We start from the raw sequence: 515,448 nt of genomic DNA, 5'->3' as shown, positions 1-515,448 counted from the left end.
AGGAATCCAGGCAATGTTATCTATCCTTCCCAATTTCTGCAGGTCTTATCTTTGGAAAACTTACTGTTCTATGAAAAATTGTATTTAATGCCAGGAGCCAGTGGCTCACGCCTGTAATCCTAGCTACTCAGGAGGCTGAGATCTGAGGATCACGGTTCAAAGCCAGCCCAGGCAGGAATGTCCATGAGACATTAACACACCAGAAAACTGGAAGTGGCACTGTGGCTCAAGTGGTAGAATGCTTGCCTTGAGCTGAAGAGCTGAGGGACAGTACCTAGGCCCAGAGTTCAAGCCCCATGACTGACAAAAAAAAAGTTCTATTTCATGACATCTGAATATATCCATATCATGTAACTGGCTCCTGAACTGATGTTACCCAGACAAAGGATAACATAAATACAGGAAGGATCTGGTATGTAAAAATTCAGGTAGCAATCAAGGGAATTTCAGTAATAGCTCTAACATTATGGAAAGCCAGTAGACTCCCAACACAGAAGAGTACTTTCTATTGTGTATATGTAGGTTGGGTCCATATATCAGGACAAGGTAGATACTGCCTTTTAAAAAAAAAATCGGTATTTGTTGATTGTGCCCTTAATTCTTCTTGTTATTTTATTGTAGTTACTCAAGGTTAAAATTGACTCTGCCTTTGTAACTTAGGAATTGAACATTTCAAGTCGCAGGACAGGTTTTGCTTGAACAAATGAATGATGAAGACACCAGAGCAAAGAATGCAGTCTATTATCTTGGGTCAGAGGGGAAACAATGGCCTCTTTTCCGATACTGTCACTCTCACATGCATGCAAGTATCCAGGTAGGCCTCCAGAATTGTATGTCCACCCATTTAAAGGTACCTTTAAACAGAAACTGCACCTTGAGAAGTAATTAAGCATGTGTTTTCTCAGGGTCCCTATGGGATGATTTAAAGCACTATAGAGACTCTCAAGAGAAGCTAGACAACCAAGAAATGAGCGAGTTATACCTTACAGAACAGCCAAACTCTTCACACATCCAGGTAGTTTAAACACATCCAGAATTGACACTATGACCTAAATTGTGAATTTTCAAATGAGCAAGTAGAATGAGATCTATAGCAAAATGATTTGGTATGACGGACTTTTCTGAGGCATTCACATCCTACCGTGAAATGTCTTCTGGTTGGAACATCCTAAGCAGAGATACAGATAGTTTTCATTACATCTATGCATTCCATTTGCACTGAGGAATTCCTGTGGATCTCCTATCAGAAGGGTTACAGACCTCTTAGGAGAGAAAGCTTCAAATGCCCATGTAGTTTAAGTTAGATAGAAAAGGATAGAGTGATAAATTACCATGAACCCAAGTAAGACCAGATATTCTTTACAATGATGTGATTCATCAAGAATGTACCAAGTTGCTTTGCATTATGTTTTTTAGAGAAAGTAAAAACCATTGCAGGTTGTCAATAACCTTTCAAGGTACAGCACTGCTACTTCTGAAGATATGAAATGTATAGGCTTAAGTCATAGCACCAAGTATCTGTGCTTCAAATAGAAATAAGTGAAGATTGTATCTCTGACACAATTCTTATCACCTTGTATTGAGGGCTGGAACATAGGACAAGAATGATGAAGTCCTTAGGATTTGTAACATGTAGAGATTTAAAAGTGTTCTGTGGCAAAAAAAAAAAAAAGTTATGTTGGACCTGTGAGTGTGAAAGCTATTTCTGTGCATATTCTGATCCCTTGTCAGTACTGCGTTCTTCTCAGCCCAGCAATAAGCATGGAATTCCATTTTAGACGTAACTTAATCCAGATGGCCTCCTCTGGTGATAGACTCAGCCTCAAATTAACTATGCAAGAAGAATTCACATGTCCCTTCATAAACTATGAAGATGGGCAGGTTTTGTTGGCAAGCAATTATATCCTGATACAACTTTATGCAAGCTTTTTTCAGGTTCCCTACAAAATAGAGAAGTCACTTGCTAGAAGTTTGCTAATAACAAGGTAAGTGCAAACTTACCCTGGCACACACAATCTCCTATTTAATACACAGGTAGGTGGGGAAAGTGAGCCTCAATTGCTCTCAGCACATCTCCATGCAGGTTGCCTACTTTGGCTAGTGCACAAATAAGAGGGAATGGCACATTCAATAATTACACACCGTCTCTTTCCATATGTATTTACAAAATCATTTGCGGACACTTTCAGCATTCTTTTGCCATGTAACCCTTTGAAACTACTAGCTGTGTAATATTATTAGAGGGCATCCATTTCCCATAATCTTTGAATGGTTATAAAGGTGAGGTATTTATGGTGGAAATTTAATCACTGGCAAATACAGCCAGGGCAATGCCCACATTCTGAGTGTACATACCCAGCGAAGTGAAGAAGTTGTGTCTCTCATGTTGGTGTTGCATTTTATGTTTTCTTGTTGAGCAATTGTATCCTGATATATGTATTTCTTCATGTTTTTTTTCCTTCAGGTCCCTTACAACTATAAAACCAAGACCAGGCCCACAATCTTGACAGTTAGTGTAATCAACATGGCCCACATGGCCCACATTAAAGAGGAGATTTCCTATTTAATACACAGGTGGGTAAGGAAGATGTTCCTTTGCTGCTGTCACTAAGTTCTCATGTAATTGTCCTCTCTTGGCTAGTATACAGATAGGAGTTAATGTTACATTCAGTCTTTATAGACCTTCCATGCTTTTATTTTTATTTAGAAAATCCTTGGCAGATACTTCCTTCTCCCCAAACTATATACTATGTACGTTTTTGGCACAAATCCCCAGTGTTACTAGGACTCATCCTGTATTCTAATATCTTCCTGAAAGACAATTATCATAGGTACTGCAAGAAGGGGCACATAAGTAGAAGTCTCTATATTTTTACCATGTCCTTCTCTATAACAATTATGGCAGAATACATTATCATCTTGAATATTTACTTAGGTGAGGAAATTAAGCTTTCTATGCTTTTGGTGCATTTTATTTAATCCATGTTTCTACAGTTTTACAGGAGCACACAGGTTTCTTCAAATATGGCATCCAATGAAGGAGACCTATTTATAACTCAGATGTACCTGTTAGGAGTGTTTGACAAGTAGAACATTTCTCCATTAATTTCACATGACATAAGGGATGAAAGCATCTGTGCCTAAGAACAGTTCTAAGCCTTTGAATTTTGTATCCAAGCTAAAAGAAATGGATATTGACAAACTCCATATGAAAGAACAAAAATGATATAGGTGAGAAGCTCTCTGAAACATTAGCTGATATCCCATCAGTATTTGAAGGGTCCACTAAAAAACAAAGCTGTGTTCTTGCACCTTTACAACTTTCAAGGATTTTGGCACATACTGAAATGCCCCACAGAAATTCTCCAAAGTGTTTGTTTAAGAAATGTCAGTGCATCCCCAAAGCCCTAGTTTTACCAAGTGGAACATTGCCACATATGTCCAGACTAGTCTCCTGTGGGACAAGATGCCAGCCTAGCAGCTATGAACTGCTTGATCACAGCCACATGTTGCTGACTAGCTTTTCTAATTTATCACCCTGTGTTTTGGTAAAAGTGCTCAGGTGAGACATGATGAATCATTTCAAACTTGGGTGACCAGGAGCTAGCCTTCTACAACGTGAAAAGACTTCATGCTGAAAATGTATATGCTGAGGTTCTGGCGATGATGTGGATCATTGTCATTATTCTTTCCTTGAGCCTGGCCTTTAGCAGATGCCATTTTGTGAGTGACTGTTTTGAAAATATGTGCTCTCCTCAGAGTAGAGTTCACCTCAAATTCACCCAAGTTCTAGAGTTAAAGGATGCCTCAGGAATGGTGAGTGTCCCAAGGATCAATATTCCTTTAGAACCATTTGTGTCCAAGCACACATTCGTATATTCTCATGGGTTCACTAAAGAGAGCATATGAGTGCACAAAACATTACTGAAAGAGCCATGACACGGACCAGGTATAGGAATTCAACTAGGCAAATCATAACCTAACAGGAAGACTGCATTATGCACTTAATCAAATTTTCATACTTTGTCATTCAGGAGCAGAATATGAAGCAGAATATGAAGAATACTACGATGAGGCAAAAATTCCTTCTCAGGGACAGGGCTGTCATTCAGGTATGTACAGGTATGTTTCTAAAGCACACTACAAGTATCCGTGTCTCCTTCCTGACCACAAGTAAGTGAGGATATTAACCTTATCATCTCTTCACTCCATGATTTGGTAGCCATAGGTCAGGCAACAAAGGATAGTGACCTTGCCCTTAGGTACTGTTATGACCTTGACTTTAAATATGTCTTACGGCAAAAAGTGTGATGTTAAAATGTGAATGTTGACGATTATACTTGATTCATTTTCCTGTGTGTGGCCCTACAAGCAGTGTCTATGAGTCTCATAGACAAAAGCTCATGAAAAATAATCCTTCAGAAAGATCACAGATTTCATTTGAGGCACAATCTCATGCACTTGTCTATTGCCTAGATAGTATGATTTTTCAGGCCAAAATCGACAGTATACAGAAAAGATTGATGCTGATCCCAGGGAAATAAGCCCCAGCACTTCTGAGACAATTCAGGAAACGAAAGACAAGGCCTACCACATTTCTTATAAGAAAATGGCCTCCAAAGCGAATTGCAGACCCTAGGCATCCAAATACCATGGAGAAAAATCATTATTGGGATTAATTTGTTTTCACTATATTTAACAGAAATAAATAGTATAGTAATCACTACTTTATCCTCACAATGCTCCCTTTCTAACTGCATCCATAACCAAGCCTTATTCAAGTGAAAAAATACTGAAAACTGGCACTTTTGTTTTTAGTTCTCTGAATGACAACTAGTTCTGCAAATGTATCACTCATAAAAATTAACTGCCCCACCATGAACTTGAGACACTATAAAAGAATCCTATTAATATCCTAGGAATCTACCTACCACCTCAGCACAGGAAGTAACAGTTTTACAAAGATGTCTTATTATTCTGCCCTAAATTTTAATTACTAATCCTTAAAAAGAATACAAGTCACTAAACCCTATTAAACTAATAATAATTTTAAACATCTGTATCTCAGGCAAAAAAATCATTTTGTATGTTTAAAAGGGATAAGAAAAGGAAATTCTGCCAGGAATTGGTGGATCATCTAAATGCCCCTCCCCCAATGAAGAATTGATTAAAAGTGGTGCTATGTGTATACAATGTTTATATTTCTATCATGAAGAAGAAAGAAATTTTTATCATTTTCCAAGAAGTGGAAACAAGTGGAGAACTCCAAGTTGAAGGAGAAAACCAAAGAGTAAATATTAAATATCACATGTGTTTGCACTAAAGTAGAACCTAGATCTGTGCAGAAGATATGGTGAAGATGATAATGATTATATTGACTATGAAGATGCTTATGATGAGAATGCCAATGTGGATGGTAATGTGATGTGAATACAAAATAATGGCTATTTTAGAGTGAAAGGGTAGTGGTTAAAGTAAAGGCTAGTGGTAGAATAGGGTTACATATTATATGTACATAGAAAGATACCATACTGAAACTCTCCCAACAATATCTTGAAATGTTGGGAAGAACAGAGGACTGGTGAAGCATCTCATAGGAGAGGTGTAATAGGTCTGTTTGGCACATTCAAAATTCTAAAATTTCCTTACTTGAACTAGGTATTATAAATAATGAAGCCAAGGATACTAAAAGTCCGTTTCCCTGGAGACCTCATGTCCAACTAGTATCCACAATATTAATTCTCCAGAATAAAGCAAATAAAATATCTCTCTTTACAGAGACAGGAAGAAATATCTATCTCTCTCTGAAATAGCAGATTTGTAAAGACAAAAGATGCTCAAGCAAATCCTGCTGACTCAGAGTCACCTTCAACATCTTTTTAAAAGACCCCTTATGTTCCTCTATGTACTGAAAATAAAGATTAAAACTTGGAAGTATTAGGATTTAATAGTCTTCCATAAATAAATTTCTTAACCACATTTTGAAAAGAGCTACATTGCTACCGCCCCCCCAAAAAAAGCCTAATAGGAAAGATACAAAATCCTCATTCTTCCATTCAGTTCCAATTCAGAATAAAATCATCAATTATATTATAAATGCCCAGTTTTCTCAGATGAGCAATGTGACCCAGAAATTAAGAGAATCTGGTAGAGGATGCTATTTGAGCAATGTGACCCAGGAATTAAGAGAACCTGGTAGAGGACGCTCTTTGAGCAATCCTGTGCACAAAAGAGGCACTAATGTCATGCAAGCTACAGTACAGATAAAGATCAGAATGAGCAAGTTCCCAAGAGAGCTGAGGCCGAAAAATCCATGAAATTCCTTATCAATGAAAGCAGTTGGGCATGGTGGTACATGCCTCTCATGCCAGCTATTGCAAGTGCCTTAAACTCTGTGTGTGTGTGTGTGTGTGTGTGTGTGTGTGTGTGTGTGTGTGTGTGTGTGTGTGTGTGTGTGTGTGTGTGTGTGTGTGTGTGTGTGTGTGTGTGTGTGTGTGTGTGTGTGTGTGTGTGTGTGTGTGTGTGTGTGTGTGTGTGTGTGTGTGTGTGTGTGTGTGTGTGTGTGTGTGTGTGTGTGTGTGTGTGTGTCCTCCTAGCACAGGCAAGGGAGGAAGCAAGACCCTAGGGCAAAATTGACAGTGTAGAAAAGAGACTGCCAGCATGATTCATAGGTAGTTACTGTCTACCTTGCAGAGGTCCCTGAGTTCAGAATCTGTATTCAAAAAGGAAAGAAATGTCTATTTTTGTTGCTTGCTTTCTTACAGACAATTCAACAAACTTTTTGGTGCTAGAAGCATAAAGAGAGATTTGTGTCATTTTCCCATTAACACTGACCTTGGAATTTTCAGGTACATAGTTTACAAGCTTTTCAAACTCCTCTTTTATTTTACATATATTGTATATTTGTGCATACATGTATGTATAGATATATAGTAAAATGAATATATATATCCCATTTCTGATTTTCTATCTCTAGCCTCATATCATAGCTACTCAGGAGGCTGGGAAATGAAGAATGCTTGGTCAAACCAGACTAGATAGAAAAGATTGCTGGACTCCATCTCCAATTTGAACAGTGAATCAGGGTTACATAAGTGTTTCTAGTGGGAATTACTAGCAAGGGCCAAGCCCTGAATCCAAAACCCTGGACTACAACAAAAATGCAAATTTACTTCCTGCAAGTGTAGAAGCATTAGCAGACACCTAAATAATAAAAATTTTGTCCATCCTGTTTTTATTGACTATAGAATTCTTGCAGATGTCCCTTGAAGAAAGTAAACAGTGCCTTACACTGTGTCATGAAAGTGCAAGGATCCAGAGTGTACAGCCATTCCAACATGACCAAACATGGGTGCAAAAATGAGGTAAATACTTCATGACTTTTAAAAGACATCTATGTTTCTCACAGACAGGAAAGACTCCCAGAGAGAACTTCACAGAGAACTTCTATAGTAAAATGACTCCTGAAGAAAATAGGTATAGTAACATCACCACAGGAAGTTTGTGCTGTGCAAACATCTCTAAATCCAGATCTTCATCTCCACATTTGTTACAGAGGCTGAGGGCAGATCAGAATGTGTGGGACACATAGCAATTCCAGCGAATAATCCTATGCATTTTCTCGCATTCCCAATTTAGGGAGACCTAGTAAACATATAAATTCATGGGAAAGTTATTGACTCTTGTTATTGATATTGACCCCCATTACAGAATGAAGGTGAAGAATTTTCCATGATGTCAGTCTAAGAAGGACAGAACTAGATGTGAAATTCTCCTGAGAAGAAATGGATTAATTCATGTACAGTTAAAACCTTCCCTAATATAGTGTGCTGGAAGGGAGATGGGGGTCCTGTAAAGCAAGCTGTGTCTACATATATTTTTCTCTTCTTTTATTTCTGAGATTCTACACAGAAGACATCAGTACATGATGATACATAGGTGCTAGAGCCAAGATAATGGAAACAGAAGCGACCAAGTACCTATGTGACAGGACAGGTTTTCTCATCTTCATTATCCAAGTAGGTAGAGGGCAGAAAAGACATGGTGTGACATGAATTGATTTTTGTTGCACACAGTTTGTAATCGCTCAGGGAACAGACATGTGTTTGAGAGGAAGCCACACTCAATGATGTGACACACCTTTACTCTAAGAAGCTCATCTGTGGAAAGGTTAAACAACTAACACATTGTCCCTGCCATCTCTCATGGTATACTGAGTAAATTCATCTGTCTACAACCAAAAGTGTAATCCTTATATCATTATGTCCTTTCTGACAGGGAATACCTATGTAGTACCTAATTGTAGAGGAATCCAGATGGATCCATATACATTCTGGGTGGTCATTAGGAGAAAGTGATTGAGCCATGTATGAAGGTATCTTCCTCAGATAGAAAGTATTTCCATGAAACACTGTGCCTTGACTATGTGAATGCTACACATGGCGTGGCTGTCACCTGAAGGGTGCAATATAGGATTTCCCTGACATGTTTATGTCCAATAGGTCAAGGCACCTGTTTGGGCCAAAAATGTGGAGGAGTCGCATATTTCCATCATGCCTTTTAATTCTGCTTTAGATGAAATTGAACATCTGGACTTCATGTGCATAGTTAAGAAGCTATGCTTAATTTTCCTTGTCACTAATGCTTTTGCATCAGGAGTTCAGGATAAAATAATGAACTCCTTAGCAATTGTCATGAGTATGAACTTACATTTGTCTATGGAAGTGAAAATATTTGTTGAATCTTTGCATGTTGCTTATGTCCATGGTATATTGAGATGGTTGCCTACCCCAAGATTAGCTGGAAGGATTGACTATTTTGAATAAACCTAGGACAACATCATGAATACAGAAATGATCCGGTTTGTACATCCCTTTGAGACTACAAACAAAGTATTTACTTACTTAACTAAAAAGGCTATCATTAACGGTCCTTGTCACCAATGCTTTTTAAACTGGAGTTTAGGACAAAATAACAAACCTCCTTATCAATTATGGTGATCATGAACTTAGTTTTCTATGGAAACAAAAATATTTGTTGAAAGTGTGCGTGTGGGGACATTGGTTATGTCATGGTTTACAGTCATGGTTGGACACAAGATTAGCTGCAAAAATTGGCTATTTTGAATGAATCTGTTTGAGAACTGAGAGAACCTCAAAGCAAGCCATTTTACTTATATTTCATCTATGTGCACAAACACATTGGAAGATGTATCAACATTGGTATTCCTCATGTCTATAGACTGTGGACCTGTGAGAGAAGATTATACTTTAGAATATATCCATCCAAGTATTCCAACAGGAAGGAAGGAAGGAAGGAAGGAAGGAAGGAAGGAAGGAAGGAAGGAAGGAAGGAAGGAGGGAGGGAGGGAGGGAGGGAGGGAGGGAGGGAGGGAGGGAGGGAGGGAGGGAGGGAGGGAGGAGTACCTTATGAGGCAATGTTCATGAAAATCTAAGAATCCAGAGTATAGAGGAATCCCAATATGATGAAACAACCTGAGGCCTTTTCACATGCAGAATGAGGCAAGTACCTGGTGAATTTTCTAGGAGACAGGTAAGACTCCCAGAGACAGCTTCACGGAGAACTTCTATAGTAAAATTACTTTTAAACAGTGATAGTAGCTATGTCATAGGAAGTTTGTGCCTTGTCTACCTCTCCTAATCCCTCTCTCTAGCTTGACATTTGTTGCAGATGCTGAGGTCAGAAAGCAGGGGACATTTAGCAATTCCACTGAATATTCCTGTGTATTTTTTCACATTCCCATTTGAGAGAGTCCCAATGAACCCAGAAAAATTATGGGAACATAACTGATTCATATTAACTAATGGATGTTGAATAGCCACCCCCCCCCCATTACAGGATGAATGTGAAGAATTTTCCCTGCTTCCAGTCTAGAAAAGATGGGCCAGGATGAAATTCACCTGAGACAGAAGTAATTGATGAGTTCATCGATAGTTAAAGTATTCTCTGATAAAGTATGCTGGCAAGGGGATGGCTGTCCTGTAAAGCAAACTGTATCTTGACCTATTTTTTTCTTTTTTTTCTTAGATTCTACATGGAAGAATACAGTGGAGCATGATGACATATAGGTGGTGGAGCCAAGGTAATGGACACAGTGACCGAGTGCCTGTATGACAGGACAGGCCTTCTGGTCTTAAGTCTCAGTATCCAGGTAGGTGGAAGGGGGAAAACATGTGCTATCGCCATGATTTGGCACAAAAGTATGTTGCACATGGTTTTTTTTAATTGTTATTGTAAAGATTATCATCTTTAAAAATGGGCTAAGTCAGTTAAAGAGTGCATGGTGCACACAGTTTTAAAGATGGTTGAGACACATTTGAGGGCATGCCACACTTAATTATTAAGACCTCTTTGGTCTAAAAGACTCCTCTGCAAGCAAGTTTTGGCCACTATCACTTTGCCTGCACACTGTCTCTTGGTACATTGAGTAAATTCATGTGTCCACAAACACACTCCTGATCCTCATATCATTCTCTCTTTATGGACAGGCAATGGATATATGACACCTAGTTTTAGAGGCTTCAAGATGGATCTATTTCAATTTTTGGTGTCCATCAGGAGAAAGAGACCAAAGAATGTTCCGTATGTATATTCCTAAGACAGGCTGGTTTCCTCTATGAGGTTATATCCGTGGACATGTGAAGCCCTGACCATAATGTAGGTGTGTCTTGAAGGGACGCGATGGTATGTAACTAAAATTGGTGAAGCTGGTTGAGTGAAAATGCTGCTGTGACATGAGCTGCAGCATAACTGTTTGAGCTTGGATACCTAGTAAATTGATAAAGGTGTTCTTCACATTTGTTGCACCATGACTTTCTGCCTGGTATTAGCAGATATTCAGGATAGCAAGACTCGTGCCCCTGAGCCAACATTTGTGATCATGTTTATTTACAAATGTCTTTATAAGTTATTAAGCAATATTTTTGACCATTTTAATGAATATAAATCCTGTTATATTCAGTGTATCTGAGATGTTTTCCTCAAACATGCCAGTATCCAGGTAAGAACTTATTGTGTCTGGAATCAAGATCATGAGCATAATATTTTGCAGTTTTGCAGATAAGGGTAGATAATGTACACCCTTATGACTATCATATTTACTCCAGTATTTCTAGGTGTTTGGGTAAAAAATAGCATTTAATACCTTAGTGACCATGGAGTTTTTGAATGTATCCAGCAAACAATGCAAGATTTTATACCTTTAGGTATGATCTTTGAATCTTATATGTATTCAAGTAAGTGTTGATCTGTCCCTCACCCTGCTACCTAGTGTTCTTGGAATATTTTTGTTATCCACGTCAAGGCTGATAGGTCCTTAAGTACAGTTAGTTATTACCATCAGAGATGATGTTGGCTCAATCCACAGTAGTAACTGTGGAGTTTTGCCGATTTCCAGGACAAAAGTGATGTTTCACTAGCTACAGTATCTACCATGTGAATTTGCAGGTATCAGCATGAAATCAAATGTTTGAAACTGCTTTCTCTCTGGTATTTTAGATATTCTGGAAAAAGATAATTGTGTTCCTCTCATAACTTGCCATAGGAGTTCGCACATATCCAGATAGAGGGTTTCCACGTTGGTGTTCACGGAAATTAAAGAAAATTACAACTCTTTATTAACTATGTCTTATTAAATAAGTTTTAGCATCCAATGACAATTAAATGTTATTCCTAGTCCTATTTTATCATATACATTTCTTTATATATATTTCTACATGATAACTATTATGGGTTCAATATGAAATGTTCTTCACAGTATCATTTGTTTAATATTTGGCCCGCAACTAATGGGACTGGTTTTGGAAGAGATGGGAATCTTAGGAAGTCGGTCTTAGCTACACAACTTCCATGATGCTCAGAAGATACTTTTGTGATATTTTGAAAAATGAAATCCCTTGGAATGCTTTATAAAGTCCAACTAGTACAAATTATTTGTCAAAAAGAATACTTCTAGCTGGGAATATATATTTGAAATAGACTAAAGGCTTAAATGTAAACCCTGATAAAATAAAACTCCTCTGTGAAAACATGGGAGAAAAACTACACAGTCTTGGTTCTATTGATGATTTTTTATATGTAACACCAAAAACAGAACAATCAAAAGCAAAAGAAAGACTATATCAAACTTAAAAGCTTGTGCACAACAAAGCAAACAACGTGAAAATGGCAATCTTACAGACAGATAAATGTATACGGTTCTACTCAAAGGTGTCAGCTAGTTCACTACATTTGAACAAGAACAAAGCCAAATGCCAGACCAAGGAAAGACCTCACTGATAAAACTGTCACTGGAGAAAGGAAAGAGATGAGGACGATCCCTGAGAAGAAAAAGGGTCTACTCAGCCTCACAATTTCCATACAAATCATAGTATCTTAGAATCCATGATGGGAAACGTTCTGAGAGATTTAACAAAGAAAAGAAAACCACAAAGTTGAAGTCTAGTTAGAATTAAGTTGGCGGAGCAGGATAAAGTAGGGAGAAATAGGGAAACATGGAAAAAAATAAAATTAGAAAAGCACCTTCTTGGGCTGGGAAGGTGGCTCAGTGGGAGAGTGCTTGCCTTGCATGCATGAGGGTTCCATTCCTTAGCACCACATAAGCAGAAAAGGCCATAAGTGGCGCTGTGGCTCAAGTGGTAGAGTACTCGCCTTGAACTGAAGAGCTAAGGGACAGCACCCAGGCCCAGAGTTCAGGCTGCACGACCAACAAAAAAAAAAGAAAAGAAAAAACAAAAAGGCCCTTCTGCAGAAGGCCAGAGCACAGAGGTTCAAAAATTGCAGTCTTTGTTTCAAGTATCCGAGTATCTGCCTCTGAGGCGGGAGACTCCAGCCTGAGCCCCCACCTACACATAGAGTTACCTAACAACCATTCATCACTTATATCATTTAAGTTCTGGTTTTGCTTGGAGAAAAATGGGTCTTTGACCTGGGCACTGGCGGCTCATGCCTATAATCCTAGCTACTCAGGAGGCTGGGATCTGAGGATTGTTTACCATTGGTGAACTAATTGAATTGATTATCAATATTTAAATTTGGGGTATAGCAAATAAATATTTTACGTTCCTGCTTTTCCATAAAGGACTGTTTTTCTTTGTATTGGCTTTGAGAGCTCAAAGTCTAGCTCTGTCCAATGGCTATGAGAGAATCTATCAGCAGAGCTGGATTGCTCCTAGAATCATTTCATTTCTTCCATTATTTGTCCCCACTCTCTCAAATGATTTATCTATTGATTACCTTATGGCATATTGTAGATATTTATAACCCACTTCAAATTTAGGGATGTGGGTGATGGAATAAAATACATTTTTTATTTGACCTTTTATAGTACTTACTGAGAGGAAAGATGAATGAATGGATGAAGTCATGCTTGATTGTTTCCAGTGTGTTTTCAAACATCCAAAAAGAATTCTGCATTGATGACTCCATGAAAACATTACAGGAAGGAATAGGAGAAACTCTAGGGCTCCTTGGCACAGGCTGAAATTTTCTTAATAGAGACCCAGAAGCACAACAATTCAAAGAAAGGATGGAGAAATGTGATTGCATGAAACTGCAGAGCTTCTGCAAGGCAGAGGACATAGCTAGCAAGATCAACAGAAAGCCCACAGACTGGGAGAAGATCTTCACTAGCCATACAACGGACAAGGGTCTCATATCTAAAATATACTTAGAACTCAAAAAACTAAATCCCCAACAACAAATCCTCAAAGAAACAACTACCCAATTAATAAATGGGCTAAAGACTTAAAGACTTTTCTGAGGAGGAAATAAGAATGGCCAATAGACACATGAAGAAATGCTCAACCTCTGTAGCCATAAAAGAAATACAAACCAAGACAATATTGAGATACCAACTCACCCCAGTTAGAATGGCTATAATCAAGAAATCTAGTAACAACAGATGCTGGAGGGGATGTGGACAGAAGGGAACCTTACTCCATTGTTGGTGGGAGTGTAAACTTGTTCAACCACTCTGGAAAGCAGTATGGAGGTTCCTCAAAAGATTCCACATAGAGGGCTGGGAAGTTGGCTCAGTGGTAGAGTGCTAGCCTTGCATGCATGAGGCCCTGGGTTCCATTCCTCAGCACCACAAAAACAGAAAAAGCCGGAAGTGGTGCTGTGGCTCAAGTGGTAGAGCGCTCACCTTGAGCTGAAGAGCTGAGGGACAGCGCCCAGGCCCAGAGTTCAGGCCCCATGACGACAAAAAAAAAAAAGATTCCACATAGAGCTCCCTTATGACCCAGCAATCCCACTTTTGGGCATTTACCCAAATGATCACAAACAGGGTCATAGCAAAGCTACCAGCACTACCATGTTTATTTACCATAGCTAAGATATAGAACCAACCCAGATGCCCCTCAGTAGATGAATGGATCAAGAAAATGTTATATATATATATATATATATATATATATATATATATATATATATATATATATATAATATACACACATATATATGTATATATTAGAATTCTATGCCTCCATCAGAAAGAATGACATTGCCTCATTTGTTAGGAAATGGAAAGACTTGGAAAAAAATTATATTAAGTGAAGTAAGCCAGACCCAAAGAAACATAGGTCCCATGGTTTCCCTTGTTTGTAATGACTAGCACATGTCTAGGACAAGCAGAGAAGGTCAAAGGCTATTTACATATGACCACATAAGATAATGTTAAGCAAAATGTACCCGAAGACAGGGATACAAGTGTTATTTTTTCCTTTTTTCCTAGTGTTTTTAATGTACTTACAATGCGCTATGTGAATCTTTTCTTTCGTTTGTATGTTCTTCCCCCACAGTATAACCCCTGTTTTCACTGGATTTGATGCCGGTGTTCTGTGCCTTGTATATATATTTTTGTAATTTGGGGAGGAGAGGGATATGGGGGAATGCTTAAATGGGGATGCAGGCTGACCCATTGTGACGAGATGTACAGGACACTGTTGAAAATGAACTTTACCATGTCGGTGGGGGCGGGGAGTGGTGGGAGGAATTGGGGAGGTGGGAAGGGAAGTGATGGTAGGGGAAAAACAAAGGAGGAGATAACAATGCTCGCTATAAAATGTACTCATTACCCTACTTATGTAACTGTAACAATAAATATAAATTTAAATATATATAATTACAATAAATATATATAAAATTAAACAAAAGAATTCTGCATTGAGGTCAGAAACATAACATTTGAAAGTCAACTTAGTATTTAACAAAATCCCAAGCCTGGAGTTGGTGGTTCATGCCTATAATCCTAGGTACTCAGAAAGTAGAGATCTGAAGATGGCAGTTCAAAGCCAGCCCAGGCAGGAGAGTCCATGAGACTCCAATAAATTACCAGAAAAGCCGGAAGTGGTAGAGTACTAGCAAAAGAAGATCAGGGACAGGACCCAGGTCCAAGTTCCCGGACCTTCACACAGAGAAAGAGAGAGAGAGAGAGAGAGAGAGAGAGAGAGAGAGAGAGAGAGAGAGAGAGAGAGAGAGAGACAGAGAGACAGAGAGAGAGAGAGAGAGAGAGAGAGAGAGAGAGACAGAGAGAGAGAGAGAGAGAGAGAGAGAGAGAGAGAGAGGAGAGAAAGAGAGAGAGAGAGAGAGAGAGACAGAGAGAGAGAGAGGAGAGAGAGGAGAGAGAGGAGAGGAGAGAGAAAGAGCTAATATAAAATAAGGAGAGGAAATGCTATTTGTAAACTAATGAAATCACATGGCACAGTTTGCAAAGAATTATATCTACACTATATCTCAGTTTCACCTCATCACTTTCCTATGTTGCAGTTTTACCCCTGTTTTATCAGGAAGGAGCTCAAGTTGGGTAGAGTTCAGTATGTGCCCAAGATTGCAAAAGCTAGTCACAGAAGGACCCAGACCTGAAAGAAAGTTTCCAGGGTTTTAGCTTTTCTTACTGTGCTCTGTACCCCCAACCAAAACTCATTAACATGCAGACAAGGCTCACTTTTGTCATTTCACTAACTTCAGAGTAATACATCTGTCTCCCATGAGCTCTGTCCATTTCTAGTGGATCCCATTACCCTGAATTCTGTTCCTATTCTTCTTCCTCCCCTTCTATCCACCCTCAACCTCCAACTAAGTCAGTAGATTAAGCCCCACCACCAAAGAGCTACTAAACAGAAAACCCATGGAGACAATGCCTCTTCTTACACAGTAGATGATTTTTTTTGTTTTATTCCAACAGAACTATATAGCTCACTTCTAGAAAATTCTTGCTTAAGTACAAGTAAACTGAAATAAATTTTGCAGAAGTAAGAAATCTTACCATAAGCCATCTTCCTACATGGTGATGAGAGAAGGAAAAAAATGGGCAAAAACAGAAGCTTGTTACAGGAAGACTCGCAGGCTGCAAATTCTACTGCACCTGGAAGAAATCAAGTCTAGAAGCTTCTAGTGTCACATCAGACAAGAGAGAGAGATATAAACATTTCACTCATGCAAGCACTGTAATTCTTTCCTCAGTTTACTGAAAGTATGTGTCAATGATTGGCTGATTTAATAGGAGAGTCATCTTGAGAGTTTAGATAAAAAGGTATCATGATAACAGCAAGGATTGCTGGTAAAGAGAAACAGAAAAACAAAACACAAAACTACTGCTTTAGGAGGCAGCTCAGGAGGGAAAATTCTAGCATCTCGTGCATCTCTACAGATCGGGGAACTGTTTAATGTTCAGATTTGCAAATCCTGATAATCAGGCATAAGTAAAATCTCCTAACACTTAGCTCTACCATCTGTTGCTGATATAACATTTGTTTTATGTAACACCAAAAATGCCAGATGGAAGCCTCACATTAGTCGTGTCCACAGTGTTTTACATTCACAACATATGTGGAATTCCATACATTATTGAATAATTCTTTAGATACAGTTCTGCCTATTAATGAAGAAGGACGATGCAGAGCTTTCGAAATGCTTCTCTCTCCTTTGGTATTTGGGAAGCTGCATACAGTGTTGGTCCCAGATTGTGTAACCAGGATAATCTATGAGCTATCATTTATTTGGAGCTGAAGGGAAAGAATTGTATTAATACAATGGCAGAGATAACCCTTTCAGATTTTAATGGACTCTGATCTCCTATTTTGGTTCTTTTGTTCTGGTGTGTGTGTGTGTGTGTGTGTGTGTGTGTGTGTGTGTGTGTGTGTGTGTGTGTGTGTGTGTGTGTGTGTGTGTGTGTGTGTGTGTGTGTGTGTGTGTGTGTGTGTGTGTGTGTGTGTGTGTGTGTGTGTGTGTGTGTGTGTGTGTGTAACAAAATTGCACTCATGTGTCATCTGTATTCTCCAGGCACCTGGTAAGCTATTTGTCAAGACAGCCCACCCTGCATGGACATGCCAGATATTGTATCTGGGTCCTGCACCCCACCACTGCACCCCCATGCAAATCTGAGAAACTTGATCAGGCCAGAAAGAATGGGTGTTATGCTGGCTTGTGTGATGGCCCTGACAGATGAGGGCTGCTTCATTCTTGATGTGGCCATATGGTTGGAGACTTCTGCTCTCCCAGAAGTCTGGGATTTGGGCTCTAGCCTTTAGTGGACATCAGGGGTTTCTCTGACATGATATTGACAACATATTTAAGAAGAAATGGAAATTACAGCAATCCTGTCCATTGAGGATGAGCATGAGAAGATTCTGAACAGAAATCATTACTTAGCAAATAAATATGCAGCTGGGCACTAGTGGCTCATGTCTGTAATCCTAGCTGAGATCTGAGGATCATGGTTCAAAGCCAGCCTGGGCAGAAAAGTCCATGAGACACTTATCTCCAATTAATGACCCCCCAAAAAGCTGGAAGTGGAGCTGTGGCTCCAAGTGGTAGAGCACTAGCCTTGAGAAAAAGAAAAGCTCAGGGAAAGTATCTAGGCCCTGAGTTCATGTCCCAGAACCAGCATCAACAAAAGGCAAAATTCAAGTTTCCTATTAATCCTACCACCAGAGATGAACACAGGTAACAAGTTAGGACATATGTCTACACACACATATACATGAAGATACAATCATTTCTGAATTTGTGCCCTATGCTCTCCAAACACATTTGAACCATATGAACCTGTCTTTGTAACTTTTTTTTCAATTTATCATTTAAAAATACCTTTCACACTTTGTGATCACTATATAATATGACTATAATATTTTAAACTTAACTAGTTCTGGAATTTTCCACATTTTACAGTTTGGACCTCAGCAGACCACAAGTTATGAAAGTTCTGGAAAGTGAAGACTGTTGGGGGGGTAGGTATTTTGTTTTGTTTTTGCTATTTATATTCTTTGTACCATTTTTCATTGGCTTGGAGATTTTTCTTTCTATCTGGTATTCATAGATTTAACATTCTTAATTCTTTGGTTCCTCTGTTATTTCTGAAGTATCTTGTAATAGTTGATCTAATGATTATGTCTATGGAGTATGAGGATGTGGTCTTCCCCTTAGACTCCATTACATTTTTTCATTGAGCATTGTTGATTTTCTTGAATGACTATAGATTTTTTTTCTAGGTGTCTCTTCTTTATTCTCTCTTCTTCATAGTAGTAGGTTTAGGGATGTTTTCCCTTTCTTTGTCTCTTTGCCTTATTTTCATATTCTTTTCTCATATTTGCTGGACATAACATTCCTCAGGGACAATTTCAGCTTTTTTATCATGACCAATCATCTGTTATCACAGTATGTAGGATTGTCCCAAAAAAAGGTCACATTTGGAATTATAAACTTATTGTTCCTTAAGTAGAGACTTTTGTCAGTCATGGGGCTTGAACTCTCGGCCTGGGCGTTGTTCCTCAGCTCTTCAGCTCAAGGCTAGTACTCTACCACTTGAGCCACAGTGCCACTTCCAATTTTCTGGTGGTTAGTTGGAGATAATAGTTTCATGGACTTTCCTGCCCAGGCTAGCTTTGAACCACGATCTTTAGATCTCAACCTCCTTAGTAGCTAGGATCACAGTCATGAGCCACCAGTGCCCCGTTTAAGTAGAGATTCTTTAGGAAAGGAAATGTCCAGGGTTCCCATAGAGTTCACCCCTGGTAACAGGGCTGCCAATTCAAACACTAATGCCATCCAGTCTCCAGAGACTTCCACAATTCCCTGTGTGTCTATCTTCTGCTCACAAATTGGATGCACACCCAAATGGCAAACCAAAAGAAACCCTGAAATGCTGCCATATGTGGGTGTTGATGCAGGGCTGATTGTGATCTGTCCAAGAAGCTACAAATGTGTGTCATGGAGTAGCAAGCAACTGCAGGGAGGCGGGGGAGCTGGCAGCGGCAAAACATGCACATGGAAGCAAGAGCTTTAAGTGATCAGTGTCAGGGCAGACAGCTGGGAGTGAGGTTGGCTGACACCACCTGGTGGAGTGCAGCTGTCAGGAAGGGAGAGCCAGGGGAGCACAGGGGCCTGTCACAGGCTGTGCCAGTCCAGTCAGTTAAAAGCTCATGGAAGGGAAAGAATCAGTCTCTCAAATAGACATTTGTGTCATGGTGCGGGATATACAATCATGTCTTTGCGTCCAAAATGAAATATCATCCACTTCTCCTCCCTATATATTTCAAGAACCTCTTCTTCATGTGTCTGTTTTCTGGATATGTGTCAGTACCAATGATGGAATACAGGGCTTTACCTTTGCTTAGCTTTTTCACTCGTGGCTGCTGCTCTACCACTTGAGCCATGCTGCTAGTCTGTCATTTTTCTGGTTAATTGAACATGGAGTCTCACAGACTTTTCTGCCTGGGCTGGCTTTGAACCACAATCCTCAGATCTCAGTCTCCTGAGTAGCAAAGATTACAGGTGCCTCCCAGCACCTGAAAGGCGAATGACTCAACCTTCTCCTCCTCCAACAGCTGGTCTTGGGTCTAGGTTTCCTCCGTCAACTTGGCTGACTGCACCACTCTGTGCTTAGCAACACAGGGATGTAGAAACAACTGGTTCACCAGCCCTGCATCTCCTTTAGATGTAGGTCCTCCCAGTGCAAGCATGCACACATGCGCAGTTTCCAGAAACCTCCCAAACTTTCCAGCTGTCCCAACATCACCTACCAAAACCTCGGCAGTGTGCTTTGGCACACACACACCCCCCCCCCCGAAAAAAAAACACACACTGCAAGGCTTCCTTATGTGACAGTTAGGAAGCAGTAAATCAAGTAGCACAGAGCTCAGTCTATGAAAGGATTTTCTCCACAAGGCATTAGACTTCAAGCAAAATGCTTACAAACCATTGGGCTTTCGAATATGTAAAACAGCATTTTCATGTCTTCAACCTAGGTTCTGATTAGAACAGGGAATTATTCATCCAATCCAGTCCCCTACTGTTAAACTAAAGACATTTTCTTGGAAATTTGAAAAAAGTACAACCATGGACTAAGGACTGGATGTCTTTACAAAAATATATTTTTGGGTTTTTTTTGTAGTTGTACAAAGGAGTTGCCATTCAAAAGAGCAGTTTATGACTACAGTGCCTCATGATCAATGTCACCCTTTTTAATGTTTTCATCCCCCCCCTTCCCACCACACTCCTTCCCTCACTTTTCTTCATTTTTAGGGCTGGATTTCTGATTTGCATGCGGAAATTACAGTCTCTTTTCATTTCCTTAGCTAGAGAAAATTCTGTTCAAATCACAACTTTAACTTAGTCTTGTCTGTAGGACTAAAAAAAAAAGGTTGGTTGAATAAATGAGTTTTTTCAGTTGAGAAGAACGTGAGTAGTTTAAATAAAGCTAGCTTATCCCAAAAAGAAAGATTCCACTTAGCACAGTTTGAGGAATGCTAATACCCCTAACAGAATGTTTGCACTTGCAACTGCTTATGTCCTAAGTCAATGCTTCTCAACCTCATCACACCTGAGGACAAAAGGTCACTCTTAACAGGATGGGTCTGCTGTCAGAAGGCCCCACATGGCCATACCAAGACTCGAAGTATTAAGAATTCTGCAGATCCATAGCCCAATCAGGATCAGGATCAGGATCAGGATCAGTTTCTAGCTGGCTTGCTCTTCAGTGGTTGTAGAACAGGTGTTTTCAACCTACGCTGCACAATGAACTCACCCCCAAGGAACTTTGAAATACTAATGGCACAGTCCACTCAGAAACTCTAATGTCATTGGTCTAGAATATGGCCTGAGCACTACACAATACTCTCCAGGTACTGCTGATGCACAGCCAAAGTTGAGAAGCATTGTCTTAGAGGTCAACAGCCTTTTGTATAATAAAGTTTTGTTAGAACATAGACACCATTTGCTTTTATATTGCTTGTAGCAGCTCTTCTTACTCCAGCAATTGCAGCAAGCAAAACACATTATCTTGTCCTTCATCAAAAATGTTTGTCAAGCCTATCTTAAAGAAAGGTTTGAGGAAGACTTTCAGCATCATGGGAAACATAATGTTAGGAGGACTTTTGTTGAAAGTAGTAGCAAATCTCTTAAGAGATTCTGACAGGTACAAAAACCTTCAGAGGATATAAATAGTAAGGTAAATGAGCCTTCACAATCTTTCCTGTTTTCTCCTGGCCTTACAAGGTACATGCTGTTCTCAGGTTTGTATTCAAGACAAAGAACAGTGATACAGAGCTGAGAAGGAAGGAAGCACTGGCCTGGTTTATGTTAGAAAAAAATATTCCCCAAAGAACATTCTACAAATCATTGCACAGGCAGGGAGAAGCAAGCTTCAGGAGTTTCACCAGAGTGGGGTGGGAGCAGGACTGAGAAGCTGTCACCTGTATTGAGTGGCACTGCAGAGGTGGAGGCTTCTGGTGATTTTTAGAAATTTAGTTTGAATCATAGTCCCTCTAGTCTAAGAGACTTCTGTAAAAAGGCATGCTTTCCCCATATTTTTTTGGACATCAGACTAGCCCCTTTTTTGGATGCTGGTCGTGGGGCTTGAACTCAGGGCCTAGGCACTGTTCCTGAGCTTTTATTTTGCTCAAGGCTAATGCTCTATCACATGAGCTCTAGAGCCACTTCTGTCATTTATTGGTGCTTAATTGGAGATAACAGTCTCACAGGCTTTCCTGCCTAGGCTGACTTCAAATCATGATCCTTGATCTCAGCTAGGATTAAAGGCATGAGCCACCATCATCCAGCCAGATTAGTCTTTTTATAAGGCTACTCTGTGCTTGGATAGCTACAACAGGATTTGGAAGTACTGGGACTATAAGATGTCCAAACTTAAAAACCACTAATGTTTGACAGTGTCAAAATAAAATGTCTAGACAAACATTTTGGCACAAAATGTCTAAAAAGTTAGCATCAGCCCAATAAAAAAAGAAATAAAATAGGAATCAAAATGCATCTGTATCAGTTTTCCCATCTTGTAAGTGCTAAGTGGCTCTGATAGGACCCGTATGTGATGGAGCATCTGCTTTCCTCATGTTCTCTCAAGGCCAAGGCCACAGTGTTCACAGAATACCAGCACTCACATATCTACGCCAACAGTATCACCAAAATAACCTCCTTGCAGATCTTAGATTGTCGTCTCCCAGGATCCAGACTTTTTACAAGTGGAGAAAAGGAAAACTGGAATGAATATAAATTCTTTCTCTTGGAGAAGTCTGGGCTTTCCAGAATAATCAGCAAGCACTCAACTCATTCCTTGGCTTCTCTTAACAAGAAAGGGGTTGCTTAGTAAGCTACATTCATCAAGAGCCTGAAAGGCCAGGCGAACATGGAAGTGACCTAGACCAAAGGTGAATGACATGTCCAGAGAACAAGGATCAAATCTGAAGTCAGAGGCAGGAAATAAGTCCCAGCACTGGGGACTGATAACATAAGCTTGTGTTTGTCTCCGGATATATTATTCATCATCTTGTTCACCTAAGTTGGACCCTGAGAGCATCTAACTAAAAAGAGTATTGCAGTAAAGTTTAAGAAGCATTCATATACACAAAGGTATATTTCAAAAAAATCAGTCTATAGCAAGGCACTGGTGGCTCATCAGGTAGTCCCTAGCTACTTCAGAGGCTGAAAACAGAAGGACCTGTGATTTATGGTCAGCCAAGGCAGGAAAGTTTGCAAGACCCCTTCTTAACCAATAGGTGAGTATAGTGATATATGCCTGCTATCCTTGTTGCATGGGAGATTGAGAATAGGCAGCACAGGCAGGAAAGTCTTAGAGGATTCATCTCAAAAGAAAGAAGCTGGGTATGGTGTCACATACTTGTTAGCTCAAACATGACAGGAATCCGAAAATTCAAAGATCGTGCCAGAACTCCGATTCTACATTCTCAACCCTGTCATCTAATTTACTGAGTTCTAGCACATGCTTCTGTAATAATTCCTGTGCTCATATTCCTCATCTATGATGTACAGATGATGTATTGTGTCCCCCCCATTAAGGTTTCTGGGAAAGGGTGATACCTGACTTAATAAACATAAGGTTTTTTTAAAAAAAAAGAAAGAGTGTAGCTCAGAAGTGCATCCTATTTCAAAAGTATCCAGCTCAAGAAAGGCCTAGAGACATAGTTCAGTGATAGACTACTGCTTAGCAAGCAGAGTCCTAAATTCAAACACTAATGCTGCTGGAAATCAATTACTTATTTAATTAATAATTCTTTGATTTCAACTGTTTTCTCATTTCTGTTATGCATGTTTATCACATCACATGCTTATATTGTTTCATAAATTCTGCTGGTGTAGCAGAATACCATACACTGGGTCATTTTTAATTAATAGAAATGCACTTGCCTCATGATTCAAAAGGGTGCAAAGACCATATAGCAAGGGTCTTTATGCTGCATCATCCTATGGTGGAAGGCATACAAGTAACACAAAGGAAGGCGGGGGGAAGGGAGAGAGAAGGAAAGAGTTTAAGAGAGAGGACAGAGAGAAAGAGGGAAAGGTAGAAAACATCTTTTTTCACACACAAATTATTGCAGTAGGTAATTCACTCTTGCAGTTTCTGCTAACTATCTCGCCTCTCAACATTGCTACATTAGGGATCAAACCTCAAACACATACACTTTGGGGAACATGTTCAATCCATAGCAATTTCCCAACCTAGGGTGACTTTACATCAAGAAAATCTCCACTTTAAATTGTTCTGCCTAAAATAAGAACCAAATGTCATAGCAAATACAAAATAAAGGTAGACTAGCATTTCGTTCTGAAGAGAAAAAGGGATTTTGTTTTCAAAAGTAGGAAAATTATGTTTTCTTATATATTAAAATTCAGGATGTACTTATTATATATTGATGCTTAAACAACAATGACACAAACGTTTATTGTTTCTTGTGGCATAATTGTTCTGACTAAACTGATAAGCTGGTATATTGGTACAAACTTGTAATGCCAATTACTTCAAAAGCTAAGACAGGAAGATCATGAGTTTGAGGTCAATCTGGGTTATATTATGAGACCCTAGCTCAGAAAAGGGGCAGCGGTAGGGGTGGGGGTGGGGAGGGAATGTAAGTCAGTGGCAAAGCACTCATCTAGTATGCACAAGGCCTGGGTTCCATCCCAGTACTGCAAACTTTTTTTCTATGATTGTTATAGTATTTTTAAAAAATTATTATCTTTAAGTAGTTGCACAAGGCTGTAACATTTTCTGTAATGATTTTCATGCATTCATTAAAAAAGGTTATCTTTATAAAAAGCACTTGAACTTTTCATTAATTTCCTCAAAAGCTTCTCTGAAACTTTTACTATTCAGTTTTTGGACCCAAGCTTCTGACATCAGCCTTGCTAAAATTTTCTTCCTCCAGAGTCTCCTTTTGGCTTTAGTGACTTGAGCCATCTCCCATCATCAGCTTTGTGAATTCCTTCACATCAGCAAGCTTTGCAATTCCAGTTTAATAACTATTTGCACTGCATTGTTACATTTTACAACATGCACATTCTATGTCATAATTACTTGCCAACCTCTTTTACTAGATTGTGAATTCTTTAATGGAGAAGATGTGACTATTTATCTTCTCCTACCAATGACTATGATAAAGTTGGCACCAAATCAAACCAAATCAAATTATCTGAATTTGATAGCTTTCCACTTAAGAGCTTCATCTTCAAATACTGATGAGCAAAATCACTGACAGAATTTTTTATTATGAAAATACCATAGAGGAGTTACAATTACATGGGCAAGATAATGAGTACATTTCTTATCAAGCATTGTTGCCTCCCCCTTTGTTTCCTTTTCCTATCCCTTCCCATATCCCTCCCACCCCCCACCCAAATCCCCCGCCTCCTCGCCAAAGTTGTAAAGTTCGTTTTTCGACATAACGACTTGTACATCTCATTGTTGCAATGGGTCCACCTGTATCCCTAGTTAAACGATTTGTTTTTCCCCTTCCCCTCCACAAATTATACCGACATCAAATACAGTGAAAGCAGGGGTTATACAGTGGGGGAGGGACATACAAAGCAACAAAGAAATAATCTTATAAATGTGTTAGAAACAATCGCATGAAAGAAAAAAAACATTTGAATACATATCTTAGGGTTCATTTCCCTAACATCAACTTATCTGACCTTTTCTGCTTGTCTCAGACATATACTAGATATTGCAAATAAGGGAAACCATGGGACCAATGTTTCTTTGGGCCTGGCTTACTTCACTTAATAGAATTTTTTCCAAGTCCTTCCATTTCCTAACAAATGAGGCAATGTCATTCTTTCTGATGGAGGCATAGAATTCCATTGTGTATATATACCACATTTTCTTGATCCATTCATCTACTGAGGGGCATCTGGGTTGGTTCCATGTCTTAGCTATGGTAAATAATGCTGCAGTAAACATAGTTGTGCTGGTAGCTTTAGTATGGTCTTGTTTGTGATCATTCAGGTAAATGCCCAAAAGTGGGATTGCTGGGTCATAGGGGAGCTCTATGTGGAGTCTTTTGAGGAACCTCCAAAGTGGTTGAACAAGTTTACACTCGCACCAACAATGCAGTACAGTTCCCTTCTGTCCACATCCCCTCCAGCATCTGTTGTTATTAGAGTTCTTGATTATTAGCCATTCTAACTGGGGTGAGGTGGTATCTCAATGTTGTTTTGATTTGCATTTCTTTTATGGCTAGAGAGGTTGAGCATTTCTTCATGTGTCTATCGGCCATTCTTATTTCCTCTCCAGAGAAGTTTCTCTTTAAGTATTTAGCCCACTTATTTATTGGGCAGTTCTTTGAGGATTTGTTGTTGGGGGATTTAATTTTTTGAGTTCCAGGTATATTTTAGATATGAGACCCTTGTCTGTTGTATGGCTAGTGAAGATCTTCTCCCAATCCGGGGGCTTTGTATTATTGCTAGCTATGTCCTTTCCCATGCAGAAGCTCTGCAATTTCATGCAATCCCATTTGTCCAACATTTCTTTGATTTGTTGTGTTTCTGCGTCTCTATTCAGAAAGTTTTGGCCTGCGCCAAGGAGAGCTAGGGTTTCTCCATTCCATCCTGTAATGTTTTCAGAGTGTCTGGTTTGACTCCGAGGTCTTTGATTCATTTGGAGTTGATTCTGGTACAGGGTGATATATAAGAATCTAGCTTTAGTTTTCTACAAGTAGTTAACCAATTTTGCCAGCACCATTTACTGAAGAGGCTGTCTTTCTTCCATTCTATTTTCTTTAGCTCCCTTATTGAAGATTAGGTGGCTATAGGTCTGAGGGTTCATTTCTGGGTTTCAATTCTATTCCATTGGTCCTGAGGTCTGTTCTTGTGCCAGTACCAAGCTGATTTGATTATTATGACTTTGTAGTAGAGTTTGAAATTTGGTATTGATATTCCTCCAGCACTGTTCTTTCTGTTAAGGATTGTTTTTGCTATTCGGGGTCTTTTATTGTTCCATATGAATTTTTGGATACTGACACAATTTTTGACTGAGAACAAAGGTAGTCATTTCCTTAGCACACTTTCAAAATGGTATGTTGACTTTGAGTCCATCTTGTATCTGTGAGCATGATAAACATTTGAAGCACAACACTCAGTTATATTAATTAGCAACTTTAATGTCATAAAGCTTATAGCAATTAACAGTAATTAAATTCAATGTTTCATTTAAGATCTTCATCTTCCAGCCAGCCACAACCACAATACCAGTAGTAGGTAGCACAATTAGACCATTGGCAAGATTAGAAAGACTATCTAGAAGTGACTTTGGGCACATGCGGAGTTTTTCACAAATGTTATTTGAGTAGAGAAATGGACATCCAAGTGAGAGAAAAGTTCTTATTCTATTTATACCTTACATGAAGTCTTGAATGAATAAAATATTGTTGTTTCCTCCCTTCTTTCCTCTCTTCCTTCTTTCCTTCCTTCCTTTCTCTCTCTTTTATTCTTTTTCCTTTTTCTTTTTTCTCCTCCTCACACTTTCCCTCTCTCCCTCCCTCATATTTTATCCCTTATATTTTCTTTATTAATAAATCATTAACATATTCAAGGAACAAGGATAAATATGTCATTGTTCATGACAACAGAGATTCAAGATGCCCCCAAAGGAAAGGTATTTGCTAAACTGGGCATTTTTCATGCTTGCTCGGTAGGGAGAAGCTTCAATGTCTCATTCCTTCTCCAGCCTTCAGGAGACTGCATCTGACTCTTGGCCTTTCTGGAAGCAGCCATAAATGCAGAGCTCTCACATAGCAAAGTCTGTGGTCTCATTTAGAAGGACCCCTTTAGGCAACATTATGAACATAGGAACAAAGATTCTTTCTCACCTCCCTGGAATTTAAATACACAAATTAAAAGGCATATTCACTCTTTGCTTTAAAAAAAGGAAAATAAAATATCAGGAAAGGCAAGATCAATTCAAATGCAGCTAATGAAGGAGCATGGTCCTTTTCACTGTTGGTTCTGGGAGCTTTCGGTCAGTTAGCATTGGCAAAGCTTCTGAACAGACAGTAATTATAAAATTTGCCTTTAGTGCATTGTCTGTGTTCACAGTTTGGCCTGTACGTGTTTATGATCCTTTCATTCCAGTAGGAACTACCAGTCCATCTTTTGCTTCAAATAACCTATTTATCCCACCATAAAAACAGCAAAAATCTCCTAGAAGAAAATGCTGCCTCTGCGGCCCAAGCTACAGACAGCAGGAGTAAGTTTCTTCTATCAGACACAAACATAAAGGCCTTACGAAAACCACAAAACAAAAGCTCTAAAACACACACACACACACACACATGATTTTTTTGAAAAACAGCAATTACTTGCTTCTAGTTTATTTTATTTTATTTTTAAATTTAATTTTATTGTAAAGATGCTGTACAGAAGGGTTACAACTGTAACCCATGAGTAGGGCAATGACTACATTACTTGTTGAGCATTATTACCCCTTCCCTTGTTGTTCTCTCACTATCTCTTCTCCCCCAACCTCCCTCAGTCCTCCCCCCACCACCACCTGAAGTTGTAAAGTTCATTTCCAATACACTCGCTTGTGGGTATCATTGTTGCAATGGGTCATCTTGTGTAGTGTCCTTGTTAGTTCTTTTTACTACGCTGTATTTTTTATTTAAAATTAAAGTAATTCTATTATGCAAAAATGGTCAAAATGTAGATTGCAGTAGAGAATTTGTGCTTAAATAATGATTGATAATGTTAGTCATACATGCACACATAGAAATCTATATACAAATATATATGATATTATATATAAACACTATTCCTAAGGGGGAAATATCACAGGGAGACATTTTTATTTGGCTTTAAGAAGTAAGGTATAAAGAATCACTCGATCAGATCCAAGCTAATGGGTGCCAACTTAACCACCTGATATCCATTTGCAAGGCATTATCATGCTACCTTCTAACCCATACTATAAGAGGAGCTTATAAGCTGCTTTTTTGCTGAGAAACATTGGCTTCTCTCATGGGTTCACCCATTAACTGAAGGCAAGATAAAAGCTAGGCATTTCAGACACCCCCATTTTATACCTATGTCCTTTGCCTTTCTTATGGACTGGACTGGACAGAGCTTTTACCCTTTATTAAGGCATTTTCCTTGGTTGCTGACTTACGACCTAGTCTTCTCAAGGGCTTCCCTGTGTGCTGCCTCAGATTCAAATAGGTGAACCTTCTTACGCCATAAGAGATACCCAGAGATAAACTGCAAGCATGTTAGAAGAGATAGAGTTGTCTGGAGGGGCCTGGAGAGTATGCCCTCTACCAGCTCCCTCTGTGAGCAACAGAAGGATACTTTCAAAGTGTCCCCCAATGTTTACCTAGCTCTTGGATCAGAGGAATTCTCCTCTCTAGACAAAGACTCAAGGTTTCAAATGAAATTTGGAGCTGGGGGTTTATCCTTTACACATAGAGGAGAGAGTTCAGACTATGCCTTTGTTCTCACAGTGAATGGCATAGAGAAATTACCGGATGAGTTGCAGAGGCTTGTCTTTGTGCCCTGATCAAACCTCTGAGAATTTCTGCAGTAAATGAATCTGTTTAACATTATAGCCCAGAAATAAATATGACTATAGAATTCCATTTTCCTTTTTTAGTGGAACACTGATTAACACCCATACCATGATTGTTTCTCAAACAAGACAGCCTTGAACTCAGGGACTGAGTCCTGTCCCTGAGCTTCTTTTTCCTAAAGTTTGATGCTGTACACTTGAACCACCCCTCCATTTCTGGCTTTTTTTGGTAGTTTAGTGGAGATAAGAGTCTCAGAGACTTTCCTGCCAGGCTGGCTTCAAATCACAATCCTCAGACCTGATCCTCAGACCTCTGCCTCCTGAATAACTAGGATTATAGGCATGAGCCACCAGTGCCTGGCTGTTCTATATTTACATTTATATTAAAAAATCAATAATACTATCTTCTGCATCAGTAACAGAAGCAACTTTTCAAGCTTCTGCTGTTGCCTGAACAAAATTCTGGAGACATTCAGTACACACTATTTTTTTTAAATGTTAAAAGAACCTTTAAAACCAGGACCATATTTTGAACTATAAGTTATTGAGCTCCACACAGCCATATAACAAGCCTTAATATAAATTATCTTAGATTTATGGAAAACAAACCACCAAGGATCCCTCTCAAATATGAACTTGACTTGGTTAGAGAAGTTATCTAGAAAGAAAGTCACCATACTACCAGAACCATATAGATTTTCATTCCAATGGCTTCCTTCCAGGATTTCATGTTCTTCTCAATTTTTACCCCATAGAAGGCAAAAATTATATGCCTTTCATGACCAATGCAATTCCACCAACAGCTCTCAGAGCTTACAAATTGCCCTGTGTACTGGTCCATATTACATTTCATTGCTTACATATTATAGTGGTAGACCTTTATGAGCTCTTAGACTGTAAAGCCCTTTACTTTTTTTGTCTTACATCCCCAGTACTGGAAATGAACCCATTTCAGCTAAAATTAACATTTGAGACAAGTCCTTGCTGTATGCATCTGCATCTATTTCCTACCAAACATCAGCTGGAATGAAGGTCCCTTCAACTTTACATACCCTTGTAACTATCACTGCCATAAGATATAACCTATACTAGATATCCTTTTGTTGAAATATGTATATGTTTCAAATAAGATTTGAAACAATTTGAAGGTAGGCTGTTATATCTTAAAAATGTTTGCATTTCCCATACAAGACTATTACAACAGTCTTCAGTAAATACAGGACCGAATGCAAAACACCGAAAGGATAAATACAAAAGTCAAGTAAGATCAAGTATTCATACCCTTCAATTTAGAGGTGAGGACCCTGAGGCTGGAAGAATTAGTGGTCCACTCAAATGAAAACAAGTAGTCAAAACTAGGTCTTAGACTGGCCTGTTCCCTGAGATATTTTGCTATATATGTCCTATGTTAATATGTCTATGTTAATAGAACAGGTTTATTGATTGACTTCCTACTCAGTCTTCAGGAAGCCAAAGTAAAACTCAATCAGTGAAGTCTCGAAAGGCATGTGTTTGGGAAGGGTAGAATATCCCATCAAGGAAACAATGGAAAATGCCACTGGCACATAAGCTAAAGACAAACTGTGGTTTACTATAGCATGCATGATTTTAACGACTAACCAGTTACCCAAAGATCAACACTGCAGAGATTCATAGCACTTGAAAAAATTCCTTAATAGCAGATGAAATTTTGGCACCAAGGAGGCCAAGTCTAAACACCTGGCTTTCTATCAGCCAAAAACATCCTATCAGGAATAAACAGTAAAGATAATGATAAGATATTAACTACATTTGGCAACATTTACCATTTAAGTTCAGTTTTTCAAGACTTCGGTCCATCAAGTTTCTCCTGTAAATGGAGTTCCATCTTATTAATTGCAACTGTTATATATGTATGTAGTTTGAAAATATCTCCGTGATGTTGCTACCATTGTTGTTTCTATTATGATGGAATGCTGCGACTATTGTTCTACAACCAGATTTATCCCCAGCTGGATGTTCTACAACACCCTATGCCCACACGTTAGATTAAAAAAAAGCAAGTTGCAGTCCATTTCTTATGAGCGCAGCCCATGAGCATGAAAGGTTATTTGATACTTATTCAAGGGGTTTCAGGAAAGAAAGAAAAAACAAGGGGGAAGACAACAACAACTGAATTTTTGACATGTAGACTATATTCTTTAGAAGTGATTGCAAAAGCTGATTTAAACCTCCTCACTTGGTCAAATATTGAGACCCCAAGCAATGCTTGTATAGCTTCCAGTTGGGGAAGGCTGAGGAAGCAGAGGCGTTGCTCAGAGTAAGCAGGACTTCTTTGGCATGAGGTGCCTGCAAAATTCTTCAAGCTCTACTGCAAATGAGTCAGCAGAGTTTTCTGGAACAGCTAAGGAGAGGATATTGCCTTAAGGAGACTATTTATTTGGTTGCTACATAATATTGCAGATTAATTAGGAGTAAAAACAAGTGAAACTATTTGGAAAAAGTGATAGCAGCTTGAGAGCTTTACCCACCCCTGACCTAAGGGAGGAAGAAACAGCACAGTTCTGTACAATTCATTATTTTGAGGGGGTGTAGGAAAGTGACATCAACCAAATATTATTACAAAATCGTTTGATCATATTGGCCCAGATATCAGTCTTAGAAGGGCAAGATTATAGAAAAAAGATGAATTGGCTCAAAATTTGAATAAACTCTTGATATTTAAAGGTATCAAATATGCCCAATGTGGCTTCCAATATGTTAAGACATGCATCAAGAACAAAATCTAGCCAAAATAGAAATTAATATGGCTTAGAAACATCTTTCTTCATTTTCTAAGTGTTTCCATATCTGGCAAAATGATGAGGGTAGAGGGTGAATGTTTTCAATATGCTCAAGAGCCAAACTCTGAGTTTATAGTGATTACTCAAATTGTAGTGTCAAAAGAAAAGAAAGTGTAAAAGAGAAGAAACTTTATCTGGAGTTTACCTGTCCTCACATGACATCCTTAAATGTTGTTTCTTAGGCTCATTTTTCTCTCTCTTGGTCATTAATTGCTCCATTTCCAACAGTCTACACATGCCCTCATGCACTCAACCCCAATATAAAATAATTACAAACTCATGGCCAATATGATTTCATTCATACTCCTTCCCCTGAACTATTTTACAGCATTTTCCATACTTCATATTGTTTTACCTATAAATCATTAAATATTCATTTCTTTTTTTGTCGGTCATTGGGGCTTGAACTCTGGGCCTGGGTGTTGTCCCTCACCTCTTCAGCTCAAGACTTGTGCTCTACCACTTGAGCCACAGCAACACTTCCTTAAGCATTATTTGAGTCCTTATCTTGGGGTTCATTTTGCCTAACATACACTTATCAAACCGTTTCTGCTTGTCTCAGACATATACTAGTTATTGCAAATAAGGGAAGCCATGGGGCCTATGTTTCTTTGGGCCTGGCTTACTTCACTTAATAGAATTTTTTCCAAGTCTTTCCATTTCCTAACAAATGAGGCAATATCATTCTTTCTGATGGAGGCATAGAATTCCATTGTGTATATATACCACATTTTCTTGATCCATTCATCTACGGAGGGGCATCTGGGTTGGTTCCATGTCTTAGCTATGGTAAATAATGCTGCAGTAAACATAGTTGTGCTGGTAGCTTTAGTATGGTCTTGTTTGTGATCATTTGGGTAAATGCCCAAAAGTGGGATTCCTGGGTCACAGGGGAGCTCTATGTGGAGTCTTTTGAGGAACCTCCATACTACTTTCCAAAGTGGTTGAACAAGTTTACACTCCCACCAACAATGCAGTAGGGTTCCCTTCTGTCCACATCCCCTCCAGCATCTGTTGTTATTAGATTTCTTGATTCTAGCCATGCTAACTGGGGTGAGGTGGTATCTCAATGTTGTTTTGATTTGCATTTCTTTGAAGAAATGCTCAGAAAAATAATATTGTAGAAAGGATTGCCTTGGCAGAAGTGACTTTTTTTCAGGGAAAAAGAAGGTAGGCAGATGCAGGAAGACCTTTCTAGAATCGTGCATGTCTGCCAAGTCCACCATTTGCCAGTATTCCTTGTTTATACCTGAGAAATTGATTATATCTGGTTTTTAAAAGAGAAGCCTAGGTGCCCATCAATAGCTGAATAAAGAAAACAGCATGTATGCACAACCGAGTTTTATGTAGTCAGTAAGAAGAATGAAATCATGCATTTTTTATAGAAAAAGGACAGAACCAGAGATCATCACATTTAGTCAAAGAAATAATGCACATAAAGAGAAGTATCACATCTTTACTGTAACTTGTGGAAACTGGCAGAAAACAAAATAGCCAAGGAGGGAATATAAGAAAGAGTGAACATGAAGGTCACTAAAAGACAAGAGAATATGTACATTATAGCCATCTTTGGAAATATGATGAAACATCTTACTATGTATATATATAGATAGTACTATGTACAAAATAGATATTATAGAGAGAGAGATTTAAATAACTTATTCAAAAAGTTTGATTATCTATACCAGGAGACTTAAAATTACTGACAAGGAATGAAAGAACCCAGGTTCCAAGACATTCAACAAAATTAGATTATCTGGCAGAATAAACAATCCTATCACCTTACGTTAGCCTTAAATTTCATCTGGCCCTCAAAGTGAGCCACGATGAAAGGAAAATGCTTTGTTTTCTAATATAAGCCTTCACCAGGTCAAGAAACTCTATAAGAAGGATGGCCTAGAGCCTTTCTGTTTTCCTTTTCAGAAAACAGGAGTTCTATGGTGGCATAATAATATATAACCAAGTAGAGTTGAAGCCTTCTACCTTGATACTCTTGGCACTCAAGTACTTTATTGAGTCTGTCCCCCATAGGTGACTGCATTATCCCTGGCCTCTGCCCTTAGATGGCAGGAGCATTCTCCTCCACAGATTATGATAACTAACATATCTCTAGACATTGCCAGATGTCCTGTGGGGGAGAGGCCAAACAAAAAAAAACCATGGCTGACAATTACTAAAATACTATATTATTATATCAAATATATGAAACATGAAGATTGCTAATAAATGCACATAGACTATTTTAGATATCAAGTACTATTATCACGGTGTGGGGAGAGGTAATAATTACACATAAAGAAATAAAAACTACCTTTGCTTTGAAACCACAGTAGAATGTTTGTATCAATTCCATTCTGTCACCCGGGGAGATGCATGTGCTAATACTTGTGATAGAAGAGACAATTCAGAAGTCTGGACTGTAGTTTGCTAGGGAGAATATTCCCTGGCTCAGAGCTACAGCTGGTGTGTGTGTGTGTGTGTGTGTGTGTGTGTGTGTGTGTGTCAATGTGTGTGTGTGTGTGTGTGTGTGTGTGTGTGTGTGTGTGTGTGTGTGCGTCCCCGCTTTCTCTCTGCTGACCATGTTCATCAACCACTCCTGACAAATCCCACCTTGTACGAACTTGAGTTTTGCGATTATACAGTTGGGGTTCTCAGAGCCAAAAACGAAGCTGCCTGACCAGAGCAGTAAGAAATAGATTTCAAGTCTTGGGACTGGTATATTTTAATGTTTGTGATTTCAAATAACCCTAAATGTGTTGGAGATGATCCTCAATTCTCCAGAGGCCCTGCCACTTTGCATACCCCTGGGGACTGGATGGATTGCCCAGCCCAGTTGGAGAGTACTGTAGATACATCATTCGTGAACCTGCGTTGCTGTGGGTAAACATTAAAAATTGAAGTTATATACGCATGTGTGTACTAGTCATTGTATACATGCATGCATACATATGCATAGTACATAAATTTGTTTCTGTAAATGCCTAAGGTGATGGCAGCGATAAGGTGTAGTTTAAACTGTGAAATGAAATTGGAGCCTAGACACTGATCAGAGAAAAATTATCTGGAATCCTGAGAAAGAGCCATCTGTCATGGCTGGAGGCTCAAGCAGAGCAGTGAGAAGTAGATAGGCCCCAGTAACAGATGGGGAAGCTTGAACCCTCACACTGAGCAGAGGGTCCAACAGCTGGGACCGATTCATCCAGATGAATGACTATGACGTCATGTGTCAGATTAGGCCCAAGTGAGTGTCTAAAAGCTCCAAGTAAATTCAGGCCAACATGTAGATGCTTCAAAGATGACGTCCACCTTGGAATTATATGTGGGATGAAAACACCACCCAGCCCTGCCTTGTTTTCCTCTACGGAAAGATCAGGAGAAAGATATGCCCTCTATCCTCCCTTATTCTGGGGACAAATGGAAATAGAGAAGTAAAGAAATTGAGCTGATTTTAAAGAAGTTGGTTGATCTGTGCTTTCTCTGTTTGCTTCTGAATTACATTATGGAGGGAATTCAAAACTTCAATTTAAAAATTCAACGTAAATGTGGGGAAAGAGTTTCTGAGGATGAACTTCATCTGCTCATCCTTCCTAATAGTTCGTAAAGCACTTCAAACAACATATTGGAAGTTGATCTCAACATTTGTTCTCACTACAATGTTCCCTTCAACTAAGAAATCCAATTTTCAGTGTCTTGCTCAACCAGTCCATGGACTCTTATAGAATTAATGGAATTTTGGAGATGTGATCTCCTTATGATCTTTTGAAACCATCTTGATTTCTCCATTCCAATTGCTGTTGCCTTACTCCTAACATTTTGTCTGGATTATTTTTTTCTGGGGTTCTTTTGTTTGCTTTGTTTTGTTTTTCTCTAATGAATTTGTTTCACAGATTCCAGAATGATCTTTTAAAAACTCAAATCTGTTCATCTTACTTTTCTACTTACAACTTTTGTATAGGTGCCCATTCTCAAAGGTTTTAAAACAGTTGGTTTCTGTCCTGACAGACACAGCACAGAAGAAATTCATCTAAGCAACTCGGTGTTACACACATAGCAGTATTTTGACCAAACCCTGCTTTTTTTCAGGAAAATAAAATCATCAAACTGAGTCATAATGTCACATTCCAGGCTGTGGTGGTGATGACACAATCTAGGCAATGTGCCCAGTTGCTAATTTACTAAGACCTGCCCCCCCTTCTCACAAAAGGATATATACTCTACCAATATAAATTTCTTAGTTTCACTAAAAGTACAATGGTTATAGATGTTAACATTCAAAAAAGGTGGGTGAAAGGTATATGGAAACTCTGTCTACAATCTTTGCCATAAATCTAACATTCATAAATCCAAAATCATCCCAAAAGCTAAAATCACTAAACTAGTATTACTTACTTACTTTCTTGAGGTAATTTGTGTCTATATTATATTTGAAGAGTAAAAATAACATATGATGTGTCCTGCTGGGCATCTCTCCCCAATTTCACATTTTAGTGACATCTAGTTTGAAAGTCCGTATAAGAAAATGTGAATGTTTATACCACGACCATTGGTAAGTGTTGTAAATATTTATCAATAGCCAGATGTGACTTTCTCTGTCTAAATACGGAAAGATAGCAATAAACAGGAGTTGCCAAGAGTACAAAGAGGAAGAGAAGGGCAAAACTGTAAAACAAGCCATTTGTTTATGGGTATCACTGGGCAACCCAGGTCTCACATGTGGCTGCTTTGGGCTCTGAGAAAGGATTTAATCAATAGAAATATGGAAAAACAAAGCTCGAAAGACAGCCAGAGAGGATACTTCCCACCATTTTTGCCATGGTGAGTAGATTGAGTTTTTTCTTCATTGCTGTTTTTGTTTTCTTTTCATCTTGTTTGTTTGTTTATCGGTCTCTGGGAGGGTAAGGGGGAGCACAGAAATGGAGGCACAAAAGGTGAACAAATGCAGCAGTGGTACTCACTAGACACTATGTTGAAAATGAAATATACAACTTGTGAGTGGGGATGGAAGGGAAAAACTGGGGGAGAGAGAGGGAAGGGGTGACATTGTCCAATAAAGAAATGTACTCATTACCTGACATATGTAAGTGCAACCCCTCAATACATCACCTTTCTAATAACAATGAAAAAATAAACATTTTAGATTGAAAAAGATTCTAAATATTTTAAATTTGGCATCAGGTGGCAAGGTTACCTTTTCTGCATAGCAGCTCTGTGTGTGTGTGTGTGTGTGTGTGTGTGTGTGTGTGTGTTACATTTACCTTCATGATTTTCTGTCAAAATGACATAACATTTAATGTCAGAGTCATTATGAAAAATTAGTACAAGAAGGAATAAAGAACATTTCCAAGCACTATCCACTTAATAGAGGGCGATAGTAAGATGACCCATCCATGTCTTTCATAGTAGAATGATTGGTATTGAGGATACAGTACCTCATACTCTATTCAATTTTTCATACTAATGGGACTTCCTGGGGTCACAGATCAGAGATCAGGGTAAAGTATTGAAGTAAACGGATAAGGTCTAAAAAAAAAAAAGACTCATAAAGCAACTTTTAAAAAATCCCTTCAAACACTGACTCTGCAGAAATAGTACACCCCTAGATAGAATTCAAAATATGATCTTGTGTGGTTGGGTTATGATCCCCCAAGATGGAGTGGGGGTAGGGTTAACTTACGGTTGCCTGTCATGTTGCTCATAAAGCCTAGGACAATGAGACTCCTCCCCAATCTTGAATGGCCCTGAATCTCCTGTTAGACATTCTTTGTATGCAGAAACCTGCTCCAGATTAACTGAGGGTAGATCTATTTATTTCATCAATAAATATAAACACATTTTAACACAGTTGTAATAAACTAAGCTTTTCCTGGAAGTCCAAGACTATTAAAATCCCACGGTTTTTGTTTTGCCTTGAATGGCACTTCGACATGAATCCCTCTAGTTTTCCATATGGTACATCTGTAGCTATGGGCGTTTGTGGCTCTGGCATTCTTGGTTCTCCTACAAATAGGCATGGGCAGCTAGGAACTATAATTGACCTTCTGGCACTGCTATGTACAAATTGAAAAGCATTTCATTTATTATACACTACCATTTTATTTCTCCTTGATATATTATGGTCATAACATTATACGGATGCTTTAAAAATGGCTTGCATTAATAGGTTCTTTTGTATATACACTTCATTTCAGGGAAGAAAAATTAGCTGTTATAAAACATGTATTTTCTTTTAAGTATTGGAACTGATCAGGTGGGGAATCTGAAATTTCTTTAAGTCAGTGGAATTAAGGCTGCTTGAAAGTAAGAATGGAATTTGCAGTTTTTTTTCTACTTTACATTCATTCTGGGCTCACCCTTCATGGGGATATTGGCTGTGCTTAGTTTAAGGTTGGGGTTCTTAATCTCAGAACCACCAACATTTGAGCCCAGTTAAGGTTTATTGGTTGGGGATAGGTTAAGAGAACCATGTTCTGGATATCATGAGAGGGTTGGCAGTTGCCCTGACTTCTTACCAACTACATGGTGACAGTGTCCTCTTCTGAAGCTGTGGCAAACAAAAATGTCTCCAGGCATTGCAAAAGGCAAAAATCATTCTCAGTTGAGAATGTCTAGTTTCAACTCTACCTCTGAGTTCTTTTCAGAGTGAAGGCAATTCTATTCATATTTCTCAATGCATAACTAGCAAATCTGATTTTTTAAAATCTGGGTTTATCCCATATCTTGTCTATGGTAAACAATGCTGCAATGAACATGATTGTGCTGGTGGCTTTAGTGTGGCCTGGTTAGTGGTCATTTGGATAAATGCCCAGGAGTGGGATTGCTGGGTCAAAGGAATCTTTATGTTTAGTCTTTTGAGGAACCTCCATACTGCTTTCCAAAGTGGTTGAACAAGTTTACATTCCCACCAATAGTGTAGTAGCATTCCCTTTTGACTACATCCCAGCCAGCATCTGTTATTGTGAGTTTTCTTGATAATGGCCATTCTAACTGGGATGAGGTAGAATCTCAATGTTGTCTTGATTTGCATTTCTTGTATGGCCAGGAATGTTGAACATGTCTTCATGTGGTATAAATACACAATGGAATTCTATGCTTCCATCAGAAAGAATGACATTGCCGCATTCATCAGGAATTGGAAAGACTTGGATAAAAATCACAGTAAGCAAAGTAGGCCAGACCCAAAGAAACACAGGTTGCATGGGTTCTCTCATTTGTAATCATTATAATGCAGTGACACTGTACTCATTAACTGCCTTATGTAAGTGTAACCATTCTGTATATCACCTTTACAATATTTTTTAATCTACAAGTAAACCCAATGGATAGTAAAAGACAAAAAATACACCTGGCCATGATAAATAAAATAAGACTCTAAACATTCACACAGTGAGACCAAAGGAGGATATTCTTAGGAGATGATCACAAGGGCTCAATAGCTATGTGCATATATGATCAGATAGAATGATGCTTATCAAAATGAACTCCAAGAAATAGAAACAAGGTATTTTATTGTATTGTTTGTGGTTCATTTTTTTGTTTTTCCCTTTTGTCACTGTTTTTGGTTTCGGTACCCTTTGTTTTGTATATGTTTATCTGATTTGAGGAGTGGAAATGGAAGCATGGAAATGGTAAGACAAGGGAAGGACTAATTCAGCAGTGATACTCACTAGACATTATGTTGGAAATGAGCTATATAACTTGGCGGTGGGGGAGGTAGAGACAACTGGGAGAAAATGAGGGAGGGGTGACTATTCAAAAGCAAATGCACTCAATACCTGACTTACGTAACTGCACATCACCTTTACAATAAAAAGAAAAAAGAAAAAAGTGGCTCCTCCCACATAAATCACAGCAAGGCAGTTGTGGGTAAGGGCACAGAAATAGAATGTAGAAAGTCCTGGCTAGATACCAACTCTGACAGCCCTTTCTCTTGCTACTTTCCTTTCAAGTGGTTGCCATAGACCCAGGGAGCAAAGGTAAACAAGAAAAATCACAGATTTTTAAATAAATAACCTTAGCAACCAGGGACCCAGCTCTTCCCTGAGATATCATCTATAGGGAGGGGAATGAGCCAGGACTATCTACCTCTTCCTTTCCCATTTCCATATACAGTATTTACTGTGGTCATGCCCAGAGATGTCAAATAACTTGACTAAAGCCACATGGGTACTAAGGAGAGGAGCAAGAATCTTAACTCAGTCAGTCTGACTAAAGTATACACTTCAAAAAAGATGAATGAGAGGGAAAGAGGGGGAAAACAGGGAAGGGATCACAAGTTAGACAAGAAAAGTAATCACTACCTTACTTATGTAACTGTAACCCCTCTGTACATCACCTTGACAACAAAATTTTAAAAAATATGAATGAGACAACATGTCCAAATAGGGGAGATATAACAAGATTCTAGGTCAGCACTGTCTTATATATAGTATCCAGTAGATGCCTATGACTATATAAATTTCAATGAATCTTAGTTAAATTAAGTAAAATTAAAAATCAGTTCTTGATTCACAGTAACCATATTTCAAGTACATAGCCACACATGGCTAGAGACTACTGCATTGCACTGCACAGATATAGAACATTAGATCCACATAAAAACGTTCAGAGCATTTTTAATTTTGTTTTATTTTGTTTGTTTTTCTGTTTGGAATTAGCATACACTTGTAGCATGAGGGGATTTCACTCTAATATCCCTATTATGCACACAGTGCATATTGAGCAAATGTACCTCTGACATCATATTCCCATCCTTCCCCTCCCCTCCCGCCTTCTTCAATGTCTGGTGGCTCACAGCATGTTATATTCATGATATACAGGTAATATCCTTCAATCCTTTTCAGTCCTCAGTATCCTTTCTTTTTAAATATCGACTAAAGGCTACTTCAGTGTTTGTTATTTTCACAAAGAATGTGTCAAAATTTAAAAAAGCATATGGTTTTCTGGGGAAAATCGTCCATTTGTTTATCTTAAGTGGTTGTTTATTATTTATTGACATTTTGGGTAAGAACACCAGAGAAGAAATTAAACTGTGAACTATTTTCTTTTTTTTTTTTTGGGGGGGGTCCGGTCATGGGGCCTGAACTCTGGGCCTGGGCGCTGTCCCTCAGCTCTTCAGCTCAAGGCTAGCGCTCTACCACTTGAGCCACAGCACCACTTCCAGCTTTTTTCTTTTTGCTTATGTGGTGCTGAGGAATCGAACCCAGGGCCTCAGGCATGCAAGGCAAGTGCTCTACCACTGAGCCACCTTCCCAGCCCCATGTGAACTATTTTCTATATGAGTGTCAACTCCTCACTAAATTCATAAGTGGTCCACAAAAAAAAGATAGTCCCTTTTCCAACATTCTTTGTTAGTGCTCAGATTGCCTAATCTAATTTCAATGAGACTGCCTAATTTGAAAAATGCCCTACTCAGGATTATTGAGTTTTCCTCAAATATAGACTTGTCTAAAAAAATCTGCTGCAGCATTTATCAGAAAGGAATTATTCATAAACAGCTATACATCATTCACCTCTGGTTGTTCCCAGGAAGAACGAAAGAAAGCAGGGTAAATTAGTTCTTTTGGTACTGGAGAGTTCCTGTCCACAAACTCAATGCTAAACAAGAATAACTGTAGATGCTTACCAGGAGAACACAACTGTGCAGGTACCCCAATAAAACAAGGTGAATCCATTCACCTCATGGAACTGAAGCCTCTCAGAGATTATTAGAGAAATGATGCATTATGAGCTTTAAAAAAGTGTGAAAACATTTCATTTACATTTGTGAATAAGAAGACCAAGATTTAGAGTGAAGATATCAGCCAAATTGGTAACAGAACTGAGACTATGGGGACACTATGGTCTGTTTCATCCTTCACTTCTTCCTTTTCTAATTTTTAAGGGCTATAGTTTGAAGGAATTTGCCATTCAGTAGGGGACACTTAGCTTGTGTGTTTCCTACATGTGTAAAGTCTCTTTTTTTATTAGCATACATTAGTTTTATAAGGGGGCATTTCATTTGACATTTCTGTACATATATAATGTATCACAATCAACCTCATCCCCCATCACTCTCCTTTACCCACTTCCCAAAACAATTTCAATAGTTTTCATGCATGCAAACAAAATATTTTTACCATATTTATCCTTATTCGTCCTCTGAGAAAAATCTTTTAAGTGAGTAAACCCAGAATCTCTAATCCACTTCATAAATGATTGCATTTAATCCTGCAATAAACCTGGGATATAGGACCTGGCTGGCATTGGATCACTAGTACTTTCCTTTGTGATACATTTCCTTCACCACAGTAGTGACTCGTCTTTTGGTAACGGTACTGAGAGTAAACCAGCATGCCTTTGGGTATCTGTTCAGGTTCAACCATGTGATGTAATGTTCCCAGATGGTGTTGATCAAATCCCTGACACCATATAAAGTTCAAACACTTCTTTCCTTTCCATTTACCAGATTCCAGTGTCATTGAAAACAGAGGTCAGGCGCTTATTTTTTTCCCTAGAAAGATCCTCTGTTGCTTCTTTGAAAGGAAGTAGACTTCAAAGGAAAATAACAATGTGTAGACCCATTGTTCAGGTGTGAACTGGCTCCATTTCTGAGACCTCAAGGGAACTTTGGAGTGAGGACCATGTCCACTTAATTAGGTCTTCAAACAGCTTTTCATGAAGAAATTCTATCTTTAAGGATCAAGGACAGCACATTTCTCACCACATTCAGTGCTGTCTTAATGCCTTGCTTTCTTCCTCTCTTCCACCATTCAGAAGTCACTGAATATTTAAGGAGGAAAATTTCCAAGGCTTTTAACATGTCTCCACAATTATATGCATCCCTAAAGCATAATGCTTTAATTTCCTCAGCTTTAAAATGAGGCAGGCAACTAATACCTACATCTCAGGCTCGTCCCAAGATTAAATGAAATCCTTCATTAAATGAGTGAGAGATTCTGGGTTTACTTATTTCCTAAGGGACTTTCTGCCTCTAGAAAACACACTAGCTAAATAGCACCCCTCTCCAAATGACAAATTACTCTAACAAAAGCCCTTAAGACAGCACAGAAGAAGTGCAGAGTCAAATATTATATTATCCAATGCCAAGACAGTCCAGAGGAGTCCCATCAGTCACTTTTTTTTTCTAAGGGAGCCGTAGTGTGGATGAGAGGAGGAAAACTCATCAAGCTCTGGCATTACTGGGCTCAAATAATGATAGTTGAGGCTCTATATTCCATTATCAATTGCCTTGCCACAAATTACTCAGATAAGTAGCTCAAAAGAATAAGTATTTTTAGCTCGATGTCAGCAGATCATCAAGTCAGGAGCAGCTTAGCTGGGTGATTCTGGTTGAAGACCTTTCATGAGGTTCCAGTAAAGATGGTTGTTAATCTACAGTCACCTGAAGACTTGCCTGGAATTGGTATATGAGATTCCAATGTGGCTGACTCATGCAGTTGTTAGCAAGAGATCTCACTTTCTCATCAAGGAAACTTCTCCATCGGATGGTTTGAGCAGACTAAGCAACAATAAGAAGGGAAGGGAAGGGAACGGAAAAGGTGGAAGGAAAGCTACCACATGCCCATCTGGATGGTCCACTAATAAGCCTTTGTTAAACAACATTTTATTCATCTTTTACCAACCAAACCTCAAGTTATTATGTATGTGTAAAAAATTCTAATAAATTTTGTGGGAAAAACTTCAAATAGTATAATAATTGCTTCTTCATTTCCTTTCCATCGGGTTTTCATTGCATGAGAGTTTTCCATAAACTCTACATTTTAAACTCTCTTTATAGACAACTACTAATCTAATACTTACGGTGATTTAGACCGGAGTAGGATGATAAAATGGCTTTGTTCATAAAAAGAAGGTGTTTTTTAAGTGGGAAACAGAATTGAGGAGCAGTGTGGATATGCTGCAATGACGCCAGCGCTTTCAGGCATTTCATGGCAAACTTTTCCTTTAACTGAATTGCAGAGGACACGTTTAAGCTGACACTTTAAAATGTTCATTAAGGGCTGGGAAGGTGGCTCAGTGGTAGAACACTTGCCTTGCATGCATGAAGCCCTGGGTTCGATTCCTCAGCACCACATAAGCAAAAAGAAAAAAAGCCGGAAGTGGTGCTGTGGCTCAAGTGGTAGAGTATTAGCCTTGAGCTGAAGAGCTGAGGGACAGCGCCCAGGCCCAGAGTTCAGGCCCCACGACCGGACCCCCAAAAAATGTTCATTAAAAAATTAATCTTCTTGTACCTTGGACTTGAGGGGGGAAACAAAACACAAAAGAGTCTCAAATCTATACTACAGACACAGTCATGTTTCTGGAAATGTAAATCTGCTGTTGCAAATAGCTATTTTTCTTTGTGTTACTGTTCACTAAAATTCTATTGTGAAGACTTCTAAGCATACAACAGATTGGAAGAGTAGCACAATGAACACTTCCATATCCCCAACTTAAATTTAATTGTTTTGCCATATTTGTTTATTCTTGCTCTCTAGACAGACACACATATGAGCATAAACATACACACATGGATAGATGCATACAAACTAAGCATTACTTTTTTGACCAATTTGAAAGTAAATGTCAGGACTTATTATCCCAAAATATATCTCCCAAATAAAATAGCATTCTCTTAAGTAACCTGAATAGCATATCATACCTAAGAAAATGAATAATGATTTCACTTTAGGACAAAGAAGCTAGCCTACTGACAAAAAAAGAGCATCAAAAATAATGAAAATAAAGGATTATAAATTATAAATAAATGGAAGACACTGAGCTCAACAGCTTTCCCAATCATAGAAAGTTAACTATCAAGTAAAAGAAGCCTCCTTTCTTTCTTATTGGAAAGTTAAGACAATGTAAAAGTGACTTCTAAAAGGACTTAGTGTTTTTCAGCTTTGCACTCAAAAGCTTTTTAGTAATGATTCATTCCTGTCTCTACCCTTTCTTCCTATGACTTCATGCTTTGTCTAACCTTCCCATAAGTAAGATTCTGAATTATATGTTTACCATTCCAGACTGACATTCTCAGTTCTAGTGCCATCTAATGCACAGTTTTCCTCCATTTCCTGTACTTCTTCAAGCAATGCGTTTGCTTTCAGAAAAGCAGCCTAAAAGAACAGCAAACAATATCCAGTTCATCAGCCACAGAGGGCATTTCTCAACAGCCCACTCACATTTCATAAATCCTAAAGCAACTATTACAGCTGATTTGTTTCCAAATTTCATTTCCTTTTCAAGCCAATTATTTTGATTGATAAAAGTAGGATGGCTTAATGGTGGTTCCTGTTTGCTGAACTTTTTTTTAAAAATAGAGTGCAGTATAACTAGATTATCCAAGCAGTGAAGTCTAGAGTAGGTTTTAGCTATGTGGTAAAAATGATCATTTATGAAACTAAATCAGCCTCTTTATATGGTAAGGAAAGGAGCTCAACTTAAAAAGCCTGTGACAGGAATCAAGGCTACACTCACCAGTTCCAAATATCCAACTGGATATTTGAAATTCCAAACATATACCTAAAGGGAGCAAGAAACTTATTGATGACTGAGACCTTTATGCCTTGCAGGAATCTATTTTACTGTCTGAAAATTTGGAAAAGTATCTGTAAGAACAGCCATTACATGAAACAAAAAAAATCACAGTAGGTATGGAACTTAAGTTTCAGAAAAAAGACTGAAATTTTAAAGGAGGCATCAGAACAATATAAACCTTTGCCTATTATTTAGTTTGGGGAGACTTAAAAAACTCAATAGGTACATCCTTCCATACCCTTGATTAGATTTCATGAGGTACAAAAGTATATAATTAGATATAAATATAGAAATTAAATAGTTGCCTTTATGGACATTTGGAAAAGATAAGTTTTTACAAAAGCAAGAATTGAAATATTTCTTTACTCCTCATGGAAGTGTATCAAAATCAGTACATGGGTTAACACACAAGAGACAAGGATGCTTTGTTAAGGACATGACGGAGGGAGTAAACTGTGATTAAAAAGAAAAAATGTAAGATTATTACATGATCTTATTAATCTTCTGGATTTATGTTGGAGACAAGTCAAAAGGGCCATGGCAAAGATTTCCTCTAATGCAAGAAATTGATGTCTATGATTTGGGCCATATGACTCAGGTCAACTGCCCAAGAACCTTTCCATCATCCAATGAACACCTTGTGCTAAAACAACAACAACAACAAATAAAGGATTTCCAAGGCCACAAAAAGGAGCAAACGTCCACCTGGTAGTTTCTAAAGCCTACAAAGTTGAGATCCCTAATCCCATTCGTAAAGGAGTGCTGAGAGACCACAAATATTATAGGCATGGATGATTTCATATTTCTGTCTACAAAGAAAAGATTAGCATGTGGCTCCGAGGGAATGTTTGAGCAAGTATATGCTGCTGTTTCAGGCTGTCACAGTTGCAGGAAGTGAGTCAGGGGTCAGGCTTGGTGGCCAGCCCAGCTCCACCTTCACTGGAATGCCATGACTCATGGAGGAGTCAGCCGGGTGAAGGGACCACACAGGACTGAGGTGTTATCTCGTATATAGTCTAGACATGGCACACACTTGACCAAAATTCCAACTGAACTCACAAGTACACAAGGAGAGAAAGTTATTGAAATATTTAACCAGAGAGAAGAAACCCTATACCTTTTCAAACCTCCTAATCAAACACTGAGAAACAAAATAATTCTTATCTCCGAATTATTGAAGAACCAATAATTTCTATGTTCCCTAAAAGTACTTAAGAAATTATTTGAGTGGTGTTATATATTGATCATTCCCTCATTTAAATACTGTCTTTAAATGGCCTGCCAGTACCTGCCCAGAGTGGGTAGAATAAAAACCAGATGTCTTAGCCAGGCATCAGTCCCTCAGGCTTATAATCCTAGCTATACAGGAAGTTGAGATCTGGGAATCATGGTTCAGAGCTAACTTGGGCAGGAAAGTTTATGAGATTCGTATCTCCAATTAACTACCATAAAAGCCAGAAATGGAGTTGTGGCTCAAGTGGTAAAACACTGGCCTTGAGCAAAAGAAGTTAAGGGGCAGTGCCCAGGCCCTGAGTTCAAGCCCCAGGACCTTGTACACACACACACACACACACACACAGAGAGAGAGAGAGAGAGAGAGAGAGAGAGAGAGAGAGAGAGAGAGAGAGAGAGAGAGAGAGAGAGAGAGAGAGAGAGAGAGAGAGAGAGATTAAAGGCTCTGCTCTCCAAGTCCAAGCTCTGAAATTGGATTGGTTAGAATTACGTAAATTGCATTTAAGATAGCACCCAGAGTCCAGAGGTGGCAGACCATGGTGATTCACACCTATAATACTATCACGAGGGCTTCTGAGGCAGGAAGATGATGAGTTTGAGTCTAGCCTGGGCTACACAGAGAGACCTTGTCCCAAAATAACAATAAAGGAAAAACCAAAGAAAATGAGAAAGACAAAAGATAAGCAAAGGAAGTAAAAAGAAAAGCAAAAAGAAAAAAAAGGAGTAAGGGAAGGAGTGAAGAAGAGAAAAGGAAGAGGAGGAGAAGGAGGAAGGAAGGAAGAGCAGGAGGGGGGAGGAAGAACGGGACTTTTCATCTAAGGGTAGGGAGTACAGGCTGTTGTGATGGTTTACAAAGTCATTGGAAAAACCATCAGAGTTCTTTTCTCTGCTACATACTTTGCATACACACTTGGCTTTCATTCTCAATGGTACAAGATAACTACTCTAGCTGCTGCCTTAACATCTATATTCAGTGGTCAGAATGGTAAATGGGAAAGGAAAATAAAGTGTGTTCTACCCCTTTTAAGGAGTGCCACCCAATAGCTTTCTCATTGGCCAGAACTCAATCATGGCTACATGTAGCTAGGAAATGCACTCCTTGTTGGACTGCTACTCTGAAAAATATCAGAACTCTCTGAGCAAAAATTAAGGAAAAAACAAGTATTATATATGGAACAATGAGTCTCAGCCAGTGTCAATGTAAACAATTAACTTTTCTAAGTCCATGTCCCCAATTGTTAAATGGGTGGACAATGCCTATTGGTTGGGGAAGTGAAAAATACTGTACAACTATTAGTTGCTACTTATCCTCAAAGACTACCTTAAAATGATAGGTCTCCAAATGTACATTCAATATGACCCAGTTTCTGGAAAATTCAAGACCCCAGTCAGAGTTCAGAGGCTCAAGTTTCTTTACTGCTTCATCCCAGTCCTAGCAAATGGCCATCTTCTCTTTGATCTCTCTCTCTCTCTCTCTCTCTCTCTCTCTCTCTCTCTCTCTCTCTCTCTCTCTCTCTCTCTCTCTCTCTCTCTCTCTCTCTCTCTCTCTCTCTCTCTCTCTCTCTCTCTCTCTCTCTCTCTGTCTCTCTCTCTCTCTCTCTCTCTCTCTCTCTCTCACATAGTGGGGCTTGAACTCTGGGTCTCATCCTCTTGTTTAGCTTTTTCCCCAACTCAAAGGTGGTGCTCTACCACTTGAGCTACACCTCCAACTCCAGCTGAGAATCTCTTGGATTTGTCTGTCCAGGATGACTTTGAACTGCATTCCTCAAATTTCAGCCTCCTGAGTAGCTAGGATTACAGGCATACACCAACAGCATCATTATGTTGGTTTCTCCTTAGAATAATGTTAATGACAACTCATATATGCTTTGCTTACCCCTGTGCTTTCTACTTAATGTAATAAATATCGATCTGCATCCTTCAAAAGGCATTTCTCATTTAATTATTTAATATTGTGAATATTCCCTATATAGAAAATACACATCACATCGCATATATTTACTAAGTTCTTGGGTGCAGTTTCTCAGGATGTAGGGGAAGATATGAATCAGATGAATAAGTCATGATCATGTGCAGACTTGAGAGTTGCTAGAAACCACTGGAAGGATTTGCAGAGGAAGATTGGAAAGGCAAAGAGCAATGTAGCAGGAAAAACAAGGCTATGCCTTCGAACTAGAGACATTAGGAAAGCAAAATGAAGACAGCAGCCACTCCCTCAAATCGTTCATGAAGAACACAAACTAGTCTGCTGCTGTTGGCTCATGCCTGCAATGGAAAACAAGGGTACAGCTCCCCGTGCCATGTATGTTCCTCATGTTTCATGTAGTATCAAAAATAAGTTCACATTTTACAGATGCAAAACATGTTACCTTAAGGGATTGAGTTCTTTCTGAATGTAAGTGGCACATCTAAGGCTTCCCAGGCTATGCACAGTAGGGCCAAGAGTTCCGCCCACTACTTGTTTGTAAACCCATGCATTTCCTCACCAAGAGAAATACCTGATTTCCATTCAAGTCAGTGTATTTCATAATGCATTAAAAAATGCAAGGTTGGACATTTAGAACTCTAAAATATGCTTTTATCGTGATAAATTATGCTACTGTATTAGTACTTAGGATGGTAAACACTAAAATAAATGGTAGTGATAAGGGGAAAAAATCCATGCTTGTCATTTATTTATAAGGCTTTATTCTCTACTAGTCTATTTGATATATAGCATGGTCAATCAATTTGGACTATAATGAAAAATTTTGCTTGCCTAAGAATAGGTTGTATAACACAGACCAAGTTTTCCCACAAAAATTATCTTCCTATAGGTAGCTTTACAAGAATAGAACGACATCTGAAATGTTAGAAGATACCTGGCAAAATTTCAAGCTTGCAAGAATAAAACAATTGTTTCCTATAACTATGCCAAGTTTGGTATATTGATGCGAGAAAGAGGATTCTAACCTAATACAGCCAGACAATTTCCATAGAGAGGATACTGAAGAGTAGGCGTACAGATTGACTCCACAAATGCCCGGGGCCCAATGTATTGATTGAAAAGGTCAGCATATTAGCAGGCACATCCATTAACCCAAAATATTGAGTGTAACCAGGGAAACCTGGGGGGAAATGGAAAGCTCTTAATGAAAGGGCTTTTGTCTTCTTGAGATGAGGCCTGGGTATCTGTCTCAGGAGCTCTTTATCTAGAGCCCTGAGATTCTTGACTAGGGCAGCCATCACCTTATGAAAAATGAGACATCTTTTGCAGAGGACAGCTACAAAGTGAAAGGCTTGTTAAGACTCACTAACATGCAAAAAGAAATAAATCATTTGGTCACAACAATAATGGATAGCCTTTCGAGCTAGGAATCTATAGATAATGACCTTGAAATGAGGTTAATAGTAGAAGAAGACATAAAATGTCTTACATTTTAACCATATATAACCAGATGGATGATGAGCTACAAGAGCTACCTATCAGAAGTGATTGATGGCTAAGAAATCCTGGTCAGGATAATTGTATTGAACTGGCACAGGGTGTGACTCTTGGCCTCTTTTGGTCTATGTGATCTCACACAGACACTAGGAACAAGCAGAATATTGCTGGAACCTAGCCACAGCTTGGCTTGTTTAACATTAGAGTGAGCTTCCCTCCACTTCTTCCTACTTCCCTTAGGTTTGAAAGACCATGCTCACGGGTGCCAGGGTTTGTTGCACTTTCTCACTGACATAACAAAACATAGGGCCTCTGGGGTGAGTTTTGTTGTATGGCTCTAAATGGAAAGATAATAGGTTTCCACATGTAACATGAAAAGTCTTCTAACATGATAGCTCGCAAGAAGTAGCTGGTACTTGGGAAATACAACATATCTTCCCTTTCTTCTCTTCCTTTGCTCAGCTCAAAGATGAAGGAAGGACTACAAGAGAGGAAGGGCACAGCTCCTCATCTATATGAGGATATTGGCAATATCAGCATTGGTCCTTTGTGATCATTGAACACTTGAAACACAGCCAGTCAGCGGAGATGTGCACTTAAAGTCTATACTAGTTAGCTATTTTGTATGAGAATAATGTAAAACATTTCTCTAATAATGACTATAATGATGATATGCTGAAATGACAACTTTGGGATACATAGGGTTAAGTAGAACACAGTGTTATGAATTTTACCTATTTCTTTGTTCTGTGTGTGTGTTCTGTTTTCTTTTTTGGGGGGGGGATCCAGTTGTGGGGCCTGAACTCTGGGCCTGGGCGCTGTCCCTCAGCTCTTCAGCTCAAGGATAGTGCTCTACCACTTGAGCCACAGCACCACTTCTGGCTTTTTTCATTTTGCTTATGTGGTGCTGAGGAATCGAACCCAAGGCCTCAGACATGCAAGGCAAGTTCTCTACCACTGAGCCACCTTCCCAGCCCCCTTTGTTCTGTTTTTAATATAGGTCCAAAAACATTTCAAATGGTAAGTATGGCTCATCTTTGAAGAGCGCATCTATTTGTAGTGGACAAAGTTGGGATAAGGGTTAGGATTCTGCAAATGCTCAAATGGGAGGGCTAATGAAGAGATGAATGAGGATAAATATAGTCAAAGAAGATTGTTTGCATGTATAAAAATTTAAACTTTGTTGATATTGGAGAAGGAAAAAGTGAAATAGAGCTTAATAGCAAAGTGTGATTGATACAGTGGATACATATATGAAAATGTTATGCAACGAATGTATGCTAAGTTAAAAAATAAAGAAGCTAAGAAATTGGGAAATAAATAACAAAAAGCAAATATGGGGAAAAAACATAATCTTCATAGCTCCATTCTTCGGGGAGAGCTCCGATTTTCAGAGAACTCCTGTGTTCTCCTTACTTGCTGTGTTTAATAAATTTTTCTCTCTTATGTTCTGGTCATGCTCATTGACTTTAATTTCACCAAGAGAAGAATTCATGGTGTTCAATTTCAAAATGAGAATATCTGAGCACAAAAAGAGCTTTATTTACAATAGCCCAGAACTAGAAACAGCTAGAGTGTCCATTAAGGGAATTGATAAACTGGTATATTCTCACAAAGGATTACTGTTGGGTGACTTTAAATGAACAAATTAATGATAGACACAACATGGGCAAATTTATAAACATGATCAGCAAAAGTAGTTGGAAAAAAGTGTTCAAACCCAATGGTTTTGTTATATAAGTTCAAGACCAGACAAAGCAAATTTGTGGCAATAGGATCACATAAAAGGTGGGGATGGAGGGTAGGACTTACCAGACATAATAGGAGGGATGTTTTCAGTAATGACTAGAAATAGTCCATATGGACTAGAATAGTCCATATACATGAATGTGTATATTTATGCAAACTATAAGCATTCAAGTATGTGTTTCAGACAGGTGCAAGTGGCTTACGCCTGTAATCCTAGCTACTCAGAAGGTTGAGATCTGAGGGTTGCAGTTTGAAGCAAGCTCAGACAGGAAAGCCTGTTAAACTCTTTTCTCCAACTAACTGCCAAAAGGCCAGAAGTTGAGGTGTGGCTCAAGTGGTTGAGTGTTATCCTTGAGCACAAAAGCTCAGGGATAGCGCCCAGTCCCTGAGTTCAAGCTTCAGGATGGGCACACTCACACAAAATCACTCACTCACTTACTTACTCATGCACTCAATCAATCAATCAATCAATCAATCAATACTTCATTATAAGTTACATCTAAGTAAAGTGGCCCTTTCAACAGTTAAAGTATTTTATAGTTTCTTCCAAAGAAAAGAAAAAAAGAAACCCCAGTGCTAAGTGATACTGTGGCCTGAAGGTTTGTTTTTAGGCCTTTCTGATGGGGCTCCAGGAATGGGACAAGACTTTATCTCATGTTGTAATAAGAAGCAAACCTCTCCTTCCAGGTTTACAGAATCGTTTCCTTGTCACATTTTCTGAAAATTTTATGTGTGTCATCACTGATGAGGCAAATGGAATAAGTAATGTATTTCTAAGAACAAAATAAAAGACCCCTGGGAAGTTCAGTAGCAGTCATCTGAATATTTCCAGAGGCAAGGCAAGGGTTAATCTTGAGGCAAAGTTTCACAATTAAATTGCTAAAATATGCATACTTAGTTTTGCCATAAAAATAACTCTCAAAGGAGATGCATAGCTTCAATAGACATTTGCATATTAAAATTCCGTAATACTTCCTGAAATACTGATGATTTTGTATGGATGTATTCTTTTTGTAAGACTCTAAATAATTAACCCATTTCTTTAGACATTGGAAACTAGAGTGGTAATAATTGTTTAGCCTGTGCTTCCTTGGTGGGAAAAGATCAAGGCTACCTTAGGAGTTTGAAACACGCCAAGGTCAATGCCAAATTCCAATAAACCATCTTTTCTTTAATGCTGTTTAAGGAATTTTATTGCAAGAATTTTATAATCCAAATTATGTTTCCTCGCAGTTATCCATTCTGTTACATAAAAGAGAACTGACAGTCAGGTGCTGGTGGCTCACGCCTGTAACCCTAGCTACTCAAGAGGCTGAGATCTGAGGATCGCAGCTTAAAGCCATGCTGGGCAGGAAAGCCCATGAGAATTAGCTTCAATGAACCATTAGAAAACTGCCAAATTGGTAGAGTGCTAGTTTTGAGTGGAAAAGCTCAGGGATCGTGCCCAGGCCCTGAGTTCAAGCCCCACAACAAAATTAAAGAAAAGCAGGCATGCTTTAAGTTTTTGTACTTTGCTGAAAATTCTTTTTCCCAGGATCTATAAAACATTCATTTGTTTTTATATTTTACCAATTTGTAGAGGATTTTTGTTGTTATTTTTAAATCAAGTAATCAAGGAGGTAGCATTGTTTGACAGACCTGGCATTTGCTTGGTACATAAGGTTCAAAGTTTCCTTTCCTTATTGCTTATTTTATTATTATTTTTATTTGTATTCATGTTATATTTTATATTTATTTTACTTATATTTTATATTCATTTTATATTGCTTATTTATTTTATATTTTTATTTTGCATTTCTTATAATATTTAAGTTTTTCAATGTTTAGCTATTTTTCTTTGGTGAAGCACAAGTTTCTTTTCATCATCCCTGATCTATTTTTCAGCAGTTGGAACACCAGTACCTCTGTTGGCTGCTTTCTGGGCAGCCTCTTTAGCTTGGTGGGCTTGTAGTATAGCTACAGTTTCATCAACTGTAAAACACCAAGACTCTGGAAACTTAAGCATAGGAAGTAGTTCTGAATTATCAATCTCCAACAACATGTCAGTGATCTTACCAGCAAGAGTAGGGTGCATGGCTTGAATAAGAGGAAAAAGCCTTTCCCCCAACATTTGCTTTTGCTCTTGAGTAGGTACAGATGCCAACATGGAAGTCGAATGGCCATTATCAAGAAAACTAACAATAACAGATACTGGTGGAGATGTGGCCAAAAGGGAATGCTACTACACTGTTGGTGGGAGTGTAAACTTGTTCAACCAACCACTCTGGAAAACAGTATGGAGGTTCCTCCATACTAAACATAGAGTTTCCCTATGACCCAGCAATCTCATTTCTGGGCATCTATCCAATTGACCACAAACCAAGCTGGCAGACAAGCAGGAACTGCCTTGGTCTCTGGGTTTCTTCAGGGAGCTGCTGTGAGGCTGCTGGTGGGAAGGTTAGTCTCAGTAACTTCACTGGGTTATTTGATTAAAGAGGAAGATGGGAAAATAATAAATATCTTCCGTGGAGAAGACACGGATTTTTGTAAACATTTTAAGGACATTTTATTAGATTTAAAAGAAATTAATAATAAATGTGTATTCCAAGCCCAGAGCCCATACTCCCAGCACTAACTACCAGGGACAAGTGGCTCCATCCTTCTTTACCTTGTTGTTTTGCAAATGCTTATCCAGGTATTTAAAGATACAGTTTAAGGTTGGTGTATAGCTGAAGTCAATAAACTTTTTCTGCAAAGGGCTGAAACTGGAGTTCGAGAGCCCAGGCTGAAACTCTACAGCTTCCACTCACCCAACACACCAAATGAAAAGACAAGTATTGCTGAAGGGCAAAGGAAGGAAATTTATAACTCAGTACAAGAAAATACAGGAATAAATCAATTTAATCCATCTTTAGCCATCTTTGGGAGAACAGATAGGAGCTTTAAGATTTAAAATAGACTAAGAATTAGAGTAAAGGGTAAAAGAGATGTACTGTAAGACAGAACATAAACATATGGTAGGTCATATGGTCTCTGTTACAACTACTGAACTCTGTCGCTATATCACAAAGTAGCTATGTATAACCTGTAAACAGATGGCGTGTGTGTTTTCCAACAAAACTTTTTTGTGGATGCCAAATCATACAAATTTGGTGTTATGGAATATTATTCTTTTTTCTTTTTTGGAGCCATTTAATAATGTTAAAAGCATACTTAGCCAGAGAAAGATGAGTAAACAAGCTCGATTTGGCCCAAGAACTGTAGTTTGCTAATCCTTGGATTACAACAGTGATATTTTTTACATGACTTTCATGAAGTCATTTAAATTTCCTGAGATTTAGTGTCTTTATCTGTGTAACTGATGTTGTCAGATAGATCTTAGAAGGCTGTTGTGAATTAAACATAAAATATGGAGATGTTTCCCTTTTACTGAAAGCTGCTTAAAATTAAATGTTAATTTTTTAAAATATGATTATTCAGTACATTTGTTGTTTCATTTCATACATCAGATATTAATGTACAAGTGATCAACTACATCACTATTATTCTATTATATTAAAAAGCTTAATTACAACAGTTAGCAGTGGAGAGTCTGATGCAAAACTTCCTTAAAGGAAATGACATTTCATTTTTATCAAAGAAATCGCAAACTTTGACTTTCTGTGTTTCTCTTTGCTGTTTGTTGGGTATGTAAGATGATAAATCAGGACCATTTGGAGAATTAGGCTAAAAATGAAAGATAGGAAAAACTGAGTTCAATTTGTTTGAAATATCTCTCACTCATCCATTTAATCTGTGTTTTCCCGCTTAGACCAATCAGGAAAGAAAAGCCATCTGTTCTGAATGATTCAGACTTTACCTGCCTCAAGGCAGGATAAGATGATCTTTTAATGCCTTTCTCCTGTCAGTAGGAGACACAAGTTACTAACTGTAATGAAACTGAAATTGCTTACTTCACATGAGTTTGTTGCAGATATTGCTGCTCCTTATATAATTTCTGTTTGGGAACTAGCCAGAGAGAAGAGTAAAGTCTTGTTCAAAATCTTTCATGACTTCATTTTTAAAAAGTACTTTTGCAAGTCATTAGAATTCCTGTAAGATGGAAACTTACCAGCCTCCTTCGTTACCTTCTGTTCTCTTAGTCTTCCAGATAGATGATGCCAATATGAAGCAATCAGGAGAAGAAAATGGATTAATCTACAGTCTCTTCTACAAAGACTGTACCTTAGGGGTACCCAGGGCCTGACCATTGTGATTTAATAACATCATGTTGGAAGGATTGTTGTTTGTTTCAGTTCAACATGTCAATTTATGTGGACAATGCATCTTGATCAGTGTCACCTCTTCCACCATGCGCTCCCCATCTATCTCAACCCCACCCATAACCTAGAGTCCTAATTACATTGAAAGATTGTTTTGAACAAAGTAACTGTTTCATGCTGAGTAAGTAATTTTAGAATATGAGGTCCACACTTGGTGTTACTACTAACCGCTTTCCCTGTCCCCCTTCATGTTTCTTCTGGTCTTTGGCTGTACAAGTTATTTATTGAGCCAGCATCATTAGAATACTTTTTACAATTGGAAATGGACCTGCAGGCCTTGCTCTCTCAATCTAGGCTGAGACCGTTATGAAAGCTCCCAAGAACTTCTTTAGTGGTTTCTCACATTCTGCTGTGAAACGCATAGAAATAAAATCTTGATTGCAGTGTTGCTAAACTTAATTTGTATGTACATTGTTAAGGCTTTTAATGAACCTTGCTATTCTTTTACAATGAAAGAGTGGATGAAAGCTGTTAAATGACATAAATTCAATCTGGCCTTAGAGTTGTTTCTATTTTTGTACATTGGTTCTACAGTAAAAATGTTGGTAATATGACTTTCTACTTCAGCTAATGCCATTCTAGACAACATGGTTAATCTTATAAGTGGTAACTGGTTCGCACAGGTCTGATAAAATCTGGGAGAGACACTTTAAGAATGACTATTTGTGAGCCAAGCTTCCAAGGCTCACACCTATAATCCTCACTACTCAGGAGGCTGAGATCTGAGGACCATGGTTTGAAGCCAGCCTGGGCAGGAAAGTTTGTACAACTCTGATCTCCAATAAACTAACACCCCCCCCCAAAAAAGTCAGAAGTGGAGCACTGGCTAATGTGATAGAGTGCTAGCCTTGAGCAAAAGTAGCTCAGGGATAATGAGCAGGCCCTGAATTCAAACCACAGGACCAACACCCCAAAAAGAATGAACATTTGCAATTTAAATAAATAAAAGGCGAAATGCTTCAGATTTGTGACCAACACTGCTTTTACTTTTAACAAAATGCACATTATATCACTTACTGAAGTCCCTCCTAACCTGCCCCAGATTTCTCATGGGATGCCTTGAGCTGAACATGATTACAATAGAACTCTCAAGAGTACTGACACACAGCTACACAAGTAGCATGTTTGAAGCCCTTACTAGAAGTCCCACGCCAGTGCCATGTTCTTAATCTCTAGAACTATGAGCTAATAAAACCTCTTTTCTTTTTAAAGCAAAAAAATATTGAAATTTATTTTGCTAGGTGCTGGTGGCTCATGCCTGTAAGCATAGCAACTCAGGAGACTGAGATCTGAGCATCACAGTTTAAAGCTTGGACAGGAAAGTCCTTGAGATACACCTCCAGTTAACCACTAGACATCTGGAAGTAGAGCTGTGGCTAAGTGTTAAGTGCCAGCCTAGAGCAAAAAAGCCCAGGGCCTGACTTCAAAGCCCCAAGATCAGCACATACACATGCAAAAAAAGAATATTGAAGTCTATTTCAATCCAACTTAACTAAAAATACATGAAAATGATATATACCTCAGTAATTTGAAACTATCTTTCACAGAAGGTTGAGACCATCCATCACAAATATGGAGGACTCCATCCACTACGGGCCTGACAACCATCTTCTCAATACTGCTTGACTCCTATCTTACGCACATTTTACCAGGAACTACCCTGTGTACTTGCTGCTTTGCATTTATTATCCATTATTATTCCACACAAAAAGACACTGTGAAAATGAAGGTTCATATACTGGCAATTGTTGTATTGTTCTGGATGCTTTTAAACTCTCCCAAAGAAAGAAGGAAAGAGGGAAGATAGAGGTAAGAAGGGAAAGGAATGTAATACCCAACAAGGTAATAGAGCCAGAAAGTGGCCAAGACACATCTGTCCTCAGAAACCTAAACTCTTCTGCAAACTCTACTGCTTCCCACATATGACGTCACTCAGGAAGTGAGGGGATGGATGAGGTGAGGCTTAAGCACCTATGTTGTAGCTTCTCTACATCACATAGTAGATTTGAACCTTAGTTCACATCAACTAAGCAAACAATAGCAATGGTGAATAAGGATGTTGCTACAGTGAGGTATGATGTCATTAGGAAACAGTTAAACATACAATTGAAATATGGCTAGCAATTCCACTCCTAGGTATAACCGAAGACCATTGAAAGCATACCCAGGTCCCTCTTCTCACTCTCTTGCATCAAAATGTCTGAACTGTCCTCCTCCTCCCTCTTCTCTCTCTCCTCTTCCCCCACTTCCCCCTCCTGCCCCTCATTGTCTTCCTCCTCCACTCCTCCCTCCCCCCTCATCCCACTCATCCCCTCACCATTATACTCCCTTCCCCCTCCTCCACTCCCTCTCCTCCCCCCTTCCTCCTCCTCCTCCTCCTCTTCCTCCTAGCAGATAGACAGGACCTCATATGGCATCAGGTGGCTTTCCCAGCCAGGAGTCCTAGCTGAAGGATTGCACCAAGCTGCCACTAGCCAAGAGGCTCATTGCACCTTCTTTGGCACCTTACTCTCACTTTTCAATAGATTTTGCCTCTACTCTCACTTTTTCTGCCTCATAATTTTTTTTGGTCTGTCATGAGGCTTGAACTCTGGGCCTGGGCACTGTCCCTGAGCTCTTCAGCTCAAGGCCAGCGCTCTACCACTTTTGAGTCACAGGGCCACTTCCAGTTTTCTGTTGGTTATTGGAGAGAAGAGTCTCACGGACTTTCCTGTGGCTTTGAACCCTGAGTAGCTAGGATGACAGGCATGAGCAGCTGGCACTCAACTCTACCTCATAGTTCTTTATTTTGAGGAGAACAAAAGAAGTCAAGAGTGATACATGGTATCACACCCAGACTTCTGGAATATTCATTCTTAAAAAAGAAAGAACTAGCTAGGCTTTGTGCTTGATCTTTATTTACCATTATTTATGCAGCATCCCCTTGGGAAACTAGTTGCTGTGAGAAATTCTGTGTGCAGGGAAAATGAACAATTTAATTATTCAGCGGGCCCCTCCTCAACCATATGAAGTTGCCGCAAGCAGTTCTGTCAAAAGTAATTTAATTGCTCAGAACCATCTTCAAACTCCAGAGATGTCAATTATTTTCTTCCAGTGAGAAAAAACAAAACACTCATTTATCTAAAAAGTACTACTGCTTGTGCTATCTCAATTCCTTTCACTGAGTTGGATACTTTGACTATACCAGTGTTTGTCATCATGTTTTGTTAGAATGTTTGGCTCCCCTTTCACAAATCGGTCCCAGTAAGCTAAGCTACTCAATAACTGTTTTAAGAAAGGAGTATGGCAGCCAGACATAGGGGCTCATGTTACACAGGAGGCTGAGATCTGAGGATTCAGGGTTCAAAGCCAGCCCTAGTGGGAAAATCTGTGAAACTCCAATTAACCACCAAAAAACTGGATCTGGAGGTGTGGATCAAGTGGTAGAGCATTAGCCTTGAGCAAAACAGCTCAGAGACAGTACCTAGAATCTGAGTTCAAGCCCAAGGACCAGCATGGTGAAGAAAAAGAAGAAGGAGGAGGAGGAAGAGGAGGAGGAGGAGGAGGAGGAGGAAGAGGAGGAGAAGGAAGTAAGGGAGGAAGGGAGGGAGGAAGGGAGGGAGGGAGGGAGGGAGGGAGAGAGGGAAAGAGGGAGTATGAGGTTAACTTGCTAATGAATCCAGGAGTATTTAGTGATGTGCATATAATTTTTATGAAAAAGAATTCATTCATTGTATTGTCAATACTGCAGCTTAAATTTAGGACCTATGCTTCCTCAACTTTCTTGCTTGGCTGATGCTCTACCACTTGAGCCACGTCTCCAACCCAACTTTTTGCTGGTTAATTAGAGGGAGTATCACCAACTTTTCTGTCCCAGCTGCTTGCAAATGTGGTCCTCCAGGCCCCAGCATACTGAGTAGCTAGGATTACAGGCCTGAGCTACAGGATCCTGACAATAATTTTTCTTTTTAAAGCCTGCATTTTCCCGCTTTTGACTATGTCTTATTCTTAGATACCTTAAAGGTCTCATGTGTCTGTGATATATTTAGGAGACAAGCTGAAAGAGCAACAAGCAAAGTTCAATATAAATCGTATTTGTAAATAAGTCAAGCTCTGTTACATAGACCAGCTCTTCTCAAGTAGATAATTTTATTTTTCTACAGACTAGAACATTTGAGGAAGCATGAAAGTCATCAAATAAATTTTCTCTGCCTTCACTGGATTTCTCAGTATGGCCACTCTCACCTAATAAGTAGGTAGTATTAAGTGAATTTGACTCTGCGTCACAGAATCCGTGTATGCACAATGGGCTCATGGCTGTGTGCTTGCTTCCCTCCACAAGAACTGCTGACTTGTGAACCTGTCATGTGCTACACGCTGATTTAGAATTTGCCAAAACCAGAACTGGCTCCTTTTCTATCCTGTGGCACATTCTCTTCCTGGCAACATGATGGAAATTACCAAATACTTGTTGTCCTCACTGAAGTGTCACAGACAGAAGAACATTATCCAGGTGGCCCTTGCTGTGCCTGAACGTGAAATTGTGTGAAATTGTCCCTTTATGAATGATTCTAGGGCCTGAAAGGGGTGACGCCCTCCACACAGGGCTGATAACAGCATTTTTTCACTACCTCTCGCAAGTCTGTGGCCCCAAGCAAGGATACTGTTCCAAATCCCTTGCATAATACATCTCCTTGTATGATTTCTGCAGTGTATATGTAGATTATTTTTGTCAGGCTGTTTACTTTCCCCATACCTCAGGTCAATAGCCACACTAAGCAATACTTGTCCATGCCAGAATCTTCCCTGCTGCTAAATAAAGTCTATCTCACTAATCAAGTCCATATTTCATCATTTTAATTTGCATTGCACCTGTGGCGGGACTGCATCCCAGTATTTTCAAGGAGGTGTCTGAGCTTGTAATCCACATTGTCTCGTTCAATCTCCCTCTTCTACCTGCACAGAGCTGAAATAAAAAGCGATTGGCCTATGAAAGGTTCTTCCTGAACTGCTCATAATCCTGCTATTGGTAGATGATCAAGGAAACAGAACTCAAAAATGATTGTACAGTTTAACTTGGTAGAGAAGACCAGAAGAGCTCTTAGGAGAAAGAGCTTTTCTCCCAGACTCCAGCTCAAAGAGAAACCAGCAAACAGGGTGAACTGAAAATGGGATATAGACAACACAATGGGAGAAGCCTGCTGAGCCCAGTGAAGGTATGGCGATACCCTGTTTAGCCTGCAGAATGAGTCCTAATGTCCATTCTAGCAAAAAAAAAAAAAAATAGTAATAAACAACAATGGTGGCAGTGCAGCTTCTTCTTCGCCCTGTATGTCCTTGCACAGAAGGCACCTCTCCCATCACAATAGACAGTGAACAGACAAAGACTGTGTGTGCATTCACAGAAGGTCAGATGCCAAACACAGCCTCTACAATCCATTATTTTTAGAACATGATTAGGAATTGTCTTCAACTGCCCAATTTCCTGTTTTCCCTCTCCAAGCCTCTGAAAAGACAGCACTGTATTCCTAACACAGAATTCTAGAAGCACACAAAATTCCAGGAGACCTAGGACAGTACTGTCATTGTTAGGAGGGACTCAAAGATGGCCAGAAGGGTCAGAGAACGGCCCTTGGGCCTGTTTTCACAGGTGGCAGGGGTTGAGTGTCTTAGAACAAAGTTCAACAGTTGGAGAATTTTTGCTGTGCTTCAAACACAATGCCTAAAAATGTAATGTCTTAGAGGAAATGTACTGTGAATATAGATGTGTGGAAATGAAAGCCACCAATAAAGCATTTACCCACAATGACCATGTTTGACCACTTTGTGGTAATATTCCAAAACATATGTAAACCAGAATTCAAACACACCCACTGAGGACCAGATCTAAAGTCATATGGCCTCTAAATAGGATACTATAATTCCAAAGCAATAGTCTAACTGAAGAGGTAAGATTAAAAGAAGTAAGCACATACAGTAATGGTAGATATACATATGTGTGCAGCATTACTGTTGGCAAGGTCCTTGGGAATATTTGCAGTCGTACATAACCTCATAAGTTCCAAAAAGATAATCTATAAAGAAAACTTGACAACCATAGAAACCACAGGGGCTGACTGGCAACAAGGGACATGTTTCTTATTTTGTATTTCTAGGTTTGATTTTAATCTTAAAGGTGAATTAGGTATCACATGTGCATTTCCAAATTCCTTACATTATCAGCCTCCAAAGGGAGTCAGATGGTATCATTTTCTCTTGTTAAAACTCTTCCTTATAGAAGGATATTGCTCTGTATTGAGTGAACAATCAATACTGATCAAATAAAAGCCAGTACACTTTAAGGAAATCTATTCTAGAAACTTACTCTTGGTCACTTACTTAAGTTACATATTTAATTTATTTATCTGTGGTTGGTGCTAGAATTTGAGTTCAGGACCTCACACTTGCTAGACAGGCAAGCTGCCACTTGAGTCATGCCTCTACACCATTTTTACCTTATTTTTTCAAATAGAGTCCCAGATTTTTACCTTGGCTGACCTGGACTTCAATTCTCCTATTTATGCTTCTTGTGTAGGTTGGATGACAGACATGTGCCCAGATTATTGGTTGAGATGAGATGTCACTTTTGGAGGGGGCCTGACATGGCCTCCAACTGAAATCCTCCCTGTTTTTGCCTCCCTAGTAGTTAAGATAATAGGTATGACCCACTGCACATGGCTTCTTGTAAATTTTTTTCATTACAACTTGTTCCAAAGCCAGCCTTGCCTTGAGTATATCAGAACCTCTGGTAAAACAACACTTTGCCTAACCAGTTCTAGGTGTTTAGCATTCTCTACCCCCCCTCCCCCCCCCCACTGCCCTGCTTCTCGTATACATAGGCAAGGTATACTGAATTATTACGATAAATTGACTTCTATCTGTTCCCATCAAGCATTATTTTCTCATCAGTTGAGTGTCACCTCGTCACCTTTGTTTGTTCTCAATGTTTCTAACTATAATTGTGTCATTCCAATCATGAGCTTCCAAACAAGTGATCCAAGAAGCATGAAGTACATATGCACCACACACAGAAGGACTTTGAAACAGAAGCAAAATGTACTACAGCCCAGCTCAGAGGATCACAGGAGACTCGGGCCTCACTGCTCACTCACTCTCTCTCGGGCCACAGATGTTCTCAGTCCTAAGGATAGGAGAAGACCACACAGCCAGCGATTCTCCTCTCTCTATAGCTCACCTAACTTCTAGGCCTCTCCAAAAAGCACCAGGAAGGAGCTCTGTCACATACCCTGGAACCAGAAGCTGAGATTCAGATTCAGGGCCCAACATTTCTAAAACTGCCTTCTGTCATATGGTTGATTAGAACTTGCAAAAAAAAAAGTAACTTTTCTTTGGCTTCGAAATTGGAGAACATTTGTGTTTATAAAATGACTCAAGCTAATTAATTCAGAGCTATTACTTGGAAATACTTACAGGGGAAAGGTCTTTGTGTTTTGGTAACTTCTTTTGTACAACTACTTACAACTAATAAAAATACAATTAAAATTTTTAAGCACAATTAAATGTCAAGAAAGCAAATTCAAAGTTCCATTAAACCAATATTAGTGACTATTTCAGTGAGTTTATATAATGCTTCTTAAAGAAATTAGCATTGAGGGATTTTTTTCCACACTCAATATTAAATGTAAAAATAGTTTACTAAAGCAACAAGCAATAGAAAATTATCCTGGATTTAATGTTACTTCACATGCATGTGAAATAGATGAAATATAATGTGACAATTCAATGCTATTTATTGTAAAGAAAATAAAAGGAAAGAAAAATCAACCTTGGTCAAAAGCTCTTGAATATATAAAAACAATTGTTAATACATAAATATGTCACTGACATTGTACATGAATTTTCAGTGTTCCAAGGTTAGTTGCTTAAATCCCTTCCATTAATAAAGTACCCTTGAAATTTGAAATGGAAATAAAAGAGTACTTTTATGATATCTATTCTTGGGAGGCACCATAGAACTTTTCCTTCCAAAATGTTGCCTTGTTCTTGGTACACTGAAGCAGCTTTTAAGAACAAAGTGCTATTATCAGCTCAAGCTGGACGGAACCACACTGACTGAATTATTTCAGAATCTTGCATTTAGAACAAAGGATGGAACAAAATCATCAAGAGATAGGACTCAGAGATCAGCCAGGAAAGAGATTTTTCCATAGCTTTTCTTCCTATTTGTTTTTCTGTCTTCTGCTTAACCTCCACCCACAACCTGCATACTCATTCTCTACAATAACACACAGATGATCATGTAGAATAAGAATATTGTATATCCACTAATTAATTTAAGTTGAAGTTGTTATCTTAGCACCTGATGACTGATTAGTTAAAGGTTACCATTAATATTTTTCAGCCTGCCAAGAACAGATACACAGAAGAACTAATTCAGCCTCATTTTACAATCAGACATAATAGAGCATATGCATATATATGCATATATTACAAATATCTTCTCACAAAGATTAATATTCTTTTGTATTTGGTAGGGTAACTTCAGAATTGGGTTTGGGAAGGCAATGTTCATAAGGGCAGAATAAATTCTATGGCTTTTGCTTTATGTGCTGACTGATACATGCTGTATGAAGTGGAAGTCTAATGCAGAGTGGGACATTTTTAATAGGCCAGCCTAAACTGCAATCCTATTTATACTTCCTGTTGTAGATGACAAGTGTGCATCTATGCTCAGATATTTTTTTCAATTTAGATGGGGTTTTGTAAAAACTTTGCTTGTACTGGCCTTAAACCACAGTTTTCCTAGTCTCTAACTCCTGAGTAGATAGAATAACAGGAAGGCACCACCAATTCCCAGCTAAAACTGTATATATATATTATTGTGAGAATACCATACAGAGGGGTTACAATAACATGGGCAATATAATGAGTACATTTCTTATCAAACATTGTTGCCTCCTCTTTGTTTCCCCTTCCCATCCCTTCCCATCCTCCCCCCTACCCCCACCTAGTCCTCCCCCCACCCCCACCCCCCACCCCCCACCAAAGTTGTAAAGTTCATTTTTCGGGATAATGACCTGTACATCTCATTGTTGCAATAGGTCCACCTGTATCCCTAGTTAAATGATTTGATTTTTCCCTTCCCCTCCCCAAATTATACCAACATCAAATACAGTGAAAGCAGGGGTTATACCATGGAGGAGGGACATACAAAGCAACATAGAAATTATCTTATAAATATGTTAGAAACAATTGTATGAAAGGAAAAAAAAACAAAAAAAACAAAAAAAAAACCATTTGAATACTTATCTTGGGGTTCATTCCCCTAACATCAACTTATCTGACCTTTTCTGCTTGACTCAGACATATACTAGTTATTGCAAATAAGGGAAACCATGGGACCTATTAAAACTGTATATATTGAAAGGTCTTACTATGATCTCTAAATTAATCTCTCCTGTCTTTCACTCCATGTCCCATTGACTCACTCCTTTTTATTAATGTTTTGTAAATCTTTCCACTGTTTCTTTATGGATATATTCATCGATGCAAATATGTGTTCTTAGTTCTCCTATATTCTTAATAGAAGTCTATGTATTACACGCTTCTAGGTCAATAGGTTAAAAATTACTCTTGGACATTGACTACCATGGTGTTTGTTTCTTCCTAGCAAACTAGGCCCAAAGGAGCCAAATTCAAATGGTTAACACATCTGATTGCTTTAAATATAGCCTAAAACAACATTTTTGCTATTTAGAGCCTACCTGCTTCGCATATCCCGAGAGGTTATATTCAACATCTGCTAGTCTACATATGACAGACCAATCCAGGGATATAAAGGAGGACCTTGTGCTGCTGCTGCCCATCCCCGTTCTCTGATCCAGAGACTCACATCTTTCTGCTAAGCGATACCACTTCAATATATGACCCCTCTCCAACTTCTCTCTCTCACAGAAGTGCCCAGGTGTCTTTCCCTCTGAATGATGGTCCTATACTACTATCTCTGGGAAGAACCCAGCTGTGAGAGTCTTCTCTGATCAACATCATCCAAATTTATAGAAACTTCTAGAAGGAAGAGGGAAATGGTAACCATATGTTCAGGTGCCACCCAAATAACATCTGTTTGGGCTACTTATGGCTATTTCATAATCATGTCTTTTCTTTATCAGCCATGAAGTCTTCAGTCACTCCATACATACCTTTATCTTTCTGGCTTTTTTTCCAACTTAACAATATACAGCTGCATAGTACTCCATCCAAAGTAGGCAGGCATCCAAAGTATAGTTAACCAATCCCTATTGATGGACACTCAGATGGTTTAAAAGTTTTTGTTATTATAACAACACTCAAAAGAAAAACCTTGTGCATTCATTATCTTTTTTTTTCTTATGTAGGTAGATCTATAGAACAAATTTCTGGAAGTTGGATGGCTAGGCCAAAGGGCAAATATATTTGGATATTTCCATAAAACCCATGCCAAGTAGTTCCATTTAGCAACTACACACGAGAGGGTCTGTTTCTCCACATCCTCGCCATTTTCCAATCTGTTAGGCTAAAATAAAATTCTAGTCTTGCATTTCTCACATTGTAAATATTGTTAGCATATTTGTTAACATGTCTCTGCCACTAGATTGTAACAGTCTTGAAATCTGGGACCATTTCTTATTCATCTTTGTCTCCTGTTGCTTAGCTAGCAAAGTTACTGGGCCAGAATACTTTCTGCCACATCCATCCCCACCAAATAAAGCATATTTACAGTGCCCCCTTGAGTTTAGAGAAGCTCCTTTAGGCCTCTCCATTGTGGTTTGCCTCCTACCTTTCAGCTGGTTGACAATTTTCTCTAAAGGCTTGACCTGCTCACCCTCCTCAAAGCAGGAAATGCCACGAGAATGAATGGACCACCAGTATCCCCAGTACTTGCAGGGAAGTGGTGTTAAGTAGCCCTGTAAGGCTGACCCTTGGGACATTACCATATAGTATGTAATCTCTACTATTAGAACTGCTAGGAGATGAAGCACACACTGCCCCTTGGCCACACCTGGAGGTAGCTTGATAATGTCACCTTTGCTGGCTTTGCTGCCCTTCCTTTCCCTCCCCCACTCACTTCCTCACTCCTTCCCCGGAATTTCCTTCAATTATCTCCCACACCAACAACATGCACTTTCTCAGGGTCTTTTTACAAGGAAACTGAAACAAAAGCAGTAGCCTTCGTTTTCCAAGTTGGTGAGAAAATGAGCCCAGCATGTATGATATAACAGTAATTGAAGAAGGTATATACATCTATTGCCTCTTAGAAATATATACTTTTACAGAATTGTGCTTGTCTTCATGTGTGATAAGAAAATAAAACAGAACACCCACCACTGAGACATAACAAAAAAACACTACAGAAAGAAGAAAATGCATATAGCTGGTCTTCTATATGGGATTCAATGAACTCTGATAGAAACTATTTGCAGAGGGGAGGGGAGGAATCCTGAATCTATGGTGATTGTGTACAGACTTTTCCTGTCATGGAAACAGACATAGTTAACCCTCCATAGGAACTATTTTCCCAACAAAGGACATTTGAACAGCCTCTTTTTGCCATAGGTGACAAGGTCCACTGGAATGTGAGTTTCCCGCAAACCTGGTGGAGCTACCTGGATTGGTATCAGAAAGCCCATGAAGCAATTTCTGAAACTGCAGACCTGACCTTGAATTGACATCATCCTGCCCTGACTTTACCTTTCTGATTAGTGTATGTGTGTGTGTGTGTGTGTGTGTGTGTGTGTGTGTGTGTGTATGTGTGTGTGTGTGTGTGTATGTGTGTGTGTGTGTGTGTGTGTGTGTGTGTGTGTGTGTGCAACCAGCTTGTATAAAACCCAGGGTCGGAAGTGGTGCTGTGACTCAAGTGGTAGAGCGCTAGCCTTGAGCTGAAGAGCTGAGGGACAGCACCCAGGCCCAGAGTTCAGGACCCATAACCGACCAATTTTTTAAAAATAAAATGAATGAATAAAATAAAACCCAGGGTATCCCCTCCCTCGCCATCTCAACCCTTTTTGGCACTAGCTTGGTTTGGGACATTGGCATTAAACTCCTCTCTGAAAAGATTTTTGGATTTTGATCTTTGCTAGTTTGCGTGGCTGTAATTTCATTATCCCCTAAAATACACTAAAGCAATTATTTTGCATAGTGTTTACATTGTATTAGGTATTACAAGTCAATGGTTTAAAGTATATAGGAATGTTGTATGAAAACACAACAAAGTTTCATATAAGGGATTTGAACATCCTCAGGCACTGGTTTTCACATGGGATCCTGAGGCTGTGTTAGAATATACATATATGCACACACACACATATATATATAATACACATGCATACATATGTATATGTGGATGTATGTATATGTATGTATGTATGTATGTATGTATATGGGTGTGTCCACATCTCTGATGGGAATCGGCTTTGTTCTTAAAACTCAATAACTCAATATTGTTCCCATGGCTTGGCCCACTGACTACTCTCCACTCCAGTCTCCAGCCCAGAATCTTAATCTAATTATGAAAGCCCACTCCACCACCCTCTCTGGTGATGGGCACCTGAGAGAGGGGCAGGCGACTTGCTCGAACAATAGGTTCTCAGAGCCAGACCTGTACCATAAACTTGGGGAAACTCTTTGAAACTTCCAGCTACACCTGTGACCCCTGTCCCCACTCCCTACTTAAGTCCCTCCACCCCTGTCCTGATTACACCTCATGTGTCCTGGATCTCCTCAGGTCACCATGGCGTCCCTTTTCAACATTCCATTAAAGTTGATCGTGTCTGCTGAGTTTGCTTTCTGCACTTTCTTTATTCTGATACCTTCATAACTCCATTTCCTAACAATCTCTATATGTTAATGACAGCACAAGGGTATGTAAAATGAATGTAAAAGAGCAAAACAGCTCTTAACCACAGTATAAACTATGTACCAGGCACTATTTAAGTGCTCTTAGGTATTAACAGACAATCCTATGAGACAGGTGAATTATTATCCTCCATTTATAAAGAAAATAAAGCCGGGTGTTGGTTGCTCACACCTACAATCCTAGCTACTCAGTAGGCTGAGGTTTGAGGATGGTGATTTGAAGCCAGTCTGGGCAGGAAAGTCCGTGAGTCTTATCTCCACTAAGTTACAAAAAAAGCCAGAAGTAGAGCTGTGATTTGAGTGATAGAACACTAACCTTGAGTACAAAAGCTCAGGGACAGCACCTAAGCCCAATGTTCAAGTCCTAGGAGCAAAAATAAAAGTAATAATAACAAGAAAAGCCAGGAACTGGTAGCTTACACCTAGCTACACAGGAGGCTGAGATCTGAGGATTGTGGTTCAAAGTCAGCTCGGTTTATCTTATCTCCAATTAACCACCCAAAATCCATAAGTAGAGCTGTGGTTCAAAGTGGTAGAGAACTAGCCTTGAGAGAAAAACAGCTAAGAGACAATGCCCATGCCCTGAGTTCAAGCCTCACAACCAACAAAAGAAGAAGAAGAAGGAAGGAAAGAAAAGAAAAGAAAAAAGGAAGGAAGGAAGGAAGGAAGGAAGGAAGGAAGGAAGGAATGAAGGAAGGAAGGAAGGAAGGAAGGAAGGAAGGAAGGAAGGAAGGAAGAAGATAAATAAGATTCTAGGAGTTGAATTGACTTTAACATCATGCTTGCCAAGATGTGAACACTGAGGTTACGCTCACAACCATCACCCACCTTGCCTGTGGGGAAGTACCACAGAAGTTCTAGAAGTGACCAATTACAGCTGACTCTTGGCAGCAGGGGTCTTGAAAAAAGAACATGGGATTATTTATGCCTAATTAAGGACTAATTCTTTCTAGGGCCATCCAAGAACCTATTTCTGTCTATTAGGATATTTTTTAAGGCAGAAATTAATGTTCAATTAAATATGACTTAAATAACAGGGATTTACGAATAAGTCTCCCATAATAAGAGGTCCAGAGGCAGGTTCCAAACTTAGTGAATTCAACAGCTAAATGACATCAAAATAGCATCAATTCAGAATTCATTTCTTATTTTCCATCTTATGTCATCTTCTTTGTAGTTTTCCTGGTTCTCTAGCATTGTCTTATGGTGGTTGCTTCAATTCCAAGGAACAAGTATCAGCAAGAAGGGAGGGGGCAATTTTGTTCCAGAATCCCTCAGAAATATGGGGAACATGAATGTCTAGCTTTCTCTGTCTCCATCACAGAAGGCAGATTTGGCCGGAAACAAGAGAAGCAGTAGGAGAAGGGCTGTGGGAAGGCAACCAATTGTGAATCTACTTAAACTGCATGTGGAAGTTTTCCTTTTTGTCTGGCTGTGCTGAAGTTTGGAAAAAATAGAATTCAACTGCTTTGTAAAGCCAGTCATGGGAAAGCAATTTGAGATGCTGAGCAGGATCCAGCCAGAGATGGCACCCCTTGATGATGTCCTATTTCAGGACATGATGGCAGAGACAGGGGCCAGGACCATAAGCCGCAGCCGCCGATCCATTGCTGAACAGAGAGAGCCTATGTTGATCACATTTTGGAATCTTCAGAAACTGGTTACCAAATCCAGGCCAGAGCTGGAAGTAGAATTTCTGAGCTCAGCCAATGGATGGTTATTATGTGAGTACTTATTGTACTCAACACAGTGTCTTAGCATTTCTAGGAAGGGGTAAAAGTGATGTGTGGGGTGCACATCTTACCTCAAGAAAGAAACAAAGCCAGGTGCCAGTGGCTCACACCTGAAATCCTAGCTACTCAGGAGGCTGAGATCTGAGGATCACGGTTCAAAGCCAATCTGGGCAGGAAAATCCATGAGATTGTTTTTGTTTTGTTTTGTTTTGTTTTTTTTTGGGTTTTTTTGTCAGTCGTGGGGCCTGAACTCTGGGCATGGGCGCTGTCGCTCAGCTCTTCAGCTCAAGGCTAGAGCTCTACCATTTGAGCCACAGTGCCACTTCTGGCTTTTTTCTTTTTGCTTATGTGGTGCTGAGGAATCAAACCCAGGGCCTCAGGCATGCAAGGCAAGCGCTCTACCACTGAGCCACCTTCCCAGCCCTCCATAAGATTCTTATCTCCAATTAACCATCAAAAATCTGAAAGTGGAGCTGTGGCTCAAGTGGTAATGCATTAGCCTTGAGCAAAAAAAAAAACGCTCAGAGGCCGCATCTATACCCAAGTTGAAGCCCCATGACCAGCACAAACAAACAAAGAATAACAATAGTAGTCAGTATGAATTGAGTATTTGCAGTCTGTCAGTTAAGTCCATTTAAAGCAATTTACATACTTCTTGAACTTTCAGTGTACAATTTATCTTCATAGTACCCTACAAGATAGGTTATATTTATTATCTCCATTAACCAAGGTGAAAACTGAGATCAAGAAGGAAACCAAGGTATGGAGGGTTTAAATAATCTTGACATTGTTGGTCAGGTATTTGTTTAAGAATCATATAAAGTAAAAACCCAATTAATAATTGAAGACAGTGACTATAAACTCCTTTCCCCCAAAGGCTGAGTATTGCAAATATTATATGGCTATATAATGATCAGGGCACACATTCAAATTGTCCTTTTAAGAGTGAGTGAGTCTCATCCAAATTCAAGCAGACAGAGAAATAGAACAGCACCTAGAGTGACAGAGCACAAGCAAAGTTCTCCCAGTTACAATGTCCATGTGGGGTACTATAAATGCATGGTCCAGTTCCAGGATACTTAGAAAGTTATTGTATGCAAGGAAGCAATTTTTTCTAATTTAACCAGACAGGACAGTAGCAAGAGGAGCAAGATAACTTCAGAGTGTTCAAGAGTCTAGCAAGGGCTGCTCTGGAATTTCCAAGGACAATAGTCAGCACCTTAGCTTGACCAAACATGAAAGTACAGATGTGCTCAGAGCAGACGCACCATGGAAGCTGTCCTGCAGCACTTCAACTTTCTCCTGAGATCTGAGGTAACGGATTCATCCCACTTTGCCTGGGGCTCTTTCCATTTTAGTGACTGAAGGTACACCTAGGGCAATAACGTGGACAAGCCAGAATGGCTGTCCATCTTGCAGATAAGGATATTGCCCTGCATTATAAATTCCCACAGCAATCCCCACTGAAGTGTGAAGAAAAGTTTCATCCATATTCTGTTTTCTTGGTAGCAGGAAACTCTCAGTTCATTGATGCTACAGCACTATCTGCCAAAAATGGCCACCACTGGTCTACTGAACTCTTACCTACTGAAATCTTACAACGTGCAAGTCCAAACTGAGCCGCGGAGGGTGGGGTTAGAAACTAGCCATTTGATTTTAAAAGCAGTACCAAAACATGTAAAATCTTTCATTATGTTTTATCTGCATTCTATGTTGAGATGAGAATACTATGGCTATATTTGACTAAATGAAAGATATTAAAAATGAGATTCACTTTTTCTTTTGTCTTCTTTTAATGTGTCCCTGAAAAAAAATTAACATTGTATGTATGGTTCCCATTATAGTTTTGTTGAGGTTTGATCCTTCTTGGGGGGGGGGGGCAGGGATGTCTCTATTTAGAGAGATAGATTGTTTGAAAGTGTTTACAAAACCAAGCTCAATAGCAATTAGTTAAAACTCTGTGAGCAAAGGCCTCAGAGGAGGTTTGCAGAGGAGCCTGCTTGTGTTGGAGGCGAGGCTCCCAGGTTCCCCTGGAGGCGTTGCCTTGGAGCTGTCAAGGCAGAACACAGTGGGGCTTTCTTGTGATCAGTGGCCCAAGGCCAAGCGACAGTACACACAAAAATAACTTCGATGAGTTCACTGTTGTGAGCTTAAAATCAAATGGGCTGCTGGCTCTTTTCAGATAGTTTGAATTTTTTATAACCAAGACATAGAAGACACAGTTTTAAAAGCAATAACTAATGTGTTTCAAGTCAGTTTGCAAACTTTTGACTATTGAACAGGGTTTGGCTCTCTAAAGATAGGAGTGACAGGAATTCCTTCTATTTGGAGACATTTATTTTCTGAGGTTTTTGTGCTGTTTTTATTGTTTCTTTTTTTCCCCCTTGGAAGTATCTACGCCCATGAGGCACACTGAGATGCTGCTTTGTGCACTGCTTACTCATGAGAAGCTATTCCAGGTCTCCTTACTTCTTTTTAGTGTTCTTTTGGGATACACACAGTGTGATCTACACAACAGGCAAGTCTCCTGACAGCTCAATAGTCACAGCACATTGGTAGCTTGAAATAAGCTATATTCATACTGTAGAAATTGGCAAAGCCTACTGATCAGATTAGCCTATTTTGTTAAATATTTCATTTCTGGAAATCTAGTTATTAAACATTTAGCAACACACCACTAGGTAGCCCTGCAAGGAGGAGAAAACGCAAGATGAAGAGGTAGGTTTTAGCTGGGTACCAGTGGCTCACTCCTGTGAAACTATTCAAGAGGATGAGATCTGAGGATCATGGTCCAAAGCAAGACAGGGCAAGAAAATCCATGAGACTCCAATTAACTACCAAAAAGTCAGGAGTGGAGGTGTGACTCAACTGATAGAGTGCTAGCTTTGAGCAAAACAATGCTCAGGGACAGTACACAGGGCCAGCCAAAAGAGAGAAGGAAGGAAGGAAGGAAAGAAAGAAAGAAAGAAAGAAAGAAAGAAAGAAAGAAAGAAAGAAAGAAAGAAAGAAAGAAAGAAAGAAAGAAAGAAAGAAAGAAGGAAGGAAGGAAGGAAGGAAGGAAGGAAGGAAGAAAGAAAGAAAGAAAAGAGAGAGAGAGAGGGAGGGAGGGAGGGAGGAAAGAAAAGAAAGAAAGAAAGAAAGAAAGAAAGAAAGAAAGAAAGAAAGAAAGAAAGAAAGAAAGAAAGAAAGAAAGAAAGGAAGGAAAGAAAGAAAGAGAGAAAAAAAGAAAGAAAGGAAAGAAAGAAAGAGAGAGAGGGAGAGAGAGAGGGAGGGAGGGAGGGAAGGAAGGAAGAAAAGAAGGAAGGAAGGAAGAAAAGAAGGAAGGAAGAAAAGAAGGAAGAAAGAAAGATAGGTTTTAGAAAATATGATCCCAAAATACAAATTCTTTGAGTTTGAAAACTGAATTGTATTAATTCCTTAAAAACGAAACAAAATTATTCTCAAACATTCATTATTAGACAACTGGAATTTTTCCTGGTTTTATAACATTCCAACTCCAAAGTTTTGTAGGGTAGTAGATGATGGGAGATTGTCAGTTCAATGTTGATTGTGTATATGTATGTCAGTTCTGGGGCTTGAATGCAGGTCCTGGGCAGTGTCTCTCTTTTTTTGCTCAAAGCTAATGCCCTACCACTTGAGCCACAACTCCACTTCTGGCTTTTTTGATGGTTAATTGGAGAAAAGAGTCTCATGGATTTTCCTGTCCAGGTTGGCTTTGAACTGGGATTCTCAGATCTCAGCCTTCTCAGTAGCTACGATTACAGGTGTGGGCCAACAGCACCTATCCCCATGTTTATTTTAAAATAAATAAAATAAGCCCTTGACTTAAAAAAAATAACTGAATTGTATACAACTCTTTCGGAGTGAAAAGATCTGTGCTACCTTTTGTCTGTAATTTCAAGAAAATACTTCTACTTCTTTCCCCTGATAAGTAAGGCTGAAACCACTCCAATCTGAGAGGGTAGCAAGCATCCTTCAGGAAGAATAAAATCACCATTGAATCACTTGGTGCTCCAGCATGACTGTATACTTCTATCTCTCTGATGGCTCTCTGCCTTTCCTGTCCTTCTTTCTGCATGTCTTTCTATTATGCAGATTGTGTGTATGTTTATTATACATACAACACACACCTTTTGACTCCATAAGCTATTGTGACAGAAAGCTAGAAATTCAAGAAACCCAATAACAAGTACAAAGACTTTATCCAAAGAGAGGTGGGATAATAACCTTCATTTTTTTGATGGAAAAATAATCAAGCACTCAATACCTAAGTAAAGGGAAAAAAATCTTCAAAACCAGATAGGAAAGGAGATACTGGATATAATATATATATATATATATATATATATATATATATATATATATATCAAATGGAATTGCTTCAATCATCGGCCATTGTCTCATATCAAATCAAGCCCAGTCTTTTTCTTAATTACTTCATTATTTCCCAACAAGAGAACCAGATTAGATAATGACAGATGAATTTCAGATTGTGCTTACTAACTAAAGTTTGCTATTGGCAGTCACTCGAAAAGCGCTGTTCTAAGACAAACTATTCTAAATAAGCTCTGGGAGGATGGGGGGGAGATTTTCTTTTAACTCATCTTCTCTCTATACACACTTCAATGAGCTAAGCAAAAGGTTTACCAGATGGCTCTAACTCTGAAAACTGGTGAATTCCCAGATCCTAGCAAAATTATCTTTTAAATTGCTCCTTAGAGTCCCAGTCCATCTTCAAGTCTATCCAGTCTCAGTCCATCAGGTCACAAACTATAGATCATAAAAGTATAAACAGATGTTTTATTTTTTATCATGTCTTTTTTCTCCTGTGACTAGAGTTTGAACTCAGGATCTCATGCTCACTCAGTATGCTGGCCTGGGCTGGTTTCAACCTTCAGTCCTCCAGATCTCAGCCTACAAATGTGAGCCACTAAGGCTCAGATCCATGATTATTTTTTTTTCAATGAAGCTCAAATTAAAAAAAAATAGGAGGCTCTCAATACATAATCCAGATTTGTGTGTATTTTCTTTAGTGAGCAGAAGCTGTCACAATGAGCAGACACTCCCTCAAAGCAACAATGGGTCAAGCTTCATTCACTCATGTTGCTTGTTGAATTTGAATCCAAAAATACGACTCCAAAATGCATCTGTAAGTCACTGTTCTCAATAGCTTCTATAGTCGATGACTTTCATTCCCAGGGAAATTTCTGAGAACTCCAATGTAGCTATAATCCAGAATTAGAATTTTGGTGAAGGGTTCACTAACCCTTAAATGGCCTTCTAGAATCAAAAGGCTACACAAGCCTAAACTTTTTCATCATTTCTTTGATGGAAACACCTGATGTGAACTGACTGGCAGGTGATTGTTTCTTGTCTTTGTTTTTCCTACTTAGTATGAACATTCAGTCATGCACTCTACGAGTCTACACTGCCCCTGCTGGTGGCATTTGGTAGTACACAGCAAAGGTACCACAACCTCAATGGATTCTCAGATCTTCCAGACACCAGTAGCTCACACCTGTAATCCTAGCTACTCAAGGGGCTAAGATCCATAGTATTGTAGTTCAAAGCCAACTGGGCTGAAAAGTATGCAAGACTCCATCTCCAGGAATAAACAGCAAAATCAGGGCTGGAGGTGTGGCTTAAGTGTAGAGTGTCAGCCAAGCAAACAAGAGGAGAGAGTACAAAGCCCTGAGTTCAAACCATGGTATCAGTGAGAGAGTGAGAGAGAGAGACAGAGACAGAGACAGAGAGTCCCTCAAATCTCTAGCTTTGGAGATTTCTAGCAGATGCCTTGGGAACTGTATATATAAAGCTCACTTAGGAAATATTAGGTAAGTTTATGATCAAAACTATGAGAATAACAGTATTTCTAATTCTGATGAAGTTCATGGATGGCAAACATAGCTCTAAGTATTAAAATGATAATATTGTGGTCTAAGGCAGTAGAAACAAAGTGAGCAGAGAACATGGCACAACCCGCTTGCCTCAGGACTCAAGGGAACAAGATCTGGAAAAAAAAGTGCGGCTGCTTCACAAGGCTGAAGGCAAGACAGAGGCAGACCAGAGAGCTGGCAGCAGACCCTTGGCGCTGCTGGGGCTGAGGCTCCATCTGTCTCCTGCTACAGGAAAAAAATTGTCCTGATTTGTCAGGAAGGACTTTATCAAAGGGAGTTGTTTTCTATGGGACACTGGGTGTGCTCTCCAATATGAATCTTCCGCCTTCTTTGTACTGTGCTTTTATAAAGGAGTAACCTGAGGGGATCTGTGACCCTTCAGAATTTAACCTCTCCCCAAACCAACACATAACAAACACAAACACGCATATACACATGCATGAGCATGCACACATTTTTTGAAACTACCAGTTGAGGTTGGTACCAGTGGCTCATGCCTGTGATCCTATTGACTTAGGAGGCTGAGATCTGAGAATCAAAGTTCAAAGTCAGCCTAGACAGGAAAGTCCATGAGACTCTTACCTCCAATTAATGACCAAACAAAAGAAAAAAGAAAAAAGAAAAGAAAAGAAAAAAGAAAGCCAGAAGTGGAGCTGTACCTCAAGTTGATAGAGTGCTAGCTTTGAGCAAAAGAATCTCAGGGACAGCACCCAGGCATTGAATTAAAGCCCCAGGACTGCAAACATGAAAAAAACTAAAACTCCGGCACCATCAAAAACAAACACCAAAGCATTTCATTGCAGAGATAGCACAATCCTATTTAAACACACTCCTAAATGCAATGGGATAGTACCAGCTAGGTAGGACTCCCTGATGCCAAGTAAAGGGAGACTTCTAAGTATAGATGTTTAATAGTTCATTTCAAGTCATTTGCTATACTAGTCTATAATATAACCAGCATATACTACTCACATGTACACACGCACCTGCATACACACACACACACACACACACACACACACACACACAGTGCCATTTTCTATAATATACAGTAAAACCTATTAGAAGCAGGACCTTGACTTGGGAACATTTGGACTGAGAAGGGAATAGGACCACTCAATTCCGAAACCAGTAGCCATGAACAAGGAAGAATACTGGAGAGGTCAAGGACACAGCAGAGCCCCAAGTATTTGGAAAGGGGAACAGACAACTTCAAGACTTCTTTGGGGATTTCCACTTCAGCCTCATGAAGTAGGCTACAAGGTTAGGGGACTTCCTGGGTCTGACACTTCCTTATGAAAACAGCACCATTCCCCAAGCAAATGTCACCACATATGTGAAAACTTTAATATTTCTGTCCTATGGCAATTGAAGGACCAAATATTCCCTCCTTACTGCTTTGAAAGCACTTTAAACATTTAACTCTAACATTACCATGCGGTACAGATACTTATGGTATATATGTGTATAGATGATATATGCTTTAATACATGTATAAGTATTTACATCATTTTTTCTTGTCTTAGATGAGGATATAAATTTCCCAAGGTAAAGGCCATTTCTTGATTTGTCTTTGTCACTCCAAAATGCCATGTGATACACTGAAAACACTCAATAAATGTTTGCTGAATGGCTTACAGAGCCATTTTCTAGATTCAATTCATCTTCATTTCATCCCCAACAACCAGAAACTCTAGTCCTTGAAGGACCCAGGGCCTTTCTAGTTGTCCATAGACAAAGCCACATAACCAAACCTCCCTAAGGCCCTGCACTGTTGGTTGAGACCCACCTGGTAACAAGGCTTGTAAAAGATAGCTCAGAAAGTTGAGTCTTCAGCTTCTTATTCATTTTGTCCCTTCTTTTCCCTAAGACCATTAATACTTTTCTGTCCTTTATATCTCCATTATTTCTTCCCCATTCTTGTTCAGATTCTGTATAGGTAATTCATGGTCCCGTGTGAAAATTCATGCCCCCACCCCCCGAGGAGAATTCACTTATTCAGATGGGAAACATTTATTCACTGTCTACCATGTTTTCATAGAAAGAGAGAGAGAGAGGAGAGAGAGAAGGGGAGGAGAGAGAAGACCACACGGTTATGCCTGCCCTACTCTCAAGGAATTTAGAATGTCATGTGAGATCCACACATTAATCCACTAGACATACAAACAGTTATATAATTGTAAAGCAAACACGAAAGAAACAAGAATTCACTAATACAAGCTAATACAAGCATAAAACAAAGGAAAGTGACATAGGGCAGGATGGTTGTGGGCAGCAGGTGGGCTACACTTCGACCCTGCAGCAGGCAGGAAAAAGGCTTGGCTAAGGAAATAAATATCAAGCACTGTGAAGCTCAGAGAATATCACAACCAGGAAACAGGTCAAACACCACAGGATCTTAACATCAAGTAAAGGATTCATAATAATTAAGCAAGCTCAAATACCTCACAAACAGCAGTGTAACACTTATTATTATCAAATGGCACTCTAAAGGAAAATGGCACTCAAAAGGAAAACGTACTAAAGACTAGAAACTTGGATTTTGCATTTTTTCTATGTACTTAGGACAGACATACTTTCCATTTTGTGTGAAAGGAAATTCTAGAAAATTATTGTCAAATTTGCTCTAAAAATATCCCTGTTTTGTTCTAGGGTGTTTGAAATGCTCAGTAGGAAGTTAAAAACCCACTTGCTACCTCTTTATGAGTCAAATTGGCCTGAATGGACTGTAAAACTGAAGACTACAGCAAACTGCATTCTAATTGCCTACTGAAGGGAAAGCAAATTTTCCAAAAGGGGCTGCTAATGTCTTTTGGAAGAATATTAATCCTGTTGATGAGGGCAGTGCTCACGTGAACTAATCACATTCCAAATCCTCTACTGCTTAATAAGTAGGTATTAAGTCCCAACATATGTATTATCAGGTCTTAGGTCCCACTATATGAAGGGACATTCCATTTCTTCTTTATGAATGAGTCTGAAGAGTATTGTACATGATAGTCTTTGTTTGGGGGCACAAGTGTTCAGCAATCATCCACAGGAGGCCAGAAGGAAGTCTGGAGAAGCGTGTTTATTTTATCTAAGCATTGGGTTAAATGAGTGTCAAAGTCCATGCATCCTGGACTGCTCCACTAAGGCCTTGTATGCTCTGGCTCTTCCTGTGATCCTATAGCTTCTGATGGTGTTATTTACATGGAGAAGGTGGGTCTTTGAGAAACTGTGGTGGTTTGGTATGTTCTATCCACAGGGTAACAAGGTGGGAAATGGTCATGGCATATAAGACCAAACAAATCCTAGGGACTGGGGAAGCAATTACCATGGGTTAGGTGTGGCTGAGATCACACAGTAAATAATTAAAAGAGGCTTTCCAAGGCAAACTTCAAGAATGAGATGGCAGGGTGAGGACTAGGATGCATCTGAGAGTAAATCTGCCATGAAGCGTTTGACATTTGGTTCGCTGGACTGTAAGAAGGATCACTATTGACTGTCGAAGTCGAGATTTTAAAAATTGCATCTAAGGATACAATTAGTGTTATTAGCAATTCATGAATCAGGCAGTATCCCATCGCTGAAATAGAAGAGTGTTCTACTGAGCATGAAGACTAGTTGGCTTTTATGATGTAGAGGAAGCAAAAACCAGCATAGTACCTCAATCACTTTTCCAAGTTACTTTCTTTTTTTTTTTAATTTAATTTTATTTTATTTGTGAACATACTGTACAGAGGAGTTACAATTACATGGACAGGATAATGCGTACATTTCTTACCAAGCATTGCAGCCTCCTCCTTTGTTTACCCTTCACATCCCTTCCCAGCCTCCCCCCTCCCCCCCCAATCCCAATCCTTCTCCTTCCCCCCTTCCCCCCCCCCCCCCGCACCGACGTTGTAAAGCTCGTTTTGGACATGACAACTTTCTTTATATGGCTGTAACACAAAAGACTTCCTTATGTCAGTTTAGGGAGGCTTACTGGACTTCTTCTGATGGATTCCTGTCCTCCATCCATCAACCCAGACAGCAATGGGACTCCTGAACAAATACAATTTTTCCTGCCAATATTTGACTAGAGATATTTTTTCTTGCTCTGCTCTATACACTGATTAGGATAGCAAATGATTTTACCAAGATTTTGAATGGAGCCTGAGACATTATATATGGTTACTTTAAGGACTATCTCTTTGGCTTTGTTAAGTCACACAATTCCTGCTCTGAGCCCAAGGCCATTCTCTTCATCTACACCTGTGAGATTTCTTTCCCAACCTCTCATTGAACTACACCCTCTGAGGTCTGACCATGGAAATCCTAAAAATTTCAATCACTGGCTGGGCACAGTGGATCACATATAATCCTAGCTACTTGAGAGGCAAAAATAAGAGGATTTTAGTTCGATTCAGTCAGGACAAAAAGTCCAGTACAATTCCAACTCAATTAATAAACCAAATATGGTAGTATAAGCCTGTGACTCAGCAACATAGGAGGCTGTAGGTAGGAAGTTGGAGGATGGTGATCTGAGGCTGGTCCCAGACAAAACTGTGATACCCAACATGAAAAATAACTAAAACAAAAGAGGGCTTGGTGTGTGGTTCAAGTGGTAGAGTGCCTGCATAGCAAGAAAGAGGCCCTGAGTCCATTCTCCAATACCATAAATAAACAAGAAAGAATGAAACCATTAATTCCAGAGGTGTGACCAATTAGGATTTTCATTTTCTAAAAAATAAAGGAGGGAACTTGAATCCTCAGGGTAGAAGGGATTGGATTGGTGCCACGTTGAGATGACATCAATTGAAGCAGTAGGACCCAGGCTTGAAGACCCAATAAAATACTCAGCTTTTTTTTCTCAAAAAAAAAAGGATCTTGGGGCTGGGAAGGTGGCTCTGTGGTAGAGCGCTTGCCTTGCATGCTCAAGGCCCTGGGTTCGATTCCTCAGCACCACATAAGAAAAAAGCCGGAAGTGGCGCTGTGGCTCAAGTGGTAGAGTGCTAGCCTTGAGCTGAAGAGCTGAGGGACACCGCCCAGGCCCAGAGTTCAGGCTCCACGACCGGACCCCAAAAAAAAAAAAAAAAAAAAAAAAAAGGATCTTGCTAGAACAATTTTATCTGAAGCTTTGGCTAAATATATTTAACAGAATGTTATTGGTAAAATGCAAGTTTTGCATATATATTTTCAAGACCAAATCCATTTTCCTCCCTAGCATTGTAGACATACTTCACTCCCCCTGGCTCTTAAGTCTTGCTTGGGGTAGCTTACTACTACAGTACAACAAATGCTCACAAATAGGGTAGCTTACAACACCATAAGTCTGTCAACTCGTAGTTTCTTTGGCTAAGGAATCCAGGCATGGCTTAGCTGGGTCTGCTGCAAGACTAAGTCAAGGTGTGAAGTAGGGCTGGGATCTCATGAGCAGGTTCAACCAGGGAAGGATTTATTTACAAGGTCACAATAACTGCTAGCAACATTCTATTTATTGTGGGTTGCTGGACAAAGGGCCTCAGTATCTTGTGGCTGGAGGGTGTCGTTAGCTCCTTTCTGTTAGTCCTCTCCATATGACAGCCCACAATATAACAGCTTGCTTCTTCAAATCCAGCAAGGGACAGAGTCTCCTTGCAAGACACATTAGGTAGTATAATTATGTATGAGTAATTACGAATACCCTATCATTTCTGCTGTATTCCGTTGCTTAGAAACGGGCTACATGTTCCACTTATACTGAAGAGGATGGGATTACACATGGGGGAGGAAGAACACGAGGGCCACCATAGAATAGAATCTGTCTGCTCTAGGAGTAAAAGTATGAAGAGCAAAGCCTGAAATCATTGCTGCCCTTAGCATCTTCATCTTAGCAGTAATAATTTATTGGTCAGATTATTGGTTGATAAGTGCTGCTTATAAAAAGGCAGGAGTCAATATTTTGCTTTGTCAGATTAGGAGACAAATTATTCATAGGAAAATAGCCAAAATAATATGTCATATTATTTGTTATGTAACTCTACAAAAAATAATATGCAATAAAATATAAACACCTCGACTCAAATAATCATCTTTATGTGTGTGAACTTTTTTGGTTTTAAAGATAAAAGTGCTGGGAAAAGAAGGGCCTCAGTAACACAAAAAACTGAAGAAAAGGCAGAAGCTGTGGGAAAAGTTCAGAATTGGTGGGGAAACGAATGAGAAAACAAGATGGAAAAGAAATACTCAGATTCATCTCATTTCTTCCCTCCTGAAAAACAAAAGCATTCTGTACCACCTTCTGAACTTGCTGACTGTATACAGACCTAATTCCTTCTCCTTGTCCACCTGCACCTGACCTTCATGATCTGATTGCATTGCTCATCCATGTTTGCAGCTTTTCCATCTCTTATCATTTAGGTCAATTTGTCATGTTTTTTGTGAATGTGTCTTAACTGAAAAGTAAAATCATACAAATGCCCATTTTGAAGAATGATGGAATGAAATGAGTTGCCACATAGAACATGCTTAAAACAGTACTTAGACACAGTAAATGCCTCATAAATGGCAGTTATACTATTATTCTTTGAACAAGTATCAATTGGACACCTTGGCACCTTGGACTCAAGGCTTCAAGTTTGATATGCTGGCATTCTACCACTGAGAAACCACTCTATCCGGCTTTGCTGCATTCTGATATGAAACTTAATCTCATATTTATCCTTTACTTTCTGTCTTCCTTCGAATTTAACATTAGAGTCCTGATAATGATTCCAGTATTTAAAAGCATTTAGTTGTTGTAACTTGCAGAGTCAAAAGGAAGCTATGAAATCAGATGACTGCTACTTGCTTGGGTAGTATAACTAATTCCTCATATAACATCTCATTGCTCAATCTGGTAGCTCTCGAACTCAAGTCTCAGCTATATGTTTTTGTCTCAGCCTTACATAATCGCTTACCTATTGCATTTCTGCAGAGACTGATTTAAAGTAGTGTTGCTCAAGCTACAATGCATGCATTCCCTGTGAATCTGAGGTGTTACTTTGGGATTTGGATCAGGGAGCCCTCAATTGCAAAGTCCTAAGTTTCTTCTTACAGACTCTCGATTGAAAGAGCTAGAAGCAGGAAGCAAAATATTTTCTTCCTGGAGAAGTATAGTGATGACTTGACAAGCTTCCTTGAGTAGCTGCTTTACATATCAAGACTATTTGTAGAACAGGGGAAGTTCGAAAGAGCAGGTCCTGTGGCGCCACTAATGCTGTGGCAAAGAGAAGTCAAAGACGCTGTGAATGTAAAAAGCAAAAGTTCACATCAATACACATTGACAGCAAATGAATGCAGTGAGCAGTAGCCTTAGAGAATGCAGATGCTTCCTATTTCCTTAAATGTCCCTCTCTTTTTATGTGCCCCCCTTATTATATGACACCATTCTCCAATCGTGTTGTTAACAAGCACTTTATCTTTCTCTAAGTTTTCTCTTACGTTTTCTTCATTCTTAGTGGCCCAAAGCTTTGCCAGGTTAATATCTTCACAGCTTAGCCTCCCTTGCCAAAAGTTCCCAGTGGTTGAAACCCAAGCCCCAGGGACTGAACCGGTTTAAAGGAATTGACTATGGTCCTGTGCCTGTCGCCCAAGTCATTCATTCCCAGGGGTAGAGTACTCTAATTATCCCTGGGAACTTGGACAGTTTCAACTTTATCCAGTCTCCTTACACTGGAAGTGGTGATTGAGTGGATGGGACAACAGACCAAAAGGATTACAGCCAGAGGCTGACTTGAACTTCTCTTCACTTAAGCAATTAACATGACTGCTTTTTAGTTAGCAGCAGTGTCTTATGTTAGCCATGATTTTTAGAATTCTCAGATCTGGGCCAGTTGATAGAGGATTTTGAATGGCAGGTAAGAGGATGAGAGTTTGGACACTTCTGTGCCTAGCAGAAAGCTAGTAATAAAGTTTGAGATTAATACTATAAAATAATATTTTATGTAATACTTTAAGGGAATTAATTGAGTTAGTCCTATAAGGAAACTTGAAAATCAAGGAAACTGGAGATCTCCAGAAGATAGATGAAAACTAGCATCCACTTCCCACTTTCCAAGTAAGATCACAGGTCCTTGAGGTCCACTCGTGGAAAGCATTTCAGGGTATCCCTCAAAAAGGAGAGTTTCACAAGGTGACAGTTTTAGTGACAATTTATTTTAATATAGCAAGTTGACCTCAAGAGAATAGAAAAGAGAGAGAAACATTTTCTTACCCTCCCCCACAGGAAATGGAAGTTAAAAATGTTAGATGGCAGCCATTGTGTGCTGCCTTTATTCTTTGTGAGTTGGAAGAATATTTGTGGCCATTCCTCTGACAACTTTCAACCATTAGATACTGGTTGAGCAGCTACCATGAGTGATGCTTACTACTCTAAAATATGGAAATGTATCTGAGTCTACCTGAAAGATAGAGATAGGAGGTAAATTTTGGAGCTTCCTTCTCCAAGATATGCTGACCATTTTTCTATTCTACCCATTTATGGAGAGTCTGCAGCACTTTGAAATTTCAAAGGAGAGGAAACATTTAGATAGTCCCTTTTTGGTCTCCGAGCCCTTTAACTTAGCGTCTAAAAGGAAGAAGGTGGGAGGGGAGCATAACTGCTTTTCCAGTTTACATCATCTTTGTTTTAACTTCTGATTCTGACCCTTGAGACGTTTGTTAAAAAATATTATTATTTTCATGTCTTTTAACCTATCTGTCCTGTCTCAATCAAACCGTTGTTCTGTTATTCTGTACTGTACATAAGAGTAGCTTCCAGGCTGGACCTTGTCCTAAGTGACTCCATCTTAAAAAACAGCAGTTGCTGCGGAATCTTATTTGTGCAAGATCTGTCCATTACAACCCATGAGGCACGCTAACAAGTGATTGACTTACTCAAATAAAATATTATCACTTAGGGATTCAAAGAAAAAGAAATTGTGAATTTAAAGAGAAAGAGAGAAAGATGGGGAGGAAGGGAGGGAGAGAGGGAAAAAGGAAGGAAGCAAGCAAGGAAGGAAGGAGTGATTTGACAAGGGGCTATTAAATTAATGGGAAAAAAGTGCTCAGTGATAATCCTGTAACTTCAGGAAGTTGATAAACATGTTAGAGACATCTCAACTCCATGTGTTTACATATTTGGAGGCAACATGCTAGAGGTTTAATCTATCTCGCTTGGCTGGAAGAACCACCATGGAAACAAAGTCTAGACTGCAGTCTTCCATGAATACAGTTACTGCCTTAAACCCCCCAAAGACAGCTTTCTCTTCTGGTTTCTTGGTCTATGCTTAACCTGGATTACTAATGTATGCTACTGGTACATTTCTGCTCCCACAGAAATACCAAAAATTTTAGTAGGATGTTAAATTTCTAAATATTATTTTTGTATTTCACCCAAAGTTAAATGTGTGAAGCAAAGGAATCCTTAAGCTATGAACTTAAAGTGCTCTGTGTGTGTATATATATGCATATATTTGCATATATAAGTGTGTGCATATATATACACACATGTGCATATATATACATGTGTATATTTGTGAGTATATTTGACTTTAATTAAAGTTTACAAAACTACAAGGGAACAATTGTATTTTTTAATTTTACTTACATTTAAGTTTAAAAAAATAACTACGATTCGAACCGAACCGGTGACAAATCACGATAAAGCAACTTTCAAAATGCATTACTCTGAATTGTGAATAGTTGTGCTAGCCACGTAATAAAGAGAAGATGGAGAATTCCACTGCAAATGCTTGAAAGCTTCTAGTTTTCATTAGTGGAGGAATGAAATCCAGGTAGTGGTCCCAAGAGGGGAGGAACAAATACCCACCAATAATACTACTGCGTTTGTTACCTTTGTCATCGTCTGATCATGGAGCCTACTATGTGCTTTTCATATATAAAAGGAATGTAGTCCTCTGTCTGCTGACAGTGCTTCACTGCTAGCCTGTCACATCCCCATTAGTGTCTTTGGCTCTCACTGTCTGGCTCCACAGGATGCCTGCGTGGGTGAGCCTAAACGGAGGAAAAAACTGGATAGGTTATATTGTGGGTGTACTTTTGCAAATGTGGTATTTCAGCAGCTTGGAGAATTACCAAGGCAAAAGAGATGATTCTGCAGGCAAGTTGAATTACTTTTCAAGAAGGAATGCTTCCAAATTCCAAGTCGCAGATGAGATTGTTATCTACTTTCTCAGGTGTTTTAGACAGGTTGCTTTACTTAGAAGCCCTAGCTTAAAGGAAAGAATTAGAGCTGATGTTGAGTTTCTTCAATTTTTCAAAATTACAGAGGTATTTTGGGCTTTTAAAAAACATTTGCAACAGTGGTGTAGAAGTAAAACATAAGCTTTCAGCTCAACTCACATCTCATTTTCTAGGGTAATTTGCTTAAAAGGAGTTATCATTTCATTTTCCAGGAAAATATCTATGTCTGTATATAATTACATCTATAACTATGTCACAGGTCTTCAACTGAGGGCAATTTTGTTACCACTTCCACAAGAAGACACTTGATGAGGCAGGGAGACATTTTCAGTTGCCAAAATATGGGAAAGGAAGCAGGACATCTGTGGCTCATGACTATAATCCTAGCGACTCAGGAGGTTGTAATTTGAGGATCGCGGTTCAAAGCCAGCCCGGGCAGGAAAATCCATGAGACTTTTATCTCCAATTAACCACCAGAAAACTGGAAGTGGCGCTGTGGCTCAAGTGGTAGAGATAGCCTTGAGTTGAAGAGCTCAGGGACAGCGCCCAGGCCCAGAGTTCAAGCCACATGACTGACAAAAAAGTAGAAAAGGAAACCAGGCTCTGGTGGCTCACCCCTGAATTCCTAGCTACTCAGGAGGCTGAAATCTGAGGATTGCTGAAGCAATCCCAGCAAGAAAGTTCATAAAACTCTTATCTACAATTAATCACAGAAAAAGCTGGAAGTGAAACTGTAGCTCCTGTTGAAGAGCAAAAGAAGCTCAGGGTCAGCACCCAGACTGAATTCAAGCCCCAAGACTGTCTAACAAAGATGGAGAAGTTACTCCTGATATCTCTGGATAAAGATTGTAATATATCATGTTTAAAATCTACAGTGTACAGATGAGCTTCACAGCAAAGAATTATCCAGCCTCAAATGCCATGAGTGCCACAGTAGAAAAACCCTAATCTACAGATTTTCTCATCTAGAAAAACCTTAAATAGGAATTATATCTTTAGAAATAAATGACAATTAACAGTATTTCTTTTTTAGTCTTTCCTATTTAATTATTTCTTTGGTGCCAGTCCCGGGGCTTGAACTCAGGGCCTGGGCACTGTCTTTGAGCCTCTTTTTGCTTAAGACTAGTACTCTACTACTTGAGCCACAGCTCCAGCTTTTTGGTAGTTTACTGGAGATTAGCATCGCATGGACTTTCCTGCCCTGGCTGGAAATCTCAGCCTCTTGAGTTGCTAGGATTACAGTTGTAAGCCACCAGCACCCAGTTCAAGGAAGACTATTTCTCAGAAGTTTATGTGGAAAAAATTTACCCAACAATGTTCCAGAAAAACTGCTTTCTTTTTCTTTTTAAAAAATCTTTAAATACTTTCTAAAGCAAATATTACATTTACTAACAAGTCCACTCATTTAGTCAAAGAAGATCACATTGAGGATTCAGTTATGTTGTGCCTACCCTGAGGAGAATTGGGACAATAAACTGGGAACCTGAGGCTTTTTGAATGAATGGTTCCAGGGCCATAATTGAGTCAGAATCAGGGCACAGCTAGGAACAAGCCTACTGGCTGAAATTGAATAGGATCTGTCAACTCACAACGACAGTCTTTGCTGTTTAGCGCTTAGAAAGTCAGCTGTCTCACCTACACCAATCTCTCTCACATCCAAGGAATTTGGTAACTGATTAGATACCTTTCTCTACCCTTAATGCTTATTTTTTGGGCCGGGGGGGGGGGGGGTGTCCGGTCGTGGGGCCTGAACTCTGGGCCTGGGCTCTGTCTCTTAGCTCTTCAGCTCAAGGCTAGCACTCTACCACTTGAGCCACAGCACCATTTCCAGCTTTTTCTGCTTATGTGGTGCTGAGGAATCGAACCCAGGAGCCTCATGCATGCAAGGCAAGTGCTCTACCACTGAGCCACCTTCCCAGCCCCCCTTAATGCTTATTTTGATCTGACAAATGAATAAAAAATGTCAGGATCTAGGAAATACAAGAAGTTCAAAGGAAGCAGAATCTGAAGGTATTTTTCCTATTAGTCTGCTCCACAGTACAAATATGAAATATGTAAAGGCCTGTTTTAGAAAGGAAAAGACTCAGCCCCAACTCATGAATATAAACAGATGTCAATCTGCCAAAGCCCACAAGATGGCTGTCTTAAAGTGTGTCACCAACACGGATACCAGAGGAAATGAGGAGATTTGACAAGGGCCACAAGTGGGAACCATTGGTTAGATGGTGTATGGTCCATGTCACCAGAGCCTTGAGGATTCAACAAGCACCATCTTTGAGTGAGTCCATCAGGAAAGTTCCAGCTAAAACATAATCCTGCAAACATGTACCATGTTCACCAGATCTATAGAGTCCTTTGTGATCAATAAAGACCAATGATCTAGGCACATATCTCCTTCAGAAGGGCAGAGCTGGCAATTCAGCTAGAATATTCTGGGTTAGGAATTCTCACAGTAACAGTTGTTGGACTTGAATGGGTATGAAATACTAAATTGCAAAGAATTACATCAATAGGTAAGAAAATGCTAACAGGACTTTTTGTGTATATGGTAGTTTTCTTTTTCTTTTTTCTTTCCTCCCTCCTTCCCACTCGGAGAATAGTAATTTAGAAAACTGGAGACTTACTAGAAAACTATTTTACAGAAAAATACAGAAATACGAAATTAATTTTTTCAGTAAGCACTATTTTTAATCAATATTTTATATTTTATAAGACCAAGATAGAAATGAATTAAATTGAAGACCATTCATGGTTATTCTAAACACTTCATTATATAAATAACATATTGCTTCTGTTTCAAAATATGCTAAATCACTAATTAGCATTTTGTCACCATTTGATATTTATTAAGAATTTAATGGACGCCTAACATTTTGTGAGGCACGGTGCATATTTATTTTGGACAAGTAAATATGAAAATGAGTTCTGTGACCTTTTTCAAATGCCATGATTTGTCACCCTGCATGAAATGTAAACATTCTATCATAGGTTTTAATGAAGTCTTTCTCATTGAAACCAGGCATATAACTGGAGTGACAAAATGCAAAGCTCTGAGTAGGGCAAACATTAGCTTGTACTGTGACATGGTTGCATTTAGTTGGGATAATGACACAGAGTTTTATCCCAAGATAATATCATTTATGACATCTGTCTTGAAACTTTTTTGCTTCCTCTATTCAGGTTTATAAGAAAAGCCAAGGGAGAACAAATATATGAAAAATCTCATCATTCCCACTGAGACACCTCAAGCCCAGCCATAATCTTCCCCAACTCCATCAGAGAAGCAGGTTTCTCATCTGTCATCATGCTTCTTCCCTGCCCTCTTGCCCTCAGCCTCTTCTACATGAAAGAGTGATTCTCCTAAGAAGGAAGAAGGGCCACCTCCTATCTCTACTCAAAGCCTCAATGGCTCTCCATTATACCCCAGTCAATGTTCCAACTTTGTCACTTCCTCCTCAGAACCTTTGTACATCCCAAGCTTCCCCTTCCCTACACAGTCACGGCTTACTCTCTCACTCTAGTATCCATCCTTCAAAGCAGGCTTAACTAACCATCCCCTCCTCCATGCTGTGATATGCCCCATGCTCCTTTCTTTAAAAGCTTGGCTCCATATAGCTTATCTACTATACTTGCTTCATTTGTAGCTTGACTATCTGCCTCACGCAAATGGGGTTATAGTTGTCATAGGATGGTCCTAGGAGGCCGTGCTGAGACTGTGGCACCTGAGCATCTGGATGAAGTAAGGGAGCAGGCCAGCTGACATCTAAAGAAACCAGACTTCAGGCAGAGGGAACAGCCTGGGAAAGGTAAACCAGGGATTAACATTGAGATGGAGAGAGGTAAGGGGAGAATGGAAGAAGCGGTGGGAAAATGGGAGGGAAGCAGTGTCAGAACTTGGTGAGATGCTGACTTTACCCTGAAGGAGAATGAGAAGAGTTTAAACCAAATTGTGAATAGAACCTTTGGGCTGAACCCATACCTTACTGCCAAGCTCTTCGCCTGCATTTCCTTTGTATATTGCCCTAGATTGCACAGTACTAGAACACGCAGCAGAAAGGCAGCTGATACCTCTTCCAAGGTGACCTTATCCTATCACTGGTTCCACAGCTCTATAGAAGAGGCATGAGCCATTCAGCCATCAGGAAAGCTGCCACGTGAGAGACGAAAGATCAGTTTCAGAATAATGTCTTCCACAAAGCAGATGCCCAGTGGAAATATAATAGCCCCCTACCCACCATCATGTATTCCTTCTGCTCACCATAAACCATATCCTAGAAAAATAAAAACATCATCCTTCAAAGGCCAGCTTCTGAGAGATGGAAAGCAGGAGACACACATTCAAGGTCCCTATTACTTACAGCACCCTGGGACCACCATCAAAAGCAATATAAAAATGGTGAGCTCTATAAATTCTGGGCAACAGTGGCTCACACCTGCAATCCTAGCTACTCAAGAGGCTGAGATCTGAGGATTGCCATTTGAAGCCAGCCAATTAACCACCAGAAAACCAGAGGTGGCGCTGTAGCTCAAATAGTAGAGTGCTCACCTTGAGCAAATCAGGGACAGCACCAAGGCCCTGAGTTCAAGCCCCAGGAACAACAGCAACAACAAGAACTTTCTGCTTCTTCGCAGGTGTTTCTGAAAGCACAACGGGATATGGTGTTGATATCTAATCATCAGCATACACGGGAGGAATGTAGAGCAGTTTTTCTTCTTTTTCCTTGCTGATTCATCTTGAAGCTGTTATGTAAAAAAAACCTCTCCAATCTCGTTCCCCTAATCATTCTCTGTCCTGTGACCTAATTTAGGACATTTTCGAATTCTTCTCATCATTTTCAAGAGATGAAGCTGCAGATTTTTTTTAAGATTCAATTTCAGAAGTGGCCCAGTGATACTTTTTGGATCAAAGACAATAACAAAGCCAAATTAGCATAAGTAGAGCAGGAGACCTCATCTCTTGATGGGAACAGTAGGACCCATCTTTATATAACTGACATATATTGAGCAGTTGTAATCAAAGCACAATCAGCCAATATCATCAATTCTAAAAATGTATACATTTATTTTTTATTTTGAACTAATCATAGATGCATACATTGTTAAAGTTCAGAGAGAGCTTGTATAGTAAACCTTTCAGTTTTCTTCAAGTTACATTTTAATAAAATATCAAAATCAAGAAATTAGCCAGGCATTGGTGGCTCATTCCTGTATTCCTAGCTTCTCAGGAGGATGAGATCTGAGGACTGCAGTTTGAAGCCAGCCAGGGAAGTAAAGTCTGTGAGACTCTTATCTCCAATTAACACTAGAATAAAAGTAGTGATGTTGTTCAAAGTGGTAGATCGCTAGCTTTGAGCAAAAAAGCTCAGGGCTTAAGTTCAAGCCCATGACCACCACCAACAAAAACCCACAAAAAATTGGCATTGGTACACTGTGTGTAGGGTACTACATCATTTGAAAAGTGAGTAAGTGAGGGCTGGGAAGGTGGCTCAGTGGTAGAGTGCTTGCCTTGCATGCACGAAGCTCTGGGTTCGATTCCTCAGCACCACATAAGCAGAAAAAGCTGGAAGTGGCGCTGCGGCTCAAGTGGTAGAGCACTAGCCTTGAGCTGAAGAGCTGAGGGACAGCACTCAGGCCCAGAGTTCAGGCCCCACGACTGACCAAAAATAAATAAATAAATAAATAAATAGTGAGTGATATTAATTGGGTGGCCATCATGTAAGTCTTATTCTTAAATGCACGCTTCTTCACATCTTCCTTCTCTAAAATGATGTGTCTAATAATCAAATATCTTACACTTAGATCCTTTTGAGTGATACATAAAAATAATGATATGCCTATGAAATCTATATATTTGGTCTTAGATTCAATAAATATTGAATCTAATAAATTTTATTACAGATAATGAAACTGGGGCGTAGAATGATTAGGAAACCTTCCCCATGTCACACAGCCTAATAGAGCTACAGGAACAGAATTCAAATCCAGTCATTGTGATCCTAGACTGATTTTACCAACTTAGCAAAATAAAAAGGGCCCAAACACATTGGAATTTGCTCAGAATCAAGGCTCAGTTTGTAGAACTTGAAATGAAGTAGGTGACTGAGGACAATAATATAGTATTTTGTATCTACCATATCATCTCATTGAATTCCTACCATAACCCCCAGTGGGTAAATCACATTATTCCAATTCTACTGATGAGGAACTCAATCTCAGAGAGGTTGTGGAACTTAACCAAGGACACACAACTGATAAAGGACAGATCAGAGCTGGATACCAGTGGCTCATGCCTGTAATCCTAACTACTCAGGACAGCTGGGGCAGGAAGGTCCATGAGACTCTTATCTCCAATTAACCACCAGAAAACCAAAAATGGTGCTGTGGCTCAGCGAGATAGAGCAGGAACCCAGGCACTGAGTTCAAGCCCCATGACTGACAGAAACAAAAAGATAGATAAGGTTTCAAACCATTCTACTACATGAGATCCATGGTGTATAAAATAATTTGTAAATATGCAAATTTGAATGTCAAAACATATCTGTACCTAAGGATTTTGAGTAAGGAATTATGGAATTGTATTTTATCAAAATTCCAATGGAAACTTGTAGTGTTTCTGGAGTTTGGTTTCAGGGAGGTGGAAACTCTGGCCAAGAGGAAATAGAGTTTATTTTCTGTTCTAGGGTCAGATAATGGTGGCATGTTGTAGAACTTTCCTAGTTAGTATTAACTGCATAAAAGCAGCACCCACCCACACAGAGCTGAATAATTTTATATTTCAGAAAGGCAGCACAGTGCAGATAGTGTCTATTATTAAGTTCCACAGCAGGCTCTGGGGTAGCACCCTATAATCAAACAAATTAACTTTTATGTAGTGAAATGTACAAATACTCCTTCTAAATGGGAAAAAAGATTGGTAAGAAGTCTCAGGACAATTGAAGTCAGATTTGGTTAACAAATCACTGATGAAAGAAATGTTGGCTCTTCAAAGCACTGAGATCATGGAATTCTGGACCTTTTTTTTTTTTTTTTTTTTTTTTTGCCTTAGCTTTAAACCAAGATGTTGTAATCCCAGTCGCCAGTTGCAAATGCTCCTCCTTTTAAACAAAGCCACTTCTCTGACCAGGATTAAACAGTGTGAACAGTTCCCTTTTCCCTTTCTATATCCTGAACTAGGTTCCTATTCTGCAAGGCCCCCTTCCCTCTTGCCAGTGTGTATAGCTCAGCTACATATGAGTCTCTATGCAATCAGGAAAGCTCATGGTAGATGGACTGACTATAAGCAGTCTGTCCTTCACTTTTCTGAAGTTTTCTCCCAGCAAAACCTATTTTATATTTATACATTTTGGTGCCAGTGGTGGTGGTGGTGGGTGGTGGTGGGTGGTGGTGGTGGTGGTGGTGGTGGTGGTGTGTGTGTGTGTATGTGTGTGTGTGTGTGTGTGTGTACAAAAACCACAGAATCACTGAGCTAAAAGGAATAGTAAAGTGAATTTCATCTAATTCTCTGTGATGACAGACATCAAGGTGCTCATTTTCATCAAGGTCCTCATTTTCTGGCGTTAATGCCCTAGTGTAATCTTCTTCAATACTGTACCAGAATCAGTTTCTGTGACCAAAAGAATGCAGGGGAAAACTCGCCCCTCATCCTCTCCCTCCTTTTCCCTATTCTCTCTCCCCTTCCCTGTCTTCTCCCTCTCTTCTCCCTCCTCTCTCTTCACTAGCCCTAAGGGGAGCCCAAGCAAACAGCAATGTGTAAGAGCATTCATGCAGCTCTATGAAGAGTGCCTATGATGAAGAGCTGACCTCCCGGCATGTGAGTAGCCATTTTGTTGGCTAATCTCAGCCTAGCTCTCAGATGATTACCACCCAAGCTGATGTCAGGGCTCCAATCTTATGGGCGGCTCTGAGCCAGAAGCATTCAGCTAAGGTGCTCTCAATTTCCAGTCCACAGACACCATGAAACAATACATGTTTGATGTATTAAGAGAGTACTTAGTGCCGTGTGTATGTGCATATGTGTGTAAGTGCTATAGAGAACTAGTACTAATATTCCTGTTGCTGCATGTCACAGATGAGATTGTGTCTTATATAAAAGGTTCTTCATGAGCCTTATGGTTGCATGACTCCATGGGCCAGCCCGGCTCCTTCTGTTTCTGTGGAATAGGAAGTAAGCTCCTTAATGTTTTACCATCTTGGAGGCTATTTCCCACAATCTTTTGTTCTCTCACAAAGATACTTGGCAGCTCCTGGGAAATCTGGCCATAACAGCAAGAAGGAAAGTTTTGCACATGTGTACTGCTTCTGTAGGGAGTATGCCCACTTACCAAATTCCCTGAAAGATTGCTCTTTTGTATGGTTGTTTGTCAGAAAGTGGGTCTTGCTTTTTTCCCCTATAAGGGTGAAACTCTCTAAAACAGAAGTCAATTGAGAAAAAATGAGGTCACAGTTGAGGAGCATGTGCTTAATAACTCATCCACACTCTTCAGAGCTTTGTGACAGTATCAACGCTCACCTAGCCTCTCAGAGTACCGCAGGCAGCTACAGCTGACCCTTGATAATGTGACTTGAGGAAAGGTTCCACTGCTTGCTAATGCACTGTCTTCTCTCTGTCACCAGCTGCAGTTTACATACAGGATGCATTTCCTGTCTGAAGCTGCTGTCTGACTCTTATATCTCCATATGCCATATGCTTATGTAGCCGAGGTACAGATGGAAACATTAGTCACATTATTTGTCATATGGGAAAATTCCAAAGCTAGCTAGTTTATTTCAACTTAAAAATTAATTTCTAGCTTTTCTATTGGTAGAAAAAAATATCCAAAAATACCAACCAGAATTTTTGGTAAAATATCTCTTCACTACCACTGCTTGATTTTTCTGGGCTCTTCCTTAGAAAGCCAATTTGAAGCATATAGAAAAACAAAGATACAAAAATACTCAAACTCGACATGGGAAATTAGCACAAAACAAACCAATTCTTTGCCCTTCCACTCTTTGACCAGTAACCTTTTTTTAAAGGCAGTGTCTATTTCCTATCCTTTGAACCTAGGTTGGCTCTGTAGTTTGCTTCTGGAACAGAATGTGGCAGGAGTGACTGTGTGCCAATTCCAAGCCTTAGTTAGCCTCGAGGGGTCTTCCACCTCCTATACCTTCTATTGGAACTTTGCACCTACTGTGTGAACATGGGCAGTCTTGCCAATGAGCAAGCAGACAGCCAGCTGTCCCTAGGCAGATGAGTTAATCCAGCTGAGATCTGCACAGCTAGCAACTTGACTCACATATGACCACAAATGTGTGCACAAGCATGGCTAAAACACCCAGTCATCTCGTAGACTCAAAGCAAAAACAAATAATTGGTTTTAATGCCAATGAGTCTTGAAGGATTTTTAAAGCAACCGTATTATGGCAGTAAATAGCGGACCCACAAAGACCAATGTCTTTTTGCTTTTTAGATTGCATGACTTCCTACTATGTTTGGGACATCATTTAAGTAGGCTCTGTTAAAAGCTCATGTGTTGGGGCTGGGAAGGTGGCTCAGTGGTAAAGTGTTTGCCTCACATGCATGAGTCCCTGAGTTTGATTCCTCAGCATCACATAAGCAGGGGAAAAAAAGGCCGGAAGTGGCGCTGTGGCTCAAGTGGTAGAGCACTAGCCTTGAGCTGAAGAGCTGAAGGACAGTGCCCAGGCCCAGAGTTCAAGACCCACGACTGACAAAAAAATAACAACTCATGTGTTTGATCCCCTTTGAGAAGGAATGAGAACTTTAAAATGTGGGATCTAGTGGGGGGTGCTTAGGTCAATTGGGGACATATCTGTGGAACTGATTGTGGTATCTAAGTCTCTCTCTAGCTTCCCATCCAGAAATATGATCTATTCTTCCTACATTGGCTCCCACAATTCTCATCTATCATGAGATGATAAAGGGGACCTCATCGGAGCTTGTGCGTGCTATTTGAACTTGTCGTCTCTGTGACCTAAATTTTTCTTCTTTGTAAAGGTATTTTGACTCAGGTATTTTATTACAATAATGATAACCACCACAAAACAAAACAGACTAATAGATATACTTAGGCCTTAAGCCAAAGCCAAACTACAAAAGGTTTCCCAGAGAAGATACTTTCCATATTCCACCTGGTGGCAGGCAGTCTGAGCTTGGCAGACTAACTGAGATACCAATAAAAGACTTTCACACTGACCCTTGACTTCTGTGCTGGATGATGTAGTGGAGGAAAAGGTAAGATATGAGAAAAAGGAAAAGGAAAATTATTAGAAAGGGTAGCTTCCAGATAACCCAGAAGTGAATTGCATTTGGGGCCTACTTTAAATTCTATCCACTCAGAAGCAAACATTTCAGGAACTGAGGCTCTGTGAGAACCAAGAATTCCAGAGCCCAACAACATGGGATCGCATCTTCGGATTCTTGTTTCTAGTCCATGATGGAGAGCTCCCTAGGGCTCCCTTTTCTCATGATTTTAGGGTTGGAGGAAGAGCTGAATAAGCAACATTGGAGTTCAAACTTGGACATATCATAGCCCTTTCCCACAGAAGAGCTAATCCTTGGAATGATATCTTTGGACATTCCATATTACCCTCCAGAGACAAATGAACCAAAACAAATGTAGTAGATCTCTGATGATCACATTTAATCTCTAATTATTTCTAACCTCAACAAAACCACATTGCATCTTAGAGTGGAATGTAAACTGATTAAGAGGTAACAATGCTGGTCAAGAAATGTGCCTTCTGTACAGAATCTTTGCAATAAAATAATTTTTTAAGTAGACTGATTAAAATGGGAGCACTCATCTCCTAGTATCACCAAGCTGCTCTCATCTAGGATCAATCTGCATGAGATAAAATTTCCATCTAGTCAAGGAAAACTTCAAGATTATAGGTGGCTGTAACAGCACATAGACATACATCCTAAATCAAAGTAGAAAATGAGCCATAAAAAATCTTGCTGAAGCTAAGCCTTCCTATTTACCAGTCCCATGCATTCATCCATATGAACATCATTTGTGATCAATTTGGTAATTGTCATAGGTCAACTTTCTAGAAACAGAGTGTAAGTTGGTCACTCTTGGGCAAGTAATTTATTGGGGATGCTTGCAGGAGAAATCTACAAAGTAATAAAGGATGTAGTATTGGGAGAAAGCAAGGATGTGCTTTCAGGTAAAGTCTAGCCTCTTCAACCCATGAGAAGCCCTGTCGGATTGAGGCAATGGAGGCTTTGGAACCTACACCATCAGATCCTGGATCCTCGCTACTTTATATGCATGAGCAAGTGGGGTGAGGGGGGAGTCCTTCAAGTAGTTCAGTAGAGGCAGCCCTGTTTGCCCCAGGGTATCCTCAGGAATAAGTCTTAGCCACAGAAGCTATGTGTTGGTTTAGTATCTGATATCAATATCTATGACTCCTTTTCCTTCTTAAACTACACTAAGCACTGTAGTCCTATGAAGTCTATGTGAGATACGAATTGTTGCACCTTCATCCCAGAGTTTCTGATTCAGGAAACCTAGTTATTTAGGTGATACTGATGCCGATGTTGATGCTGCTGGTCCAAGGACCACTCTTTGAGAATCCATGAGCAAGGCTAAAGCTTTCAAAAGCAATCGATCCCCTTTAGAAAGCTAGCTCCCAAGTATCTCCACTCTCTGGACATTTGTGTACCGACATACTTACAAATTTTAAATAAAGGTTAAATTATCAACCAGGCAGTTTTTATCAGCTGATTAACCAGGCTAAACAATGCTTCTCATCTACCAGCCAACCTAACTCTCAAAAAAAAAAAAAAGATAACTTAGGGCCCATAAAATTATATGTCCTGGGCAAGGTGATGACTCATGTCTATAATCCAAGATACTCTGCAAGCAGAGATCAGGAGGATCATGGTTGGAGGCCAGCCCAAACAAAAAGTTAACAAGACGTCATCTCAACCAATGAAAAGCTGGACACAGTGTCTTGTGTCTCTCATCCCAGCTACAGAGGAAATATAAATCATAGAAATGTGCTCCAGGACAGCCTGGACGTAAGTACAAGACCCTATCTTCCAAATAATTAAAGCAAAAAGATCTAGGGCATGGTTTAAGTGGTAGAACATTTGTCTAGCAAACACAGGGCTCAGAGTTCAAGCACAGGGCTCTGAATTCAAATGGGGGGGCAGATAAGGAGGAGGAAAAGGAGGAAGAAGAAGAAGAAAAGGATTACTATTTGTTTCTGGAGATAATTCAGATTGCTGTGTAGGGAATGAAGAGGCCTGGATTCTAGTCTCTGCTTTCCCCTGAATGGTCAGATGATCACTGGAAAGTAGCCTCATGTGAGACATTACAGCCCTGAGCTGCCCTACCAGTTCTGGCAGTATTTAGCTGTGGGATGCCATGAAGAGCACTTTGTTCAAAGGCTGTGGTTGCTCAATCTATTAGATTAGTATAGTATACTCAGTGATTGCTCCAGCACTTTGTGATCGCTCCACCCCTTCCACCAGGCTTTCTTATGAGTATTTTCCAGGAATACATTTATAACCTAGAATATGAAGCCTAGACTTTCTTTCCAGCTGAGAGTCACAGAAAGGCAACAATACTCCCAAAATATTTGCTTGAGTTTCCTTTATGTTAAAAAAAAAAAGGAGGCAAAGAATCATTGCTCTTGTAGTGGATACTCTTGTCATTTGATATGACCACAGTTCTAGAATCTTGTTAACTGAGATCATTAACTGCCAAGCTGACTCAGAGGGCCTGACAGATCACAAGATTGGGGTATTCCTTGTGAGCTTCAAGGCTTTACTTTAGTCCTCTGGGAGTCCACATAGAAATCCATACAGGTTTCTTCAAAGTACTGCAGTCTATTGTATGAGCGCATATTTGGGAATCCCTAATGAATGGATTAGCACCACAATGGACCACATCACTAAATGCACGCACTCCTGTTTGAAAATTAATAAGCAGGGAAATTCCAAAAGAGCACTACAGTGCAGACCTTGAAAACAGCTGTTGTACATCCAGTCCCTTTCATCCACCCAATGAAAGAAAGTCACACCACAAGCATGAAGTGAATGATTTTCTGTTATTCATCTCTGCAGGTAGAAGTCAATCTGTGTGCATGTCTGTGTGTCTTGGGCAAAAAACAAATGCTGACAATGTCTAGGGCACAATGTGAAGATCGTCATGTACTGTAGAAAGCAGAAGCAAGTGAAAAGAGATGGGGAGCAGTGGGACTGGCTGTGGGGCAGAGATGGGAGAGGGTATGAAGGCAAGGTGGGAAGAACTTTCTCTCTTGGATGAAGGAAGATTGAGCATAGCCCTGAAAGGAGGGGGAAGTACCATTGCTGTAAGGAGGGACTCTGTTCCAGGCAGAAGGGACAATGATACATAGTCAGTGGAATCTTTAAGAAGCAACCAGGAAGCTTGAGGATAGATCACAGTGAGTCAGGGGGAGAGAAGACCTGTGGATATCAGAGCAGATGGTGGGGAAGGAGGGCAAATCATGTTGGGTATTCTTTCTGATCAGATAGGACTCCCTGGAGATTTTTAAATACAAGAATGACCTGGCTTAATGCTTTCTTTGACTGGATTCCTCTGGATTTGTGGGCGGGGGACACTATAGCCAGGGCAGGGAGGAGCGGGGAAGGAACAGGAAGAAGTAAGAATCCAGACCTAGGCGGGCAGTGCCGGTAGCTCATGCCTATAATCCTAGCTACTCAGGAAGCTGAGATCTGAGGATCAAGGTTCAAAGCCAGCCCAGGCAGAAAAGTCTGTGGGACTCTTATCTCCAATGAACCACCAGTGGTGTGGTGGCTCAAGTGGTAAAGCGCTTGCCTAGAGCTAAAGAGCTCAGGGACAGTGCCCAGGCCCAGAGTTCAAGCCCCACACCGACAAAAAAAAAGCTATATCTACATTTTGATGGTTGAGTGAATTGAGTGAAAATATTTTTAAAATGCGTGCGTCAAGAGTGAGTTACTGGAAGAATGAAGCTGCCATTAATTGAAATGTAGAAGACTGAAAGGGTCCAGGGGTGTAATGGAAAACAAAGAGTGCTCTACATGTTAGATGGTTATTCAATACCCCTTGTAGGATGTCATGGGACAATTGGATATATGAATCCAGAGTCAAGAAGACAGTTCAGAGAAACAGACATAAAATTGGATGACATCAACCATCTATCCATTCTTTCTAAATTACCAACCATTCTAAGCTCCAATGATAAATGCCATATTCCACACAAGAATATCTATATTAGCAACAGTATTTTTTCTAGCATTAAGACAAAAATAGACATAAAGCATAATAGTTTTACATAAAATTGGTCACCACATAAAACATGTGGGTATAATTTTACAACCAGGATGAGCTTATCTTAACAATATATGAAGTAAAATTCTACAGTCTGTAAATTAGTCCCAAGAATAACTACTCTGCCTCCTATACCTCTGCACCTTTGTATAAGACAAGATCAGTGAAACTGGACTTCATAAAAATAAAAAAGTTTCCTGTGCATAAAGGACTTTTTATCAAGCTAGATATAATAATGCATGCCTAGAATACCAGCACTCAGGAGGCTGAGTCAGGAGGATCAAACATTCAAGGCCAATCTGTGCTATATAAGACCTTGCCTCAAGAATCTGTATTAAAAATAAAAAAAGATATTTACCAAGAAAGCGAAAAGATAATCTGGAGAATGGAAGAAAATATTTCCCAAAAAATCTGACAAGAGTCTAGTTTTCAGAATATACAAAGCAACCTTACAACTCAACAACAATAACAACAACAACAAAAAAAACTCAGCATAGACTGTTCTCCAAAGATATACAAATGGCAACAAGCACCTGAAAAGATGCCCAATGTCATTACTCTTGCAGGAAATGCTAATCAAAGCCACATTGAGCCACAACTTCAAAGATACTAGGATGATTATATTTAAAAGAATGAAAAGGAATAAATGCCAATGAGGATGTGGAGAAATGAGAAGCCTGGTATGTTATAATCAATAATGCAGCTACTGTGGAAAATGGTTTGGGTGGTTCTCAAAAAGTTAAATATAGAATGACCATATGACCAACAATACCAGTCCTAGGTATGACCCAAAAGAATAGAAAACAAAGACTCTAACAGATACTTGTGACTTATATTTATAGCAACACTGCTTACAATATCCAAACAATAGAAACAATCCACGTGGTCATTAACAGAGATGAATGGATAAAACAGATGGGGGTCTATACACACAATGGAATATGATTTATCCGTTAAAAGGAATAAAATGAGCTGGGACCCAGTGTCTCCCACCTGTAATTCTAGCTACTCAGGAGGCTGAGATGTGAGGATCCCGGTTCAAAGCCAGCCTTATCTCCAATTAACAACCAAAAAGAGAGAAAAAAGCAGGAAGTAGAGCTGTAGCTCAAGTAGTAAAGCTCCAGCCTTGGCAAATGGGCTAAGTAAGGGACAATGCCCAGACCCTGAGTTCAAACCCCAATACTGGCACACGTGCATGCGCATGTGTGCATAGACACAGACGTGCACACACACACACACACACACACACACACATACATACACATTCAATCAATCAACCAATCAATGGAATAAAGTATTGATACACTCTACAATATAGGTGAATCTTGAAAATTTGGTGTTAAGTGAAAGGAAAACCATAAAACCTCACATAAGATCTATTTATATGAAATATCCCGAACAGGTAAAGAATGGTTGTTACTAGGGACCACAGGGACAAGGACAAATAGGGAGTGGCTCTTTGATGTGCACAACAGTTTCTTTGGTAGTGATACAAGTGGTAGTGTTTCAACATTGCAAATGTATGAAATTCCCCCTGAAGTTTTCACTTTAAACTGGTTAATGTAATATTCTGTGAATTTCATCTCACTATGAAAAAAGCTAAAAATTAGAAAGCATTCATGAAAGGAAATGTTTGGAAAAAGCAAATGTCAGAGGAAGAAGCTGTCTCTGCCACAAGGAACCATTTTCCCTAAGTGCTCACAAATAAGCCCTGGGCATCTCTGATACAGACACTAAGGCAACAGGAAAGATCTCCTTTGTGCTAGACAAGCCAACACTGTCCCCCCCAAAAGCCAGCATTGAAAACATTGATTGTTTCACTGATTTACATCTATTACATTTATATATTCCACTACTTACCATGGTTCAAGTTTTTTTAAAAAAAATTACTTGTAACCAACTAAAGAGAATACCCTGATTCTTTATTTACCAGAAAGAAAACTGAAGGCAACTGAAAGGCAAGAACTGAGCAAACTGTGCCTTTGAAAGCACAGACTGTACAGGGAGGGACGGAGCTACTATTTTCAGCCTTGTGTGGGTGTGAGGATAACAGGCCTCTGGAAACAGCTGTTTAACAACAGAATGTGAGAAGTCTCCTGGGACAAAGGCCCACCCTCTACAGTGAACCAAGGGAAAGTTCATGAGAGCTAGGGGAGATCCATGTGTTTTTAAGTCTGAAACAGGGATTCAGCATTGGGGTTTGAATAAGCTGCAGTATTTAGCCAAGCTCTACTTCCTCTTGCAAAAGTTTGAAAAGCCAAGTCAAAAACAGACATAGTATACTTTCAAGACAAATAGCTGTCTCAGAGACACTTTTACAGGGATCTAATCTTCTGGGGGCCTGAAAAACTGCCTGAAGGAAACAGGCTTGGGTGAGGGACAGTTAGCATCTGTGTTTACCTTTGACTCAGGAACTAAATGCCAATTCCCTTTTTGTTTGCCAGTTATGGGGCTTGAACTCAGGTCTTGGTACTGGCTCTGGGCTCTTTTGCTCAAGGCTAGCGCTCTACTACTTTGAGTCACCACTTCTGGTTTTCTGGTGGTTAATTGGAGGTGAGGGCTGTCTTTGAACTGCAATCCTAAGATCTCAGCCTCCTAAGTAGCTAGGAGTACAGGTGTGAGTCTCCGGTACCCAGGTTAATGTCAAGTCTTTGTCACCAAAAAGGAAGACAATGATTTGAAACTTGAACTTGCTCTCATTTTTTGCTTCAATGAATCTTGACACCAATTTTTGTCCCATACATTGGAGAGTAAAACCAATGCCTTTCCATCTACAGATCACATTATAAACTAGACTAGAAAGCTGGTTTACTGAAAGTCAGATGACAAGTTGAACCATACCTTTTTGGTTTTCCTACAAAATCAGTATGCCTTATACATAATGGAAGTAAGAAAGAAGTCTCAACACTGAAGGTTATATTTACTGTAAAAGTGTTGTATCTTTAACCATATTCGGGTTAACACCTTTAGTATTTATCCTATCCTTTATTCAACAAATAGACAGATGTTGTCAGATGTTGGTCATCATGATTTGAGAATATATAGTAATCAGCAAACAGGCAGCACGTGACAATTAAAGGAATTTAGACAGCTATTGACCCAGTTGATGGGTGAGTTGGGGAGGAACCTTTTCCATCACTCAAGTTCTAGGTCTCCTCCCATAATGATTTCTTTCTGATGTTAAATTAAATGTGATCTATAATTAAATCAATAGAGATATAAGCCCAAAATATCATCAAAAGCAAATTGTTTATATGTACATTTCCAATCAGAATGATTAAATGTTAAACAATGGTGATGGTTCTGGTTGAAATAGAATTCATCCTTCAGACATTTCCCACCTTTCACAGGTCTGCCACTTTCAATCTCCTGAAAACAGCTCCTACAATAAGAGCTCACACAAATCATCCTCAAACAAGCAATAACTTACAGTGAAATTGACTGAGGAAAGGACCTGCCCATTTCCTAGAAATCTGTAAAGTCTGCAAAGACCTCGTGCAGCTGAAAGACGCAAGCAATTGATACAATGGAAAAGTATAGGCATCCAGCTGGGAATAATACAGGGCTTTCTCTGAAAATCCAGTTTCTCAAGCCTTCCCCAATAACAGTGAGTACTGCTTGCTTACTAGTCACAGAACTAAGAGGAATAATTTTCTCAAAATGAAGGGATAGTTTGCCTCAAAAGTAAATCCCTATCCCTACTTCCTAAGTTACAAAATATACCTCCTCCTAACATTTAACTGCATTTTTTCAATAATTTCTCTTAAAGGTTCCTCAAAGGTGAAATTAAGGTATACTGGCTCACAAAATTTAAAGGCAGTGAGAAACTTAGTATAGGGGATAGGCCGAAAGATCCAAGGACATCCACATGACAGAGAATCGACCCACAAAGAGTACTCTACATTTGGTGGAAAATGTTAGCCTCAAAGTGATCAGTTTGGGAAGCTGTTGCTTAGCAACCATGAATAGGACTCAAGGCCTAAAGTGACAGCAAACTCTGTATGAAATAACAACTTAATGGAAAGACCACATGAGAATTACAATATAAGACTCCCATCCTTCATTTAACCTCTCTTATATTCCATTTCTATGAACAACATGATAGCCCTTTCTGTTTGGGGGCTATAATTTGACGGTATGTTACCTCTATTTGGCACTTGACAATGTATTATTTCCCACATCTTAAGTAAAATACTGGGGATTTAGGTGGATTGGCATGATGAAGATGTGCTTTCTTTGACATTAAATGGTCTAAAGCCAGTTAAGAAGCAATGGAGCAGTCTGTTGTGAATAATTGAACAAAAACTTCAGAAATGGGCTTGCATTCAAAATAGTGTCTTGACGCTGTAGAATTTACTTATGGATATTTCATTGTTAGTAGAGTAAGTCAGAGATGAAAGCAGAAATGCATATATACTCTCCTTTCCTTTTACAATGAACACACAACATTTCATTGTCCAGGACTCGTTTGTCATTGTTTTCCTCTTTCCTCTCCACTTCTTTCTTCCTGTTTCAATGAGTTTAATCCTATAGAAAGACTTAACACTTGTGCTTTTTAACAAATATTTGGCTTTGGTTGCAGAGTTGCTTTTGGGAAGTTTGTAAGCTGAGACCAGAATGGGGCACGACTCCTGAACAGACACCTTGCCGGTGATGAAAGACAGCTTGAGCTTGGGGTAATGAATCTTCCTGAAGCTGTCCAACAAGACTAGAATGATGACTGTCCATTTACATACTGGGCTGCATTCCTACCTGGTTTTGGAGGCTGGATTTACTCCCAGTTGTCAGGAACCTCAGAGAAGGCAATTTGTATCTAATTTCCTAAGGACAATTATTCAAATCCACAGACTTCACTGGCCCTTGTTGGATGAGGGTGTGAGGGTGATCAGAGACAGAGTCGTTGTGTGCTATGAACTCCACTCAGTCCCCAAGAAGATATTCTTGATGATTATGATTAGACCTCAAAGGGCCGTAGACTGCTGTTGATAGATCCAAATATAATTTTAGGATATCTAGAACATTCAGAGCTAAGTCAGCTCTGAGGAAGCCAAGGCTTATGCTATTGCATGAATCCGGGTGAATTATCAGTGCCCCATCAACAAATGTGTAGGGGAACTATAAGGAAACCCATTCAGTTCTTACAACTCTATCACCAGATCTGTTCCCAGCAAGGGCTCCCTAATAACTCAATGAACAGTTCTTTGTCCATAGTCTTCCACCAAACCTACCATCTTTGTAGAACAAAGGAGTGATTTTGGTTGATCCCCATAGACAAATTTTACTTTTAAAAGTATTCCTTTGTGTTCATGAAGACTTTGCAAGATCTGTACTAGGCTGGTTCCAGGCCATTTAATTGCTCAAATATGAAACTACATTCTCCCTTATGTGGCGTGGTAGATCTTAAACAATCTTGTTAAATCAACTATGATTTACCAACCGCTTTGTTTTTAAGATCATTTTCACTTAATTTTCTCAACAAATTTAAGTGGAATATCTTCATATCATCAGGTAAATAAGCAAATTAAGGTTCACAAAGGCCCAGCCAGTAAGTGGTAGAGCTGAGACCCCCAAAGGGTTCTAAGATAAAAAGGCTAACATCCATATTTTTAATTAAATAATTTTATTTACTTTCTTTGATTATGTGGTACCAATGAATTGAACCCAGGTCCTCATACATACTAAGCAAGCACTCTACCACTATGCCACATTGCTTGCCCTACCATCCCCATTTTAATGTCCATCAGTCTTTTGTGAACAGAGACAATGAATCAAAGAGACTCCACTTGCTACCTAGGGAAAAACATCATTGAATCCTACATCCTTAAATAAAGGCAGCACTCCGGGTTCAGTGTCTTCATATATGGCTGCTACTCCCACTAGCATGCATGCACAGATATGGCAGATGGTTCTAAAAATTTTGCCAACAGTTCCTAACCGTATGCTGTGGGCTTGTAGATTGCTGAGTGCCACTTCAGGTAAAAACCTAATGTAATGACTGGGTTCCTTAGAGGTTACCTAGGAGATATCAGCAGGACTCCAAGCCTACAACTACTTGTTAAGTGCTTAGTCTCCTGAGAGCACGTCTGTGCCGCTTCTTTCAAGCACTCACATTCTTCCTCTTAGAGTCTCTTAGATACACAAAGCAGATGTTCCCTTCACCTGGTGAAATAAGAAAGGTTTAATACTGGACTCTATCTGGAGTGGGAATATGAAATGGAGGGTCATAAAAGCTGTGTGCAGATGGACGAAGATTCGAGAAGCTCAGGCAGCTTTGCCAGTTGCTAGATCTTCCTCCAAGTTCTCCACCATGAATACAGCCCAGCTGGCCACCACAGATTGCCCTGTGTGTCTTCCTGTGCCTGTAATCTGCATGTTCTCTCTAGGTGAATTGCTGAATGGCAAAAGTGAAATGACCCAATGAATCTGTTCCTAGCCTGCCTCTGATCAAGGCTCCAGCTTAGCTTATGGGTTGACTCATTCCCACATCCATAGACTACTAGAGATGAACCTACACAGCTTTTTAGTTGAAGAAGGTATAGCAACAATATGGTTTCAGGAAGAAGAGGGATGATGACCTTGACCTTGGTAGGCAACACGTCTAGAGCCACAAAGACTCTCTTCTTGTTCATCTGGTTGTTCCAAAAGGAATTCATCCCTTGGAATTTTTACTGGGTAAGACTTAACAAGCTGATTTGACTGGAAGAAAGTACTAGAGAAAAAGGAGAAGGGATAGTCTGTAACCTCTTTAGGGGACCTGGGAGGAAGATAAATAGGAATATTTATGAAATTTCTAGGCCTCAAGTTAGGCATTGTGCGATGGAATCATTTGTAAAGAGCAGTTAGACGATGTCACTTTACACCTGGGGACACACTTAAGCTTCTCAACAAACATAAGGAAGAGGAAGGTACTATTACTATGGCCACTTTTCAGAAAGGGAACTGAGGCCCAGAGAGGGTTTACAACTTGCCCTAGATCACATCTGTCTCTGAAATATGTGCTTCATTGATTCTCTTATATAACTCTCTTCCATGTATCATCTAAAGACACCAAGACTCAAAAAGGTCAAGCAATTTGCCCAAAGCCTGCAGCTAAGCCCCACCAGAGCCAGAATGGGGCCGCAAAGACCTTGCTCCTGTCAAGCTGATGCTGCCAACCACCCTTGGGGCAAATGGCAGAAATCATCCCTCTCTCTTCATTTCAGCTGTCATAGAAATCACTGGGAAGATAAAGACCGCCAATCAGCTTAGCCCCTCAGCTGATCTTCCTCTGCACCCACAAGGCACTCATCAACCTTGTCCTGACCTTTCCCTTCTATGAGATTCTCATTACTACTTCAGTCCACTCGTTTCCAATGCCACCTAACTCATGAAGGCTTCCTTTCCTCCTCATTCTCCAGACACCAGAGGAGAGAAGTCAGCTGTGACTCTGACACTCATTCTAGGCAGTGAAAACTAAAGGGAAGAATCTGTAGGCTATAGCATACAGAAGCATGTATAGATGCTTCTGAGGACACTGAGGCTCAGAGAAGGAAAGTACCAGGATGCTGATCACGCTGTGATAATGAGCACGTTGAGGCCTAGAGCCCGGACTTCTGCCCCAGCTGTCCAGAGCACCAGCCTTTGGCTGGCTGGCAGACACTGCCCAGCTCACACACCCTGCCGGCCTCTTCTGGCTTTTCTGTAGTGAGGTCAGTCAGTCCCACATGTGCCTGGTCTGCGGTGGAAGGAAGACTCTCTCATCATCCACTTGGTTTAGAGATGCATTATAACAGTGGGGTAATTGCCTCCATGCCAGCAGTTATCCAACCTGTCCAACAATGCCACAAACTAAACAGACTCTTTCATGTTGAAGGCTGTCACATTTTATTACAATATTCTATTACATATAGCTCCAGAGAAAAGAATGACTATAGGAAACTGACCATTTCTGTATAATCCCAAATTTATTACTAGCATATACAGACTGGCATAGGTAATAACTGCCTTGTAAAAGCCAGGGTGCGAGAGGGGAGATTGTCACTATATTCTCAGTAGACAATATTCTCAATATACACTCTTCCCTTCTTCTATAATAACAGAATGATCAGTCTGTGCTCTGTGGCCACCTAGAATCATTCTTTAGAGGTAGATAGGCTAATAAACTCTGGCCAGTGAGATGGAAGGGGGGAAATGATGCATCTTAAAGGACAAAAGGTGGGCCTCCCCTCCCCCTTTACCTTTTTCCTTCTCATGTAGACACTAAGAACAAGCTATGGGAGCAGAGCTTGAGAAAATATCTAAAATGTCTGTCTGTCTGTCTATGTCTATGACTATGTGGGAGGGAGACAGAACAAGATTTACAGATTTCTGTTATAGATAGCTGAGTCAATATCATACCCACTGCAAGTGACAATTTAAAAAGGTTTCACCAAAGACAGTGGCACCATGCTTCTGGGTCAAAGGAAAGCTTTGTTTCATTTGTTTAAATGGAAGCACACGGGCCATTCATACCAGTGTGCAAAATCTTCAGGAGACCACAGCCTGAGGAAATCTTCCATGTGTACACGCTTGCAAAACTATCATTTGGCAAGAAGGAAAGAAACACTGGGCAAACAGCTACCCATAGAATGCCAGTCCAGCCTATTGTACGCAAGGTTTACAGGGATCCTAGTCTGATGCTTTGATTCTCTATTGTCTATTACTGTGTTCATACCACCATTGTGCAGTTGAGTAGTTGTGACAGACTGTGTGCTTATTAAGCCTAAAATATTGATTGTCTGGTCTTTCCCAAAGAAGGTTGGCGAGCCTCTGTTATAAAGCCTTCTGGAGCACACCAAAAGGCTCCTTTAAGGCCTTAAAAATGAATTTGCTTGATCAAATCTTGAAACAAAAGCAAGACTATCAAGAGCAGAATCTTGGAGGAAGTCTACATTGTCTTTCTGTCATGCAGCCTCCATTTTCTAGTCTCTGTGGATTTTCTCCATCTCCGCAGCGAGCAAGCGTCTAACAGTTTTAGCTTGTCAACAAGTCTCCTGCCAATGCGTTGTAGGGTTGCTATTTTTAAAATTGTCTCACGCGAGTGAGAAAGAATTACATTTATATGAACGGCAATAAAGAGAAAAATGATTCCCTGGGCACTGGAAGTACTCCGTTTTTGTGATTTTCTAGTCAGATCTGACAGTAGCTAGTCTGCCTCATACATTCCTATTTCCTTATTCAATCTTCTAGTGCATGGAACATCAGACAGGAAGCTGATATTTAACCACTTTGCCTTTGTCCCGTTTCTTACATGATTTGTATCCATTTGACCTTACATTATCCTTCACACAATTTTTGAGCCATTTGAATGTTCGCCACCTTTATTCTGGACTTCAAGGTTATATATAAGTTCTCTAAGATGTCTTCCCTCTTGACAATAAAAAGAAAGAGCCAAACAGCACCACCAGTGTCTCACACCTTTAATCCTAGCTACTCAAAAGGCTGAGATTTGAGAATCATGATTTGCAGCTAGCTTGGGCAGGAAAGTCCATGAGATTCTTATCTCTAATTAACCAGCACAAAGCCAGAAGTGGAGCTGTGGCTAAAGTGACAGAGTGCTAGTCTTGAGTGACAAAGGTAAGGGAGAGCACCCAGGCCCTGAGTTCAACACCCAGTACCAGCATAAGATGGAAGGGAGGGAAACGGGGAGGGGAAGGGAAGGGAAGGGGAAGAAGGAAGGAAATAAATCCATCAAATTGCACCTGTTTTTTACCCTTGGAGAGTACTGAATTGCAGTGCCTAAAGCAGGAAGCCACTTAAGAAATGTGCTTGACTAGATGTCATGAATAAGAGAGTGGGACTGAAGAGAGCCTGGGACTGTTGCTTTTTGGCAATTACACAATGAACCGGAATCGGTTGCAACAGGTATTGGAGCTGCCAGGTTATTCTCACCTGGTTTAGAAGTTTTAATAGCACATTCTGCTACTCCATCTCTGTCTTTCAGACATGTAAACGGTACTTGTATTTGCTTCTCCAAGAGAAGTGCTATTTCCTTCCCTAGTCTGTTCTGAAGTGTTGGTGACTGGTGAGCTGTGACAATTAGTTCTAGGCACCTTCTTCCCCAGGTCCCTCCCCCTAGGGAGCAGACCTAAGGCAGAGATTGGCAGGCCATCCGCAGGAAAATAATGGTGACAGAAGCCATTTCTCATGTGTTGTCTCTCCAAATTACAAAACAATGGCATACTTCCTGCTCTGACAACTTCCACCACTAAACCATTGAAAGCCATAGAAGCTGAAATCGGCCCTCCTCGCAACAGTTCAGGGAATGAGTCAAAAAGCAATCCTCACGTTTCTGTAGGCAGAAAGCAGAGAACTTTCCAAAAAAGGCGATGGTTTTGCCGTTTCCTTGGCTTCCTTCACACATAGCAGGTCCATGACCACATGCGTGACAGGCAGGAACCTGTTGCCTTATTTGGGAATGCTGGAACTTTCTTTGTATTGGGGAGTGGGGGAGAATGCAAAGTCCACATCAAAACCACAATTGCTGGCAAAAATAGAGTCAGATAAGGAAGTGGGCATTTTATCTAGAGTAAATAGAGCAAATAGCCGGATTGCAAGAAAAAATATGATCCTACCCCGGGTTTTCTTACAAGTCTCCAAGGAAAATAGGCAGCATCTGCTATTTTTCTGTGCCCAGGACTTCCATTTTCCTTCTACTCCCAATTCCGACTGCTGAACCAGCTATTCTTATGGGGGAGATTATGTGGGTTACATTCACCCAGAATTCCTTAAACTGATGTTTTTCCAGCATCCCCCCCCCAATTCCCACCCGTAGCATGTACTCTGTGACATTCATTATGGTCTGCTGACAGTAAGGACAGTGTCCGGTTCAATGAGAAAGGAAGGGAAGGAAGCCAGCAGGACCCAACCAGGAGAGCAACCCCATTCACGCCTCCGCAGACAAACAGGATTTCTGATCTTTCTTAAAGCGCTGAAAGCTGTGCAAAAACAATGCATTCCTCCCTCCGGGGGCAGGTTATTTCTTCCTGCTGATCTCAGATCACCCTTCTCTTTATTCGCGAGATCTCGCCAACTACAAAGTTACGCAGCTCCCGGGGAGAAAAAGAAAGCAGAGCCAGGGAAGGAAGCCCGGGACTGCAATGGGCGTGTCCTCTCAAATGGGAATGCACAGCCTTTGTCAACCCCAGGAACCCAGAAAAACAAATAAAATCCTTCCTCAGAGTGGCTAGCGTGTCAACAGACTAGCGGAGGGAAAGGGCGCCCTCTGGTGTCGCCTGCAATTTTCTGGCTTTAACTTCAAAGAAACTGCTCAAGCTCCATGTAAAACGGATTTAAGAAATAAATGCTGGGCATTAAACAGTGATGCCTCTCTAGGATTTCAGCTCCTTTAACCACATTGTGTTCTGGGCCTAGTGAGCATGATCTGAAGGATGGTACTGGCAGCCATCACAAGTCCATTACATGTGGCTGGGAAGGTCCTGGGAATTTTACCTGTCCAGGCCAGTTTGCCTAGAAATGGAACCATTTCTGAGGCACAGAGCCCTCCTAGGGGGGCAGCTTGCTCCGGTCAGCATCTTCATTTCTCTTCTTGTCCTTTCCCACTAATCCACTGGGGACTTGTTATGAAACATCTCAACTAGTTTCTTTGGGAAAGAAAAGAAATGGCATTCTCATATAAAGAGATGGAAGTCAGTAGCTTAGCTCACAAACATTGTATGAAGAGAAGAATTTTAAGTATATAGATGTGACCAACTCCGATGAAAGATTAGTTAGGAAACTGTGCTTCCTTCAAGATACGTGAATGAACTACACTAGAAGATAATTGACCCACACATTCATTTGCTTTAAGAGCTAATCCAAATGCAACCCACCAGGCAAACTTAATCACAGTTATAATTAATGTTTTGCAGAAGGGAATGACTACAAATGAAAGGTTGCAAACATAGATATTAATGCTTCAACAGTAACAGTGTCTCTCTCTCTTTCTCTCTCCCCCACCCCTCTCTGGTTTTCACATTCAAGGGTAGTATTTGAGAAAGCACTCAGAAATTATAAATCTCCATGTATGTTTTGTGCACTTGTTTGAGAGAAATGCTAACATTTGAGGCTCCATAAATGGCCTTTATCATGTCTGCCAGTCCTGGGGCTTCAACTCAGGGACTGAGTGCTATCCTTGAGCTTCTTTTGCTCAAGGCTAGTGCTCTACCACTTTAGCCACAGCTCCACTTCCAGGTTTTTTTTTAAATAGTACATAGCAATAAGTGTCTCACAGCTAGGCGCCAGTGGCTCACACCTGTAAGCCTAACTACTCAGGAGGCTGAGATCTGAGGATAATGGTTCAAAGCCAGCAGAGGTAGGAAAGTCTATGAGACTCTTATCTCCAATTAACCACCTGAAAACTGCAAGTGGTGCTGTGGCTCAAGTGGTAGAGCACTAGCCTTCAGCTGAAGAGCTGAGAGACAGCGCCCAGCAGAATTCAAGCCCCATGACTGACGAGAGAGAGAGAGAGAGAGAGAGAGAGAGAGGGAGAGAGAGAGAGAGAGAGAGAGAGAGAGAGAGAGAGAGGGAGAGAGAGAGAGAGAGAGAGAAAGAGAGAGAGAGAGAGAGATTCACAGACTTTCAAGCATGAGCCACCTGCGCCCAACCCACAAATGGTCATTTAATGTTAGAGAAAAGAGGAGAGTAGGAAAGACTTTCATCTCTATCTTTGTTATTATCTTGTGCCTATGTCACATCTTATACTTTATATGGAACCTGGTCACATGGTTTCTTTGAGCTGAATTCCAGACTACATCATAGGGTCATCATCCGGGTATCTGAATACTCAGGTTCTTCTAAACATTTCTGATTTCAAACATACAAATCACTTGAACCTTTTTTACTGAAGTAATGGAACCTAAAGTGATCAAAGAAGGATCCCTCTGCTTAATCAACATTAAGGCTAAAGGTAAAACTAGATTTCAAAGAAAACAGGAACCAAGAGCCAGAAATTCCTCAAAGTTTGGACCATTTTCGTTGACATTAATTTCATTCTCTTCACACTGACTTTGTTCTTATCAATGAGAACTTTTTTGGCTTTGCACGAACATGTGCAGAACAGGGTTCACCTAGAGTTTAAATGAATGTCCCACCATTGTTTATAAAGGCTGTTTTTCAAGTGAGCCCAGAAGTGATGGATTGTTTTACAACTGCCAATCAAATCAAAATGAATGACATTCATATAGATCAAGGGTTTTCCATCTTAGTGCTACTGATATTTGGGATTTGGTCTTGGAATTTGTCCTGCGCATTGTATAGGATATTTAACAGTCACTCAAGCCTCTATTGACTAGATCCTAGGAGCAACCAGACATTATCAAAGGTCCCTGAGGAATAAGTCATTCCTCATTGAGAACCACTAATATAGGCTTAACTCTTAGTTTGCCGACTAATAAAATAAACTGTGGTGGTTCTGAAAATTCTGTTTCAACATAATTAGTTGAGAAGAGTTTCCTTTCCAAAATTTGTCTTCCACTGGCTGCTTCCTTGTGGTCCCTTAATGTTCTCACCTCCCATGCAAACAAGCAGTAAAAGTGCTTCCACTGTTATATGGGAACTCAATCAACGGGCTACAGAGAAACCACACTTTAAGAGGTCAAATCAGGAGTCTTTATTAGTCAAATGAACTAGTGCCTCAAAGAACCTGCACTGCCAAATGTTAGTATAAAGCTTATAAAAGTAAAAACCATATCAAGATAGATGTCGTCGCATGGTATAGGGATTAGTAAAGCGTGTTTATAGAAGCAAAATGAGCCAATTATGGGTTAACTAAGGGGGGGCAGTTAGGGTTCATTAGAGGTTAACTAGGAGGGAAATCAGTGATAGAGATTTCCCAGAGCTCAACAATTTTTTGTTGTTGTTGGTCATGGGGCTTGAACTCTGGGCCTGGGCGCTGTCCCTGACCTCTTTAGCTCAAGGCAAGCACTCTACCACTTGAGCCACAGCACCATTTCCAGTTTTCTGGTGGTTAATTGGAGATAAGAGTTTTATGTTCCTGCCTGGGATGGCTTTGAACCGCAATCCTCAGATCTCAGTCTCCTTAGTAGTTAGGATTACAGGCATGAGCCACCATCACCTGGGAAAACCCAACAATCTTAACAAGCAGAGGTAAAGGATAGAGATTTCCTAGAGTCTAACAATCCACTATATATCTGCAATTCTATTCCCATTACCTATGAAAGCATTAAGATGGCGGGGCAGAAAAGATGGCTTTGCTTAAGCCCAGTATCCATATTTCAATACTATAGAGGCTCTCCACCTGAGGCAAATTTGCTTTCTGGGGGACATTTGATAATGTCATATACATTTTTGGTTGTAAGTCCTGGAGAGTGGTGCCAGTATGACTGGCATCAAGGGGATGGAAGCCACAGGTATTTCCAAATACCCTAAATTCCGTTAAGCATATCCCATACTCAAAGAAACAATGATTGGGACTAAAAAGCCAGTAGGGATGAGATTGATAAACCTTGACCAAAGCCAACTATCTTACCAGGTACTAGTAGTTCACACTTTTTTTGTTGTTGTTGTTGGTCCTGGGGCTTGAACTCTGGGCCTGGGCGCTGTCCCTTAGCTTTTCAGCTCAAGGCTAGCGCTCTACCACTCAAGCCACAGAGCCATTTCTGACCTTTTTTTTCTGCTTCTGTGGTGCTGAGGAATCAAACCCAGGGCCTCATGCATGCAAGGCAAGCACTCTACCACTGAGCTACCTTCCCAGCCGGAGTAGTTGGCACTTTTAATCTTAGCTACTCAGGATCAAGGATCAAAGCCAGCCCTGACAAGAAAGTCCATAAAATGCTTATCTCCAATTTACCAGCAAAAAAGCCAGAAGTGGAACTGACGCCAAGTGATAGGGTGTCAGCTTTAACAAAAAAAAAAAGAAAGAAAGAAAGAAAGAAAGAAAAAAAGAAAGAAAAGAAAAGACAGTGCCCAGGCCTTAGCTTTGCGTGCAGTACCATCACAAAACCAAAAAAAAAAAAAAAAAAAAAAAAGAAACCAAGCATTTCTACAAAGTCTGCAGTGAGGACCCATTTGGGAGTACCTTTAATAATATAGAGCAGTGGTTCTCAACTAGAGGCAAATATACAGTGGGTTTATATCACAACTGAGCAATAGTTTATAGTCATCATTGACCAATCTCTATGACTTACTTTGTCTATCATAGACATTTGGCAATATCTGCAGATATTTCCCCTTGTCACAACAGAGTACATGGAATACTCCTGCCATTTAATGGTTAGAGGCCAAGGATGCTGCTAAACATCCTACAATATACCCGACAGACACATTAAAGCATGATTGGGCCCCAAAGAATAACAGTGTCAAGGTAGAGCAGCCATACCCTAGTTCATTTCTATTGCTACCATTGTCCTCCCTGTATTTCCTACTCCCTCCCCACATTTGACTCTGCTTTGCATCTGTGGCTGTCTTGCCAACCCAGTTTTGAATGTCTAGACCCAATACAACTTTGGCACAGCAACAGAGTCACTACAAAGGAAGCTTGGCACTGAACCCAAGCCTAAAACAGATCAATACTGAGAAGTAGGCCAATCTCCCATCCAAGTTTCAGCCAGGTTTGGGAGCAAGGGGTGAGGTAAAGTACAGTCACAATTCAAACTGGCAGTCAGCACAAATGGCCCCGTAAAAGACATCTTGTCCTGCCAGGCATAGGGACAGAGTGGCTGGGAATCTAGGGTAGTGAAGGCTTTCACTGGAACATCAGGCTATTTCCATAAAGCAGGACAATGGGTAAGCAGTTGAGCTAGCAAGCTGGGGATTTCGGGAACTCACGGCTAGCTCCTGGGGTGGGCACATCACAAGACTTAGTCAAGACCTTGATCTGAACTCTTATGACTTTAACTTCTATCTCTGTCATAACAGCTCCCTTTCCCCATTGGGCCTTGAGTCTTTTGCATTGATTATAAAATGCTCTAGCATTCTCCTTCAACAGAAAGCACATCTCACCTTGAAATCAATATACCAAATGGCAGCTCATGGAGGTGGAGGAAACCTGTAGCATTTTGGCAGGGTCGAGGACTGTGAAGTACCTAAGAGTTGACCTTACTAGCAAGCTTGTGAATTCGTCTGCCACAGTTTTGTGGGTGCTGGGCTGGTAGAAAACATCAGACTTGTAAGTCTAAGGGCGTTTTAAACATTCTCAGAATAACAGCAGAAGAGGATGAATATTCACCTCAGATCTTTCTTGTTCCCCAGGATCTATGGAAGCTACCCAGAGCAACCCAGCAGAGTCTATAAATGCAGTAGGTTAGGATCTCAACCAGGCAACCTTGAGCTTAGAGAACTCCAATATGTTATAGTAAGTACTAAAAAACCTCTATAAAGTCATATCTTATAGAGAAATGTTATCTTTATCAGACTGAGCAGCAAATATATCCAGCCCTCTGCTCTGCTGGTACTTGTTATCTTGATATTTCAAAGGATGCTATCCCTGCTAGAAATAAGTCTGGAGCCAAAGCTGTCAGCACTTAGGCTAGCAAGACAACATTTGAACGATTCATGGAAAACTGTGTCCCTTAACAAGACTCCATGTTGCTATTTTTTCTGTTTGCTATCAATAAGTTTTCAAGTAGCAAATATTAAATTTGATTCTTCCCATAGCAGTGCAGGGGGAGAATAAATAATCATCTATTTTTTATTTAAGCTATGTGTGGTCTCTTCTTACAAAGATAAGCATTTTCTTCTCTTAATACATAAACCTGACAATGAATATCCTAACACTTATGCGGCACAAGTTGAAAATTGCAAGCTGATGCAAACGCCCCAACCGTCTTCAGTTCTCCTCCTGTAGTTGGATCTTTTCACACTCACAAAAAGCAGGCAGAGTCAATATAATTAAAGTTAGGGAGATAAATAATATTGCTAAAGGTCATCTGAATGGCAGAGCACCTACCTACCAAATGCAAGGCCCGGAGTTCAATTCCCAATAGTACCACACAATAAAACACCTCATCTGTGTGGTCAAGTAATAATAATAGTGTAGCATCTGATGCCAACCAAATACAGTGCTGCATAACTTCTTGTACACAAGAAATCACACTTACCTTCCAACATGTTTGAGGACCCTAGATGTCATAAGAGCAAACCAACAGCGAAAGATAGTTTAAAGGAATGCATGGCTATGACTAGAGTGAAAGGAAAACAAAACCGTACAAAACTCTACATTGACAAGAAAAAGGCAGCAGCTTATTTTTATTCAAAACAAACATTACCAGTAGTTGCAAAACACACATACGTTTACCATCCACACTTGCTGATGAGACTGCCAAATAAAATGCATGTAAGTATGTGGTAACTAAGGATGACAAACAGAAGCGTACATCTGTCAAGAGAAGATCCTTTGCCTCTGTCTTCTCCACTAGGTGGCTCTCTTCCAACAGGCTTCTTCTTGGAGCTACTGCTAAAGCAGCCTCGTTGTCTACACAGGATTTGAAACTGTTACCCGAGGCCTAGGCTACAGAAGACCTAACTTTGAGAGTCCCAACAAATTAAGTGGAGCCACTCTTTCCAGAAATAAAGCAACTTGGACAGGCAAGAAAGAAATGGAATTAACAGAGTTTTGCTGGACAGATAAAGGAGATGCAACATATTCGCTCCATCCCCAGTGATACTGACATGAACTTCAAGATTATTCAGGGAAAGAACCAAACTGTGGCCTGTTTGATTGTTATTTCATGTCTGCTCACACAGGAGTCTTCTTGATGTCAAAGAAATTGTCCAGCTTGCTTACAATCTCCATTTGCTTTACAGGATATTTGATCTACCAAACCTGTGATCCTGGAAGCAAGGGAAACTCAGTTTCATGAGATGATTGCTTTTTTCTAGAAGTTGTAGGGCAATGATTGAAGACTACTAAGTTCCACTCCAGGAATCTGGAGCAGAATGTTGTAAAAGCTGGCTGTCAGCCATCTGCTAACAATCTTGGTGTGTTGAGCTTTGGAGGGGGAAGGATTACAGCCTTAGATGGACTTTTCTGAAATGATTAACATGCCTGGTCACAAAACTGAGCAGAGATTTGGCCCAAGGTAGTTTAAGGCAAAGTAGATAGATACAAAGGAAGGCAGAAACATCCAGCTTTATCCGGTTTTTAGTCACCCTTTGGGTAGCTGCTGGCTCACATGAAAAGCCTGTTATAAAAATGGCTTTTTCCCACATATTTTAGGGGAACCAGATGGCCCTATCTGAATGGCCACACTAAATGTATTCAATTGTACCAAGCTTATTACCATCCCGATGTGGACATTGTAATTGTCAGGTCTAGGGAGTGGTTCTGTCCACATGGAATTTAGACCTCACAGACAAAGAATTTGTTCATTATCTGTTCTTTCATGGTTGATATTTCTATCAAATATACTACTACGGTTCTTTGAAAACTACCTTCAATACTTTTTCAAAAGAAGCAGGATACAAAAATGTAAGAAAATAAGGAAAAGATAAGATATCCACTTTTAGAGAGCTTTACCTAATTAACTAGATGATAATATTTTTAAATACCAAAGCCTTATGAAAAAGTTACAATGCACAAGAGCCAAAGGGTGTATATTTGGGGGAAAATTTCAGAAAATAGTTCTCAGAGAAGATGAGGTTTTTGGTGGACTTTTAACAGATTGGTGAGACATGAGAAAATATAGATACAGTTGGATAAAGGAATGGAGGCACTAAGAAAAAGAGAATAACAAAGATTGTCTCACAATGGAGGAACCAGTGCATAGAGCTGAGGCATTTGAATGAACGTGGGAGAACTTTGGAAAAGCGAGGAATATGGATTTATACTTTGTAGAGCTTGCTAGCTGAGTCATTCTTCTTAGCTCTTGGTCATGGTGATGAAAAGCGATGTTCAAAGGAGATGTCCAGTTTTCTAGGGAGATTCTGAAAGTTGAGAGAATCTGGCCAAGATAGATTTGCTAGCCACCATTTCCTGGGGACCTATGACCACTCTAGGTTTCTGAGGGCTTACACTGAAGTCTTACCTGTTTACCTCAAAAGAACTGAGAAAAATACACATATATAAGTAGGTAACATCAAATGGAAATATGAAGAAATGGGGAATTCATTCAACCAGGTGAGAGTATCAAAAATAGAAGAATATCAAAGTAAAGATGTCATTTGTAAAGACTCTATAGATACAATTGGGTCTTTCCATTAATACATAAAAGATAGATGTTTTCTATAAACCAGGTATCAACAGTTGTTCTGTTGAACAACTATGTCTATTCTTATGTCGAATTCAATTAATTATATTTAAACTGCAGGGCTGTGTTGTGGCTAGATAGTAGAGTGCTTGCTTATAATCTGTGAGGCCCTGGTTTCAATCTCTAGCATACACACACACACACACACACACACACAACTTAGTTCAAGTCCTTGGTCACACTAACAACGTACCAATCCCTGTTCCAATGTATAACAGTTAACATATGCCTACTGGCTATCATATTGGCATACTAGCAGCAGAGATACACATCATTTGTCATTCTTACAGACTGATCTACTAATGCTGTTAAGGGTTGAGGTTACAAAATTTGGGCACTTGTAACCTTTGAGAAATTGACAATAGTTAAGAACCTATCAAAAGAAAAAAAATCCAACAAATTTAATTGTAAGATCTAATTGGCTTTTTTGTATGTCAGTATTGGGACTTGAACTCAAGGCTAGCTTTTTCACTCAAGGCTAGTGCTCTACCACTGAAACTAATGCTCTACTTTTTGGTTGTTAATTTCATAGGAGTCCCACAGACGTTTCTGCTCAGGCTGGCTTTGAACTGTGATCCTCAGATCTCAGCTTCTTGAGTAGCAAGGATTACAGGCATGAGCTTTCATTGGCTTTTCTTTGTGATTCTAAAACCAGGCAATGCCTCATTCTATAAAATGGACTGAGTGTTCCAATGCGTATACAGAGGAGGTTGCCTTGATAAATAGGAAAAGAAGGAAGGGTTAGAACAGAGGGCACTATCCTATCGCGCTGACGCAGGTAGGCTGTAATCTCCTGGGATTGGAAACCTGACCCATTTCAAAGTTCAGTTTGATTAGGGACACTTGGTACAAGCAATTCTTGTCTGGTCTGGTCTGGTGTGGTCTGAAGGGGCCTCATACAGGAGGCCAGTCCAAAACAGTGGACCCCTATAAACTTGGTTTAATAAGCCTTTGCCTAATAAAATATGCAAGGATATATACATGTTTATATATGTTATATACATGTTTATGTTATATACATAAAATACATGTGTTATTTTGTGTATCATTTCAGGATTTATGGTTTCCTGAAATCTGTTTGTAGGTCATCTAGGAATTCATAGCCTCCAAACTAGAATCTTAGGAGACATTTAAATACTTAGTTTCTGGCTCATAATCTCATGCTTTATCTGAAGTTCTGTTACATAGCTATAACATTTTTAACATGTAAATGGATGTCTCATCAAGAATCCTGTTTTACGCAGGTACCGTGGCTCATGCCTGTAAATCCTAGCTATTCAGAAGGCTGAGATCTGAGGATGACAAGACAAAACCAACCTGGGCAAACAAATCCAAGAGACTCATATCTCCAATTAACCATCAAAAAGCCAGAGGTGGAGATGTGGGTCAAGTGGTAGAGTACCAGCCTTGAGTAAAAAAGCCAAGAGCAAGAGCAAGAGGCCCCAAGTTCAAGCCCCAGTGCCAAACTCTATATTGGCCACATGGTTACTTGGCCTTCTTCAGAGAAAATACCTGCTGCCATCTGTACATATGCTCAGTTATCTGACACTCTAACTACAAGCCTTTCTCCCTCTCACTCCCTCTCTCCTTCCTTCCTTCCTTCCTTCCCTCCTTCCTTCCTTCCTTCCTTCCTTCCTTCCTTCCTTCCTTCCTTCCTTCCTTCCTTCTTTCCTCCCCCCCCCCCAACACTGGCTTTTCTGCCTCAAGAGGACTGCACTCCATTGGTCCCTAAGTTTTCTTTCCTCTACTACTCACTGCATTTACTTGCTTCCCTCCTTTCTTTTCCAGGTAAAATAACTAGGAGCAACATCCTTCTCATAAGTTCTTCTATTCTGTGGCATCCTGTACCTTCCTGAACTGACATTTTTCCTGCCCTCTTTCTGAGGTCATAATAATGGATGAGCTACATTAAAGAAAATTTGGCTAACCAGCACGTGGACCTAAATCAAGGAGAAGTTGGAAGAACATGGTATCTCCTTTACATAAATGAAGGTCTGGTTGTGGTTTCTCTCTTACTATCATAGGATAGATAGGTCAGGGGTATTTTTCCTGTATTATCTTTTGTTTGCCTTTAGGACCACACAAGTATCCTTTTAGTGTGTACAGCAGTGGCTTCATGTCTGTCTGCTCAGATCCAACCATCTGTAGATAGAAAATACTCACAAAAATACTATCTGTCCTGAACTCCTATCAGTTTCTTGTCATTATTTCCCAAACAATACAATATAATAACTATTGCCATAGAATTTACAACACATTCATATTAGAAACCAACTAGAGATGATTTCAACTATATGGTAGGCTATGCATTGGTTGTATGCAAATGCTTGCATATATAATGGCATTTTATATTTTATATATACCAGATTTTGGTATTCAAGGGAAGTCCTGGAACCAGTCCTCTGAGGCCACCAAAGATCAGCTCCACGCCAGTAGCTAGAGCTTGGCAGTACTCAGTCCTCAGGCTAATCCAGCACCCTCACCCTCAAGCTAAAATCGTCCTGGCAAAGGACACAGTTGCTGGGATCTACTGTGTACCACACATCCAGCACATAGCGGATGTATTGACATTTTGAGCAATACTTCCTGATTATATAAAACCAGTGAATCTCAGCTGGGAGGGGGGAGAAAGAGGTGATTTTATTTCCCTAAAAGATACCTGGTGCTATGTGAGGGCTTTGGGGTTATTATAACTGGATGTAGGTGCTACTGAAGCTGGAGGTCAGTAGTACAGCTAAACATTCTACAATGCACAGGACAGCCCCACAACAGAGAGTCATCCAGCCCCAAGGTCTGTAGAGATGAGATTGAGAAATCCTAGTTACATTAACCACATCTCCATAGGGAAGACAAAGCAATCTGTTCAACTGCACATATCCTGCTGTTTCCCAGTGGAGTGGTTGGTGGAGCAGAGCTCCAAGACCACTTGAGCTCAACTTTCTTCTTTTTGCTTATGTTAATTAGTACCCCCTACCTTCTTTGCCAGTTCTGTCCTTGCCTAAGGAATCAGAGAGAAGAACACACTCTAGAGGTTCCTTAAAGGCCTCCTGCAAGGTGAATGGCCCTTGACATTTTAAGAATCAAGCACTTTTGTGAATGGAAAAATACCTAGCAACCGAGTCATGGAAATGTCCTCAATTTTTGAATTGTTGAATTGGGAAGACATCCTTTGTGATCCTAGACAGTGAAAAGACTTTTAAAAAACCTGCCATTTGGAGAGTAAAACCTTTTGAACCACTTTGGTCTACACTTGTGGTTCTCAGAGTACATGACTTGGAACACAACAACCACAGCATCTTTTAGGAATGTCACAGAGATGCACAACCACAAACCCTACTGTGGGGGCTGGGAAGGTGGCTCAGTGGTAGAGTGCTTGCCTTGCATGCATGAGGCCCTGGGTTCGATTCCTCAGCACCACATAAGCAGAAAAAGCCAGAAGTGGCACTGTGGCTCAAGTGGTAGAGCACTAGCCTTGAACTGAAGAGCTGAGGGACAGCACCCAGGTCCAGAGTTCAGGCCCCACGACTGGCAGAAAACAACAACAAAACAAAACAACCCTACTGCACATCTTCCTTTGGCATCACGATTGTGGGGTGGGCCTCAGATATCTGCATTTTAACAAGTCCTCTAGGTGATACTGATGCACAGCGATACTTCTGAACTCCCTAGTCTGGAACTATAGGGCTAAAGCCTGCTTTTATAAAGAAAGTGCTATTGGCAGATGGCCACATGCATTCATTTACAGATCTTCTATGGCAGCTTTCATACTGCAAGAGCAGAGTCCATGTACCCTCAAAGCCTAAGGTATTTATAGGGGGAAAAATGCCATCCTCTTATAGACTGTATTGTAAAAAATAAGTTACAAGGCTTTCCATTATACCGGAAAGAAACTCAAATATATTTTCTGTGTTTTCAAACTCCTCTCCCATTCACTCGCACTGACTTGTGTCATGGGACTAGACCTTGCAAGCAATGCAATACTCAGTACCTAAACATACGGGTGTTAGTCATGTCCCTTGAATTTTTCATCTTGACTCAGTCTCCACTTGTTGAATGACTTTGGATAAGTTACTCAAGATTCCAGACCTTTGGTTTCCTTATCTGTAAGATGGATATAATAATAGGAACTATGTACTTGTACCTTGGCACTGAGTAATGAGTACTAAGCACTTGAATTAGTGCCTGACACAGAAAGCCATGGGTCTTTGTTAGTTAGGCCCCTTGTAACTACCAATACAAAATTGCTAATGAGGTAAATGTTAGGTACTCTGCTTATGAAAGCTGTGTCATGACACTGGAGGAATATCTTGAAAGAAAGATGGCTTTTCCTCAGACCCCTGAGGGTCTTGCCTCATTCAATGACAAAGGTAAATCTAAATGTCCAAGGAATCATAGGAACTGTAGAGCCAAAGGGACATGCGGCCACACTGTTCATTCTTTTGGGGGATCCTTTCACTGCACCCTATGCACCAATGCCTCCATCTTCGAGATTTCAGAACAAAGAGAAAGACAATGTGGAAAAACACGGTGGCCTCTAAGGTCTGACTTAGGCATCTCTTTAGGCCACTTTCCTCTCAGGGCCTCCTCAGCGGGATTGGAACATGCCACTGAGCCATTTGTAGGCTCTGTCACTGGCACGTTCCACCTTCAGAAGCTGAGTTTGGTTCCTTTTCCCTGCTCTCGTTCTCCTGAGACCTGCATAACTTCGGTGGCGGCCCACATAGGTCACTCAGAGGAACCCCGAACGTGGTTTAATGTTTTGCCTGAACCCCTCAGCAAGCGCTTTTAACTACTGACGAGCCTGTACAAGCATGAGAAGACATTTTTAAAGTAAGCAAAACCAACAAAGATTGACTTCATTTTTCTCTTCTCTGACATGTTCTAAAATAAAGATGTCTGCATTCTGACCAGTAGATGTCACCGTTGCTACGTGGAGAAAATTCTAAGCAAGCCAATACAGGCTTGGGGACTTTGGGGCCTTTATGGTGACAAGGTCTCTTCCAAATTTAACATGAGGACTTTTTTTTTTTTTTTTTTTTGACAATACTGTGGAGGAAATTGCCATCAGTACCAAGGGGAAAAAAATCTATGATGAACTGATTGTAAATGGAAGAACTACAAGTAAGAAAGTGAGAATTTTAACAACATGTAAACAGTAATAAAAAATACTTTGGGGGGGGGCTGGGAAGGTGGCTCAGTGGTAGAGCGCTTGCCTTGCATGTCTGAGGCCCTGGGTTCGATTCCTCAGCACCACATAAGCAAAAATGAAAAAAGCCGGAAGTGGCGCTGTAGCTCAAGTGGTAGAGCGCTAGCCTTGAGCTGAAGAGCTGAGGGACAGCGCCCAGGCCCAGAGTTCAAGCCCCACGACCGACAAAAAATAAAATACTTTGGGGGAAAGGGATCAGGTTGGAGGAGGGTAGGAACAAAGGAGCTGCACTTGAAGAGTACAGAAGTATGTTACATATATGTATATGAATGTATATATGTGTATCTGTGTATATATATCTACTATGATATGATGATAGCATAATACCATCTTCATACATAATGAAACCCACCAAATATTCTTTAGAGAAAGGGTTGAAGGATATGCAGGAGCAAAGGGAATATAACAAAGAGGGAGAACTTGTTTAAAATACACTGTATGCATCTGTGGAATTATACAAGGAAACACATTTGTACCATTAATCAGTTAATAAAATTAAGGCATATTTAAAATTTTTTAATGAATAATGCAACTGAGTGCAATTTACTCAGATAAGTTGATATACATAACTTAACACTGCCTTGTCATCTCGGTCTAGTGGTTAACACAGGGCAGGATAAATAGGTTTTCTCAGTATATTTTCCTTTGTCTGGATGAGTGAATGTGTTTCTGAATAAAGTGCTGAAGGTTAAAATCAAGCAAAGAATCAATACTTTTCATTCCAGAGTTCATTATGAAAAGGTGGAGGACTGAATTTAAAGTTTCCCTTGGAGGTGTTTCCAAATTTTCTGGAAGGTCTTAGATGAACATATATTCCCTGCCTGAGTCATATTATCCCTTTGAATAGGACAGTGATAAAGTTAGATGAATAGGTTGCCAGGAAAACTGTCAGCTGTTAAGAGCAAGCTCCTTCTTGGGTAATGGGATCAGGCTTTCCAATATGAAAATGCCACCAGTACTAAAGTAACAATTCATCTTCACAAGACATTTGAATAGCCCTCATAGTCTCCCATATGAGTTATTTTATGTGGTGAAAGATTACAAAGAATTTTTTCAACCTTCACTGGAATTCATTATTGTGTCTAACACTGCCAGATCATCAAAACTGCAGTGAATATAACAAATACACCTGAAAACAAATACGTGGTTTTTAAAAAAAAAAAATTGATAATGCCTGGGTTTCATTACAGAGAATGGTCTTTTGTTATGGTCCATCAAAAGCTAACAGACCTCAAGCTTATTCTCTGTCCACGTCCCTAGGCCTGGGAAAGTTATTCAAGATGTTGATACAATGGGCATCTACATTATTCTGTCAAAGCCGAGCAAATTATGCTCACAAGAGGATGCTCACTATAAAACCTCCTTATAGTAATAAGAGATGGAGGCTATTGAAAACGTGAGTAGCCTTACTAAAAGAGAATGTGGGCATCTATTTGTACAATAACAGAGTGGATGGGTAAGGGATGGGGGAGAGCTGCGCATCTCCAAAAGAGAGCCTATATCCAATTACCTTCCCTGGATCCTCTCTAACCCATCAGTTAGTCTCTTAAATGTAGCCATCTGCTTCTGTGCTACATTTACCACCAGCACATTCTTTCTCGTGCTTATAGAGGATTTCTGTTTTTCTGTAGTCTAGCAGACAAGGACTTATTTCTCTTCTCAGCATAGATTATATGGCTGACACTAAACTGTGTGTCATAAAATACCAACTCCAAGCTGGATGCGGGTAGCTCACACCTGCAAATCCTAGCTACTGAGATCAGGATTGTAGATCAAAACCAGCATGGAAAGACCATGAGACTCTTAGCTCCAATGAACCACCAGAAAGTCAGAAGTGGAGCTGTATCTCTAAGTGGTAGCATGCTAGCCTTGAGCAAAATTACTCAGGGACAGTGCCCAGGCCCTGAGTTCAAGCAACACCACCGGAAAAAAAAATTTTTTTAAACACCCAATTCCCTTACACCACCGCCCTACCACCAAATGTAACGAATGAAATTGCAAATCTCAAGCCTCAGGCTGTTTTGCATTTTTTTTTTTGCATCTACTGAAGGCAGTAGGGCAGGTTGATGCAATCACAAAATCAGGAACTCCAGCCCCAGCTGATCCCACAGACTTAATGGAAACCTTTTGGTATATACTTAGTCAGCTTCCTCACCCATCTCTCCCTGACCCTCCAAAACACTGAAGCAAAACGTTTGAAGCAGATGGTTTGTTTTCTATATCTCCAAGAACAGGAATCAGCAGATAAACCATTTTCAAACCACGCAAGGCAACCTACGAAGTTATCTATAGATTCATTCTTAGAAGAGGTGATTCTGAGGATAATATAGCAGTGAGAATCCTTTTATCAAAACCCAAGAGGAGTTGGAGGGGGACACAGTGAGTCCAGCATGGCCTGTATACCACATCAAGTACTTCAGATCTTAGTGTACGTGCAATAAGCAAATGTTGGTGGCTCATTTTCAGTGGAAGAGAAAAATTCTCCCATTTATAGCCTCCAAAGGGAAGACTTAGATTGAAAGCAAATGAGCAGAGGGTCTAGGACACAGTGCTGAGAAATCTCAACCACAGGGGTTGAGAAAAAAAGAGAGACAGCATGGAGTTGGAGAGGTAGCTTGGTTGGTAGAGTGCTAGCCAATGAGCGAAAGCATCAGGTACCACGCTCGAGTCCCAGCCTCAAAAAAAGAAAACGAGAAAGCAAGCCAGAGAAAAAGATGACCAATGACTAAGGTAGATATCCTTTAACAAGAAGTTTGACTGAGTCAAAAATGGAGAAAAACACTTCCCATTACTATTCTCAATCATTGAGCTCATGTGAAATAAAACACTTTTCTTTTCCTGTGAATGAGATTCCAAACTATAAAGCCTATGATCCTAGCATGGAATTGGAAGCCCCTGTGTTCTTTCATCTGATGGTTCACACAGCACAGGCGGTCTGTGAGTAAAGAGCCAACCAACATCTAGAATCCTAGCTTAACAAAACTTAGATTCCAACAGTTTGCACACACTGTGGTGATTTTTTTCTAGGTTCTTAAACAGCTCCCCAGTGGAAGGCTAATAGCAGTTCCGTACAATTAATGTGAGTTACAAAAATTTAAACCCCAAGTCCTGCCAATTTCAGTTCATGCAAAATCCTGAGCTCCAGCCACAGCCCATCACACAGACACAGTGCAAACCTGTCTGTACATGGTCAGCTTCCTCATCCACTTCCCCCAAATTCTCCTTAACATTTATTACTCTGCTCCTTCTGCAGAGCCTACCACTTTGAGCAAATGGTTCATTTTCTACATCTCCTTCTCTTCAAACCTCATTTAATTTTATATCAGTTCTCTTCAGACCTCATTTAATTATGGTCTGAAGAGAATTGAATGGGGAATGCATTTCTGGGTTGGGTGCTACAAAGTGAGTGCACATTTCTACTTCTTTTACCTCTGCACAGTTTTATTTTAGAAAATGTATTCTATAACCCCCTTCTAGACACATCTGTTGGCCACATGAAAGTCAAATCCAAAATCAGTATGAATTAGAGTAATTGCACATCTATTGAGAGGGGATTAGGTAATTAAAACAAAGGCAAAGTTCAAGGGAAGTTCTCTGTACTTAGGTATATATTAGGAGCAGTGTATGATTAATGAGCTCAGATTTGAGCCAAGGGGCCTTGTGCATTCTTCACTCTCACCAGCATGCTGCTTCCTGTGGGAAAGCAGAGAGTTCAAGTCCCTCACGGTTCAAAAGAATCTCACATGTGTTAAGGAACTGACGCCATGATTTTTAACTACTCTGGTGGAGACCACCCAAGCCTGTGAGAACTGGTGGGATCCAGATTTTCGGATGCAGGGTTGGAATAATTAAGAAGATATTTGCATCCATTTGTTCTTAGTTTCATGACGTTAATTTAATATATGGTGTGATGATTATTACTTTGCACTATCAGGAGCAGCCTTGCTCCAGGACTTGTTCCAGTGCTACCACCAATTGGACACGCCAACAGGGAGGTGAGCTGATTAGGACAACTCAATTACTTCTTTCTCTGAGTGGCCATTATGACACAAGGTAGAATCCACCCTCTCTTCACAGGTAACTTATCAAACTAGAATGAATCTCCCGCTGGCTACTCTGCTTTAGAATTCACTAGCAATTCCTACATGCCTGAAATGCTGAGCAGGTAGAATCCTAGTGGGAGTTGAACTAAGAGGCAGAAGGGCAACGCCAACAGTTCCAAGGAACTAACGATGTTGTGGCCTTCCTGAGATCAGGAAGGAACTGAAACTTTGGGAATCTCTCCCGATTCAAGATGGCTCTGGCCACCTAACCCTGGCATATTGGTTGCCACTGCAACTACATAGTGGGCTTCACAAGCAGAAAAGAGAAGACAGCAGAAGGCACTATAGATTAATAAGATTAAATAGTGGGGCTGAGATGGTAGCTCAGTGGTAGAATGCTCGGCTAGCATGCACGAAGCCCTGGGTTCAAGTCCTCAGTACCATATAAACAGAAAAAGCCAGAAGTGGCACTGTGCCTCAAGTGGTAGAGCGCCAACCTTGTGCAAAAGAAGCTCAGGGACAGCGCCCAGGCCCTGAGTTCAAGCCCCAGGACTGGCAAAAAAAAAAAAGATTAAATAGTGACTAACATGGTTGAAAAGTATTTGGGAACCACTGTTCCTATAAGCTTGGTGTTTCATTCTTGGACTTTGTCTCTAGGCATATGATAATGGTTATGTCCTTGACATACCTTGGAGGTTTTATGGCTGTACAACTGGGGTCCAAATAAGCAGTGTAATGAGTTTAGCTATCCAAATGCTGCTTGGCTCCAAACTTTAGATTTGCCCTTTGTTTTCAAATCACCTTTACTAACTCTTGCTCCTCCCATGGAGCCCACAGAGGGGAGGAGGTCGAGGCCTTGCAGTCTCTGAAATGCATGAAGAAACCCAGATGGGGCCCTGAGATGGACAGCTGAGCTAGTGACAGCCAGAATCAGAGCAAAACCACCTTTTTTCTTGCAGAACTTCTAATGTGAGCCTTCTATCAACAAAAGAGCATATAAACCTCAAAGAGAGAAATATATAAGCCAGGCTCTGGTGGCCCACACCTGTAATTGTAGCTACTCAGGAGGCTGAGATCAGAGGATGGCCATTCAAAGCCAGCCGGGGCAGAAAAGTCCATGAGACTCTTATCTCTAATGAACCACCAGAAAACTGGAAGTGGCACTGTGGCTCAAAGTGATAGAGCACTCGCCTTGAGCAGAAAAGAAAAGCTCAGGGACGGTGCCCAGGCCCTGAGTTCAAGCCCATGACCAACAGAAAAAATGTGGACGTAACTGTAGGCCTTCCTGTAGGTAGAGCAAAAGGACTCTTTGCAGCACCTATGACTTAACACAGGGGTACTCAAACTGTGGCCAAATCCCACCATTTGTGTTCATAATAAAGTTTTTATTGGCACACAGTCACAGTCATTTATTTACATGTTGTCTGTCTATGGCTGTCTATGTCCAACAATGTCAGAGGTAAGTAATTGCAACAGAAACCTTCTGGTCTGCAGACCCTGAAATATTAACTAAATTTATAATTTAGCTTATTTTATATATGTTTACTAATTTTAAACACATTAGCATAGCAAACGTGTTTAGGGGATAGCCAAAGCACCAGTGGAGATCTGTCCATCTCTCTTCCATCTCTTTCTCCTCTCTCTGTCTCTGTCTCTGTCTGTCTCTGTCTGTCTGTCTGTCTGTCTCTGTCTCTGTCTGTCTGTCCCTCTCTCTCTCTCTCTCTCTCTCTCTCTCTCTCTCTCTCTCTCTCTCTCTCTCTCTCTCTCTCTCTCTCTCTCTGTGTGTGTGTGTGTGTGTGTGTGTGTGTGTGTGTGTGTGTGTGTATGTGTAGAGCTAGTATAGTGTAGATCCAACTCTTACACTGTAGGAGTGCATAGTCACCATCAACTTCCGGACAACTGCAAGCCCCAACAACTTCTATCATACTTTCCTACTTCTACGTTCTGACCCCAACCTCAAACAGAAATGAAGCATCACATCAGGACCATAGGAATGCCTCATTCAGAAGGCTTTTCAGGTCATGAAAACCAAGTAAGGACCACAGTTTCTCTTCAGAATGCATATAGTCAAAGAGCAACTTACAGGAATTTTGTTCTAATGACTTATATTCATATTCCATAAACTACCACCTACTCTGGCCCTGGTCTAGAAGCTTCCAACATAAATTTAAGAAGCATGAAATATGTTTGCCTTATGAACAAACCAGCATCCGCAAATCATGAGGGCCCACCCCGGACCTAAAAGAGTACCTTGCCACAACAATGGGACCACAAGAACAACTATGGACAACTGTGAACAATAACCAAAAGACCATTATATCCTGGCTGACAAATACAGTCACTCCCTTCCATCCTCTCTGTACCCAGGCAAAAAGGAAATGAAGAAACATGCAGCCTAGGACTTTGGAAAGTTGTTGGTCTATTTTCATTTGGAAGCAGCAGAAATGGTTGCTTCTTCCTATTACTGTAGCCAAATTGGAAATGTTTGTTTAATATTGCTAAGATAATATTCAACTATAGCAAAGGGAATCATAGCTATCAAACCAGCCCAATTTCCTCTCTATCTCAGCATCAACTATTTCATAAGAGTAGCCAGCAAACCTTGATATATAGCTTCTTTGTTCTCTGTCTATGAGCAGAAAACATCGAATCATGCGATAGCATGCCATTTCTCATTATTAATCTCTGTTCCTTGTTTTGCTTTCTGCTAAGTTCACCTTTACTCCTTTCTAAGAAGTTAGCCTTGATTGTCTCAGGACAGAGAGGCAAGATGCAAGAAAGAGCAACTAACCACATGGTTAAATTTTTGAGTTTCCAGCCAGGCACCGGTGGCTCATGCCTGTAATCCTAGCTACTCAGGAGGCTGAGATCTGAGAATTGCAGTTCAAAGCCAGCCCGGGCAGGAAAGTTGGTGAGACTGGCTAAGTTTTAAGACAAAGAAATTTCTTTAACTCACAGTTCTAGAGGTTCAGTGGCTCACATCTAAGGATGGAATTCTGGATGACATCCTCAAGGTAGTAAGAAGCAGGGAGTGTATCTGTGTGTTTGTGTATCTTTTTAGGTTTCTCTCTCTTCTTTTAAAGACACCAGGATTCCATCATAAGCTATCTATCCTGATGACCTCATCTTATCCTATGCAGCAATGAAAGGTTCTGCCTCTAAAGACTAGGCCGTCAGATCCACAGTAGATGTATCTCAGGAAAAGGAACACAAGATAGTGGGGTAGGTTTCCATTGTCTGATGAGAAAGGACCTGAGGAAGAGTAAAATAATTTAATTTCCTAAAGTTTCATTCTGGTACCAATATTCACATTTGGCTTATGGAGATAAGATATTGGAGTCAATGAATATGAAGAGTTGTCTTCCTTGTAGCAATGGGCTGGAGTTGATCCTGATGCCAAGCAACTAGAGAAAGGAAGAAATGATAGAACTATGAAAGAAGATGAAGCGATTGGTAAGTGCAATGTGTAATATGTGCCACACACCGGGAAGACCTGCGGCGGGAGAGAAAAGAGATATCGAGAAACAAGGAGGAAGCAGAAGGTCGGACATCCAAACCTGCAGGGTCTGACCGTTCATAACTTCTCCTTGATTTCAGCTACAAAGGCTGTGATTATTTCAATTTCTATAAAGGATGAGTTATACTAGGCCAAAAAAAGAGTTTACCGTGACTCTTTCCCAATGTATTCCAAAATATTTTCAGACTCTTTCAATAAAAGCCATCATTGAACTGTTTTCTGATGGGTAGAAGACAGAGACACTCCAAATGTTGCTATGTTTGACTATTTACATGTTGGAATAAGCCTTCATCTGGCTTACTTCCATTTTACTCCCCTTTGCATTACTCACAGAACATTATACGGATTGGGGAGAAAATTATGCAAAAGGAAATTCTATTGTCTCTGAATTTAACCTAAGAATAGGAAAGTAGCTGTTATGAACTATTTGTCATAAAAGAGGATGTAGACCTAATCAGGTAGAGACACAGTGTGCCTCAAAGAAAAGGTAGAGAGATCACCTGGCTAGCACAGCCATCACAGATGAACAAGGGAGCGCTATAGAATCCTGCTAAGCTCAAGTGTTGAAAAATCCAGCTAGAAGCTTCCTGAACCCATCTAGTCCCAATTCCAACTCCTACTATGAGGTAAAGGTATTTGGGGAAGTTACATGATGTGCTCAAGGCCTCAGAGCCACCACAGAACACAAAGGATTTTCTAGTATGGTCTGGTCACTCTGTACTTGAACAGAAAGTTCTGGAAGCAAATACTACACCATCATATTGTTTCCATAGAATTTATTGTGTGGGTTTGTGTTCACAAATCCCACAAGAGCAATGAAGTGATAATATGTTCAACATGTTTCTCTATGACTCTACCATTCCCCTTGAACAATGTTTACACGACCAGAAAGCAGAAAGTCTAGATTACTCTCCAAGAGATCATGTATTCCTTAAGAAAGACAATTGACCAGAGCTAGAAAATTTCATACAACAAAATCTGCTTTATTCTTAAATAAGATTTTTTTTTATTTTTCTTCTACATTTTCCTTAACTATAAAAAGTCTATTACTCATTTCAGTGGTATGTAAACTCTTTTGAGCAATCAGATCAACCCAGAAAACATCAAGGCAAGCTATTTTATGATTTATAAAGTTTCAAAACTATAAAAGATTACGAATATGACATACACATAGCTTTTCCAACCTGAAATGAAGGTGGATATTTTAGGACATGTCTGCATTGTCGTCACCCCTCCCTGGTGTTTTATTGTGCTGAACTTTGATTTTCCTTTCTAAGGAATTACACTATTGGAGATCTCCCTTGCATCTACCATATTTCAGTTAATGCATTTGTATAGACTTGCATGTGACCCAGAGCGGTTAGCTTCCACATATAAGGGAAAATATGCATCCTTTGTCTCTCTGAGCCTGACTTACTTCACTAAACATAATTTTTTCCAGGTCTGTTTCTTTACAAATGATACAATATCATTCTTTCTAATGGATGACTAACTCCAAATTTGGTAACTATCAGATGGTTTTAGAGTAACTTGCTGATTACTCCCAAGTAATCTGGCTTTTTCCTGCTGGATGAAACCAATAGAGAAGCCACATATTTCTGGAATTTCCATCCATATGTTTTCAACATGCTTTCCAATTTACATTCAACTGCAGTGGTGTTTCTCTATTTCCCCCAAAGAATCAAGAAATGGAAATGTTTCAACACACCGCTTTGTATACGCTCAGTCACAGAAAACATGCACAGTGACTTGGAGAGGTTGCTAGATGCTTGGAGCATTCTTTCTCAGACAAACAAGGACTGTTAGCTTCTGAGCTTTTCTCCTCTCATTGAGGCTCTTTGTTTGTTTGTTGCTGGTGTTTGCCATCTTGTCAAAGACCCCCAAGCTCATAACAAAGAGCAACATGCTTGTAGTTCACTAGGTAGGGCCAATTGTCCTTGGCAACATGGGAGCCGGCACAGGATAGGGAGCCATTAACAGGTTTTTAGAAAGCAGTTGTTTGGGGATGTGGACTTGTGTTGGATGAATTGACAAGGGTTAAAGAAAGCAAGGCTTTACTCAAAATGGATGTTCTTAAGAAATGATATAGGTTTTACTATTGAACATTATCCATTATATTTATAAGGGAAGGAGATTAAAGTGAAGAAAAACTATAATTGGTAGAACTATCAGTCACTTATTAGCCCAGGAAAAGGACATATTTCAATTTTTGTGACCTTACAATGCTCCTGGTTTGTCTTTTGTAGTGGCGAATGATTAAGGGCAGTCTTGTTTTTCTCTTTATCAATCACAGGTTCAGAATTGCTTCATGTGGTATTGATGATCTATAAAATATTTGTATTCAACAGAAGAACTCCAAGCCCCAACTACACCAGGCAAGCTTAAAACAATACCAAGGCTAAGTAATCACGCTAAGTTATCATGAAGTGCTCTTCTTTTTCAATCTTAATCATGAAATAAAACACAAACACAAAGATCTACCCGCAACAAAGGCAGAACTTAATAAATTTTTGTAAGAACCGGGCACCGGTGGCTCACGCCTGTAATCCTAGCTACTCAGGAGGCTGAGATATGAGGATCATGGTTCAAAGCCAGCCCGGGCAGAAAAGTCCATGAGACTCTTATCTCCAATAAACCACTAGAAAACCGGAAGTGGCACTGTGGCTCAAGCAGTAGAGCGCTCGCCTTGAACTGAAGAGCACAGGGACAGCGCCCAAGCCCAGAGTTCAAGCCCCACGACCGACAAAAAAATAAAATAAAATAAAATAAAATAAATTTTTGTAAGGTAAAACCCCTATGAACTCCATGTAGGCCAAGAATGAGAGCTTTTCTAGTCACTCCATAGCCCTTCAAAAGTCCTATCTTATTCTCAGCCCTCCAAATAGCCACTGTATTGACTGCTATAGACATGCTTTCTTTTTATTTCTTTATCATTGTATCACATAGTGGCTCTCCATAGACATTGGTCTTTCTCATTTGTATAAACTTGATCATGTCTTTTAAATCTCTGAGTCCATAGGTTTCCCTCCATCCCTTTCATTTCTTACAATTTATCTGTTGAAATTTCCAAGGCCATTTGACCTGAAAACTTTCTTAATGTCTGGATTTTGCTATTTTCTTATACATGAGCAATTCTTTTGTCCTTACTCTCTCTCTCAGTGACATCCATATCCAGAGGTCTAAATGGACTCAAGTTCAAGAGCTTTGGCAAGTCTGTAGATGCCCCCAGGAGGCATATTCTGTTTTGTTGTCTCCTATGCTATGTTTTCACAAAGAAAATGTATATTGTCTGTTTCCAGGTGTGAAATATTGCCCTAAACAGCATTTCCTCAACCTCTGAGGAAACCAGCTGTTATTAGGTAATCCTTCCCAGAGGAAATCCAGAAAAACCAGCTGACGAAGCCTTCTTACAACACACTCACACACACAAAAGATCAGAAATATTAACGACATTGTGCTGAATGTCTCTGTTCCCTTACATTTTCTTTTCCCACTAACTTTATATAGCTTTTAATAATGGAAATGCCTGTCACCTAGAAAAACTGAAAATAGATCATGATGACATCTGGCACAGATCAGTTCCTTGTGATATGAGGAAAAATATATGGCACTTTATAATGTACAACTTATGCACAGAAATTACTAGAACTAGACTGCAGCTCTCTGTGTTTGCATCCTACAATGCATAAAGTACTCAACTTCTTCACTGATTCAATAAAAATAAGTAGGGAAATGCAATACAGCTGAATGAAAATATACTGCCAGAATTGATAATAGAATCAATTTCTCCAAAAAAAAATCACCTGAGCTATTGATGTCATTGATTTTTTTTTCTCATATGAACAAATTATTTTTACCAATCTTAAACATCATACTTTTTGGTTCAGCCAGTGGCCCGTTCCAGTTATTTTAAGAGAGTGGATTTAATATGAGGAATTAGTTAAACTAGCATTGGTAGACCAATAAATAAATATTATTATCTCAGAAAGTATAACTGAAGGAAGTGGCAACTACCCCTAGTGCTTGGTATGAGCACGAAACAGTTGAGATTATCTGAATCTAGAAGATAGGAGAAGGATCCCCAGCACATAGAATTCTACCCAGATCTCTAAAGATCTCTTAGGGTTTTGATATGGCTGAGTGAGCAAAACCACTCTGATTATGTAGGGAAAAAAATTCAGCAATTGATGCCAACTACTGGGAAGAACTATTACTGGTTAGGCATTAACAAGCACCACAATAAACAAGAAAGAATGTACCTAGCTCTTTCCTCCAGTCTTGCAAAAGTGCTCTTAAGTCATATTTTTTGTCTGTGTGCCAGTCCTGTTCTTAAATTCAGGGTCTGTGTGCTATCTATGTGCTATTTTTGCTCAAAGCTAGTGCTCTACCACTTGAGTTATAGTGCCACTTCCAGTTTTTTTTTTCAGTAGTCTATTATAGATAAGAGCCTCATGTACTTTTTTTCCCATGCTGGATTTGATCCAAGATCCTCAGATCTCAGCCTCCTGAGTAGCTAGAATTACAGGTGTGGACCACATGCACCAGATTTAAATCGTTCTTAAACAAGAATTATAGGATTTGATGTATGTCTTGGGAAAACTCAGATCTTAGAAGCCAGAACAACTACTGGAACACTGTAGAAAACTGGTGGTAGTTGTTGAGTACAGAATCCCACCATACAGAGCTATGAGTCTAGATTCTCTGAGCCATTGTCAGTCCTCAGTGTTTATTGCCACCAACATCTATGTATCACTGCTTCTCCACTGCTTCTTCACGGAGATAATAATGCATAATAGAGAATAGTAGCTGCATTTGGAAGCTACAATTCCTCTCATTGAATTGATTGTTGCCCCGACCTGGGTCAGCTCTGAATACAGCACTTGCTGATGAAGGTACACATCCTTTTTGTTTATGCTGACAAAAGAAACTGGGTGAATTTCCCTCTTAGCTGGAAAAGTTTTAGTCCTCAGGAACTTGGTATCATGGATTGTTAGTATATGTGATTTTCTATTCTTCTGTTCCAAAATGATCAAGGAAAATGAGCTTTGCATCTAGGAAAACTAGATACAACTGATATAGAGAATGGAGAAGATGGAAGCTGCTGGACAAATCTGCATCTGTCCATCACCCTCTCTGTTCTCAAAGACTTTTCAAGGGTAAAGGCCGAAGCTTCATTTATACCCTTCAAATACCACTCAACTTCCTCTCTGGATCAAAACTGTTATAGAATCACAGAAGGAATCATGTGGGAAATGAAGCTCCCAACTTAACTACGTTGACAAGAGAACAATCTAGAAAAAGCGAGTGAATAACAACAGCTAGTTTACAATTTAAAAAAGTGAAATAATCAGAGTGACATGTATTCTGTGGACTTTTAAAATCACCTTTCTCAGAAAAGCATGCTGACACTACAACAGAGATTCATAACTCCTGACCTACTTCAGTATAGCACGTACCTCCTACTTCAATGCCTTTGGACAGTGCCTGTGCCCAGACCCTGGGCCATGTGACAGCTTCCTGCTCTGATTTCAGGTTCATCTCCAGGAAACGTCCATTGTTGAAGCCCGCCTTCAATCCACGTTCTACCACCACTCTTTGGTGACAATGTTATTGCGGTAGATTACAATCACTGAGTCTTCTCTGTTATTTCTTTCACTGGACAGTCAACAACTGGAAGGCAAATGGTTTACTTCTTCTTCTCTACATCACCAGTTCCCAGATGGGGGCCCGATATACAGTAATCACTTAATCCATGCTTTTATGAATCCTTTGATTAACATATACACACATGCTCTTTTTGCCTGCACTGTGGAGCTAGCTTTTAGCTGCTACCATCTGATTTTATGATTTGGAAGGCTTGTTGTGACTCAAACCAGAGCTACAAAGTGTGGTCACCATGGTTTACCACAGCTTATATTCTAAGCCAAGTTCCTAATTAGGTATAAGACCGCTGGAGTTACCACTTGCAGGGAATTAAAGTGAATTAGTGAGAACACCCAAATTCAGTGTCCTGTATTTGATTTTCAACAGCCATAGAGGCCTGGCTGAAGTTAAATGCAAAGTAACTGTTGTCAAACTTGAACTGTGTTCAGGACCTCACTTTGTGCTGACCTACATTTCCCATCTGTAAGTAATTCGGATTCACCTGGCTCTTTGTTTGGAGAAGGTAGCTGAGTCGTGTTAAGGCAGACTGCTCCAGCCCTCCCTGCTGGAGAGATCTGTCTCGGCAAATCCTCCCCAAGGGCCAAGCTCTCATCCTCTCTGAGTGAAGGCTAGGGTGGGAAGGGGCAGAGTACTGGCAGGCAGCCCTGTTTTCTGGCTCTCTGCACATGAAGTAGGCTGAGAAGAAAGAAAACAAGTCTGTTTGCCAAGGAAGGACCTATAGCAAGAATGACAGAAATGGTCAAGCTGGAGCCCAGACATGAATATTTGAATTGCTAAAAATCCCAGGGACCTTAGACACAGAGAAAATGGCTAAGAAACATGTCCCAAAGAGGCCTATCATTTGACATGCCTGCAAGCCAAACCGTCATGAAATTTACTAAAACTGCACTAGCCAAGACAGTAGCCATGAACCTCACTTGACAATTCAAATTTAAATGAATTAAAATATAACTAAATGAAATATTCATTTCCTCTGTTGCACTAAGTCATATAGCAAGTGCTCAATAGCCACTTTTGGCTAGTGCCTATTATATCAGACAGCACAGATAAGGTTTCCATTGTCACAGAAAGTTCCATTGTGTAGCACCAGTCTGAGAGAGAATGGTGTTTGGGACCTTTTTCATTTAGTATGTCCCTAGAGCCTTCTTTCTAGTTGTGCTCCAACAGGCCTTGCCTACTAAGGCCAGTGCTCTGAATGGAATGGAAGAGCATTTACACTGACTAAACTGTGCCATGCAAATAGACTATTTTCAAGTTCTATTTACAACAGAACCATCACCCTACCTCTTGCTTTCAAAGCCTGTTCCCTGGGGCCCAGCAGCCCTCTGCCAGTCTCACATGATCTGTTCCCACTAGGACTCATTTCACACAAATAAATGCAGGATTCTAGACTATAGGCAATCTGTGTACTTCAGATGTGGATTTCAATAACCTTCCCAGCTGTGAGGCCCAAACCACTCCCCTGGGTGTCAGACGCTAGGGTTTCTAGTATTTTGAAGGCAGCTTTAAATACCTCTAGATATTTTATTCACAGAGGAAATTAGAGCCCTATTTTATAGTATATTATAATGGATCTCACCAGAGAAAAACATGAGTCCAAAGTCAAAGCAGATATCCCTAGAATGGCTATTCTGACATTTTAAAGGAAACATATACTTTCACCATTGCTTGGGTATAGTCAGGAGTAAAGAGGGGAAATAGAGAACTGATAAGGAGAAATGACTCCTTTTCAAATGGTATACTGCTTAGAATACAGATTATACAAAAAATATATATGTATGTACATATATGTATATGAATTATATATATATATATGGAGGATAGTTTGTGTGCAAAAACTAAAGCTTTTTGTTTATGGGTTCTATGTTAATACAGGAAAAGTACTAGATACAATGATGAGTAGATACCAGAAAGAGCACTAGAACTCACAAAGTATTATCAGTTTGGATACAGCTAACAGGCAGACAAAATGTCTTTTAAAGTAACTTTAAAAGACATGAAGATGAAGATGACTCAGTTTCCCCTTTCCAAATAATCCTCTCTTCAGAGGCTCTCAATGAAAACTATGTTAATTAATGCATATTGGACCCCCCTCCCACCCCGCCATTTCCTACCAACCATCAGCCATATTGTTTTTCAACTATCAAGTATGCCTATTGGAATAGTAGAAGACAAGTAGGAACCCATCTAAATCTGCTTGATATTCATACTGTGGCCATAAACTTAGTTCTGAGCTTTCAAGCAGCCAACTCAGAAAGAAAAGTGCAGACAATTACATGATTTGGCATCCACAACGTATAAAATGCATTCTTGGGAGTCCTTTTCTCCCCTATTCTTAGCAAAAAAGGATAGCATAGAGTGATGAACAAAGGACCTCATCAGTGAGCAAGGAAAAATAGACACGTCGATGTTTGTTCTTCTAGCAAAGCCACTGCACATGTGCAACTTTGAAAGTTTCAAAAAGCAATTCTTAGAGATTTTTAACATATATTTCTGTCCAGTTGAACAGATCTAAGAATGATTGTTAAGTCTTCAGGGTAAACTATAAAGCAGGGATTCTCATTTCAAGTGGGGAAACAAGGGAGGACCTATTGGGATCAACTGGAGAGTCGTTTCAAAGTACATAAGCACACTTTCTCCCCATTACTATCCTCTCATAAGATGTGATGCTTGTCCCACATGTATTAGCAAAGAATCTGCCCTGACTCCCTCATGTGAGTTAGAGTAGGAAATACATGAAGGCTCTCATGAGAGGGTAACCAGGTGCATGCATAAGAGCTATTCAGGGAGTTTTCTCCAAGTTCACCTGTCTAGACAGAAAATTCAATGTCTCTTTCCTGGCTTATGGCCACAGAATACATATTCTTAACTCCTTTGATCTGTTTCTAATGCAGAGCTCCTTTGAGTAGCCTCAACCTAGAGCAATGGATGGATGAGGTATCATTTGAACAATGTTACCTAAATATTCTTCTCAATAAATTGTTTTTAAAAGAATAAATTCTAAATTACGCTCCAGTGAGCACAGTTGGATGCCACTCTATCCTTCGTTAAGCAGTTTTATGATAGGTTTAACAATTAGTTCATCCCAATATGGGATATGTGGCCACTGACTAAAGTAGAGAAACCCAACAACAACAACAACAACAACCTCATAACAGGCAGCCTCCCTATGACTAGCCATTTGTCAATGGCCACGGTTAAAAGATTTGATTGGTCAGAATCCAGATCATAACTCTTTTTTAAGCCCTTGACCTTCTGAGGTGTACTGTAGTTGTGGAACCTGCTTAGAAACATAGAAGCCTATTCAAATGCCATTGGTGGAAAGATACCATATTGATATAGCATATTTGGTGCCTAAATTAAATCATGACAATAAAATAGCCTTAGTGTTTACTGAATTGCTTCGGATAACATTGAGTCTTAGTAAATAATACAGTTGGGGAAACTACTCACGTGGAGGCAACTCACTGAACCTATCAGAAGAAATAACAAAGATTCCCATTGCAAAACAGATGTCAGATAAGAAAAAGAGGAATTTTTATTTTATTCAATTTATTGTTCAAATTGTACAGCTCCAAGACCAAAATTACTTAAAATGTGTGTGTGTGTGTGTGTGTGTGTGTGTGTGTGTGTGTGTGTGTCCATTTGGAGGTTTTCAAGGAAAGGTGAGAGCCTACATTTTGCTGGAGGGTTTATCTCTGTTAATATTTGGCAAGTGATGGGTTTCATTTAAAAGGGAGGCCCTCAGTTCTGGTGCCACTTGCAATAAAAATTCCTTTCATGAATTAAATCATTGGCAGAAGGGCATTCCAACATATTCAATTTCCTGTTCTCATCAAAAATAGTAACCTGGCTTGGGGGAAAGGGAAAATATTTGTGCTGATATAGTTTGTGAGAAGTCATTTGAAATCCTTATTTTTACTACCTTGAACAGCAGTGGAGGATAAATCCTGTAGAAATGTTGGAAATTTGTCGTCATGTATGTTTTCATTTCATACTTTTGAAAAACAAATCGAAAGACCTAAGCTCTGGCCCTAATTTATATTATTAAAAGGAACTGTGAAGGGATGTGAAGGGTAAACAAAGGAGGAGGCAACAATGCTTGATAAGAAATGTACTCATTATCTTGACCATGTAATTGTAACCCCTCTGTACAGTATTTTCACAATAAAAAAGGAACTGTGCCTTTCTCATTAAGACTAATAATATCCTCAGGAACACTTAACCCTGTACCTCAATATTCCGATGATTATTTTTGAGGTATTTTCAGTATGAAATAATTATAGCAGAAATTAAATGCTGTGAAAATAAGCCAGTGTAAAGTGTTCTAAGTGAATTTCTCTTGTGACAATCCCCAGAGCCGGGTGCCGGTGGCTCACACCTATAATCCTAGCTACTCAGGATGCTGATATCTGAGAATCACAATTCAAAGCCAGTCCAGGCAGAAAAGTCCATGAGATGGTTAGCTCCATTAAACCACCAGAAAGCCGGAAGTGGTGCTGTGGCGCAAGTGGTAGAGCACTAACCTTGAGCTGAAGAGCGCAGGGACAGCGCCCAGGCCCAGAGTTCAAGCCCCATGACCAATGCCTCCCTCCCCCCAAAAAAGTGTTCTAAGTGAAGTTCTCTCGTGGCAATCCCCAAGTTAACAAAGATTTTCCTGGCTACCCCCAAGAAGTTCCTATCATGTGCCTAATTCCAGGGTCTAAAGCTGGAAGAGAGGGTTTGCAAACTAGGCCTGAGAATACATTTGAAATGATAACACCATGACATGGTAAGTGGCAATCTGAGGGTGAAAAAACAAAAGCAACACATCTTTTATGATAAAGTCTCAGAAACCACACATTATTTCTTTAGTGATGCCACATGGATATTGCATTGGAAGAGCCTCCTGCTGTGTGAATAACAGCAGGTGAAGATAACTGGTAGCCACCTGGAGAACTGGACACCATAATATAAATCCGCAAATTCCACCCAGTAAAAATTGCCATTCAAATAACCTGCATTTTTCATCAGATAAGCTGTAGGGAAAAGGGTGAAATGGACAGGGAACTATACCTTGTCAGGAATCTAAGAGAAATATCAAACTAAAATATATGGGCAAAATGATCTACAGTTCCTAAGGGAACATATTTGAGTGATAAAACTACTTGTTTAAAAATACAAACAAAGGATTAGTTGAGAAGTCAGAATGCTAGTTGCTTATGGCAGATTTTTCTTTTCTTCTTCTTCTTTTTTCTTTTTTTGTCAGTTATGGGGCTTGAACTCTGGGCCTGAATACTGTCCCTGAGCTCTTCATCTTAAGGCAAGAGCTCTACCACTTGAGCCACAGTGCCACTTCTTCCATAAATTGGAATCCAATATCAACACTAGCTGCCAAATTAAATTATCTTTGTCCTCTAAACCATAAAATCCCCAATTGTTACTCCTTTTGTAGACATACACATTGGGAAATGACAAACATAGGCAAAATCCATTGAATTAGCATTTGCGCATGAACCTAAATGCCCATCACTAGGGAAGTGTCTGAGTAAAGAGTGGGTCTGTGGCTCAAGTGGTAGAGCACTATCCTTGAGCAAAAAAGCTATGGGAAAGGGTCCAGGCCCTGAGTTCAAGCCCCAGGACTGGCACCAAAAAAAAAAAAAAGTTCAACAACCTCAACCTATCCAAATAAATAAGTTTAAATGATTGGGAGGAGAGCCACAGACTCCAGAAACCTCTTTTCTTGCTGCAGTTTTAAATTCTTCCTACATAGCTTTAGAAAGATTTGAGCTGTGTTTATTGAAACTGGTGAAAGCGCTGAGAGGTAAGAATGGTAAGAAAGGTAAGTGGGTTGTGGGTTTCCCAGCTATCAGGGTAGCTACGCAGGTCAAGCCAGCACTCCTCATTGAAGAAACAAACCTAATCTCTCCCTGGATTCCATTTCATAGACATGAATGTGCTGAGTTTTCTAATCTCCAGTTCTCATACAAACTAGAAGAATGAACCATGAAAGAGGAGACAAACTGTAAGACAAATGTATGCAAACAGGAGTGTTCCTAGTCCCCTGTTGGGAGGGATTTGGCCCAAAGCATTGCAGTTCTGCCCCAGTTCTCAGCCCTTGGAAGAACAGTCAATGAGACTTAGCAAAACGGGAGCATTTTCCCTCACCACCAGGGTTTGCTATTGTTCCCAAATGCATTTTCAGCCTCCAGGAAACTACTTGTGTCATTCCATCCTATGTTGGCCCTTCCTTTTACTGTACAGGTACTTCAGTCACATTTACACACCCTGAGACACATGCCTTGTCAGAACTCAGGCCATATGGGGTCTTTAATAACTTTATCTACCTCTTCTGCATGCCAGAAACTTGATTTCAATCACCAAAGTCCCTCATTTTAATTCTCTTAAAAATATAAGGGGTTGCTTTCCTAACAGCTTATAACAAAATGTAGTTCCAAGTAACTAAATCTACCCTCAGAATATATATGATGTGCAGTTTTGTAAATAGTTAACCACCCAGGGGAGGAGTTGACTTGCTTCAAACAAACCAATGTCCATGTGACAAATTACCAAGAGAGAGGGGAACAAGGTGGGGAGAGTAACCTGGCTCCTGCTGCTCACTCTCCTGAGTGGCCTTTCCTTTCTCTTTAGTAAATAAACCCAGTAAATTTTTTTCAAAAGTCAAACCAAAAAAAAAAGTCAAGACAAAGTATGAAGGTGGGGTACAGCTCAATGATAGAGCACTGTCTAGTATGTGCAATGCCCTGGCTCCATCCCAAGCACTGAGAAACCAAATGACAAGGCAAATGGTGACTGCTATACCCTGTCAACTGAGGCATGCCTGGTGGCTGTCTCAAGGCTGCCTGAGAAGATGGCATTCTGGTTTCTGTACTGAAATTGTTAGAAAGAGTAGTAGTTGCAAAACTTGGGGTAACGTAAAGCAATGTACCCATTAGGTTTTCCTGTCACAGAAGTCACTGACTCAAATGTCTCTCATCTGAATACACCCAGCGGCCCATTTTGCCACTTATTTATTTTCACAAATATAGTTTAGATCTCACCTTAGTTCAATGCAGATATCTTGTCGGGATGGGATTTCATTATATTAAATATTAAGAGTAACATTAGTGGAAAATGATTTGAGAGCCATTCCATGCTTATTCTTGCAAATGAATCATGGGTACGTAGGAAATGGGTAACAATAAAGTCTCTAAGAAGGAATATTGAGTGTACAGAGGGCATTGGTGAAGAGAAGTTGGATTGGAATTTTTTAAGTTAGAATGAAAGATCTATTTTTTTCAAGTTTTTAATCAATAAAAATCAACTATCTCATAATAAGCAGCCAAATACCCAGGTGCCGGTGGTTCATTCCTGTCATCCTAGCTACTCAGGAGGCTGAGTTCTGAGGATTGTGGTTCAAAGCCAGCCTAGGCAGGAAAGTCTGAGAGACTCCTAACTATAATGAACCACCAGAAAATCATAAGTGGCACTGTGGCTCAGAGTGATGGAGCACTAACCTTGAGCAAAAAAGCACAGGAATAGTGCCCAAGCCCTGAGTTCAAGCCTCACAACCAACAAAAAAGTAACCAAACAACAAACGTGTGTTGTCTTTGGATTATTTAGATATCTCACTTTACCTACTTAATTTAATGCTATACTTGGCCTGCTATAATTAAAGTTAGATGAAGAATATAATTCTATGCATGAGTTCTTACTTAGTGGGCATGAAGCCCTGGGTTCAATTCTCAATGCTAAAATAACAAGACACAGCTAGATCCACTTCACCTCCATTTCAACTTACTCACCAATATTTCTTTCCACCAATGGTCTCATTTTCAAAAATTATATAAAATCTAATACTTTCTGCCTTCACTTGTTGGAAAGAGAGTTGAATTCATATCTTTTGTCTCCAGTGATTCTCAGTTTTCAGTTAAAGATATCAAAGTCCTTAGAGTTCTAATCTTAACCCTATCCCTTTTTCCATTGAAAAAGTCACAAATGTCTTTAAAATATAAGGACTTTTAATGAGAGACTTTTTAAAGAGAGAGTTAGAACATTTCTAGGGCAACATATGGAAAGTATTATAGACTGAGAGGTGAAAGAGTACTGAATTACATCCAGGAGATCACCCTGGTTATAATTACAAACACTTATGAAATGAAAGATTAAATTACCAACATATAAATGCAGCAATCTGAAGCCTTCAGCTCTTGTCCAGAAGCGATCAAAGATTTTTTTTTATTCTAAAGCCAGTAATTTATAATTATACTTCCAAGAAGAAACTAGCATTCTCATCACATTTATTCATGAGAAGGATAAATGATCCATTTCCTGATGAATGAAAAGACTTCCTGGCACTCAATGGGAAATAAAGCACATGAGGGAAAATGTCACTCAGCAAAATAAGCATTTGGGGTTTTTTTTCTTGCCTGTTTGCACTGAATAGCAAAAATGGAATGAAAAATGAGTGTCTCTCAATTGCCTAAGGTAACCTCATTTCTAGGCTCCTAGGGGAAGGGCCATAGGCACAACAAAAGGTAGAAACCATTTAGCCATATTGTCTAACTTTCCACATGTAACAGATTAGGCTCTGTGGGGAGAAAATGAAGATGGCCTGGAATATTAATTCTAATCTTGGAACTAACACAGAGCAGGTAGTGCCAATGAAATTGCCAGTCCATGGTAATGTGATATGAACTGCTGCACTCTGAACCCAGGGATTGACAGAGTGTAAATCATCAGCTATCTTGCAGTTACAAAATGAATGTACCTTTCCAAACCTATAATTTCTCATCTTGTATTCATGCTGTTTTTGTACTTTCCAGAGCATTTATAGTTGTTTCTCTTAACTTCTCTGCTTTCTCTTCTACTCTTTTCTGTGCTTTCCCACAATTCTTTTTGATCCTGAAGTTCTACATTGTTTCCCAACATTTTCTTTCACAACTCTCTCACACAATTCTATGTGGCTCTCAAGGCATTACTCTCTCCCACAAGTCATTGCTGTTCTCATTCCCATAATTCCTTTTATCTCCTGCAATTCAACTACTTGACCATAGTTCTCCATTAACTTCCTTTTCTCTCCTAAAATTCTATGCAGCTCCCATAATCTTCCATTCTCTCCCATAATTCCCAGTCTCTACCACCATCTTCTTTCCTACATCTCTACACGATTCCTACAATCCTCTATTCTCTCACATAATTGCATACCTTTCCAACAGTTCCCATTCTCTTCCATAATTATTCTTCTTTCCACAATATTCCATGCACTTCTACAACACACATTCTTTTCCACAGTTCTCTAATATTTCACATAATTCCTTTTTCTCACAAGTTCATGTGGCCCCAAGATCCTTCACTCCCCCTACCATAATTCTTTGCTTTTCTCAAATCTCCCAATTTTCCAACAGTATTTTGTGTAGTTATTTCTTTTCTTTTTTTTTCTGTCGGTCAGGGGGCTTGAACTCTGGGCCTGGGCCCTGTCCCTCAGTATTCCAGCTCAAGGCTAGTGATCTACCACTTGAGCCACAGTGAGACTTCCTCTGGGTAGTTTTTTAAGTCCCTTCTACTATTCTCAAATCAATCTCCTGTAACTCCAAACATTTTCCATAATTCTCCTTCTCTTCCACACTGAAATCTCTCTCACAATTGTCTTGATAGAAATGTTGTGACGATATCTTTAAATATGTGTTTTCTTTATTTGTCTATGACTTTTGAAAAGTTATTTTATATCAATATGTAATATATACTATATATACAAATACATAGTTTTTTCTTGTATATTGGTGTTACTCCAAACACTATCTCCACATGGTTCCAGTTCACCTACTGTTAGCATTGTATAAGATGAAGAGCCTGTGCCAGAAGCAATCCATTGCTTCCTTAATCAAGAAAATCTTGCTATAAACAAAATGACATCTTAGTTAAATACTATGATTAGTGATATAGAGACTTCCATAGTTCCAATTTCTTATCTCCATTCAAAATATTTGTGAAGCCCTGTCTCTACTAAGTGCTAACAATACAAAAGTGAACAAGATGGACAGCGCCCCTGCTCTAATGCAATTTACCTTCTAATAAAGAGAACAACAAATGCAATTTACCTTCTAATAAAGAGAACAACAAAGCAAGGAACGATTTAGTACACAGAGAAGCTTGGCAAGGTAACCCCAGCACTAGAGAGGCTAAGGCAGTGGGATCACAAGTTCCCAGTTAACCTGAACTACTAACAAGGCTCAAAAAAGAGAGCCACAGATCTAGAGTTTCTCTCAAATTTACATTCTTTCTGTTTTTCCTTGCTAATAATTTCCACCTCTCTTTTCACCGTTCTTCATTATCTCTCAAAAATGTAAGACAAAAATCCAAAGAGATATTATAAAATTATATTTACTGAAATGAACTCCAGGAAATGGAAACGAGAGGTTTTTTAATCTTGGTTGTTGGTTTTGTTTTCATTCCCTTTGCTTTGGTTTGTTTGTTTATCTATCTTTGGGAGGGTGAAAGGGAGCACAGAAATGTTGGGACAAAGGGTGAACAAATGAAGCAGTGATAGTCACTAGACTCTATGTTGAAAATGAACTATACAACTTGTGGGTGGGGACAAGAGGGAAAAATTGGGAGTGAGGGAGGGGGTGACACTGTTCCAAAAGAAACATACTCTTTACCTGACTTTGAAACTGTAACCCTTCTGCATATCATCTTTACAATAATTAAAAATTATTTTTAAAAATGACATCCTAAAAATATTGTCTTATAGTTATTTTTTTAAACAAGATCAGAAGTGGTACTATGGCTCAAGTGTTAAGTGCTAGCCTTGATCAAAAGGAGCTCAGGGACAGCACCCAGGCCCAGACCCCAGAACTCGGGGCGGGGGGGGGGGGGGGGGAGGGAGGAGGTGGGGAATTTCGGTGTGAAGAGTGATTCAGATAAGGACAAACAAAGGAAAGCATTTTAAAATCAGAATGAACAGGGTAAGATCAATGTGACCCGCAGAGAGAGAGGAAAGGAGGAAGATAAGGAAGAAAGGAAGGGAGGATGGAGGGAGGAAGGGAGGGAGGGAGGGACAGGTTGCAGGAGGTAATGTCAGGCCTGGATCATATCATAGACCATAGGGTGGAGTTTTCATTTGCTCCTAAGTAAATCGTGAAGGCATAGAAGGATTTGAAAAATCATTTTCCCTGACAAGAGAGAGAACTTGCCTTTTTTCAACTTTGCTCTTTTCTATTCTCCAATTGTACCCAGAGATCTTCCTTTGGGCTTTCTTACTATCCAGTACTGCTCATGAACTTCATAGTCTTTGCTAAAGCTACAAGGCTAAGACACAGCCCAGAGACCCCTTTAAAGCTTGGTGCTCCACAAGGTCTGCCTGAATTTTCTAGATTCACCAGGTCTAGACATAGGAGGAATGTGGGTATCAAGGGCCAAAACTACATCTCACACTTTGAAATATGTTCTGCTCTTTTTCAAACAGATTTGCTGCAAGATTATAACTTGCCAAAACTTATCATTCTCTTTAGTAATTTACTAATGCCATTATGATAATTTAATAACACCATTATAATAATTTCAGAGGATATATTATTGCTAATCAATAAGTCCCAACCTTTTTTTAAATTTTTTAATAATCATCCAGGATCTTTCCATATAACTGCTAAATAATAAAGCATTTATCTACTTTACCATCAGAAATGCTCTTGATTACATATAACTACTTTCTAGTAGTCCCAGTTTAATCCCAGCTTCTTACCCAAGCCCCAGTTCCAGATCTCTAGATGCACATTGAATATTGCTCTTTGAATGTTTTTCTCATTCATAGTTAAATTCATTTAAGACTAAACTGTATTTTCCCTACACATGTGCCGTTTCTAACTGCTTACTTTCTATCCATGGGAAGCTAACAAATGAAACCTTAGAATTACCTTTAACACATTTTTATCAATTGATATTGACCATTTGCTATCAACCTCTATTCAGGAGGTTCAGCTTTGACTCTTTTTTCCCCAAATTTCAGCCATAAGGTGAAAGCATCCATTCGCCCCATCCCCCCAAACACACATGAGTCCAGGCTTTCCATATACACAAATAACTGTTTCTCAAACCCAATTGTAAGAATGTAAGGGACACTTCCATGCCTTCTTCCTAAACCCATCATTGTCTCTCAGACATCAGGATCAAATGGTCTACATTTCTCCAAAATTAAATGCAGAATATTTCCTCAACCCTATAGCTCTAAATTTAAAATAGCATCTTTACATCATATGAAGTATGGACTGCTGTCAAAACCAATGCTTTATTTAAAACAGCAGTCCTGCTTCTGTCCATGCCAAACTCCCAAAAGTCCAGAAGCATAACCTTACCACTACATTCCTCTCCAGACATATATGCTTTCTGGCAGTTTAAACCTCATTGGCTCCTGTGAACTGCTCTTAGCGGCTGAGCCAATTGATTTTGAACATCAACATTTATAATACCACAGGCTAGGGTTTACAAAACCCGCAACTATAGTTTTGGTGTTTTATATATCATTAAAATGTATTTTTCACTTTATATTGAGTATAAATGACTTATATTCTTTCTTTATTATATCAAGAAAGGGAATGGTATATTAAAATGTTGCAGTGTTACATTAAAACATTACCTACAACCCTGATGAGATCCTAATACTCAAACTGTTTAATACCAACTTGGATCAGCTACTATATGTGTCTTCTAGAGCTTTCCACAGATCACTGTTAAATGATTTCAGTATTAGCATCTCTTCTTTCACTCAAAACTCAGACAATTCAGCTCAAGTTGAATTTGTAGAATTTTGTGTTGTTGTTCAAGTTTTTTTTTGAAAATGTTTATTTGGAATGGTCTCATTAAACTACTAGAAATAATTTCCTTTGGTTTTAAAAATAATTTATTTTTTACTTAAAATTCCACCTAACAGTAGCCAATTTTGTTTTATGATTTAAACTTCAGAGAAGTTTGGATCTCTACCAATTCTTCTTCCAAAAAAAAAAGAAATTCATTATGATCATGGATGAAATGGAGTTTCAGACTATGCATCCAAAGGCCTGACTTGTAGGATACAGAAATGTGTAACACAAGAAATAAAAAGTATATGGCTAAAAGTGAGTGGGGTAGCTAGTCTCTCTTCAGCAAAAGTCAGCAGAATATAGTCTACAGACTATATTCATCCATCTATATTTTTTGTGGGCTTCTCAGCCATGGGTTAGCCAACTACAAACAGAAAACACCCCAGAAGTGTGTCTGTACTGAACATCTACAGACATATACTAAATATTATGGTATTACTATTTGTATAGCATTCACCTTGTATTGTGTATTTAAACCAATCAGGGATGGTTTCAAATAACAGAGGATATGCATAGGTTCTATGTAAATATTGCACCATTTTATCTAAAAGACTTGAGCTTCCAGAATTTTGGTATCTTCAAGGGCTCCTAGAGCCAATTCTCTACTTTCTAGAAGGAGACATGTGATATCTGCTTGTCTCACTTTTGATAATATCTGCATTGAGATATAAGCTCTACTGTTGTCTGCTTTTCCCTTTCAAGGTAAACATCCCCATCATTTGCTCATCAATGGTCTAAATATCTATTAATAATTGATGTCTAGATCCATTCCTTCTTCAGCAAGTGTCTGATTCAATGAATCTGATTTATTAACTCTGATGTATCCATAAGCACACCCTTGTCCACCATTTGGTTATGCTGCAATGCATTTTGTACAGGAAATGCTCATAAAGATTAAAAGAAACTTAATATGCATAGCAGGCAAAGGAAATATGTGTGTGTTGTTGGGAACCAACCACAAACTACATTTTTCAGATAACTGGAGAAAATTAAACACAGATTGATAGATGATATTAAGAAAGATTATTAATTCTCTTGGCTCTGTTAATCAAATTATCTACTACAAGAAACATATTGAAATACTTAGTAGTGAAAGTATACAATGCCGTAGATATGCTTGAAAATTCTCCAGAAAAAAAAAACAAGTTGGCAAGAGGCTAAAGGCAATGGCATTGTAAGTTAGAGCCGGGCAGTAAGTTCATGGAGCTTCATTATACTTCCCTACCTTTGCAACTGTTTCAAAACCTCCCAAATCTAAATTAAAAATACACTAACCTGCTGCTTGTGCCTCACAACTGTAATCTTAGCTACCCAGGTGGCTCAGGTCTGAGGATAGAGATTGAAAGCCAGTCAGGGCAGGGATGTACATGAGACCCTTTTATCTACCAGTGAACTACCCCAAAACAAGCTGGAAGTGGAGTTCTGGCTCAAGAGGTAGAGATCTAGCTTTTGATCAAAAGAAGATCAGGGACAGCACCAAAGCTCTGAGTTCAAGCCCCAGAACTTACACACATACACACACACACACATACACACACACACACACACACACACACACACACACACACACACACACACACACACACACACACACACACACACTACAACACTGTTTTCCCTTTGAGCTACCTAGCTTTCAGTATGGGGAGCACTGCAATAGTCCCTATACATATGTAATACTTCCTGTTTTCTATGCCATGGTCCAAGCAGAGGCAGATCAGAGACCTGATTTCAGCTAGTTACTTCAGGGTCTACACAAATAGAGGGCTTTTAAAAATTGTTCTCCAGGCTGGGAAGGTAGCTCAGTGGTACAATTCCTCAGCACCACATAAGCAAAAAGAAAAAAGCCGGAAGTGGCGCTGTGGCTCAAGTGGTAGAGTGCTAGCCTTGAGCTGAAGAGCTGAGGGACAGCGCCCAGGCCCAGAGTTCAGGCCTCCCAACCAGACCCAAAAATAAATAAAGAAATAAAAATAAAAATTGTTCTCCAGACTCCCTAAGGAACAACTCAGGTATAATGAGTTACAAAAGGTAATTCCATATACTTGGAAAGTGTAGATCAGGAGGATCATGGTTGGCAGCCAGCTAAGCATAAACAGGAGGATTGCAGTCTAATCAAACCCAGACAAAACCGCAAGACCCTATCCCCAAAATAACTAAAACAAAAAGGGTTGGGGGTGTGGCTCAAATGGTGGAATGCTTATGCCCCTATAATTTGAGCTCCCTGCCCCCCCCCCAGTCTCATCACCAGAATCCTGGCTCTGCCCTTTATTAGCATTTCTTTAACAACAGAACGGGAATGATCCTTATATTTTCACCATTTTTTAATTGTGAAAATACTGTACAGAGTTGTTACAATTACATGGGCAAGATAATGAGTACATTTCTTATCAAGCACTGTAGCCTTCTCCTCCATCAGAAAGAATGACATTGCCCCATTTGTTAGGAAATGGAAAGACTTGGAAAAAATTATATTAAGTGAAGTAAGCCAGGCCCAAAGAAACATAGGTCCCATGGTTTCCCTTATTTGCAATATTTTCACTATTAACTTTAAATAAATTGAGTAGGGGAAGGGTTTTATTTTGTTCACCTTTAAAAACTCTGTCAGAGATAAGTGGAAATAAATTATGGGGAAATAAGTAGTTTGAAAATCCAGATGAAAGAAAGAAAGACTAGAACATCAAGATCTGTGAATTTTTTAGGAACTGAACTAGTGTCCCGCAAATAAGGACAACTAATACTTTAAAAGTTTCTATTTTAACCAGGCACTGGTGGCTCACATTTGTAATCCTAGTTACTCAGGATGCTGAGATCTGAGGATCGCAGTATGAAGCCAGCCCTGGCAGTAATGTCTATGAGAGTCTTATCTCCAATTAATCAGTAAAAACATGTGAGTAGATCTTGAGCAAAAAAGCTAAGGGACAGTAGGGAGGCTATGAATTCAAGCCCCAGTGCCAACACCAAATAAAAAACAATTATATATTATGCATTGTTGTGTACATATGTTATATATTTCATTAAAGCTATTATTCATTTAAACCATATACTGACTCCTTTTTTAACTGTTAAAGTATACATTTCCATAAAGAGGCAAAATTAAAGCTCACAAAATATATAAGACAAATATGTTAAAGATTCTATTTACCTTACTGCTCAAGAAACTAGTAAAATATTTCAGCTAGTTCAAAGGAGAAACTAAAGGATATAGATAAAGAATATTGAAATGAATGCTCAAATGGAGAGAAAAGTGGCCTCTTTCACATAGGCAGAGAGAAAAGTCACTGAACTCTCACAGGACAAAATGTACATGACTATAAATAAACATGACTTTGCATTGCTACTAGTCACTTACAACTTGCAGCATTATAAAATAGTTCAAAACCAAAAGCAGACGGAGGAGGCTAGATCCAAAAGAACAAGGGAGGGTGTGATGCAAATAAGACACTGTTTTTCATTAATGAGCAAATGTTTGCCTGTGCAGTACACCCAATTCAACATTCTTAACTGTATTTTCTCATTGCCATGCTTGGAAGTGTTGAGATCTTACAGAGCTACAGAATGGAGCTTTAGAGTTCCTCTTATAGGAAACACAAGATTAACAGAACATGTCTCTACAATAAAAATTTTTATGTTAGGAAGCATTAGCAGAATTCTTGCAATAAACACTGATTTTATATTTGTCATTCTACAGAAAATTCAGCCTCACAAAAATGTGTATTTTTGATGTGTTAGCAATGGAACTGGGAGATTAACTTCTATTTAACTTCCAAATTTCAAAACAAATGTTGTTTTTGAGAGTGAGTCAGAGTGTAATGTTGTAGAAAGAGCTTTGCACTGAGATCTAAATGGCATTGCTACTAGACACCTACAATTTGCAGAGTTGTAAAATAGTTGAAAATCAAAAGAGGTGACTAGAACCAGAAAACCAGAAAAAGAAGAGTATTGCTATTCAGATTCTATCACTCTCCTAAGAATACTGCTCCTCCCCCAATGACATTAGACATGGTGAGTACTTACCTTGTACCAGATGCCATTCTAAAGGTTGGGAAGATATTATCGTAGTTAACTTCACAATAATCCTAAAAGGTTCCTTCTTCTGTTTCCCAGCTGGAGGGAGGGAGGAGAGAGAGAGAGAGAGAGAGAGAGAGAGAGAGAGAGAGAGAGAGAGAGAGAGAGAGAGGTGTCACCGATTATATATGAGATAGCTAATAAAGGGCTGAACTTTATTCTCAGTTCCATATTTGTGAAAATGACCCAAAATGAGCCAAAAAGTTCCATCTAGCTCAATGTATCATAAAACAAAGAAAGATAAGACAAAAATGGAGATCTATTAAATGGAAGACAGTTTCCCATTGTCCTTGAATAAATTTGAGTTGGACAGAAAGGAAAGACAACAAGCAGGAAAGTAATGCCCACTACAATGGGTGGCAGGGTGTAATCATCTTCTTTGTGTATGTATGTGCTGGTCCTGGGCTTTGAACTGAGGGCCGTGTCCTTGAGGTTTTTTGGCTCATACTCTCCCACTTTAGCCATAGGTCTACTTCTAGCCTAGATAGTCTCAATGGAGTAGATTCAACCCAAAATCCTCAGGTCTAGTAGCTAGGATTACAGACATGAGCCATGGATGACCAGCTGAAAATCTTCTTTTAAAGATGATGTTTAGAATACATTTCCACAAAAAAAAGAATACATTTCTACTTATACTCAAATCAGCATGCAATCTTTCTAAATATCTTAATGCTAAAATTATTCTTGTTGTCCTTCTGAGTCTGTTGAAGAAATATGTCATAGAATGATTAATAGTAGATTTAGATAAATTACTTGGTTTCTGAGACTTAGATGGTAAGCTATATTTGAGCTCATAAATACATGCTTAGGAATCTCTGGTAACTGGAAAATGGATCATGAGAAATCCATGATGGTAAGATCATACCTGGGCTGCATTTCAATATTATTGTTGACATCCATCCAGGTGACACCAGTGGGCTTTGGTCAGGTTTAATTCATTGGAAATGAAAGAATAAGCTGGGCACTGGTGGCTCACATTTGTAATGCTAGCTACTCAGGAGGCTGAGATCTGGGGATTTATGGTTGAACCACCCTGTGCAAGAAAGTCTCTGAGACTCTTATAACCAATCAATCATCAAATGACTGGAAGTGGAGCTGTGGCTCAAGTGGCAAAGCACTGGCCTTGAGCAAAAATGCACACAGAAACAGACAGACAGAGAGACAGAGAGAGAGAATAAGAAATTTTTAGTAAAGTAAAAAAAACAACATAACTACCATAACAGTGGTTTTTCTCCTTTAAGGAGTGGATATCACATGCTGCTAAGTAACACATATCCTTTTCCCACATTTCCTGATGTTGCATGATCCCTTGATCATTTGAGACTTAGTCATATTAGGCTTTACACAGCTGCTATGCATGAGCTGCAATGTCACATTTGCAAGACACACAGACATTCATTAATAGCCTGCCCCATTTAGCCAAGAGAGACAAAATGAATGTTAAAATATCATTTAAATCTTTGTAAAATCGGTCTTTGAAAGATGGCTTTAGCTGGGTGCCGGTGGCTCACATCTGTAATGCTAGCTACTCAGGAGGCTGAGATCTGAGGATCAAGTTTTGAAGCCATTCTAAGCAAGAGTCTGTGAGATTCTTATCTCCATCAATCACCAAAAAAAGCCAGAAGTGGAACTCTGCCTCAAGTGGTAGATTGTTAGCCTTGAGCAAACCAAGCTCAGGGACAGCACCCAGACCCTGAGTTCAAGTCCCAAGACCAACAAAAAAAAAAGTCTTTAGAAAGCTATCAATGAAATCAATGATGCACAAAGCCAAACAGGAACCAGAAACTTCACTAAAAGCTCCAATTTTTGTGATTTAAAAAGCTTACCTATGATAGAAGGCCTGTGTATATAACAAAATGTACAATTTGTACAACTAAAAGTTCCTTATCATTTGTTTACTTGTTTATTGCCTGTCTTTCCTCATTATAAAGAAGCTCTCCTAGAGCAAGAATTTTCCCTTGTCTCTTGTTTAGCATAATGGATATTAGGTAAACTTTTATTGAACGAACAGCCATATAATATCAACCTAACTATAAACTGAAATAAAGTCATTAATTCCTGAATGTATGCAACCATCTAAAAGATTTTAATACTGTTCACAGAACCCAGTAGCAAAAATAGTTTTATTTTCATGATCCAAAGACTATTTATAAAACAAAGATGAAATCATTTATTATTATATTGTATTTCTACTCTAAGCTTCTAGCCATATAAATTCTTGTGTCTGTCATCCAAAATGTTCAATGTATTTGACAAAAGAAGGAAATGCTTAAATTATATACACCATAAATCGATCATTGGTGAATTTATGATGTACTTTCTTGAACAGAAAATAAAATTTACCAGATACGTTTCCTTCTTTTTTCACACCATACAAAAAAAACACCACAGGTTTACAAGTTCAGTAATATGAAAAGTGTGGGCCCAAGCAATGAATGAGGCTAAAACTCACAGATTTTGTCCCCTACATTACATTCAGTCTAGCATAAATGCATATGTCATACTGAAACAGCCAGCTACCCATTCAATGAAGAGCGGAGCATCCCACTGTTCTCAACATAGATAGCCATGAGGAACCTTAGAGCTCACACACAAATTCGAATTTGGGATAAACTAACTTAAAAGAAGATTCCTTTCTGATGTAGGCATAGAATTCCACTGTGTATATATACCACATTTTCTTGATCCATTCATCTACTGAGGGGCATCTGGGTTGGTTCCATATCTTAGCTATGGTAAATAAGGCTGCAATAAACATAATAAAGCTGGTAGCTTTAGTGTGGTCTTGTTTGTGATCATTTGGGTAAATACAGTATTTTTAGAATTAAAAAAAAAGAAATATTGACCCTAAAATAAAAAGCTTGCTCATAAAAAAAAGAAGATTCCTTGCTCAATCTACTGTAAGATGTCTTTGAATATTCAAGCAGAAATACTTCTTCTTCTAGCATATATATGTATCTTATTTGAGATTTCCCCAGAGGCAAAAATGTAAGTGCCAATGGGTTCTTCGGAAGTTGATCCCAGGAAATAAAGAGAGGAGGGCAATAAAGGGTGAATTATCAAGAAAATTTCCACTGTGGAACTCAATCCCACTGGGGACCTCACTCAGGGACCCAGATTAGAACTGTGTTCCTTCCTCTGAGTTCTGAAGTGATGTGGAGGGAATGTTCAGTTATCAAATTTATCAGCTTTCTATCATTAGGTTACTACTGCTAAAATTAGTGAAGACTTACACAAAGATATGGCTAAAGCGCTGATAACATCTGCTTCAAAATGCTTTAAAAGTCTACAGTATGAAACACCATATTTCAACTTAGTGGTGTATTTCATTTTCCTGACAAACATAAACTAGTTAGTTAGGAGGAATACTCATCTGTTTCTATATCTTATTACCATTAACACTTATTTTTGCCAATATTGGGGTTTGAACTCAGGGCATTGCACTTGTTCAGCTCACTTGGTTGATAGTCTACCATTGAGACACACAAGCAGCCCTAGTTTATGCTGCTTATTTTGGAGATGAAGTGTAAACTTTGATCCTCTCAGCTACTTTGATCCTCTCAGCTACTCCTGAGTAGCTACGATTACAGCTCTACCTCTAACAGTTAAAAAACATCTCCAAGCTGAGACTGGGCCTACTCTATCTGATTTCTCACCTGTAAAATGAGAGGCCTACACCGCATGATTTTGAGCATTTTTCTCATGTAAACATTCGTATTTTCTCTGGATGCTTCTTCCTTCCTTTGTGTGAATACTCAGTGCAGGTTAGCCAGTCTATGCAAAAAGGCTGGAGATAACTCTTCTAGAGGCAGGAATCAGGAATTCTCTCAAATTAGCTCTCTCTCAAAGGAAACATTAAAAGGGTTCAGGGACATTCACATAAATGGAGGGTAGCAAATGGCTGGGCCTTAATGAAACAGGAGATAGATAATGACAGTGGTAGATATAGTGCTAGACAAAGAGTGGTAGAGAACCAGATATAGCTATGTATAGTTATACAGATATAAAAGTTACACATATACAAGTATAGATACAATAATAATGATGTAGGGATATAGATTATTCTAGATGTGATTACAGAGATAAAATCATACACATAATGATATAGATGTATTGACAAAGGTCGAATTATAGATATGTAGATAGAGATATAGGAAAGAGATATGGGGATATAGAGATAGTTATATACATATAACAATTCTATGTGGTGACAATATATACAGTTGTAGAGATATCTGCATATGTGATAGTTATACACCTATAAGTATACATACAGGGATAGTTACAGGTATTTAGACAGATATATACATTTCTATGCATATATGTATAGAGATGTACACATAAAATATATGTAGATAGAGACACATATACAGATAGGGATATAGATATACCTAGAATCACTCGTCTCAGAGTATTTGTTCCCTTCTTACACATTGGGTTTGTTCCTCCAATCAGCAATCCTATCAGCCCCTGACCTGAGCTTGGATATGTCTTTGCCTTCTCTCATCATATCTCCCCGCACCCACCCCTGACTGTCTGATGGTACAGCCCTTACTGTCTCAATTCCTTCGTCCAACTGAATGTGGCTCAGGATAGGCCCCAAGCTGGAGGGGAGGGAGATGATCAGTTCATTGCTTTCATATTCCTTCTTTGAGGAAATTTACCAAACTTGGCAACTTCAAAGACAGTTACAGGAGTTGTGGTTGACTTTTGCCACCTTTCTGCCAATGATGCTACAACTCTAGTTGTTACAGGAAGATACTTAAGGATCCTTTGCAAATTATGTAACATGAAATGTTCAAAGTGAAACCCAGAAAGATGCGTTGGCTTGCCCAAGGGGGTGGGAATTCGTTGGTAGATAACTAAACTAGATCCTGATAATCCTGATTTTTAGGACTCAAAAATAGCAGAACTATGCAGCACAACAATGTATATTTGTAGCATGTTATTATCTGAATGAGTGCAATTTTCAGGATTTCCTATTTTCCTGCTTTCTAAAACTCTTGTCATCTATAAGTCATTTCATAAAATGATTCATGGAAAGTAAGGAACAAATATTTATATCATGTTTAGAGCACAAAGAATTGAATTTCTTCCTTCCTTGTTCCCAAGTTACCCTGAAGCATTTCTTTTAACACTAATGTCATTAATTCCAATAATGTGTTTGCCTTTCTATCACCCAGACCAAAGGATTATGTCCTATTCATCTTTAGATCTCAACCAAACACACTGTCCAGCACATGATTGGCAAGGAGACAAAAAAACACTGGTTACAACATGAACAAGCCTATAGCCCATATGTACGAAGAAGTTTTTTAAGTAGGGATGTGTATTTTTAAGAAAAGAAAACAGAGTTTTGTTTTAGTAAATTGTGCTTTTTGTTCTTTTAAAAAGGAAGGATTTAAAGAAATGCAGTTTCAACTTTCTATTCCACAGAATCTTTCACAAACAAACTTTTCCGAATCAAGTTAGAGCAACTTCTTGTCTTGACTCTTTACTTTTAAGGCTTGTCAAAACTGGGTTGCCTGGGTTTTGCTATGCTCCCACAAGTCATTATATAGGATTTGTGTAGGAAAAAATAGACAAGCCATGCAGTAATATGCTCCATCATTACTACATTCAATTGTGAACAAGAAAATAGTGAAGGATAGTCATACAAAGACCAGGAAGGAAGTATGCAGGATGCACTCATTCTATAATTCTCCCCACCTTTTAAAACAAAACAGAAAAAGTGCCTGCAAATTGAGCACCTTCAGCTGGAAACTTAAAATTTTGGTCAAAGGTCAAGAGTGCTAACATCCAGGGTGTGTGATTTCATTACTGGCCAAGCAGATTTTTCTGCTTAGTAGTGATATTTAACAGGTAATGCCCCTCCTTGAAAACCATATGAAAGCCATGCTGTCTCTCACTCAAACACATTCCCCTACAAATGAAATATTATCCACTATTTCTGATGTTACATTGACTCCCCCTTCATCATTAGCTAGTTCCAGATTCTTATGATGAAGAACAAGATCTGGTGACAAAAATCCATCTCCTATGAGGTCTGCCTTGAAAATTCACATTCTTTCCATTCTATTGCTAAGTAATCTTAGCCAAGATAGATAACTGCTCTAAACCTCAACTTCCTCATCTGTAACATAGGTGTGGTACTCCTTAAGTCATTACTTCCCATAAAATATCTAGCATATAATTACTCCACAAGTTAATCAGCCTCCTTTTCTTATAACCAAGTGGAGTGTTCTAAAGGCTAGCAAAATTTAAGTAGAGATTTTATTTACTTGTCTTTTTTTCTCTTTAAACTTCCCCTTTATTTTTTCAGCTCTGAGAGATAAGAATTATATTGCTAAAAATAAAAGAAGGAACAGTCAAGGGCTGGGAATGTGGCTTGATAGAGTGTTTGCCTAGTATTCATGAAGCCCTGGGTTCAATTCCTCAGTACCACATAAACAGAAAAAGCTGGAAGTGGTACTGTGGCTCAAGTGGTAGAGTGCTAGCCTTGAGGGGGGAAAAAAAGCTCAGGGACAGTGCCCTGGCCCAGAGTTCAAGCCCCAGGACTGGCAACAAAGATCAAACATAAAAACACCAAACAAGCTATTAGCCACATGTCAGGTTGTCCAGTCTATTTCACCAGAGAGACAAAAAGAAATAGGATCTGTCTGGTCCTCAAAGTGGCTCTAATTGCCTAGCACAGCTCCACACTTAATAGGAACCCAATAGCTATTTGAGTGAATTAGGAAGGAAAGTTCGGAGTGGGAGGATGGAAGAAAGACAGAACAAAAGCAGGAAAGAAAAAGTTTTCTTCTACAATAGGCCTAAGATAAAGAACGGCAATATATGTGATTGTTTCTAACACATTTATAAGATTATTTCTTTGTTGCTTTGTATGTCCCTTCCCCATGGTATAACCCCTGCTTTCACTGTATTTGATGTCAGTATAATTTGTGGAAGGGAAGGGAAAAAACAAATTGTATAAATAGGGATACAGGTGGACCCATTGCAACAATGAGATGTACAAGTCGTTATGTTGAAAACGAACTTTACAACTTTGGTGGGGGAGGGGAGGAGGTTTGGGGGGGTAGGGGGAGGCTGGGAAGGGATGGGAAGGGGAAACAAAGGAGGAGGCTGCAATGCTTGATAAGAAATGTACTCATTATCTTGCCCATGTAATTGTAACCCCTCTGTACAGTATTTTCACACACAACAAAAAAGAACGGCAATATATTCTGAAAGACAGAAGTTAGGGTCTGTGCTAAGGGTTATATGCTTTGTTTATTGACTCCTTTTCATAAAAGGAGATAGAAAAAAAAACAAATTTGGAAAACATATCAAATACAGTGCTGGGCAACAATTAACACAGAAGATTAAGAATTAAGAGGTGGGACTGGGAAGGTGGCTCAGTGGTAGAGCGCTTGCCTTGCATACATGAGGCCCTGGGTTCAATTCCGGAGCACCACATAAGCAGAAAAAGCCGAAGTGGCACTGTGGCTCAAGTGGTAGAGTGCTAGCCTTGAGCTGAAGAGCTGAGGGACAGCGCCCAGGCCCAGAGTGCAGGCCCCCCAACTGACAAAAAAAAAATTAAGAGGTACTACAGGTGCCTAACTACTTGAGAAGTGGAGATCAGGAAGTATCATTTTTATTTCCAGTAAGAAGGATGATCAAGAATAAAATGATAAAGTTTGAGGGAGAGAGCTAGGTGGTAGAAATCAAAGGCATTAAGCCACTATGTATGAAATCTCAGACAAGGAGTTGCAGTTGAACACAAGCTGAAGCAAAAAGTTTACAAGACTCCATCTCAACAGGTGTGGTGCAACACATGTCATTTCAATTCTGGTAGGAAGTATAAATAGAAGGGTTGTGGTCCAGGCCAGCCTGAACAAAAGAAAAAGACCCTATCTCAAATAGAAGCAGATCACAAAGGGCTAGAGGCAGGGCTCTAGCAGTAGAGTGCCCTTCCTAGCACTTCTGAGGCCCTGAGTTCGTACCTAGGTACTACAAAAGAATCGAGATGACATTTTTGTCTACAACTGGAACTTAATCAAGGCGATCAGGAAAACCTGATGAAGGATGAAGGGAAGAACGATATGGTAGAAACACAAGGACATTAAGCCATTGTGTATGAGATCTCAGGCAGGTTGATTCACAGGTAGGAGCTGAGTTTTTCCAGTTGCCAAATGTGGACATTGACTCACATTAATGTTTCTCACACCGGCTTCCCATTAGCATCAGTTGGGGAGTTTCTGCAAATTTCCTTCCTCATGCCATAGCTCAAACATTAGAATCTCTGAAGAGGGAGCCCAGGCTTCAGCAGTTACAAAGCTTCCCAGGGGATCCCAGAGTGCATCTATCTGAACTTGCCAACTGTTGGCACAGGGGACCTCCACTACCTTCATTGTGGTCCTTAGACAAGCAGCATGAGCTCACAAGAGAGTTTTAATAATCAAGATTAGGACTTTATCCTTATCCTGGTCAAGACCTGTAAACAGAATCTACATTTTAACGAGATCCCTAGGTCAGCTGTGATGACATCCAAATTGGAAAACTCTGGCCTAGACGCTCTACCACCAGCCAGCTTCCTTCTGGTGCTGTTTCAATAATGTTTGAATGTGCCAGTCATATCATGTTACAGAAGTTGAGAGTGTGTGGTGTGTGTGTGTGTGTGTGTGTGTGTGTGTGTGTGTGTGTGTGTGTGTGTGTGTGTGTGTGTGTGTGTGTGTGTGTGTGTGTGTGTGTGTGTGTGTGTGTGTGTGTGTGTGTGTGTGTATTTCATGGCCATGCTCAGAAAACACAACAAGCTCCCATAGCACCTGTTTCACACAGGAGGCGGAGTAGAAACTGATTGGGGAAGAAAAATGTCTGTATAAGGTACAGACAATTTTACGAGATTCTGATCAAAGATCACTTTTCCTTTGTAGAATGAAGTAGATGCCCCTAAAGAGCAGTTGCCAAGTTCCTCTTCAAAGGCAGCAGCGCCAGTGTGGTTATTAAAACCACCTGCCTCCAGGTGACAATTTGTATCTGCCATCTCACCTGGCAACACATCATTTCCACGTTCTTCTCTGTTCCTCGTCTCACTTGACAGCTTCTTTGTCCACAGCTCCCCCAAGGAATAATAGGCAGGCTGGCCAAGGAGTGTCTGACCTTCCCCAAAGTGACTTGTTATATATAGTGTTTATCACCTCCATAAACCTGAAAAACAAAAACAAACAGTGTCAAAATGCTGGAACTGAAACTACAAACCAACGAATAAATATCGATGCAAGATTCTACTCCAGAATAAGAAGGCAGCCTGGTGCCAGTGGATCATACCTGTGAGCCTACTTAGGAGGCTGAGCTCTGAGGATAGTGGTTTGAAACCAGCAGAGACAGGAAACTCCGTGAGACCCTTAGCACCAAGTGACTACCAAAATGCTCAAGTGGCAGAGTGCCAGACTTGAGCAAAAAAGCTAAGGGACAGACAGTGCCCAGGCCCTGAGTTTGGACCACAGTAATGACACACACACACACATAAAATCTTCCCCATTATGTCTCACATTTCACTGGCCAAAATGAAAGCATAAGACCATAAACTAAGAATCAAGCTATCACATTTACAATCAAGACCAATTGTGTTTCTCTACATTCCTTCATCTTATTGCTAGCCTCAGTCACAGGTGTGTTAGGGCGCTACCACTGTGTAAGATTAGATCATCAGTAGCTTGGCAGCACCTGCTTAGCTCAGCTCATCTATGGTTGAGCAAGTTGGCTAGTATCCACTAGGCTTCACTGAGCAGCCCGGCTTCAAGCCCAAGCTCTGCGGGTTAGATGGACCAGGTAGCTTGGTTCCAGAGATTCTTCATGTTCTCTGGGCCACTAATATAACTAACACAGGGTCTTCTCATAGCCAGGATAAAAATAAAAATTAAAAAAGCTCAGGTGTCTTAAGGCCTAGGCTTGGAACTAGCACGGTTTAACTTCACCCTCATACTACCAGCCAAAGCAAATCCCCTGGTCAAGTCCAAAGCCATGTTGTGTGATCATAGAATCTGCCCCACCAAGAAGCATCCCAGAAAGGATGGATGCTGGGAGAGGAAGAACAAATCAGAACTGAGAATATCAAGACCCCAAAGAAGTTAGCCTGATCAGTATGCCCCGTTTCTGCCATTGCTGACCCTCTATTACAATATCATCTGCGGATCCCATGGAAGTGAGCTGTTGTCAACGACCACGAGAGGTCACTCAGCAAAGGACAAAGTTGTGCCAGACTTGACCTTTCACCTCTAGCATCCCATGCTTTGTAGTTGCCGAAAGAAACCTTGGCCAAGTAGGAACACCTGAATGCAAGGAAAAGATGATCGTGTCATTAGGAACCGAACCCTTGGCTTTTCCAGTAAGCCCTGGCGCTCAACTAAGTACCACCGCAGCATGTCTCCTATCTGAACACCGTGGCAATGAAGCCTGACCCCCGACGAGCGTGAAGCCAGATGAGGCGGCTAGAAACGTTTCTGAGTGCACAGAGTGCCGAGGACTCACGGGTCGTGCTGGCTGGAGGCGGGTCCCGGCCAGATGTTGCACCGCCGCCCCGCCCTCCCTCGCTCACCCGGGCCCCCTTCGTGCGCACCAGAGCCGCGGCGGCGCGCTTCGCCAGGGCGCCCCCTCCGTCGGGTCAATCGCACCCGCGAGCGCCCCTCAAAAGCGGTCGCAACCGCGGAGGGCTGAGAAGAGAGGAGGCGACGTCCCTCTGGGTCCCGGATCCCCGCAGGCGCCGGCGCAGCAGGCAGGAGAGAGGCTTGGCTAGAAGAACATGCCTCCGCCCTGGGGCCTCATGCTCCCGCTACTGCTCCCCTGGGTGGCAGGTGGATTCGGGATTGCGGCCAGGTGAGTATGGAGCTGGCCCCTTGCCCCTCAGGCTTCAACTCTCCCTTCTGAGGCTCTTCGATTTGACCCTTGGCCCACCAGGTAATCGCGCGTGCAGGGCTGAGCGCTTGGGTGCCTGAGCGTGCTGAGACTCGATTCCACAGCGATGCCAGGCTTTGGGGGCGCCCACGCGCTCCCCTCTCGGTGCCCCTTGGGCCCAGGCTTTGCAAAGCAATTGCCTCCGCATCAGCTGGCTGCACCTGGCCTGGCGCTCGGGTGTGTGTGTGTGTGTGTGTGTGTGTGTGTGTGTGTGTGTGTGTGTGTGTGTGTGTGTGTGTGTGTGTGTGTGTGTGTGTGTGTGTGTGTGTGTGTGTGTGTGTGTGTGTGTGTGTGGAGATTGTGCATCAGCTGAGGGGTCTGTAAGGACTCAGTGCTCTGTGGATGTCTGTTGTGGGGACCCCTCCCCGCGTGTGTAACGGTCCCCCTGGGGAAGGGGGGCGGGAGAGTGTGAAGTTTGGTGTTTTCCATTGTATCCAGAGGGCGCCAACTGGTTGTGGGTCGCTGTTTGTATTGGGAAAGGACAAGAAACTGGGGATGGTACAACGAATGGTTTCATTGTTGTTGAGTTGAGCCAAGGAAAAGCTGGGCTGCTTTCCTCCCTTGGCTCCTCATTAAGGTTGATCAACTGAAACAAAAAGACGTGGTTGTCAGGTGAGAGGATTTTCACCCTTGTTATGCCGCTTCCTTATGGACGCATAGCTCTTCTGAGCCCCGAAACATTTTTATCTACTCCCGCCCCTCGCCCCTCCCCCCCCACCCCATCTGCAAAGCAAAGCCACTTAGTAAACACACATAGTGCTTCCTGTAGATCAGGCATGTGGCAGGACTATGAACCCACCCACAACTAACCAAGCTGTGGGGGGACTGTTATCATCCCTGTGTTGTAGAGGCAGAAAATGAAGCACAGACAGGTCAAGTGACTTGCCCAAAGAGGCATAGCAAATAAGCAGTGGAGCCAAGGATGCAAGATACTGTGGCCGAGTGGCACTCCTCTCCACCAACGCAGTTGGCAAACTTTTGGGGAAGAGCCACTAGAAAGGGTCTCTTGGTCTTGTGGGTGTGATATCCGGCTACCTCCTTGGGTGTGTGCTACAGTGCTGTTTCTCACTGAGGTGCCTTTGACCTTTAGTGTTGGGCTACATCATTGTGGGGGGGAGGGGGGACTGTGTTATGAACCATGGGATGTTCTGCAATATCCCCAGCATCTACCCATTATATGCCAGTAACCACTCTGACAGTATCGCCCATCCCCCAGGCAAGTTGTGACAATGTAAAAAGTTCTCCGGATATTGCCCTAAATTCCCTGGGGAGTAAAATCACTCACAGCTGAGTGAGATTTTTTTTTTTTTAGTTCTGATTTCTGGGGAGATGAGGATAAAAGCCTGGGTTTGGTTCAGACTTCTTAATGGTGGTCCTGATTGACTTTATTTAACTTAAAGGGAAAGAAATCTTTCATCAAAGTTGGCTATGGTATTAAGGGATTTTGAAATTCAAACAGAGCTAACCTCAAACCAGGTTCTTACAGCGTGTGATCGTGAGGTTCAATTTCTTTCCCATCATAAAAAATGTAAGCAGATGCAATGTGCTCATAATCACATTTTCCTTGAACATTGGAGGGTCTTGTCTTGCTAGAAGACCCATTTGAGAAAGGCTAAGGGCGGTGTGGAGGTGAGACTAATAGTTCTTTAGTGGCGGGCAAACTGTGACCTCCAGGAGCTCCATTTTCAAAGTGCCACCAAACTAAAAGCTGAAAAGCCCTCCTGAGGAACTAAGGAATATTAGCCTGAAAAATCAATGTCCGGATTCTGCCATTCCACACTTTTCAAGATGTGAAATGTGGTTTCTTTATACACTGTTAGGTTAGTGAGCTTGTATGTTTATTATCTGCTGCATGTGCTTGGAAATGTCAAGTGGTCAGCTCTTCGAGAACTGCCCAGGAATGATGTTTAATTAACTCCAGTTTCCACCTTAATTTCCATAGAAGATAGAGCACTCACTGCAAAAGCAAAAAAGAAAAAAAGAGAAGAAAAATGTCTACTAGTTATTTTCTATTTATAGGAAAAACTATGGCTGGGACATAGCTTTAGTATATGCATTAAATGTTTTGCAGTGAAATGCTGTACCATGATTTTGTGACCTAGGAAATGGTACAGCACTTAAACTATACTCGCTGTATAAGGGACAATTAACATTCACCAATGAATCATTCATTAGCTGCATGCATGCACCTGCTCTCATGCATCAGATTTGATTTGCCTTATACCTTTTTACGCCCTCTGTTTTATGACCTTTGAATATTTACAGGACCTAGATCTTCAGTGTCTACTCTAGCAAATATGGTGGTTGTTGAGTGCATGTGAAGTGGCTAACCTAAGTCAAATGTACTATACATGTAAAATACACATTGGAATTTCAAGACTTAGCATGCAAACAGCAGGAAAAGTCTACCTAATTATTTTATAATGATTGCATGTTGAGACAGTAGCAGTGTATATATACAGCAGTGGACAAAATGTTATCACAATTAGTTTCATTTATTCTTAGTTTATTTTTGCCTCCTGCATGTTGTAGTCCCCCCTATGTGCCACACACACCCCCAACCCTTTTTTGCCTTAATCATTTTTCAGATGAGGGCTCTTATTTTTTCATGAGACTCTCTGTGGGCCTGAAATTCTTCTATCTATCCTTCATGTGTAGCTAAGATTACAGATGCTAACCAGCTTGTTAGTTCAGATATTATCTCACTTTTTGCCAGGTTGATCTTGAACCATGATCCTCCTGTTCTTCACTTCCCAGATATCTGAGATTGTAAATATTTCCCATCAGGCCTGGCCCTTCATTTCTTTCACAGTTAAAAATATGTGGCTACTAGAAAATTTTGCATGCCATATGTGGCTATTAATTGCTAGTGGACAGCGTGGATATAGAACATTGGTCTGAGCTCTATTTCTAGTACTCCAAGAGACCTAACTGTAATCTTTTTTGCCTTGGGCAAAAAACATAAGTAGGCTCTCTCAACTTTTCTATTCTTGAGATTAAAGTTTGTAGCAAACTCTTACAACATTTCCATCATATTTTTTTCTCTGTTGTTCTAATGAAAATAATGTGAGACATGAGGGAAAGTCTTGGTTCATACAGAGAGATTTCCTTACTTCAGACCATATATTTTTCTTTTTAAAAAATTATTGTAAGAATGATATACAGAGAGGTTACAGTTACATAAGTCAGGTAATGAGTACATTTCTTTTTGAACAGTGTTACCCACTCCCTCATTTTCTCCCTGTTTTTCCCCTCCCAATCCCTGTCTCCCCCAAGGTGTAGAGTTCATTTCCAACATAATGTCTAGTGAGTATTCCTGCTGAATTGGTTCACCCTTTGTTCCAGCATTTCTGTGTTTCCCCTTCCCCTCCCTAAATCAGTTAAACATATATACAAGACAGAGGGTACAGAAATAAAAAAAACAGCAACAAAAGGGAATAAACCAAAGGGGGAAAGAACTGTAAACAGTACAATTTTTAAAACCTCTTGTTTTCATTTCTTGGAGTTCATTTAAATAAGACGATATATTATGTGAAGAAATGATTCTTCTCAAAGCTATAGTAAGGAAGTGTCATAATAACAATTTACCACAAACTTCACAAACTTCATGACCTAATAGGATACAAATTTATCATCTGATAATTCTGGAAGTTTAAACTGCAAGTTTAAGTGAGGTGAGTAAGGTCTTAGGTCCTTCTGGAGGCTCAGTGTGTGTGGGGGGGGGGGGGGCCCATTCCTTGTTTCTTCCAGCTTCCAGCTAACCTTAGCTTGTGGCCACATCACTCAGATCTCGTCTTCACTTTCCTTTCTCTCTGATTCTTCTAGGTTTTCCTCCTTCTGATTATATCCAGGATAGTCTCATCTTACAATGCTTAACTTGATCAACATCTCCAAAACCCTTCACATGTAAAGTAACATTACCAGATCTCAGGGATTTGGATTTGGCCATCTTTAGGTTAGAGGAGATATTATTAAACCTTCCATAGGATAGGAAATTTGAGTTTTAAGTCTGTTGTTCTTATTTTTAAGGGCTGGATTTCATTTTATATATGATTTTACTGTTTTTGACTTGTCATATCATTCATCTATTTATGCTTAAAATCAGATTTGTAGGGTTATACCCAAAAGTCTAGTGTTTCTGGGAAATAGTAATCATGGAACATGTAACTATAGAAGTCACTCTGAGTGACCCCATTTCCATAGTTCATTTCATTAGCTTAGATAGTAACAAAGTCTTATTTATATTTGATTTATATCCATAAGTAATGGTGACATAAACATTAAAATGTGAGCATACTGTCTAGTCTTCACAAACCATATTCACATTCAACAGCTACTGAGACCCTACCCTGTGATAATCCTTTCATTTCTTTATTTCTTGTGGTTCTGGGGTTTAAACTGAAGACCTCTTGCTTTCTGGATATGTCCTGTACCATTTGAGCCATTACCCAGCCCTACAGAAGCCCTTTTCAACATTATTTCAACCAGTTCTCTCAACAACCCCAAGAAATTGGTGTTAGGTCGGAAGTGGTGCTGTGGCTCAAGTGGTAGAGCACTAGCCTTGAGCTGAAGAGCTGAGGGACAGCGCTCAGGCCCAAAGTTCAAGCCCCACACCCGACAAAAAAAAAAAGAAATTGGTATTATGTCCATTTGATAAAGGAACAGCAAACCTTGAAGAAAGTAGGCAACTTCTTATGAATTGCAGTGACTTGGTCTTGGGTATTAAGTCTAGTGATGTTCCAATTTTCCAAGTTTATTTCCTCAGGAAATTTAATGCAGGAAAACCTGATATTTTTAATGAAGTATTTGTTCACACATTGTCACTAATAATCCTGTTCAGCTTCACTAATCCAATGCAATCAAGGAAATAGTTTAGAACAAGTGTTCCTCCTCTAAACACCACTATCTTCCCTCTGTAAGTTTGCATTTTCTCAGAAGCAAACTCCAGACTCTACCTATGATTTTGACAGGTAACTTTCAGGTTGGACATTGACATAACTCTCTTTGGAGCCCTTTCTATTTGATTCCTAGTTCTCCAGCCCCTCCTGCCCCCATGTAGGGAAGGCTATCTGGGTGCTTATTAGTTTGTGCCTATAGCCTGGGATTTCACCAGGATGCTAGGCAGGGGTGGGGGTGGACATACATAGGTACCAGCATTAAGGTGATATTAGGAAGCTCTGGTCAGAGAGAGGGTAAGTATGGCAATGAAAGAATTATAGAAAAAGAAAAAAGTTATCACTGTAAATGAACACTGCTAAGAAATTAGGGAACAGCTGGACATGAGCCTCAGAGTTTTTCTTCCTGAAAACAATGGAGCTGGGATATTCTCCTATCAGTCATTAATTGAGAGGTTTGGGGAAAGGACTGTCTGTACTTTCAGGCAGAACTGACATTTGCCAACAGAGAGAGCTCTTAGAGATCAGGAAATGAGGCTGGCCATATACCACAATGCAACCATTTTGTTGTGGTAATACAGGGAACTACCTATGAGGAGTTTATGTTCCTACTGACAAATTCTAGAATAGGAACTTATGTGAGGACAGTGGTAGCAGGGCATACAGATGTCTTAAAGTAATGTGGGCTATAAAAAAAAAAGGAAAAAAAAGTAATGTGGGCTGCTAACTTATATTCATCCCTCTCCCCAAAAAAGGTCATGTGTTGAAACCAAAAATCCTAGCAAATCAAAATGTAACTATGAGATCTTAATGAGACAAGTTCAAAGTGAGATCACTCTGTAAGCCCTTATCCAAAGGACTAGGGACCCTATAAGTGAGGAGGTTTGGCATAGCCATACACAGAAGAACAACTGCAAGGACACAGGGAGAAGACCATCAACAAACCAAGGAAGTGCGGCCTTGAATGAAACTAAGCCTAGCTACACTTTGACCTTGGACTTCTAGCCTCCAGAACTGTGAGAAAATTCATTTCAGTTGTTGAAGTCACCCAATGGTACTTTGTCATGGCAGTCCTAGAAAACAATAAGCTCAGAAAAGATAGAAACCTCATGAAGCCAAAGAACAAAATTCACTTGATCTGGATTTTCTGTCACATATGAACTGAAAACTGAGCCTCACAGGTCAGATGACATTGGGGTTCTTAAGCAAGGTAGACCTATATTTCTCTTGCACCTAGGTATGAGTAATTGAGCTCTCATAGCACTCCGTGGAATCAGAAACTTGTTTACGATCACTTTTGGATTCCACCAGAAGACTTTCCCTGCATGGTCTAAAGTGGCTTCTTGAGCTCCAACAAACATCTCCGCATTCCAGGATGTGTTTGGAAATAGCAGGAAAGAAGACCAACCCTGCTTGCTTTACAACCATATCTGAGAAGTTGTTCATGGTACATCTGCTTACATCCCATTGACCTAAACTTAGTTCTGTACCATGTGTCACAGAAGTGAAATTGAGAGATAACATCTTTTTCTGAATGTCTATGTCATTATTTTTTAAATTGTATTTCTTTTATTTTTTGTTCTGTTTATATGGTACCAAGGAGTTGAACCTAGGACCTCATGCGTGCTAGGCAGGCACTCTACCACTAAGCCACATTGCCAGCCCCCTATGTCATTATTTTGTAAAGGGTTTGAAGCCAGAAGCCAGTGGCTCACACCTTTAAGCCTAGCTACTGGGAATGCTGAGATTCAGAGGATTGAAATTTGAAGCCAGCTAAGGCAGAAAAGTCTGTGAGACTCTGTCTTCAAAATAACCAGCCAAAAAGCCAGGTTAGAGGTATGACTCAAGTGGTAGAGCTCCAGCTTAGCACGTAACTTAAATAAGTTAGACAAGTACAAGACCGTGAGTTCAAATCCCAGTAATATGAGGGGAGAATACATACATATATATATACATATGAAAGAGCCATTTACAATGTCAAATGTAAACTACAGATCGCACCTCCAGTTCTACAGATGGCATGAGGATGTTTACATGATTTGCCCAGGATCTTACAGTAAACAAGTGGCAGATTTAAAGGTCATGTCATCATCCAAGGATAATTAAATCACTTTCAATCAAATATAGTGTTTTGTCCAGAGGGATCAGTACTGCATATAGTTTCATCATGGCAAAAATTAGTTGATATCCCATTGGCTAACCCATATATTAGATTAAAATCTATATAGATACCTTAAAATTAAGAGGATGAACCATTACATCACATTTGTTTAGAGATCCTAACACTGTGTGTTCCATAACCTGCTGAAAATACTTCCAGGTCCTGGAGTATCCATTTCAATCATAAACATACTTTAGATCTGCAGGCCTTTCCTGGACTCTTGTTCTTAAATCCCTTCCACATCAGAGAGAGTGAGATTCTCTGAGTATCCCTGGACTAATTGGACTTGCATTCTGTCTCTTAAAGATGGAGGCCACAATTAATTCTAACTAGTTAGGGAGAATGAACATGTAACACTGGGAGCTGTGACAAAAAGTAAAAACCTAAAAAAAAATCAACCAGGAACAGGTAGCTCCCACCTGTAATCCTAGCTACTCAGAAGGCTGAGATCTGAGGATCATGGTTTGAAGCCAGCCCAGGCAGAAAAGTCCTCCTGAGACTCTTATCTCCAGTTAACCTCTTAAAAACTGAAAGTGGAACTGTGACTAAAAGTGGTAGTGCTTTCCTTGAGTAAAAGAGCTCAGGGACAGCCCCCTGCCCTGAGTTCAAGCCCCACAACTGACAAAAAAAAAAGTCAGTAACAAGCAAACCTTATGACTGTACCATGTTGTCCCCATTTATAAAAAAAAACATTTTTATTTGTATGGAAATATTTAAATATAGTTAAACATCAACAGAAGAGGTTTAGCTTCTCCATTTGTCTTGGAGAATATCATGAAGTTTCCTGGAATCAGACCATAAACAAGCATACTAAGAATTCTGGCACAATATATTTTCACAGAAAATAAGGAATCCTATGCAGAAATACTATACTACTTACGCAACACATGGAATGTGTTTAAATTAACTTCAGCTGTAGAGACAGTGATTTTCTGATTAATTGGATCAATGGAGGAAGCAAGCTGCCTAATTCATTAAAGGAACTCTGGCAAATCAACATATAGCAAAGACTCCTTCAGCTCAGGCCTTCTCTCAACACAGACTTGATCACTTACAATGCTTCAGAACTGAATGCCCGGTCTTTTATATGTCAACCATTATTTACAGAGAGCTGGAGAGGGGAAGGAAAGAGACAAAGCTGACCAGCCATTTAGCCCTCCCAAGGTGGCAGGGGATGCTGGTGAGATTGATTTAATCTAAGATCAGACCTTCTAGGTTGATAAAGTTCTTTGTATCATCACCTGAGTTTTTATCAGGCTCCATGAGGTTGGATCAATCCAGCCAAATGCCTAAAAAGCTCATTGATGTCATCTCCTAAATTCCAATGGATGATATTATGCTTTAACTATCATCTATGCAATTGCAGAGTGGACTGGTCCAAGTGCACACATTAAAAAAAATGGATGCCTCACAAATATGAAAGCAACTGCAATTTCTACTCATTTCTTCATAAGGTTTTTATACAAGTAGGTTCATATAAGGAAGAAACAATGAATAGTTCACTTTAGGGCAAGAAATGGCTTTTTAAATATTACTGTGGGTAATGATAGGCTACAACATCAAACTACCTCAAAATCTCAGTGACTGAACACAGTAGAAGCATATGTCTTTCCCTGGCTGAGAGTAAAAGTGAAAGACTCTACCACATGCCTTCCCTGGGGCCAGCCTCCCTCTATCTTTGAACACCATCTTCCTTCATCTCCAAACATTCCTTTTATTCAATGGATTGATGAGAAGAGAGAGGAATCTCATAGGAACCTTATGAACCTGGCCTGGAGGTACCCTGGATTCCATCTATTCCCAATTCACTGAGCCTTGCCAGTCACATGACCTCACCTAACTAACAGGTAGTTGCGAAATATAATATAGTTGTGAATTCAGGAGATATAGACATGGGTTTGGTGAGCACTTAACCTTTCTTCCATGATCAGTCAATTCTTCAAGTATCTATGAAGTCACAGAGACTTGGTCATATATAGCATAGAAAATTGCAACTTCATTATCCATAATACTCACCACCAGGAATTAAAGAAGAACTATCAAATTAGTGATGGAAAAGCTAAGGAGTGAGTACAAAATCAGAGCAAAGAGCAAGCAGAGATTGCTGGCAAAATAATCCTGATCATTTGCTTACATTTCCTTGGAAAATCCTTTGAGAGCTCTGTAGAAATAAAAGTTAAAACTTTTTTCTAATTATTTTTTATATTTTTAATATTTTTTATAAAATAATATATTGAAGCCATGCTTATGTGTGCTGGATTTCTTCCTTCCCTTGGACCATATTGTTTCAACTTAAGCAAACATTTTAATAATTATTTAATAATTATTTTTCTTTTTAATCTAAAATGTTGAAATCGTTGCATGTGTGTATTTTAAAAATGGCAACATAGAACACAAAACTGAGTTCTTGGTGTAATAAATCAATTTTCTCCAGCATCTACAAATCAACAAGTTAAGTATTAGCAATTCTATCTACTAATCATTTTCCCCTTTAAACTAATTTCCCTTTTTCATGTCCAGATGTAGAATTTGATGATTAAGCCAGTGAAATCTCAGTTGTGGCTGGCCCTTTGAAGCCAGCTCTCAAAATTGGGTGAATACATGGACCTCACGCCTATCACTTACAAGGCGTGTGGCTTATTTATGGCCCTTGTTCCTCTGCTGGTTTTTCCTAGAGTTCTGATTCAAGCTGCCTGATCTCCTCCAGGAAATGTGCATAGAACATGTAATCACAGAGCTGTCAGGGGTAGAACTGGTATGCTTTGATTTGTTCAATTCTCTATCCAAATCCATTTTATAATTCTCAAATATGAGTTGATTCTTACACAACTCCCACCCCCCTCCCCCATATAGGGTTTGAACTCAGGATCTCTCACTTGCTGAGCTAACTTGCTTGCTTGGCTGCCACTCTACCACTTGAGCCATGCCTCTAGTCCAGCTTCTTGCTAATTTTTTTGGAGATGAAGTCTCACTGACATTTCTGCTCTGGATGGCTTTAAACCTCAGTCCTCCAGATCTTAGCCTCCTGAGTAGCAAAGATTAAAGGCATGAGCCACTGTATATATATTATTTTTTGCCAGTCATGGGTTTTGAACTCTGGGCCTGGGCGCTGTCCCTCAGCTCTTCAGCTCAAGGTGAGCAACTTGGCTCATATATTTTTAAACCAATGCAATTAAGACTAGATTTGATAACAAAATTCTGATACCTTCCAACAGAGCTGTTATTCTAAGGTGCATTTGAAGGAATTTCTTGTTATGGATAAGGAATATTACTTTATTCACAAGTTTTTGATGACCCAAGTGTCACTCATTAACACTTTGGAGAGTTTTATAAGTGACACTTTGTACAACATCAAAAATGATGGCTTGGGAGAAATCAATCCACCTCAGATTTCTTAGGTTCGCCTTTTCACCTGAAGGCAGGCATGTGAAAGTAATAAAGCTTGAAAGAAAGGATCTCTCTGGAGAGCTGTGGTCATGTGCAAACAGTGCATGGATTTCATCTTCTGGTAACTTTCAACTTTTTGCTAACCCCGGGAGGTATTCTTGGCAATCCAAGCTAATTGAATTTGACGAGGACATAGGAAATACGCTTGGCCACCTGTACTAGAGATCGTAGGATGGCTTCTAATTAGTCTTTTAAATAATATCAGATTTCAACAAATCTCCATCTGTTTTTTGTGTAGCTTCATATCTAACCATTTCAGAAATCTAGTTGGAGGCTATTGAACTCTCTTTAAATCTGTGAAGGTTGTTGCATATATTGCAAAATCTCTATTTCTCACTGCTTGGAAACCCCTCATAGCTCTCTGGAACCTTCGGGGTGGACAAACTGTTTCTCATAGACACAGTCATTGTCTTTCCTTCTCCTGCTTATCTCCCTGCCCCCTCTCCATCACACCATTCATTCCAGTTTCCTCTCTCCCAGAAAATCCCTCACCCACCCATCCCAACCTAGCCACTACTCTATCTTTCTCTAGCTCCTAAGAACGCATCCTTTTGGTATAGTTCCTATGTTGAAGTATAAAATTCAGCATCACATTTTGTGTGTGCCAGTACTGGGTCTTGAACTCAGAGCCTGGGCATTGTCCCTTAGTGTATTTTTTCCCTCAAGGCTAGCACTGTACTACTTGTACCACAGTTCCATTTCCAGCTTTTGGGTGACTTCTTGGAGATAATGGTCTCAAGGACTTTCCTGCCTGCCTGGTTTTGAACTTTGATCCTCATAATCTCAACCTCCCCAATAGCTAGGATTGTAGGTGTGAGCCACTGGTGCTAGTTTCACGGGCTCCCCTCTCAACATATCTAATATCACTAATCTGACTTGCATTCATAAAAGCAACTTGTTACAGTAGTCATTGTTGTCAAAGTCCAACTATCCAACTTTCTACTTGTCTCCTTTATATCATCTGCCAATGATCACTCTAAATCCACATGGGCCCAAACCAACTCATCATTACTCTACTTCTTAACATATTCCTCCATCACTAGTCCTCATTCCAGAAACAGCGCTCTACCATTTGCATTCTCCCACATTCTACACCCAACTGAGTAGAATTCAAGCTCAATGAAGACAATGATTGTATTTCTCTTTTTGTTGGTGATGGCTGGAAACTAACCCAGGATTTGAAACATTATAGATAGTCAATAAATCATTGTTGAATGAATAAGTGAATGAGCAACTCTAATCCATTACCATGGGGTTGTTTTGGTTTTTTTTTGGTTCCACCCAGAACCCATCCATTTCTGCTTACCTCACTCCACTGCAAAGAACCAGAATCTGTCTTCTGAGCCAACTGATATCCCTGCTCCCAATATGCCTCTTTCCAGTCCATTATCTGAAGTGCTGCCATCATAGTATTTTTTTCTGAAGGAAAATGATATCAAACAACCTTAAAAACAATCTTTAAAATGGTCATTTTATGTTATGTGATTTATGTCTTAATTTTGCAAACATTAATATAAAATAAAATTTGGGAGGACATCATAGTGTTTGGGATACCATTTATTTGTACAGCACACTTTCCTGTCTAGTAATCCATGGCTGCTTCTTTGGACATTGTAATTATGTGTAGACTATGGCCAAGATCATGATTATCCCTTGTAGAATTGTTAGCAATATATACAGTAGATCATGATAGGTAGCTGCACTATTTCTCAGTCAAAGCTCTTTCTTGGGCTTTTTAATGTAATTCAGTAATGAAGAGTGCTTGACTAGTGTTCAAGATGACAAAACTTTCCCATTATTCCATGTGCCTAAGTAAGTGTTTGGAACACAGCAAATGCTCAATAGATGTTTCCGTTTTAATGGGAGATCAGTTTGCCATCCAAGAAAGGTTTTGCAATACCTGGAGTCATTTCTGATTGTCATAACTGGAGGGATGTGTACTGCTGGCTTCTTTAGACAGAGGCCAGGAATGCTGCTAAACAGCCTACACTGTATGAGACAGCCCCCAACAACAAAGAATTGTCTAATCTGAAGTATAAGTCACACAGAGGTTGAGAAACCCTTTTCCTAAGTGACTGACTGAAATGGCTTGGGAATTTATTTTTACAATAAAAAAAGAGTGCCCTTCCAAAATAAGCAAACAATAAAATCATCCTTGCATTGTGTGCTCGCAAACTGTATCCTTATAGCTCTTAACTGAGAAACAAGTTTGTAAGAGAAGCAGACACTGAGTGAAACTCACAGGGTTGTCCAACTCTGTGACCTTCCCTAAGATATTATTAACTAGCATAAAATGCAGTCCTGCTGCAGAAAGCACCTGGTAAAAGGTGCATTTTTTTTCTATTAAAGAGCCAGGAAACATTTTTATAGCACGTTTAATATGCATGAGAAATGTCAACGACAGCCCTCCATAAAATACACGAAGTGAATTTTTTCTTCCAGTCTGAGAGCAACCCCGGTCAAGACTATGACTTTAAGTTGAAAAGCAAGCAAAGAGCTTCATCCCCCATCTGTATTACTTAATGTAGTTTCTGGGGGACACTCTTTAGACCTCTAAATCAGAGGGTCAGAAAGCTACCACCCTGAAACTAAAGCTAGGTTGTCCTTACTTAGCCTATGAGCTAAGGCCAATTTTTACATTTCTAAATATTCAAGAATTCATCAAAATACCATGTCATAACACATGAAAAACATATTAACTTCAAATTTCGCTGTCTATATAAAGTTCTATTGGGCTAGTTATGCCTATCTGTTTACTGTGGCCAATGGATGCTTTTGTATGTGGACAAGCACCTTATGAGCCTCAGAGTCCCCCAATGTATGCCATCTGCCTCTTTAGAGAAAATGTTTGCTGACTCCTGCTCAATCGAGTTTAGCAGATTTTGTTTCCAGGAGGCTGTGAGGAATGAGAGCAAGCCCTGGTCTGGAGTCCCAGGTACCTGGTTCTGTGGGGAACAGGCCTCTTTCTACTCTATGGCTCTGAAGTTTTCTCCTCTGAAACGTGAGATGATTTGGCAGAAAAATCACCAATTCTTATCTGTCCATAGTGATTCTAGGCTTTTTGATGGTTCCCAGGTGGCCAATGAAGTAAAAGCACAGAGTTCTTGTCTGGGCCCAAACCTCATGGCCAGTTAGTCACATCAGCACACTCAGCACTGAAATAGAGCCAAGACTGGAGAGGCACTGGGCCCATACAGAGCAGATTGGATAAGTGGCACTGTACTGGGTGTGAAAGCAAACATATTTAGTCACTTTCCTATAACTTAACTTTATAGACTATATAAGTCAATTTCAACTCTTTTAACCTTGAGGAAGGAGGAAATGAACAAGGCTATTGAAGAAGGCTGGCAAGGAAGGTGCGTGGAGACTGCCAGTTTCATAATTCAGGTTTTCAAAATGGAATCTATCACTAACTTCAAGGCTGTTGAAACGAATCAGGTATGGAGTCTCTATTACCTTTTCTGTTTTTCCAATACTAATGTGTGGTTCTTTATCCACAGTCCAAGGAATCACGGGTTGTCAGTCCCAGCACGCCAGCCTGGGGTGTGTCATTATGGAACTAAACTGGCCTGCTGCTATGGCTGGAAAAGGAACAGCAAGGGAGTCTGTGAAGGTAATTTTTATAAAAATTCAAACCACCTGGCACTTGGGTCAGGCTCTTTGGTTTTGGGCTATAACACCACAATCACATCATCAAATCACCAGGAGATTTCCCAGGGTCAGGACATGGATAATTATCAATACCCAAGGTCTCATTCTCAGTGAGATCTCTTCCCCCCCCAGTATGTGGCTAATACCATCACACCTTAGATATGATTTACTTTAGGAGACTGCCTTACCAATTATTTCTTTTACTATCTTATTAAGTTTAACGGTATTGTTTGTTTTGATTTGTTTTTTTAATCTGAAGAAACTGAGATGGGCCAAAACAGGCCAATTAATTCCTTTTTTAAATTTAATTTTATTGTCAAGGTGATGTACAGAGGGGTTACAGTTGCACAGGTAATGGGTACATTTCTTGTCATTAATTGCAGTTTTTCCAATTGATTTCCAGTAAAATGTGAACTTGATTATTACTTACTCAACCAATAGGCTTTGATTACAAAAAAGATGCCTTTTTGCCAGTCCAGGGCCTAGGCTCTGTCTCTAAGCCTCTTCGTGCTCAAGGCTAGCACTCTACTAATTGAGGCACAGTGCTCTGGCTTTTTCTGCATAGTTTGTTGGAGATGAAAGTCTCACAAACTTTCCTGCCTGGGCTGGCTTCAAACCGCAATCTTCAGATCTCAGCCTTCAGGTGTGAGCCAACAGCTTAAAATATGCTGTTTAACTTAGAGATTTGCTACTCATATTTTTAAAATTCATAAAAATCTATTTCTAAATGGTATCAGGAAACACATGCATATACAAGTATTTTAAGGGCTGGGAAGGTGGCTCAGTGGTAGAGCGCTTGCCTTGCATGCATGAGGCCCTGGGTTCGATTCCTCAGCACCACATAAGCAAAAAGAAAAAAAGCCGGAAGTGGCGCTGTGGTTCAAGTGGTAGGGTGCTAGCCTTGAGCTGAAGAGCTGAGGGACAGCGCCCAGGCCCAGAGTTGAGCCCCACGACTGGACCACCCCTCCCCCCAAAAAACAACAACAACAACAAATACAAGTATTTTAAGTATTTTATGATTCTTTTATATAGATTGAAAAGTAAGATTATCTGCCTTGGACTTAGTTTCTCAGATGATGTGTTACAAGCTCTGAGAAAGGCCTCTGGTAGTTTTAAGAAAATTAGGAAGAGAAGTAATGAGCTTAGCATTTGGCTGTATTTTGCTTTATGTGACTTTCCATAATAATCGATATTTTTAGTAGAGAAAAATCAAATCTACATTTCTCCAAGCCACCCGAATAGACATGCATCCCTTCTGAATAAGAATCTTTTCTCTCTTTCCCCATCTTCCCATCAGGTAGTCAGTGCCTGATTTTCATCCCTTATTTATTCAATAATAACATAACAACATGTATCTTATTTTAGGGTGATATTGATTGGGATGAATTGTACTCATGAACTGACATGTTGAATTGCACACCCTTGGTTCAGCAACTTAAAGATAATAAAATATATTGCCAGGTGCCGATGGCTCACGCCTGTAATCCTAGCTACTCAGGAGGCTAAGATCTGAGAATCACGGTTCAAAGCCAGCCCAGGCAGGAAAGTCCTTGAGACTCTTATCTCCAATAAAACCACTAGAAAACTCGAAATCGTGCTGTGGCTCAAGCGGTAGCATGCTCACCTTGAGCTGAAGAGCTGAGAGATAGCACCCAGGCCCAGAGTTCAAGCCCCATAACAGACAAAAAAAAGATAATAAAATATAATTTAAAGCCAGGCACTAGTGGCTTATGCCTGTAATCCTGGCTGTTCAGGATGCTGACATCTAAGGATCAGAGGTTGAAGCTAGCCACGGCAGGAAAGTTCATGACACTCTTATTTCTAATTAAAGTACCAAGAAAGCTGTAATTGAACCTGTGGCTCCAGTGGTAGAGTGCCATCCTTGAACAAAAATACTCAGGAAACAGTGCCCAGACCCTGAGTTCAAGCCCCAGGACTGGTACAGACACGCACACACAATTTTTTTTTAAATAAAATGCTGCTAGGTGCCGGTGGTTCACACCTGTAATCCTAGCTACTCAGAAGGCTGAAATCTGAGGATCATGGTTCACAGCCATCCTGGGAAGGAAAGTCCATGAGACACTTATCTCCACTTAGCCACCAGAAAACCAGAAGTGGCATTGTGGCTCAAAGTGGTGGAGCTGTAGCTTTGAGTACAAAAGCCCATGGACAGCACTCAGGTTATGAGGTCAAGCCCTGTGACTGACAATCATCAATCAATCAATCAATCAATCAATCAATTGCTATATTAGGAATAACAGTGCTACCTACCTTCTTCTTGTTTGTCTGTTCCTGCCCTTACCGCCTCCTCTTTGGCTGGCCCAAAACTATTCAGATTGACCATAGGTAGGTAAAGTTAGCACTTGACATTTGAAATCCATGTTCCATACTACACAGATCTTATACCATCACAGATCCCTTCTGATGTGTTGGCAACTATATGGTATTCTTCGTATACTCAGACAAAGAATATTAGAGTGGTTCCCTCATAGAACCTGTATAAGTTAAAATGATGGCTAGATCCTTACCCTGACTGGATGCATAATGTCATGATCAAGAGCATTGTGAACTAAACCAATGTGAGTGAGCTTGGGCAAGCTAGGTAATCCCACTAAGGCTGCAGTTCCTCCTCTGCAACATCGATCAGAAAATCCATAGCAGAAGAATTAAAAGAGTGTGCTTATTACCTGGCACACAGAAAAAATAGTCATCTCATTAAGTACCATTGATTCAGAAAGGGCTAACAACTCTCAACACAGAATTCTGTCCTTTAAAGCACCAGGTGATAGGAGCATTAAAAATGTCTTTTTTTTCTTTCTCTAGATACAACATAACACATTTTATTTGAAGTCAGTCAAGAGGAAAGGGGCAAAATCCATGTGTAACACATGATTTGAAATCTTGCTTACAGTCACATGAACTCAACAACTACTACCATAAAACTTGTAAGACCCTGAATGCCATTGGTAAATAAATGAGGGCAAGCAGCTTTGGATTTCTGCACAAGCTATTCTTCAACTGGATCAAAGCAGTTTGGCCACAGTATATGCAGCCAATCCCATTTTCAGTGCTTTCATGGAGTGTATAGCTATGTTACCAGCATGAATGATTTTGAAGCAAGATAAAAGACAGTCTCAGAGGGTTGAGGCAAATTGTTCAATATGCATATTTTGCAAGCTTTAGAGAGTTTTGGTACCTCTACTTTACTAGTTCAGTATTTTGGTTTTAAGTTGCAATGGCTGTTCTAAAATCTAGATCTTAGTTCTTATCTGATATGTATGGTCTTTCCTGATAGTAAAGTCATATGTCCCTTGAAGCATCAAATAACAATAGTAGTCTTTGATTGCTGGGTTTCTGATTTTTAAGCCACAATGTGGACTGAACAGGAAGGAGAGCACATGTCAACTTGCCTGAATGATCAGACACAGACTTTTCTCCTCCATTCATCTGTTCACTCTTTGTTTCATTCAAGGCCCTTGCTCCCCCTTGGAGCTTTCCAGCTCTTGACCTCTGCCCCATCTGAATCTGTTCCAAGCACAGTCTGATCACCTCCATATCATAAACCTTAAAATTCTTGTCATTTTAATGAGATGGAATAAAGAGTTATCCACAAAAAATTCCCTAACGAAAAGCTGCATTGGAGGGGGTTGCAAGTGAGCTGAACAAGAGAATTGGGCTATATAACACATGCTTCAGTCTCTAGCCACTACAGACACAAAGTGAATTTCTCTTTGCTGTGGATTGGCTGTCCAAGCCACTGATCCCAAGTTGCTGTAAATTGAAAACATCTTTCTGAAGCTTTGACCTTAAAGCAAGGGTATTATTCACCATTTCTCCCATGTACTATTTGGCATTGATCCTGGGCTTTCCTGTCTGGATCATGTTGGAAATCAGTTTCCAGGGAGTAATCAGAGGTCTTCGGGGCTTAGAAAGAGATTTATTTTTCTAACATCTGAACTTAAAGCTACATCACCAAGTATATATCCATAACAAAATAGACACTGGAAATTAAATTCTAACTCTTGACTCTTAAAGTGGAAAGATTTTACTAGGAAAAATGTCCCCTACGTTCTCACTTATGATTAATTCAGAGATATTAAATGTCCCCCTACTAAAAGTTGTATACTATATTGACTAACCAAAAATATTTGCCCCAGGTATGGCGGTGCATGCTATAATCCCATTACTTGGGAGGGGCAGGCAGGAGACTACCAATCTCTTGGCTACATAATGAGATGTGTCTGAAAAATCCAAGAGTTAGAAGTGCTGCTTACTGGTAAAGCACTTGCCTGGAATATAAGAAGGCCTGCATTCCATCCTCAGCACTACAAAAAGAAAAAAAAATTGCAGATGTAGTAGATTCACACTATAGGAGATTCTGCAGGAGGAACTATGAGGAAGTTCTTGTCAAACTTCAAACCAAATAGTAGACACAAGTTGAGAATAAAAGTCAAATCATGCTTGAGTTTTTTAATAAGATAAAGACTGATCAATTGCACAGGAGAAGCCCACCAACATTCTGTAGAATTCCCACAGTTGGGCGGAATTTCAAGTGTGACTGGAGAAATCTCTGATGACTTCTGGAAGAGGCCATGCCACATAGCCCTGGAAAGATGGGAAGGACATTAACCATTATTGGAGACTTGGGAAACAATGTTCCAAAGAGAGAGAGAGTAGCAACGCATAGAAAGAGGCAGAAAGCAAAAAACAGATCTAGAGAATGGTAGGCAATCTACTGTTGTTTATGTCCAGGGACAGCTTAAATTAAAGCTGGAAAAGAAGACCAGATCATAATGGGATCATTTAGTTATAGCATCTGTCAAGAGGCAATAAAAATTGCATGATAACTCTGCAATATGTGGTATGATCAGAGCTATGTTCTTAGACACTTTAATGTTGTATCTGGCATCAGGAAATGTTTGTGCAATTGTTTCATTAAGAGTAATTCTATAAATCTACAGGGCAGAAAGGGAGCAAGGGAAGAAACAAGGCAGAGAGCTTGTTTCAAGAGAAGTCTAAGCTTCCTCCTCATCCCACAGGGAGCTCTGAAATGATAAGTACACCCCCAAAGTTTGGCTTGCCAAAAAAACAAAGAACTAGAGGCAAGAGACAGAAGGAAGAGGGAGGACGTTAGCACTTCCCTCCGGCTTACTGTGAGGTCTCTTCTGTCCAAACTCCTTTTTTGTTTCATTCTGGCAATATTGGGGTTTGAATGTAGGGCCTCATATTGGTGGTCTGATGCTCTTTCATTTGAGCCAAATCCCCAAACCTTCTTGCTTTAGGTTATTTTTCAGATAGAGTCTCATTTTCCCCCCAGGGCAGCCTGGAACACTGATCTTCCTGAGTAACTGGCATTACAGATCAGACTCTTTCGTTGCCCTGCAAAACTGGCTGACTCGAAGGGGAAGAGCTTTATAAAATGTCTTTGAATATCGCTGAAGGTGTGGCAGTGCTCCGCAAATCAGCACACTCAATTGGCACTTGTTGGATGATGGGTAGGAGGGTTCCATCTTATTTACGAGGGTAAGTCCAGTATCTGAAAGGTGAAAATGAATGAAAGAGGAATCAGAGGAAACTGTACAAGCCCCAATGAGTTTTCCACCAAGCAGAAGGTAACTGACTTTGGTGTATGCTATTTCACTGACAACTGCCTCTGTTCTTTAAACACCAGGATATCTTTTTGTTGTTATGTTTTTCACAGCTGTATGCGAACCTGGATGCAAGTTCGGTGAGTGTGTGGGACCAAACAAATGTAGATGTTTTCCAGGATACACTGGGAAAACCTGCAGCCAAGGTCAGTACAACAGCTTAGGCTCATAGGATGAATTTGATCACTGAAGGGGGGGGGGTTGGAACAAAAGATGGTGCACAGCATTTCAAATCTTCAAATATAGGGGGGCTTCAGGACAAGATTCTTTCAGTCAATCTCTTCTCATTGATAAGTGTAAAAATTCTGATATTTCTGTCAAGATACCCGATGAAAGACTCTTTTTGTGTGTGCCAGACCTGGAGCTTGAACTCCAGACCCAGGCACTGTCCCTCAGCTTCTTTGCTCAAGATTGGAATTCAATCACTTGAGCCATGCATCTACTTCCAGCTTTGGGGTAGTTAATTGGAGATAAGAGTCCCTCAGACTTTTCTGACCAGGCTGGTTTCTAACCTTGATCCTCAGATCTCAGCCTCCTGTCTTGGCTAGAACCAACTTCTTGAGAGAGGTATGTCAAGAATTGCATGCTCCCTGCTAATTCAGTTATATCTCTCACCAGAGGTTTCAACCCAGAAAATTTGCTTTGAATTCTACACCAAGGCAATTTCTCGAGCATTTTTGAATGGACCATATTTTTCATGGTAGTTTTCAAATCCCAGTAAGCTATTAACACTGAGGGAGTGATCCAGTTGGCTCAGGTTGTGGGATTGTCTGTCTTCCCCTCATAGCCTCCCCTCCCATAGCACATATATCCTTTCATGTGACAGGCCTTAACCTTTCTCTGATAGCTTTCCCCGAAATGTTCTTTCCAAGAGATGAGTAGGTCACCTCTAAGTTACAGTCAAGTCGTGGAATATTCCTGGCGTTTTCCATTATGTCTGATCAGCATGTCCAATCCCCCCCCCCACTTCAAGTGGTTAAGGTCTGTGAAGAAGATGGTACGGTAACAGGCAATGGAGAATGGAATTTGAAATGTCCAATTAGAGTACTGGCAATTTCCTATCTTTTTCAAAAGAAATAGCATTCATGTCTTTATTTCTCAAGAGCAAACATTGCCAGTTGCTATACTGAATTTTTATCTTATATGGAGTTTTGTTATTTTATACTTTCTGTATCTTCCTTAGGGAGGTTAAAAATATGATACCCTTCACACATGATTACATTGCCAAAGACAAGATCCTTTACCCATAATCCCTTTAAAAATGTATTTTCCTTCTGTGTCACTTTTTATTGTAAGGAAAATGTTACCTAATTGTGAGGTTTAAACTTTTTTTCCAGAAAACACTGAAAAACACAGAAAAGAAAGGCAAACCATGGCTACATTAGAAGTACATCCTTCAAGCTTTTGTTTTTGCTTCCCTATATACTTTACTGTTGTTTATTTTACAAGTCTGTAGGTGATCTTTACACACAGCTCTGTGAATGTGTCTTATCCCTTAACAACGTCCTGTAAAAAATCTTTGCATAGCATTCAATGTTCTCCAGTCTCATCCTAGATGCCTGCCAAGGCTCCCTTTAGAAGGGTCTGAGCCAAGGCAATTGGGCCAGCTCAGAGCCACCTAAATCACTGTTGCTATCTGCTGCCAGCTAATTTGGAAAGCATTAAAGGCAGAAATATCTAAATTGTATATTTCCAACTCCTATTCAAGTAGTATACCCATAGAATTTTGTATATATCAAAAATCGCACACAACTTCTCAGGCCCTGCTGGTTCACACCTGTAATCCTAGTTACTCAGGAAACTAAGATCTGAGGACTATGATTCAAAGCTAGTCCAGGACTCTATGAGCTCTTACATCCAATTATCCAACAAAAAGCCAGAAGTAAAGCTGTGGCTCAAATGGTAGAACACCAGCCTTGAGTGAAAAAGTAAAGCCAAAGTTCAAGGCCCAGCCCCCAGTACCAGCATGCACATATGCACGTGTGTGTGTGTGTGTGTGTGTGTGTGTGTGTGTGTGCGCACACACTTAATAAATTGTCACAAATGATGTAACTCATATCCAGATCAAAACCAAAACCTTAGCAGTTTCCCCACCCAGAAAGACTACCTGGTCCAAGTACTTCTACTCAACAAGAAAGCCATATCCTGGCCTCATTTGTCACAGATTGGCTGCAACTGCTTTTTAACTTTATATAAATGGAATAATACTGTGTGTGTATGTGTGTGTATGTGTGTATATGTATATATATATGTATATAGTACACATATATCCAGCTTCTTCTATTACATATCATGCTTGTGAGAGTCATTCATTGTTACTTGTGGTTGTAATTTGTTCAATTTCATTGCTATGTAGGATTTTATTACATGAGTATGAAGCACATTTATCTACTCTTCTGTTGGATTGGTTCTAGTTTGGGGCTTATGATTATTTTTAGTGTATGTTCTTTTGGTATTTCTATTGGGTATATGTGCCCAGGACAGGAATTACTGGGTCATGGGTATATTTATATCTAACTTCAGTAGATTATACTGATTTACCTGGGTACTCATACCAATTTACATGCTCCCAATGTTGACTTTTTATGCTATTTACTCTACATCTTCACCAGGCCTTCAAAATAGAATCTCATGATTTGAGAGGAAGAAAGTGGTAGGATCCTGAGAATCCAATCCAGTTGTCCTTCTCAAGACCTAGTATTCTCTATCTGGAAGTTTCCCAATTTAATTAATGTTTCTCCATTTTCTAACTGCTCCCTGCAGATGTGAATGAATGTGGAGTCAAAGCCCGGCCATGCCAACACAGATGTGTGAATACACATGGCAGCTACAAATGCTTTTGCCTCAGCGGCTACATGCTCATGCCAGATGCCACATGCATGAGTAAGTTGTAACAGCCAGACCACTCATCACCAATACCTGAGGGTTGTCTTTTCCTGTTGGATGCATAGGAAAGTCTTGCTTGAGTTATTATTTTTTTAATCTGTAACATTGCCCCCGGCCACAAGTATCTTTGCACAGTTACCCTTTTTAATTATGGTGAAATAGACTTGATATGAAACCCACCATTTAAACCACTTTAAAGTGGACCATTCAATGGCATTCAATGCCTCCACAATGTGTACAAGCACCACTACCATCAAGTTCTAGAAGATTTTCATCACCCCAGAAGGAAAGCTTTCCCATTAGCAGTCACTTCCCACTCCCCCTCCTCACCGCCCTTGGCAGCTACTAATCTGCTTTGTGTCTCTCCGGATTTGCTTCTTCTAGACACTTACATTGTACAAAAAAATTTAAAGACTAACTAGGGGAAATAAATTGTGTTTTTCTATCTATCTCAATATAGGGAGGGGAGGATTGGATTTCATCATGAAAGTAAGCACAAGGAACAAAATGAACATTATTGTTTGAGGAAGGTGATAAATTTACATGCCATCTCGAGCCATCGATCCTACCCTCCAGCTACCTTTCTCACGCCCCTTGCCCCACTCCCAAAGCTTAGTGAGTCTGGTTGGAAATGCATTCTGACTCACATTCCTGAAAAGAAAAAGCCCTTCTGTGATAAAGAAAACCCTTGTCCTGTGGGAGGATGAGCATCCATACCCATTCATTTATTGAGAGGGGAGGCTTTGCAGGTTTAAGGTTGCAGCTGAAAGGCAAACCCATGCTCCCTGCCTGCCTTCCCTCCTCCCCCCTTCCCTCCTCATCTCTCTTTCCTCCATCCTGTAGCCCCCAACAAACACCAGCTGGCTTAGGCTAGCTTCCTATGATTGCAAGTCACACAGACTTGTCAGCCCATGCTGGGCTTTCCCAAGGTTAGATAATCGTCCCTAGTGTGTGGCTTGCTTCCCCTGGCTCCTCCTTGTCCAGTCACTCTTTGGCAAAAATGCCCCTGTACCACTAGCCACTCAGCTCCGCAATTAGCCGACAAGTCTAAGAGATAAAGCAGGTATCCACACTGTCTCTTTCAAATATTCTTATTTTTATAAACTAAACAGAAACCTACATGAAACAAATGCATAGCTTAATGAAGTCCTACAAGGCAAGTACTCTTGTAACTACAAGCAAAGAGAACTTTGCCAGAATCTTCTCTCCCCAGCCCTCTCCAAGAGAAATCACTGTCTAGGCTTTTAGAGTGATCACTTAAAATTTTTGGGAAGATATACACTAATGGATGTTTCTGGAACATTCCCTGAGAATTCAGTCAGTGCCAGTTTTTTTTTTTAAGTATCTTTCCCCAAGTGGAAAGATAGAATTGTGTCAAATTTTAAAATTAAGTTTCAAAGAGGATAACTAAGGAGAAAAGAAGAAACAAGTAATATAACCATCAGTAGGCATTTTTTACATTATTTAAGTTTCCATCTCAGTGCTTTATTTCTGCTTTTATGTATCTAGGAATAGACTATTAATCTGTAGAACTTACCCCACCCCCATCCTGAAGGATGGTTTTTCCCACCTGTCCCCTTGTAGTCTCTTTTGTCCTTCTGGGTGATTTGCATGTTATGGGAAAGGAGAGACAGATGGGGTTTATGTATCAGGATCCCCTATTCTCATCATTAAGCTGTGACTACAAGACATGGCTGCTTCTTTGAGCCACTCTGCCTTTATGATTCACATATACTAGACCCCTGCTAAGAAAATACATTTTTGTGAGATACGTTATATCTAGCAACATCTGGCAGACAAATCCAACCAATTATTTCATTTCCTAAAAAAGCAGGAGGCAAGTAGTTCCAGAGTAGCGCAATAAGGATTCAGTCCTTTCTATCCTTGGAATGTTGATCTTATTCTCATGTTTGTTGCCTTACAGTAACAATAGGGCTACCTCCACTCCAGGTGTCACTGGTACATTACAGGCAAAACTAAGAGGACAATGGTGATGCTGGGAAATCAACAACTCTTTCACGTGGGTCCTTTGTGTCATTAAACATCTTTTCCAGATGCTCAACTTTCCCCATTGCACTTTTCTTTACACTTCTTTGGCCCACTGAGTTACATGGTCATTGCTTCATGCAATGGAAGATGGAAGAAAGTAATTAACTTTCCAGCCTCCTCAATGGTGAGAGTATCAAAAGAAAAGGAGAATTCTTAATGGTTCTCAAACTGCTCATCAGCTATATACCAGATCTTATTCCTCAAATAACTCTCATTACTACAAGATGGAAAGGCTTCTTGAATGGATTCTTTTATCCTAATTGGTAAGCTCTATCAGTAGCTACTTTCACCCTAGAGAGACTAGCCAAGTGTCTGCAGTGACTGAGTACACATAAAAGGGTAGAGACTGTCCGTGGGCTGTATAATGTTTCTATAGTCAAGTTCAGTGTGCTTACCCACAAAACGGATCACAAGTGAGATTCAACCTAGGGGCCACCAAGTTCCCACCATGTCCAGATTCCCTTTGACTTTGTATCTGGATCTCAGACAATGAAACTTGTTCTATATAAGGTAATCCCATAGGTTACATTCAATGTCACAAAATTTGGAAACAAGATGTTAGTAACCCATTTTTTTTATCATCTTGGAACACAGGATAATAATCCTTATCATCTTTTGCAGACTCTAGGACATGTGCCAGGATAAACTGCCAATATGGCTGTGAAGACACAGAAGAAGGGCCACGATGTCTGTGTCCATCCCTGGGTCTCCGTCTTGCCCCAAATGGAAGAATCTGTCTAGGTAGAACAGCAAGAATCACCTCCATCATTCCTCCTCCTCCTCTTCCTCTTCCTTCTTCTCTTCCTCCTCCTCCTTCTCCCTTGAATCCCCATTGTTCACTTACCATAGTCAACTTATTGACTAAATATAGCAAACTCCTAAATGTGAAGATTTGTTCATTTTTTAAAATTTTAGTGTTATCTTTATGAGGTTGTACAAATGAGGTTCCACTTAGCAAAACAGTTTATGAATATGATGCCTCTTGATCAGTGTCACCCCCTTCAACATTCTCATCCTCCACTTCAACCCATACCTTCCCTTACTCTTCTTAATTTTTTGGTATAAACAATGAATTCTTTTTTGGGGGCGGGGGTTCCGGTTGTGGGGCCTGAACTCTGGGCCTGGGCGCTGTCCCTCAGCTATTCAGCTCAAGGCTAGTGCTCTACCACTTGAGCCACAGCGCCACTTCCGGCTTCTGCTTATGTGGTGCTGAGGAATCGAACCCAGGGCCTCATGCATGCAAGGCAAGCGCTTTACCACTGAGCCACCTTCCCAGCCCCAAACAATGAATTCTTGACTGCATTCTTCCCTCTTCACCGCCCCCCCCCCACTTCATTCATCTACTCCTCTCCCCTTAGCTCCACCCTGCCTCTTGCATGTACCTATTTCCTGGTGATGATTTTTTGGGGATTTGACTTAGTCTTTCTAAAAGATTATACTATTTGAGCTCTCCATAGAATCTATTAGACTTCTGTTAATTCATGTGTAACCACTTGCATACCACCCAATGTGTTCACTTATACATTTATAGGTACATTATATGTACCACAAATGAAGGAAAGCATGCAACCTATGTTTCTCTGGATCTGCCTTACATCACTTAATATATTTTTTTCCAAGTCTTTCCATTTCCTCACAAATGGTATATATCATTCTCTTTCTAATAGAGGAATAAAATTAGATTGTGTGTACATCCTACGTTTTCTTGATCCATTTGTCCAGTGAGGGGCATCTGGGCTGATTCTATATCTTAGCTATGGGGAATAGTGCTGCAATGAACATGATTTGTCTATTTCTCATACAGTGTTTTTAGCTATTTGTGATATATATATATATATATATATATATATATATATATATATATAATTTTTCTCAGTCATGGGGCTTGAACTCTGGGCCTGTACGTTATCCCTGAACTCTTCAGCTCAAGGCCAGCACTCTACCACTTAAGCCACAGCACCACTTCCAGTTTTCTGGTGGTTCATTGGAGATAAGAGTCTCACACACTTTCTTGCCTGTGCTGGCTTTGAACTGCGATCCTAAGATCTCAGCCTCCTGAGTAGCTAGGATTATAGGCATGAGCCACCAGCACCCGGCTAGATATACATTTTTATGTTCAAAAAAATTCCTGATTGTTTAATGCCATAGTAAGAAAAATGATAAAAGGTATTTTTATTTTAGCACACTGACCTTGCATATTTTACTTCAATTGTCATCCAGTAGACACTTCACTACTCAATGAGTAAGGGCATAAGGGGCTATCAGACTTCATTTCAAAGTTCTAGTGAATATTTTCCTGGAAAAATGTGTTTACATTTTTTCAGCATTTCATTAGTGAAAAGAACATATACCTTACACCTTGTTTAAATTATCATGTAATGGATTTCACATTATTTGTAAACCGTGCTGTGAATTTTATAAACTAAGTGTTCCATAACTTATGACTGGAGAAAATGAGCAGATTAAATCAACCATATTAGAAACACATAATGCTTTCATTTGTTCCTGTGAATTTAACCAAACCCACAATGTAGAATTTTGGTCTCCTTGCTCTCCCTTGGATTTCTGTTATAGTTTAGGTGTGGGAGCCACCGCAAGTAGTTAACTTGGGAGGTAACCTCAGGAAGCATTGTTTGACGAATAGGTAGGGGGCCCAGGGAAAGGAAGGCAATGAGACTGGGTGAATTCAAGGAATAGGTTAAATGGACTATGGGAACCAATAGGAGACAAAGGAGGGACAGGGTCACCTCTGAGTGTTCCCTCTGAGGTGCTGGATAGTTCTCCACAAATGCTGACCTTCATTGATAGAAGGCATCAGTGGGCCAAAGAAGTATAAAGAAAAATACAATGGAGGAGGTAGAGCATCTGGAAAAGATGTTACTTATTGATAAAAAGGACAAACATGAAAGAGTTGTTGATTTCCCAGCACCACATTGTCCTCTTAGTTTTGCCTGTAATATACTAATGACACCTGGAGCTGAGGTAGCCATCTTGTCACTGTGAGGCCACCAAAGAAAGTCAGACTGGCCTAGGTAGGTGTTGGAGCAAGAAGGATATTTTTTTCAGTCAAGGTACTAGATGTTTATTTATCCTAAACATACATAATTTGATAGGCTTCATTTAATATGCTCAACCAACAAGGTCCTGAATCAATTACACATTGTTAAAGTTTATGTAAATTAACATTATGTCTTCTCTTTGAGAGTAATCCAAGATTTAATTTGGTCTATGCAGTTTAGTACTGTTTAGTATGATATTTATACAACAAGGCTAAATCTTGGCAAAGCTGGATCCAAATTTCTGCCCACTTCTTTGGTTTGTTGGGTGCCATTTAAATTAGAAGGAAATGATTATATGCATGAAAATAAACATGGGATGAGGATTTTTGTCAATCTAGGACTTATTTGTCATCTTACCATTGTGAGGGAAACAAGCCAGCAACAACTTGTGGGTTTAACCACAGGTTCAAAAGGACAACAAAACATCAGATTTCTGATTTGATGTCCGAACGTTAAAGCAAAGCCTGAGTCCTGCTGAGTTGATACGGATAGCTGCCAGCCCCACTTTCTGACATCACTCTCCTGGTAGAAAATGAACACAACTATTGTTACCTAAAATAACACCATTAGACAATTTCACTTGACCTATGTTTCTGCATATATACAGTCACATTTCTGTAATTTGAGTCCTCATTACTGGAGTCTTGGAGGAAACTGCTGTTTAATTCTTATGTAAAATGCACATCATAAATGTCTGTGCATTTGGTTTGCTTAAAGTATAGTTGATTCCATTTTCGAAAATGGTGTTTGTTGTGTGATATAATGAGTAGCTGGGGAAATGTTTCTTTTTTTAGAATGCATATAATGCATAGGTGCTAATTATCCCACCCGCTACCTACCCCAGGTGATCTAGGTCCTAACATGAGAGCAGATATGAACTTACTTAAGTAATACTTAAGTAATGACTTTACAGCAAAGTGATAACTCAAACAAAAATGATTATGTGTGTGCCTAGTAGAGACCTAGGATACTTTCCAGAAGATGTGATATTGGCATAAGAATCAATTTTCTAGACAAGAAAACCACACATGTACATGCTCACTACGTGTTGATGGAGGAGGAGGGGTTGCAAGAATGTGGGCATGTGGGTACTCAGGATACTTCTCTTGCTATTATTGACCCGTTCTGTGTCTCTACCCTAGATGTTGACGAATGTTCCTCTGGTAAAGCAGCATGCCCCCGTAATCGAAGATGTGTGAATACATTTGGAAGCTACTATTGCAAATGCCACATTGGTTTTGAGCTGAAATATATCAGTGGTCGATATGACTGTGTAGGTAAGACTCAGTGTTACCTTTTCCTGTTTTCCTCTCTCCAGTAAGCCTGTAGACTTTCTCTAGAAATACTTTCATGCCAATTCAATCTGTTCATTGAATCATCTATTATACTGACTAGCCTAACAATTCAATAAAGGGTGAATTGTCCACATTTCTGGCATTTGGGGGATTTCCAATGGCATCATTTATGAAACCAGGTCTATAAAGACTTAAAGCAATTACCCCATAATTTCTATGGGATTTTTTTCTTTACAATATTGTTGTTTGAACTCAGAGCTTTTCTCTTTGAGAGTTGGTGTTCTACCACTTCATCCGTGCCCCATACCTTTTTAGCTTGCTTTTTATTTTGCCAGTCATGGTGCCTGAATTCTGGGCCTGGGCGCTGTCCCTCAGCTCTTCAGCTCAAGGCTAGCACTCTACCACTTGAGCCACAGTGCCAGTTCCGGCTTTTTTTTTTTTGCTTATGTGGTGCTGAGGGCCTCATGCATGCAAAGCAAGCGCTCTACCACTGAGCCACCTTCCCAGCCCCTTTAGCTTGCTTTTTTAATAAGGTCTTGCATTTGTTCCTGGTTAATCGTCAACCATGAGCCCTCCTATGTATGCTTCCTTTATAGCTGGAATGAGAGGACCCTTCCACACTAGATTTTATTGGTTGAGTTGGTATCATAGGGACTTTCTCCTTCATTACTGATTTCAAATCAATGAGATTTTTAATTGGTAGGATTTTATTTATATTTTTGGTTCTATCTCCAACTGCACTCTAAAAATGGAAACAACAAGTGGTATTTACATTTGAGAAAGGAAGACTAACAATCTCATTAGTCCATTCATAACAGCTTTCATCAAGGATCGCTTTAGGAAAAAAAAATATGAAAGACATCGGCTGGGCGCTGGTGGCTCATACCTATAATCCTAGCTACTCAGGAGGCTGAGATCTGAGGATCGAGATTCAAAGCCAGCCCAGGCAGGAAAGTCCATGAGACTCTTATCTCCAATAAACCACCAGAAAACCAGAAGTGATGCTGTGGCTCATGTGGTAGAGTGCTAGCCTTGAGCTGAAGAGCTCAGGGATAGTGTCCAGGCCTAGAGTTCAAGTTCCACAACCAACAAAAAAAATATGAAAGACATAAGGGTTCATACTCAATCCTCTTTCCTCTTTTAGCCCTGTCATGGTTCAATTTCCAAATAAAATCTTTTCACAGTCCCTAAAATCGCTCTTTGCTAACATCCTGGTACCACTCAAGTTAGTGGCTTGATCTGTATAAAATCAAATATTTGATGCCTTGTTATTGGGGTTCCAAGTCTCAAAGAATATATGAGATAGTATATTTGGGGAAGCCTTGGATGCATCTCCATTGCCCTGGACATGCTGTCTTATAGTAAATGGAAATTTGGGTTCCTTCTAGATTTCTAGTCACATAACTTGTGTAACAAAGGTATGTGGATGACAAGAAAATCTAACAGTTGGAAAAATACAATTTCTTTCAACCTTACACTCAGGGCTTCTCATAACATATTTTGTGTACTCATTTGGGGGTAATACTCCATTACTGGGTTTTGAACCATGTTGGGAAATCTCCATGGCTCTTCCCCGAAATGTTCTCAAATGCAAAGCCCACCCTTGACAGGCTCATCAAACCTGTGTCTGCCATGAGCTTGGTCCCCACCCATGCAGACCATTCAGCTGCGTAATCCAATGACTGTGTTACAGAATGTCCCCCTGCTCACCGATCATCACAGGGAAATTCCCCAGGACAAGCTGTGCATCTTCACTGAGAGCTTCACAAGGAAACCAATTTCCATGTTTGAAAAGTGATTAAGATTATCATCTGAGCTTCTCTTGTGACCCAATAGAAAACAATAAGCTATTTTTTGTCCTCATGTCTACAAAGGGCATAGATCAAAAGTGGAAAGGAGAATAGAACAAATGAACCTCTGACTTAAGAGAGATTTAGCTAATTTTCCTCCTGTAAATCCAGCAAACGAGTTCAGACCAGCCTGACTCCTTCTTCTAAGCAGGCTGTGCACAAAATGCCCATGCGTATGAACTCAGATGATGTCAATGATTCCTGGCTGGTCTTGACTTTTTGTTCCTTTGGAGCTTCAAGCGCTTCCTAATATAGAATGTATTTTCTCATATTGTTATTTAGCTCTATATCACACGGATGAGTATGCTAAGACAAAAACCTAAACATGTTACAAATTTCAATGGCATTAATAACTAGGACATAAAATTGGTATGTGGGAGATGAGCTGCCTACATACTCCTCACGTATCAGGCAGGAGTCAGGCAAAGCCAGGACTCTAGGCCAGTGGGCCTGGATTTTTGAACACCTCTCAATTCTCAGACAACAAATGCTTGGTTTGTTATGGTGTTGAGTATTTGGCCTTGGAGTTGTTCAAGGATAAGAGATATTCTTTCAGCAAGTCCTATTACCATAAAGTTGTTCACTGGAATGTTCATGATTTTAGATATAAATGAATGTGCTGTGAATACCCATACGTGCAGTCTCCATGCCAATTGTCTCAATACCCAAGGATCCTTCAAGTGCAAATGCAAGCAAGGATATAAAGGCAATGGACTTCTATGTTCTGGTAAGTAGTTTTTGGTCATGAGATTTTTGTTATTCCCAACAAAGCAGTCTCTCTGTACCTCCTTGTTCCCTCCCACCACTCTCCCTCCTGTTCCTCCTCTTCCTCTTCTTTTCTTCCTCTTCCTTCTCTTCTTATCCTAACCTATCTCCTCCCTCCCTTCCTTCTTTTCTTTCTAAGTGCAGTGTCTAAATTTAACTCTGCCTCAGCCCTGTGTTCTTTGCTAGATGACCACATTTACAATTCTAACTAAAGTTGTAGGCATAAAACTGAAAGAACATCAATGCATGTTTTTCCAATTACAACATTGTTTCATCAGGACTTTTTCCAGAATGCACAATAGAAACCAAGTAGGATGCACTGGATTCCCTGCTTTCTTACAAAGAATCCTATTGCTCTTGCTGATGAATGATTTAATGATCACAAGTTAAAACTATAAATTTAAAGCCAAGTGCCGGTAGTTCACACCTATAATCCTGGCTACTCAGGAGGTTGAAATCTGAGGATCTCCATTGAAAGCCAGCCCAGGCAGGAACATCTGTGAGGCTCTTATCTTCAATTAACCACCAGAAAACCAGAAGTGGTGCTGTAGCTCAAGTGGCACAGTGCTTGCCTTGAGCTGAAGAGCTCAAAGACAGTGCCCAGGCCCAGAGTTCAAGACCCATGATCGACAGGGGAAAAAAACTATAAATTTAATATGCAGATACAACTAAAAGATATCACTGCTATTAACAATTACAACTTGGCCCTCTCAACACAAAAGACTTTATCCGATATGTGCTATGTCTGAAGAGATTTTTTTAGAACATTTCTTTTGGGTGTACCCTTGAGAGGACCCCAGGCTTATAGAAAACTCACCATTATTTTTCTTCAGTACCAGTACTGGGGCATAAACTCATGGCTTGGGCACTGTCTCTTAGCTTTTTTGCTCAAAGCTGGCACTCTACCACTTGAACCATAGCTCAAATTTTTGATTATCAAATGGAAATACAACAGACTCTCCTGTCTGGGCTGGCTTTGAACCAAGTCCTTTGATCTCATCCTCCCAAGTAACTAAGATTATGGGTATGAGCCATCAGGACCTTCCCCTCCCCCATTTTTATATTATCAAAAAGATGACACAACAATCAAGACTTTTTTAAATCATTACTTTAAGTAACTGTAAAAAATGGATTTCAACACTTCAGTTTATGAGTATATCTTGATCAATGTCACCCTTCCATTGTTCTCCCCATCTCTTCCAGCCCCACCCGTCCCCTAGAGTTAACTAGTTCCATTTTCACATATACACTTTACTCACCTACCCTTCCTCTGTCCATCTGTTAAGACATTTTAAAAGAAAAGAATCATTTATTATATCAAATTCAAAACAGCAGTACCTAGATAAAGCCAAATGCAGTTATGTATATGCATTTTCATCTTCGCTCAGTTTTCTTTGTACATACTGAGGGAATGAAATTATTGACACTACAAAGGTTGTGATGTTTTGATTTTGTTTTTGTGTTCAACAAGAACATTTGAAACTTCAAAGCAAAAACTAAAAGCAGATGTTTAGGTTTGTTTGGAGTACACTGCAACCTACTCCTCATCATTTATTAAAGGTCCTTAGTTTTATGTTACTGCTTACATGAAGGAAATTGACAAGGAATGGGTGTTTCCTTTTAATTATTCACACTGCATACCGTGAATGATTCAGAGATGCATACATAAAATTAGGTAGTGAGGCCTCCCATAAACACCTATATATAATCAGCACATTCTAAACAAAACTTAACAATACAACTTCTGGCAAAAAAGTTGAAAACAGGCCAAGCAAAGGTCAGGAAAGTAAGTAGTGATGTATTACTTTTATTAGTGCTAGTTCATTTTGTGCCAAATACATATAAGCTGTCACAATGAGAAATAACTAAAATGTCTCATTGAAAAGAAGCATATTGTACTTATGTCCTACTAACTGTAGACTGATGTCAAAGTAAAAGCACTGTATAAAGAGCATATACATTTTCAAAGAACTTTCTTTCCCTTTTGATTACACAGAAAAGAAAAATGCAAACTACTCTTTATTTATTTTTAACTACTTTGGGAAAAAATTGAATTAGCCAAATGATGAAGAAGGAAGAAAGGAAGAGAAAAGATTAAAACATTGCCAAGAAAAATATTCTAATAAAATCCCACTCCAACCTCTTTCCACAGTATTCATTTTGGCATCAGAATTTAATTCCCTCTAAACTATATTTAAGTAGTTGATTTGAGTAAATTGACTCGGGAGTTATGAGACCCTTTCTTACGTAATGTTAGACTAGCTTATCCCTAAAGAGTTTCTAGTAGGACAATGTATTTGATTTTCAGTATCAGTGCTATTAATTTTTAACCAATTACACTTTTACCATCAGTTGGACATTCATCATTGTTATGAGAATATTCCTGGGAAAGGATACGTATCTTTGAATCATAAATCTCAAGGAATTTGAGCCAGTCTAGAGCAAAGTGGCCTTAAGCCATAAAGCAGGAATAAACCTATCATGAAAATAGGAATTGAAAAATCAGTTGTTCATATACTTCACCCTCAAATTCTAGCTCAGCTCCTAGCTACCTGAGTGACCTTGAGTAAGGCACTTTGCATTTCCCACACACACACACATGCGCACACACACACACACATACATGCATACGCACATGTGCGAGCACGCTGGTCCTGGGCTTGAAACTCAGGGCTTGGGCACTGACCCTGAGCTTTTGTGCTCAAGGTTAGTGCTCTAACACTTGAGCCAAAACTCCGCTTCTGGCTTCTTGGTTGTTAATTGGAGGTAAGAGTCTCATGGGTTCTTCTTCTTGGGTTAGCTAGAGGTATGTTTTTTAAAGCAACTTAATTTCAATAAATAGCAAATGAAGCCAGGTACCAGTGACTCACATCTGTCATCCTAGCTATGTGGGAAACTGAAATTGGGAGGACTGCAGTTTCAGGCCAGCTCAGGCAGAAAAGTCCATGAGGTGACTCCTCAATGTGAACAGCAAGATGTAGTGACATGTGATTATAATCCTAGCTACATTATAAACAGAAAACAAGAGGATCATGGTTCATACATATGTGCCTGGAAGAAAATGTGACCTTATCTCAAAACTAACTGGTACAAAAAAGGTCTGGAGTAATGGCTCAGTGGGAGAGCATCTGCTTATCAAGCATGAGGCCCTGAGTTCCGATTCCAATACCACCAAAAATAAATAAATCGGAAATTAATATAAAAGTTAATATAGGAGACTCTTTTTTATAAATTGAATAAACAAAAACATTTTGTTTTCAGATAGTGGTTGACTGAGCTGAAAAAAATTTTAAGCAAAGAGAAGGGGAAAGGAAAATTAGATCCATATACACCAGTTTTACATTTCACAAAGGGATCATGACAGAAAATATTTATGGTTTAACTTGGTGTAAAACAGTATATGAACATCAGATCTCTCTTCAGAAAAATAGAAATATCAGTAGACCCTGGAAAATCCACTTTACTTTTGGAATCTGTAGCCTAACTAGGTAGTACCAAGTTTTTTTTTTTTACTAAAATAGCTTCTGAAGCAAAATAAAATGTTTCCTGTAACAAAAGGTAAATAGGATAAATGCCATGACATTTTAACTGTTAAAAACCAGTGGCAAGGACAAAGGATGAACTAATGCAACAATGATACTTACTAGACACTATGTTGGAAATGAACTTTACAACTTGGGGGGGAGGGGTAAACGGGAGAAAATGGGGAAAAGGGTGACAGCATTTAAAAAGAACTCAACTCATTACTTATGTAACTGAAAGACCTCTGTTCATCACCTTTATGATACATTTTTAAAAAATAATCACATTAAAAAATAGCCGCATGTATGGGGAAACCTCATATGAGTTGATTCTAGAAGCATTCACTTATTACACTTTTAATACTTCCAAAATGTTCCATTGTTCAAGGGTGAGCTAATTATCAGCCAATCTGGATCTTCTCACCTGTGTTTCAGTTATCCCTGAAAAGTCTGTGAAGGAAAGCCGCAAAATACCTGGGCCCATCAAAGACCGAATCAAAAAGTTGCTTGCTCACAAAAACAGCATGAAAAAGAAGCTGAGAATCCAAAACGTCACCCCAGGACCCACTGGCACTCACCCCCCTAAGGTTAACTTGCAGTCCTTCAGTCCTGAAGAGAGTGTTGCCAGGAATGGTCACACTAATAGAGAAAAGCCAGGGAAGGAAGAGAGAATGAAAGAGGGGCTTGAGGAAGAGAAAACATTAGAGAAAGCCTTGAAGAATGATGTGGAGCAGGAAAGAAGCCTTCGAGGAGATGTGTTTTGTAAGTATCACTCTTGTTATTTATACACTTAGTGAAAAAATGAATTATGATCCTTCCTCACAAATGAAAGGAAAACCAGTTTCAGGCCTTAAAGAGAAATGCTGGGTGGGGTACCCATGGCTCGCACCAGTAATCCTAGCTACTCTGAAGCCTGAGATCCTACGATTGTGGTTCGAAGCCAGCCCAGGCAGGAAAGTCCATGCGACTCTTACCTCATTAACTGCCCCAAGAGCCAAGAACGGAGTGATGACTCAAGTGGGAGAGCACTAGCCTCAAGCAAAAAAAAAAAAAGAAAAAGAAAAAAAGCTGTGAGATTGCACCCAGGCCCTGTGTTTAAGTCCGGAAGACTAGCACACAGAGAAGGGGGAGGAGAGGGAGAAGGGAGAGGGGGAAAAGGAAAGGGAGGGGAGGGGAGGGGAGGGAAGGGGAAAGGGAATGGAAAGGGGAAGGGGAAGGGGAAGGGAAAAAGGGAAGGGGAAGGGTGAAGGGAAGGGAAGGCCCTTAAATCCTGAGAAGCAGAGCACTGTGTAAGGTATAGAGAGCTCCTTACACAGGTGTTAATCTGCTGCTCTGGGAAATGAAGAAAGTAAATTCTGTTCCCTTACCTTGGGACTTTCATCATGGCACATACCCACCAGTGCAGGAAACCTGCTGTTCCTGTGGGCACAGTGGTCTACCAACCAAGCTCTCCCTCTAATGCACTCCTACCCCAAATTAGAGAGATCCTTACCACATAAGTCTGCCAAGCTACTTCTTGCTATGAAAAGGGAACTTCACAGTCATAGGGTTATGGTGATTAAAAGTCAAAATAGAAAGGCATAGGGGAAATGTTATAGTGGAGCTTAATTTTCTGCATAAACAAGCTAATTGCTATATATCTCTTTATAATGGGTGCAGTATAGAACTCTCCATAGGTCTCAGTCCCTCTAAGTCAGTTTCTATATTAACCCAGCCCAGATCCCCACACTGAACTTCTTCATGTTCTTCTTATTGGGTCTTCATTGATTACTCTATATTTTGCTTTGTCTGTTTTGGTTCTATGACTGGTGATCATATATATAAATGCCAGTTGTAACTGACCAAAAGACAAGTTAGAAGTGAAACCACCTGTCTAAGAAATATCATACCAGTCACATTACCTCCTTACTAGTACAAATCTCAAGGAAGTACAACCACAAAACCTGGTGAGAAAAGATGTGCTTAGTTCATCTAAAAGAACTTCTGGGGGAAAATGTTGTTCTGGATGAGCAAACTGTGAATGATTGGAAAATGGTGGGGGGAGGAACACTACTCCAATATATTCTGTCATTACAATACATGATTAGCTGGGCACTGGTGGCTCACACCTGTAATCCTAGCTACTCAGGAGGATCTGAGGATTACGGTTTGAAGCCAGCCCAGGTATGAAAGTCTGTGAGACTCTTATCTCCAATTAACCACGTGAAAACTAGAACTGGGACTGTGGCTCAAAGTGGCAGAGCTCTAGCCTTTAGCAGAAGAACTCTGGGATGGTACTCAGGCCCTGAGTTCAAGCCCCACAGCCAACAAAAAAAAAAATAGAATACATGATAAAAACTTTATTTTTGCAGTCATTGAATTCATTCTTTCTGAACATGTGTGGGTTTGGTTCTCTTTTCTTCATAACTGATCAAGTGATCTTTTTCAGCCCCTAAGGTTAATGAAGAAGGTGACTTGGATCTGGTTCTGACCCAAAGAAAATCTCTAAATTCCAAACTGGAGCACAAAGGTAAACAATTCTTTCTCCTACGTATATATTCTCTCATATTGTCCATATTCATTTCTCCATAGGATGAGGTTTTTACTTTTAAATTACTGCTTCATTCATAAACTGTCAAGGGAAAAACCATTGTATCATGACACACAATACCAGCATTAAAAATAGTAGGTCCTGTGTGAGTAATGCCAATCGTTACAATATAAGTAAGGCTAGTTTCTGCCATTCTCACATGACTTGAGAGTAATAATTTCAGGCAGACTATATGTTGAAGATGGGAGAAATTTACTCATTTGTCTATATCCAGAATGTCTACAACCTGAAAATTCCCACCAAAATAATTTACTCTTACTATAGTAATGCTGAATAACAAACCACTACAAACTGGAATTGGCCCACAGCAATATTTATTGATTTTTTTTGCTTGTGCATTTATGGCTGGCAAGGCAGGTCATTTGTGCTTGTGCTGACTTAGGATATGTACAGAATGAACATCTTGGATTTCAGTCTGGTTTAGGATTCAGGTTCGCTTCCATCACTTAGTGTCATCGGAATTTGGACAAATTGCTTATGAATTTTAGTTCTGAGGCTCTGTTGATAGACTTTTTGTTAACTAAAAGGCTCACATGCACTTGGCTTCATCAGCTGGCACTTTTTGACTTGAGCCTTGCCTTCAGCCCATATTTTTGTTGGTTATTTTGGAGATGGGCTCTCGTGGCTTTTTCTCCCTGGACTGGTTTCAAACCACATCTCAGCTTCCTGAGTAGCTAGGATTACAGGCTTGAGACACCAGCAGCTGGCTATTAAATATGCATCTTGGTCTGCAAAGCAACACCTAAGTCAGAAATGTGAGCTACATATTCATTTTTTAATATGTGAAAAACATAGGGGTGACAGAATGTTTGTGAAAATATTTAACAATTTGAAATGAGTCAAGAAAAAGATACTTATTCCCTCCTTGTATTCCTTTATTTTTTGACATATATAGCTGAAACTCCAAAGTCAGAGCCAGAGGCTAGCTTTAGTTTTAAATCAGAAGTATCTCCATCTTCTCCCTCTTTCATACTGGTATTTTTTTTTAAATCTGCATCAGAAGTCAGCAAACTTTTATCCAGAAGGGCCAGATAATAAATACTTTAGGCTTTGTAGATCACATGATCTCTGGAGGAACTCCTCACTCTGTCCTCATAGCTCAGAGGTAGCCACACATAGACATATAAAGTTATGAACAGGGAGGGTTTCAATAAAACTCTACAAAAATGGGCAGTAAGCCAGGATGTTCGTTTGCTGGCCTCAGCTCTACATAAAAGTAACCACAGGCACTGGTTCAAAATTTGTTCTAGTTGACTCCAACTATATTTCTCTCAACAAGGGAGTCATTCTACCATGAAGAACCCAGAAACAATGTAGAAGCTGGCATTGTCTCAGAATATTTGATCCAACCTACTGGTGGCAAATTTCTAACTGGAATGTCAGAATTATGAGGAAAATTTTGTTACTTTAGCTCTTATCTGAGCTCATGAGATTTTAATTGATGGAAGTACCTGAGTAATATGAAGAGGACAATATCATAGAAAAGATTCATAAGTTAGATTTCCCAAGAGATGGGAACACACAGGCCTCAGGGGGAACATCTACAATCAAGAGACAGAGACATGAGGCAGGGAAAAATGTAGGCCTCAGCCTTTCTATGAGAAGAAGCAAGGGAGGGCAGAGGAAAACACTTAGGATTGACTAACTGAAATGCTTACAAAGAGCTTTAAAGCACAAGAGCTGTCCTCAACTGTTTAGTACCTGACCCTGGAATGATTTATGGCAAGGGAAATACTGACTTGGTGATCATGTTAGTCAATTGTCCATCAACATAACCAAATATTTGAGATTATCATCTGATAAAGATAAAAGATTTATTTGACTCATGCTTTCAGAGGTTTTCAGCCTGTGGTTATTTAGGTGCATTGCTCTGGACCTGTGGCAAACAGAATATTACGGCAAAGTGTGCGGCAGAATATAACACTGCTAACTCTCCTAGTCAGAAAGCAGAAAGAGAAGAAAGGGCAGTTCCAGAATCCCCTTTCAAAGGCACGCCCCCTAGTTACCTCACTTCCTTCCACTAGGCCCAACTTCCCAGGGCTTGTACTATGGGCCAGTAACACCACAGGCTGGCTACCACTTCTTGGTCATACAATCTTTAGAGAATAGTTCAGATGCCAACCATGACAACGCATGAGAATTAGATATATGGGGTGGTTGGCTTGTGTGTATGAGATATGACCCCAAGTAAGTTTCTTACCCTGGATAATTAGGTCTGTAAGCACACCCCAGATGTGAAAACATCATAAAATACAGCAAAGGAAAAAAAACACACATTTACACTCTTAAGTTAAAATATTGATTAGTCATAATCTATGTGAAATTTTTTATTGTACAAATAATCTAGAAAGTTCTGACAAGATCTTTACTTATGTATTTGGGTAGAAGACAATTTATTTTTCTGACCAGGATTTTATGAACAATTGATTGTATGCCCTGTTTTTCTTTGCTCATGCAGATCTTGCCTATTACTTGTTTTATTTTTATTTTATTCTCCTTTTTTAATATCACAACTAAATGTGTTCAGAATGTCTTCACTGGTTTAAGTAAAAATAGGGCAACCCTATGAGCAATTCAGTTTCCATTATCTGTACTCTTTGCAACTGAAAATATGACTTTGCCTTCCAAAGCTCCTAATGTTAGCTATTTTTCTGATGTTTTTGTGTGTGTATCTCCTAATGTTAGCTATTTTTCTGATGTTCGTGTGTGTGTGTGTGTGTGTGTGTGTGTGTGTGTGTGTGTGTGTGTGTGTGTGTGTGTGTGTGTGTGTGTGTGTGTGTGTGTGTGTGTGTGTGTGTGTGTGTGTGTGTGTGTGTGTGTGTGTGTGTGTGTGTGTGTGTGTGTGTGTGTGTGTGTGTGTGTGTGTGTGTGTGTGTGTGTGTGTGTGTGTTGGCCTTCAGAGCCTCAGCAGTGCTGTCCCTGAGCTTCTTTTGCTCAAGGCTAGTGCTCTACCACTTCAGCCACAGTACCACTTCCTGTTTTCTAGTGATTAATTGGAGATGAGTCTCATAGACTTTCCTGCCTGAATTGGCTTCAAACCATTATCCTCAGATCTCAGCCTCCTGAGTAGCTGAGATTACAGATGTGAGCTACTAGCACCCTGGCTCTAATATACTGAATGGTTGTAAAAATGTGTCTTTTTTAAAATCAGATTTAAACATCTCAGTTGACTGCAGCTTTGATCATGGGGTCTGTGACTGGAAACAGGACAGAGAAGATGACTTTGACTGGAATCCTGCTGATCGAGATAATGGTATTTAGATTTAACTATTTCATGTTCTGCAATATGGCAAAGGTAAAAACAAAACAAAAAACAAAAGGCTTTCCATTGGTGGAGGGTTATTGATCCTCTCACTCCTCAGGTCAGGGTGGTTTGTCATCTTTGGAAATATTTAGACCATCCACAGTTTCCCCAAATGGATGTCTCACTTGATCCAGCATATATTCTCTATCATAATCTCCCCTGCACCTACCTGACCCACCAAGTGCTGCTTCACCAACTTTTATATTTACCAACTCCTCTTCTGGGAGAGAAAGATGTAGGGAATCACATAAAGTTTTGAAGCATTGGGGGAAAGGCAGAAAGGAATTCTTCCTTTTCTCTTGTACACTAGCCATGTTTCTCTGTAGTTTTCTGTGTTTCTTGAAGAAATACATCTTAAAAGAGATTGTTATCTCTAGCAATTATCTCTAGATTATTATCTCCAACCTTGATGTAGTCATCTCCTGCAGTCATTTTTCAAAGCATTAAAAAATTACATCATAATAGTGTGAAGTCCATGACTTAAAATCCTGACTTGAGCTTTCTCTCTGTTACTGGAGGATTTTTTTTTTTTTTTTTTTTTTGGGTCCGGTCGTGGTGCCTGAACTCTGGGCTTGGGCGCTGTCCCTCAGCTCTTCAGCTCAAGGCTAGCGCTCTACCACTTGAGCCATAGCGCCACTTCTGGCTTTTTTCTTTTTGCTTATGTGGCGCTGAGGAATCGAACCCAGAACCTCAGGCATGCAAGGCAAGCGCTCTACACACTGAGCCACCTTCCCAACCCCTACTAGAGGATTTCTTGCCAGTCCTGACTTTGGATTTTTCTCATTGTCACCCCTAACCTGTGGATGTCCTGCCCTTTCTACTGCCTAATTCAACGTTATTGATGAACACTAGCTTTCCTCCTTGAGAAGAGCATTTTGTCTTACACATGTCGTTTACAACCCATACAACCCATTTCTGTCTTCTGTAGGCTGACTATATAACTAAGGACACCTGTTATACATCTGGGATACCAGTTCCTTACTAGTAAAATTATTTCTTTGGGAATATATAGTCTCCACCTTCAGCTAAAAGATCCTCCTTCTAGATACTTCCTTGAAACTAATTCCGCTTAGAGATTTTTTTTTCTTTTAAACCTAATGTACAATCAGAAAATTTCAATATTTCCTAACAAGAATCCCTTTTGGAATTTGGGGTTAGATTCGAGAGGATTCATCACATTCCTGTGAGACTAACACTGAAGACTGAAGGCAAGGTTAACCTATCTACTATGACCAAGCTTGATGAATGTGGACACATTCCTCAGTTTCCTTCTCTATATAATGAAGGGTTGCGACTCTGTAATTCCAAAACTTCATTTTAGCATGAACATTTTTTTCAAATATTCAAAGTGATAATAAAGGACTTCAGCTTTCTCTTCGGGAGAGTGTTGTTCATTTCTATAGCTATTTTATATATTGTAGCCAGCCCCTTTCCAATGGCTTCATTGACTGTACATTCTTGTTCTCTTAAAGCCGTTGGCTATTATATGGCAGTTCCAGCATTGGCCGGGCACAAGAAGGATGTCGGCCGATTGAAACTTCTCCTGCCAGGCCTGCAACCACAAAGCAACTTCTGTTTACTCTTTGACTACCGGCTGGCTGGAAACAAAGTAGGGAAACTTCGAGTGTTTGTGAAAAACAGTAACAATGCCTTGGCATGGGAAGAAACCAAGAATGGGGATGAAAGATGGAAGACAGGAAAAATTCAGTTGTATCAAGGGATTGATACTACCAAAAGTGTAAGTGAAAAAGAAATGATTAAAGTAGCTATTTACATGTTTTAATAATTCACTGAACATTTACTGAAATGTCTATCTTCTAGGGATATAAAGAGAAATAAGATTTCCCCTATACTCACTAAGCTTGCATTCTAGAGTAAAGTGATTTTCCATTTACATTTCTTTGTTTTTTTTTTTTTTCTTTTTATGCCAGCACTGGGGCTTGATCTCAGGGTCTAGGCACTGATCCTTGACTTTTCTGCTCAAGTTTGGCATTCTACCACTTGAGCCACAGCTCCACTTCCAGCCTTATGGTGGTTAATTGGAGATAAGAGTCTCAGACTTTTCTGTCCAGGTAGATTTTGAACCACAATCCTTAGATCTCACCCTCCTGAATAGCTAGGATTCCTGGTCTTGTACATTCCTTAATATTTTTTAAAAAACCACTATTTTTCTTATTAGATTTTTTTTGCCAGACCTGGGGCTTGAACTCAAGGCCTGTACATTGTCTCTCAGTTTCTTTTTTCTCAAGGCCAGCATTTTACCACTTGAGCCACACACCATTTATGGCTTTTTCTGTTTATGTGGTACTGAGGAATAGAACACAGGGCTTCATGCATGCTAGGCAAGCACTCTACTACTAAGCCACATTCCCAGCCCTCTTATTAGTTTTATATGCAGAATTTGGCACAGTAAATGACAACCAAAAGGTAGTTTTAAAATGCTTTTTTTAATGATCACAGCAAGGCTGTGTTTTATTTCAGTCATTTTGAAAACTATTGTGTAACTATAAAGCAAAAAGAGATGACGGTGAGTAATATAATGCCACTGTTGATTTTTAATCTTACTTCAAAATGCCAGTTTTCTCAAAATTTGGAATTTATTATTTTTTAAAGTTTAGAAAAGCCAAAGAGAACTTCTTTCACTGTAAAAAGTAAAGATTCATAATCCCACCACAATAAGCATTGTATGAATGCTTTTGTGGTTTGCTTTCCATATGAATACATGTTTTAATCTATTTATAACCATAGTTGGCATAGGTGATTGTCAAATTCCAGTTTGACAGAAAATATGTATGAATGCTTTTAAGGAAGAGCAACATGTTCCAAATTAAATATTCTTTTCTCTCTAAAGCTTCTGGTCTAAAGTAACCTTAATCATTTTTGAGTCTGAATCATCAAATGAATGTACAAATTTCTTCCTTTTTTCTGTGAGATATACTTTTTTTGTGAATGATATCGAATAGGTACTTCCTAAATTGTAGCTATTGTTATCTTTATAATTTTGTGTTTTTAAGTATTTTGCTGGTTTTTATAGTTTTTTATTGTGAAAATACTGTACAGAGGGGTTACAATTACATGGGCAAGATAGTGAGTACATTTCTTATCAAGCATTGTAGCCTCCTCTTTTGTTTCCCCTTCCCATCCCTTCCCATCCCCCCCCCGCCCCCTCACCCAATCCTCTCCCCCCGCCCCGCACCAAAGTTGTAAAGTTCGTTTTCGACATAACAACTTGTACATCTCATTGTTGCAATGGGTCCACCTGTATCCCTATTTAAACAATTTGTTTTTCCCCTTCCCCTCCACAAATTATACCGACATCAAATACAGTGAAAGCAGGGGTTATACTGTGGGTGGGGCATACAAAGCAACAAAGAAATAATCTTATAAATGTGTTAGAAACAATCGCATGAAAGAAAAAAAAACATTTGAATACATATCTTAGGGTTCATTTCCCTAACATCAACTTATCTGACCTTTTCTGCTTGACTCAGACATATACTAGATATTGCAAATAAGGAAAACCATGGGACCTATGTTTCTTTGGGTCTGGCTTACTTCACTTAATATAATTTTTTCCAAGTCTTTCCAGTTCCTAACAAATGGGGCAATGTCATTCTTTCTGATGGAGGCATAGAATTCCATTGTGTATATATACCACATTTTCTTGATCCATTCATCCACTGAGGGGCATCTGGGTTGGTTCCATATCTTAGCTATGGTAAATAATGTTTTAATATTGAGACAAACTACTTTCTGAAGAGCATTACAGTGTTGAAGAAGCATAAACATCTACTCAGCAAATATTTATATTAATCATATTTGTTTGAAAATGGGTGAATATAAAATAATCGCTATATATCTAAGTTTTGTTAAGTGAAATCAGTCATTTTGTGTTCTATTTGAACATAATTCTTTTTTTTTCTTTTTTTGTCCATTGTGGGGCCTGAACTCTAGGCCTGGGTGCTGTCCTTCAGGTCTTCAGCTCAAGGCTAGTGCTCTACCACTTGAGCCACAGTGCCACTTCTGGCTTTTTCTGCTTATGTGGTGCTGAGGAATCAAAACCAGGGCCTTATACATGCAAGGCAAGTGCTCTACCACTGAGCCACCTTTCCAGCCCTGAACATAATTTTATAATACTCTATGCATTCAAAACTTCAAAAGTAGAATATAAAGATATTTCTCTTTGATTATTAATAGATATCTTAAACAAAAATGATTATTATACTCTAGTAAAACATTTTAACACATGAAAAATGTCTTTTCATACATTTTCTAAATACATAAACCCAAATTTTAAGAAGATTAGGTATTCTACTATAACAACCAAAGTTCAAATACAGCAAATAAATTTCCTTTCCACTATATAGTTTTATATTGTATATCCTTAAGCCATATTACATATTATTTTAACCTGGTTTTGATGGTTAAACTTGTATTTATTTTCTGTTTTTACTCAGTAATTTCATTCTCATATTTTCAGATGAGAATCCTTTTTTCCATTTGTTTGTTTATTTGTGTGTTTGACAGGTCTCATTAAGTAGCCCAGGTTAACCTTGAATTTGAGATCCTCCTGCCTCTGCCTCCCAAGTGCTAGAATTACAGATGTCTACCACCATGAATGAACTCTTGTATGTATATGTGATGTTAAGGAGGGAGAACCCAGAGAAGGCCTTCTGCATTTTCTGCGAGTGCTCTCCCACTGAGTTATATCCCTGGTCCTCCAAAATTCTCATTTAAGCCCTCAGCTTTGTGGGAACTTGGTTTGCCTGAACAGAAGTCAATGTGAACACCTCGCATCTAGAAAACACTTTACTGTATGTCCTATGTAGCCAATGTCAAAGCCAGTTTCTATGCAGTAGGAATATGTGAGTTTAGTCTTTATTAATAGTTTGAGTGTATCATTCTTTTGAATGTTTCACATAGTTTTTGTCCTCTCTTCATTATTAGATCATTTTTGAAGCAGAACGTGGCAAGGGCAAAACTGGAGAAATAGCAGTGGACGGTGTCTTGTTAATCCCAGGCTTCTGTCCGGATGAACTTCTATCTGTGGAAGGCTGAGTGCTGCTATCAACTTTTATATCTTTATATTTGCCTTTTTATATCATTCTCCTTTTATATTACATTATAAGCTCCTCCAATTTAGAAATACAAACTGAAAAATTATATTGTACCAATGGAAACGCCATTTTTAAGATTCTTTTCTTGTATCAAGTGTGCCAATGTTCACTTTAAATATACTACCACTGTAGCATTTTGTTCATTTCCGGGATTTCCATATTATATTATAAAATGTGGAGATGGAAGTTCATGTCCCCAACCCAGTAGATCTGCTTTTTCTAGTTGACTTGATGAATTTCTCAATCAATAGTTTGGAATAAAGACAAAAACAGTTTAGAAAAATGGTTAGCTGTTTGACTTTTGTGGTGATTCTTGGAAATTGTGACATTAAAAATAATCTTTGCCTAAGTATCTCAGCCTGAACTTTAATAGCTAAACTTGAGTATTTGAATGATTTGCAATAACAATATCCAAATGATCATCCGTTACATGGTATGTTGACGATTCTATGTGTATGAGTATTTGGTTTTTAAATATTTTTTCATTATGGAAATACTTCATATTGTTTATTTTTTAAATTTCTGTTATGGGAGAAGATGAATGCTTCAGTAAGTCTCATCTTCCAATGTAAATTAACATATCTTGTTAAATTCAAGAACTCAGAGGGCTACCAAAATATAAATTATCAAGTAAAAGGACTAAAAACAGAAATTAAAAATTGATGCTTTTATTTTCCATTTCTCTTTTCTCAAATCCAAGAATAGCTTTGTGTGGCCAGGAATCTTGATTGTATTCCTCAAGAGCAGCATTGGACTGTCCCTCATTTATTATGGTTTATGACTTTTTGGTTTTATGATGGTGCTTTGAATTCGGGATCATTCTATTTTCTCAGGCTATCAATATGTAGTAGGATCCTCATTAGGCTGAGCCATAGCATTGAGGTCCATCTCCCAGTCGGCCATGTGATCATGAGAATTAACAAGCACATTCTGTGGTCTATTGTGTTGCTGCGGAGGTTAAGGATATCGTGCTTTGTCTCACATCCCATCATGTCTCCAAAACACCCATCTGTGTCTATCCATGAAGTATTCAACACTTTTATTATAAAAACAAAACTTGGATGATTTCCCTCAATGATAGTATAATGTAAGTATTCTGAACACCTTTGAGATACAAGGTTAACCTGTGATGTGTACCAGAGATATAGCACTTTGACTTGTGCACATATGGACCCTGCTCTCTACATGGTGGTTTGTGCCACAGCTGAGTAAGTCTGAATTAGAAAACTCCCAATCCTATGTAAGGGCTGATAGAATACCTGCTGAGAGTTTGCACTGGAGGGAGATCTTCAGTACCTTGGTTAAGAAGTAAAGATCTACCAACAGAAAGGAAGACCCCATTCTCCATTCTCTAACCATACCCCCACTTCTGTTCCCTAAACAAATATCCTGGAAAAGACAGTATAAAGCAAAAGCTGTTGATGCCCTTGTGCCAAAGAGGGGAAAACCACAAGATACTCAAACCTTGAACAACCATTTGAAGGTGATTTTTAAATTATCATTAGAAGATAGTATTTAGAAATTTTCACCAGGTGGAAAACTTTTGGTTTAAAGTAGACTTTAAACTTTTGGTTTCAATTACAAGTGTGTTATTTACTAGTGGTTTAACATTATGACAATAACTATTGTCATAATGTCATAGTGCTAGCTATTTAAGTGATGTGAATAAAACAAGTGGTTTATATATATAAATACGTATATATGTGCATTTGTGCCTTAAATATATATTGTACCTTAAGATATAAATATATTTTATATATTTCTAAATATATGTTAATATTTATAAAATATTGATATATGAATATATATGTAAATATATAAAATATAAATATATGTTTTAAGGCACTCATAGAGCTTTACTTCCCAACTTCAGACTCTATAGATTTCTGGAATCTGTTAGCTGAAAGAATGACTGAAAGATTGGGATAGGGGTGATGGCTCCTTACCAGTCCACAGGATTGCAAAGAACATTCTTTCCTTTGATACAAGCCCAGCTCACCTTCTCTGAGTGAAGCGAGCTAGTACTTTGTGGAACATGCTTTCCTAGGACTGCTATTTAAATCTTGCTCAGTCAGATCATAAGGTAACAGCAAAATAAATAAACATGGGATGAAATCATTCCACATTTTGAGGGAGAACTATCAGAATTTTAGAACATGTTATAATTTGATACTCTGCTCTGAAAGCAGTTGTTTTTGAGTTCACGTAGTCTTTCCTTTTAGAACATTTATAGTGTTTTTGGAAAACTGACAGGATGAATTCGATAATAACTACTTAGCATCATTTTGGATAAATGCAATTCTTGGGGAAGATGAAATGCTATCAGACTAGTAATCCAAAGCACCGATAGTTTCTCTCCAAGAAAGAATAGAGGCAAAGCATATTTCTATTTTAAAATTGGATTTTATTGAATACTGGTAAATTTTATGACTTGAATATTTATAAATTTTTTATTTGTATTGAATGTTTTAAGTGAGTTTTTTTTAACTCCTTTGGCAAATCTGAGGTCCTTCAAGGCTTAGATTGAGTGACTATCTAAAAACTGCCCATGTAAATGATTCTCCCATTCAACCAGACCCTGATCACAAATACCAAATAGTTTTTTTCCATTTTTTTCTCCATTCAAAGTATGTAGATATAGCTTCATTCTGTCTTGTTAGGGAATGTGTTTAAGTAAGAATTATTTTCCATGAGAAAATGGGGTTGTAGATTGGAGTATTTATAACCATTTTGGATTTTTGAAATGCTTTTTGGTAGTGCTGAGGTTTTAATTCAGCTTTTCACACTTGCTAGGAGGCACTCTACCAATACACCTTCTGTCTTTTTGCTTTGGTTATCTTTCATATAGGGTCTCACATCTTTGCTCCATGTAGCCCAGATTATAATCCTCTTATTTATGCCCCTTTGGGTAGCTGGTATGACAGTCACATACCACCATACCAAGCTAACTATTGGTTGAATGGAGTCTCACTAACTTTTTGCCTGAGGTTGGCCTTGAACCTCAATCCTCCCAATCTCCACCTCCCGAAGAGCTGAGGTGACATACATAAGCCACCAGGCCTGACTTGGAGCTATGTTTTTAAATGTAATATCATTTAAAATGTAATTTTAGTGTTGTGCACACAAAAAATGTGTAAGATGTGGAAATGGCACTGTGGCTCAAATGGTAGAGTGCTCGCTTTGAGCAAAAGAAGCTCAGAGACAGCACCTAGGCCCAGAGTTCAAGCCCCAGGACTGCAAAAAAGATATGTAAGATGTTTTACAAATAACATATTTGGGAGTGTGATCATGGAAATTTGGCCTGGAACCAAGAAGGAATGCCCCGAAGTAAGCCTAGAATAGCAAGATTAAGCTGGAGATGTGGCTCAAGTAGAATACCTACCTGGCTTGTAAGCATACGAAGCCCTCAGTTCAATCCCCAATACTGCAAAAAAATAATAGTAAGGTTACTTGTGCAAAAAAGTTCTCATTTATACCTTTACTCAATTTGAGATCATATAGTTTTCCATTTCTAGGTTATTGTTCTGTTCATTTGTTCATTTGGTATTGTTTCTGCTACTCTGGGAATATTTTCTGTAACATCCCTGAAGAGTTCTGGATTTAATGTAATTTGGCAAAAGTTAGTTATCTTTTGTCAGTAATTTCTTTGAGAGCTTATACCTATATATCACTAACAATGTTGCCAAAAACACATTTGAATTTGAATTCCTTTGGGGGGGGATATAAAAATCATATGCAGCCAGGCTCCGGTGACATGCCTATAATCCTAGCTACTCATGAGGCTGAGATCTGAAAATCATGGTTCACAGCCAGCCCCAGCAGAAAAGTCCATGAGACTCTTATCTCTAATAAACTACTTAGAAAAAGCCAGAAGTGACACTATGGCTCAAGTGGTAGAATGCTAGCCTTGAGCACAAAGAGGCTCAGGGACAGTGCCCAGGCCCTGAGTTCGAGCCCCAGGATGGGCAAAAAAAATCATATGCAACTTGGCATTATCAGTTTGTGGTTAGGTGTCATTTATAAACAAAATCAGCATTACAAATCTGGAGTTTCACTGTTAGACAGACATAGACCTATCAGAAATGCATAGTAACACTATTTGTAAAAAGTTTCAATGGAACAATCCATAAAGCCATAATTTCTAATTTGAGTAGAACAGATAAACCATGGTGTATTAATATACTAGAAAGATTTGAGAATGAACAACCTAATTCTACTCACGGCACGTGAATTTGAAAATATTAATCAAATAAAGCAAGAAAGTACATTCTATATGCTTTAGTTATATAAGGTTAAAAGTGAGGCCAAAGAAATCTATGGTAGAGAAATTGGGATATGTTTAGCTGTATGAGAAGGAAGGGAATATCAAGAGAAAATTTTAGGAAAACTAATAATTTCTGGAAAACTAATAATGCTTCTGCATGGTCATATTCAATTTACGAACATTATGAATGATAGTTATAACTTGTGCACTTTACATATATGTGTGAATATATATATGGCCTATGTATGTTATACTTCAATAAGAATTTAGTTCAAAAAGTAAAACTGTTAATCCCATCCCTCTTTAATATAAGCCTTGTGTATCTGACATCATTCCAGATGACTTGAGACACCTAGAATAAATCCATCTGCCAATGCCAGACAGGTTTTAACTAAATTAGTGACCATCTGACAACTAAAGGTTTTAAAAAAAAAAAAAAAGAATACCACCTGAAACACAGAGATAGTTCAACAGTCCTTAGGCCTGAGGAAATCATGCCTCTGGCTCAGTAGTCAGGATTTTCACCTGCCCCCACATTTATTGGTCTTTCTGTACAGTGTTAAAGTCTCCACAACCCTCCACTCTTACCCTGCACTTTTGAATCCTGTTGCTTGTTTTACAGTCCTTTTCTTTCTAAGATGAGTCAGCTACGCTCAGGCTGCTCTTCAACCGAGCATAGGACACTTGTATTTGCAGCCTTCATTGTTTTATGAAGATGTTCCACATGCGCCCCCTTGTGGCAAGCTACATACATATATGTGGCTGCCACCAGGTAAACACCAAAAAAGTTGTCTTCATCTCCTGGTGTGTCTCCTCTCCATTTCTCCCCTTCCCTGGTGGCGTGTGAACTCCTATTTCTCCCTGGATACCAAAAATTTTCCAATTTGGTCACCTTTGAAGAATTCAAACTTGCATGTCTTTTTTTATTCCCTTTCAATTCATCTTTACCAATGCTTAAATATTCTGTATCTCTTTGGGCTTTCTTTTTTTCTTTTCTTTTTCTTTTTGTACTGGTCCTGAGGCTCAAACTCAGGGCTTGGTCACTGTCCCTGAGCTTTTTTTCTCAAGGCTAGCATTCTACACCTTGAGCCACAGCTTTACTGTGGGCCTTTTTGGGTGAATATTGGGCTATAAGAAGAGACTCACAGACTTTCCTGCCCAGGCTGGCTTTGAACTGGGATCCTCAGATCCTTAGTCTCTTGAGTAGCTAGGATTACAGATGGGACCACCAGTACCCAGCTAGCCACATTTCTTTTAAGATGACACAAACACAGGGAACAAAGAGCTTCAAGTATAACCTTTGCTAAGTAGTATTTTATAGCAGTGCCAATCAGTGCCTTATTCCAGGGGAATGAGTACAAAGGCTATTTCAGCACCACTGTAACATCAGAAATTCTCTTCTAATTTTCCTCAAATCCCAGAGCACATTAAAATGATAATGTCAGTGTTTTCTGGTCGCAAGCAGAAGAAGCAGGGTCTAGTTAACTTACACAAAGGCAAATTACAATGAGAATTGCAGGAGTGTGCACGTGGATGGAAAGACGGAAGAGTCAAGACTTGGAAAAAGGCTGCAGGGCTGGAAACAGAACAACAGACAAAGAGCCTTGGCAAGAATGGACTGATAAGGATGAGCTCTTGCCTGGATGAACTCTCACCACGTGTAGTAAGCTCCACAATATTCTGCTCAGAATTAACATTCCAGGTGCTGTCAGGAGATTGCCTCTCCCTAAGGCAGAATGGCTATCTGCTTCACTATCAAGAGAGAGAACCCACTCCAACCGGGGTGGTGCAGCTACCGGCCCCCCATAGATTCCATCCTACAAAAACTGAGGTTTAGGGCCAGTCATTATCTCAGCCAACATACCAGTGTAAGGTACTTACTCTTTTCACCACAAAGGAGGATGGTACCTTTATTCTCTTCAGCCAACAAAAAACAAGGTGACCTTTGAGTCAGGTTTGAAATGAAAAGCATCGAATATAAACACTATTATAGGAGTTAAATGATGCAGCAAGTACAACGTGTTAGGTTGTTACAGGGGAAATGAGGCTGAAATAGAAAGTGCTTTTCTCAGACACCATAAATCAGAACAGCACACTTGGAGCCAAATGTGCCTCCCACTGAAGATTAGGAAGAGAACATAGCCATACTTTATATTGTCATTTCTTTATGAAAAGGCCTTCTGGCAGTGTTCCCAGATCGTATCATACAAAGAGCACTGTGGATGGTGCATAGAGTGTCAGTCTATGAGAAAGCGCCATGAAACTACATCGTACAATAAAGAAGCAACACCAAGCAATGCTTTCTACTTTAACACATATGGCCCTACATTTGGATAAATTGCTCATACACACACCTCTGATTTCATAATAGCAATGAGAAAAGGCAATTGGGCCTACAGGTGGAGGTTTTTGAATGGAGTTGAATCCCCTCATTTCTTTTCATACTTTTCCCCCTCTATATTCTTTTCCCTGAGTATCTCATGGTAAATTGTAACATGACACAATGTGAGAGGCCCATACGAAGGTAGTGTAAGTACAGTTTGTTAGGAAACTTACAGACAGGAAAGCAACAGCACAGACTTAATCCCCAAATCTATCATCCTGAAATGGAATCCAATGCAGCTGCACACATTACAAGTTTTTCAGCTGGAGGAATAATGCTCTGCTCTAGCTCATATGTATTTGTATGAGTCAGGATGAAAGCTTCTGGATAGACAAAAGAAACCTACAGAGCTTAAGTAGAGACAACACAGCAAGGAAGCTATTAGTCAATTTTCCCTTGAGCTAATTCAAACCTGCTAAACGAGCTTCTTGATAAGGATCCCAAGGGCAGGAGAGGAGGAGACTTCCAGAACCTCTGGGGGAAACCTTGACTTCAAGTTTATCATGATACATGAGGAGATCACGGGAAAGGAATGGATTTTATATAAGACTATTCTCTTCTTGTAATGACTGATGCATCCTAATACAAAATAGCAAAAAAAAAAAAAAAAGAATGTGCGTTACATTTTAGTTCTCTAAAAGATTAATGTGTTCAGTTTATTCTAATCTAAACCAGTGGTTTTGGAGAAGACTGTGTGTTGTAGACTTGCCAGAAAACCATGCAGACATCCAGGTACAAAGAACAAAGGAAGGTTTATTGCTGGGAAAGGGGCTGGCAAGACCCCTTCCCACAAGAGAGAAGTGAGAAGAAGCACCGGCTATTGTTTGGGGTGACCTAGATAACCTAGAGGTTTAGGAGGGGCTAGAAGGGGCTAGGAGGCAGAGACCCTGGTGTGGACGTGAGGGCCAGGGGCTTCATCATGGCGGACTAGGATTGATGGCTGCTGCCCAAATAGTAGATAAGGGGCCCTGCAGCTGCCCAGACCTGAAGGTCACTCTAAGGGGCTCTTGCTGCCTTCCATGGTGGTAGCTGCCCCAGAGAAGTGTCATCCCAGGGTACAGGGGGGCGGGAAGGCTGATTGTTTACTGTCTTTACTACACGGGCCTAGTGTTGCCTAGGAAGGGAGCGTGCTAAACTGTGGAGAGGGGAAGGAGCATGCTAAGCTCTGGGAAGGGAGCTCATTGGGCTAACTCTGTGGGATGAAGTTAAGGACAGTATTCAAGTAACTTAAGGCATTGGTATTCAATCATCTAAGCTTACTTGGAATACTCAAGGAAAATTAAAATGCCTGCATCTTGAGGCAAGACACTGATTTAATTGGCCCAAGATCCAGGCTAGTTATTGGGGGTTTCAAAAGTTCACTGGATACTTCTAATATGTAGCAAAGGTTGAGAGACACTGACATAGGTAGGTTACCCTAGAATAGCTTAAAGTACAAGAACTGGCAATCCATGCATTGGTGGATTGTGAAGCAACTATAACTCTCAGCTCTTGCTGATGAGTGTCAGTTGTGGTTGTGTGTATGTGAGAAAGAGAGAGAGAGAGAGAGAGAGAGAGAGAGAGAGAGAGAGTTTTGTAACAACTACTTTGAAAAACTGGTTGGTGGTGTTAACTAAAACCAACACCTATACTAGCCCTACTCCTAATATATACTCAAGAGAATAAAGGCATAAAAATATGATATAAATGATCCTATCAGCTTTACTTGTAAGCGTTAAAAACTGAAAATAACTCGAGTGCCCATCAGCAGTAAAATGGATACAACATGGTAGATATACACAAACCAATATTACAACAGAACGAAAAACTACAAGGGTGGGGCTGGGAAGGTGGCTCAAGTGGTAGAGCACTAGCCTTGAACTGAAGAGCTGAGGGACAGTGCCCAGGGCCAGAGTTCAAGCCCCATGACCGGACCTCCCCCCCCAAAAAAAAGAAAAACTACAAGGGTGAATTCCATAGACACATTATTGAATGAAATTGATGCAACTAGTACATAGAATATGAGTCCATTTTGATGAAGCTCATACAGATAAAACTAATCTATGGAGACAGACAGCTCCCCACTGTGGTCTAAGGGGTAAACAGGTAAACCTCTAAAGGAAATGTTTATATCTTAATCTAGGTGAGGACTAACTAGGTATATATAATTTTTATCTAAAATGTAACCTTAACATGCATGTGCTCTGGTATATTTATTTTTCAACAAATGATAACCTAAAACACAACTCAAGCATCAAGGCCATGAAGGAAGATCTTACATGATTTTTAAAAGTGAAGTGTTTTCCACCGAAGAGCAAAATGTTTTCAGACCAGAAATACAATTTCCCTCCCTGCTGTCTCCACCTCTTCCATCCTGGGTCACTTGGAGAAAGGTCAGCTGATGTGTTTTACAAAAGATGTCCCAGGTACTTGGGAGCCACTTCACCCACTCCTGGTTGAGAAGCAATGGTTTAATCATTTCTGCCCCATCATCCTGATACAGCCAAATCCTCTTAGGAATGAACTTTTTCAGTGTGTCTGTTTTTTTCTGAGATGTTCACTGCTTGTCTCTCATGTTACCTGCATATATTTGAGGTCTATGCTGCAGAATTCCAACATAAGGTTTCAGTTTCTATACTCTACGCCTTTTTTGTTATGTTTCAGGATATTCTGTAACTCCTGAGATTTCAAAGTATCTGTTCTTTTTTTTTTTTTACACCATTTATTATGCTCTGTGGCCTATAGGAACAGCCCGAGTTAAGTTCTATGTCTGGCTCTGCTGTTTAATCAGGAAATGAATATCAGTCAGCACCTTCAAACCTAAGAAAGATGAAGTTCTCTGACTTCATTCTATGGAAAACATCTGCAATGGCTCCACAAGAAATGTGTAACATTAGCCTCAGGAGAGGATTTTGCCTCTGTTCCTTGGGAATTTTCAGGAAAAGGGATGTCTGTATGAACTCAGGATATTAATATTGCCACTCAGAGACATAAAAAAGGACTAGAAGGGGTTTCTGCTGTACTAAAGGAAATTTATGAAGGAAAATTCCAAAATACTAAAACAGCTGAAAGATGATTTTATAACAAAGGCCTGAAAACAATGTATGAGAAATTATTGTCAAATTGAGTACTTCTACTTAAAAATTGCCCCAAAGAATGAGCTTCTCACAAATCTTTTTAGTACACTGTAAGCCATACTACAGATTGCCTCCAAATGAACTCAGTCTGCACTTTGCCGTGAACTTTTTTCTGCAAAAGACATGTTCCCTACGTTCTGTCCACTAGCCACAGGTGCTTGCCAAGAACTTGACACTTGGCTAGTGCAACTGAGGTACTAATTTTTTTTCTTTTTGTTGGTCTTGGGGCTTGAACTCTGGGCCTGGGCACTGCCTCTTAGCTCTTCAACTCAAGGTGAGTGCTCTACCACTTGAGCCACAGCACCACTTCTAAAATTTTCTGGTGGTTTATGGAGATAAGAGTCTCCTGCCGGGGCTGGCTTTGAATCATGATCCTCAGATCTCAACCTCCTGAGTAGTTAGGATGACAGGCATGAGCCACCAACACCCAGCTTGATTTTTCTAACTTAAATGTAAGTAGCCATATTTGGCAAACAAGGCATGCAGTAATTATAGCTTGATCCTTAGCACAATTTTTTTTCTTTCACACAAGGGGAAAGCCTGGCTTACTATCTTGTTTTTTTTAATTTTTGACTAATATCTTTTTCTTCCTCATACAGAGCTTATAAGAAAATAGTTTTTACAGCCCTCAGGTCTCTACTGACAGTTTCTGAAGTAATTTCCAGTATCTAATCTCACCCTTCAGGTTGATTCGTTAATAGTTTGAGGACAATTTGTGGGACGTACTTGATTTTTACCAGGCTGGGTATAGAACCGAGAGCTTAGCACATACCAAGCAAGTGCTTTTCCACTAAACCTCACCTCTAGCTTAGTACAATTGTCTAGATAAATATTAAATATTTTAAAAATTGAATGTTACAAAACTGATCACAAAAGGAGTATTTGTTTAAATCAATATTTAAGAGCAAAGATTGTTCTGGACACCTATAATACCCTTTACTCCCCTCCACTGTGGGGAATCCATAATACTGTGTATTCTACTACCGAGCTACATTTGCAGCTCTGTGCCACATATTTTTAACTGGGTGTTTCCACGAGAGAGGACAGGTACTCAGAAAATGAACCAAGAGTATCAATAGTAAAAGAAAAATACTAGTTAAGTATGTTAAATACACAGAAAGCTACTAGCCTATCTCTGTACATTGAATTCCTATACAATGAATTGTAACTTAACGTAGTATGTAAACAAACTGCAAACATTGTTTGTGAGTATAATAAGTGGTGAAGCTCAACCAATCACAAGCAGCCAATCATTAGCTAGTCACAGTCTGCCAACAGGTCAGACTGTATAAACACAAGTAATTGTGGAACTGCATCCAATCCACACATTTCTATACAGTACTTGACTGCCATTCTCGTCTATAAATACTGCCAGTTGAGCTCTCTGTACCTTTTCTGGTTCTCAGCACCAATTCTTGAATTGTTTTTTGGTCAAGTAAACTTTGCTAAATTTAACTTCTACAAAGTTTTTCTTTAAACAGGCAAAAGTGAAGGGGGGGACAAAGATACTTTGTAGGGCAAATTTTAGTCAGTTTCCTGAAATTACTCCTAGGCCTTATCTAAGCACATTATTGTAATTCCCACTTTAAGTGAACAGCCCTGGAAGTCAGCTTAGCACCTCCCAACTCAATACTTGATCACTGTCAGTATCTGATTCTGTTCCACATACTCCACTGTCATCCTCACTTCTGATCCTGGCCTGTCTTTGGCAGGAATCCTATTAAGTAAGGTTAGCCAGAATCTCCCTTGTTCCTAAAGCTTTCTTTTATAAGTACTTTTCCATCCACTGCCTCCCAGTTGCTCCTTGACTAAAAATTCCCTCTTGTCCATGCTATATTTGGGGTTAAGTCCAATCTGTCTCTAAGCCAAGACCCGATTTACGTTTATCATGACATTCTTGAGAATGATTTCTTGCCATGTTTTAATAAATGTCGCTGTAACTTTTTTTAACGATATAAAATCTAGAAGTGGAAATTAAAGTTACAATAGCTAACTTTACAATAGCTAAAGTTACAATATCCCTGCAATAGCTTAAAGTCTAGAAACGGGAAAAGCAACTGTGACAGCTCCAAGCTAGTTGAGTCCTTACAGCTGGACCTTGGTGTTCTTCGGTAGAACATAAATAATTTCACAAAACATTGACATTCAGCTAAGGCTACTCTGTAGCAGTGGTAATTCATGACAAAAACAAGACTCCTTTGTAATCCTGTCCTGTTCATAATGGTGGCAAAAACATAGCATTTTCCAAACCACAAAAATGATCAGACACCCCTTATGCTGATCACTATGCATCACTGTCTTCCCTCCCTCGCGCTAAAACTTCTCACATGATTCAATCATACAATCATCCTGCTTTCTGACAGTATCTGGTGCAGAAAAACTGGAGTGGATATTCTGTTTCCTGAAACTTTTCACCAAATTATTCTGGAGTGGGGGAATCAACAAAAAGAGACTGCCACCTTCTCTAGCCCACTGTCACAATTGCAGGCAAACAGTGAGCACAGCTAAGAAGTTCAGGTTACACAGAATTACAGAATGTGTATAACTTTTAGACCAACTGTTGTGTAATAAATATTTCTTGGATTAATAAGCTAAGTTTATGTCCACAATAATGTCAATATCAAACTGACCACTGTCTTGAGAGAAAGTTAAAAGGGTACGTTGAAGAGCAGTTCAACAAGCTTGGCTGCTAAGAAATTAAAAACAAACAAAACAACAACAACAACAACCCCCCCCCCCCCAAACCCAGCTAGCGTAGTTTCAGGTTAGGCCCAAGCAGCCAGCTTCGCTCCTCCCACTGGAAACTTCAAAGGGTCAGCCCTTAGGCTGCAGCTCCTGCTGCGCATTCTATTTCCCTGCCACGGTGTACTGGGTCCCACACCCTGGTTCTCTGGTTCCTGGGTTTCGATTGGTTGAGTCTCTGTCATTCAGCCTGGGCAACCGGAAGTTATTTTTTTCTGAGAGCTCCGGAACCGGGTCGGTCCCGCGCCTGCGCATTTCAGCGAGTCTCTTTCTGGGATCTGCGGGGCTTCCGCGTGGTGAAGGGTGAGCCCTTGTTTCCTGTGGAAGCCGGTTCCGGCACTTAGAGGCTTTCTGGCGCGCCCTGGGCTCAGGAGGCCTTAAGGTGCTGTCATCTCATTTTTTCCCTCTCTTTTAGTTGTCAGCGGGGTGGGCAGAACCCTCGGACCGTTGCTGCTGGTTTGTCGGTCACGGTCAGGCTGTGGTCCCCGGAGGGTTAGCTGCGGGCTTTTCTTAGTGCTAGACTCCACCCACCGGAACTCGAACCATTTCCAGACGAGCCTTTAGGCTGCTCCCCTCTGCCACTGCACGCTTATTAGGGATCATCATAGGGAAGAGCCCTAGTGTAGGATCTGCAACGCCTCATTTTGCCAGAATTTGGCAGCAAAACTCTCCCTAGAAGGGGCTCCCCGTGACCTTGGAGAATTGTGTGTGGGTGAGGGCCATCATATGCATTTTTGCTCCTTAGGTCTAAAAGAGATCTAAAAATCTACAAACAGATCTAGACTACTGCTAATGCTAATATGCTACCAGCTTGTGGAAATTTCACCATGAACTTTTCTCTTGTACTTCTTAGGATTTAGGCTGTTATTTTAGTGCATGTGTATACACTTTGCTCGTATATAATATGAGTTGATATTTACAAGCTTGTGGCACTGTTGAAATTCATATTTATTTTTACTCAGAAACTAGAGCACACTTAGGTGTGCAGCTCAGGATGATCAATTATTACTATGTTTTAGGACTATCCAATAAAGTTTCATAAGGCTTGAGCATTTGAAATGTATTTGTCCAAACAGAGAGGTGCTGTAAACATAAAACAAAAATTTTGAGAATTATATGAAAAAATTAATATACAACAATTTTTTATCAATTGCATTTTGAAATGGCAATTTTTGGAGGCCTTAGAATGTAGGTCAGTGACAGACCTTAGCATGTATGAAGCACTGGGATTGATCTCTAACACCACATTTTTTTTAAAGTAAAGACAGTGCTGGGAAGTTGGCTCAATGGTAGAGTGCTTGCCTCACGTGCATGGGGCCCTGGGTTCGATTCCTCAGCACCACAGAAGCAGAAAAAGCAGGAAGTGGTGCTGTGGCTCAAGTGGTAGGGGGCTAGCTTTGAACTGAGGAGCTGAGGGACACCGCCCAGGCCCAGAGTTCATTCCCCACAACCGACAAAAAGAAAAGACAATATTTTGGAAATACTGGGTTAAATAATTTAACGTACTTTTATTTTTAATATGCCTTTTAGAAATTATAAAGCATATTTGTGTATTGCTTATTATTTCTGAGGGGCCACACTACTCTAGAAAAGGGTCAAGAAACCATGCCTGTGCACATTCAGTTGGCCTGTTTGTGGAAACAAGCTTTGTCTGAACCAAGTTGTGTCCACTCATTCTTGTATTTTCTATGTCTGCTATTTCTGCTTCAAGAGTTGAAGACGAGTAGTTTAGGCAGAGAGTGTATGGTCTGGTTACTGTTTGGCTTTTTATAGAAAATATTTGCCAGCCCCTACTCTGGACCAGAACCTGATATGTGTGGTTGGCTGGTTTTGTGTTTTGAGATGGTGGCCTAGAGTTTGAGATCCTCCTTCAGCTGCCTGAATGCTGTTGATTACAGAGATATGTCACTACACTTGGAGATACTTTTAAACTGTAGACCCACATAATGGTCAGACTTGTTATAAACTTCTTAGCACTTTATAAAAAGCTATCTCCTGAGAGAGATGGGAGAGAACGATGGAAGTGTTGACATAGATCAATATAAATTGTACTTATAAACTGAATTTGAACCCCTTTGTCCAACTACTTAAAAGTAATTTAAAATTTAAAAAACATGTCTCTGGGTGCTGGTGGCTCACACCTGTAATCTGAGCTACTCAGAAGGCTGAGTTCTGAGGATCACAGTTCAAAGCCAGCCCAGTCAGGAAAGTCTGTGAATCTTTTCAATTAATCACCAAAAAGGAGAAAGTGGAATTGTGGCTCTAGTAGTAAAGCACTATCCTTGATCACAAAAGATCAGAAACAGCCCCCTGGGCCCTGAGTTCAAGCCCTAGTACCAGCACACGTGCATACACACAATACACACACACACACACACACACACACACACATACACACACACAAAGATATCAGTTATCACATTAATCATAAGATGCTTAATTTCCCTCATTTTGTAGGTGGGAAAATGAGCGCAGGGATGGCCAGCAAACTTAGCCAATTGCTGGACACTCCCCTCACTTCTGACAATTATACCAGAGTCAGCTCGTCCAAAAGGTTTGTTTGGTTCCCTAGATCTACTTGATTGGCCTACAATGGACCCCATGGTTTATCTCATCTAGTATTTTTGTATGATTTTTTTCTAACTAGAATCAAGATGGGCTTGTTCTTCCAGGGAAGAAGCTGAATACAAGGTCTTGTTTGAAAGGAAATGAAATTTGCAAACAGAGAGGACAGAAAGCATCAAGGATGCTTGTCACTTATTTAACAAAAGGAAATATTGGTTGAATAAATTGTTTGGCAGATTTGTACAGTTGAATAAAACGGGTGACTCTTCCCTTATGTTCTTGGTGGAAAAGCTAACATGTTTTTATTAATGTGGCAAGCACCATGGGAAAAAACACTGTGTGATTATTGGATGTTTCTTAATAGGTTTTCTCTTTTGCAAAATGGAGATGAGCTATACTCATACCTTCGGCTTATTGTGTGGCTTAAAATGACATGACGGTGAATGGTACAGAACTGCTCAATTAATACATATTTCCTTCCATGGACTTAAGGTAAGGGAGCAAACACCAGAAATTGTATACTCATGACACTTAAAATATGACAATCACCAGGTACAATTTGTGGAGGCTCTCATATGAGATATAGTAGGACTCACCTAGCCAAATCTGAAGTCAGATGGGTTCTCTGTGATTAGTCCAGAAGCAGAATCTCAGCCTTATTTGGGGGTTAATAACATCCTATCTGAGAGTCCTACTGTTGCTGAAGACACTATTGCCTGTGTGTGATTTTAATTAGAATCAACAGAAGAACCTAACAAATATCCAAATTCATTCCATCTGGAGTGAGGCCTTCACCTTGTTTGTCTGTTCATTCCTTTCATTTCCTCCAGGTAATACAGACAGGGTTAAAAACCACCGAGATAGTGAGAGGCCAGGCTCAGGTGGCTGCTAGAGCAAATGCACTGAGCTGTGAAACAGAATGCCTGTCTGGGGTTGTAAGTAGTCAGGGAGGGAGAGGAGGTGGTACACTTTTCATATCTAGCCAAGGAGCCTGAGCTCCATCCTAAGAGTGTTAGGGGAACTTCTGAAGAGCTTTACGTGGAAAATGAGGGGATATCTTGCCGAGTTCTCTATCAGAGGTTGTTCTAACAAAGTGCCATGAGCCAGTGAAGGTAGTAAAGAAGCAATTGCAGCTGGCCAGATGATAACCCAAATAGGGTTTGGTACCCATACTATGTGTTTATTCTAGCAGCTACATTTATTGTAATTATCCACTTTCTGGTGAGTATCCCTTCCATTTGGCTGTCAGTCTCTTCAAGGAAGATGGTCTTTTTAGGATCAGTATCCAGCACATTCTAGCTACATAATAAATATTTGTTGAGTAAACTATGTAGAACTAAAATGACACGCAGCTTATTTTGTCATTTTATGGCAAATCTCAAGATTTTGAGTCCCATTAACTTCTATAGTATGATAAAAGCTTTATAGTCACGTGATTGTCTCACAGGGAAAAGAGAAAGTTTGGCAAAATTGAAATGCTCTTCAAAGTATGGAGAAGAATAGGAAAAAAGTGTGAGTTCCTCAAAACTTTGAAAATGGAATTGCCATAAGCTCTAGCAATTGTACTTGTGCATATATACGTAAAAGAATTGAAAACAGAGACTCCAAGATATAATTGTACACTTCAGTGGAAGCAACATAAGTAGCCATCAACAGATAAATAGATAAACTGTGGCCCATATACACAGGAGAGTATTATTTAGCAATAATAAGGAATGGAATTCTGACACGTGATACAACATGGATGAACCTTTAGGCTGTTATATGGCATGACATAAGCTAGACACAAAAGGACAAATACCATGTGATTATACTTATACCTAGACTAGTCCACTCCATAGGGACAGAAAGCTGAATGGGGGTTGCCAGGGCTAAGGTATGGGGAGTTGTTTAAAGAGCACACAAGTTTCCGTTTTGTCAGATGAAAATATAATGGTAAATACTGCTGGACTGCTATATTTTTAAAAGGTAAAAAGGTAAAATTTATGTTTTATGTATTTTACCACAATTAAAATGTTTAAATAAATATGAAGGGGCTGGGAAGGTGGCCCAGTGGTAGAGCACTTGCCTTGTATGCATGAGGCCCTGGGTTCGATTCCTCAGCACCACATAGCAAAAAAGAAAAAAGCCGAAGTGGCTCTGTGGCTCAAATGGTAGAGTGCTAGCCTTGAGCTGAAGAGATAAGGGACAGCGCCCAGGCCCAGAGTTCAGGCCTCTTGACTGGACCCCCCCCCAAAAAAAAAATGAAGAAAAGGCAAATTTAACGAACATATGAAATGAAGAACAATGTGTTTTATGCATTAAATTCTATAGATTTACACAAATAAATCTGAACTGCTGCTTTCATAGCTCTGAAACCCTGAAGTTTACCTTCACAATGCCTTGAGAATTCAGACCTTTGGTTGAGAAATTTGGACCCAAGTCAAATGTTGCATTTCCTGTGAGCAGTCTAGGCCTGGACTCCATTTTATTTTTGTGGTGCTGGGGATGGGGCCTAGAGCTTCACACCAGGAAAGCACTGTACCACTGAACTATACCCCCCAAGCTCCCTGTAGCCCATTTGGACAACCTTCTTCCTGATTTCTCCAGAAGTACTTCACAGAGAATCCAGGCAGAATATAAACATTGCTTGTTGATGAGGAAACTTTCTAACCAGCGGGCCAGGGCTCAAGTATATTGAGCAGCTTGCAACCTCATCATTGTAATGTGATTGTTTGACTTTCCCAGGATCTGAAGCAGATACTTCAGACACAAGTGTTCAACAATTGAGGGTGTGTTTTTTTTTCCTGTGCTATCTTGCTTATTCTTTGTTGAGCCTTTGATTCCTAGCAAGACCACTTTTGCTGTTTTCAAAATGTGGACTTTTTAAAAGTAAAAAGAATTATCTTTAAGTGTTTGTTCTCAGAAATTAGAAAAATGACTTTAAATGAAAACACAAAAGGACTGCCTAGGGTTTCTACATGCAAGGCTCTGATTCTTGCTCATCTTTGTGTTATCCTATCAGGGATACATCAGTGAGCACAACTCCCTGAGTTCCAGCCCAAGTACTGGCACACATTCAAAAAAAGTTAATGAAACCAGACTCTGCAGGGACCACTTAGCCCAAAGTTCTATATCATCTGTGTAACTTCTCTATTTTTCCAAAGGCTCCAATTTCAGCACAATGCATCCTGTTGACTTTGGGGGCTCACTAGACCTAGTTCCAGCTGCTTCCCACCACGTGCTCTCTCACAATTTCTTTAGATTTCTGAAGACATTTCCCCCCTTTATCTTGTTTTTCCATTCCTTTGAATTCAGAAAATTACCACTTTTAAGATGATAAAATCAGCAAGTATTTCACACACATAGCTAAATATGAGAAGGAAAATAGCCTGACATTGTTCAGCACTACCATATTGATGCTGACTCAGGCATAATTTAGTGTGCAACATGATCATCAAATTCTGTCCAAATGAATTGACTAATCTGATCTGCAAAGATTGATTTGCACAATTGGAGGTGGAAAAAAATTAGAGTGAATCCTCCAGCAAGCCTCTTAATATTCTGCTGAAAGCCTGCAGTGTGTTTTTTTCCCTTGGACTATTGAGAATAAGCTTGAAACTAAACTGTTCCACATTTGTAGATTCCATTTTCTAACATGTCACACCCACTTAGATCACATTGCTTCTTCAGAAAATGTTGTGCATATAGGTAACTAGCAGAAAGAGCTATTTCACTATGCAAGAACTTTAACCAACAAAGGCAAGCTGCAAATAACAGAATGATCTTTTTTCTTTGCAGCTGTAAAGATGTCTGACAAAACCCAGATAGCTGCTAGAGCTTCCCTTATTGAACAACTGATGTCTCAAAGGAATTTTGAGGATCTTGGCAACCACCTTACTGAGCTAGAAATGTTTTATGTGACTAAGGCACATCTCCAAGAGACAGATGTAGTCAGAGCTGTGTATCGAGTCCTCAAAAACTGCCCCTCAGTGGCTTTGAAAAAGAAAGCCAAGTGTTTGCTGTCAAAGTGGAAAGCTGTTTATAAGAATATATACGTTAAACCAAGGGAAAGCCCTAAATCAGTCCATTCGGATGGTAATAAAGAAGAACATGCAGGACTTTCTCAAGACCTGAACCATAAGATCTTAAGTCTCTGTAGTTCTAACTCTCTGCTATCATCTCAAGCCATTGTAAACTCCACTGCAATAATTGTGCCTGAAAATAGTGCTGCTCAAATGGAAGCTAAAGAAGAACATTTCAGAACTGGTGGCTCTAAATCCATTGGGCAGAAATCAAATGGGTTGCAGGATCCAACAATGTCCATGAGAACTAAATGTGTAGAGCTCCTTTACATAGCTTTAACTAGTTCTTCCACAGATCATCCCAAAGATGATTTGTGGCAAAAATTTGCAAGAGAAATTGAAGAGCATATTTTTGCCCTCTATTCAAAGAACATCAAAAAATACAAAACCTGTGTCAGAAGCAAAGTTGCCAACTTGAAGAACCCCAAAAATGTTCACTTACAACAAAATTTGCTGTCTGGTACCATGTCTGCAAAACAGTTTGCTGAAATGACTGTCATGGAGATGGCAAACCAGGAACTGAAACAGCTCAGGGCTTCCTACACGGAATCCTGTATCCAGGATCATTACCTTCCCCAAGCTATTGATGGCACACAGACAAATAAAATAAAATGCAGACGCTGTGAGAACTACAACTGCAAGGTCACCGTCATTGCCAGAGGAACCCTTTTCCTTCCAAGCTGGGTCCGAAATTCGAACCCAGATGAAGAGATGATGACTTATGCTATTTGTAATGAATGTGGGGAACAGTGGTACCATAGCAAGTGGGTGTGTTTGTGATCATATATGAATATTTCCTTAACAGATACCCCCAGGCACGCACACACACACGTGTGTGTGTGTGTGTGTGTGTGTGTGTGTGTGTGTGTGTGTGTGTGTATAAGACCCTTTGTACTTGTTTCTTAAAATCTTATACATGCTATTCTTCAAATAATCTTAAGATTATTTGCCACAGTAGATACCATCAACACTAAAAGTTATCATTTGGGGAGAGAGGGAGAAGGGAAAGGAAAGAGGAGAGGAAGGAGAATGATAACTATTCCATGTGCTTTGTGACCATTTGTTACCCTACTGTACCCAGATTGGGATTGAGAGTAGCTCAGTATTCTAGAAGCAGGTTGGAAATCCAGGCTCTCAGGCCTGAGCTGCTTTAGTCTTAATGTGCACTTTGAATATCATTACTATAGCAACGGGCTTGTGGTTCTCAGGAATGGCTGCGTATTAGAATCTTCTGAGGAGCTTTGAAACTCACAAGTACCAAGGTGCCAAGGGTCTCTGGCCTGGAACATTTCAGTCTGAACCTATGGAATAGGTCCCAGGCAAACATGTTGCTTTTGTCATTACTCAGGCTACTTTTAAGATGCACTCAGAGTTGAGAACTACTCCTAAATAGGCTATCATTTGGTTCTTTCTATATATGTAAGAAATTAGTGTTCTTTGGAAACTTTACAGATGAAGAAACAGGTCTACAGAATTGCAGTGACTTGACTAAGCTACACAACCACAAATAACCCAATTCACACCAATGTCAGATTTTCCTCATCTAAATTCATGAGACTGGCTCAATATTGACATCTGGGAAATATACTCTTGGAATTGTGGAACTAAGTGAATAATGTCTTTAGGCCATAACCTTAGAAGACTAGAACATCAGTCTTTTGTGTTTTTAATTTCCAATGTTTTTGTGTGTGTGTGTGAAAATACCGTACCGAGGGGTTACAATTACACGGGTAAGGTAATGAGTACATTTCTTATCTAGCATTTTTGCCTTGTTGCCTCCTCCTTTGTTTCCCCTTCCCATCCCTTCCCATTCTCACCCCCCCCCCCATCCTCCCCGGTCAAAGTTGTAAAGTTCATTTTCCATTCTTACTTTATAGGTCTTTTTGAATCATAAAAGTTAGGCTATACTTCATCCTGCAGTTAGATTTTGTTTGGAGACTTCTTGTTTAGTTGAAGGAACTGTATTGTTTATCTTTGCACAAGTTCTTTACAAACTCCTTCAGACATGTAGTTTCTGATGTTAGAGGTCCTCATGTTCTCAAGGACATGTGTTAGTCTGAAGTTCAAGTTCTATTTCAGTAAAAATAGCATTTATCTGTCAGAGGAAGTACACAGCTTCAGCCTTTGAATCTACCAATATTTATTTACCTAATAATTGAAGAGGAAATTACATCTTTGAGCTCTTTCTTTGCAATCAGTATTTAACTTATTTCTATAGCTGTTTAAACACAAGAAGCCTTTTATGTATTATGGCTGCCTTTTCCTTAAAAATAAATCATAGCATGGTCATTGTTGGGGTTTGTTTGTTTTTAAAACGTTTACTCCTAAGTTACCTACCAACCCGCACATTCTGTGCAGTCTTTTTTGTCCTAACTCACCAATCTTTATTGGTGTCTGGTGCCCTTCCAGTGTATATACTTTACATTCTAATAACAGTTCTCCCAAATGGTTCATAAAACTGAAAAGCATTTATGTTTTCAAATGAGTTTGGAGAAATCAGCTAGAGACCATCAAGTCTGAATTTTATTTTGATGTCTTTTTCTCTCTGTGCCTTCTGAGAGCTGCTTATTGTGATGCAACACATTAGTCCTTTAAACAGTAACTTGCAAGGTCATCTAAAACTTGAAGTTTCATAAATTGTGGTTTCATATGACTTGGAGTGATCTTAAAAAAACCATTCAGAGGTTAGAAAAGAGCACATATTACACACGAAAACCAACTTTGATTAAGTTAGTGTTGGTGTTTTAGTTCTGTGTGTGTGTGTGTGGTTTTCATATTGGGATTTGAAAACTAAATTTACAGACAAATAAAAGCACTTGAAATGGAAAATCCCATATTCTCCAAGATATAAAAATTTACAAGACCTTCCTCATTTCATATCAATGTTGTCAGTTTTGCAACTACAAATAGTAGTAATGTGGGCTTTTTTTCTCTAGGTCAGTGAAACAGCATTGCATTTTCTAAGTACAGACAATAATTCTTTTGTATAGGGGCTGGGAATGTGGTTTAGTGGTAGAGTGCTTGCCTAGCATGCATGAAGCCCTGGGTTCAATTCCTTAGCACCACATCAGCAGAAAAGGCCAGAGGTGGCACTGTGGTTCAAGTGGTAGAGTGCTAGCCTTGAGCAAAAGAAGCTCAGGGACAGTGCCCAGGCCCTGAGTTCAAGCCCCAGGACTGGCAATAATAATAATAATTTCATATACTATGTGCTATCTCCTAAAAACAAATCATTTTCCTTTCAAATTGCTATTGAGTAAAGATTCCAATTTAAAATTCTTCCCACAGGAACAGCAAGTGCTAAGGTCCACAAGGTAGGAAGGAGTCAAAGATGGTCAAGTGTCAGCAAGAGTCCATCACTACTAGGGTGCAATGGGCAATTGGAAGAATGGTTAGAGATGAGGTCAAAGAAGGCACAGCATTCGCGAAGGTCCTTGTTAGTCTGATAATAATGTTGAGTGGGTTTTTTGTTTTTTTCTTGTTTTTGTTTTTGTTGGTGATGGTGCTTGAACTCTGGGCTTAGTCCTGTCCCTGAGCTCTTCAGCTCAAGGCTAATTCTACCACGTGAGCCACTTCTGGTTTTCTGGTGGTTTATTAGAGATAAGAGTCTCACGGACTTTCCTGCCTGGGCTGGCTTTAAACTGCGTTCCTCAGATCTCAGCCTCCTGAGTAGCTAGGATGACAGGCATGAGCCAACAGCACCTGGCTAATGTTGAGTTTTTTTTTTAAAGAAACTGAAGCTAGGGAGCTCATGGTGATGACTTTTGAATGTGCTTTAGGACAAAAAATTCTGGCTACTATGTTGAGTTAGACTAAGAAGGAAGCAAAGATAGGATGCAGGGACACCAGTTAGTTGGCTATTGCAATGATCCAAATGTCACATCACTAGTCTCTTTGCATCCTTTTCCATGATAAAACCTTATACAGACCAAATCCGAAATTCCCCATCTGTGGCTTCTAATAAAATAGTAACAATACTTCAAAAAAAAAAAAACAATACCAACTTTAACACAAGTATAGCCTGTACCTTGGTTGCCATGGTTACTAGGAGTAGCAGCGCAGGGCCCGGACATCAGTTGTTTTCATGAGTCAATCTCCTTTGTCTGTATTACTTTTTTAAAATAAAGAGTTGGATACAATTGCAGCTCTGTCTCTTCTTTGGACACTTCCTGTGATGAGAGACTTCTTTCATTCGCTGTCACCATTTCTAAATGCCAGGCAGGAAGCCTGCAGCTGGCAGTGCTCCATTGTCTTTACAAGGTCTGGGCCTCTCTTTTAGATCAGATAGTAAATGAAAAATATTTACTAAAATGAGATTTTAGAAGGCACATTCTTGCTTTCAGAAAAGCCCACAATCCATTGCATTGTTATTTGAAAGTATATTGCCAGAGATGTTACCGAGCATGGTAGGAAATGTTCTGTACTATTGCATATTAGGCTTTGCCAGGTGTCAGCTCTCCCAATACAGGGGAACCTTTTTTGTGTCATTTTGTGATTTATCTAGTTTCTGAAAAGTGATTGACTTTAAAAATAGGGGGACATTTTTTGTGAATTCCAAGTAGATAAATATATAGATGTCATTTCAAATACCCTTTCCTACACAATACACAGCTTTTCTATCTTCATGTTCTGTCTATGTGGTCTAAGGAAATAATCAACTTTTTAAAAATGGCTCTGCTATCTTGCATCCCTTGATGATTTTTTTTGGAGGGGTCCGGTCGTGGGGCCTGAACCCTGGGCCTGGGTGCCATCCCTCAGCTCTTCAGCTCAAGGCTAGTACGCTACCAATTGAGCCATAGCACCACTTCCGGCTTCTTTTTTTCTGCTTATGTGGTGCTGAGGAATCAAATCCAGGGCCTCATGCATGCAAGGAAAGCGCTCTACCACTGAGCCACCTTCTCAGCTCCCCCCTTGATAAATTTTTGTGAGTACTTTACAGGATGGACGGTTACAATATAGATTTAAATTTACTAGATATATTCTTGCTTTCTTTCAAAATGTGAGATATAAGTATAAGTAAGATCTAACTCGTTATGAATCCTTTCAAAATGGCACATTTAAAAATATATAAAACAGCCATGACCAAATCACAGAACTAATTTCATGAGTTAAAATATCATTCATTCGTAATTGTTTTACTATGTTTTTTTTTTTCTAATTTTGTCAGTCATGGGGCTTAAACCCAGAACCTGTGTGCTGGCCCTGACCTTTTTCACTGAAGGCTAACACTCTACCACTTTGAACCACAGCTCCAGTTTTCTGGTGGTTAATTGGTGATAAGAGTCTCACAGACTTTTCTGGCTTTGAACCACAGTCCTCAGATCTCAGCCTCCTGAGTAGCTAGGATGACAGGCATGAGCCAATGGCACCCAGCTTCTTTACTATTTTTTTAATGTCATCCCTTTTGAAGCGACATAAACATAGACATAGTTACCAGCCACTGCTTTTAAATCATCCAAATGGTATCATAGTTCACCAAATACACCTTTGTGAACTGAAGCGAGGAATTTCCAAGAGTGCCAGTGAGTCTGAATCATCTGGCTGGATTCCACTTAGCCTGTGTGAGTGATGGCAGACACAGCTGCAAAACCAGTTTTAGTTTCCTTCTCCTATCACAACATAGGGAGGCACTTGTCCAATCAGTGTCCCACGTAGCTCTAACCCATGGCAGGTGAATTCATGTGTACCTCAGTGAAGGAAAGCTGAAGTCTGTATTAGTCTGCTTCCACATTTTTTTTCTGTGTGTGTGCCAGTCCTGGGACTTGAACTCATGGCCCGGGTGATGTCCGTAGCTATTTTGCTCAAGGCTAGTGCTCTACTACTTAAGCCACAGCTCTGCTTCTGGCATTTTTGGTAGTTAATTGGAGATAAGAATGTCATAGACTTTACTACTTCAGCTGGCTTTGAATTGCAATCCTCAGATCTCAGCCTTGGAGTAGCTAGGAATACAGGCGTGAGCCGCCCAGGCACCCCAGCCCAGCTCAACAATTTAAATGAACTGTGTGGATATTTATGCATTTACTAGAGTATTATGAATTCTCTGGTCCTTCTTATCTTTTTCATGCTGTTAATTTCTATTTTTGCAGTTGGGTTTTCATTCTTAAGATGGACTTTTTTGTGCCATTCCTCTACCACAATTTGGTATTATACAAATTGCTGGACAGCAAGTTTCTAGACATTTTTAGTGGACATCTATCATGTTTTAGGGACTATATCGTTTAAAAATGAGGTAGTGGGTAAAGGGCCCATGGATTTCTTTGGAGAATGATAGACATATCATAAAATTGAGTGTGGTCAATGGGTTGGTAAGGTTGATCAGTAGGTATTAAGTTGTAGTTAGATAATAGAAGTTCTAGTATGCTATTGGCCTAGCAATAAGGGGTGACTACAGCTAGTGATTGTATAATGTATCTGGTAGGGGAAAAACAAAGGAGGAGGTAACAATAATTGATAGGAAATGTACTAATTCCCTTACTCATGTAACTGTAACCCCTCTGTACAGGATCTTTACAATAAAAAATATACTAAAAAAATAAAACTAAAAGGAAGGAATTTGAGTGATTTTGCCTCAAAAAGTGATACATGTATAAGGAGATAGGTGTGCTTAACCTGACTGCACAATATATATGTGTAATGAGATATCATATCGTACCCCACTAATATGTATACATTTTGAGATTTTTAATATGTCAGTGAAAGGTTCTGGGTTTGATCTCCAGCACCACATGAACAAATAAATTTAAAAAATGGAAAAAAAAGTATTTATTGTGGTGATGGGTGCACAGCTCTATAAATAGGATAATCACTGTTGCATTGTGGGCTTTAAATGGGTGACTTACATGATATGTACTTTGTATATCAATAAAACATTTACCAAAAAATCAAATGAACTGAGAGAGGAGATTGAAGACAAGGTCTCTATTGGGCATTTATCTTCATGAATTACTCTGAGCCTGTAGTGCCCCAATTTGTGCAAATAGATAATGGAGAGATAATGGCACATTTTCTCAGGAGACGCTATAGCCAAACCACTTGGGTAAAGAATGAGTCTCCTAGTGCTTCTGAAGCTGTGAGGGCAGTTTCATGGGCCTGACATTTGCTTTCTGTATGGACATCTCTCCCTCCTGCACACAGCTCACAGGGCTACTAGTGCATACAAAGGAATTGTTTTTTATGCTTCTTTCTTGTTGCTCATGCTATCCCTTTGAAGTCAATTATTAATGGTAGTAATCCTGTAGAAAATAGATAATCCTTTATAATTAGCCTTGAGAAGTTGCCATGTATGTTCTTGGTTAGATCTGTATTCAGCAGAGAAACTTGGAATAACTGCAGATCCAACTAGTCAATCTGACTTGTTATAGTGAGGACTTCCAGCCAGTAGTCCCATCATCACCTGAGAGCAGATACAGAAACGTCTCCATCCCAGACCTAGTGAACCTGAATCTACATTTTCACTAAGTCTCCAGTAATGCTTGTGTGTATTCATATTTGTGAAACTTCTGTCCACAGAAATTGGGAGTGTGAATTCCACCTTTCTGCAGCTACCTTTGAATGAAAGTACTTAACCAATACTGGAATCTCTACCCTCCAAGTCACTAAATGTAAGGGATAATCTTTACGTGCATCAGCACCAATGGACAGGCTTACTTCCTGAAAAGACTTTTTCTTGTGGCTTGTAGTAGGTTATTCTTTCCTGAGTTACTTCACTGGCGATTTCATCTCAGCATCATTTGCTGGTTCCTCTTTGCTTTCCTGATCCTTTGATTTTGAAATGTCTTTCTACCCCTTCTATATCTACCTTTCTGTTGGGGATTTTATCTAGTTCTCTGGCTTCTAGACTATCAGTTCACTGATAACTCTCTTTTTCTTGAATTCCAAGCCCATAAATCTAACAGCTCTCACTGGGTGCCGGTGTAGCTACTCAGGAGGCTGAGATTTTAGGATCACGGTTCAAAGCCAGCCTGGGCAGGAAAGTCCGTGAGACTCTTATCTCCAATAAACCACCAGAAAACTGGAAGTGGTGCTGTAGCTCAAGTGGTAGAGCGCTTGCCTTGAGCTGAAGAGCTGAGGGACAGCGCCCAGGCCCAGAGTTCAGGCCTCACGACCGACAAAAAAAAAAAAAAAATCTAACAGCTGACTTTGGTTAACTCTGGATAACATAACTAGTAAGCTTCTTCAACTTAGCATGATTAAACTAAGCTTCCAATCATCTGTCCAACACTTGCTTTTCTGCTTACTGGCAATTCCATACTTTTGCAACTTGAACTACAAATTTCTAATAAAGAGCCCTCAGTGACTCTGCTTTCTCTTCCATTGCCCTTATAAGCAGTCAGGAGATCTGATCTGTTCACTTCCAAATATATAATAAGAAGTACAAGTTAAAAACAGGCAAAAGGGTTGAATAAATACTTAACCAAAGATCAAAGATCCAGAAATGGTACACATGAAAAGATGTTCAAGGTCATTATTTCTTAAGGAAATATAAATTAAAACCACCGTGAGGTACCACTTCACACTCACTTAGAATGTTTTTTTTTAAATTTTTGTGCAGGTCCTAGGGCTTGAACTCAGGGTCTGGGCATTGTCCCTGAACTTCTTTTGCTCAAAGTTGGTGCTATACCATTTCAGCCATAGCCCCACTTCCAATTATGTAGTGGTTAATTAGAGATAAGAGTCTTATGGGCTTTCCTGCCGAGGCTGGTTTTGAATTTGATCCTCAGATCTCAGCCTCTTGAGTAGCTAGGATTACAGACATGAGCCACCTATATCCAACTGTTAAAAGGGAGGAGAATAGTACATGTTGGTGAGGAAGTAGAATAATAAAATCATTATTATTTTAATTTATTATTGGTAATTTTTGTATTGCTCCTCAACTTTTAAAGGTTGCTTAACATTGCTTCATTAAAAAAAATCCTAGCCTGGAATAGGCAAAACCCTGGGTCTCCTTGGCACAGGCTGAAATTTTCTTAATAGAGACCCAGAAACATAATAAATCAAAGAAAGGTTGGACAAATGGGATTGCATGAAATTGCAGAGCTTCTGCATGGGAAAGGACATAGCTAGCAAGATCAATAGAAAGCCCGTGGATTGGGAGAAGATCTGCACTAGCCATGCAACGGACAAGGGTCTCATATCTAAAATATACCTGGAACTCAAAAAATTAAATCCCCCAACAACAAATCCTCAAAAAAACAACTGCCCAATAAATAAGTGGGCGAAAGACTTAAAGAGAAACTTCTCTGAAGAGGAAAGAAGGATGGCCAATAGACACATGAAGAAATGCTCAACCTCCCTAGCCATAAAAGAAATGCAAATCAAAACAATATTGAGATACCACCTCAACCCAGTCAGAATGGCTAAAATCAAGAACTCTAATAACAACAGGTGCTGGAGGGGATGTGGACAGAAGGGAACCTTATTGCATTGTTGATGGGAATGTAAACTTGTTCAACCACTTTGGAAAGCAGTATGGAGGTTCCTCAAAAGACTCCACGTAGAGCTCCCCTATGACCCAGCAATCCCACTTTTGGGCATTTACCCAAATGTTCACAAACAAGACCACACTAAAGCTACCAGCACGACTATGTTTATTGCAGCATTATATGGAACCAACCCAGATGCCCCTCAGTAGATGAGTGGATCAAGAAAATGTGGTAGCCGGGCGCTGGTGGCTCACGCCTGTAATCCTAGCTACTCAGGAGGCTGAGATCTGAGGATCGCTGTTCAAAGCCAGCCCGGGCAAGAAAGACCGTGAGACTCCTATCTCCAATAAACCACCAGAAAACCGGAAGTGGCGCTGTAGCTCAAGTGGTAGAGCACTCGCCTTGAGCTGAAGAGCTAAGGACAATGCCCAGGCCCAGAGTTCAAGCCCCACGACCGACAAAAAAAAAAAAAAATGTGGTATATATATACCTCATTTTCTTGATACACACACAATGGAATTCTATGCCTCCATCAGAAAGAATGACATTGGCCCATTTGTTAGGAAATGGAAAGACTTGGAAAAAATTATATTAAGTAAAGTAAACCAGGCCCAAAGAAACATAGGTCCCATGGTTTCCCTTATTTACAATATCTAGTATATGTATGAGTCAAGTGGAAAAGGTCAGATAATGTGATGTTAGGAAAATGAACTCTTAGATATGTATTTTAATGTTTTTTTCTTTCATGCATGTGTTTTTAACACATTTATAAGATTATTTCTTTGTTGCTTTGTATGTCCCTCCCCCACGGTATAATCCCTGCTTTCACTGTATTTGATGTTGGTGTAATTTGTGGAGGGGAAGGGAAAAATCAAATCGTTTAAATAGGGATACAGGTGGACCCATTGCAACAATGAGATGTACAAGTCGTTATGTTGAAAACGAACTTTACAACTTTGGTGGGGGGGAGGGGCGTGGGAGGAGGATTGGGGGGTGGGGGAGGAGAATGGGAAGGGATGGGAAGGGGAAACAAAGGAGGAGGCTACATTGCTTAATAAGAAATGTACTCATTATCTTGCCCATGTAATTGTAATCCCTCTGTACAGTATTTTCACAATAAAAGAAAAAAAAGAAACAAAGGAAACAACAGGGAAGAAAACAATTCCTAGCCTTATTCAGCCAGTGTCCAGCAAATAGGTATCTCTCAGGACAAGTGTCACAAGCGCTGCAAGACTCGTTTGGGGTGGGGACAAGAGAAAGCTCTACCACAAGAAGCAGAAGTATGAACTGGGATGCCCCTGCTGCATACAACCCAGTCCAAGCTGGAGGAGGCAACAAGAAGTACCATGCTCTGAGGCTGGATGTGGCCAGCTTTTCTCTGGGGCTCTGTGTGTTGTACTGGTAAAACAAGGATCCTTGATGGTGTCTACAATGTATCGAATAATGAACATACTGCTCTGCCACCAAGACCCTGGTGAAGAATTGCATTGTTCCCATCCATAGCACACTGTACTGACTGTGATATGAATCCCATGATGTTCTGCTCATGCTGTGCAAGATAGGGGCCAAGCTGACTCCTAAGGAAGAAAAGGGTTTTTTGTTTCTTTATTTGTTGCGCAGTCCTAGGGCTTGAACTCTGGGCCTGGGCACTGTCCCTGAGATTTTGTGCTCAAGGCTAGTGTTCTACTACTTGAGCCACAGTTCCATTTCTGTCTCTCTTTTTTTTTTGTAGTTTATTAGAGCTAAGAGTCTCATGGGCTTTCCTGCCCTTACTGGCTTCAAACCGAGATTCCCCAGCTCTCAGCTTCTTGAGTAGCTAGAATTATGGGTATGAGCAACTGGTGCCCACTAGGGAGAAATTTAAACAAACAAACAAAAGTCCAAGAAAATTCAAAAGAATACAATAAAGGGGAGAGGGGGGAATGTCAAAATCAGCAGTCTTTTGGAGGAGCAGTTCCAGCAGAGAAAGCTGCATTAAGTGCATTGCATTAAGAGCAAGCCATTGTGGCTGATCATGGCTATATGCTAAAGGCAAGGAGCTAAAATTCTGAGGATGATCAGTGCTTGGAAAGGCAAGTAAATCATCCGCCAGCCTTAGCTCATGAAATAAAGGTGTTTGTTGTTCAAATAATAGTAATAATTTTAAAATTCCACTTATTGCTCAAAAGAATATTGTAACATGGAATTAAAAACTTATATAAAAATTATTCATAATTCAACTACCATAATACCTATCTTGATTTTTTTCCATCCTTTAGTTTAAAACATTCATATGTGCAAATATATATTTTGTACATAACTATAACCACCATGTCTGCAAAGCTTTCTTTGTGTTGCCTTTAATAGTTAAGTTCAGTTTAAAATTCATTTTCATGAGTAAGTCAGCAAAGAGAACAAATTCCTCACTTCACTCCTGAATTTTAATGCCTGCTTCCAGTCTGCCATTTTGACTTAATGGAATTAAGCCATGTTTAGAGTTTGGCAAACAAAGAACATGAAAACTTAAAATTTAAGAGAACACATTAGAACTAGTTATGGCAAGAGAAACAACCATGATTTCAAGCTTGCATCAATTAAGATTCATTACTACTTTGTGCATTTTCTTATGGAATGATGTTATATGTCAGGTTCTTGGCAAACTTCTGTTCCCTAAACTTATACCACTTGTTCCATAGCCCTTCCTGTTCCTGCTTGTTTATCCTGAGGGCTGGCATAAGGCACCTCCACAAGCATATCTTCTCTAGTTTTACCATCCTGTGTACCCATCCACCTACAGTATTTTATTTCTACCAGAACCCTTAATCACTTTAGAAATATACTTTGTCAAGATGCTTATTGATGTCTTTTGCATTCTCCTTTAAGCTCTCCTAAGAAAGGTCTGAATTTTTTCCCACCAAGATAAAGGTCAAGTTGTATCAGAAAAAAAAGTTTGCACAGAGGAGGGTGATAGTTCTTGGGGAAGCAAGCTGTTATCGGGTAACTCCTTAAATTCCTCTTGCATATTTGGATGCATTCTAACTTTTTTGTGCCAGTCCTGGGGCTTGAAATCAGGGCCTGAGCATTGTCCCTGAGCCTCTTTGTGCTCAAGGTTAGCACTCTACCACTTGAGCCACAGGGCCACTTCCAGCTTTTTCTGTATAGTTAATTGGAGATAAGAGTCTCACGGACTTTCCTGCCCAGGCTGGCTTGGAACTGTTATCCTCAAATCTCAGCCTTCTGAGTAGCTAGAATTACAGTCATGAGCCACTGGCACCCAACTGCATGCTTACATTTTTAAACCACCTTAGACTTGCTTGTAGGACCTTTTTATAAAGTTCTGAAATTCTGTGGGATTTCTCTAGGCTTGCTTTCAATCAATAACTAGTTAATATTAGTAATTGGACTAATAAACTCCTATATCATTCCTATGTAAAGTCCTTGACAATTATCATGACAACATTTTCTCTTTTTTGTACATTTTTATTGTAAAAATACTGTACAGAGGGGTTATAGTTACATGAGCAAGGTAATGAGTACATTTCCTATCAAGCATTGTTGCATCCGCCTTTCTTTTTCCCCTACCATCCCTTCCCACCTCCACAATTACCACCCCTCCAAAATTGTAAAGTTCATTTTCAACATAGTGTCTTGTACATCTCATTGTTACAATGGGTTAACCTGTATCCCTATTTAAACATTTTGTTTTTCCCTTCCCCTCCCCCAATTAAAGAAGTGTATATACAAAATGCAGGGCCCCGACATTAAATACAGTGAAAACAGGGGTTATACCGTGGGGGAGGAACATACAAAGAAACAAAAAAAATCACATGGTGCATTATAAATGTGTTAGAAACAATAGCAAGAAAGAAAGAAAATATTTGTGTCCCTATCTTGGGGTTCATTTTGCTTAACATCATCTTATATTGTCATATGTACATAGCTTTTTGACCTTTTCTACATGTACTAGTTTTTGCAAATAAGGGAAACCATTGAGATTCCACCTCACCCCAGTTAGAATGGCTATAATCAAGAACTCTAATAACAACAGATGCTGGAGGGGATGTGGCCAGAAGGGAACCTTACTGCATTGTTGGTGGGAGTGTAAACTTGTTCAACCACTTTGGAAAGTAGTATGGAGGTTCCTCAAAAGACTCCACATAGAGCTCCCCTATGACCCAGCAATCCCACTTTTGGGCATTTACCGAAATGATCCACAACCAAGGTCAGACTAAAGCTACCAGCACAACTGTGTTTATCACAGCATTATTTACCATAGCTAAGATGTGGAACCAACCTATATATAGGAATTCTATGCCTCCATTAGAAAGAATGACATCAGCCCATTTGTTAAGAAATGGAAAGTCTTGGAAACTTTATATTAAGTGAAATAAGCCAGGCCCAAAGAAACATAGGGCCCATGACAAGATTTTCAGATGTTTCCCTCATGACCCTATGGATTGCTTAGTTTGGTTCAATTTGTCTCAATGGATATGGCACTATACATTGTTTTTCTTTTGAAAAATTGTCTAAGTTCATATTTGGTTTACTATGTAAATATAGGTGTTTTAAAAAACAAGGCACTATATTTTCCTGCTTGCTATTTCCAATGGATTTATATCTTATAAACCTTTACTCATATTTCTTATGGGGAATTTTCTGTACGTGTAAAAATTGACTTTCTGGGCTGGGAAGGTGGCTCAGTGGTAGAGCGCTTGCCTTGCATGCCTGAGGCCCTGGGTTCGATTCCTCAGCACCACATAAGCAAAAAGAAAAAAGCCGGAAGTGGCGCTGTGGCTCCAGTGGTAGAGGGCTAGCCTTGAGCTGAAAAGCTGAGGGACAGCACCCAGGCCCAGAGTTCAGGCCCCACGACCGGACCCCCCCAAAAAAAATTGACTTTCTTTTTTATGAGAAAATTCATTTGTGCTCAAACTAGATCTCAGTATTATGTGCCATACTTTCACAATTATTGTAAAATTATCTATTTGTGACAGATTTTAATTTAAAACTTTCTAGAATTGAAAATGATTCACCAAAGACCAGAGTCAATTATTGTTGGCCACATCAAAAAGTGAGAGTGTTCTGTTAAACAAAGCCAAATGCTGGTGGTTCACATCTGTAATCCTAGCTACTCAGGGGGCAGAAATCTGAAGATTCTTATTTGAATTTAGCCATCCAGCCAAGCATACAAATTCTAGGCACTCTTATCTCCAAATAACTGACAAAAACCTGGAAGTGAAGTTGTGGCTCAAGTGGTAGAATGCCAGAAAAATCTGAGCATGAAGCCTGAACACTGAGTTCAAGCCCCAATGTCAGTGAAAGAGTAAAATAAAAACAAATAATAAATAAAGTCTACTTCACAAAATATTGAAAATTCATAAGGCATCCCTCCTTTCTCTAGGGACTTCAACATTATTATCCGTGTGCTCAACTGCATATAAAAAGCAAGGAGTTATGGGCTTCTGAGACGCCGCCTCTTGCCACTGCTGTTCTCTTCTTAGAGATGACAGAGGTAGCACTAGAAGATTAAAGGAAAAATATTCCCTTTTTATTTACCTGTCGTTTATGCGTTTGTATAGTTGTTTTTATTATTGTAATACCATCCTGTGATTGTTTTCATCAGATGTTTATTTTCACTTTGCCTAAACTTTAAAAAATAATTTTGAGTCCCTGCTGCTGGAGCTTGGCGAGAGCACAACAGGAATGTTTAACAAGTAAGAAAACTGCAACCGAACCAAGATAGTAGAAAGTCCGGGGCTGAGGTGGGGTGGACCCTGGTCTTCCAGGCCCCGCCTTCCTGGCCGCTATCTTCCTCCTTCCTACTTTTCCTGGCCTGACCGATCCTAGGGCCTGGCTTCCAGATCTCACCTCCAAGTCCCGCCTCTCAAGGCCCCGCCCCGGCCGGTCGCCATGTTGTTCCCTCTGCCCTGGACGGGAACCACTGTAGCTGTAGCGCGGTAGTGCTGCGGCTCTCTTCTACGCGCCGAGGCTCCGGCGGTCTTTCTCCTTCATCACACCCAGGTGAGCAAGCCAGTCGCTCCCGGGGCGTCTTCCTTGGGGCTGAGAGGTGAGCCAAGCTCGAGACTCCCTTCGGGGCCGAGCTTGGAACCCTTGGTGGAGACGAGCGCGGCCCGGGCTTGGGCGGCGGGGCTTTGGGCGCGCTGGGCTAGCGCGGGCCTTCAGCTGCAGGGGGTGGGGCGTGCTTTGTTGACCCGGGGCTCCTTCTCGGGACCTACCGGGCCCTCCCTCCCGCGGAAGGAGAACACACACACGCACACACCAGGGAAAAAAAGAGAAAAGGAAAACACTATTGAAGGGAGGAAGAGGCTGGATAAAGACACCCACAGGGACAGCTAATGCAACGACCTGGTTCTACACCAGCCTTTCCTTTAACCACCCTGGGAGGGGACGCATACCTGCACGCTCCAGACCAAACCCTACTCCCGAATGACTAATGCAGGGAAAGCAAACGCGCTCCGGTCGATTTTGGTGACCTCTCACATGCTACCTAGCTGAAAGTTTGCTCAACATCTTGTGACCTGGCCGGTGAAGAGCTTGGAATGTAAAGCCACTTCTAGGGGGATGCAGGCGGTTTAGGGCAGTATCTGATGCAGACACTGGCTAAGGTTTCAAAATTGCATTCCTTTCTTTCTTCCAACTTAGTAAGCAGAAAGGCAAGATGAGAATTTTAAGTGCTGACCAAATGGTTGGTGGAGATATATTTTTAAGCGATGACACATCCCGTGATCATAGTTTTTTGAGGAATAACTTTGCTAAAGTTTCCAAATTGGCACGTGACCACTGATTTTTTTTTCCATACGATTTCAGACTCTAAAATCGATAGAATTTAATCTTTTTTTTTTCTTTGAATGTCTTTGTCTTCTCTCTTTCACCACTAGTGGAAAATCCCAACTTGGTCTATAATCTCAGAAGCTGTCTGGGGTGCCAAGAGTTGAAAGAAATTCGGAGCTATTTACTTAGGATTTTTTTTTCCTGGTGCTGAGGACTGAACTTGGGGTCTTGGACTTGAAGTGTTCATCCACTGAGCCAAATCCCCAGCTCTCAGGAACTTTTAAGAAGTCTCCTTTTAGTTTGTCTTTTAGAAGCTCATATTGAAGTTAGTCACTAGTTCTGTAGAATGCCTCTTAGACTTTCATATCTAATTGTGGCAATCTGGTGATTTCAGTAGTTTTGTGTCCATTGTGGTAAAACTCCCTTGCTTATACTAAGAACATTTGTAGTTTGGGGTTGGTTTATTTTGGACACTTTCCGTAATATCAGAATTTTTAGTTTATCATTAGGTGGAAGGTTACATTAGACTGGCAAAACCTAAATAAAATAGCCTTTTCTTGGAGACCAGGGAAATATTTCCAACTTCTTTTTTATTTCTCTGCCTCAGCTACTTCCATACACACTACTGTATTTGGAAAGCCTGAAAGGAAGTTCCTTTGTTCTAGAAATTAATTTTTTTTGGACGGTTGTGAGGCTTGAACTCTGAGCCTGGGCGCTGTCCCTCAGCTCTAGCTCAAGTCTAGCATTCTACCACTTGAACCAGAGCGCCACTTCCTAGATTTCTGGAGCTTTTTATTGGAGATAAGAGTCTCACGGACTTTCCTGCCTGGGCTGGCTTTGAACCACCATCCTCATATCTCAGCCTCCTGAGATCTAGCGCCCAGCTAGCAATTAATTTTTTTGTGCCAGTCCTGGGACTTGAACTCAGGACTTGGGCACTAACTCTGAGCTGTTTTGCTCAAGAATAGTGCTCTACCAGTTGAGCCACAGCTCCACTTTCAGCTTTTTGGTGGTTAACTGAAGATGGTATCATGCACTTTGCTGCCAGGACTGGCTTAGAATTGCAATCCTCAGATCTCAGGCTCCTGAATAGCTAGGATTACAGGTGTAAGCCACTGGCACCCAGCTAGAAATTATTTTTTTAGACTTATTTGATTTCTTACCATTTAACCCTACTTGTATTAGGATTGCATTAATATAATGTTTTATTCTCATTGAGTTGCTGTGCTAATAGCTCCATTTTACAGATGAGGAATTCATTAGAAGGCAGGAAGGTTAAGACTTTCCCAAGGTCACACACATGCAGTAAGACAGCAGGTCTTCAAAGCAGGTGATATTAGTTGTAATTCTCAACTAGGGGACAGTTTTGCTCCCTCCCCCACCTGGGGTGGGCAGGGGAGGTGCTGTTGGTCTCTACTTCCTTTAGGCTGGAAGGGATAAACATCCCATTGCCTATGAGACTGTCCCTCCTTCCAATGAGTTATTTGGCCTAAAATGTTGCTAGTATTGGGTTTGAGAAACCAGGGCTCACATTTCAACTGTTTCTGTAGTTCTTCAAGTTTATTGTCATTTTACTAGTTAGGAAAGTAATTTTATTATTATAAAAGCAAACGGGAGAAATTCTCTCCATTAAGAGGCATAACGATTGGAAAGATGGAGTAGTTAGTTGGGTACTGGTGGCTCACATCTGTAATCCTTGAAGACTGGGATCTGAGAATCACAGAAGCCAGCCAGAACGTAAAAGTCTCTGAGACAGCTTCCTCAAGTTAACCAGCAAAAAGCTGGAAGAGTCTGTGGCTTAAATGGTGGGGCTCCAGCCTTGAGTGGAAAAAGCCAAGGGACTTTTTCAAGCTCCAATACTAGCACACACACAAAGATGAGAGAGTAATGGGAGCCACATCTGTGTATTTAGTGGATTCCATTTCCCCATTATCCCAATTGTCTACAAACAATTTTTGAGCACCTGATAGAAAGATGCCACAAGAATGGTAGGGTAGAGGGAGCCTCAACCTTCCTGAAGCTTACATTCTAATCACTGTCATCAGGTTCTGACATCATCCAGAATTTATTGCCTGGACTACTCAAGAACAGAGGTCAGGGGTTCATTAAGAAAACAAAACAGGAGCTGGAAATGTGGCCTAGTGGTAGAGTGCTTGCCTAGCATGCATTGAAACCCCAGGTTCGATTCCTCAGTACCACATACATAGAAAAAGCCAGAAGTGGACTATGGCTCAAGTAGTAGAGTGCTAGCCTTGAGCTGAAGAGCTCAGGGACAGTGCCCAGGCCTAGAGTTCAAGCCCCGCCCCCCCCAAAGAAAACAAAACACCTCCACACCTAGCACAGAAATACCTGTGTCTTGAAATTTACTGTGGGCAGACTAAGGTGAAATGGGGAAAAGTTGATAGATTCTTCATAACTTCGTACAGTTGACCCTTTGTGACCATTTACAAGAACCAAATACAGAAAAAAGCCTTTTTTGGTGCTGGTCCTGGGGCTTGAACTCAGGGCCTGGGCACTGTCTCTGAGCTTTTTTGCTCTAGGCTAGTACTCTACCACTTGAACCACAGCTCCACTTCTGATGTTTTGGAGGTAAGAGTCTCATGGACTTTCTTGCCTGGGCTGGCTTCAAACCACCATCCTCAGATCTCAGGCCTCCTGAGTAGCTTGGATTACAGTCATGAGCTATCAGTGTGCCTGACCTTATTTTTCTTTTTATTTTTTAGACGGGATCTTCATTTGCAATCTTCCTAACTCAAGAATCTATTCTAGTTGAGCATACAATTCTTCATTAAATTTAGCTTCAGTAGACAATACATATGCATGTATTGTATCTTTGAAATCAAGAAAAAAAAATAAATGATGCAATTTTAAAAATAGCTTTTACATAATTTTCTTTTTGGTGTCTTCCAGCCTGTTTATTCCATGCCTAAGACCAGGCATTTGAAAAAAAAATGTACCGCTTCATTCGGATGCCAGTTATAACTGTTAGGTAAACTTCAGGAGTGGTTGGTTGAGAGAAATCGAAAAGATTGGCTCTCTTTAGACATTCATTCCTGGGAAGTGTTAACTCACGTAGTTAATAGAGCATCTTTTGATGGTAGCTTTAGTTTTCAACTCAAGCCCAGTATCTTCTTTGTTAAGAGGGAATTTATCTGCCTCTTTGTAAAAAAAATTTTTTTGTCAGTTGTGGGGCTTGAACTCTGGACCTGGACACTGTCCCTCAGCCCTTCAGCTTAAGGTGAGCATTCTACCACTTGAGCCACAGTGTCACTTCCGGTTTTCTGGTGGTTAATTGGAGATAAGAGTCTCTTGGACTTTCCTGCCCGGGCTGGCTTTGTACCACCATCCTCAGATCTCAGCCTCCTGAGTAACTAGGATGATAGGCGTGAGCCACCAATGCCCAGCTCTCTGCCTCTTATCAGTTTTCCACTATGATGAGCAGGAGTGAGTATGCTGAATTACACACCTGGAAAGGATTGCTGTCACATGGGACCTAACAAAAAGCATATGTTTTATGTGGGAAAGGTCAAGAGGAATTGATGCCAGAGGACTCTTGCTCAATCTTTAGTTGTTTTGCTGCTTTGGCCAAGTTAGATCACCACATTTCTTTCTTTGTAAAATGAGAAGATGGTTGTATATCATAGTCTCAATAAGAGTTTTGGCACCATATAGGGACAGTAAATTTTGTCCCTCACAATTTGTTGGTTAAGCAGCAAGGGGAAATCAGCATATTAGGGGCGGATGTTTGGACAATGCGTCAAACCTGAAAGCTATCTAGATAATAAATTTGTTAGTCAAAACCTAGCCTAAGAAAATAGAGCTTGTGACTAAGTAGGTCATACAGAGACCATTTATTAAGGATTTTGCAGGGAGGGGTTGAAGTGAACTCACCAAGAAAAAAAAACACCTCTGGGAGTTTGGTGGGAAGTTGGGCTAATAGAAGGCCTTGATAGCTGAGGATGGAGACCGAGGAACCACCTCCATGTGTAGGTAGAGGGATAGAGAGCCCAGATTTACAGCTGTCCAGGAGCTTAAGTTTGCCTGGGCTGCTTAGATAATTTGGAGGGAAAATCTGTTTCCCAGTGTGACTCTTGATGTTGTATATGTTGTAAAGTCATGATCTGGTATTTCCACATTCTGGATTTTTCCATTTTTGTTAACTTTTGACCATAGGGAGTTGGGGCTTAAATGTTGCTGATCATGAACATAGAAAGGATGGCCAGATGTGGTTAATACTAGTAAGGTAACAGCTCCGTCTATAGGAGTAGAGGAGTATTTTTTTGGAAAACGAAATTGAGAAATGAAGCCCACAGTCCAGGCTTCACATTCTGTGGACACAATTCCTCTTTTGTCTTAGGTCTGATGTGTTATAAATATATGCTGTTGTTTGACAGGGGATGGAGAAACAATATAGAAAAACTCCGTACATTCATTTCATGACCATATTCTTTAAGCATGAAGGAAAGACTGTAGAAGAGTATAAAGGAGCTGAGCTGTTTTAATTCCAAGTTCTCTTGAATTGGATTAAGTTTGGGGTTACAGTAACTAAGGTAACTTCCAGAAGGTTTTTAGAAGAGTGCATGTGTTATCAGTGTTAAAGAAACCTTACAGATTTGTTTCTAGAACTTGCTATGTAAAACTGATGGATAAGAGCGCTCAGATGATTCTAAGTTCAAAAAAAATTTAAAAGTCAGGTTTGGGGCTGTAGCTTACTAGTAAGTAGAGTGCTTGGTTAGCTTGTGCAGAGCTCAGGGTTTACTCCCCAGTAAGGTAGAAATCATTGGATTAAACTGGGTTCTGGTGCTCACACCTATAATCCTAGCTACTCAGGAGGCTGAGATCCAAGGATAGCAGTTCAAAGCCAGCCCAAGAAGGAAAGTCTTTGAGACTCTTATTTCCAATTAACCACTAGAAAACCAGGAGTGGAGGTGGGCTCAAAGTGTTAGAGAGCTAGCCTTGAGCAAAAAGCATTCAGGACAGCACCCAGGTCCTGAGTTTAAGCCCCACAACCCACCAGAAAAGAAACAGGAAGGAAGGAAGGAAAGGAAGGAAGGAAGGAAGGAAGGAAGGAAGGAAGGAAGGAAGGAAGGAAGGAAGGAAGGAAGGAAGGAAGGAAGGAAGGAAGGAAAGGAAGGAAAGGAAGGAAAGGAAGGAAAGGAAGGAAGGGAGGAAGGAAGGAAAGGAAGCAAGGAAGGAAGGAAGGAAAAAATAAATTATTGAGTTACCGTTTACAGCTATAGGACTTCTGTAGTTTACCTCATTCAGGTTCATGCTGGCGTATTTGGCCAGGTGAACATAATTGAAAACACAGGATGTAGTTGAAAATCCAAACAGAAAAGCTGCTAGATGACCCCACACATAAGTGAATGCAAAATATCCTCTGGAATGAGTTGTAGTATTCTTAAATTAAATTTGGAAAATAGTTGTTTTGGAGCAAATGGCTGCCACTGTCCTATTCTGCATTCAATTTATGCATAGCACTTGATTTTTATCACAGCTATCCTCGAGGAAGCCCAGTTTCATAAATAAATGATGTCATTAAAGGGAATGTGTGCAACCTACTGTTGAAATTGTGAACTCCCTGGAGCATGGTGTTCTTCAGAGTATCTCTATTTTCATCAAAAATTTTAAAATAGCCTGCCCTGCCCCTGTGAGTTTGCCATAATGCTTTGGGGGCACCTCAGCACAGTTTCAGAACCACAGGATTAGAAGCTGGTTTTTTCCATGATGGTTTATGGACTGCTAGGTTCCATGGTAAGGGAATAAAGCATCAAAGCTGATTTGTTAGCTGCACACTCACGGGTGGCTCATGCTTGTAGTCCAAGCTACTCAGGAGGCTGAGATCTGAGGATCGCAGTTTGAAGCCAACCTGAGCAGGAAAGTCCATTTAACCAGCTTTTTAATTCCCTCCCCCTCTCCTTTCCATGTCAGTGAGCTTTTCCCTTGGGCTCCTCCCTAGTTAATGGGTGCAGTCTGAGGATGCTGACATTTTGGTTGCTGAGCTGAAGAGAACAGGGGCAAAAGAAGGGAACCGCAGATCAGGTTTCCCATGCTGACATTTTGGTTGCTGAGCTGAAGGGAACAGGGGCAAAGGACCCCAGATAAGGTTTCCTATGCAAACTGCCCCTGCATCCCTACCAACCCTACTTTCCTTCCTGTTTTCTCTCCCATTTTCTGCTGCATGTGAACTTAAGGGCTTCTGGTATGGCAAGATGGGGGGTGGTCATCCTTTTGGAAACTGCTCCAGCTTTCAGCCCTAACCCTCTTTATGGTCTCAAAGAAGTGCTTGTGAACTGTTTAGCTCTTTTTCAGTTCTGTGGTGGAATCTCCAATTCAGTTGTTTCTTCTAGCATTGGGTTTCTTCGAGTCTTTGCTGTCTCTACTGGACTGACCCATTTGTTTTCCAGCTTAGGTTTGTTGCTGACTTGAATCTGCAGTTGTTCCTTGTTGGTGACCTTTGTGGGCATTCATTTGTTAGTCTTTTTCTGTCATTTGATGGGAATGAACATAACTAACTTTTGGCCTCCCGGTTTAATTAGATCCAGGGAAGTTATTTAATCTTCGTGAACTTACAACCTGTAAATCATTGGTTATAGTGTCCAACTTGGAAGTGATTTTAAGGTGCTGCATGCTAGATACTTAGTAGACATTCTGTAACTATTGGCTGCTGATATCACTATAACCCTAGCATTTATTATTTGAGCCAGCAAGACAATAGGTAATAGGAAATCCCTACTTTTGAATACAAGTTTTTCAGCTCCGTGTCTGATCTAAATTAAAGGTACTTACTTGCTTATCTAACTTGAAGAGAGGTGTAATAATCACATTCCTTAAGTGATAGCAGAACCTGTACATCAACAATCGGATTTGGTTTATGTTTTGTTGCTTGAATAGATTTTCTAGTATATATGGTCCAATTCATTCCTTTAATAAATTTTCTTTCTGAACTACCTAGCCATAATTCACAGTATTCTTTTCTTTTTTTCTTGAAACAGGGTCTAGCTATCTAGCCAGGATGGCTTCAAATTTGGAATACTGCTTTAGCTTCCAGAGTGCTGGGATTATAGGTGCAAGCTACTACACTGGCTTCTCAGTGTTCCTATCTTGACTTCTTGTATTTCTTTGTTAAATTCATCTTTCAAGGTACAGCCTTACGTTTTCTCCACTATTTTATTGTCAACAACCATCTTAAGTCCTTTATTACACATAGATTTATGCCTGGCCCTTAAATCAAATAAAGCACCTTCACTTCCTGAGATTAGTAGTTTCCTGTGAGTAAGGCTGTTTACTGAACTGTCACAGTTTGTGGTCAAAGTGTAGTGTAACCAAGTTCCATGGGGAAGGAAAACAAGGGGACATATTGATGCTGAATAATGATGAAAAGTATTATGTGATGTACAAATATCACTTGTGATATAGAAATGATACATGAATTGATCATTGGAAGTGTGGGTGGTTCCAATCTTATGCAGCCAGGTGCTGGTGGCTCACACCTGTAACCCTAGTTATTCAGGAGGATGAAGTTTCCAAGCCAGATAGAGCATAATAGTTTGTGAGGCTCCATCTTTATTAACTAGCAAAATGATAGGCTGGAAGGTTGAAATGGTGGAACACCAGCCATAATGAACAAGAAAGGCCCTGAGTTCAAGCCCTAGTGCTGCCCCCCTGCAAAAAAATCTGACACAGCCTCTTTTTAGTCTTTCTAGAGGAAAGCTTAAGCATACAAGCTTCAATCCACACAGTCATCCTGATTCCACGTCTGATTCTCTTAAGCTCAATTGTGAACTACCACATTATAGGTCTGTACTACCCAACATCTCTCCCTTTCCTAGCCGTTAGGTAATGCTGAATGGTTGACTATTTTACCTCCAAAGTGGTCTGTTCCTACTGTAGTTTTTTTTTTTTTTTTTTTTTTTTTTTTTTTTTTGCCAGTCCTGGGGCTGGGGCTTGAACTTAGGGCCTGGACACTGTCCCTGAGCTTCTCTTGCTCATTGCTAGCAGTCTACCACTTGAGCCACAGTGCTACTTCTGTTTTTTTTTTTTCTGTATATTTGATACTGAAGACTGGAACCAAGGACTTTATGCATGCTAGGCAAGCACTCTACCACTGAGCAGCATCCCAATCCCTGTAGTTTTTCTTTTTTTTTTTTCATTGCAATTTTTATTTTTTGTGAACATACTGTACAGAGGGGTTACAATTACATGGGCAGGATAATGCGTACATTTCTTACCAAGCATTGCAGCCTCCTCCTTTGTTTACCCTTCACATCCCTTCCCAGCCTCCCCCCCGCCCCCCCACCTGTAGTTTTTCTTAATTGTGCTTTGTTATTGTTTTGTTTTTGCTGTACAGCTAGCTAGTATACATTTGACTTAATAGCTTCCCTTTCTTGGTTTTTGGTCGCATTCAGTGGGACAATCAGGAAGACTTTAGAAAGCAACAGTGGAACTCTTTAAGCTGAGGCACACCTGAATGAAGATACAAGGAAATAAAAACAGCTCAAGCAAATCTAGGAAGAATTTTGAGATTATTCATGCTTTTCTTTGCTTGGTTTGTTTGAATACCAAGATTTTTCTTCCTTGCCCTTTTTCCCTTTCCTTCTGTGTGTATGTGTGTGCGCACACATGCGTAGTGTGTGCACATGCCTGCATCAGTCCTGGGGCTTGAACACAGGGCCTGGGCACTATCCTTGAACTGTTTTTTGGAAGTTAATTGGAGATAAGAGTCTCATGGGATTTTCTGCCTGGGCTGGCTTTAAACTGCGATCCTTAGATCTCAGCCTTCTGAGTTGCTAGGATTACAGGCCTAGTGCCTGGTTAAATTTTTATTTTCAGTTTGTGTGTTTTGGTTTGAGACAGAGTCTCATCATGTAGCCCAGGCCGGCCTTGAACTCAGTCCCCCCATAGGGATTACAGGCTTGTGCCTGCCATCATGCTGACTTTGAACCTCCGTTTAACTATGAAATTAAATGGAATGGTGACAAGTACATTCAAGGTGACTGCAAAGGCACTTACGAATTTGAGAGAAGAACAATCTCTGTAATTTTAAAGTAGGAGTGAAATATTCAACTTAAAATGTTGGAAATGGAAACCAGGCAAGAGCTTAATGGAGTTTGCAAGTCTGTAGTCTGAAAAAGGAGTTCACAAAGGAGGCCATCTCCCTTTGGCAGACCATTAGAGGAACATGATTTTTTAATGTTTGCCAGCTCCCTGTTGCAGTCAATCAATAATACTTATTTTAATACTTATTTTAAAGCTTACAAATAAGAATCAATTTTTTTGTTCCCACTCATGTATTTTAGTAGATCTCAAAAATAGAATGGAGAAAGAACTGATAGAGAAACAAGTATACATACAGAAAGTACAATACAATAATAGAAAAAGAATAAAAGAGGAAGGGATTTATTTTAGCATTTATTTGCCCCTCACTATGCAGAGAATTGTACAAGCTCCATGAGACAAAAAGGGTCATTAGGTGTTATGTGTGTCCCTCTCAGGAAACTGAGCTGTATTTGGGAAACAGATAACATATGTAACTGAAAGTGAATAGAGCATATAAACAAATGAGAGTATATAACAGAAGTGGGAATGACAGTGAGTGCTAAGAAAACAAAGATTAGGTTCTGGGGTAGCCATTGAAGGCTTCTTGCACCAAATGATTGGAACTTGGCTTCTTTATGGCTTGGATTTGTTGTTGTTGTTGTTGGTCATGGGTCTTGAACTCTAGGCCTGGGCACTCTACCCGAGTTCTTCAGTTCAAGGCAAGTGTTCCACACTTGAGTCACAGTGCCACTTCCGGTTTTCTGGTGGTTAATTTTCTGGTGGTGAGACAAGAGTCTCACGGACATTCCTGCCCAGGCTGGCTTTGAACCTCGATTCTCAGATCTCAGCCTCCTCAGTATGTAGGATTACAGGTGTGAGCCACCGTCGCCTGGCTTATGGCTTAGATTTTTACAGCTATCTGATTAGGAAAGGGATGTCATAGCCCAAGCAAAGACACATGATCAGCAAATCCAGAGATAGGTTTGGGTAGGGGTGTTGAATTGTAGGGATACAATTGGAACAGATTTAAAGCTAAGGTTGCCTAGCTCTTTGAATGCCATGTTCAAAATCCTATGTAATAATAATGAAGTAAGTTGATTTAGATACCTGTAAGAAAATGGAGGCAGTGAGATCTATAGCCAGTACCAAATGTTTAGTGACTACATTCATATTAACTAAGTATCTTCTTGATCCTGACGCTTTTATATTCTGCACTCTGTTTTATTTCGTTGTGGGCTTTGGTATCTACAAGTCAGAGAAGGCCAAAGGAAAGGGTGCTACTGAGAAACTATTTGTAAGCAATTGAACATGAGACACACAAGCACATAATTGAAATGTTGAGAAAATAGTGTTAGGAGAAGAGAGACTTAAAAGGCTTTTTCTTTGTCTTTGGAGTTGGAGAAGCTGTTGAAAACTTGTTTCATTTTCTTTCTTGCCAGTGACCTGCTTATCCAACTTACCATTTAGATGGGTGTTCTGCTGTGTGGGTGCTACATGTTGGCACACATTAATGTAAAAACTTTTATGGGAATATTCATAGCTACATAACTCACAGTAGCCAAAAGTAGAAGAAACAACCCAAGTCATACTATTAAGGTAGTATATCTATCTATTGTTTGTATAAAGAAATTCCAGGGTGGGAAAGCTCGGTCCGTGGAAACATTGGTATATGAAGCGGGGAAGACTTGAATGCTTTTCATTGATTCCCTCCACTGCCTGCCCATGTTGATAAGTTTACATGGCCCATGAATGATGTTATAAATATCTAAATGGCCCTGTCAGAAAAAAGAATTTGGATGCCACTAAAGGAGTAAGGAGATCATTTGTAGCTTTAATTATATAAATCCAGTTCTAGGGTAGAATTTCTAGTTCTCAGGGTATCTCTGTATGTATAGCATGTATATGTGCATGTGAATGTATATGTGTATGAATATATTCTCACATACCACAATCACCATTTTGAAGTATACTGTCCAGTGGTTTTTCAGTCACCAACTTGTACAACCATCTCTGCTAATTCCAGAATTTTTTCATCCACCAAAAGAACCCTGAAAAATATAAAATAAAAAAGACAAGACAGTAGCAAACCTTGACAAAAATCTATCGTTCTGATTTTAACAAATATTCCTCGTTTACCTTCCCTCATTCACTTGCAACCATAATTCTACGGGATCTGGACTAGCCCATCATGCTCCTGTCTTCTGATTTCTTCCCTCTTGCTGCTGAGCTTTGCTTGGTCAAATTCCCCTCTCTTCCGTCGGTGAGGTCTGGGTCCTAAGGTCACTGTGTGGCTAGCACAATCATTGAGACACATCACACTGGTAACCTATGTACAGTCTCTCATTAGCACAGTGTAACACAACCCAGTTTCCCTTTGGTGTTGGCAGGTGAAACAATTGGTTTCTGTTTACAGGATCACGTTGTATGCAAAGTAGGTCTTCCCACATAGTTCGATGAGATAGTGGTGTGCAAAATCTAGGTCTAATTAAGGGAATTCAGTTTGCACTTTGTGCTTCTCACTGGGGGAGATGGTCAGACACTATTTTTAAGTTCTGTGGCTTTGGATGAATAGTTAGATTCTAATTCTTGCCACTGGGGTGTGACATACGTGGTTTTTGTGTGTTATGTCACTCTTACTCAGAGTAGGGCTATGTGTGTGTGGTTTGTATCCTTAAGTGTCTGGCTCATAGATAGCACTCATTAAATCCATGTTGAAAAACTGTTTTCCTACCTGTTCTATGGAGCTCTAGGCTTCTGTGGAGAAGTTGAAAACATTTGACTTACCCTTCATTTAAAACATTTTAAATTACTTATGCTCTACTAAAACAGGAGTATACTCAAAATGTACCCGATTCCTTATATTGGCAGACTAGATCACTTATCCCTATTCAGTTCTTAAACAGTTGAAAAGACTATTGCTGTCTGGAACTATTTATTTTTCACTCTGCTTTTACAACTGTAAGACTCATAGAAACAAAAGCTAAAGCAGAAGTGATTGTAGTAGCCCAGTGGGTTAAGTACTTGGGCTTTAGCATCATTCTTCCCCATTTACATCTTACTCCCACCTTTCACTGGTTGTGTAATCTTCAATAACTGATGTCACCTCCCTTGAGTCTGTATCTTCATGTATGATGTAAGACTAGTAAGAAATGTATGAGGAATAAAATGGCAACAGGGCTCAGTCAGTGTTGGCTGTTATTGTTATTTTATCCTTAATTCTGAAAGTCAACATTTTGCTGGATACCTGTGGCTCATACAAAAATTCTCGGTACTCAGGAAAATGAAGGTTCTAAGCCAGCCAGGGCATACAAATTCAAGGGACTTGTCATCTTGCTAACCAGCAAAAAGCTAGAAGTGGAGGTGTGCCTCAAGTGGTAGAAGATCTGTCTTGCAAGCGTGAGGCTGTGACAAATGGGTGGGTGGGGTTGAAACTTAGAGAAAGAGTCCTTGTAGTTTAGCACAGTTCTACATAGGTACCACAGGGAAACCTTCACACTGAATTTGATGCTTTGGCTATCTAATGTAGAGACCGCATGTAACTTGTTCTGGCTCTAGCTCTTTAGCTAAACAGTTCAATGTAAAACTAATGGCCATAGAAAGAACCTGTCTGTAAAACTGCCAGTAAAGATTGCTTCATGTGTTCAGTTCTCAGGAATTTCCCTTCCTCCTTTAATGAGCCTGGTACTGTAATGAAACCCTTGTGTCCTGTCATATGAGTGAATCTTTCCAGAAACTCTACGAGGTAGGTAATGCTGCTCTTGTTCAAGCTGTTAAGTAGCTTGACCACCTACAGGAGTGTGCTCTGTCCATTAGAACTTGCCAGAAGCAAGTTCTTCTTTCTGATGGTTGTTAGTGACTCAGAGAAGTTTTCCTTTGCTCTGGATGCCCAGAAGCCTGCCTTGTACCACATTGCTGCCACCTCTCCCTTGCTGCATGGTTCCTCTGTTTTTCCTTGAGTATGAGATCCATTTCATTCTATGGAATATGACTTATTCTCAGCCACTCAAAATCTGGGCAAGTTTTGAAGAATTCATGAAGTATTATGTTTTGTTTCAATTTTATTTTATATATTTGATTAGTGTATATCAGTTATTGTGGGGGAGGGATTTCATGTTAGTTCACACATGTTCACATTGTATTCCAATCAATTTCACCCCCTCTATCAAACTCCCTCCCTTCCTCCTCCTAAGAAATAGCTTTCCCAACAGCTTTCCAAATTGCTTTTCTTCTATTTTATTCTTTTTTTTTTTTTTTGGTTGGTCGTGGGGCTTGACCTCCGGGCCTGGGCGCTGTGCCTCAGCTCTTCAGCTCAAGGAGAGCATGCTAACACTTGAGCCACAGGGCTGCTTCTGGATTTCTGGTAGTTTATTGGAGATAAGAGTCTCACAGACTTTCCTGCCTGGACTGGCTTTGAACCGTGATTCTCAGATCTCAGCCTCCTGAGTAGCTAGGATTACAGGTGTGAGCACCAGTGCCCGGGTTATTTTATTCTCTCCTTAATATAATTTTTAGGTATCTCTGTATGAGCAACTCAGTAAAAAATGGTGAGCAGATATACTTTTTGTTGAAATAAAGAATCTGGTGATTGTGTGAGTACGGATGAACTGGTAGAGCATTTTGCTTAGCAGGGGTAAAAAAAGCCCGGGATTTAATATCCAGGACCTAAGAAGAAAAAAGAATCTGGATGGTAATAGAAGTTAAGTATTTCTTTCACATCGTAGTTCTTATTCTTACTCTCGAAATTGTGAAAATAAATGTATATCACAAATGTGAGTTTTCTGTTGTTTTCTTTTTCTTTGCAGATTAATGATGCTTGAACTGAGCTGTTAAGGTAAGGTTTAGGACCTGTATATCTTTTTCTTTTCAGACTTGCTTGAATTTAGTTGTATAATGTAAGTAATATTTAACCATAGTGGAGATTATTGTCTTTGGACAATCATTCCAAATTGGAATTTAAGAGATTTCATATTACATTTTAGTTAAAATTTTAGAATAACATAGTAAGATACTTTGATTTATTTAAATACTTGAAGAAATTTCAAGGAATTCTCTTTTTAGAGAATAAGAAAGGAACATTTTTTAAAAAATTTTTTTATTGTAAAGATACTATACAGAGGGTTACAGTTACATGAGTGGGGTAATGAGTACACTTCCTCTTGAACATTGTTACCCCCTCCATTGTTTTCCCCCTACCATCCCCTCCCTCCCTCCCTTCCCCAAGGTTCTTTTTTTTTTTTTTTTTTTTGATTGTGATTAAGTGATTACTTAATTTCCGGAAATTCACAGTATTGTGGAATAATGATGCTCATTTAAAGTCACAAGTTCATTCTAACTTTCCTGGAGCAAATTGTCTATCACAGTCTGTAATATATAACGGTGCTCATATGTTATATACCATATATGTGGTCAGCAGCATGGGGATATTTAGTAGTGGTTCAACCAGATGAGTGGGAGTTCTTTGTTTCTTAAGTCCTGTTAGTTTTGTCATATCACCTAACATTTTGGATTCATCATCCACTTATCAGGGAGACCATGTACTGTTTGTCTCTTCGTTCTTGGCTTACCTCGCTCAACATGATTCCTTCTAGCTCCATCCATTTCCCTGCAAATGCCATTATTTTGTCATTTCTAATGGCTGCATAATATTCCATTGTGTATAGATACCACAATTTTTGGATCCATTCATCTGTGGTGGGGCATCTAGGTTGTTTCCATATCCTAGCTATTGCGAACAGTGCTGCAATAAACATGGAGGTGCACGTGTCCTTGTATATTGGTTCCTGTTGTTCAGGGTAGATGCCTAGAAGTGGTATGACTGGGTCGTAAGGGAGGTCAATCTTTAGCTTTCTAAGGACCCTCCAGACTGCTTTCCAAAGTGGTTGTATGAGTGTACATTCCCACCAGCAGTGTAATAGTGTTCCTCGTTCTCCACATCCCCTCCAGCATTTGTCGTTGGCTGATTTGTGGATGTGGGACATTCTGACTGGGGTAAGGTGGTATCTCAGGGTTGTCTTTATTTGCATTTCAGAAAGGAACATTTTTAACGTCCATATGCTCATTGTGATTTTGTTAATGTATAGATTGAATGAAATTGGCTAGTTAGATGTTTATTAGTGGAAATTAAAATAATTTGTGGGGCTGTGAAGGTGGCTCAGTGTCTGTAGAGCGCTTGCCTTGCATGCATGAGGCCCTGGGTTTGATTCCTCAGTACCACATAAGAAAAAAGAAAAAAAGCCAGGAGTGGCGCTGTGGCTCAAGTGGTAGAGCGCTAGCCTTGAGCTGAAGAGCTGAGGGACAGCGCCCAGCCCCAGAGTTCAGGCCCAACGACCCGACCCCCCCCCCAAAAAAAATTTGTGTACTTACACCACCATGTACGTTTGTATATAACTTGTTAGAATCAAAGAGGTAGTAATGTATATAATAATTATGTTAACAAATAGGAAGGTATGTGTGGGGGGATTCCCAAACTGTAGATTGGAAATATTTTAAAAATTGTTCCTGCCAGGTGCTGGTGGCTCATGACTATAAATCCTAGCTACTCAGGAGGCTGAGATCTGAGGATCGCGGTTCAAAGCCAGCCCAGGTAGGAAAGTCCATGAGACTCTTATCTCCAATTAACCACCTGAAAACTGGAAAGTGGCACTGTGGCTCAAAGTGGTAGAGTGCTAGCCTTGAGCGAAAAAGGCTTAGGGACAGTGCCAAGGTCCTGAGTTCAGGCCCCATGAGTGACAGACATACCCATAAAGATTATTCCTTATTTCCTGGTGTGTGGGGTTTGCATACCCCAAATTTCTTTGGTCAGAATAATGACAGAGAGTAGGAAATCCTGCATTATTATGAAAAAGTGATTATCAAAGTGACCTATTAAAAATTCTAACTTATAAAATCTCAAGGGATTCTTAAAACTTAATTTGGTAGCTGTTTGTAACTACTAGCATCTAAACTGTACACCAGCAACTAAGTATATATAATTACACATGATGTATTTTTCATGACACGTAACATGGGAGGCTGGTTTACACCAGCATCATCACAAACACACTGATGCACTATGAGGACTGGGTCATAAGAATTTTTCAGCTGTTTTATAGTCTTTGTGCCTACCATTTTATTTATATATATTTACATATTTTGTCTGATGTTGAGTCATTTGTTAGGTGGCACAACTAGTTTGTTTGCTTTTTTGTTTTGGTCATCTCTTGTTGTAGTTATTTAAGCAAGATTTCAAAAAAATTAAACAAAAGTTCTAATTTAGGGAATTGTTACCTGTGCTAGAAAATTAAGAAGGTTGAGGTCTTTTTACTACTGTAGTCAGGGCATTGACAGAACATCACCTTTGATATAAGTGTGGCTATATTTAAATGAGTTAAAATTACAAAAATGAGGCTGAGGTGTAGCTCATTGGAAGATTAAGTGTAATTATGCACAGGGCCTTCCCTGTGTTTAATCCCCAGCACCAAAAAAGGGCAAATTTGGTTCCTCCCATCGATCACATGTAATGACTGTCATAGTGAGTGTTTCCATCATTGTATACAATTCTGTTTTAAAGTTTATTTTCCTCTAGAAATTTTAGCATACTTAAAATGTTTAGTAATGAAATAGATACAAAGTTTGATTCAAAATAACTGGGGACAAAAACGAGTTAGGGTTTTATGGAAGAAACTGGATTTAGCATACACTGATAATTGATAAAGGTGGAATTAGGGCTCATGGGAGTTCAGAAGTTTTGAATATTTTTCAGTACGTTCGAAATGTCCCATAATAAAAAATGGAACAAAAACTCTCATTAGGAGCATTGCTCTCGTTGGCACTTAGAAGCAGCTGTCAAGAGGCACCAGCGATTCCACTCCCACAAGGCTGGTTCTTGGAGTATAGGAAAGTTGAATCTTGTCCTTGGACTTCCTTTAAAGGGGTAGTAGCACATCTTCCTTCCAGGTCTTTTTCATTCTATTCATAACTGTACAGGCTCATATATGCTAAGAGTTGGAGCTGCCCAAAGGAGTTTTGTGAATACAGAATGCTAGATTATATTAAAAAATTCCATTGCTACCGACACTCATTTTAGCAACTTAAAATAGTGCTCCTAATAAAGAGAAACTCTATTTACTCAGTGGTTGGTTTATTTCATTTCATACCCCAGTCAGTGAGCTTCTAGAAATCTCTGGCTTTTCTGCTTAACATTTCCTTTGTCTGGAGAAAGAAGAGGGAGAGGTAGTAGAGAACACCCCTAGCACAAGGAGCACCATCAATGAACACCATCCATAACTCAGCATTAGAGGGCTATTGGGAATTGTTAAGGAGTCTTGTGGACTTTTGTCCCTTTAACAGGCAGAGTGGCCTGTAGTCAGCTGGGCAGGATTATCTCTAAGTGTTGGGATGGAAGTCAGATTTTGCCTGGGGTCCTGGCCGCAGTACTAGTGTTGACCTGTGAAAGGGAAAAGTAAGCCCCTTCTAGCTCTTCCAGGACACAATGGGAAAGGATTGCCTCACACCTAGCAGTAAATGACAATTCTTGTTAGTTAGGGCTTCCCTTTACAAAGAGGAATCCAGGCTGTATGTTTTCTTTTTACTTAAGTGGTAGTAGCCCTACAATCATGCAGAGGAGTGTTGGATGTAAAAGGATGTAATGCTACCTTTTTCTGTTCCAGGGTTTTGAAGTCAAAAATCATTAATAATGGCAGGAAAATCCTCACTTTTTAAAGTAATTCTCCTTGGAGATGGTGGAGTTGGGAAGAGTTCTCTGATGAACAGATACGTAACTAATAAGTTTGATGCCCAGCTCTTCCACACAATAGGTGTGGAATTTTTAAATAAAGATTTGGAGGTGGATGGACATTTTGTTACCATGCAGATCTGGGACACGGCTGGGCAGGAGCGGTTCCGAAGCCTGAGGACACCATTTTACAGAGGTTCTGACTGCTGCCTGCTCACTTTTAGTGTGGATGATACACAGAGCTTCAAGAACTTGAGCAACTGGAAGAAAGAATTCCTATATTATGCAGATGTAAAAGAGCCTGAAAGTTTTCCTTTTGTGATTTTGGGCAACAAGATCGATATAAGCGAACGGCAGGTGTCTACAGAGGAAGCCCAAGCTTGGTGCAGAGAAAACGGCGACTGTCCTTACTTCGAAACCAGTGCAAAAGATGCCACCAATGTGGCAGCAGCCTTTGAGGAGGCAGTTCGAAGAGTTCTAGCTACCGAGGATAGGTCAGATCATCTGATCCAGACAGACACGATCAATCTCCACCGAAAACCTAAGCCAAACTCATCTTGCTGTTGATTGTAAGAGATAGTCCATGCATTCTAACCAGCTCACATGTTTACACACAGTAAACATGAGGGTGGCTAAATGAATTAGCGTTTGCAGCAGTGTTCATTTACTAATAAAATTAAACTAATGTATATTGCTGCTTCATTAATTGGTGGCAGAAGGGACACATCCACTCTGGGGAAATCTATTTACTCAGTAATGGCACCTTACACTTAGAAATTGTAATGGTTGTCTGATGTTTCTTTAATTTAAACATGTTAAGTTAGCACTAATGAAATGACCATGAATTTAATTGTACTTCAAACAAAAATCTTGGATATTCTGGAAGTTATACTTGTGTGTCCTTCCCCCCCCCCGAAAAATGGAAAACTACTTTTATATGTGTATATTTTTATGTAATTAGCATTCTATTCTTGGTTCGGGGAAATAATTCCTAAAGCAATAAATATTAAAGATTAAAATCTAATGTGTTTCTGTTGCATTGCTTTATATATTTATTTTATATCAGAGCATTTTTTTTTACTTCTCCCGTTTATTCTCCATTGCATTTGAATTGATCTCACAATTGTTCCTCGTTCATGTGCCACACAGGCACTCAGCCCCTTCCTAACAGCTTGGAGGAAACAGTAGAGATGGTACTTTGTGAGAGGGTAAATGAAGACAACTTGATTTGCTCAGGTATGTGTTTAGTATCTTCTCTATCATTGAACATGCTTTCGGGTCCTCTTCTCCGCACCCCATAAATAATCGGTGTGACTGCAAAGACCAGACTGAAAGCAAATTGGTCATTCAGGAGTCAGGTTCATATGCTGTGCCACCAATGAGTCCTATTCTCCAGAGGCAAATCAAAGCCTCCACTGCAGTTGATGTGGTCGGGGACCCTCCCTCAACTGTGTGTGTGGAGCTGCAGGGTTACTAAAGGCCATGCCAGGTAGGGAACAAGAGATAATTGTCATGCAGGGAGTGTAGAATTTGAATAATTTGATGTAATGATACATTTTTCTCCCAGTCCCACTCATTGGAAACTACTGAGGGAAAAGTCTTGTAAGGCAGTAAAAGTGTGAAGTAGAAAAAAACAGACAAAAGTAGGTAACTGAGTGAAAGGTCTGGACTGGCTATATTTTCTGGAATGCCCTAGACTGACAACCAGGAAGTGAAGTGACAGAATGCTGGAGTAGGTGTATGAGCAGAGCAGAGACTGATAATATCTACATATTCAGATTTTGGACATTGAAGTATCCTAGGAAATTCCCGGCTATACAAAGAGGGTAAAACCATGTTTGTGGACGTTATCTACACCAAGTATAAATGTGTAAGGGTAGTGCTGGCATGCATGTGTTCAGTGCATCCTGATTTTTCTCATGACTCATTTCACCCCATCACTCTTGTGCTCCAGAATCTGGGGAGACATTACGTACCACATCTAAGTTTTGGCAGATTAGCATTTTCAATGTTCAGTGCCCTGGCTTTCCAGTTGACACTTATTGTGGTTCAGTGTTTTCTCCGACTAAGCAAACCCAACTCTGTCTGTAATAGCACTGTCCTATGAGATCTACCTGAGGTTCCATTCACTGCTAGACTCTTTCCTTGAACTCCAATGAAAGAGCCAAATGAGAAAATTGCTACTTTACTGGTAATTTACATGGTGTACACGCCTAGTAACTATCTCACCTTCACAAACATGGAGAAAAGGCCACTACAGTCTGGTGTTCACCCCTAAATCTTGCTGTAACATGCTGCTGTTCCTGGTTGGCTAGAAGTATATGCTCAGTGAGGGTGGGGCAAGTTATAAACAGTAACTACATGTTTGCAGCTCTCCTATTAGCATGTCTGAAAGCACTTGGGGATTTCTCCATTATGATTACCATTCCTGTTCCCAAAGCTCTGGAACCTAGCTGGAGGTGATCTGAGCTGTCTAATGGATTAACAGTAGTTTGTAGACTTTCAATAGGGAAGCAGGATGAAAAGTGGGCAAAGGGTATTGAATAGCACTTGAAAAGTGGCTGCCCATGATTCATACCTGTAATCTAGCTTCTCAGGAGGCTGAGATCTGAGGATCATGGTTCAAAGCCAGTCAGGGCAGAAAAGTCCTTGAGACTTATCTCCAGTTAAACAGCAAAATACCATAAGCAGAAGTGTAGCTAAAATGGTAGAGCACCAGCCTGAAGGAAAAAAGCTAAGAGCTCAATGCCCTAAGTTCAGGCCCTAGTACCAGCACACACAAAAAGACATTAAGTCACCACAAGCGTGGACATAATCTATTTAAGATTTCAAATAAATAGAGTAAAATAATAGCAACTTCACACAAGCACACGAGATAAAGCGTAGATTTTCTTGCTCAAAAGCTTTTTGTATTGAACACTCTTCAAGTGTCACATAAAAATTTGGCTATATTACTTGCTTTTCCACAGATGTACTATTTTACAGTCAAATCATAGAAGAGACCTCTCCTGGGTCCCACTGATTTATAAACTAAAAGGCCAAGTGAAAACATAAATGGAATCCAAGTTTTTTTTTTTTTTTGGGAGGGGGAGGGGATTGAACTTGGATCCTGGTCACTGTCTCTGAGCTCTTTCACTTAAGGCTAGTGCTCTACCATTTTGAGCCACAGTGCCACTTCCGGTTTTCTGGTGGCTCCTGTAGATAAGAATCTCACAGACTTTTCTGCCTGAGCTGGCTTTGAATGAGGAGCCTCAGATCTAAGCCTCCTGAGCAGCTAGGATTACAGGTGTGAGCCACTGGCACATGGCCCAAGCTTATTTTTAATAATAGTTCTCAAATCACACTTTTTTAGGAATAGATATCGAGTCTCATTTAACCCTTAGTTTACTGTTTAAGAAAAAGGAAATCTAAGAACATAATGTGACAGATGCAGCATATTTGTGGACTGTAATGTCCAGGATTCTAAAACTATAGAAGAATCACTATTCTCAGTATTTGACATGCAACATTTTCGTACTGCAAAAGCTTTTGGCTTTAGATTCTTAAGTAGTACTGGGTATTATAAGCCTTTTTTAATAACATCTCCAAATGTATATAAATAAGTCAAAATGTATGCTATTAATTTCATTGACTTCTGCAGAATCTATGTGCATGTTTGTGCTGCTGCTGGGGCTTGAACTCAGGACCTCAGTGCTGTCTCTGAACTTCTGTACTCAAGACTAGCAATCTACCACCTGAGCCACAGCTCTTCCTTTTTTTTAAGGAGGGGGTTAACTGGAGATGAGTCTCACGGATTTTCTTGCCTGATCTGGCTTTGAACTGCAACCCTCAGATCTCAGCTTCCTGAGTAGCTAGGATTAGAAGTATGAGTCACCAGTACCCAGCTTACTTCTGCAGAATCTTTTAGTTTAAAATCTACCAAACCTTGAGGATATTTGTTTTTGAATTGTTGTATTAAGATCAAGCCACCTGAATCAAGAAAGCCAAAAGCTTAGTCTCAGTTTTTGAAATAAAAATTTCAAAATTATGAATAAACATCATTATTAATAATTCTGCAAGCATATTAATACTGATAATCAACATGAGACTGCATTATTTTAGAATATTTAAGCATTTATGGGCTGGGAAGGTGGCTCAGTGGTAGAGCACTTGCCTTGCATGCATAGGCCCTGGGTTTGATTCCTCAGCACCACATAAGCAAAACGAAAAAAAGCCGGAAGTGGCGCTTGTGGCTCAAGTGGTAGAGCGCTAGCCTTGAGCTGAAGAGCTGAGGGACAGTGCCCAGGCCCAGAGTTCAGGCCCCACAACCAGACCGCCCTCCCCCCCCAAAATGAATATTTAAGCAATTATATTACATTTAGATAAACAGACACAGATGAGTTTTCCAAGTTGTTTAATAAATTTACTTACAATGCACACATTCCTGAGTATTCCTTATTGTGATGACATCATTGTTTTTCAGGACTTTTCTGCACTCAGCTTAAAAGGTGCTTCTTCCCAAGAAACTGAACTTTTCTGTCAAATGCACTTGACCGAATAGGAGAATTGGGCTCATAAAATGGGTTCATTGCAAACTAGGAAAAGAAGAGAGGACTAGTGAGCTTATCAAAGCAGAGGATGACAAATCACAAGTCCTTAAAAGGAAATTATTTTCTAGTTTTAAATTTCAAAAGACATTAAAAAAAAGTCTGAGGATTTCATTTTTAAGATTCATTGAAAATGTTCCATTGTTAAACACTAACATCTCCTAAAGAGAATTTTTCTTAAGGTGCTTTAGCTTTGAGAAGTACCTGTGGCTAAACTACTAGTTGTGTGTCAAGTATTGCCTGTGCAAATTGACCCTTTTGTGAAATACTAGTCTAATGTATTCATAACAAATATACGGACTGTCAAACCCTTTGGACTATATAAACAAATGTAAAACCTGACATACATTTAGAGTTAAAAAAAAACAGTGACACCATACTGCTGCATAGTAACTTATTTTGTATATGTGTTTATGTCAGTACTAGGGCTTGAATTCAGGGCTTTGTGCTTGCCTTTAGCTTTTTCACTGGAGGCTAGCACTTCATCAGTTGAACTATACATCCACTTATGGCTTTTTGATGGTGAACTGAAGTATTTATCTACTTGGGCTGGCTTTGAACTATGATCCTCAGATCTCAGTCTCCTGATTAACTGGGATTAGTGCCCAGCAAGTAACTCTTAATGGGACTTCTTTTTTGAGACAGTCTAACTGTGTAACCCAGACTGGCCTTGAACTATAGATATTCCTGTCTCAGTTCCTGAGTGCTGCGATTATAGAAATGTATTACCTTGTATAATAGCTTGTTATCTGTGCATGTAATATTCTAGCACAGGTCTAAGTAACAGTTCCTTAGCTGATAATAGTAAATGTATTATAACATGTGAGAAAAAGTATTTGTCACCTTTGACTAGAAATACTGAATGTCCAATTTTGTTATTGTGCTTTAGGGAAGAGGAAACAAAGGAGGCAACAATGCTTGATAAGAAATGTACTCATTATCTTGCCTATGTAATTGTAACCCCTCTGTACAGTATTTTCACAATAATAATTTAAAAAACTCAAATATAAGCCTAGACCATACTTAAGAACATACTGTTGTTGGCACTATAGTCTGACATCCTATTACTACTTCATTTGTCAATTTAATATATCCATTTAAAAAACAAACAGGTGGCACCATTGTCCTCAAATGGCTATTTGATGATAAAAGAATCACTTCCTGCTAGGCACCGGTGGCTCTCACTTATGATCCTAGCTACTCAGGAGGCTGAGATCTGACAATGCTGGTTTGAAGCCAGCCTGAGAAGACAAATCATCTCCAATTAACCAGCAAAAAGCTGGGAGTAGAGGTGTTGCTCAGCTGCTAGAACAGCAGCCTTGAGCAAATTAGCTATGTAAGAGAGTGAGGCATACTTCAAGCCCCAGTAGTGGCACATATACCACCAACAAAACCACAAAAACCACTTCCTATCAATTTGTGATCTATAGTCATCACTGCCAAGTTATTTGTAAACTGCAACTGATTTGTAAAGTCAATGGAAAAAGTTTTAAAGCATTTTCTCTAAGGTAGACTGCATTCTTGCTCTTTAGGAATCCATAATAAAGTCAAGTCTCTTAACCAAAGGGGAAGAATGACACTGACTTTCCTTCACAGTAACTTAAAACTCACTACCCTGACTTTTTCTGAATATCATTTGATTTGGCAGGGAATACTTGGCCACTGGGAAAATTGGCAGAACTAGTTCTAACTAGGTGAAAGCTAGTCTAAAATGAAAACTGCATCTTGAGAGACATGCTTAAACAGGGCAGTCTCCTGTCAAAGCTAGAATCCCTTGTTACAATCAGACTTTTAAAAATTGTAGACCTTACCTTTATGTATAAATCATAGACATCAGTGAAGAAGTTCTTTATTCCATCTTCTTGCCTTACATCATGAAGCATAATAAATCTCATATGTGAGACAATTAAGGTATAATTTTTATTCAAACTGAAAAAAGCAATTGCTTAGCTAGGCTGGTGGCTCATGCCTGTAGTCTTAGCTACTACTCAGGATGCTGAAATGTGAGGATAGCAGGTGGAAGCTCGCTGGGCCAGGAAAGTCTCCGAGATTCTTATTTCACTACCAAAAAGTCAGAAGTGGTTCTTCAAATTAATCATATGTACTATTTTGCAATGGGAGAGTTGAATGTATAAACTGTTTAAAGACAACTTTGTTTTATCTTAGAATATAATCTTTAAAATTAGAAAACAAAGCTAGGGGCACAGCTTAAGAGCAGAGTACCTACCTAGCAAGCATGAAAGCCCAAATTCAAATGGCAAAAAAATAAAGTTAGAAAACAGATATAAAGCCAGACACTGGTGGCTCATACCTGTAATCCTAGCTACTCAGGAAGTCTGAGATCTGAGGATCACAGTTTGAAGTCAGCTTGGGCAGAAAAGTCTGTGAGACTCTTTATCTCCAATGAATACTACCCCAAAAAGCTTGAAGTACAGCTATGGCTCACATGGTAGAGCATTAGCCTTGAGCTAAAAAAGCTCAGGAATACTGTCCAGGCCATGAGTTGAAAAGTCTCAAGACCAGCACTAACAAAAAACATATATAAAGAAAACTCACCCTTAGTATCATTCAGATAAACCTTCATTTTTATATGAGACTTAGTTTGAAAATTGAAATTATATTAAATACAATAAAATTATTTTTTTTCTAATAGAAGTAACCCCCAAAAGGAAGTTCCCATTTTGATCTGAGTCTTTAAAGTCTCCAAGTTCAGAATCTAGCTTCTATGTCTCCACTCCCCCATTCCTCCTCTTTCCCCTTCCTCTTCCTTCTTCTGGCCTCTGTGTCCCCTCCTCCTCTTCTTCCTCCTCCTCCTCCTCTCCCACCCTCTCCTCCTCCTTTTTTGTCTTTTTTGGTGCTGAGGATCAAACCCAGGATGTTGCACTTTGTCCCTGAGCTACATCCCAGCCCTGTTCCATGCTCTTATGGTTTGTAAACCCAACCTTTAATTAAATATATTTCCTAGTAAAGGAAGGATATGTCCTGCAGTGACGAATGCTGACACAAACCACTCATTGAATTTGTCCACGGTTTTCAAATACATGTTGTTTGAAAGCCACATGTTTTCATCCACAAGGTCAAGAGCCGCGTGAGCTATGAACTGGTTCAGATGGCGATGATCATCCTGAATGACAGAGGACAGCAAGAGACATTTCCAGATCACCTCAGGATTACAACAACACATTCTATAAACTCTATATATGATTTCCTAGTGAGATAAAACACTTTATCAGGAGACACAAAAGCTTTATGGTTTTCATAGTTTAAATTGATATCTAAAACTAAAAAGAACAGAAAGTGAATATTAAAAAAAACTAGAGTCTGAGGCTCTGAATTCAATTCCTAGTACTAGGTAAAAAAAACTACATGAAAATTAGGTTTTTGTGTGTTCCAAGGAAGTTAGTAAACTCTGTAACCAGTTATACATGTGGAAAAAAATACTATACTTAGGGGAGAAAGGTAGATCCAGACTATGAGTCTCATAGTTTATTGAGGACATGGAAACTGTGTAAGTGGCTGTGGATCAGAGCACCCTTCAGGTCAAGTAGGTGGTGAAGGAGAAGGAGATAAATGGTGCCATGCATTCAGGACAAGGGCCAGAGCCAGCAGGGAGAATGGAGCTTCCTGGGCGGCAGCAGCAGCAGAAAGGTAGGCTGGAACCCACCTCACAAAGAGGCCTCCTTCAGGTGGACAGGACTTATATGACATAAAGATGTGGGAATCATGGGAGGCCACCAGACTCAACTCAGCTTCAGCTACGGGCAGTCATTTGGGATAACCAGTGGTTCAAAGCCAGCCTGAGCAGAAAAACCAGAGACTCTTATTAGAAGGCAAAAAGCCAGAACTGGTTTTGTGGCTCAGATGGTAGAGCGGCAACTATGATTGAAAAAGCTGAGCCAGAGTGTGAGGTCCTGAGTTCAAGCCCCAGTAATAACATCCAAAAAAAAAGGAAAAAAGAAAGGAAATTTCATATGCTGAAATCCTAAGTCCCAGCACCTCTGAAGGCAGGCTTGGTGGGGAAAAAAAGGGTCACTGCACATAAGGTTAAGATGATGTCATACTGGCGTAGGGTAGGGCTCTATTCCAATAACTGCTATCCCTATAAAAATGGGACATTTAAGTCAGGTATAGTGATTCATGCCAGTAACCTTAGATACTCTGGAAGTGGAAGGCAGGAGGATTTCAGTTTGAGGACTGAGCAAAAATACTTCATGAAACTCCATCTCAAGCAGTGCAAAGTTGTCATCCTAGCTATGCAAGAAGCTTAAATACAAAGAAACATAGGTTGTATGGTTTCCCTCATTTGTGATAGCTGGAGGGTGCCTATAAATCTACAAGTAGGGCTGGGAAGGTGGCTCAGTGGTAGAGCGCTTGCTTTGCATGCATGATGAGGCCCTGGGTTTGATTCCTCAGTACCACATAAGCAGAAAAAAAAAGCTGGAAGTGGCGCTGTGGCTCAAGTGGTAGAGTGCTAGCCTTGAGCTGAAGAGCTGAGGGACAGTGCCCAGGCCCAGAGTTCAGGGCCACGACTGGACCCCCCCCACCCAAAAAAAAAAAATCTACAAGTAAACACACTGGATGGTTAAAGAGAAAATACACTAGGGCATGACAAATTACACAGGACTCTAGGTATTCACACACTAATTGTGTGAATTAGGAGAGGAACACAAAGGCATAATACCTATGTACATCTGAAAATATAAAATAATAATTATCAAAATGAACTCCAGGAAATAAAAACAAGAGTTTTTTTCTTTGTTGCTGCTTATATTTTCTTTTCCTTTTGTTTGTTCATTTATCTATCTTTGGGAGGGTAGGGGGGACATAGAAATAGAGGAACAAAGGGTGAACCAATGCATTAATGGTACTCAGTAGACATGATGTTGAAAATGAACTATACAACTTGTGGGTGGGGACAGGAGGGAAAAACTGGGAGAGAATGAGGGAGGTGACATTTATCAAAAAGAAATGTATTCTTTATCTGATTTATATAACTGTAACCCCTCTGGTATATCACCTTTATAATAACAGTAAGACATGGATTAAAAATAGGCTTAAGTAAGGCAATGGCAGTCCAGTTAGGACAAAAAGTGAGACCCTATACAAAAAATACTGAAATCAGAAAGAGCTGAAGATATTGTTCAAATGGCAGACTGCCTGACTAGTAAGCATGAGGCTAGGGGAAGGCGGGGGGGGGGGGGGGGGAGCGGGCAGGGATTTTTGTGCCACAATCCCAGATACTACCTTCAGTTGAAGCCTAGCCTGCCTACACTGATTTCAAACATCTGCCCCCTAAAGACAATACATTGTTGTTCCACACTAGTCAGGTTTAGTACTTTGTTACAATAGCCATAGGAAACTGATACATTGTTCTTGCTGAGATTGGTCCCATTACTGGGCTAGAGGAAAGCTGCCAGTTGCTCTGGAGTCCCTTACACAGCTAAAGTATGTTTACTTCATTCATGTTACCATGACAAAGCTAACTGAATCCTTAGAGAAATGGATGTACTTTGTTTCCGGCTCACAGCAGTGTTTTCTATGACTTTACAGGAGTGATCACCTTTAAGAGACTGTAGAAATGCTTTACGAAGGCAAGTGGTAGGTAACAAGAAAAAGAACTCAGACCAAGTGATCACTTTTCTATGTGCTGTTTTTGCTGCATCTCCTCTGGGGTGCACAGAAACTGACTTAATAGCAATGCCCTCAAAGCAACTGTTGCTACAGAGATACTTCAAAACAAAGTTGTTACTTTGTTTTGTGTTTTTTTTTCTTTTGATTACCATCCTGGAGTTTGAACTCAGAGCCTAGGAGCTGTCCTTGAGCTTTTGGTTCAACGCTGGTGCTCTACACTTGAGCAACAGATCCATTTTCTCGCTTTCTGGTAGTTATTTGGAGATAAGAATCTCATGGATTTCCTGCTGGGCAGGCTTTGAACCACAATCCTCAGATCTCAGCCTCATGAGTAATTAGGATTACAGGCGTGAGCCACTGGTGTGAAGCAAAACCAAAGGTTTTAGTACAGTGTTTTCATAAGCGTGTATCTCCAGTTAACCAATAAAATGCAAGACTGGAAGCATGGTTCAAGTGGTACAGCATGAACAAACCATTAAGCAAAAGCACAAGGGCCCGAGTTAGGCCTTAGTACCAGGGCGCGCACGCACACACACACACACACACACACACACACACACACACACACACACACACACACACACACACACACACACACACACACACACACACACACACACACGCACGCACGCACGCACGCACACACACCTCTATTGTATTTCTGTGGCAAGACTGAAATGGTTGTAAAACGTCTTTCACTTTAAATTGTATATTTAGATTGATTTAAATAAACAACTCCTTATGTTAAAGGACATTAAAGCCTACTTGTGGAAGTTGGAGGAAACAGACCATACTTGCCAGCAAATTATTAGAAACATGCACTAGCACAAAAAGAGGGAAAGGACTGGGTTGTTCTCAAGAATTGATGACAGTTTGCTCTCAATGGTATGGACCAAGCCATTTCTCTGGAACCATGCTAGATGATAAGAAAATTGGGAGGGAGGGGAAAGAGGAGGGGTCATCACCTCTGGTAGTTCTTTCAAGGTTTTCCATACTTTGCTGCCCAGGCTGTCTTTGAACAATGATCCTCAGGTCTCAGCCTCCTGGGTAGCTAAGATTACAGCAGCACTGCAGAAACCACTGAAAAAAGGTGCTATTGGCCCAGGGCCAGCACAATGAGGAGTAAGGGTTGGTCTCTTTTAATCCTTTCATATACAAATTGATCTATGTCTATCTTGGTGAAAAATCTGATTTAATGAAACAAATAGACTTAGAGGTATTTCAAGGTAGTAATGATGGCTCTTCTAGGCCCATTATAGATGGACTGTTTCTCCACACACTTAAGAAGCAGTATTTCATGGTGTGTGACACAATCAACTGAATATCATGGGAAAGAGACGCTTGACAACCATTCCAGTTAGTCTCTGCTACACTATGCTGAATTAAGGTTGAATAATCGACTCCAAAGACATTCCCTGGCTAGCTTTTCTCAGTCTGTGGGAATCGACAGAGCATTTAACTGCAGTGGGCTTCAACTGTCTCATCAGTCTAGAACCTTTCCAGTTATAAAATCTTTTCTACTGTATCATTACAACAGCATAAAAATTCTTATGGCATTTAAGGTTTCATACGCACTTTGGATTCTGCTTTCCCAGCTGGCAAGAATTCCATTTCAAAAACTGGATTGTCATGATGGCCAACAATTACAAAGTAGAAGCTTCCAGACATTCTCTTCAATATGTGGTTCCTAATTAAATGAAAAATAACACACATTTTTTAGCACTCAATATTGAGATCCAAAAATTATTGATAGCAAATTTAGAATTTTTTTATTTCTTAAAGTTGGCACCATCGAAGAAGATACCAAATCGGTATCTTCTTGCTATCTTCATGAGCTTGGCAGGCTTTCCAGTATACTCTTATAGATGACTTTTGGACCATACAAAGTAAGTATAATAAATACTCTGTTGTCAGAGGGAAATTGGAATATCTCCAGCATGAAATCATAAAGACAATATGATCTCATGACCGCCAAGTTTGGAACATTCAGCTCAACATTAAACCCCATGTGTTTAATAGAGTAAGTTAAACTTAATTTGGACTGTACTTAAAAAAGGAGCCAGGAGCTTGTGGCTCATGTTTATAATACTAGCTATATAGGAGGTTGAAGGATGAGAATTGCAGTTCACTTAGGCCTTGAGTTCAAGCTCCACGACCTGCACACAAATAAAAAGAGAGAAAAGAAATAATCCAAATAGAACAACAACTGAAGGGCCATGGAACTGATAGGTTGACTAAAGAAAGTAGGAGAAAAGCAGTGACTCCATGGATTTCAACATGTATTGTCCAAAAGCTGAATTGGCAGATGGGTGGACAGATGGATGAGGGTTCAGTAGGGGGATGGACAGATTTACATTTGTATTTTTAGCAAAGGAGCCTTCAAGTCTTACTAGTAATGTGACCACCAGCCGTCCTTAATCTCTCATGTCCACTTCTCCTTCTGCACAGTAGAGACAGCACTGTAGCTACTTTAGGATGTATTAGGAAGATTATTATACAATCTAATGCACGTATGTGGCTCACAGTAACTGCTAATCTAGACTAAAACGAAAGAATAAATGCATGTTAGGATGTGACTGTTAACTAGGCAAGGTAGAGTAGAAATGTAGTTAATTGGAAATTACCAGTGATCCTAGAAATCAGAGGCAACTGCAGTCCAGAACTAAAGAAACCTCACTGGGCTTCCTGCTGACTCACACCGAAAATGCAATAAAATTTGAAGAAACCTGAAATAGGTTTCTGAATGAATGAAACATTTTATAAAAGAAATCAGGCACAGCAGGCACTTGTATCTTGAAGTAGAAGAGGTTGTGACTGTGGAAGTAAAGGTAGATGAGAGGGGAGACTGTTTTGATATGATGAAAGAGCACTTAATATGTTATTTGGGGAAGAAGCCCATACACTGTATTTGCAGCCTCTTACTACTACGACTCCTCTCACTCTTTAGTGACAGAGCTAAGTAGTTAAAATAGAAAACATTCGGCCTACAAAGCCAAAAAATATTATTATTTTGTTCTTTATGAAAAAGTTTGCCTGAGTTGGGTGCTGGTGTTTCACATCTGTACTCCTAGCTACTCAGAAGGCTGAGATCTTAGGAGCATGCTTCAAAGCCAGCCTGGGAAGGAAAGTCTGTGAGACTTACCTCCAATAACCACCAGGAAATCAGAAGTAGAGCTGTAGGTCAGAGTGGTAGAGTGCTAGCCTTGTGCAAAAGAGCTTAGGGACAGTGCCCAGGCCCTGAGTTCAAGTCATATGACTGATTAAAGTTTGCCCATTTAAGGGGAAAGATAAATATAAAGTATAAGAAAAGAAGTCAGACACCAGTGGTTCACATCTATAATCCTTGCTACTGAGGAGGCTGAGATCTGAGGATTGAGGTTCAGAGATAGCCCCAGCAGATCAATCTGTAAGACAAGTCAGTTAACTTTCAAAAAGCCAGCAGTGGGATGCATGACTCAAGAGGTAGACCCCTAGCTATTAGCAAAAAAGCCAAAAGAGTGAGAGGCCTGGAGATCAAACCCAAGTATAGGCAGAAAAAAGAAAATAAACACCAAGAGAACAGAAAGGAAAGGAAAGGAAAGGAAGGGGTGGAGAGGCAGATGGAGTGAAGGAGGAAGAAGGGAAGAGGGAAGAAGGGAAGATGCAAATAGTGAAATTGGATCACAAAGGCAACCAAGAATGACAAAAAAGCTATGGAAAACTAGGAAATTTGGTAACAATCCTCCAGAGAAAAGTGATGAGAGGAGGAAAGGGAAGTTGAAATTTGAACCAAGCAAACAATGATATCATGAATCATGAATTCTTGCTGGAATAGGTTCAGGGCTGGTGTTTGCCAAGGGAAAGGCTTTCTTCAGCACAAACAAGCAGCAATAGGAAATATATGCATATAAGGAAAATAACCCATGTGCCACCCCCATACTTGTCCATTTATGGAATCCACAAATGAGAGAAAAGTGTGAAGATAGAATAAAAGGGAAACAAAAGACAGACAAATCACCCTGCTGGGAAAATGACACAGAGCTTTCTTTATAGACAGTCTGTCCTTGACTAGAGTTGCCAAAAACTTGATTTTGTAAACAGCTGAAGAAGCAGGAAGGGCTACCATTCTCCATTTATTCTGTGAGAACAAACCTGACAGGTGAAATGGAAGAAGTGAAAATCCTAGGAGAAAAGAACTCTACTATCTCTGGAAGGGAATGCCTGTAATCATTTCGCAGTTGCTTGTAGGCTTCCCACACGCTGGGCCTTGGGCAAAGATGATGCATGCCTTTGCTGTCTACCATATGAACTTTCTGCAAGCATGAAAATGTGCTGTACCCACACTGTACAATATGGGGGCCACTGAGCACTTGAAATGTGATTACTGTGACCGTAGACTGGTTTTTCACTCTAATTGACTTAAACCTACATGACTACTCGTTGCCAGTGGCTACAATACACACAGGACAGCACAGCTCTAAATCAATGATTCCAAACTAAGTAAATAGTTACTTGAATAATAAATTTAATTAGTAATAAATAATTAAATGACTCCCTGCTGAATAAATAATGCCCCTTTCTCGAGATGTCCACATGCTAATACCTGGAACCTGTACGTATGTTAGGGTTCCCGACAGAGGAGAATTAAGGTTGCACATGGAAGTAAAGCTGCTCATCAGCTCATGGTAGAAAGAATACCCTGGGTCACCTCAATGAGTCAAGTGTGGTGTCACAGATAACACTAAAACTGGAAGGAAAGAGCCAGGCATGTTGGTTCATGCCTGTAATCCCAGAACTCAGGTGACTGAGAGAAACCCTGAGTTGGAAGCCAACATAGACTATCTAGGGAATCCCTGTCTCAAAGAAAACACAACATGGAAGAAGCAACAGAGGAAAGTCAGGGAGAAGTGTGGCTTACAGGGAATAGTCACAAAGATGCAAGATCAATGGCTGTGAAAATAAATGAAGGGGACATAGTGAAGGGATGTGAAGGTGGCCTCTTGAAGCTGGAAAAGATAAGTAAACAGATTCTCTCTAGGGCTTCTGAAAGGCACACAGCCCTGATGATAGCTTGATTTTAGTCCAGCAATACATGTGAGACTTCCTTCTATAGAACTCTATGATAAAAAATGTGTGTTGTAACAAGCAACATACAGCAATTTGTTATGGCAGAAGTAGCAAGCTGATACATATGTCTAAGCTGAAAACACATGGGTAGGAGCATAAAGGAAGGAAAGGCTAAGGCAGTGTCAGCACATGGGGAAGGAGGCACATTCTATGCAGAGATGGCCCAAAGGGAATTCACCTCCAGGGATATGAGTCTAAATGCACTTTGGCCATGATGTGCCAATTAGAAAAGAGCTGTAGCAATATGAGGATGACAGTGTGGAAAAGAACAGGGCTGTGGTATTTCCCAGCACCAGTCCCAATACCTCACCCGTTTAATGTTTGCAGCAGGAACTGCAGAGAGAGCGCTGCAGTGTGAACTGTATGCGCTACTGGCAGGCAGGTATGAGGAGTAGCATTTTAGCATTAAGTTGCTCTACTACTGGAAAGAACCTTCAGAATGCTCCAATGCTTAGAGGATACAGGAGTGGATCATGAGGACTGATGAGGAAGCATGTGCTCGGGTGGTTCACAGCATGCCTGTGACAAGCTGCGGGAGTTTGTTAAGGTACCTGTGAAGAAATTACTGCAGTGGCAAGGGAGCCAACTTGGTGGCAGGGTGGCAGGACTGTCACTTGTGAAAACAGCAGCTGTCCCTCACTGTCCCACGGTGTCACTAGGGTGACTTGGACTCCTTTTGAGAGGGAGAAAACGAAAACCAACTTAGTGAGATTGAGGAGCTTTCTGTCTTAAACATGAAGAAATAAACAATGCAGGAAGTAGGCCACCAACTAGTCACAAACACAAACAGGGACCTGCAATCTAGCATCAGAAGAGCAAAGCCTATAGGTGTAATGTGTGTAAATATGGTAAAGAAAACAAATTCCTTTTTAGGTGATGATCAGGAAAAGCAGGGGAGAAAGGTCAACTGCTTCAAGCAGGATGTAGATCTGGTTCACTTCCGCTTTCTCTGAAGAATGACTTTCAAACAGCAGACCTGGAAGAAATCAGGTTAGGTAGAGTGTACACTTCAAAACAAGTATATTTAAAAGTATCTAGGCATTTCATTGAATTCAAGCCTACAGGTTCTGGCAAATTATAAAGCTCGGATTAACAAATGTAATTTAGGCACAGAAAAGTGCCATATACTTAAAGAGATAGGCAGATGTTATTTTTAATTTTCAGAAACAGGAAAATGTAGTAAATGACCGTTTGGGGTCAGATATAACACCAGGAAGTTTTACTATAGATAAACTTATTTAATATAAATTATTTTTTAAAAATGGAATAGGTCACCCAGCGCCAGTGTCTCACGCCTGTAATCCTAGCTACTCAGGAGTCTGAGATCTGAGGAAAGAGATTCAAAGCCAGCCCAGGCAGGAAAGTCCATGAGTCTCTTATCTCCAATGAACCACCAGAAAACCTGAAGTGGCGCTGTGGCTCAAGTGTAGAGTGATAGCTTTGAGCTGAGGGACAGGGCCCAGGCTAAGTTCAAGCCCCGTGACCAACAACAACAAAAAATGGAATAGGTCATTGTTTATTCATACTTTACTTATGCTGAGAACGAGCCAGACCAAACCTTTTCTATTTTGGAAGGGAAATATAGTAGGTAGTCAGCAAATTACTATCTGTGATTTGGTTATCTACCTAAGAACAAACTGAAGTCCTGTAGCCTGGGAGATAGATACATGGTCTTGCTAGAATGGTACTCTGAGAGCAGTCACACTGTTTATCTGTTTACTGTGGTATTGTCAGAGTCACAACAGTCCCAAGAGCACACTGGGCACTTGTTATTTGCAGAAAAAGGATGACCTACAGCTGACCTGAGTGTCAATACTCAAAGACCAGTGTGTGTTCTAGGTGGTAAATTTATAGCCCAGCATCTCTGGGGAGGCTTTGAAACTGAGCTTAACCTAGTCCATCTCAGCTTTGCTTATGTGGTTTTTTTTTTTTTTTGAGACAGTTTCATGCTAGGTAGTGCAGGCTGGTCCGCAGCTCTTGAATTAAAGGCGTGTGCTACCTACCACACCTAGAATTGAATCAGTAACTTGGATGAAGACAATTTACCATGTTCAAAGATAATGCTAATGAATAGGATTGTGTAAAATCTCTATGGCTAGGATAGTTAGGTGGGTTAATAAGACATAACTTAATAGAATGAAACAAAATGAATCCTGTGCTTGAGTTTGAAAACAATCAACAGAGCCGGGTGCTGGTGGCTCATGCTACTCAGGAGGCTGAGATCTGAGGATCATGGTTTGAAGCCAGCCTGGGCAGGAAAGTCTGTGAGATTCTTATTTCCACTTAACTACCTGAAAACTGGAAGTACAGCTGTGACTCCAAGTGGTATAGGACTAGCCTTGAGCAAAAAAGCTCAGGGACAGAGCCCAGGACCTGAGTTCAAGGCCCAGGACTGATCAAAAAAAATCAACTTCACAACAATAGTAGGAGTAAAGACTAGTTTAAGAGCAATTTATCTAAATAAATGCCCAAATTTTAATTTACTGTAAGTACACTATGGGTGAAAAAGAGCTAAAACAACCTAGCCTATATTAAGAGAAAAACTATGTCCAAGAGAAGTTGGAAAAATGTCCATGTCCTCTTCACTAATAAAATCTTTGGAGAAGGTACTCATTTCTGGGAAATCACATTTTAAAAGGATTAATTCCTCCAAACGGTATGGTGTATCTAGGCTAGAGATGCTCTGGAAACAAGAGACAGCTGAAAAACTGAGTTGTGTTAAACTAAGGGGAAAAAAGACTTTTCATTAAAAAAAAAAGGGGGGGGGTTTGACTAGGAATGACAAAGAGTTTCTTCTCTTCGGCAAATTCTAAACACCTGGTAATGACTACCAGCCCTGGTGCTGAGAAAGGTCTAGCAATAAATGGCTGTGATCAATTATTCATGTTGTTATGAGTTTGGAGGGAATGCACTATCTACATGAGGGCCAAGTATTTGGTAGCTTGGTACTAGACAGGCTTATCCGGAACTGCTCCATATGCCAAGCCCAAAGCTACTCAGTTGAAGTTACCAGGACCAAGTATGGTGGGGTCTGATAGAAAACCACCAGTGGCCGGGCACCAGCGGCTCACGCCTGTAATCCTAGCTACTCAGGATGCTGAGATCTGAGGATCTTGGTTCAAAACCATCCCAGGGAAGGGAAGTCCATAAGGCTCTTATCTCCAATTAACTACCAGAAAACTGGAAGTGGTGCTGTGTACTCACCTTGAGCTGAATAGCTCAGGGAAAGCACCCAGGCCCAGAGTTCAAGGCTCACAACTGACAAAAATAAACAAATAACTAAAAGGAAATAAAAACAGACTCTATAAAGGAGCTATCTATGCCTAGACAGCAGTGGTTTCAGTTGTTTCATAGACTGGGGCCTGGTGTGGCACAGGGCATATCTATTGCAATGAGAAACTGTATGAATATTTTTGATAGGTCTGCAATAGCAAAATTTCCTGTTAATATTATGAGCAATGTCCCCTCCCTCAAGTGCTTTGGGAGAGCATCTTACCTAACTCTATGCAACTTTAGTACTAAAGGTGTGTTTGGGATAGAGTGTGTCTTCAAGTACTGATGTTTTATTAATAGCATTTACAATGTAATATCTTTTTGAAAGTGTTTCATCATTACTCCACTGTTAGCTACAGGATGGTGTACTAGTATTTGGAAAAGACTCATGTGGTTCACATGTCATTTCTGGATTTTATTACTTATCTCTGTTAGAACTGACTGGTCTATATATGTATTTTTTTCTCCCAAACTCTTTTTGATCACTTCTCCAAAATTACTATTCTTTCTTCCAGCTTGGAGTCTTCTCTGATTCTGTGTTTAGCTTGTATCCATTTAATGTCTAAGTGCCTCTTCCACAATTATTTCCAACAAACACCTATGAGTTTTTTTAACCTCCTATGAAGTCTATTACTCTCACTGTCTCTTAAATTTTGAAACTTTTTTCCATAGCAAGAGATCAAAACTCAATGTACTCTAATGCTAAGCACAAAGCTGAACTTGATTCAGTTTTGTTCCTTCAGGACATAGATACCCTGTACCCAGGATAGAAGTTCCTCAAGCGGTTCCTGACTTCTGTATTCTTTTGCTCTGTTTCCCTGAAATGCTTTATTTTTCACTCCCCATCCAAATCGTAAGGCACTTTTCCCACAGCTTATGTCCTCCACCATTTGTACCTTCAATCGCCTGTCTCTACCATACATAGCTATTTCTCAGTTTTCTGCTGGCAATGTTTTCAATACAGCTTCTGAGTCATTTCGTTCCTTTTGTAATTAGATGTATGCATCTTGGGCCCTTTGCTTCATCTGTTATCTTTGTCACGGCACACGACGGAGCTATAAAATTTAGGCATAAGGTCCTCAACCGGGTGCGATCTTTGCTTCCCAGAGGACACCAGGCAATGTCTGGAGACATTTTTGGGTTTTCCACGTGCACGCGGCGGCGCAGCGCTGCTGGTATTTATTAGGTGCAGACTAAGGATGCGCTCAACCTTTCCCTACCATGCACCGGACTGCATTCCAAAACAGGTGTTGGCTCCAAGTGGCAATCGCACCGCGGTAAGGAACACTCAGTTAAACGATCTAGCAAACACCAAGCCTCCGAGAGGGCGGGCGAGGTGTCCAAGTTCAAATGCAAGGGTGGATTGGCGAGGTGAGCTAGTGATTGAGTCAGCCGATTGGGGACCCGCGGGGCTGATCCGGCCAAGGAAGAGTGCAGGTGCTCGGCCAACAACCGCGTCACGCCGGGCCTAGGACGTCCCCCAAGCATCCGGAGAGACCGCCCCCTCCCCTTCCCCCGTCACGTTCCAGCCCCTACCTGAAGTGGAACGCCGACAGCAGAACCGCCCAGTACACGCGACAAAGACCCGCGCTCCACTGTTTCAGCCCAGAATGCTGGAGTAGACCGCGCGAGAGCCCGCGCTGTGTTCTCGCGAGACATAGGCGGGGTATCTGAGTTTCCTGGGGGCGGTTGGGCGCCTGCGCCATCGCCCTCCTCACAAAGGAGGGTGGGGCTGCTGCGCCCTGGGGAGGGGCCGGATAAGCTCAGAGCCCTGGAAACACGGGGTCCGAAGTGGGAGGCCGATCCCCACTCCTCTTCTCAGTCTCCGCCTTCCTGCTGCATTGGGAAGTCTCTTGGGTGTCGCGGCTCGGCGCAGAAAGGAAGTGTGCGTGTTTACCAAAATTCTAGTTCCGATTCCTAGGCAGAGCATCCAATTCTGGTTTCTCCCAACTCACTGAGCTAAGAAGCAGGACTAGGGGACGGGGCTTCCGTCCCGACCCTGCGCCCCGATCCGAACCTTAAACTCTTGGTTACGGTTGGGCGGGCTCAGTAGATACCGACAGATGGCTCAGGTAGCTACATTGTCACCTAGCAGGGACAGGCAGAAATGAGGATCCTTGTTTGTAGTCGTTAAAGCTAGGCATCTTGGGGTTTCCCGGGAGACCTCAGGCCTGTTTTCAGAAATTCACTTCCCCCTGTGCCGGCCAGGTAACTCGTAACCATTTTCTCTTCCAGTCCAGCATGCCCCACAAGTCTGATGTATTGAGTCAAGATGAACTGCGCAAAAAGCTGTACCAGACGTTTAAGGATCGAGGTTTACTGGACACACTTAAGGTATCAGATTTAGGCATGTCTATGCCGTAACTTTTACAAGTGTTACCTGTAAAACCTGTAACACGTAGCCCACATTTAAATTCATTCTGTCCTTGGGTTTTTTTTAAAAGAGTTATATAGAGCATGGAATTACATTTTTATATAAAAATTAATTTAAAAGTCTGTAATAAAAATTATAGGAAATATTTTGTATAAATAATATTGAGCTCGAGACAAAAGAGCATATACAAATATTAGATTTATTGGGATACCATTAAGACAGGAGCAGATAGCATGTAATGAACACATTTGAATCAGATTGCACTTGTTATATAAATCTGTTACAGGTTCCTGAATTGGTAAATGCTTGTGCAGTATATTTGGATGACAAAGCACATTGACACTGTATGGGAAGCCCTAAACGTATTACTGACTGTGGAACAATTTAAGGATGAATTTAAAAAAACGTTTTGGAATCTATGAATATTGCATATTGCATATTAGAGTGCATATGTGTTAGTGCATTTTATATTTGCAGTACAGCAAGGAATATAATTCGTTTAATGTATTTACTTTACAATATACATTTAAAAGTGTATTTTACGTTTAATATGGGAAATTAAAGAAAGTCTAAGTTTTCCCACTCTCTTCTCCACACTTTTAGTGTTTTACTTCATATCTGCTGTCATATATTTTTTTTCCCATTATCCACCTTTGGCCTTGTTCACTTTGCAGTTGTGGCATGACTGGCTATTCAGTTTCTATTACTCCAACTTGATCAATGACAGGATAGATTTTTTACTTTTTCTTCATTTTTACTTTATTTATTTGTCTTCATTTACTAGTTCTCCAAGGACAGATTATTATTTTTTTAGGGGGGCCAGATTATTTCTTCCCCACAATTTTTACCTTCTCACAATGAGCTAATTTTTATATTCGCATTTTAATAACTGGCACAGAAGATTAAGTAGAACTTAATTTCTAATTAATTTCAAATTAACTTCTGAGATATGTGTTGAGTACTTACAAAGTATCTTCTCTCACACTCCTTCCTACCATCATAGTAAATGCCCTTCTTTCATGCTTTTTATTTAAGAGACATTGCAAAATTTAATTCTGAATAGCCTTTTCTTCTTGTGTTGGCTACTGAGAAGGTCCAGTTTTGTGATTCCTATAAGCACTAAAATGACATGCATTTTGTGTTCTTAAAAATGGGAAATCATCTGGGGCTGGGAAGGTGGCTCAGTGGTAGAGTACTTGCCTTGCATGCATGAGGCCCCTGGGTTCAATTCCTCAGCACCACATAAGCAGAAAGAGCTGGAAGTGGCGCTGTGGCTCAAGTGGTAGAGCACTAGCCTTGAGCTGAACAGCTGAGGAACAGTGCCCAGGCCAGAGTTCAGGCCCCACGATCGACAGAAAAAAAAAAAAAAGAGAAATTCTCGTATGTAATTCATTTTTTTCTACTCTAATTTTCCTTTCATTCAGCTTATATTATGTTTTATCTGTATTTAAGACACCCTAAATCAGTTTATTATTTAAATTTGGTCTTAATATACCACTTCCTCTGTATGTTATAAATGTAATTAAACTACTCCTAAATTTTCTTGTGTAGGATACTGTACTCTTTTGTTTTGCTTTATTATTTCAGGTAGTTAATTGTTTTACATACAGCTGAGCTTGTATATTTTATTAATTGTGCTTATCCATTTTAAATATAGAATGGACAAAAAGCAATGTTGTTACCTGACTTATATAACTGTAATCCCTCTCATGCATCACCTTTATAATAACAATAAAGAAAATAAAAATATATAGAATTTCAGATGTATAGTAAGTCCCATTCTATCCTGGTAATTTTATACCATTCTAGTGTAAAGGATATAAAAAAGGAGTAAAATAAGATCTATATTTGTTGCTTGCTTGTGTTGCATTAATATACGTATATATTATTTCCTGCTAATCATCATGAATCTAAACAATTTACTAATATACTCAGCTCAGTTGTGTATGTCCGAACTATATACAAAATAGATTTAAACATCCAGTTGCCTGAGTAGAGGATTTTCTTAAAATCAAATCAACTAATGATGCTTTTGTTGTAACTTTGAGAAAATAATCTACTCTGAGCCTAGATGTCCTCATTTATAATTTGTGAGAAAATTAATAGGCGTCGCAGTGGCTTAAATGTAAATACACTCTATGTGAAAGTGCATTCTTAGACTTCTTTGGGCTCACTAATTTCCTGCGTGCATTATTTCTTTTAGGAATCCAGTTTTACTGTAATCGGTGTGCCCAATATATTGGATTGACTCAATGTTCTTTTCATAGCTTCAAACATTCCACAGAGGTGTGATGAAGTAACAAACTTATCTTTTACTTCATATCTCAATACCAAGTGTCTGAAATGAGTCCTAGGAAACGAAATTGAATCTCCAAGGTGTCTTGCTGACCACTAGATTACTTGGTAGTTGGGGAAAGATTGTGTGGGGAATGGCTCTTAACTTGTGGTCATGGGTCTGGAACAATTCTGGAAATAAACGTGACAAACCTGTGTATATTTCCAGTGAAACAGTCCTGATTTTTTTTTTGTTCCTGTCTTTCTAGACACAACTCAGAAACCAGCTAATTCAGGAATTGGTACATCCTGTGTTGAGTGGAGAACTGAAGCCTCAATCCATATCAGTGGAAGGCAGCGCCCTCTTAGTCGGTGCTTCCAACGCTATAATAGCAGATCACTTACAAAGATGTGGCTATGAATATTCACTTTCTGTTTTCTTTCCGGAAAGCGGTTTGTCAAAAGAAAAGGTAAAGTCTTTCCATGTTTGAACTTGTACTATCAGTTGCTTCCTCTGATAATTATCACATTCTGTACACTTGAGCTAAGTTTTTTTGTAGGTAGGTTCATTTTTGTTGCTTTGAAATTGCATCTTACCTTCATATTATTGTTACATGAAAAATTGAATGTTATTAATGTTTCAGCTCTTCGTTTCCTCTTTCCTAAAGCAGTGATGTTACAATCACTGAATGCTTTGGAGTTACTGGTCTAACATGTAGTATAGTTGAACTAGATTCCAAACTGCCATTTCTGTTGAGTGTCTCCTGTGAACTTGGCTCTGTGCCAGGCACCAGTGTAAGTGTGGTATGTGTTACAAAGGATGACTCAGACTCGAGAGATGGAGTGATTTAAGCAGTCATGTAAATTCTAAGTTGCAACACAGTAAATATAGATTCCTAAAGTATATTCTTTTCACTATGCTACAGTCTCTTCAGGTATTTCTCTTCTTTGTAAAAGAGAAATGAGTAATGCATGAGTTTTAAAAATGTAAAATTAGGGCTGGGAAGGTGGCTCAGTGGTAGAGCGCTTGCCTTGCATTCATGAGGCCCTGGGTTCGATTCCTCAGCACCACATAAGCAAAAAGAAAAAAGCTGGAAGTGGTGCTATGGCTCAAGTGGTAGAGTGCTAGCCTTGAGTTGAAGAGCTGAGGGACAGCACCCAGACCCAGAGTTCAGGCCCTACAACTGGACCAAAAAATAAAAAAAATAAAAATGTAAAATTATCAAATATTAAAACCCCTGTCTTGTATTTTTCACATTTTTTGGTGTCAGAACTGGGGCTTCAACTCAGGGCCTGGGTGTTGTCATGTAGCTTTTTCACTCAAGACTGGTTTTCTACCACTTGAGCCACAGTTCCATTTCTAGCCTTTGGGTGGTTAATTGGGGATTAGAGTTTCAGAGATTTTTCTGCTGGGACTGGCTTTGAACTGCAATCCTCAGATCTCATCCTCCTGAGTAACTGGGATTACAGGCCTGCACCACCAGTGCCCAGCTATTTTTCACTTTTCTAATGATTTAAATGCTATTTTCATCACCATTGAATGTATTAGTCACACTTTTAATAGCACTGGTTTCTTAGTTTTTCTATTTTTTTAATGTATGGTACTGGGGTTTGAAGTCAAGGCCTCAACATTTTCTAGGCAGGAACTCTGAGACATTCCCCAGCCCTATTTTAAAGGCAAATTTTTTTTTTGGGGGGGGGGTCCAGTCGTGGGGCTTGAACTCTGGGCCTGGGCGCTGTCCCTGAGCTCTTTAGCTCAAGGCTAGTGCTCTACCTCTTGAGCCACAGCGCCACTTCCGGCTTTTTTCTTTTTACTTATGTGGTGCTGAGGAATCGAACCCAGGGCCTCAGGCATGCAAGGCAAGCGCTCTACCACTGAGCCACCTTCCCAGCCCCCTAAAGGCAAAATTTTTATGCAAATTTTTTTCCCCCAGTATGTGTGTCTGTTTGAAGAATTAATTTTTTAGAAGCCATTTCGGGCTTGCAGCAGAACTGAGTGGAAAATACTGTTATCATATCCTTTCTCCCTTTATGAAGCCTGGTACATTTGCTACAATCAGTGAAGCTATATTGACATCATTATCACTCATGGTTCATATGTTGCACTAATATTCACTCTCGATGAACAGGGTCACTTGCAGTTTCACTGTCTATAAATTCTAAACATTTTAAGGAAATAAGAATAATGCTAGTATTTAAATGAAATCTTGAAAATTAAAAATGCTATTTTTTTCATTTAGGACTAAATTTATAACATTGAGGATTCCTTTTTAGTTCATTTAACTTTCTAATGATACATTTTATAATTTTGCTTACTGTGTAATAGTTTTATCATTATTATCACAATAATTAAACCAGTTTTTACTATATTTAATGTTTTCTACTAATATAAAATGCTATACATTATCTTTTCATTTATCCTTTGGTCAGTACTTGGGCTTGAATTCAGGGCCTTGACCTTGCTAGGCAGATTCTCTAAAGCTTGACATGTACCTCTAGCCCCAGAAACTTTTCTTGCAAGGAAAACCACATTAAAGCAAATTATGTTAGTGTTCTAAGTGTAGATATAGTAAATAATATAGTAATATATACTATAGTAGAAATATAAAGAATAGCTAGGGCTGGGATGGGGCTCAAATATAAAGTGTTAGCAAGAACTTAGCAAATCTCCAGTACCCTCAAAAACCAGAATCCTACTTGGAGACAGAGTTTGGGGTTTTATAGTTTGAGGCCAGCCCAGGAAAAAGTAGTTTTTAAGACTCCATCTCAAACAGCGGTGAGTGAGTAAAATGGTACGTACCTCTTATCCCAAGTATAAGGAAGCACAGTGGCTGGGTGCTGTCATACCCAGAACAAGTAGGATTAAAATCCAAGAAGGTTCATGCACAAATGAGAACCTGTCTTGAAAATGAATCATGTAATGTACAAATAGGCTGGAGGTATGGCTCAAGTGGTAGAGTGCCAGCCAACAGAGCACAAGGCCCTGAGTTCAGTCCTCAGTACCACAAAACAACGACAATAAAACCCCAAAGTGTTTCAAAATGTTAAGCTGAGAATGTGACTTAGTGGTAGAGTGCTTGCCAAGCATGCCTAAAGCCCTGGGTTCAATTCCTCAGTACCATATAAACAGAAAAAGCTGGAAATGAAGCTGGCTCAAATGGTAGAGTGCTAGCCTTGAGCAAAAAGAAGCGCAATGACAGTGCCCAGGCCCTGAGTTCAAGCCCCAGGACTGGCAAAAAAATGTTTTAGGTACACGTTAGTCATTCATGGTAGTAAGGATAGTAAAATTTTAGTTTACTTATATTTTTAAAATATAATTTGATGACCTTGAAATCAACTCGTATCCATTGGTTCTTTGAGTGTCATCTGTAAAGCATTAACTGTTCCTATTATTTCTGGTACATTAATGATATGACATTAAGCATACCATGCTTGCTTTAAAGTATTTGGAAGTTAATTGCAGGGTTAAAAAATATTTTATTCTTTTCACTTCAATGTGTTTGCTACAGTTTATTTAACAGTTTAAAAAAGGCTTTGATTCCATTTTATTAGCATAGTTTTAATCCATGCAGAAGCATATCCTAACATATCATTTAAATGTTGATATAAAAGTATGACAACTTAATCTGTTTTTCTCCTTTAAGGTATTTACTATGCACGATCTGTTACAACTCATTAAAATCAGCCCCAATTCCAGTCTCTACAAATCACTGGTATGATTGTTTAGTTTTTATAACCTTCGTTGCTTTATTACTTACAACTGAATAGTTTAATAAAGATAAAATATTTTCTCTTGACAGATTTCAACATTTGATAAAGAAAACCAAAAAGGTAAAAGCTTTCACCTTTCTAAAAATTAGTAAGATTTTTGTATGTACTTTTTTTTGTCAGTCATGGGGCTTGAACTGAGGGCCTCACCCTGACCCTGAGTTTTTTCACTCAAGGCTTGCACTCTACCACCTTGAGCCACAGCTCCACTTTTGGTTTTCTGGTGATTAATTGGAGAGAAGAGTCTCCTGGACTTTCCTGCCAGAGCTGGCTTCAAACTGAGAGCCTCAGATCTCAGCCTCCTGAATAGTGAGGATTATAAGTGTGAGCCACCAGCACCTAGCTGTATGTGCGTTTTGAACATAAAATGCGAAGCTTATAATTTTTAGGGGGATGAGTAGGAAATTTAACTTAAATCATTTAATTTTTCTTTGCTGACCGTAACATTACTTGATAAGTAGAACCACACTTCATATGGTAATCATTCGTAAAAGATAAACATATAAGAAAACCAAAATTCATGAAGAATGACTGAGCAGTGGTTGGACAAATTTCTAAAACCAAATTATACATTGTGTTTTCTAGGTTTCTTAATGAATTTCTTAAGAGAATTGGCAGAATTTCATCAAGCTAAAGAGATTTGTGATGTGGAAACGCAGACAAGTTCGACATTTCTTACCAAAGATTCTCTTGGTAATTAAGCCTTCTGTAGTAATTGCAGTTCTGTGGTTTTCTTTTTTTGAATGAAGGATATGACCTTATTTATCATATTGTGTGTATATTCTTTAAAGTGCAGAGATAACAATCTGTAGGTGACAAAAAGTTCATTGCTTCTAGAATGATACTGCTGAAAAAGAGCAGGAATTGCTCTTCATTGTCATCCCTGTCCTCATGAATGCCGTAGTCACATTGAGCAAACCATTCAGGGATCTCAAGGAGTACATTCTTCCTCACTTGTTGGGTTTAATCTCTCTCATCGTGTCCATTTTATAGTGAACATTAAGTTACAACCTCATAGACTATTTGCTTTGTGAAGAGCTAGAGAAGCCATTGGTTTATCATTTCACTTTATGCTTGAATAAATTGAGGTCCTCAGGGGAAGAACAACTTGGAAATATACAGTCTGAGTCAGGACTAATGTTAGAGTCCTGGATCTCCTCTGGCTCATGATCTAGAACTTTTTATATCTGCCTGATCTAGAGCTTTTTCTATTACATAGTCTACCTATAATACCATCCTTCCCTTTCACTTTTTTTATCCTTAACAGAAATGGAAAACAATTCCTAGCTGATGTTTTTAATCAACTTCTCAGTCCACTCTTACTCTTAAATAATAGTAGCTCCTGTGGCTTGTAATTTGTAAAATCTAGGCTTTTTAAATGTAGTTTTAAAGTCCATGAGAGTTGTATTACATGTATACTGTAAAATAGAGCTGGGTAATAATGCAAGCCACAGATGTCATTTTAAAATTTAGAAACGGTACATAGAAACAGATGACATTTCTTTTAATAATGTATTTTATTTTGTTTAACAAAATACATGAATATTTCACCATATACTCAATTAAAAATATTAGACATTGCCGGGCACCCGTGGCTCATACCTGTAATCCTAGCTACTCAGGAGGCTGAGATCTGAGGATCGCAGTTCAAAGCCAACCTGGGCAGGAAAGTCCGTGAAACTCTTATCTCCAATAAAACCAACAGAAAATCGGAAGTGGCGCGGTAGCTCAAGTGGTAGAGTGTTAGCCTTGAGCTGAAGAGCTGAGGGACGGCACCCAGGCCCAGAGTTCAAGCCCCATGACCAAAAAACAATAGACATTTTATAATTATTTTTGTACTAATTCTTTGAAATCTGGTATGTTCTTTATACTTAGTGTATTTCTCAGTTCAGAAGTGTTCCACTTCAAGTACTCAGAGGGCCCCATGTGGCCAAAAAGTCTTGTTTTAGACTGCAATTATAAATCCTTTGGCAAATGCAGAAAAGTAGCTGGGAAACAGGTCTAAATTAACAACTACCATAGACAAACACTATCCTTATTTTATTCTACTTCTTCCCAGCTGTTCATTCTTTTCTGGTTGTGGTAGTATCATACATGGTTGGGGGCGTCCTCTGTTTTCAGGTTTGCAATGAGTCCTTTGGCAGATTCTACTCCATGTTGGTTTGAGGGCTATAGGCCTCCTGGAAGGAGCACTGTCGTGAGAGAATCACCAGGCCTTATTTTAGGAGTAGATATGCTATAGTTACTTACCCTTTTAGAAGTCACTTTACCACCCATCTGGGCATTTATTCCTTATCTAGAGGGATTAAAATATATGGACTGTGGTTCTTTTAAGTCATTACTTTGGATGTGTATGCCAACTTTAATCACAGTCTATTTAGTAGCTGGATGCCAGTGACTCACTCCTGTAATCCTTGCTACTCAGGAGGCGAGATCTGAGAATCATGATTCAAACTCAGCCCTGTATGGGAAGTCCAGTTAGCCACCAAAAAATCAAGAAGTAAGCTCAAGTGATAGAGTATCAACCTTGAGCAAAAAAAGCTAAAGAACAGCACCGAGGCTGTGTTAGCATCCCAGTACTAGCAAAAAAGAAAAGAAAAAAAGTCCATTTAGTGTCTTGGCACTTAGAAACTGAGAACAGAATCCAATAATTTCTGAGATTTAAACCATACTTATTGCTACCTCCCCAACACGACATTTATTATCAACATTTTCAGATAGGCATTAAAGTTAAAGTTGTTTTACTCACCATGAAATTGATGTCATACCTACTCTATCAGATAGCTGTCAATCCATTAATCCGTCTCATTTTTTAATATATTTCAAAGTAAATGGCAGATACCCCTATACTTTTCTCATAGTGTACTCTCCGTTTTTGATCTCTTGCACATCTGAATGAGTTTCTATATCCTAATTTTATGTTATTTTTTGCTAGCTGAAAAGCTTCAACATATCGATGACCAATTTGCAGATGCTTATCCTCAACGTGCAAAGCTAGAGTCTTTAGAGAAAAAATTAAATGAATATAAGAAAGAAATACAACATCAGCTTCATAAAGAAATGTGTCAGAAGGTAAGTTGTATCTTTTGTAGATTTTAATGAAAATGATCATTTTATTTGTCTTCTAATATCTTAATTTTCTATTATGTGAGAAAACATCTAAGACCTTTTCTTTGTCAGTTGTGGGGCTTGAACTCAGGGCCTGAGCACCATCCCTGAGCCCTTTTGCTCAAGGCTAGTAGTCTATCACTTTGAGCCAGTGCTTCACTTCTGATTTTTTTTGTGATTAAATAAAGATAAGAGAATCATGAACTTTTCGGTCTGGGATGCTTTGAACTGCTCAGCCCCCTGAGTAGCCAGGATTATAGGCATGAGCTATTATCACCCAACCTATAACCTTTTATTAAAGAATAGAATACTATATGGCTACACATATTATTTTTATTTCCAATTGATTTCAGTTGGATTGAATCCTAAACGTACGGTGGATGGGTTAACACTGAAAATTGTGTTAAATTAAAGATGTTGCTGGGCACCAGTGGCTTATGCCTGTAATCCTAGCTACTCAGGAGGCCGAGATCTGAGGATCACGGTTCAAAGCCAGCCCATGCAGGAAAATCCGTGAGACTGTTTTCTCCAGTAAACCACCAGAAAACCAAAAGTGGAACTGTGGCTCAAGTGGTAGAGTGCTTGTTTTGAGCTTAACAACTCAGGGACAGTGCCCAGGCCAGAGTTCAAGCCCTACGACCAACAAAAAAATAAAATAAATAAATATACTACATTTAGACAGCATTAATATTAAACTTATCCATAAAGAATCTGTTGCTATTTATTTGTACTGTATTTTCAATTGTTTGTGATTCATTTTCAGTTGAAGTATATTAAAGATACTGAAATAACAAAAATCAAAATAGAAGAGAAAAGAAAATACGAGAGAGAATTAGCTGTATACCGGAATGAATTTGAGAAAACTTACCAAGCAAAAACCGAAGCACTTATTTCTCAGGAAAAGAATTCTCTTGAAAGAATTCAGAAACATCAAGAGGTAATATTTGAAAATAAATTTCCAGGCCATCAGTTCCCTGAAGCTGTTGTTATGTTGGTTTAAGGTCAAGACACAGGTGGGCAAGTTGATGGATCAAGGCTGTATGTAGGAGAACAGTGAAAACCGGGGCCCAACATGTAGAGAATCATGAGCCCTAATAAGGCAGTGCAGACATTTTCCTCTGAGATGGTGGAAAGGAAAGACTTGTAGGGTGAATGGCCCTACTGAGAGGAGGCAATATATGCACTAAATAAGCTCCATTCTTTCAGGCAGATTGGGAATATCGATAAGGGTTTGAGTTGAAGCTCAGAGATAGGGTACCACTCCTTGGGAGAGAGGAAAGCGGACGTTTAAAGCAGAGAGGACAGATGAATAGAATTGAGATTCTAGCAAAAACAGGCTCACAGTAAGAGAGCAAACCATGTGTTTGGAGGTGAAGTTATAAGCACCTTTTTCCCATCCCTTTTAGCAAAGGTCAAAAGGGAAAGGTGCTTTGGGGAACAGAGCGTAATTCAACTGACTTGAACAAAGCTGCCTGTGATTACTGAAGGCAGCCGGACGAGAGAATGAGTGGCTCATTATCTAGGGGAAATTGAGGGCCACGTAACAGCCTCAAAGTGACCCAGGGACAGGTCCTAATAGACTGGCAAGTGGAAGAGTTAAGGACAGACCAAGAGCTCAACATAGCTGGCTGAGCGTTCCAGATGAGAGTGGAGTGGTACAGTTTGCATCTATTCCAAGGAGCCACGGAGGGGGTGAAGGTGAAGGTCTCTGAAAGTAGAGGAGTCCAGGGATGAGAGGCTCATCCACATAGCCCTTTGGTCTCATCACCCAGGAAAATGGCTGTCCAGGAGAAGGAGAAATGGGAAAGTGGCAAGGAGTATAGATCAGCAGGATAGATTGCTGTGCTCTTCAGGGAAATCCTGGTCCTCTCTTAAGGCAGATTGTCTCAGACCAAACTGGTTTTGCAGTCATTTCCAACTTGCAGCCAGCTGCTATTGTCAAGAAACTTGGAAAAGAAGAGAATTCCCAATTAAGACCTTGTTATTTAACATGAAATGGATCCCCTCTATAATGTTGTACAGTGTTTCTAGATATTGGGCATATTGAGGCTATAAAAGTAGATTTTTGGAAGCAGAGATCTTTGAGATAATTGGATTATGTTTAGACTAACAACTTCATCAAGTGGCTGACTAAATCCCCATTTACTGTTATCCGAAAGTTTCATGGTTATCCTAAGCACCATACCTTTATTCCTCCACTTGGGATACCCGTCCACTTTCTTCGATAAGACTGTACTGTACTCCACAGACTGCTAGAATTTCACTATCTCACCTCAGTGAGGTCTTCCTTGACCCCTTGTTCCTTGTTTTTGTTTTCGTATAGTATTGGTACTGAGGCTTGAACTCGGGGCTTGTACTCTTAGCTTTTTTGCTCAAGGATGGTGCTCTACCACTTAAGCTACACCTCCACTTCCAGCTTTTCTGCCGGTGAATTGGTGATGAGTCTCCCAGAATTGTCTACCTGAGCTAGCTTCAAACTGGAATCCTCAGATCTCAGCCTCCTGAGTAGCTAGGGTTACAGGCATGAGCCACCAGCTCCCAGACAGGTTTTTTTCTCAAATCAGTTTTTATGTCCTTCATTTAATTATATAATTATATCCTGGTGTCATTACTTGTTTTTTTTTCTCTCTCTCTGATAAATTTTAAGAGCCTTCAAGATGGGTTCATTATCTGTCTGCTTTTTTATATCTAGCTCTCTGGTTACTGTTTGACATATGATAAGAAGCTAGCAAATCCTTGCTCATTGAGTTTCTTTTTTAAATATATATATTTTTATTGTAAAAATGCTGTACAGAGTGGTTACAGTTACACGAGCAAGGTAATGAGTCCATTTCCTATTGAGCATTGTTACCCCCTCCTTTGTTTTTCCCCTACCTTCCTTTCCCTTCCCACCTCCACAACTCCACCCTCTATCCCCTCAACCACAAATTTGTAAAGTTTGTTTTCAACATAGTGTCTTCTATATCTCACTCACTGAGTTTCTAAATGGAAGCATGGCCAATTCATTCAGGAGTTCATATGAGCTTCCTATCATTGAGCCAGAATGACCCATGAACTGAAAAATTCAGCTACCACCACCACTAGTCATCTTGATGATCTTATGATTTTGAAATTTCATAGTTGGTTAGACAAAGATTCTTAGGAATAAGGAATACTGTTGTTTAGCAATGGGGGACTAAGTGTGTGTGTGTGTGTGTGTGTGTGTGTGTGTGTGTGTGTGTGTGTGTGTGTGTGTGTGTGTGTGTGTGTGTGTGTGTGTAACTAAAATAGACAAAAAGCAAACCTTGAAGTGAAATCTCTTGGAGATTTTATTGATCGCCCTAAATGTCCATACCTTCTTTGTTTTTTCAGGAATTTAGAACGCAGTGTATGAGTTCCATTTTATTTTATAGTATTTTGCTTGCTTACTAAAATTAATGCTTTCCTATGCAGAGTGAAACAAAAGAAATTTATGCTCAAAGGCAGCTTCTATTAAAAGATATCGAATCACTAAGGGGCAGAGAAATGGAGCTGAAGCAAAGAATTGATGCTTTTGAATTGTAAGTACTGCAGTGTTTTTGTTTGGGTTATTCAGAATGAGATGAAAAGGATTTATTTAAGTATATGTCTAAATTAATTCTAGTGCTGATTGTCAAGTACAGTTTTTTAGTTGAAAAGGTGATACCCCTTAGCTTTGGAAGGTATAAGTTAGGAGAAACAAAAACTAGGGTTTTGCTTGTAAAATATTAGACTTTAAGTGAAAACCAGAATTGGAGAAGATAAGAAGATTTGAATGGGTCATATATTTTGCAGTTATCTTCAGTCATTCAAACCTGATAGTTTTGTGTATGTAACTGAATTCCAGATATCTTGGCCTGTTGTTTTTTGTCTGCTCTACAACTCAAAAAAACTTTCTGACTTGTACTGGGTAAACCTATTTTTCATAGTGGATGCTAATTGTGTTTTCTAAGTGTTCACATGTTGCATCCTTCAAATGTTATCTGGGATTAATAGTGAGGATATTTGTCTATAGTGTGTACAGTAAGCTTTCTTATTTGGAATCTGTTCCTAATGAACACTACTCATAAATACTCCAGGAATCTTGGGACATTAAAGAAATTATCTCCATCTTTATTTCTGTGATTTTCTTCTATAGGCTCAATTTTTGTGACTTCTTCTCTCTACCTTTCTTTTTGGACAGTACTGACAAGGTACTGATAAAGAGAAAGCAAGAAAAGAACAAAATTTTGGCGAAGACTTCATGATTCTATAATTACTCTAGTCTTCCTTCCTGAACATTAAAGTGAAATAAATGTAGTTTACTGCTTCAGGCCTTTTCAGATTAGCCAGCAGAGGGAGTCAATACACAGTGCTTTTCTTCGTGGCTTAATCTCAGCAGCAGCTGTGAACAAAACCCATCCCTAGACTTTGCTCATAAATTGCCATTACTACTGATTTGAAGTCTCCCTATACCCAGGCACCAGTGGCTCATGCCTGTAATCCTCTTTGCCACTCAGGAAGCTGAGATCTGAGGATTGTGTTTCAAACCAGTCTGGATAGGAAAAATCTATGAGACTTTTATCTCTAATTAACCACACACAGAAAGCTATAAGTGGAGCTGTGGCTTAAGTGGTAGAGCACTAGCCATGAGCAAAGAGCTCGGGGATATCACCCAAGTTCCAAGTTTAAGATGCATAACCAACACACAAATAATCTCTCACTGTAAGACCCTGTTAAGTAAATATATATCGAGGAGAGGACTCTCCAGCCTTGAACTATAGTCCCCTTGGATCTCTGCCTCTGGAGTAGCTGGGATTACCCACAATCCATCTTTCTTCCATTCTCTCAGCACTGTTCAGTTTAAATGAATAGAGTTTAAATAATAAAAACAAATCTTCCATTTAAAAAAAAATTAACGAATGGATTAGATTCCACAGTTAGCAACAATATTATAGAAGAGACAAGCACCTCAGTAAATTACATAACTTGTTTATAGCTTTGTAGCTCATAATATTATTCTTCTACCCCTAACTTGGTACATTGGCCATTTATCACCTATGACACATTTTTGTGTTCTCTTCTGTGATGAACTACTTTAGTCTTGCAGAAATGCCGCAAGCCTGGTGCATGTATCTAGTGCGCTCTCTAGTTCTCACTAGGTGATTTTGTAAACTATAGGGAAGTCTTCTGGCTCTTTTCCTTTTCACTTCTCATGGTAATGGTAACATAATAGATTTAGTTTGGTGAACTGTATATTGTTTTTCTCCCTACATTTGTTGCCTCAGCTATTACATATTGTTTGCTTTTTATATTCTTTATTAATTTCAGGAAGCAAAAGCTCCAGGAGGAAAAAAATAAAAATGTGACTGAGGCTCTTAAGAAAAGGGAGGAAAATATAAAGAGCATTGAAGAGAGCTATGACCAAAGACTGAAGAATGAACTTCTAAAGTAATTAGTCTTTAAAGAATTAACATGTTTGGATTCATTAGGTAGAAATGGGAAAAATGATAATGTGTAAATAATGTCAATATTCTATAGTAAAATTTAGTGTTTGAACAAATAACCTATTTTCTTTGTCAATTCCTTACTGTATTGAGTTAGAATAGTTTTTAAAACTGTATTTTATCTGGGCACCAATGGCTCATATCTTTAATCCTAGCTACTTGGAAGGCTGAGATCAGAGGACAGCAATTTAAGTCCAAGTTTTGTTTTGTTTTGTTTTGTCGATCATGGGGCTTGAACTCTGGGCCTGGGCACTGTCCCTGAACTCTTCAGCTCAAGGTGAGTGCTCTACCACTTGAGCCACAGTGCCACTTCCAGGCCAAAAGTTTTTGAAGCAGAAAAGCTTGAGAAATTCCTTAGTCTATAGCTGGATGGCATACTCCTGTCATCTCAAGTTAGCTGAGAGACTGAGATCAGGGTTACTAAGGTTCCAGGCCAGCCCTGAAAGAAAAGTCACAGTACTCCATCTCCACAAAGAGAGCCTGGACACTGTGGCTTGTGCCTGTGATCCTACCACTGATGGGAAACCTAAAGTAGAAGAATTGAAGTCCAGGTGCACACCCAGTTAGGAAATGAGACACTATCCTAAAAAGAACCAGTGAACAACAGGGCCAAAAGTGTGGTAGAGTGCCAACCTAGCAAGCATGAAGCCCTGAATTCAAAACCTAGTACTGCCAAAAAGCCAACAAACAAAACCTCCTATTTTAAAGATACAGTAGAGAATTATATCCCCTATCCTCTGTCCTTCTGACTCATAGCTTCTCCAGCTATGAGGACCTATGATTTTGCTCAGTGTTCATAGCTGATGTCCTATAAAATTGGAATTGTGGTTATTTTTAATTATCATTTCCACCACCTCCCTCATACTGTCACTAAGAAGATACTTAGCAATCTATAAAGTTAGCTAATTAAAGATCTTATGGTATTTGGCCATGAATAAGTGCTTTGTATACCTTCAAGCCTTCACAAATGAACTAAGATTACTTACATAAGTAAAATGTGATATAGGGAAAGGAAAATGTGGACAACTGTGGCTATTTTGGCTTTTCTTTTTTTTTCTTCTAAATAGAGGATATCACTGTGAAGCCTAGACTGGCCTCAGACAAGCAATACTCCTGTCTCTGCCTCCCAAGTATTGGGATTTCAGACATGCTGACACCTCCGCTTACTTTGGCTTTCCTGTAGTCTGGTTTTAGGTACCAGTGAATTATATCCCAGTACAAGGACATCACACACACACACACACACACACACACACACACACACACACACACACACACACACACACACACACACACACACACACACACACACACACACACACACACACACACACACACACACACACACACACACACACACACACACACACACACACACACACACACACACACACACACACACACACACACACACACACACACCATCTTTCTCAGTAGAAGAATTGTGTCTGGCACTGAATAATCGCCTTATTAGTATTTGCTGAGTAAATGCTTTCTTCAGGGACAGTTCAATTGTTCTGGGTCTTTCTTAATCATTGGTCTCTTTACTGATTTGCCCATAATTTGTTATTGATAACGTTGCAAAGGCTTTTTGAGGTTTTATCTCAAATGAATTGTATTACCCAAAGATAGCAACTTTCAAAATGATAGATTTTTGTTCATATTTTGTTCCTTTAACAAATGTAAACAATACCAAATAATCTATAGTTGTTAAGCATTTATTTTTTATTTTGTTTGGGTGGTCCTGAGATTTGAACTGAGGGCCTGAGTGGTGTCACTGAACTTTTTTATTTTATTATTTTGCTCAAGGCTAGCACTGTACCACTGGAGCCACAATGGTTTTTTGGCCATTAATTAGACATAAGAGTCTTAACAGACTTTCTTGCCTAGGCTGGCTTTGAACCGTGATCCTCAGATCTCAGACTCCTGAGTAGCTAGGATTCCAAGCTTGAGCTATTGGTACCTGAGTCATAGTTGTTCAACTTTTAAGAACAAATTAATTAAAGTATTGTATTAATTTTATATAGTTACGAATAGAGTGGACTGTTGGCAGCATTTTGATATCTTCCCTAGCCTCCTATGACTTTGTAAAGTACAGGAGTTTGGAGGATATTCACAACAATGTTTATCTTTCCTCCCTCCCATCCTGACCAGGAGGACACTGGTAAACAGCTGGCAAAATAAGTAAAACCCATAAACTAGGTCTTTTAGTATTGCTTACCCAAATATGCTGTCGCCAGTTGCCCCTCTCTACTGTGCTTAGAGCCTACGGTGCTCTCCTGCTGGGAGACAGAGAGATGCAGGAGATGCACTAGAAGCAAGTGACTCCCTTGTTATCTTTGGGAATTTAGAGTCAGTTGGTATTGTCTAATTTAACCTAGTTTCCTTCTTTGCTTTCTTTGCCAGTGGAGATCAACTGAAAAGTAATTTCTTACAGTAACTTAAAGGTGGCACTTTTTATTGTGTGCGATTGAGTTCTGGACCCGATTTTTTAGGGGCCACACTAGATTCTACCAGCCCTTTTAAGGTTCAGATCAAATCTGTGGACTTAGAATTTAGAGACATTGTAGTTTCTGGGCTGCCATGTTCTGAGCCCTGCGGCTCAATATGTAGTAGATAAGCTCTTGCACTATAACAGTCCTTCTAGGAAGATGACAAGGGACTCATTTTAGTCATTCTGATTCTCAGGTATCAACTTGAACTAAAGGATGAGTACATCACTAGAAGTAATAAACTCATGGAAGATGAAAGGAAAATTAAAGGTGATGGAGGGAGAGCTGGCTGTATTTTTCAATTCTGATACAGGTTTTTACTTTCTGGAATTGGGTCTGTTCTGTATTATTTACAAAGATAGCTTACACTTCATACTTTTAAAGCATCACATTTTTTTGTCATTTTAATGTTACAAAATCAAAACATTATTTTTCATTACCTTTTGAGATGGCTTCATGTTTAACATTTGGGTTTGGTGGTATTTAAGTAGTTGCACAAAGGGATTTCAACTCAACTTGTCAATACATGCAGCATGATCAGTATCACACCTGTTATTCTCCTCCCATGCTTCCCAGTTTGCATATTCACAGAGACTTGTATCTTCAGTGTTTTATCTAACTTTTTTCCAATTCAATTCAAACACTTGATTTTTTTTTGATAAATCTGTGATTCCCAGAAAGATAGCAGCAACTTATTGCCCCCTGGTAAATATTACTCTTACTATGAGAGACTTCAATATTTGTTTATGTATTATTTTTTTGTAACCAAGTCTCTTATTTATTTTGCTTCTAATATATTTTTATGTTTCATGGTACTTGACAACATATACCCTCCTAAATTCATATATATATATATATATATATATATATATATATATATGCATATATATATATTGACCTGAAACTATAGGAATTGAATAATTTTTCAATTTTTGGCTATTTTACATCTCAGTATATTTCTGGGAAATTGCCTGTGACAAGAATTGGAACTTTTGGTGGAAATTTTATCCAAATTCTCTTATTTTATTTTATTTTATTTTATTTTTTTGGGGTCCAGTCGTGGGGCCTGAACTCTGGGCCTGGGCGCTGTCCCTCAGCTCTTCAGCTCAAGGCTAGCGCTCTACCACTTGAGCCACAGCACCACTTCCGGCTTTTTTTTCTTTTTGCTTATGTGGTACTGAGGAATTGAACCCAGGGCTTCGAGCATGCAAGGCAAGCGCTCTACCACTGAGCCACCTTCCCAGCCCCTTTGTCCAAATTCTCGAGTAATTGTAAGAGCCGGGGACTTGATATTACTCCATTTGCCACTATCTCTTATGAATTTGTCCATTATGTATTTAAGAAATTGTTGTTTGATGATATATCTACTATAGACTTTTCTTAGAGGAAGTATAAACTACAAAACGGGTAACCACCAGATCTTTATCTTTAAGGAAATTTGTCACTGTCAGCATTAGAATGCTGTGCTCTGAGATGTTATAACTCTGTTAAACTTGTAGCAAGAATTTCACCACATATATGACAGTTGTAACGTCATATCACCCGTTGGGTAACAGAATTTATTTATTACTTGTCAAATAAATTTTTGACTCCAACATTTGCTGCTTTAGCTTAGGAAATAATGATCATTTAGTCTTTTATACTGCACATAAGTTACTAGTTTTTGTATTCATTATGAAAATATTGTTTAACTCATAGGCTCTTTTTCCCCCCAGAAAGATCTGTTCATCTGCAAGAGGAGCTTGCAGTTATTAATTTAAAAAAAGAAGAACTCAGTAAATCTGTAAATCAGATGAAAGATCTTGAGGTATTTATTGAGCTATTGTGTTTTGAAATAGACTTTAGGCAATATATAAAATTTCAGATTAAGTCATTCATAGTTTATCTTCTGTCATATTCTCTCTCTTCTTGTTTTGGAAGAACTGGGGATTAAACTCAGGCGCTCACACCTTCTATCAGGTGATCTACCACTTGAGACACACCTGCAGCCTCCTTTTGCTTTGATTATTTTTGAGGCAAGGTCTTGCTGTATGCCTGAGCTGCAGTCCTCCTACTTGGGCTTCCCCATGTCACAGGGGATGATAGGTGTAAGCCATTGTGTGCAGCCATGAGTTAAAATGGGGGTCTCTCAAACTTCTTTTGCCTCTAACCACAGTGCCCTAATCTCTACCTCCTGAATAGCTGGGATTACAAGGTTGACCCACCACACCTGGCTTATGTTGTCTTGACAAGTTTGGACTGGTTATTCTAAGACTAAAAGTGATAGGTGAATAAGTAGATTTATTAGTTCTTAATTTCAATCAAAGTTAAAGAAATGGGGGAAGAGCTTTGGGTCCTATAGTCCTGCTGAAATCCTGTTTCTCTTACAATTATGTGCCTGTGCTCTGTAGACTCTGAGCTATTTCCCATATCACAAAGGTATTGAAGGAATTCAATGAACTAGCTCATAGCTGATGGCCAGTAGGTAATAGTTTCTGTCTCAGCCTCTTCTGTTCTGTCAGCAGTATTTACATATTGTTATCATTTTTAGCTTATCAATTAAGACAAGATGAGACAAGTTTTCACATACCATGTTACTACTTTCTTTGTTAGTGTGCTTGCTGGCTGAAGGGAGGAGTTGAAACTTTAGATACTTAAAGTATGTTCTTTATATAAAATTTACTTTTGCAACTGTGAGGACTTAAGACCTTTATAGCCTTCTGTATCCAATTATGAGATATACTAGACTTAGGAAAAGGAAGGCACTTGACCTTTAGAGTAGATCACCTTGTAGCAGTGTGTGATTGTTATTGGTTCTTGGTACATTTAGAAATTGTAGAGAGAACCTTCATCATAAGCCCTCCACTTCATAGGACATAGGTCTGTAGATACATGTCACTATTGACTCCTGCCTCACCACTAGTACACATATATGGCAGTTAGGGTCTTGCTGTAAAGAACCAAGCTCTGTCCAGGGATCGTCACTAAGATGTAAGGCTCAGATTAAAAGAACTTCCCAAATCAGTGGCTGTCATCTCTCATCCTAACTACTCAGAAGGCAGAGATTAAAGGATCATAGTTCAAAGCTAGCCTAGGCAAAAAAGTTTGAGGTTTTTTTTTTTTGTTTAATCGCTTTTTAATTTGTTGTTATTGTTATTATAAAGGTGATATACAAAGGGGTGAGACTGTTATTTTCAATTAACCCCCTCAAAGCTGGAAGTAGAGCTGTGGCTCAAGTGGTAGAGCACCAGCCTTGAGCTGAAAAAGCAAAGGGATAATGCCCCAGGTCCTGAGTTCAAGCTTCAGCACAGGCACAAACAAAGCGAATGTCCCAGCTCTTTTGCAGTACTGTAAGGTGATTATTAAAATGTCCATTTTCCTTTCTCAATTTCAGGTGGAGTTACAATCTGTCAAAAACCAATTTTCAACATTAACCAAACAAAACCACTTGTTGAATGAAAAGGTTAAAGAGATGAGTGATTACTCTCTAGTGAAAGAAGAAAAAGCAGACCTTCAGGCGCAAAATAAATTACTGAGGAAACAGCTGGAAGAATCTAGGAATGAAAACTTGCGTCTCCTAAACTGTATGTCTTTTTGTTCTGATTTGGACCTTTCTGTAACTCAGCATTTGTACCTTTGCTTTATACCTGAAAGGAATGCTTCTTGGGTAGATGTTTATAGGCTTCTTGCATTGGAATGACTTCCTTTTTGCTTGCTATTGCATAATTAATAGTATTATTTAAGCTACATTACATAGTGCTGTGCTTGGTGGATGTTAACAGGTGCCTGTGCTCTGACTGCTCCTTGAGTTTGGTCAGGGAGGAATCCAGGAAGCACTTGGAAGGAGGCAGGAAGAGGAGTCTAGGCTGTCTGCCTGCCTGCCAGCTGCACCTCTCAGCCAAGCAAGGTCACCATCTGTGGGTGGTAGTACTCTGTTCCTGTGTTTACTTATTCTCTCAGGTCTGGACATATCCCCTCTTCAAACCCTTCAAGCTCAAGGGTTACTCACAGCCTGATCCTATTTCTAGCCCAGTGAGCTGCACCATCCTCGGTGGTTCCCTTATATAAGATATCCTTTTTTTAGTTCCTCAGGTGAACTGGATTGAGAGCACTATCTGCTTCCAAGCTAGAGCATGACTGTTGCTGACAGTGGTTCAGATTGGATGAGATCTCTCTAGGTAGTCATCTATAGGTAGACAGCTAGAGAGAGCCTAAGATGCAATTTGTGGGTGGTAGGGGGGAGAGGGGCAAGCTTTTCAGTTCATTTGACAATTTGAAAGAATGCTCAGACTTTATGAGTAATGAAGTGGCAGTAATGTGTATTAAACTCTTTTGTTCTGAATTTTGGGAATCAGGATTATGCTTAGTCTATTTTTTTTTTAATTTTTTATTGTAAAGATACTATACAGAGGGTTACAGTTACATGAGTGAGGTAATGAGTACACTTCCTCTTGAACATTGTTACCCCCTCCATTGTTTTCCCCCTACCATCCCCTCCCTCCCTCCCTTCCCCAAGGTTCTTTTTTTTTTTTTTTTGATTGTGATTAAGTGATTACTTAATTTCCGGAAATTCACAGTATTGTGGAATAATGATGCTCATTTAAAGTCACAAGTTCATTCTAACTTTCCTGGAGCAAATTGTCTATCACAGTCTGTAATATATAACGGTGCTCACATGTTATATACCATATATGTGATCAGCAGCATGGGGATATTTGGTAGTGGTTCAACCAGATGAGTGGGAGTTCTTTGTTTCTTAAGTCCTGTTAGTTTTGTCATATCACCTAACATTTTGAATTTAGCATCCACTTATCAGGGAGACCATATACTGTTTGTCTCTTCGCTCTTGGCTTACCTCGCTCAACATGATTCCTTCTAGCTCCATCCATTTCGCTGCAAATGCCATTATTTTGTCATTTCTAATGGCTGCATAATATTCCATTGTGTATAGATACCACAATTTTTGGATCCATTCATCTGTGGTGGGGCATCTAGGTTGTTTCCATATCCTAGCTATTGCGAACAGTGCTGCAATAAACATGGAGGTGCACATGTCCTTCTATATTGGTTCCTGTTGTTCAGGGTAGATGCCTAGAAGTGGTATGCCAGGGTCGTAAGGGAGGTCAATCTTTAGCTTTCTAAGGACCCTCCAGACTGCTTTCCAAAGTGGTTGTATGAGTGTACATTCCCACCAGCAGTGTAATAGCGTTCCTCTTTCTCCACATCCCCTCCAGCATTTGTCGTTGGCTGATTTGTGGATGTGGGACATTCTGACTGGGGTAAGGTGGTATCTCAGGGTTGTCTTTATTTGCATTTCCTTCACCACCAGGGATGATGAACATTTCCTCATGTGTTTCTTTGCCATTTTTATTTCTTCATTTGAGAAGTCCCTCTTTAGTTCCCTTGCCCATTTAGTAATTGGTTTGTTAGGTTTGGGAGGGATTAGTTTCTTGAGTTCCCTGTATATACAGGATGTTAACCCCTTGTCTGATATATTGCTGGTAAATATTTTTTCCCAATTAGTTGGTTGTCTTTCTAGCTTGGTTGCGATAGCTTTATCTGTGCAGAAGCTTTTTATTTTAAGGTAGTCCCATTTGTCGAGTCTCTCTTCAACTTGTTGTGACCCTGGGATTCTGTTCAGGAAGTTCCCTCCTGTGCCTATTAGTTCAAGTGTCTCTCCTACTCTGTCCTGCAGTAGTTTCAGAGATTCAGGTTTAATGTTAAGGTCTTTAATCCATTTTGAGTTGATGTTGGTGCATGGTGATAGGCTGGGGTCCACTTTAGTTTTCTGCATGTGGCTGCCCAGTTTTCCCAGCACCAGCGGTTGAAGAGGCTGTGTTTCTTCCATTGTATGTCTTTGGCTCCTTTGTCGAATATCAGCTGGCTGTAGGCCTGTGGATTTATTTCTGGATCTTCTATTCTGTTCCATTGGTCTTCGGGTCTGTATGCTTAGTCTATTTAAGAGAACTGAGGGTTGCCGGGCGCTGGTGGCTCACGCCTGTGATCCTAACTACTCAGGAGGCTGAGATCTGAGGATCGCGGTTCAGAGCCAGCCCCAGGCAGAAAAGTCCATGAGACTCATCTCCAATAAAGCACTGGAAAATCAGAAGTGGCACTGCAGCTCAAGTGGTAGAGTGCTAGACTTGAGCTGAAAAGCTCAAGTTCCATGACCACCACCACCACCAACAACAACAACAAAAACCTGATGGTTACAAGATTCATTATACAAAACCATGTAAAGTCTCTTTAGTTTATTTTTGTTAAGTGAAAAAAGCCAATGTAAGATTAATAATGACTCGGCCTTTTACATTTTAGGCATGGCTCAGCCATCTCCCGAGATTCTGGTTTTACAGAATGAGTTACAAAAAGTCGAAAGTACCATGGCATTTGAGCAGAAGGAGTTCAAAACTCAGAAACAAGCCCTCCAGAAGCTGCTACAAAGTGAAGTGAGTATTTTCTTTGCTCTTGCAAGGATCATTCCAGTCAAATACTTATTTGTATACAGGTATCCCAATCCTTGTTCAAATACAGGTTTGAATAGGCAAACCTGTCACAAGTCAGACCACACAGATCTATTTTAATACCCAGAGCTCCTTCTTTAAGGAGCTGACATAAAGTAGTAATGCTATGGCATTATATTCTTAATAGTAATATATTGAACAGAGAGCAACCTCACTTAAACATAATCTTTTCAGAGGACCTGATAGTACCCACCGTTAGTCTCTTAATTCTCATCCTGAGACTTAAAAATGTCCATTGTATCTTTTTGATTGCTGCCTGCATACCCAAAAGTAGCTGTTCTATGAATGAAAAAGGTAATGAAAATGTCTGTTCTGTTTGTTGTTGTTGTTGTTTGTGTTTTTGAATGGAGACCCACTGATTACTGGTATTGGTAAAACAGAAAAGAGGATAAACACAATAAGAAAATGTTTTCCTTTTGAAACAAGTTCAGATTTGTTTTACAATGATTTCTTCTCTGAATCTTTTCAGATCGAACATTCTGCACAGCTAAAGGCCCAGATATTAGATTATGATGCATCTGTAAAGAGGTTAACTCTTCAGATTACTGATTTAAAATTGCAACTGAAACAGACTCAGACAGGTTAGAAACATTTTTAACCCTTAACTATATCTCTGTGTGTAAAGCTTCAGACATTTGTGGAATTGTAATGATAGTCACTTACTGATCACCTAGTGATTCTTATACTGGGGGAAAGCCATAGAAGTATGTACTGTTCAAGAGATAAAACTTTTATCTCAAGCATACCAACTGGGTTATTGGGTAAAGTGATTGCTTTTGCGGGTATCTCAATTTGCAGAGGTATAATGATGATACAGAAGTCTGCAAATTCATCTTAAGCTTTCCCTTTTTCCTGTGTTATCCTAATAATAAGACTGTCCAGTCAATACTTTTATATATGCCTTAACAGACGGACAGATGCAAAAATATGTGAGAGAAACAGGTTGACTTAGGGAAACGAACATTCCTGTTGGATTTAGAGACCTATTTTTATTTTGGACTCCAAAGCATGATACTTTAATTTCCCTTGGCCTCAATTTCCTCATTTTTAGTGGGTATAGTAATAACAACCGGGCCATAGTGGACAAAGATTAAATGAGATGGGTCATGGGTTCCATCCTGGTTCATAAGTGACACTCACAGAATAGTTACTGCTCCTCCAGACACTGGTAACTCACCTGTGTAATCCCAGCTACTCAGGAAGCTGAGATCTGAGGACCACAGTTCAAATCCAGCCCAAGCAGGAAAGTTTGTGAGACTCTTATCTCCAGTTAGCCACCAAACCAGAAATGGAGTTATGCCTCAAGTGGTAGGGCTCTAGACTTGAGCATAAAAGCTCAGGGACAGCGCCTAGTCCCTGAGTTTAAGGCCCAGTACCAGCATTTAAAAAAAATAGTTGCTGCTGGGGATGTATTACTGTGCCTTCACGGTTGATGAGTATTTATTTGCCCCCTCCTACTTCACAAGGAATGTATTGCAGTATACCTTCTTTTTCAGTTGCTATCCATTCAGAGTGTATGTGAGTCAGTTCATCTGATTCCCCAGACTTTCTTGATCTGAGCCTTTTTTAGTTCCCATCTGTACTCTTTTTTTCATCACTCCCTTGTTCTCTTCTACTAGCACAAGCGTGCGCGTGTGTGCATGTGTGTGTGTGTACACGTGTGTGTACGTGTGTGCGTGCGCACACGCGCAGATACTGGGGCTTGAGCTCCAGACCTTACATTTTTCATTAGCTTTTTCAATCAAGGCTAGCACTTTACCACTTCAGCCACAGCTTCCTTTCCAGCTCTTTGGTAGCTAAGTAGAGGTCAGAGTCTCACAGACTTTCTTGCTTGGGCTGGCTTTTTTTTTTTTTTTTTTCACATTTAATTTTTTATTTTTTTATTTTTTTTTAATTTTATTTTATTTTATTTGAGAACATACTGTACAGAGGGGCTACAATTACATGGGCAGGATAATGCATACATTTCTTACCAAGCATTGCAGCCTCCTCCTTTGTTTACCCTTCACCTCCCTTCTCCGCCTCCCCCCTCCCCCCACCCAATTATACCCCCCTCCCCCCACCCAATTATACCCCCCTCCCCCCCCCACACCGACATTGTAAAGCTGGTTTTGACATGACATTTTGTACTTCTCACCTGGGCTGGCTTTAAACCACAGTCCTTAGATCTCGGCCTCCTAAGTAGCTAAAATTTCAGGCACGAGCCACCAAAGCCTAGTTATAAGTTTCATTTTTCTCTCTCCTCCTCTCTACATTTTCCTGTTCCTCATCTTCTCCCAGACTGTCTGCAGCTGAAATCATAGCAGACTTTCATCACGAATATTAATTCAGCAAGGCTAGAACCCTTCTGCATGTATCCACTGCCCATTGCAAGCTTCCGTCTGTTAGTACCAGAGGGTCTGCGTTGCAGGAGAGGATCTAGCTTGTGCAGTGACTTTGTGTTAGGAAATCTCAGAAACTCTAGGATTTGCAGTCTATGTCACTGAGCCTCAGTAAGCCTCTATCTCCTAGCTGAGAAAGGGGTGCAGTGAGAATGTCCTCTGTATGGTCTGAAAGTCAGCCATGAACTATGAATTTTGCAACCTCCCTGGGAATTGAGGTGTTTTTTTTCCCTTTTATTGAAACACATCTATCATTTTGCAGTCAAATACATGAACATCCATCTGATGGGACTATAGGGGTCTATGTCTATTCAGATTATGCTTTTTAACCAAATAAGCTCATCTGGTTAGATGTTCCATCAAATAAACTATAGATTAGTTCTCATTTTTCAGAGCTTTTTGGATGTCCAAATCATGTATAACCATTTGTGAACTTATATCATGCATAATGGAAGATATATATGTGTGTGTGTGTATGTGTGTGTGTGTGTGTGTGTGTGTGTGTATCTATCTATCTATCTATCTATCTATCTATCTATCTATCTATCTATCTATCTATCTATCTATCTATCTATCTATAAGCTGCCAGTAAAGGTCAATACTTGTTACTGTGACTTCAGGAATGGTTTAACAGGCAAATTTATCTGCATTACCTTCTTTCCCTTTTCAAAAAAACAAGTAGATTTGCAAGCACATTTGATTCACTGACTTTTTTCATCATTTGTTGAATGTTCTTTTTGTGACGGGCAGCCCTCGAGAATGAAGTATACCGCAATCCAAAGCAGTCTGTGATGAACCATCCTGTGAATGACAGCACACCGCCTCCCAATGGTGATATAGGGACCAGTTTCCTCTTCAGGCCATTTGAACATGGAAAGGCTCTAGCAAATGCCCTCATGGGAAAACTTATAGGTTATCCACCTTCAGGGAAGGAAAGTAGTTCCCCTGACTCTGACAATGAGTTTGTAGTCAATACTAAGGCTAGGGTAAGAGAGCTAGAGCAAGAAGCTGAACGCTTGGAAGATGCTTACAGAAATTACCGACGAAGAACTGCTGTAAACATTCCTGGAAGCCCACCCTCACCAGCAAAGAGTCCACAGTCTCTGCCCTTGCTAGACACGTGCAGACACATCACGCCCAGTCCCCTGGAAAAGCACGCTTTCACAGAGGCCTATGTGGCTCCTGAGCCCCCTCCGGTGCACATGCTTAAAGAGGAAAAGAGTGACACGTCGGGAGCACTGATGGACAGTATGTCGTGTCAGCTACACAGGAGCTCTTCCTCCAAACATTTTTCCTCCACGCCCTTTCCCAAAGCAAGAAGAAGCCTCGATCATGAAATGTATCTGGAAGGTAAGTCACTGATTCATAGGCTTGTGGGATATTCTTGAAGGTAAGCAGCCCTGGTCCACACAAGACCTTTTGAATGAGAATATAGCACCTGGACCACAGAAAGGGGTGGAGCTCACATAGCAGTCAATGTGTGTGTGTGGGGAGGGGGGGCAGGTGCTTTGAGCATTGGTGGCTGATCCCAGTCTGCCACCTTCTGGTCAACAGTGACATTCCTTCCATGTCACAGGGTTGTAGACATCAGGGGAATATAGGGTTTAAGATGTAGTATTTGCTTAGTAAGTAGGCATGTCTGGAGAACATTAGAGGCTTTCCCTTGACATGTTAGCATTACCTTATTGTTAGATTTATGTGCTTTAATCTACTACTACTTGTGGATCTCACAATACTGTAGGGTAGATAGAATTTGTCTTTGAGCTGGATGCCAGCGGCTCACGCCTGTAATCCTAGCTACTCTGCAGGCTGAAAATCTGAGGATCATGATTCAAAGCCAGCCAGGGTAGGAAAGTCCATGAGACTCTTATCTCCAATTAACCTCCAGAAAATCAGAACTGGAGCTGCAGCTCATAGTGGTTGAGTGCTAGCCTTGAGCAGAAAAACTTAGGGACAGCACCGAGGCCCTGAGTTTAAGCACCACTACCACCACCAATACAAAAAGATTTTGTCTTTAAACTAATAGAGCTTTTTGCAAACTACATTGTTAATCTTCTCCATGTATTTTTAATATTCTTGTCCTGATTGCTTCTACCCTTTAGGTATGGTTAAGTCACAGGCTGCTTCTCCCAGTTTTTGTCCTGACAGAGCACTTGCTGATAGGCATAGCTTCTCTTTCCCTCCCTACTTGGGCCCTATGCAACAGAAGGCCAAGTAAGTACCATTTTCTGGTGAGCTTCAGTTGAAACATGTCACGGCTACTTTGTACTTTGGTTGTTTCAGGTGATATTAAAGATCATGTGACAGATAGTGAAATCACGTGATGTTTGAAAATCATCTGAATGATGTGGCCAACATGCTATGTTATTAAGCCACATCTTTATAGGCCTTGAAATCGGTTCTGTTTGTAATCATAAACAAATGTATAAATTTGTCAACCCAAAGTGGGTTTATTTTTAAAGTTAGAAAGACTTTACACATGGCTACCAAGTCACTTTTGAAATGTTTTGACATTTAAATATAAAGAGATATGGTTCTACTTTGTATATCATGGAAGCAAATTTTAAAAAATGACAGTGATTTCCGCAGTGTGATTGTTGAAGAAGGGAGAAGTGGTCTAGGGCACACATCTGAATACCCGATATTTCTCCAGACAGAGTTGAAAACAGCCACATGTGTCTATCATGGTTCTAGGGCTTTAACTTTGTTTTTTATATTGTGCATTCTTTTGAGAGAGCAAAAGGCAAAGGCTAGAGCCACAGATACGGCAAGCTAGCCCACGTTGATACACAGCCTGGCTGATCGTTGCAGCTGGAGCTGTGGCATATGTAATGGCCAGCAGAATTTATTATTTTAATGTTTTTAAGCAGAACCCTGCTGGCTTATGCTTGTAATGCTAGCTACCCAGGGGCCTGAGGTCTGAGGATCACAGTTCAGAATCAGCCCGGGCAAAAATGTCTGTGACATTTTTATGTACAATTAACCCAGCAGAAAGCCAGAAGTGAAGGTGTAACTCAAATAGTGCAACACCAACCCTGAGTGAAAAAGCCCAGTAAGAGTGTAAGACCCTGGGTTCTCGACCCTGGTACTGGCAGACACACACAGTTTTTTTACTTATTGAAAATCTAAATTCCTAGAAATAACAGTGAGAGCACAAGCATTCTTTGCTAAGTAGTAGCACTAAGTAGGGGTGGGTAAACATGGATTGTAAAATACAGTACCTGGTGAGCACTTAACGCATTGGGCACTGTGTGTGTGTGTGTGTGTGTGTGTGTGTGTGTGTGTGTGTGTGTGTGTGTGTGTGTGTGTATGTGTGTGTGTGTGTGTGTGTTGCTGGGATGGAACACAGGTCATCATACGTGCTGACCAAGCACTCTACCAGTCAGCCACAAGCCTAGGCCCAGAGCCATTGTGTACAAGCCAATGAACAAGAAATTTTGTATGTGTATTTCTTAAGCCACAAAAAAGCTTTCCAGCTTTTATGTTCTTAGCACTTCCCATTCATGAATTTTGTCTTTCCAATCTAGTATTTATCAGAGACAAATTGAAGTTAAAGACAAAATTGAAATTTCAAACCTGAACAAGCTACCTTTTAATGATAATGAAGAATTTGAATCATCTTTCCAATGTAAGTTCAATATAAATATTTGGTAAGCTGATTTTTATTAGCTGAAAATGTAGAAAGCTTATTTTTGGTGAAACATAGCCATTCGTATAAACAAAACAGTTAACCAATAGTGGTATTTTTATTTTGTAATAGACCAAATATGCCAATGTATTATCTCGTTTTTTAGGAGTGCCTTTGAGTCTCTGTTTAAAAATTTTCAGGATGACCCACAATTTCAGTTACAGGCAAACCCATCAACAAATCCTTCATTTGCCAAGTTTGGAATTATCTCAGATTTAAAATAAGTAATTTTTTGCTGGGTGCTATTGGCTCACACCTGTAATCTAGCTACTCAGGGGGTTTTTATCTGAGAATCCCAGTTCAAAGCCAGCCTGTGCAGGAAAGTCCATGAGACTCTTATCTCCAATTAACCACCAGAAAACAAGAAGTGGAGCTGTGGCTTAAAGTGGTAGAGGGATAGCCTTGAGCAAAAGAGCTCAGGGATGGCACCCTGGCCCTGAGTTAAAGCCTCATGACCAGCAAAAGAACTAAAATAAAACAAGTAATTTTTCTTTAGACTGGTTCTGTTTATTACTCAAACTTAGAAAACCCTGTCCTCAGTGAAAGAATAGTGAAATAATTGCATATATGCTGGGTTTTTTGGTCCTGCCTTGGACTGTCTTACCCCATAGTCTATTCTGGAAGGGCAACAGATGTGCACCACATTGCTGCTGAGGCTCTTTCTTGCTAGAGAAAACTTTACATTCACATATAACCTATCTTTTAGCCTTGTGAACTTCACCATCAAATCTGAAAATGTCATGTTTTGGACAATTCAATGAGAAAGCTTAGGTTGTTGTGGCCTTTTAAACTCACTAGGTAAAAGGACTTTTTTAACTTTTTAATCATTGATGTTTCAAGTGAATTCAAATAACTTATCAGCAAGCCAAGTGAATTATTTTCTCTTCCTTGCTTGATTTTGCTTGCTGGGCAATGAAGTGACTTGTGAGAACGAAGGTAATCTTCTAAAATAGAAGCATATCTTGAGAAGTGATAATGTTGTCAAATAGTTGGAAATGTTCTGGAATCCTATAGGAAAAGGCCCAGCTTGTCTGAGCTGAGTTCCCATCCCCTCTGGTTAGATCCCCACCCCTTGCCCTGCTCTTCCTTTGCTTGCTCTTGTTACTAAGGACTCATGGCACAATTGTCTTACCTCCTGTAGATGCAAAGAACAGGTCAAAGCAGTTTGAAACTGATGGGTTCCACCCTGCTGGTGATATGCCTCCCATGGATGCCGCCGCAGCTGCTGTAATATCCAGCCCCAGCCCATATCACTACCCACGTGAGTGGTACTTCCTTTCAGTGAGCATGCAGCACAGCCATACATTCAAATGCCAATCTGTGTGCTCTGTAAATTCCTTCTATTGGATCCCCTGAAGGACATTTTAGAGCATACAAGATTCCAAGGCTTGGATTTGGGGTGTTAACCATTGTTAATGACATTTCTAAAGAACTCCCCATATACACATGTAAAATTATTGTTGAGGAAAACTTCTGATGAGAAGCTTGCCAGTTGCCTTTTTGAGACAGTTTTCTTGTTCAGCATCTGACAGAACAATTATACATATCCCTAAGTCTTCTCTCCACAGTCTATTACCAGGAACCTTTATCATCTTGAGGAATAATGAGGGAAACACAGAAAAAAATGGCCAACTCCCATTCTGTATCTTTAATGTCATTGTCGTAATGTGAATATCTTTTTCTGTTTGCTTCCTTTGTGTAAAACTTTATATTTCAGTCAGGCGCTGGTGGCTCATACCTGTAATCCTAGCTAGGATTAGAGTTCCAAGCTAGCCTAGGCAAGAAAGTCCCATAAGACTCTTACCTCAAATTAATCAGCAAAAAGCCAGAAGTGGAGCTGTGGCTCAAGTAGTAAAGCACCAACCTTGAACAAACAGCTGAAGGACTATGCCCAGGCTCTGAGTTCAAGCCCCAGTACTACATGGAAACAAAACAAATGAGCAAACACATACCTATTTCAGTTTACCAAAAAAAGTTGATGGCACGTGTTAGCTCTGAAAGAAAACTTGGCGTCAGACTTTTCCTGTCCAGTCCATGCTGCTTTCCTCTCCTCCAGTTCACCTACATCCCTCTCTGGTGGTAGTGGGAGCTGGGAGCAGGGAGCTGAGCTGGGAGGAGATTGGTACTTTGGTCCAGCTTTGGCCAGCAACAAACTCGCAATACAGTCTCAAGTAAAGCCACCTTTAGTCCCTCCCAAACATGGGGACATGATCCCCCAAACATATTAAAAGCCTCTTGTTAGCCGTTTCTTAATTGAACCCACAGTACTCAGGAACGTGTGGAATTACTGGAAGAAGCAAGAGGTTTTATGAGGATAGGTTAACTTTGCTGACTCCAGGATAAATGTGCTTTGGAAAGCATTCACTTAACCAGATTTAACTAAGAGCCTTTGCTGCTGAGTGCTTTCCTAGGGGGCAGGGCTACAGCATACACACTTCTGTCTTTATGGAAGGTCTTGCATGTAGGGGCCATCTCCAAGGCCCTCAGGGGAGAGGCACTGCCCCAGTTGAGCAAGGGCAGTGTCCACCTTCTCAGAACTGAGTGAAGGAACCAAACTGACAGTAGATTAGGGAAATCAGTGAAGAGCTAGGCAGTCTGCCTCCAGATAGAGTATACATTGTAATAACGCTGTCTAGCTCATAACTGGTGTCTGGGGTACCCAACACGCATGCTTCTGGACTTGCATCATAGAGGTTTCTGTGTGCTACTCATAGCTACATAATATGTACCAGGACCAAAGAGAAGCCTCCTCCCTTCTCCTCCCCCCCTGCTCTCCCACCCCTATTTTGAGGCTGCTATTCCTCCTAAGGAAGGGATACCATCCAGGAGTGCCCTTCCTTCACCAGCAAGGCAGATAGTACATTTCTACCTGTGGAAGTCACCTTTCCTCCTGCTGATAAAAAGCTCTGGTGAGCCTATGGATTTCTCTGCTTTATTGGCTTTGCTCGGGACAGGCTAGAGTAGAAAGAGAAAGGCCAGTGTTGTCATCTGGGGGCCCGAGAGTTAATTAAACATTTAAGGTATAGGGACCTATACCAAGAGCTACAGGGGGATAGGTAGGTACTTAAAACATAGGCCTTGGGGGGCTGGGAAGGTGGCTCAGTGGTAGATGCTTGCCTTGTATGAATGAGGCCCTGGGTTTGATTCCTCAGCACCACATAAGCAAAAAGGAAAAAGCCGGAAGTGGCACTGTGGCTTAAGTGGTAGAGCGCTAGCCTTGAGCTGAAGAGCTGAGGGACAGCGCCCAGACCCAGAGTTCAGGCCCATGACTGACAAAAACAAAACAGAAACAAAAAAACAAAGGCCTTGTCCAGAAGAAGTAGGAGAAATGAAGTATACCTGAGAGTTTTGAAAAGCACATGCTAGACAGTGCTTACTTGTCAGTTGGGGAATCAGGAGTGGCATTTAAACTGGGTCTGGAACATCAGCATTTGGGTTTGGTGGGAGAGGAAGAAGGAAGGGTGCAGCTCAGGTTAAGAAGCCAGTGAAGGTGCAAAGCAAAAGACCATGGCTAAAGTCAGGCAATCAGTTTGGAAGGAGAAAGATAGATTCTCAGACCCTGAACCACTGTGGGGGTTGGACGATACCAGATGAGACTCACTGTTCCACGAATCCACAGTGTCCCTGACGGAAATGCATAGAGCCGATGGCCAGGTTGCTGGAGCATTGACTTCCTTATTCAGCAATCCAGGGAAATGGGGACCAGAAGCCTCTCTGCACCAGCAAGATGAGATGCTCAAACATGCAGCCAGCCCCGGTGGCTGAGTGGTTATAGAATAGGAAACGACAAAAACAAAAATGATCTTTTTCTTTTCTTTTTTTTAAAGACAAGTTCTCAGGCAATCCTTCTGCCTCAGCCTCCCGAGTAGCTGGAGGCACAGGCATGTACCACCATTGCCTAGAAGGAGCTTGCTGAAAGGATTGATAGAACTTAAGGGATGAAGCTGCACTGTGGCGTTTCCGCATGCTGATGATAGGGAGCCCATCGAAACATGGATATGGTGCTAGGGAGAGCGATGGATACTTGTTTTTTTGTCAGTCGTGGGGCTTGAATTCTGGGCCTGGGCGCTGTCCCTCAGCTCTTCAGCTCAAGGCTAGCACTCTACCACTTGAGCCACAGTGCCACTTGTGGTTTTCTGAGTGGTTTATTGGAGATAAGAGTCTCGCAGACTTTTCCTACCTGGCTGGCTTTGAACTGTGATCCTCAGATCTCAGCCTCCTGAGTAGCTAGGATTACACATGTGAGCCACCAGCGCCCAGCTGATTGAGATTTTTTAAAAGGTGAGGGAATGATTCAGATCAAGATGATCACTAAAACCCCAGGAAGGGTCACCATCAGTGTGGAGGAAACACAGAATGAATAGCAACAGGATGGGATGAGGAGACTTGAGCCCTTTTCAGAAGGAAAAGTTATGAAACTGCTGTGTAAAATAAACGGATAATAGTTCAATCAGAATCCCAAAGATAGGGAAGACATTGTAATCAAGCACAGCAGAACTCCACGAAGCTGGGGAGAGATCAGTAAGTACAGAGAACATAGCGTAGAGTGAGGATAGTTGGGCGTGATTCCTGCTGACTTGTTTTGGTCTCAAGAAAGTAAAAAGTATAAGGTGAAAAGTATAAGGTGCATTGCCACAAGTGGGACTAGGAGCTTGAAGAGAATAACAGTGACAGGGAAGCTTGAAACAGGTCACCAGAATCAGTGAAAAATCAAGTGGTCTGCCTACCAACCTCTCCTGTATTAAGTGAGGAAAAAAATATACCTGATGCTGGAAGCTCTTCACCCTGTTTTCTGTCTTATTAGATGTAGATCAGAAAGAGTATGGAAAGCAAAGCGAAGAAGAAAACACGTGGGACCAACATGTAAAAGAACTAAAGCAGAGAGATGAAAGAAGGATGAGTGACCGGCAAGAAGCTCTAGAAAGAGAACGAAGAGAGCTAGAAAAACTGGATCAGGAGAGGGTAATAATATGTGTGACTTAAGTCTCTGTACTAGGTTCTCCATTGGATGCCTTCAGAAGGTTCCTTGAGCTCAAGAAGATGCATCAATAGTGTCCCAAGGGCAGAGAAGTGGCAGGCAACTGTGGAAACATCCCTGGCCTCACTTTGTCTTCTAGCAGAAGAAAGTGAAAGCACCTGGACATGCATTCTCACTTAATCCTTACAAAGAAGGCAGACTGGGCTTTGCTTTAACATTTCCCTGCTTCCAGGAACACATACTGCCTTCCTTCTTCCTATACTGTAATTTTTTTTCTTGCCTTCCATGCCCTGAATTATTCTGCCACTTAACATGCTACATGAAAGTTCTCAGATTCCTTACTGGTTTGGGTCTCAGTGCATAGGACATTTGAGGCAAGTTAATGACTTCCTTTCTTGAGATGACATGTTTGTCTCATTGGTAGTATCAGTGGCTTCATTTTGAATACATATGTGTGTATTTCTCTAGCACACAAATTGTAATTCTATTAATATGTTTCTTAAACATTGAAAAGCTTTTTGTGTATGTGTGCTGGTCCTGGGGCTTGAACTCAGATCCTGGGCGTTTGTCCCTCAGCTTTCAAGGCTAGTGCTCTACTACTTGAGCCACAGCTCCATTTCCATCTTTTTGGTTGTTCATTGGAGATAAGAGTCTCAACGACTTTATTGCCCAGGCGGGCTTCAAACTATGATCCTCAGCTCTGAAGTGTCCTGCCTGAGTAGCTAGAATTAAAGGCGTGAGCTACCAGTGCTTGGCAAACTTTTAAAGCCTATTTGTATATTATCTATTTTATAGAGGATGATTGAAGAATCACTGAAGCTGGAAATGGAAAAAGAACTAAAAACAAGTGTTGAAGAAGTGAGCGACGAATCAGCTCAGGAAGAAAATCCTTTAGAGAAGTACATGAGAGTCATCCAGCAGCAACGAGAACAAGCATCTGCAAATAAGGTTCCTATTCTATTGACAGGGCGTGTTCTATAGATAACAGAGGAGTGGAGGAGCAGTGGTTTATATTCTGTCTTCTTTGTTAAAGACAAAAATTAGAAACATAGAAAATGTGTACTTAACATAGAATCTCAAATCTTTTAAATATTTCAACAAAATTTCACCATGTTGACTTGGGCAAAAAGGTGAAGACATGTTGATTTGTGTGAGTTTATATAAGTTGAGATATCTTATTCAAACCGGAAATGATCATCTGTCATTGGATAATGAATGCAGTAATTGTAAGATGCTTTTTCTAAATCTGAATTATGGGTGTTGAAAAATGTATACTTTACTTTGAGGTGTTTTTCTAAAATTTCACAGTAAAAAGTCATGCTAAGACTCATATTGCCTATATATTTAAAAGATAGTTCTTAGAGAAATCAGTGTTTCAAAAAATTAACTCGATTCCAAAATTCTTCTTCCATCTTCCTATTAGATATCTGGAGAATGCTCCCTAGTAGACACACTACCATCTACTGACAAGGATGAGAGGTATGGTTTCCCAAAACTGTTCTTTTTTTTTTTTGGTCGGTCATGGGGCCTGAACTCTGGGCCTAGGCGCTGTCCCTCAGCTCTTCAGCTTAAGGCTAGCACTCTACCACTTGAGCCACAGCGCCACTTCTGGCTTTTTTTTTCTTTTTGCTTATGTGGTGCTGAGGAATCAACACCCAGTGCCTCATGCATGCAAGGCAAGCGCTCTACCACTGAGCCACCTTCCCAGCCCCACCCCAACACTGTTCTTTAAGCAAACATTTGTTGCTCATATGGTTCTAACATTTGAGGTTGCCTTTAAGAAATTATTGAAGCAGCCAAAATGACTGCCTTCTAAATTGGGTGTGGTGATGCATGCCTGAGTGAGGATGATCATGAATTTGAGGCTAGCCTGGGCTGATGCAAAGGAAAAAACACCTGACTTAAGAAAAGTCCATTGTGATCTTGTGAAACTGATCCTGATACTAATTATATGTCAGGGCAGAAATCCCCCAGGGAAAGATTGAGAACATTCTGAAGATCTCCAGCTTGACATGAATGTTTGAAATTTCTAATGTTTGTGTAATTTAGTCTCACAGGCATGTCTCAGGAAGAGGAAGAGCCAGATGACATCTGGTAATCTCATGTTGGCAGCCTAACTTCTTGTGTACAACAATGAGAAGTTACACAACATGGACTCCTTGTTAAATGTTTCCCTGTAATCAGACAAAACTCTCAATAAAAAAAAAAAAAACTGTGTCTTCGAGTGTGATTTTTACATGATTTTATTTTGGTGCTATATGAACCCAGAGTAACTTGATCAAGTGTAGAATTTCTCATTCATAGCTGGCTACTGGCTGCTCATTTCTATAATCCTAGCTACTCAGGAGGCTGAGATCTGAAGATCAAGGTTTGAAGCCAGCCCGGGCTGGAAAGTCCATGAGACACTTGTCTCCAATTAACCACTCCAAAACTGGGACTAGAGCTGTGACTCAAAGTGGTAGAATGCTATGCTAACCTTGAGCAAAAACAACAACAACAACAAAAAACAAAAACAAAAAACAGCTCAGGGACAGTGTCCAGTCCCTGAGTTCAAGCTCCAAGACTGAAAATTTTTTTCTCATTCATTATACTGGTCCTGTATTCACAGGCAAAAACTCTGATGCTGGAAGCATCATGAAAACTTACTGATCAAACTCTAGGCCAACAGTTTGAAAGTCTATGCAATGTGCCTTTATCTTCAGAGTTGGCCTATGACTTGGAAAACAGGAGGCCATCTTCTAGCACTCTCATGTTTTCTCCCTGCGCATAAAGACACAGATTTTTCTAAGCTCTAGAAATAGTCATCTTAACACCTGTGGTGATTTAAATTGTCCCTCAAAATCATCATGCGTTTGGACCTAAACTCCACTGATCATCACATTAAATCAAGAAGTGGACCTCTAGGAAGTAATTGAGTCATAAGGGCAGAACTCTCCTGAATAGGATTAATGACCTTTGATAAAGGTTGGAGGGAATTAGCTAGGCCTTTTTGTTGTCTCACAATTTGAAGACATAGTATTCATTCCTTTGGAGGATACAACAAGGTACCATTGTGGAAGCAGGCCCACAACGGGTCCCTGAACCAAACCATAAGAAATACACTTCTGTTCTTTATTTTAAAAAAGCCAATCAGAGGTATTTTGTTACAGCAGTAGGAATAGGCTGAGATAATGTCTTTACTGTAGAATCTCTGGGTTTTGCTTTTGGTGCTGTTTCTGGGGCTTGAACTCAGGGCCCGAGTGTTGTCCCTGAGATTTTATTTTATTTTTTGCTCAAGGCTAGTACTGTTACCACTTGAGCCATAGCTCCACTCCCAGCTTTCTCATGGTTAATCGTAGGTAAATTTTGTGGACTTTACTGCCTGGGATGGCTTTGAACCAGGATCCTCAGATCTCAGCCTCCTGAGGAGCTAAGATTATAGGCTTGAGCCACCAGCACCCACCTGGTATTTATTTTTACTGAATTCATCTACAGCATTTTGTTTGTTGTTTTTAAAAACAGTAGGCTCTTTCCTATAACTCGGACAGGCTTTTCATCTCCTAAGAGTTTTACAAGGGGAACTGGAAAAACCTCTGCCTTTCACAGGTTCCTACATTTTATGGTAGGATTATTGTTAATAAAGAGACCACTTGTGATTTTTTTCCAATCATTATTTAGTTTATTTAGGACACTAATGTGGCTTCTGAAATTGCATAAAATGCTACTTAAACAATGTTCTAAGTAATGAGACAAATAACATGGCAATTAGGCGCCTGCTTGTTCTCCTGCCATGCCTGACGAAGGGCAGTGATCCAGAGTCAGCACCTCCTTTGGAAGTGTCAGTGTGTCAATACTGAAAGGCTGGTCCTCACAAAGAAAGGTCAGACGTTAGAAAACTCCAAATGCACAATCCGCCTGACAGAGGAGGAGTTTTAAAAAAATAAAAAAGGAAATTTAAAAAATTTAGTTTGGCTGCTTCAGGAAATAAGTGTTAGAAGAACATTCTGTTGTATTTCTGGATAAATCTTGCACTAGACATTTATACTTTGGGGTTGAAAATCAGCCAACAGTATATGAGCTCTTTCTAAGGCTCCCCAAAGTTTCTGCTTTACCCAAGATTAAGCCTTGTATTAATCCTGTAGATGGCTTTTATTTATTGGAGAAAGAAGTCAGAAAAAAAATCTATACTTCTTCCAGATTTCTAATGGGCTAGTGGCATTTTATGCAAAATATAGCCGGCTGGGTTACAATGTTTTCTCATTGCTTTCACTGAAACTAGAGACGTTTGTGAGGAATAAAATGTGTAGCACTCTCATGGACTAGATGTCTATACAAATATGAAATCCCGATTATGCGTATTTAAAAATGACACCATACTGAGAACAGAGAAAGATAGGATTTATGTATGGTAAAAAGGCAAGCGAATGAAGCTATAATTTTATTTTCATTACTCTTAGTACATCCACAACTATTTCCACCTAAATAGATCTTTAAAATAAGCATACACAAGTATTGACTATTATCTACAAATATTTATTGTAACACTTGAATAGAACTACAGGAAGCCCTTGGCACTGATAGAAAATATTGATTCACTGTTAGGTTACAAAAATTTATACATAGCAAAATTTAATGCTCTTTACATAAAAAATATTAGACTACTTCAACAAAACTTTTGAAAATTCTTGGTAATAGCTACCAGAATTAGAAAAGTAAAATTAGGCTTTTTAGATACTGCCTCTTCTAGAACACTGGACTACAACAGCACCTCAACTGCTGGAAAAAATATTAAAGTCTGTCATGCAACAGGAAAACAAAACACTAAGCTACTTGGAACAACTGTTCTACACAGAAGAGAGCTTCTTCCAATTCAAAATAATCCAAATAGGCATTTTAGGCATTAACCAAAAAAGAAATTCAAATGAAATATTTAACTTGATGTTCAATTTTAATAGCATCTTGATAAAGGTATGCTTCCTTTCATTTGAATACATTTCTGCACGTGTATATGTTTTAAAATCCAGGAAACAGCCAAACCACAAGTTAACTCTTAACATGAATATACATAGTTAACCCTATAGTATGCAGCCCCTTTTGAAAAGCACTGATGCACCCCCACAATTATATGGATCATTTCAGAAAACAACACAAAGTTTACCATCACTAATACCCAGTACCTACAGTCACTTAATGTTCTGGAACACAATGATTTAGAAGGCAAGTTTCTTTTGCAAATGGCTTAAACTCAAGCAGTTTTCTTGCTGAACATGAGACATTATTATTCCAGGAAATTAAGAAAACAATGAAATAAATACCAACCCTAATGTAAGTTACTTACGTATTCAAGTCTATAAAAGTAGGAGGTTAGAAGTTTGTGGTCAATCTGCAGTTAAGTTTTAGATAGTCGGTATGAAAACTGTAAACTCATACCCAGACCACTTAAAAATGGTTTAAGAATTGGTGGTCATTTTAATAAGGTAACACTTCTTAAGAAAAATATGGAACAAAATTCTGTGAAGGTTTTCAGGGGGGTGGGTGTTTGGCTATAATATAAATTCTTAGAAATTTAAAGCAAATATTTATTAAGGCAGAGCTGACATTTTCCCAACAAGAGTGATGAAAATGGCATCGTCATTGTGTTAAAATGAAATCTATTACAAAACTGATTTTTCAGTAGTAAGTTTAGCAGTTTGTTTTAGCATTATTGACAAAACTAAATTTCTGATTCGGCCCAGGAAATTAATCAGACTGGACCTTAAAAAATTAGAAAATAAAAATACAAGTTGAAAGAATCTCATTCTCTGTTGGGCCGAAGTTTAATCAAGGTCAGCTGTCAGAAATAGAACCTCACATCAATTTCATTTTATTTCTTACATAGATCATATCTGAGGACAGGTGGCATATGTAAATTTATTGTCACATACTTGAATGTTGGCATGTCACAGGTCCCTATCAAGTATCATGTATCCCATGGCCTAGCTCAGTAGCATTGCTCTAGCAATAAATGTGCACATGCCCCAAATGATGAAAACCATCGTTTTTTTCAAAGTGTTTCCTTTTAAAATGGCTAACATGAAACCTCCAATATTTGTTCTAAAGAAAAAGATTTACCCACTGGAAAGGTTTTTTCCCTAGAGATACATCCCAGCAGCTTGAGACAGACAGGGAAATGGTGGTACGTCTACGTTAGTTGGGTGGGATACACATCTGTACTGCAGAGCAGCTGTCTGATGATATGTCAGAGCTGTGAATTCGTCGGCTGAAATACTCTGGCAAACATTTATGTATAAGAATTGAGCTGTTCTTTTGACCGAGACTGGATATCTTGCAGTTCCTGTTCTTCCTTTGCTTTGATATCCTGGTAAGCCTGCATTTTGCTCGCATCCTTTAAGTAAGCCCAGTTAGAAGACAGTATCATGAGGAAGTGGATCTGGAAAAGAAGGGTGAGCATGATGGCTAGTGAGCATGTAAGAAGGCAAAGCGAGCTGCTAGTTAGATTAGACAGACTCAACTGTCAAAGGGGCCAAGGGTTATTTGCTATTAATACTCATTGGGCTAGCAGAATGGTCAGACACAGAGCATACTCTACCAATTTGCTTCATATTAAAAAGGTTGAAGAAAAGTTAGTACACAAATAGAGTGAACTTGGGAGGGGAAATGGCCAAAGTTATTGTTAAGAAAAAGCAAAAATGAAATACAAGATGGTGGATTTTTGTTTTGTTGTTTTTGTTTTTGTTTTTGTTTTTACCATTCTGAGGGTAAAGATTGATGCAGGAGCTCAGAAACACACTGTGTTTTATTGTAAATAAATGTAGTACAAAGACCTTGTCCACCTGTGGATAAAAACCAATTTCCCCAAAGGCCTGAAACTGTGAACAATATTTATTTTGTGTAAATAATTATAAAACCACATAGTTAACATAGAAAAAAATTAAACGAATGTCAAAACTGAAATGAAGAACTAAGCAAAGCATGCATAGGCTCCGTTAACATATTTGTAGTTGTGAAACTACATTTTTCATTTTGTAACTGTCATTTCAGTTCACACAATGTAAAACTCCTTATTTCTTTTACAGTGGATGTGGCACACACTTCTTTCCCATTTATTTTCTTTTTTTTCCCTGCAAAATAAATCTATATCTCAATTTCTTTCCATTTCATACTTCCTTCTCCACATAGCAGACACCTTCAGATCCGGGCCCAATTTCTCTTGCCGTTTAATTCATACATGCAATTTGAGAACTCACTATGATAAAAAAAACAGTTACTACTCACCAAAACACAACTTAAAGTTACCAACTTGTGGGTTCTAAAGGAAATCAGGGATGATACCCTTCTTTTTCTTCATATCTAGTTTATTTGAGGGGACATTTATTTAGTAGTGAATCGTGATCATAATTGTTTTAAATCAAACTGAAAGTCTCATTTGTGAACTATTTCCTAGAAAGAGAGTCTGACAAAATGCAATCCACATTAAAACAGTTCTCTTCCATTTTTCTCTTCAGCACTTTGTTTTCCTTTTCATCATTAAAGCCAGTTGTCAAGCAAGCAAGAACTAACGGAAAATGCAGGTATGCCAAAGCATTAATACTTCCCTTGGAGATACTGCTCAAAGTTCAAGAAAATTATTTCTCAAAGGATGCGCACCAATGTCAGTAAATAACTGAATTCTTTTCAAAATGTGGAAATAGCCAGATCTCGTGCTCATAATTCATGTACAGTAAGTAATATTATTCTACCATGCAAAAGGAGTTAACTGAAGCTATTTACACATTACTGTAACCACACTGCAGAAAACCTAGACTGTTTTAGTCTGGAGGGGTCAGTGATATTCATGCTATAGAGGAGAGCTCGCTAAAGCTCCTTATTGGCCTTATGCAATTTAAAACTTAGTGCAGCAATCTTCCCGACTCTTAAACTTCAAAACCGCATAGTTATATGTGGTAGCCATCATGTAGATCAGCTGGTGGAAGAGAACAAAACAGGACAGTAAGATACAGGCAGTGAAGGCCCCTGTCACGACACTCTATGCTGGGGCAGGGATGGGTGCCAGCTCATACACAGTCTGGGGCCTTTCTTTTCCCCCACTTCCAGGCACAACCAATGATTTTTACATGCGGCACACACGCACTTCTTTCTGATCACACGTCTATGATGTGAGTCCCTGGTTCTGCCGTCAGCTTATTAAGAAGGCTTGGATGTGTTTCAAGGATACGATGGGAGAGCTGGGTCAAGCAGCAGGAGAATGATGAAGCTCAGTGCCTTATTTCCCCTCATCTTTCCCAATCTGCCTGCTCAGCAGCAATTCATTCTCTTCCCTGTCTATTGCTCCGCCAAGAAAACAAGGGTTTTCGGGAACCCCTGTCATGGGAAGGAATAATAATGAGGAAAACTGGAAATGACTCATTTCCAAGGGAACTCCCCCTTGCTCTACCAATCTTGCTGGGTTTTCTTCAAATCACAAACCAAGCTCACCCACATCTCTCTCTCTCTCTCTCACACACACACACACAAACACACATACACAATCTGTGTTTACACAGTTGATTCTCATTATGTCCAGATTTCAAATTTGCCTGCTTGCTAAAAATGTATCTATAACAACCAAATGGATACTTGAAGCACTTTCTCAGCCATTAGTGAGCCCATACAGAGCAATTAGTGTGCATGCTCCCAGCTGAGATTGCATAAGGCAGTGCTCTGCCTTTTTATTCAGCTCTCAGGCTATGAACAAGTAAACAAGTGTCCTTCTAGAGGTATTTGTTTAGTGCCACTTTTGTATGTTTTGTTGGTTTTACTAAGGCAGCTTACAAGAAAGCTGTGCTATACCGTGCAGAAATAACATGTGTGTTAGGAAAACCTCATTCAGGCAACAGTGACAGTGAATTCAATAGTAATGGATTGATGCTATATATAAATAAGGTTTTCCTACTGAAACACATATAAAACAATGTTATGTACTGACAGATTAGCAAAAGTGATGTGACCAGGAACTTTAAGAAACCCTGTCCTCTATTACTCCTAGGAAAAATTCATTCAATATATACACTTTGGAGTTCAAAGTGACTATAGAACATAACTACCATGCATAATGAGATCAACTATATATGTACACATGCATACATAGAAGTATGCATGTTTCTATTTGGAGATTAAGACTTTCTGGTGAAGAAATGGTCAGTACCTCCTGTGAACATCTGTCCATGAATGAAGTCATGAAACTAAATGCTAAAAATGCAATTCCAGGTGTTGATACCCTCTCTTCTTTGCAGAGGCCAAATTATATCACTTCTCATAAGTGCCAAGACAGCCACTACTGCTTCTTGCAAACTAGACGTGTGGTAAGTTTACACAGGTGATGGTTACCCCCCGCTGAGCGCACGGATCTGTTGCTTCAGGAGGCTGATATAGGCTGGAAGGGAAATCTGTCATTTGGAGGCTTGGGGGAGGAGAGGAGCTAGACTAGAGTAGTGGAGGGATGGTTACTCACCAGGGCAATAACGGTGGCACCAGCTCCAGCACAGGCCACAATGAACAGGTGGTAGGACATGTAGAACTAGGAAAGAATGACACAGGGCACAAGCGTGAGCATTGGCTGTGGAACAGAATTGTCTACATGCACTCAGAAGTGCTGCTTCGTCCTCAGCAGCGGCTCTGAGAGGCTGTGCTCACACCTTCGTTCCTGTAGACTGCTGGTTGCACACTGGAATCACCTGGCTACCCTTACATTTTTCCCGCTGTCCAAGCTGCACCTAGAACAATGGAATCTCAACAATAAGTGAAACCTCCCCTGATGACGACAGAGTGTGACTGAGGTTAAGAGATTCTGCTTTGACCCATGTTGCATGGATATACACATTGACAAGCCACATAGCGGAAGGGCCAATCATGTTTGTCACTTGGTGCTTTCCAAACACACATCAGTACCTCCTGAAATAGGCATAGTGCCTGCCAGTATACTTAAGAATTTTGTTCGCAAAGGCGCAATGCCTATGTGCCTCTTTATAGTTATATAAAATTATATATGTATATACATATGTCAAAATGATCCCCAAGATATGGAGACAAGAGATGTCTTTTCCATTGTTGGTGGTGGTTCTGTTTGCTTTTCTTCCTGTGTGGTTCATTCGTGGGTCTATCTCTGGGAGGAAGGGAAAGGCACAGAAGTTGAGGGGAAAAGGGCAGCAGTGAAGCTCACTGGACACTGGACACTGGAAATTAAGACTTCCTGGTATAGAAATGAACTATACAACTTGTGGGTGGAGATGGGAGGGAGGGACTGGGAGAGAGTGAGGGAACAGAAGACACTGTACGAAAGGGAATGTACTCATTACCTGACTCATGCAATTGTAACCCTTCTCAACATCACCTCTATCATAACAATAAAGTAAATTTAAAAAATAGTTTTGTTTGATAAACGGTTGTACGCCCACAACTGAAGAATACCAGAAGGTCAAGAGAGTCTAAATCAAAGTGTTAGCATATATTGCCAATTAAGGACGACTGAGAAATGGAGGGAAAAAACCTGCAAGATGTTCTGGAGCACAAGCATCAAATCCATGGCCTTATGCATGCAAGCCAGACACCATGCCCATGAGCTATCATCAGCTTTTGGCCTTTTGATATTGGGTCTCGCTATGTATCCCCGCCTGTCCTCCAACTTATGTTCCTCTTATCTCTGCCTCCTGACTGCTAGGATTATAGGTATGTACCACCTGACTGTGACCTCTTATTAAAACTTTGGAATATGTACAAATTCAGGGGAATCTTTTCCAGTTTTCTGTGAGAAATGTTTGAGAAACTTTGTGAAAGGCAAAAAGCATTGACTCTCAGATTGATAGGTACAAGATCCCTCCTAAATTTTTGCTCTAAGGAAAAACTCACCTAGTTGACTGGATTATATGACTTTTTTTTTTCCTGTCCGTCATGGGGCCTGAGCACTGTGTTCAACTCTGCAGCTCAAGGCAACGCTCCAGCACTTGAGCCACAGCACCACTTCCAGTTTTCTGGTAGTTAATTGGACATAAGAGTCACACTGACTTTCCTACCATGGCTGGCTTTGAACTGTGATCCTCAGACCTTGGCTTCTTGAATAGCTAGGATTACAGGTGTGAGCCACCACCCCTGGCAATATGACCATTTTTGTAAGTGGAAAATGAACAACAATGACCACATAGAATTCAATGAAGAGTTTACATAAAGCCTTTGGACAATCCAAGCCAAGAGAACCCTTTTTCTCCATCTAAGTCAGGAGACTAGAACCATGACAGCTTTACCTCATTTGTGTTACAGATGTTCTCCAGAGCCGAGCCACATATTTTTCCTGGGAAAGCATTCCAAGGGATGATACCTGCAAAGGAAATCCCAACAGAATGTGAGTGCAAGGTTGATTGGGGGGGGGGTTCTTTTTTTGTTTGTTAGTTAAAAGTACTGCATTCCTCATTTAATAATTGGAGTATCTGCTGTCTGCAAAGCAGTCATTTAGGAATAAAGAATAAGCCATTTAGACAATAAGGTAAATAGTAAAAACAGGAATATCTTCTTACCCAGAGGCCGGGGTCTTTCACTATAACTCTGCACCACTTGTGCAATTTCGTACCATTACTGGGGGGCTTGAAATCTCACTTGGCTTTTTTTTTTTTTGCTCAAGACCATTGTTGCTTTACTACTTGAGCCATACCTCCTGTACGTCTGCCTTTTTGCTGATAATTTGAGATAAGAGTCTCACAGGTTTTTTTTCTGAATTGGCTGGCTTCGAACAGATCCTCAGATCTCAGCCTCTCAACTTGGATTACAGAAATGAGCTGTAAATGCTGGCTTCCTATCCTTGTTTAAAGCATAGATGATGCTTAAATATTATGCACTGCTCAGTTTACACTTCTCTTAGGAGGTAAGGACAGAATATTTAAAATAATAACAAGTTTTTATTCCTTTCTTCCCTGACATTGGCCAAGAGTAAAAACTATCCCTCAGAAGAATGGGAAATTGTCTCTGAAACCAATGATTTTCAAGAATAACTGGTTTGGGCTGGGAAGGTGGCTCAGTGGTAGAGTGCTTGCCTTGCATGCATGAGACTCTGGGTTCGATTCCTCAGCACCACATAAGCAGAAAAAAAGAACTGGAAGTGGCGCTGTGGCTCAAGTGGTAGAGCGCTGCTAGCCTTCAGCTGAAGAGCTGAGGGACAGTGCCCAGGCCCAGAGTTCAGGCCCCACGACCAGACACCCCACCCCCCAAATAAAAAAGAATACTGGAAGAAAGTTATTTTTAAAGTGCAGGGAAATTATATACACTCAAATATTTCTTTATAAACACATTTAAACACCAACAAAGGCTCTATTTTTAAGTCTTTTCTAAAAATATAGTGTTGTGTGTCTGGAGAAGAGATCAATATGATGGAGAGTTTTTGATGCGCTTCATGATAACAGTAAGCCAAATGAGAAACACCAGGAGCAAAAATAATGATCTAAAAGCTATTGAGTCAGCCCCCAACATCTGAAGGCAGTTTTCACACAGCATGACCTTGATGACTGTGAAGTATATTTGGTACTGGAGTTTGAAGTTAAAGACTCTAATTCACTGGGCTCACTTCCTTGGCTGGTGCTCTACCAATTTGAGCCATACCTCCAGCCTGGCTTTTGGCTGGCTACTTTGGAGATCAAGTTCTGTGGACTTTCCTGTCTGGCTGGCTTTAAATCAGCATCTTCTGTGTCCTCTGGATCTTAGCCTCCTAAGTAGCTAAGATTATAGGCATAAGCCACTGATATCTCAGTACATCTGGATTTGGGGTTGAGTTTTTCAGAATAGGTAAAGTTCAAGCAGTCTTTTTACAAGGAATTGACTTAAAGAGTTGAATGTGCAAAGTAATTGAGTTGTACAATAAGTGCAGTATTTTAGATAGAAAGTGTTATAAGACTGAAAAGAAGTGGAAGAAAATACACTTAAACTTTTTTTCTTTTACAAGATCTCTAGAAGTCTTTTTGGGTTGAACTATATTAGAAAGTTCTATATTGTAAAATGCTTCTTTACTCCACATTTAAAATTACAATAAAAGCCAGGCACTGGTGGCTCACACCTGTAATCCTAGCTATTCAAGAGGCTGAGATCTGAGAATCACTGTTCAAAGCAGGTCTGGGCAGAAAAGTCTGTGAGATTCTTTTTTTTTTGTCGGCCGTGGGGCTTGAACTCTGGGCCTGGGCGCTGTCCCTCAGCTCTTCAGCTCAAGGCGAGCGCTCTACCACTTGAGCTACAGCGCCACTTCCGGTTTTCTGGTGGTTTATTGGAGATAGGAGTCTCACGGTCTCTCCTGCCCGGGCTGGCTTTGAACCGCGATCCTCAGATCTCAGCCTCCTGAGTAGCTAGGATTACAGGCGTGAGCCACCAGCGCCCGGCCTGTCTGTGAGATTCTTATCTCCAATGAACCACCAGAAAACTGGAAGTGGTGCTGTGACTCAAAGTGGTAGAGCACTAACTTTGAGCAAAAAGAGTGCAGGGACAGTATTCAGGCCCTGAGTTAAATCTTCACAAACAACAGAAAAAAAGAGCATAAGCAATTCATAGGAAGAAATAAAAGGAAGTACCATATTGTCGAACATCCACACAGATTTGCTCCACACCGGTGGTCCCATTGGTCTGTGGTGACTTGATGACTTCGCAAGTTGACCATATGTTATAGAACATAAACACGGGCACTGCTGAGAAACCAAACACGCCCAGCCAGGCCACTCCAAGCACATAGGTGAGGAAAACGAACTAGGCAGAACAAGAAGAGAAAGAGTCATTGAAATCAGTAGGTACATCCCCCAGAGCAGAGACTACATTTCTAAGCCTAGTACCAACCTGTGCGATATAGGATATATTCTGGGGGACCCCACTAATCTATGGCACCAAGAGAGAAATGCCAGTAGAGCGTGGGGGAGCAAGAGAAGGTCAAATTGTCCATGCTTTAAATGGAGGATCTTCAATGGTAGTGCCCCAAGAGATCTGAGGGTCTTTTCAGGTCCCTCTTTTAAACATCAAGAGCATAAGGCCCCAAAAGTTGACTATACACTGTAGGGGCACAGAGCTAATTTGCAACAGAGCCTCTCACATGGCATTCTTTTTTTCTCTTTTTATTTTTATTTTTGCATTGGGATAAACCAAAACATGTATTCTGTTAGTAAAATAACAAAAATAAAGGGGAAAAAATACAAGAAGTGTTTGGTCTCCTCCCATCTCCTTCCCCTTCCCAAATAGGCCCCTTCGATTTTCAAGTTGTTGAGGTTTTTTTCTTTTTTTCAATTCTAGATTCCACACATAAGAAAAACAATGTAATATTTATCTGAATCTGGCTTATTTTGCTTCACATGATGGACTTCAGTTCTATTTCCTTTTTTTGCAAATGATAGAATTCTTCTTTTTGTTTTGTGGTTCCAGTATTGGGGTTTGAACTCAGGGCTTGGGCACTTTTTTGTTTTTTTAGCTAAAGACTGGAATTCTATCACGTGGGCCACAGCTCCACTTCCAGCTTTTTGACAGATAATTGGAGATAAGAGTCTCATGGATTTTTCTACCCAGTCTGTCTTTGAACCACCATCCTTTGAATCTCAGCCTCCTGGGTATCTAGGATTACAGGCCACTGACACCTGGCTATGCTAGGGTACTTTTTAACCAAGTATTTTCAACTTTCAATTTTTAAGATGTATTCTCCTGTAGAGTAAATATGTGCAGATGTTTTTTGACCATAAAGGGCCAGATGACAGGACCTTGGGCTGGTTTTGCTATAACTATTCAAGTCTGCCACTGCCCCAAAACTAGTTACAGATAAAATCCACATGGCTGCATACCAGCAAAATTCTTCATATTCAATATGTCAACTTATGTAATTTTCACATGTTATGTTATTTATTTGGCTTTATCTTGTTTAAATAAATAAAAACCATTCTCACCTCTCAAAAACAAGCAGCAGGCCAAATTGGTCCACAGGTATTGCTCATTACCTTGTGTTAGACTGTGAGCACCTTGACAAAGAGCCTACTTTAGATGAGCAAAGTGCAGTGAGGTGCATAGTACATTGGATGCTGGCAAAGGACTGGGACTATGGATGCTAGGAAATGGATGTCTTTTTGTTCCACTACTCATGCACACAAAGGGAAACACTAAGACAATAAGAAGCTATCTCATCCTATACTGGGTACATTACATTTAAAGACATCTCTTACTTATTAGCTTAGGTTGATAAGAGAAACATTTGTTGTCGTACTACCAGACATTTATCATTTATTATCAATAACATACTAAAGGGTCTCAAATTGCTAAGTCTTCATTGGTAAGATCAATGTGCACATCCTTACAGTTTTAACCAAAGAGACGCTTTCTGCACACACACACACACACACACACACACAGAGTTCTGTTGTACATTGAGGTTTATACTCACCATTCCACTGATGCATCGGCCACAAGCAGTTGTTTTAAATTCACCATGCAGCTCTTTTACTGCGCTTGTGGTATAAAAACCTTCTGCCAAGAGAATAATGCCATACAAGAAGAAAAAGGATGCAATCCCATAGATGACATACTGCATCAGTTGTATCCTACAGAAAGAAGAGATTTTTTTTTTTTTTGTCGGTCATGGGGCCTAAACTCTGGGCCTGCTCACTGTCCCTGAGCTCTTCAGCTCAAGGCTAGTGCTTTAACACTTGAGCCACAGCGCCACTTCCGGTTTTCTGGTGGTTCATTGGAGATAAGAGTCTCATGGACTTTCCTTCCCAGGCTGGCTTTGAACCATGATCCTCAGATCTCAGCCTCCTGAGTAGCTAAGATCATAGCATGAGCCACCAGTGTCCAGCAAGCATACACATTTTAAAGCTTCTCAGAAGACTGAAAGTCATAGGCTGAGATCACTAGGTCATTAACTCAATATACCTTGCCCAGATTCAGTCTTGGTAAAAATACTTTCCCTGTGCATAGCTGGTATACAGTGAGTCCTTTGTATTGCTTGATCTCTCCTACCAACTTTCTCAACTCTGCTCATTTCTTTGGATATCAATTGTAAACCACTAAACAATGATGCCCTAAAAATTCTCCCAACATAATTTCATTTTGGAAAAATGTCTTCCACTTTGGGGGAGACACTTCTTATGATTACAAAACACATAAACACTGTGAAACTTGGGAATTAAAGAGAAAAAGTGCTGATGGAAAATGGAGGGGGAGGAAAGTATTTGACAGAAAAATATTGTGGCTGAACTGGAGCGATTATGAGCCTCTGCTTGGCAGTTGTTAAGATGCCTCTGAGAATGATTCCAGAGGTAGAAGGTGGAGGTGTGGGTTAAATCCTCCAGGACTTGCCCATTTCTGCATGGGGATGGGAGTACAAGGTGTCCCCTGCGATTTGTTCTGCCTGAGAATTCACATTCAAATGCTACTCCTGTATATGTAAGGGTTGGGGTTAAGTCTTCAGTTGAGCTCTTATCTTTGTAGGGGTGTTCAATTCCTCGAAGAACACTGGTGCGACCTATTACCTGGGAACCATGCTGACTCTCTCTGATGAGATGGTCAGCAGCATAACATGTTACTGTCCTCCATGACGATCACTATTATGTGCATCTTGTCATTTGGCTTTTGTCCTGGACTTTTTCTGTCTATCTATAGTGAGTGCTCATTGAAAGCATCAGTTTTCTGCCAGAAGACACAATAGTCTTTCAGAAAACAGATGGTCCCACCTCAAATAATATTTTGTCAAAGGGAAGCAAATACATACACTTCGCTCAGCAGGGCATGGTCACTGGTGTTGGTGGAGAAATGTTGCTCGAGAATTGCCACGGTGCCGGCAAGAGCCACATGCCCACAGCCGCAGAACAAGGCGACTCCAGAGAAGCACAAGATGGTGGCCACCAGGGAGGCATAGGGGACTCCTCCCAGACACTTGATGCAGCATTCGAAGCAGCCTGGACCCAAGGGAGAGAAAACCAGCCTTGATGGGAGAGGTCTTCATGAACCCTACAATTAGCATAGATGTTTCTACTTCTCCATCTCAAGCTCTATAGCTAGTATATCAACATCCCAACAAATGGGCAGAGGGGTCATCCTCACAGTCTCAGATTCTGCCACTGGGGACTGAGGCTCCAAGAGGGACCATAACAATATGCTCAGGGTCTGGAAGGGTTCTTACAGCTTCCTGACCTTCTACTAACATAGCCAAAAGAGAATGACAACGAAGCAGCAGTTCCATGAAGAAATGAATAGTCTTCTCTGGACTCAACCTTGGGAAGTTTTCAAGTATAACCTGAGCAGCCAATGGCTTCCCCCAAGCCCTTGACCTCCAGGGAAACTGGAAGAATCCCATACAGTAACGACACTTTGGCCAGGTTTGGAAAAATATCAAGAGATGCAGGGGGAGGGGGAAGGGGATCCTCTTGGAAAGATCATAGGTATTTGGGGTCCCCAGTCTAGTGAAATTCCATGTCACTAAGATCTACTCAAATGGATCCACTCAAGTTTCATTCAAGTTGATATCAGAAATTGCCTCAAACTTTTAATAACAACTCCCCCAGGCAGCACCAGTAATTTATTCAGTCTTCCTCCTCCTCAACTTCCTCCTCCCTGACTTCCATCTTCCCCCTTCCCCCACACAGACATTCAGAGTCAGAACCCAGGCCTGGTAGGTGATATTTAAGCACTTGAAGGGGAAAAAGGAACAGAAGAAGAAAAAAAAAAAGAAAAAGAAAAGAAAAGAAGACAAAATGAGCATCCATGAAGTGAAATGAAAGAGATAGAACCATATTCACACTTAATCTTGAGAAAATGATTCTCAAACTCTTCATTTTTAAAATAAGCTTGGACGTGAAATGTCCAAAAAGGCCTCTCTGACAGCCTCAGCCAGGTGACACTTTCAGTCTGGAGACATTTCTGTCTCCCATCCAGTCTTACTGTGCTGGGCATCAGGATAACATCAGAATGTCTCCTGGCTTCCCACCCTGTTTATATTAGCCAGGCCCTCCAGTAAATGACTTGTTGAGCAAACTGAACTTTTACTGCATTAAGATGTTTAACAGCGATCAAGAGCAATTCATTACTTTGGTGCAGGCACAAGAAGCAGTTAAATTTATTTCCCTGAAATGGTCATCCTAGTATTTAGGGAGTGAAAACCCAGCATGACACACCAGAGATGAACTTTTCTGCATTGAGGAGTGTCCATGCAATACTAGCATTTGTTTAAACCTACCGTGGAGAATGACTTACTAGAATGCTCTTTTGTTAGTTGAAAAGTACAAAATGCCAATTTTCAGAAGAAGCCTGTGCTTCTGTCTACTTCAAAAGATAACCAGCTATTTTCAGGAAGACCAAACTTCCTGAAATGGACTTATGAAGCTTTATAAAATAGAAACCAGCACACGATGTGGTCCAAGTTCATGAGCAAGTCAAAGTCTGTAGAATGCTGGGCACTGGTGGTTCATGCCTGTCATTCTAGCTACTCAAGGAGCTAAGATCTGAGGATCATGGTTCAAGGCCAGCCCAGGAAGAAAAGCCCACCAAGACTCTTATCTCTGATTAACCAACAAAAAGCCCAAAGTAGAGTTGTGGCTCAAGTAATAGAGTGCGAGCTTAGTGAAAAAGCCAAGTGAGAGCATGAGGCCCTGAGTTTGAGCCCCAACACTGACACAAGAAAAAAAAAAGCTATGGATACTTGAGATTTGTGAACATGGATGTTGGGAGTTCAAACTTACTTTGTCCTATGACTTTCCAAGTGACAGGAGTGCAGCTAAGTCCTAAGTTAAGAGAAACCTAAGCCGGGCATTGGTGGCTCACACCTGTAATACCAGCTACTCAGGAGGCTGAGATCTGAGGATCATGGTTCAAAGCCAGCCCAGGCAGGAAATCCTGTGAGACTCTTATTCCAATTAACCACCAGAAAACCAGAAGTGGTGCTCAAGTGGTAGAATGCTGGCCTTGAGCTGTAGAGCTCAGGGACAGTGCGTGGGCCCAGAGTTCAGGCCCCACGACCAACAACAAAAAAAGAAGAAGAAACCTAACAACCTCAGCCTTGGTGGTGTCATACTATATGAAGAGAAAACAGATCTGTGTGTTACACCATCTACAACTGGCCCCTATTCTCATTCTATGATATTAAGAGCAAGATGCCCATTGTCCTGGATAATGCAGGTGTATCTTAATGCAGATGGTCCTTATTGGACAAAGCTGTGTGGCCCTAGGACTGCATTGTCCAATTAAGTAGCCATTAGCACAGGTGGCTATTAAAATTTTGTTTTAAAAGGAACAATTCAGAGCCTCAGCAACACTAGTGGAATGTACCGTGTACAATAATCTCTTGTGCTAGAGGCTACCATAATGGAAAGCACAGATACAAAACATTTTGTCATCATGCAATACTGCTTTGGAGGACATATTTTCACTGGTCATGGTTTCTGTCATAGCAACTGAAACACGTTCATTTTCTATCATGTGAACTGAGTGCTAGCTAGGTATTACCCGTTATCCTTCCTGGGTGGGGGTCAACCATTGTGCTTAGCATCTGGGATACATATCTTTTTGTTGTTGTTGTTGGTAGTGGGGCTTGAACTCTGGGCCTGGATGCTGTCCCTCAGCTCTTTAGCTCAAGGCTAGTTCTCTATCACTTGAGCCACAGTGCCACTTCCAGTTTCCTGAGTGGTTTATTGGAGATAAGAGTCTCACAGACTTTCAGGCCTGGGCTGGCTTTCAACCGCGATTCTCAGATCTCAGCCTCTTCAGTAGCTAGGATTACAGGTATGAGCCACCAGCACCCAGCTTGGGAAACGTATCTGAAATAAGACATCTTCATTTATTTTCCAGTCATGGGGCTTGAACTCTGGGCCTGGGCACTGTCCCTGAGTTTCTTTGTGCCCAAGGCTCGAGACCACTTGAGCCACAGCACCACTTCCAGCTTTTTCTGAGTAGGTTATTAGAGATAAGAGTCACACAGACTTTCCTCTCCTAGCTGACTTAGAACTGTGATCCTCAGATCTCAGCCTCCTGATAGCTAGGATTACCGGCGTGAGCCACTGGCACCGGGCTCCACAACTTCACTTTTAAAATCAGTCTAATGCTACAGGCAGACAAGTAGCATACTCATTATGCTGTAACATAATGATAGCCAAGATTGAGACTGTTGGGCCAGCAAAGGAGGGTGGAGAAGAGGACCAGAGGGAAGGACAGAGGGAATATTATTCATACTATAGAAGAGACAGGAAAGGTTCTGTACAGAAAGACATAGCATGTGGAATAAACAAGTAACATGGTGGCAGTGATTTATAACCTGAAAAAGGTTCACTGATTTATGTATATTTTTCATTATATATACTTAATAAACTCATGTCCTTTTTCATCATTTGGTATTAAGATTAGGTATTATGGTACAATGCATTCATCCTTTAACAATAGAACTCATCCTTCTAAATTCACAGTTGCCACCTCCAAAAGATCTTCCATCCAAGGTTTAGAGTATTCTGCTTCTGTCAAATGAACTATGACAACTGCTCCCAGGCTCCAAAAGACAAGTGTGGTTAGAAGACGATACTGTCCAATCCCCAATGGGCACACTAGATCAAGGCTGAAATTGCCCTACAATTTATATATACCACGCTGTGGATCTCATTTTAGAATAGCAGAGAAACCAAGGTTCTAAGAAACTGGGGGAATCACTCCAATGAATCACACTCTCAGAAGAAGCCAATGCTCTTAAGTTTTCAGCAGATGGTTTAATTGGTGGCTGATAGAACTCTGGTTCCTGCAGAACTGAAATGACTAATTATATCAGTCGTCTTTGTTCCATGCACACAGATGAAATTCTTACAGACCCTGCCAGCCAAACTGACTAGAAGCTTCTGGTGTACAACCTGAGAAAAACTGTTAGGAAATAATACTGCTGGATATAAAAGCTTACTTAGTTTGGTTGGGCAGTTATATAAAGCCCCATATTATATGCATGATAGATATCCAACTGTTTATAAATGGGTTGCTCCCCCACTGTATCCTCTGTGTCAATCTAGAAGTCACTTCTATCTTCAGTGTGCAAGATATCACTGAACATCAGGCACTTTGGTCACATGACTTGGCTCAGTATCAGAACATTGGGCTGCCCTCCTGCAGGGCACATAAGTCATATATCCTTGAAGCTGGTCTGAATGCTCCTCACCATCATGGACTGTACCGTATACACACTGGAAGTAGCTAGGATGATAGGCATGAGCCGCCAGCACCAGAGCAGCTTTTTCTTTTTGAAGAAGTTTGAGATAAGTATCAATTGCTATTGAAAAGCTGTTTTAGCCCTAAAATGGCAGCAGTGCATAGATGGGGCAGACTGCATGGGTTGGGAAGCTTGATACTCCTACTATAAATCTTTACAGAAAACATTTGAAGAACCATGTCTAAAAGTGGTTGTCGGTATTCAGAGTCTAGTCTCTGAACCACCAGCAGTAACAGGGAGCACGTGAAAAAAGCAAATTCTAGCCAGGCACTGGTGGCTCACACCTGTAATCTTAGCTACTCTGGAAGCGGAGATCTGAGGATCATGATTCAAAGTCAGTCCAGGCAGGAAAGTCTGTGAGACTCTTATCTCCAATGAACCACCAAAAAAAACACCCATAAGTAGATTTATGGCTCAAGTGGTAGTGCACTAGCCTTGAACACAAAAGCTTAAGGACAGCACCTAGGCCCTGAATTCAAGACCTAGGACCTGCACAAAGAATAATAAAAGCAAATCCATAGACCCCCTTCTCTTCTCAAGAACAAGTGGATCAGAACCTCTGGGACTGGACCCGCAAGTCTATGTTACCACATATCTTGGTGATTTCCAGGAATCATCTTAGGTCTAACATAGATCAACCAACTCTGTGAGGGCAATATAACAATCCCTGCTTTCTGTAAGAACAGGACAACTTTTGAGAAGCTCATTTCTAGTCAGTAGTGTCATCTTTCCGTCTGTGGCATCTTTCCAGATTGTGGCACCCTGAGTCTATGTGTATGTAGTGTCTGCTTTCACATCCAGTGGTGTTTGGCATTTTCTTCCTATGAAAATGATGGCCTACTAGGATTTGGCCATGACACTTGAGCTACTTGAAAATCAAATGGCAAGTTCTAGGGGGCTGCAAAAAAGAAAAACAAAATGTTCCCAGTTGTTCAGTTGCTCCCAAAAGAGTGCAGCTAGAGTGCTTTTGTGGAGCCAAGCAAGAAGTGGTGACCTCAGAATTTCTTACATCAAAGAGGCTTTGATGGGCATAGGCAGAGACTGAGGAAACAGGTAGAGAGCAGTCATGTGAGCAAGCGGACTTAAAAACACCCCATGTATTCTGGGAGACCCTATGCAGACAAAGGAAGTGGATCTCAGATCTATGCTGTCCCCAGTATGAGAAGACACCCGCAAGCTGATGGTTTTCTGCACATTGGAGTGGCTCCCAGGATCAACAGAACATTACTCTGCTAAAGACTAATGCTAGCTAAGAAAGATCAGTGCTTTGCCTGAATACTTTCATGAAACCACAGACTTGAGTTTTCCCAAGCTTTAAACTAGCGCTGAGAATATTGATGAACGTGAGCTAGAAAGGGAAAGGAAAGTATTTTTTTTGGTCTGTTTTTGTCTTTTTTTTTTTTTAGTGATTATGATCTCATGAATAAAGAAAAAATCAATGCTAAGTTTTTACATTTTATTAGTAATTTTTGATACCTTTCACCATTCCTCCCAAATTAATTTCTTAAGCTTTCATTTAGCTGATCCCTAGCTAAAGAGTTTTAGATTCTGATTTACACAAAAGCTCCAGTGTGTAATAGCCTAAGGCAGTTTAAATATAAGCCACACAGTAGGGAGAAAAAAATACACATCAATGCCTTTAACTCTCAATGGCCATTTTGTCTCCAGCATCCCTAGAACCTTTTGTGCAGAACAACTGAATAAAACATCTTTTGTCCCTGGGCTCGCGGATGGCTGTTGCCATGGCTGTGAGTTCATAATGGCCAAGTGATTTGCCCAAGTTGTCCATGATCTTAGCTGCAGACTTAATGGTGGCTCAGAAGGAAAGCCAGCGGAAACCAGGACTCCGATTCCTCCACAGGGAATGAATGTCACATACACACATACACCACACACCCCTCTTTATGAGGCCTTCCTTACCACATTACCACTTCCTAATGAGCCACAAAATTCAAAAGAAAAGGAGCAAGATCCAAGGCTTGCAACTTCGAAATACAGCAACAGGGAAAATGGAGGCAGACAGAATCCTACTTTAGAGAAGCAGAAGGGAAAGTCGGCAGACAGAAACCTTCCTAATGCAGCGTGGGCTGAGTATTCCCAACAGGGGATGATTGTGCTCCTTGGGCAACATCTGGCAATGGCTGGAGTTATTTTTGGTTGTCACAGCTGGAAAAAGAAATGCTACTGGCATCTAATGAGTAGAGGCCAGAGATTATACTTCTAATCCCCAAACAAAGAAGGATTAGCCCCCACATGTCAATAGTGTCAAGGGTTAGAAACTCTGCTCTGAGGTTACAACTCTCCACCATGAGCTTAGACAGCGGGTGACACTACTAAATGATAAAAATTTCAAATAAAGGCTTACAAAAATATCTACTCTTGGGCTGGGGGGGGTGGCTCAGTGGTTGAGCGCTTGCCTTGCATGCATGAGGCCCTGGGTTCGATTCCTCAGCACCACATAAGAAAAAAGAAAAAAGCCAGAAGTGGCACTGTGGCTCAAGTGGTAGAGCACTAGCCTTGAGCTGAAGAGCTGAGGGACAGCGCCCAGGCCCAGAGTTCAGGCCCCATGACTGGACCCCCCCCAAAAAAAATCTACTCTGTTTCAAATATAGAAAAGTTCTTATATTTTTTCTGACACATTAGAATCATCTAGAAAGCCCTTGAAAAGCTAGCGTTTACCCCCAGACCAGTTAAGCTTGAGTTTCCAGGGGTAGGATTCAAAATGAAAGGGTTCATGTTTAAAGCTCCTAGGTGATTTCAAGAAATGCCCAAGTTGGAAAACAGGTTATGTAGAACAGGAGCCAGGAAACTGTATCCCACAGGCCAAATCCGGCTCTCTCTATACGTGGCCTGGGAACTAAGCATGAGTTTTACATTTCTAAATGGTTGGAGGAGAGAGAGAATCTCAAAAAAGGATTTGGTGACACATGGGAAGTATATGAAATTCAAATTGGTATCCATAAATGAAGTTTTATTGGCACACAGCCACAAATATTCATTTACATGTTGTTTATAGCTCCCGTCAAGCCAGAGAAGCAGATTGCAGTTGCCACAAGTACCGAAGCCCTTTCAAGGAATAGTTTGCAGAGCTCTGTGGAAGATCAGTGGTCTGCAAACTTTAATACAAACTTGAAAAATGCAGAATTCTGATTAGGGCAGTCCAACAGCAGCCCTGGTGTCAAAAAAGAATAGGCCGCGAAGCTCTGGGAGACTCTAGATCCCTTTCAGGAGATCTGTGAGCTCTACACTGAAAAAATAAGAGGGCTGTCATTTACTTTTGTCACTCATTGACATTTGCATAGTAAAATTTCTTGATGTCTTAGGTAGACGCAGTGGAGTAGTCCAAAAAGGTAGTTAGTAGTATCATATCCTTTACCACCATGCATTCATAGAAAGAAAAAGAAAAATATAAAGTGATGTTCACTTATAAACATCCTCTGCCAGGCATCAGTGGCTCATGCCTGTAATCCTAGCAACTCAGGAGGCTGAAATCTGAGAGTTCATGGTCCCAAGCCAGCCCAGGCAGGAAAATCCATGAGTCTCTTATCTCCAGTGAACCACCAGAAATCTGGAAGTGGTACTGTGGCTCCAAGTGGTATAGCACTAGCCTTGAGTGAAAAAACTCAGGGACAGCACTAAGGCATTGAGCTTAAATTAAGCCCAATGATCGACCAAAACAAAAACAGCAAACATCAACACAAGCATATCCCTCTTGAATATTCTGTATAGTGAAATGGGAAGAAAGATTCATAAATCATGTCAGCTACATTCCAGGGTATGTGATCTTCAGGAAAGTTCTACAATGACCTACAAACAACTGGTATCTTTTTTTTTCATAGTGCCATTCTTTTCTTGAAAAAAAATTAGTGACAAACTATAGTTACTCAAACATTGGTATTTGGCAAAAATTCTTTTCAAATTGAACTCACTTAGTAGCTTGCCATTTCCACAAAAACAACTGATAGTATTTGTTGCCAGTGAAACTAGAAAAACTTGCACCTGCCTGAGTGAGACTGACAGCTTCCCAAGTTTGGAAGATACCTTGATGACAGCAGCCATGATAAGAACCAATCGGCATCTTTTTTTTTTGTCATGGGGTAATAATATGTGTCTATATTTGGAATAGCTGGACAGCCCAGAGAACCCACACTTTCCAACCAGTACGGTTTTACAAACTCCTTCTTGAATATAAGAGCCAATCGAAGTACAAGATGGAACAACACACCCACAATTATTTGGGAAACCATTAAAATACTCCTCCTTTCTTCACCTACAAACCTGTGCGAATGAGTATTCTTCATGGATCTCAACGAAAGGAAGACATCCAAGGATTCTTCTAAATGACGGCAGAGGCAAAATCTAGTCTGATATTAAGCTAGATATTGAAAAGATTTGTAAAAATTTAAAACAGTACTTATACTTCTCCTTAAGTATTATTTTGATTTGGAAAACGTATCTTTTCTAAACACTATTTAGGATAAAACATAATGGGCCTATTGAATAAGTAACTTTATCAGTGGTGGATCCCTTGCCTACCAGGTGCAAGGCAGATCCCAAACATCACACACCAAAGTTTATTATGAAGCATTACATTCAAGCCTGGCACTGTAATCCTAGCTACTCAGGAGGCTAAGATCTGAGGATCACAGTTAGAAGCCAGCTCACGGTCAGGAAAGTCCGCAGGCTCTTACCTGCAATTAAAAAAAAATTAATCTCCAAAAGGCCAGAAGTGGAGCTGTAGTTCAAGTTGTAGAGTGCTACCCTTGAGAGAGAGAAAAAATATCAGGGACAGCACTCAGGCTGTGAGTTCAAGCCCACTGATGGACAGGAAACAAAAACAAAAATATTAAAGAAAAACCATGACATTACAATCATTTCTTAGTTTAATTGTTACTATAGGAAAATATTTGTAGGTATAACCTTCATGAGCAAAATTTTGTCTACGGAGGGACTCTATTTTTAAGATTAGAATGGGAGCTAACACCCCACAACAGTCTGAGAACCACTGGTAAAAAGAACTGAGAAGGTATGATGTGAATTCATAGAGGATTCCTGTTAAACAGCTAAGTGCAGACACTGAAATGATTAGCTTCTCACTGACTTCTGATTCTCCTACAGCCCTACAATGCTAACAAAACTGAGATGAATTCTTTTTCTTATTTTAAAAATCTTTGGTTAATTACATTGATTGTAGTGTCTTTTGTTAGTTTCCTTTAGTAGTTGTGCAAAGGAGCTTCAATTCAACACGTTAGTTTGGGAGTACAATGTATCTTGATCACTATTTCTAATGCCATAAAGAGAATTGGTTTTCTAGAAGACTCTTCTAGAAGCTAGTCCAGAATCTATTTAATAAAGAACTTGGTGGCATACTGTGAAAGTCTTAAAATAGATTGGCCTCTGACACTTTAATAAGGAATGAGCAAAAGCAGAGAAATAGAAAGACACACATCACTGGAAATAAATTCAAGAAACAAAAGACTTGTTAGTTCCTTCCTCCTCCCCCCCTCCTCCCCCCCTCCTCCCTCCCCCCCCCCCCCACCAGAAATTTGGCTTTTGCTTCCGAAAGATCACATGTTTTCTCTTAACCTGGCAAAGTAGAGTAGCAGGGTATTGGGGAAGACTGATGTTAAGTAGGAAAAGCTAGTTCTAAATTCAGATAACATATTGTAGAGCAGGAAGAGCTTTAGGAAGCAATGTTGAACTTTCATGGTGCTCAGCTTTCTTGACCTTCTGGAGGACAGAATTCCATTTTCCTGATCTCATTCATAGAGTGAGAGTCCATTGATTTTGCCACTGCTACGTGGGAAGTGCTGTGGTGGGACACTGTGTTGGGGTTTGGGGATTGATGGGGGAGCAACACACAAACATAAAAGATAACTTTAAAAGAATTGGTTTTGACCTGGGCGCTGGTGATTCATGCCTATAATCCCAGATACTCAGGAGGTTGAGATCTGAGGATCACATCGCCGTTCAAAGCTAGCCAGGGCAGGAAAGTCTGTGAGATTCTTATCTCCAATTAACCACAGAAAATTGGAAGTGGCACTGTAGCTCAAGTGGTAGAGTACTTGCCTTGAGCTGGAGAGCTGAGGGACAGCGCCCAGGCCCAGAGTTCAAGCCCCACGACCGAACCCCCAAAAATTGGCTTTGCTCAGTTATGGGGCTTGAACTCAGAACCTGGATGTTGTCCCTGAGCTTTCTCACTCAAGGTTAGCACTTTGCCACTTTGAGCCTCAGCTCTCCTTCTGGTTTTTATGCGATTAATTAAAGGTAAGAGTCTCATGGCCTTTCCTGCCTGGGCTGGCTTCAAACTGTGATCCTCAAATGGCAGCATCTTGAGTAGCGAGGATAATAGGCTGAGCCACAGGTGCCCAGAGAAGGATAACTTTTAACTAGAATAAAAAGAGCTGTGACATAGAGGCACTGGGGGAGATGTCCTCGACCGAGAGCTACTGAAAGGATGTATGGATAGCAAGAGCATGGATGGGCCTGGAGGAACAGAATGTCCTGTGGCAAGATACAGAGAGCAGAGTGGATGATGGGGATCATGGTGTGGGCTGCGTTTCTCAAGGACACCAGGGTGGTGTGAGGAGAAGCTGGAAAAGCAGGTGGGCCTTGCCCCATCAGGCGGAGGCGTCTGAGCCAGCCTGAGACTCCTGCTTCATTTGCAGCCGTGGGAGGGGGAAAGATTTTGTGCAGGCGAGTGACATCATCTGAGTGAGAAGTGCTTGTAAGCGCCTAATCTGGCACTGCTGTGTAGGCTGGACTGGCGTGGGTGCAAACTAAAGTCTTCAGCAGTAGGTGGTAGCAGAATGGGTTTTTCTGAGTTTTATTCCAAGAGGGCAGGGTATCGTCAAAAGAAGCAGGAAGGATAAAAATTAAAGTCATGGAGTTTATTAAGCAACCAATGTAACACAATTGTTTATAGGAATGGATAAGTGAGCAAAGGTGAGGATTTATGGGAACCAATCTTCTAAGGGCCATTCTAGAAAAGGCAAATAAGTTCAGAAAGAAATCGAGACAGGGCAAATTCGTAGTTACTGGGACAGGGGGCACCCAGAGGAAACTGGAGATTGATAGGCCCCTCAGCAGCCTGCCTGTGGTGTTAGTCATCTAGGTACACATGGAAGTCAAGACTTACCAAACGGGTACTTGATATAGATGTAGTGCAATTATCCCTCAGAACAAGCCTTTGGTGGTTGTTGTTGGTGGTTTTAATGTTGGTTAAGTTGAACTCTACGACACATACGAGCAAGTTAAAAGGGCTGGGAAACCCTTTACAGAGTGAAGGTGGCGAAAGGCAGGAGCCATATGAACTGAGTAGTGTGGACTGGCAGGTGACAGGAGGCCCCAAATCATTAAGACAGAACATAAGTCATCCTCTGTGCTGTGCTGAGAACCACAAAGGCTCCCTTTTCTGAGGACTTAAAGTGATAGGCGATCACCTCTCTGATGTAGAACTTTGGAGGACTTCTTGGAAGGACAGTGCAGATAAAATACACATGATGCTCTTCAGAGAAAGCACATAACTTGTCATACCCAGCCCATTCCACTTAGGACAAAACCCACTTTGATTAACTGTACACAGGTATTAACTGTATACAGGGAAACAAGTTGTATATATTGGGAATGAACCAGAACATCTGAAAACATACAAACTGGATATAAAGGAAAAACAAGTGGCCCACTTCATCTAGTTCCCAGCTACTTTTTTTTCTTTGCTGGCCCTGGAGTTTGAACTCAGGGCCAGGGTGTTGTCCCTACTCAAGGCTAATACTCTACCACTTGAGCCACAGCTCCTATTCTGGCTTTTTGGTGGTTAATTGAAGAGTCTCACAGGCTTTCCTGTCTAGGCTGGCTTTGAACCATAGCCCTCAGATCTCAGCCTCTTAAGTAGCTAGGATTACAAGCATAGGCCACAGGCACCCGGCCTCAGCTACTTTTACCCCTCAAGGCGGGTGTGTGAAAGATTGCAAAGGAAAATGACTAAGTCTAGCTGGAAATGTAGCATGACGGATATCATAATGAAAACAAAGGCCAGATGTCACTACTTATAAAAGACTGAATTTACTCAGGCTATAATCATCCCTGACAAACAGCTCCAAGTCAGGACTCACTGTGATTAATTTGCTTCTCCTCTCTGCTATCTACGTCTGAAACAAGGAGCAGATACAAGTTCAAGAGGCCACAGAAGTGGATACCACGCATGCCCAGCAAGCCAGTCACACCAACACTGAAATACACACTGACAGTACAGCATATAAAACTCTGGAAGCAATCAAGGAGGGTTTCATATGTGTCTGTGATTTATACATATGTACATATATATATATATAACTATCTTCACTAAATAAGCAACATATATAATAATGCATATGTTTATACATATAGTATATTCATAAGAAATATATTTAGAAACATATTGCTTATTATATCTATATGATATTATAATGTACTATATATTGCTTATTTTATATGCAGTATATCTATATGAGTCTTTGTTAAATAGTTACTATAATACAGTTCACATTTTTGTAAAAGCCAAACACAAAAAACAACTCTGCAAAACTAAGGCAGTTCCCAGCGTGAAGCTGACTACACTGTGCTTGTGCTGTGCTTGAGACTTCTTCCACCGAACCAGAAATTCTAAGTGACTGGAAGTGTCCCTCAGACCAAGCACTACCCTGGCTTCAGCTGTATCCACTCAGAAAGCTTCTACCCCAGCCTCTGTGGAACAGTACGATTCATGTGATCAGCCTATGGGTCACAGTGGACATATAGCCACAGATGGAGAGCCAAGGGTGCATGCAAAGATAAGAGATTTCTTTCTCAAAATAGATTATTATTTTTTTCAGAAAAGACCTTAAATTTAGTGGCCTTGCAACTGGAGGTAAAGAATAAGTAAAGAACAATAGCAAAAATCAAATAGCATTTCCCAGGGCTCACACCACAGGTGTCAGGCTACAGAGTGCATTATTGAGAGGGAAGTCCAATGCTTCACAGCGCAGGGAGCAGGAAGATAAAGGCTGCAGTTCTCAGGGAGCCTGCCTGAGGTTGCACCTGGGCAGATAACACACCCTTCCCACCATGAGACCTGAGTCCCAGCAGGGACTTGGCAGCGCATATCACACTGGGGCTTCTTACTAAATCTCCAAATTCACCCAGCTCCCCACTCCCTGTGTGATCTACATATGAGACCTGTGGAGTCTGGACTTGTGGAGTCTGGACTTGTGGAGTTATGTACAGCCATCTCAACCCAAGCATTAGAGCAATGTGAATCTGGAAGACAGGGAATTGGTGGGTGGTTATTCTGCTCCATACTTCTCAGGTTGAATTCTGAAGTTCTGAAGATGCACTAGTATATAAACAGTCATTCTTGGTTTCTTTTTTTTGAGGGGGGGAGGAGGAGGAGAGCAGTACTGGGGATTGAACTCAGGGCCTCACACTGACTCAAGGCTGGTACCCATGCCTCCATTTCTGACTTTCTGCTAGCTAATTCGAGAGAAGATTATCTCCACATTTTCTGTCCGGGTTGGCTTCAAACTGTGATCTTCAGATCTCAACCTCTTGAATAGCTGGGATTCCAGGCATGAGCTACCAGGACCTGGCTGAATAGTCAGTCTCAGTCCATTAGTTTATAGCCTATATTAAGTAATAGCATCTTTCAAGTCGCTGAATTATGTCGAGGCAGATGAGAGACACTTGACATTTCTCTTAAGCTCCTATCATTTCTTAGATATTCCTTTTGTCACTTGTGTCAGACCACCATCCCAGGCCTAGGACCCCAGGCAACCTGACGGGGGGTTGTTCATGTGGCCTAGCCAAAATGTGGACACTGCCTGCCCCAAGGAGCTAAAATACATAAAGAAATCGAAACAGATGGTAAAAGAGTAATTAGTCAAGTCCTAAACATATAACTTTTACTGGGAAGTTACATTAGAAAGAAAAGGCAAACAAAAATGGAAAAAATCAATCAAGGCCAAGGGCACTGGAATCATTTTGATCTTCCCAGGGGAAATAAAGATGTGGGGGGGGGGCAAGGAGATAACATCTCTAGTATAGTGACCACATGGCTAAGAGACATGTTCCTTTAGGAAAGGGTTTCTGGTTAAACTGTATCAAAATCCCCTTTCCCCCATAGAAAGAAATCAAGAAAGATGGAAAGAAAGAGGGCAGGGGGAGGTAAGGGAGAAAGCACACCAGAGCCATATGGAATTATCTATTTTTTCTCCTCACACCATCTGGTTTGGAATGCAAGTGCAGAATGGCAACTGCATTCGTTTGGAAGCCAATAAAATGTCTAAATGGCCCAGGAAGGTGATAACATGCCTGAATCAGGTCCTCTCAGTCCATGGCCTGCGCCATCGTCTCTAAACTATCAAGTATAAGATCTCTGCAGCCAGTTTCAGACATAAATGACCCCAATGGCTTGGGCTTTAGAAGTATTTTTTTAAAACAAAAATTGCAGTCAGTGCCCACAAAAATTAAAACTGTGTATGGATGGAGACTACTTCAGGATCTAGGAGGACACTTCTTCAAATCAAATTCAGTTAGTTCTTTTTTCCCCTTGTAGGAAGCTATTTGCTCACAGGATACTTCCTTGTAATATCCCAGCAACTTGATATTGTGGGAATTGGGCAAAATCTCACACTATTCGAGAATTCCTCAAACCCAGAGGACTAAGGATTTTAAAACATTTTATTTTACTGCCTAATCCATTTGGCAGGGGAAAATAAAACACAAACATGATAACCACAATTTCCTTGGTGCCAAACCTCAACCTGAATGGCCCAAGGGGCTGGTGCCAGGCTTCATGTATGGATCATGTGAACACCATGTTCACACAACGATACCTTCCAAAAACCACAATCGCCTCAGGATTCTCAAACAAACCTATTTCAGGAGATTAACTGGAACCTTGTATGTTCTCAGCTTCAACTGCTGCTTAGAACTGCTGTGCATATTCCAAAGTTTGGTGATTGGGTCAAAAGCACACAGATATAACTTGGGTACTGCAAGATTCATGCGTTTTAAATGGTACAATTCAATTGTTTGGGGTATGTCTATAGAGTAATGCATCTGTCACCACAATTTAATTGTAGAATGCTTTCTTCACCCCAAGAGAGATCCATGTGCCCATCCACACTTCCCCTAGCCTCTTGGTTTTTTTTTTTTGTGCCAATTTGGGGGCTTGAACTCAGGGCCTTGTGATCTTACTTGGTTTTCTTGCTCACAGCGGGTGCTCTACCACCAAGCTTCCAGTCAAGCATTTTGCTAATTGGAAATGGGAGTCTCCTAGACTATTCTATACTCAGGCTGTCTTAGAACTAGGATCCTCCAGGGCTCTGCCTCCTGGACAGCTAAGATTGCAGATGTGAACTGATGGCACCCAGCCCAATCTACTTGTTGTATGAACAAAGTCACTCATTTGGTCTGACTTTTTATTTTTATTTAGTACCATGTATTAATGGTCATTCATGTCATAGTATATATTAGTACTTCATTCTTTTAACTGATGAATATTAATACAAATATATCGTATCTAATAGAAAATTGTAAGTCCAGATTCTAGCCACTCTACACCTCTATTACTTAAAAAAAAAAAAAAAACTATGAGAATGGATGCTCAATCCAATCTCCTTTTTTGTGGTACTGGGTATTAAATTCAGTGTCTCCTGCTTGCTTAAGCAAATGCACTACTACTTGATAGCCTTTTGTATGTCCTTTTGTTTTTAATCTGTTCTTCATACAGACTCTCACACTAACTTTGGACCATGATCCTTCTGTCCACAGAGTAGCTTGAGAAAGTACGCACCCATTTGGAAGAAATGACATGGGTTGACACAAAATCATAGCAACATTTTAAGCTTACAATTTTGTTTATCCGACTCACCACCAGCCCATGAAGATTGCATTTTACACTTTGAACTACAATTGTATGTTGGCAAAATCACTGAGCTGAATATGAACACATGTAGACTTTGGGGATTCAAGTGGGTGAATGTTCATCCCACTCAGCATCCTCCCCACCCTAAGTCCTCAAATCAACTCATACACATTTCATTCAGACTTGATACCAGTGATCTGAGAGACCAGCATTCTTCATAAGTAAGGAGAATGGCAACTGAGTCCAAAGAACCTACCTGGTGGGAGTCCGATACACAGTTACCAATTCTAACTTCACAGGCTGTGATTTTTCATTCTCAAAGGCAATCAAAAGAGGGTAGTGCAAAGTAAAGGGGTTTGAAAGATGCCTGGACCTTGTCAGAAAGATACTCAGGATCCCCAAGAAGCTAAAGCTTCTTGACTGTTCCAGCCCATTTTGGGGCCCCAGTGGTGGGGACCTGTGTGGTTCCACTCCCTTGTTACTGGTTTAGACAGAGGAAATTTTGTGGGTCACCCTAAGGCTTGTCTTACTGTACACTGCTCCCTTTGAGATGGAGAAGCGGGGGTGAGCAAAGAGAAAAGGGGAGAAAGATGGAGTGGAATGGTAAGGGGGAGAGAAAATGAAAGATGATTTTTAAAATGTCAAAGAGCTTAATTTTTACCCACACCCTTGTCAACAAATGAATGCATCAGGCAAAACATAAAATATCACCACACTGAAAGAGCCATCACAAATCATAGTAAAGATAACAATTGAGTTGCTATTAGCATTCAACCCAAGGCTGTATTTACCTGGACTGCTCAAGGGGCCAGCCCTGTCCCCCAGGGTTGGCACGGGACGGTACTGGTGGTTCTTTGAGCCTGGGTACATCCAGTGGTACCTGCCAATTTCCATTTCAGCTCTGCTGTTCACTGCCAATTTCAGTGGCAAAGAGTCAGTGTCTATCTCCAGCAAAGATTCTATATCAGCATTTTTATTTATTCTTTTACTACATAGTTAAAGAAATGGGGAGTTAAAACTCTGGGCTCTCAAAATGCAAACTTTCCATATCAGGTTCTCAACTTAGCATGGTAAGTTCACAATGGAGTCTCTTTCTCTGTGTTTGAATTGGAGTTTACACAAATCACCAAAATTTTCTTTCCTTTGCTTATTTTCTCCATCCCTCAACACCCTTACACACATCAAATGCTCATTTGGGGAGGATACTATCTATAGATAAAATTGGGCTCCTTACAATATTTTTTTTCTTTCTGTTGATTTCCTTTTGAGACCAGCAGAGCACTATAATTATTGCCAGCTGCACAGGCAAAGGTAAGCAGAGACTCTCTCTCTCTAATGGTACCCAGTTCCAGTCCTAAAAAGCTGGCAAATTACTCCATGGCCTGATGAATCTTGCATGAAACGCCTGCCCTCCCTGACACCTGTGGCATTCTCTGTCACCTCATCTTCAACTCAGGAAGTCGGGCCTTCAATGTTCTGGATTAAACCGTGTTTCAATGTTCTTTTGGTGTATTATAGAGAAAAGGCTGCTGATCTTAGGCTCAAACCTCTTCTTGCTCACTACTGAGGTGACAATTGTTCTTCCAGGGACTCAGTTCTCTCTCTGGTCACACATTTCCCTCTTAGAGGGTTGGAGAGAAAAATACCTACCAAATAGCCTAGTACAGAGAAGGTTATTGATAACTATTACCTGCACAACAGTAGGGTCAGTATGGCCAGTTTATACCTGAAAATTCCATAAAACCTAATAAGGGGGTAGGTCCTCTGGGGTAGTACAGTTATTTAAGGATTAAGAAATGCCTCTGACATGGAAGGAGGTAAAGATCCCAGCAGAAGACAGGATCCCAATGCTCATTGTGGCACCTCAGGTCTCTGTAGATAAAGACCAAGTGAATAAGCACAATCAACAAAATAAGCAAAGGCCTTGGCTTTGTTTACCGAAAATCTCAGCCTTTACATAATCCCAGTTCCACTCTCCAGGATCTCTGGTCACTCAAGAAATACTAGGTAGAGAAGCAGAGACGTCCTTTTGTAGGTGTTGTTTTAGAGAAAACCTTTTTGGCTTCAGGGTAAGATAATGTCTGATTTCAAAAGAAAAGGAAAACCTATTTGGGTACGATGAAGTTGTTTTAGTTGCTCTCATTTGTGCAGTGCTTACAATGTGTTTGACCATTGTGTTAGCAAGCACGTGTTGCCTGGAGCCTCATTTGTCACAGTCATCCTAGGAAAGTATTATTTTATCATGGCAAATGAAGAGTGGAGAGGTAGCAAGAAAGGAATGATCTTTTGTGCAAGCTCACTCAGACCATAAGCACTGTCCCTTCACTTTTTCACTCAAAGCTAGTACTCTATCGTTTGAGTCACCGCTCTACTTCCAGCTTTTTACTAGTTAGTTGGAGATAAGAGTCTCATGGACTTGCCTGCCAGGGCTGGCTTTGAACCAAGATTCTCAGATCTCAGCCTCTTGAGTAGCTAGGATTACAGGTGTAAGCTGCCATCGCCCTTTTAATGTGATCTGGTGACAAAGCTAATCAAATGAACTTAGGTTGGACTGCTTCTCAGCATCTAGGAAATCATCATTGGAAATGACTAGGTAACAAGCACTGCTGTCTGGAAAGAAGACATTCCCTGGTATTTTCAAAGCCATATTTGTCATCTTTCTTTTTAAGCTATTAGTTACAACATTAAAGAAAAGTCATAACAATACAACAGACTAGAGGAAAGGTTGGCCCAGTGGGCTTTTGTTTTTATAAATAAATTCTTACTGGAACCTGGTCACACCCACTTATTATCTATGGACATTTTTACAAGTTGGTGGCAGATGTGAGAAGGCTCAATAGAAATCTGTGGCCAGCAATGCCAAAATATTTGTTACCTGGTCTTCTACAGAAAATGTATATTGATAGAGCCTAGCAAGGTTTGAATCTATAAAAAAAGTTAATTAATAAGCCAAACTATAAAATAGAGCATTATTTTATTAGCTCTTATTCTATGCTCAGTGAAAAAGAAATACCACTGGGCTGGCTATTGATCCAAAGTCTTCTCTGTGGCACAGTTGTTGGCTATTTAATTTGCCACCAACCAACAAAATTGTGGTTACACCCAGTATTATATACTACTCCTAAGGATGCCTGAGTGAGTGCCCATTCAATGCTATGTGAGCTGAGAGGACAGAGGATGACATTTCAGAAAAGAACATTATTCAATGAATATGAGAACAAATGATGAGCAACAATGCGCACTGGCAAAGCTTGGATTACAGCCTCCTCTTAAAAGCCAATGTGTGGCGCCTTCTACCTCCAGCTCAGAGCCACCCCTAGTTCTGTCAAACTACCTCAAGTGTATACTCAGTGGGTCCAAAGGATAAAAGAGCAAGGGAGGATCTCTGCAACAATCCAATTAATTCATCTTCAGTGAAGGGAAGTTTATGTCAGGGTGACCCTGGCTGTTCTGCATGTTCTTAAATGCAGCAAGACTGAGCAATTATTTTATTAAGATCACTTACTCTAAATTGACCTGTGCTTCCAAGTATCAGAGAAATGTGATCTGCATTGCAATCTTAATTTAGATTTACAACTCAGTTCCCCCCCCCCCAAAAAAACCCCAAATAGACATTTCCAGAAATGGGCCAGATTTCTTCTTTTCTAATGAAATAGCGAGGCTAAGCCTTAAAAAGCATGCTCACAGAATTGATAATAAAGTAGCAGATACATCAGATGGCTCATCAAGATCTTTCTCCACATTTAAATTTTCTTAAAAAAAATCAAATGATGCCATATCACACCTACCACATATGTGCTGCACCATCTGGCTACACACTCTTTTCTACAGACTATTCTCTAGATACCATCTCTTCAGATGTCCACCTTGGCAAATCCTTACAGAGAATAACTACATCTAAAACTTTCTCTGTATCAGATTCACATAAAGAATTTAGACAATGTCAATAAAAATTCATTACTCTTAGGAGAAGAACAGAGAGGCTCAATGCCTGTGTGTATCTGATACAAAATAATATTTATCGAAATGAACTTTAGGAAATGAAAATAAGAGGGCTTTTTTCTTTTTTGCTGTTTTTGTTTTCTTTCCTTTTTCTCTATTTGTTCATTTATATGTCTTTAGGAGTGTAAGGGGGGCACAGAAATGGAGAGACAAAGGGTGAACAAATGCAGCAATGGTACTAAGTAGACACAATGAAGAAAACGAACTATACAACTTATGGGTGGGATTGGGAGGGAAAAACTGGGAGAGAGAGAGTGAGGGAAGGAAAAAATATTAGCTTAGATCATTAAATCATTATTCAACATGTTAAATGTGTCCCTTTGGATTTTTAGCATACAGGTGATAGAGTTTAAAGGCGTGCTTTTCTTCCTGAAAAAATAAGCAAATAAATAAAAGAAGAGCCTGATGTGATACAATTTGATAAATTAAAAAATATGTAATCACTTGTATTTGATCAAAAGGGTTAAAATAGATCTGTTAATCTTGTAAATAAGTCTATTATTTAAATCCATTATTTTTTTAATTTTAATTTTTATTTATTTATTTTTTATTGTGAAAATACCGTACAGAAGGTTACAATTACATGGGCAAGGTAATGAGTACATTTCTTATCAAGCATTGAAATCCATTATTTTTTACTCAGACCATATCCTACAGTTTATTTTAAATTAAATAATTTTCCAACATACTATGTTTTCCTTCCTATGTGATTAAGAGCTTAATTTAATGTCTGGATTCTGGAATTGAGTTCAGAATGGTTCATAGGAAGTGAACTACCCTGACTATAATTATTTGAGTAAATTCCATTTTCCTACGTGCAATAAAATAATTTTCATCATACTCACATTTATTTGTACATAATAGAACAACTAGAGTTGTTATAATTCAATCGTTTGTCTACCCACTAACCACATGTACTCTCTGCAATTCTAGATGCATCTGTTTTCACAAATAAATTGACATCAAGTAATATTCCACTGAAATAAATGGAAACCTAACCATATCTTTTTATTACTGGATCCCATTATCTATTTCCTTTGATTTGTCTTATTCATTTTCTCCACTTATTCCATTTCAGTGAATATGCTTTTCAATCCTTATATTTTAATGCTCTCAATTTAAAAATCATATTTCAGTAATATGGCATTTCACGCATCCATCTGAGAAAACCTGCTTGCTTCCCATAAAAATCCCTGAATATCTGCCTAACACCTTGTGTGAATTCTGGTTGATAGAGTATTCTGTTAAAAAGAACACACAATTTCAAAAGTGCAAATGCTTTGGTTTTGTAAAGATTTAGATTACTCTTGTCTGAACTAGGAACAAACCATTCCGATTGACTTTCTAAAGAAACAGATTTCTGTAGGAGTGACTGAATCATAATAGCTCAGAGGCGTTGTCCTGCCTAAACTCCCTCCAGGAGAGGACACCAACTAGAAACGTCAAGTTTAATTTAACAGACACAGCAATAATTATACAACCCTATTAGTTCACAAGCTATTGGGTATTAGCCATAGGGCAGTAACACCCCAAATGAAGTTGGGCATTTTTCCCTATCAGCAACAATTGAAAACAAGTAGGAAAGGAAGAGCTGAACTGACAGGAATAAAAAACAAACAAACAAAAAACAAAAAACCTCTGTGTATAGTTGCAACATGCCTAGGATTGTAGTCAGGAAATAAGAACCCTTGCTGAAAGGGGTGAGGAAGAGAGAAAGAAAAAGAAAGGGAGGGAGGAAGGGTGGGAGGGAGGGAGGGACTCTACCAGGTCCAGAATTATAGGATACATTTTTTGTTATGATTTCAATTTTTTAAATGTTAATGAAATATACATTTATTTTCTAAACAAAATGAAACCTGAAGAAGTAAGCCTGGAATGACAAGCACACATGACCTGATGTAGCTTTTGTTTTAGGTGCACCTGAATGATAAGAGTCCAACAAACTGGGGAACTAGGAAGAAACGGGTGAGTTGTAATCTTGTGGAGCTGAACTTGTTCTAAATAAAGATTTGAAGATAAGCTAGTGTTTCCCATAATGATGCTGCAGATCAGTAAAAACAAATTTCCTGGCCCATCTTCTTATTCTAGCTTCTGTTATATATATGATGCTATGTTTTGGTAGCTTGTTAGTTCTGTGTTATTTAACAAATATCTAATATTTATAAATTGTGGTGCTTTCTAAAGTTCCTTCAAGAATAATCGTTCGTTTCTAATTTTGCCTCTAAAGCTAAGGCTAAAATTTTTCGTATGCCAATTGTAATGGGTGGAGTGGGGACCTGTAGACCTGTTATTAAACATTTAATTGACATAATAGTAACCCATGAGACTAAATAATGATGAGAAAATTTAATGTAGAGTTTCTATATAGGTTATATGTGCTTTTCTTACTTACATACTTACAAGTAGTATGATCTTGTATAGACTAAAATGTGTTGCAGAGGCCCAAATGGTTCTATCTGTCATGGGTAAATGTTACATAAAGCATGTACAAAACGAAATCATCTCTACTTTAGGGGAAAAATGCTACAAATTTGATAGTCTTTTTCAGGACCATGTAGTTCTTTTATCCTAAAGCATGTAATCAACTTACTAATTAATAATAATGAACCTTCAAACTTTTACTTCTTTAGCTTGACAAATATTCCCGAGTGTCTCGTATTTTTATTACTCTTTCATGATTCACATAGGTTAAGGGGGGAGGGCAGACACATACAAGAAAAAAAATGGATTTTTTTTTCTGGTTGAGGAAAAGGTCGGCTTGGTACAAAAACTGGATTAAACTAGCAACTTTAAAGTTAAAATGCTATGCATTTAATGTCAATGAATCATTTACTTAAAAATACAATGGAAAATTTCATGCTATGTGGATTTTCTCATATTTCTAAAAACTGAATTTTGGAAATGAAATTGGTCTATTCGGAATCAATGTCAATGTATGTAGATAAATCCTTTACATAACATGCAGCCTCTACCCTAGCATGCAGTCGAGCCTACATATGGATGCTGGTTTTGTAGGTTTAAAATGGTTAACTCTCAGCAATTTCATATGGTTCAAACTGCAAATTATTCATAAGGAAAATAGTTACGCCTTCATCCTGAAGAATTATTATTATTTAGTAACTGTCATTAGGCGTCAAGGCTATGAGAAATGAACTTAACATGAGGGCTTTTGCTATTTGAGCCACTGCAGTTAGAGAGCACGTTTCTGTGCATTTGTGACAGTTTCTATCTTTGGGTGAGAGAGATCAATTACAATGCAGTGCGATGTCATTAACCTAACAGTGGCTGAGCTGATTCCACGGGGTGTCAAACTTGACATCAGTCATTATTTACAAAAGGAAATTTAATTATAGCTTCAATTTTCTGCCCCTTTTTTTTCTTTTAACTGCAAAATACTGATCTCTCCAAAGACCTAATCTATGCATCAAAATTTTGACATGATCAACAGGACCTTTATTCATTTTCCTCTCCCAAATCTTTAAACCATAATGAGCATAAGACCCCCCCTTTTCTCCTTTCCATCAGTGCTAGGTGACAGAGCTTATGTCCCCTCTCTCTCAAGCTCCAACTGTAAATGTTTTATTATGTGTCACATCCAGAGCCTGGTACACAGAAAGAACAATCATATTAGAGGAAGGAAATTAGACAATGTCCAAATCATTCCACTCTTAATGGAAGAAAAGCATAATTAGCATGCATACCCTCTAGTTTTCCCCAGGATTGGCAGAGAACAGTATATTCCATGTCCCCAGAATATAACATGCAGAACATCGGATCTAAGTTCTCATTAATTATAGCAGAAAAAAAAGGCAATCTCCCCAATGCAGCTGCCCAAGGTGACAACTGTGGACAACCTTCTATGAAATACGTTGTTCCGCAGGAAGATTTACAACAGGACTAGATTGAAGACAGGCTGCTTTATCAATTGAATATCAGTCCACAGGGGGTAAAACACCCTAAAACAAGAGTATGCCATAGGGATTGTTTCAGAGTCATTTTAAAAGACACAAAACCAGGCTAACCCTTTCCAAGCGCCCTCAGTGAAAAGCTTTAAACAGGCTATTGTCAGAGTACAGGGTACCTTTTCTCTCTTGGCTTTGTTCAGCATTTTCCTCGGCTGCAGTTTCCATGGCTGGCTTCATACCATCCACCAAAAATGCTTTTCCTTGCTTTCTCCCAACACACACTTTTTTCCCCTCCTCTTCCTTTTCTTTTGGACTCCCCTCGGTCTCGTATTTACACCGCCTGATTGAGAGGCTCTGTTCTTCACTACAGTAGATTACAGCCCCTTCCAAGATGTAAAAGTCTTGTCAGCGTCAATCTCGTTCTGCCTACTGTTCCATAGAGATAGGTGCCAAGGAGCCGGCAGCAATACGTCACAGAGGATCCCAGTTATAAAACAGCCATTCTGTACCCCTCTGTGCCCAGACTCGACTCTCAAGGCGCCCAGGAAAGACCTGCTCCCCCACCAAGCTCTTCCTCCTCACAGTCTCTCTTAAGATCTTTCCCTCACTCTCTCTCTCCGCCCCCTCCTCTGCTCCCTTCTTTCCTCCAGCCAACTACACCCAATGAATACTAATTAATTCTCCCAGGGAAGAATAGGTTTGTGACATCAGAGGAAAGGATGTGGAAGAGAAAGAAAAGAGCCCCCTCCCACCACGTGACTTGGTCGGGCCACAATCTATGTTGTCTCTCAGGCAAGTGCCGTGTTTCCCAGGCCATCCCTTTAGGGGCATCAATGTCTTATTTATTCTGTCTATCGCCCATACCCCGGTAAAATATACTTAAAAGATATGCCTGTGATGTCTATTTTATTTGCTTTTAAAAATACCTCTTTTTCACATTACCTCTAGATAGATAAGTTGATCTTTTCTTTTTGCTCAAGCCCACTTAATAAAAAGTGACCTTTTCTTATTTCTTAAAAAAGTGTAATGTATGACTAGTGTCTCTAGCTGACATTTTGGTGGTTTTGTTAGTAAAGATCAGAATGGTTTTGTGATGTGATTGTTTAAATATGATATTGTTTTATTCATTAGATCCTCTCACTCAAAACAAAAGTCATTCTCAAGAACATTCTAAATATCTGCAAAATAGCTAAGGTACCAACAGTGCCTCTGACCTGACTTCTTGCGCAAGCAGATGCTATTGAACAAAAGTTCCTATCCCACTTTAGCATGTAAGCCTTTGTCGAGACGATGAGCCCTGTGTATTATAGAACCGTTGTGCAGTTGGCTGGCCTGCATACCTTCTCTGGACCCATGAGAATAACTACAGACTCTCCAGGCCAGCCATTTGTGGCTCATGCTTGTAATCCTAGCTAGTTAGGAGTCTGAGGTCTGAAATCAGTTTAAAGTCAGCCTAACTAGGAAAGTCCGTGAGACTCCTATCTCTAATTCCCATCAAAAAGTGGTAGAGCACCAGCCTTGAGCAAAATGCAGAGGGACAGCAGTTAGGCCCTGAGTTCAGTCTCCAGTATTGGTTCACATACACATAGGAAAAGAAAGAGAAAGGGAAAAGAAAAGGAAAAGGAAAAGGAGGAAATGAGACAGTCAGACTCAAGACAAATACAAATGCAAAGATTACCATTGATCACAACTGGATGAAGGATTTCCTAACTTAGAATATTCTGTTTGTAGGTTGGTTAGGCATAACATCTACCTTGGGAGAAAATATAAAAGAAGTTGGGAGGCCGGGCACTGGTGGCTCACACCTGTAATCCTAGCTATTCAGGAGGCTGAGATCTGAGGATCACGGTTCAAAGCCAGCCTGGGCAGGAAAGTCCGTGAAGCTCTTATCTCCAATAAACCACTAGAAAACCAGAAGTGGCGCTATGGCTCAAGTGGTAGAGTGCTCACCTTGAGCTGAAGAGCGCAGGGACAGAACCCAGGCCCAGAGTTCAAGCCCCATGACCGACAAAAAAAAGAAGTTGGAGGCTATCTCTCTTTAATATACTCTCGCAAGTTTTAGGAGTTTATCACTCAATATTATTTTTCAATGAACAAGAGCCGGAGCTAGTGGCTCACAACTATAATCCTAGCTATTCCACAGGCTGAGAACTAAGGATCACGGCACAAAGCCAGCCCAGGCAAGAAAGCCCATGTGATTCTTGCCTCCAATAAACTACTGAGAAAAATAAAAACCAAACAAACAGAAGTGGAGCTGTGGCTAAAGTGGTAAAGTACTAGCTGTGGGCAAAAGAAGGTCAAGGACAGCATCTCAGACCCTGAGTTCAAGCTGTATGACTGGCACCAAAAATAAATATATAAACAAATAAAGCATTCAAAATCCTTTACGTGATCTTTTAATGATTTGGTTTTAGATAATCCTCCAAATGACTTTTACATTCAATACCTCTAGCATGTTAAAGAGGAAAAGGTTTTGAAAACCAGTTTACCCTGTTTTAACACCTTCTTTTAATTTTACACCCCACTTTTTTCTTTGACCCGTGTTCTAGAAGGCTGCGCCCACAATCAACCATTTCTTTAAATTATGGCTTCGGCCAGGTTTATTGTCTCCTGGTGAAGGGATAGGGAAGCATGCCGGCTAAAATGGTGCCTTGTTAGGGGAAAAAAATAAAAGGTTCATTTGTGATATAACTACCTTCATGGGAAAACTTACCAGGTGTCCTAAAGGGGCACTTTTAAACATGTTTGGCAATGACAATGTAAGTCCATTCAGACAAAGGTGCCAAGTCCTTGTGCGTGACAAGCTTGTTTCCTCCACCCACAGCATTCCAAATGAAAACTCAACCCAAAATTTAACTGAGCACAAAACAGGACAAAAGCGATGACCTGTTGCTGGGTTTTCAAAAGTATCTAACAAAGGCATGCAATTTGAGAACTAACGGAGTAGAATGGTATCTTGGCTCTTCCTTAAGAATATTATTTTTATTCATGTGTTTGTGCATGCATGCATGTGTGCGTGCACATGCATGCACAACTGGTATTGGAGGCTAAACTTAGGGCCTGTTCACTGTCCCTTAGCTTTCTTTTTTTTGGGGGGGGGTCTGGTCGTGGGGCCTGAACTCTGGGCCTGGGCGCTGTCCCTCAGCTCTTCAGCTCAAGGCTAGCGCTCTATCACTTGAGCCACAGTGTCACTTCGGCTTTTTTTCCCTTTTTTCTTATGTGGTGCTGAGGAATTGAACCCAGGGCCTCATGCATGCAAGGCAAGCACTCTACCACTGAGCCACCTTCCCAGCCCCTGTCCCTTAGCTTTCTTGACTCCAGACTAGTGGTTTAACATTTAAGCCACAGCTCCACTTCCAGCTTTTGGGTGGTTAATTGGAGACAAGAATCTCACAGACTTTCCCACCTCAGCTGACTTGGAACTACAATTTTCAAATATCAGCCATCTGAGTAGTTAGGATCACAGGCATGAGCCACTAGCATCAGGCTTCTACTTTATCCATGGGCTCAAGCAATCCTTGTGACTCAGCTGTTTCAAATCTGGTATCAGAGGCAAATGCTATTGTCCCTGCTAGGAATATTATTTTCATAAGGAAAACAGAATATGTAAGACATATTCCTAAATTCCCAATTTAAGGATAACTCTTAGTTCTATATCACAATGAAAAAAAACACAAAACTATTCAACAAAACATTTACAAATCTTCCAGCAAATAGTTTCATCTACTTTTACTTGGAATAAAACTACAGATAAAAGAGTAGTTCATCACTTTTGTCTTATTCACAACTTCATTTTCATTAGAACAGTGATATATGATAGTCCTAGAAATTACCACTGTACTACTTCAGAAGCAGCCTCAGATTTCACTGATGTTTATAATAAACCATTGGAATAAAAAAAAAAAACAAGTGCTAGAAAAGTTGTCAACAAGAACGAAAAGAGAAATACATTCATAATATTTTAAAGTATATATCTATTTGGGACCAGAAAAGCTAGGCATATAGACTGAACAGGAAAGGAAATATCTCCCAGAGCTGAAACTATTTCTTTGATCCCCATGTTGTAAGATAGTCAGAACATTTCTGAAAGCTGAAGCAGGAATAAAACATACTGACATAAAATGTACTGGATTGAAAAAGCCAATGAAATTGCTAACATTGCCTAAAAAGAACAGGAGGTTCACATCATTTTCCTCATATACCTGCAAGTCTTTGATAGAATTATTTCCAGCTCAGTAAAAATGTGTGGTATAACCTTCTACATACTAACATGTACAGGAAGTACAACAACAAACAAATAATGCTGTTTTCTCCAGGCAATTCACAGGCTACTCGCACACAAAACTCTCCCAAACCAGGGTGTTCCTATCTACTGCAACTGGTAGAATATCACAATACCAATAACATGAAAAGGGGATTCATTAGGCACTTACTGTATGCAGGACATCAAATCAATATTCCATGTTATACATTATGGTTGCTCAGCCAATTGAAAATTCAAGTTGCACAAGATGTTCTACCTGCATATCGTTATCTTAGCCATGAAGTTATCAAAGATTTTGTCAAATTCCTGTTTTCCAACTTCCTGGAATTACATTTTGCTTTGACCTCAAAATCACTCTTCAGTGAAGAGTCATTAAACATCAAGAGGAGTATTATCAGCTTTCTAACAACTTATTCCTCTGCAATTTTCAGGGCTCATAGAACATTTGTGTAACATGAAATATATTCTGCTATAATTCTCATTGTCCTTCAGAGGAAATCGATACTAAGCACAGCAACTGCAAAACCAAAGAACCTCACTTCATATTTTACTGTAAAAACTCTCATACCTAGTTGCATGAATTTTAAGTAAATTGCTTGAAAAGAAATTTTTGATCTAGTGTGGTGGCACACATTTGTGATCTCAACACTTAGGAGGCTGAGGTGAGAGAATCAGGGTTTTTTAGGACAGGCTAAAGCTACATAGAGAAGTCCAAGTGAGTCTAGACTACATAGCAAGACCCTGTCTCAATAAATGAATAAACAAACAATTTTCTGTTAAGTGACTCCTATTTTCACATTACTACCCAAGACAGAAACCTAAAATGTAATGTTCTGGTTGCAAACATCTGAGCTTTCTCTTTACTTGGAAAGAACAGAATTAGAGCTACAGCAAGAACTCTTAAGTCATATATTTGAGGCAGAAAATATATTTTTATCAAGTAGAATTATCTGCAGTATCAATAGTTCTTAAAATGGCACATACATTAAAAAAACACAAACTAGAAATACAAAACTATAGCTAGCAATTTAGAATACGATAGTCTAGAATTGAGTCCTCCTCATAATTAGATTTCTATCAATTTGGCAGAGCCTTCGTCCTTCATTACCATAATTAAATTTCAAATTTTGCTTCCAGTGTGGGGTTTTGAAAAATGCCTGCTGATTTCTTTCCTTTCTTTTCTTGGTTCTTTTCTTGCCTTTTCTTTTGCTCTTTGCCAGGACCGGGGCTTGAATTCAGGGTCTCATGCTGTCATTCAGCATTTTCACTATGGCTGCTACTCGCCCACTTGAGCCATTTTTTTTTTTTTTTTGCTGGTTAATTGGAGTCTCGCAGACAGTTCTATCCAGGCTGGCTTTGAATTACAATCCTTAGATCTCAGCCTCCTTCCTAAGTCACTAGGATTACAAAGATGATCCATTAGCACTCAGCAAGCCCTATGATGTCTTACTCTTATGATTCCCCTTCTGATGCTCTTGCTCCTGTCTACCATATTCTCTCTGATGGGAAATGGCATTGCCTAGAGCTTCGCGCTGAAAGGACAGATCAAATGGGATGGTATATACAAACACTCAAAAATTATAAAGCTTAGGAAGCCATTATCATGAGTGTCTTTCTTTAATAGTAGAAGTGGTTACAGGCCAGGTACCTGAATAAAATCAATAATTATGAGCATATGAGATTTCAGGTAACTTACTTAATGGCAGGCAATGTCCTGATTAAGATTTTGAGGAGTTGCTGAAACAAATTGTAGAACTGGCCAAAAGCTTGCGGGGGGGGGGTGGGGGTGGGGGTGGGGGTGGCGCCTATGATGAGCCTCCCTCTTCTGGTAAAACAAACAAAGCAAAGCAAAACAAAACTCTATGCACCCTTGTTTCCTAACAGAGACCAAAAGTGTAAGTTGGACAAGAGCAGGCTTGGGTTTTACATGATAGAAACAGTTGTAGCATGAGACGTTTGAATATGCCAGGCTGAGGAATGGGCACAAGACAGGCAGCACCAAAGCTCGCCTTGGGAGTCTCTGCATTTTCCTCACTGGCTGTGAATCACATCCATCTATGCAAAGTCAAAGTCAATACCATGGCTTCTCTCCAGTCTCTTAAATCAAGCTTGCTCGACTTCCACACAAGGGACACTTGGAGCTGGGCCATTCTTTGTTGCAGGGCTATCCTGAGTATCTTGAATGTTTAGGAACAACCCTGGCCTTGCTCATTATATGCCAATAGAACCAACCCAGTTTTGACAACTGGATATATTTCTAAAGATTGTCAAATGACTCCTTGAAGGGAAGTCTCCCCTAGCAGAGAACTACTGCCTTAAAGCTATCTTTCTTTTCCTGTTTCCTTTGGCTATTGTTATATCCTTTCAAGCAATAGGTCCCAAGCTTGGGCACACTCTGAAATCATCTGGAGGTTTTTACAGTAAGGATGCCAGGCCCTCCCCCCAGCCCAACATTCTGATTGGAGTGTCAAGAGCATATGGCCATCCAGAAAGTTTTAAGGTGGAGTGGCTCAAGTGGTAGGATGCATGCCTAACAAGTGGGAAGCCCCAAGTTCAAAACCCAATACCAACAAAAAGGTAAATCTAATGTGCAGCTAGTTTCTGCCTGCTGTAGGGACACACAACATACGTGTTGTGATGACAGTGACACAAAGCTGTTTTGGGAAGAGTTACACAGAGGGTGGGCCATTTGAGGGGTAGATAAGAGAGAGATAAGAAGGCAAGGTCAGGGTTAGCACCATTGACAGAGGAAAAGGTGATGGAGACTCTATAATAAGCAGCTGGGGACTTACAACAGCTTGGATCCCTGAAAAGATAAGTGCCACAGGGAACAGAAAGAGATCAGGTGACATATTCCTTCCCAGGGCTACTGTGACCCAGTATCACAACGTCATTAGTTTTAAACAACAGAACTTATTCTTACCATTCTAGAAGCTACAAGTCCAAAGTGGGCAGGTCTGTGTTTCTTCTTCTACGAGAGCATCCTTCCTTATCAATTCTAGCAGTAGTCAGCCATCTTTGATATTTCTTCGCTTACAGATGCATCCCTTCGAGGCTATGTCATAATGTAGTATCCTCGCCTAGAACTGTGTCTCTTCTCATAAGGACACCAGTCATATTGTACTAGGCTTCATCACAACTTGACTATATCTATGAAATCTCCATGTCTAAGGGCACATTCAAAGGTTCTGGGGGTTAGGACTTCAACATATTTAAGGGGGTGGGGGGAGGTCACAACTCAACCCTCACCAGGTGAAAAGAGTAAGACAGGCTATCACAACTGGAAGTCATATGAGGCCACATCTGTGTAGCTGCTTGGAAATGAAGACTTGGATGATATCAACAGAGAAGAGCCCAAGAATGGCAGGAATGTGTATGATACTGAGGCAGAAGTTACAGACAAGCAAAGATTGCAGGTGCCACCTAATCAGGGGGTCTCTAGTGGAAGAATCACCTTCAAATGAGGCAGAGATCAGGTGATACAAGAGAAAACAATCCAAGATAGGGCCCTGTCAGAGAGAAGAGAATTTTAAGGAGAGGGGTACACCGCAGTCAAAGCTGTCAGAAGGCGAGGAGCTGGCAAAGGCCACTGAAATGGAAAATTCCAATTTCTTTGCCAGCATCAGCACAAAGACTGGAATGGAAACCAGTTTTTAGAGGGGCTATGAAAAGACTGGAAAATGAAGCGGAGAAAGCCAGGGCAGCCCACGTTGTAAAGAAATGTCGTGAGGGGAGGGCAAGGGAAAAAAATGTAAAAGCTAATGGAGGAAAATGGGCAAGAAAAGAGTTCCTCAACTGTGTCATGCCGATAGGGTGGCAGGGACTGAGAGATTGAACATGCAAGTAGAAGTGAATAAATGAGTCAGGATCACAGAAGAAGCAAGTGCCACCTGTAGGGGACAGCATGGGACATTTCTCCTCCCAACATGGAAGTGAGGAAAGAGGAGATAGAGGCAAAAGGAAAAGTCTAGCTATTGTCAACCTTGAAAGAATTTCCTCTTAGAGGAAGTGGCAGTGACAGGCAGGTTACAAGTGCAATGTGTCATGTACAGAAAAGGTGACATTTATCAGTCACAGCCTCATCTTACAGATGACACAATGGTCTCAATCTTAAGGTAAGTGACTTGCTCTGAGTCTGGGTTGGTTAGGGACCTGAATGGGGCTGAGTTTGTAGAAGACTAGATATTCCAGGAACCGAGAGGGACAAACACTACCCTGATTATGTTATCATACTGGGGAATAAACCCCAACATGACAGAGCAGCAGCATCTAGCCCAAAAGAAAACAAGGAAGGAAGGAAGGAAGGAAGGAAGGAAGGAAGGAAGGAAGGAAGGAAGGAAGGAAGGAAGGAAGGAAGGAAGGAAGGGAGGGAGGGAGGGAGGGAGGGAAGGAGGGAGGGAAGGAAGGAAGTAGGGAGGGAAGGAAGGAGGGAGGAAAGGAAGGAGGGAGGGAGGGAGAGGGAGGGAGAGAGGGAGGGATGAAGGAAGGAAGAGACGGAGGGAGGGAGGGAGGGACAAAAAGGGAGGGAGGAAATAAGGGAGAGACAGAAGAGGGAGGGAGAGAAACAAGGAGGAAATGAGAACCAGATGATGGTTTGTTAAAAATGGTTTTGATAAGGAAAGGAAATTTTCATTCCTTCCATGTACACAAGACATACACCAGAAGACAGCTGATGTGCTGACAACAAGCTCTCTGATTAATTATCACATCCGGTGGGAAGCTCAGAGTCTCTCATTAAAAGTGGTGCCCCGACAACAACCTCTTCCTGTGAGGGCTCCCAATTAACTTGCCTACACAGCATGGACCAAGTCGACCTGAACAGGGCCAGGCCTTCCAACCTTTTTGTTAGCTCTGATCTGCAGCTATCAGGGTCCTCATCATGTCTCTGGAATGGCTCCTCCTTGCATCACCAGAAAACCTAGGGACTGGGAGATTCTCTTATCCAGATAATCTGTGGCTCCTCTACAAAACCGAGGAACATAGAGGAACGCCCTTGCATGATCTGCCAAAAGACAACCATCTGAGCTCCAGCTCTTCTGAAAGTCACAACCCTAAGCCCTTACTTGGGGATTCAGTGATAAATACCAACTGGATATTTGTCTGTCTTTACCAGCCTCTGAGTCCAAGTGGAGACAACTACTTGGACCAATCATAGTGTTCACTAGGGTCGCCCCAGGGAAGGCGGTCCAATCTGGTGGAGGTCCTTGACTTTGCTGGCCTACTTTGCCAAAGGAAGATGAACACATTTAAATTCAAGGTGAGATCAGGACACACCCAAGCTGTCAAACATTCTCAGAAGTTCAGACCCCCAGGAATGTGCCTTAGGTTAGAGACAAAGATGAGGGAATCCCTTAAGGAAGGTTGTGCTAGTTGTTGCTTTGGGTTGGCTTTGCCCACAAGACATTTCAGCTGGTTCCCTGCTCTCCATATGCAGAAGTTACTGTCACTTTCCCTTGAAATGGAGTCAATGTGCAAAGGAAGAAGGTTCTACTTGAGGAAAAGATGTCTCCTACACAGACTCTCTATTTCTCGCATGAAATAAGATTCCCCTCCCCCTCACCCAAGTGCCACCTCTAACAATGCTAATTTCCCAGTGATCGGAGCAACAGAAAGCATTAAGCAGCCCTGCAGTCCACATATTATTCTTACCCTCATTTGAACATGTCCATCTACAAACTACTATCAACTCCCAAGGAAATCATAACTACCACTTGGCCAGGCAAGGATACCGGCTAGATGTTGAATCAACACTGGGATCCACATCCAACTGATTTCAACACTGTCTCCCAAGGACACGCCACACGCGCGCGCGCACACACACACACACACATACACACACACACACACACACACACACACACACACACACACACACACACACACACACACACACACACACACACACACAGAGGCCAGTTCCCAGAGCCTGTGTCAATCTCTGTACTGGAGTTGCTGTAGGATCTCAACTCATGTGCTTTCTTTCTTTGCCTTTACAACAGTACTGAGAGGTGAGGCCTTACTATCTATCTTGCAATGGCCAGAGCAGGGAAAAAATCCAAGGGAGCCCAATTGACATGGCTGAGGTCATGCAGGGGGTCAAACTTGGAGCTAATTCTGGGCCACTGGGTACCAAAGCAGAGAATGCAGGAGGCGGGCAATCACAATGAAAGGATTCAAAGTTAAACAAAGACCCAGGTGACATGATTAGCGGCAGCAATTATTTAACTCCAGAGATCAAGCTCATTACCAATGCCTTGCTTAGAATGGCCTACCCGTCCTTCTTTTCTAAAACATGGAAATCTGGAGCACCCCTAATAACCATGTTCTGTGCAACGCAAGGCTGTGTGCCTTTGCAACTGTGTAAGGATCTAACACCCTCACCCTTACCCACCATCCCTTTCAACCCTGCTCTATCCTAACCAGCCTTCTGATGCCATGTGACCTTCCTGAACCTCAACTTCATCATCTACTAGAGGGATTCATAAGGGAACTTCCTCCACTAGGCTATTGTTAGCATAGTGAAATGTTAGAGTCTCAGCACAGTGCCTCCTACACCGCACTGACAAGATGCTATTTCTGTTTTGGAAAGTTTTCATGCTCCCACTACCATTGCACAAGTCCAAAGAAAGGGAATGAGGAGGAAGGACTAGATAGAGATTTCATGTCCTTCCAGAACTTTCTCTGTCCCTGACAAAATCACTTTTTTGCCTTTGCTTAGCCCAGCACTCTGGGTGTGTGCACATGCGTATGTGTGCACGCATGTGTGCCAGTACTGGGCTTGCTCTCGGTGCCTGGGTCTTGTCCCTTAGCTTTTTCACTCAAGGCTGGTGCTCTACCACTTGAACCACAGCTGTACTTCTGGTTTTTTTGCTGATTAATTGGAGAGAAAGGTCTCATGGACTTTCTTCTCCTAACTGGCTTTGAACTGTGATCCTGAGATCTCAGCCTCCTGAATAGCCAGGATTACAACCTCTGGCTGGATTTCTAAGAACTTTTCCATTTCCATCCCCATAATGTCAGAATTGCCTCAAACTGCCTTGGAGCCCTTCATGAAGAGGACCACTAAGGATATGGTGCCTTGGATTAACTAAACAGCAGATAATTAAGTTGAGCTGAGTTGAATAAGGCAACAGAATTAAAAAGATGTGTCCCTAAGGGTACTTGCTTTTTAACAGATGGGCAAAATTATCTTCTGGAGGGTGTTGCTAACATTTGGGTATTCAAAACCAAATTAGATTTTTGCCTGTAGTTGTGTGTGGGGGGTAGGGAGAGGGAGAGAGAGAGAGAGGGAGGGAGGGAGAGAGAGAAAAAAAGGGGGAGGGAGAAAGAGGGAGAGGGAGGCAGAGAGAGAGAGAGAGAGAGAGAGAGAGAGAGAGAGAGAGAGAGAGAGAGAGAAAGAAAGAAAGAAAGAGAAAGAGAGAGAGAAAGAGAGAGAGAATGTGTTAGTCCTGGGGTTTGAACTCAGTGACTGGGCATTGTCCCTGCACTACTTTTGCTCAAGGCTAGTGCTCCACCACACAAACCATACTGCTGTTTTTTTTTGTGTGTGTGTTAATAGCTTGTTGGAGATAAGAGTTTCATAGACTTCAAACCAGTATCCGCCTATCTCCGCCTCTTGAGTAGCTAGGATTACAAGTGTGAGCCACTGATGCCTGGCTTTTCTTGAACACAAGTTTCTCACTTCATGTCAGAAAACCACTCACTGAATCAGGCCCACCTTCGTTGCATGTAACATATGGAGTCCTGACCTCAAGCATGCCTCTCATACTACTGTTTTAAGTTCTTAAGAATTTTATCTCTGTTCATGGCAATATCAGGGTCTCATGCTTGCTAAACAGGTGCTCTCCCATTTGAGTCATGCCTCTAGCCCCCTTTTGTTTCAGTTCTCCTGAGCCTCCCATGCCTCTGAGAATGACAAATAGGTGCCAACATATGCAGCCATCGAGATGAGAGTTTTCAAACCTCTCATCTTTTATGCCTAGGTTAGCTTTAAAATGTGATCCACAATCTCTGCCTCCCAAGTAGCTAGGATTAGAAGCTCGGGCCATTGTGCCCAACGTAATGTGAAGTCCAATGGGACAGTGGCAAACACATATGAGCATAAGAGTTATGGGTTCCTTGTCACTCCATTTTGCCTGTCAAATTTGAAGTGTCCCATTAGCCCAGCATTCTGATGGACTGTACTGCATGACTCAAAGCCAGTACAAAAGGAGCATGTCCCATCCAGGTTTGAGTAAATGCTGGTGCTGGCAGTCAGTTCTAAAAAGTGATGCTTTCATTCAAAACACAACGTGTTTTGAATGCAGAAAGGTGGCAATGGAATTCTTAGAGCCATGGATGGCCAAGGAACCTAGCACATCCTTTTTCTCTCAAGGTCCTTTCCTGAATTGGGCAGTTCTTACACTGAAAGGGTCTCCATAGAAGGAAAGACAAAGACAGAAATCCAGAGTTCTTTGTTACAGTTCATCCCCAGGTATCAGCAAAGGAGGAAGTGCTTGGAGAGTAAAATCAAAACAGTTCAGTTTGCTTTCTTCAGTGTTTCCACTATTTGTTTAGAGTCAGATACAGATACATGTACAAGCTACAAAACACAGATTGGTTAATTTCAATGACTGCATGTGTTAAGTGCTGTCATATTTGCATCTAAAATTGTACCATCTGAGGATGATTAGTGAGATTCATGCTAGAAATTTAACATTAATCATTTAAAATTCATTTTTCTTTGCTTAGAATGATATTAAGTGGAAAGCAAAACTACCCTACAAGTCAATTCAGAAACTATGTATAGAAGATAGGGAAAAGCTTTGTTTTAGGGGTGTTTGTGTGTGTGCGTGCACATGCGCTGATCATGGGACTTGAACTCGGGGCCTGGGCACTGTCTGTGAACATTTTTTTCAAGGTTAGCACTCTACCACTTGAGCCACAACTGTACTTGCAGCTATTTTGGTGGTTAATTGGAAATCAGAGTCTCACAGACTTGCCTACCTAGGCTGGCTTTGAACCATGATCCTTATATCTCACACTCCCGAGTAGCTAGGATTACAGGCATAAGCCATGGGCACCTATTTGAACAACCTTTTTTCTTTTCCTTTTGAACAAGCAGCCCTACACTTTGATTTTGCACTGGGCTGGGTAAAATTTGCGCCTGGCTCTACATGCAAGGCCTGGCCCAATCAATCAGCTGTTAATACCCAAACCACAGCAATCTGATTAGATCAGGCAAAGCCACTATCAATGTGGATCTCACAAACCATTTGATACGATCCTTTTCCATACTTTCAGGAATAAGATCTATGTTGACAACGTATCACTACACATTTTTAAAGCCATGCTCATGTAGTATTTTTAATCAATACCTAACCTGAGATCATTCGGGTATAAACTCCAGTGGAATCAGAATTTGCTACTGTGCATTTTGAAGTGGCTACTAGGTGACAACTATCATATACAACTATCATGTAGAAACAGTGAGGAAGGTATCTAGTACTCCACACTTGCCTTTGTCCTTGGTCTGTGCTAAAGACATGACAATGTCATTTAAGACACTAAGTTACATAATATCACTGATGCAGGCTAGATACACTCTTAGTTTACCACCATTTAAGACCAAGGTACTGGAATCAAAAGATATAGAATTTCTCACTGGGTACTGGTGGCTCACCTCTATAATCCTAGCTTGTCAGGAAGCTGAGATCTGAGAATCATGTTCTGATGCCAGCCTGGGAAGGAAAGCTCCAATTAATCACACAAAAAAAACCAGAAATAGAGGAGTGGCTCAAATGGTAGAGCAACAGCCTTGAGTGAATTAGCTAAAGGACAGTTGCTAGTACCTGAATTCAAATCCCAGTACCAGCACAGAAAAGGAAAAAAAATCTAGAATTACTTCATGGGAAATTATACAAGAATTGTGTTCAATTCTTGTGATTTTTCTGGTCTTATTTTATTTTATTTTTTTTTGTCGGTCGTGGGGCCTGAACTCTGGGCCTGGGCGCCGTCCCTTAGCTCTTCAGCTCAAGGCTAATGCTCTACCACTTAAGCCATAGCACCACTTCTGGCTTTTTTCTGCTTATGTGGTGCTGAGGAATCGAACCCAGGGCCTCATGCATGCAAGGCAAGCACTTTACCACTGAGCCACCTTCCCAGCCCTCTGGTATTATTTTAAAATAAATGACATATACTCAGAATTCCAAACCAGGAAGATTTTTAAATGATCCAGCTCTTTCCTCCTTCTCCAATCTGCTACCTGGAAAGTCAGGATTGAGGACTCAGTTCTCTTGACTCCTAGCTTAACGTCTTCACATTTACATATCTGGTATGCAATTAACAAACATTTTCCTAGAATAAGGACCAAGTGCTTCATCTACAGTATACATGGCAAGTGGAGATAACTCTGCTTAAAATGTAACATCAGATCTTGATGAAAACATGCTCATGTATTTCCAAAAATATCTTTTAAAAATAAAACCTTAATGGGCTAAGACAGCAAAAAAAATAGAAAAGAAAATATCAATCTTTGGAAAATCAATACTTGGTTATGTCAATTTATCTTTTTAATGAAAAGCCACTCATAAACGGCGCCATCAGATTAAGTGAGCTAATGCAAGCCACTGACTTTGTAAGAGACCTAGGAACACTCAATAAGAAGCCATTGCTATGATTAATAAGTGAGATCAGAGTAAGGTCTGAAATGCTTTTTCAGGAAGGCAATAAAGCAGCTCCAGGATGGAGCTTGTCACCCTGCCTCTGCAGGGCATAATGGAGGGTAATGGTCACCTGCTCCACCTACTCTCTGGTGGGGGGAGGGGGGAGAAACCGAAACGATGGGCAATTCCCAGCTCCCAAGCTCCACTTGCTTTGCCCATTTAGGAAAACCACTTCCAAGTACATGGCCTTCACTGCTGTATATATAACCAGAAGAAATATGCAAAGCTTTGTGAAAACAAAGAAAGAAAATTGGTATGCCCATTCATGTCTTCCTACAAGTAAGAAAGTAGTCCTGGCCCCTGTGGTGCATGCCTGTACTTCTAGCTACTCAAAAGGCTGAAATCTGAGTATCATTGTTCAAAGCCAACCCAGGCAGAAAAGTCTATGACAATCTTATCTCAAATTAACAACCAAAAAGCCAGAAATGGAGCTGTGGCTCAAGTGGTAGAGAACCAGCCTTCAGGGGAAAAGGTAAGGTACAATCTCATAGTGCCCAGGCCCTTTATTCAAGCCCCAGTACTGGTGCAAAAAAGTAACAAAGTATTGGAAATTCTCATCTGTAACTGTAACACACAAATGTAATGTGCGCTATGGCTGAGAATGGCTATTCTGAGAGAAATGCCTCTACATGCTTGAAATGAGAAAGCGCTGAAAGAATGTAAGCTGTTGTAATTTTATTGCAAAAAAAAAAAAAAGAAATGCTCTCTGATGTTTGGGATAACAGAACAAAACACAAATTCTTGATTTGGATTAATTCTTCCATCCCCAAACCAATATAAATATGAAGCTTTTTAAATTTCTTTTTAAGACCTCAATCCTAAGCACTGACATATAAAAGAGAGACTGAGCACAGTATTGTGGTATAAAATGAAACAGAAACATATTTTGATAATTTAGACAGTTGTGTGTGTGTGTGTGTGTGTGTGTGCGCGCGCGCGCACACGCACGTGCGTGCGCATGCGCACATGTGCGTGCATGCGTGAGTGTGTTAGTCATGGGTCTTGAACTCTAGGCCTGGGCGCTGTCCCTAAGCTGTTTCACTCAAGGCGAGTGCTCTACCACTTGAGCCACAGCACCACTTCCGGTTTTCTGGTGGTTAATTGGAGATTAGAGTCTCACAGACCTTTCTGCCTGGGCTGGCTTCGAACTGCAATTCTCAAATCAGCCTCTTGAGTAACTAGGATTACAGGCATGAGCTCAGCTAATTTTGACAGGTTTTTTTTTGCTCATTAGCCACCCTGACAATTAGCTTCTCTAAAATATAAAAAAAAACATCTTGTTGGATGGATGTGCTGTGTATCATCTGCTGCTTTTGCGTGTATGTGTGTGTATGTGTGTGTGTGTGTGTGTGTGCGCGTGTATGTGCACACTATTAACTCAGGGCCTGGGCATTATCCCTTATCTTTCTCCATTAAGGCTAGTGTTCTACCACTTTAAGCCACAGTTTCACTTGTGGATTTTTGCTGTTTAACTGCAGACAAGGGACACAAAATCAGTCGCTGGTGGCTCATGTCTACTCAAGAGCCTGAGATCTGCAGATCATGTTTCAAAGCCAGCTCAGGCAGGAAAGTCCATAAGACCCTTATCTTCAATAAATTACCAAAAAAGCTGCAAGTGGTAGAGCACTAGCTCTGGATTAATAAAAACTCAGGGCTAGTGCCCAGGCCCAGAGTTCAAGCCCCAGGATCAACATCTCAGTTGGCTTTAAACTGTCACTTTCTGATCCCAACTTCCTGAGTAGCTAGGATTATAATAGTAGTTATGTAGCACCTGACTACTGGAGCATTTAAAAAATTATTGTAAGTGCTGCTGATCACATGTATGGTATATATGTGCACACCGGAGGGAAACCCAGGAGGATGACACAGAACTAGAGGGAATCAGGAAAAATCATACAACAGCGGGACCCATCAGCTACACTGGACATTGATCAAAATGAACTAAGCAACTCAATGGCAGCGATGGGAGGGAGGGAACAAGTGGGAAAGAGGGAACAGCTGACGCTATGCAAAACAAAAGAAATGTGCATATCACCCAATGTGGAAGAAATAACTGTATTGCAAAGCTCATAGAACTCATAAATATTATAGACATGATAGACAATTTTCTCCATGAAAATTAGAATGTGTTTGTGACTTTAAGCTTCATTATCCCACATACTGTGAAATTTGGGAAATTATGAAACCACTTAATCACAATAAAAAATTTGAAAAAAATAAATAAAAAATAAAATAGTTAACTGGAAAAAATTATTGTAAGGATAAGGGGTTACAGTTACATGAGTAAGGTAATGAGTACATTACTTGTTGAATATTGTTTTCCCCTCCCTCGTTTTCTCTCACTTTCCCACTCCCCAACTCCCTTCCCCCCTGCAAGTTGTAAAGTTCATTTCCAACATAGTGTCTTGTGAGTATCGCTGTTACACTGGTTCACCCTTTGTCCTTTGTCTCACCATTTTGTGATTCCTCTTTCCTTCCCCAAATCAGATAAACATACATACATACAAGACACAGGGAACAAAAACACCAAAAAATCCCTCTTATTTCCATATCTTGGAGTTCATTTCAATTAGCATCATATGATATTGTCATACGTGCATAACTATTGAGCTATTGTGATCCACTGCTAGGACTATCCTAGACATATGCTAATTATTACAAATGAGGGAGACCATGCAGCCTATGTTTCTTTGGGTCTGGTTTACTTCACTTAATATGATTTTTTCCAAGTCTTTCCATCTCCTTATGAATGGGTGATGTCATTCTTTCTGATGGAAGCATAGAATTCCATTGTGTATATATACCACATTTTCTTCATCCAGTCATCTACTGAGGGGCATCTGGGTTGGTTCCATATGTTAGCTATGGTAAATAATGCTGCAATAAACATAGTTGTGCTGGTAGCTTTAGTGTGGCCTTGTTTGTGTTCATTTGGGTAAATGCCCAGGAGTGGGATTGCTGGGTCATAGGGGAGCTCTATGTGGAGTCTTTTGAGGAATATCCATACTGCTTTCTAGAGTGCTTGAGTCCGTTTACATTCTCACCAAGAGTGTAGTAGCATTCCCTTTTGGCCACATCCCCACCAGAAGGACATAGCTCACAAGAGATATAGAAAGCCCACAGATTGGGAGAATATCTTCACTAGCTAACCCCCAATAACAAATCCTCAAAAAAAAAACCCCACTACCACCCATTAATAAGTGGGCTAAAGACTTAAAAAGAGACTTCTCTGGAGAGGAAATAAGAATAGCCAATAGACACAAGAAAAACTGTTCAACATCTCTGCCCATAAAAGAAATGCAAATCAAAACTATATTGAGATTCCACACGAAAACAAATAATAATATTGGAGCATTTTTGAAAGCTATTATTGACTAATGGACTAGGTATGGTAGGCTCTCTGTAGTCCCAAGCACTCAGAAGGCTGAGAGAACAGCGTGAGTTCAGAAGTTTAAAGCCAACCTAGAAATCAGAGTGAGACACTGTCTCAAAAAAAAAAAAAGCTATCAATATCCAAGACATTTTTCCAGTTGGTAGCACCATCAGCAGCAAGCTGCTTGAAACTTTAAAAGCTCTGCGAAAGTTTCATGCATCACTGAGTTCCACATCTGTGTCAAGAAGTCTCACGTTTGGAAGCACACCATTCTCAAAGGTAACTCAGAGTCACTCCTGAAACCTCAAATGTTTTCCATGACTCCTGGTAATCTGGGGATGAGATGAAGGGGTTCAATAAAGGTACTGCATGCCCCCACCCCTCTCTTCCGTTTATAATTAGGAACACAGTGATCACTAACATCTGGACAAAAATTCAGACCTAGAAGTATGAAAACAAAAGGTTAGAAGTATGTGCCATTCCACCTGTGTGACTCTCCCGACTCCAGCCTCCAACTGTAATTGGTAGTTTTCACATTTCACTTATTTTGGTTCAACTTTGCCATTGTAGTAGTAAAGTGATAGATGGGGAAAGAGATTATTTATTAGCTTCCAGATTGTGGAGATATGAACAGAGCAGTGTGTAAGCAGTGTGCCAAAGCTGACTCAGAAACAAATGTAAGATATTACTCAGAATAATGTGGCTCTTAAACTCTGATCTTACACCACCTATTGAGATTAAACACACACATCAACAAGACAGGTTAATGACTGGCACTTTCCATCACTAACTTAGAAGGCTGATTTGATTCTTCCCTGTGATACAACCTGACCTGTTATGGTTTCAAACTGACCCCCCATCCCAATGCTATCAATGGGCTGTGATTCTAATGCTAAGTCATACTTACCATACCAGGGAGCAGAGCCTACCCAACACAAGATAGTGTGAATGTATATGAGCTTTCCTTAGTTCTGGTGAGTGAATGAGCTCTAAACCAACCCTAGTTTCTCTGCAATGAAGACCCTTACTCACACCAAGGGCTTGTGCTGAGAAATTCATGACTAGATGATTGCTCTGTTGTGAGATTAAGTATTATTTACACAAACTAAGATGGCTACATCATTAGGTGGTATAATCTTATGGGAAGCATGATTATGCAGCCTATGACTCTGAACCCCTTACTCATCCTTTTTTTTGTTTTGCTTTTTTTCAGACAGTTTCTCCCTATGCAATTTAACCTGACCCTGAACTTGTTATATGGCTCAAGCTGTGCCCTCTAACTACCAATTTGTCTGTCTGTCTCTGCCTCTTGAATGCTCAATCACAAGTGCACACTATTATGCTAGGTGTAACTTCCTATTTTTATAGTGAAAAGACTTGTCATAGCTTAGCTTTTCGGAATTTACAATGAAAAGCAGCAAAGATTCAGTGTTTGATTTTTCTTAAAAATATAAAATTACAGACTACTATAAGACATCTTATATTTTAATTTCACACTTAACACATACTATACCACTGATATCTATCAAGTATTCAGAACACAGCTTGAATTCAATTACCACTTTTTTCTTAGTTTCAGATGGTTTATTTTCATAAACAACATAAAATATACTACATGTACACATGACAAATATACAAATTGCCTCCAAGGATTCATGGGAAATTTCAATTTAGAAGCATTTTTGCTGGTCGTTATGGCTATTTGCTAATGATTACATTATTCTTTAGTTATAAAATTTAATAACCTAACTAAGCTAAAATGTGCCCACAAGGAATTTAATCAGTGTGACTTCCTGGATAAAAACCAGTCACTCAAAGCAGAAAAGAAAACATATTTTCTTATTGTTAAGCACAGGAGTGTTGTATCCAATGTTGTCAATCTCATTATACAATAATCCTCAGTAAATTTGCTCCACAAAAAAAATAAAGAAAAGAGGGATTAAGAAGGTGGCTCAGGGCTGGGAAGGTGGCTCAGTGGTAGAGCACTTGCCTTGCATGCATGAGGCCCTGGGTTCCATTCCTCAGCACCACATAAGCAAAAAGAAAAAAAGCCGGAAGTGGTTCTGTAGCTGAAGTGGTAGAGCGCTAGCCTTGAGCTGAAGAGCAGAGGGACAGTGCCCAGGTCCAGAGTTCAGGCCCCATGACCGGACCCAAAAAATAAAAAAGATAAATAAATAAATAAAAAGAAGGTGGCTCAGTGGTAGAGTGCTTGCCTTGCATGCATGAGGCACTGGGTTCGATTCCTCTGCACCACATAAGCAGAAAAAGCCAGAAGTGGCACTGTGGTTCAAGTGGTAGAGCCCTGAGCTGAAGAGCTCCATGACAGACAAAAACAAAGAAAAAAATTGAAGAAAAAGAAGAAAGAAAGAAAGAAAGAAAGAAAGAAAGAAAGAAAGAAAGAAAGAAAGAAAGAAAGAAGGAAAGAAGGAAAGAAGGAAAGGGAGGAAGGAAGGAAGGAAGGAAGGAAGGAAGGAAGGAAGGAAGGAAGAAAGAAAGAAAGAAGGAAAGAGAGAGAGAGAAAGTGAGAAAGAGAAAAAGGAAGGAAGGAAGGAAGGAAGGAAGGAAGGAAGGAAGGAAGGAAGGAAGCCTAGATAATGTTAGGTACTTGGGAATCAGAAGCCAGCCCAAGCAGGAAGTTCATGAGACTTCTCTCATTAACTACCAAAAAGCCGGAAGTAGAGCTGTGGCTCAAGTGGCAGAATGATAGCCTTGAGACAAAAATTGCAGGGACAGCACCCAGGTCCTGAATTCATGCTCCAAGACTAGCACTGAAAAAAAGACCTAAAAGTTTAGCGACATATTTACTGATTGATTGGGAAGGCCAATGACTTAAGCTGAAGGCGAAAATAAATAACTCAAATGGTGTTAAAGCATAGTAAGACATGACTTTGAAAGGACAATTATCTAGGTAGCCCTTCAGTCATGGCTTTAGTATCATAAGTTGTTAGTGCCATTTCAAAACAACACTGATTTTATCCAACACTGGTGGCTCATGCCTGTAATCCTATCTACTCAGGAGGCTGAGATCTGAGGATCACCATTCAAAGCCAGCCCAGGCAGACAAGTCCCTGAGTCTCTTATCTCCAATTAACCACCAAAAAGCTGGAAATGGAGCTGTGGCTCAAGTGGTGAGTGCCAGCTTTTAGCAAAAAAAAAAAAAAAAAAAAAAAAAAAAAAAAAAAAGCTAAAGGACAGTGCCCAGGCCATGACTTCAAGCCACAATACCAGCACAAAACAAAAAGCAAAACAACCAGAGAAACACTGATTTCTTTTAGTCTTGTCTTGGAGATGGCAGCCCAACATCATTCTTCCCATCCCCCCGACTCTAGTCCTTTCCCTGGCTTAACTTCCCACCCTGGCTCATTTATTAATTTTGAGCACACAGCCTTCTTTGAAGAGGGCTGAAGGAATCCTCAGTAGGATGTGTCTGTCTAGCAAGGATGATAGGGGGCAGAGCCTAGGGGGAGGGCACAGCTTATCCATGAGAACCCACTGAACTCTGGGCAGCCCGCAGGCCCAGGGGTTTCATGGGTGACTAGAGCTGCCACCCTATTTATCCCCTTTCTCTGAACACAATAAGGAACTGCATGGAGCCCTCAGAAAGCTGCCTGGCTGCCTTCTCCTCTCTTTATCATCATTCATATCTCAGCTATGACAAGCTTAAAAAGACTATGGGAAATGGGCCTCAAATTAGCATTACCCCCCATTCCACACAATAGAGGCTTTTAAGCTTCTGCTTTAAAAAAAAAAAGCTGGGAAGTTGGGGGGTGGGTAGGGTAAAAGCAAGGCTGCTCTTAGCAACAGTGTCTGAAATACAATGATTTCTCTCCCTCAAAGCAGCTTTGCCTGGTTTTTCAATTTTCTCAAAGCAAACCTCTTCTCTCCAGTGGCTTAGATACTTATTAGAAAGTACCTATTGGGCCACTGTGAAATAAACAGCCTGTTGTTGTTAGGTTGCAATTAAATTCTTTGATTAAAAATTACTATAAACTCTGAACCCTTCCTCCAATCCTGCTGTAGTGGTATGGTATACTTCTTCCTAAAGAAATGAACAAAGAAGAAAAAATAGTCTAGTTATTATAAATACTTACTAAAGGGTAAAGCTCAGTAGGGGCATTCTGGTCATGATGCTCTTTTGTTTCTCATCTCCACGAATAAAGAAGGGGGAAAATCAAAAGACTGAAAAGTAACATGGTTGCTTTATCATAAGATTTGCCTATGGATGTGAGCAAGCTCTTCCTGACCGTCCTTCTCAAAGACTGTCCCTGACACCCGTAATGCAACAATTCCACCTAGCAAGCCAGACTGGCACATTTGAAACATCTTACAAACGATGTCAATCTACTAAATCTCTTAAGAGGCCAGCAGAAGAAATGATTCGTGAGCAAGTACATATTTATTTATCCAAGGATTGACTATCAATGTGTGAAGGACAAATGAAAATTCATCTAGCTCTGAATGAATTCTTTCAAAGAGCTCTGAGCCCTTTAATGGCAACTAAACATCATCAGGAATCTTTAGAACATCTTCAAAATCAAGATATAGAGTGTTCTTGTCCTGGTGAAAAGTTCAATACCACCTCCCACCCTTTTCCAATCCTCAAAGTAACTATTTTACCCACAAAACTAACAAAAAAAGATCAGTTTTGTTTGGGTTTAGACTCAGTGGGATACCTCCTACATAGTAGGCACAAGGCCCTGAATTCAAATCTCAGTACTATTCACACACACACACACACACACACACACACACACACACACACACACACACACACAGTACAAATAAATATTGGGCTTAAAAGTTTTAAAGATATCTGTTTTAAGTAGCTAGTGGACATATGTGGAATACTTCACTCCAAACAAGGCTAGAGAGGGTTTGGGAATTTTTCCTCCAAGAAGAATAGCTGGCTCAGTATCCAGCCTCCTCACCTCCCGCTCATTGCTGATGACCTGCCTCTGTGATCCCTTTTAGTAAATCAGCCACGTATGGTACTATGAGTGGCCCTGCATGGGAAGCTAGCTGTTTGTCCCTCACCTCCATGTGTTTGAACCAGCAGTTTAAATTCATCCTCCTGCCTGTCTAGGGGTTCTGAGGTCTACCACCATATTTGAGGTACCATTTTGTCTTCACCCACTACCTGGTTTATAGCAGGACCACAACTATTATTTTTAAAACACAACACATGACAGCAACAGCTCACACTTATAATCCCAGCTATTTAGGAGTCTGAGATCTGAGGGCAGTAGATAAAAGCCAGTCTAGGCAAGAAAGTCTGTGAGACAGTTTTATCTACCCAAAAGCCAGAAGTGGCAACTGTGGTAGAATGCTAGAGTACTAGCCTTAAGCAAAAAAAAAAATGCTCAGGGACAGCACCTAGGCCTTGAGTTCAAGCCCCAGGACCAGCAAAAGCAAGAAAGCAAGAAGGAAGGAAGGAAGGAAGGAAGGAAGGAAGGAAGGAAGGAAGGAAGGAAGGAAGGAAGGAAGGAAGGAAGGAAGGAAGGAAGGAAGGAGGCAGGTAGGAAGGAAGGAATGAAGGAGAGGAGAGGAGAGGAAAGCAGAGAGATAGAGAAAGAAAGAAGGAAAGAAAACAGCATCACATTCAGATGACATTTGGTGGGCTCCTACAGAAAAGCAATGCCTCCTCCCCCGTGATCCATCTGTAAATGTATGAAAGGCTGCTCGCTTGGTCTGTCTCTCTCCTCCCTCTCTCCCTCTCCCTCTCTGTCTCTGTCTCTGTCTCTGTCTGTCTCTCTCTTTCTGTCTGTCTCTCCCTTTCTGTCTGTCTCTCCCTTTCTAATAGATGTAAATGATTCATCCAGGCCCCAACTTCTCAATTCTAAATTGTAGAATATGATTTCTTTTTCTATGCTGTATTTACTCATTTATAACACATATAGATACAAAGATATGTCTGTGTGAACACATATGCACATATGGATACATGCATCCACATATATACATATATGATGAAGAGAAGAATGAAGGGAGACTCTCACGGGCACAAGAAACATGTATTTAAATTATAGCATTTTGAATTTAGAAAAATGTAAAATACTTAAGTATATGCATGGATATATATGTTTGTGCTTGTATAAACATCCATGAATATACACAGGTATAATGTATGTGTTCATATATAAATAGATAAGTTGCATATACACATGAATGAAAGCATGCATGTATATATATAAATACATGCATGGAGAACATGTGTATACATTTGCATATATACTTCCATACACAAATTTTATATATATATACATATATATATATTTATGTGCACACTATCATTTAAATATCTCACTTCCTCTGAACTCAAAATATGCAAAGTTGAGTTCACCTATTTTTTTTTGTACCAATACTAGGGCTTGAACTCGGGGGCTGGGTGCTGTCCCTTAGATTTTTTTTTGCTGAAGGCTGGATCTCTATCACTTGAGCCACTCCTCACTTTCAGCTCTTTGCTGGTTAACTGAAGATTAGAGTCTCATGGACTTTCCTGCCCATGCTGTCTCCGAACCCTAATCCTCAGACCTCACTCTTGAGTAGCTGGGATTATAGGCATGAACCACCAGCATCTGGTAAATTCATTTTCTTAATATCAAAGGCAAAATTCTTACTCTCCCAATATCTTTATCTCCAAACATCAGAATTGGAACTCTGTTATTCACCAGCTAAGTTCCTTTCAGAAGTTATCCAACTTTTTTCCCTCTGGATGTCCATTTCTATATCTGCATAATGAAGGTAGCAATTTGTTCCCATATTGCCATACTGTTTGCAACAGTCAATCAAAGTTCACACAGTTCTTTTTTTTTCTTTTCTCAGTGTGGGGCTTGAAAAAAATTCTTCTTTTAAGCAGATACATGTATGCTCTCTCTTTAAAGTATGATCAATATAGGTTAGGGTGTAGCTCAGTGCTAGAGTGCTTGCTTGCAAAAATTTCCTACAAAATATATTAATTGGATATGATTCTTCCACATTTGTTTAAAAAGATGTAAAATTATATTCCTATATTTAGATAAGCACCTTCAAATATAAGGTAATCGAGACTACAGAGCAGTATGACAGGTTTTATTCTGTCAGTTGTAAACTGTATTACAAGGAAGTTTCTAGAATTCCAGAAGCACTGTGGTTTACAATCATGTTTGTTTGTATATTTACATATATTTTTACTATTTAGTAGCTTCTTCATTAACAATAAAAAGTCCTTCAAGATAAACTTTTAATTCTTTGCTTATTATTTTTTGTTTCTTTTATAAAATTCTCTTAAGATTTCTTCTGGAGTTGTAGAGGCCCAAAATTTCATCAATCTTTAATGAGATTTGCCACCTTTAGCTAAAACCACATCATAAGATCTTGGAGAATCATGGACAGACCTCAACATCAGCTTCATCCTCCCACAGAAGTGCTACGCTGGCTCTACTTATAGCTTTGGGTGTCAAATCTGAAATGCAGTAGCGTGAGATTTATCTCTGAGGGTTTTTTTTCTTCATAAAGTGAGGAAATGTAAGAGTTTGCATTTTCCTGGCTGAGCACATTTTGAATTAAGAAGTGTTGAACTGAGATCAATCCTTCACACCATCTTTGGCTGGATGGCTATGGAAACACACCCTTTAGGATCAGCTGCTACAGAATCTAAGGGAGGAAGTCTTAGTTCCTCGCTTTGGTTTTGACTCTTGTTTGTCACACTAGCTTTCCTAGGCATCTGAGTGCTAGCAGGAGGCTGAGTGGACCCCTAAATGCCAGCTCCCACTCAGAGCTAACTCAGCCCACAGCCAAGCTGTAGCATCCCTCCAGCTGAGGAGGCCCCCAGAATTCTATTCATTTTCAAGTGACAAATCAGGGGCTGCAGCTTCTGTCAAACCATGATTTGATTCTCACTGTATCTCAGGTCCATGTCCCTCCAATTTATCCCTTGTGACATTCTATTTCTCCAAACATCCACTTATGTATGTCTTCTATTCGGTGAAGACTCTCATCCCTGATGGATTGGGACCACATGTTCCTTCTGTGCTGTCAGGCCACAGCAGTTAGCCTCGGTTTAGGAAAACATGCACAAATTTAGTGCGAAGTCACTGATTTTTTTTTCAAATAACAGCTAGTAGAACATCTGCAATGTTTATGCCATTTGGCTATTTTTAAAGGTATCTTCTCTTGTCTGAAATAATAAATATCCTCACAGTATCATATCTTTCAAGAAAGTGTTAATTAGTTGGGTTATGTGCCTGTGGTCCTAGCTACTTTGGAGGCTGAGACAGGAAGATCACTATGTCCAGGAGTTCAAAGACCAGACTGAGCAACATAGTATAGCCCAATCTCAAATTAAATGAAGGTAATGTTAAGTAAAACAAATCAAAACAAAACAAAAAAACCATTACCTTCCATTACCAGGAAGGAAAAAATTGGCTAATGATAAAGTACAAATTTACACAGCAAATATGTTATAATGGTAGGGCTCAATCCACAAAAATGCTAAGCAGTTTTAATTTTCCACTTCTGATTAGTAAAGCCCAAGGACTGCCAACAGCAATTGTTTTATTGACCTGATTAAAGAACAACTATTTCCATGGTCAAAAGATCTATCCAAACACATCAGCCTAAGGTACACAATGGCAGTAATTAGAGATGCATATTTCCTGAATTAAAATACGAGTCATTGGGCACAGCATAGAAGCACGCATTATTAACATTTATTCAACCCATTTCTCTCACTGGTTATGATGCATGATTAAGCCAAGTACTCCCGGCCTCCTTTCTGAGAGGTATTGGGGATTCAACGCCAATATTCACTTAAAAAATAGGTTTACTGACAGTTGACATTACTCATAACTCATTACTTACAATGTACAATTGATTTTTCATTATATTCCTCCTTATCCACTTGTTCAAATTGTATAGTTGTACTGTTATCAGAATTGAATTTTAAATATTTTCTTCCCTCCCTAAAAAAAAGATTGATCCGACAGCTACTCAACCCTCATTCCTCCCTATTCTAACACTAACTCACAATAAATAAATAAGTAAATAAATAAATAATGCTGTGGTACTAAGCAAGCACTAATAGACTTTCTCTGTAAAGTTGCTTTATATGGATGTGACTAGTTTCCTTCATTCAGCATCACCCACATCTAGTATGTGTTAGTATTTCTTCTCTTTTCATTGTTGTATTATGTTCCATAGTAGGATACACCAAATTTTGTGTCTCCCTTCACCAACCGATGGATATTTTGGTAGGTTGTTTTTACTTTTTGTTATAATTGATAGATATTGTAATACTAGTATGAGCTTAGTGAACAAGTCTATGTGTGGGCATAGTAAGTTCCAGGTCATCTTGAACTACATAGTAAGACTCTGACTCAAAAATAAAACAAGAGCCAGGTGGTAGTGGCTCACACCTGTAATCCTAACTACTAAGCAGGGTGACATCTGAGGATCACAGCTCAAAGTCAGACTAGTCAGGAAAGTCTGTGGGACTCTTATCTTCAATTAACTACCAAAAAAATGGAAGCATATCTGTGACCTAAGTTGGCAGAGTGCTAGCTTTGAGCAAAAATAGGTCAGGGACAGCACCCAGTCCCTGAGTTCAAACCCCAGGACTGGCACAAATAAATAAATATGTAAATAATAGAATAAAAAGTCACTGAAAAACCCTGCATTTTACATCTCACTCATGCTTGTTAAAATAGCAAAAATAGCATCTCAAACTTCTATTAAAGGGGGCTTTCATCAATCACATCACATCCTATGAACAAACATCCCATTTAATAATTCCATCAATTTAGTAATTCAGAATTATTTAAACAAATAGCATCAGAATGATTATTCCAGATGGATACAATACAGTGATTGCCAAGTTTGAACATAAAGAAAGTTGGAGGCCAAGTAACTGGAAAATATCATTATTCAGTCAATATTGGGATCCAGAAAGGTTTGCAAATTGCAAGGAAGGCAAAATATATGAGTGTCACCCATGGTGTTTTCTAGTTGTCTATAGCTACAGGTGGTTCTCTTCAGAACTTGCCAACACATTTCCTAGACTCTGAGATATCTGTGGCTTAGACTTTTTAGTTATTATTTACTACTGAGTATAAATAAAAGCAGGAAAACAGAAAGACAATTCTTTGTCATTAATATGAAGCCAGTCCAAGAGAGATGAAATTTCTCTTGCCTCATGTTACTCAGGTAGCTTCTAGTATTTGCCAGAATGTTCTGTACAGTGGAAATTTGAGTACCTGAAAGGCATCCAGGCCTTTTGGTATTTACTTAAGAGAAACTGCCAATTTTCAGCTCACAGAATTTTTGTTCATTTTGAATGAAATAGCTGTCCGTTCTAATTAGTCCAACAACTAAAATGTTTCCAGTGTACATGGAAGACAGCTTTGTATTTTTCCATGGAAAACTAAGGTAAGAGCGAAATTTTTCTGCTTTGTGGCTTTTGGATTTCCAATGACAAGTAATTTAGATTTTTAGTTAAACAGTGGTTATATAAATGACTTTTTAAAAAAGGTTTGTTGAAATATTCAACATTCCATCACTTCTATATGATGTTACAGCTCCTTTTTTATTCTTCTTGTAGAGTTGATATACAGAGGAGTTACAGTTACAAGAATCAGGTAAAGTAATGAGTACAATTCTACAATTTTTTTTGAACTATGTCTCCCCTTCTGTCGCTCTTTCCTGTTTGGTTTTTTTTTTCTGTCCCTACCCACAAGGATGCAACAACTTCTAAAGACTATGTACATCCAGTAAGTTTGTAAGAAAATTCGTTGCTGGGCACTAGTGGCTCATGCCTGTAATTCTAGCTACTCAGGAGTCTGAGATCTGAGGATTGTGCTTGGAAGCCAGCCAGGGCAGGAAAGTCTGTGAGTCTCTGATCCCAATTATGTCCCCCCAAAAGCCGGAAGTGAAACTGTGGCTCAGGTGATAGAGCACTATCCTTGAGCAAAAACAGCTCATGCCCCGGGATTGGCACCAAAAAAAAAAGAGGAAAATTTGTTATCATTAGCAGGTGGTAAAATTTCCAACCATGCAGTATCTGTATCTGTTTTTCTGAGTCTAGCTTATTTCTTGATGTAACATCCCATCCTTTATTTTAAGTCATGTTGGCACAGAAAAATGACAAGATTTTGTTTTTCTGGATACATAGAGTTTTATTGTCTATATGTAGCGCATGTCATCATTCATTCATGGAACACTTCGGATAAAAAAAAAATCACCCATTAAAACAATCACCCATTTCTTAGCCTGAGCTCACATGTCTGATAAAGGTGAATGCTCTCCATGGCCTACACCAATGCAGCTCTCACTAATGGACAGAGACAAGCAAATGGGTTTGCTCAATCAGTCAATTTGTCTATTTACTGAGCCCATCCTCCCCAGCTTTGGCCACATTTCCATATATCAGACATTAAAACATGGTATTATAAATCTAAGACTCAAGTAATAATATATTATAAAAAATATAAAAATCATTCTTTATGAAACTACTTGAGCTAAAGGAAAATATCATCCTATAAAATTGCCAACATCCCTACATACAATCTGCTATCAAAGTTCTAAGTGCTAAATGGGGAAAAAAATGTGGAAAAATCAGTTAAGAGAAGAGTGTGGTGGTACATGCTTGTAATATCAACTACCCATCAGGAGGTGGAGACAGGAGGATGAGTTCATGGGCAGCCTGGGCAACTTGGGGAGATCTTGTTTCAAAGTAAAACTGAGGAAGTGCTGGGGATGTAAATCAGTGGTAGAGCATTTGTCTAGCATGTTTAAGTCTCTGGGCCTGATCCATAGTGCCATGAGACCAAAAAATCAGTTAAAGATAAAAGGTAATTTTAAAGCTTAATAATTAATTAGAATCAACAATTAAGAAAAATAATTATTCAGACATCAAATTTCAATATTTACCTATGAATTTCTCCAAGTCTATATCAAAGGATATCTCTTGCTTGTCATAGATTTCAGTATATTATTTCTAAATAGGATTAATAAATACCACCATTTAAACTTGAATGCAATACTAATCCTACTTATATTTTGTATGCTTCAATACATGAATTCTGGGCCTATTCAGGCTCCTTTTGGGCACCACTCAGGCTCTCACAATATCCATTTCTTTATAGAAAAATGGAAGTGTTTTCTAATCCATTAGCCACTCAGCTATAAGTGGATTAATGCTAGTGCATTAGGAAATGGTTCCCATGTATCACATCAAATGAGTAATTTCCAATATTGGACTTCAGAATATAGCCAAAAGAGCCCTCCAAATTATAGCTTTAACACTAGCTTAATAACAAAGTTCTTTACTAATACAATGATTCAAGTATTAATTGATTCTTGAAATTCTCAGTCACTTTTCCTTTGCAGTGCTGTAGATGGAACACAGAGCCTTGCACACGAGAAGCAAAATGCTCTACCACTGAGCTCCAACTCCAGCCCACTCTGTCACTTTGTAATCATATTTGTTTCAAGACATAAAAGGTGACACTGGGAAGAAATACCTATATTTTCTTTCTAAGTCAGGAGCTACATTAATATTCAATGGCCATTATAAAGACGTTAAGGAAATTATTCCCCCCCCCCAAAAAAAAAACACTAATAACTTCAAACATAGTTCCTAAAACACCAACTTCCATTCTATTATCACAGGTTTTTGCAGCTAGACTTCCTGGCCTCCAAACATAGTCATAGACACTTTCACCTTGAGACTTTTTCTTTCCATGATGGCCCTTTCCTTGCATGGAGAAGGGATTCAGAAACTGTCCAACTTCTAAACAACTGATATGCGAATAGACTACCCAAACAGCTCTCACGTGACTGTAAAAATGATTTATAAATGCAAGATGAGCAGTCCACGTTGAAAACATAACTGAACTGCTCAAAGAGAGCAGAAGAAAAGGGGGGAAAAGTATGTGAAACACAGAAAAATCAAAGATCTTGCCCACTATCATGATTAATATTTTGCACCATTTCTTAGTGAAATCCTGCTTCCTTTACTCCAACATAGGTATTTATCCTGAGAGCAGACTCTATTTCAGAGTCAACTTTCTAGAGAACCAAACAGGTCAAAGAGTCTATCTGTTCTTTTTTATTCATACCCATTAAAAAGAGTCAAATAAGTCAGTCCCCAGTGACTCATGCCCATAATCCTAGCTACTCAGGAAGCTGAGATCTGAGGATCATGGTTTGAAGCCAGCCCAGGTAGGAAAAGGCATGAGACTCTTACCTCCAATTAACCACTAGAAAACCAGAAGTGGCACTATGTCTCAAAGTGGTAGACTGTTACCCTTGCGTACAAAAGCTCTGGGAGAGCGCCTGGGCTATGAGTTCAAGCCCCACGATAGGCCAAAAAAAAAAAAAAAGATTGAAATAGGACATATGATAGCAGACATGTATTTCTTTTAAAAAAACATTTTGGTTTTTCTAGGAACAGAATGACAGGATGAGATACTACTTTACACAAGTTAGAATGGCCCAATAAAAACAATAGTAAATGTTAGTGAGGATTTAGAGAATCTAGAAGTCTCATACATTTCTGGAAAAAATGTAAAATGATATATTTGCTTTGGGAAATAATATGGAAATTTCTCAGATATATCCAATGAGAAATCTTACTTCTAGATGCATATATAAGTGAACACTCAAAAGATTTGTATGTGAGCCAGGTGATATGACTATAATCCCATCTACTCAGGATGTGGAGAAGGACAATCATGAGTTCAAGATTAGTCTAAACAAAGTTAACAAGATCTTATCTCAAAAACAAATTATAAGCAGGGTTCTAGTAATGCATGCCCATAATCCTAGCTATGCAGGAGGATGAGACCTGAGAACTGTGATTTGCAGCCAGCCAAGGCAGGAAAGTCTGTGAGACTCTTTTCTGCAATTAATCACAGTAAAAGCTGCAAGTGGCTCTGTGGCTAGAGAGGTAGCCTTGAGCAAACGTAGCCTAGAAACAGTGCCCAGGCCCAGAGTTCAAGCACCAGGGCTGGCAAATATATATATGAAAGAACTGAGGGGCATAGTTCAAGCAGAAGAGCACTTGTCTTGCAAGGGTGAGGCCCAAGGTTCAATCTCCAGTACTGAACACAAATTGTACATGAATGTTCATAGCAGCATTATTCATAAGGCCAAGAATTGCCAACAGGTGTCCACTAACTGGTACATAAATAGAATGCCATCTACCATACTGTGGAATATTATTTGGTGATAAGAATAAAGTATAAGCCTGGTGCTGGTGGCTTACACCTGTAATCCTGGCTATCTGGGAGGTTGAGATCTGAAGGTCACAGTTCAAAGCCAGCCAGACAAAAAAGATCATGAGAATTTTATTTTCAACTAATTAATAAAAAGCCAGAAGTGGAGATGTGGCTCAAGTGTCAGTGTTAGGTTTGAGTAAAAAAGCTCAGATATAGCACTCAGGCCCTATTTTCAAGCTTCAATACTAGTACGCATGCACACACACACACACACACACACACACACACACACACACACACATACACACACACACACACAGAGTATATTTACATGTTATAACATGAATAGACCAATGAAAAAACTGTATCCCAAAGAAGTACATCTAAGTCTATTTAGTCAAAATGTGCATACAAGGCAAACAGCAGAGATGGGAAGTAAATTAGTTCCCTGAGGAACCTGGGACTGTAGGTAAGGACAGGTATTAACTGTAAGTAAGCTTAAATAAGTCTACTGGGTGATAGAAATGGTGTAAAATTAAATTATGGTAATGGCTACACGACTCAGTACATTTACTAAAAAGTGTTTCAATTGTACATTAAAAATGGAGAATTGGTTTGTAAATTATACCTCAAAACAAGTGTTCTTTTTTTTTTAAGCTGTAGAATTGGTATAGTATTTATGTCAGAGATGCTGCTGCCCCAGACCAGATAGGAACAGAATTAGAAGAAAGATTTTAAAAGATACTGAGATAAAAACTGTTGGGATTTCCACCAAGCCTTTTCTTCACTATGCCAGCATTCTATGACCTCTAATGGCTCAGACATTCTCTTCTATTCATTCTCTTCTATTCATTCTGCTATTCATCCTGACATAATCATATATTGCCTTATATTATCAGTTGATAATTTTGTTCATACTGTCTTTGCCTAGAGACTGGATGTGTACATGAGTGAAACAAATGGTGAAACAATTGAACATAATCAGCTTGAGGCTGAATATCATTGATTATTCTCCATTATACTAACAGTCATCACAATGTTAAGACAATAAAACTAGCAATTACCTTTACATCAGAGTTGCTAAAGTCATCAACACAATAGTAGAGTAAAAATCAATTTGTTAGAACATAACCACCATAATTGATGGCAAGCAGGGACTAGAAAATAGAATCAGGAAGTCAGCCCAAAGCAAAATTTGTGATAAATATTATATGTGGAATTGTGTCATTCTGATGGAAAGCCTGCCAGTTATTGGTGTTAAGCTTTCGGTATCACAGAACAGAGTCCAAGGATGGGAGTTTGGATCTCAGCTAAACCACACATACAATAATTGGCAAGACAATTCAGCTATATAACCTCTAGATCTTTTGAAAAATCGAGATACTATTCATCTTTCACAAAGACAATGGAAGATAGTATAAAAGGGTATATAGCCTTTAGAGGGCATGACATACATGAAAGTATAGTTGCATACTCTATAATGATGTTTCAGTCAATAACGGACTTCATATACAACATTTATTAAGGGTCAAATACTAAGTATTTTAGGTTTTATTGGCTATATGGTCTCTGTTACAATTGCTAACTCTGTTACTATAGCACAAAAGCAGTCACAAATAACACAAAAAAGGTGCGTGCTGTATTTCAATAAACTTTATTTACAAAAACAGATGGCTGATTTATAAGCAAAGGTAGCAGTTTGAAGAATGTACTGGGTTTCTTTTCTTATTTTCAGTTAGAATAGAGGAATTTTGGTATATTTTAATTCCACCCAACCTTTTTAATTTGTGCCAGTCCTGGAGCTTGAACTCAGGGCCTGGGTGTTGTCCATGAGTGTTTTCACTCAAGACTAACACTCTACCACTTGTGCCCCAGCTCTACTTCTGGGTCTTTTAGTGGTTAATTGGAGATAGTAGTCCCATGAACTTTCCTGCCCTGGCAGCTTTCAAACTGCTATTCTCAGATCTCAGCCTCCTAAGTACTGATGATTATAGGCATGAGCCACTGGCACCCAGTTGACCTAACCTTGCTTGTTTATTCCGCTCTTTTTTAAAAATTAATTTTATTGTCAGGGTGATGTACAGAGGGGTCACAGTTACATATGTAAGGTAATGAGTACACTTCTTGTCAAACTTGTTACCTCCTGCCTTTTTTTATTTATTGTAGGTCCTAGGGCTTGAACTCAGAGCCTGGGTACTGTCCCTGAGTGTTTTAGCGCAAGGCAAGTGCTCCACCACTTTTTGCCACAGTTCCACTTCTAGTTTTCGAGTGATTAATTGAAATAAGAGTATCACAGACTTTTCTGTCCAGGCTGGACTCAAGCCACGATCCTCAGATCTCAGCCGCCTCAGTGGCTAGGATTACAGTCATGAGCCGCCAGCACCAGGCTTCATTTTTATATTAAAAATATATATTTGAAAGCCAGACATTTGTGGTTCATGCCTATAATCGTAGCTACTCTAGGTTGAGATCTGAGGATCAGGGTTTGAACTTAGCTTGGGCAAAAAAGTCATGAGACTCTTATCACCAATTAACCAGCAAAAAGCTGGCAGTGGAGGTGTGGCTTCAGTGGTAGAGCTTTAGCCTTGAGTGAAAAAGCCAAGCAAGAACATGAGGCCTGTGAGACCCACAGCTCCAGCCCCATTACTGACACCAAAATAAATAAATTGGGGTGAAACCAATCATCTAGACATCGTCTGTCCAAACCTCTCTCAATTCCAGGCTCCATCATAAACTACAAGCAAGGTATGCTCTTAGGCGCCCTGTACCAGCAATACCCAGGCAAATGGCATGTCACTGTAGGGAACAGTTTCCCATCCAAGTTCCCAGACACCAGCCAAGGGCCGGCCTTACAAACAGCCTTTTTAAAGATGACAGTTTCAATTCTGCCAGGTCCACTTTTTTCTGCACTGTCTCACGGGATGAAATCATTCCTCATAAGCCAGCCAGCTAGTTTGAAGCTATACCACCAATGGCAGGAAGTGGGCGTGGCTCTGAGTGAACTGTGGCTCAGGGTGATGAGCTCTGATTGGCCGGCTGCTTGTCTTGAACCACTTCACACCATCTGAACCCAATTGCAATTCTCCAGGCGCTGCCGCAAGGGAATGTGCTTGGCATGACAAAACTGTCTCCTCACAAAATTACTATTTATCACAAGCTGCTGTGTTTAAAAAATGACCCCATTCTTTCATTCTGCAGCATGACAAAGGGGCCACAAATGAACGGAGGGCTGTACTGGCTTCAGGGATTTTCATGAAAGACAGAATGTTCTACCCGCTCAGTGAGAATGCAGACTATAAAATACATTTCTTTTCCTTTAAAAGTGAGATTTTCAATATGTGAATTTCTCAACAAGATGTTTCTCTCTGAACCAAGCAATTTTTAGGGACTCTATAAAAGTATCCCTATTTATAATATTTGTGATTCTTTAAAATAACCCACAAAACAAATTTCTCCAAAGTTTAATAGTAGAAGGGCTTGTAAGAAGTTCTTTCTGCCAGTCTTCTCAAAGTTCCATTTTAAAGAAAACTTTGTAATGGAAATACAATACACATAAAACACACAAACAAGAAGCAGGTACCTAGCCTCAGTTTCACGAATTGGACAGACTCATGCATCCAGACAGAAATATCTTGTGTCCCTGTGGATTTTTTTTGTTCTTAATATATATTTTTTATTGTAAAAATACTGTATAGATTGGTTACAGTTACATAAGCAAGGAAATGAGTCCATTTCCTATCAAGTAATGTTCCATCTTTCTTTATCCCCCCCTTTTTAATATACTTGTTTAATATACTTGTTTCTTTGTGTGTTCTTCCCCCATGGTACAACCCCTGTCGTCACTGTATTTGAGTCTGGTGCCCCACATCTTGTATATACATGTTTCTAATTTGGGGAAGGGAAGAGAAATAACAAAATGCTGAAATAAGGGGAAAAATAAAGGATGCTGTGGATTTTTGTTTTGTCCTGGTTTTTTGTTGTTGTTTTTTGTTTTGAGAGTCTTCACTATGTAGTCCAGGCTAGCCTTGAGCTCATGATCCTCTGCCTTAGCTTCCAGAGTTCTGGGATTATAGCCACACACTACCATATCCAGTCCTACCCTGACCTTAAACATAATTGTTTATTTGCTCAGTTGTCATTTTTCTATAAATGGAACCTCTTTAAATGTTCTCTTTGTGTCTGACTTATTTTTGTTTAATGTGTTTAGTAGTTCACTTACTCTGTGGTATAGAAAGCCATTATAGGAATACACAATTGATTTATCCACTTTTACTGTGGAAAACATTCAGGCCAGGCACCGGTGGCCCACACCAGTAATCCTAGCTTCTCAGGAGGGAGAAATCTGAAGGTCTGTGTTCTAAGCCAGCCCAGGCCCAAAAGTCCATGAGATTATTATCACCAACCAACTAGTAAAAACCAGAAGTGAAGCTGTGGCTCAAGTGATAAAATACTAGCTTTGAATGAAAGGGCTAAGTTCCCAAGCCCTGAGTTCAAGCACAGGCCACACATAAAAAGTACTGAATTTTTTTCTAGTTTTTGGCTATTAGGAAGAGCTCAGCATGTTCATTTTCTAAATGCTAGTAAGAATGTTATTAATTTCTAAATATCTGACACAAAGTCAAGTACACAAATGTCAAGTATCTAAGTTCATGAACATGGTACACATGCACACACATACCAACCTAACAAAAACCAAGGGTACCTTATAACCCCAAGTTACAATCACTGTCAAAGACCAAGCAACTCCCAAAGCTTTATATGCACAGCACAATCTTCAATGAGGTGTGGTGACCATGATCTTGAAGTATCCCAACTTCCCAGGGCTGGTGGGACTCGAACACATGATTTGCGAAAGAGTCACCAACACTCAGTCAATCGGGCTAGGAATATTTATTAGCAGCACGGTGACTGTCCCCTACTATCCAGACAGTGAAGAACAGCAGCCAAGCTCTCTTAAGGCAGGGTTTTAAAGCCACAAACAGTTGGGCAGGTGGCAATGTACGCGTTGGCAAGCAGGTGTACAGAAGCAGAACCAGCAGTTAGTAATTACACGTAACAATTACAGTTTCAATTGAAGCAAGAACCACATTCCAGGTTCCCCCTTTGTTTCATTCCCAATAAGGGTTTAGCTGACATTTACCAGAACACATTCCAAGCTTCTTACTTATCACACCCCAAATCAAACCACCTTCCAGGTTTCCCAGTTCTTTCTGAGTTTCACTGTTATTTAACGAATTCCAGAAACACAGTGTTTAATCCCCTAATTTACCCAGGCCTTTGTCTCTGGAATGACTAGCTTGGAGATTTTCTCTACAGGGAGATCCTGCCTTTCAAGTTTAGCCCTATTCTGCTAGCTACATTGAATATTCCCCTTTTCTTATTTTTGTTGGTTCTACCAGATTTAGCCATAGTTCTACTCAGCTCTCCCATTCCTTATGACCTTCCGGAGGTCACTCTCAGCCTAGATTTCAACATCTTGCAACTGGGATGGGGTAGGGGATGGGGGATGGAACCCGATAGCTTCCAGGGTCCTCTGCAGCTGCAAAATTCTATCAGTCAAAGAAAACCACAATCTTCCCTGCCAGTACTGAGTTCTTAAGCCCAAATTCTTCTTGCTGTTATTTTATCCTCTAGTTGGCTCAGTAGAGACAAAGAACAGTTAAGCACCATTTCCCACTTATTAACTCTCTAGTTTCTCACATATCATTATTAAATCATCCTTCAGCCTTCTATTCTTCAGGTTGAATAATTGCAGCTCTTTTATTTTTCCCCATATTGGCTCTACTCCAAGTCTTTGTGGCTTGTCTGGAAACTTTTTCCTCCCTAATTCTCTGTTTGCTGCTAGAAACTAAGGATCTCCAACAGGATATAATATTTTAGTCAAGTTGACCAAAGGCAATTAAGGAAAGAGAGGCACAGATAAGAATACCTCCCCTAGAGTTCATTGGGGGTGGGGGAGTGGACAACAGCCTCACATCTCACAGCACAGGGGTCTTCATTCAACTGCAAATCCATCTTTCCTCCACTGACTAGCACCAGAATCTTCATTGCAACAGGAGCTGGGGGTCCCCTATATACCTTGAGGCAAAGGATACTGTAGATACCTTCTGGAAAGATTGGTCCCCTAGTTTCCCAGGGCTGCTCTGTGCCAAATATCTGTACAGTTAATGGCTTTAAACAACATGAATTCATTCTCTTAGATCCTTGAGGCCAAATCTGAAATCAGTTTTAACAGGTTGAAATGAAGCTACAGGCAGGTCTAAATGGGAATGGAGGCTCAAGGGGAGATTCATTTCCTTGCCTTGTTCAGTTTCTAGTGGCCACTCTTCCAAGGATTTCTAATCTCTGTCCCTCTCCTCTTTATTGCCATCCTCACATCCTCTTCTGATTCTCCTGCCCCTTTATTATAATGACCCTTGTGGGGCTATTGTGCCCACCTAGATGGATAATCCAGGATAATCTCTTCATCTCAAGATCTTTAATCAGATCTGCAAAAATCTTTTTTTCCCTATAAGGAGACATATTCAGTTTCTCAGGAGCATGATTTAGATATCTGGGGAGGGGGGAGGCGGAGAAGCAGCATCATTATTCTGCTTTCTATAGACCAAGCAGAAAGAAATATGCTAGAATAAGCCAATTTAAGTCAACGCTACTCACTGATCAATGATCTGTAATAGAATGTGATGTGAAGAAAGTAAACAAAAGAACAGGAAATGTATACGTAATAAATAGCATTTCACCTTAATATACAACAATAACGGAACTCTGATTTTAAACTCACAACTCTCCAGTTTCTTCTCTTAAAATCATAGCATCTTAGACCTGGAAGAAACCTGATAGTAACCTATTTAGATGTTCATAGTGTACAAAGAAACTGACATGTTTGGCAGACTGATACTCTCCTACTAGCAGGTGAGCCCTATGACTGACACCACATAAGGCTACCTTTTCTCTTTCTTTCAGTGCTTTTGGGAAGACTCGGGTTGGTTTTATGCAATAGGATGCTCATTGATTGTCTGATAATTGCATGTAATCTAAAATGGAAATTTCCTAAATTCATTATTCCAACGAGCGTATCTCCAATATATAGTGTGCTAGGATACACCGATAGAGGATTCTTGGCTCTTCTGAAGTCTGCACATTAATGAGATAGACAAACAAGGGAGCAAGGTTTTGTACACCAAGCTTACAGTATGAGTAATACAGGGATAAGGATTAGTGGGTGATTTTATCTACTATAATTGCCTTCTAGGGGCCAGAAACCTGAAGAGTGCCCTATCATCTTGCTGGGCTTTGAAAGAGATCAGATTCTGTGGCATTTGTTTACTTTCATCCTGTAAATGCTCAACCACAGCCATCCAATGGGAAACAACTGAGGTGATATTGAACTTAAAGGAGACACAATCAAGGTTAAGAAGCAGTACAACCCAGCTCTGCACAGTACTGGATAATCAGGAAAACTCTGCAGCCTCTGTGAAGGTGACAAACTTCCAAGTCCTCCATCTTGAATCTTCCCAACACTCCCCAGTCAAGCCATTTTCAAGTATACATTGCGGCTTCCACCTCTCTGCTCAAATTATTTCCAGAACATCTATCAAATACTTAGTCTTGCCTCTGCCATGGCCTTCCTTGGCCTTTCCCACTCCCATTTCTGTGATCTGCCCCAATATTTAGTAAGACTACAACAAGGACTTGGAGATAGCTTTGGTAAGAGCACTGACTCTTCACTTGAGCCAGCAGATGCCTCATGAGTAACTAAAAGCAAGACAAAGCTTGACATCTCTACCTCCATTTGGTTTCTATATCCTTTAGGTCAAATTCCTACTCTGCCTTAAGCTTAGGCATGTCAATCACTTAACAAGTACCTGTCTGCAAACTGGTAATACAAGGTTGATTAGCCCTAAGTTTACCTAACCTATCTCACCCCCTTCAAGACTGAAGGTATGAAGAAAAGAGCAATTAAGCTATTTTCAAGGTATTTCATCTTGTGGGTATCAGATTGTCCCTTCAAAAGATGACTGAGAAGGTTTACAACTTCTTTTCTGCACACTCACTGAACTAGAACTTAAATAATGATCAACTAGACCACAGTTGGACCAAGACTACTTAATTATGTATACTTATCCACTACTCCATTTTTTTCTTTTCTCTTAGTGTTCATGTCATTATCCCCCAAATGGGACCAAGATGTTTGATCTTCTCTTATTTTCCTGATTGGCAAGCAAGGGCAAGTGGGGCTTTGGTCTCTGGACAGCATAGAAATAAAGCCAGGAAAAGTGGAAAAACTTAAGCAGAAGAAAAGCTCATTGCAAAGAGAAGGATAAAGCTACCTAGGAGGCAGACACAGTACTACAGCTAGTGATTCAATCTTGGCTACTTGGCTACTTTTTTGGGGGGTTGTCCTGGGGCTTGAACTCAAAGCCTAGGCACTATCCTGGACCTTTTTTTCCTTTTTTTTTGCTCAAGGCTCGTGCTCTACTGCTTGAACTACAACTCCACTGCTGGTTTTTTTTTGTAGTGAATTGCAGATGAGTCTATAATGGTCTTTCCTGCCCTACCTGTCTTTGAACCACAAACCTCAGATCTCAGCCTCCTGAATAGCTATGATTACAAGCCTGAGCCACCAGTACCCAGCTTTTTTTGAAGTTTCTTTTTATGTCCTCCTCAAGAATTGGTGCACTAAGTGGGGAAGAGTTTGTTGTTGGTGGTGGAGGTTGGTTGGCTGTTGTTTTTTTTTTTCTCATCATTTCAGCTGGCTCTCGGAAGTCTGGTCCGGTGAGAAATAGGTTAAGCTTTTGGCAGTGTTGGTGGTCCCTGAGGGAGGGAGCAACACAATTGTCTGCTATAATGTTATAAAAATACTGGTTACAACAATTTTGCCTTCCAGTCCACTGATGGTGGCTGTCTTTCCATCATTCCAATGTGACTGTATTAATTAAATTTCTTTTCTACATTTCCATCAGTACTTTTTTATCTGATTTCTGGGACAAGTATATAGACCTAAATTCAGGACACCCTCAGAATTGGGTGTCTGTCCCAAGACGCCAGTAACAGCGTATCTTGAATCTCATAGGATTTCTTGATGGGTAGGATACAAAATGTGTCTGCAACTTCGCTATGATTTCTGTATAAATATAGATAACCTCAGGTCCCTTTGGCATCATTTTCTGTATTTTTCATGGTAGAAAGGTACAGGAAAAGGTTGCAATAAAAGTTGAATTAATATTGTTTTGAAATCATCCCAGGAGTTCCCGACATAGCACCTATTCTATGAACTTTCACTCAGTTGCTCTAAATACAAGAAAGTCTTATTATCCAACCTTATAATTTGCAGCAAGTATGTTTTTGTAGCTTTGTGGTATAATTTATAGACATTAAACTTCATTTTTAAATGTAGAATTTTATAAAATTTAATAGTTGTATGCAGTTTTATAATCACCAACTTGCAAGATACTGAGATAACTCCCCTACTTTACAAACATGTCCTAGTACCTATCTATAGCTCATCTTTGCTATGCCTTGGATTTGAAATGTCCCTCCAAAAAGTTCAGGTGTTACAGACTTAGTTCTCAGCTACAGACACTATTTGGGAGTTTCTAGAAAACTTTGGGAACCTAGTTGGAAAAGGCTGGTCATTCAAGGAAGGTTCTTAGGGTAATTTTGTTCCTGGCTCCTTCTTCTGTCTCCCTTTCTATTTCCTGTCCACAATGAGGTGAAGAAGCTCCTTTGCCACAGTAATGTTTTGCTCAAGTGAATGAAGCCATGGACTGAACCTTTTGAAACTGTGATCCAAAATGAATCCTTGCTCTTTTAAGTTGTTTCTGTTGGATATTTGGTCACATTTATACAAAAATGACCACTCCAATCTCCTTCCCTGGCCTCATATGTCTTCCCTTTTCATTATGAAGCAGTAATCTGTGGTGTAAACAATGACTATTATTTTTTAATCCATTACCAGCAGAAACACACCATATTCACCCTAGTTGGAGCAATTGTGATAATACTGCTATGAAAATTTACTTTTAAGTCTCTGTATAAATAGACTTTCATTGTTTTTCATAGCTTTTATTGAGTTCTTTCATATACTAGAGACAATTATAAATGCGTTATGACTGCCATCTCATTTAATGCTCACAATAACTGTAAAGGATAGTTGTAATGCATCTAAAACTGAAGTTGCACAAGCTTATACAGCAAGGAAGCAGACGAGTCAGGATTTGAACCTTGTTAATCCATATGGTTGTCATGGGGATTAGATGAGCTAATACATATAAATGTGCTTAGAATAGCAAGCGCTCAATAAATGTCAGCTATTATAACTAAGCTCTTTCCCACACACGATCCTACCACCCACAGAGTTTTCAATAGTGCTTGAAAGTAATGATGTACAGCTACTGAAATAAATGAATAATTCCCCTTACCAATGTATGCTTGTTGGCTACATCATTCCTTTTCTTGGCTCTCTTTTCATCCCTGTCCTTCATTCGTGCCAGGTTAAAAAAGAAATTCAAGCTTTATCCTCTCAGCAACCAATGTCACAAAAGTAACAAGAACTGAAACATCACTCAGTGCTAACAGACTGAAAAAAGTATTTCACAGTGAGTTGAAGGAAAATCCTATTGGTTGGCCAGGTGGTTTTTATACTTAGAATTTAAGAAAAACAACAACAACAAGATAATCCTTATTGGGTTTTCTTGCTTTCCATCTACCACCAACCTCTTTTCTCTTCCCTTGATTCATTTCAGTTTTATGGGTTTTAATAGTGCACAAAAATGTGATATAAACCTCTCTGGGAAGAGTAAGACTATCCTTTAAAATACAGAAGAATTTTACAATAATGTCTAAGATGGTGAAAGATTTAGTCTAAAAATTTCCCGCACAGAGCCTAAGCAAAGCAAAGCATTTCTACATTTCCCAGTAGGGTTGTTTGGTTTTTAAAAACAGCTACATAAGAATGTTTGTGATATGGCAATTATCCATTGTTACCTGAAGGGAACAATCACTCAGTTTTGCGAAGTGTAAGATTTTTTTTCCTTCATTGAAGTAAGTTGTTTTGGGAGGAGAAGCTGTTTTGTTGTTATATGTCTGGGTGGCAGCCACTGAGGCACATGCCTGTAAGTCCCAGTTACTGAGGAGGCTAAGGTAGGAGGATCACATGAGCACAGCACTTCAATACCAATGTGAGAAATGTAGAAAGACCCAACCTCAAGTAAACAAATGAAGTGAGTTTGTGTGTGTGTGTGTGTGCTGGTCCTAGGGCTTGAACTCCCTGAGCTGCTTTTGTTCAAGGCTAGCACTCTGCTCCTTGAGCCACATTTCCACTTCTGGCTGTTTGGGGGTAGTTTATTAGAAATAAGAGTCTCACAGAGGTTTATGCCTGGGCTGGCTTCGAACTGTGATCCTCAGATCTGTTTCCTGAGTAGCTAGGATTATAAGCATAAGCCACTGGCATGCAGCATGAAGTTTTTTTGTTTCATAGGGTATGCTCAAAATATTTTAGATAAAATTTTAACTGATAATCATTTAATATTACTTTGGCTCTCAAGGATGCTTTCTGGCAATAACAGTGATAAATATTGTGCTTTCAAATGGCTCTCAGGATGCAATATTGTACTCATCAAATAAGAAATAAATCTGGTTTTCGGTTCTTGCTCTTCTAATTATTTGTTAATTAAAAAAGTGGACACATTCAATTAACAAAAGTAATATATTCAGATAGTAACATAAAAATCAACACAGAAATAAAAGCTACATATGGAAAATAGAATGTGCTTCATGGCTATGAATCCCTGGAAAATGGTAGGTAAAAATCTACGTACATTTGTATTGAATTTGTATAAGAGAGATGGGTTATAGGTTCTCAACAGGCTTTTCAGAAGCCTATGACCTGGAAACGATGAAAATCAACTGTCCAGTTCATTTGGTTTAGCATAACTCAGGGGAGTCAAGTTTGGGGTATTGAGAGTGTGTGGTAGAGTCATGGATTAAGTTCTCAAGTTAACAGACAAGGCAAAAGTGATATAATGTCAAAAATCACTTAGCCTATCAAGTGGATCTTGGTATCTGAAAGCTAAAAACCAAAGATGAATTTGTTTGCATTTGACTGTAACACAGTCAAGATATAAGCTGAATGAGGAAGGACAATGAGACAAGGCACAAGTCCCTCCCTCCCTCTCTCAGAGGTCATTGGCCTACCTCCTGGAGAGCGAATTTCACTCACCAGGATGCTCACTGGCATCAGTGATTTTTTTTTTTCTGGTGGACATAACAGATCACTTAGCAGTCTTGGTCCCTGAAGCTTTTTTGTACATGTCCTGGGGCTTCAACTCAGGGCCAAGGAGCAGTTTCTGAGTCTTTTGCTCAAGGCTAGTGCTTTACCACGTGAGCCATAGCTACACTCTTTAGTAGTTAATTGGAAGTAAGAGTCTCAGACGCCAGGTATCCAGTGGCTCATGCCTGTAATCCTAGCTACTCAGGAGGCTGCGATCTGGGGATCGAGGTTCAAAGCCAGCCCAGATAGGAAAGTCCATGAGACTCTTATCTTCAATTAACCATCAGAAAACTGGAAGTGGTGCTGTGGCTCAAAGTGATAGAGCACTAGCCTTGAGCTCAGAAGCTCAGGGACAGTGCCCAGACCTAAGTTCAAGCCCCACAACTGACCAAAAAAAAAGTCTCACAGACTTACCTGTACAGTCTGGCTTCAAACTATGATTTTCAGATGTCAGTCTCCTGAGTAGCTAGGATTATAGGCATGAGTAAGTGGCACCTGGCTTATACAATGCAACTTTAAAAAACTCAATACATGGGTCTTTGCTGTAAATCTCAGACAGTATTTTTATACCATTAAATAATAAGAGTATGATAAGAGTAGCATGCTAGATAGGTAGCCATTACAAATGCCACAAAGCAGTACTAATAAACCAATAAAAGCACAAGCTGGGCACCAATAGCTTATACCTATAATACTGGCTATTTAGGAGTCTGAGACCTGGAGGATCATTATTAAAAGCCAACTACAGCAGAAAGGTGCCAGACCCCATACAAAACTAGAGGCATAGCCTAAGTGGTAGAGCGTCAGCCTTGAGCAAGAAGGTCAAACAGGCATGAGGCCTTGAGTTCAAGTCCTCATCCCAACACAAAAAATTAAAAAGATAAAAAATAAAAGTACAATCAATCCTATGTATTTATAAGTTCATTCTTTACAGATTCACCAAATAAAGGATTGAGAATATTCTAAACATATCATACTGAACACATTCAGCCTTTTCTTGTCATTATTCATCAAATAATATAACCCTTATTTATACAGTATTCCCCTCATAGTAGGTATTCAAAGTGACTTTGAGATTATTTGAAGTCTCTGGGAAGAGTTGTATGCAGATCCCATGCACTTGAGCATCCACAGATTGAGGTGTATCTGAGAATGTCCTGGGGGCAATCATCCTCAGATAGCAAGCGATGACTGTCCAGTACAGAGCTTTTGGAAACTATCCAATGAGAAAATTTATTACCCCCCCCACACACTGTCCAGAGAGGTATTGCATGTCTTGCACTTCTGATTTAATTTGTGGAAGTAGACTTTAAAAGTTAACATAATCATACAAAGCCATAAAGAGCCTTAAAGTAATTTCCCTTCCCCTGCCCTCAATCCCAGCAACATTTTGTATCTTATTTGGGGGCAGCAAGCAGAATCTTCAGGATTCTTCTCTGTTCTGCTCTGATGATAGAGAAACTTATATATGTTTGTATATTCCATAATTAATTTCATCAAAAACATCGGAGAGGGCCAACCCTTGAAAAACACCACAAAAAATACAGATAATTTCACACAATCATAGTCCATCTCATTCCTACCTAAGCACAGATGTCCTGTCCACATGCTAGAACATTTGAAAGAAATGTTTACTAACTTCTATTTCAGTCACTCAGGACATAGTAATTGTTTCCATTTCCTTTAAAAATGGTAGATTACTGTAAGATTATGCACAGTCCTTAAAAAAAAAAAAAACAGACGTGGAAACCTTGCTTAAAGACACAGGGGATTCAGCCCCAGAGAAAAGCCACAAAAGCTATAATACCACAAATGAATGCAAGCTGGTAGGAGTTACTCAGATGCCAAACTGGCAATTGTGTGCCCTTTTCCCATGCTGGCTGCTTCCCAGGGCTCATTATGAGAAAGGTTTTCTTTCACCCTCTTGAATGAATGCAGCTTTTGAACACACTTGCTAGTTACATTTGGTCCCAGCACCGATTGGTTGTTTTAACCATGATCTCCTAATGGGAAATTCACTCACTTTCTTCCCAGAGAATGAGCTGCCTTGTGACAATTATAGCAGTTTTCAAAACTCCAGGATATGTGATGTTTTGTAAGGAAAGAGACGAGGTCTTTGGCAAAACAATAAAGGAATAATTTCCTTTTGTCCATCCTTGTCTGTTTTTTTTTTTTCAAATCTGAAATGAAATGGTGAAAGAAACCAGAGACATATATTCATGTTGCTGTTTCATATGTAATAAGCAGTATTTTACTAAAGCAGTTCTTTATGGCATCTTACTATCTCTCAAACTGACAAGAAAAAGATGTCAGACTGCAGTCCATTCCTTTGTGGAAAACAGTGAGATGTTAGTGAAGGCAAAGACTGTAAACGGAACCAATAAGCTAATGATAAAATGATCATCTGTTCCTTAATTCTGTACTTTGAAGTAGAAAGGAAATCACGAAGATTTAACAAATTTCAAAGAATGGATGCCTTTAGCTTCTCTCCAATGACATGTAAAGTAATACCAATAAATTGGTGAAGATCTATGGAATATCCGTTTAAAAAAATGCTAGTTCTGGGGCTTGAGCTCAGGGTCTGGGCATTGTCCGCTATTTTTATTTTTATTTTTTTTTGCTCAAGGCTGGCACTCAACCACTTGAACCACAGCTCCACTTCCAGATTCTTGCTAGTTAATCGGAGATAAGATTCTGCAAACTGTGATGCTCAAATCTCAGCTTCCTGAGTAGCTATGATTATAGGTATAAACCACCAGTACCTGCCGATGGAGAATCTTATTTAGCAAAAATGAATAGCTGATTATCTGTGGCTCAAGATGCATTGTACTCATGAACTGATATTTTGAACTGGACCCCCTTTGTACAACTAAAGATAACTTGAAAAACTATAAAATAAAAATAAATGAATAATGGTATTATCCTAAAAATAATTGCAGATGTCCTTGCCAACCTAGCACAACCACCAGTTTCTTCTTGTAGAAGGTAGATAAGGAGACTTCTGCACTACACCAAATACTTACTCACTTGGTAAGGCATATTTCTCATGCCAGATGGTAGGGGCATGTACCAAAGCACACAGAAGGGAGTAATTTTTACTTGAGGATTTTCTAATGGTTTCCAAATAAATGAATTTGCTACCAGGGCCAAACATTTTAAAGGAAAACTGCTTTAGCAAACTGGAGTGATCTCTGAAATTCTGCTCTGGAGTTATATTCACCAAAGAGCTGCACAGAAATGCAAATGAGAAAAACAGGAAGTTAGAATGGTTTGTGGGAATCACCCTTCTCATGCCACATACACGTGAATAGTGAGAATGGCATGAATCAAAGGACAAACAAGAATTTCAAAGAATTAAGTTAGAAAGGTGGGGCGGGAGGAGGATGGGAAGGGGAAACAAAGGAGGAGGCAACAATGCTTGATAAGAAATATACTCATTATCTTGCCCATGTAATTGTAACCCCTCTGTACAGTATTTTTACAATAAGATAAAATATTGGTAATTCCTTAAAAAAAGTTAGAAAGTTAAGCTTTCAAATCTTTTGAAGTACAGAATGTCAGACATCCAGTTTTGTTACGAACAGATCAATTGACGTTCCAGGTCACTAAATAGAAGTTCAGTGTTGTTTCCTCATTTCTAAAATGCAGGCAGTAAAATCGCTATAGAATGAAAGACCTCATCCACATGAAAGCATTTTCTAAACTGTAAGGCAGTTCATAACTTCATAAGAAAAACCGACTAAAGAGAACTCAGTACTATGTACATGCCCAGCACTCAAAAGGCAGGAAATTGTTGGTTTAAGGCTAATCTGGGTCTAAATAGTGACATCCTGTCTTCAAATTAATTAATTAATCAATTATTAATTAATGGGCCAAGTTTATGAGATAATGTTTCAATTCTAACAGGTAAAAGAAAATCCTATTATCTTCTTAACTTTATTCTGTATCTAGTTTCTTTTGGACAATAACAATGACTTTTCACCAGAAAAGAAGTGGAAAAGTAATTGTAGGAGGATGGAACTGAGGTCCAAACTGATGAGAAGACATTCTAAATGAATTCAAGCATTTCTAGGAAGACAAATTACAGCCCCAGACATTTGAAGAACTTGAAGATAAAATAACTAAATCCTTTCATGTAATATAAATGGAGTCAGGGAGATGTATTTGCAATTTTCAAGAGTGGACAGGACATATATTCATTAAAAGCCATAGACTGGTTAATCTGACATATATCCTAGTCAAGAGTCAAGAATAGATTGTGAGTACTTAGGGGAAGATACAGTGATCACTAAAGGCAAAATCAGCCTTTCCTGCTTTCTTCTGATGAGGTTAGACAGTTAAGCTGAAGAAATTCTCTGGACATGAACTGTTTGGATTTTGACAAGTGTGTTAACCAGTTTTTCATCACTATGACAATATACCTGAGCAAAATGATTTAGAAATGATTAATTTTGGCTCAGGGTTTCAGTCTATGGTCACTTAGCTCCCTTGGTTCTGGGCCTATCATGGTAGAGAGGGCTAAGTGAAACAAATCTGTTCACATAGCAGACGGGATGCAGAGAGAAAATACTTGTGCAGGTGGGCTTCCTTCTCCATATTTCATTTGGCTCTCTAGTCTATTGGACGGGGCCACTTGCATTCAAAGTAGGTCTTATCCCTTAGTTAATTAACTCTAGAAATGCCTTACAGACACATCCAGATGTGTGCTTTACTATTCTCCTAGGTGTCTCTTAATCTAATTAACAAATAAGATCATATACCACAACAAGGTGGAAGAAAGAACCTTTGAGTGAGGTTAGTTTCCAGCAAGTCTCAAAGCTGAGTATGGAAGTGGTGATGAAAGTATTCATTACTCTAGTGATTGGAGTTGGTCTTTCCTTACTTTAGTAGGCTTATCAATGGTGCCAATGAAATCAACATTTGCTTGATCAACTCTATGGATGTCATGGTGCTATGAAGTGAATCCTACCCATTCTGTGACAAAATCATCAGATGCCCAAAGGAACTTGACAAGTCAGAAAAATGAAAAAGGTGAATGTCATGGGGACACACTTTGTATCCTAAATCTGAGTCTAAGGAACCAAATGCATTAATGCATGAGTTCAATGTGGAGGCAAAGGAAATGAGGTGACAAGTCTAGTTGGTATGTATATAATGTAATTTCAAATGATGTGTTTACCCCCCAAAATCATTTATGGCTTACATTGACAATGACAAAAAAGAATCCAGATATCAGATGTTGATGTGCACTTCTGTAACAACTAATCCAGTAACTGTATGAAAGGGCTAATAAGTAGATTGGAAATTATGTACACAAGTACCTAGACAGCATCTCTTTTTAAATTCTTAGATCCTATAAATTTCCTCCATTTCATCTCTGAGTGTAACATCAAAAAACAGAGAAAGATTTAATTTGGGTAAAGAATTTTCCAGAAAGTGAGTAGCTCTTCATAAGTATTTGTATTGTAAGTGTGCATTTAGAGATACAACAGAAAAGAGCAATTTAAATAATGTTCACTATTACATTGTGTTAAAATTCACTTTTAACAACAGCTGAATACTGCTAGACTTTAAAAATGAAATGCTAACATCTCAGTAGAGTAAACTGATGAAGTTTATTCTATTTTTGCCTTTGGAAGGTAATCTCCACAACTGAGTATAACTACAGGACTTTTAACTCAGCTTCAAAACAAGTCTTAAGTTTAACTTGGATTTATTTCCGAGAACTCTGTTAATAGAACATGAATGAGACATGTAAATCAGCTCTCACAAGAAGCAAAATACAGGATCTTAGTCATCCTCTTAGATAAAATTGTCTGTTGTTCGTTATTAACCAGCCTACATACAAAAGATTAAGTTCTAAAATATGATGGTTGCATAAGAGTTTTCCTTTACCCGTTGGGTCAAATGAGGGGAAATTCCATGGCACAGAAAGTAATGTATGCTATTTCCACAGAAAAGATTTTGTTTCCAAATGTTTGGCAATAGCATTCTTGGACAACCAGTATCTTTTCTTTCTCACACTTATTCAATAAAGCAATTCACTACACAGTTCCATGAAGTAGAGATTATTGATTTGCACATAAAATAATCCACATTTTCCCCCTTCTGGGACTCTGGGGGCATTTCTTGCCTTAATTCTAAAGAGATTCCAAAGTGGTTAATAGAGTCTAAGTAGACAATACTGTGTGGGATGCTTGGAAATCATGGAGATGCTTTAACCCAACAATCTATCTTCTGGGACAACAGACACACACAACATGGGAAGCAAGGGTAGTAGTCTAGCCTTTATAAGACAGACTTGGGGTTAGTCAGGCCAATTAACAGGCCATACACCAAGACCTCCCTCCAATGGTATGTGCCATGTATGTGTCATGAAGATGTGCTCAAAGGATCTTGATGACTCAAGGGTTATAATTTTTGCCTGATGAGTGATTAGAAACCAAATATTTATATCTAAAGTGCATTTCCTTTTAGAATGTGTCTGAAGTATCTTTCTGTCCTTTGCCCACTCCATAGTCAAAATAGCATATTCTCATTTCATTAAGCTGTTCTTTGTCTTTTTTTGGGGGGGGTCCAGTCGTGGGGGCCTGAACTCTGGGCCTGGGCACTGTCCCTCAGCTCTTCAGCTCAAGGCTAGCATTCTACCACTTGAGCCACAGAGCCACTTCTGGCTTTTTTTTTTCTGCTTATGTGGTGCTGAGGAATCAAACCCAGGGCCTCATGCATGCAAGGCAAGCGCTCTACCACTGAACCACCTTCCCAGCCCTGTACTTTGTCTTTTAAAAGTTAAATACAACATTTTCTTTTTTTTTAAAAAAAGGACTGGTCTACTTTAAATGACAAAACCCACCATGTCATCTTTTCTTACCCCGAACAGCAACATATGAGAATATTTAATCATACACATTGTGCAGACACATTTCAACTTGAACTGCCAGCCATTTACAATGGATATATTAATGCTACTTTTATTTTAAAAGTACAACATTAAGAAAGACATTATGAGGCAGTCAAAATCTTTGGTTTTACATCTTGTAAATATATTCAAATAAAGAATAAAGCTTATTCTAAGAATAAAATGAAAATTTTTCTTTAAAAAAAAAAGAGCCTACATTTTCACTGAGTATAGTTGGCATACACCTGTAATGCCGGCTACTTGGCATAATCCTTGGTAATTAGATTCAACAAATACTCATTAAACCCTGAGTATACTCAACAGGTCCTATGTTTGTGTATTCAAAGACCTAGGATTTGTTGTGACGAGATGAAACACCTTAAATTTACCCTCCTCAAAGGGCCATGAGGTTTGAGTAGAAGAGCGGTCCAAGACACAGACTCTGGGGACAAAGGTTTTGACTTTTCCACCCTAACTGCTTGTGTGGTTCTGAGCTCCCTGTGTACTACCTTGCATTTAAGTGGAAATTTTAATAGAATACACCTCACGTGGTTGCTATGAAGAGTAAATGTGATCAAACGTAATACTGTTATTCTGAAAATTCTGTTTGTACCCTATATATAATAGTCCTTCCTTTCAAGTCCTCTTCCTGTCTTTGGTTCATGTTGTATTTCTCTTTTTTAAGCTGACTCTTTTGTGCCTATGTCAGTGAATGTCTAGGCTTGATGATTAATAAAATCACAATCTATTTCCTTCTCTTTCTCTCTTTCATTACTGATGTTAGGGATGGAACCCAGAACCTACATGCTAAGCACGCACTCTACCACTGAGCTCTATTGTCCCCTAGGCCCCACAATCTATTTCTGTAATTCTACTTGTTACTAGAATAACTGAACAATACAAAGGCAAAAATAGTAACAACTGCCTTTGAGCACAGACAATTATATCCATTTTTGTCCTTGAGAAGCTGACAGCTGCATGCAGGTAGAACAAACATGGTCAAAGACAAAGGAGAGGAAGTGAAAGTGTGGCTCAGGTGGTAGAGTTTCAGCTTTGAGCAAAAAAGCCAAACAAGAGCATGAGGCCCCGAGTTTGAGTCCCAGTACCAGGACAAAAAAAAAGAAGGAAGGCAGGAAGGCAGGAAGGCAGGAAGGCAGGCAGGCAGGAAGGAAGGAAGGAAGGAAGAAAGGAAGGCAGGCAGGCAGGCAGGAAGGAAGTCAAAGGAGATAGGCACAACACAAATACAGAGATGAAAAGTCAGAAGTAGAGTTTCTCCAGGAAGAGCAGAACATGGAGTATTTAAATAGGGAATTCTCAAGGATGCCCAGGTGAGCCATGAGAAAATGCAGGAAACCATCAGGGAAAGGAATCCAGACGAAGGCAATTCCCAACAGGGGTTTGAAAGAAAGCTGATATATCATAGAGAAGTGGCATGAGCAAAAGGCCACAATATCCAGTTACATGTGACCCAACAATTTTGTTTTCTTGGTATAAATGCAAAAGAATTAAACACAAAGGATTCAAACAAAAACTGGGATGCATGTGATATGGTACTCTTTACAATAACCAAGAGGTGGAAATAAATGCCCAAATGTCATCATCTAATAAATCAACAAATAAAATGTGGTCTATCAACACAATAGTCTAGCCAGTCAACCATAAAAGGAATGGCATAGTAATATGATACAATTTGGATGAATGTTGAAAACATGATACTGAATATAAGAAGCCAGACAAGAAAGGCCACACATTGCATGATTCTGTCCATATTAAATGTCCAGAATAAGTAAATTTAGAGACAGAAAGCAGACTGGTGGCTGTAAGCGGTTGGGAGGAGAGGAAGGACAAGGAGGGACTGTCCTTTTGGGGATCAAATTATTTTGCCCTCTGTACAGTATTTTCACAATAAAAAATAAATAAAAATTTAAAAAATGAGAAAATGTCTTGGTACTGCATTGCTGATGCTTGTACAACACTGAAAATGTACTAGAGGCTACTGAATTATTACTTTAAAATGGTTACAGTGGTTAAATGTGTTCATTTCTTTTATAGTGGTTGTGGACACCTGTCAGGAATAACTTAAGGTAGGAAAGATCTATTTTGCTTACAGTTTGAAGGTTTAGACCACATTCTTTTGACTCTGGCCTGTGGTGAGGCAGAATATCATGGGGGCAGAAATGTGGTAGAGGAGCTTCTTTACCTCAAGGCAGCCAGGAAACAGAGAATGAGAGGAAACACAGAGACCAGGTGTAACCTTCAAAAACATGCCCCCTGGGACCTATCTCCTGCAGAGAGGTTCCACCTCCTAAAGTTTCCACACCCTCTAAAAAGAGTGCCACCTTCTGGCAGCCAAATGTTCAACACATATGTCTGTGTGGACACTTCATATTCAAACTTTAACAGTGACTTTTAGCTTATATTTTACCATCATAAAACTAAAAAGAAAAGAAAAGCAAGAAAAATGCCACAGGACCAACAAAAAAGCCATGATCAGTTAGAGTGATCTGTTATATGGGAAGAAAAGACCATTATAAGCCACTATGGCAAAACTTTTCTTAAGCAAAGATCAAGGACGAAGCCATAAGGAACACATCATGGCCATGCTCAAGTCTCTCTACAGCTCACAGACACAGATTGGGCTCTACATTACCTCTAGATCACCCATGACCCTATGAGTATATGTCCTTTGGAAGGTATTGATATATTGTTGATGGCTTATTCATCAAGGAAGACCAATTAAATAAAGAAGATGTCTTCATCTTTGTCTTTAAAATTTTAAATCTCAATTGTCAATATATTTTCTAAATGAAGGGCTTGGGTGTGGCTTAGTGATAGAATACCTGACCTGCAAGTGGGAAGCCCTGGGATCCATTCCCAATACAACATGCCCCTCCCCCCATTTTCTACATGCAAATACTCTGCGACTAACCTACTTAATCCCACATTCATGGCATATTGGGTACCCAGAAGTGGCACCAAAATCTCTGCCTCAGGAGAAATGATCACAGGGATCAATAAGATATAGCTGTGCAGAAATGGATCCAGCAGCATAGTCTGCGGTGGTGTGGAACAATCAGTTTGTCAAAATGGCCTATTTTTATGATCTTGAAAGCCAGCTTGTGCAAGCTCAAGATATAGGATATGCACCTATAATAGCTGGTCACAGGGAACAAGAGAACAACTAGCAACCCAGAGGAACCCAGCCTGCATGATAAAGTGTGTATGACCTACATGAACACACCTATTGCCTGGCAGCATTCAGCATGACATTACACACATGCCATGATTCTGTGTCACCCCTAGAATAATGGACAAGCCACTGGAGTAACTTGGGAACATCATCTCAACTTCAAAGAGTTTTGAAGTCCATATGTATATACAGGCAAGGCCATTCTCTAGGGTACCCATTTTGTAGCTGTGTATTTATTTCAATGTCATTTCAAGGCTTTGGGTCACAGGGCAGGAAAAGCCATTTCCCTGGCCATACTCCATGCAAAGCAACTCTTTGCTTTGCCCATCCAACCCCAGCTACTTCCAAACTCCGCTGTATTCTCTCACTCTGGGTTGATCAGGCACCCTGAGGAAACTCTAGTTCTGGGTTCTTGTCAAATCCCCCTGTTTCTGAAACTTTTTGGGAGACTCAGTTTATATCTGAAAGAACTTAGGATTTTTTACATTTGCTTTGTCTTACATCACAATTTGTTCTTCATCCTCTAAAGGGGACATTCTAGATGGACAGCAAGTTGTATTAGGATAGAAAGTCACTGCCATCATCTGTAATTCTACATGGTAGATGTCTTCTCTTGCTTCTTGGAAAATAATTCACACACACACACACACACACACACACACACACACACACACACACATACACACACACACAAAATGCAGTATTATTCAGCCATAAAAACTTAAGTGCAATAGCAAGGATAGAGCTGGAGAATGTTAAGTGAAATAAGCCAGGTACAGAAAGCCAATACTAAATGTTTTCACTCATACATAGAAGGTAAAAAGTTGATCATATAAAAATAGAGAATAGAATAGCTGCTAGCAGCTGGAAAGAGTAGTGATAGATAGAACTAAACGGTGCAATCAATAGTCACTTGACTGCAGTGAGCAGAAAAGCAAGAGGCTTGTCTGATATTAGGTAGGATTTTCTAGTTATTTTCATTTTTCACATACATTGCTTTCAAACGTAACCACAATGGCTTCATAGCACATACACACACACACACACACACACACACACACACACACATACACCACTTGACCTTTTCCTTTTTTTATTTTTATTTTATTTTATTTTATTTGTGAACATATTGTACAGAGGGGTTACAATTACATGGGCAGGATAATGCGCACATTTCTTACCAAGCATTGCAGCCTCCTCCTTTGTTTACCCTTCACATCCCTTCCCAGCCTCCCCCCCCAATCTTTCCTCCCCCACCCCGCACCGACGTTGTAAAGCTCGTTTTCTACATGACAACTTGTACTTCTCATTGTTGCAACAGGTCCACCTGTATCCTTAAGCGACTTGTTTTTCCCCTTCCCCTCCACAAGTTATACTGACGTTAAATATAGTGAAAGCAGGGGTTATACTGTGGGGGAGGGACATACAAAGCAACAAAGAAATAACCTTATAAATGCATTAGAAACACATGCATGAAAGAAAAAAACGTTAAAATACATATCTAAGGGTTCATTTTCCTAACATCACATTATCTGCCCTTTTCCGCTTGACTCATACATATACTAGGTATTGGAAATAAGGGAAACCATGGGACCTATGTTTCTTTGGGCCTGGCTTACTTCACTTAATATAATTTTTTCCAAGTTTTTCCATTTCCTAACAAATGGGGCAATGTCATTCTTTCTGATGGAGGCATAGAATTCCATTGTGTATATATACCACATTTTCTTGATCCATTCATCTACTGAGGGGCATCTGGGTTGGTTCCATATCTTAGCTATTAACTTATATTTCTCATCCCACCTATAGTGGCAAGAATAAATAGGAGGATCATGATCCACACTAGCCTGGATCAAAAAAAAAAAAAAAGCAAGATCCTATCTTTAAAATAAAGCAAAAAGGGATACGGGTATGGCTCAGGAGGTAGAATGCTTGCCTAGCGAGCATGAGGCCCTGAGTTTAAACCCCAGCACTGGCAAAAAGAAAAAAAAACTGTTATTTAAAAGAGCTAAAATATACAAAACACGAAGGACAAAAATTTATGTGTGTGCATCTGTGATATACCTGTAATTTGTTAAATTAGAAACAGAAGTGAAATTCTGACCTTGTAGTCTACCTCCTTCTCCTGATTCTATAACTCATAAGCATAAAATGCTTATTGATTTCTGGATTATGTATGATAAAGACTTCACTGAAATTAGTATTCTACATATGCAGTGAAATAAATGTATTCAAACTTAAGCTAATGAATTAGAACGCAAGATCTCATCCAGAAGTTCCACATTTAATCAATGATTAATTTAACCCAAGACTTGTAGGAACTGAATCGATCTCTTTCTAGTCCTCCGTATTTTTCTCCAAAGAAATCTGCAAAACTTCTCTGTAAATACTGCATTCCTCTATCTTATGTTTAGAGTAGTGTATATATCAGGATGTAGCTGTGTTCGTGGAGCATATGAAAAATGCTTCCACACATTGGTAGTATTTATAAGTTCCCAGCACTGTTGACATTACGAGGCATGGAAGGGTTAGAGTTCCTATATAATCCTGTCATCCTGGGCCTCTGTCCTGAAATTTTACAGCATTTCCCCTCTGCCTTTGTGAGAAGATTCCAGCACATCTTCTGTTCTGATTGTGCTGCTGAAATCATCGCTTCTCCAGCTCTAAAGTGCCTGACCACCAACATAGATCTGGGCTCTGCCTCTCTCTACCTGAAGTCACTACTGAATAAAAGGAAATGATGCCACCATAGAAAAGCTCTCACTCTCCACTTGATGCACAAAGCTGAGAGCTAAGGTACAAATATCCCCTGGAATAGTGACCTTCATCTTTTCAGTTACTTAACTGCTGCCCTACACCTGCCAATCCAACCATGGATAAATGCTTTCTGATTCTGATGTTGGGAACAGAGGAGGAAGTCTAACTCCAATGATGTTGGGAACAGAAGGGAGGGTTCAGCTCATCAGTTGGGTGAACACACACTTAAAGCTGCGGGAGATTGTACCATGAAACTCTCTCCCACCGTTTTTTATTACACTAGAAACACAGACAGGAAGAGGGCCCTGCCCGTCCCTTAAGAGAGTGCACTGGTCACTTTCCATCCACACTCATCTTGCCTTCCCAGAGATGGGCAGAGGACAGGGAGACAGGGATAGGGCAGTGGAGTGTAAGGAGGTGAGTTTCAATATTGGCTGTACATTAGAGCAGCCCCCAGCCAGGCTGGACCCTGGAACTATGAAATTCCTGTGAGTGGAACCCAATGCAGTAGATTTCCACTGACAATGTCACTTGAGAAGTTAGACTGGATATATTCCAACCTCTGAGGGGTTTTTGTTCTAAAATAACTTCCTCTCCACTCTTCCTGCCACTCTGCTGTGTCCTAGTTGGTATGAAAAGACTCGCATTAGGTCGCTGGTGCTAATTGCAGGCTTTATATTCTACAGGTGTGATGGAGCCAGAAATTCAGATTGAACACAACTAAATGAGATGACCTCTAAAAACTCTTTCGCAACCCAAAGACTATTTTTCTGTGATTCTGGTAGCATCTCACATCAACATTCTACATCAACATTCAATACAGCACAAGCAACACAAAGGGTTTTGTATTTCTTTATGCAGCCAGGTATTCTTGTAAAGCCTGCTTTCTTGCAGAAAACCATTTGGGTGCAAGCTTGGTCTAGGAAAATGCTTTCAAGTCATGACAGATCTTCCAGTGGGGACACACACACACACACACACACACACACACACACACACACACACACACACACACACACACACACACACACACACAAATCTGGAAGGTAAAATTAATTACCTTCCTTTCTCTTTCACGCAAAACCACAAAAGATCTAGAGAAACATTTGCACGATTCTCTTTTGCACTGGTAATTGAAATCAAGGGCTACATTTGTCACATGGCTTCTAACTGAGCCAATATTTGGCAGTTCTAACTCTGTCCTCTTAGCCATTTCTCCCTTCTTTGTTCAGCAGCTCTGCACACACTGAACTATTATGCTGAGGCTCTCTGTGAAGGCAAACAGGAAATGCATTCTTTTCTCTGGAAGAAAAAGATGACACTTGGTCTTTTAATTTTTTTTCTATATGGGATAAGAAGATTCTTTGATCTATTTCATTCCTATAACCTTCTGTGCCCCTTTTCTTCATGTTCTATTTGGTGGTGGTTTTAAAAAAATGGGACTAGAAATGAAATGGGAGGTGGGAGGGAAGAGGAGAGGGAGTATTTTTTGCCTTGTGTCTCCAAAGCCAATTATCTAAAATAGAATCACAACTGATTCTGACAATAACAATACCTCTTTCTCTATGAACTATGTTTACATTGCAGATCTCTCTCAGGCCTCCACAAATACACAACGCCTTCCTTCATGCTGGAGCTAACAGTTCTCCAGGCGAACTGAAATTGTTCCCCATTAGCAGCAAAGGAAGCTGTAGGCTTCTCAGACTTTACTATTCAAGCCATTTACCTGGGACTTGTTTAAAAGGCAGTTTCTGATCCTTGAACCCAAATTCTGTATTTCTCCCAAACTACTGAGATGACAATGATGCTGCTAGTACTGACACTATGCTTTGAGAAGCAAGGTGGTGGCTCTCAGCAGTGGTATATGGGGCACATCGGCACTGTCTGGAGCTTTTTAAAATGCCTGATACAGGAACTCCACACCAGATAAATAGAATCTGAATCTATGTGGAGATTGACCCAGGTATTAGCTGAAAAACTACTTTAGCTGATTCTAACCTAAACCCAAGAGTAACATACAAAAATTACTTAACTGCTGGGCACCAGAAGCCCACACCTAGCTAATCCAGCTGAGATCTGAGGATCATGATTTGAAGCCAGCCCAGGCAGGAAGGCCCACGTGACTAACCATCAATTAACCATCCAAAAAGCCAGAAGTGGAGCACTAAATTTGAGCATAAGACTCAGGGACAGCGGCCAGGCCCTGAGTCCATGCCCCAGGACTAGCACACAAAAGGAAAGTACATAATCACAATCTCTTCATTCTATAACTCAGCAGGCTAGAAGACAGATGTTAGGGAATTTTTAACAGGAGGATACTAGCAGACTCCTATTCCCAGGGAGGCTAAAATGAGCATTGCTAGTAAACCCATCTAATCAATAAGTATTTGTGGAATTCCTGATAAATCCTAGGAGGCTTGTTGGACATCTGGGAAATACCATGGAGACAAAAGCAGATTTGGCATTCACTGTCATGGTGCTAACACTATCATGGGGCAGTATATCATTCAATCCCCCAAATGCTAGCCATAGTGCTACAAAGGAAAAGTATTGCGTATAATGAGGACATGAAGCAGAATGGCAATCTCACTTTAGAAACCAGGTGAGCCTATGATATTATTGTCTGGCCTATGATCAAGGAATCATAGACTACCTTTGTGTGTGTGTGTGTGTGTGTGTGTGTGTGTGTGTGTGTGTGTGTGTGTGTGTGTGTGTGCACGTGTGTGTGTACATGTGTACATACCAATACTAAGTCTTGAACTCACAGTCTAGGTGCTATCCTTCAGATTGTTCACTACAACTTGAGCTGCAGCTCCATGTCAGGCTTTTTGGTGGTTAATTGGAGGTAAGATGTCTCATAGGCTTTCCTGCTCAGGCTGGTTATGAACCATGATCCTCAGATCTCTTGAGACTGGGCTCATGGACAGTTACCAGGCCCTGAGTTCAAGGCACAGGACACACACACACACACACACACACACACACACACACACACACACACACACACACACACACACACACACACACCACCTAAAGAGACTTGAAACAGCCTCTGCCCATGCCATAATCGAGAACAGTTATCCGGGATCTTCTGAGATGGGGCTCCAGCAGGAGTGGTTTAAAAGCTCCCCAGATGATCCCAAGATGGAGCCACCACTGAGCCCTACCGATTGCACATGCACAGTAATCAAGTATGGCAGTCCCCGGATCTGCAGCCTCCCTTCCCTGGACAGTGGTTGCTTACAAAGACAGGAATCAGAATCTGCATGGTAAGAAAATCTCCAAAATGCACTTTCTGGTTAGAGAAACTGCTTCAGAACTTATTTTAAAAAATAGCACCTTGACTTGTGAGGAGTCACGCTCATCTGGTTTTCTAGCTGTATGAAGCAATTTCGACATAAACAAAAATTGTAAGAAGTCATTTTGCAAGAGCTGCTTTTCAATTTCCCTCCTCCAAGCCCAGGAGAGCACAGGTTCAGGGGGGAAACGCTGAGGGAGAAGTACGTGTTGATCATTATGGACATTTATGTGACTTTGCAGTCCCCCAAAGGCTGGGTACACTGCTCTGCACTCTGTGGGTGCTTAATAAATACCTGTTGGCTGCCTCACTTGCCCAGATGTAGGGGAAAAAAAGAATATTTCACTTGAAGTTGGAGGAAATGCATCCACCTTCCCATTGCACACCCGTTCAGGCACGCAGGCACAGGTCTGCTTGTGTCCAAGCTTTGGAAGTCAGCAGAGCAGGAGGAATAGAAGGCAAGAGGCAGGCCAGAACAACAGCAAGAGGCAAAGCAACAGGTTGCAGGGAGCACAGAATGTATTTCTGTACCCATGGCATGAAATAAACAGAAGAAAAGTATGCCAATAGCTGCATAATGAATTTACTTCTGGCTGCCAAAGTTGGAGCCACTGAACAATGAACAATTTGAGCAGCTTCTGTTTCCACAATGCAGCCTTGTGAATGTCCACAGGCAGAAAATTCTGCCGACCATGCACTGGGCATTTTTCTTTCTCAGTTGTCCTCTAGACCTAGGTAGCAAATTGTGGACCTATGAAATATTTCATTTCAGGGCTAAGGAAAATGAACATTTCTTTTTTTTTTATTTTATTTTATTTTATTTGAGAGCATACTGTACAGAGGGGTTACAATTACATTGGCAGGATAATGCATACATTTCTTACCAAGCATTGCAGCCTCCTCCTTTGTTTACCCTTCACCTCCCTTGATTCTCCTATCTAGTATACCTCTTGGTGATGATAGGATATTTTTTTTCTGGAACTCAAGCAAAAGGGTATGTCCCAGACTGTGGCAGTTGTCTTGCTAGCTGAATTTTGACATTTAAAAGAGTTTCAAGAGTGTCCCTGCCAATGCAACCATCTCCTAGGCACAGCTTGAGCATCATCAGGCTGCCTTTGAGAGTCAGTATGGGTTGGCTAACTTGACAAGTTATGTCAGGATTGTTCATAAATAAGTAGTGACAAGACTAGCATAGGATATCAAAATAGAAACTCATACTGTCATTGGGTATGTATGCTTTATGTACCAGGTAGCCTCTCAAGATTGTCCTCACACTGGCATTGTGTGAAGTTGAGGACTATTGACTTCTTCAGACAAAATGTGGGGTATCTAAATGAATGCTATTTATTCAGTAAAAGATGAAGCTTCATTTTAATTACTGCTCCACAAAGTTTCTTCCACATCAAGAAACTACTTCAGTCACAGATTGACATGGGCCTTTGGCAAAGTCTGTTTCCTAAACCCTTAAACAATTTCAATCACGGGCGTAGGATGTTCTTCACTTAGTTCAGTCTTCTCATCTGAATAGATGGTAGCTAGATTTTGTCATCTGTGGTAATGTTGCTTTCTCCCTCTTTTCACAGCTTGGAGACACATAAGACAGAGGCTCCTTTGGTTCAACAAAGAACTTGAGTGGCCTTGTAGATAGTTCACAAGGGTTATGAAGAAATCACTTTAACTCCTTTTCTTTTAACAGTCCCAGGGTTTTTTTTATTGCTATACCTCTATTAGTTAAAAAATGAATTTCCAATACATGTAAATGTAGGCACAGGTTATACATCCAAAGTACTAGAAGTATGTATATTAGATGTAGTAGTTTAACTTCATTATTTTAAAATAAATATGGCACGGTCACTATTTTCATCCTGTACCAAATAAACCACCTTCTCCATCTCATTTTGGTGAATATGCCCTTCCTTGTACTCCATTCCTGGATCTTACTGAGGAGATACACTCAGAGGTAGCAATGAAACTGCTGTTCTCTGATCTGTCTCATGACATTTTGTTTTCCCAAGTTTCCTTTCCTTTACAGAATGTTTCAGGAATTCTCAACATTTCACATCTATGAACCTTATTTTATAGGTATGTAATTGCCTTGGTTTCCCAAAAAATAAAAAAACCCTAGATCTTCCTAGATTCAATAGAATTGAGTGAGACAGTATGATGACCAACACTGAATTGACAACAAAACATTTTTTTTCTGTCAAACACTAACTTCTACTTTCTTTCTGGCCAATAAATTATAAAGAGTCAATGTTTATTAATGTACAAGCCTAAATTCCACTTACTTTCCTTGTTCAGTACGTGAGGGCTCAATACAAATGGAAACCAATGCTCAAATGTACTGGATGACCACAGGCAAGCATGGAGCAGATTAGGGACAATTAAAAAAAGGTCATGTCTTGGGTTCTCGGACCATGGACAGTCCAAGGTCTTCATTAGTGTATGAGGTTCATAAACTAAAAGACACACATTAGCTGGTGTCTTCCGTCCATTCGCGATCTGGAGGTGCTCTGGTCAGAGGAGAAAGCCTCACACAGACCTGGCTGATTGCATCTGCTGAAGGGAATGAGAACCTTTGTCAGAAGGGTGGGGTCCAAGGAGACCACAATTTTCCCTCTGTGAAGGGATATCTTGTATGGATGAAGGCCTTGGCCCTCTTCTCCCACCAGGAGGATGAAGAAATGGGCTAAAATTTGGTTGAGTGTTCCCTCTCTCATATCCTCAGGGACTCCACAACAAGCATCACTTAGTGGTGTTAGGTCTGAATCCTTCCTAGGGTTAAGCAGGGCTGGTTCCAAGATAGAAGCTCGCTGCCACACAGGGAAGGTTCTGGTTCCAGAACATCTCATGGAAGAGCACTCACTGGTTCCACAGCACACAGGGGAGACAAGAAGCAAAGCCCAGCCACACTGATCACCTCCAAATGACCCAAGAATGTCTTGGCCCATGAAAGCACTAAACAAATACACAGACTAAATGAGTGTACATAAGTCACCAGATGAAAGACTCAGAACTCTTCCTCTGCCAAACAAACCTTTCCTCTGAGATCATAAGTCTTGAAAAACATGCTATATTGTTCTAGCGCATCTTCACATAATTCTATAAAATATAGCCAATCAATCTAGACAATAGAAGTGTAGACGTGTATCAAGCAATCATTACCTGCATTTGATCAATGTGAATTTGCACAAGCTTTTTCATCCATGGATCTTGGGGGTATTTCATTTACATTAGGGTAAAAAATAAATATTAGTACTTATCGTATTCTTCCTCTTAAAATAACTGAGTTACATGGTGATGTAGTCTACTATAAATTGTAGCCAGTTAAACCAGAGTCTCACGCATTCACTTGCCATCAATTACATACAAGTTAAAAACTCATAAAACTACATACGAAAGATTATAGTAGACTTAATAGTTAACAAACATGTTGGGCTCTTTTCTGAATGGTGATTAGCTGCGGAATTGCTTTGCATTTTATGCCTTGTACCTGAAATGAAAGAATCTGGCACTTTTAACCTATTTTAAGGATAAAATACAAACTTGCTAGCATGTAGAGATTTATATAAGCAGAAAATCAGAGTGGGCTTCCCACATATTCCCTCTTTCTTAGCCTCTCTGACAACTGCTCAGCCCTAGGAGATAGAAATGACAATAATAAGTAACTCAGAGGCACTGTTTTCCCTAAAATATTACAACATCATTTCAGAGAAAAAGAGCTCATCTTTCTTTTCCATGCAAATATTTTCTTTTGGGGATTTTTCTCATAATGGACAAAATCTTCATTTGAGAGTGTCTACTGGGGCCTCTTTGGCTGATGCTTTGCTTTCTTTACAGCTTCTAAATATACCCAAATAATCACAACAACCCAGGGGGGAAAATAAGCTCTTTAGCATCCTCCTGCTATGATTCTGCCTCACAGTAAGGCACTGACAATGGCCACAGGAAAACCTAGAAATCTATTTTTTGCAGAACCTAATAATGATCTGGTACTAGTTTTTTTTCATATATAGTTTTAAGACCTTATGTTGAGACATGCAGCTTTCATTTCCCTGGAGGAAAATAATATTCCTTTAGCAAAATTCTTAGGTCAAGTCCATGTGTATTTTGGAATGAATCAAAAGCTTAGGGGGGGGAACATTCTGCAGGGGGGAAAAGCACAGCCAATTATTAGCAAGTCCTTTTGGAAAGGGACTGGTGTGGAGAGAGATTTTCCTGACTGTATGTGGAGTTCACGTGCTAGTTCTATGAGATGTTAATAGGAGTGTCACAGTCAAATGTATTTGAAAAGTAACACAATTTGTATCTCCATCACAGAAAGTAGCAACAGACATTAGAAAACCAGAAGAAACTATTTTTTAATCTCATTATTCTCAAAGTAATGAGATGTCCAGAGCCTTGCTGCCCCAAAAGGATAATCTGTCAATATCTGGAAATAAGTGGGACAGAAATGTTGGGAAACATTTAGTATGGGTTTGGTTTTGGAGGAGGGCTGCTACTGGGACTTGAACTCAGATACTCAAGCTCTCAGTTAGCTTTTTTAGAAATACGTTTTTTATTGTAAAGATACTGAACAGAGGGGTTACAGTTACCTGAGTAAGGTAATGAGTACGTTTCCTATCAAGCATTGTCATCCCCTCCTTTGTTTTTCCTCTACTATCTCTTCCCTGGCTTTTTCTGCTCAAGGCTGAGTTCTACTTCAGCCTTTTTGGTGGTTAATTGGAAATAAGAATCTCACCGGCTTTCCTGCTACTTCTGGCTTGGAACTGTGATTCTCAAATCTCAGCTTCCTGAGTAGCTAGGATTATAAGTATGAGTCACTGATGCCCAGTGACAATGTTTTAAAAAATATTGAAATTAGGGGCTAGGGGCTGGGAAGGTGGCTCAGTGGTAGAGTGCTTGCCTCGCATGCATGAGGCCATGGGTTCAATTCCTCAGTAGCACATAAGCAGAAAAAAGCCAGAAGTGGCACTGTGGCTCAAGTGGTAGGGTACTAGCCTTGAGCAGAAGAGCTAAGGGATAGCGCCCAGGCCCAGAGTTCAGCCCCCACAACTGACAAACACATATTGAAATTATGATTTAAAAATATACCTATGAAAAATATTTAAGTTTATAGCCAGAAATCTGTGTGGCTGCAAAATAATGGAAGGGACTCATGGATTAATTGAAGGTGACTCACATATCACCAAGTGTGAAATGTACCACTCCCCACCCATGTGAAACTGAGCCCTACAGAGACCAAAAAACACCAGGCAGAGCCAACTGTTCAGAAAACACATTGTATCCATGTGTTGTTCCTCATTCTTGTAAAAGTTACATCTGATACAAAATTGTGTTCAAACCCATTATTGAATATTAGACTAGACCATCTAAAATTGATGGTTTTGCAAATAAAAATGGTCATGTTTTGGCAAATTTGTAGTCTAATCCACCACAGGAAAAGCACATTAGGTAAAAGATAGCGTAGTCCAGAGTTTTAAGAATTAAATAAGAACCCAGTGTCAATGGCTCAAAAAAAATGGCTCATTCCTATAAACCTAGCTACTTAGGAGACTGAGATCATTGGGTTGTGATTTGAAGCCAGCACAGATAGGAAAGTCTATGAGACTTTTATCTCCAATAATCTACCTTCTCCAAAGCTGGTTCAAATGGTAGAGTGCTAGCCTTGAGCAAAAAAAAAAAAAAGAAGCCCAAGGACAGCACCAAGGCACTCAGGACCAGGACCAGTTCAAATAGTAAATAGATAATGATGGTTCTACTAATTAACTTGATTTTACTGTGGACACAAGTGAGGAACATGTATTCCAGATGATAGAATTAATTGGTCAGCAGATACATTTTTAGTTGGAGGGAAAGTCTAGGTTTTCTTGTCTTAAGTACATATGATACCCAGACTCCACACATTCTTACCCAAAAGCTGGGCTCTACTGGCCTTGAGAGTAGTTGGAACTGTGTATTTTAGATACTTCTCTCCACAGTCAACTTTTCTTTTGGCTGGTCCTGGGCCTGGAACTCTGGTCCTGGGCACTGCCCCTAAGCTCCTAGGCTCAAGGACTCTACCACTTGACCTACAGCACCACTTCAGTCTTTTTCTGTGATTAATTGGAGATAAGAGTTTCATCGTCTTTCCTGCCTTGTGTGGCTTTGAACTGCGATCCTCAGATCTCAGCCTCTTGAGTAGTAGAATTATAGGCCACTGGCACTCAGTCACAGTCAACTTTTAAAGCCATCTTGATTGACCTAACAATCTTTTCTGCCTTCTATCGTAGCTTGATATCCAGTTGGCATTCATTTATGATGATCTTCCAGAGAATCTGTAGTTAACTTACAAATATCTTTCAAGAATAAGATGTAACATATGAAATTTCTTTTAACCCATCCTCAAAATTATACTTGACAGCAAAAGCTTCCAAACTATCCATTTTGAAATACATTACTCTTATCTCTTGCTGCTATTGTTTGAAATGATACAAACACAAATTGATTAATACATTGAACAGCCCTGATGATGTCACATATATGTCTCAGGAAACAAGAGTGGTTTGTTAATAGTATACGAAGATTTATTTATCAATCTATACTTGTTAGTCTGGAAGGGAAAAAATATTTCACAGTGAGCTCTGCACTATTTCTCCTATAATAAAGAATCTTCAATCGGTGGATCATAACATTGTGCCTCTTTGCTACCCAGCTGCAAGTCATTTTCAAAGAATGTCCCAAGTTTGTTCCAAATATGTCCAGCTGGGCTCGCTCGCATACCACTCCAATAAACAGTGCTGACCAAGCGTACAGCCGACCCAAATATACTACAGGATGAACAGTCCTCCACCTTTTCATGTTCAGTTTCCTGCTGTATATGTAGATCTCCTTGTCAAGCTTTTGAGTCCAAAAATGTTTTGTTTGTTAATTTATTTTACTGCATTTATCTGTATTCATTTACTCCTCCACTTAAAATCAATTTGAGATATATATTAGTGTCAACTGGAGAGCTTTCTTACTACAAATGATATGGTACCAGTACACTGGGTTGAACACCACTCATATCAAGGACAGGGGTATTGTATTAGTCTGTGCTGTCTTTGTTGTTGTTGTTGATTGTGGGGCTTGAGCTCTGGGCCTGGGCATGGTCCCTCAGTTCTTCAGCTCCAGGCAAGCTCTCAACCACTTGAGCCACAGTGCAACTTCTGGTTTTCTGATGGTGTATTGGAGATAAGCACTTCACGGACTTCCTGCCTGGGCTGGCTTTGAAATGTGATCCTCAGATCTCAGCATTCTGAGTAGCTAGGATTACAGGCGTGAGCCACTGGTGCCTGGCTCAGTCTTTTCTGTCTTATTGGATGTAAATAGGTCTTCTAGGATAGTGACAACCTCATTAATACTATATTTGTGTCCAAAGACAAAAGCTCCCAACTCAGGCATCACACTGCTATGGAAGCAGGAGCTAATTCTTAGTTGTGCCTCCCACCCTCAGAAGTCACAACTCCCTGCCGCCCATCTGAGCAAGTTGCCCTGAGGATATGCAATGTGCAGTGATTACTGGAGGCCTTCCAAGATTTGGCAAAAGTTAATTTTCATAAAATGTTAGTTTTCTCTTTTCCCATTAATCATCCTCTCCAGTTATATGACTTTTTAAATGTCATTAAGTTTGTTCCTTAGGCAAATAAATCCATTTCTTCACATAATCACAAATAGAACTTGATTGTATCATATTATAAAATATCACTTATCTTGAAAGTAAAATTAAATAGTGTGAAATTAGATGGAAAAGTTGGTGTATAAAGCTTGTATATTCACTTATGAGACATACACACAAGGTTGAAAACATCATTCGCCAAAAGATACAATACAAAACATAGGGTTGTTGGGTGCTGGTGGCTCACGCCTATAATCCTCACTACTTAGGAGGCTGGGATCTGAGGATCACAGTTCAAAGCCAGCCTGGGAAGGAAAGGCTGTGAGACTCTTATTTTCAATTAGCCAGCAAAAAGCTGGAAGTAGAGGTATGGCTCAAGTAGGATAGCGCCAGCCTGAGTGAAAAATCTAAGCAGGAACAAAGGTCTGAATTCAAGCCTCAATATCAGCACCAACAAAAACTCAAAACAAAACAAAAACAAAGGTTTTTGGGAGAAATGGAGTTAGGGACACAACACTCAAAAACTTTATCATTATTATGTACACATATATGTATATATAGAGAGATGTATACATATGAACCTAATAAAATGGTAGCACCATTTTACACACATGGAATGATTAAGAAACAACAATAAGTGGCATCTTACCTTGAATAATGCCTTGAAATTTACTTGTGGATTAGGCATTAGAAGGGCTATGGCTACAGTGATGGCTACTAATGCAAAGCTCTCACTGGAGTAGCTCACAGGTATACGAGGTTGTGCAAGTATGAGTTTTATGTGTTTTGACCAAAAGTCACTTGGTTCAGCTGGGTTCAGTTTTCTGCATTTGTAACTAATGTTTCATCAAGAGAAAATGGCACAGATGCCAACGTGAAATTCTGATCATACACATATTGCCTATACTTTCAAACCAGGCATTGTAGGAAGAACTGACTGTATTTCTAAGACAGCTCACTTTTCTCCTTAACAACCCTTTGAACTAATAGTATGCATACCAGTCCTGAGTTTCCATAGAGGTCAAGAATTCACAAAAGTCATACAAAACGCTAAATATGAGAGGGAGCTGTGCAGAAGGTTCTAGATTTTCAGATAGGTCTATAAGCCTCACTTTCAATAGTCATTCATTCCTCTGAGCTTCAATAGCCAAGTTTCTAAAAATAAAGTTACTTCGAGGACTAGGTAAGATAACCCATCTTGAAGCTACCTCGACTAGAGTTTGAACAGTAGCTTTTCAATGTCAATCCAGACACAGATTGACTCACAATTGCAAGGGAAACATCCTTTACTTTCCAACACATAAGGGACCCCAGCTGAGAACATCCTCTGCTGCCTCAACATTAAATGGTCATCGAGACAGCTGGGAAAATACCGAGAAAGTAGAAAATAAACATGCAAACATTAAGGTAGTTTAGAGACACAGGCCATTGTCGGGGAAGACAGCTGCTTCGACCAATCCAGCCCAGAGAGAATTTCATTTCCTCTCTTGAGATTTCATGAGCTTTCGTCTCCTTGGTTTCTTGTGTTACTGTCTAGAATGTCCCACTTCCTTGTCTGAAAAAGAAGATTGTCTCCAGAGTCTAAAAGATTATTCTTGCTCAATCCACTCTTCCGGTCATGGCATTTGAGAAAGCTTCAGAGTCATCTGACTTGGGTTTTCACTCTTCTCCTAACTCTGCCAGGAATGATGACCACTTGTTTCTAAAGTCCAGACAGGCAGACAGACAAACAAGGTCACACTATAAACTCCAAGATTTGTGCTTGAGACTCTGGGTTTAAGACATACCTATATCTGAAGAAGGAGGCAGATCACAAGACGCTGGCTGAGACCTTACCAACATGAATCATGGAAATGCCTTCAGAATTTCCCTTATTGATTTGCCCCTTTCCATCAGGTATTAAAATTCAGACTCTCAGGGAGATTGTCCAACCAGGAAAGCAGTCAGACAGCCTAAGTCTGCCTGCTGGTTTTATTTCTCATTACAAACTCATTAAGTGACCTCAAATTTACAGGTTTTTATTTTTTTATTTTTTAATTGAGCTGGGAGCCAGTGGCTCATGCCTATAATCCTAGCTAAGTAGAAGGCTAAGATATGAGGATCATAGTTTGACGTCAGCCTGGACAGGAAAGTGCACAAGACTTCCAATTAGCTACCAAAAAAATCTGGAAGGGAGGTATGGCTCAAGTGGTACAGCACTGTCTTGAGCAAAAGAGCTTAGGGACAGTAACCAGGTCCTGAGTTCAAGCCCCAGAGAGCACACACATGCAAAGAATTGTTACACAGAATTGTACAGAATTGTCACATAGTTGCATTATACACATGACTGTACATACTACAAATGTATGCTTGATATGCACAATATGTCTCGTTCATTGATCTGAGTTTATAACTCATACATGATCATTAGACTAGGTACAGGAGCAAAAAAATGGTTGGCTTTGTTATAGAAGTGTAAAATAAGGGTGTGGTTTGCCTAAATAAACTCAGGCCACTATTATTGAGGTAGCATCTCCAGCAAAAATTGTCCACTGGAGAAATGCAAATGAGAGGCTATTTAGCAAGATCTTCACTCCTTTCTGACAATGGCATAGTTTCAAAACAAGTAGGAAATACCCTAGGCATAAGCATAGGCATGTTCAACCTCAATTTGTTGCAAAAGGTCATTTTATCAGATTAGATTGGATTTTTGGGCATTTATCTCACTTAGGCCATTTGATCATCGCAGCCCACTAAGCTAGACCCAGCATGTTTCTCAACTTACTCATGAAATGATTTCACAACTCTGCTTCATTTATTGCAGGACTGTCAAGCATGCAAGGGTTCGATGGCTTGCCCCAGATCAGATAGTGGAAGTCCTATGGCTACCAACATCCAAGTCTTTCTTACATTTAGTCCAGAATTTGTTGTTTTGTCACATAACTCCAACCTGCAGGAGCTACCCAAAGGCCAGCAGCAAATCAATGAAGAAACCAGGAAGAGACCTCAGGCTTCTGTCTCCCTCCTAGTCAAGGTTTAGGACTCCTAGACAATCTAATGCTGATCTTATCACTGGGAATCCCATCTTTCCTTAGCTTTGATGATTTCCAAATCGCTGCTGCCCCCAAACTCAGGACCCATACAGTACCACAGACTGGACCACATGAAACACTGGTCCTAGAAAAGGGACTGAGGATCTGGCTCCAGTGAAATGTCCTGAGTTTATTTATCTTATTTATTATATTATTGATACTATCAGATAATCCTGGAGTCATCCTGGCTCTTTTTGTTGCTGGACACTGGGTCCTAAAAATGACCATAAGCTAACAAGAGTATCAGGATCGTAAGGGATGATTATGTTAGATAGACTTGGATCCACACGGCATCTCTCTAAGGGGTCCTTCCTCTCCTGACCTAGAATTGCCCATTTTGACTCTGCGAGGAAAGGGTCCTTGAATAGTAAGCCCACCTGTCTGTATCCTTTCATCTCCCATCAGGATCTCAAGTCACCTCTGGGGTCATGGAGCCATCTTCAGAGCCTAGATTTACACTAGGCTAACTCCAAACATCTAATCAACCAGCCCAGGCAAATAGTACAAATAGTACCTCTCAAGTACCAAATATTTACCAAATACCAGGCTAGACACTTTCCTTAGAGTTAGTATATTATTTAGTCTTGATAACACCCTACCAAATAAGTAAAATGCCTGATTTACTGATGATGAAATTGAGCTTTGGAGAAAATAAAGATAGGCACCAGCCCAAAGCACATAGTTAGCACATAGTTAGCAGAATAGGTGCATCAGCATTCTGCCTCTAAGCTCCTGGGCATTATCATTTTTGCCGTGCATGCTCTTGGATCTTGTCCAATGGAAAGCCAGCCTCCAGGAAGAGAGATGTCAGTATGTTCAGGGCAGGACAAGGTTATGTTCATGGTCATCACTAGTCATACTGACATGTTACTCTGTGCAGGAGAAGGGGTCCCTCTTACAGTCAAGAAATCACAGACCCAGTGCACTTCAAAACTACTGATCTCACTAGAACCTGGGCACACACAGAAACAAATACAACACTTCTACAAAGGAGGGCACCAGGCGTAGTAGAACCAGAGGAAGAAAAACCAGAGGGATCTATGAGGGGCTTTTCAAGTAAATTAGAACAAAGATGGTGGGAACAGGGGAGAATCTGAGATGGAAATTCTCTAAATCTCTGGGACCAGTTGTAGTTCTGGAGTGACTGGGGTTTGGGTCTAAGAGTCTAAAGAAATCCGTAAAGGCTCAACCTAACAAGCAAGGAAGATCCTCCAGGTCACCTGAACTTTCCAGAACTTAAAGTGCCAGGAGTTGACTGAAAAGCAGTTTGTCTCTGGACCCAAGAGAATGCTAGGTTTCTCTACTTCAGATTTATTTCTACCTTTAAGAAAAAATCAAACAATCTGATGTTCAAATATGTGCTTTGATCAGATTTCATCATCTTGTATTCAAACTCAGCTCCTGGAAGGATCCCTTTTTTTGTTTGTTGTTTTGTCGGTCATGGGGCTTGAACTCTGGGCCTGGGTACTGTCCCTCAGCTCTTCAACTCAAGGCTAGTGCTCTACCACTTGAGCCACGGTGCCACTTCGGGTTTTCTGAGTGGTTTATTGGAGATCAGAGTCTCAAGGACTTTCCTGCCTGGGCTGGCTTTGAACCGTGATCCTCAGATCTCAGCTTCTTGAGTAGTTAGGATTACAGGCGCGAGCCACCAGCTCCCAGCTAAGAATTCATATTCATTGTTTACAGTTTACTCGACTCAGTGGCTACTGTGTTGTGCTAATCAAAATGAACTCCAAGATATGGAAATGAGAGGATTTTCTTTGTTGTTGTTGTTTTTAATGCACTGTATGAAGTTATTTCTTTTTTTTTCTTTTTTTTTCCTTTGGTTTATCCCCCATTGTCACTATATTTCATTTTGGTACCCTGTGTCTTGTATATATGTTTATGTGATTTGGGAAAAGGACAGAGAACAACAAAATGGTGAGACAAAGTACAAAGGGGGAACCAATGCAACAGTGATACTCACAAGACAATATGTTGGAAATGAACTTTACAAATGAGGGGATTTGGGGAGAGGGAAAGTAGGAGAAAAATGAGAGAGTGGGTAACAATGTTCAACAAGAAATGTACTTATTAACTTACATATGCAACTGTAACCTCTCTGTACAATACCTTGACAATAAAAATAAATTTTTTTAAAGAAAGATTTCCTTTCAGAGTCAGCCATCTTGTAAAATGCAGATGTTGCCTGTGGTGCTAAGAAATGTAGCAACATAAAGTTGTATATACATGAGCCATCTATACACCACAGAGATGAACTCCAAGGGAGAGTTTGCCAGTCCAGGCAGCAATTCTACATCTCCTACATTTCCCTGAAGATCTGGATTTCTCTGCCCAATCATAGTGTGCCACAAAACAGATGAAGGAGTTGCCACATGGTCTGTCCTCCCAGATTGCTCAATTTGGAACATTTGTTATTTTACCATACACTTCAAAACCCCTATCTGACCTTGGGCATGAGAAGATTTGGCTAGAGCCAGCTACAACTTCCATTTATGGAACAAGGGAATTGAAAAGCAAACAAACAAAAAGAAATACCAAGAAAGTTTAAAGAGTCTTCTGAAACCATCTTGATGCTGAATATTGAATTTCAGAAAAAGACAAGGGCTGTATTGACTCAAGAATCACTGTCACTTAAATCCACTGCATTTATGCACGCGTCCGCCTGCTTCATATACATACTTCGTTGCATTTCTCCCCAGATAACGAACATCTTGAGATCTTCAAACACTTTACAGTGATCAAATGGAAAGGGAGGGCTGCTTCTTTTGAGAATCTGCACAGCTGCTGCAGCAGAATTGTTTTTATTCTCCCCCTTTACTGGGTTCTCTCCCCAGCAGCTGTCTTTGTTTTTTGTTCATGGGCTCCCCCACTTCCCCTCCCCTAACCAGCTACAAAGTTGGGGGCCCATGCTGAGATACAAAGCAGTACTTGTTATAAATTTGAGCAAATCTGGGCTAATAGCCAAATTTAATTCTAAAGACCCATTTTGAAGACTCAGCATTAAAATGGAATCTACTATAGGTCTGCCTGTTTCTAGGACACCGTGTCCTTATTGGGGGTGGGGGCTGCTGCATTTGTTTCTATTGGCCATTATGTTCTGAAGACTTGACATATATTGAAAATAGTGTCTCAGAGAGTTAGAATATAAAGAGATTAGTTTGAATGAATAATTTATGATTAGATGAAATTTTAAACTCAACAGATGTTCTGCGTGTCATATTGTGATTCTTGTATCTTTCAAACAACCTGAGACAAAGAATGAATTTTTTTATGTTGTTTTATTTTTCAAGAAATGCCAGCCTACAAACCTTAATATATTAGGAAGAAATCCATTAAAAAATCTAATACTGAGAAAGAAAAACTCATATTAGAAAGAAAAAATTGCTTAAGATCATAAGTCTTTTCAATGATCAGATTATTCCCCAAAACTGACTCGAGAGAATACTTTGAATAAGCTTTGAAAATACCATGGACAACTCCTTTATTATTGTTATGTTGGTAGTTTTGTAAAAATACTCTTTTGTGTCCTACAGTCATACCCAGAAAACTTCTGGAATGATGGTCATAAAAGCAAAACCACAGACTTGAGAATTATCTAACTTCAATCAATGCACAAAAGAGTTATATGGCTTGTCTGCTTCTACAACTCCTATTAGTTCTATAGCCCAGTTGCAGATCAATTAGGATGTAAAGCTAATAATATATCCTTTTGTGTTCTGTCAGCTTTTAAATGACCATAAGAACTCTGTGTAAGACAACGGCAAAGAGAACAGCTGACCTTTATTGGGTCCTTACCACATACACTTATGTGTTACGTAATGATGCTCCAGGATCCCTGTTGTACAAACCTCATGAAGAATACTTACCCAATCCAAGTGTTGGCAGCTACTCAGGAGGCTGAGATCTGGGGATCACAGTTCCCAGCCAGCTGGGGAAGACACATCTGTGAGACTCTTATCTCCAATTAACCAGCAAAAATCTGCAAGTGGAGCTGTGACTAAAGTGGTAGAGCACTAGCCTTGAGCAAAATGAAGCTCGGGGTAAGCACCCAGGGCCTGAGCTTGAGCCTCAGTACCAGTGCGTGCGCGCACACACACACACACATACACACACACACACACACACACACACACACACACACACACACACAATCATAGTAGGCTGGGCACTGGTAGCTCATGCCTGTAATCCTACAGACTCAGAAGGCTGAGATCTGAAAAATCACAGTTCAAAGCCAGCTGAGGCAGGAAAGTCCATGAGACTCTTATTGCCATTTAACCAGCAAAAAGCTGGAAGTGGAGCTGCTCAAGTGATAGAGTGCTAGCCTTGAGCAAAAAGAGTTCAGGGCCTGGGCCCTGAATTCAAGCTGCAGAACTGGCATAAAACAAAAACAAAGCAAAAATATAGTAAAATATGTCAATAATATTCATTTACTGTCCTCATCATACACTAAGTACTTACAGTGCATTATTGTATTTGCTATGTTTTTATTTGACTGGTGGTTTGTTTATAACAGCATCACCATAAACATTACTCTAAAAACAGTTTCAGTGTCACTAGGTGATAGGAATTTTCCAGCTCCATTTTAATCTTGAGGAACCACTGTAGTAAATATATATAATCTGTATACAGTTGACATATATACATATATGTGTGTCTATGTGTGTGTGTGTATATATACATATATACATCAACAGATAGAAATATCTCTTTGTGGCACAGGACCATGCTAATAACACTTAGCATCTTACTTCCTGTCATTGGCTCTATGACTCCAGTAGAGGTTTTCTGGGGGTGTAGGCTGTAGCTTAGAGATGCAGAAAAACTTGCTAGTGAAGGGTAATGACAAAATTTTAATCCAGGTTTGTGTGACTTCATAAATGACTGGCTTTGAAAAGGATTATTAAATACCTCACTTCGTTTTTAGAAACAACATGCTCCTAAGAATACCCATCAAAGTTAATGTACTTGACTTCCCGAGAATTCTCTCTCTTGAGTCTGGATTTATAGCTTATTTCTTTATACTTTATATATAATTACAACAGCTTGATTATCTGCTTTCTTAATCACTTTCTGTGGCAGAACTCTGAAAATGGTGAGAAGATACATTGAGATTACAAATGAGATTAAAAGGAGAAAATTATGAAAATTACACAGAAGTCAGATGCATAGCTATTTGAGGACTTTTACTATTCAGATTAGCAATGTTTGTGATCATCGATATTTATAAAAACAAATCCAAATGAGGGAGGCACCATGTAGGAGGGAATATTTAAGAAATTTCTGTACCTTCCTCATAATTTTTCTGTCAATATAAAATCTTCTACACTGGGCACCCCTGAAATCCCAGCTACTCAGGTACTCAGGAGGCTGAGATGTGAACATTACAGTTTGAAGCCAGCCCAGGCAGGATAGTCTATGACATTCTTATCTCCAATAAACTACCAAAAAGCTCGAAGTAGAGCTGTGGCTTAACTGTTAGGGCAGTAGGCTTGAACAGAAAAGCTCAAGGACCGCATCCAGTCCCTGAACTCAAACCCCAAAACCAGCACGCGCGCGCACACATACACACACACACACACACACACACACACACACACACACACAGAGTGAGAGAGAAATAAATAAATAAAATGTTCTATATCATAAAGTCCTTTAAAAAGTAGATGAAAACCTGCTGGCTTCTCTAAACTACATGATCAGCGCCAATACCACCAAATAAAATATTCTGACACCACAGGTCCTCTGATAGGCTACACAACAATGTTTCTATGGTATTCATACCCCACATGTGCAACCTGAATTAAAGCATGAGACACATACAAATGGAGGGCCATACTACAAAATACAGGGCCTGTACTCTTCAAAAAAAGAATTGGGATTGAGCCAGGAATCAACAGCTGATACCTATAATCCTAGCTATTATGGGAGGTAGGAATTGGGAACATCACAATTTGAGGCCAGTGTACTACAAGTAGTGGTGGTGTGAGCCTGTCATTTTTGTTATGTAGGAAATGGAAACAGGAGAAATATGGTCCAGAATGGGCCAGGCCTACATGCAAGAGCTGAGGGTATGGCTTAAGAAGAAGAGAACTACATAGTAAGTACAAGGTCCTGAGATCAACCCCTAGTAACATAATACATACATACATACATACATATGTACGTACGTACATACATATATATATATATATATATATATATATATATATATATACAGTGAGAGAAAGGGCAGAGAGAGAGAGAGAGAGAGAGAGAGAGAGAGAGAGAGAGAGAGAGAGAGAGAGAGAGAGAGAGAAGAATCAAGGTCAAAAGACATGGAATAACTGAGGAACTCTCACTGGTGGGTAGAAGGAAATGTGACCACTAAATATCACATGGGATCCTGAATTGGATCCTGTGACAGAAAAGCGCTGTTAGAAGAATAAAAGTGGCCAACACCAAATAAATGCTGTGGTTTAGTTAACAGCATTGTGCCCAGGTGACATTCCCACTCTGATCACTGTATGTAAATTATTAATGTTAGGGGAAAACTTTGTGAAGATATAAAGGAGCTTTGTAATGTTTCATAGCTTTTCTCTATCTAAAATTCAGAATAAACAAAAATTTTAAATTGATCAATTCTGGTTCTGCATACATGGTAGTTCACACTTGTAATTCTAGCTACTCAGGGGGCTGAGATCTGAGGATCATACTTTGAAGCCAGCCTGAGAAGGAAGGTCCATGAGACTCTTAGCTCCAATATACTACTGAGTAAAAGCCAGAAATGGCACTGTGGCTCAAGTGGTAGAGCACGTCTTGAGCAAAGGAAACTCAGGAACAATGACCTGGCACTGATGTCAAGCCTTAGGAATATCACAAGAAAGAAAGAGAGAATGGAAGGAAGAAAAAAAGGAAGAAGAAAGAAAGGGAGTAGGTGCTGGTGGTTCATGCCTGTAGTCTTAGCTACCCAGGATGCTGAGAACTAAGGATAACAGTTCACAGCCAGACCAAGCAGGAAAGTCTGTGAGACTCTTATCTCCAATTAACCGCTAGAGAACCAGAAGTTGTGCTGTGGTTCAAAGTAGAGCACTAGCTTTGAGTGAAACAGCTCAGGGACAGTGCCCAGGCCCTGAGTTCAAGACCCATGACCACCAAAAAAAAAAAAAAGGAAGAAGTGTCTGTTTCAGAATACTTTTTAAAATTATGTAGGTTCTTTAGGAACAGAATAAAATTCAGGCTTACTAAATATACAGTTAGCACACAAATATTTGTTGAAAACGAATAAAATATCTCATTTGCAATTCCTAAGATAGTACTGTGCTGACAATAAGTTTTTAAAACCATTTTTACGACTCTTAAATTTACCAAATTATTGAAGATATTCCTTATACCTTCCATCCAGTTTACCTTATTAACCAGCCGTTGGTGATACTTCTATTTATGCAGCAACATATCTTGCTGGCACCATGGGCAGCCTCATTATTCTGAGAATGATGAAGACTAACTTAATGTTAATCATGTCTTTATTATTTATAATCATAGTGTGGAGTATGGGCCAGGGCTTGATATTGCTGTTTACATAAATCATCTAATTATCATCATTAAGTGGGTGCTTTTTCTTATTCCCACTAAGTAGAGGAGGAGAATAAAGCTCAGAGAGGTTAAGAAATATGCTCCGGATCACCTCAGCAGACACAGGAAGGCCAGATTCAAGTACCAGACTGGGTTCCAAGGAGACATTCTTAACCCCTGCAGCTGTCAGTCAACCTAACTCCCTCCTTCCCCCTGCAGCTGTTTAGTTAAGCTCCCCAGATCCTAGACATGTTCAGTTCATCTTATTTAAAGTAATCAAAAGGTTTTCTCTTTCTTCCTCTTGAGACTTCCCCTTAGATATACACATCTTTTTCTCAAACCTATCAATAATGCCTTCCGCACCTGTCTTCCAGCATCTGCTCTCTCTTTCTAGCTTAACTTCATCATTAGTGGGTCAGATTCATGTTCTTGACATGGATTCATATCACTAATAAAACCACAGACATGGGCCAGGTATTGTGGAGTTTATCTGTAATCATAGCACTCAGTAGGCTGAGGCAGCAAGATCAAAGGAAGATTGTAAGTTTGAGGGCAGCCTAGGCTATATAGTAAGACTATGTCTCAAAAAGGTTTTTTTTTTAACTAAAAAAATGTAGATGTGGACAAGTCCCTGGTAAAACCATCAGCTACCTCTATCCAGGCTGATATGGGCTCTTTAAGTGTCAATATCTGGGCCACACTTGAAAAAGTAGCCATTGTTTATTACTAGGTTAAGGCTAGGCTAGTGCTTCTCAACCCTGGTTGCACATTAGATTACCATGTGGAGCTCATGTGCTGCTTGTTCCATGCTCAGACAGTATGCAAGAGAGTAACACCACAATCTCTGGGGATGAGACCAGACACCAGCAGTCCCAGAGCTCTCCAGGTGAAGCCAGTGCACAATGGGGCTGAAAAGCACAGGATGTGGTACACCTTGTCCCTTCATCCTAAAGGAAAACATAGATAACTATGCTGAATATGGACACAGGTCTTGGCATTACCTTTGTCTTCACGTTAAAATCATTCCACCCAAACAGGATGCTAGTCACCTGCATGGTTTGCTTAAACCCTTCTCAACAGAATCCTGGCCCCTGTGAAGGGCTTGACTCTGAACTGTAATGACTTGGAGACGAGTACATAAACATCAGTAGAGGAAGCTGCCTTAGGATTTCTTAACATCAACAGGCTACAACGTGGCATACTTCAATCTCTGCAGACACTTTTACATGGGGCTGAAAAAAACCTGGAAAATACTAGAAAGGTGAAAACATTGTTTGTAACCGAAAGTTTTCATAGCATCTTGTTCTCTCAAGACATGATATAAATAATCATGACTAAAACACTGACTAGTTTCCATAGGCTAACTACTGGTCTATTACTTTACATATATGAAGCCATATATATCATACAAAATCAAGTCCTCATCAGGCACTGGTGGCTTTTGCCTGTAATCCAAGCTACTTGGGGAGACTGGCATCTAATAATCCCAGTTTGAAGCCAGCCCAGGAAAATCCAAGATACACTTATCTACAGTTAGCCCGCAGAAAGCTGGAAGTGGAGGTGTGGCTCAAGTAGTAGAGTTCTGCCAGCCTTGAGCAGAAAATGCTAGCAAGAGCATGAGGTCCTGAGTTCAAGCCCCAGTATCAGCACAAAAAAAAAGAAGAAAATCAAAGCCAGATGCTAGTGGCTCATACCTGTAATCTTAGCTACTCAGGAGGCTGAGATCTGAGGATCATGGCTCAAAGTCAGTATGCACAGGAAAGTCTGTGAGACTCTTATTTCCAATTAACCACCAGAAAACTGGAAGTAGCCCTGTGGCTCAAGGTGGTAGAGTGCTAACCTTAAGCAAAAAGAGCTCAGGGACAGAGCTGGGGCCCTGAGTTCAAGCCCCATGACCACCAAAGAAAAAAAAAGAAAGGAAAATGAAGAAAAGCGAGAGCTAGAGAAGTAATTTTCAGTACTAGTGTTTAAATCCAGCACTGTGACTGAAAATGTCACTCTTATAGTGTAACACACAATTACAACTGATCACTAGGTTAGCACCATTTTACCACTATGAGTAAGTGTACAGTTAGAGTATTGATGTGTTCACTGAAGCCTAGAGTGATTAGAGACTAGGTGTTGGAGCTCTTTAGGACCCAAATTGGAAAAGAATAATTTCTTCCATCGCAAGCTTTGTATTTGCTATAGCATAATGAATTCTTTTTTAGATGCCTACTGACTAGTGCTGATTGGTGTAACTTTTTGTGATAATGGAAATTTACTGGATTTGTTTGACCAATGTACTTGGACAACCCTCTGGCCATATGTAACCCACTCAGCATTTTGTGTGTCTAGAGAATTGTCTTTAATTTCATTTTCTTTCTAATTCAAATTTAAAATGGTTAATGAGTGTCATATTGAAAAGGCAGTAATAAAAGCTATAAAAGGTCTGTCACTTTTGCCCCTGACAATTCCTTTTCCACCACAATTCCCTTTCAAATCCAGGCTCCATCTCTGGGATCATTTAACAGCTCATCAGTCCATCTCAAAGTCCATTGAAATAAAATACCACCAAGGGGCTTATACAAGCTTCAACTCCACGCTTTTACTGGGTACTTGCCTGGCAATATTACCAGAGTAGGATTTACTGTCGAATGGAAGATATGATTCACAAAATAGTGCTAAGTCAACAACAGTAATTCCTGAAAAGAAACCATTCCACGATGTCCTGCACAATGAGGATGGAGTTCATCTCCAACGAGGAGGAAATTTTTGTTTTGGTGTGTGAATTCAGGGCCTGGGCACTGTCCCTTAGCTTTTTCACTCAAAGTTAGTGTTTTACCACTTGAGCCATAGCTTCACTTTTGTCTTTTTGGTGGTTCATGGGAGGTGAGAGTCTCACAGACTTTCCTGCCTGGGTTGGCTTTGAACTATGATCATCAGATCTGACTCCTAAGTAACTAGGATTACAAGGGTGAGCCATTAGCACTCAATAGAAAAATGTTTTAAGATAAATGTGATTTTTCACTCACCAATGGCCACAAATTGTGACATGGAAGATGACACCCAAGCCCAAGCCCTTCCCTCCCCCCCCCCACGCCACCAATCCTAGAGGATATGCATTATTTCCTTTGCCCTATCTTTTTGTACATAAAAAACTAACACCAAGTTAGGTGAAGATACACTAGTTGTGGGCTTCATTCATAGGAAATCTAAGAGCAAAACACAAAATACTGACTGCCTACTTCTAAAATGCCATTCTGTAAAGCGATGCTTAAAGAAAATATGACAATGATTTTCTGCAGTTTTTCCAGTGGATATATAATCCACTGCTGAAAAAATATCTCTAGAGTTTAGTCAGCAAACATTTCATGTTGTCACAGTTTAGAGTGCTTTATTAATTAGCATCTCAAACAAGATTGCAGAAACCCATTTGAACACCCAGAGCCATCTGACTTCCATTATTTTGATTCCCTATGATTTTGATGTTTACAGGAGGCTTGTGCTTAGACTAATTCAGTTTTTAAAAAAACTAGAGAATAGGAAGCCTTTGAGAAGCAATCCTTTTGAGAAGCATAACAGAAAATATGAGTATTATTTCAAATCTGAAAAAGTTAATTAAAATATTCCTCTAAACAGGAGAACCAATAATATGAATACAAAGAGAATTCAATCAGGTAATGAAAGCAATAGCTGGGGTAGTTTGCTGGATAAGGGCTTGAATTCTTACGTTTATCAGTTGAAGGATAGACCTGACATCTAGGATCCTCATCACCTGCTGTATCTAATATGCTTACAGCCACTTAAAACTCACTCTCCATATGGCTACTTAAGTGGAAGATTAAACATTTCCAGCTTAATCTGTTTCCTTCATTTCTGTATATTGGCCTGAAGAAAACTACAGATGAGACCTGCAACATCATTGGCCTCATCTTAGAGCAGTGTGAAGAAAGAATGTACTTTAGTACTTTTAATTGGATGAAAAGCGTTAAAGATTTGTAACCAAAAGTTTGTGTGGGTAAAAGACACATACGTTTAGCTATTACAGAGGGCATGTGAATCATTATCCTAAAGGAACAAAACAAAACCGGGGGCTGAGCTGTAGCTCAGTGGCAGAGCACCTGCCTTGCCAACCTGAGGGCCAACCTCCGCAATGCATAAATCAATTAATTAATAAATCAGTGGATCAATACATTTCAAGAGAATCATATCAAATCTCCATCCTCCCAGTGTTTCTAGATCATTATAGTACAATTGATCTCATGGTAAGGTTCAGCCTTCAGGTTAGATTCAGCCTTGAGCAAAACACCAAGAGAGAGAGAGAGTATGAGGCCATGAGTTCAAGCCCCAATATCAGTGCAAAAATAAACAAATCAATAAAACTAAGTTTCAAAAATATAGCCAGTGACACTGCCACTGTTTTCTTCAAAGTGACTCCAGAGAGGATAAAGCGTCCTTCTGTCCTGAACTTAAAGCATTGTCAAAGCGCATTCTCTTGCATTTGTAATGTCCCTACTAATGAAGTGGGTCTGCCACTTATCCATCTCCCAATAGGCCTCTCAGCTCCTCTGGCCACCCTCCGCGGGGGCTGCATCCAACACACTGATCAAGAAGGGTGCCTCAGGTAGGAGTCTCTGGGCTTCAACTATAATTTTATTCCCTCAGTGAACCAGGGAGTTTGCCTGAGCCATCAAAGATACAAACACAGAAATACAGTCACTTTCTGCCAATGCAATGTTTCCATAACAGCAGAACTGGACAAAAGAGCTCTCTTCCCTACGCTGCCCCCCCCCCCCAAGGTTTTGGAATAGGTAGCTAAACAGAAACAAACAAAAGAAGGCGGCCTTGTCGCTGCCATGTCCAAAGTAGGACATATTATGCCAGTTAAATGAGAAGTGAGTCACTGCCTGGGAACAAATTATGTATAGAGGTTTTTACAGTAATCAAACTGTAGATATTTTTAAATCAAGTAAGCCCAGTTAACAACTTTAAGTACAGTTACCATGGGAACAATAAAATATACACCCTGTTTCCAGGACCGGAAAGATAACTTCTTACAGGTAATAAGTGTATAGAAGCAATTAAATGAATCCTTGTGTTTGAGACTCAAATATATGAGGCTAGAGTTTTTCAGCATTTGAACAATGTCTGAATTCATTTTCAGACACCTATGACGGTGTAGCCAGGCTTCTGAAGAAGAAAGTAGCAAGCAATAATGATGTTTCATCAGGTTATTATGGTTGCTGACATTTATGGTTTATCTGTGACACGATTGGTGGTTCTGACCAATTTTATTCCCACCCATCTCTATTCTCCTAGTTGCATTAAACTATCAATGATAATTTGCTACATTCAGAAAATGGCCTTTCAAAAAGGTCGGCTTGTTCCCAACTAAATACATTTTAGCAAGATGTTCACTAGCAAAAGGAGCAACATTAAACATAAAGAATTCCTGAAATTTGCTAATACAGTCATTAAAACAGCCAATGATTATGTAAAAGAAGACAAAAATGCATATGTGCACATATTTGTGGTAAAAACACAGACTAATATCAGCAGTACCCTCTTACCAGAAGAACTCGTTTCTATCATCTTGCTTTTAGCCTTTCTCATAATTTCTTTGCTTGTAGGTACAGGTGCCACCAGATTATGTGCTCTCCTTGAAGGCTAAGGGGCTGTAGGCATATAAGGGCCATGTGTTTAGCCTTTGTACATACAATTACACTTAGTACCAGTAGCTTATACTTGTAATCCTAGCTACTCAGAAAACTGAGATCCGAAGATCGTAGTTCAAAGCCAACTTGGACAGAAAAGTCCATGAGATTCTTATCTCTAGTAAATTATCCCAAAATGCCCAGAACTAGAGCTGTGGCTCAAGTTGTAGAGTGCTAGCCTAGAGCAAAAGAAGCACAGGATAGTGCCCAGGCCCTGAGTTCAAGCCCCAGGACCAGCACAAAAAAATTAAAATAAAAATCCAAACAGTTGTACTTGGGTAATGAGTGTGTACCGGGACTGTTGGAAAATTGGCTAGTTGGGAAGCAAGTTAGGCCTCAAATGAGTCAGATGATATCAACAAAAGAAAAGCAGCAACATCACAGCCACTGTGCACATTCAGAGACCAGGTTTCAGCTGTAGCATCTTCTTTCTCCCCAGACATTGGGGTAGCCAACTATGATCATCACAAGATAGACAGCAGACATTTCTTCTGTCATGTATAGAGACATTTGCTTGTGAGAATGAATACACAGAAAATTTCTTGGGCAGGCAATTTACAGTGGGACCTACCTTCTTACATCATCGTCACTTTCTTAACTTTTCTACTTCTTTTACTTCCTTATTTAGAAATTAACCTCTTCAACTGCAGGGAATGGTTAACAGAGGTCAAATTTTCCTTCTTACTTCTTTCTTTTTTTCATTCTTTCTTTCTTGCATTTTTCTCTTCCTATACTGGGATTTCAACTCAGGGCCTTGTGTTGCTGGATAGGCACTCCAACCTAGAAGACAGTTTCTTGACTGGCCACTATGTAGCTCTGGGCTTTGCCTATTACTTTTACCTGCTTTCAAATGTAATTAAATTTTATGATAAATAATATTCTGAATATTTGCTGTTTTATATTAGGATAAACCCTTAATTCTAGGAAATCAAGGAACTAGGTTGCCTTTTATTAACTTTACCCTCAAAGAATATTACTATTTTTATTTCAAATAAAGTTCGTCAATGCTTAATATTTTTGCATAAATAATTTTAAAATAGCACTTCAGTTGATTTAGAAGTCTCAGTATGTAAAATTTTGCAAGATGAATCCAACATAATTAAAGCAAGAGGAACCAATTGAAATTGTGTACCGTTACAACACTATAAATATATTTAAGAATAATTAGGCAGGGGCTGTTGGCTCACACCTGTAAGCCTAGCTACTCAGGAGGCCGAGATCTGAGGATTGTGGTTTGAAGCTAGCTTGCAGGGAAAAGTCTGTGAGACTTTTTTTTTTTTATCTCCAATTAACTACCAAAAATCCAGAAGTGCAGGTATGGCTCATGTGGTAGAGCACCAACCCTGGGGAAGAATCTAAGGGACAAGTATGCAAGTCCTAAATTCAAACCCCAGTATCCTCACCAAAAAATATATACTTCCAAAGATATGTTTTAGAAAAATTACATTTTGGAATCCTAGTGCCCTCAAATAAATATTTGCGGCCTTGTTGAGGAATAAGAATATTTCTGTGAAGTAACAAGTAGAGTTGCACACATAATCTCATTTGATGGCTGAATACACTGCTTTCTGGAATAAATCAAGATCTTGCTATAGCCTAAGTGTTCTGCTTCCTCTTTGCAGAGTGACCAGCTATGTAAAATATTCCACAAGAAGTGTTCCATTAAGTTACTGAGGGAAACTTGGTAATCTTGAATTGACCTGGAAATTTTCATTTTCCCAAGTAACATCACCAAACATGGAAATAGCACTTGAACTGAAGAAATCTTTTCTTGAGTTACCTTAGCTGCATCAGTTAAAGATATTAGTGGAAAATTGGTCTTTTTCTCTTTTAGCTAGAAATTTGCATCTTAAATGTCAACTTGGGTTTGAAATGATGCAAATCAGGCTGTAGTTTTCTAAAGTCACATGTTAATATATTGAGGATTTTTCTTTTCTCATAAATGTCAATGTTTGGGTTAAGTAAAAATACCACCTGTCACTTTGGCTCACCATCTAGGGTTCCTACGCACTCAAGCCACAGATTTACTTCGGCTCCAAGACTGACACACAAACACACAAAAAAGTAGGGAGTAGGGGGACAAGGAAGAAAGAAGAGGAAAAGCGATAGAGTGGTTAATTAGATCAAAATACAACATATAAATGTGTGAAATACTACAGTGAATACATAGAAGTACAAAAATAATTTACAAACTAGGAAAATCACATCTTTGCACGCAAGTGCGTACACCCTCTGCTCCTGGGGCTTGAACTCAGAACCTGGACACTGTCCCTAAGCTCAAGGCTAGTGCTCTGCCACTTGAGCCACAGTGCCACTTCCAGGTTTTTTTGGTGGTTAATTGAAGAGAATAGATTCAAGAACTTTCCTACTCAAGCTGGCTTTGAACTGCGATCCTCATATCTTACCCTCCTAGCAGCTAGGATTACAGGCATGAACCATTGGCACCTGGCTAGAAAAATCACATGTTGATTCTCCTTCTATCACTACTCAGCCAATAAATATTCGGTAAATAGATAGAATGTATATTTATTTATTTATTTATTTACACTTATATATTTATGCTGGTAATGGGGCTTCAACTCAGCATCTGGCCCCTATCCCTTAGCTTTTTTGCTCAAGGATAACACTCTACCCACTCAAGCCACAGATTGACTTCTGCATTTGTTTGTGATTAATTGGGAGTAAGGGTCTTACAGACTTACCTGCCTTGGCTGGTTTTGAACCACAATCCTCACTTCTCAGCCTCCTGAGTAGCTAGGATTACAGGCGTGAGCACCAGTGCCTGGCTCATGTTCTGCTTCTTAAGCATTTATATAAAACAGTCATGCTGTATGCTTTATGATCTGCTCACTTTTTGTATACATATTTTATTTCCATAACAAAATTTTAATGATTTTGATATATTCATACCTCTTATAAAAACATCTTAAAATATTTGTGACAAGCTATCACCCTATAAAGAGCTCCAAACAGTTTTTGGTAATCCAGTACAATGGCTTTACAAAATGGTAATAATTCCTGCAATGGAAATGTGTCCTTTTAGTGTTCTGAATTCTGTTCTACTTACCATGGAAACTGTCAGAATATGCCAAATGGGAAAACGAAAAGGAAAATACAAAATAAAAGGCTGCATCAAGTTATCTTAAGTATTTGAATTACTTTGCTAATTATACCTTCATTCTTTGCTCACTGTGCAAAGGAACAGATGTCTGAATTTTGGCTCCCATTTTAAAATCCACCATTGAAACAGCCTTTTCAGAGAGATGATGTACAGTGACTTGATGCACATACAAAACAGCAAATTTGCTACGCTTTTTCTGACCTTCTTTCCTGATGCATCTCTTTTCCACACTAGCACTCTTTTGAAAGGGTGACCAGATGTCTGGGTAAACAGTGACTTGTGGTCTCCATTTGGGGGTGGGGTTAAGGCACACCTGAAGAGCAGACAGATCAGGGGCTATAGGGAAAGGCTCTGCAAGCAACAAGGGGGAAATCAGTCCTGTCCCATCCAACTCTTGCGCCTCTCAAACACATGGGAGTAAACTACCAAACATCTGACCACATATTATAAGGACAGAACTTCCAGGAAGGATGCCTTAAAAGCTTCATCTGAGTAAGATTTGATTATAGTTAAGAAGATGAATTCTAAATATGGAAAAGCTATCACGGTAATTAAGGATGTGATTAAATCCTTCATGTCTTACTACTTAATGAAGAGATGGGAAGACCATGAAAATGGTTTTAGTAAGCAAAACAAACTTCATAGACTCAATCATTTCATAGAGAAAGTACAGTAAGCATTCAAGGTACCAAGGAAAACCAGGCACTCTTATTTCCAGGAAATGGTTCGCTGCTTATTGAGATGATTTACACATTTGACTCCAAAGAATGAATCATTTTCTGCTAGATATAATTATAATATATAAAGCTATTACAGTTCAAAGTCAGGTTTGCTGGTACATGTCCATAATTTCAGCACTCTGAAGACTGAGATAGGAGGATCACAAGTATGTGATCAGTCTCAGCTACATAGAGAGTTCCAGACCAGCCTGGGCTACAGACTAAGATCTTGTTTCAAAACAAGACAAAACAAAACAAAATAAAAATTGAAAGCTAGGTTACAAAAATATAACACAGATACCTATATCATTAGTCATGTACAAGGTCTATGAATAAGATTAAATAGATGTAAGATTATGAACTTTATGCCAATAAGTTAAATAACTTAGATTAAAATGGACAAAGTCCCCTCCCCCACGGTATAACCCTTACTTTCACCGTATTTGATGTTGGTAGAATTTGTGGAGGGGAAGGGAAAAAACAAATCGTTTAAATAGGGATACAGGTGGACCCATTGCAACAATGAGACGTACAAGTCGTTATGTCGAAAACGAACTTTACAACTTTGGTGGGGGGGGGAAGAGGATTGGGTAGGGGGATGGGGGGGGAGGATGGGAAGGGATGGGAAGGGGAAATAAAGCAGGAGGCTACAATGCTTGATAAGAAATGTGCTCATTATCTTGCCCATGTAATTGTAACCCCTCTGTACAGTATTTTCACAATAAAAAATAAAATAAAATGGACAAAGTCCTTCAAAAATACAACTTACCCAAAAGGAAACAAAATGTAAGTATCAATAGTCCTATATATGTTCAAGAAATGTAAGTGTGTTTGTGGGGGGGGGATGTGCGTATACATACACCCATACATGCATGTTAGTCCTGGGTCTTGAACTCAGGGCCCGGGTGCTGTCCCTGAGCTTTTGTGAACAAGGCTAGTGCTCTATCTCTTGAGCCACAGCTCCACTTCCAGCTTTTGTTGGTAGCTAATTGGTCATAAGAGTCTCACGGACTTTCCTGTCCATGCCTGGCTTTAAACCAAGGTCCTCAGATCTCAGCCTCCTGAGTAGCTAGGATTATAGGTATGAACCAGTAGCATCTGGCTTCAAGAAATATAATTTTTAAGTTAAAAAACATTCCCACAAAGAAAATACTAAACATAAAGAACTGCATGGGTGAATTCTTGCCAATATTTACAAAAGAAATCATGCCACTTTTCAAGTTAAAAAGCAAACAGACTAGGATAGGACACTTCAACTTACACCCTTCTAGAATCATATCAAAGTTCACTTGTATCTCTTTTGATCCCAAAAGTTCATACTTCCTTCTCTATCCTTGAAAGGGAGAACACAATATACCAGACTTCAAGCAATTTGTAAAAGATTCGTTTCTATGTGTCCATTTGTAATCAACTAGAATTTGTTACTCGCAGCTGACTTTCATTCCACTTATCAGCTCTTCCTTTCTACTATCCCCATACTCTCTCTTTGCTATGTCTGGGGCCAATTATTTTCTGGATCCTACCAATAAACCTGTTAACTTCCAATATCTCTCTTTCTCAGATTATCCCAATCCTTCACATCCACTCAACACAACTCAGATACAAGTTTCCAGTGGAGGCTTCACCAAAGTCACAAGCTTTCACCCTTGTGAGAATTCCTTCTATACTTTGTTAGGGTCAACAAAGTAATGATTCACTGTCTGGCCTCTCTTCTCCACATTTGCCCACCTCTGGCCATTCTCAACTCCTCAAAATCTCCACCCAAGAGCTTTTGTCATGGCTCCTGTATTTACACACATCTGTACAAGCATCTGGCAATAGTTCAAGACAGCTCAGATGTATCTTCCTCTTCAGGAAACCCCTCTAAAATACTGCTTTGCTCCACCTTTTGTCCTTAGATATTGGTTTTTGTTTTCCTCCAAGACCTTACAGCATGCCTATTATAACTGTTTATAAGCCTTTGTGAAATAACTGGTTATCTGATAGCAGGTCTTGCTTGATAACAGGTGTGTGTGTGTGTGTGTGTGTGTGTGTGTGTGTGTGTGTGTGTGTGTGTGTGTGTGTGCCCGCGCGCGCACGCGCATGCCAGTACTGGGCATTAGGGCGTGAATTCAGGACCTGGGTACTGTCTAGACTTTTTACTCAAGATTGGAGCTCTACCACTTGAGCCACAGCTCCATTTCTGCTTTTGGTGACTGATTGAAGAGTCTCACAGACTTTCCTGCCCTGGATCATTTCAATCCTCAGATTTTAGCCTTATGAGTAGCTAGGATTACAGGCTTGAGGCACCAGCACCCAGCATTGCTTAGTTATTTTTCTTTCTTTGCTTCTTCTTCATGGTTCTCAGCGTACAGGAATGGGGCTCACCTTCCTTTGAGAGTCTCCTGGGCAACAGGTAGGTAAGAGGAACACAGAAACGTAGGCTTCGATCAGCACATGGTACCTATGTGGCACCATGATGGGCACTTATTTAACACTAATATACCTAATGCACCTGAAGTGACCCAATTACTTCTAAAGTGACATCAAGAGGGAAAATTCGGTCATTCAGTGAAAAATTTCACTGAAAGTATCAATATTATTAAAGAATAGTCATGTCATTTGTACTATTTAATTATCAGTTTATAAGCTCTATTTTCACATACACTGAAATATATACATTTATAATACAGACCTGCATAAACTGCATTATGTGATAAAATCCACATGTGTTTTTTTAAACAAGTATCTGTAGAGCAATTACAACATGCCAATCCTTCAAATGAATACTGAATACAATGAGTAAAATAATCTCTACTCTTGATAAATTTGGTATTTAAACAGAAAAATCTTGTCACAATTATCAAATGGGTGGAATGTTTCTAACATAAAATAGAAACTGTAATTTCACCTAATGTACCCCACATAGTTACCTAGTATCCTCCACTGTTTTTAAACCACATTGACTACTATCCACATAATGTGGTTCCAGGAGATTTTTTCTCTAAGATGTCTGAATTCATTCTCCTATCAGCTGAATCATGTACTTAAGAGACCTCTGAGCCATGCGATGGAGACTAATGTCTGTAATCCTAGCTACTCAAAAGGCTGAGATCTGAGGATCGTGGTTTGAAGCCAGCCCAGGCAGGAAAGTCTGTGAGATTCTTATCTCCAATTAACCACCAAAAGGCCAGAAGTAGAGCTGTGGCTCACTGTGGTAGAGTGCCAACTCTAAGCAAAACAAAAACAAAAACAAAAAAACAAAAAACAAAAAAACTAAGGGACAGTGCAAGGCCTGATTTCAAGCCCCAGTAACCACCCCACCACACACATAAAAAAAAAGATTCTTTGTTCTAGAATCTGTTTATGCTAGTCGTATTTATCACGATTATGAAAGGTCATTTGATATTACATAAACTAATAGAATATGGGTACTAAAAGAAAGTTTTTCTTTTTTGAAAACCAGGTCCACTTCTTTGGAAAGTCTTAACAAAATCAGTCACTTGGGAAATAGATGCCAAATATTATAGCTTGGACAATTTTGAAAGACTTATAGGGAGTGGGGTAGAAGATATAAAAGGATTATGCATAGATTCGTTCCCAGTGCCTTTAGTTTCTTATTCTCCTTTAAGAGAATCTCAAAATGGATTTAAGAAGCCAATGGGTGTTGACTGTGATTCATGTTAGAAAAAAGCTTCAATAAACTCCAATAAGGACCTCACATTCACAGCAAAGGACTTGACTTTGCAACAACATCTCAACGAATTCATGCTTAGAGTTAACTAAAATATTAGGACACATGAATCACCACTTTGGCATTTTCAATAAACCACCCCACAGCTTGGTCCCAATGAGAGGGGCCAAGTGGTTTGGGTAACAACTTTTGCTAGAGCAAAAATACATAAAGAATTAATTGCTTCCTGTTTGTCACAAACAGCCATCAGCGCATTCACTGGTTCACTCAATATTTCAGCCTGTTTTGAAAGGAATGCTCTTCAAGACCAGTAGCACGCTCCACATGAGACCTTTAGACTGTGAGAGAGGCTGGCTAACCCATGCTGAGACCACTTCCTGCCCAGTTATTCGCTAGGATACCACGTTTTTTGTTTCCAATTACATCTGAGTTCTAGAGAAAACCTCCTGAACCAAAAGTTGCAAGTATGGTCCTTCAGTGCTTTCTTTTGATCACAGCCTCTGGTCTTGGGTATGAAGTCAGGAAAAGTTCTCTGATACAGATAGCTCTAAAGAGTTCAGGGAAGAGGCGAAAGCTGAAAGTGTTAGAGGATACACAGGATGGCTTCCTTTACCACTTGCCTTGAGGAAGAGCCAATCATCCTGAAGGAGGGCACATAGGAGGTGTCAGCATTTAACTGAACTACAAATGATGCCTGTGTTGCAGCTTTCATGGAGCCAGTGTTTAAACAATTAGGGAGCTGTTTGCTCATGTATTTCCAAGCATAACATTACTCTCTCATTTCTTTTTCTCTAAATTACATACTTGTAGATCTCCAAAGAAGGAATTTCACCTTTTTAGAAAGATAGGAAAGGAGTTAAGAAGTGAAAGTGATTTATCCTTCATCACACAAGTTAGGGACAAGCTGGGCAGGAACCGGATCTCTGGGGCTTGCAGGACATTTCCTCTATTTCCTGGATCGTAGACCAGCAGCAACATTAACAGTACCTGGAGCATGTTAGAAAACCCAGGTCCTGTCCAGGGCCACTGAATCAGGTGCCTTTTTCGAGATTGCCAGGTAACACCATTAAACCAGTATTTTAAAAATTCTCTTTCATTAAATGATTTGATTTGTACAGTCATAAAAACTTCCTATTTTAGCCAAATATGGAGGCTTGAGCTTGTGGTCAACAAGCTACTTGGAAGGCTGATATAAGATCACGTGAGCCCATGAATTCAAGGCCAGCCTGGGCCACAAAGGAAGACCTGTCTCAAAAACACAACAAAAAAAAAGGGAGACATTGATCAAGAGGCACTGCATTCATAAACTGTTCTGTTCAATGACAACTCCTTTGTACAACTACTTAAAGAAAATAATATTTTTTAAAAACACAACAAAAATAAAAAAAATCTTCCTTACTATAAAATGAGTCAAAAGAACTATTTTGATTTTATGCATATGATTTCATTTAAAATTCTTTGTAGCTATGGAAAGGAAATCAGCATTTCTTCTGAAGTATATGAACCATAGTGAAAGGGTATTCCATAAATGCCTCATAAGAAGTTATTGTGGGTCTGGGAATGTGGCTTAGTGGTAGAGTGCTTGTGTATGAAGCCCCAGGGTTCAATTCCTCACTAACACATAAACAGCAAAAGCCAGAAATGGTGCTGTGGCTCAAGTGGTAGAGTGCTAGCCTTCAGCAAAAGAAGCTTGGGGACAGTGCCAAGGCCCTGAGTTCAAGCCCCAGGACTGCCAAAAAAGAGAGAGAGAGAGAGAGAGAAGTTATTGCGACCAGGCATCAGGGCTAACACCTGTAGTTCCAGTTCCTCAGAAGGCAGAGATGTACAGGACGGTGGTTTGAGACCTCCATCTCAACAAAAATAGCTTGGTATGGTGGGTCACAGACTGTCATCCCAGCCTTAGGTAGAAAGATAGAACTTTGAGGCCATCTCTAGGGGGAAAACCTTGAGATATCATGTGGAAAATAGAGCAAAAAAGGGTTGAGAACTTGCCTACAATGGGTGAGGTGCTTAATTCAAGTCCAAATACTGCCCCTCCAATAAAATATTAATGTACTAAAACTTTTAAATGACTATGTCTTCAGGCAGATGAATAATAAAGCAATAGAACTCTTAGCCAGCTAACCACGCTGTGTACTTTTCAGATAAAACCAGAGAAAGGCTGATGAGGACAGGGCATGACTTTGATTCAAGGACCCTTCCACTAGAGAAGCAATGCATTTCAGCACAGTCATTTAGGTAGTGGACTGCATACAAATACATGCACATCTTCCTATTGTGCAAAACAAAGAAACTGAACCATTTAACATACTTAAAACATTACTTGGCTCATTCTATTTCCATAAAATATCCAGAAAAGGCAAATCCACAGACACAAAAGTAGGTTAGTGGTTGCTAGGGGCTGGGGAGAATGAGGAATGACTGCTAATGAGTACAAGATTTCTTTTGAGGGTGATGAAAATATTCTAATATTAACTAGTAGTGATAGTTACACTCTCACTAGTTGCACTAAAACTCATACACTTAAATATGTAAATTATATGCATATGATATTTTAAGCTGAATAACCAGCAGCTCAATAATAAAGTGTTTTCTTTTAAGTAGCACTGAAAGATAGACTTATACACACCATCTTATTTTGTAAATATTTCTGAATACCTGAAAGTGGGGATCCAAAGGGGATTTTATTTTACAATCTTCATTCATTTTACCAGTGATGTACACAACTGAACCAACTCAATAGACCAATGCTGAGAGTTTTCCCAACATTAAGTCATTGTAATTAAAACATTCATAAGGGTATGATTGGTAATGAAATACATCTGGAAAAATAAAACCAGTTCATGGCCCTGTGGTGTATTTACTAAGATTCTAAAGGAAATCTGGCATGAAGGAAAGTTTCTTTTTAATATAAAACTACAAACTAAAACCAAGGCTACTTCCAGAACCAGTGAAGTATGCACAAATTAACATAAATTGGCAATTAAAGTGTAGAACCAATAATTGTCCAAGACACAAAGTACTTCCTTGAGAACAGGCCCCTGGCTTGGATATTTGCTTCATGAGAAGTGCATCTACCTTCTGCACCTATTTAAAAATAAAGCCCACCCACAATTAAGCCTAGAGTATTGTAAAAGCCATTGTGAAGAAAGTCTCCATGTAATTCTATGCTCAAATTCAACATATGAATCGAAATGTCTTGCATTCAAACATCAGCAATATATTTTAGGACAGTTTGCAAATGGCTTTCCTCACTCTTGTACTTCTGTGGAATTACTACATCTGTAACAACTTTTGCCAAAGCAGCCACAAGCTGACCCACAAAGAACATCTGACTTTTATGTATGAGCCTTACTTAAAGAGGAACCAGAGAGATTTGACTATTTACAGGTAGGCATTAGAAAAAGTAGAAGCCAGAGCTACAGGCTCGTCAATTCTGCCTTTTCTAAGCAAGATTCATATTCTGCCTCTCACTTGACTTTGAGAAGATTAGGAGAGGGGATTTGTTTCCTCTCAAGTTTCATCTTAGTAAGTTTTAAGAAAGAAAAAAGTGAAGAAAGAACCCTCAACGCTATAAAATTCTCTCAGGTTCCTTTTAAATAACATGCTCTCCTTCCTATCTCTTTGGTCAAAGTTTTATTTTTATTTTCTTTCTTTCTTTTTTTTTTTTTTTTGGTCAGTCCTGAGACTTGAACTCAGGTCCTGGGTGCTGTCCTTGAGCTCTGTTTCTCAACGCTAGTGCTTTACCCTTTTGAGCCACAGTGCCACTTCCCAGCTTTTGAGTGGCTAATTGGAGATAAGAGTCTCACAGGGACTTTTCTGCTGGGGCTGGCTTCAAGCCGTGATCCTCAGATCTCAGCGTCTTGATTATCTAGGATCTTAATAGTGGAATGAATGGAAGAGAGAGGAGATAAATGGGGAGTGGGGTGGGGTGGGGTGGGGGCGGGGACAAGCAATTCCCAAACCCTTACCACTAACCCACAGTGGATAAGCACACCTATTTCAGAGGTGTTCTTCGAGATCTTCCTGGCACCCTGACTGGAGTTGCATGTCACTAGAGAAGGGTATACCTCAGACGTTCCCAGCGATGGTAAAGAATTAGGTTAATTTCCTCCCCACAGAGTTCCCGTGTAATGACACGTTGCTGACGCCAGCATTTTGGGGCGTTAGGACGTGACAGAAAGGATCCCACTGCCGCCGCTTCTCTCTCTCTCTCTCTCTCTCTCTCTCTCTCTCTCTCTCTCTCTCTCTCTCTCTCTCTCTCTCTCTCTCTCTCTCTCTCTCTCACACACACACACATTGGTGATTTTCACTTTCCTGAATTGAGTTCGTGGCCGTCGCTAGTAGATCTCCCCGATTGCACCTCAAGCTGCCTCACACCCCATGTACCTGTGCCTGGGCGGTGGCGTTTCAATAGTTGGAAGAAAGGGACAAAGAACAGAGACTCTCCCCTCTGTCCCATCCTGTCCCCTAACCCCTTCCCTCCCGATTTCTTGCTTTCACGGATTAGGGCTCCGATGGAAGCTCTGAGAAGACCCCAGGTTGAAGGAAACGGGTGCGTTCCACGTGGGTGAAAGAGAAGAGCGGAGGCGGCGGCGCAGGCTGGGACAGTGACCGGACGATCGTCCCGGGAAATGGGCCAGCAACTCCTTGCTACCCTTAACATAAAGCAGGAGCCCCGCAGCCCGACACGTTCGGTATGCTCTCCCCACAACCCTTTGGGGGGGCCCACCTCCCAAGCTCCGATGGTTTGCACACCTGGGATGCAGCGTAGGTACAGCCAGAGCGAGGATGTCCCCAAGATGAGGCGGGGAGGTGCACTAGGGCATTCCACACACCTGCGCAGCGTCCCGCCCATCTTCACCCCCCCTCCAATCCCTCCACCCCCGCCCCGGACTGGAGCAGGTCACGGAGGTGGCTGATCAGGTGCTACCTGAACAGGGGGAAGGGCAGGGCGGGCCCCTGGACTGGGAGTGTCCCTCCCTGGTGGGGGCGTGAGGCCATAGCCGTGGCCGTGGCATGGTGCCAGCGCGCGCTCGCTTACCCATGGCTGGAAGCAGACGGGGTGGGGCGCGGGCTGCGGGCGCTCGGGTTCCCTGGGGACGGACAGAGCCCGTGGCACAAGTTTGCAGGTGTGGCGGGCGCGTGCGCGGGCTGGGCTCCGGGCAGGCTGCGCTGGGCTGCTGCGCTGGGGCTGACCGCTGGCTCCGTGCTCCTGCTTGGGGTGGGAGCGCGCCGCGGCTCCGCCTGCACTGGGGGCCGGTCACGCCGAGAGGGGCCCTGACGTCAGCGCCGGGGGCTTTGTGCGCCCTGAGCGAGGGCCCCACCGGGGGCAGCAGGCAGACTGCGCCGCCTACCAAGCCTAAGGCTTTCTCCCTGACCCAGACATGAGCCCTGGGGGCGGGGGGGGGGGGCGCGCAAAGAAGTCTAAGGTGCTTGTGGAACAATGGGGAAAGAGGGCAGTGGGATTTTAGGATCCCCAAGCTGGAAGCTGCTTTGCGGTTTTAGCCACCACCCATTATACAGATAAAAGAAACTGATGCCAAGCGCCTAGTGGCTGACGCCTGTAATCCTAGCTACTCAGGAGGCTGAGATCTGAGGCTACAGGTTGGAAGCCAACCTGGGCAGATAAGTCCTTGAGACTTCTCTCCAATTGATCACTCCAAAAAAGCCAGAAATGGAGCTGTGGCTCAAGTGGTAAAACACCAGCCTTGAACACAAAAGCTCAGGAACAGGACCCAGGCCCTTATTCAAGCGCTAGTACCATCACCAAAAGGGGATGGGGGGGGGAGAGATAGATAGAGAGAGAGAGAGAGAGAGAGAGAGAGAGAGAGAGAGAGAGGGAGGGAGGGAGGGAGGGAGAGAGAGGGAAAGAGAGAGAGAATAAAAGAATAAAAGAAAGGAAAAGAACTGATGCTCCACCTATTGACCTATTGACCGGAGGACATTCAGTACTTGGCAGAATTACCTCAGCCCTGAATCCTTTTGTTCAGATATGGGCTGCTGGTGGTAACAGCTCTCCATCCTGGCTGCCTAACCAAATCAGCTGGGGAGCTTTGGGAAACAGAATTTCATCAGAGCCTCTCTCATGGTGATTCCTGTGTGAGGGTAAGTCTGCAGACCACTGAATGAGGTTACTTTGTAGCTAACAAATAATTTAGAAGGGGGCAGGTGGCACTCTAGTCTGGGATGGGACCCGATTTGTGGTTTTTGGAGTCAGCACACTTGATTCCCAGAAGGCCACCTCTGAATGGCCTTTGGAGACTTCCCAGACTCCCTCTAGCTCCAGCCAACTGCTCTCCCTGCTGCTCAGGCCCAGAGCTTGAGCCTTTAAGCAAATTAATGGTTTAACAGTGTGGAGGGCTTAAGTTTCCTGTACTGCCTTTGAGAAGAATATTCTTGTCAACAGAGGTATTAAAAAACAAAAAGCTGTAAGACCATTGCAGTTTTCTGTAGAGCTAATGCTTTCTGTGACATTTTTTTGAGCCCAGTATTTGCCCCTTGTACTGTATGTTGTGTTCCTTTATTGTTTTGGAAATACATTGAGATACTTGAACAGAGGGTTACATAAACAGTAACAATGGATTTAAGGGACATTTAAGCCCAAAGAGAGAGGCTTTGGGACTGAGAAAGGGAGGAGGAAACAAACATTTCATCTATTGAAATTTATTGGATTAAGAAAGGGTTTATCAAGACAGAGCTCCAGAAAGCCTAATAATATTTTACATAAAAGGACAGAGATTTGTGCTAGGAGGATCACTGGCTCATTTTCACAATCCCACGGGAATAATCACTCCAAACCAATCTTCATGTAGTAATAAAACAGCAGGGAGCTCATAGGTTTAACTTTTTGTCCTCCCATTACAGGAAAATAATCCATTTGAATGATTCCTGAGTGCATATGTGGGAATCCAACTGCACACGACAGCAACGGAAGCTATTGGAAAAGGACAGAGAAACAAAGAAGGCCTGAGGGAGAGCAATGGGGAACTCAGGCCACGTCCTGGTTTGAGAAAACAGTTTGGTATGGCCCTACATTTTATCAGGTTCCTAACTCATAATAACACCAGAACAGCATTTGGGCATGACAATCAGAAGAAACATTTTGGCAAGACACTGCCTCTGTGAGCCATTCTGGGACCAAGAACTGGAAAGGTTTGTGCACTGAGATAAAAGTAAACCCATTGGTCCATTTCTGTCATTCCCTAGAAGGTTTGGATTTTTTTAACCAAAGAAAAGAAAGAACAGCTGTCCAAATATTGAATCTAGTCACAATGGGATACTGTGATTAAAAAAAAAGTTATAACAATTGTGTACACAATGTCAAAGGAAAGCCACATTCTAATAGAAAATTTTCTTCACTTTGGAAACGTCATGGATTGATTTCAACAAGCAATTGTCCCCACAACCCTTGAGAAAACCAAAACAGCAGTTGGAAAATTAACAAAGGCTACTAGGAGGGCGCTGAAGAGGGGCTAACAAGAATATTTGATTTCACTATTATTTAAAGAAATACTATCTTAAAATAATACTATTTTCCTATTAAGCAACCAAACCCTTTACAAATTAAAGCAAGATACACTGCAAGTGGGTTGAATAAACCACTCAAGCCTGTCTGGAAAGCCATTTGGCAATGGATATCAAGAGACTAAAAAATATTCATATTCTTTGACCGAACAACCCCTCTCCAGGGACTCTGTCCTAATAAATAACAACTGTTGAAGTCCAAATTAATGTGAAAGGATGTTTATTAGAGAGTGAGGCAAAATAGCAAATAAAACTACAAAGAAAAATCAAGTCAGGAAATCAACAATTGCTTAACTGCTGGGAAGGAATAAAGTATTTCCATAAAATTGTTGTGGAGTTAGCTCAGTGCTTCTCAACTGAATGTCCAGAGCCATTTAGCAGCATCCTAAGACAGTTGTGATCATCACAATGGTGGGAAGGGGTCTACTAGGGCCCAGAAGGGAGAGGTTAGGGATGCTAACAGGACATTGTACTATCCTCTCCCCCTGTCACCCCTCAACCCCCCGAAAAAGAATGGTCTTGTTCTTGACATCCCTAATCTATAAAACAGCCTATCATGGATCCTTCCTCATTTACAAGGAACTGTGTGGCAAAATGCTCAGAGCTTTGAGGTTTTTGAAAACCAAGTAAAATGCTAAATATACATTCTAATCCAAAATATATGCATATGTACACATATCTGAACTGAAAATGACTGTAAGAGAATATACAGTGGTAGAGATGATTATTTTCTCAACCAAAGCATTTCTTCTATCTGGCTACACATGATCCAGACTCCTTAGCGCTTATATAGGGCAATATGATTGAATTCTAGCCCATAATGTCAGAAGAGAGTCATGTAGGCCCTCCCTAGAAAACCTTCAGCACACACACACTTCTGTCTGACCCACCTTTTCCCCAGATGGAAAGAGACATTGCCATCTGGGGTAACTTTGGAATATGTGTGTTAAAATAGCCTTCTTTCCATCAGCCTAGTACACTGAATAGTTTTGTGGAACCAAGGTTGCCTATTCTTCCACGTGTTAATAACCTGGAACTGACTTAGGCACACTTGTGATCTATTCACTGATGTTACACTTGGATAATTAATTATTAGGGGCTTTGTTACAGGAGTGACCAACTTTTAGTAATAGGTCAATATATTAATCGATACTAATACATTGGGTTGATCTCTGGGATGTGGAATTAATGCAGTTTTTAGTTTTAATTGTATGCCTTTTTATGCCTTCAAAAATAAGTAAGAAGTTTTGTTTGTTTGCTTGCTTCTTTTCACAATGCATGAGACCAGCCATTCAGAGACCAGGTGAATTTAATGGAAGGCGACAGAAAATGCAATGGAAAGGATTGAGCTCTCCATGGCAGGGAAGCAAGCAAACACCCTTCATGGGAGTTATTGTGGGAGGAGAGGAAGCCGAAGTGAAGATGGAAACATTGTCAAAATGATTACCATTGGCTGAGAGAGGTGGTGCACATCTGTAAAAGGCTAAGACAGGAGGATCTCTACTTCAAGGCCAACCTTGGCTCCATAGTAAGATCCTGGCCTTTCATGAAAATAGGACAGACATTAGTAGCTCATGCTTGTAATCCTAACTACTCAGGAGGCTGAGATCTGAGAACCATGGTTCAAAGCCAAGCCTGGACAGGAAAGTCCATTAACCACCAAAAAAAAGAAACAGCTTTAGTGAAGCTATGGCTCAAGTGGTAGAGTAAAAGCCTTGAGCAAAAATGGGGACAATACTCAGGCCCTGAGTTCAAACCCCAGGACACACCCACCCACATTCACACATATACAAATACAACGAACATACCTCAGAAAGAACAGCCCAGGTGGCAATAGCTCATGCCTATAATCCTAGCTACTCAGAAGGCTGAGGTCTGAGGATCACAGTTCAAAGCCAGCCCAGGAAGGAACACCATGAGACTCTTATCTCCAATTAACTATAAAAAACTGGAAGGGGAGCTATGGTTCAAGTACTGTAGTAGAGTGCTAGCTTTGAGCGCAAAAGCTCAGGGAGAGCTCTCAGGCCCAGAGATCAAGCCCTAGGACAAGCACCAAAACAAACAAACCACAACAAAAAGAACTGGAAACAAAAGCAATAAAAGATCAACTTTGCCTTCATTTACATCTTACCACATCCAAATGGAAGATAATATTTGGTATTTGCCAGTTGAGATGTTTAAGGATTCTCCTCTGGGGAGGAAGAAAACAAGGCTTGTCATGGCTTTTCTGGTGGCTCTTTAAGTCTCCAGGTGACAGATGGCAGTGCCCAGGCTCTCTGTGCTCTGGGCTTTCACCTGCATAGCAGGCAAGGACAGTAGATTCCCTCTAATTACTGCTGGTCTGGGTGACAAGAGACAAGCTGAAAGACCTCTGCCAGGGGTTCATTCTGAGGACTGCTTTTAGAATCAGCATCCAGCTCACGATAGGGAAGAGAACAAGGAGAATGGTTACATCCTGCGATGGTCTTACGGAACTGCAGGCCAAGAATGACAATACAGGCAAAAGAGAAACCAGCGGAGCCCAGGGAGGCCTAGATTGGATCAGTCCATACTATCTCCTATGAATCGGAGAACATGACAAGTGATTTTTCTTTGATTTGTACTAAGCATTTCAATCTACAAGTCTGGGCCACTGACTTGTACTAAATACTAATAGTATTTTGCAGGATACACAAAAAAGATACTTTTGGGCTGTGTCTTTGTATAGATGAAACTTAAAACTGAGCCATGCATAGAACTCAAAATGTATTGATCTTCCTTTACTTCCCGATTGCCTAGTAACAATGCATGGTAGCATCTCAGAAAGAATGTTATTTGGGGCTAGACTTTTTTTTCTGCTGGTACTGGGGATTGAACTCTGGGCCTTAGCTTTTTCAGTCAAGGCTGGCACACTACTATTTGAGCCACAGCTCCACTTCTGGCTTTTGGTGGTTAATTGGAGATAAGAGTTTCATGGACTTTCCTGCCTGGGCTAGCTTTGAATGCTGATGCTCAAACCTCAGCCTGTTGAGTAGCTAGGATTACAGGTATGAGACACTGGTGTCCAACCAGGGTTGCCTTTTAGAGGAACTGCCATAATGTCTTCAACTCAATAGTGGGACTAGTACATTCCCACCATCCGTGTATGTAGCTTTCAACTTCTCTACTTCCTTGTCAACACTGGTATTCTCTGTCCCTTTAACTATAGCTATCCCAGTGAATACAAGTTGGTATTCTTAATAATCTGTGTTCTAAGGCCTCTTGGCATGTCCTCCAGGGCCTGCCTAAGGTAACCCTAATCTCCCACTGCATGCCCTGATTCTGCAGTGTCCAGACTCACTGTTTCTCTCTCTCTCTCTCTCTCTCTCTCTCTCTCTCTCTCTCTCTCTCTCTCTCTCTCTCTCTCTCTCTCTCTCTCTCTCTCTCTCTCTCTCTCTCTCTCATGCTGGTCCTAGGGGCTAGTGCTCTATCACTCGAGCCACAGCTCTACTTCCAGCTTTTTTGGTGCTTAATTAGAGATAAGAGATTCATGGACTTTCCTACCTGGCCTAGCTTTGAACTGTGATCCACAGTTCTCAGCCTCCTGAGTAGCTAGGATGACAGGTATGAGCTACCAGTGCCCAGCTCACTGGTATTATTCTAGACTCTCAGGCCTTTGTATATGCCATCCCCACCTCCTTTGCCTGGCTAGATCTTCCTAATCATTTGTTCCTCAGCTGGAATGTCACGTCCCTAGGAAGCACTCTGACTTGGCCACTAAATCCAGTAATCCAATGGTTTCGTTGTACTAAATATCTCCCCTTCTCTTCCAAAACTTATGATAGTTGTACTTTTACTTTGGATTTGGTGGATGTAAAATGTGTATGTTTTTCTCCTCTGTTGGGTCATGATTGTAGTGGGAATAAACTTAAAATGTGCCAATTAGTAAGTGAAATGTTTTGAGGAACATATGACACTTTGGATTTGTAACTAAATGAAATCTGAAAGGCTTTAGAACATAGTTGTGTAAATTCACGTCCCATTTTCTCCTTCCCAGGACTCTGCTTTTGCAATAACTCAGGCTCCCTAAGCACATGCTCTACCACTGAGCTTCACTTCCAGCCCCCACTGGATTTCCTTGCTGTAGGTTTTGCTGAGTAGATTACATGTTCCACCTGGGCAAGAAACTTGTTAAATTTGGGAACCACAGTGGCTTCTGAACCCAGCTTGTACCAGATATTTAATCTGTTGGATAACCAAATATCTCCTCCATTTTTATTTATATATTTTGGAATACCAGTATCTTTGCTTTGGTTGTTGGAGTTTGAAACCAGGGTCTCACATATCCTAGCTCTACCCCTGAGCTACACCCAAGTCCAAACACAAAAATCTTTAAAATCCCTGTTTTCCTTTTCTAAAAATGCTCTCTCTTTTAGATTATGGGGTTCTAACCCAGAGCCTTGGTGTTGTCCCTAGCTTTTTTGCTCAAGGCTAGTGCTCTACCACTTTAAGCCACAGCTCTACTTCTGGCTTTTAGGTAGTTAATTGGAGATAAGATTCTCACAGCCTTTCCTGCCTGGGCTGGCTTCAAACCTGAAAAAGGAAATCAAAACAGAACTTAGAAAATGGAAAAACCTCCCTCGCTCCTGCATTGGAAAGATCAACATCATGAAAATGGCAATCCTTTCGAAGGCTATCTACAAATTCAATGCTATTACCTATCAATATGCCAACCTCATTCTTCAAGGAAATAGAAGAGGCAATCCAAAAATTCATATGGAACAATAAAAGACCCCGAATAGCAAAAATGATCCTTAACAGAAAGAACAGTGCTGGAGAAATATCAATACCAAATTTCAAACTCTACTACAAAGCCATAGTAATCAAAACAGCTTGGTACTGGCACAAGAACAGACCTCAGGACCAATGGAATACAATTGAAAACACAGAAATGAACCCACAGACCTATAGCCATCTAATCTTCAATAAGGGAGCTAAAAAAACAGCATGACTATGTTTTTTGCAGCATTATTTACCATAGCTAAGATATGGAACCAACCCAGATGCCCCTCAGTAGATGAATGGATCAAGAAAATGTGGTATATATACACAATGGCATTCTATGCCTCCATCAGAAAGAATGACATTGCCCCATTTGTTAGGAAATGGAAAGAATTGGAAAAAATTATATTAAGTGAAGTAAGCCAGACCCAAAGAAACATAGGTCCCATGGTTTCCCTTATTTGCAATAACTAGTATATATCTGAGTCAAGCAGAAAAGGTCAGATAAGTTGATGTTAGGGGAATGAACCCCAAGATAAGTATTCAAATGTTTTTTTTCCTTTAATGCAATTGTTTCTATCATATTTATAAGATGATTTTTATGTTGTTTTGTATGTCCCACCCCCACAGTATAACACATACTTTCACTGTTTTTGATGTTGGTATAATTTGTGGAGGGGAAGGGAAAAAAACAAATCGTTTAAATAGGGATACAGGTGGATCAATTGCAACAATGAGATGTACAAGTCCTTATGTGGAAAAACGAAATTTACAACTTTGTTGCGGGGGGAGGTTGGGTGGGGGGGCGAGGGGAGGATGGGAGGGGATGGGAAGGGGAAACAAAGGAGGAGGCTACAATGCTTGATAAGAAATGTACTCATTATCTTTCCCATGTAATTATAACCCCTCTGTACAGTATTTTCACAATAAAAAAATGTACTCGTTATCTTGCCCATGTAATTGTAACTCCTCTGTACGGTATTCTCACAATTTAAAAAAAAGAGAGAGAAAAAAAAGAGAGAAAAAAGAACATTGGAAAAAAATAGAACGGAAGAAAGACAGCCTCTTCAGTAAATGGTGCTGGCAAAATTGGTTAATCACTGTAGAAAACTAAAGCTAGATCCTTATATATCACCCTACACCAGAATCAACTCCAAATGGATCAAAGACTTTGGAGTCAAAGCAGACACTCTGAAAACATTACAGGATGGAATAGGAGAAACCCTAGGTCTCCTTGGCACAGGCCAAAATTTTCTTAATAGAGACCCAGAAACACAACAAATCAAAGAAAGGTTGGACAAATGGGATTGCATGAAATTGCAGAGCTTCTGCATGGCAAAGGACATAGCTAGCAAGATCAGTAGAAAGCCCACGGATTGGGAGAAGATCTTCACTAGTCATATAACGGACAAGGGTCTTATAGCTAAAATATACCTGGAACTTAAAATATGAAATCCCCCAACAAATCCTCAAAGAAACAACTGCCCAATAAATAAGTGGGCTAAAGACTTAAAGAGAAACTTCTCTGAAGAAGAAAGAAGGATGGCCAATAGACACATGAAGAAATGCTCAACCTCTCTAGCCATAAAAGAAATGCAAATCAAAACAACATTGAGATTCCACCTCACCCCAGTTAGAATGGCTATAATCAAGAACTCTAATAACTACAGATGCCGGAGGGGATGTGGACAGAAGGGAACCCTACTGCATTGTTGGTGGGAGTGTAAACTTGTTCAACCACTTTGGATTCAAAAAACTCCACATAGAGCTCCCCTATGACCCAGCAATCCCACTTTTGGGCATTTACCCAAATGATCACAAACAAGACCATACTAAAGCCACCAGCCCAACTATTTATTACAGCATTATTTACCATAGCTAAGATATGGAACCAACCCAGATGCCCCTCAGTAGATGAATGGATCAAGAAAATGTGGCATAGATACACAATGGAATTCTATGCCTCCATCAGAAAGAATGACTTTGCCCCATTTGTTTGGAAATGGAAAGACTTAGAAAAAAGTATATTAAGTGAAGTAAGCCAGGCCTAAGGAAACATGGGTCCCATGGTTTCCCTTAGTTGCCATAACTAGTATATGTCTGAGACAAGTAGAAAAGGTCAGATAAGGTAATGTTAGGCTAAATGAACCCCAAGATAAGGGCTCAAATGTTTTTTTCTTTTTTGCGATTTTTTTAACATATTTATAAGAGGATTTCTTTGTTGCCTTGTATGTCCCTCCTCCATGGTATAACCCCTGTTTTCATTGTATTTGATGTTGGTATAATTTGTGGAGGGGAAGGGAAAAACAAATTGTTTAAATAGGGACACAGGTGGACCCACTGCAACAATTAGACGTACAAGTGGTTATGTCGAAAAATGAACTTTACAACTTTGGCACAGGGTGGGGGGAGGGGGAGATGGGAAGGGATGGGAAGGGAAACAAAGGAGGAGGCTACAATGCTTGATAAGAAATGTACTCATTATCTTGCCCATGTAATTGTAACCCCTCTGTACGGTATTTTCACAATAAAAAAATAAATAATTTTTTAAAAAAGTATAACCCCCCCCCCAAAAAAGCATGCTCCTCAGATCTCAGCTTCATGAGTAGCTGGGCATGAGTTACCAGCACCTAGCAAAAAATGCTATCTTGTATGCATCATTCTTTATCTTTAGTTTTCTACTTAACCTATCAGCCATTCCTCCTAGTTTTGATTAAATATACCTAAATTTTCATCTGCCTTGTAGATAAAATATTGATGCTGATAATACTTCCTTAATTCAAGTTGACTTAATTTATTGAGCACGATTGTTTCCAGTCACCTGGATAATCTTTGATTGTGCTGCACACATTTTTCTATTGTCCACAAAGAAATAACAAAGTATGTTGTGGAAAAAATGCCACCCTCTGTTTAGCACACATGAAGTTCTAGGTTTATTCAGCTGTCAACTGAGAAAGGCACCTGTTAACCGGGTGATTTCCAAAATGCAAGTGAACATGGTCCACTTAAACCACAGAAGGGGAACAGATATAGCAATCATGCAATTCACTTTATATTTTAATGCTCAGAAACTGTCTTCTGGAAAGGGATCTGGTTCTTGTACCACACTGCAACTAAGGTCAGGTCAACCATACTGTAATGGTCTCTGCAATTCCAACAAGACCATGTGATATGGCCCAGGACTGCCTTCTCTGTGAATGGCTTAAACACCTGCTGGGGTTTCAGACATGATATGGACATGTCAGATTCTCCCATCTACAAACTCCATCTGGGAAAGCAACAAAGCTAGATATGGGTAACATACCATCCCCAGACTGCAATTAATATATTAATATATCAATTAATATATTCTGCTTCACCATGACCATGTCTTTCGCTGAAAATATACTCAAACTTAGAGTTTGAGAGTCTACCATATATATGGTGTGTGTGTGTGTTTGTGTGTGTGTGTGTGTGTGTGTGTGTGTGTGTGTGTGTGTGTGTGTGTATGTATATATATATATACACCAAGTGAAAGAGTTCCTCACTGGACCCAGGAAGCGGAAATATGCAGGGAACACAATATCAAAATTTTGCAGAAGAGAATATTACAATTTAGAATGGAGTGGTATCTTAACCATGGTGATAAGAATCATGGGTGAGTTTCCTCAGTTTTAGGCCTGAGAAATAATTGTGGCATACAGCATTACACACATTTCTGGTTTATTGTCATGCTAACTATTTTATATGTTTTTATTGAAAAGACAGTTACATGAGCAAGGTAATGAGTAAATTTCCTATCAAGCATTGTCACCTCCTCTTTTGTTTTCCCCTACCATCCCTTCCCTCCCACCTCCACAGCTATACTCCTCTCCCTCTCTTAAGTTGTTTTGACTGAGCAACTAATAGTAATTTAGATAATTCTGTTCAAATGTAAAGACATGAGATACATGACTGTTTTTAGCACATTCTTCTTTCCAGAACCATTTAAATCACCATCTTATATACATACATATTGAAAGTCAACTTTCAGGGTTTATTTTTATATATATTTCTTTTTATCCAGAAATAAAGTATCTAAATACAGACAGTGTAAAGTTGTATATGTATAGCTTTCAACAATACTTGAGCTGAATACATGCTTTGTACATTAAAAAAAAGAATCACAGGTGACTAGTACAGAACTGCTTGAGTTGATTTGCAAGGGCTCCTCCATGCCTTTCCTTCCTACCTATCAATATCAATATCCACATAGAAGTGGGACCTTGATATGGGGGAGGTATGGCTCAATGACAAAGTGGGTATTTAGTGTCCTAGGTTCAATCCCCAGTCCCTGGCCCTCACCAAAAACATGTGACAAACCAAGTAGGCTTTCTACTGTTTTCTTTTGAACAAGTTATCTAATCCCTTTGAATCCATTTCCTCATCTCTGGGAGACAAAGAGTAGATACCCTGACCCCTGCTTGCTATTCATTAGAGAGAGTTTGGAAATACATCGTTGAGTAAAGCATTGACAGTAGGTCTATTCTTTTTGCTGTTAATACAACAATGTGCTGAATCAGTGCCTTACTTCCTTTATTTCAGATGTAGAGTCTTGCTTCAATCCAGCTGTTTGGTGTATCTTCTGTCCACTGTGGCCCAAAGGATCAATGACTATGACTACAAATTCCTGCACAATATAGGAATGGAACAGGCTTGAAAATCCTGAACTTGGCTTGAAAGAACAGGAGACTGCCCTGGTCTGTTCTGGTGGCTCTAGCAAACCCTATTGACTGGGTAGCTTATAAACAACTAGCATTTTTAAATAGATTTTGAGGCCGGGAAGCTCAAGATGAAGACAGCAGCAGTTGTCTCGTGAGGGTTGCTTCCTGGTTCATAGACAGCCATTTTCATCCTGGGTATTATATGTGGTAGAAGGAGCTACAGTTCCTGGTTCCTCTTTAGGCAGACACTAGTCCCATTCACAAGAGCTCTAACCTCATGTCTTAATCCACTCCTATAATGTGGCAACTTTAAGACCCAACTATTTAGGCCATGCAGAGGGGTTCATTTCTAGCTAGCCAGGAGGTGCCCTGAAAGCCAGCTGGACTCTTCTCCCTAATCTCCTCTTTGTGTCCTCAGTCCTTCACAGAATGCTGAATGAATGAATGCAGGAATAAATACAGAGGAGACAGACATCAGATCAAACCTCACCTCAGCCCCTAGTTGTTGAACTTCAGCATCTCCACTAGGAAGCTCAGGGCAATCATACTTGCAGGGTTTGCATGGGATTTCAATAATAGTCACTCAGTATTTTTTTCTTTGTCACATTCCATTTACCTCACACACCCATACATACACCCATATCCCTTTCAGAATAGTAGTCACTTTGTATCTTGTTTCTTGTTCTTTCCATTTTTCACTCCTTGTCAAAGACAGAAGGTAACCAGGAGGTAGACAGTTCTGCTTTCTGTCATCTGATCCATCCCAAATCATACTTCTATTCATTCATCCTTCCTTTGTCTAGTTGGGGGTTTAAAAATACACCTTGAGTTCTGTGAGGCAACAATAAAGCATAACCCACACAAGGATAAAATATTGCATCAGCCAATCTACATAATGTCCTTTTTAAAATGAGGCAATCATAATTCATAATTCTAATTCCCCAAACTCTTACAGTTGTTTTGATTTCTTAAAATGGAATTGAATTTGAGATACAGAATCAAAATCCTTTATTCGAATTACATTGAAGTAGCTTTCTATCTCCAAACAGGTCATATTTGGGGAGCAACTTCCCAATATGTAAAATGAATAATGACTGCTTTAGAATAATCATAATTACATCCCCCAAAGGGAATTTTATCTCAGTTAATTTTTCTTTGTATTGTTAAATGACTGATTTTGGAAGCAATTATAGAGCACAGCATTATTTTTCACCACTGAATAGCAGGCCCATTATCCTTCCTGTTTCCCATGTTTCTCTGCATTTGAAAACAGTGGTTTTGTGATTTAAACTTATCACACACGATGCCACTTAGGAAGGCGTAATCGGCCTTTGAATGTGTTCATCTTTGTACCACAGCGAAGGCCCAGGAAAGAAAAATATATGTAGGAGTAAGGATTAATCCTCTCTCTGCATTTGGTTTTCACTTTGCTAAGGACTTTTGTTGGAAGTGGTATGAGCAGATTGACGTCTTAGAAAACCTGGCCCCATTTCCTTTTTGGAAGAGATATCCCTAGGCAGAGGCTGAGCCCAGGATTTCTGGGCCCACCTGAGTGGGGCTTAGGGTGTGGGGGTCTGCCCTCACTACTGGGCTACTCGTGCCTGGCTGCCCGGATGGAGAAGTTGATGATTAAATCCTAGCAGGAAGCACGAGTGGCAAGGGGGAATGACACTTTGTCTTACGTTGTCAGCTCGAGAAAAATACACTCAGCTGGGACATAGCTCCTTGATTCAGCTAACAGGCAGGCTTTGAAGGTCAACAGGGCTGGTTTCAAATTCTGCTTGCTAGTGGCTTCCCACAAGCTGTGGGACTTTGCTGGACTTGCACCTGCTTGAGGAACTGCACTCCCTTGTAGAGTCAGAGAGGTTAGGAAGATAAGAGATTTAATGGGCTTACAGGGTGCACAGCAGAACCTCATGCCCTGGAACTGCTTGGTACCCAGTAATGCCACTTCCTGAGCAGCCATGGCAGCTCTGAAAGGACCCAGTGCCTGAATCCTAGAGATTTATCTTCACTACTTCTGTGTGCCTTCTGAAGAAGGCAGTGTGTGTGTGTGTGTGTGTGTGTGTGTGTGTGTGTGTGTGTGTGTGTGTGTGTGTGTGTGTGTGTGTCCATCCCAACAACACTTGCCAACTATACAGTGACCGCCAGCCTTCCACTTAGGGACCTAGATAGATGGGTAGAAATAGATATGTAAGTGTTTATGTACATGGACTTATACAAATATCGACCCCTGCCCCTTTTCGGTGACATTCAATGGTCATTTTCTTGGTTATCATGTTTTCTTGCAGTTTCATCACAAGAAAAAGCATTTTTATCTCTGGAAAGTGGGTTCTAAGCCCGACATTAATTTTTTTTTCGATAGCTTTGAGTCTCTGCGAGTTCAAACCACCTAGCAACTCATTGTTCTTCAATGGAGCAGGCTGTCCACACATGCCCAAAGGGGATTCTGAGATTAGGAACGAGTGTCACAGCACAGCCTGCTTGCTTTGACAGAAGCCATCGGCTGCTCCAACCCTTTCTTCCACCCCCACACTGTCCTTGGCTCGAACCCACAACAGTTGTCCCCCTTGCTATTCACGTCTTACTCATAATCACCAACTGTTCTCAAGCTGTCTTTTTCTGATTTCCTTTTTCTTCTTCTACCTCGTCTCTTTCTCTCTCTAACCTCCCACCCTCCCCCTTCCCTCTTTCCTTTCCTCCCTCTCTGCCTCTCTGCCTCTCTCCTCCTCTCCCCGTCTCCTCCTCTCTGATCTTCCTATCTCAGTCTCCTACATAGCCAGAATTACAGGGCATGCCCTGTATTAGGTCGGTTCCCAATTTGTGTTCTCTCTCCTCCTCCATCTCTCCCCATGTTTCCTCTCTCCCCCCTCTTCTTTATTCCTCTCACTCCTCTCCCCCTCCCCCTTTCCTTCTCCCCTCTCCCCCAACCCCTCTTCCCTATAAGTCTCCCTCTTTCTCTCCCACCTGCCGTTTGTCTTCCATTTCCTCCTCTGATTCCCACCAGTTGCTGGTTTCTTTCCTTAGGCTGTTCTATGTGCTGACGAAGAGCAGCCAAACATTGCAGATTGCCTATCATCCTTTCCTTGTGCAGAGCTGGAAGACAGCAGTGTGAGGGGCCTACACTTCCCAGCCCTATCTGCTTCTGCTAGGATGAAGCCACTTGGGGTAGTGCATCTATTGGTCTTAGAGCAGCAGGCCATGCACTCTGTAAATGTCTCCAGTGTATACTTAGTAGAGGCCTCCAGAGTCCTGAAGGCCACTCAGGATGATCACTTCAGAGGCACAGCTAGCGGTCCCAATCAAGCAGTGCAAAAGAGTCTCAAAAACCTCTTACTGGGCTGGGTGCCAGTGGCTCGTGCCTCTAAGCTTAGCTATTCAGGAGGCTGAGATCTGAGGATTATGGTTTGAAGCCATCCTGGGCAGGAAAGTCTGTGAGATTCTTAGCTCCAATTAAACCACCCAAAAATCCAGAAGGGGAGCTGTGGCTCAAGTGGTAGAGTGCTACCCTTGAACAAAAAACATCTCAGGGACAGTGCCCAGGCCTTGGTTTCAAGTCCCAGGACTGGTACACGGCACGCATACACATGCATGTGTGTGTGGGTGTGCACACACAGACAACATATACAACACACAACACAAAATAAACCCTCTCTCTCACCTTGGTCTGCCAGACAGCAAGGTGCTCTCATTCTTGGAGTTACTCTAAGTTTTATGCCTCAAAGTATGATTGAGAGCCACTTGGTAGTATTAGCTGGGGACGCTTGAACTCTTGGATTCAAACTTATCTACCAAGCCAAGTGCCAGTGGCTCGTGCCTGTAATCCTAGCTACTCAGAAGCCTGAGATCTGAGAATTGTGGTTCAAAGCCAGCCCAGGTAGGAAAGTCTGTGAGATGCTTATTTCCAATAAATTATAAAACACAAGCCATAAGTAGAGCTGTAGCTCAAGTGGCTGAACAAAAGAAGGTCAGGGGCAGTGTCTAGGCCTGGAGTTTAAGTCCCAAGACTGGCAAAACCCCCAAACAACACAAAAAGCCTTCCAGGGAGCCCAGATTTTATGCCAGTTTCCTGAGCCACTGCTACTCAGAGGATAGACTTAAACCTGCAGCAGCAACAACAACAACAACAGTACTTGAGAGCTACAGCTACAACAACAACAACAACAACAACAACAACAACAACAGTACTTGAGAGTTTGGTAGACATGCACTGTGTTAGCCTTATCCAGGTCATCCTGACTCAGAATCAGGAGGTTTCACCAGGCTCCCAGTGATCCGGAGGCATGATAACACTTAACAGAATGGATTGAGGCAGGGTGGTAGATTGCTAAAACTGTTGTGGGAAATTATCTCAAGCTTAGTAGCTTAAAATACCAGAAATGTCTTCTCTACATTTTGAGAGGTCAGTCTGACACGAGTGCCATCAAGATAAAAGTCAAGGTGTCAGTAGAACTGTTTTTCTTTTTCCTTGAGGTTCCACAAAAGAACCATTTTCCTTGAGTTTTGATTCATTTTCTCACAGCTGCCTATATTCCTTGGTTTGTGGCCCTTTACCTCATCACTTCCGGTTCTGATGCTGATATCCCATTGCCTTCTCCTCCATCTCATCCTTCTTTCTACTTCTAAAGACCTTTCTGTTCACATTGGAGCCACCTAGATTATCAAGGATACTGTTCCCATCTCTTGGTCACTGGTAAAATCTCTTTGGCCAAAAAAGTGACATGTTCATGTGTTTTGGGATTAGGGGGAACTCACTGAAGAAGATGGGGGGACATTATTCAACTTTCTATGGGCAATATCTGAAAGGCTGTTAATAAGTAATTGGTTTACCTGAGACCCAATGGCCAGTGATCATGAAAGGCCTTGTTAGTTCTCATCTTGTTAACTCTTGCTGCTCCATAGTTTAATGAGGGTTCTTTTGAATGAGCAATGTGTTCTTGGCACTTCTAGATTGTTCTAGTAATTTCTCAGACAATACCTAAAGTGATAAAGTTTAGTAGATCATTCTTTTAAGCTAACTAGGGCCCCTGGAAGGCAAGTAACTTATTTAATGGTAGCATTGCTACTATGTAAGGAAAAACAGTGGGAGGCAGCTACTCTGACTCTAAAACCCCACAGACAGCTTTGCTGTGGTCCCTCAATGGTTCATTTCCATTCTGATTGGAGCAGTGCTTCTCAAGTTTCAGTGGGCCCTGGAATCACCAGGAAGGTTAACTAAAACCCTAGGCTTTGAACAGGTCTGGGCAGTGCTCAGAAATCTGCATTCTTATAAGCTGGGGTGAGGAAGGAAAATGGGGGAACGTTGCCAGTCTGTGGATCATGCTTTGGCTAGCACTGCTAGGGACCTCTCAATCAGGTTCACATGAAAACTCTATGCTAAGAAAGTCTCCTGATGTTTGGACTCTAGTCAACTGGTCTAACTTCAGCAAGTAAATGTTTGTTGAAGTGAGTTGAATTGTGACCTCTGAGAATGGGAACTTCTGCTGGGTGGGCTCCCACTATGACCTGGGTTTGTGGTTTGCCACAGTTCTCAGGGCTACTGGCAGAAGATGGGAACAGCCGGTCCGGGGGCCGTAGCTTCTGTTATCACTACTTGGCTCTTCTTCATTGCCTCTTCTCTTCCTGTGTCTCTGCTTTCTATTTCTGCCTTTTTCCTTTATATAAAAAACTCTACCCTTCCCACTAAAACAAGAAAAAAAGATGATAGTGAAAGAGCTAAAAAGTTAGCACAAGCAAGGAAGCCCTGAATTATTTGGTACTTCTTAACTTTTCTTGTTTCTTATTCCCCTTTTCCCCCTCTTTTCATTTCTTTCATGGGGAAGTGGTATGCTGGGGATTGAACCCAGAGCCTTGTGCATAATATGCATACCCTCTATTACTGAACTACACACTAGCTCCATGTTTCTTTCTTTTAAATTATTGGCTGAATTTATAGAAATGTGTAGTTACTTAAAAGTATAGATGTGGGAAAGGCCTTGAAATGGATCTTACAGCCCAAATCTAACATGAACAAAGTAGAAATTCAGAGAAGTTAAAGGAGAGAGAGAGAGAGAGAGACAGAGACAGAGACAGACAGACAGAATGTGCCTGGTTATAGGGAAGAGATGTTTGATCATTGTTATCATTAACAATTGCCAAGGTCTGTAAACCTGTTTTAATGTTGGGCAATTCAACAGTCTATAAATCCAGGAATTTAATTTAGCTTCAGACATAAATAAAACAATGTACTGACAAATAAAACACTGACAAATTTCTGAGAACTCATCATGGCAAAATTTCCTAAAATTCCACAGTCTTCTTCCCTGTAAAGCTACTTGCTTATTTCTGACTGGTAAATAAAGCCAAAATTCAATGCTGCAACAGGAAACAGAAGCTAGAGCTGGTGAAATATTAAATTCAGAAATGAATGTACACGTTACTAGGTCTCTGCTAGCTCTCCAGCTGCTTTGCTCTGGCACCTGTGGCTTTGAGAGTCCAGCTAGCTGGTAGAATTCAGTCTTGTTAGATATTAGTAAAATGGTATGCTCCATCCTAGCAAGAAATGATGCTGTAGGAAAAGCTTGATGAAATGTAAGTACTTTATGGAATTTCATGAAATGTATCTTGTATGAAAATCAGCTGATGTTGTAGAGGGCAAGAAGACAAACAGCATTGTCCTGAGAAATCCTCATGAACTTACTTTCCAATGAAACTAGAAACAGGGTTTCTCCCCCCCCCCCCAGCCGAAGTCATAGAATTAACTTCCTTGACTTTTTATAGGCAGTGGAAACAGAATTCTCTTTTCCCATAAAAGACTGGTTGGTTATATGATGTAACAACAACAAATGAAACACAATAACCAGAAAAAGAAAAACAGAACCAAGGCATCAAGATAAAAGACATGACACAACTTTGCTGTTTGCTGTTTTCTGAAAAGTATCATCTGCCTGGATTTTTACTTCTTTCATTCTCATCACAGTTGAGGCCTTTGTTGTAGCAAATTGAAGTGGGGTTCCAGTTGAATCTGCTCTGGAGATAATGCCACTCTTTAGGAGAATTGTTGAGCCCAGAGCTTTAAAAGTAATACTTATCGGAATCATGCTGACATGCTGGTTGTCATGGAGACAATCAGTGTCAGAATTCTGGGATAGAACATAGCCAGGGAGTATGCAGCTCAAAGTCTTTTTTTCAGGTCCTGGGGCTTGAACTCAGGGCCTGGACACTGTCCCTGAGCTTCTTTTGCTCAAAGCTAGTGCTCTACTACTACTTGAGCCACAGCACCACTTCTGGCTTTTTCTGTTTATATGGTACTGAGGAATGGAATCCAGGGCTTCATGCATGGTAGGCAAGCACTCTACCACTAAGCCACATCCCTAGCCCCCTCAAAGTCTTTTGAGACCTCCTGGTTCATTCATTCACCCCAGGAAAATACTCTCCCTCCTCAGACCAATGTGATACCCATGTTATTTCAGTCCTGGGTCTTTTGCCTTTGTAACTCTAAGAAGGACAATGAGACCTCAAGGCCTGTTGGTCTTGAGGTAAACCATTTTTGATGTTGGCAATAAGCAATCATGAGGCCTATGACATTTATTGAAATATAGAGGACCCAAAGGGCATTTGTTCTATAGTCATAGATCACCTAGCATCTGTTTGGTGGTCATCCTTCTATAAGGATGGTCTTAGCTGGGTGCTGGTGGCTCATGCCTGTAATCCTAGCTACTCAGGAGGCTGAGATCTGAGGATCACAGTGCAAAGCCAGCCCAGGCAGAAAAGTCCATGAGACTCATCTCCAATTAACTACTAGAACACCAGAAGTGGTGCTGTGGTTCAAGGGGTAGAGCGCTCGCCTTGAGCTGAAGAGCTGAGGGATAGCGCCCAGGGCCAGAGTTCAAGCCCCATGACTGACAAAAAAAAGGATGGTCTTACACAATGAACACTTCAGTATTGTTGATACTAAGATGCATCTCAGTCCATCCTCTATCTAAGAGTTCTGACTCTTTCGGAGCCTGGAACTAATAACAACAACAATAAAAACAGAAGTTATCTGGTTAGATGTTAGGATACTTCTTGGCCATATGGCATCCATCAGTGAGGCATCTGAGAGTGTTCCGCACTGTCTGTGTCTGCTTCCCAAAGTGAAACTCCATATCCAGCAGTGGTTTTCATTAAATGTTGGTCCCAGGGCTTGAACTCAGGGCCTGGGTCTGTCCCTGAGCTTTGTGCTCAAGACTAGCACTCTACCGCTTGAGCCACAGCTCTAATTCTGGCATTTTTGGTGCTTACCTGGAGCTAAGAATCTCACAGACTTTCCTGCGCAGGATGACTTTGAATCATGATCCTCAGATCTCAGCCTCCTTAGTAGCTAGGATTATAAACATGAGCCACTGATGCCTGGCTGTTACCTGTACCCCCCCCCCCTCAGACCTGCCCAGAGATTCTCTCAGGCCTTGTTTTCAAATAAAGCCACCCACACAGGTTGATGTAGGAGAAGGGGCCAAATAAATCCTTAATCATCTTTTCACAATCCATGGTTATATGCTACTGTATTCAGGGCTTCCAAGATGCCAGGTTGCTACAGTTTGTGCCATTAGAATCTGGGTTTGTATTGAACAGAAAAACAGCAGAGTCATTCCAAAGCAATTTATTGGATAAGCAAAAGAAAGTCAGAGGGTGAGGGAGCAAGAGAAGGAGATAGTGCAAGCAAGCAAGGGAACAAGAGACTTTATGCAGATGGTCAGGAAGGCTGATGTGCTCGGCTGTGATGTTTAATTGCTGAGATCAGTCATTTCAACCCCCAGAAGCCTCAGAGTAGTGTTTCTCAGCTGTGGCTGTACATGACAACCCTCCAGGGAGCTTTTAACAGGTATAGATGCCCACATCCTGCCCTAGATCAATTATGTCTGACTCTCTGGGGGTGGCTCACAAGCATCAGTATTTATTAGTGTTCACTGCTATCTGGAAACATCAGATACTGGAAAACCACTGCATTGGGTTTCTAGTAGACAATTTCATAGGACCAGATTTTAAAATCCTCTGCCCTTCCAAGCACACCACAAGTCTATTCAAATAGGAGACATCTTGATGAGTGGCAGGCCTCAGTAACCTTGACTGATGATGTTTTCCTTCATGGTTTGTGTTACCAAGTGAATACTAGGTGTAAGGATGTATGAACACAATTATAGACTATAAATACATTAAAATATAAAATAACATATGAATATAAATTAAATAATATACCTAATAAAGAATAAACCAGTATATAATGATGATTTCTGTTTAAAAGAAATTGCTTGATAACTATGTTTCTGGAATTGAGATCCATGTGAATGGGCCCTAGAAAACCCATCCATTCTTTTATTTAGAGATCAGGTGTGGAGGCATGGGAGAGGGAGAAGCAGGGAAAGGCCACAGAGCCTGGCCAATCTGTGTGGGGAAAAAGCATCATAGTATCCTAGGTATCATTGTCAAAACATGCTACAGTGCACATTGGGAAAGGTTTGGAATTGGATTGGTGGAGTCAAGAAAGTTTAGAAGAGCTGATTTTGCCGATATCCAAGGCATGAGAAGTATTTTGCCTGGCAGCTCAGAGAGGGGTTAAAAAAGCAAAATGGGGACAAAGAGGCTCAGAGACAGGAAAAGGATTCTTCTGGACTTCCTCCTTTTCCTCATCAAGAATTCACTACTGAGAGACAAAACAAAGTATGAGCGAAAATTCTGGACATTTAATGGCGTGGGCAGATGAGATATGATTTTGCCTACAGGAAATTATAGTCTTAATGGGGGCTCACAATTATGACCTGCATATTATTCTTTCCTTTAGGATTTCCCAAAAGTATATTGTTCAATCTGCTCCAATCGAATGCAAAGTCAACCTTTCAGAGATGAATTAAAAGACTCTATGCCTAAGTGTCCCAAGCTATGGGCCTGAGAATTTGATATAGTCCTAACACCTTCTGATCATATGTCACCTTGCCATTTATTGGCACATTGCTACCTTTACTACTACTACTACTACTACTACTACTACTACTACTACTACTACTACTACTACTACTACTAGTCCTGGGGCACAACTCAGGGCCTGGGCACTGTCTTTGAGTCTTTTGCTCAAGGCTAATGGGCTACCATTTGAGACACAGCTCCACTTCCAGCTTTTTTGGTAGTTAGTTGGAGATTACAGTCTCACAGACTTTCCTGCCCAGGCTGGCTTTGAATTATGATCCTCAGATATCTGCTTCTTGAGTAGCTAGGATCACAGGTGTGAGCCACCAGTGCTTGGCTAGCTATCTTTATAAAACCTTTGTGAGATAGAGATGATAAGACACATATTATCCTTCCTATTTTACTTGACTCAAGGAGTTAAATGCTTGACATGGAGTTATGAAGCAAGAAAGTAATGCATTGTTGTAGAATCTATATCTTCCTGCTTCTTATCTCTATCCCATTCAGCATGCATTTTTTTCCTTCTATCCAAACACCAATTTATCACAAATGTTTCCAAGTCACACCATTTAAAAGAAAGAAGGCTTGTCCTGGTATGACTCAATTTAAGGAGAATGTGTTAAAGTTAATTCTTAGTCTCCAGTTCAGTATCTTAGCAACCACATACATATTTAGTCATGACTACTTCAATGCCTACAAAGCATATCCAAGGCACACTTGGTTTGCTGCATATGCCTCAAGCTGGATCCTCATTTAATCGAAGTTTCGCTCTAAAGACTAATGACTCTTTCATACGCAGAATCTTATTTTCCACCCTCTCTGCCATGCATATGATGTGTGAAACTCTAACACATTCTCATCTTAAAATCTTTTTAAAGGAGATGATGCTAATAAGGGCCTTTTTTGAAGGTTGTTTATGATTTTAGTAAACATGGGAATTTATATAGGTATGACCTTTGGGGAGAACAATTTGATCAAAACCTAAAATATGTTCTCTATTTGACTTGCTAATTCCACCTGTGTAATCTGTCCTAGGGCAAACAATTCTAAAATGCAGCCCCAAATTAATGCCAAAAGTCTTCACTGAAGAATTATTTATAAATAATGAAGCATTATTCATAGCAGTGAAAAAAGTGGAAATATCCTGCAAGACTAATAATTTAGTGGGTAAGTTGAGTTAAAATTTATGGAGTCATAAAATGGACTAATATAATTTGGTTAGAATAAATAATTCCTTTTTGTAATGCTGTCCCTGGGGCTTGGATTCAGGGTCTGGGCACTGTCCTTGAGCTTTTGAGCTCAAGGCTAGTGCTATACCACTTTGAGCCACAGCTCCACTTCCAGATATTTTTGGTAGTTAATTGAAGAGAAGTCTCACAGACTTCCCTACCCAAGCTGGTTTCAACCGCAATTCTCACATCTTAGGCTTTTGAGTAGCTAGAATTATAGGTATGAGCTACCGTTGTCCAGTTTACACACATCATTTTACACCTTGCTTTTATTCTTAGTATATCTAGGTTATTCTAAAACACTATACAATAATTCCTCTTACTTTTTATATTAGCACAGTAGTGCGGCATGTGCATGCTTTAAAATATAGCTAGTCCCATGTTAGATGCCTGCACTGTTTCCCACCTTTTCTCATCATAGACACTTTTTATACCTAAGAAATTTGCATATTTTTGTAGGTTATCTGTAAAATACACTGTGAGGAGTAGATCGACTGCCATTTTGTTCATTTATAATGTTGCCACATTGTTTTCACATAAAGGACACAGGATTGTAAAGGTGTCAATCCTCCATAAATTAAAGATTTCAACATAATTTCAATGAAAATATCTATACAAGCCAGGCGCTGGTTGCTCGTGCCTGGACTCCTAGCTACTCAGGAGGCTGAGATCTGAGGATTCTGATTTTGAAGCCAGCCCAGGAAGGACAGTCTGTGAGACTCTTACTTTCAATTAACCAGCAAAAAGCCAGAAGTGAGCCAAGTGCTGGTGGCTCAAACCTGTAATCCTAGCTACTTAGGAGACTGAGATCTGAGGATCATAGTTCAAAGCCAGCCTAGGTGGGAAAGTCTATGAGAATTTTATCTTCAGTTAGCCACCAGAAAACCAGAAATGGCACTGTGGATCAATGTGGTAGAGCACCAGTCTTTAGCAAAAGAGCTCAGGGACAGAACCCAGGCCTTGAATGTAAACCCCATGATGGAAAAAAATAAAGCCAAAGTGGAGCTGTGGCTCAAATGGTAGAGTGCTATCCTTGAGTGGAAAACATTAAGGGACAGTGCCCAGACCATGGATAATTATTTATATGACTGACTGATTTCCTTATGACCTTCACATACCCTAACAAGTACTGTGGTAGATCCCATCAATGCCCAGTTTCTTGGATGCTTTCTGGCCATGTTTATCCCGTGTATTTAATTTCTTATATAAAACAAGACTAAATACAGACTATAGAATATTGTATCAAAGACCTAGTTTTCCAAATAGAATTTTAAAAAATACCTACTTTTTGGAAAGATGACACTGACAAATGCTCATGATGGATTAATATTCTTGAGAAACAAAGGCTTTTTGTGACCCAGAGAGACATGCTATATTCTAAAACAGAAATAACAGATGTGCATGCCTACTATAAAAAGGGACTTGCTCAGGGAGTGCCATGTACCTCAGGGAAGTGGAAGGGAGTCATAGGGACAACAGTAATGCCTTTTATGGTTTCTTTCTAGAAACTTGATTCTTTGTACCCATTCACTTTGTATGATGAGGTTCATGCATAATGATATTCTCTGCTACTTGTTTCTATTTGTTAACAATTTTAATTTCTACTGTAGTTAAATAATATGTGAAATATATCATGAAATGGCACTCAGCAAAACGAAGGAGGAGGAGGAGGAGGAGAAGGAGGAGATGGAGAAGAGGAAGAAGGAGGAGGAGGAGGAAGAGGAGAAGGAGAAGAGGAGGAGGAAGAAGAAATGCATGTGGGGAAATAGAAAAAAATCAGAGATAGTTATTAAAAGCATGATTCAGGTGGACAGAAGGAGTTGTGTGTTGAGAGTCAATGATGGATAGATTATTCATGGCTGTGCTCCATTATTTTCCTGCATGTAGGCCAGGCTGGCCTTGAACTCACCACATAGCTTGGGTTGGCCTCAAACCTGCAATCCTTCTGCTTCTATCACCTCAGTATTGGAATTCCAAGCATGTACCACCATGCCTGATTCACTTCTCTTCATCTTGAATAAGCTAGATGATGAGTATGGTTACATGTGTCAGAAAGGATTTGGTGCAACTGTAGGTAACAGATTCTAAATCCTAGTGAGTCAAGATGAACTTTCTTCTTTTTCAGTCTTCAACCTTTATTTTCTCTCATATATTAATTGTACAGAGGGGTTTCATTATGATATTTCTATAAATATCCCTTCTGTATTCCCTTCTTTCTTATTCTCCCTCTTAGAAACAATTTCAACAAGTTTTATTATTCAATTTTCATAATGCATATGTAGCATTTTGATCAGTTTCACCCCACCCTCCCCACAAAAGGGCATTTATCTCATGGAAAAGTCAAGACAGAGTAGCCCAAGGGTATTTCATAAAGTCACCAGGGTCTCAGACTCCTTCTATCTCATTACATTACCATTCCCAAACTTTCATCTGTGAATGAAGATGAAGGTCAGGAGCCAGGCATTACATCAAAATTCTGGACAGCAGAGGAAGAGAGAAAGAACACATGTGAGTAATGGACATGTGCCAGCTTTCTTAAGGCAATATCCGGCAACAAATCATATGTCACACGGCCACAACTAGCAGCAAGGGATCATGGGAAATGTAGTCTTTTCCTGTACCTACCTAACTAAAATGGTTTCTACTACAGTGGAACAGAGAAAGTTAGATACTGAGGACTGTGAGATTATTTTATCTTCCTAGGGAAAGTGAGCAGCAGAAATTATTCACTGTGAGTTCCCCACCCTCACAGTTGCTGTGAGACTATCCCTTGTCCTCATTGACAAGCCCATATTGATCCAGACTTCCTCTTGGCATTCTAGGTTCCTCTTGGACACAGGGGAATGGCCTAACATGTATTCCTGGGCACTCCATAACACACTATTTTGCCTAAATCATATTCATGGGAGTAAGAAGAGGACCCTGCTGCTCCTGTGCATTGCTTCCTAAGATCCTTCCCTCTTCCAGAGACCACAGGGCCATAGTTAAGAAAGCTTCTGGCTGCAATTGCTTTTGCTTATATGTATGGATTTGAATCATTTTATATGCCAAAAAGGTTGGAAGTGAGTAGGATAATTTAGGTGCTCAGTCTGTCAAGCTTTCTTGGCTATTCTCTTGTCTTTCTTTTCTCCTTCACAAAATGTTTCTATGATTCCAAGTAGCACATTCTTTCCTGGTCATGCAAAGCAGGAAGGTATACACCCTTGCTTTCTATCAAGGAAGAATTTCAGTCTTAAAAAGTCACTAGGAAGAATTGATTCACTGGTTGACCATCTTGGTTTAGAACCATCTTAGTTAATTCCCTGTGGTTTGGTACAATGTCATTCAATATTTGAACAGTGCCAAGAGATAGGTTACATTATTATCTTCATTTTGCAGATGAAGAAACTGAGTCATAGAGAGATGAGATTATTTTACCTTCCTAGGGTAAGTGAGCAGCTGAAGCAGGAATGAAGCTCAAGCTTTCTGAATTGGAAGCCTATTCTTCTCCTCCCCCCTTTTTTGAGTTGTATTGGAGTTTGAACTCAGGGCCTTGTGCTTTCAGGTACTCTACACATGAGTCACATAACCAAACCACTATCTATTAACTACTAGAGTTTACTGAATTTGAATAAACTCACAGCTCTAAGCTGAAATTATTGATGGCTATTTGTAGGTAGATAAGGTAGAAAAGAAAAAAGAACACATTTTGGAGGGGGGTGTCTAGATTTATGTAAGATTATCTGAGTTTGTTGTTTGCGGATGATGTCAGGTTATATAAATTCTCAGAATTTGCACTTAAAAAGTTTATAAAATGGAGATAATACCACATACCCTACAGGATTACTTTCAGGATTAACTTTGATCAAGCTTAGCAAGAGCTTTGCACAATTCTAGTTCTGGTAGCTACTATTAGTCAGCTAACTTTGGACAGCAGTCAAACACTAATACTCTCCAGCTGATAAGGTAAACCACAAAATGTTGTTATAAGCCATAGAAAAATACAACAGAAGCTGGCTTCTGATGTGTTGAGGTCTGCTAAAAGGATCCTCCCCCAGTCTCTACTAGAGCCATGTCACCCACAGAGTCAACTTTTGTAAGTCAGCTTGCTAAAATGATGAAGAAAGAAAAATGATTTTGAATTTTAGAAAATTCCTGCTATCTTCCATCTGGGAGTTGGCATGAGAAAGAATAGTCTCTGTTTTTAGTTGCTGACAGTAGCATCTTGCTTCATGAGTATATCCCTAGTACATGACACTGAAATTTGTCCCAAATTTGTCACCCACTGAGAAGATAAAGGGCCTCTTCTAGGAATTGAAAAGGAACATGTCAAATAATTCAATAGATTAGAACACTTACCTTTTCAATTGTAAGTCCAGAGAGATGGTGTTTCTGCTCCTTCAAAGTTTCTAAGTTTCCTGAAATGAAAGAGAATTGTGTTACCATTTGGAGCTTGAGTATCTCCCAAAGGCTCATCTATTGAAAGTGCATGACACTACTGGGAAGCGGTAGAACTTTTAAGAGGTAGGGCCTAGGGGGAGGAAGTTAGGTAACTGGGGGCATGTCCTTGAAGTGGTTACCCATCTGCACTATTCTTGACTGCCCTGAGGTAAACAGCTTTTTCTGCCATGTTCTCCGCACCATGGTGCACTTCTTTATCACATGATAAAAGAAAACAGGGACCTTGAGATCATATGAACTAAAACCTCTGAAACTATGAGTCCAAACACATTTCATCTTTAAATTGATTAACTCAGTTATTTGTCACAGTAATGGAAAGCTGACAAACACAAGAGGGTTACAGAAACACCTGGATTAATGTAAATTGTCATATTTTCAGTAAGAGCATGTTGAGACTTCAAGTTTTCCTGCCAAAAGCAGTGTTCTTAACACAGGATTGGGAAGCTATTGTTTGTATTTGATAGAGTCTTAGAGGAGGATTGAAATGACCAAAGTTAATTTGTAAAGATAATTAGTGTCGAAATTTCTTCTTGCCATAGATAAGCTTTTTTTGTATTACTTAGCATTTTAATTACAGCTTTCTTGACATATAATTTACGTACTGCTCAATTTATTAAGCTAAAGTGTAGCATTCAATAAATTTTAATATAGTCATTGAGTTGTACAACCATCATTGTAATTTGGGGTTTGTTGCGAATTGATCCCAAGGTCTGATAAAGATAACTATGTAGCCTCCCACTGAGCTACACTACCAACCCCATCACCATAGTTGGTTCTAAGACATTTTCATCAAACAAAAAAGACATTTCACAGTCTTCATTAGCTCACAAGTTCCCCCAGACCCTGGCACCATCAGTCTGCATTCTTTCTCGATGGATTTTCTTGTTCAGGACATTTCATATACTAGATAGAATAATACAAGATTCAGATGCTGTTTTGAGGTAATCATATCAGTTAAACAGACTAGAGAGACCCATATTTGTCATTAAATGGGTATAGTCATATAGCCAGGCTATTATGCAGTCACAGAAACAGATGGGATCTGATCACTCATTCCCCTAGTAAAACAACTGAGCTATTTGTAAATGAACACTTCTGTGGTTAAAACCATATTTCTGACTTGGAGTATTATTAGTGTTTTTTAAGCACTATTCTTCTTTACATTTCTTTTATACTTTGGTTTTTCTGATAACTCCCTGCCATTCTATCTGAGCTCATTACAAAGAGAAGGGTTGAAATGTAGAATATCGAATAAACAAGTTCTCTTTAGCTTTTAAATTTCAAAACCTGGTTTGTAATTGAATTTCTATAGCTTTGTCAGATAGGTCTCTTTGATGACACTACTGAAGCACAGTGCACACTGGTACAGGGCTGCATGCACTAGGAGGGAGAGGTGTCCTGTACATATTTGCATAATGATACCACAGGGCCTAGCAGTAGCCTTGCCATTACCTGAGAGCCTTGAAGGCTAGGGTTCAGGCAAGAGAATTAGGGGGCAGTTGAGCTCAAATCAGGCTTCTTCCCCTCCTCAACCCCCTGCCCAGCTAGATTTCAAGAATTTGATCATATTCTTTTGTCTCAACTGCTTAAGCTGGGTACCCATGGCTCACACCTGCCATTCTAGCTACTCAAGAGGCTGAGATCTGAGCATCTTGACTCAATGCTAGCCCAAGCAAGAGAGTCAATGAGACTCTTATCTCCACATAATCAGCAAAAAGCCACAGGTGGAACTGTGGCTCAAGTGGTAGATGACTAGCCTTGAGTAAAAAGCTAAGAGACAGCTGAGTGCTGGTGGTTCACACCTGTAATCCTAGCTACTCAGGAGGCTGAGATCTGAAGATTGCAGTTTAAAGCCAGCCCAGGGAACAAAGTCTGTGAAACTCTTATCTCCAAATAACCACTAGAAAACTGGAAGTGGAGCTGTGGCTCAAACTGGTAGGGACAGCACCCAGGCCCCAAATTCAAGCACCAGTACCAGTATTGGCGTGCACACACATGCATGCATGCGCACACACACAACAACAACAACAACAACAACAACTTGCTTCTTTTCTCCACTGCAGACTGTGAATCAGTACTGACAGAACTCTACATGATGTTGGGTGTGCTGTCCACGTAGCTGATGAGCATGTGACATGTGGTTAGTACAACCCAGAAACTGCATTAAACATCACACATGGTTAGTGGCTATTTTACTGGACTTGGAACGTATTGGAAAGGGTAAGGGTGGCAAAATGAGGCAGAAAAGAGCAGGCAGATAGAAAAGAGAAGAACATTGTTAAGGGGATAACACTGAGGACAACTTTAACTCAAGAACATCTACCCCAAAGGTGCAAAAATCGGCCTATGTCTGCACCCATTTCCACTAGTCATTGAGTGAGAGCTGCAGCTGGGGTGTGTGACTTCTTGGCATTTCCAGGTATCCAGAACATGGGTGACAGTGTGGCCTGAGATGGTACTTGCCTCCTCCTGTGCCCAACTTCCAAGGCTGTTCTCTGAAGCATAACCATGTTTCATAATATGTATACTTAAAATAAGTGCACATGTGGAGAGATATGTATTTTTTTCCATTTAGACAAATGGCCTTATTCCATACATATCCTGCTGCACTTTGCTTCTTGCACAATTAATAGCATATCCTGGAATTATGCCATTAGAGCCATTTCTTTAATTTCCTCTTCTTGGCTCTCTTTAGCACACACAAAAAAGTTCTGTCTGGAAGAGAAAAAGAGCTGCAGTGGTTTGCCTGAAAGAATGCAAAGAGCCTCGTGTTTAGCTCATGGGTTTAAAAAGCAAGCTGTTTGTTGAGACAGCACAGTGAATCAAGGATGGCGTGATTTTCCTATTAACAACTGGGATTCGCTTGGTGCAAAGCTCAGGCCGTGCAGGCTGGCTAGACAATGGAGTCTGCAATCAGTACATTAACGTCCCAGTCTGATTGCAGTGGTGGAAGCCTGTGAGATAGCACAGCTCTTCAATAGAGGCATGGGTATTGTAGAGTTGGGCCACAATCTGGCCAGTGACTTGTTCCATTAGTTTGTTTGTTAGATGTTTGGTTGCTTGTGAGGCTTGAACTCAGGGCCTGGGTGCTGTCCCTGAGCTTTTTTTGCTTTGAGCCACAGCTTCACTAAGACTTCTGGTTTTCTGGTGGTTTACTGAAGATAAAAGTCTCAGCCTTTTCTGCCTGGGCTGGCTCTAAACTGTGATCCTCAGAGGACAGCCTCCTGAGCAGCTAGGGTTACAACTGCTCAATGACTTGTATCATTTTTGTTCCTCTAGATGTTTCAGTGTTCTGTTCTTTTGTCTTTTTTTGTGAAGATGTTAATGACTTTTCAACAAGGCTGTTGTAAGGTACAGAGAGTAGTATAAGCTATGTAAGAGGAGAATAATTTACACACATTCCCTTTACTTCTCCCTTGTTTAAACATGTAATCAAATACTTTTTCTTTGGTTCTGGTAATAGAGTTTGAACTCAGGGTTTATATAGTGTTTTGTGTTTTGTTTTTTTTTTTTTTTAGCTTTTTCATTCAAGGCTGGTGCTCTACCACTCGAGTCATACCTCTACTTCTGGCTCACATTCCTTCTTGGGCTGCCTTTGGATTGTGATTCTCAGATCTCAACCTTCTCAGAGGCAAATATTACAAGCATCAGCCACCATTGCCTGGCCTGTGTTTTGATACTAATCATCTAGCTTCTCTAAGTGACATTTGAATTCAGGAAGGAGGAAGTGATTTATGTGGATCCAAGAGGGTAAGCCATTTCCACATAGAGAAATGCCTGGGAGTATGTATGCCAGGCTGTTCTGGATCAGTATTTTCCTTGCGAAGGTGTAGCAGAATCCCCGGAGTGTCTTATTTAAAATGTGGAGTCTGATTCTTGTTTAAAATGTAAGTCTGATTCTTGAGTCTGGAGCAAAACCTGGCTACATGTCTAATAAGCTTCCAGTTGATACTGAGGCTACCAGTTCTGAGAGCACATTTTGAGTAGTGACTTCCTAGACTTAGGAGCCCTGTAGGCAGAGAACGAGAAAGTAGGCAAGTAGAATACACCAATGTTAGATAACTGGGGGCCAGATCTTGCCACATGTGCTAGGCCAGTAGGAACTTGAGCTGCTATTGCAAATGACATGGGAACAGAAAGTGATTGGATCACTTCTAGAAGCATCTTTGTGGTGGCTCAGTGGAGAATAAATGGTAATAGGTTAAAGATGGGAAGGGAACTATTGAACAAAGTATGAGACAGATGGTGTTACTTTTCACAGGGGTTTGACAAAGGGGCATGGGAACTAAGCAGGGCCAATAAGGTTCCCAATGGGTTGACTAGAGACAGAAAGAGGTCCTGAAGCACCTGGAAGATAGGGACACCATATGTGCCCCATCTTTTCTCACTCCACTCTGTCGCTTCCCTGGACTAGGCCCCATTCATTCTCATAGTTAGAATCACCTTCAGACAGATACTGCCTGCATCTGTCATAAAGATCTATATCCTTCATAAAGGTATCGCAGTTGCTCACAGAGTCCATTATTTTTTACAGCAGACCTGCTAAGATTTGAATATGGTGTGTCCCCTTCTGAAATTCATGTTTGGAAATTAATCCTTAATATGAAATAGTAAGAGGCGATTAGGGCTCTTCCCTCATGAGTGGATTCACCCATTCATGCTAATGTAGTATAAAAGCCAGTTTGGCTATATCTTATACATGTTCCTTGTTTTTCATTATGTGATGTCCTGTACCACTTCAGGATTCTGTCAACGGGTGACAGTCAGCAAGAGGTCATCACTCGATCCTACTCCATGATTTGGCCATGATCCAAAATAAACCTAGTGTCTTTATAATTTCCACAGTTTGTGGGATCATTTTATATCAACAGAAAAAATGGACTAGACTCTTCAGAAACTGGCTACCAGCCATGTGTGTGTGTGTGTGGGGGGGTAACTAGGGCTTAAATTTGGGTGCTATCTTAGTTTTTATGCTTCAGGCTGGTATTCTATCTCTTGAGCCACAACTCCCTTCCAGGTTTTTTGGCAGTTGATTAGAGATTGGAAATAAGAGTCTCATGAACTTTTCCTGCCTGGGATGACTTCAAACCACAATCCTCAGATCTCAGCCTCCTGAGCAGCTAGGATTACAGGCATGAGCCACTAGTGCCCAGGGTTTCATGACCTTCTCCCTATCATGGTAACAGGAAACGGAGGATGAGGCTCTGTGAGGTATTTACAAATCCCAATGGAGCCACCCTGATGCCACCATGTTGTTTCCTAGTCGGATTAATCCACTTTAAGAAACCAACACATCTGGGCTGGGATGTAGCTCAGTGGCAAAGCGCTTGCCTAGCAAGTGCAACGTCCTGGGTTCGATTCCCAGTACCAAAAAAGAAAAGACAAAAAATACAGTTAAAAAAGAAACCAACACATCTGCATATCTTCCTTCCTGGTTCCTTTATCATTGTATCAAAGTCTCACATCCATGCTACTGGATGTGGAGTCCATGGATCTACATGGTATCAACACTCAAAAGCCTGACCGAAATAAGCGTTCATTAACCCCACCCAGCCTCCCTGAACCAGAGTCTGATGGCAATGCCCATGAATTTGGGTTTGAGTGAGTTTCCTAGGAGACTCTAGCATATGTTAAGGTTGTGAGAGACAGTGGCTATCACAACCTCTCACAGTGAACATCAGTAGGTTGCCACACCATATCCAAAACAGCCAATGTAGCCTAGTAGGCTTCACTCTCATGCTACTAAAGTCACCTGGGGAAGCTTTTAAAACAAAAACCGTGATGCCTAGGCCCCCACAGCCAGTGATTCTGATTTAATTGGGCTGGGGTGGGATCCAAGTGATTCAAATGTGTAGTCAGGTCTGAAAATCTCGTTGCGTCTGGCAGATGGAGCTACATTCTGTTTCCCATACAGAGCAGTATTTCCTGCCTCACACTGCTCTCTCTTCCTGGAGTGTTCGTCTGTGCCACCCCCCTGGTTGCCAACTCTGTCCATTTGAGAAAGCAGAGCCTGAACAAGCCTCTTCCACACTGGCCCTGATCCTTGCCTCCGTCTGTTCACTGCCCCAATTCTCCACTACTTTTATTTTCTCTTACTACATAAGGTTTGGTGTAGGATCCATGTCTCACCTGTTTATTTCCTAATCACCAAGAAAATTCATTATGAAAAAGTTTCATGCAGCACAGCGCTAGAGACAATTCATTTTGTATTGAAGCTGTGTGAGTGCTAGCTCACTTGTGACCAAATAGCACCCATAGGTTGGACTGTGCTCAAGTTAAGGCCTCCTTCAATGAAAAGGTGTGTCTCAAACTATGTTTCATGAAGTAACACTCTGGCATATTTGAAAACTCTTTTATGGAACAACTGTTCTTGAGGAAACAATTAAAATTGGGAAATATTAAACACCACATTTTGGGGGGCCAGTCCAGGGGGCTTGAGCTCAGAGCTTGGGTGCTGTCCTTGGAGTTTTGTGCTCAAGACAAGTGCTCTACCACTTGAGCCACAGCTCTACCTTCTGGCTTGTTTTTGCTGGTAAATTAGAGATGAGAGGCTTATGAATTTTCCTGCCTGAGCTGGATTTGAACCACAATTCTCAGATCTCAGCCTTCTGAGTAGCTTGGATTGAAGGCCTGAGACACCAGCTCCTGGCTTACCACATGGTTTCCATACACCATTCTTTAGGCTTTTCTCCGATCTCTAAACCTCAGCTTCCAAATCCAATATACCTTTTTTCCGCATTATTTTCTCACAGAGCAGAAATTCATTAACATAAAAGTACTCATTTGAAGCTGGGAGACAGTGGCTCATGCCTGTAATCCTAGCTACTCAGGAAGCTGAGATCTGAGGATCATGGTTCAAAGCTAGCCTGGGCAGCAAAAGTCGTGAAATTCTTTTTTTTTTGGGGGGGGGAGGTCCGGTTGTGGGGCCTGAACTCTGGGCCTGGGCACTGTCCCTCAGCTCTTCAGCTCAAGGCTAGCGCTCTACCACTTGAGCCACGGCGCCACTTCCGGCTTTTTTTTTCTTTTTGCTTATGTGGTGCTGAGGAATTGAACCCAGGGCCTCAAGCATGCAAGGCAAGCGCTCTACCACTGAGCCACCTTCCCAGCCCAAGTCGTGAAATTCTTATCTCCAATAAACCACCAGAGTTGAAGAGCTGAGGGACAGCACTCAGGCCCAGAGTTCAAGCCCTATCAACGACAAAAAAAAAAGTGCTCATTTGAGAATTAAAAAGTCAGTGCCTCATAGTATATTCAGTGCTCAACCACCATCTCTATTGAGTTCCTCATTTTTTGTCCCCCTTAAAGGAAATTCTGGATCCATTAGCAGCCTAGCTTATACTGGGCTAGGTACCAGGCCTCACGCCTGCAATCGTAGCTACTCAAGAGGTTGAGATCTGAGGATTGCCATTAGAAGTCAGACCAGGCAGGAAATTCTGTGAGACTTATAAATTACAACCACAAGAAACATAGGTCCCATTGTTTCCCTTATTTGCAATAACTAATATCCATCTAGGATAATCTTACAAGTAGAAAAGGTCAAAATCTATGCACTTATGACCATATACAATGATGCTAAGTGAAATGAACCCCAAGATAGGGGCACAAGAGGTTTCTTGTTTGTTGCTGTTGTTTTTAAAGTACTTTTGCTTCTTAGGTATGTTCTTCCACCATGGTATAATCTGTGGTCACTGTATTTGATTCTGGTGCTCTGGGTCTTGTATATACAATTTTCTAATTTGGGGAGGGGAAGGAAAATAACAAAATGCTGAAACAAGGATATAGGTTGACCCATTTTAACAATGACATGTACAAGACGCTTATGTTGAAAACGAACTTTACAACTTTGGGGGAGGAGGAGTTGGAGAGGTAGGGAGGGAAGGGCTGGTAGGGGAAAAACAAAGGAAGTGGTAACTGCTCGAGAGGAAATATACTTATTACTCATGTAACTGTAACCCCTCTGTATAGTATCTTTACAAGAAAAATACGTATTAATTTAAAAAAAGAAAAAATTACAACCACAAATAGACCAGTGGCTCGGTTTCTGTCTCTGCCCTAAACATCTCCCTGTGTATTAAATGTGTACCAAACAATTCCAAATATAAACAAACCTCTTTTGTCTTTTTTCCTCTTGAGGTCCTATTCAATCAATGCGAGTCTCCCCTGTCTCCCAAGCCAGCAGGCTGGGCCTTTCCCTTCCTCTCAAGGTGGTAATTACAGCACAGAGAAAAGAGCTCAGAGACTCAAAACCTGGCTCCATCTTCACTCCTGCCACAGACTAGCTTGCTGGCTTTGGGCAATTTCTATGTTCATTTATGCATCTGAAAAATAAGAAACTGCCCTTTCCGAGATTCTGCTGGGATCAAATGAGGGCAGGCATGTGAAGTGCACAGCACACAGCTTCCTAAGCAATCACATGTTTCCCATCTCCAGCACAGCAGCCACAGGAACTGACAAATCTCACACATTCAGCAGCTTAAAGCAACACAAATATATCCACTTACACTTCTGGAGGGCTGAAAGGAGTCTTGCTGGGTTCCAGTGGAGAGAATCCATTTTCCTTACTTTTCCCATTTCTACACTGTACCAGTATCCCTTGAGGCACAGCTCTTCCTCTCACCATTTCCTTTACTCACGTCCTCCCACCTGCCGCCCTCTCATAAGCATCCTGGTGATAATATGGCTCCCACCTGGAGAATCCACCATCAATTTCCCCCATCCATTTCCCCATCCCATAATCCTTCATTTCATCACATCTGCAAAGTCCCCTTTGGCTACGTAAAGGAACATAATCACAGTTTCCCAGGACAAGAAAGTGTACCATCTCTAAGGTCTGTATCAATAGCCTGGCCTTTGCCTGCCAGTTAACTTCCCATTCTATTGACACTCGTCCAAAGCTCAATGGAATCTAGCTGCTGATGAGGAAGAGCAGTTTGGAGCTCTGTGGATCTAACAAATTTATCCTGTATATCCTTGTCTTCATTTTACCTGAACATTTTTTTTGTTGTTAGTCATGCTGCTTGAACTCAGGGCCCTGGGCACTGTTCCTCAGTTATTTTTGCTCAAGGCTAATGCTCTACCACTTTGAGCCACAGCACCACTCCTTGTTTTCCTTTCAATACCCAGGCTAACCTTCTCTGGTCTTAACTCCCATTACCCTGATTCTTTATTATTATCTGCTGTCCTTTGCTGACAATAAAGTTCAAAACTCCTCACCTGAACAGCCCCAAGCTGCTTCTAATACTTTAGCCCATACTTTATTTGGAATGAAATTATAAAAGTACTGATTTTGTACGGGGCCATTTCATTCTCTGTCTCAGGCCTTGAACCTCTGGTTATTCTGAGTTGGAAACTGACTTGGCTGAAAAGGACTACAAAGGATGCCAAAGTGCTCACTGTTCTGTTGCAAAACCAAGCCCATCTGGGCAATTTTACAGCTGGCCCCTGCTTTAGACTACGATAATATGTGTGAAGTAATATAATCTTTTTTTTTTTTTTTACAACTGCATGAAGAGCAATATGTGCATTTGTTTTCTGGAAAAAGGCAGAACTTTCCCAGTGATCTCTTTCTTGGTAAGAATACTTTTAGGTAAACATAAAATATGAGTGTTTAAAACGTCTAGCTGGCTGGAAGAAGGTGGTTTAGTGGTAGATCACTTTGCCTATTATGTATAAGGCCCTTGGCTGAGTCTCTACCACTACCAAATAAACTCCAAACACCTTTGTCCCAAGCATTACTACTGAGAAGGCTGAGATTTGAGGATTGCTTTTCAAAGCCAGCCTGGGCAAGAAAGTTCATGAGACTCATCTCTAATTAAACACCAAAAAGCTGGAAGTGGAGCTATGACTGAAGTGGTAGAGGACTAACCTTGGAAAAAAAGCTCAAGGACAGTGCCCAGACCTTGAGTTAAATACCAACACACACATGTATGTGCATGCACGTGCGTGTGCTCTCTCTCTCTCTCTCTCTCTCTCTCTCTCTCTCTCTCTCTCTCCTCTCTCCCCCCCCCCCTCTCTCTCTCTCTCTCTCTCTCTCTCTCTCTCTCTCTCTCTCTCACACACACACACACACACACACACACAAACCAAGTATATATTGATGAGGAAACCAAATATTAGTTTCTGATATCAAATTTTGTAGGACTGAAAATACAGTGTTATCAGAGGGGCATAATAAAGAAGAGTCTGTACTTTATGTACCACAGAAGTTGACATTTAAGCTGGAAAAGAGAAATCTTTGAGCCAACACATTTTAAATTTGAAAGCCTGCCACAGGGATGTTCTTACACATCTGCAAGATATAGAAAGAATATTCAGTTGAGTGTGATATTGAATTGGCTGGCCAGTTATGTTTCCTTGCAATGCTGTGATTCTAAAGGTCAGGAGATATGAGCTAGTCGTGCATCCAGAATTCTGGAAGAGTTGAGGAAAGAGCTAAAAGTACAATCTGCATTCCATGCTCTAGCAGCAAAATTCTATAAGTTAGCATGTAGAAAGGAACAAAGAAGGGATATGAAAGATCATTTGCAAAAAAAGTAGCATTGGTTGAGTGTCAATGTATCATACCTCTAATCCTAGCTATTTAGGAGGCTCAGGTCTGAGGATCACAGTTCAAAGCCAGCATGGGAAGTCCAGATTGTCCCCCCCCCCACTCAGTATTAGATATTGAACCCAGAGTCTCATGCAGGCAAGTGCTCTACCACTTGAGCTTTGCCCCTACTCAGTGCTTTTCATTATTTATTTGGTGCCAATATTAAGTTTTTGAACTCAGGGCCTGGCACTTTTGTTAGCTTTATTCACTCAAGGCTGGTATTCTGGATCCACACTTCTACTTCTGGCTTTATTAATGGTTAACATCTCTTAGATTTGTTTGCCCAGACTGGTTTCAAACCATGCTAAGAAGGCTATTACTTGAGCCACACTCCTAGCTCCTTTTGCTTCCATTATTTTTCAAATAAGGTCTGGTGTTTATGCCCAGGCTGGCCTGAAGTTCACACATACTTGGAATAACAGGTATTTACTTCTGTGCCCAATTCTATTGGTTGAGATGGGAGCCCTTGAAGTTTTTGCTCCCAGTAGCCTCGAACTCAAATCTTCCCCGTCTCTTCTGAGTGACTAGGATAAGACTATAATGCTATAGACTGGGACCCATTGAGAATAAGATCTGGATTTTACATTTTTCAGGCAGCTAGTTGAGCAGGCTGGCTCCTATCACTGAAACAGCAACACTAGCTATGTGTGGATTCTCGGGGCACTTTGAGCTTTGCTTGAGTTCCCTTACTAGGCTGATTCTGAGTCCTATCAGCTGCATCCCCCCTTTCCCACCTATCCCTAGTTACAGTATGCCATTTCCCCAAGAAATCTCTCAGCCTCCTTCTAGTATGTTGCAAAAAGTTCATTTCACAATCATGAAGCACTCTTTGTGATCTGACTGGTACCAATTTGTCTAGCATTCTCCAGACTCTGCACATAAAGAAATGGTTCCAATTTCTCCTAACTACTGGGAGGTCTCCAAACACAGAAAACTATTTGACAGTCTTGATCCTTCCCTGATAATCACCTTCCTCCTTCTCATTAGATTTTGCTCTCCTACCACTGGAGACATTTGGCAATGTTTGAGGTGTGCTTGGTTGTCCCAATGGTGATAGGGTATTAATGGGATGGAGGAGGGGAAGGCCAGGGATATTGTTGAATACCTTGCAGTGTACATGGCAGCTCCCTCCCCACAACAGACCCACCTGGCCCCAAACATCACTAGTGCTGAGGCCAAGAAGCCCTGCTCTTGCCGTGCCCGCAACAGGGCACGGAAGCACCTGCTATGACTACAGGCTTTGGTTTGTGTTTGAATCATATTTATTTTGTTTCCCTGTTTAGGCACATGAACTTCTAATAATAAGGAGGAATGCCTTGATTTGAAATGTTAGTCATGTGTCACCTCAGGGGAAAATGCCTTCTGGTTTCTGTCTGCATATCTAAGCATAAATTGCAACTCCAGTAATAAAAGGAGAGCTTGGCAAGGTAATGCTTTTGTCTCGGGATAGGGGCTGAATGGGAAGCTAAATGTTCTTAGGGAGAAACATGTCAATACTAAATTTGTTCATCCACCTTTGATGGATGTGCTAATCTCAGGTGAGCACAGGCTCACCCTGGCAATGCACTGCAATCACTTATTTAGAGGCAGCTGTTTTCCACAAATGGGCTATTCCATCAATTTTCAGACTTTCCAGAGATGTATTCCCTTATTCAAAGAATATTTGCAACCTATAGTAAGAGCTCAATCATGAATATGTACAACAAAGCAAATGGCAGAAGGGACTAGGTTTGGGAGCGATTGTTCTTTGCACTCAATTCTGCACAATATTCAAGCTCTGTAGAGAACAATGAAAATCTGACAGTGATTTTTCACTCTATTCGAGCAGAGGCTGACAAACTACCACTTTAAGACCAAATCTTGTTTGTATAAAGTTTTATTGAAACTCAGCCATACATTTTTTTGTTTACTTACTATCTATGGCTGCTTGGTCACTATGAGGGCAGGGTTGAATAGTCACAACAAACTCTATGTAGTCTGAAAAGTCAAAAGGATTTCCTCTCTGGCTCTTTACAGGACATGTAGGTGCCCTGAATTGGCGACAAGTGGTATTTGTCTCGTGGTTTTCAGTGGGGGCTACGGCAGTCAGAGTGCATTTGATTTATTTAAGGCTTTTGTAATGCTCAGTGGATTAAAGGAAGGAAATTGAAAAAGGGCAAATATCTAGGCAATTATCTCTGCAAGAAATTTAATAAACTGAACACCCTCGTGATAACATAAAAACTGATATAGCCAGGTACCTGTAGCTTACGCCTATAATCCTAATTAGTCAGGAGGCTGAGAACTAAGGATCTTGGTTCAAGGATATGTGGGCATACAAATCCTTGAGACTCTTATTTCTAATTAAAGAGTAAGAAGCTGGAAGCAGAGGTGTGGCTCAAGTGGTAAAGCACCAGTTCTGAGCAAAAAAAAATGCCAGAGTGTGATGCCATTAGGTCAAGCCCAAGAACTAGCAATAAAAACCCAAAAAACACCAACCAAAACAATAACAGCAACAAAAACCTGGTGAAATGTATACGATATTATCAAGGCAAAGCCTATGTAAGCAATAGTATAGATTTCTAAGTGGCTAACATCCCATCAACCCACAGAGTGCTCTCTGGGACTCTGGCAGACATGTTATAGCTTAGTGCCAAGGCCTCTTTCCCTGAGAAATGCATGGGAGAGATGAAGAGGATGGATGCAAAGGGAAGGGGATGAGGCTGGGTACGCTGTTCAGGAAGCATCCCCTGAAGTCCCTGTGCCCAGGGCTTAGAACTTGAGGGGAATGACAGGCCAGTATTTAGGCTGATGTTTGTCACAGTGCTTGTCAAAGCTTAACTGCACTGCAGTCTCCATGGCCTGTATCTTGGCAGCGCTCTTTCCATACAAGATCTTCATCTCAGCCTTGCGCCGCTCACCAGGCTTCTCAGTTGGAGGCTTCACTGTGGGGCGCATATAGTACAGGCCGTGGTCAGCATTCACATACTCCAGTAGGCGTTCTGCATCCAGTTCCCGCTGCCGCCCTGGGAACAGACACTAACATGAACACACATGCATGTCCAAACACTCCTGGGGCATGAGAAGGTGCGGTGGGCATTGTCTGAGGCCCCTATGGTTCCTCAGCATTTCCTTCCCCACTGGGACATCAACCAGCTGTGCCAGCTGACATGCTGTCTAGAACCCGAGGCCTGACCTGTAGATTTTAGTATTTGCTTAGAGGTGATGATTGAAATGGCAAAGGCCATAAAGAAACCTGTCACTCCAAGCCACCAAACCTCTGAAACATATCCTAAAAACACAGGAGGAAAAATGAACCTGGCTTTCTTTTATTTGCCCACCTACGAATGGCGGAGGGGACTTGGTTGCTTTCTCATATTGATCTGGGCAACCACAGCATGGAAATAAAGGCTTACAGCCTAGTGTTGCAAAAAGCAGTATTCACTACCACAAATAGTGCAATCGGGGCTCGGTTTCCTCACTGGGGGAAGCCAAGCCCTCCACTAGCTGTGATGAAACAGCAGGTGCAAATCCTATTTATTGAACTGCATTCCTGTAATGGAAGAAATGGTTATTCAATTTTATTTTCCCCTACTTTCTATTTTAATGTAGTGAGTCCCAATATCAGAATTTTTACTCTTTTATAAAGAGCAACATAAAAATGTTAACATTACAAGGCTGCATTAAGGTAACATCGACACAACTTACAGATCTTGTAAGTGACTCTGTCAGGAGAGAAATATATAGCAGAAAGCACATTATCTCCAGCGACTATTGCCACCAAGAGAAATGCCACTAGATAAGGAGTGAGATGGTTGTAGGGAATAAAACAATGATATAAATCATCCTTTCCTTGTTGGTCCTCTCTCCAGAAGTCTCTGGAAGGGAACACAGCAGTGAGCTAATCAAGTGTGAAGGGAAAGGTGTCTTTATGGCTCCGCACAGTTGCTCTCATAAATCCTGCTCTTTATAACCACCAGCTTGGAGTTGCAGGAAGGTGTTTTACAAACTTGGAAACATTAAGACTGGGATATGGCCACATGTATTTGGCCACTGATGACTTACATCATTGGTACTCAATGTTTACATATGGGAATAACATGTAGATCAGCCAAATGACTGTCACACAAACAATTGTCCTCTAGCTATTACCCATAGAAGTGAACTTTCAATTCCTTGTGAGATGCAGAACTAAACCAAAACTGGTTTAATAGGTAAATAAACTGGAGACCAACAAGCATGTGCTCCTAAATATTGGATGTTGGTCTTTTTGTTAAGTTTGAAACGGCAATATTTAAGTTGCTTGCTTCTCACAGATAGTTTTTCCTGCCCCCCTACCCCCAGCTTGCAGTAAGTTCTGGTGACATGGTATGGCAGCAATGAACTGGGTCTAAATTAGCAAGAGAAAAGAGTCACCACTCAGATATTTCTAGGGAGGGAGGGAGAGAGAGGGAGAAAGAGCGAGGGGGTGAGAGAGGAGAGAGGGAGAGAGGGAGAGGGGGTAGAGGGAGGGGGGAAGAGAGAGAGAGAGAGAGAGAGAGAGAGAGAGAGAGAGAGAGAGAGAGAGAGAGAGAGAGAGAGAGAGAGAGAGAGCACCAAAACTCAAAAGCACTCAGGTTGCATCTGACCCTTATTTTCACAAGCCCTATGTGTACCTGGGGCGGAAGCCTGGCTTGGGCTTCTTCCTGGGCACATCTCCTTTTTCCTGTCCCTGTTCCTGGAATGATTCAACTCCTGTTCTTCTGGCAGGGCTTTGAAGGAAAGCATAGCTTGCTAGATGTTTACAGAAGGAAGAGGAAAGGCAATGCAGGCATCCACTATTCAGCAGTTACAGCACTTCGTAAGAACCCTAGTCTGGCAGTGTAATGGGCTACTGGTGGGCCTGTGGACTGTCCGTTAAAGGTGAATTAGAGAGAAGGACCTCTTACTCAAGGACTCCTCTGAAGGTTTGACATTCCCATATCAGCACAACAGATTCCTTGCGCCATTCACGAGTTGCCTTGTACATGTGATGGATGCTTTGTTAATATCTTTGGGAGGAGGTAATTCCACATTCAGAGACGCTAAGTGTTTTAGTGCTTCCCATCCAGAAAACAGGGCCTGAGAAGAAGGTTCCCACACCACTGTCATATCCCTCTTGAATGTGTCCTGAGACTATAATCAGCTTTACTGTCAGATTTGGTCACATGACAGATATTCAAAGTCATGCTAAATCTGAGCATTTGAGTTTATAGGTTTAACAAATCCTGAGATCTCAGCTATCTTAATAGCTAATAGTTCTTTGCTGTTTGAATATGTGAATTTAGCCTATTTCTTTATTTTCCTTTCCTTTCCAATTTCTAATATTTATAATTATGCTTCTTTTTGTTACTCTTCTGACATAATCTATTTTTTTTCTTTCTTTTTTTTTTTTTTGTCAGTCGTGGGGTTTGAACTCTGGGCCTGGACTCTGTCCCTGAGCTCTTCAGCTCAAGTCAAGCACTCTACCACTTGAGCCACAGCGCCACTTCCAGTTTTCTGGTGGTTTATTGGAGATAAGAATCTCATGGACTTTCCTGCCTGGACTAGCTTGAAACGTGATCCTCAGATCTCAGCCTCCTTAGTAGCTAGGATTACAGAAGTGAGCCACCAGTGCCCGGCTGACAGAATCTATCTTATAGACATTAAGCAAGCAAAAACAATTCTGTATTGACATCAGTGAATGAAATTCACAGGACACGAAGCAGGCCGCCATAGCAGTCAAGGAAGCCCACACCATGTTCTACCACACAGTCAGCATTTGCTCAAAAGACCTTAGCTCTTAAAAGGTTAAAGTGGAAGCTGGGTGTTAGTGGCTCATGCCTGTGATCCTACATAATCAGGAGGCTGAAATCTGAGGATCGTGGTTTGAAGCCAGCTCAGAAAAATCCACGAGACTATTAATCTTCAATTAAGTACCAATAAAGCCTAAAATGGAGCTGTGGCTCAAGTTGCAGGGTGCTATCCTTGAGCAAAAAAAAAAAAGCTCAAGGACAGTGCCCAGGCCCTGGGTTCAAGCCTCAGGACCTGATCAATAAGGACACAGCCTTCTGTCTGTATTTTCTACTAGCATTTCCTTCCCATTCAGGCTTCCTCATCAATAGTGAAGGTTCAGCTCTTATCCCCTCTGTGTGACTCAGACGATTCCAAGGGTCCACAGTTTCTCTGCATTGGGACGGTTGCTATGCAACACTGACCCACAGGGTACAAAGCCTGTCAGTGCAGATGAGCCTGTGATCTGCTCTGAGAACTAGCTGGGGGGGGGGGGGGGGGAGCGGTGTGAAGGAAAGCATACCTCACCTTTATTGGCTGCTGTGTCACTAGCCCCAGGAGGCTAGCATGCCTGCCACAAAGCAAGTGCACAGGAAGTGGCTGTCCACCAATGCATTACTTTTTGTAAACAACTCTTCCTCTCAGATGCTGCTAAAGAAAAATGAGGACAACCCAGGGATAGAGAAACAGATGGTCAAATGTCACATGCTAGCATGGGCAAGGATCCGTTCCTTGTGGTTCCCCAGGGCCTCTCCAACATAAGGACTTTTTTTGTGGACTGGGGGAGTGGGTAAGAGAGCAGGGAAGCAGCACAGAATTAGGGGAGTACCCTGTTTCCTTACATTCAAGTTGCTTCACCTCTACTTAATTAAAAAAAGAAAACTCTATTCTAAGATTTTATTACAAATCTGAGAAGCAGTTTTTAAACCAAATATTCTCAGATTGGCTGTGTGTAGATGATCACAGATAATATCTGAAAGTACATACTGACAGGAGAGAACCAAGTATAAAACTTAGAATGGAATATGCCTGTTTGAATGCCTTTGTTTAGTCTGTCTTCTATTTATTACTTCTGTCTTTCCTCCCATGGGAAGAAGGAGTCCCCCCCCCCCCCCGGCAGATTTTCTTCCTTTCGAGGCGAGGGCTAGCCAGGTGGAGAACCATCCAACTAAAGCTGAGAAATACTAATAACACATTTCAGACATAACAGTTGCCTTGCATGGACAGTTATATCATTTCTACTGAAAGGAAGTCTAAACTCACCTGTATGTGTACCTGCATGCACACCAGTATTGGGACTTAATAAACTCAGGGCCTGGGCACTATCCTTTAGCTTTTTCACTCAACGTTGGTTAATAATCTGCCATTTGAGCCAAAACGCCACTTCCAGCTTTTTGGTGGTTAACTGAAGAGTCTCATGGACTTTTCTACCTGGGCTGGCTTTCAACTGAGATCCTCAGATCTCAGTCTCCTGAGTATCTAGGATTGGTGTCCAGGTGAGTGTCCCTATGCAAAGCATTAAAAGGAAAATAAGACACAGGGAGAAAGACATGTACAGAAGGAGGCAGAGTTCAGAGTGATGCTGTCACAGTCAAGACATGCAAGGAGACATCAGAAGCAGGCCCCTAGAGACTTTGGAGAAAAATGGTTCTGCTGACACCCTGATTTCAGAAATTGTAGAAGGATGAGAGAAGTTCTATTATTTTTTTTGTAATTAAATTTGTAGTACTTTGCCACAGGAATCCTAGGAAATGAATACAAGGATTAATATGCATTTAAGATTAAAACAAGAGGCTGGGGGCCAGTGGCTCAGTATATAATCCTAGCTACTCAGGAGGCTGAGATCTGAGGATTATAGTTCAAAGCCAGCCCTAGCAGGAAAGTCCATGAGACTTTTATTTCCAATTAACCACCAGAAAACTGGTGCTGTAGCTCAAGTGACAGTGCTTGCCTTAAGCTGAAGAGCTCAGGGATAGTGCCCAGGCCCAGAGTTCAAGCCCCAAGACCGGAAAAAAAAAAAAGATTAAAACAAGAAAAGCAGTCAAATCTCTACTGGCTTCCATTGAGGTTGAGGCGGTATATTCTGTTTTTGATTACATGCACTGTTTTTGTTGGTCTTGGGGCTTGAACTCAGGGATTGAGTGCTGTCTCTGAGCTTCATTTGCTCGTCTAGCACTCTATCACTTGAGCCACAGTTCCACTTTTGGCTTTTTTTTTTGGTAATTTATGAGTATCTCATAAACTTTCCTGCCTGGGCTGGCTTCAAACTGTGATCCCCTTATCTCAGCCTCCTCAGTAGCTATGATTACAGGTGTGAACCACCGATGCCCAGCTTTACGTACAAATTTTATTTGCCAATTACATTGCAATAAAGCCAGGGACTATGAAAAGTCACAGACAGGGGCCAAATATTTTCACATCATTTATCAAATAAAGGATTTCTCTTCAAATCATTGCACATCATCTCTTATTGATCTCTGCTAGGCCTGCTCTAGGTGCAAGCGATTCTGTGGTAAATGAAGTCCAGTCACTATAGGTGTATATAATCTTGACCTTTTATAAACCTACATATTACTAAAGTAGACTTATGAAACATAAATGAAATCAAAACACAGAAGTTACTCAGACTTTAAGAAAATCTTACATAGCAGGAAAACATTCATTTAGTATTCCACAGATAATTAGCCCAAAGGTAGAACACTGAGCAGGAGAGCAGTAAGATAATGAGTGTGAAGAATGGCATTCCCTGCCACTTTCTAGGATCAACATGTCTTTCTGATGAGATTAGTTATTATGTTGCCAAAATTACTGATCATAGTATAACCCAGGGAAAACACAGACTTGATTAGTTGAGACTGCCTCATTTCTGGCTTGTCAGCAACATAGCAGAACACAGGTGTCTGCCAGCAGAACTGGAGCCATTTTCCACTGGTTTCTTCATCCTGTGTCCTTCGTTCCAAGACAAATGTAACCCTGAATTTCACAGACAAATCACCATTTTCACTATTACAAGAAAAGTGTATTGAAACAATTCCCTTCCACATCTACCATCACACTGACCGGTTTTCAGTAATTTTTAACATTTGAACTAGATAAAACAAATGTCCAGAGTGGGACTGTGCTCCATAACTGTAATTTTATACTTCAACTCCACTGTCCTAAAACAGCTCAGGAGCCTAATGCCAGTGACTCCCACCTGTAATCTTAGCTACTCAGGAGGCTGAGATCTGAGAATTGCAGTTTAAAGCCAGCATGGGCAGGAAAGACCATGAGACTCATCTCCAATTAACCACCAAAAGCTGGAAATGGATCTGTGGCTTAAGTGGTAGAGTACTAACCTTGGGCAGAAAAAACTAAGGGATAGCACTCAGGCCCTGTGTTCAAGTCCCAGTACTGGCATAAAAAAAAGAATCCTGTGCTGGGAAGGTGGCTCAGTAGTAGAGTGCTTGTGGCCCTGGGTTCGATTCCTCAGCACCACATAAACAGAAAAAGCCAGAAGTGGCGCTGTGGCTTAAGTGGTAGAGCGCTAGCCTTGAGCTGAAGAGCTGAGGGACAGTGCCTAAGCCCAGAGTTCAAGCCCCAAGACCAACAATAGCAACAAAAAGAATCTTGTTTTGTAATTGAAGATAAAAGGTCTTTACTGAAATGCTCTACCAGTGCAGAACCAAACAGAGCAGCTCTAAGTGCCTGGCATTTCATTATTCTGCTTAGGTTCATGCTGATCTCTATGCTGAAGGGAGCAATTTAAGATGTGGGAGCTCACTGCAATGTCTTCCAAAAAAAATGGAGTACAGTATGTCAGAAACCCAGAAAGTGCAGGGAGAGGCTCTGGCAGAGCAAGAGGCACGGGAAGTAGATAGAATCAGGCAGACAAGACTTGAATACTAACAGCAAATGACTGCTGAGTTATTAACCAACTCGAGGTTGCTTTCCTCATTTGTAAAATGGATTCAATATCTTGAAGACTATAGTGTAGATTAGAGATGGTACACACACACACACACACACACACACACACACACACACACACACACACACACACACACACACACACACACACACACACACACACACACACACACACACACACACACACACACACACACCCATACATACGCCATCTGGTGAAGCAAATATCTTTGGTAAATGGTAGAGGAATTAGGATAAGCTTTATTTCAGAACTAAAATAATCATTCATTAAACAACTCTAGCAACTAATATAACTGAGGTATAACACATTATGATAGCTTTTCATAACTCAGGACTGGATATAGAATATTACTTGTACCCAAACAAAGAGTTACACAAATTATTCTGTGTGTTTAGATTAAGAAAAAAGGCAAAGAGAGATCCAGGCAAGGAAAGGAAGCCTGAGGACAGGTCTGAACTTACGCCGCTCTTCTCTGTGCCTTTCAGTCTCTGCAAAATACTGGCGGAGTTCCTCAGTGATTTCCATATTGCTTAGGTCGCACACTATCTCATCTTCAGACTCTGTCTCCATCTCTTCTTCTTCAAACCAAGTTTGGTCTTCACTTATAGAAGCCTGGATCTGATTGCCATTATATGGAGGCTGTTCAGACCTTCCAAACTGTGAGTTATTGTAATATGAGTTCTGCCAGGCTGTGTAGTAACCATAGAAGGACTGAGGATAGCCAGCCCAAGAGCTGTAGGGAAATGCTGTGGGAGGACAGTACCACAGCGAATGGAAATAGGACTCCACAGCCTTTCTGTAGGCCCTCCGGTGGCTTCTCATCCAAGCCATTGCTTGATGATAATGTTCCCAGTATCTTGCATATGCTGGATGAGATATGAGGGCTCCAGATGTTGATGCCTACAAAATGAGGGGAAATGTGTGGCAGAAACCAGATTATCCTCCGAAGAAATCTTAAAACATTTAATTGACTAAGTAACAAGATATTTACTGTGTATCTACTAACAACTACTCTACACAAGGAAGATGTTACTGGGTCAAAAAAGGTCTGCTAGATCTGTACCTACAACAGAAACCAAGTATATACATACTTCATCTCTGTGTATGTGAATATTAGGGACTTATGGGTGAATTAATTTCAGGTTATGGAGCCTTACAGTGCGATGACAGAATCTAATAATGAACATTTCTAGATAAGATGTGGGGAAAGATTTAAGACCCATTATTTATCGTCTTAGCCATATTTCCTAGTTCCAAGTTAGAAATGGTGTTCCAATTATAACTGATAACCATGATAATCTTTACTTCTTCTACTACCTGTTAGGCACAGCCCAGTGTTTAATACCTGAGTCACGAGTTGTCTAGACACGTACTAGATGTGCTTCTACTGTTTTGATAAGCAGTTTGAGAATTCCTTAGCTATAAGGCTGAATCAAAAGTATTTCCGAGTTTGGTGTTTCTTGGATTCTAAAATCTGTGCGTAGATTTTACAAACTGAACATTTAGAATCTGAAAATGCAGGATCTGAAACCTTTGAAGCATCATGTTGGTGCCCAAAAGTTTATTTCAGAGCTTTTGGGTTTTTTGATGCTCTATCCCTGTATCTTTGGTCTCTATCATGAAACAAGAATTTCAAGTTACTTTCTTTTTCTTGTGGTACTATACATTGAGACTCACACCTAGGGCATTGGCAAGTGCTCTGCCACTGAGCTATACTCTCATCAAGAATTTAAAGACTAATTTGCATAGACTTAAAAAAGAGTAAGAATGGGCTGAGAAGGTGGCTCAGTGGTAGAGTGCCTGCCTTGCATGCATGAGGCCCTAGGTACAATTCCTCAGCACCACATAAGCAGAAAAAGCCAGAAGTGGTGCTGTGGCTCAGGTGTTGGGAGTGTTAGCCTTGAGCTGAAAGCTGAGGGACAGTGCCCAGGCCCAGAGTTCAAGCCCCACGACCAGCAAAAAAAAAAGAGTAAGAATTTAAGGACTAATTATTTAATTCATGAGAAAAAAAGGTAATCTTACCATTGCTCCTATCAGACTGGGAAAGTCCAAGTAGGCACTGAAAACAGAAAAGAACAGCCATTGTGAGCATCTGTCTGATAAGTACAGCTGTGGAAATGTTCATGGTTATGTTGTGGTTTGCAGAGGAGCTAGTCCCTGAGAGGCTGCCTGCCACCAGCATGCTCAAACTTCACGACCATGCTATCCACTTGTGGTGGGTAAAGGAGATCTCCTTAGGCACAATTAAGTGGCCAAATGGCCTTCATGGTTTGCATTCAATTAATTGTCAAGTTTATGGAAATAAAGATAGAAATATTTAGTAGTCTGTATGCATATACAAAAGAGTACATACAGGACACAAACTAAAAAGTTAGAGTGATTATTTACCAGTCCTTAGCAGGTTGATGTGTACTTAAGATAACCCTGGGTCCTTCTGAGCCTTCAGAAGAATGTATCTTTCCAACTGACTGGAAATCTCTGCAGGATCTTGCCCTAGCTTTCTGACTGCAGAAGTATCTTCAAACAAGACATCTGTCCAGCCTCACGTGGGCTTGGTTGAGGCTTTTTTATATTGTGAAGATACTGTACAGAGAAGTTACAGTTACGTGAGTAAGGTAATGAGTACATTTCTTATCGAGCATTGTTACCCCCCTCCTTTGTTTTTCCCCTACTATCCCTTCCTTTCCTACATCCTCAACTCTTCCCTTCCCCCACATCTCTACCCCCTACCCCCTGAAGTTAGTTGTAAAGTTCATTTTCAACATAGTATCTTGTACTTCTCATTGTTAAATGGGCTAGCCTGTATCCTTATTTCAGCATTTTGTTATTTCCCTTCCCCTCCCCAAATTAGGAAAATGTATATACAAGATGCATATACAAGATCTCCCCCCATTCAAGGGTTCAGTTATTAAATACCTGGTTACACTAGAATGTACTTAATGCATGTGCACTTAAGCTTCTGTGAGATAAAACTGCTAACAACAAAACCATAGGTTTTTAAACTCTGGAAATGAGATACTAAAGGAGTCTTAGTTTTTGTATTTCACTTGACTAGAAGATATAGTTAAAACAAACAAAACACGTCAAAATCTTACAAAACAGTTACTTTGTAATCTCTGTAAGATGCTTTGATATGATTATGCAAAAAACTGAGATGTTAAATTCACTACTTCTATCTTTTAAGATTGAACCTAAAGAGAACCATTCATAACTTTTCATATATAACAAGCTTCCAAAAAGGCTATTTCTTGGAGGGCCGACATACTCAATACATCCTATTTACCATCCAAAACTCAGTATTGCACACACATGCAGTGACTATAAACTAGAAAGTAGTTAGCAAAAGTAGTGGAAGTAGAAACTGAGTTCACACTACTTTCTATCTATAATGTAAAAGTTTTAAATATGAGCAATCACCTGAAAACCTAGCTAATGTCTTTGTGCTTTATAGACTATGTGAGGAATATAAAATGGTCAATTCTTGGGCGTCTTACCATTCAGAGAAACAAAACTAACACAAATGGATTATGATAGGAATCTGTCTATACTTGAGTACTAAGTTGTAAAGTGTAGCCTCTAAGTGGCTGATTATTACAGGCAGGTTTTGTATTTCTAACAGTAATAGTACAATCTAAATAGCTTTCTGAGAAGCTTGAAGTACATAATAATATTAAAGTGAACTCCATGTGTCTTAATCAAATTTGTTTCATAGATTAGCAAGTAGCACACAAATTAAATTAGAAAAGTCTAGGAGACATCTGTGTGCTTTCAGAAAATTAAGAATTTTGAATCCCAGCAGGATTATGGCACAAATCTGTGAACCCCAGCATTAGGAAAGCAGAGATAGGAGGACCATGAGTTTGAGGCCAGTCTGGGTTACAAAGAAAGACTGTCTCATAAAATAAAACAACTTTGAATTTAGACTTCTTCCAATGACTCATAAAATATTTAAAACCAAGCCAGTCAATTGAGAATTTGGATAGGTTCAAATTGACCAAATTCTGTTTTCTTTTTCTTTTGATGCCAGTCCTGAGGCTTGAACTCAGTGCCTGGATGCTGTTTCTTTTATGCCTCATTTCTGGCTTTTTACTAGTCAATTGGAGATACGCATCTCATTAGCTTCAAACCTCAGCTACCTTCAAACCTCAACCCTGAGATCTTAGCCTTCTGAGTAGCTAATTACAGGTGGGAGCCACCAGAGCCCAGCAGTGCATGATTTCTGACTGGACCCTGCTACTTGGCATTGCTAGACAGGACATTAGGACACAAAGCAGGATGAAGTTTGGGTACCTATGCCTCAGAAGGAATATATTCTTTCTAAGTCACCAGTTCATCAGTTCCTATCAAGTTAGCTCCTCGGGTAAGAAAATCCTCTCTGAAAATAGGTCCTTTCAAAATGCTGGCTATTTCTTTCCATATAAAGAGCTTCAGGACCTAATAAGAATGCCTGGGATTCTGTAAACATTAAAAGTCCAACAAACTCAGCACTAGGAAAGGGGTACATGTAAGAGGGGGCATAGGGCCAAGGGGAAGGGGAGAGTGAAGAGGGAGGAAAGATGAATGCAGTCAAGAGTTTATTGTGTACACCACACAATTAAGTAAGGGAAGGAATGAGTAGAAGGGGAGGTGAGAATGTTGAAGGGGGTGACGTTGATCAAGATGCATTGTATTGATACACTGCTTTGTTAAATGGCATCTCCACTGTACAACTACTTAGAGACAATACAGTATTTTTATAAAAGAAAAACATATAAACGAAAACAAGCAACCCTAGGCACTTTAGCAACGTTTTCAGACAAAAGGAAGAAAGCTTGTGGGTATGGCAGGTTTCAAAGCCCTTTCCATGGATCTTTCATTTGAATCTCTTATTCTCCATCTCCCTAGGAACTTCTCTTTTCATGGCGCAAGGCTTCAGGGCTGAACAACAACTTGTCTCCTAATGGGCTGGCAGAGAGGAGAAAAGGGATTGGCAATGTCAGGGAAAACCGGATCCAAGCTCTACAAGCTGTGCAGCCCTCCACAGAAAGCACAATGGCATCATGGTCACTACCCAGCTGAGCCCCTGGGAGTAACAGAGGCAACTCATTGTCCTCTCCAAAGGAGGAAGGAAAAAAACAGGGTTGAGGTCATTCACTAAACACTGCTGAGGCCTACAGACGGGACAGAGCCCCAGTCTTGAATGATGCATTTTCCCATCTAGCCACACTAAAATATGCATTTATTTGGCAGTGAATCTACTTATTCTGGGAGATATATTTTTAAATGTATGAATACAGATGTAATGTTCAGTGAATACTATGTGACTCCTATTAGGTTTCTAAAAAATTCCACAGATAAGTAATGTGGCTTTATTGATAGAAAAAGCAGTGGCATCACACCTATATTTATTACACACACACACACACACACACACACACACACACACACACACATTTACTAAGCTTGACCTCATGGCCTTGTGTTTTCATTTTGTTTTCTTGTTCACAGCTGGTGCTCTACCACTTGAGCCATGCCTCCACCTTGGATTTTTCTTAATTGGTTAATTAGAGATAAAGCCAGACTTTTCTGCCCAGGCTGGCCTTGAACTGTGACCTTCCAGGTCTTAGCCTCCAGGTACCTAGAATTACAGGCATGAACCACAGGCATCCAAATGGTTGGGCACTGTCCCTGAGCTACAGCTTCACTCCAGGCTTTTTTGGGAGGTAGTTTATTGGAAATAAGCATCCTATGGACTTACCTGCCTACGTGGGCTTCAAACTGTGATTCTCAGATCTCAAGCTATCTGAGCAGCTAGGATTATAGGTATGAGCCACCAGCATGCAGCTCATATTTATATTATTATAAAAATAGGACCTATGATTTGTCTCAACAAGCAGGTAAGTAACATAAAAATACAAATTCCCCTTTAATTAGTTTTTCCTTTCTAGCATATATGCCTTTTCTATAGAATTCTTAAAACTAAGTACTAAAACTAAAATTAAAGACTTATTTTCTTTGAGTTTTACCCAGAAACGTATTGAAAGTCAATCATCAACTCAGTTACTCTGGCTAAAACTCTGAAAGGCAAACCTTTTCTATAAAGGTTCCCATGAATTTTGCTCTTTGAGTCAGCTATATTATTCTTGGGGATTTAAATCCTCAAATTCACTGTTTTAAAGCTGAATGGTGTCTGCAACAAAATAAACGAAGACCTGGTAAGAAACCTGACTTTACGTAAACTGTGTCATATGTGATTCTAGCAATGTCTGTAGTGCAATGCTAAATCTCAGCAAACACGCCTTTTGAAATATAAACACTGGCAAGACAGACATTCAATTACGGAAAACTAATATAAGAGACATTTGAGAGCACTGCTTCTTGCCCACCTTCTCAGGCAAGCCTTGCTGCCACCCCTAGCTGGCTGCTAGGCTGGCAAACATACCCAGCTTGATGTCCTCCTGGGCTCCCTCCTGTGGCTCTGCATGGTCCCTGCCTAGTGATTTGGGCATCAAAGATGGCCTAAGTATGAAAGGCCTTCTCCTACCCACAGGGGTCCAAACTCCATCTTTCCACTACTGCAAGTACACAAGCCAGTATGTTTAGAAAACCTGCACCTTCCCATCTATAACAGCCAGCTTAAAAGTTAAAGGGTGAGGGACCCCCCCTCCCCCGCAAAACCTCCTTGATTTCCTTTTCCTTCTTTTAACAGCAAGCCCCAGTTTACTCTTCTGGATGTTGCAGTAAGTACTGTCACAAACAAAGCACTGGCATGGGGAAGAAGACTGAAAGAAAGGATGTATTTAACAATTATACCCCCCCCCATACCAATGACATCCCAGCCACAGAAGGGCATTGTTTAATCTGTCAGTAAGGGTGATTAATTTGCAAGTTCACGGAGTCTGTATGTAGCTAGCCTCAGAGTCAGAAGTGAACTAGGAGGCAGTTACCTCTCACTCATGAATATATGAGCTAAAGGGAGAACTGAAAACTAGGATAATGAAAGTGACACAATGAAAATACAGTTCAAAACAACAACAACAAATCCAGATTTGGGGGTTGGAATGCGGCTTAGTGGTAGAGTGCTTGCCTAGCATGCACTGTGGCTCAAGTGGTAGAGTGCTAGCCTTGAGCAAAAGCAGCTCAGGGACAGCATCTGGGCCCTGAGTTCAAGCCCCAGGACTGGCAAAAAAAATCCAGATTAAGTTGGCTTCACTTCAGGCCTATCAGTCACATAGCAAAACCTGGTGTGAGCATAGCGAAATAAGACCAGAATTAGCAGGCATTGCAAATTGAAGACCTATCAGCAAAAATTGTGACTACTTCAAGTGGCTAAGACCACTTTCACATTTTCACAGTCTTAAAGTTTATTCCCCCCTCTGTAAACATATTCATGCTAATTCCACGTTAATCTCTGCTTTCTGAATACAGGACTCATACTCCAACCCATCTGGGCACTTAATTATAATTTGTTCCTTGTACTTTTCTCA

General features: G+C 40.2%; 7 protein-coding genes and 1 long non-coding RNA gene across 20 annotated transcripts in view; 5 read left to right on the top strand and 3 right to left on the bottom strand.

The window, feature by feature from the left end:
• The first annotated feature begins 166,572 nt into the window (after positions 1-166,572).
• On the top strand, positions 166,573-213,329 carry Egfl6 (EGF like domain multiple 6). The gene is made up of 12 exons (XM_070040863.1): positions 166,573-166,730; positions 180,812-180,924; positions 186,664-186,756; positions 189,374-189,493; positions 192,167-192,286; positions 195,747-195,881; positions 198,354-198,476; positions 202,471-202,797; positions 204,464-204,544; positions 207,777-207,878; positions 209,402-209,667; positions 212,877-213,329. The coding sequence occupies exons 1-12, from the start codon at positions 166,657-166,659 to the stop codon at positions 212,985-212,987; spliced, it is 1,665 nt and encodes a 554-aa protein (XP_069896964.1). The 5' UTR covers positions 166,573-166,656; the 3' UTR covers positions 212,988-213,329.
• Positions 213,330-225,839: 12,510 nt separating this feature from the next.
• Positions 225,840-242,513, top strand: Tceanc (transcription elongation factor A N-terminal and central domain containing). Its single transcript, XM_070040862.1, has 3 exons — positions 225,840-225,933; positions 228,481-228,608; positions 231,897-242,513. The coding sequence occupies exon 3, from the start codon at positions 231,905-231,907 to the stop codon at positions 232,958-232,960; it is 1,056 nt and encodes a 351-aa protein (XP_069896963.1). The 5' UTR covers positions 225,840-225,933; positions 228,481-228,608; positions 231,897-231,904; the 3' UTR covers positions 232,961-242,513.
• Positions 242,514-247,481: 4,968 nt separating this feature from the next.
• Rab9a (RAB9A, member RAS oncogene family) lies at positions 247,482-267,143 on the top strand. Of its 3 annotated transcripts, XM_070040859.1 has the most exons (4): positions 247,482-247,596; positions 262,209-262,237; positions 263,912-263,989; positions 266,055-267,143. In XM_070040859.1, the coding sequence occupies exon 4, from the start codon at positions 266,081-266,083 to the stop codon at positions 266,684-266,686; it is 606 nt and encodes a 201-aa protein (XP_069896960.1). In that variant the 5' UTR covers positions 247,482-247,596; positions 262,209-262,237; positions 263,912-263,989; positions 266,055-266,080; the 3' UTR covers positions 266,687-267,143. The 3 variants fall into 3 exon arrangements, with proteins under 3 accessions (XP_069896960.1, XP_069896961.1, XP_069896962.1); XM_070040860.1 differs by lacking the exon at positions 263,912-263,989; XM_070040861.1 differs by lacking the exons at positions 262,209-262,237; positions 263,912-263,989.
• A 3,352-nt stretch (positions 267,144-270,495) lies between these two features.
• On the bottom strand, positions 270,496-286,382 carry Trappc2 (trafficking protein particle complex subunit 2). Of its 2 annotated transcripts, XM_070040858.1 has the most exons (6): positions 286,252-286,339; positions 281,994-282,115; positions 277,912-278,023; positions 273,687-273,829; positions 272,517-272,604; positions 270,496-270,693 (listed from the first exon to the last, which is right to left on the bottom strand). In XM_070040858.1, exons 3-6 carry the CDS (start codon positions 278,002-278,004, stop codon positions 270,595-270,597), a joined length of 423 nt encoding a protein of 140 aa, XP_069896959.1. In that variant the 5' UTR covers positions 278,005-278,023; positions 281,994-282,115; positions 286,252-286,339; the 3' UTR covers positions 270,496-270,594. The 2 variants fall into 2 exon arrangements, with proteins under 2 accessions (XP_069896959.1, XP_069896958.1); XM_070040857.1 differs by lacking the exon at positions 281,994-282,115 and having other exon boundaries at positions 286,252-286,382.
• A 73-nt stretch (positions 286,383-286,455) lies between these two features.
• Ofd1 (OFD1 centriole and centriolar satellite protein) lies at positions 286,456-323,946 on the top strand. 3 transcript variants are annotated; one of them, XM_070040855.1, is made up of 23 exons: positions 286,456-286,600; positions 286,951-287,049; positions 289,633-289,833; positions 293,008-293,076; positions 293,164-293,194; positions 293,717-293,824; positions 296,067-296,203; positions 297,003-297,176; positions 299,672-299,778; positions 301,547-301,666; positions 304,411-304,484; positions 305,930-306,021; positions 307,588-307,777; positions 310,509-310,639; positions 311,184-311,295; positions 313,846-314,445; positions 315,198-315,309; positions 316,623-316,723; positions 317,925-318,044; positions 321,588-321,745; positions 322,557-322,709; positions 323,185-323,240; positions 323,811-323,946. In XM_070040855.1, exons 2-23 carry the CDS (start codon positions 286,957-286,959, stop codon positions 323,857-323,859), a joined length of 2,988 nt encoding a protein of 995 aa, XP_069896956.1. In that variant the 5' UTR covers positions 286,456-286,600; positions 286,951-286,956; the 3' UTR covers positions 323,860-323,946. The 3 variants fall into 3 exon arrangements, with proteins under 3 accessions (XP_069896956.1, XP_069896954.1, XP_069896955.1); XM_070040853.1 differs by lacking the exon at positions 286,456-286,600 and adding an exon at positions 286,730-286,787; XM_070040854.1 differs by lacking the exons at positions 286,456-286,600; positions 286,951-287,049; positions 289,633-289,833; positions 293,008-293,076; positions 293,164-293,194 and adding an exon at positions 293,642-293,648 and having other exon boundaries at positions 293,715-293,824.
• Positions 323,947-325,396: 1,450 nt separating this feature from the next.
• Gpm6b (glycoprotein M6B) lies at positions 325,397-460,397 on the bottom strand. Of its 5 annotated transcripts, none has more exons than XM_070040848.1 (8): positions 362,913-363,394; positions 355,621-355,740; positions 338,482-338,668; positions 337,156-337,312; positions 335,318-335,489; positions 333,017-333,090; positions 331,231-331,296; positions 325,397-328,170 (listed from the first exon to the last, which is right to left on the bottom strand). In XM_070040848.1, the coding sequence occupies exons 1-8, from the start codon at positions 362,971-362,973 to the stop codon at positions 328,021-328,023; spliced, it is 987 nt and encodes a 328-aa protein (XP_069896949.1). In that variant the 5' UTR covers positions 362,974-363,394; the 3' UTR covers positions 325,397-328,020. The 5 variants fall into 5 exon arrangements, with proteins under 5 accessions (XP_069896949.1, XP_069896952.1, XP_069896951.1 ...); XM_070040849.1 differs by lacking the exon at positions 325,397-328,170 and adding an exon at positions 328,519-329,703; XM_070040851.1 differs by lacking the exons at positions 355,621-355,740; positions 362,913-363,394 and adding an exon at positions 460,200-460,397.
• On the top strand, positions 459,418-463,833 carry LOC138840484 (uncharacterized). The gene is made up of 3 exons (XR_011376084.1): positions 459,418-459,852; positions 461,149-461,263; positions 462,023-463,833. It is a non-coding gene; the product is annotated as an uncharacterized lncRNA (long non-coding RNA).
• Positions 463,834-497,786: 33,953 nt separating this feature from the next.
• Gemin8 (gem nuclear organelle associated protein 8) overlaps positions 497,787-515,448 on the bottom strand; it is a 20,288-nt gene continuing 2,626 nt past the window's right edge. For all 4 annotated transcript variants that reach the window (XM_070040843.1, XM_070040844.1, XM_070040845.1 and 1 more), the window contains 3 exons: positions 510,005-510,041; positions 508,444-508,882; positions 497,787-501,287 (listed from right to left, as the gene is read on the bottom strand). In XM_070040843.1, the coding sequence (XP_069896944.1) occupies positions 501,034-501,287; positions 508,444-508,882; positions 510,005-510,041 (730 nt within the window). In that variant the 3' untranslated portion in view covers positions 497,787-501,033. The remainder of the gene's footprint in view (positions 501,288-508,443; positions 508,883-510,004; positions 510,042-515,448) is intronic.

The sequence above is a fragment of the Dipodomys merriami genome, unplaced genomic scaffold (genome assembly GCF_024711535.1).
Source record: "Dipodomys merriami isolate MVZ:Mamm:240054 unplaced genomic scaffold, mDipMer1.0.p SCAF_3, whole genome shotgun sequence".
NCBI classification, from domain to species: domain Eukaryota; kingdom Metazoa; phylum Chordata; class Mammalia; order Rodentia; family Heteromyidae; genus Dipodomys; species Dipodomys merriami.
The sequence above is the reverse complement of the archived record's forward strand: the minus strand, read 5'-3'. Positions and strand labels throughout refer to the sequence as shown.

Bases quoted from the DNA above. Each gene is read 5' to 3' on its own strand.
- Egfl6 (XM_070040863.1), top strand. From the start codon at position 166,657: ATGCCTCCGCCCTGGGGCCTCATGCTCCCGCTACTGCTCCCCTGGGTG. The intron at 195,882-198,353 runs GTAAGACTCAGT...TCATGATTTTAG, and splicing joins TGGTCGATATGACTGTGTAG to ATATAAATGAATGTGCTGTG. The intron at 198,477-202,470 runs GTAAGTAGTTTT...CCTGTGTTTCAG, and splicing joins CAATGGACTTCTATGTTCTG to TTATCCCTGAAAAGTCTGTG.
- Trappc2 (XM_070040857.1), bottom strand. From the start codon at position 278,004: ATGTCTGGAAGCTTCTACTTTGTAATTGTTGGCCATCATGACAATCCA. The intron at 273,830-277,911 runs GTGCGTATGAAA...TCTGTCATTCAG, and splicing joins CTGGGAAAGCAGAATCCAAA to GATGATCATCGCCATCTGAA. The intron at 270,694-272,516 runs GTAAGGTCTACA...TTCTTTTCCTAG, and splicing joins TCTATGATTTATACATAAAG to TTTGCAATGAACCCATTTTA.
- Ofd1 (XM_070040853.1), top strand. The intron at 316,724-317,924 runs GTAAGTTCAATA...TACCTCCTGTAG, and splicing joins ATTTGAATCATCTTTCCAAT to ATGCAAAGAACAGGTCAAAG. The intron at 318,045-321,587 runs GTGAGTGGTACT...CTGTCTTATTAG, and splicing joins CAGCCCATATCACTACCCAC to ATGTAGATCAGAAAGAGTAT.
- Gpm6b (XM_070040848.1), bottom strand. From the start codon at position 362,973: ATGAAGCCAGCCATGGAAACTGCAGCCGAGGAAAATGCTGAACAAAGC. The intron at 338,669-355,620 runs GTAAATACAGCC...CCTTGGGTCCAG, and splicing joins TGGCCCCTTGAGCAGTCCAG to GCTGCTTCGAATGCTGCATC. The intron at 333,091-335,317 runs GTACTTCCTTTT...TTTCCTTTGCAG, and splicing joins TGTGGATGTTCGACAATATG to GTATCATCCCTTGGAATGCT.
- Rab9a (XM_070040861.1), top strand. From the start codon at position 266,081: ATGGCAGGAAAATCCTCACTTTTTAAAGTAATTCTCCTTGGAGATGGT.
- Tceanc (XM_070040862.1), top strand. From the start codon at position 231,905: ATGTCTGACAAAACCCAGATAGCTGCTAGAGCTTCCCTTATTGAACAA.